We start from the raw sequence: 412,477 nt of genomic DNA, 5'->3' as shown, positions 1-412,477 counted from the left end.
AAAATTCTACAAACCACCTTGCTTTGTTTTGTTCTTTTGAGACAGGCTCTCATGTAGCCTGGTTTGGCTTCATGCTTGCTTTCTAGCCAAGGATGGCCTTGAACACACAACTCTCCTGCATCTATCTCCCAAGCACTGGGATTACGGGCATGTAGGTTAATGTGGTTCTAGGACCAGAACCCAGATTTTTTTGCATGCTAAGCAAACATTCTACCAAGTGAACTACACCCGAGCCTGACTGTATACACTCGCCTAGTTGAGTAAGTTGACTCAACTCAGTTTTTATAGGGTTTTCATAACACACAGCCCATAATTTTGGTACCTTAATTGTAAATTGCAGGTGACTTTCCTTAAAAGCATATGATGCTCTTAATTCTTACTATGTGTCAGCTATGGCGCTTGTGTAAGCCTTATTCTCTGGCAAAGGGGGAGGCCCTGTACAGAGTTTTTATAATCTGTACTGGACTAAGCTGACTTAAGTGCATGACGTATAGTTAATAAGACTCACACACATTGTCGTCAGTTTTGTATCTGAGTTGATGTAGGGAAGGAAATGGAATAAAGATACAAGTTTTTTTTATGATTAGAGTCTTTGTGCTAGGAATCCTTGCCTGGACAGTATGCTTCCGTGATCATGTAGTGGTTTAAATATACTTGGCCCAGAGAGGGGCACTATTAGGAAGTGTGGTTTTTGTGGAGTAGGTGTGAACTTGTTGGAGAAAATGTGTCATATTGGGGGCGGGCATTAAGACCCTCCTCCTACCTGCCTAGAAGTCAGTCTTCTGACTGCATTTGGATCAAGATCTAGAAATCTTGGCTCCTTCTCCAACACCGTATCTGCCTTGTCCCTGCCATGCTTCCTGCTGTGAACCTGCCACAATTAAATGTTGTCCCTTATAAGAGTTGCCTTGGTCATGGTGTCTGTTCACAGCAATAAAACCCTAAGACAGATCACATTGTGATTCTGTAAGTCGGCATTATTAGAGCATCCTAAATGTTCATGTTACATACGTGTGTGTGTGTGTGTGTGTGTGTGTGTGTGTGTGTGTGTGTGTGTGTGCATATAATAGTCAGTAGGGAGGGGGTAGGTGAGTGGAATGAAGGACATGATTGAGGAAACAAAATAGGTAAGAGCCACATGAACTGCAATAAACAGTAAACAAATGAGCAGCTAATCTGTGCAGTGGTTCATATACAAAGACGAATGGGCTCAGACTGTCTAGAAGCTTCCAGGCTTTTTGCACTGGGACACTGCACCACTGAATGATAGGAAAGGAGACAGCAAAGAAGCAAGAAGCAAGGGGCAGATCTGGAAAGTCAGACCACTGCTGTTTACATAGGTTCCCATGAGAAACCAAAACTGAGAGGGACAATGATATCTTTAGATATACACATCAATGCTGCCTACAGACCTTCTCTGCTCTCTCTGTTCCCCAAGACCCAATCCCCCCAGTCTGATTCTGAGCCATGCAGCAGAAAACTCAAGACAGCCTTTCCTGCCCCCTGTTCACATCTACTGTGGTTCCAGTAGGGATAATGTTTATATACAGTGTGTGAAGATGTGTCACTGTCCTTCCTTCTTTGTCTGCCTACGGCACACTTTGATAGGATAAAATAAAAAGCTTATGGCCTATAGCAACAGTCAGGAAGTGTACAGTGGGAGTTCTGGGGGAAATAGGAACGCTGGGATAGAGTCAGGTGCAGGATTCACCACCCAGACTCGGAAGCAGTCAGATTTATGAAACTGAGAAGAGGTGATCAACTATGTGGCAGAACTTAGATTAGTATAGACAGATTAATATAAGTTAAGAGCTAGTTTGGGAGCAAGCCTAAATTAAGGGCTAGGCATTCGTTTATGAATAAATAAGCCTCCGTATCATTATTCTGGAACTGGGGCAGTCTTAGAAAAGCCCACACAGTTCCGGGTTCCCAAAGATCTTCCCTTTCTAACCTTCCTCTCCACACTTTGTCCCAGACTACTGCTAACCCAAGAGTAGCTCTTCCCAGAGCAACAAGCATGCTGAAGAGGGAGATATACCCTTCCTACCGCCCCTGAGGTCCAGTCCCTCCAGTCTCAGCCCCATCACTGTAGTTGGGAACTTGCTGTGGTCTCCCCTTTCTTTCCTCACCTAATTCATCCCAATATCCCAGCCTCCAACACAAGCATGCTTTCCTGTGAAATATACCAGCTGAACAGGCCAGGAAAACAGGCAATGCACAGCCATTACACTCTGAAAACCCAGAAAGAAGCAAAGGAACAAAACACCTAACCATCAAACTCAAATCCCAAAATCAACACCTAGATATATAATCACCCCAAATCCAGATGCCCGATGCCAGCATAAGAACGCCATCAACTTCAGCCAGGGCAACATGTCTCCATTAGATCCCAGCTGTCCTACCACACCAAGTCATGAATATTCCAGTGTAGCTGAAACACAAACAAGCAAAAAAAAAAAAAACCTTACAAGATCGTTTATGAGTATGTCTGAAGTCCTTAAAGAGGAAATGAATATGCAATTCTTAATGAAATCCAGGAAGCTACAAAGGAACAGTGGAAGGAAATGAATAAAACAGTTCAAGACCTGAAATTAGAAATTAGAAATTGGGTTTTCAATAAAGAAAGCCCAAACTGTAACTGTCATGGCCTTTTCTATGTCTGCCCCAGTCCCTGAATAACGACACAGAGGCTTCTTTTTATTTACAGTGCTTCGGGGCCTTAAGTTAGGCTTTGTTTCTTACCAGCTCCTCACTCAATTATCCAGATACCTCCCCTCAGTTTTAGACATCTGACTTCCTCCAAGTCCAGGTGGCACTCTCCTGCCTGACCTTTTCCCAGAGTTCCTCTTTCTCTGCCAGATGCCCTACCTTCTACCTTCTGCTTTTTATTCTAACCAACCAGAAGGTGCCTGATGCAGGCGAGGAAGGATAAAGACATATCCTGACACAGTGCAAATGAACATCCCTATAGCAAACTGAGGGGATTCTGGAAACGAAAACTTCAGGAATTGGAACAAGAACTACAGAGGCAAGACTTACCCAAAGAATAAAAGCATCCCAGGTATAGAGAATATACAAAAAAAGAAATGGATATATGAGTCAAAGGAAATGTTAAATCTGAGAAAACTCTGACACAAAACATCCAGGAAATTAAGACAGTTTGAAAAGCATAATGGGAACAGACAAAAAGAAGAAACACAACTCAAAGGGCCAGAAAATGTTTTCACAAAATCATAGAAGAAACATTTCCTAATCTAAAGAAGGTGCCTATAAAGGTACAAGGAACCTTCAGAATACCAAATAGATTGGAGTGGAAAAGAAAGTCCCCTTACCACATAATAATCAAAATACTAGACATAAGAACAAATAATATTTTAAAAGCTGTAAGAGAAAGAGGTCAAGTAACATATAAAATAGATATAAATATAATATAAATATAAAATTAGAATTACACCTGACTTCTCCATGTAGACACTGAAAGCCAGAAGGTCAAACGACCGCAGATGCCAGCCAGGCTACTATACCCAGCAACACTTTCATCAATCACCATAGATGTAGAAAATAAGATACACATTCCATGATGAAGTCACAATATCTGTCTACAAATCCATCCCTACAGAAGGTGCTGAAGGAAACTCCAACCTAAGGAGGTTCATGACACACAGGAAATAAATAACTTCACACACACACACACACACACACACACACACACACACACACAAAACAGGGGTTGGGGATTTAGCTCAGTGGTAGAGCGCTTGCCTAACAAGCTCAAGGTCCTGGGTTCGGTCCCCAGCTCTGAAGGAAAAAAAAAAAGGAAAACACACGTGTTCCTGTATGTTCACATGTGTGTGCACATGCATGCACACATAACACCATCACCACCACCAACAACAAAATAACAGGAATCAGCAATCATTGGTATTGATATCTCTCCATATAAATGGAATCAATACTCTAATAAAAAAGGCCCAGAGTAGCAGAATAGAAGCAAAAAGCAGAATCTATACTTCTGTTGCATCCAAGAAACACACCTCAATATCAAGGATAGCAATTTCCTCAGTGTTAGGGATGGAAAAAGATAACCTAAACAAATGGATCTAAGAAGCAGACTGGTGTAGCCATTTTTATTCCTAACAAAACAGACTTCAAGCCAAAACTAATCAAAAGATACACAAAAGGATACTATACACCCATCAAAGAAGAAATCCAACATGACATGTCAATTCTTAACATCTATGTCTCAAATACAAGGACACCTGTACTTGTAAAAACAAACAAACAAAAAAATAAAAAGAACACCCATGGATCCCGGCCCCCAGCAGCTCTCTGCTCCCAGACCCCGTGGGAAAGAGACCTCACCGCCTGGTCAGGTGGGCACTCCTGAGGCTGCAGAGCAGAAGAGACCACCAACACTGCCCACCCCTGCCCACATCCCTGGCCCAAGAGGAAACTGTAAAAGGCCTCTGGGCTCCCGTGGGGGAGGGCCCAGGAGCGGCAGGACCCCTGCCTGAGACACCGCCGGAACCTGAAGGAAACAGACCGGATAAACAGTTCTCTGCACCCAAATCCCGTGGGAGGGAGAGCTAAACCTTCAGAGAGGCAGACAAGCCTGGGAAACCAGAAGAGACTGCTCTCTGTACATACATCTCGGACTCCAGAGGAAAACACCAAAGGCCATCTGGAACCCTGGTGCACTGAAGCTCCCGGAAGGGGCGGCACAGGTCTTCCTGGTTGCTGCCGCTGCAGAGAGCCCGTGGGCAGCACCCCACGAGCGAACTTGAGCCTCAGGACCACAGGTAAGACCAACTTTTCTGCTGCAAGAAAGCTGCCTGGGGAACTCAAGACACAGGCCCACAGGAACAGCTGAAGACCTGTAGAGAGGAAAAACTACACGCCGGAAAGCAGAACACTCTGTCCCCATAACTGACTGAAAGAGAGGAAAACAGGTCTACAGCACTCCTGACACACAGGCTTATAGGACAGTCTAGCCACTGTCAGAAATAGCAGAACAAAGTAACACTAGAGATAATCTGATGGCGAGAGGCAAGCGCAGGAACCCAAGCAACACAAACCAAGACTACATGGCATCATCGGAGCCCAATTCTCCCACCAAAACAAACATGGAATATCCAAACACACCAGAAAAGCAAGATCTAGTTTCAAAATCATATTTGATCATGATGCTGGAGGACTTCAAGAAAGACGTGAAGAACTCCCTTAGGGAAACACAGGAAAACATTAATAAACAAGTAGAAGCCTACAGAGAGGAATCGCAAAAATCCCTGAAAGAATCGCAAAAATCCCTGAAAGAATTCCAGGAAAACACAATCAAACAGTTGAAGGAATTAAAAATGGAAATAGAAGCAATCAAGAAAGAACACATGGAAACAAGCCTGGATATAGAAAACCAAAAGAAGAGACAAGGAGCTGTAGATACAAGCTTCACCAACAGAATACAAGAGATGGAAGAGAGAATCTCGGGAGCAGAAGATTCCATAGAAATCATTGACTCAACTGTCAAAGATAATGTAAAGCGGAAAAAGCTACTGGTCCAAAACATACAGGAAATCCAGGACTCAATGAGAAGATCAAACCTAAGGATAATAGGTATAGAAGAGAGTGAAGACTCCCAGCTCAAAGGACCAGTAAATATCTTCAACAAAATCATAGAAGAAAACTTCCCTAACCTAAAAAAAGAGATACCCATAGGCATACAAGAAGCCTACAGAACTCCAAATAGATTGGACCAGAAAAGAAACACCTCCCGTCACCTAATAGTCAAAACACCAAACGCACAAAATAAAGAAAGAATATTAAAAGCAGTAAGGGAAAAAGGTCAAGTAACATATAAAGGGAGACCTATCAGAATCACACCAGACTTCTCGCCAGAAACTATGAAGGCCAGAAGATCCTGAACTGATGTCATACAGACCCTAAGAGAACACAAATGCCAGCCCAGGTTACTGTATCCTGCAAAACTCTCAATTAACATAGATGGAGAAACCAAGATATTCCATGACAAAACCAAATTTACACAATATCTCTCTACAAATCCAGCACTACAAAGGATAATAAATGGTAAAGCCCAACATAAGGAGGCAAGCTATAACCTAGAAGAAGCAAGAAACTAATCGTCTTGGCAACAAAACAAAGAGAATGAAAGCACACAAACATAACCTCACATCCAAATATGAATATAACGGGAAGCAATAATCACTATTCCTTAATATCTCTCAACATCAATGGCCTCAAATCCCCAATAAAAAGACATAGATTAACAAACTGGATACGCAACGAGGACCCTGCATTCTGCTGCCTACAGGAAACACACCTCAGAGAAAAAGACAGACATTACCTCAGAGTGAAAGGCTGGAAAACAATTTTCCAAGCAAATGGTCAGAAGAAGCAAGCTGGAGTAGCCATTCTAATATCAAATAAAATCAATTTTCAATTAAAAGTCATCAAAAAAGATAAGGAAGGACACTTCATATTCATCAAAGGAAAAATCCACCAAGATGAACTCTCAATCCTAAATATCTATGCCCCAAATACAAGGGCACCTACATATGTAAAAGAAACCTTACTAAAGCTCAAAACACACATTGCACCTCACACAATAATAGTGGGAGATTTCAACACCCCACTCTCATCAATGGACAGATCATGGAAACAGACATTAAACAGAGATGTAGACAGACTAAGAGAAGTCATGAGCCAAATGGACTTAACGGATATTTATAGAACATTCTATCCTAAAGCAAAAGGATATACCTTCTTCTCAGCTCCTCATGGTACTTTCTCCAAAATCGACCATATAATTGGTCAAAAAATGGGCCTCAACAGGTACAGAAAGATAGAAATAATCCCATGCGTGCTATCGGACCACCACGGCCTAAAACTGGTCTTCAATAACAATCAAGGAAGAATGCCCACATATACTTGGAAGTTGAACAATGCTCTACTCAATGATAACCTGGTCAAGGAAGAAATAAAGAAAGAAATTAAAAACTTTTTAGAATTTAATGAAAATGAAGGTACAACATACCCAAACTTATGGGACACAATGAAAGCTGTGCTAAGAGGAAAACTCATAGCGCTGAGTGCCTGCAGAAAGAAACAGGAAAGAGCATATGTCAGCAGCTTGACAGCACACCTAAAAGCTCTAGAACAAAAAGAAGCAAATGCACCCAGGAGGAGTAGAAGGCAGGAAATAATCAAACTCAGAGCTGAAATCAACCAAGTAGAAACAAAAAGGACCATAGAAAGAATCAACAGAACCAAAAGTCACACCAGTCAGAATGACTAAGATCAAAACCTCAGGTGACATAGATGCTGGTGAGGATGTGGAGAAAGAGGAACACTCCTCCATTGTTGGTGGGATTGCAAACTGGTACAACCATTCTGGATATCAGTCTGGAGGATCCTCAGAAAATTGGACATTGTACTGCCTGAGGATCCAGCTATACCTCTCTTGGGCATATACCCAAAAGATGCCCCAACATATAAAAGAGACACGTGCTCCACTATGTTCATTGCAGCCTTATTTATAATAGCCAGAAGCTGGAAAGAACCCAGATGCCCTTCAACAGAGGAATGGATACAGAAAATGTGGTACATCTACACAATGGAATATTACTCAGCTATCAAAAACAACGACTTTATGAAATTCATAGGCAAATGGTTGGAACTGGAAAACATCATCCTGAGTGAGCTAACCCAATCACAGAAAGACATACATGGTATGCACTCATTGATAAGTGGCTATTAGCCCAAATGCTTGAATTACCCTAGATGCCTAGAACAAATGAAACTCAAGACGGATGATCAAAATGTGAATGCTTCACTCCTTCTTTAAAAGGGGAACAAGAATACCCTTGGCAGGGAAGAGAGAGGCAAAGATTAAAACAGAGACTGAAGGAACACCCATTCAGAGCCTGCCCCACATGTGGCCCATACATATACAGCCACCCAATTAGACAAGATGGATGAAGCAAAGAAGTGCAGACCGACAGGAGCCGGATGTAGATCGCTCCTGAGAGACACAGCCAGAATACAGCAAATACAGAGGCGAATGCCAGCAGCAAACCACTGAACTGAGAATAGGACCCCCGTTGAAGGAATCAGAGAAAGAACTGGAAGAGCTTGAAGGGGCTCGAGTCCCCATATGTACAACAATGCCAAGCAACCAGAGCTTCCAGGGACTAAGCCACTACCTAAAGACTATACATGGACTGACCCTGGACTCTGACCTCATAGGTAGCAATGAATATCCTAGTAAGAGCACCAGTGGAAGGGGAAGCCCTGGGTCCTGCTAAGACTGAACCCCCAGTGAACTAGACTGGTGGGGGGAGGGCAGCAATGGGGGGAGGGTTGGGAGGGGAACACCCATAAGGAAGGGGAGGGGGGAGGGGGATGTTTGCCCGGATACCGGGAAAGGGAATAACACTCGAAATGTATATAAGAAATACTCAAGTTAATAAAAAATAAAAATAAAAAAAAGAAAAAGAAAAAAGAAAAGAAACCACTAATGCAGCTAAGTTGCATACTGATCTTGACACACTGAGGGTGGGAGATTTCAATACCTTATTCTTAATGGACTAGTCATACAGAAAAACTAAACAGAAATATTGGAGCTAACAGACATAATAAGCCAAATGGAACTAATAGATATATACAGAACATTTCACACACACACACACAAAAGAAAGGCTATACCTTCTCAGCACCTCACAGAATATTCTTCAAAACTGACTATATACTTGGACACAAAGCAAGTCTTAGTAGATACTAAAAAATTAAAACAACTTGCTGCATCCTATCAGACTACCATGCATTAACATTGGACATCAGTAACAACAGAAGCAACAGAAAGCTCACAGACTCATAGAAACTGAGTAACTCTCTACTGAATGAAAAATGGGTAAAGACAGAAAAATTAAAGATGTACTAGAGTTCAATGAAAAAGAATACACAGCGTAGTCAAACTTTTGGGGTACACTGAAAGTGAGGCTAAGAGCAAAGGACATAGCACTAAGTGCCTACATTAATACTTTTTAAAAATTGGAAATGTTTCTTATTATCAACTTAGTAGCACACCTGAAGGCTGTACAACAAAAAGAAGTAATCACACCCAAGAGGGGTAATCACACCCAAGAGGAGTAGACATCAAAAATAAATAAATAAGAAGTAATCACACCCAAGAGGGGTAGACATCAAAAATAAAGAAATAAGAAGTAATCACACCCAAGAGGGGTAGACATCAAAAATAAATAAATACATAAATACATACATAAAGGCTGAAATCAACAAAATAGAACAGAGAATAATACAAAGATGATTCTTTGAGAAAGTCAACAAGATAGACAAACCTTCATCCAAACCAATTGGCAGAGAGAGAATATCCAAATTAAGGAAATTAGAAACGAAAAGGGAGGCCTAATAACAGATAGTGAAGAAATCAAGAGAGTCAAAAAGATATCCATTAAAAACATGTAGTTCATCAAATTGGAAACTTTAAAAAATGGGTAATTTTCTTGATAAGTACCACTTATAAAAAGTAAATTAAATCAAATAAACAAATTAAGCAGACTTATGACCCTTAAAGTAATAGAAGTGGTCATTTAGAAAAACAGACAAAAATAAATGTAGAAAAATGAAAAGAAAAGCCCAGAACCAGATCTTTTAGCACAAAACTCTAACAGACTCTCAAAAAAGAGTTAACAGCAATACTTTTCAAATTATTCCACAAAATAGAAACAAAAAGAACATTACCCACTTTATTTTATGAGACCACTGTTACCCCGATATCCAAACCACATTAAATACCCAACCAAAAAAAAAAAAGATTACAGACCAATTTACCTTATAAACATAGATGCAAAAATAATAAAATACTTACAAATCAAATACAAGAACCCATAACAAAAGTTATTTACCGTGATCAAGTAAGCTTCATTGAAGAGATGCAGGCGTGGTTGAATATAAGAAAATCAATAAATGTAATCCACCAAAGCCAACTGAAAGAGAAAACCACATGATCATCTCATTAGATGTAGAAATGGCCTTTGACAAAATTCAACACCTCTTCATGGTAAAAGTCCTGGAGACATTAAGAATACAAGTGACATACCCCAGCGTAATGTAGGCAGTTTACAGCAAGCCTATAGTCAACATCAAATTAAATAAGGAGAAACTCAAAGCAATTCCACTAAAATCAGGAACAAGACAAGGTTGTCCAATCTTTCCATATGTATTCAATATATTACTTAGAGTCTTAGTTATGTCAATGAGACAACTGAAGGAGATCAAGGGGCTACAAACTGGAAGGGATGAAATCAAAGTATGGATATTTGCAAATGATATGATAATATATGGGAGTAACCCTATAAATTCCACCAGAAAATCATACAGCTGATAAATACTTTCAGTGAAGTGGGAAGATACAAGACTAAAAAACAAACAAACAAAAATAAATAGTAGCCCTCATATATATATATATACATATATATATATATATATATATATATATATATAAATGACAAATGGGGTGTAAAAGAAATCAGGAAAACATCTTTCACAATAGCCTCAAACAATATAAAATATTTCAGGGAAACTAACCAAGCAAGTGAAAGACCTCTTTGATAAAAACTTCAAGTCTTTGAAGAAAAAAGTTGAAGAAGACATCAGCGATGGAAAGATCTCCCATACTCATGGATAGGTAGAAAGTGACCATCCTATCAAAAGCAATGCCTCAACACAATCTCCGTCAGAATTCCAACATAATTCTTTACAGACCTTGAAAAACAATTCTCAACTTCATATGTGTGGGTGGGGACAGGATAGTTAAAATAATCCTGAACAATGAAAGAACTGCTGGAGGTCTCACCATCCCTGATTTCAAGTTATACTACAGAGCTATAATAATAAAAACAGCATGGTATTGGCACAAAAACAAACAGGTTGATCAATGGAGTCAAGTTGAAGACTCAGACATAAATCCACACACCTATGGACAGCTGATACTTTTTATAAAGTAGCCACAAATACACATTGGAAAAAAGATAGCATCTTCAAGAAATGGTGCTTGTCAAACTAGATGTCTGTATGTGGAAGAATGTAAATATATCCATGCTTATTACCTTGCACAAAACTCAAGTCCAAGTGGATCAAAGACCTCAACATAAAAGCAGATACACTGAAGCTGATAAAATAGAGAGTGGAGAATACCCTTGAATGAATCAGCACAGGAGCTGACTTCCTGAACAGAACACCCATAACCCAGGCACTAAGATCAACAATTAATAAATGGGACTTCATGAAACTGGAAAGCTTCTGTAAGGCAAAGGACACTGTCAATCAGACAAAAAGTCAGGCTATGGAATCGGAACAGTTGTTTACCAACTTCACATCTGAAAGAGCACTAATATTCAAAATATATACAGAACTCATTAAACTAGATATAAAAAACACAATCCAGTTAAAAATCGGGGTATAGATTAAAACAGAATAGTCTCAGAACACAAAAGCCAAATGGGCAAGCTACACTTAAAGAAATGTCCAACATTCTTAGTCACCAGGGAGATGCCATGTTGAGGTTGGTCTGGTGCTATGTATACAAAGGCTAAATTCTGTACCCCAAGATCTGGTTACCCCATATGAGAGAATTATCATGTGTACCTGCCTTTGTTGTGTATACCTTGCTCTCTGATTTTAAGTTAATTGGTTAATAAAAGGCTAGAGCCTGTGATTGGACAGTAGAGAGAGAAATGCAGGACTTGAAGATCCAGTGAGGGGTCTCACGAGAGGCCAGGGAAGAAGGAGAAAGGAGATGGAAAGAGGAGGAGGCCACTGTGAGGCCAGATGGGTCATGAGCATGTGTCCAGGAGAAGTGGATCCTGAGGACTGGCTGATAGAACAGAAATAACCCAGGCAAGATTTAAACAGCAGCTAACAAGGGACATATGGCTGGGATAAGTTAGAATAGCTCACAACCTGCTCAATCTAGGCTTACAGATTGTAAATAAAATATACCAGGATTTTGTGTCTGTTATATGGGCTAGCTAGAAGACTTAATTCAATTACAATGCAAATCAAAACTACTTTGAGATTCTACCTTACAGCTGTCAGAATGGCTAAGACCAAAAACACAAGTGACAGCTCATGCTGGTAAGAAGAATGTGGAGCAAGGGGGACACTCCTCTATTGCTGGTGGATGTGCAAACTTGTACCACTACTATTAAAATTAGTGTGCCGGTTCCTCAGAAGACTCAGGTGGACCACTATTGGGCATATATGCAAAGAATGTCCCATCCTACGACAAGGACAGTTGCTCAGCCATGTTCTTCGCTTTTCTATTCATAATAACCAGAAACTGGAAATGATCTAGGTGTTCCTCAACTGAAGAATGAATAAAGATAACGTGGTTCATTTACACAATGCAGTATTTCCCAACTGTTTAAAAAAATGACATAGTGACATTTTCAGGCAAATGGATAGAACACACACACACACACACACACACACACACACACACACTCACCCTGAGAGAGGCAACCCAGAACCAGAAACTAAATATGGTATAATTTACTTATAAGGGATTATTGACTGTTAAGTAGATGATAATCAAACTATAATTTGTAGACCCAAAAATGAAGGGTTTGGGGTGGGGGCATATGAGTCTTCCTGGGTGAGAAAATATATTTTACAAACAGACTAAGAATGGAGGGGTGGTGGAGGAATGTATCAGGTTGGAAAAATGGGGTGAAGGGAGAGTGAAAGGAGACATCTGGAAATGGGGGACATTTTGGGAGTGGTGTAGAAGCCTAATGTAGTAGAAACTTCCTGGAATCTATGAAGGTGATCCTAACGAGGACTCATGGTAATGAGGGATCCAGCGTTTCAACCGACCATCTCTTGTAGTCCTTCTGGTGGCAGAACTATGTTGCATTCAATTGAGCTGTTGGGCAAGGGGATCCCATGGAAATCCTCAAACAACCCAGGCTGCTACTAAGATAAAGGGTTGCTCTCTGCAAAGTGACAGGGGGCGAGAGGTGGGCATTGCTGAGGACAACACCCACAAAACCTATTAAACGTGGTAGAGTTGAGCTGGTGCCTACATGGAGCCATATGTTCTAGTCTCTTGGGTGTGGGAAAGAGCTCTGCAGGTTATCCAAAGAGAAACATGGACACAAAGCCAGACACAAAACGTTTGAACTACTACCTGAAAAATGTGCTAGGGCAACGGTGGCATAGAACTAATGGGAGTAACCAACCAACAGGTGATTTGACTTAAGGCCCACTTTACAGGAAGGAACCTGACATTGCTTGGGTAACCAAAGAACAGACTAGATAGCCCAGAGACCTATAGTGAAACCAAACACTATGGGTCTAAAAGAAGAAAAAAAAAATCAGCAATATGGTTCCTAATGATAATCTGCTATATTCATATATAGATCAGTGCCTTATCCAGTCATCATCAGAGAGGAGTCAGATGGGAACAGATACAGAGACCCACAGCCAGACATTATGTGGAAAGAAAGTCTAAATTGGGGGTCTCCATCAAATCCCTCCCCTCAGAGCTCAGGGAACCCAAGGAAGGAAAGGCGGAAGAAATGTAAGAGCTAGAGGGGCTAGAGGACAGCAGGAAGACAAGGCCCTCTGAATCAACTAAGTAAGGTATTACACAGGAGCTCACAGAGACGGAAGCAGTAAGCACAGGGCCTTACATAGGTCTGTACTAGGTCCTCTGCAGATATATTGTAGCTATTGGCTTTGTGTTTTCATGGCACTCCTGACTGTGACAACAGCATGGTCTCTGACTCCTGTGCCTGCTCTTGGTACTGTGCTTCTCCTGTTGGGTTGCCATGTTGCAGTAAAAATAGTTTTTTTTTCTTTTATCCCACGCTATTGCTGGCACTGTAGGGCCACGTGGCACTGTGGGATATTTTAATCTCAGACAGCAAAGCGTCTCACCCAGTAAGCTCCATCCCATCTCACACTGCTGAAGGCAATCTCTCTACCCATCTGGTTCCCACGGCAGGTCGCTGCCACACCCGTTTCATACAGAGACCGCCTATCTTGTGGCTGGCTCTCTTACTGTGGACTCAATTAAGTTGCCACATGAAGCAGCACACCACACAAACGCCACTGATCCAATTGATAAGATATAATTTGCCCATCTAGACAGCACAGAATCCTGTACACACCCATCCCTTAAGAATAGTCACAACAACCAGAGCTTCCAGGGACTAAGCCACTACCTAAAGACTATACATGGACTGACCCTGGACTCTGACCCCATAGGTAGCAATGAATATCCTAGTAAGAGCACCAGTGGAAGGGGAAGCCCTGGGTCCTGCTAAGACTGAACCCCCAGTGAACTAGACTGTTGGGGGGAGGGCGGCAATGGGGGGAGGGTCGGGAGGGGAACACCCATAAGGAAGGGGAGGGGGAGGGGGATGTTTGCCCGGAAACCGGGAAAGGGAATAACACTTGAAATGTATATAAGAAACTCAAGTTAATAAAATAAAAAAAATAAATAAAAAAAAAAAGAATAGTCACAACAACCTGTATCTGTGCGAAGAGAAGAATCTTAACATCTGCCGCCACGTTCTCCCAGCTCCTCTCCTCCTCGGGCTCCCTCTCTCTGCTTCTCCCTCCCTTCTAAAACCTCTGTTCCCGCCTCCCTTCCTTTTCATCCAATGGCAGGCCTCATTTTAGCTTGTCTGCCTTCGCCTGCATAATGACATCACCCTACATTGCCACGTCCACTTTGGTAGGATAGTTTGGGCTTTATCTTATTATATTTTATTTTGTCATGTTTGGTGGTTACCTTTTAGCAGCCTGCTCTTTTCTAGTGAGAGACGGAGAGGTAGTGGATCTGGAGGGGAGGGGACGTGGGCAGGCACTAGGAGGAGGAGTGGAAGAGGAAACTGTTATCAGGATATATTATATGAGGAAAGAATATATTTTCAATAAAAGAAAAACATTTTACAAATGAACCTGGGGCCTGAGAAGGTTGTCTCTATTTGTTTTCTGCTGTGATAAATGCCATGACCATAAGCAACTTGGGAGCAGGGAGAGGGGTTGTTTTACCTTACATTTTACAGTCCTTTATGATGGGAGCTCAGGGCAGGAACCTGGAGGCAGGAACTGAAGCAGAGGCCATGGAAGAATGCTGCTTACTGGTTTGTTTCCATGGCTTGCTCCCCTTTTATTTTAATGCCACCAAGGACTACTTGTCCAGGGATGGCACTGCCCACAGTTATCTGAACTCTCCCACCCCAATCATTAATCAAAACAACACCCTACAGACTTATCACTGGCCAATCGGATGGAAGCCAGCTCCTCAGTTGAGATTTTCTCTTCCCAATCCTATGTCTAGTTTTGTGTCAAGTTGACCAAAACTAACCAGCACAGAGGTACAGGGCTTGCCTAGCCTGCAGAAACTCAGCACCATATAAACTGTATGTGATGGCACACACATGTAATCAAACATGTGGGGAAGAGAGTCAGGATGATCAGGAATTTACAGCTGTTCTCATTCTTAGTTACATAATGAGTTATAGACCAAACCAGAATACATGAGTGCCAAGTACCAGCCTCGACTTGGTCAAGAGTCCTGAGGAAGGGGTGTTTTGGAGTGGCTGATGAAAGACTCAGAGTCAGTTTTGGATACAAGCTAACAGCTCTGTGTTCTGCTTCAAATAGCTCTCTGCTGGAGATAGCCCTCTGCTTAAGATAGCTCTCTGCTGGAGATCACTCTCTGCTCCCAATAGCTCTCTTGCAGACCAAAGCTCAGTCTTTTATTTTGCATTAGCTACTTCCTTAGGAATTGCATATCAATTCAATCATTTACCCCAAGTTCCTTTTTTATTATCCCACCAATCAACATTTTATGACCTTAGCCCCTTGATTCTAAAGATAGAGCCACATGGCTATACCTGCTGAATTCCTGCTGATCCTGGAGCTGGAACATGGTCCCACTCCTCTATTACATTATCATCAACTTTCTGTTTTCCAACTTCTTTATTACCTAAGCTTGGCTGTTCTGGAACTTGCTCTTTGGACAGAACTTGATCTCAGAGATCTACATGGCTCTATCTCCTGAATGCTGAGATTGAAGACATGTACCACTGTGCCTGGACCTAGAACTTGCTCTGTTCCAGACTGGCCTTGAACTCAAAAATCTGTTTACCTTTGTCTCCTTGGATTATAGATATGTTCTACCATGCCTGGGAACAAGGTTTTTATGGCTAGTATTCCTCAAGATCCAGATCAAAAGCCTGTGTCTTCCCGTCTCAAGATCTGCATCACAAATGTGCCCTCCATTTCTGGATTGTAGTTCATTCCAGATGAAAAGCTGAAACTATTCCTTGTTCAACTGCAAACACAAACAAGAAGTTTATCTGGGTGGGATCTTACCCAGAGACCACCACTCCATAAATCACTTTATCTCCTTCCTTAATATCTTTTTGACAAAGCTGGGTCATTATAGGGCAGCTGCCTCTGTTCTTTCAGGTCCAGGAAGCCCCTTATACAATTCATTTTGAATTTTTATATTTTGCATAGTTGAGAAATTCTGTAAAGAACATTTCTTACATTGATTTATATATTGTTGAGCTCATGTTTTCAGAGTTCTTTCCCACAGCCTTAAGGGCTATCCTAAATGTCACAGCATTACCACTTCCTGAGGAACACCAGACACATTCTTGCTTCCTGGAATTGTATTGTTTCTGATTATCATGGAGTCAATAACCTTGGCAGGAAGAACATTCCCCAATAACCTTGGCAGGGAGGACATTTCCCAAAGGAGGAACATAAAGTAAAATGTATACATTATTATATAAACAAGCCTTATGCCTACAACAACTGTCAGCACTCCAGAAGATGGATCTGCACCAGGGGCAGGAGCCATATCACACTGCCTTTTCTGTGGCCATGCCAGATCTGATACATGAGATTCTATGTGGAAAAAACAGAAAAGAAGAGATAACCTGCCATTGAATAGCTAACGCTTGTCAATGGGATGCATTTATTTTAAGGATAAAGATGAGAGCACAAAGTAGGATGTTCAGTGTGCCTGCCAAGCTTTCTTTCTTATGCTCTGTTCCAACTTTTGACTTTATACTTCAACCACTGGCTTTCCTTTAGTTCTTTAAATAGTCTGTCTGACTCCAGGAACTCCTACATGCCCTTCCCTCTGTTTGGTGTGCTCTCCAAATTATTGACACACCATGTCTTCTAGATCTCAGGTTCAGCATCCTATCTTCCTTCCTTCCTTCCTAGCTGCTCTCTTTCTTTCTTTCCTCCTTCCTTCCTTCCTTCCTTTCTTTCTTTCTTTCTTTCTTTCTTTCCTTCTTTTTTCTTTCTTTAAGATTTTGTTTGTTTTTTTTGTTTATTTCTTTGGGTTTTCAGGACAGGGTTTCTCTGTGTAACCCTGGCTGTCCTGGAACTCACTCTATAGACCAGACTAGCCTGGAACTCAGAGATCCTTCTGCCTCTGCCTCTGCCTCTGCCTCTGCCTCTGCCTCCCATATGCTGGGATTAAATGCATCATTTCTTTCCTTTTTTTTTTTCCTTTTTTTTGTTAACGATTTATTTATTTTTATTTTTTGTGTATTGGTGTTTGCCTGCCTTTATGTCTCTCTGTATAAGGAAGTGAGACCTCCTGGAACTGGAGCTGCAGACAGTTGTGAACTGCCATGTGGGTGCTGGGAATTGACCAGCATCCTCTGGAAAAACAGGCAATGCTCTTAACCGCTGAGCCATCTCTCCATTCCCTCCAGCATCATTTCTTAAGAGCAATTTTCTCTGATCAAGTCCTTACAACACTATACCATGTCAAACTGTTAGGGTCAGGCTTCCACTTACCTTTCCAGGTGCATCCTTGATTTTTCTTTATCATGCTTTGTGTCTGCAGAAGCTGACCCATGTGTGTTACTATGTCTTCTTCCTGGCCCTCTGGCCAAGACACAACACGGGCATTTAGAACAATCTGTGGCTGTTCACCATATCTAGGATGCTTCACCATATCCAGGTTGCAGGATCTGCCCCTTTATTTTTGTCCCTTCAGGCCCAGAGATGCTGTTTGCGATGCTGTCAAATACTGTATGTGTTATTTGTGCTTCCTCCAAGTGCCAACCCACTCCTTCACAAATGGTTCTCTGCTTAACAATCCTCAAATTACCTTCTGGAAGTACACCATCTGTTTCCTCTAGGGAGGAAGCAATAGAGACATTGCCCCAGGGAGTTTTTTCCCTGTAACTAAAATATATATCATCAGTGTCAAACATTTTCCTTATGGCCAACACTAAGGGACTATTGAATTCTTTGCATTTACAACAAAGATGCTTTGTGGTCATCAAAGAGTTATGTTTTAAAAGCAGAAGCAGAACACAAAAGTATGGTGCATTTTATTTCAGTATATTTTAAAATTCAAAAGAGGTGTGTTTGTTATATAAAAGATCCAACAGATATGTCCTAAAACATTAAACACTTGGAAGTGGGAGGTTTTGTGATTTTTTAAATATTTTCCTAGTTTTCTACAATAATGCCACAATACCATTATTAATGATACATAATGGTATTTTTAAAATGTTTTTATCTGACCTAAGAATAAAAATTATAGAAATCACTTATTAAGTAAAGTATATTAAGATAATGAAAATATTTTGCCTAAGTGTTACTTGGTGTGTATGACGGTTAATCTTGGTTGTCAATGTCTCTGGATCTTAAATCAGCCAAAGGCAAGACCATGAGATCATGAACACTCTGTGAGAGATTTTACCGATCTGATTGATTGAATCAGGAATGCCTACCCTAAATGTAGGTGAAAGTTTCCAGTGGCAGCTCAGGTGAAAGCAGATGGAAGAAGGAGACCTTGCCGTTTGCCTCCTTGCCCTCACTCCCAGCAAACTCATCCATTCTATTGCTGCCACATTCTTTGACTGACACCAGAATTCAGCTTTTTAGGGCTTCCGATGTATAACAAAGACAGGGGCTCTCCAGAAACCTTTCAGGTTCTCAGCAACAGACTGACACTGCTGTGCCATCCCTTCTCATCGACTATGTGAGACAGCTATTATGGGAATACTCAGACCATATAATGTAAGACAGTCTATTGAATTCATTTAAGCTGAGAATGGTGATACATGCCTTATTTCCCAGTGCTCAGGAGGCTAAAGCAGATGGATCTCTGAGTACAAGGCCAGCCTGAATGTATTATACACACAGGCTCTGTTGTTGCTCTATTCTAGAGAATACCAATGTGTCAATATATCAGTAATCACATTCTATACTTTTCTTTTTTTTCTAAGTGTGATGGTTTGAGTTAAAATGGCTTCACAGGCTTATATATCTGAATACTGGGTCCCGGGTTGGTGGAACTGTTTGGGAAGGATTAGGGGGGTGTGGCCTTATTGTAGGAGGTACATCGCTGGAGGGTGGGCTTTGAGGTGTAGGCTTAGATTTTTTCAAAACTTACTTTTAATAAAGGTTCTTAAATGCTTTAACATCCCTTTTATTTCCACCACACACTAGAGATAGTGGAAAGATTTATAGAGCAAAGGAAGATGTATATCTGTTTAGAAATATTTCTTTGGTGCGAATCCAATCTGTGTTGTCAGGATATAAGCAGTTCAGTTCATGAAGTGGTAGCTCAATCCACTCACAAACACCATTCATGAATCAGCAACAGCAGGTCAATCCAGAAGAAACCACAAGGCTCTGTCAATCAGCCCAAGTCCTCATAAGTGGAAAGAAACTGCTAGAATACACCAGAAGATTTTTGGTGCATTTCTCTCTATGAAGTCATAACAAACAATGACTGTTTGTTATGAATGGTGAGACATACTAATACCATCCCATGTAGGCAGTAAAGGGCAGTGTCAGCAAAGTCCAACAATGACCAGCAAAGAGTGGCAAGGCATACCAATACCATCCATCATCGTCCACTGTCCATTGGGCTGTATTTATACTCTTTCCAAACATCATGTATTCTCTCAAGCATCTGATCTAGCAAAACATCGTATGCTTTTTTCCAGCCTGATTCCAGAAAAACACATGTCTGTTCTTAGCAAAACATCCTCCCACATGTCTGCTTCAGCAAAAACATCCTCTCATAAGGCAGTTTACAGAAAAACATCACACGACACAACTGAGTCTCCAAAGAAACCAGAATCCACTTCATTGAGGTTTCAAAGGTCTCTCTGTCTCATGGTTATGGATTAAGCTGTAAACTTTCAGCTCTTACTCCAGTGCTATACCTGTGTGTCTTTTGTCATGTTTTCTACGATGATGGTCTTGGACCCTAATCTTCAGAAAGTGTAAGGTCTAAATAAACTCTTTTGCAAGTTGCTATGGTCCTGGTATCTTATCACAGCAGTAGAAAATTAACTAAGACATTAAGCAAACTATAGAGAATACAAATCTGCCTTTTCTAGGTGACTCAGGAATATAATTATATTGTATGTTAATAGAACAGTGCTCCGAGCTCATTTAGTTCAATTCTATATTTTGACATTCAAGGAAATCTGTATAGTGGCCTCATCTCCAGGGAGGTTAAATGACTTCTCCTGAGGTCATATGTGGCTAATTAGAGCTCCCTTCACCTTTTTTCTCTAAAGAGTTCCTCTGAGATGTGCTTCCTTCCCTCTGGGGTAAGAACTTCTTTCTCTGTATTTGTCATTGCCCACAACTTAATTCTGTTACAAGTTTTTTTTTATTTAATTAACCTTATTTCTATCTTTGCGCATCATGAAATACCCTCCTCCCTTGTCTAGTTCTATTTCAAGCCTAGAAAAAGTCTTTGTCAGGTGAAACGACAAAGGATATAGTGATAGAGATGGTGAGAAAACAGTTAAGGAGCACATATTGCTCAGTTCCCAACATTCTCATTGGATGGTCCACAACCACCTATATAACCCTAGATGCTTTGACTGTACTCTCCCTCATGTCTCCAATAAAAGCCTTCTCCTCAGCCATATCTTGGAGCAGTCATGTCCTAAGTTTATATAGCATGGTTTTGGGAGAATAAGAGGAAGAGGAGATGAACAAGATCATGATACACTGTATGAAATTTTCAAAGATTTAATAAAATATCTTTAAAATAATAATAAAAGACATTTCAGACATGCATTTGATTAAAAAAAATTCTTATTTTAAAAAACTTTTTATTAGCATACATTAAAATACATTAACTATATTAACTATACATTATTAACTGTACATTATTAACTATACATTAAAATAGGTTTCATTATATTTTCATGCATGTTTAAGTGTGTGCATGCACATAGTGGTGTGTGGAGGTCAGAGGACAACTTTCGGGAGTCAGTTCTCTTCTTCCACCATGAGTTCCATGGATTGAACTCAGGTTGTTAAGTTTGCAAGGCAAATGCTTTTACTCACTGAGCCATCTTACCAGACGGGTCATTGTCATCTCTTGTCCCTTTTCTACACTCCATCTAGCAGAGAGAATACTGTGGAACGTCTTGGCTTCCATAATCATTTGAGACAAACCCCATTGTAAATCTCTTCTCCTTTGAATAATAACATCTGTATGTCTGTCTATTTATCAGTCCACCCACCTATCCTTTGTATAAGTGAATTTTGTTTTATAATCAAGTACCCAAGGTTAGAAAATTTACAGAGAAACAGAATACATAGGATACTATGGTTTGGATATGTTTTGTCTGCCATTGGCTCACAAACTAGAATGTTGGTCCCAGTATAAAACATTGAGACACAATCAAATCTTTGAGAGGTAAAGTCTAGGGCTGGAGAGATGGCTCAGGGGTTAAGAGCTCTTACTGCTCTTCCAGAGGTCCTGAGTTCAATTTCCAGCAACCACATGGTGGCTCACAACCATCTGTAGTGGGATCCGATGCCCTCTTCTGGTGTGTCTGAAGATAGCTACAGTGTACTTACATATATAAAATAAATAAAATCTTTAAGAAAAATAATAAATAAATTTAAAAAAATTAAAAACAGGTAAAGCCTATGCTGAGCAGTGCTGGCACACACCTTTAGTCCTGGCACTCAGGGAACAGAAGCAGGTGAATCTCTGATTTCAAGGACAGCCTAATCTACAGAAGGAGTTCCAGGACAGCCAGGGCTGTACAGAAAGACCCCATCTCAAAAACAAAACAAAACAAAACAAAACAAAACAAAACAAAACAAAACAAAAGAGGTGAGGCCTACTTAGAAAGTGATGGTTCTACCTTCATGCGTGGATTAAGATTGATCTCACAGACTGGGAGGGGTATTGCAAAAGTGAATCATTTCCCTGTGGGTTGATGTCTATATGCAGGTAAGGACAAGCAAAAGATAAGGTGAGAACCTGTGATTGGGCAGTGGAAAAGGAAGGCAAGCTGAGAATTTTAGAGATGGGACAGAGAGTATGGAGACAGGAAGAAGAATCGAGATGGAGGAGGAGAAGGACGGCCCAGATCCATGTGGCTTTAAATAGCCAAGGTAGCTATGCGTATCATATAAGGGATGGATTATTACAGGACAATTTGCCAAGGGGGCAGCTTATATCACTATCAATTGGCTCTGAGTTTGTTGTGTGGACGTTTTGTGAGGTGAGAATTTACTGATATAAATCTGGTTGATAAATTACAATCCTCTAGAGTTTTGATTATATTGGGTTACAGGGTTTGTGACAGGTAACTGCGAGTTGGGCTGTCATTGCGTGGGGCTGTTGTGGTAGCAACCTGCCATGGGATCTAGAAGGGTGGTCACTGCTGGGCTAACTATGGTGGCAAGATTGTCCCAGGGCCCAGAGAGTAGCCAGCAGTAATGTGGGATGGAAAGTGGGAACTTAGCGTGTTGAGTGGAGATGTTTGGAGAGCTCTAGGCCAGAGAGTCTGCTGAGTCTGGCTGACCAAGTTGAAAATACCCTGCAGATGCCATGTGGCCTGACAGTGCCAGCATTAGCATGGGTTGGTGTTCATTTTTAAAATATTTTCCCTCTACATTTCCCTACAAGTAGGCTGTTATAAAAGATGAAGTATGGCTTCTTCTCAGTGTAAGGGTTGGTCCTGTTTCCCAGTTGGTTTTTGATCATCAATAAAGATGCCAAAGGCCAATTGCTGGGTGAAAGGAAAGAGGCAGGACTTCCAGGTCCCCACAGGCAGGCTAAGAGATGCAGGAAGATGAACAGGGATTTTACCATCCTTCGAAGGGAGAAAAGGTGACCAGCTATCTGGGCTCTTAGGCAGAGTGGCCAAAGGCTGCTTGCTTCGCCGGGTGGGAGATTAGAAACGAAACTAAGCTGAGGGCAGTTTTGAGTTGTTGAACAAGGAGAAGGTAACAGGGACACTAAGCTAAGGGGTTAAAAGATTAAGAGGTGCTGAGCTAAGAGCTTTTGGGAGGGCACACTAGCTATAGGAGATTAGAAGCACCCAGCAATTGTGCCAATAAGGCAGGTTGAATTTTTAATCTCCCTCTCCTACTGTCTCTCTCTCTCTCTCTCTCTCTCTCTCTCTCTCTCTCTCTCTCTCTCTCTCTATGTGTGTGTGTGTGTGTGTGTGTGTGTGTGTGTGTTTGTGTGTGTGTGTGTGTTTCCATCTGTAGATCCAACATTCTCTGGGCAGGGGCTTGTAGCAGGGTCTGCCCGGAGTTTAAAGCCAGGAAGTAGGAAGTACATGCAACACCTCAGTCTCTTGTTTCCTGTTTTGTATGTGCCACATTCTCTTTCTCTTACATGCACACACCCCTGTCGTGTGATGCCACCCACCACGAGGCCTTCAAAAGGACTAAGCAGATGCCAGCGCAATTCTCTTGGACCTCCAGAACTGTAAGATAAATAAACATCTTTTCTTTATAATCTCTCAGCTCCAGGCATTCAGTTATTATAATAAAAATAGACTAATAAATTTGATGGGTGGATGGATGGATGGATGGATAGATCATTAGATAGACAATTGGTTTTTCTTTTTATGGGACTTGGACCAAATGATTACAGAGGTCAAGAAGTTCTACTAACTTATTATTAATATTCTGTCAATAAGATAGAGAACCAGGAAAGTCAGTGGTGCACTGGTCTCCAAGTTCAAAGGTATGAGAACCAGGAAAGCTGATGGAGCAACTTTAGGCCTAAAAGTCTAAGAAGGAGGTGGCTTGTGGTGATTGCCAGTTCTGAAGAGTGAGGGCACAAGAAACAGCAACTCTGATGTCCAAGAACAGGAAACAGAACTTCTGGCTTGGGAAGAAAGAGAATTCATCCTCCTGTCTGTTTGTGCTGCTTGGTTGCTAGATGAATCAGAAGAAACCCACTTCTATTGGCAAGAACAGATATTTAACTAATGCAATCTAGTGACTAAAATGATAAACTCTTCTATAAACACTGTAGTAACACACCCAGGAATCAGGCTCCCCTAGTCGTCTGGGTATCACTTAGGCCAATCAAGTTGACCCAGGAAACTGACCACCAAAATTTCTATCTCGAGATACCTTCTATTGAATTTTACATTCACAGCTACCTCCTACCACCCGCCTCTGAAGAGTGCAAATCAATTCTCTATCTTTATAATTGTTTTTATTCTGGCATTGTATAGTACTCTTTATGAGTATTATAGTATAGTATAGTCTTTATGAGTGGCATTGTATAGTACCCTTTTGAGATTATACCCCATAATTATCCCCTTGAGATTCACCTATCTTCTTCATGTGTTGATAACGCACTCTTCTCTCGTTGAGCAATATTTCATCACTTTAATGTATCACAGATTATTTAGCATTTTGGCTATTTTTCCAGTTTAGGGCTATGGCAAATAAAACTATGATGAATATCCTTATGTAGCTTTTCATAAGATTTACATAAGATTTCTCTGGGAATGTTTTTTAACTTATTTTGGACTACCTGATAACCAGAACAACATAATTAGAGGGCAACAGGGAAGTTTACAAAGGCTAGAAAAACTTGTCTGGGGGAGTTTTGTGTTTGAGAATGCGTTTATCAAAACTCCTCTTAGCAATAATACATAGTATAAATGACTAGAAAAAATGTAATGGGATCTTAAACTCCTTCCTCTTCACAGTATGTTCTCTACTCTAGTCTATTGTAGATGTTCGTTCCTTTGGATGGAGCCTAGTAGATAAAATTAATAGGAGTGCTTTGGTGTGGACCCACTTCTGCACTGAGCCAAACAGACCAAACCGGAATGAAGTCAAGCATGTTGAGACTTCATCTCGCCAATCAGTTGCTAAACATTATCTGACCTTCCAAGGAATCAGGAAGGAAAAAAGTGCCACCTGTCCAGACATAGCCAGTGTTAGCCAGCGTGAGAACAAGTGTTAGTCATCATGATGAGAGTGTATCTGCTTTCACTGCTAGACAGAAAATTATTTTGTAATGGCCAATCTGCTTTTGGACCTCCATTTCTGTTTCCCTGTGGGCTTTTGTGCCTAGAAAGCCAGCCCTCTTGTTTCAAATAGAGAGCATACAATCTATTTTGAGTGATCAGAGTATTGCCCAATTCTAAAATCATAAAAGCCACTTCATGTCCTTAGATGTGCAGTTTCCGTCTCTTCTCAGTTCTATCAGGCAACACAGGGACACGGATGACCCTATCTAGCACTTCCTTGGATTAAGCAGTAGAGGCATTGATGGCCCGTTTTGTTGTCCCCAGCCATTATTACAGAGCCTCAGGACTTGTAAGTCCCTTGTATGAATCCGTTCCCCAGTACTTTTGCATTTCAACTGAGTGAAAAGTATCAAAGCCCAAAGTGCATTTAATAAACCTCCAGGGTTTATTAGTAATATTCCAGCTGTGGCTCTGAAGCGTCAGTCCTTCCACCTGGCGGTCACATGGCTGCTAGAAAAAGATCCAACTTGTGTGTTTTAACTATGGCTTCTACGGAGGATTATTGCTCACACACCACTGGCAGGTAGAGACGCAATGGGGCAAGACCTCTACAGTTGGAGACCATATCATGGTAGAAATTAGGAATACAGGCACAAAGCCGAGTGAACTGGGGTGAAATTCTCACTCCTCCACTTACACTTTATATAACTTTGAAGAAATTATTTAAGCTCCGTTTCCAAGTCCATAGTGTAGGCATAATGTTTGGTATACTGTGAAAGTTTACCCTTGGGTTATTCAAATGCCGATTCTCTGCCCCCTTATCTTGTTTCAATCCAGACACAGCATTGTAATGCTTATACCAAGGATCTCCTGTCTCAAGTTTGTGAAAGTAGTCCTTACTGTTTATTCTCTGCCTTGTCCATAAATGCTGGCCACCCAATGGCTGGGCATAATAGAGAATAGAGCGGGACATCCCCAGCCAGAGGAAAGAGAGAGGGAGTCAGATTAGCCAGAAGAATGGAGAGATGATGAGAGCCATGAAAAATGGATCTGAGGAGCCAGATCACTAATAATATGTAAGTATCATGGGGCTGGGAGGTAGCCAGATTGGCGTAAGAGGTTACAAAAAGTAGATCGATAATGCTCAACTACTGAGGTGCATTTTTGAAGAAATCTTATTTTCTTCCCCTGTGGCTATTGGGGACTAACCTACTGTAAAGAAATGCAACCACCTGATTAATTCACTCTTTACATTTATTTGAAGGACAATTCATTTACATCATAGAGTTATAGTAAGAGTTTCATCCACGATCATAGTAAGAATTAAGTAACTTGAGCTGAGTACGATGGGCCATGCTATAATTCCTGGACCTGGGAGGCCGAGGCAGGAGGATTGTTAGAGACCACCCTGGACTATATAGGAAGATCTTGTCTCAACAAAACAACACAATGTTGATTTTTATAAAGCACTTATATAGGGCCATGATAGTTTTAATGAGAATGGCTCCCATGGGATCGTATATTTGGATGATTGGTCCTCAGTTGGTGGAATTGTTTGAGGAGGATTAGGATGTATGACCTTGCTGAAGAAGGGATCACTGAGAGTGAACTTTGAGGTTTCAAAACATCATGCCATTTCTAGTCGGTGACCTCTCTCTCTTCCTCTCTCTCTCTCTCTCTGTTTCTATGCCTCCACTAGTAGTTGATTAGATGTAAGCTCTTGGCTACCATGCCAGATACCATGTGTGCCTGCCTGCTACTACGATGATCATGGGATAAACTTTGTGGGTTCATTAGCCTCCAAATTAAATGTTTTTTTTTATAAGTTGCTTTGGTCATGGTGCTTTGTCACAGTAATAGAAAAGTAACTAAACAAGTGCCTAGAACAAATTACATTCTTGGTGATGGTGGCTGGTGAGCCATGGTTTTCATTTAAGGATCTCAAAGCAGTAATCTTCATCAGTGTGTGTCCTAGTTTGCTCTCTGTCACCCTGATAAAACATTAGATAAGAGGCACTTGGGGAGGAAAAGGTTTACTATATCTTACAGGTTAGAGTCCATCATCAAGGGAAGTCAGGGTACGGACTCAAGCAGTAGCCTAGATGCAGGAATGGAAGCAAAGACCGTGGAGGAATGCTGCTTATTAGCTTGCTCCATTTGATTTGCTCAACTAAATTTCTTACTCAAGCCAGGACTACCTGGGCAGGACTGACACCACCCACAGTGGGCTGGGCTCTCTTACTTCTATGAGCAATTAAGACAATGTCCCACAGATATACCACAGCCAATTCAGGAGCAGCAGTTCCTTAGTTGAGCGTTCCTCTTCCCATGTGTTCACAATGGACAATAGCTATAACTGTGATCATCGTTTTCTTATTATAAAGCATGTTTAGCTTGGTCCCGGAATGGATTGTGTTAGCGTTCCACTACTGTGACAGATTATCTGAGGAAATCAGTTTAAAGGAGGAAGGCCTTATTTTGGTTTAAGGTCACAGAGCATCAGTTTATGGTGACGAGGCTCCTTTTTCTTGGGTGAGTCAGGTTAGGAAGAGAGGACAGAGTACCTTACAGCATCTGGAGGCAGAAAGAGTAAGGGAGGAAAGGTATCCTTCAGGGGCTCATTCCCAATGACTCACTCTTTACGAGTAGGCCTCACCTCCTAGACTGTCCTCTACCACCATTATGTCTACTAGCCATTAATCTACAGATCCATCGGTGGCTTAATCCATCGAAGAGGAGAACCTTCAATCCACTTCACCTTCCACATTTCAACCTCTGAATGCTGCTATATTGGGGACCACATCTTCGATACCTGAGCTTTTTGGGTGTCATTTCTGATATAAATTAAAATGCTTATTCCTCATAATCGAATAAAGTCGTTTATATCTATATCCCAGCCTTGGACACAGGATACTCTCAAAAGTTTGCACACATGTGCATGCGCACACACACACACACACACACACACACACACACACACGCACAGGAACATGCTATAATTTAAAACTTAAAAAAATTCATTAGAAAAAAATATTGATAAATATTCTTTTTTTGCCTTTGGAAATCACTTTCATAGTTCTTTAATTATGATATTCATTGGAATAATAGTAATAAAATATTTGATATGCGTGAATATTGGGTGTTGAAAATATAGTGCATATAGCTGCTTTGTGAAGATCAAAGGCATATACATTAAAGATATATGCAGTCTGTCCATCTTGTGCATGTTTATTCAAAATGCAAGGGACTTTAAGTGTAAAACCACTGTAATGCGATTGGGATAACAGAGATTTAAGTGAAAAAGTCTAGTGTGTGTTTCCCAGGAGAAACCAGAGGGAACCCAGGCTATTGGACTCTTAGAATGTGCTAATGTAGCAATTAACAGCCTAAGGAGAGAGGCACTGTAAAATTATTGTCATGAATAGTTTACACTTGGCAATGGTGTTTTTATCAAGCTAGATTTTAAATTGCATTGTGGTAAATATTTAATTATAAGAAGAAAGGCTGCACGTACAGTAGTGCACCCCAGATAATGCTTAAGTGACACATAAATTTCAAAGAAAGGCAACGATCTTACTCATTAACATTCTCTGTGAGAATCCCCATGATGAAAGAATTTTCAAATGCAAGTTAACAGAACCACACACAACAGGTAATTGTGGGTAATGTTGTGTTGTGTTCTTGACCGTGTTATTTATTTCATCATGCATATTGTTTTAGGGTCTCTACTGCTGTGTGGAGACACCGTGACCAAGGCAAGTCTTATAATGGACATCTAATCAGGGTTAGTTTACAGGTTCAGAGGTTCAGTCCATTATCATCAAGGTGGGAGCATGGCAGCATCCAGGCAGCCATGGTGCTGGAGGAGCTGAGAGTTCTATATCTTGTTCTGAAGGCAAACAGAAGGCCAAATTCCAGGCAGCTAGGAGGAGGGTCTCTCAAATCCCACCCCCAAAGTGACACGCTTCCTCTAACAAGGCCACACCTCCCAACAGTGCCACTCCCTAGGCCAAGCCGATTCAAACCCCTGCGTATATGGAACACTGCAAATGTGGATATCAGAACACTGCATTTGATGTAAAGACAACTGATATATCCCTTACATATGGTTTTTGAAAACAATTACTAGATTACTGTGCTCGGGAGGATTGTGAGTTCAGAAAACATGCACGGCAAAAGTATAAGTCCATGGTGTCGGTTTGAAATATTTCTGCCGCATGAACGCGGTGCCTATGGCGTCCAGAAGAGGGCATCAGATCCTCTGGGACAGGGGTTACCGACAGTCGTGAGCCTCATCTATTTTCATATGATCCTTAATTTATTAAAAAGAAATACAGTGGGCTGGGTCTAGTGGAAAACAGTAATTCCAATATGTGAATGCTAAGGTGGAGATGGTGAGTTTGAAATCAGGCTAAGCCTTGGCTGAGCCAAACTGCCTCTCCAAAACCAGGGATGGTGTATCATCATCTTTCTGATGGAGAATCCTGTCTAGACTTGTTTACTGCTGGAGTCCCTTACACAATCTGTACAGTTAGAGCAGCTACTAACAAACTGCCCGACGGTTCAGTAAACGTCATCTGTAATCCCCAGACAATGAATACATAAATCTTCCCTAGAAAACAAGCATTGAGGTGGGGGACGGGGGAGATGGAGAATTATATAGGAAACAATCATTGAAATTAGACTCTCCCATGGTGCCTTCTTGGAACAGTGTAAGCTCTTAGCCAAATGCTAATTTCCTTCCTCCCTTTTCTTTTTTGTTATATTTCATTTCTCTTAATAAATGTGATCTATAACAACATTTATTTTGTGTACATGTTCTGCATGTAAGTGAATGTGTACCATATGCATACAGTGCCTGTGGAGGCCAGAAGACCGCATCAGATCACTTGTAACAGGCGTTTCAGACCATTGTGAGCCCTCATGTGGGTCCGGAAACGGAACCTGGGTCCTCTGGAAAAGCAGCCCGTGCTGAGCCATCTCTCCAGCCCCAAATGTGCTGTATTCTCATTTGTCCAGGGAAGTAAATATCAGCAAGCATTGAGTATATCTGTGATGACTGTCCAGCAGGGGAATTATTATGTTGCTATTTTATTTAAATTTTTAATGGATAATGTATTTATTTGCATTTCAAATGTTATCCTCTTTCCTGGTTTCCCCTCCGAACCCTGCTCTGTCATCACCCTGTTTCTATGAGGATGCTCCACCTCCTACCTATCCCCTCCCACCTCCCTGCCCTGACATTCCCTTATACTGGGGCATCGAGCCTTCACAGGATGAAGGGCCTCTCCTCCCACTGATGTCTGACAAGTTCATCCTCTGCTATGTATGTGGCTGGAGCCATGGGTCCCTCCATGTGTACTCTTTGGTTGGTGGTTTAGTCCCTAGGAGCTCTGGGGGTCTGGTTGGTTGATGTTGTTGTTCTTCCTATGGGGTTGCAAACCCCTTAGCTACCTCAATCCTTTCTCTAACTCCTCCATTGGGGTCCCTGGGCTCAGTCCAATGGCTGGTTGTAAGCATTCGCCTCTGTATCTGTCAGGCTCTGGCACAGCCTCTCAGAAGACAGCTATATCAGGCTCCTGTCAACCTGCAGTCCATGGTGTCTGCAACAGTGTCTGGGTTTGGTGACTGAATGGATCCTCGGTTGGGGCAGCCTCTGGGGGAAGTTATTTAAATGGATCCTCAGGTAGACTATAGGCAAAGTTCTAGGATTTAAGCCCTTTGTTTTGGTTTGTTTTTTTGTTTTGGTTAGGTTTATTTTTATTTATGTTTCTCCTCAGGCACTTTCCTTGTTTCATATGAGCCGATCGGGGAGGTGTGGAGAGTAGGCATAGCTGAGGTGCTATTTCTGTACCGTACTGTTTGTGCAGCTGAACGTGATCCCACAGAGTAGTAGATACCTTGGAAGAGCAGACCAGAGAAGCAGGTAAAACTCTGGAGCCTACAGCTGGTGCCTGCGTCCATTTTCCCCCTCTAATTTCTTCTCTTGAGTAATTCACAAAGAAAGTTTTCAGTGTCCAAAATGTTCCGAAATATAATGAAGCTGACAAAAAAAAGTACTCATTTACAAGGGTCTTACAACCTAAATGCATGTTTAAAAAAACTTAAAGAGGCCGTTTATTTAAAATATTGTTTAAATAAAGTTGAACACATCACTCTTAAAAATGAGTGATCACAAAATGAGAGCCAGCTACCCAAGGAAGGTCCCTGAGATGTCGTCGTGGCCATTTTCTCATGTGCTCGTTTCCTTCATTGGACTTTATTTTATTTTCAATTAAAATTCTTATTTTTTTATTCAATATGTGGGTGTGGGCGTTTGTGTATGTGTGTGTGTGTGTGTGTGTGTGTGTGTGTGTGTGTGTGTGTGTGCATGTGGAGGCCAGAGGTCATTGCTGGGTTTCTTCTTGATCTCTTCCCTCCCTACTATTTTTGTTCCTTTGTTGCAACACAGTCTCTTATTACACCTGAAGCTCAGGGATGGGCTAGACTGGCTTGCCAGCCATCCCCCTACCTCTACTTTGCTCTTCTGGGGTTCCAATTGCATCCTGCCATACCTTGCTTTGTTGTTGTTTTTTAAAGATTGATTCTGGGAATCACACTTAGTCTCTCACGCTTCTATAGCAGAAAGCACTTTACTGACTGAGCCATCTTCCCAGCTTCTCAATTAAACTGCAACGTCTTTTCCAAATACACATACTGTAAACATAGCATCTTAACTCTTAAGTGTGAGGTTCAGTAGTGAAAACTACTAGACACGGTGTGCCTCGGGTCCAGCGTGCCCCATCTTGCAGGACAGAAATGCCATATTTTAATAATAAGAAACTGGCACACATAATTAAACAATAAACAAAAAGAAAGTGGCTCACAACAATAACGTCCCACTTCCTAGCAACAATAACTCTCCCATTTCCTAGCAACGCCATTCTACTTTCCATCTTGACGAGTTTGATTTCCCACTAGAGAATTACCTAGTAATCGAGTCGTTGTCTTTTTATGACCGATTTATCTCATGTAGCACAATGTCGTCAAGGCTTATCCGTGGTGTAGCACATATCAAGATTCCATTCATTTTAAAGGCTGATAGCATTCCACTGTATGTGCACAGCATATTTTCTTTAACCTTTCAGCCAGCAATGGACATTGATGTTGCTTATATCCTCTGACTATAGTAAATGTTGTTGCTATGAACCTAAGTGTATACATTTCTCTTTAAAACCCTGATTTCAATTCTTTGGAACATATACCTTAAAAGGTATATATCCCAAAGATATAAAAAGGAATATGTTGGCTCACATGTTAATTCTACTTTTTATTTTTTTTAAGGAGTTGTCATACTGTTTTTCACAGTGACTAGACCATCGGGAATGCTACCGACAATGTACACGTGTTCGCATTGCCCCACCTCAGAGCCAGCTGTAACTAGTTTCAGGTTTTGTTTTCATGGTAGCCATCCTAAGGGATATGAAGAAGCACTGCAGTTTTACAGTCAGGAGTGATGGAGACCATCCTTTCATTTCACATTTCAATAATACAATACATGTTAATTTAATAAAGCTAGAAAATTTATTTAAATACAAATGCAAACATTTTTCTTAATTCTACATGAATGAATAAACATTTTTTACTTTTTTTGTTTACAACATTTTTACTTTTCTGTACACTCCTTCCTTCCTTCCTTCCTTCTTCCTTCCTTCCTATTTGCAGTGCTGGCAGTTAAACCAAGGGCTTTGTGCGTTTTAGGTAAGCACTCTGCCACTGAACTACATCCCATCTCAACAATTTACTTTTTAAATAGGTCACCCTTTAATTTAAATCTACCTCTTAATTTTGAAGTATGATGTCGGGGTCAGCCTGGACACAGGATCTGGCTTCTCAAGTGGAAGCAGCGATATCTGGAAGGCGCATAATAAACACACAGAGACAACTATTTCGGATACAGGCTGACTGGCAAGTTTCAAGGCTTGAGGTTACTCTTTCTATCTGTCCCTGTCTGTTTCTGTCTGTGTCTCTCTCTGTCTCTCTGTGTCTCTCTCTGTCTCTCTGTGTCTCTCTCTGTCTGTCTGTCTCTCTCTGTCTCTGTGTCTCTCTGTCTGTCTGTGTCTCTCTGTCTGTCTGTGTCTCTCTGTCTGTCTGTGTCTCTCTGTCTGTGTCTGTTTCTGTCTGTGTCTCTCTCTGTCTCTCTGAGTCTCTCTGTCTCTCTGTGTCTCTCTGTCTGTCTGTGTCTCTCTGTCTGTCTGTCTCTGTCTGTCTCTCTGCTCATTGGCTCACTGCTCACAACAGCACACACTCTTCATTCTCGTGTGCACTCTGCTTTTCTCCCGTGCACTCGTCTTTTCTCTCACTCCTACACACTTCCATGCATGCTCCTTTCACTCGCACACACCACACACCTTTCACACGCCACATGCACCTCACACGCCATACGTACACTCACTCCAAGTGGTCTCCTTTCACTCACACGAGCACACACTGTCCGTGCATTCACACACACTACACACACCCTCTCCTCACACTCTCCACACTCCTCATTTTCCGTCTTCAACTTGCCCCAGTCCTCTATTGTTACTCCAAAAGCAGGTAGAAAAAAAAGGCATTGCGTAATTGTTGCCAAATCAAATTCAAAAGAATGACAACATCTCACAAAGAATTAAGAATTACGATTGTTCTCCAAAGTTCCAAGCTTCCCCTATTCCAAGGCCTGTGGCCATAATAATAATAATTGCAAACTTATCATTATTTAAAGTTTAACTTTTTGACGTATTATACTTCAGTGTTCAGAGCTCCGAGGTCAGCTACTTGCATTTTCCTGTGAAGCTATAATCATAAAGGACATGGGCAAAGCTGCTAGGCAGTGTCCAGAAAGAGTCAAGTTAACCCGTAACCCAGCAGTTCCGACAGCTTCCTGCTTCTGCACATTGCACACAATGACCCTCTTAAGGGTCCCAGTATATTGACTTAGTTTTACTAGTATACAATTTTATGCATTCTATACTTCCTTATCCAGAATCCACTCTAAAATGCCGCGTAAAACTTATTTCATAACTTCAATAACTTCTTCCTTTCTTGGAGTCCCAATATTGGCTCTGTTTCATTTTCATAATTTCTTCAAACTTTCCTTGCAAGTAAAACATTAATCCGAAACTACCATTGTGCAGATACTGCATTGTTTCCAAGATGAGAACACACAGCATGCACCTGGGCCATTAGGACTGTGCTGTGCTGTGCCCCTAGGCCTCAATTTTTGATTGTATAAGAATCATTATATCAAGGAACATCTAGTTTCACAGAATTCACCAGAGCAGAAGGAGAAGGGAGTAGGAAGAGTCAGATATAGTAAAATAATTATGCACAGCAAGGCCTCCTGAAAAGCAGTCATGCACAAATGAAATCTATACAGTCATTGTCTGGAGCTAAGGTTAGGAGAAATGGGAACAGCTACTGAGATGTCTCCATCCAGGCCTGCTGCAGGCAATCCCTTATTTCTAATGGCGGGTCGACTGGAGGGATGTGTCTCCTGCTTCTCAGGTCCCAGACACCATCCTGGTTTACAAAGAGCTACCGTGGGCTTCTGAGATGTCTTCATCTAGTCCTGCTGTGGGCAGTCTCTGTCATGGTAAGCTGTCCCCAGCAGTATGACATTGATTTCTATTGTGTGTTTTGATTTGCAAACTTATCTCTCAACAAAGTGCTAACTTTCTATGAGCATTGTCTGAAATTACCGCAGGCTGTCCCCGTTGAAGTCTTGACATCTGTCCACCATATACCTCTATAGATGTGACTAATTAAATGAAATGCAAAGAAACACTAACTCTTTCTTTAAAATGTGAGCAGAGAGGCACATGCTGTAAAAATATGTGTTACCTGAACTGTCTAAACTGCCCTCAGATGTGACTCAAGGCACTCCCAACAGACACCTGCCATCGTCACCCGGAGCTCATGGGTAAGTAGAAGGAGGTTCATGGTTCCTCCATTCTTTGACTTTCTGAGAAGAGCAGTGCTTGCGCCAGGATTGCTCTCCGACAATGAGACCCATTTTGACTAGTGATGGTGAGAGTAGCCCTCAAGGTTTAGGAAAAGCTGTCGGGCTTTAATTTTAACAAGACTCAGAGTAGATGCCTCCTGTTCGTGGACTCAGCCACAGCCTGTTGGGAGCTGGGTTTAGGTACAATTCCTGCCACGTGAGAATGAGGAAGCCAGCGTGCAACAAGGAAAGTGCTCTCAGTCCATTGTTTTTCTACACTGTAAATCACACCCAGGGCCCTGCACATGCAAGGCAGACATTCTCCCCCTGAGCTAACATTCCCAGACCCCTTTCAAGATAAATATGAAGCAGGGTCTTCTCAAGTTGCTTAAACTGGTCTTAACCTTGTCACTTTCCTCCCTCACCTTCCCGAGTACTTGGGATAACAGGTCCGTCTGTGGTCATCCATCACTCGCATAGTCTTGCCTGTGTCACCAAAGTGATCCTCTTTATTTATGAATATTTCCACAAGCTTTGACCACTGGGGATGACGACCTGTTCATATCCTAAGTAACCCGTGATTGCTTCCTCCAGACAAAGCACCACTCCATGTCACCATCCCCGTTTCCTAACATTAGGGCTTTTCCAGATATTTAAGAACAATTTTGTATTAGATGGCTTCTGTCTCACTAGATACTTAGAGGGCTTTACCAAATGAGCCGTGCATATGCAGAGTGGAGGGGAAGTGGAGCATTTGATTTTAGCTAATTTGTTGACATTATCTATTTTTATGTTTATTCTCACTCTGCTGGTGCTTTAAGCCACAAGGGAAACCTTTCCCAGAAATACTTTCTGATCCCTTTTCCCCTGGGGATGACCAAGTTCGCTGTTTGTGTGTGGTGCACCATGCGGTGTCCTCTCACTTTGTTACAATGTTGCTTTTTAGCTTGAGTTGCTTGAGTGACTTCCTGACTAGACATCCAAAGATTCTTTCTAAAATAATATTTATTTTTCCCCTTTTCTCTTTTTTTCCCCCTCTTGAATTTTTATTTGTTTGTTTGGTTTAGTGTTTGTTTGTTTTGAGACAGAATCTCATAATGTAGCCCAGATTACAACCTCCTATGTAGCCAAGGCTGGCCTTGCAGCACAATGTGGCATTGCATGTTACTACAGATTTGGGGGGCTACTATAGCATTCTTCCTGGAAAGTTCTTTGGCAGTGGCTGGTGCCCAGTTTGGAAGAGAGCAAAAATATCTCTTATTTCATTGTCTGACAAGCTCCTGTGGACACAGAGTCTTAGGATAATAACCATTTGTTATCTTGCAGTTCTATAGGTCATGAGTCTGAGGTTGTGTCAAAATTGTTTAGAGTTCAAGTAAACATGTGCTCTAGCCAGCACAGTTGACTGAATCATAAGTGGCATCTGAAGTAAGAGAGAATTAACAGCGTCGTGACAAGCCTTCAGACCCCAGTGATGTCATCAGTTAACTGTGTGGCGTGCTTAAGTTACTTAACTGTTCCTACCAATAGCCCACTTATTATTGTATAATACCTAAGCCATATAGTCATCACGAGCAATTTGGAATTGCGTATGCATATATATATATACACATATATATAAATATTGGCATAAAGTCAAGTGTAAATATGTGTAAACAAAGCAAATGTTTTAATGAAAGTGGTGAAACAGCTGCTTGTATCATAAGGTCATAATATTTGATTTTTAAAATCATGAGTCACAGAGAGCCTAAGAAAGAAGGCTTATGAACCTTGAAAAATGTATGCCCATCTGTAAACCAGACTTGGACAGAGAACTGGTCATTGCCACTGCCCTTGGAGGGTCCCAGGTACTACTCTATATCACCTTTCATCATATTTCACTCTCTGAAGACTAGTCTCTCTCTGCTTTTTCTTTAATGTGTTTGAGGCTTTCTGTCTTCCAAAAAAAAAAAATCTCTAACCTCTTAAATTACATGGGAGTTGTATAATTTTTCCCTGGTGCATTTGTCATTTTATACCATTGTTTAAATTTTTATGGCGTTGAAGTGCTGATCATTAAGCTTATGTCCCCAGCTTCAAAGCTACCTGTCTGTATTCTGCTTTGAGAAGCTGGGTCTGGGAATCCACAAACCACATTAATTTCTCCTTTGCTATTTGGCTCCCTGCTGGTGTCTGCCCATGGGAGCCTGAAGTGGGAGAACAAAGGAAGAAGAGAGAAGGGAATTGCTTTTTTTCTGCTTGTTCCTCGACAGCCACCATCACACGGGCATAGTCAGTGGCTACTAGGTGGCTACTCTATCCTGACGCTGCCTTTGACTGCAGTTCACAGGTTTTCTGCCTCTTTTAGAGTAGTGTCCCTAAGCCACCTCAGTGACAGTAGCCATGTGGGACCCAACATGTCTGTGTCTCTGGAGGTCTTGTGTCCAGCCCAGTGGACTCTATCTTTAAACACTCACATCTATCATCCCCTTCTCTGCTCATCTGTTGCCTTTGCTCTGTGGAAGCCGATGCTTCCTGTGGTTGTTCACTGGTGGTGGCCCTATTGTCCTTTCTTCCATGTATTTGACACTTTTAATCCTTGTTTGTTTCTGTTTGTATTTTCGTTCAGTAGGGTTCTCCCTATGTAGCCCAGACATTGTCTTTGAAACTGAGGGGCACTAGCTTAATGTCTCTCAAACTCTTCAAAGAGTAATGGCTTAAGCTAGGATTTTGTCACACTTCTGAGCACAGATAAAAAGGGAAAAATGTTGTTCATATACTATAGCGATGTAGGGTTACAGATCTCAACATCCGTACAGACGGAATTGTGTCTCCCTGGAGGGTGTTTTGACATTTTAACTTCCAGTTTCCTTAGTTGTGTTGATTTGAAAATGAGGTCTTCATAGGGATGATCAAGTTAGGGTGAGGTCATTAGAGCATGGTCCATCCAATGTGATTGGTGGTGTCTTTATGAGAGACTAGGAGTAGCCAGTAAACAGCTGGGATCCAACTTTAGGCAGACTCCCTGTTAGGCAGACTGGCAGAGGAGTTATGGGTGGGGAAGTAAGAAAGGTGTTGGATTTCCAAGAGGGCCAACTTGTCCCTCACCCTCCTGACTTGAGCCTGGCAGCTTAAAACAAAGGCTTCGTAGGTTTCTGGCTCCCCCTCCCCCACAATAAGCCCCCTGATGGTTGACAGGCCTGCTGAGGACATGTCACAAGACAGTTCTGGGCCAATCAACCATCCTAGCTTTCTTCAAACTGACCAGCTCTAAACACTTGGGAGGACCCCCAGGCCTCAAGACGAGACTGGATTTCTACTTTGCAGCGGGTCCTTTTCCTCTGTGTCTCCTGCAAGTGTAAGTTTCCTCTTACCCAATAAACATCTTTTCTCAGCCATTGTTTCTGCCTCTGTGGTGCTTGAGTACTCTCTGGTGCTACATGTTGTGCTTTTTCCTGCCTTTTAATTGTTTAGCTTGAGTGCAGGCATGCCCATGGGGTTGATGCTCTGCACAATGCAGAGAATAGGGCCTGTGATGAGTATCTAAGGCTTCCAGGAGCAAGGAGTGGAACAGGACAGATTTCCCCTCTTAGTCTCCAGAGGAATCAACACTGTTGAGGTCTTGATTTCTAGCATCTCCAGTCTCCAGAACCGAGGGCCAATGTGTTTCTATTATTTTAACCAACTGGCTTTGTAAGAACCAAAGGAAATGGACACTTGTGTGGCCAACTAGAAGACTTTTAGGAATGGACTCCTCTATACAGTCTAGAAACCCTGTTCACTGTAAACAGTGCTTTTCTAGCCTAGGTGAAGGATCTCGCTAAGAACTTTTTATGCATCAAAGATCTCTAAGTCTTTGGGCTCAAAGTCTTCATGCTTTAAAGTGAAGACAATAAACTAGCAACCTGTTCATAACTGTTCTGCTGGCACGCACAGTTTTAAAACTCGGGGGCAGTGTACCTGTTTGACTAATTGTGTTAGTCACTTCTTATGGTTGTGACAAAAACACCTGAGATAAACAATTTAAAGGAGGGAAAGTTTACTCTGTTTCATGGTTTCATGGGTTTCACCCCATGGCCAACTCACTTTGCTGCTTTGGGCCTGTGGTATGTGGAAAAGAGGGGCTCGCTTCGAAGTAGCCAGGAAGCAGAAAGAGAGGAAGAAAGATGAGGGACAAGTTATATCCTTTGAAGGCCTATTCCAAGGTCCAGGAACTCCCCACCCCTACTCCCCGCCCCCAACCAGAACTACTTCTCATTGCTTATTCAGCCTGAACTTACCAATTATAAGCTAATTAAATCATCAACGGAGTTAGCGCAAATCACCTCTCAACAGTGTGACTAGCTGGGGACCAACCTCAAATTCAAGGAACACTACCCATATCTACAGACTAGATTTCTTTTTTTTTTTTTTTTTTTTTTTTTTTTTTTTTTTTTTCCGGAGCTGAGGACCGAACCCAGGGCCTTGCGCTTGCTAAATCCCCAACCCCCAGACTAGATTTCTTATGAGCATATCTGGGGGTTTAGTTTTGCTTGGAGATGGGAAGCTCTGCATTCCTTCAGCGTAAACCTTGGCCATTGTTCAAAAGTGACCGATTTTTTCCCCCCACCTCACTAATATTTATATCAGCTACACATGAAGCCACCAGGCCTGCCATTTTCTGAGTCTATAACCTCTGTTCTACAGAGAAATAGGACACAGAAGAACTATTGCCGAGCATTACCAAAGAGCAGGTGCCTCGTGCCTGAGGGCCTACTATGCTCCACGCACTGTTTTAGGTACTCGGGATACAGAATGAACCGAACAGATGTGCAACATGAAACATTCATTTTAGTGGTGAGTGAGGAGGACAGGTAGTAAGCAGGACGTAAATCACATTAGAAGGTGGTACACCTAAGAAAGAAAAACGTTGAGCAGGGGAGGGAAATTTCTAGATGTAGGACAATGTGTTACGATTTTTAACTCAGGCGACCAGGATAGGTGCACCCGAGAAGATGCTTGAGCAAATTTGTCCAGTGGGCTTGCCGTGTTGTGTATTTCAGGAGGATAGGAATATAAAGCGAAGTTCTAACTCGAAAGGCAAGGGGGGACATGTCTCATGTATTGAAGGAGAGGATAGAAGTGAGGGTCACAGGGACAGAGAGAAAAGAGAACACAGCAAAGCTGTGCTCAGAGACTAAGGACTGCCCCGATGTGGTAGGACTTGAGGCCATCAGAAACACTCTAGATTTGGGGTGTCGATGACACAGGGAGCCACTGGAGAGTTGTAAGCGTGGCAGTGACACGCTTTGCCATATATTTAAAAAATATTCTGAGAGTTGCTCTGCAAACATTAGATTGTACAGGGTTACACAGCCAAAGACGGAGAGAAACGCGTTCCCGGCTCTTGGCTCTTATCAGGAAGTGATGTGGACCTGGAAGGTGATGTGGACCTTGAAGGTAGCCGGGGAGATGGTGATTGATAGAGGAAGTCAGAGTCAGCAGGTTCTCCTAATGGGTTAGAGGTCACGTGATGGGTCCTAGAAAGATGCCAGCGCTCAAGGTTTGGTTTGGGTAACTGGCAGGATGGAATTGCTATTTAGGGTGAAGAGGTTGTAGGAAAATATTTCAGAATGGATGTCCAGAGTTATCTTTTTTTGGTCCTTGTTGACTCTGAGATAGATATACATTTCAAAGCTGAAAGGAGAGGTTCTGAACAAGCTGGGAGCAATTTGGAGTTCAGGGGTCATATCTAGGTGGCAGTAATAATTTTTAAAAATGTTTTAATAATTAAATTTTTTTTCTGGTTTTATAGTTTTACATAAAAGGTCATTAACTACCAAGGCAGGAGTTGGGGGGGTGTTATCTGTGTGGTGGGCTTTTTGGATTTATTTATTCATTATCACAGAGTAGGTGTGGTCTTAATTCTGGTACTTGGGTCTCCTTAATTTAGATATGATTGCTTTATCCCTACTTAGTAGATTGAAGCTCAATATAAGGTATGAGGCTTTTCTAGTTCTTATATGTAGGAAGCTGTAAAGATAAATTTGAATCGAGGCCGACACTCTGTATCTGTATGCTTTTCCTTATATGTGACTAAGTCAATCTTTGGATGGTTTTGTTTTCAAGACTTCTTCACATCTTCGTAGGCATTTTAATGTCTCAAATTCTGTAAATCTACTTACTTTGAGTAGTAGCAGTTAATTATATGTTGAAAATGCAGGATCAGGGAAAACCCTGTCCTAAGGTTTCCAGGACTCTGCCGCGAGGTATATAGTTGTAACCTCTTAGTGTTTGTCTACTCGGCTTTAGTCCAGGTTACCCTTCCCAGAAATGCTATTTTTGCTGTCGGAAACTTTTTCCTTCGTCAATTAAGCTCAGTTTATACTTTTCTCTGGCTGTAGCTCCTGGTCTAAAGAACTGTGGTCCTTGGGGAGAAGACTCTGTCTTTCAGGCAGCTGTAACCAGCCAACATCCTCCAATCCATGGATGCTGGAAAACCCGACTTGGCTGGCTGGACTCTAGACCCTCCTTCCCCGCCGCCCCCCAGCTTCCGGCGCAGCCCCTCTTAGAGGGGGCGTGGCGTGTCAATCTGGACCCGCCCTCCGGCTGCGCGCGGCTGCGGCCTGCGGTCACGTGAGCGCTGCGAGGGAGGGGCCCTACTTCCGGGCGGCGGAAGGAGACGCGGCCGCGTGAGGACGAGGCGATTTGAAAACACGCTCAGGGAGCGAGCGAAAAGCCTGCGGCGGGCGGTACACGGCGTGGTCTTGCAGGACTTGGCGTTCGCTCGCTTTCCACCTGGTCTCCGTGTCCCGGGTCCGTCCGGGTTCTCAGGTGAGCGGCGTCTGTCTGTCCTGTCCGGCCCTTCTGAGGCGCGGACACGCGAGGCCCAGGTGGCGGGACGTGCTGAGGCGGGTTGGGCAGCTTGGGAGCGTGAGAGCGGGCCGAGGGGCTTCCGAAACGCCTCGAAGGGACCGCGCTCCCATTCGGGGCTTGGCAAGTGTTAGGCCGACGTATGGGGTTCGGGCTAGAGACTCCCCTCGACGTCCACTGAGGTATAGGAACCATGGTTTCCTTTGAAAAAAAAGAAACAGGAACGGGGTTTCCATTTTTGGTGTGCAAGCTCAAAGACGGTGGGCAGATCTAATCGCTGCCCTCCTCTCCCCGACCATGTCGGAGGACCCTCGCATTCTGGCCCCTCGAATTTGGGGAGCTTTGGAGACGCAAAAAGGTTGGTGAGGAATCAGCATAGGCCAACTGCTGCCTGCTTGCTTTCTCCTTGGTTTCTTTCTTTTGGAGAGCGGGAATAGTTGGAAATGAGGAAAGGTAATGGGCTGGCCTCAGGGCAAACTACTTGGGAGTTTGTCTAAGTTGCAGTTTTCATCCGCCTAGGTTAGCATTAAGACTGACTTGTAGCAGGAATATATGTATGTGTGTGTCTTTGGGTTTTCATGCGGTTGGAGCTCACTAAAAAGGTGATCAAGTCCTGTGAGAGCTCAGGCCCCGAAGCTGGAGATAGCTTCCATTTACTGTCTACTACTGTGAAAATGGTCTAGTCTAGTAGAGTTGTTTGATTTCCAGTGTTATGAAAGTCTTTAAATGGAAATAGTAGCAGCATCTAATAGAAATTTAAACGTTCCTAGTAGAAGAATATTGCCGGTATGTTTCTGTAAATATTTGTCGAGATTTCAAAGAACTATTAGCCCTCATAATTTTCCTAGCAGATTTACTAGAGTGTACTTGAAGTGATATGTCACAACTTGATTCAGAAAGAGATCTGATGAAGATTGCTAGAGACGCATCACATGTGGAAGAGTGCCCAGAGGATGATGTGAGATGTCACAGGGTCAATTTTTCTGTGCTGTGAACCGTTTACTTTTTTTTTTTTTTTAATCTCTGGGAACACTACTGATAAAATTGTAAGAAAAACTTACAGAGTATGCTTGCTTAATAGGTGAAAACCAGTTATGTATTAAAAGTGGCCAGATGAACGGGGCCTTCTGGGTTTGTGAGGCTTGAATGTTTGGGTATGTGTTGGTCCTTAGGCTAACACATGCTTACGCTTGAAACATGTATTTTAGCTGTCAGCTTGCAGCTCTGAGTTTGGTGAGCATGGACAGGACATTTGTTTATCTGTTTGATAGAAACTGTACATTAGCTTATAGCGTAAGCACGGTAGAAAATATGCTTGGATAAGAATGGTACTGATTATAGAAATAGTTTTTGTGTTTGTTTTTTAAATGGAGGTCTCTTTTTGCTGTCTTGACCAGGTTCCCCAAGTGTCTGTGTTTAAGCAATCTTCCTGCCTCTGACTAATACTGACACAGGCACATGCCCTGTGCTCCCTTTAAAGTCAGCTCTTAACCTCTTGTGTAGGCCACTTCTACTTAAGGAGTTCTAAGGTAATAAATCCACATTGTTAATTTGGATATACTGTCATGGATTCAGAATTCATTTATTCATTCATTCTGTTAGCACTGTAAACTTATTTATTTTTTTTAAATCTCCGTTGTGACTTTATGATCTGAGGTAATTGTGTTAGACCATAAGTGCACAACTGGGTGTGCAGTGGAAGTCAAGATTTATTATTTTTGAAGCATGTGAAAGAAGCTTCAAGAAAGCTGAATTGGTTCCAGGTGAAAGTAGCCACTTTTTTTAAAATTTTTATTATTTGAAGTTTGCTTACAGGGAAGATCCAGAGAGGTGTGTGAGAGCCACATTAGTGCCTGCCATGCCATAGTTAAGAAGCGTGCCATTTATAGAGTAAGAGTCAGGAACACTCCCTCTCCTTGTCACATCTGTGTTTAGAAAGCTGTCTTAATGACCATGATCGGTGGTCAAAGAGGAGACGGTGTAGAGACAAAAGCATTTATCAGTGAGGAAGCTGAGAAGTCTAGGGTAGAAATAAGGAGTTTTTGAAGCTAGTGACTTTGCAGTGGGTAGGAAGCATGCAGTTCAAAGGAATGATAAACCAGAGAATTGGAATGGAAGTTGAAAGACTGTATCGGAGAGCATGGAGAAAGGTACAAGGTGATCTTGTTATGCCTGAGTTGTTTACTTAGTGGCCTGGCTAGTCTTTTTCTTTCTCTTAAATCACATTTCCTATTATCTTGTTGTTTACATTTCAGGGGGTTGGGCAGAGGGAGGATACTGTTTTTTATCTATGACTATAATTTTGCCTAATGTTCAAAATGCTTGTACCTTTATTTCTATCCTTACCAGGCTTATTCTTACTCTGATCTTTAACTGGCTTTCTTGCTCATAAGATACTCATTCCTCCTTCCTGCCTACCTGGATCCTACCTGTTCTGTTGTTTTGATTTGACTTGACTTGTTTGATTGGTTTGTAGCATCTAACTTTGATTCATGAAACTTCCTAATTACCTCCTGCATTAAGTAATAGCAAATTTTTCAGACTTTGTTAAATCTGGGTACTATGTGCTTCTAACAGAAACGTGCCTGTGGTGTGTTCCAGCAAAAAACAAACAAACAAAACTAAATAAACATTTCAGGTTTTTGTGTAGCACGTTGACAATTTTGTATGGCTCAGAAAACCTTGCAAAGAAAGGTTCTTTAACAAGATTCTTCCCTTTTTTGTTAATGACTTGTTTTCAGCATTTCTTTTTTTTTTTCCTTCGGGAGCTGGGGACCGAACCCAGGGCCTTGCGCTTCCTAGGCCAGTGCTCTAACCACTGAGCTAAATCCCCAACCCGTTTTCAGCATTTCTTAACCAAACTAATTTGTGCATGTTTTAATGGTTTTGTCTATTGTCCATTCTGATTCTTTGGCATCATTATTGATGGTCATGATTCATGGTGATGTTTGAGGTGTAGAATAGAAGTATTGGGAAACCATGTTTTTATTCTTTTATCACATATCTTTGCTTTACTTGTTTCCATTCTTTCTGACAGCATTCAAGAATGACCAAAAAGAGGAAACGCCAAGATGATTTTCAGAAAGTAAAACTAAAAGTTGGTAAAAAGAAGCCCAAGTTAGAAAATGCTACAGCTACAAACTTTAAGACAAAGGCTATACATTTGCCTGAACAACTTAAAGAGGACAGAACACTGCCGACCAACAACAGAAAGCTTAACATAAAGGTAACTGTAAACCTCGTTTTTGATAGTATGACATTTTTTCTTTCACACCATGTAGAATGTTATTTTTTTGTGTGTGTGAAAAGCTGTTTAATATTATAAAGTAAATGATTTGCCTTAGGGTCATATGGTGTATTGTTAGACAAATGTTTGGGTTTCGTATATTGTCAATATCTGATCTTGAAATTGTCTATCCTACTTCAAAACATTTTACTAAACTAAATCTATACTGATTGCTCCATAGTAAACTTTTGGGGGTGGGGATACTCTATGCCATCTGGAAGTAGTTTTTGCATTTTTTTTTTCAAGTTCTTGATGGATAGTTTTTCTGTTCTTCTAGTTGATTGAGATAAGATCTTGTGTGGGTAGTTGGTTTTGAACTAATTGTAGCACATAGCTCATTACTGGTCTGTAGTGAAGTGCTTGGGGCACTTTTGTAAAGAGCTTGGGACAAGAATAGTGATGTATTTCGTTCGTATTTTATACGATTTTTGGAATATCTATATATGTATTATGAGATATATCTTGGGTGAATAAAATTACCAGATAGCTTCCTCTGAATAAAACACACTGTGTAGAAGTGTGTAGAAAGATCTTATTAGGTCTGGAAAGGATAAATTCACTTACAATGTTTGGAACCTAGTAGGTCTGCAGTAAATGTTGATTAATGCCACTTTAAATCATAGTGTGCCAAAACCTGTATGTAGTTTAATGTAAAAAAATAACTAAAGAAAGAATTATTATGTTTCTATTAGGATAAAATATTTTAAATACCAAAGTGTTTCTGGTCTTAATAAAGTTAACTAACATTTGGAAAGTACTTATACTTTGCACGAGGCATTCAGCCTATAGTTGTAGTTAAAATGTTTGCTTGACTGTGATTCCTAGTAATGTTCATCCCTAAACTCTGTATTTGTGCTACAGGATTTGCTGTCACAGATGCATCACTATAATGGTGGTGTTAAACAAAGTGCTCTTCTCGGACTTAAAGACCTTTTGTCTCAATACCCATGTATAATTGATGCACACCTCTCAAACATATTAAGTGAAGTGACTGCTGTGTTTACAGATAGAGATGCTAATGTACGGTTAGCAGCAGTTCAACTTCTTCAATTCCTGGCCCCCAAAATACGAACTGAACAAATTTCTCCATTTTTTCCTTTGGTAAGTGCCCATCTCTCTAGTGCCATGACTCACATTACTGAAGGAATTCAGGAGGACTCTTTAAAAGTTTTGGACGTTCTGCTGGAACATTACCCAGCTCTCATTACTGGCCGTAGCAGTATATTGCTTAAGAACTTTGTAGAACTCATTTCTCATCAGCAGCTGTCCAAAGGACTTGTAAATAGAGACAGACCCCAGTCCTGGATACTTTCTGTAAATCCTAATCGGAGAGTCACTTCTCAGCAATGGAGGCTGAAAGTCTTAGCAAGACTCAGTAAATTCCTTCAGGCCTTGGCAGATGGATCCAGTAGGTTGAGAGAAAGTGAAGGACTTCAGGAACAAAAAGAAACTCCCCATGCCACTAGCAACTCCATTTTTATCAACTGGAAGGATCATGCCAACGACCAGCAACAGATCCAGGTTTATGAAAATGGGGGTTCACAGCCAAATGTCAGTTCACAGTTCAGGCTACGGTAAGGATTTCAGTTATGTCCACACTCAGTTTTCCTATATTGAATTTTAACTACTGACCATTAATGGCTAATGGTGGAAACATATAATACTTGTCTTTCATAATTTTCATGTAGTTATTAATGGTGAGTTGATTAGATGACTCCCAATGGAAAGAGTCATTTGAAAGTGTTTTCATTTGTAGCAAAAGCCTAAACTAAATAGAAGTAAAACTTAAATTTCTGTTTACTTTGCCGTTTTAGTGTTTTGTTTTTCTTACCAGTTTTGATAAATATAATTGATAGTTCATGGTGCTTCATTTTACTATATTTTATATTTAAGTCAAGCAGGGAACAGCACATTTTGTAATTACTATTTTTATTCTTACCTTTCCCTGTTAGGTACTTAGTGGGAACACTAGGCACTGTGGATGAAGACCCGTCATCCCCTGAGAATCTAAAAGGATTCATTGAGATAATAATTCCATTGTTAATTGAATGCTGGATTGAAGCTTTACCCCCACAACTAGCTGCTTCTGTTGGAAGTGGGGTAGAGCGAGAACCTCTACAGGTTATGCAGCAAGTTCTAAATGTCATTTCGCTGTTGTGGAAACTCTCAAAGCAGCAGGATGAAACCCATACATTGGTGAGAACTAGTGGATTCTTTATTATTTTATTAGTAATGCCTTTTATCATTATTGAGATTAGGAGGTTGAGTGTGTGTTCTCCAAACACTGCCCACAGTTTAATGGTAAACTTTTTTGCATAAAAGTACAAGTTAAAGTAGTTTGTGGGGGTTATTAAATGAATTTTAATATATTTTCAGTGAAATATTTAGCAAAGTTGTTTTGTGAGGTTATTAGTAGGATATAATTTTTTCAGTGAAATGTATAACACTTTGGTTATTCATATTTGGTTTTAATAGAAGTGATCCACAGTAATATTAAAATGAGTTACTTATAGGCCAGATGTTGTGGCATACGCTTATAATCTCAGCACTTGGGAGACAGAGACAGGAGATCTCTGAGTTCAAGATGAGCCTGGTCTACATGGTAAAGTCCAGGTCAGCTGGCGCTACATAGTGATACTCCATCTCTGAACAAAGAAACAAAGCCAGTGTTGCTTGTGGTGAATTGATTAAGAACATTCTGAAGATCTCTCATGGGATTGACAAGTTGCTTATTAAGTGGCTCTTTTTATTGTCGTGATGTCACATGTAGCAGTTGAAGATTGTACTGAAGTCAGTTATGGTGATGGAATATGCTGCATGTCTGTAGTTCAGGTAAGGTGGGGCAAAGCTGTGAGATTGTTTGCTAAGTAACCATGCTAGCACTCAAAGGACAGCGATGGGACCACTGCTTTAAAGCATGAGGCTTCTGCTCTACAGAAAACCCCTTGGAAGGAGTTTTGGCCGAATTCATACGCGTCTTTAAAGTTGCCTATACACGTGCAGCAGTGAGAAAGCATGTCTTTTGTTTCTGTTTTAGTCTTTATTTTGAGCCATAAGTTAGGATGCGCCATTATGCTGTGTAAGATGAGACTAAAGATTTTGAAAAGCATTATGAATTTGCAGTTTGTACTAAGGAGTGTTTTAAGGGCTTGTTCTCTTATTGCTGGTTCATCACTATCTGCAGGAATGTTTTTAAATTGCTTTTACAACTAGGATAGCATTTTATCGATTATACTTTTGAACTTGTCCTATTAAGTAAGTCATTGTACATATTAGCAACAAACTATCCTTAATTAGGAGTACAGTTGTTATACTAGGAAAGCAAAGCTTGGTCCTCATGGTAGTTTGTGGTATAGGCTGACAGTAATGTATGCAGCTTAGAAAAAATTTACATTTGTAATTTTAGTGGATCTACCCCAATTCTACATTAAAAATTATGTGCCTTGAAAATTTTCTGATTTAGAAAATGATGTTAAAACTTTACTTGTACAATGATCTGTCTTTTACTTTTAGTATGCCATTGGATGCATTCTATGAGGTATTACTACTTGATTATAAGACATATCAGACACTGTTGTTCAACCACAGGCTAGTAATGTAAGAGTAGCCTAGGAGAAATTCTGGTATTTGGTTAATTGGTCTATTAAAATGCATTTTAATTTAAGATATTTTCTACTTAAAATGGGTTTAGTAGGATGGAACTCACCAGTCAGTGTTTTCATCTGAAAGATGAAGAAAAATAGGAATTATGATACTTAATATCGCCTTGGGACTAGTTTTTTTTTCTTTCTCCACTTTTAATGTTTTTGTGGTATTTGCGTTTAGAAGAGGAGACACAAAATACAGAATCTGCAGATTCTCTAATTGTACGAGTTTCCACTTGAAATTTAATGAATTTTTAGAATAGTATGCTTTGTAACTTTTATCATTATAGGGCTGTCTAGTAGCATTCATTTACATGGGATACTTAAAGTTTCAAGACTGTAGACTGTTGAAGACCAGAATACTAAGTTGAGATAATGTATATAACTTTATAAATAGGGCCACAGGGTTTACTGTGTCTTCTTCCTCTTTAATGTTTATTTTTATTTTCTATATATGTGCTTGCCGATAAGGATGTGAGTGCACCTTGTGCCTGACTCCTGCAGAGGCTAGGAGAGGGCTTTAGATTTCCTGTGTTGTGAGCTCTTATTTGGATGCCAGGAACTAAATTCAGGTTCCCAGCCACTGAACCGTCTCTTGCCCTTTGAGTACATAGTGCTGGGGCCATTGATTTGCTTCCCTTTTCCTATGTTGGGTGGGCTACAGCTCTACTCCAGATGCCTGTAAGTCTATAGCTCTAGGAAATTTCGTGCCTTAGACCTCATGGGCACCTGCACTCATGTTTATAGATTAACACACAGACACCTGCACATACATGTAATTAAAGCAGAGATCCTATGTGAAGGACTTGTCGATTTATTGAAATAATGTATTGAAATAATGTAAATAATATTTATTGAAATACATATGCATAGTCACACATATATTTGGGGTATTAAAGATGAAACCCAGAGCCTTAGCTGTACTGCTGAGCTATTCTTAGCCTCCAAATACTTAAAAACATCTTGCTAAACTGTAATAACTTGCAAGAAAGAGCTCTTATCTTACAAAGAAGTAAAACATTTTGTCTGCATGACATTAAAAGGTATTTTAATGTTGTACTTTACCATCCCCACTGCTCCTCTCACTTACCTTCAGTAATAGAATAATAGAGTGTTGGTGACCTGTAGACTGGTTGAACCTTTAGGAAGAAGGAAATGACATCTCTGACCTCTGAGCATAAATCACAGACATAGGCCAATTTAATTTTTTTTTTTAATTTTTATAACTGTAGGTTTTTCTATTGATGAATTGACATCTGGATCAAATGTAGTCTTAGACATGCTGATTACTTAGGACTGCTGGAGCCTTTTCATACATTTGGTTTACCAGTGTTTACAGCACAATTAAGAAATTTAATTTGTGTTCAGATGTTTTTAAAAATAATTTGAAACTTTGGTTTTTGCTCCAAAAAGAAATCTCAAGGTACTTTATATCATAGTGTAGTGATTGAAGATCTTATTGGGGTTGTTCCTTTCTCGTGTATATGTCTTTATACCTAGTTTTAAGATTGCAAATGAGAATATAATTTAACACATTTTTCTTTTAGGTCTTGTATCGATAGTGTCAAGAGCAGTATTATGATCACTATAATGTTTTGTAGCTTAGATTTATATTTTAATGTTTACTTCTATTTTTTTCAGTTTCATTACTGTTACTAAATGAAAATTAGAAGTTGAAATAAATTAAAGGCATGTTTTCTTTTTCATCAATGTACTCAAAGAGGATCTGATTAAGTTCGTTATAATTTAAAATTCAAGCGAGATATGGTGGGATGTACCTGTAGCCCCAGTCTTAGGTATCTGTTGTTGTGATGAAACCCTATCATTAAAGTGACTCAGGGAGAAAAGAGTTTATTTTGCTTTCAATTCCAACTCATTGTTCATTGGAGGAATTCAGGACAGGAACTCAAATTGGACAGGAACCTGAAGGCAAGAACTGATGCAGAGGCCCTGGAGGAGTACTGCTTACAGGCTGCTCAGCCTGCTTTGTTACAGAACCCTGGATCACCTGCTCAGGGGTAGCCTGGGCCCTCCTGAATCAATTAAGAAAATGTCCTACAGGATTGCCTATAGCCTGACCTTATGGAGGCAGTTTTTAAAATTGAGGTTCCTTCTTAGATGACTCCAGCTGTGTCAAGTTGACTTAAAAATTGGCCATCACCCAGCATTCAAGAGATGAAAGCAAGATGATTTTAAGTTCCAGACTAGCCTGAGTTATGTAGTAAAAACGGGTCTAAACATAGTTCTAGAGCTGGACGAGGAGCAAAGAGCTCAGTGGTTAAAGTGCTTGCTGCCCAGGCACAGTGATTTTGAGTTTGATGTCAACTTTCATGTTAATGCTGGGCATTGTGACAATGCACTTAGAATCCCCATTACTGGGACGGGAGGGACAGGTGGATTCCTGGGGTTCCTTTGCTATCCTAGCCTGTTATTTGAGCTCCAGGCCAGTGAGAGACCGTTTCATAAAAACCAAGATGAATAGCTCTTGAAGAACAACACTTGAGATTGACCTATGACCCCTATATAAGCATGCACATAATATACAACACACATAATTCCTCAGATATACTGGCCACTTTTCTGCCCTTGGAACTTGGGAGCAAACACTAGCTATAATTTTAAGTACTTGATAGCTCGGTGTGCTAGATGACTGCTGTATTAGAGGGCGTGCATACAGAATAGTTCTATTGCAGAAATCTTGAAAATTACAGTGCTGTTCTGAACTTGGGAAACAAAGGTGTAAGTAAGCATTATTGATAAGGTGCTTGTTCATGATGCATGCCTTTTGGTGGCATTGATGGAAAACTAGAATGTCAGTTCTAGGAGTAAAGATAACAGTGTAGTAGAATGTTAAAAGCATACATGAAAACATGGGGAGGAGCATAGAGTTCAGGCTGTCAGGAAGTATTCTGAAGATAAGATATTTAAAAATGTAACTTAATGAATGAGCAATGCAGAATTTTTCTCAAATCTCATTTACTCTTTGTCTTAAACAGCTGATTAAATGTAATACAGGAAAAACCAAGTGCCATAATGACATGGGAATAAAATTGGATGGTCTAATAGTTTATTACTCTGATCTTAACATTTATTTATGTATGATGGCATTAGCAGTAGTCTTAACAATGGGGCATTAAATTAAAGTTCTGCTTGATTTATTAGTTACTTTACATCTTGTCTTGTGTGTTTTCTAATCTCAGTTTTATTTCAACAGGAGTCATGGCTTCGAAAAAATTACCTTTCTGATTTCAAACATCATTTTATGACTCATTTTCCATATGCCTTAAAAGAAATGACCAAGCAACGGAAGAAAGAGACAAATAAAAGGTATTGTAGTTGTTTTCCACTTTAGAATTCTTTGTATTCTACAATTATTAGATAATTGCTTTAACCTGCAACTTTACTGACATTGAGGCATTTGTATCTAAATTCTTTTTTTTTTTTTTTTTTTTTTTTTTTTGGTTCTTTTTTTCGGAGCTGGGGACCGAACCCAGGGCCTTGCGCTTCCTAGGTAAGCGCTCTACCACTGAGCTAAATCCCCAGCCCCCTAAATTCTTATAGAAAGAAAGAAAGGCCAGTCTTGAACAAATCACTTTTGGCCTTCAGGACTAGCATTTTGTTTTGTTTCTGTAAGTCTGAATAGATGGGAATTGGATAACAATTGCTGAGGCAGGTAGCTTATCAAAGTTCATCTTTTTGTTCTCACACGAATACCAGGAAACTGATGATGAAACTAGTATTATCTTGAAAGAATAGAGAGAATTGGAGGAAATCAGAAAGGGTAGTAGGAGATGGAGTTAAAAGTAATTAAGACTAGAAAATATTTAAGTCTCTACTTCAGATGACACCAGATGTGAGAATCAGTTGTCTAATAAAACTTGACAAGCTAGTACAAGCTGGAATAGTAAAATTATAATTGCCTCTAATGAGCAAGCACTCGAAAGGGAACTTAATATCTGTCAGAACATTCTTGAATGTATCAAAGGACGGGACAGATTGGAGAAGCACTGAGGCCTTGAGCAGAGGTCAAGGTCTTTGCTTAGAATTAATCAGTCATGGGGCTGGGGATTTAGCTCAGTGATAGAGCGCTTACCTAGGAAGCGCAAGGCCCTGGGTTCGGTCCCCAGCTCCGAAAAAAAGAACCAAAAAAAAAAAAAAAGAATTAATTAGTCATTGATTAAATTTCTTATGAATCCACTAAATACTTGGCTTATTGTATGTGAACAGATTATTGTAGTAGAGAAAAGGTATTTTAAAGCACATTCTTTGCTTTCCTGAGGCTTTTACTTAAGTCTTAAGCAAATATGTCAGGGTCCAGTTAGGAGCTGATTCCATGAGTTTTGAGGTCCAGTGAAAGATCTTGCCTCAAGGAGAGGGGTGTAATGGCCATAACGGCGGCTCGGTCAGTGGGTAAACACCTGAGTTAGATCCCAGATCCCCAAGACACAAATTGTAGAAGGAGAAATTAAACCCTTACAAGCAGTCCTCTAACCTCTTTAAGTATGACACCTGTGTGCCTACACACATGAACAACGTAAACGAATTTAACAAAAGAAAATGAAACAAATTGAAGCACCTTCAAGGAGAGACACCTGATGCACTTGGTCCTCCATGTCCACATTTGAAAGGAATGTGTTTTACTCGGTGGAAACAAATGAAATGATTTTAATACACGGATTATAAAATTAGATCATTCCCTACTTGGATCAATGTCTTTTACATTTTCAAAACTTATTGACTCTTGAATTTGGCATCATGTACCCTAATCCCACCCATCTCCCCATCCCTTTGTATCTGCCCTCCCCACTGCAACTTCCCATCTCTCAAAATAAAAAAAAAATCTTGTCATGGAAGCCGTAGTATGTCACAGTGTGTCCCACAGTATACCTTTGTCCACACATCTTCACTTGCAAATGTTCATTGCATTGAGTCATTGGTTTGTTTGAGGCCTTTGACTTCTGCTGCACCATCAGTACTAGAACCTCACCAGGACTTCTTTCAGATATCCTGTTGTTGCCCTGTGTCAGAGAGATCCGGCAGCTTTGGATCTGCACACTGGCAGCTTCATAAATGAGGTAGAGGTTAAGGTGGGTGGTAGCTGAGTTGGTTAGCCTGACTGCTTTCTTTCCCATGCCGTGAGCGTGAGCTCTCCAGTACTTTCCTGTCTAGCTTACCCGATGCCGCAGTTGTGAAGGCCAGGGTCAGCTTTCCCTCTCTCATGCTCTTGGGACCAGCTCATGTTTTTACAATTTTAGTATTTATTTTTGAGACACGGTCATACATACGGTGCAGCCCTGGTTGGCCCAGAACACTATATAGACTGTGCTGTTCTTGAACCCAAAAAGATATCCCAAGTATTGGGATTAAAGGCATAATGCCACTTCCTTTATTTTATGCATGAGCAAATTATGTCAAGAAATTTGTGGTTTCTTTAAAACCTGGTTAGTTTGAAATAAAGTAAGTGTAGATACTACTTTAATGTCTGACCAAATACAAATACTTGCTTTAAAAAAATCTTGAAGTGAGTTAGGATTTTTCAGTCTTTTTTTTTTTTTTTTTTTTTTTGGTTCTTTTTTTCGGAGCTGGGGACCGAACCCAGGGCCTTGTGCTTCCTAGGCAAGCGCTCTACCACTGAGCTAAATCCCCAACCCCAGGATTTTTCAGTCTTAACAAGTCCTGTAGAAAGTCTTAAGATTCTAATGTCATATTAGGTAGGTATGGCCATTTGCCCTCCGTGGAACACTAGTGCAGTAATGACCAGTGCCATAGGTGCTCTAATTTAGGTCCTTTTACAGACCCATGTACAGAACTATGGCCTAAAGTTGCCCAGTGCTCTGTCAGCTTGGAAATTATAAATTCTATAAGAAAAAACCCCTTTATTGATAGGACTGTTTTAAGTGCTGAAAGCAGGTGTGGTTTATAGATCTCTATGTGTGTTTGTTTTGTTTTTAGCATCAAGCATTGCACAGTTCTCTCCAATAATGTAGATCATCTTTTACTGAACTTAACGCTGTCTGATATCATGGTCTCGCTGGCAAATGCCTCAACTTTACAGAATGATTCCAGTTGGATAGAAACAATAAGGAAATTTGTGACAGAGACCCTTAAAGGTGGTGCTAGACTGAACAGTAAACAGCTAAACAGATTGCTTGGAGTCTCGTGGAGGCTAATCCAGATGCAACCAAACAGAGGTACGTGGTGCAGGAGAGGAGCTCTAGGTCTGGCATAAATGGCGTTTGCCGTCCCTCTGTAGTTGTGCTGGTTACATTCAAGCTGTTACAAGGCAGCTGTCCTAAGCATTACAGAGCTGTCTGACTACTCTCTTGGAGTGGTCCCATTCTGAAGCAAACTGGTAAAGATGTCTACCTTCTTGGATGTGTTTATACCTCTACTATCTAGCTTGAAATTGGGTTGGTTTTGAAGTGGTTGCTTTGACTTTTGTATCACCTGTTGCTAATGTGATAATCATCATCACTTGTGTCTAAGACAGCTTTGCCCCAGGAATGAAGTAGAAATGCTGTGTATGTGGAAGGAGTGTCTGTTCACATGCAGAGTTGGTTTCTTTCTGTCCTCAGATGCTACAGAGAATCTCATTAAGGCAGTTTATGCACTCTATCAACAGAGGGGCCTGCTTCTTCCAGTTAGGACTTTGTTAATCAAATTTTTCAGTAAGATCTATCAGAAAGAAGAACTGAGATCTTACAGATTGAGGTAAAGATTTCATATTTACCCTTAATTTTTTGTTATTTGGTAGCCTGTGTATTTCAATGTGATTAAGTCTTTAGAGAAAGTCTTATTCGTCGTATTCAAGAAGTAATACAAAATTTTATCAAAAACTCTTCATCCTGGAAACTATACCCATATCTGAACAGACTAATGCAAGGCTGAAGTAATTTTGTAGGGAAGCAACATACAAATGCATCTGTTTGTTTCTTATATTGTATAGTAGCAAACACATGCTAACCAGCTCACACAGATCTAACTGGTGTCCATTTTCATTTAAAAATTAAGTAGTTTCTTAATTTATTGAGCAGAACTGCTACAAAAGGGACACTAGCATCTTACTTTCAAATGCTGAAATAAATGTGTTATTTGTGTATCACTACTTTTAAATAGAAAAAAGATTGGTTTGGTTTAAGTTAACCTTCTCATGTTTATGTATTAACATTTTATCTTGTTTTTCCTTGGCCTTCTAAGATACCGAAGCAGAGTGCTGTCCCGTTGGCTGGCCGGCTTACCATTGCAGCTCTCTTACCTTGGCTCCCGAAACCCTGAGCTGTCCACACAGCTGATTGATATTATTCATACTGCTGCATCACAAGCAAATAAGGACTTACTGAAAAACTTACAAGCTGCTGCTCTCCGAATTTATGGTGAGCACTGACTGCTGGAGGTCAGCCTTGATCTAGTCCAGCAAGGAAAAGGGATGTTAAAGGGGAGTTGGGAGTTTTTAAGATTTGCCTTTCTTTTGATTCTCATTAGGTTAAGTTATTCGAAATACTAAACAGTAAATTTAAGTGTATTAGAATAGTTTTTACCTTGTATATTCTCCCTAATAGTGTTGTTGTTGCTTAGAGGGTGTGTTTGTTTGGGACAGAGTCTCACAATGTAGTTTAAGTCCCTTATACTTGAGATCTCCCTGTCTCTCTGCCTTGAGTACATTTTATGCCCAAGTTAACATTTTGCTTCTTGAGTTAACATTAAAATTTCAAAAATTTAACTAATAAAGTACTTTGAAAATCCTTCTGATGCTTTGATGGCAAGATAGTTCTTGTGTTATTTAATCATGTCTTAGATGACTCCTGTACTAATACTCTATTCATCTCTAGAACTGACTTACTATTTAGTATTTTGAAAAATATTGATAAAAGCTTATTGGCACATATATTTATAAAGTATATGTAACATATTTATTAAGATGTGTATCACATATTGTAAGTTTTATGATTTTATAGCGTGTAATTCAGTAATTCCTAAATAGGTTTCTAAGGTGGTTTCATTACTACTACATAATTCTAGAACATTCTCTTCGCTCCCAAAAGACCCTGTTTTCATTAGTCATCCCATCTCTTAATCCTTCTTTACTTAAGCTCCTGACAGTTATATTTTTTTGTCTATAGATTTGCCTATTCTGGATTTTTAAAAGGACTTTTTAAAGTTATTTTTAATTATGTGTCTATGTTGGGTTTATGCCTGTGAATACAGGTGCTTTTGGAAGCCAGAAGCATCAGATCTCCCTGGAACTACTCGATCTGGTCTTCTGGAAGAGCAGGCATAAGCTCTTCACCTCTGAGCGTTCTCTCCAGACCCTTTGGACACTTTTAAAATGAGGATTATAATCTAAGGTCTTCGTGTCTGGCTTCTTCCTCTTAGCACAGTAGTGTGAGGGTTTATAAATGTTACTACAAGTATTAGTACTTATTCTTTACTATTGCTGAGTGGTGTTCCATTGTATTAACATGCCACTTGTGAACATTTCCATGGTTTATGGGCTGTGCTTCGAAATACTGAGCACGGCTGTGTAGATGTGTACACACATGGAGCAAACATGTTGTGTTAAATTAGATACATGTAATTATTTTTAGTGAAAATGCTTGTATTTACTATTGTGCTTTGTTTTTAATCTTTTTTTATCCCCATCAGATTATTTTTCAAAAAATTTCTATGAACCTTTGGATGTTATAAAATTGATAGTATGAGAAGACTTAAATAAATGATTATGCCCAATAGTTTAGTAAACCATGCCTGGTGAAAACTATTGTATGTAAATTGTTAAAATTGGAGTTAAACATAATTTGTCAACATTTAATTCACTGGATCAGTAATCAAGCTGCTTTAATAATTAAATCTGGTTTGTGTATCTTTTATGGTTGACTTTCATATTTACCTACCCCACTAGATCCTCAAGAAGGCGCTGTGGTAGTTCTTCCTGCAGAGTCTCAGCAGCGTCTGGTGCAGCTTTTGTATTTTCTGCCCACTCTGCCTGCTGATTTGCTTTCTCAGTTAAGTCGGTGCTGCATTATGGGAAGACTCGGTTCAAGTTTGGCTGGCACGCTTATTGGGATACTGTACATGAGGTATCACTGAAATGAGCTATATTTTAAGTGTATTATCTGTCTCCCCTCTTTACTTAGGGACAAAAATACAGAATGCTTTTTTGTTTTCTATTTTTTTGAGATCAGAGTTTCTCTGCATAGTCCTGGCTGTCCTGGAACTTATAATGTAAATCACACTAGCTTTGAACTAACAGATCCTCTTGCCTCTGCCTTAAGAATGTTAGGACTAAAGGTAAGCGCCTTTTATAGTAACATACTGTGGACACCTCCATTTACTTTTATTGTGGCTGTGAGAACTTTGCTAGTACTATTATTGTCTGAAGACAGTTTGTTGATACTAAGACTGATGCAAGTTTCTTGCTTTGTAATATTTGTCCATGGTTTGGAATAGAGGTTATAGTTAAGTGGTTAGCAGCTTGTAGGTAAAAATCCTGTACTTAAAACCTCAAGTGATAATGTGTTGTGATATGGACCTTTTTTAGTAAGTTTAGATCTTTTGGGTAAGAATGCATGAATGTTGTGTGTGTGTGTGGGGGGGGGGGGGGCGTTTTCATTGGAGGGAAGTCCAGTTGCATGTGGGGTCTTGAGAATGGTGTTGAGAATCAACTTCCATTGTTCTTTCACCGTATTTATTGAGGCAGGGCCTTAGTCAAATCCAGAACTAGATTGCCTCTGCCAGAATTACAGGTGGGTCACCATGCCCATTTAACATTCGTTTGTTCTGGGGGATTCAAGATGTTTCCTCCCCTTACCAATTTTTTAGGTAATGTCTTTTATGCCTTTATTATTTGGGGCTGTTCTAGATGCCTCATACTGATGAGATCAGTTCTACTGTTTTGTGTGGCTTATTTTATTTTGTCCTCAAAGTTCATCATATTGTAACATGTATGAGGATTTTTTCATTTTTTGGATATTATTTGTGATAGTCCATCAGCAGATGTATATACTACATTTATTTTTCAGTTTGTCAATGGGCACATGCATTGTTTCTGCCATTTGGCCACTGTGAGTAAGACTTTGCACATTTGTGCACAAGTATCTCTTTGAGACTTTGCTTTCAAAATTTTTGCTGTGTAACATAGATATGGAATGGGCAGATCATGTAGTACTGTCTCTATTTATGCACACACTAGGCGAGTGCTCTTTACTAAGAGAACCTCTTCAGCTCAGATGCTTAGTGTTCTGAGGAACCGTAATTAATACCTTGCCTTCCATAGTGACTTTGCCATTTTTTTCCTCTCAAAGGTTTTTGTTTTGTTTTTTTGCTTTGCTTTTTTGTTTGTTTGTTTTGTTTGTTTTGTTTTGTTTTGTGTTTTGAAACAGGGTCTCTCTCTACTCGCTGTATACCGGGCTGGCCTTAAACTCACTGAAACCTTTTGCCTCTGCCTTCAAGCACTGGGATTTAAAGTGTACATGCACTCCCACCCCTGGCTTTAAAAAAAATACGGCATTGCTAGTGTTGAAAATATCCTCTATCACTTGTTAGAATCATTGATTGAGCATCTCCCCCACCTCCTGACAGGCAGGATTTCTCTGTAGCCCTAGCTGCCCTGGAATTCTGTAGACCAAGGTGGACTCTAACTTAGAGATCCACCTGCCTCTGCCTCCAAGCACTGGGATTAGAGGTGCGTGCCACCATGCCCAGCTATCAGTTGCTTCTTTTAATAAACTTACATTTGGCTATTTTGAATTGCAACATGGTTCATAACTCTGTGCCTCACCTTTCTAGCAACCCCTATGCACAATGTTTTTATATTTGAAAATTCAGTATTTACTTCTCATTTGTTAGAATTGGTTATATTTTTAAGAATTTGAAGCATTGATAGTTTCCTATGCTTTTCTTAGAAATAGAAAAAAATTCTGTACTTTGATGTGATGCTTTTATTAAATGTTAGGCCTTTAGCTTTTTTTCTGTTCAGTACTGCTGTTTAATCAGAAGTGCTTTTGCTTAATGGTGTCCATTGGCGGGCACTTAGTCCTTAACTACACTAAGACTCAGTTCAGCTTTTGAACACTTCGTGAAATTGAGTCCCTTGAAACCACATTTAATGTTCAGTTACAGTTCTCTGCAGCTTACCAGCTTTTGTCAAGGGTGGGTTTAACAGTCTTGCTTTGTTTAACTTAACTTTTCTCTGAAGTTTTGTAGTGATAGTGAGAAATTTGAATTAATCCACAGGACTGACTTAGTGATGCATAATCAGTAAAAGCGGGTTGGGGACTGGGGTGGAGCTCAGTGGTAGAATATATGCTGAGACTCTGGATTCCATCCTGGTTCAATTTCAGACTGACTGGTTCCTTCAGACATATTTTTAAGTACTCGATGTTTTTTGTTTGTTTGTTTGTTTGTTAGTATTGCTCCTCTTCTACTAGACTATGATTATATATTACACAAACTTTCTTATTTCCAAGTCAAACTTTAAATGGACCTTCTATTTCCAGCCACTGGGTGGCACAATTGCTTCCTGTGTATACTGGGTATAAGAGGATTTTTCTATTAACTCTTTTGTCCCTCTTTCTGTGCTTGATGTTGAGTTCCTGTGATATTCCTCCATGGATATCTACATGTTGCTCTGACACAAGAGAATGCTTAGTGTCCATCCTCCTATTAAAGAATATTAATAAATTCAAATGTAGGGTTTTTTTCCTCCCTTGTAATGGGTTTGGGATTTAAGGTATGCATCATTTCTAGAAGTGGTTAAAATAAGGGCATATAGGTAAATTAGAAAAGCCTAATTTTGGCTGGTATTTACTCAGTTGTCTGATAAAAATCTGTAATCTGAGCTTGTTAGGTCTGATTTTTGTATCTTTTTGCTTTTTGGCATTCAAACTTTTCCTAAGGAAGCCTGGCTTTGAGGGGTTTTCAAAAAGTAGCTAGTAACTTGTCCTTTAGTAGAAACCAAGTATTTCTCACTTAAAGCTGCCATATAGTTAGCTTTTCTCTTTGTTTTGGGCTTTGATCTTTTGAAATAGGGAGACTAGGTTCTAAAATTCAGTGTAAAATTCAAGAGAGAAAGGCCATGATTTTCCTGCCTCTGCCTCACAAGACTGGATTTACAGATTTATGCCACCACACTCAGCTCATTCTGCTTTCCTTTCGAATCCTCTGGTTTCCTGTGTGTTGTCAGGGTAGACCAGAATAAAATAACATGTCATGTCCTTAACAATAAAAATTTTAAAGCCTTATTAAGATGTTTTTGCTCAGGTTAGCCGTGAAGCTGAGACTCCATTATACTTACTTGATAAGGGTCAGACTTTGTTAGATAAGTAAGTGCACAATGGTAGAACCACAGAAGAATGAAAAACTTCTTGCCTCTTTGGAACTAATTTGAAATGTGGGATGGAAGTTTTGCTATATCATATATGTTGGGCCATTTATACTTTTTAGTTAACTACATAATTAGAAATGTTAATACCTCTTAACTTTTATACTTAACCTCTTAACTATAATACTTATAAATGAAGTTAAGACAGTTTACTATGGATATATTTGCAATAAAGGAAGTGCAGAACTGGGATTGAGGGACAGTGAAAGGGCATTTGGAAGCCCTGGGTTTAGTCTCTGGGGTCCTATTTTTTTTTTAAATAAACCATGGTTTATTTATTTTACATGCTCTAATGTTTTGCCTGTATGTATGGCTGTGTGAGGGTGTTGGATCCCCTGGAGCTGGAATTATAGCTTGTTGTGAGCTGCCATGTGGGTGATGGAAATTGAACCTGGATCCTGCAGAAAGGCAGCCAGTGCTCTTAACCACCCGACCCCTCTACTCTTTAAAACCAGACTGGTAATAATTCTTTTGTTTCTTGTAGATCATCTTTTTCTGGATGGAGCCACTCGGTTAATGACTGCTTAATGACTGATGTGGATTATCTCAGCTTCTTATTTTCTACACTTACAGGTAGCCACGTTAACTTGCCAAGTTAAAAAAAGAATACATGGCTATGTGACTGACTATAACATACTTCTTCAGACCATGCTCTTGGAAGTATGGTGGTCTGAATGGGAAAACAGCGTGTTGGGCAGGCTCTGTGGCAGTCTGATCATTTTGAGAATTATTAATCAAGAGGGTCATTGGCTCATTGTGTGGGTTGGACCAAGAATAATAGAGCTAAGAAGGACATCAGAATTATGTTATATAAGGTATCCATGTTCAGAGTGTGGAGTTGAATCCACCTCCCACTCCACCCTTTTCTCCCCACATAAACAACTTAGAGCAAATAGGAATAACTGAAAAGCCCTGACGACGTATTGTATAAGAGCATGCAGTGTTGTGTGTTGGAGTGGAGCGTGCTGTTGCTCTTATGTGTTCATTTGCTGTTTGTTTTCTAAGATAGGTCTTCCCTGTGAAGTTTTGGTTGGCCTGGAACTCAAGAGATTCCCCTACCTCTGAATCCAGAGTGCTGGGATTAAGAGGGCCACTCATTTTCTTTGTTAAAATTACTGTTTTATGCCTTTTTAAAAGAAATGAAGAGTGAAGCTCCCCGTGAGCGTGGTAAAAGTGTGTTTGCTGTGTGTTAAGTTGGGTCAGGTTACGTCTTTTGCGTGTGTAGTTCTTGTGAGCTTTACAGTTTGTGACTAGGATTTAACTCCTCAAGACGCTGTAGGATGTGGAGCAGCAGGCGGCAGAGGAGGGCTGGTTGCGGGTTATGTATTACTGCTGGGGTTTGTTTTTCAGCTGGTTCTCTTTGTCACCTGCATTAGGGTTTTCAAAAGAGGAGCTGGCCTGGCTTCAGAACCTTCGAGGCGTTCCTCATGTCATCCAGACATCACTTTCCCCTGTGCTCCTCTACCTTACAGACTTAGACCAGTTCTTGCACCATTGGGACATAACAGAGGTAATAGCACACCCAGAAAGAAACTGTTCATTTCTGCAGTCCTGCTTGAGTCACAAATGCTTGCTGTGTGCTGTGTGTAGGTGTGAGGTGCTGCTAGACAGAGCAGGGTAGAGAGCTGTCCTCCGCTGGAGAGGATAGCCGTTTGTAGCCGTAAACCCCTGTGTTCTGAAGTGGGAGAATATGTATACAAAGATCTTTGTGCTAGAGGATGAATTTAACTTAGTTATTGGGAGAACTTAGGTGGGGTGGCATTTTTGAACGTGAGTTTTTAAACCAAAAAATTGCTCACTGGTTTCTTTGATTTTTTTTTCTTAAATTAATATGTAGTTTTATTAAAGCTAAACTTAGGAAGACCCCAATTCTTTTTTTAAGTTTTGAAGCAAGCATACAGATCTTGTTTAGTTAATTAAAAGCAGATTCTGGTTTATAGTTTGTACCTTTCTTTTTTTAAAAGATTTATTTATTTATTATATGAGTACACTGTAGCTGTCTTCAGACACACCAGAAGAGGGCATCGGATCTCTTTACAGATGGTTGTGAGCCACCATGTGGTTGCTGGGAATTGAACTCAGGACTTCTGGAAGAGTAGTACTCTTAACCGCTGAGCCATCTCTCCAGCCCCTAGTTTGTACCTTTTATCTTAAAAAACAGACCATTCAAAAACTTTAATAGGTTCAGTATTTGTTAAACCTTCAGAAATACTAAATTCTATTGATACCTAATAAATTTACAAGTGTAAATCTTACTAGCATGTTTCAGTATTAGTGAAGATACACAGTGAAACCATATGTCTAAACCAAGTTTTAGCATGGAATTTTAAGGGTTATCTTTTATACTAAAAAGCAAATTTATTTTAAAAGATTTTTAATAGAACAAACTCCAAAAGTTATAAATATTATTGCTAAGGGTTTTTTTTTGGGGAGGGGGGAGTGTGAGTGAGTGAGAGAGAGAGAGAGAGAGAGAGCGCGAGCGCGCACGCGCTTCTCTACCCATTTATGTATTAGTTAAGACCTGTTGACTTTGTAATGTCTCTTTTGTGGATACTGCTGTAGCAAAACTTACTGAGACAGCAAAACACCATTATATGATGTATTTATCCCTGTGGATCGTTCCCAGTGTGATGCTGCTGGATCATACCATAATTCTACTTTTAGTTTTCTCTTCATCAGGGTAATATAATTTTCTAGGGACTCGCATCTTAAGAAAACCAACATTACTTTAATAAGTATTTAAACTCATACCTTTTAATTTTGTCAATTCATTCAGTAATTGTTTTATCATTAATTTTATACATGGATGAATTATTTCATGATTGCTGAGTCCCATTCTCAGAACTTGATTATGTCTTGGGAAAGCTAAGGCTAAAGCATGTAACTTTAAATAAATCTTTTTATCTTTATTTTTTATTATTATCATTTTTTTTCAACAGTCCAGTTGTTATCCCCCTCCTGGTCCACCCTCTGATAGTTCCTCATCCCATTTCTTCTCCCCTATCTCCAAGAGGATGCCCCAACATACCCCCATCCCCACCTCACAAGGCCACCTCATCCCTTGGGGCCTCAAGTCTCCCAAGGGTTAGATGCATCTTTCTCACTGAGGCCAGACCGGGCAGTCCTCTGCTGTACATGTGTTTGGGGCTTCAGACCAGCTAGTGTATGCTGCCCGGTTAGTGACTCAGTGTCAGAGAGATCTCAGGGTCCAGGTTTGTTGAGATTACTGGACTTCCTATGGGACACCCTCTTCCTCAACTTCTTCCAGCCTTTCCCTAATTAAATCACAGGGGTTCCACACTTCTGTCCAGTGGTTGGGTGTAAGTATCTGCATCTGTCTCAGTCTCGGAGGGCAACCATGCTAGATTCCTGATTGTAGGCACACTATAGCATCAGTAATAGTGTCAGGCCTTGGAGCCTCCCCTTGAGCAGGATCCTAATTTGGGCCTGTCACTGAACCTCCTTTCTCTCAGACTCTTCTCCACTTTTGTCCCTGCAGTTCTTTTAGACAGGATCAATTCTGGGTCAGAGTTTTTGACTGTGGGATGGCAACCCTATCTTTCCACTTGATGTCCTATCTTTCTACTGGAGGTAGATTCTACAAGTTACCTCTTTCCGCTGTTGGGCATTTCATCTAAGGTCCCTCCCTTTGAGTCTTAAGATTCTCTCACCTCCAAGGTCTCTGGTACATTTTCGAGGGTCACCCCACCTCCCAACTCCTGAGGTTGTATATTTCTGTCCATTCTGCTGGCTGTTGGGTCTTCACTCCTCCTCTGCCCCTCCCGCTCTCCTCTCCCACCCAGGTCTCTCCCTCCCTTTGCCTTTTGTGGTTATTTTCTTCTCTCAAGTGGGATTGAAGTATCCTCACTTGAGCCCTTTGACTTGTTAACCTTCTTGAGTTAATCTGTGGATTGTGTCCTGGGTATTCTGTACTTTTTTGGCTAATATTTACTTATTAGTGAGAACATAACTTGTATGTCCTTTTGGGTTTGAGATACCTCACTCAGGATATTTTCTAGTTCCATCCATTTGCCTGCAAAGCTCATGATGTCCTTGTTCTTAATAGCCGAATAGTATTCCACTGTGTAAATGAACCACATTTTCTGTATCCATTCTCCTGTTGTGGGACATCTGGGTTGTTTCCAGCTTCTGACTATCACAGATGAGGCCACTATGAACATAGTGGAGCATGTTATGGCAACATGGCGTGGCATCTTTTGGGTGTATGCCCAAGAGTGGTATAGCTGGGTCTTAAAGTTGATCTATTTCCAATTTTCTGAGGAACCTCCAGATTGATTTCCAGAATTATTGTACCAGTTTGCAATCCCACCAACACTGGAGGAGTGTTCTCTTTCTCTACATCCTTGACAATATGTGCTGTTACCTGAGGTTTTGATTTTAGCCATTCTGATCATTGTACGGTGGGAATTTCAGGGTTGTTTTCATTTACATTTTCCCTGATGACTAGGGACTTAGAACATTTCATCAAGTGCTTCTTGGCTCTTAGAGATTCCTCTGTCATGAATTCTGTGTTTAGTTCTATACCCCATTTTTCGATTGGGTTATTTGGTTTTTTGGAGGTTAGTTTCTTGAGTTCTCTAGGTATTTTGGATATTAGCCCTCTATCAGAGGTGGGGTCAGTGAAGATTTTGTCCTAATCTGTAGGTTACACTGATTTGTCCTATTGATTATTTCCTTTGCCTTACAGAAGCTTTTCAGTTTCATGAGGTCCTTTATCAATTCTTGATCTGAGAGCATGAGCCATTGGGGTTCTGCCCCTCCCCTTCGTGCCAATGAGTTCAAGGCTCTTTCCCACTTTTCCTAATATTAGATACAGTGTATCTTGTATTATGTTGAGGTCCTTGATCCAGCTGGACTTGAGCTTTGTGCAGGGTGATAAATATGGATCTATTTTTATTTTTTTAAATAAACTGCCAGTTAGGGCAGCACCATTTTTTGAAGATGCTTTTCTTTTTTCCATTTCATATTTTTGGCTTCTTTGTCAAAGATCAAAATGTCCATGGGTATGTGTGTGTGTGTGTTTATATCTGGGTCTTCAATTCTGTTCCATTGATCAGATCACTTGTCTGTCTCTGTACCATGTTTTTTTCTATTGCTCTGTAGTATACCTTGAGGTCAGGGATCATGATTCCCCCAGAAGTTCTTTTATTGTTAAGAATTGTTTTTGCTATCCTGGGTTTTTTGTTTTTCCATATGAAGTTGAGAATTGCTCTTCTCATGTCTTTGAAGAATTGTTAGAATTTTAATGGGGATTCTTTTCAGCATCTAATGAGATGATCATGTGATTTGCATTGAATCTGTAGATTGCTTTTGGTAGGGTGGCCATGTTTACTATTATTCCCACCAATCCATGAGGATGGGAGATCTTTCCGTTTTCTGAGGTCTTCTTAATTTTCTTTCTTCAGAGACTTGAAGTTCTTGTCATACAGATCTTTCACTTATTTGGTTAGAGTTACTCCAAGGTATTTTATTTTATTTGTGACTATTGTGAGGGGTGTTGTTTCCCTATTTTCTTCCTCAGCCCATTTATCATTTCTATAAAGGAAGACTACTGATTTGTTTGTGTTAATTTTATATCCAGCCACTTTGCTGAAGTTATTTATCAGCTGTAGGTGTTCTGATGTTGGCTACTGGTTTGCTGTATATTGCTTTTGCTATGTTTAGGTAAGGGCCTTGAATTCCTGATCTTTCCAAGACTTAAAAATGAAGGGCTGTTGGATTTTGTCAAATGCTCTTTCAGCATCTAATGAGGTGATCATGTGATGTCTTTTCTTTTAGTTTGTTTATATAGTGGGTTATGTTAATGGATTTTTGTATATTGAACCAGCCTTGCATCCCTGGTAAAGCCTACTTGGTCATTGTGAATGATGGTTTGATGTGTTCTTGGATTCAGTTTTTGGGAATTTTATTGAACATTTTCAATCAATATTCATAAATAAAATTGGTCTGAAGATTTCTTTGTTGGGTCCCTGTGTAGTTTAGGTATCAAGAGTGTTTGTGGCTTCATAGAATGAAGTAGGTAGTGTGCTTTCTGTTTCTGTTCTATGGAGTAGTTTGAGGAGGGGTGGTCTTAGCTCTTCTTTGAAGGTCTGGTGGAATTCTGTGCTAAAGCCATCTGGCCCTATGTTTTTTTTTTTTTTTTTTTTTTTTTTTTTTTTTTTGGTTAAGAGGTTTTTAATGACTTCTATTTCCTTACAGGATATGGGCCTGTTTAGAAAGTTTACCTTCTCTTGATTTAACTGGTATGTGGTATCCATCTAGAAAATCATCCATTTCATCTACATTTTTTCAGTTTTGTGGAGTATAGGCTTTTGTAGTAGGATCTGATTATTTTGAATTTCCTCAATTTCTGTTATGTCTCTTTTCATTTCTGATTTTGTTATTTTGAATATTCTCTCTTTCTCTCTCTCTCTCTCTCTCTCTCTCTCTCTCTCTGTCTTTCTCTCTGTGACTTTTAGTTTGTCTAGGGGTTTATCTAGTTGATTTTTTTTTTTCAAAGAACCAGCTTTTAGTTTTGTTGATATATTTATTTATTTATTTTCATCCTCCTTTTTGTTTCTATTTAGTTGTTTTCTGCCCTGAGTTTAACTATTTCCTGCCTTCCACTCCTCTTGGGTGTGTTTGTTTGCTTATTTTATTATAGGTCTTTTAGGTGTGATGTTAAGTTGTTGGTATAGGATCTCTTCAATTTCTTCAGGAGGGCACTCAGGGCTCTGAGTTTTCCTCTTAGCACTGCTTTCACTGTGTCCCGGAAGTTTGGGTTATTGTGCTTTCATTTTCATTGACTTCTAAGTGGTCTTTAATTTCCTTATTTCTTCATTGAGTTGAGAGTTGATCAGTCACCATGGTATGTGGCTTTTTTTGTTGATTTTGTTGTTATTGAAGTCTAGCCTTAGTCCGTGGTGATCTGGTAGGATGCCTGGTATTATTTGAGTCTTCTTGTATCTGTTGAGGCTTGTATTGTGTCCGATTATATGGTCAATTTTGAAAAAGGTACCATGAGGTGCTGAGAAGAAGGTATATTCTTTTGTTTTAGGGTGAAATGTTCAGTATATATCTGTTAAAATCATTTGGTTCATAACCTCTATTAGTTTGACTGTGTCTCCATTTCCTGTTTCAATGACCTGTCTATTGCTGAGAATGGGGTTCATTATTAATGTGTGGGGTTCAGTATATGTTTTGAGCTTTAGTAAAGTTTCTTTTATACATGTGGGTGCCCTTGCATTTGGAGCATAGATGTTCAAATTGAGACTTTATCTTGGTGGATTTTTCCTTTGATGAATATGAAGTGTCCTTCCTCATCACGCTTGATAACTTTTGGTTGAAAGTATTTTATTGGATATTAGGATGGCAATTCTAGCTTATTTCTTGGGACCGTTTTCTTGGAAGACTTTTTGTCCAGCCTTTATCTCAGAGGTAGTGCCCTTTGTTATTGAGGTGTGTTTCTTGTATGCAGCAAAATGCTGGATTCTGCTTGTGTCTCCAGTCTGTTAGCTCATGTCTTTTTATCGGGGAGTTGAGTTGAGAGCTACTAGAGATGGATGATCCTTAGTCCTTGTTATGTTTGTTGTTGTGGGTAGCATTAAATGTATGTGATTCTCTCCTTCTGGTTTTGTTGTGAGACCATTTATATCTTGTTTTTTCCTTGGTGTAGGTGTCTTCCTTGTGTTGGAGTTTTCTTTCTAGAATCCTCTGTAGGGCTGGATTGGTAGATATTGTTTAAATTTGGTTTTGTCATGGACTATTTTGTTTTCTCTATGATGTTTGAGAGTATTGCAGGGTACAGTAGCCTGAACTGGTATTTGTGTTCTTTTAGGGTCTGCATAACCTCTGTCTAGGCTCTTAATGGCTGTTAGGGTCTTTGTTTAGTTGTCTGGTGTAATTCTGATAGGTCTGCCTTTATATGTTCCTTGGCCTTTTTCTCTTACAGCTTTTAATATTCTTTCTTTGTTCTGTACATTTATTATGTGATGAGAGGATTTTTCTCTTCTCGTTTAGTCTATTTGGGGTTCTATAGGCTCCTTGTATATTTATGGCCATCTCTTTGTTTAGGTTGGAGAAGTTTTCTTCTATGATTTTGTTGAAGACATTTTTGGGTCCTTTGAGCTGGGAATCTTTGTTCTCTTCTATTCCTATTATTCCTAGGTTTGGTCTTTTCATTGTGTCCTGGATTTCCTGGATGTTTTGGGTTAGGAGTTTTTTCTGTTTTGAATTTTCTTTGGCTGGTGTGTTGATATCTTCTTCTAAAGTGTCTTCTACGCCTGAGATTCTCTCTTCTATCTCTTATATTTTGTTGTTGATGCTTGCATCCGTAGTTAACCTCTTTTCTAGATTTTCCATTTTTAGAGTTGATTTTTTGCCTCATCTCAACTCTCATGTGTAGGCATAAAGTGTTTGCAACTTACTTTTAATGTTCAACTTCTCCCCTTGCCCACTACCCACCAGAGGCAGTGGAAGAGAAATGTTATTAGGATGTGGGGGAAGTGGATCTCTTCATTGAGGGAAGCTCACTCTTCTCTGTCATCAATTCAGTCCTGTAGCAAATACCAAATAAGAATCAGCTACTTCAGTCTAGTCTTCTCAGCAGGCAGACATCATGCACAAACCAGCAGCTGTAATTAAATCCTGAAAAAATTGCTAGGCTCACCAACCACCCCCAAGGGCACTGAAGCAGCAACAAGTCCAAGAACCTCATAAGCACAAGCACTTTATTTGGCAAGTTTCTTTCAATGGTGGAGTTACCACAAGCGGGGCTCAATAATCCTGTGTAAGGCAAACCAATACATGTGTGTAGTTAGTGAAGAGTAGCAAGGTGGAGTAAACCTAACCGATGCTCAGTGCTTGTCTCCACTGACTGTGAGGTCAGATTTACACTCCTTCTTCAAGAGTCCTTTCAAGTGTCCGCTATAGCAAAACATCCTTTCACCTGTGTCTGCTTCAGGAAAACATTCTTTCACATATCTACTTTAGCGAGACATCCTTTTACCTGTGTGCCCCAGCAAAACATCTTTTGTCATAAATGACTTACCAAAGAAACTAGAAGTTTCCACCTAACCAAATTTTTTTTTTTTTTTAAATTTCTGTTTAGTGTTTGTCTGGATAACCTGTCCATTGGTGAGGGTGGATGTTGAAATCTCCCAATATTATTGTGTGGGGTTCAATATGTGATTTAAGCTTTCATAAAGTTTCTTTTACAAATGTGGGTGCTTTTTGTGTTTGGGGCATAGATGTTCAGAATTGAGACCTCATCTTGGTGGATTTTTCCTTTGAGTATGAAGTGTCCTTCGCCATTGCTTTTGATTAATTTTTGGTTGAAAGTATTTTGTTAGTTAATTATTAGAATGGCTATACCAGGCTGCCTCTGGGTTTCATTGGCTTGGGAAATCTTTCCAAGCCTTTACTCTGATGTGATGTCTATCTTTGATGTTGAGATGGGTGTTTGTATTCAGCAGAAGGATGGATCCTGTTTTCCCATCCATTCTGCTAGCCTTTGTCTTTGTAGGGGAACTGAGTCCATTGAGAGAGAGAAATGACCAGTGATTTCGAATTCCTGCTGGTGGTCGTGGTGGTGGTGGTGGTGGTGGTGGTGGTGGTGGTGGTGGTGGTGGTGGTGGTGGTGGTGGTGGTGGTGAAGAGATTGAGATTGAGATTGCTTCCCTTTGTTGGTTTTGCTGGTGTGATTATTTCCTGTGTTTTCATGGGTGCAGTTAACGTCATTGTAGTTTTCCTTCTAGTGCTATCTGTAGTTGTGGATTTATGGATAGATAGATACTGTTTAAATTGACTTTGTCTTTCAATATCTTGTTTTCTCTATTTACGGTGAATGAAAGTTTTGCTTAGTATACTAGTTTGGGCTGGCATCTGTGGTCTCTTTCAGTCTGAAGAGTATCTGTCTTGTCTAGGCCCTTCTGGCTTTTGGAGTCTTCATTGAAACATCAAGTATAATTCTAATAGATGTGCTTTTATATGGTATTTGGCCCCTTTTCCTTGCAGATTTTAATATTTTGTCTCTGTTCTGATTATTATGTGGCAGCAGAATTTTTTTCTGGTCCCATCTATTTGGTGTTTTAGAAGTTTCTGGTATGTTTATAGGTATCTCCTCCTTTGGGTTAGTAGTTTCTTGTATGAGTTTTTTTTTTTTTTTTTTTTTTTTTTTTTTTTTTTTTTTTTTAATACTTTCTGGACCTTTGAGCTGGGAGTCTTCATCTTCTACTCCTGTTCATAGGGTGCACAGTGTCCCAGACTTCCTGGGTGGCGTGTGTTGGGAACTTTTCAAATTTAACATTTTTTTGACCTATGTGTCAATTTCTTCTATCATATCTCTATTCCATGCCATTCTTCCTTCCTTTTCTTTTGTTCTGTTGGTTATGCTTGTATCTGTAGTTCCTGTTTACTTACCTAGATTTATTGCTTATATTTCTATTTTCAGGTCTTGGATAGTTTTTATTCATTTTCTTCACCCGTTTTTGTGTTTGTGTGTGCGTGGTGTGCACGTTTTCAAAGGGATTTATTCATTTCCTTTTTAAGGGCCTCTGTCATCTTTATAAGATTGATTTAAGATCATTTTCCTGTGGTCAGCTGTGTTAGAGTATCCAGGGCTTGCTGTGGTGTGTGGGTGGTCTGTTGGTGCCACGTTCCCTTCCCTAGCTGTCGTGTTCTGTGCAGGCCTTTAGGCATCTGGGTTTGTGGTAATTGTAGGTTTAGGTGCTGATTTCTGAGTTTATTTTTGTTGGATGGATTTTCGTTTCTTGGTTTCTGTTTCTCCTCTGGTCTTCTGGCCTGAGTGGCGTGTGGTTCTGGTGAAACAGCGAGTCCTCAGGTTCAGTAGGGTGTTTCTGCTGAGGTTTTGATGGCCTGTGTGAACTCTGGGGTTTGTGGTGTTTCGTGTTGCCTCTGAAGTTCTAGGAACTGGTGTGGCCTCTGGGGTTCTGGATGGTGTAGCTTCTGTGGTTTGAGGAAATGAAGAGTGAGGAGAAATGTGGTGGTGGTGCTGTTGGAACAGCTGGGCTGGCTCTTGTGGCATGCATTTTCTACTAAGTAACTACAATGCTGTTGTTAAGTATTTGATCCTACACTTTGGGCCTTTGTGTTGTAGCAATTAAGAGAAATATAGTCTCCATCTTCCTAAGCTAAGAAGATATAGATGTTTTTATATATACTTCGTAGATGTTGTATTGTGTGTGTGATGTCTGTTTGACCCTTGTTATATGCATCTACAAAATCAAGGTTTTGTTATGTTTGCTGTTGATATATAAAGTTGCTTTAAAAATTGTGTAGAACTTGTGTTCTTAAATGCCGTGATGCAGTTACTGTTTTTCTCTTTTTTTGACAGGCGGTTTGTCACAGTTTATTGGTTATTCCTGCCCGAAGTCAGAGCTTTGACATCATGCAAAGTGCCATCAGTAAGCATTTGGTAAATATCCTTAATTTTGTGTGTGTTTGTTTTCTTAAGTAAAATGAAATTTATCTGTCATGGCATGAAGTGGTAAGAACTTTTGCTGGCTGTTGCTAAGTCTTTAACTGAGAGGGTGATGTTGGGAGTGAGTGGAGGGTGGCATGCGTTCTTTTTGTTAAGACCTTATTTTCTGTATTTGTGAAATAAGGGACCTGAGAATTAAAACCCAGTCATTGCTGAGTTAATGTCAATGAGTGTGTTTGGGATCCAGTAGATTGTGGTTCAAAGTAGGGATATTAAAGGCTTAGTCATTGGAGGCAGTGGGTTCAGCTTTGAGATGGACTTGTCTTCCAACCCGTAAATTCACATTTGTATGCCCTCACTAGGTCTTTAAACTTCTTCTAATGTTTACATTGTGATATAGGTTTGGTTTTGGAGTATGTTTAATTACAACATTAAAATGAATTTTTCTGAGGATTCACTTTGACTAATCTTAGAGTCATTTCCATCACCCTCTTCCTCCTTTAAGGTCAGGTTTCCCTTGAGTTGGAAGAGAATGCACTGTTAATTCTAAGTCCCTTTCCTTGCTGTCACACTTCTAGCTCTTACTCTCTTATGGTCAAAGATGTGTGCTTATTTTTCCTTCTCTGCCGCCAATCACAGGGTTTTGCTTTCATGTGCCCACATTTGTTGTGGGAAAGGGCTACATCCCAGTTAGTCTTGGCCCCTCTTTTCAGATTACCCTTTAGAGGAGGTCCCCATCTGTCTGTGCAGTTGTGGATTGTGTTCAGCCTTAGTGACAGTGCAGTGCATGCCCGTGGTCGAGATGAATGAGTAAGCATACCATAACAAACCTTTTCAAGCTTCTGGGTTTCTTTCCAGTGAGTGGCTTAATGTTAATATATAAATAATATCGCTTACTAATCCCTCTTCTTGTGTTTACATTGCTAAAGATCAGGAGACGACTAAATGACTCTGCATTTAAGAATACAGAGTAGAGGGGTTGGGGATTTAGCTCAGTGGTAGAGTGCTTGCCTAGGAAGCGCAAGGCCCTGGGTTCGGTCCCCAGCTCCGAAAAAAAGAACCAAAAAAAAAAAAAAAAAAAGAATACAGAGTAGAAGGGTGGGAACTAGTGAACAGAGTTCTGGTTTGGATAGTTGTACATAGCTATGATTGTTAGGATTGTGACTTTCTTTGGGTGTGATATATGAAGCAGTCCTTGAAATAGTTATTTCTGACCAGTGATAGAGGCTGTCATGCTTGAATCTTCTAAGTGCTTCCTCCATGAAAAGGAGGTAGTGCATTGATTGTGATCAGTGACACTTCTCAGGCCTGGCTCTGTGCTAGAACACTTGCTTGCATGTGTGAGTTCCTGAGCTCTCGTTTTAATTTTCATTGCCATACACAAAAAAGTTATTTCTTCATGCAAAGTAGTTTTATTTGGGAATTAAATTCTTAGAGGAAAATTGGCCTTCAAGTGCAGCAAGTAGCTGAACTACATGACTCTAATGTAAAGTGGCGTCCACCCCGCCCGCCCGCCCGCCTGCCCGCCTGCCCGCCTGCCACATTAGCTAATGAATCTCACTTTTCCGCACTCAGGTTGGGTTGACTGTCATCCCTGACAGCACGGCTGGCTGTATATTTGGAGTGATGTGTAAGCTCCTGGATCACACGTGTGTAGTTAATGAAGCTCTCCTGCCCTTCCTGGCTTCTTGTTGCTACAGCCTTCTTTATTTCCTGCTTACTCTAGAGAAAGGGGAAGCAGAGCATCTCAAAAAGAGGTAATGTGTATTTTTCTTTTCAACCTTTTGTTTCCTCCTTAAATAAGAATGAAGGGGAACTAGATTTTAGAACTAATTTAAATTCACTCAGTTGGCTTGAATATGCTTAGGTAGTGTTGTTTTTATTCATCTTTTTAATGTAGCAAGAACTCATAGGGGTTTTTTATTTCATTAAGCTACAGATTTGGAAAGTCAGATGGTATTACAGAGCTGCTGGAAAGCTTTTTTGAGCATCATTACAGGTCTACCAGGGCAAAAAATTCTACTCGAAAGTGAATGAACTGTTAGTATAGTGTGTGTGTGTGTGTGTGTGTGTGTGTCTACCAGGGCAAAAAATTCTACTCGAAAGTGAATGAACTGTTAGTATAGTGTGTGTGTGTGTGTGTGTGTGTGTGTGTGTGTGTGTGTGTGTGTGTGTGTGTTATTTGAGGCTTCATTAGACAGAGCCGGAGCAGAATTCTAACTTGTTGGATTTAAGAAGTGTTAAAATGCTAGTGACTGTAGTTAGTACTTGTACTTCTTTGCATTATTTAAGCTAGAACGTACAGGTAGTTTGGAAGATTCCACTGTAGGTTTAAACGTGTTTTCATGTTTATAAGTTTTTATTGGTGTACCTGTTGGCTTAAGTGAAAAACTCTAGACAGGTGAGCAAATAGGAAAGAATAAAAATTACATTCTTTTCCCTTCTGTTAATCTTTTGATACATGCATTTTCTAGTCTTTGAACTTTATTGTTCACTTTTTTTTTCTTTTTGAGACAGTCTTGCTGACCTCAGTCTCAGAGTGTTCATCAGTCTCACACATGCTAGTACTGTAGGTGTGCACCTTCGTGCCCTATGTCGTCTTCTCTTTGAACTTGTAAATGTGCTGAAAATGTAGTGTGCATGCTGGCTGTGTACATTTCATGGCTTAAAACAGTAATAAACTGAGCCATCCATGTATTGCAGCTCCACGCATCTGTGTGGACCCACACTGCAGTTCCTGTTCTCTTCTGCGTATATATGTTACTTTAGTGGTGATTGGCATTGTGGCCTGTTGAGTGGGTGGTTCTGTGTATATGTATGGACAGTATTGTTTTTGTTCTTTATATCTGTAAACTTGATAATAATTAACTTTTCTGTATTTATTTTGGCTATCATTGTTGTCTGTGATCATTTGTGCTGACTCATTTGGTTCTGTTTTACTCACTTTTAATTCTCTGTATGAAGGTAAGCTTTAGCAGAGCTCTTTAATGGGTTAGATAGTAAACAGTTCAGGTTTTCAGGGCCGTGAGCTCTCTGCCATATACATACTTCTGTATAATGTAAAAGCAGCAATAGAAAATACATAAATAAGTGAATGCGGCTGTTTCCAATAGAACATGGTTTACAGATAGAGGCTGTGGTCTGGGTCTGGCTTGCTTTGCAGTTCCTTTGATCTGTAGTATTTATTCTGTGAATTTGCCAGACCGTGTCCATTATTCTATTTGTACTTAAGCTCACATTTTTTCCAAATGAAGACACAATTTTTTTTTTTTTGGGAGGTTCTTTTTTTTGGAGCTGGGGACCGAACCCAGGGCCTTGTGCTTCCTAGGCAAGCGCTCTACCACTGAGCTAAATCCCCAATCCCGAAGACACAATTTTTAAAAAATAGGTATTTTCACTGAATTACCATAGAACTAATGCACAGTGAATATGTGATATTATCTAAGGCTTTATAACATCTCCACACAGGACTTAACTTGTTACTGCTGCTTGTCATTTGAAATATAAGCCTTATTTTCTTTAAAAAAAAAATCTGAAGTTTCAAAGATCTTTGGAGCTTTTAAATAAAGGAACATCTTTGGCTTTATGTGACTAGACTGGAGAAAACTGAGTGTGTGTAATCACTTGTTTTTCTTTTTAAAGCACCTCTTTGTTTTAGAAAGTCTTACTTTGTGCCCTGGCTAGCCTGGAACTGGCTATGTAGACTAACTCAAACCCAAGAGATCCTTGATTTTGTAGATACTAGCTGAAAAGTCAGGCTTGACAAAGCTTGGGTCACAGTGTGCCACTGAGCCCTGAAAATGCTGTCCTTTCTTTGTCTACTTGGCTCTTGAACTAATGAAAGTCTGCTACTGGCCTAGCCACTTGGTTTGTGGGTAGAAGTCTAAGTTGTTGTGTTGTTTAAGGATCAGTTGTGTTGTGAATCAGTGTGTGCTCTTCCACAGCTTGCCTTAAATCTCTGCCTGAAGACTCGGGTCTTCTTCCTCAGTCTGGGAAGTCCTTTGTTATTCCTTCCATTGTTTGTTCTTAGGTTTTCTAAAAATTCCATTTTTGTCTCTTAACATCTTCCAATCTAAGTCTCTTTGATATCTCGAGTAACACAACTTCATATCTTGTGCATGCTACATCTCATCTCTTGATAATACTGTGACGCTATACACTCTGGCACGCACATGATGAAATCATTAACCTTTCTCAGAATGCATCCCTGCTGTCAGGTGACTCAAAGGCTACGCATTTAGAAATCTGTTAGGACCAAAGCAGCTTCCTGTTGTCTTTTTCATCTGAATTTTTATTTCTTTATGCTTCTGCCTTATTATTAGCTCTTCAAGAGCCTACTGATTTTTCTCTTTTCTTTTTGTGCATGGCTATCCAAGTCTGGTTCTGTGTCAGTACATGGGCTATCAAAGACCTTGCTTGACCTTGTTGGTCTAGAAGGGATTCATTGTGTACCTCACATGGCCTTGATTATGCTCAAAATGCTGAGATTGAGGACTTTGGAAGGCTGTTCACTGCAGGTTCAGAAGCTAGTAAAGACTAAGGTTGGAGCCTTCAGCCACAGCTGTCGACCTAAGCAGGCAGGTGAGGGAGTGAGAATAAAGGCATATGTAGAGAAAGCTGGGGTTGGGTAAGATTCTCAGCTGGAGAAGCTACAGTACCTGGAAGCTCAGCTTGCTTATTATACAGTATTTACTATATACAGGTAAACAGCCAGGCGGGGTTATTGCGCACAGTGGAACAAAGAGATAGGCTTAGCTAAGATTGGCAGGAGCAGTAGTCTCTGTAAGGGGAATGAATAGTCTTCAGGCCATAAACATCTTTGGGCCAAGGGAACAGGGGAGTAACTGTGGATGACATTTTCTGAATGCACTGTCATATGCACTCTACACCAATGGAAGGCTTTGCCATCCCTCCAAGCCTCACCTGGGGGAAGACTTTGCCAGTCAATACCAACTGTATGGTTCTTGACATGGAATCCCCTTTGTCAACAAGACACATTCACATAGTACTTTACTTGATCCTCATAAGTCCCTGTACTCGCCCTCCAGATGGATATTGTGTCATTTAATTACTACACTCAGATCATATGTACCATAAGCCTGTTTAGTGACATGGAAGTGACCATTTATCATTTTATGTTAAGTTGGAGTAAACCTTCTGAAGTCTGTTTGGGTTCCTGGAAAACATGATTTTCTGAAAATCGACCCTTTCCTGCTGACCTATGACTGGATTCAGTCAGAGGTTTGAAGTTTCATCTATGGATTTCTGTTCTTTCTTGGGAGCAGTAATCTTCAGATGTCCTCTACATTGTATAATAATTCAACAGTTTCCAGTGTCCTTTATACATGTGTAGATCGTTCTGTCTTCTGGCAGGCTCTGTGCTATATAATCAGTGTTGCTTCTAGGAAAATGCTGCCTACTAGACTTTCTAGCAGTTAATTCTTAGTTGCTTTACTACTTAGGATTTGCTGTATTTAGTTTGAAGTTTTGTTTTGTTTATTGAGATGGGATCTCTGTAGTCCAGGCTAACCTTGAACTCATTATGTAGCTTAAGCTGGGCTCAAAATAACTGTCACTTCTGCTCAGCTCCTACATGTTGGAATTTTAGGCATTGAGCTGTCACACCTGGCAAGAAACACTGCATTTCTTGAAAGTCTACTTTAGTTTGGGGTAATATGGAAAGGGGATTTCTCTTGTGTTTGAGCTCGCCACTTATTTTTCTTTCTATTACTATAGGGACAAGCTGTGGGAGGTTTGTGTCTCCATCCTGGCTCTCCTGCCCAGAGTCCTTAGGTTGATGCTGCAGAGTCTACGGGTGAACAGAGCTTCTCCTGAGGAGCTGCCTGTTGTAGGCCAGCTGCTTCGCCTGCTGCTTCAGCATGTGCCTCTTAGGTCGCACATGCTGACCAATGCCATCCTAGTGCAGCAGATTATCAAGAACATCACGGTAGGCATCATGGGACCCAGTGCCTTCTCCTCTTTGTGGAGGGAGGGCCAAGGGGCACGTGTGAGAGAAGGATGTGCACCAGCTGACTCTTCGCAGCTCACCGTCACTTTTCTTTGTGATTGAGAGCCAGTCTTTTAAGAATACGGTTTTAAAATATTCAAGAAGTTCAGTTGGTGTAAATGTTGCAGCTCTAAGGGGAAACCTCTGGGAGCCGTGAATACTACAAAGTCACACCATACAATAAACCTCACACAAGATTCATTGGGAAAGACAGAGTGGTTGCCCTGCTCTGGAGAGAAGCAGGAAAAACTAAACAGGATGCATACAGTTTCTTTGGGGTGTGCAGGAGTTTGCCAGGGTAGCCTGGGATTGGAGGAATTGTGCGGCTTAATCTTGGGCTCTTCTTTTTTTTTTTCTCTTTAGGGCAGGGCTTGGCCACAATCTTTCAGGGGCTGGCAGGCTGTTAGAGAAGTTGTGGAGAGGAGCAGTAGCAAAGAGGGAAAAGGAAAAAGGTGAAGGCTTCACCTCTTTCCCCGGCTGTTGGGAGGGCAGTAGTGTTCTAAAGGCTCCTTAGTGTTCTGGTCTGGAGTAAAGGCGAGATTGTATAGATGGTTTAGAGTTTATCACTGAGTGTCGTACTTCAGCATCGTAGAGCTTTTATAACCATGTTATGGGGTGCTTGTTCTGACTTCTGAGTCTTTATAGAAGCAATGGACAGTGTGGCAGCGGATAGTTCAAAACAGTAGAAGAGAAAAAATCAGTAATCTGACTATATCATGCCTGTGTTAGAGAATCAACCTACCTCTACAGAAGAGAGAGAAGGTTGGTAGCTGGCCCTGTAGAGTTAGTCTATTGACATTAGTGTAAAGATTGTGAAAACTGATGCCAAGTGGAAGGAATAACGGCAAAAGGAATGGATGGTTGTCCATAAAATTTTTTATTAGTCTCCAGCATGTCCAGGAAGGAACAGATTTGCAAAGAACTTGTTATTCTTAGGGGCACATACTGTTTCTCTTGTCACATTAACCAAATCACAGTTCCAACTTAAAGGACTCACTGTATTTGACAATTTGAGCGGGCAGGCACTCTATTGTCATGGGGTAAACACTGTGGCTGGGGTACATTTGCGGCAGTGGGAGTTTGCTGGGTGGAGTTATATCTCAGTGAGTCAGGAAGTAGAGAGCCTGGACCACAAGTGGGCTCTGTCCAAAGAACCTTCCAAACAGCAGCACTACTCGGGAAAAATTATTCAGATACCAAAGCCTTAGGGCCCATTTATAATTTCAAATTTTCGTAAAGAGTAGGCATTTTCACTGGCTATAGTAACTCCCAATAGTTGATTGGTTTGTTTTATATTTTAAGATTTCTTCTAGTTTATAGAATATTTTTTTAACTTTTATTTCTTACTCACTTTTTACTTCCTGCTTACTACCCTACCTACCTACACCCCCTCTCACAATTCCTCCCCCATCCCCTTCTCCTCTGAGTGGGTGGGGACACCCCTGGGTATCCTTCCACCCTGGCACATCAAGTCCTCTGGGAGGATAGGTTTCTCCACTCCCGCTGAGGCCAGACAAGGGAGCCCAGCTATAGAGGACATGTTTCATGTATAGGCAACAATTTCTGGGACAGCCCTTGCTCCCATTGTTCAGGACCCACACGAAGATGAGGCTACACGTCTGCTGCATACTGTGTTCAGGGAGGCGTAGGTCCAGCCCATGTATGTTCTCCAGCTGGTGGTGGAGGAGGATACTTTTATGGAGGCCATGAAAAATGTCAGGTAGTTCAGTTCTCAAACTAAAGTGCCTTTTGTTTTTCTCTGCAGACTTTGAAGAGTGGCAGTGTTCAGGAGCAGTGGCTTACAGACTTACATTACTGCTTCAGTGTGTACATCAGTGGCCATCCCCAGGGGCCTAGTATATTGAATGCACTGTATTAAAGAAGCACCATGGCACCTCCTGTTTGAAATTAATTGTTCATGCACATTCATTTTATTTTGAAGAGAGACTGATGTAACAAATATTTGCCATTAAACTCAACTTTTAAAGAAGTTGTTCGTGAGCTTCCTTCTTACAAAAGTGGGAAAATAAGGTTTAAGAGTTCTTAGTGATCTCACTCTGTTTGCGTGGATTAGCACATGATACAAGGACAGGCAGTAGAACATTGTGAATTTCATAAAAGCTAAATGTTTATAAGACATACAGTGATCTATGGTGCCTTCATTCACTTACCAATGAATCTTTGTGATCCTGTCTAGATAAACCTGTCTCCAAAATTTTGAATATAATTTACTATACCAAAGTCATTGTGATTAAATGACGTAAATTCCTGTCCTTTAGTGTTAGCACAGGAATGACCTGATGTTATCTGCCTCTGTAAAAGTCCATAATCACTAGACTTTATTTAAGGCAAGTATTCTTAGAAAGCTAGAATGTGGGTTACTTTCACAAAAGAAATTGCATTTGGGGAAGGTTATTTTCTTCTGCAAGTTGGTCAGGATGCAAAGGGGAAGAGAAGCCAGAGTTGGTTGGCGCATTGTGCTGTCAACCTGTCTACCGACTTCTTGGTGCTGTGCTGTCATCGGTGCCTCTCAGCAGTGAAAGCCCCAGTCAGGGAGAGCACACAGCTGCAGCGCGTCGTCTTCCAGGGCCAATTTGGAAACTGAAAACTGTAAGGAAGCCCCAGAATGCACTCCTCAGTTCCGCTTTAGTACAATGGGTGGTTTCTAATGCAAACACTAAGCCATGATTTCGATCTAAAATTTAAACTGTCTCTTGTGATGTTTGTCACACAGTATGTTCCAGGGAAGTAAAGAATTGAAGGTGGCCGCTGAGGCCCAGGTTTCCTAGGGTGAAGAGGCCAGGCCTGTGCAGGTTAGCTGTGAGAAATCCCGGCCCACGGCTCCTTTAGTGCAGGTGTTGTCTGTTACACTGAGGAGCGTGGCAGTTCTCTTCTCCAGCCACGCCGGCTGAGGTGAGGCGCACAGCTCGGCGGTCCATCCGCGCACTCTGCTCTGGTCCTTTTCAGTGCGTGCCAAGAGGAATGGAAAAGTATGCTGGTAGGAGTACCCAGGAGAAAACATCTGAACGCTGCCTCTGACCACATATGTTGGGGAATGAGGACTTCGGTGTCCTAATTAAGAGTTCACAGAGCCGAAGTCCACACTGGTTCTGATCTTCCTTCAGGCTCAAAGCTTTGGCTTGTTTTTTGATTGACTGGCTGGTTGCAGATTGTAAGAAAACTTCTTTGATCTTCCACTGCTGTCAAGATGTATAGACTGCAAACTGTTCACTGTTAAAAGCAAATTGATATTTATATTACTGATCTTAATGGGAGAGAGGAGTTGTTGGTGGCAAGATAAAAGGACCTGGGATGGGGCTATCTCTGGTGCCAACGAGGCCCACATAAAGACGACTTTATTCCTTGCTTCGCTGATAGGTATCTCTTTAGAGCATAAAGCAGACTGGGAGATGTAAATGGAAGCTAGATCTTGAGTGGGTGGGAGTGATAGTACCACATCTCTGCATGCCTTTCACATGGCACACATGATTTATACACATCTTAGAATTCTTTTGCCACATACTTTATGTCACCAGAAAAAAGGTTTGACTATTTGAAGAGTTTTAGGGATGACATACAGATAGAATCTCTGGGGTTTTTGTTTTTTGTTTTGAGACTAGCCTAGGCTAGCTTTGAACTCATAACATTCCTGCCTCAGTCTCCTGATAGTTGGGATTACAGGCACTTAGGCCTGCATGTTAACATTTCTTGAGGCCTGTGACCTTGGAGTAACACTTTAGGGTGCAACAGAAAACACTAGTCTTACACACAGTAACAAGTGACAGACCACAGAAATGGTGGGGAAACCTTGCTGCAGACGGCTGTATTTTACTCCCGACTTCATATGTGTGGGAGATTAAGTATGAGATGTGAAGAGTTTGGGCAAAGGAGCGGACCTTCATCTTCCCTGACTTCAAATCTGCTTTTGGACGGTGGGCACTGTAACTGTCTTGAAGTTAGCTGTCATCTGCTAACACGTGGAGGCATATATCGGGTTCCTGCAGGGGTGCCGTTACCAGTAGCCACATGAGCCATGGTTGTTCCTCTTGCTAGTGGGGAGCTCGTCCTTTTAAAGAGCTGGGCACAGGTGGCTATGTTTCAGTAAAGAGCTAGGCTGCGATCCTGTGCATGGTGGTGTGGTGTAGAAGACTGCAGAAAGCAGAGATTGCTTATTTGGGTCTCATGCATACAAAGCAGTGGTGCAAGGCTGCATCTTGGGATTTCCATCCTTTCTGCCTTTCTATGTGCAAAGCCTTAGGAGGGCACGTCCTCAGATTGGAACGGCAACACGGACACTGCAAAGCCATTGTTAAAGAACTGAACAGCCTGCTGCGCAAAAGTCAGAAGACGCTCAGCTCCACTGAGTTCCTAATAGAAAGGCAAGCTACAGTTCTGCCAGGTTAATGCTTTCCTTTGTGCTTCAATCATTTGTTCCATGTTTTAGCACCCATGTATGTTCAGTTCACTGAAATGATTCATAGACGTTTTTGTTTAACACGTATAGCCGAGTTAAACTTTAGCACATATCTGACTGGCTTTATGCTTGCTTTGGGTGTGGTTGGACCTAACCTGTATTTCCTCAAATTTAGGGCTAGACAAAGATTCCATTTAATTTGATTTCAAATAGGTCAGAAATTTATAGGACTGCTTGCTTGTTATATGAAGTTTTAAAAACTTATTGTATGTACTTTAAGTTTAATATTGAATGTGTTTATTCAGTCTTTTTCTAAAAACCCATGCTGCTAAACATCTTCATGTTTAAGGACTCCTGGCAAATCTGGATTTGAGAGGAGAATGATCTGATTACCTGCTTTGTATTTTAATTATAGCTAAATGCCATATATCTTGTACTATGCAACACTTCTGCTTTTGACATTTCTGGAGTCCGGTTTAAGGACAGTCTCACCACATCTGTGCCCCTTGATTCCTTTGAAAGTTTCTGACCACCCCATCTGCTACTTCGTGATCAGCCTGCCTTGTGTTACATCAATTACCTAACTCTTATTAAAGATTTTGCAGTAATTACTCTGCTTCTCCCCACCAAAAACTAAATGAATGCTAAAGTTCATGCTGACAGTCATTGTTCACCTTCCAGCTGCGCTCTGTTTCTGCGGGATGGCCCTGGAGAGCAGGGAGGGTGGGGGAGGACGTTGCCATAGCCACCTGTGAAGATAGGCCAGACCTGGCATTAGCTGCTGACAGCCCTGAACTTATCACCCACTCTTAATGCTGGCGTGAGGCAAGAGGGCCTGAGTAAAACTCACATTCCCTGTGCGGTTCCTGTGGGCGCCAGTGTGCCACAGAGTCTGAGTGGAATATGCTCTAATGTTTGTGGTGGGCTCCCGACTCTGGTGAGAGGAGGTTATTTAAAAATGTGACAGATTCCAACATTCCTTTGAAGAAAGATAGTTATATGAAGAGTAGAAATGAGATCAATAATAAATGGTTGCCATTTATTGATTATACTGGAGGTGATGTTAACCAGTTTTAGTTGTTTAGTGAAAATCATTTGCCTCTTAAAGGTGTTGATGGCAGTGACCCGTGAAAGGGGAGTAAAAAGACATAACCCAAAGTCAAAGGATCATGGGAAAATTCATCCCGTGCTGTCTCCCCATGTGCTCTCCAACTGTAGTGGCTTCCTTACCTGAACTGAGATGAAGCACAGGAGGGACTTTGGGAGATCTGATGGGATGATGTACTTTCCCTTCCTGAGAACAACCTGCAACCAACCAACACATTAGTCACCTATCTGATTAAATGGCCGCCAGGACCTGACCCAGTTCTGAGTTCTGACTGAGGTGAGGGCTTGCAGGTGTCTGCCAAGATGAGTCAGGCATGGTATGGAAATACTGGATGATTTTTTTTTTCCTGTTTTCTGAAAAGTTTGGGACCAGAAATGCTTCGGATTTTGGAAGGGTTTTGCTATTAGTTTTGTGGTTGGTTTATTTGCTTTTGGTGTGTTTAACATGGACCTTTCTGGCTGAGCATCCCTAATCCAAAAGCCCAAAAGCTGAAATTACTCTGGATTGGGAGCTTACGTGATCACAGACAGGGTAGGCTGAAATGCTGTCAGACTTCTGGGGGTGTCCTAAAGGTTCCTGGGCTCTGTTTATCGAGGAGCTGAGGACCAGACTGCAAGGATGCTGACTGCTGATTTCTCTTGAGGGTCTTTCATAGAGCCAGTTTACAACAGCTCATCTGTTAAACAGTGGTTGAGTCGTGGACATCTGCACAGGTGAGCAGCACCATGCTACCTCAGCATACAAATGGAAAAGCGACGTGGGGTCAGAGAACCCAGGAGGTAGGTAATGTGAGGGGAGGGCCCAAGCAGACGTCTGAGAGACTTAGGTGGTAAGGCTTTTAGTCCTAGAAGAGGGGCTCTTAGCATTAAAAACTAATAAAGCATCTCCTGGTACTATAAGTGAAGTATCTTCTAGAATCTGGGCGGAGGGCTATCCAATAAGTCTTATTGCAGATTGTGGCATGACACTCAGGATCCCAAAGTGTTTGTTAAAAAGCACCAGAAGAATTCTTACCGTAGATCTGCCTGAGCACTGAGTGCCTGGCGGACTTTGCGGCCGACATGCCTTTGGATGGACTCTTTGATGTTCTGCTTACTGAGATGGACTTTGGGAACTTGAGCTCCAGTTCTTTCCTCCAAACCTGGAGGAGCAGGGCTGCGCACAGTTGAGTACATCTGAGCACATCTCTGGCTCCAAGCTGCTTCAAATGCAGAAGCCGAGAGAGGTGCTTCCTGAGCTGGTAGCTGGTGGGGTCACAGAGGACAGGCATTAAGACTGCACCAGATAAGCTCCCATCCCAGCGTCAACACTGTGTTGAATACTGAGAGACTTGAACTGGGTAAGTCCTACCCCTCCAGCAGCCACAGGCCGAGACCAGCTGAGGAGGAAAAGCGGTGCCTGCACTGTGGGAGGGAGGTGCCTGCAAGAGCCAGCGGCTGGATGTTTGGGGGCTTTTCCATGGCTGCTTGGCCTCCGCTGGGTTTAAAGGGGAGTAGGTGCTGACTAGCAGTGATGCATTCTAGGCAGCAGTGAAGGAGCATTTGTGTCTAAAAGATGTGGTCCCAGTACTGTGATTGGTTAGGGAAGGCGGTGCGGATGCTCTGGTGTAAGCACCCAACATTATTAGTCACATCATTACATTATTATTATACATTCCAGGCCCCCTCTTAAGGCTTGAGACTGGGAAGGCAATCTTAGGTGATAGCAAACCCTGGGGGTTCTGGCTTAGAACTGCTGACAGGTCTGCTCTGCCCACAGTGGGTGCACAGGGAGGGTTTTAGTTAGTAGAGTGGGAAAGTTTACTATGATGGCCCTGTTGGAAGGGAAGCCTGTGTCACAAATGATGGCAATGTTTACGTTTAGTGTGTGGTGGGTTCTAGATCATAAGTACTTGTAAATTTAATGAGTAGGACTGTCTTGAACCACATAACAGAAAGTGTCATTAGTGTTCATCAGTATCTGTCTTACTATGATCTACAGGAGAGCAACCGGCCCCATGCCTGTGTGACAATACACCAAAGACAGGGTAACCTTTCCAAGTCTTCCAAAAACAAACAAAACCAAAAAACCTCCCTACTGGGCTTGGTGTAGGCCCTTCCTGCTTCCTCAAAGGCTGACTTCATGATTAACTGTAGCGTCTCTTGACTGGGTAGTAGCACCCTTCTGACAAGTCTGTTTCTTTTGGCTGAAATGCCAAGGATCTTCCCTGTTCTCTGTCCACCTCACCAGGAGCCCAGGCATTGGCTGGTGCTGTGAGCTTCAGCTTTCATCTGCATGTGAGCACCTGCGCACATGGAAGGGAGGGCGGGGCATATGGTCCTCAGCAGAGGGACAGGTCCACCTCCCATTTTCAAGGACATAGCCCTGCTTGGGGTTACCTCTGTTCCTTTTAAACCACAAAATATAGTTTAACCACAAAAATAGTCCCTTTTAACCACAGGCTGTGGGTTCTTCCTACTGTCTAGCCCGTTGCTAATTTAGATCATTAAATGCCAGAGAAATGCTGGTAAGAGTTGGCTCTGTGTTGTTAAAAATCAAGCATTTTTACATGGTCATTTTCCAACTTAGCTTGTCCATTACAGTTTTAATGTTTAAGAGTTTAGGGGCTGGAGAGATGGCTCAGTGGTTAAGAGCACCAGCTGCTCTGCCAGGGGTCCTGAGTTCAATTCCCAGCAACCACATGGTGGCTCACAACCATCTGTAATGGGATCTGATGCCTTCTTCTGCTGTGTCTGAAGACAGTGACAGTGTACATTAAATAAATAATAATAAAAACAATGGTCAAGTGTAAAACAGGGTTAGGAAGGGCTGGGGAGCTGGCTCAGTAGGTAAAGCACTCGCCACTCAGGCGTGAGGACTCACTCACACTCCAGTGGCAGGGACGGCATGCCTGAAGCAGGCTGGCCAGCTCTGAATTCAGTTGAGAGTCTCTGCTCAACAAGCACAGTGGAATATGGAGAAGGGCCATCTCCTCCTCATCTATATAAAACACCCTAAAACACCGTCAGGTCTTAATTAAAATCACAACCCTAAGGCTCATTTTTTTTTCTGGGCCTAAGGCTCTGTCCTCTCGTGCCACCCGTCTTCTAGCTGGCTATGTTCTCTACAAAGACAGCCTGCAGTTCATACATGAGGGCCAAGTCCTGTCCCCTTAGCCCCTCACTGTCCATTAGGCTTGGTGCAGGACACTGCTCAAGGACACTACTTTCGGCTTCTGTTGTTACGCAGAGAATAGTTGAAGCTGTCAATAGGTCCTCAGTGTGGCTTCCCATGGGCTCTTTGAGAGTTATGTCCCACCCCAGCAGTGTAGCCCAAGAGGACCTGCCTAATCACCGGCACAGGTGGGTGTGCTCTGTGAGTCACTGTTCTCGAAGGAATGACTTTGGGCTGGTTTACTCTGGACATTTAGTGACAGGACCTGTCAACCTCTGGCTCTTCAAAGGAGTCTGAGGACAGACAGTCTGAGAAGAGACCTTTGGGCTAGGGAGCAGCTGTGGGTCCTGACAGGGTAGCCCTGCTGTTTTCAGCCAAGATGCTTAAAGCAAAGCTTACCTGGCAGGTGGCCAGTGTGTGTGTGCCATCATGGCTTCCCAAGTGGACGAACAGTGGCTGTTCCCACCTGTGGCTTGGCAGGGGGTCACCACCTTAAAGTCAGTACTGGCACCTTCTGCCCCGGAATGTCGGTAAGCTGACGGATGTCCTTGTGCCCTGGTTTCCTCATTTGTGGAGGGGTGAGGACAGACCCCGCTCGTGGCGTTGTGAGGATTTGGCCTGATAAATGCCGACTGTACTGACGAGGGCAGTGATCGTATAGCTGCTGTACAAGTGTTGCCTGGTGTGGGTAGCACCCAGGCTTCCCTTCTCTCACCTCAAGGAGCACAGGCACCTCTCTCCACTGCATTCTCATGGCTGCAGCAAACACTAGCAATGAAGGGGAAGCCTAGGATGTGGGCCAGCCCAGGGCAAGTGCTACCAGTACAGGCACAAGTCGTTTTCCTGAGTGTCTAAGAACACAGACCGACCCTTGTCTTGACAGCCTCCTTGGGGTGGCTGGAATCACTTGAACAGATGGGAACTGTCACAAGGGCTGCATCAGCACAGACCAGATGACTTGGCCTGGGTTACACAGTCTTTGGTGAGGTGTTCCCAGAGGCCTCTGTCTAGCTTGGTTGCTCTGCTCCCTGCTTCTACTGTTTCTTTCTGGCCCCTTCTTTTTTCTCCTGAGGCCATGTTACACACAGCACAGAGTTCCTGGTGACCATTGTTTTGCCACCATTAGACTCCAGCATTAGAGGCTATGCAACCCCACTGAGCCCAGTGGGCCCCTGCCCTGTGCTGTCACCAAAGAAAGGCTTGATTTGGATAGAGGACACTATGGTGTGAGGGAGACTGAGAAACAAGAAAACCTGACCCACTCAAAGGTGTCAGTCTGCATGCAGTCTCAGTCCTGTCGCATGGCCTCCACCCCAGCTTCTAGGCCACAACTCAGAGTGCGATGGTTTATATAGTCCATGCACAATCATGTGTTTCTAAGCACTGGTTTAGATATTTGAGAATGAGTAATTCCCGAGTTCGAGATTAAGAAAAAAACTTGTGTGGAAGCAGTGTGATGACTGGACTGGTAAAGGCACCTGCCACCTCCCAGTGACCTGTATCTAATTCCCAAGATCCACATGCTAGAAGGAGAGCGCCAGCTCCCACAAGTTTTCATTACACACATGCTTGCATGCATGCGTGTGTGCGATAAATGTTAAAACATGTATTTTTAAAAGATCTTGTATATGGTGCACCAGAGTTAACAAAGCAGACATTATCTCATCATAGCAGCCTATCATAAACATTAGGTGCAAGGCTTGATAAATCCCACCTCCAAAATGGGAAAACTGAGGGCGGGGAGGGGGGGGTGGCACAGAGATTTGCTTAAATCAGGTCATGTCAGAGCTGCAGTGAAAAGCTGGGTGGTGTGATTGCAAACCAGGGCTTCTCTTTACTGCCCTGTCCGGGCATGTTACTCCTTCATTTTACTCACACCATGTAAAGTGCGGGCAGGGAGAGGTATACAGGTCAGGGAAAGGCTCCATCCAATCGCTCTCATCCTGAAGACAGCACTCACTGTCTGAGCTAGCGCACACCAGACAGCACGGGGTGTCACAGTAGCACGTGCGGCCGACGGCAGCCCTGCTCTCCTACCTTCGCCAAGCTCGCTGGATGACGGCCGCTGCCTTGTTTTTTCTCCGAAACAGCTCCTTCCTGCTCCGTTCCCTCTGGATTATCAGCAGGCGCTGTTCTACGGGAAGAAGGTGGATATTCACACTCTGTCCAGGTCGGGGGCCGTGAGCCACATTGTTCTCCGGAGATGCACACAGGTCCTCATAAAGCTTCTGGCATCCTGACCCCAGCTCTTCTGTGCTGAGTGGCACATCCGAGGAGACCCCTCCTACAAGCTTGTCCTGGGTCACCTTGTTTCTTGGTGTGTCATGGTGGACAGAACTCTGATCAGCGCGGGCAACTTCCGCCTTAGCACTGCCAGGCCGGCTGGACCCAGCGGGGGAGCACCTGTCTCTGAGCTGATGGGTGCGTCTTTTCTGGGACGCACCTCTGGACCTGGGCGCCCCGTCCTGTCTCTTGCTGGGTTTCCGGGGGCGGTCCCGCTGGGAAGCACTTGTAATGGCAGGGCTGGAGTCCTCTCCTTTCTCGGCAGGCCCCGCTGACCCAGTGGACACGGGCTGCCTGGCTCTGCTTGGGCCCTGCTCACACCGCTGGTGTTCGCCACTGGTCTCACCTCTGCACTTCTCCGCAGAGGATGTTCCCTGATGCCTGTAGCTATCACCATCCTCGCAGGATCTGGGGTGCACGCCGGCAGAGGCGCCTCTGCAGTGCTCCCTGGGGGATTCTTGGGTAGACAGGGAAAAAGAATAATAGTCAGTGTGTGAAACTCCCAGGCGAGGGCAGCTCCATGCATTTATTCACACGAGAGATGCAGACGCGTCCATTAGCATCACAGTAACCATGGTAATGTGATCAGGACAAAACTCTTCTAACAACCTGATGGGCTAGGCAGCCTGAAAGCATCCTGTCACTCCCTGGAATAGCAGGGACATCCTTTTAGAGGCCTCCCATTGCCTTTCAGGAAATAAGAATTGAAAGGCAGAAGGACAAGGGTGTAAGCTGGCCTGTCCGCAGTGAAGCGGGTAAGGGCGGTATTACTGTTTACCTGGCTGTGAATGTTAACAGGAGTGAAGACCCAAGAAGACGGAGCTCCTGAGAGGCTCTGCCTATTGGAAGTAACCATCCACATTAACGTGTGCTGGCCAGCACTAGGAGATGAAGATGTGTCTCAACCTAGACTCTAAGTGAGTCAAGTCTCTCTTGTGACCCTGAGACCAATCTTGTATTCCATGCGGGTTTGGTGTGCATTTCTTAACCATATGAGACATGAATGTACAAACTGGTTTCAGCATGGATTATCCCAAGATGTCCTACAAAAGCATATGCAATATTGCATTCGTGTGACTTGTCCTCAGCTAAGCCTGCATACACAGAGGGTGTCTTCTGAGGATGATATCACAGTCAAAAAAGTATAAAATGCACAAAGGAGCCATCTGCTTTGAACAATAATTGATATACACAGGGCAGGATCAGGTCTCTTGGAAGTTGGGTAAACACACATGAGCTCAAAAATATGCTAAAGATATGTTTGAAAAAGAAAGTGAATGTGACACATAAAGTAGGAAATGCATTCTCAGTGCAGCAGGGTCAGCATCAGGAAGGAACTTCCGCTTTTGGAACGCAGAGCTGACGGGTGCTCCGCTGAGGACACAGAGTTCAGAGTAAGTGATAGCATGCACAGGACGGGCTGAGCCAGCCAGGCAGAAGTATAACAGCCGACTCCAGGAGCCTCTTGTAAGCAGTGATGAAGACGGCCCTCGGGTCACAGATCCCAAGGTCTGGAGGTCAGTCTTTCAGCCTAGAACCTGCTAAGAAGTGTTCTTTGGGATTAGACCCTGGACAGCCATGTCCAAGGAGACAAGGAGACGGGCAGCAGCCTGACGCGTGCAGTGTCTGAGCTCTGGGGATGGGACCACGGGCATCTTGAATTGCTAGTTCTCACACTGTCAGGCTTGAATATCAGCTTAGGCTTCAAGTTCCTTCCACAGCTTTTTATATCAGTGTTCAATTCTCAGCCAGAAATATATAGGCTCAGGAGTTAAGTCAGCAGAGCGAGTGAGAACAAGTATATGCATATACAGAGATATATGAGATTACATATTATAAACAAGTATCATTTGCATGAGAATATACTGTAATGGTTTGAATGAGAAGGCTTCCATATACTCAAATATTTGAACGCTTGGTCCCCAGTTTAGGAAAGGTTAAGAGGTGTAGCCTTGTTGGAGAAGGCATGTTACTGAGAGTGGGCTTAGAGCTCTCAAAAGGCCACCCCATGCCCAGTTAGCTCTCTCTCCGCTCTGGCACCCAAGCCTGTCTGCCTGCTGTCATGCTCCCATCACCAGGGCCATGGACTCACTGTCTGAAACCATAAGCCTCAGTAAACTGTTGTTTAAGTTGCCTTGGTCATGGAGTCTATTCATAGTGTGTCACAGCACTGGGTCCCTGGAGGAGGAGTCAACTTAGTAGCAATGTGATTAAAGGACAATGTGCTTATCAGAAACTGCCGAAGTCCCAGGTGGGAAGCCACCATGGTCTCTGTCCAGTCCGCAGCATACTGGCTTTGCAGTGTCATTATGGAAGGGCACTTTAGAAAAAGGCTGGTGTGCACTGCCCTATCTCGTGCAGTTACACGGAGTCAGGTGCACATCAGCGAGCGGCGCTGTGTACCTGAGGCTCCTGGGTAATCAGTGTGTGCTGGAGGAAAGAATACGGTGACGTGGCCCTCGGCCTTGGCTGCTAATTCTCCACAGCTGGGACTGTGGGCTCCAGAGTCTGCTGAAGGAAAAGTGAATGACGGAGAGTGCTGAGCGGAAGCTCATCTGTTAGAGCATGCACCCAGTAGAGACTTTCAGTTTCAGGGCTGACACTGGTGTTTTACTTCTGGATAGTTTACCCAACTACTTCTTCGATTACTTTTGTAGTGCCAGGCACCCTGTGAGGTCCTGGGAATGCAAAGTACTGATGACACAGTTGCTGCTGTCAGAGAATATGCTGGGGTGCTGGGGGGCCACCCCCCACTTCTGTATTGACATTGCACAAGCCTGTGCAATGTGACTGTGTGTCATCCACTCAGAGGAGGAATTGCACTTTACTTTCAAGAGTGGAGCACAAGTGTTGTGAATGTTCTAGAGTGTACTCTCAGGCCTTACTTCTGCCTTCTCCTTGGACTCTGATGAAGATGTTGTGCACCTGAGGCTCCCGAGAGCTCTGAGGCCCCTCGGTCATCAGCATTCACCAGACATATGAAAGAGGCCATTTTGGCTTCCTGCCCAGTCAACCTGCCTCTAGCACCTAGTGAGCGAGCCCAGGTGACACAGCTAGAGACTGCAGAATTAACCCTCAGCATTTCAAGAAACAAAGAACTGCTCCTTTAAGCCACTTGGATTTGGGGTAACCACAAACAATAACCGCATAGGAATGGAACCCTCAGAAAGGCGCTGCCCTAACGGAAGACCTGACACTGACTTTGGGACTGGCTGAGCAGAAACTGCTAGGGCAATGAAGAGGCTGCAGTGAGGCTGGGAGAGAGAGCAGGGAGGAATTGTCGCTGGGGTCTGGAGAGGGGTAAACCTTGTTATTCAGGACTCGGTCCCTACAATCACTTAAGAGGCAGGACACTACCGGGTGAACTCGGAGAGGCTGCTCGGTGGTCTCCTGATGGCAGGAAGAAATACTGACTGCCTTAAAGTCGAAGGTGGGTTTTGGGGATTGAACCCCTCAGGTCCTCAGGCTTGCAGGCAGACTTACAAGGTTTGTAGCTCTGCCTGGCTTCTATGTTACATTAAGTAATTGCTGTTGGTTGGTTTGGATTCCTTCCTTTCTGCTCAGCCCCACTAAGAGCAAAGGTAGAATTTGTAGTGTGACCTTGTCTTTATTTTCTGTTGGTTCATCCGCATACATAGTTGAAGGATAAAGATCCCTACAAAACGTCCTCTAACCTCCAGATGTGTACCCCCCCCTCTCTCTCTCTCACACACACACACACACAAGCATACATGCTCTAAATTAATGCACGTTTACTTAATCATGAATGCATATAACAAACATGGATTTACTTACTGGATTTCAAAATAAAAACTATATTATATTTGGGAAAAAGTCTCAATAAAGGGAAATAAGTACAAATAAACAAACAAAAAAGCTACAGATGCTGAGGGGTGGGGAGAAAGGGCTATAAAGAATGAACTGTAAACAAAATTTACAGAAGAAAAAAAAAAAACAAAGCAAAAAACCAAAACCAAAGATCTCAGGATGTGCTGGGTAAGAAAAGAAAACTTGAACATTTTATTCCGAGATCTGGAGTCTGAGAGAGAGAGAGAGAGAGAGAGAGAGAGAGAGAGAGAGAGAGAGTGTGTGTGTCTTGGGATAAAGATCAAGCCCAAAGCGTGGCAGCACTGCCCTTATTGGGACCTCAAAAATATTTAAAATGGAACATTTGAGATTTCCAAGGCTCTTAGAGCATCCTCTCCGAGAATTATGAGACACACAGGAAGCCTGTTTGGGAAAGAAGTATGGATGCGGTTTTCAGGACATGAAATGAACCTTTCATAGAGTGACTTCCTGAGAGACTCACATCACAGAGGTCACCATGAGTTTTAATTGGGAAGACAGTTTAAAATACAGAAAGCCCAGAGAGTCCATTTTCTAAAGGCAGGAAACAGGCTGAGAAAGCCATTCTGCTTCAGACTGGAGCTGTTTCTTAGGAAAAGGAAGGACTGCTAAAGAGTAGGGCACAGGGAGCCGCTAAGGAGTCAGGAGGGCAGGGCCTGGTGATCCGATGGGCAGGCTTTCTGAATTGCTATGGGCTGGGCCTCCTACTCTGCCTGGACAAGACCATCAGCTGTGATGGTCTGGTCTCACATGACTGATGTGACTCAGGCATGTGAGATCATGGACAAGGCATCTTCACGATTGGTCCCACATGGGACCCTTCAGCACACCTGGACTTCGAGTGTGATGCGATTGTTGGGATGGGAGTTTGGTCGGAGATAGGAGACTCCTTCTCATGCCAAAACACACCAGCAAGCTGTGACCCAAATGGAGACGTGACTACTTAATGGCCAGAAGTTCCTCTCATCCCAGGGAGTACAAAGTGGGAGCTTCAGTCTGGGATGCCTCATAACTCTTGATGATCAACTCGGCGTGGCATGTGCATTCTACAGCTTGTTTCTCCAAGGTCTCGAAGCTTCTGCCTTTGTTTCCTGAGAATACTATGTAGGGTGTCAGCCTAGCTTGCTGGTGGATGGAAGGACATATAACAAAGTCATGGAATCCCCAGTGATAGCAGCACTGGCGGTCAGACAAGTGAGGCAGCCTATCTGAGACTGCGCAATTCAACCTGCTCTCCCTTGGGGAACTGATAAACCACAGGATCCTGGGAAATGATGACTTGGTCTTCTAAGCAACCCAGTTTTAGTGTCATACGGCAGTAGACGACACCAGCAGCCCTGTGTTTACACACCTTGCAGTCTGTGGGAAACGTAGACAAGAATGTCCGTAATAACAGCGAGGGTAAATTTCAGAATCGGGGTGGCTGGGAGAGGGTGGGCACAGAACGCAGAGGCACGGCCTTGTTTACAGAGGTGATGTGGCTGTGCTAAAGAAGCACTTTTTATTTATATAGAAATGCCATCTGCAAGGCCCTAAGAACTCAGACTTCAACATGGCTGCCGTATCACGGGCACTGGCCAATGCCAGCTGAAAGAATCTGTGCGTGAATAGACCCCCACACGACTCGGGGACTACCATGGGGACACACTGACACTGCAGTGGACAATGGAGCCCCAGAAACGTTTAGGAAGTTATGGATGGTTAGATTAGAAACTTGGCTTAATACAGATGCTGGTCACTAAAGATCTGTGGGTCATGGGCTAGAATAAACCCTAGATTGTTTTATTTCTACCCAGAACTACCTTGTGGGGCAAACAGTATACTCCCAAGCCCTAAGTGACAGTGAGATTGCAGTTTTCAAATGACTCATACTAAGATACTGTTTGCTTTTTAATAAAACCCTATCAGCAGTTGCCTGTAGATTTGGGGAGTCTCTCATCACACTAATTTAGAAGAACAGTTCAAAGTCCTGAAATTGCTTTGCGCATATCCTGTGGTCCATGGTGAATACCCACTTTCCTTCTGGAGTGGGACTTGTGTGTCACTAAGCAAGTGTACTTCAGTGTAAAATCATGGAGTCCTAGGCTTTTCTGGAAGACAAAAGGTTGTGAAACTGGTCATTACAATTTACATCTGAAGTAACTCTGTGTGTGTGTGTGTGTGTGTGTGTGTGTGTGTGTGTGTGTGTGTGTGTGTGTGTAGAGATTTTCTAGAAGCCAGCTTCTGGTTTCCTCTGGCCTTTGTGTGGAGAAACTTTGCTGATTTTGCGTTGGGTATTGTAACTGTAGATCATAGCTCTGAGTACAATTATACTCCTGAGCTGACTAAACTAAAGAGTCTTGGGGACTCTTGACACCAAACGAACTACAAATAGGATAAATCAGAAACCCACGGTAAGACCTATCGACCTATTGAAAGATAATGAAGCATCTTGAAAACAGAGGAATGTCATGCTACCCGGGAATGTTCCTGAGGAAGACCATGGTGAGTGACAATGGCTTCCTTATCTAGGAGTCCAGAAGAAAGTGCCCTAATATGATAAAAACAATGACCAAGGGCTGGGGATTTAGCTCAGTGGTAGAGCGCTTACCTAGGAAGCGCAAGGCCCTGGGTTCGGTCCCCAGCTCCGGAAAAAGAACCAAAAAAAAAAAAATGACCAAGGATGGGGTCTAGGTCTGACTGATTGACTCCTTGAGAATGTGATAACGCAAACTCAAAAAGGGGGGGAGGGATGCCAAGATTATGTTGTGGATAGACCTGAAGAGAAAGGTCTTCAATCAAAAGGAGAATGATAAGAATAGGGATGATCTTAGAGCATCAGGAAGAAGAGAGAACAACTGAAGGACAGAAATATGAACCTCTAAAATAGCCTTTTTCATGATTTTATAAATTATATTTGGTGACCATTTCAGTAACAAAATGGTAACGGCTGATCTTCACCAACGATTCTATTTGAAGATTTATTTTTAATTTTTTATTATATATTTCTTTACTTACATTTCAAAGGTTATTTCCCTTCCTGGTTTCCTGTCCATAAGCCCCCCATTCCCCCCTCCCCCTCCCCTATACATCCCCCTTATTGCCCTCCCTCATATTCACCTGCACTGGGGTCCAACCTTGGCAGGACCAAGGGCTTCCCCTTCCCCTGGTGCCCCAACAAGGCTATTCTCTGCTACATATGCAGTTGGAGGCCTGGGTCAGTCCATGTATAGTCTTTTGGTAGTGGTTTAGTTCCTGGAAGCTCTGGTTGGTTGGCATTGTTTTTATGGGGTTGCAAGCCCCTTCAGTTCTTTCAATCCTTCCTCTAATTCCCCCCAAGGGGGGTCCTGTTCTCAGTTCAGTGGTTTGCTGCTAGCATTGACCTCTGTATTGGACATGCTCTGGATGTGTCTCTCAGGAGCGATCTATATCTGGTCCCTTTCCACATGCATTTTTTAGCTTCATCAATCTTATCTAGTTTTGGTGGCTGTATATATATATATGGGCCACATGTGTCAGGCTCTGAATGGCCGTTCCTTGAGTCGCTGCTCTAAACCTTGCTTCCATATCCCCTCCTATGGATATTTTTCCCCTTTTAAGAAGGAGTGGGAGCATCTGCATTGTGGTCATCCTTCTTCTTGAGCTTCCTGTGGTCTGTGGATTGCATCTTGGGTAATTTGAGCTTTTTGGCTAAGTGTGTCCGTGGGGTGGGGGTAAGTAAATGTGAGTGCAAGCACAGAGCCAGAAGATGGAGTCAGCAATTCTGCAGATGGAGATACAAGCAACCTGGTGTGGGCGGTCCCAGCAAGGACAGTTAAAAGTGGCACAGCAGCCTAATCGAGAGAGGAGTTTCAACACTTTACTCAGTGGCAACATGGTGAAGTCAGTGTACTGAACCAAGTCACCTGAGTAACATCCAGAGCCACAGAACCAGACAAAAGCAATATGCTCAAATGCACCACAAGTCAGTTCGGATAGAAGCCTAAAAATGTTCTAGTGAACTATAGCGAGGCAAGGAGAAGACTGAGAGCCAACGGAAACAACACAGACCACACCGTGGCAACCTCAGTGCTACTGTGATGACTGCCAAGCAAAAGGCCCAGTCCATGGGCTGTCGTCTGAGAGCACAGTCCAACTTACCACTCGGCTTTCTGGAGGCTGTTCCCTGAAGGTCTGAGGAACAATCCCTGTGGGAGGCTCTGCCTGGACATTGGCCTGCAGGCCTGCCCTGCTCTGGGTCGGGGCTCTGGACTGTGTGGCTAGCAGGTGGCTGTTTGCTAGGGGCTGCGCTCTGCCTACTGGGCTCATTCTGGGGGCTGGGTGGACAGGGGAGGACTTGGGGCCTGGGAGGATCTGTGTCCGGCTGTCCTTTCTGTTCAGCTTCCTTCCGCTTGTTTTCCTCCTCCCGTTTCCTGGAAACAAAGCCAAAGGAGAGGAGAAGGTCAAACAAGCCTCACCTGCTTGAGAGACATCAAGGTGGACTGAAACATCGAGAGGAGCTACCACACCACAGGATGGCTATGGAATGCACTTTCTGGAGGGTGGACTTCTTCTCTAAATAGACTAGCAGCCACCTCCTTGGACCAGGCCTTATAGAATGTAGCCTAGAATCATCACACAGATCAGTCTGCACTGCAGAGATAGATACACCTAACCCGGTTACCAGTCTGCATGGTTTACAGATTCTGCTTTTCCTGGAGCTAACAGAAACCCCACGTCTTCTCCTTCGGCTTTGGAAAACTCAGCAGAATGCCACTAAGGACCACAGTCACAGGGACTGCCTTGAATCTGCTCTACTTACAAAACAGACCATGACAAACAGAAATGATGACATGGAAAACTGCAGACAGCTCCGGCCAAGGAGTCAAGCAGAAGCCCTTTCTTTTTTTCTTTTCTTTTTTTTTTTTTCTTTTTTTCAGAGCTGGGGATCGAACCCAGGGCCTTGCACTTGCTAGGTAAGCGCTCTACCGCTGAGCTAAATCCCCAACCCCACAGAAGCCCTTTCAAGTGAGGCCTCTGTGGTGATCTTCCAAAGCCAGGTACCATCAGTGCAGTGGTGGCTCTGCTCAGTCTGTGGGCGTGGCAGGAGAGGTCAGGTCTAGAGACCAGCAGCAGGGAAAGGCAAGTCAGTCAACAGTCCCAGAGAGCTGGCTCAGGCCAGGAACAGAGAGCGGCTCTGGGCAGGACCTATTTGATCACTGCAACTAACCGTAGGGATCCCGAGGGAAAGAAGGAGGATCCTAACATTCTCCGAGGCTCTTCTCTATGGGCACTGAGAACACAGGATGAAGACTAGGCCTCGGGTCCACCTTGGGTAGAATTTTCTACCCAGGAGGGGACAGCTAAGAGAAGAGAAACCTAGCCTATCATTGAAGAACTATTGGTGTGCCTACATAAAAGTGGTGCGTCTTGTGGTGAGGAATCTCTTGTCCTGCCTCCAGCACACAGGTGAGCAGGTGCCTGGTAGGCAGAGAGGGAGGAGCTGGTCTGGTGTGCTGTGCTGACACCAGAGTGTCGCAACTCCCCAGATTAGACTGCTCACACTCAGCGAGACAATCTGGTCACTACTTACGAGTCCATTAAATTACAGTGATGAGGGAGTGGTCAAGAGAAGCCATGCTGGAGGGTTTGGAAACAAGCTAAGTTCCTCTTCCTAGGGTCCTTCTGTGTGGAATGACTTTGACTGGGAGCCCACTGGTCTCATCACAGAGAACTGGCCAGGTGGCTGGGATACGTCCTGCTTTGATTGGCTCTGGCTTTGCTCTACCTCTGCCAACTGCTGACCTTGAGTGTTCACTGCTGCTGCTAGAGACTAGCCTACAGCTGTCATAAGTGAGGGCTGGGTCCACACAGATGCTAGTAAAGGTGCTACCGAGTGGGCAGTCTGGCACGTGGGTTACACTTCAGAAGGTGGAGACATCTGGGTGGCTGCAGTTCTGCTGAGGCAGGGAGGGGGGCCCGGCTCCTCACGTGGTGCAGATGACCTGTGTGGCTTTGAGGGAATGGTGTTGGGTATTTCCACAGACACAAGTATGGTGGCATCCATGGATCTTCATGACAATAAGAGGGGCTCACAATTGATACATAAGATTTTATTTTTTGAGCAGTCATTTCTTTCAAGAAACCAAATATCTCTACTTAATTTAAGAAGCCAAAATGCAGCCAGGGGGCAAGCTCTGTTACCACAGGCCTTCCTGGGCCTCCGATGAGGTCAGTTGCACTGACAAAATGACAGGTGGTCTGACAAAGGAATGGGACTTGTAAACATCAATTAGGCTGCTTTCTGGAGGCTTCTCTGGAGAAGAGATGTGTTTTATTTTTGTAGAACTAAATAACGAGAATTAAAAGGCATGACATATTCATGAGGGTATTTAACTCAGCCTCAGGTGCAAGAATATGAATTTTTTTTAATGAAATGCTTTTTTTTTTAATTAAAACGTCCAGGTGTCACAGATAACAAAGGTATACGTCTGTGCTCTTCCCAGATCTGGCAGGGGTAAGACTTGTCAGCTCCTTGGGTCTCAAAGAGGGAAGAAATGACAATTTCCATCTTCTAGCACATCGCTGGTCCTTGTCTTGTTGCTCTGTAAACCTGCCAGGGTCTGACTTGTTCATGAGTAACAACATGCAGGGCTGGAGAACCAAATGCACAAAGAACTCCCCCAGTACACTGTGAGGATAAGGGGCCTGTAAATACATGGGCTGCCTTGAGTAGGACAAGTTAAAGTGCCACAGAGACTCACAGCTTGGGATGGAAAACGTCCATGAGTGTCTGCTCTGTGACAGTTCATCTAGACTCTCAGCTTGACAAGATTAAAAATAGCCTAGGTCAATAAAGCACACCCAGAGTGTGCCTATGATGGTGGTTTTGCGAGACAGATCCTCAGGCCTCTAGTAACGAATGGATAAATCTCTTGGTGATTGTGCTGTAGAGAGGTGAGAGGCAGAGGCGGGGCCTGGCTTGAGGAAGTGGTCACTGGAGGCGGGATTCTGAAGCTATATTTCGTCCTGCTCTTCCTGTTTCCTTTCCTTGCTCTTTGGCTGCCACATTGTGAGCTTTGTGTGCTACCCTGACCTCCCCATCAGGAAGGGTAGGCACCACTGAGACCTTGAGTTAAAAATCTTTCTTCCTTTAGTTGTTTCTGTCAGTCATTTTGGTAACAGTAGCAGAGAGGTAACGAACTCACAGTCCAGTGATTCCATGTGACAAAGGGGGAAGGAAATTAAGGCATAGAAGGCATGTCCAACGTAGCCACTGGGCTGTGTCCCAGGATAGCTATGGATGTGGTCAAACACACATGTGCCTGACAATGTCATGCCACAATCTCAGAAGGTTGGGTAGAGGGGCATGCTATGCAAGCCTGATCACCTGAGTTGAATCCCACAAACCCACATGAATGTAGGAAGACAGGACTGATCCCACAAAGTTGTCCTCTGACCTCCACATATGTGCCAAGGTGTTTGCACCTACACCCATATCATGTACACAGGATATGGGGGGAAAAGACTGTACACTTCTGTAGAGGCCAAATGACTTCTAAGAGGGGATCTCAGAACCACTGCAGGGGCACTTACTGAATATTTATTTATTGAATTCTTACCATACACCACACACGGTAAGATATGACACAAGACACACAGTCCCTGCTCTTAAGGAGCTGACAGCTGAGGTGGGGAACCAGATCCACATCCTCCTGTAGACAGGGAGGGAGATCTGTCTAAAGGGATTAGTGCTACATCTGAGGTGTCTATGCAGAGATTGGGAGATGCAGGAGGCAGACACTAATTAGACAAAGACAGGAAAGGACTCCTTATGAAGACTGTCAAAACAGGAGAGGAGGGAAGGAAGAGGTTATTCCAGGCAGGGGCTGGGGGAAGACCATGAGCAAAGACTTGCAAGCCAGCTCTCACGCGGTCCTTGACTTAGAAGACATTTCAGGGGCCAGTGCTTTCTGCGATTTAAGTTCCCTTTGATAATGCCCTGTAGAGATGACAACTGAACCCCTGCTGGAAAGTTTCTAGTGAGAGGAGCTGATTACTGCTTGAGATGGAGCAGGCTTGGCTGTAACCTTTCCTGTTGCTGTTGCTTGGTTTCCGGCGTCTGTCAGAGTCTATCTATTCATTGTCTCCAAGTAGCAGGTAGAGTAGGATTTGGTCTTTAACTTCCTCCCCAGGGAATAAGAAGACGTTGTGTGTCTGGGACCTTTGGCTTACAGAATGTTAGTGTTGGAAGGGCCTTGGATATCATTCAGTCCAGTTACAAGAAAATCTTCTGTGACTCACCAGTCACTTTGATAATGAGAGAAAAGAGCTGTAGCTCCTCTTTGCTAAAATGGAAATATGCTCTTGACATGTGAAAAGCTGTATATGGTCCTAAGGTATTCCTAGAACCTTGGAGGCCACGTGATTAAGGAAACTTCTTTTTATTTTCTGATGGGAGATCGAGGCTCTGAGGAGTTAGGCTGCACAGAGGAGACCACAGAAGTAACTCCTCATGGATTAGGATGACTTTGTGAGCAAGACAGTGAAATGCTCGCCCCTGAAGAAGTGGGGATGCTCGGGGAGGTAGGCTGCAACACGATCTATGATCTATTATAGAACCAAAGGATGTTTGGCGGAAGTGGGGTGTCATGAGCACCCCTCAGAGTTGGTTTGTGAGGAAATATGCAGGCATCTGTCTTTGGCTTTGAGGGATAGATTCGAGGAAAATACCCCTGGAGGCTAGGGAGAAGGGTCAGCGGCGTGCACTGCTCTTGCAGAGGACCTGAATTTGGTTCCCTCACAACTGCAGGTAACTCTGATGCTCTACCGACTGAGCTAGCCGGGCTTTTTGCAGGTAACTCTAAACCTAGGGGGATCCTATGCCTCTCTGATCTCCACAGGTAACTGCACTGACATGCACATATTCAGACACAGCCAAATGAAAGATCCCTGAAGAGAGACCCTTTCTAAAGTCTCGGGAAATCGTGGACCCCAGACACAGAGAGACCATTTTGGATGTAATAAGCAAAGGCGAGGTTTATTACGGTGATCTATTACGGGGATCTCCGGGTCGACACGTATCCTGCGCAGGAGACAGAGGTGTCGACCCCGAAGCTCAAAAGTCAGGGGTTTATATAGGGAAGGCTAGGGGGTTTGGCGCGGTTACACACAATTGGCTAATTTCTGGCGTGGCTATAAGTGATTGGCTTGTTTAAACATGGCAGTGAGATTACAGCACAGCAGGAGAGTTCGTATTGACTGGAGCGTACAGGATTTTGGAAACTAGGGGTGTATCAGGGTTTGAAGGACATCTGGTTAAGGTGTGACTATGAGTAAGCTGGGGGAGGTGCCCTTCTGCCAGATGGTTAGAGTCAGTCCTGATAACTCGGGCTGGTTCCTGCATTCCTTTTCTTTATCTTTATGGTCTGTTAGTCCTAGCGGCAGGGCGGGGCTGCCTGGACTTGCTTTTCACAGTGTTTAGCCCTGAGTCTGAATTTTGAAACTTATTCTTTTAACTTCATATTTTTTTTTTTTTTTGGTTCTTTTTTTCGGAGCTGGGGACCGAACCCAGGGCCTTGCGCTTCCTAGGTAAGCACTCTACCACTGAGCTAAATCCCCAGCCCCTTAACTTCATATTTTTAAACCTTAAATCTGTATTAATTTTCCTTTCACACACATACATTCATGTGATTAAACATGACTTAGCAAAAAAGAAGTGTCAGACACTGATCTTTGGAGAGACAAAATTCTCCGTCATCTGATTTCTTGAGGACACAGAACTCCTTATACTGGGCAGGCAGTCTGGACTTACTGTGTATCTCTACAAGGCCATCTCAGTCTCGTACTAGCCAGAAGGAAGCCCAGGTTTCTCAGTGGGGTCAGTGAGGAAGAAGAGAAAGTTTGAGATAGTTGACCATCGAGTCTGAAGGTGTGTGGGCATTGGAGTGGAGAAAAAAAAGAGACCTGGAGACAATACTGGTATTCAAGAGCAAAATGTGGTGTTCAAGTGGTCCAATAGGATGGTAGCAAATGCCCAATGGGCAGTTGAAGAGAGAGGATCAGAGTTCCAGGAGGTAATGTGGGAGACTATTAAGAGGTTTTCTAGAGAGATGATCTAATTAAAAATAATAATAATAGAAATTTGAGACAGGGTCTCGAGCTATGTTGCTTAGACAGGTCTTGAAGCCCTGTGTAGGAGGAATGAGTCAGCATATCCTGACTGGCGGCCCAGCATATCCTGACTGGTGGCCCAGAATGGTCCATGCATGCACAACAGCTGCATTCGCGTCTTACAACCTTAAGATCTACCTGACACATGGCGACAAATGACGACGGGCGCATGACCTGGCCAGCCAATCAGATGGTGCCAGCTACAGGACGCAAGGTGTCATGGGCCAATGGGGCACAGGTGGAGGGTATAAAGGCACACCCAAAACTCCACACAAGTTAGTCTGGTTCTGCCTCTCACCTGACTCCCGGAGTCTGTGTGGCTGACTCTGTACCTTCTTATCACCTGTCCCCAGGACCATCCAGAGGGATGTGTGGAGACAATATAAATCAAAAGACAGAGGAAGGACGAGTAAGAGAGATGAGAGTGAAATAAAATCCTGTAAACAGGAGGCTTCAAGGAAGACAAGTGATTGACATAGACAAGGTCTGCCTGAGTCTGGTTCCACTCTGTGCTCTGGCGGGTAAATTGTACTGTGTTTATTCTGGCAGCAATGTTAAGTAAGCAGTGCCCTATGAGTTATAAAGTGCTTCTAAGTGAGTATGGGCATTTCTTGGCTAGGACTTTCTACAATACCTCTTAGGGAATATATCTGTAATCTTGCTTCTCCCAACTTCTCCACCATGAATTACAGATCACTTTCCTTCATGTTTAATGAGTCCCTTTCACTTGCTCACTTCACAAAGGTGATTGCTGACGTCCAAACATGGTTAAATGAGAAGTGGGCATTGAGATAATACATGTGCCTGGAACAGCCTCATCAAAGACGCAGCAGCAGAGTGCTGGGTTTTATTTCTTAAAGCAAAATCTCAAAGACAAATCAAACAATGACTTGGGCTTTAAGCAATAACATTCGGGAGTTAAAGTGAGACAACTGAGAGCAATTGCTAAGAGCTTCTCCTGGGGTCTACCTAGTGATGAGTGCAGGGGTGGGGTCCACACCAGGATGAGTGCAGGGGTGGGGTCCACACCAGGATGAGTGCAGGGGTGGGGTCCACACCAGGATGAGTGCAGGGGTGGGGTCTACCTAGTGACGAGTGCATGGGTGGGGTCCACGCAAGGATGAGTTGGGGAGTGTCTAAGAGGATGAGTGAGGGAAGTGACGGTTGAGTGTTAGGGATTCTACTTTTCAACACTGACACCAGTAAGGGAATGTCTGTCTGTAAGTGAGGAACAACAGTAGACACTGCAGCTTCCCCAGTTTAAGTTGCAGTAGGATCACAATCAAGCCCAGCTGCCATTTAAAAGAGTTCCCAAATGTTAGCTTCCGAAGCTACACATTAAAAGCAAAGAGGCTCTTTCTTCTACTGTGGAGGACCTCACTGGAATAACAATGAGGGAGTGGGTCTGGCATTTTCTAAATCCCCTTGTTGTTTCAAGCCTCTGGCCTAGGATACCAAAGTACATGTTGGGAAAGACAGAAATGTAAAGCACAAGGTGCCGATGGTCTAAACCCGTGGTCCCTCTGGGAGAGGGAGATGAGGCTTCCCGTGCAGACTTGGGAGTCTCTGACACCAGAAGAATGCCCCAGATCAGGTAGTCTACTAGAGAGGGACATGACAGTAAATCTCACAGGCTGGCTTTGCATCCGGCTCCCTTCCCTCTCACTCTGCTGAGAAGGGGCAGGAAAGAACTCATCTCCTGTCTGTGCAAGTGATGCAGCATGAGCTGGGGTGAGTGTGCCCCTTACTGAGGGAATGCAGTGTCAGCCACACTGCCTTTGGAGCACTGACTGGATTCTGGAGGACCCTTCCATAAGCTGGAGGTATAGCACCCTAAGGAGAGGGAAATACACTAGCCCACGGTATACCTGTGTTTCCTTTACTTCCTGTTTCCCACTGTGAACCTGGGACTAAGATAGTGAATAGAAGACTCTGGGAATAACCCGTTCTGAGGTTTGAAATGTTGTGCCATTGGGAGCACTCTCATTTTGAGGATCACACTTCGTGCCTCTGAAGTTCAGGAGCAGAAATGCCCAAAATTCAGATCCGTCAAAAGGGGCTTTCCTCACATGAAAGGCTTAAAAAACGTGCACAGGATATTCTGAGAAAGAGACCACATTCCTGTAACTGCTCTACACTCGTCTGCTCTGTGCTAGGGTGGCTCTGCGGCTCTGTCTTAATCCCTTACTGGGCGTCACATGTGAAAGCAGGCACACTCACTGTGGGTAACCACCCAGGTAACCACTGTGTCCAGGCACTGCTCTGTTTATGGCAGCTGTGGCGAGCTAGGTAATGACATCAGAGTTTAGTGACACGAGGCCCATACAGCATCAGTTCTTACTCAGCTGAGGCTGAGTGGGAGTGAGAACTGTTGCTCTGTGATATAAGGGTCTCATCCGGGGAAATACCACATTTCAAGGTAACACCACTGAATCCTGAATTCTTACTTTTCACAGCATCTTAGGTCCAAGTCTGTAAGTAAAACTATCACAGTCTGGGGGGATCTGCACAGGTTCTGGTGGACCCAACGTGTCAGGCATTTACTAGAAATCTTTCAACAACCCCGCTAATGAGGCCCCCTTCTGGTACAACATCCCATCCCATAGAGAGAGCATTCACTTACAGCTAAGCACACTGTCATGTGAACTGTTTCCTTACATCTGTCTCCCACATGCAGAGGACTTTTACCGAAGGATAAAACAAAGGTGTGCAGAGGGTTTGGCTAACAGTGAAGCCAGCCTCGTGGAGAGGGGAGAGGCTGCAAGCTGAGAGTGGAGTGCATACCTGCTTAGAAAGGCGGTTTGAGGTGGGCTGAGGGATGCCCACGCTGTAGAGCCTTGCAAACATGAGGCCCTTAATTTAGGTTCCCAGAATTTATGTAAAAATTCAGACATGGTGGTGCCCTTTTGAAAATCCAGTGGTGAGTATGTAGAGACCAAAGGACCTTTGAGACGCACTGGCTAAGTAATCTAGCTTAATTACTGAGCTCCACTCTAATAGAAACCCTACACCAAAGGAGGTGATCAGTGTTCCTGAGACTGAAACTCACGGATGTCCTCAGTTTTCCAATCACAGTATGCATGTGCACACAGGAACACATGTACAGCATGTAAATATGGGTATAACATTAAAAAAGGTTGTAATATGTTATTCCCTGAGCTGGCAGCTGTGAAAGCTATACCTGGTTGCCAATTTGACTACATCTAGAAATAAAGCCCAAGGGTGGAGGGCACACCTGTGAGGGATATTAGATCCACTCCTAATCTAGATCTTGGAAGTAGCAAGACAAACTTTTAATCCAGATCTTTTGAGCTGGGAAAGGACATGCCTTAATACAGGTCTTTCAGATCTAATCTGGGCCATACCTTCTGCTAGAAGCCTATATAAGGTGTGGAAGAAGGAGGCTTTTGCTCTTTGCCTGCTTGGCCTTGATTTGCTGGCAAGTTCATTCCTCCACTGGCACTACAGCCTACTTCTTTGGGATTCTATGGTCTACTGAGGACCAGCTCAGACATCCAGGCTAATGGACAGAGCAAGCAAGTCAACAGCGTCCCTTCATGGTCTCACTGTCAGTTCCTGCCTCCAGGCTCCTGCCCTTTTTGAGTTCCTTTCCTGACTTCCTTTGATGATGGATTGTGATGTGGGAATGTGAGTAGTATAAACCCTTTCCTCCCGGAGTTGCTTTGGTCACGGTATTTCATTATAGCAACAGCAACCCAAACTAAGATGCCCACTATTTCCGTGTCTTCAGAGTCACAGAACGTTTTCCGTGTTTCCTGCAAGCTTACCAATGGAGGGCTGACGTTACAGTTAGCATCCCAATGCATAGCATCCTTTCACTTCGCACCAAGTATCTCTTTTATTTTTTTAATTGTTCTTTATCACACTTACACTTCTCTACTGTGGGAAAGATGGAAATATTCAAGAGCTGAGGACTCAAGACTTGGAGAATCTCAAGATACAGCCGGGGAGTTAGCCTCCAGGGACACTCATCTACAGCTGCATCAGCAGAGTACTTGTCAATATAATAAGGTTCAGATTTTTAGAATATTTCTGTAGCAGTCATTAACTAATCACAGATTGGAAATTTAGAAAAAAGTACCATTTGTGTGATGAACACTGTAGATTGTTCCCTAAATGATACTTTGTAACAACAATTTACATGACATTAATATTATATTAGGCAAATACTCTGCCATTTTATGTAACAATTTTGAGTATCCATTGTTCTTAGAATTTGCAGGAAGTCCTGACTTCCTTGCCTCCTCCCCATGCACATGGGGCAACTAACTGTATTTACACTGGTTTGTTAGGAAATGGGGAGGAAGGGCCAATTACCTACACATGTGGTTGCCTTAGTTAAATCAAAACTAGATTTATCATCCATTTAGCAAAAGTAGGTTAGATATTAGTTCCTTTCAAAAAAACAAAGAGGTGGCAGGGCGATGGATCAGCTGTTAAGAGTGCTTGCACTCCAGTATGACTGTCTGAGTTTAACCCCTAGAGCTCATGTTTTTAAAAAGCAGGCAGGGTGTGGTTGTGCACACTTTTATTCTCCTGACCCATGAAGCAGTTCTCTGTGAGTTCAAGGCCTACCTATTCTACATAGGGAGACTCTATTTTAAAAAAGAAGCTACACATGGTATATTACATATATTACATACCTGTAATTCAGTGCTGGGGAGGCAGAGACAGGCAGATCCTGGGGTATTTCTGACCAGCCAGGCTAGCCTATTTAGCAAGCTTCAGGTCAGTGAGAGAACCTGTCTCAAAACCAGGTGGACAGCACTCAAAGATTGACACTTGTGGTCCTTTGGCCCTTCCAAGTATGTACACATGTGTTCCTGCATGCACCACACACACACACACACACACACACACACACACACACACACACACCCACACATGCCAGGAGGAGCAAGAAGGTAAGCTCTCTCTTGGTAGCTTGCTCTATGCTGGGTCTTCCTCCTTCGTTCAGGCCTCAGTCCTCTGAAGGCAGAGGGAGGGCAGAGCTAGGTGCCAGAGGCATTGATCCATCCAGAGCCCCCATATTTCCACCCAGCTTCCCTCCTCAGCTCACGGCCACCTCAGTGGCTCACACGTACTTAGCTGCAGCGTCCTTTCTCAGCTGTTCGTGCTTCATGAGGAGGTTCTTCCGGTCTCGGAAGGCTTTTCTGACCTTGTATCCTTTGTAGACCGCTTGGATTTTGAAGGCAGCGATGTCTTGAATAGCTGCGATGGACAGGGCACCGTGTTCCAGCATGAACTGGATCACCTCATGGCGCTCACCAAGCAATGCATAGTCAAGGGGTGTGTACCTGAAGTTAGAGGAAGACTGATTTAGAATGGATTGTGATTCAAGGCACAGTGAAGCTGATGAATTAGCACCTACATAAAGACCTTTGTTCAGCCAGGAGGAGGTGCTGCACACCTTAGTCCCATCACTCAAGGGGCAGCGGCGAATTGCTAAGTTCGAGGCCAGCCTGGTCTACAGAGTGAGTTCCAGGACAGTCAGTGCTACAAAGAGAAACCCTGCCTCAAAAAAATGAACAAACAAAAAAAGACCCCTGTTTTACCATGGGTGAGTTCCCAGGCCAAACTTAAGTCTGTTTGCCTTTTTCTTTAAGGAATACAAAACAAGAGGCTGCAGGTTCAGCCTTTGTGCAGTTGAGCTCTGGGAGCTGGCTCACAAGCTAGGGCAGTGGTTCTCGGTCCTCATGTTGTGACCCTTTAATACAGTTCAAGTTGTGGTGGCCCCCAACCATAAAATTATTTTTGTTGCTACTTCATTAACTGTAATTTTGCTACTATTGTGAATCATAATGTAAATGTATGATACACAGGATATCTGGTGTGCAACCCCTGTGAAAGGGTTGTTGGCCTCAAAGGGATGGAGACCCACAGGGTGAGAACCATTGGGGTAGCGGCTATGCGAACACATGAACACGTCCCTTTTTTCCCTGCTCCAAGTGATTCCCCACATCTGTTTGAAAGGTTCTCTGAATTATTTTTCTATAATAATTAATGCTTACAAAAAGAAGCATTAAAGCAGCGGAAAGGCACTATTAGGAGGTGTGGCCTTGTTGGAGTAGGTGTGCCACTGTGGGCAAGGCCTTTAATACCCCAGTCCTGGCCTTTAATACCCTAGAAGTCAGGGTTCTGCTAGCAGCCCTCAGATGAGGATGTAGAACTCTCAGCTCCTCCTGCACCATGACTGTCTGGGTGCTGCCATGTTCCCACCTTGGTGATAACGGACTGAGCCTCTGAACCTGTAAGCCAGCCCCAATTAAATGTTGTCCTTCTAAGACTTGCTTTGGTCATGGTGTCTGTTCACGGCAGTAAAACCCTAACTAAGATACAACCATTAAAAATATGTGAAGCCACGCCCAGCTAAAGAGTCTTGTATATTGCATCATATACTGAACTAGTCCCGATGGGGCAAACAGCTACATAGAAGAAAAGAGACCACACAGGTACTGGAAGATTTCATGGAAGACTGGAGAAATAGTAAACAGGAAGTCCTTTCTAAAAGTGATATGGAACTTAAAAATCATAAAAGGACCAATAAATATGAGGCTAAATAATAAAATAAAATTTACAGAGAAAAACAGCATTTAAGTGATACATGTTTTAAGACTTGGAATGGGATTAAAGTATAAAAAGTGAAGTAAAAATGTTCTCCCAATGATGGCAGTAATGTCACTTCCAACCGCAGACTGGATCTTTTGGGGCCTCAGCTGTCTCTGTTAAAGTGAATGGGAAAGTGGGTGGGAACGGGAAGAGCTTGCCCTGTGCCCAGCATGCAGCAGTCCCTGTGTACCAGCTGCTGCCCTTAGGAGCACAGGACCCACACTGCAGCAGGGGCTATGATGCTGTGGTTGCCTTCTGTGAACACTTCCATAGGACCCAGTGACAACTGCACACTGAGGCAGAGTCTGCAGGGTGACTGAGGTAGTCCACACAACCATGGATCACCACATACGGAGGGAAAAGGAGACGGTTTTAAGGATGCAAGGTTAGACTCGGAAAACCACACAATGGCTACTGAAAAGAAAATCTCTCTTCCAAACGTACCTACTAGTTACAGTAAGGCATAAAAGGAAGGGTTTGCAGAATAAGGGTGGTTTGGTTGCTTCGAGAAGGAGATGAGCTTAGAGATTGTGTTGGGTGAGTAACAGACTCATGCATAGTTTCCTCGCTGAAACCCCAATAGCTGAAGAAAATAACTGGTCATTTCACAGCACCTCATTCCGAACATGCCGCTACTGTTCGGGGAAGAGAGGATGGTAAATAAGTAGCCTCCAATGATACTTATGAATAGACGGTATTTTGTAAACTCTGGAGAACTAGGAATTGGACACTGTGTCTTCTGGCTGCACATCCACTATGGAGATTATCAGAGAGCCACTGAACACAGGGTAGCAGTGTGAACTGACCTTTACAGGTCACTAAATGCAACATTCCATTCTATAGATAGAGACCCAGGAAACTTAAGCAACTTGTTGACAGTTATGCAGCCAGTTTGTGCAGAATGTAGACAGAGTATAATTGATTGTAAGTAGCTCCCGGTTTAATATAACCTCCTTTTCTATCAACTCTTGAATACATTCTAGTAGAAGAGAAGTGCTTGTGAGATCAGTTTGCATACAATATGTGTATTTAGTAAGGATTAGTTGCTCTGTCTATTTCTTTTAATTTCTCCCTTTGAATTTTTGCCGAAATAATTTAAAGCAAGTTGTGGAGTCCTGTCAGTCCACCTCTCTGCGTCTCGGCATTCATCTACACATAACATGGGCACAGCCACCAGGATGTGCTAACAAAAATTAGCAGGAATTTCTTAGTAAAATATAATGCATAACTCCTCCATTAGAATTTTTGATCCAATTGATCTTGGCTTAAAACAGATATAATGTAAATATCTTGCCAGGTTTTAAGGCTGACGTTTCTATCTAGTGTTTCAGCAACTCTGTTGTTTTTATCATTCTATCCCACGTTCCATCTAGAAACATTCGAGCTCTGTGCATATTCCCATTGACATGAGAGAGTGGCTGTCAGATAGCTATTGACTGAGAGCCAGAAGAAGTTGGCAGAAATGATGTCTATTTGGGGTACATCACTTGGTTAATGTCTATGCACAAGAAGTATAAATTAGCACTACATTGATGGTAACCAGCCAAGAAGCAATGTAGACACCGATGAGAGATAGCAGACAATTGGACCTGCCACACGGGAGCCGGCTGATGGGCTCAGCAGAATGCCCAAGCCAGAATGTCAATAAGCATAAGCCGCAATGCCAGCTTCTTACATGTGTACATCCGTGTGCACTGCTATGGGACAGAGGCAGGCTGGGGCACCGCCACTCTCTCCAGTACAGTGTTTCCTTGTTTCTCTACAAAGAGAGCAGCTAGGTAGGAAGGAACACTGTTATAATAAATCCTTCTTTTTAATTAATTAATTGACGAGATGCTGTGGGGTGTGTGTGTGTGTGTGTGAGAGAGAGAGAGAGAGAGAGAGAGAAGGAGGAGGAGGAAGAGGAGGAAGAGGAGGAGGAGGAGGAGGAGGGAGAGTGAGTATGTGGGTGAGCAAGTGCCATGGTACACACAGAACACAGAGATCCGAGAACAACTGACATAGGCTCTGATGACATAGCTCAGGCCATTAGGCTTGTGCAGTAAGTTCTTTTACCTGCAGAGCCATCCTTTTGGCCTAGAAGTTCTTTAACGAAATCACTAATTTGGGAGATTCTTATCTTCCCCTTCTGTTTTCCATTTGGAGCTTAAAGAGAAGCACCTTCAGTTTCTTCCATAACAAAGGCAGACTCTGGAAGAGGATGTGAAAACCTGACCATACAATTTATAAGAACCTTCCCAGATCCAAGCGCCCCAGAGTCTCTCCTGCTTAGACTTCACCTGGCACTGTCCGTTTCCGACCATGCTGGGGATGGACCCAGGCACCTGAAACGGAGCTACACTCCCAACCGTGATCGAGCCTCCTCACGGGGCCGAGTCCTCAAGTGACAGACAACCCTAGCATGTCTGTGAGCTGTGCTCTTCCAGAAGGCAATGTTTATGGGTTTATAGATGTTCCGGTTTCGTCCCAGCTTCTCCATGTTTTCAGACACTCAATGCAGCCTTTTGTCCACCAACTAATTACATCCTCACCAGTAATAGAAACGACTTGCATATATAACTCATTTTGCCGGCCTAGATGGATTCCTGACCCGGCCAGTCAGAATCTCACTGGCCATATGTTAAGTATGAAGAGAGCTTGAAGAGAGCCTTTGCCCCTGCAGATGTGAACCTGCTCTCAGTACCACCCAAAGTTTTGAGCAGGTGTGGAACTCCCATGGTTCTAAGTGGATGCCGGATGACAATTGGGCTCTTTCCTCTGGCTCAGGATTGCTTGGTGCGGTATTTCCTTATGAGTATACGTACTGTTTCTGAACCAGTATCTCAACTTGAGATATTTTCTCATCTGAAAGGAAGGATGTGAGGTGAACAACACTCTACTCGCTCCTCTTCCCAGTCAGCGACTTACCTCTCCTCATTGTTCTCCATCTGGTTAGGGAAAGCAGCGAAGTCCAGCAGTAGTTTAATGGCATCGAGGTAGCCGTTGTTACAGGACCAGTGCAGAGCTGTTCGTCCCTGCAAGCACGAACAGACCAACTGTACTGGAGACGCATGGTTATAACTCAGAAGAAATGATTGATCAACAGTAAGGATGGAATTCTATGAAGTATATAACAGAGACAGAAGATAGTTCTTGATGAAGGTAACCTCAATTAGCACGCTGTGGAAGGGCATGGTGCATGCCCATGATGAGTCTGAGGAAGATCTGACACTGCTCAGGGGACATTCCAATCAAGAGCGCAGACCTTGACTTTCCCTACCAGAAAGCAGGAGGCAAGACCAATTTGAGTCAAATTTAATAAAATAAATGGTGTTATTCTTGGTTGACAGCTTGACTACATCTGGGATTAACATAAACACCAATGACTAGGTACTGTGAGGGATTCGTCTTAATTAAATCATTTGAAATGAGAGGCTCCACCTTAACTCTGTGCCATGACTTCTGTTGGCAACCTATATAAAGGACAAAGAAGGAAACTTATTCTCTGTCTGCTTGTCCTTACCTCCACTGGCAAGTTCACCGTGTTCCTGGGATTAGAGCCTGCTTCTTCAGGATTCTGGTATGTACTGAAGAGCAGCTGAGACATCCAGCCTTGTGGGCTAGACCACTACTTGATTCTGGGACTGTCTATTGATAGAGAGCTATTGCTGGACTAGCTGAACCACAGTCTGTAAGTCACTCTAATAAATCACCATCTATCTATCTATCTATCTATCTATCTATCTATCTATCTATCTATCTATCTATCATCTATCTATCTATCATCTATCTATCTCTATTAAATTGAATGAATATTCATTTTATCAGTTCTGTTCCTCCAGAGAACCCTGGCTAATACAAATAGCTTGTATTTGAGATTTTCAATGTCACAAAAGAATAAAAAATAAAAAGTTGCTTGCTACCAGGCCTGATGACTTGAGTTTGATCCCACGATCACAGGACTGCGGTTGTGTGTATGTGTGTGTGTGTGTGTGTGTGTGTGTGTGTGTGTGTGTGTGTGTGTGTATGCATACTTGTATTACATACAAACAAATAATTAGGTGTAAACTAAAAAAAGAAAGTGAAAAAAGACATGAAATCCTGCAGAAAAGAAATAAGGTATTTATAGTGTTGGTGTCAGAGAGGAAGCTATTCCAAGTCTAAATATGTACACATCTAACTCAGATTATAAACATATCAGACAAGCGAACTGCATTAAAGGGAATCATAGCCAAAGTCATAATGGTAAATTTTGAAAAATAGTTTTAAAATGTTATTTATTCATTTTTTACAGTGTTAGATTTTAAGTTATTTTATTTTACAATGGTTGATGTTAGAAACACGTAAGAGAACAGTAAGGACATAGAAGACGTATGTAACACAACCTGAAGTTTGGTATACAGACATGAAGCATTGCATTAAACCATGACAGAGTCAGAATTTTTCTCAGTTACATATGAAGTGTCTACCAAAATCAGCCACGTGCTAGATCCTAAAGAAAGTCTCAGAAGAATAATATTCTTCCCTGAAAGGCTGTCTCTTTCATAACTTCTAGAACCCCTGACTTGTGATGCTGCTCGGAAAGCAGCTGTCCTGTAGTGGGGAGGTCATCCTGGATTACTGTGTGGGTCTCTCCAAGGGAAAGGGCTGGGGAGCTGGCACCAGCCAGCTCTGACAGTTGGAGGATGGCTCCGAGTCAGACAACCTCCAAATGCTGGGAATGTTTAAAAAACAACAAAACAAACAAAACAAAACAGAACAGAAACCCTGCTTCTCCCCAAGGTCTCCGAAACAAGGCGGCCCTGCTGCACTCCGGTTTCTTAGCCCAGTGAGACTCTGGTGACATAACTAATTTGTGCTGAATGTTGGTGCTAATTTATCACAGGAGCAATAGGTAACTAAGCTATCAAATTAAGATTATGAAGTAAGAAAACGTCCAGATGCTTGGAAAATAGGCAGTGGTTTCCCAAATAATGTGCAGACTTGCAAATGAAGAAAAGGGAAAGACGCGAATATTCTAACCATATGACAGCGAAGGTGTGGGTTAGCCAAATCGTGCAGCAGAGATGACTCGGGGCTTAGCGGAGGCAGGGTGACAGACAAGTAGACAGGAGGACTGAAAAGACTAGGAACTTAAATTGTCATCTGAAGAATCTAACATCCGAGCTCAGGAGACTGAGGTCAGCCTGGGGTAAATGACAAGTCCCAGGAAGAGCTGCATGGTGACATTCCGTCTTTGAAAGAAAAGAAAACATTTAAAGGGAGCACCGACAACCCTAGGTTTGGGACTCAGAAGGTGAGGGCAGGAGGAGTGGGAGTTCAACCTCATGTGTGGCTGTAAGGTCAAGGCCAGAGTCAGGCTCCTGAGACCATGTCTTTAAAAATCGGGCCCTGGCCACCAAACCAAGAGTAAGCTGGCCTTGGGGAAAGCGGTGGCAGGAAATAAAAATGGGAGTGAACACTGTTCAAAGAGCAGATGTGCTCAACACGCAGAGTCAACAGAGACAGATGTCCTTGGAAAAGGCTGAGAAAGACAGGCTGAGTTAAAAAAAGAGGAGAGATAATGCATATTACCACTACATACACTTAGTGGAAAAACAGCTGTAAGTCCTAACACAGGATACAGACAAGAGCAGGTGTGACCAACTTTTACAAATACAGCTGAAATTTTGAATAAAATGAAAAATTCCCAATGAAGTGCACTTAGCAAAGTGGAAAGGAAATTATTAGGACACAGAATAGTCTAGCCACAAAGAGGGGGGCACTTACTATGCATTAGGAAAGTTCTACAATCAGTGCACTTCAACAAGTTTTACCATATACTTAAGGAAGAGGTGACATCAATCCAGCACAAATTCCTCGAGGAATACTTTCTAGCCTTTTCATAAGGTTAGAAACTCCTTCTACTCAAACCTGACAAGCACTAAGAAAGGGAAATTACCATGAACATAAGTACAAGGCCTTAAAATATCAGTAAATAAAATCCACCCACATATAAGAACACCTACCACACTGTAAGTGAGGCTCATTCTACAAGTGTTAGGCAGGCTAACATCTGAACCAAATTCAGTCAACTCGATTCACTTTATCAATAGAAAAAAGAAAAAAAGGATGTCGTCGTCATATTGGTAGATGCACAAGGAATATTTGATAGAAATCTAAGTATGATTTTAGCAACTATAAAATCTCATGCAAATGGTGAAGTATTGGAGGCCAGATCGCTGAGAAGCCAGAAGAGTTAAAGATAACTAGCATCACCAATCCCATTCAGAACTACACAAGAGATCCTAGACAGTTCAAAAACAGGATTCCAAAGTGCTACACATAAAAGTGAATAGAACTGGAAAGTTGCTTGATAAAAGCATGTAAGAAACTGTCCACTTAGCATAACATAAAAAACATGCTAAATTATAAATGATGCATTCCAGTAATTTAGGGGCAAGGACCACAGTTTACGCACTTTTCTTTATGCTACTTTTACTTTTTAAGAGCATTCATTCATTCATTCATTCATTCATTCAGCCAGCACGCGCACCCCTGCTCCAGCACGCAGGTTGTCGGCAGTCAGCTGTCTCCTTCCTGCTCAGCCATCTTGCCAGCTCCTCCTCATGTTATTTTTACACACAACAGCAATCGTGGTGGACACTTCCTCAGTGGATAATACAGAATATTTTCTGACTTGGAAAACCTGACTTATGACAGTACCTTTAGAGTTAAGCCAGCCCTGCAAAAGTAGTGCTAGGGAAACTGAGGGAAACCGGTACTGCACGGAGGAGGAGGTGTGGATCAAATCCTTTCTGAGGATTCTGGTGTGCACATGCGGCACACACACACACACACTACATGTCACAGCCGATCAACTGTATAGCATTTGCTACTGTGACTCAGTAATGTCCTTAGAGGGATTATTCTGAGGGAACAATCCAAAAGGAGAAAGATAATTTATGAGGTCATTCTGGCAGGGTTGTAATGGTGGAGACTTGCCCATGTATGGGAGTTAATTACTGCACAGGAGAGTTTAAGTTAAGCTCCCCACTCCCAAGGACTGTCACTATAGAGTTGTCATTGAAGCTACTTGAGTTCCAGTTTCCTCGCTGTGAAGTGCATGACAGTAACTACTTCACTGGGTCACTGTGAGGGCTGAATGCACGATTTGTGAATGTAAAGCTCCTGGTGTTTCAGGGTATTAAGTAGTGGTGCTCACGAGAAAGGTATCAACTGAGAAAATGTTGGTGCTAATTTTAAGTGAACAAAGGCATTTTAAATATCATATATGTGTACACACACAGTAAACAGTATAAAGATGTGGTGAGCACTGGAAGAGAACATTGATAACTTTTCTACTCAATTCCCAACACAGAAGGACATTATGCACCATGGAGCTGGCAGCCCAGAAAGCCCAGGGTTCCCACCTCTTTGTCTTGGATGTTGGGGTCTGCATTGTTCTCCATGAGCACAGCCATGCAGTTGATGTACCCTCCATATGCAGCGCACTGAAGTGGGGTTCTTCCCGCGTAGTCCTGCACGTTTGGGTTGATCTTGTTTTCTATCAGGATCTGGCAGACGTCAGCGTTTCCTCCCAGTGCTGCCCAGTGTAGAAGTGAATGTCCATCTTGGTCAACCAGGTCGACTCGTGCTCCGCCTGGCAAAGCAGACTGCAGTGAACGTGCGGGCAGCGTTTACTGGAAGGGGCAGAAGCTCGGAAACGTAAAGTGCCCTGTAACAGCTTTGCTTCCCCCCGCCCCAACAATACTTCTGTGCATCACACTGTTGGTGCCAGAGCTCTAGAGAACTTAATGTTTGGAGAGGTTGGGCCTCATTCAGTGAATGCAAGTGACACTCTGGGAGCAAAGTGGTGACCTGAAATCCAATGCTCACCGACAGGCGAGACGGTTACAGGTGAAGACAGTGTTCTTCTGGGCACTCTTCCTGAACTTTCTGACATGTGACTCTGAGTGAATGGAAGCATTCAGGCCAGTGTGTGGAGTGCCTATCTTTCCTGTGAGCCCTAATAGAAGCCCTTGTGTCAGCTCACCTTTAATAAGCGTCTGAATCACGTCTCTGTGTCCCATCTCGCAGGCTCGGAACAGTGGAGTGTGTTTCATGACGTCAGTAGCATCTACTTGGGCATCATTGTCCAATAACAACTTCACGGTGCTGACGTGGCCAGAAAGGGCAGCGGCATGTAAAGCTAAGGCGGAAGCCAAAGCCACTGGTGACTCTCACAGTGATTTTACCTTTTAAGTATGTTTGTCTCTCTTACGATTTCCACCTCACTGTGGCTAAACGCGATCCAGGTTTTCTCTGCCCCTTCCTCCCGCACCCCAGCTCTGGCCATGCTCATGCTGGTGTGGTATGTGGGGGGGGTGCTGAGGCACTGCTGAGTTCTGGCTGTACTCAGTGTGAGGACACTTTTACTGGCTGCTAAATACCATGCCTCTTAGTAACGGGTGTGCAGAGACAGGTCTCTATTAATAAAGGAAAACTGAGGCAGGGGTCTGGTAAGGATTGATAAGACTGAAGCAGTCAAGGTTCTAGAGTCATGGGAAGTTCTAACTCGAGACAGCCATATGCAGTCGTACTGCTTGAACTTGAGAAAAGAGCCTAACAATGGGACTCGAGAATACATTTAGATATGCACGTCCCTTAAAACATATTGTGAGGTGTTAGCAGCTACGAAATATGCAGTTTTTGCATATGTATGTACATGTTGAGATGTATATGCATGTGTGTGCACACATGTGTTGAGACCCAAAGTTTATATCAGTTCCTTGCTTGTGCTCTACAACCACATTTACACAGGGTCGGTCTCTGACTCCACAAGTCAGACAGCTTGTCTGTGGTTTTCTTGTCTCCTCCTCCCAAGTTTGGGGGTTACTGACCGGCCTCCAAGCCCCATTCACTGTTTCTGGTCCTCACACTTGCATGCTGAGTGCCTTAGCCACTGAGCTATCTCTACGGCCCCAGCTATGCACAGTTGTAATTTTCTGTTTATACACACACACACACACACACACACACACACACACACACACACACATATAAAAGTAAATGATGGGACAAGTTTCTATCTTGTGTCTAAGGTGGAGCCAAAGCTATAAACTAGATATTGATTGTTATCTGGTAGAGATACTCATTTCAACCATAATACTTGGAAGAAATAAAGCCTTTGGAGTAAGATCTTGACAAACTCAAGCTTAAAAGTAAAAAGCTAAGCCAAAGAACATCATCTTAGAAACTGTGATCTCAAGTCTCTGTATTATAAACTTGGTAGCACTTTTCAGCACCTGAAGCACCATGAGCCCATGCGCCAGTTCCTACCTGTGCCTCCATATTTGTCCGCCATGTTGATGTCGATGTCCGATTTTAAACTGAGCATAGTTCTGAGCACGTCGTCACTGCCTTTTCCTGCTGCCCACATGAAAGATGTTCTTCCTTCCAAGTCAGAATCATCTCTCACTGAAGGATGCGTTAAAAACACCTTAACTGTTTCCTGCAAGAAGACTTTATTGGAAACAGCGCAGTGGTGGGGCACGTCTGGCCCATGGTAATGAAGCACCTGTGTGGTTCCATGAGGAAGACAAGGGTTTCCTGGATTCTTTTATGGATAAAGAACTTCAGTTTCATAGACTACTATGACCTTGCTCCTTATATTAGTTTTTGTTTCTGGAACACTTCAAGAACATAATCTAATTTTCTCATTCAACACCTTAAATTTGGGATATACTCCAGCAAATACTGAAGGAGAGGTAGAAAGACTGTAAGGGCCAGAGGCTGAGAAGGGCTGACGCCCAACAGTGTTTTCTGGACATGACAAGAGCTGGCACATGGTGAGCTCACTGTGGCTGTGGCTGCCAGCACAAGATTGGGCCTGCTAACATGTCAGTGAAGGGAGCAGGACTGGTGAGGCCCCCCCTTCTCTGAGGGACTGTGACAGTCAGTGGTGGCTGGGAGCACTCATGCCCCACTCCTCACTAGTGCTAAGTCGGCCATGCTCCAGGAACTAACCTCTCATTCATGTAGGCAACCCAACTCAAATCCAGTCACACACACACAGAAGACACAGGCTTAGGGAACTTACTGGGAGAAGGTGGGGATGAGTGAAACTGTCAAAGAACAAAAAATAATATTAAAAAATTAGAAGATGACAAGTGTAACATAACTGAGAATGAGGCTCTTTGATCAAGCTTTCAAACTTCTAAGGCCAGTGTTAGAAATGAAAATTAGAAAGCTTTAAAGAATTCAGTGGCATGACTAACATTGTTATACATTTGCTTGATCAAAACTTACTGAGAAATGTTGCATTCAACTCATTTAAAAATTTTTATTTAGCCATTCCTAAATTTAAGGTCCTGCCTCTGGAATAGATGACAAATAGGGACCCGGGCAGTCAGTTCTAACAGTGCCTAGCAGTCGGGTTCCTGCTGTTGGGTTCTGTGCTGGGATCAAATCCAGGCCCTTGCTTGCTTCTGCTGTCAAGTGCTGTGAGGCTGGGAGTCATTCCCCGTTCTCATACCTGGGTTAATATTCCTGCACTGATATCTTTCCTAGAACTCATGACACAAATTTCTAGGAAGACCAAGAAATTGTGCTTGAATAAATATAAAAGAGTTTCAAAAAGAAATTTCTGTCGCTCACTATATAGAACGGGGGTTGGAGAACTAGCACAGCGGGCAAGAGCAGGAGCTGCAGGGTTCAATTCCCAACACCTGCATGGCGGCTTAAAACCATCAGTAACTCCACTCCCAGATGATCTGATACCCTCTTCTGCTCTCGAAGGGCCCCAGGCAGCCACACTTACACTTTTAAAGGTGAGCTGGCACAACGAAAGATAGGCACTCCACACACCCAGCCTGAATGCTTTCATTCACAGAGTCATACATGCAGACAAAAGACCTACTCACATACAATAACAAAAAGAATACATATAAGGGCTCGTCTAATTTAGTCCTTGTTTTACGTTGCAAGAAATGCAGGCTTATGACCACACACATATTGGAGGCAGGTACAGGAACAGATGTAAACTGGAACTCCCAGAAGTCTGTCCACAGCATGGTAAGGTTTCCTAATTTTAAAACCATTTCCTGATTTGTTTATTTTTGGTGTTTTTCAACAGAGAAAATAGCAACCTTATATGGAATTAGCAGAAGCTAAAGTAATTGATAGGCTTGAAACAGAGCTTAGAAATGTGTATAATTATTGAAAAACAACTCAGGAATTGGCAGAGTACCTAACTCAAACATCTGTAATGTATCACCATTCTCTTTTACTCCCACTGATAAGTATTTAATTATTGGTATTTGTATTAAAGCTAGAGTCTGAAATTTGGTTCAAGATCATGGGCAAGGCATTCAATCTCTTAGAACCTGTCAATGGGATGTTATGATCCATCATGTACTGAGTTTTCATTACCATGGACCCATCAGCTTGGGCCATGTGACTTTCCCATCTGTGTTAGGAAAAAACTACTTCTCCAAATGTTATTGTGATGTTCAGAGTTAATGAAGGATAATGGCTTGCTAAATGGTGGTGTATTAAGTTTTAGGAAGGCTACAAAGGAAAGAATGTACTGTGTAGATGGCCAGCCTGTGAACAACCTGAGAGCACACATGCCATGTTCTTGTCACACAGGACACTGTGAGGTTCTGACCTATTAAAAAGAAAGGCAAGAGAATCACTAGCATATAAGACAAGATCAAAGTGGCTTCTGCAGAGTAAGAGGAATGACATGAGATGCTCATAGAACACTGAGGTCACAAAGTAGGAGTTATGTTCTTCCCAGGCCAGAGCTACTGAGTTTCACGGCACACTCATGATGGCGACAGGAAACCAACTGTGGCCTCTTTAGTGTCTCAGGGTCAGACTGCTCACAATCACGCTGCCAAGTGAGCGCAGGACACGGTAGATAAGAAGCCCCTTGTGGCTAGAACTTCAAGAACTATATTGAATAAGTAGGGAGAGAGTGGGCAGCCTTGTCTAGTCCCTGATTTTAGTGGGATTACTTCAAGTTTCTCTCCATTTAGTTTAATGTTAGCAACTGGTTTGCTGTATATGGCTTTTACTATGTTCAGGTATGGGCCTTGAATTCCTATTCTTTCCAGGACTTTTATCATGAAGGGGTGTTGAATTTTGTCAAATGCTTTCTCAGCATCTAATGAAATGATCATGTGGTTTTGTTCTTTCAGTTTGTTTATATAATGGATCACGTTGATGGTTTTCCGTATATTAAACCATCCCTGCATGCCTGGGATGAAGCCTACTTGGTCATGGTGGATGATTGTTTTGATGTGCTCTTGGATTCGGTTTGCCAGAATTTTGTTGAGTATTTTTGCGTCGATATTCATAAGGGAAATTGGTCTGAAGTTCTCTTTCTTTGTTGTGTCTTTGTGTGGTTTAGGTATAAGAGTAATTGTGGCTTCGTAGAAGGAATTCGGTAGGGCTCCATCTGTTTCAATTTTGTGGAACAGTTTGGATAATATTGGTATGAGGTCTTCTATGAAGGTTTGATAGAATTCTGCACTAAACCTGTCTGGACCTGGGCTCTTTTTGGTTGGGAGACCTTTAATGACTGCTTCTATTTCCTTAGGTGTTATGGGGTTGTTTAACTGGTTTATTTGTTCCTGATTTAACTTCGGTACCTGGTATCTATCTAGGAAATTGTCCATTTCCTGAAGATTTTCAAGTTTTGTTGAATATAGGTTTTTATAGTAAGATCTGATGATTTTTTTGAATTTCCTCTGAATCTGTTGTTATGTCTCCCTTTTCATTTCTGATTTTGTTAATTTGGACGCACTCTCTGTGTCCTCTCGTTAGTCTGGCTAAGGGTTTATCTATCTTGTTGATTTTCTCAAAGAACCAACTTTTGGTTCTGTTGATTCTTTCTATGGTCCTTTTTGTTTCTACTTGGTTGATTTCAGCTCTGAGTTTGATTATTTCCTGCCTTCTACTCCTCCTGGGTGTATTTGCTTCTTTTTGTTCTAGAGCTTTTAGGTGTGCTGTCAAGCTGCTGACATATGCTCTTTCCTGTTTCTTTCTGCAGGCACTCAGCGCTATGAGTTTTCCTCTTAGCACAGCTTTCATTGTATCCCATAAGTTTGGGTATGTTGTACCTTCATTTTCATTAAATTCTAAAAAGTTTTTAATTTCTTTCTTTATTTCTTCCTTGACCAGGTTATCATTGAGTAGAGCATTGTTCAATTTCCAAGTATATGTGGGCATTCTTCCTTGATTGTTATTGAAGACCAGTTTTAGGCCGTGGTGGTCCGATAGCACGCATGGGATTATTTCTATCTTTCTGTACCTGTTGAGGCCCGTTTTTTGACCAATTATATGGTCAATTTTGGAGAAAGTACCATGAGGAGCTGAGAAGAAGGTATATCCTTTTGCTTTAGGATAGAATGTTCTATAAATATCCGTTAAGTCCATTTGGCTCATGACTTCTCTTAGTCTGTCTACATCTCTGTTTAATTTCTGTTTCCATGATCTATCCATTGATGAGAGTGGGGTGTTGAAATCTCCCACTATTATTGTGTGAGGTGCAATGTGTGTTTTGAGCTTTAGTAAGGTTTCTTTTACATATGTAGGTGCCCTTGTATTTGGGGCATAGATATTTAGGATTGAGAGTTCATCTTGGTGGATTTTTCCTTTGATGAATATGAAGTGTCCTTCCTTATCTTTTTTGATGACTTTTAGTTGAAAATTGATTTTATTTGATATTAGAATGGCTACTCCAGCTTGCTTCTTCTGACCATTTGCTTGGAAAATTGTTTTCCAGCCTTTCACTCTGAGGTAATGTCTGTCTTTGTCTCTGAGGTGTGTTTCCTGTAGGCAGCAGAATGCAGGGTCCTCGTTGCATATCCAGTTTGTTAATCTATGTCTTTTTATTGGGGAGTTGAGGCCATTGATGTTGAGAGATATTAAGGAATAGTGATTATTGCTTCCCGTTATATTCATATTTGGATGTGAGGTTATGTTTGTGTGCTTTCATTCTCTTTGTTTTGTTGCCAAGACGATTAGTTTCTTGCTTCTTCTAGGGTATAGCTTGCCTCCTTATGTTGGGCTTTACCATTTATTATCCTTTGTAGTGCTGGATTTGTAGAAAGATATTGTGTAAATTTCAATCAGACAACAAAAGGAGGTCAAGGGGATACAGATCGGAAAAGAAGAAGTCAAAATATCACTATTTGCAGATGATATGATAGTATATTTAAGTGATCCCAAAAGTTCCACCAGAGAACTACTAAAGCTGATAAACAACTTCAGCAAAGTGGCCAGGTATAAAATTAACTCAAATAAATCAGTTGCCTTCCTCTATACAAAAGAGAAACAAGCTGAGAAAGAAATTAGGGAAACGACACCCTTCATAATAGACCCAAATAATATAAAGTACCTCAGTGTGACTTTAACAAAGCAAGTAAAAGATCTGTACAATAAGAACTTCAAGACACTGAAGAAGGAAATTGAAGAAGACCTCAGAAGATGGAAAGATCTCCCATGCTCATGGATTGGCAGGATTAATATAGTAAAAATGGCCATTTTACCAAAAGCAATCTACAGATTCAATGCAATCCCCATCAAAATACCAATCCAATTCTTCAAAGAGTTAGACAGAACAATTTGCAAATTCATCTGGAATAACAAAAAACCCAGGATAGCTAAAGCTATCCTCAACAATAAAAGGACTTCAGGGGGAATCACTATCCCTGAACTCAAGCAGTATTACAGAGCAATAGTGATAAAAACTGCATGGTATTGGTACAGAGACAGACAGATAGACCAATGGAATAGAATTGAAGACCCAGAAATGAACCCACACGCCTATGGTCACTTGATTTTTGACAAAGGAGCCAAAACCATCCAATGGAAAAAAGATAGCATTTTCAGCAAATGGTGCTGGTTCAACTGGAGGTCAACATGTAGAAGAATGCAGATCGATCCATGCTTATCACCCTGTACAAAGCTTAAGTCCAAGTGGATCAAGGACCTCCACATCAAACCAGACACACTCAAACTAATAGAAGAAAAACTAGGGAAGCATCTGGAACACATGGGCACTGGAAAAAATTTCCTAAACAAAACAGCAATGGCTTACGCTCTAAGATCAAGAATCGACAAATGGGATCTCATAAGACTGCAAAGCTTCTGTAAGGCAAAGGACACTGTGGTTAGGACAAAACGGCAACCAACAGATTGGGAAAAGATCTTTACCAATCCTACAATAGATAGAGGGCTTATATCCAAAATATACAAAGAACTAAAGAAGTTAGACCGCAGGGAGTCAAATAACCCTATTAAAAAATGGGGTTCAGAGCTAAACAAAGAATTCACAGCTGAGGAATGTCGAATGGCTGAGAAACACCTAAAGAAATGTTCAACATCTTTAGTCATAAGGGAAATGCAAATCAAAACAACCCTGAGATTTCACCTCACACCAGTGAGAATGGCTAAGATCAAAAACTCAGGGAACAGCAGATGCTGGCAAGGATGTGGAGAAAGAGGAACACTCCTCCATTGTTGGTGGGATTGCATACTGGTACAACCATTCTGGAAATCAGTCTGGAGGATCCTCAGAAAATTGGACATTGAACTGCCTGAGGATCCAGCTATACCTCTCTTGGGCATATACCCAAAAGATGCCCCAACATATAAAAAGACACGTGCTCCACTATGTTCATCGCAGCCTTATTTATAATAGCCAGAAGCTGGAAAGAACCCAGATGCCCTTCAACAGAGGAATGGATACAGAAAATGTGGTACATCTACACAATGGAATATTACTCAGCTATCAAAAACAACGACTTTATGAAATTCGTAGGCAAATGGTTGGAACTGGAAAATATCATCCTGAGTGAGCTAACCCAATCACAGAAAGACATACATGGTATGCACTCATAAGTGGCTATTAGCCCAAATGCTTGAATTACCCTAGATGCCTAGAACAAATGAAACTCAAAACGGATGATCAAAATGTGAATGCTTCACTCCTTCTTTAAAAGGGGAACAAGAATACCCTTGGCAGGGAAGAGAGAGGCAATGATTAAAACAGAGACTGAAGGAACACCCATTCAGAGCCTGCCCCACATGTGGCCCATACATATACAGCCACCCAATTAGACAAGATGGATGAAGCAAAGAAGTGCAGACCGACAGGAGCCGGATGTAGATCGCTCCTGAGAGACACAGCCAGAATACAGCAAATACAGAGGCAAATGCCAGCAGCAAACCACTGAACTGAGAATAGGACCCCCGTTGAAGGAATCAGAGAAAGAACTGGAAGAGCTTAAGGGGCTCGAGACCCCATATGTACAACAATGCCAAGCAACCAGAGCTTCCAGGGACTAAGCCACTACCTAAAGACTATACATAGACTGACCCTGGACTCTGACCTCATAGGTAGCAATGAATATCCTAGTAAGAGCACCAGTGGGAGGGGAAGCCCTGGGTCCTGCTAAGACTGAACCCCCAGTGAACTAGACTGGTGGGGGGAGGGCGGCAATGGGGGGAGGGTTGGGAGGGGAATACTCATAAGGAAGGGGAGGGGGGAGGGGGATGTTTGCCCGGATACCGGGAAAGGGAATAACACTCGAAATGTATATAAGAAATACTCAAGTTAATTAAAAAAAAAAAAAAAAGAAAGGAAGATGTATAAACTGAAAAAAAAAAAAAAAAGAAGCCCCTTGTGATCCGTGAAGGTCTATCAGAGAAGAACTAGAGAGAATAGCCAGGATCTCTAGATATAATAATTCACACTTTTGCCTTCACAGATGCATACGACCCATAATCACTAATCCGAATCGTGAGAATGTAGTCTGTGTTTGGACACCTGATCTCATATGTAGACAATCGTAGGAGTGCGGCCTGTGTAGACTCGTGCTCTACACCAGGTGCAGCAGACACCTGCCTAAGTTTGCTGCACCTTTCCAGCAGTCCAGAGACTTATAGTTGTCAAACTATGTAAGAAGAAGCAAAGACTCAGAGATGTTGAAATTGTGTGAGGTCCTATAGGTCGCAATCTGCACAGTTGGGATTCCAGGAGTTGGTTTTTCCAGCTGCAAAGCCTTCCTGCACTGTGTTCAAGACAGCTCTAGGGTGCTGAGCAGTAAGACATCCTTAGTGCTATACAAGTCATAAAATAGGGCAGTATACTTGCCGTAAAGCAAAAGGTTATACCTAGTGCTTAAGTAAAGCGACATAAAACTTTGCATGTGTCTAAGAACCTTATAAAAACACAAACCATTACCTGTATCACAATGCTGACAGTGTGAATGATGGTTAAAAGCCAACCACTGCCAACTCAGATTCATGAACTTTAACCTGCTGTAGTCTGAATTAGATCAGTGCCAACCTTTTGATAACATGGTACTCCATCTATCAATAGAATGGGCTGGCTGAAAGGGGCACGGGACCATAGTATATTATTTCTTGTATCGAATATGAAGCTATAATTATATCAAAATAAACATTTTATTAAGAGAAAAGGCTATCATAACTTACAGCAAAATTACTCTGAGCTGCATAGTGCAAGGGTGTTGCCCCTTGGCTGTCGGAAGGGACGGTTCCAGACTTGTTTCTTTCCAGAAGGAGATGGACAATCTGTGCATGGCCTGAGAACAGACATGAGGTAGGTGTCACGCACAAAGGGATAAGCCAGTTTTTATTCCGTTTAAAAACAGGAAGGTTAAAAAAAAAAAGAAAAAGAAAAATACAACAGTAGCATTTAACGGCATTTAAAATGGCTTTGACAGCTCCCAGCACAGCCTTTTCCTCCTTCCCCCCTTGCCGTATGACAGGGTAGAATGAAGGCAAAGGTTACCACAGTAAAACCAGGACCAGGCTTAGGTGCTGCCGCTCGGGCTCCTTGGCCTCCCTGCCCATCACGTCACGGTTCCGTTCTGATCCCCAGAGCTGAACAGTTCCCTTCTACTGCTCAGCTGAGCTAACTGAAGTGAACCCTTCTGACTCAGGGCCAGCCATCCTTCAGTATCGCTCCTAGTCTTTCAATAGCAACGCTGTGAGCTCACACTGCACAGTAAGAGAGCAGGCACCGTGGTGTGGTGGCGGGCTAACCGTCTGTAGCATAGTCTGAAAGAAGTGGCTTCTGCAAGGGAGAAACTGCATAGAGTCAAAGAGTTAACAAACTGGGTGTGGTGGTGTGTGCTGTAAAACCAGTGCTTGAGGGCTCAGGCAGGAGGAGTGAAAGACTGCGGGTAGCCTGGGCTACTGAGAAAGTGCTAGGACATCGTCTGGTTATCTTGTCTCAAAACCCACAGCAGCACAACACAACACAGCACAACACAACACAACACAACACAACAGAGGGCTAGCAAACCTAGGAAACCCTTCTAGACTCTCTAGCTGAGCACGTGGGGACAGGGACGGGAAGGAGGTATCGTGGTGGAGAGCAAGGCTGTGCTGGGTGGAAGCCAGGCCAGGGGATGTGCCTGGGGGTTGTGCTCATGCACTCAGTCCACATGAGAGGTTAAAGGTGGAGTCTTTGCGGGTCTGATGACTATCTGTGCAACAGTGTCAATTGAAACACATCTACTCTTGTCTGAGGAGCAAAGAAAAAACTCAGTAAGGGAAAGAAAATCAGCACTGGAAAGAGGAAGGGCATACCTCAGAGATGGTCTCAAGAAGGTCAGAGCAAAGTCGAGAAACTTAGGCATCTTCAGTCTAGTCAGAAAGACAGGGCTTCTATGAGACGAAAGAGAGCATCGTAGGACGAAAACGGGCTGACATGAAAAGCTGATGGACGGAAATAAAATGAGTGTAAGAAGAAATAAGGAGGCAGATGGGAATGAAGATACAGATGAAAGAAAAATTCCACGTAGTAGGAATAATAAGTCAAAATTTACACAATGAAAGTGAATTTAGTGAAGTAGAATCAAACCGTGAAGTATACTCACATTCAAAAGGGAAACAGAAAGGGGGTGGAAAAAACCTAAAAGAAAGACTAAATGACAATTATAAGTCTGACAGAAAAGCCGTATGCAAGAATGAAAGTCACTTTAAAACATATGATGTGCCACTTAATAATTAAAAGCAAGATATTCACAACTGAGAAGCCTCACAGATGGCTAACTGAGTGGACCCCCACACTGTTCCCTGAGTGGACCCCCAGACTGTTCACTGAGTGGATGGATCCCCAGACTGTTCCCTGAGTGGATGGACCCCCAGACTGTTCCCTGAGTGGATGGACCCCCAGACTGTTCCCTGAGTGGATGGACCCCCAGACTGTTCCCTGAGTGGATGGACCCCCAGACTGTTCCCTGAGTGGACCCCCAGACTGTTCCCTGAGTGGATGGACCCCAGACTGTTCCCTGAGTGGATGGACCCCCAGACTGTTCCCTGAGTGGACCCCCAGACTGTTCCCTGAGTGGACCCCCAGACTGTTCCCTGAGTGGATGGACCCCCAGACTGTTCCCTGAGTGGATGGACCCCCAGACTGTTCCCTGAGTGGATGGACCCCCAGACTGTTCCCTGAGTGGATGGACCCCCAGACTGTTCCCTGAGTGGACCCCCAGACTGTTCCCTGAGTGGACCCCCAGACTGTTAACAAAACCAAAGCAGTAATGAGGAAATGACACAGCTCATCTTTTGAGCGGAAGGAAACAGATGAGATCTTGCTCTTGACCCTGACACATGGGTAAACGAGATTTTGATAAATTGAAAAGTCACCACACTGCCACCTGCAACACCTGGCAGCTGGAGTCAAGTGATGGCAACGTATGCTCCCTGGCAGAAGGGGAAAACAAAGGGGCAAGAAAACGTTAAGAAAAACCCCTCTGAAAATACTAATAATGCCCCAGAGTGTAAAGCAATGTTACTTTTTTTTTTTTTTTTTTTTTTGGTTCTTTTTTTCGGAGCTGGGGACCGAACCCAGGGCCTTGCGCTTCCTAGGCAAGCGCTCTACCACTGAGCTAAATCCCCAGCCCCAGCAATGTTACTTTTTAATAACGAGTGTACGTGGTTAAACCACTACCCAAAACAGAAACCCTTTCAGGTTGTACTCGCTCAAATCACCTGAGAAAACACGTACCAGACACATATCTGCCTCTCACCAAAGGAAAAAAGTGATCCCTGAGAGGTTATAAGGCAGAAGTGAAGAAAAAGCAAACCAAATACCAAGGACTGAACGCCAGCATCAGATGACTGTCCTCCTTTGCCCACACACCAACCATGAATGGGAACAGGTTACTTTACATTCATATCCTGTCAATGAATTCTCATTCCCTTATAATAAAAGTAAAAACTTGCAGCATGATATTGAAGTGCTGAATGAGAACCAGTTTATATTACCACTCTAAGGTGCAGCGGAAGGAGCCGGGTGATGAGAAAACTGAGCATTTCAGTTGGGCAGGAGGAAGGATCCCTCAGGCGATGTGGAGGTACAGGCCTTCTGTAGTTGGGAAGTCTTTCTTACCCGCGGTCCTCTGACTTACGGCAGAACGTACCTAGTAAGGCTGCCCAGTGAAGTGGGGTTCGAAATAAGTTGTCATAAGACGTTATGTTGCAGCTTTCATAGGAGGTCAAGACATCCACCACCGTTAGGTTTCCATCAGCAACTGCGAAGTGCAGAGGTGTGCGGCCCTCATAGTCTTGCCAGTTCAATAAAGACTCTGTTGGGGCGGCATCCTATTTTTAACAGAGATTTCAGACACATGTAGAATCCTCAATAAATAATGTGTGCCATTCACATTAACCAATTCTTAAAAATGAACCCCCACATTCTATACAGGTACAAGTAAAATGATAGCTCAAGTGCATGGGCTAAATCTAACAATTAACTTTCCTATCTATTAAAAATATAAAATATAGACAAGAATAGAGTAACTACCATGCTTGCATTAGGAAGCTGTGACACTGTGCCTGCTGTGCTTTGTGTCTGTTGTAAATCAGGCCACAGCTGATTTTGTTTTGTTCTGTTTTTAACAACATACATTTTGTACCTGTGACTTTGATAGTTACATCATGGAGGCACATGGTAATCTCTTTGGCGACTTTCCCCCTACATTACTCTTGTAGGTATCCTGATGACTCTAGTTCATTTGTTAAACTAGAATCGTGTTGTCCATGTTTCTCCTGAGGAACAGCTACATTATTTCCATTTTTCTCACCATCACAGATAGTGCTGCAAAGGCCGTTCCCCCACATATTTCTTGCGGCTCGGTGTGTGAGGTAAGGAGGCGTTGCTAGCTGAAGAACTTTTGCAGCTTCTGCTGCACACTGCCAAGCTGCTCTCCAGATGCTTGGACCAACGAACATGCCCATGACGGCTTGCAAAATGCTTATTTTCCACATCTGGTACAGACTAATCACTGGGTAGTATCACGCTTCCTACATGCTATTCCTAGTCCGAGACTGAAAGACATTTCCTGCTGCTTAATTTAAGGTGCTTTCATGAATGAAGCTGGAAACTTTACTCCTGTCCTTACGGCAATCAGTTTTATTTCCCTGTAAGTTCACAGTACTCACTGACCCTTCTGCTGGACATTACGATGTGCTTCTTAAGTCTCCCTCTGACATCAAAGACCTTACTTCCCAGCTTCCAGGGACACTACCAGCCCAGAACCCCCATGTCTCAGCTTCCTGAAACAGTTTCAGCTAAGGAGCTTCCTCCCCGGAATTCCTTCTTATGTTAGGTCACATGCTTAGAGATTATATATTTATTTACTTTTATGTGACTCAATTGCAAGGTTATTGACCACTCACTTCTAGATGACAGTGGTATGAATGTTGAACATGCCTAGGCTCCCAAAGTAAGGTGCATTTTCATGAGGCAACTATGTGTGAAATATGTAAGAAAATACAAGCTGTAATGGGAAGTGAGCAGAAACGAAAACTATCACAATGACCAGAATGATCTGACCACACCGGATGAGCGCTCAGACTCATGGTGGATTCCTGATCTTACTGACTCCACTATACAGGTACTAGGATTACCTGGCCCAGCAAACACCATTTATTTTTTATTCTAAAAGATCACCCCTAGACATATCTCAAAGGAACCATACAATGTTAAACACAGAGAATTAAAAATGGTCTGAATGAAAAGGCAGATCACCTTACAGAGGACTGACCATTAAGATAGCAACAGACTTGACTTACAAGAAAAACAAAAAAAGGTAGAAAGCTGTAAAACCATTTAAAATAAACAGCAGACACATGATTGTGTAGGGTGGGCACAAAGCACTTGGGAGAAGCTCAAGGTAATCCTCATCTACATAATGGGCTGGGTGCCAACCTTGGCCACGTGAGACCCTATCATAAAACAAACAAACAACTCTGATTTATGATCAATACTTCTACAATAATGAGAATTCTAAGAACTATAGATCAGCAACTAAGAGAGGCTACAGAGAAAACCTGAGCTCAAAGGAGAAGGCTCAGTGCTACAGTGCCGTCACGTGTGGAACCTGCCCCAGAGAGCGTGCGGCAGCCAACAGCAGGACGGAGCTGCGGCTCTGAAGAGCGCTTTGACACCAGACAGAGATGCAGAGGTTGGAGTGTGCTTTGCTGGTTTCCCGTCTCGCTTTGTCCAGTATTTCCTCACGGTGCTCTCATTCCTCTCTTTTGGGATGGTAATGTATATTCTGTGCTGTTGTGTGTTAGAAGTAGGTGATCTGCTTTTTGACTTTGAGTTAAGAGGTTGTCATGGGTCTCAGAAGAGACTTTGAACTTTAAGCAGTGTTGAGCTGTTGTAGACTATTTGAAGTGAGGGACTTTTGAAGTTGGACTGAATGCACGGCGGCATTATTACGATATGGCTACAGGCCTTTGTGGGATAGGGAGTGGAAGTTGGTGGTTTGAATAAGAATGTAGTCACTGTGCTGCCGTGCTTTCCACCGTGATAACAGACTGAACCTCTGAAACTGTGAGCCAGCCCCTGTAAAATGCTTTCCTACCTAAGAGTTGTCACGGTGTCTCTGTGCAGCAATAGAACACTGAACATCTCTCAAATACCCAGCACCTGAGTTTAGATCCGCAGAATCCAAGTAAAGCTGGGTAGGTGTGGCAGCCGACTTATAAGCCCGGAGTATGGCAAGCAAAGAGAAGGAATCCTGGGAACAAACTGACTAGCCAGATTAGCCAAAATAGTGACCTTGGGCTCCTACAAGAGACCCTCCTGCCTCAGTCAATGCAGTGGGAGATGATGGGGGAAGACATCTGATGTCAACCACTGGCTTCCTCCACACACATATACACATGAGCATGCACCCTCACACACATATCACACACATATCGACACATGCATGCATATCACACATACAAAAAAGAAAGGAAAATAGAGAGAAAGAAACTAATGGATGTGTGCCACAATCACTGTATACACAAGGGACCAAGGGACAAATGCTTTTAAAGGTCTAATTTGTATACTAAAAGCCAGCAGCGGGCTGGGGAATAGTGAGGGTCCGAGTTCAATCTGCAGCACTTCCATTAACAGCCACGCTAGGTTGTGTGTGCCTTAACCCTAGCACTGGGGAACAGAGGCTCTTAGATCCCAAGAGCTTATGGAGGACAGTGTAGTTGAAGCAGTGAGCTTCAGGCTCAGTGAGAGACTGTCTCAAGGTAATAGGCAGAGAGTGGGATAGGAAGGTTCCCCATGTCTTGCTTTGGCCTTGGTGCAGACATAATGTGCATGCATCACACACATCTCTCCCACAGTCCACACAACACACACACATACACACACACACACACACACTCACATGCATGCACATACACACATTCACATGCACACACACATTTACACATACACACACATTCACACACACTCATACACAAAAATTAAAAAAATATATAGATTAGAAACAAGTACAAAGCAAAGCAGGGAATGAGAAATATGAATTCTGAAGGTGGTTGGAGGACGAGGAAGAGTCACAGAAAACCTCAGCGTGGAGAAGTGTTACTGTGAAGCTCTCTCAGGGGTGAGTCCGCATGGCGGTACTCTTGGTTCGTCATCTGCCCGTCTGTCTATTATTTCCTCCTAGGAAAGGTTTTAGGGTCCAACACAGCACTCCACTCACCAGGATGCATCTCACTGTGTGCACGGCACTCGCGTCTTTATGGTTGGCTGCCCAGTGGAGGGGGATCTTGCCCTCCACGTCAGGAATCCCGATGTTGGAGTCATGCTTGATGAGCAGCTTCGCATGCTCGGGATTGTTGTAGTAGGCGCTCCAGTGCAGAGCTGTTTGCTGCAAGGTAGAGGGGACCTTGAAAATCCACAGCGCCCTACTCTTCTGGAACACCTCCTATGACAGGCATGGTTTGAGAGACTGTCTGGGAGACAAGGACCCCTTAATTTGCATGTGACAGAAGTTAGCAGTGTGTGGGTGCCCTGAGAGTCATGTGACTCCAGAGGCTGACCAAATAACAGGGAGAGGAAAGACGACTTAGGAATAATCGCCAGCCAGGTACTCACACTCCTGATGTTACACCCCTGGCCATCACTAAGATTCGAATTAGACTCTTAGAATTTCACAGAAAGATTTAAATTTTGATGTTAACTAGAAGGAAAGTATGCTACAGTCAACCCGTGGATCTAGAATCCTTTAGCGCATCAAATTTAAACTTAAGAACAAGTTTGCATACTAATAGCTAAATCTAGCTACTAATAGATACTTTTAAAATTAAATCTGTATTTTATTTTAAATAAAAGTTTAAAGTGGTAATTCTGGAAGCAGTAAAGTTATTTGAAAACTACTTTTGCCACTGCCATGAACATGCCTCTTACAGACAGTCACTAGGGAAAAAACAGGAGATGCTCAGACATACATTAGACACTCGGTGATTCAGCAACACAGTCTAGAATTGGACAATTTCCTGACAGGAACTAAGCTCATCTGTCCTAAAGTTGAAAGACTAACATCCGTGGTATTCATTCAAAGTACACCTCCAGGCATTTATTTATTATGAAGTCATTATTAATGCATTATTTTCTACAAGATTCATTTTATTTTTGTTTACTTCGTGTGCTTGGTGAACTCCAGGAGGTCAGAGGAGAGTCTGGACCTCTTGGAGCTTCATTACTGACTGCTGTAAGCTGCCTAGTGGGAGTGCTTGGAACAGGACGCTGCCCTCTGCATTACTGCTGAGCCGTCTCTTTAGCCCTAACCCATTTTCATTTTTATTAATGACCGAAGATCACAGAAAAAAAATCACTACTTAATAACAATCATTAATTGATTATAACCACCTTTAATAAACACATTGTCTTTACTTCTTCCTTTTTCCTGGTTATGGTTATGCAGGATATATTTACTCAAATACAATATGAGCTTAGCGGTTTGTACTTATATTTTTTACATCTCTTTTATTTTTCTATTTATTTTGCTGTGGAAATGCTTGCTGGGACGTCTGAATACATGGAGTTGCCCTCCCACAGGGATGGTGGCAACGCTCACCTTCCTTCCCAAGGCTTCACAAAACGTCCTTCTTCCATTTGTCCTTGACTGTGACTGTGCATTACCTTGTTTTTGTCCTGTGTATCCACCTCCCCGGGCGCCATAAACTTCAGCAGGAGCGCTAGACACTTGGGGCTCCTGTGCCGAGTGCTCAGGTGCAGAGGCGTCATCTCTTCTAGGTCCTTCTGCATCCAGTTTGCTCTGCGAGTGAGTAAGAGTTTCATAAAGCGGTAATTTCCCTAGAAAATGAAAGGAAAAGGAGAGGAAGAGGAGAGTTTACTTTGTGGCCGGTGAGTAAATGCATTTTAAATGTTTTCAGGGTTTGAGCCACCTTCAGAGTACAGCATGCAGGAAAGTCAGTAAAAGGAGAAATGGGCAGTGGCTTTATGTTTCCATCTCTCGTGGTCGCTTTGAACACACATAACTTACACAGCGGCTGCCCGACATCATTTGCTTACATAACATGTTTTATTTAGCCAGACTATTATTGCTAGGTGTTTAGAATGTTAGTCTGTTACTACTGGATATGCAGACACAAAAGCTTTCAATCATAAATATTTATTATAGAAAATGCTTCCATGTACACCATTTTGTACTCAGCTTTTCTCCTTTAATTTATCATAAAATTAAATAACCAGCAGCCACATTTGGGGGTTAAGTTGGTCTATTTTGTGTTTTTTTATGGTGTATTTTTTAAGTTACTGTCCTTTATCACCAATATGTAGGGTCTTTATTGGCTGTCAAAATACGGTACATTCATTACTGTAACATACTCTTTCTATGACTGCTCCACGGCCACTTACAACTGTATGTCTGTGGGAGCAGGGCTCCTGTCCCCAGTGTAATTCCCAATGCAGACTAAGTGCTCCATGAGAGTAAATACATTCTGTGATGGACTGAGCATGAAGGGATGAAACAAATGCACTTTTGTTTTCACTTAAATATTCCGATTTACAGTTGTTATTTGAGATCAGATAAGTGAAGAGTCTGAATTCTCAAGTAACTGATACTTGGTTCTTCTTGTTTTTAAAAGTTTCATTAGCTTTTTTAACAGTGCACAAGCCTCGTCTGGCTTCAATTTTACTGTCAGCTCTGAGAAGAAAGACACGAAAGTTTCCTCAAGAGGGCGCCCCGCTCTAAGCTTCCTTGAGAGAGCGCCCTGTTATAAGTTTCCTCAAGGGGGCTCCCTGCTCTAAATTTCCTGCCACCTTTCCTTGGAAGGAAGAAATAAGTGCTCTATTAGAAAAAAAAAATCTGTATGACACTTCATACCAAAAAAATAAGGTCTGACCTTTCTGAGCATAACATTTCAAATATTACAGAATAATTCATTATGACCTTTTAGAGATATTCAACCAGACAGTCATTTTGGTTGTGGAATCAGAAAATAGAGAGAAAGAAAGTCACACAGTTGGCAGTGATGACCACTAGGCAGACGAGGTGCCTGGCATATCATGTTTCCTGTTATTCTTGGCTCTCAGACTTTCCTAACCACATGCTATATACCAGTAATAGGCGCTCCTCCATTCAGTCAACAAACATTTGTTATGCCTGGTTATGAAGCTTTTAACATCTTGGTGCTACAATAAAGTGTGGTGGGAAATGTCTACAGATTAAAGTACCCTTCTGCATCTCACGTGTAAAGCAGAGGCAACAACAACGCCCAGGATTCTTACCGTGTAAAAGGAGGCATGCAGTATCTGAAACATAATTGAACAACGCACCAAGTGGGTGCCTAGCAAATGTTTCCTAGGACTACGAGGTTTCCCAGAGACTGGGTTTCTCATCAGACCTGGATCTCACCAAGACTAGCCTGGCCAGCAAGACGATGAAGATGGTAGGTGGATGGGAGAAGAGCTGGTCATAAAGGGTGGCAGGTAGAGAGGCTTGGTTATCGCCATCTATAGTGCAGCCAGTGGGTAAGAAGAGAACCAAGAATACAGATAGAATGATAGAGATAAAGGCTTGTCTGATTTTCTTACACTGAAGGTCATGTCTATGATCTACCCACAGTTTATAACTCAAGGCCAACAGAAATTTGACTGCTGCTCTGGGGAGGAGACAGCTATATGAACAGATGAGCTTCTTCAGGTCTGGACACTATCAGGTATTATGTATGATGGATGGCTGGGCCGAGACACAATGTAATTCACTTGGGCCAATGTCAAACTCCTGGGTCTCATAAGCAAGCATTTATTTTTTAAATATTTATTTATTATGTATATATTCTACAGATTTATGCCTGTGTGTAAACCTGCAGGTCAGAAGAGGGCATCGGATCTCAATACGGATGATTGTAACCCACCATGTGGTTGCTGGAAATTGAACTCAGGACCTCTGGCAGAGCAGACAGGTTCTTAAGCACCGAGCCATCTCTCCAGCCCCAGCAAGCATTTATGAAATGCTAATTATGTTGCAGAATATTTGATAACACTGTGACAACCCCCCCAAGACTGTGTTGTTTACTGGAAAAAATCTGTTTCTTGTTGTGGTGTGGTTTACCCTTAGCACACATTTAATTCTAAACAATGAAGGTAAAGTTAGTTTGTAGACAGAAGCACTCATGTTTGAAAGTGATGTTTAATTGAGTGGCAGACAAAGTGATAAATCAGAGAAAAATTTAACAGAATATGATATGCCCACCTCTCACGAGAAGAGAGAGGAAAGGGAAGCTACTTAAGGGAGAGACAGTACAGGAAAAAGAGTGTACAGTATATGAATAGAGTAGAGTTAGTGGAGAGCAGTGCAGTAGAGTTGAGAGGGAGAGTAGAGAAGCACAGAGAGGGAGAAGGAGGAGGATGGTTATAGAGACACAGGTTGCAAAGAGAAAACAAGCCAGACACAGGTGAAGACAGAATTTGCCAGAGATAATAAGGAGCCAACTTAGAACAGATCGGTAGAGTTAGTTTGGGGTCAAGCAGAGCAATGCAGTCAGAGGCCAAGAGAGAAGCCAGATTGAATCAGTCAGCTTGGAGAGGAGTTTGCATCAAAACAGGAGAGTTGAGCCATCCAGCCAGAGCTTAGAAAGAACTAGAAAGGGTGAGATTATTCATCTGTAAGTCTCAGAGACTGGAAACATTCTATGCCTAGGTTAGATTGTATGGAGGCTAGAAGCTTCCAGGACGAGGCAGAGGTTAGCAGGTGGAGGCGCCTCGGAGATGACAGTTACGACAGGTGAATAAAAGTTAATTTTACACAATTATATGCAGACTCAATCTCTACAAATAAGCAGAAGGGACAGAATTTTCAGAACCGAAATGAAAAGGGCTTGATGTGTAGCTCAGTGGTAATGTGATCACACAAGAACAGTGTTTAATTTCCAGTAGACAAGGGGGAAATCGATCTATTTTAAAACTATTTGATTATTTTAAAACTATATGATATGTGTATGTGGTATATGTGTGGGTATGAATTTGTGTACACACATGTGTATATATATGCATGAGTGTGTGGAAACTACTGCTGATTTAGACGCATGCATACAGTGATTTAATCGGAGTAATAAGGATATGAAGATTTTGAGTGAATTACTTTGATATTTGCATTTAAATTTTTACTTTGAAATAATAAAACATAACAGGGATTGGGAAGATGATTCGGTTGATAAAGTGACCTGCAGGTATGAGAACTTGAGTCTGATCTTCAGTACCCACAAACCAAGCTGAATATGAAGACATGCTTCTGTAATCTCAGCACTGGGAGGTGGAGGCAGGTGGATTCCCAGGCTTGTTGGCTCTAGATGAGTAAACCAGTGAGCTTCACCTGGCCTAGTGAGAGACTCTGTCTCAAAAACCTGGATGGGAAAGTGATTGAGGAAGACCTGATTGACTTTGGGCCTCTGCATACGTGTGTACACCTGTGTACTACCTATGCATAAACACAAATGTGTACATGTACATACACACCTCATGCACACACAGAATCAAACATAACAATTACATGTAATGTTCTCTTTGTGTGCTCAACTCCTTTTTTCCCTCTTTAGAAGCTCCCATGACTTGGGAGTTTCTCCATTTAATTGATTTTTTTGTGTTTTGCACCATGACCATGGCAGCTATTATACGGAAACGTTTAATTGGGGCTGTCTTACGGATCAGGTTCAGTCCACTATCATCAATGCAGGAAACATGGTGGCATGCAGACAGACATGTTGCTTGAGAGGCAGAGAATTCTATGTCTGAATCGGTAGGCAGCAGAAAGAGAGTGACAGTGGGCCTGGCTTGAGCATCAGAAACTTCAAAGCTCTCCCCCAGTGACACACTTCCACCAACAAGACCATACCTCTAACAAGGTCACATCTCCTAATAGGCCTATGGGCCTATGGGGCTATTTTTATTCAAACCACCATACTCTGGTTCATTATCTCTTCACTAGAGAAGCATTCTGTTATGAGAATGTGTATTTATTTCCTCTAGAGAAATACTTAACACATTTCTCACTGTTCACAATCAGTGCTATAATGAATTGTTTTGTACATATCTTCTGGTAAGTGTACAAGAATTTCTGGGCTCTCTCAAAAGCAGTTCCAATTTGCATTCCCAACAGAAACATGAGAATTCTTGTTTCTCTACAATTTTGTCCCACTTGGTTTTGTCAAGGTGTTGACGTTGGCCAATCTAATTGGTATGCAGTGCTATTTTATCATAAGCTTAATCTGCCTTTCCCCAGCGGAGGTGGACCATGTTGTTAGCTATTTGTTTCTTCTTTTGTTGACGGCCTTGTCATGCCGTTTGCTAATTTGGAAACTCAACTATTTGTCTTTCTTCCTGGAATATTTGTACAGATTCTGGATACTCACCTTTTTGTTTCCCTTAGGATCTTTTGTTAGGAATGAGGTAATATTCAGAATGGTATTATCTCCCCTTGCACTTTATTTTTTATTTATTCCTTTTTATTGATTCAGTTTGTTCTTTGACAATTTCACATATATATTTAATATATTCTGTTTACTCTCTCCTCTCTCCTTTCATCTCTCTGTCAATCCTCACTCCTCCCCACTGTCTCCTTCCCACATTCATACCATTTTGTTTTGTGACCTAATGATTTAACCAGGATCATCCGTGTAACCACTGGTTTGGATATCATGATACCAAATTGAAGGCTAAATATTAATGTGTGTACCTTCAGGCAAGCAATATTCTCAACCTTAGCCACAGAAGCTTTTCTTTGCAGTGAATTCTGATGAATGCAGAGACTCATGAAACTTCAAGATGTTTAAAACAAATGGTGTTTGAGTACTTAACCCTAGACAGCACATGTATAGAACCTATTTAAGGCCCAGAGAATACTGGAGAAGGGAGAGCAGGAAAAATATAAGAGCCAGAAGACAGGAGGAAAGGCTGGTAAATACTATCTTCATATGTGACACAGTTAGTGTGAACAATCTCATAGTAGCTGTGGTATGCAGCAGGAGCCTGCCAGTAGCTAATCATGAATCAGGGAAGGGCTCCTGGCCCTGGTCCTCCCTACTGAACCGTTGGCAACTAAAGTATGAAGGAATAGTTCTCGATTTCAGTTGTGGACCAAATGGTATTAACTTTTCTTCAATGTTCAGTTTCTTCCTATCTTTTGGTATGTTTTTATAAGTAGATTATTGCATCATTATAGCTATTACTATTGAGACAGAGTCTTTGCTGTTTAGTCCTGGTTGGCCTCACATGTGTGGTTATCCTGATGTCTTGGCTTCCCAAGTGCTGGGATTACAGGCATGTAATCCATGTACAGTTCTTAGCTCTCAAGTCAATTTTAAGGGAGGCTTCTTTGTTACAACTTTTATCTTTCCCTCCACTTACCCTTCGGTTTGTTTTTACATAGCTCCTCATCTAGTCTATGAATCCACCTGACAGCATTCTCTTGGAGCCTTGTCTCCTGTCCTTAGGGATACCATAGTGACAGTTACTCTGCTAATGGCAGCTTTCTGGTCCTGAGGTTGGCTTTGTTTTTGTCAGTTCTCTAAGCAGCATTCTCTAGAGCTGTAGAGCAATCTGAGGACACCCTGAACCTCTAAGTGTATTTCTTAAAAGACAAACAAACAAACAAACAAGCAAGCAAACAAACCCAAAAGCCTTGTAATCACTCAGTGGGAAAAAGGAGTCTTTTCTTGAGCAAGATGTGGCTAAAACCATACTCTCTGTGACTTTCATGTGGTTGCAGTAAGCATTTCTATCATTACCTTCTCACTCATACATCCGTCCATGAGGCTACCATGTTCTCTTTATCTGGCCACTGAATACCTAGGCCATTTGCCTTCCCCTCAGCTGAAGCAAGGCAGCTTCAGTGCCTTTGACTTTGACTTGGAGACACCAAAGAGGCAGAAGTTCTGTCCCAAAAACAGGACCTACAAATCTCCTCCCATTGACCTTGGGTTTGAATTTGGGTTTTTTTTGGCATGGTCCCAGCACTTCTCACCATTGAACTTGGGGAGAAAACAGTTGTTCACTGACATACACAAATGTTCATCATATTTTGGTCCATTTATAGGTTTGCATATAATTTTGCCCTGGAAATATTATAACTATATTTATAATAGCAAATATAAATGTAGAGAAGGCATTCTGTCACATTTCATTCTAAATGCTAACCACATTAGATAAAAAATATTGTTTTATGTTGAAATGGAAATAATAGAAACATTTGTTATAATGATATCTATATAATTACATATTTATAAATATTCAAGGCATTTGCCATATTAAATTTTAAAAAGAAACACTATCCCTAGGAAGTATATAGGTCACAATTTTCAGTAATCAGTGAAACTTTCCTATAATGGTTGCAGATGCAAATGGGATTTGGAAGTATCACAATCATGTTGGGAGAGTGGATGCCCTTGTCTTGGGTGTCCTGTGGGGTTAGATGCAAAACTTTGACCCTGGTTTGCTGGAATCACTTCTCAGAGTTGAGCTTGCCGTGAGCAGCCTTAAAAAATAAGGTAATATCACCACTGAGACAGGCAATCGGCTTGCTTGTTGTTTACTAAAAGTTGCAGAGTCTCAAAGTACAACATTCCTTAAATGTCATTCCAACTCCACCACGTGCTGTGCTCGCAAGTGTCCTCTGCATCTGATACTTGGGAACAAGGGGAACGGATACAGACAAGCAGGTGAGCATACTACTTGCTATGGTATCCGCAGAACTCCTTTTCATTGCTGACGGGAGTCTCGTGTCTCCTGACAGTGTCCGCAGTGAACATGTTACCTTGTAAGAAGGGTGGAAATAAACCCCAGAACAGAAGGCAGTGAAAGAGTTTAAAATGCTGATATCGTTTGTTTGAAAAACAAGGAAAGGGCCCTTTGAGCTCCTCAGGATCAGGAAGGAGACATCTCCCTCACGTTAAGTCCAAGTGGTGAGTGAGGGGATAGAGACGGACTCCATTAGTCTATCTGTTAATAAATCTGAAGGGTGGGATGCAGGAGTAAGGCCAGCTGCCCAGACAGGGCTTTGCACTTGTTCCTCCTCCTCTCGGAGCAGGCGGACGCAGGGCACTGGAATAATGATTCACAGTGGCATGTGCTCATGGCTGCTAAGCTGCAGTCCAGAGCGGAGGTTAGTGGTGAGAGGAAGGAGGAGCTTGTTGTTAGGTGCAGCATTTTAGACGGAAGCACCGGCTGGTCATTTGGTTGAGACACACGTGAGCAGATGCTTGGAAGTTAATGCAAAGCTGCCTGACAGCATCCAGCCTATTGGGCAGTGAAGACCAGCTCTGTGGCAGCCGGCTTGTCTGACAATGAGGATAAATTCTGGACATAACTGATGGCCACGTCTGAGGCAAGGCTGTGGCTTTGGCCTATTTTCATGATGACTTGATGTTATCCATGGAGAGAGAGGCAGTAACTGCCTGACCACATGGAAGACTCTGAAACGCTCACTGGTTAGAGAGGCTGTTCAGCCCAGTAGGCTGAGACGAAACTGTCACTTTCACTTTAGCAGTAAGGTCTGGCCATACTTTCGCTAGTCCTTGGGCTGCTGTCAACACTGTACTGATAAGAGCTCCACGAGGAAGACTACAGATGGTAGGTTAAATACTCTTCCCTCTGGTGCTGCAAACCATGGGAACACATCATGGCTGCCAATCAGATAGTGTGTGTATCGTTTGTGTCGCTGTCCAATAAGGGCCTGTTTTCTGATAAGAACAGCAGGGAGCAACCTGAGGAACAAGGTTAGATTGCCTTGCTCATTAGTCTTCTTCCATTTGGATCTAACATTGTACTCGATATGGGGATGGATCTATCCTTGTAGACTAGACACAAAGTAAAATGTATGTTTTTTATGTAAAAGATACCACTTTTGGCACTTGAACCAGTCTCTTTTCAAGTAGGCCTGCTTCTCTTACAGTTCAGAAAGCCGAGTTAATGGAACACTGCATCTCCTGATTCTTGGCAGGACGTCTGAAACTTGTGCTTGGGCCCATCTTCCATCTTGTCCCCGGAGAACCATTTCAGGTCACAATATGAACAGTTTCAGTCACTTGTTCTACTCCAACCATAAGAAGTCGTTGATTCTAAACTGTTTCATGTTTTTGAGTTTTGAGGCCATCTATGGTGTGACCATGGTGTACCATTTTCAGGAAGGCCACCCAGCAATGGACCAGTAGTTAAGGGGCCATCTGATTGACACTTCCTTTTCCACACCATCCTCAGCCATCTGGAATCACTGAGAGCCGTGACACTTGAAAATCAGTTAAAAAAAAAAAAAAACTACTTCTAGATTTATCTCTTAGAAGCTCCTGGTCTATAATCCAAATGAGGCAATTTGGCTACTGAATGTGTCCTCCCTAGAGAGTTCCTTTCATGTGGGAGGTGATATATTGGCATTATAATATACCTATTTTTAAAAAACAAAACGGTTGCTCCATTCTGTCCATTACCAATTAAGAAGCTTTTCTTCTCCCCCAAAGCCATTTCAGGCTGACTCTGACTGACAAATCCTTCAGTGATATCTTGGACAAAACAGGGATTAGCAATTCAAAATGTAATCTGGTTCACTAATCTGGATTAATTTGTCCAAGTGATATGGTTCTAGATAAAAAAATAAATAAATCCACAATGGCCACAGAATTGAGGACCTTGCCTACTGATCCTCCAACAGTTGGCCTAAATTATCTCTGTAAACTTGTTCCATGTTCATGCGTCTTTCTGGATAGAAGGTATGTGTAGGGGTGATTAGAAAGGTGAAGGTATAGCTGTCAAGGTGAGACTCATGGGCTGCTGGTTTGGCTCAGTGGGTTAAAAGCACTTGCTTTCAAGCCCGAGGACCTGAGTTCAATCCCTAGAGCCTACATGATGGGAGAAGAAACCCAACTTGGAGAAGAAAAACAGCTTTTTCAAGATGTCTTCTGGCTGGCTACAGCACAGGTGTGGCAGTCAAGGGATGACTTGGAAGAGCTGCCTCACTGTGGCTCTTAAACATACGAGGATACAGTATTTTTAGACAGGGATAGGACTCCCGAGTTTTGTGACTGAAGAGGGAAGGCAAACACTTCAGGACTTGGGAAAGAAGCTCAGACTTTGAATTTAGACAAGCAAAATATCAAGCAAAATAGGAAAATAGTTAACAGACACAGAAAAGGAATGGGAAGTTTTATACATAACATTAATTGGAAGCAACTGGCAATTGTTTCTATGTTAAGTGCTTATTTTAGAATTCTACAAAAATAAATAACTTTGATATACATATAAAAGTATATATTGTTTGCCAATATTATATACTTTTACTTACAAAGATTTTTTTAATTTACAATTATTATTTCTTAAAAATATTGTAAACTGTTATGCTGTAAGGCTCTAGTTGAAGAAATGAAGAAGAAAAATAATATATGCTATTATATGTTATATATTTCAATTTATTAAAAAAAAAGAAGCTCAGACTTTGTAAGATGCAGGAACAGAACAACTGGTACTCTGTCTTTCGGATCTCGTACTGGATTCTAACAAAATGAAGATGGCTTGCACATGAATCACAGAGAGGTGGAGATGCGGCTGACCTACTGCAGTGTTTGCCACGGCCACCCATGAACAACGAAGCATTTCTATTAATGTTTAGTTCTGATTCTTCGCTATAACTGATGTCATCCAATACCCAAACATGGATCCAATTACAGGCCAGAAGTACAGGGACAGGCGCGACCTTATTTTAATCTAATGGTCACATATCCATATGCTCCCTGAGAGCATGTGAGCATGAGAAGCCTTAGAGTGCGTCATGTGTGACAACCGAAGCTGCAACTGCCTGTGACACTGACCGGTACCTCTTCCGTGTTTGTACATAGGCCAGGGCAGAGTCCTCCGTTGGCTTGGGGAGCTGTGATACCAAGGTTCAACATTAAGCTCCCCTGTGTAGGTACTGACCAGGGGTAAACTGGCCTTGGATACTACATTCTAGATGTTTGGAGTAAGACCTACTGTGTCCTATGGGACCTATTCACAGTTGACTTAGTCTAGGATGCTGTCAGTCACAGTAGTGTTGACATTCCTTACTTAGGCAACTTCCCAGGGTCATGCGGGGGACGAGACTGTGCCTTCATACTGGCTAACGTAAAACAGAGAGCCTAGAGCTCAGTGCTGCTTAGCAGTGACGGAAGTGCAGTGTGCACAGCATCCATCCGGCTCTCCAGCTCAGGCTTTCTACTGTGCTGTGAGTAAATAGCTCCTTTGTCTACGCTCTGGAGTCTAATGTTGATTTTAAGCATCCACGCAATATTAACAGACCAGCTTCTTAGCTTGCATATGGGCAAAATCAAATCTGAGACCTGTCTGACAATTCAGTATTATTATAGTACAGAGCACTGGGTAAGACGTTAACGTTATGACTAAATAGATTCTAGAATGACATGATAAGGAACGCAAAACCCATTTGTCTAGCATTTATAGCATTCAATTATTATTTTTAAATGAAAGCACATAAACTGGAGCTATGAACCATTACATCCTACTTGAAATAAAAACATACTTTCTGTATATACATAAATGGTTCTGTGTAATGAAAGCCAATATGTTTTTAACCTAGACCAGGAGATTACTACCCGCATACAAAACAGAGACTATAAATGCTTCTGTCTTTGGACTATCTTCCTGTCTCGTATGATTTAAGTGTCTGCTTGTATTTTGGATTTTTAGTCGGTAGAGTGAATTTTTATAGGACAGCAAAGCAAATAGTTATAAAAATCAAATTACTGAAGAATATGAATTTACTGAGCTCTAGAAACGAAATTGAGTCTGCATTGTTCTTTCCCAGTGGCAGACAGAGTCTCTCCTTCCTTAAAGTTCTGGTGGTCAATTTCAAATACTGTGCTTTGTGACAAAGCTTTGTAATTGCCTGTGACGGTGAGTGTGTCGCTAGCCTGCCATACTGAGCAAATCTTTGGAAACAGTTTAAAAAGTTCCTTGACAATTCTAAGCAAAGGCGAAGAAGGATGCTTCAAAGGCAGCCTCTGAGCTTTATTTGCTGTTTTCCAAGTTTAAGATGCTCATCCATCTGGCAGAGCAGCCAGACCAGACCTCAGCCAAGAACATCTCTCTGACTGAAACACATTCTGGCTCTCAAAGAGGATTTGACTGAAGGGAAAGCAACATCTTTAGCTGCTCCATGGCTGAACTCTGCTAATATTTCTCCCCAGTGCCTCCTCCAAGCCTTGGCTCCATCTACTAACTTGGTTTCCATAGGAATAGACAGAGCTATCAAGTGCCGCATCGTCAAACAGTATAAGAAAAAAAAAATGTTACTGCAAAAAAAAAATGCCTTTCTTCTCTATGAAGAAACTATGGAAAGACTCTTTATTCTAAGACTTCTTACCCAACAGCAGGATTTTCCTGTGTCTTTTGGGATTATGATAGTATATTTTATTTAGATTATCAAGTCTTCTCAGCAGACAGGAATTTATCTATAGGAAACTAACAAAAAATAAAAAAATGCAAAAGTGCTTAAAAAAAGTGCAAAAGGCGTGATGATTATTTTCATGAGGGCAGTTCTATCCTGCTTGTGCTATTCTCTCATTTATTTAGGGTGGTTCTTTAAAATGGCGTGGCCTTTTAAAGTTAGTTTTACAGTTAGCTTACGACGACATTTTATACAAAGGGTGTTGTTCTCGTTCCTTCCCCTTCCCCGGTCCCTAGCTTTCCTCCCCTCCATGTGCAGCGAGAGCCTGTCTTCTCCCGTGCAGCCTCGGCTGGCTTCCTTGTTCCATGCCTTCTGTCACACCTGTGCTCCCCACCGCCCTCGAGATCACTTCTCCTCTCATAGCCCCCTTCTACTTCCATACCATACTCTCTCTCCCCCGTCTCTCATAATTTTAAATCAAGACTTTATGAATGAGAGAAAACATGAAGCATGTGCCTTCTGTTACCCCCTGAACTTCCCACCGCTCTCGAGATCACGATCATGATCCCCTTTCTACTTTCATGCCATACATTGTCCCCTCCCCGCTCCTTTCTATTTAATCTAATCCCACTGTGTGTATGAGCCGTATTACCTTCAGCCACTCACCTGTTGAGGACGTCTGGGCTGATTCCACTTCCTGGCTATTGTGACTAACCAGCAACAGATAGGAATATACAACTGTCTCTGTAGGGAGCGTCTAGAGTCATCTGGATACATACCCAGGTATAGCTGGGCCATATGGTATCTCCATTTTCAGTTCTTAAAAAGAGTTACTTTATTATTTATCCATGGGTATGTGTACGTATGCCACAAGTGTGTATGTGCCTGGTCAGAGCTACAGGCAGTTGTGAACCACCTGACATGGAGCCTGGGAACTAAACCGTGCTCCTCTGGAAAAGCACCAAGCACCCTTTAATTGCTGAACATCTCCATAGCCCCCATTTTGAGGTTTTTGAGAGACTGCTATACAGATTTTTATAATGGATTCATATCCATAGTCATATTCATAAAGGCTACTTTTTTTCTCATATCCCACTAGCATTTTGTTATTACTGGCTTGCTTTGATTTTTGATGATAGTCATTCTGACGAGGTGAAATGAAGTTTGAAAGCAGTTTTAATTTGCATTCCTCTAATGGATAAAGACACTGAACATTTTTCAAGAATTTATTGGCCACTTATATAGGTATATATTTACAGATTTTATTTTTAAGTAAGTATATACATCTCTCTCTCTCTCTCTCTCTCTCTCTCTCTCTCTCTCTCTCTCTGTGTGTGTGTGTGTGTGTGTGTGTGTGTGTGTGTGTGTGTATGCGAGTGCAATCGGCAACAGAGGCCAGAAGAGGGTATTGGGTCCCTGCAGCTACAGACAGTTGAGAGCTGCCAGCAGCAGATGCTGGGAACCAAACCCTGGTCTTCCATGAGGGAGTTTGATCTCTTATCCAATGAGCCATCCCTCAACCCTCCATTTGTACTTCTTCTGAGAGCTGTCAGTTCGGTTTATTGGTCCATTCACTACTGATTGGTTGACTGGGTTTTTTTTTTAATATTTTTTTTATTAACTTGAGTATTTCTTATATACATTTCGAGTGTTATTCCCTTTCCCGGTTTCCAGGCAAACATCCCTCTCCCCCCTCCCCTTCTTTATGGGTTTTTTTATGTTGACTTCAGAACATCTACAGGATATGTATACCAAACCTCTTGTTATGTGCTTATTATATGGAACAGTTAATTCCTACATGTCCTTCACAGAGGCTCAGGATTTGGCCACGTGTACATGTTACTCACTACCATAATATAATGGTATGAGTCCCCTGACTAAGGGAAATAATAGCAATAACTCGTTAGAGGGGCCCCTGTGCATTGACCAGGGGTCAGCACAGGTTTTCAGGGAAAGCAAAGCCTAAGCTGGATCTTAAAGGATATTCATTTAAGCCACTTTCAAGTCAATAAAGAGAAAAGTGCATATGGAAGCACTGTGCTAGAATGAAAGATTTAAATCATTAGTGTGGCCTCTGCTTTAATTACCCTCATGAAGTAGCATTTCTAGTTTCCCTAAAGGTTGAACATGGGAATGTTAGGATGAATTATAATTACACCAGGAAGAAGGCTACAGAATAAAAAAACTATGACCTTGGGGTGAAGGAAGATAAAAATTGAGTTAGTATTAAGAAAGAAACAAAAAATTTAAGTGGTATGTATGTATGTATGTATGTATGTATGTATGTATGTATGTATGTATGTTTGTACATACATATGTATGTATGTTGCAAGCATATGAGTGTGGGGATACATGAGCCCTGTACGGGCAATTGTAGGCCAGGACATTAGGTTTCTTCCAAAATTGCTCTGTGCCTTCAAACAGGGTCTCTCACCCCTCCCCTACCCCATGAACACTGGGGTTAAAGGCATATCTCCATGCCGGTTTGGTTTTTTAACATGGGTTCTGTGAATCCACACTTGGGTCCTCATGATTTCATAGCCAGAACTCCTACACAGTGAGCACTCTCCCCAAGCCACTACACAGCTAAGTTTGAAAGTAGGCAGAAAGCATGGGTCTTCTGCCTCTCAGAATCAATCATATTACCACCGAAAGCAAGCTGGGTGTGCTTTACGTGATAACAAGCCTTATTTGTCATGTGGGAGGGAACTGAGCTGGGAGACATCCAGTGGTTTGCCTTTGAGTGTGAGAACGACTTGGCTGAGACCCATTCTCAAGTCACTGACTCCATTAAATCCTTCGATACTGCTTGAGAAGCCTAAAAGACAGACTCTATAAATGCAGCATCCCAGCACTCCACATCATCAACCCCTGCTTGCCTTTTCTGTCTTCGGCTTCCTGTGTCCCTTGTCTATTAAAAATTCTGCCATGAGGGAAGCAGGTAGGCTAATTTCAGATCTTCACTTTCCCCTCAGCTCCTCCAAATCCAATCCCCCAGTTTCATCCCCAGCTCTGCATCAAACCACCTGCTACAACCCCCGCCGTGTCTGACTCTTCAGTGGATCACACAGATTTTTTCCCCTCCAAACTTCCCTTCCCTGATTATTCCTTTATCCCAGGCCCCAGGGAAGGAGGTTCCTAACTTGATCTTCGCTGCATCCTCCTCTCCTTCTCTGCAGCAGACTGCCTGCGGTAGCTTCCTCCATCTGCTGGATCACATAGATCTTCTTCTTTAACCTTCCTCCCAACTCACTCATCCTATTCCCAGCTCCCAACTCCAGCAGGCTTTCTCTTGGAATCTGCCAGCTAGGCCTGACAGAGAAGCAAGTAGGCCATCGAAGTAGGTAGGCAACCTTCAGATCTTCACTCCCTCCTTGCCTTCAAATCCAATCCCTGTCTCATTCCCAACCCTATAGAAAACTGCCTGTTGTGGCCCCTCCTCACACTCTGCCCCATTCTTGGGAGACTAAACAGCCTGCTTCCCTCCTCCCTGTGCATCCCCTCAATGATTCCACTACCCTTATTCCTAAGTTTCAGCTTCCAATACCTAGGAATACGTTTTACCTGGATCATCCAATAATCACACCTATCTCAATCCCAGAATTCCCTACCAGGAGACACAAAACACAACCACCACAGTCACCAAGAACCAGAGAAGGATACAGAAGCCAAGGGACAAAAATCCACCCAACAAATACAAGACCGGATAGCAGCACCTAGAAATTACAATCTCCCCAAACCCAGATCCCCAGATGCCAGAATAAAAACTCAATCAGTAACAGCGAGGACACTTTGTGTCCACTAGAGCCCAGCAGCCCTACCACAGTAGGCTTTGAGTAGTCTGACATTACTGACGTACAAGAAAAGTCTTTAAAGTAGCCTTTGTGAATATGATTCAATGTCCTAAAAGAGGAAACTGAATAAATAAATCCCTTAAAGAAATTTGTGAAAACAAGAGCAGTGAAAGGACATTAATAAGATTTCAAGACTTGACCGAGAAAGAAATTAGGGAAACGACACCCTTCATAATAGACCCAAATAATATAAAGTACCTCGGTGTGACTTTAACCAAGCAAGTAAAAGATCTGTACAATAAGAACTTCAAGACACTGAGGAAAGAAATTGAAGAAGACCTCAGAAGATGGAAAGATCTCCCATGCTCATGGATTGGCAGGATTAATATAGTAAAAATGGCCATTTTACCAAAAGCAATCTACAGATTCAATGCAATCCCCATCAAAATACCAATCCAATTCTTCAAAGAGTTAGACAGAATAATTTGCAAATTCATCTGGAATAACAAAAAACCCAGGATAGCTAAAGCTATCCTCAAAAATAAAAGAACTTCAGGGGGAATCACTATCCCTGAACTCAAGCAGTATTACAGAGCAATAGTGATAAAAACTGCATGGTATTGGTACAGAGACAGACAGATAGACCAATGGAATAGAATTGAAGACCCAGAAATGAACCCACACACCTATGGTCACTTGATTTTTGACAAAGGAGCCAAAACCATCCAATGGAAAAAAGATAGCATTTTCAGCAAATGGTGCTGGTTCAACTGGAGGTCAACATGTAGAAGAATGCAGATCGATCCATGCTTATCACCCTGTACAAAGCTTAAGTCCAAGTGGATCAAGGACCTCCACATCAAACCAGACACACTCAAACTAATAGAAGAAAAACTAGGGAAGCATCTGGAACACATGGGCACTGGAAAAAATTTCCTGAACAAAACACCAATGGCTCATGCTCTAAGATCAAGAATCGACAAATGGGATCTTATAAAACTGCAAAGCTTCTGTAAGGCAAAGGACACTGTGGTTAGGACAAAACGGCAACCAACAGATTGGGAAAAGATCTTTACCAATCCTACAACAGATAGAGGCCTTATATCCAAAATATACAAAGAACTCAAGAAGTTAGACCGCAGGGAAACAAATAACCCTATTAAAAAATGGGGTTCAGAGCTAAACAAAGAATTCACAGCTGAGGAATGCCGAATGGCTGAGAAACACCTAAAGAAATGTTCAACATCTTTAGTCATAAGGGAAATGCAAATCAAAACAACCCTGAGATTTCACCTCACACCAGTGCGATTGGCTAAGATCAAAAACTCAGGTGACAGCAGATGCTGGCGAGGATGTGGAGAAAGAGGAACACTCCTCCATTGTTGGTGGGATTGCAGACTGGTAAAACCATTCTGGAAATCAGTCTGGAGGTTCCTCAGAAAATTGGACATTGAACTGCCTGAGGATCCAGCTATACCTCTCTTGGGCATATACCCAAAAGATGCCTCAACATATAAAAGAGACACGTGCTCCACTATGTTCATCGCAGCCTTATTTATAATAGCCAGAAGCTGGAAAGAACCCAGATGCCCTTCAACAGAGGAATGGATACAGAAAATGTGGTACATCTACACAATGGAATATTACTCAGCTATCAAAAACAACGAGTTTATGAAATTCGTAGGCAAATGGTTGGAACTGGAAAATATCATCCTGAGTGAGGTAACCCAATCACAGAAAGACATACATGGTATGCACTCATTGATAAGTGGCTATTAGCCCAAATGCTTGAATTACCCTAGATCCCTAGAACAAACGAAACTCAAGACGGATGATCAAAATGTGAATGCTTCACTCCTTCTTTAAATGAGGAAAAAGAATACCCTTGGCAGGGAAGGGAGAGGCAAAGATTAAAACAGAGACTGAAGGAACACCCATTCAGAGCCTGCCCCACATGTGGCCCATACATATACAGCCACCCAATTAGACAAGATGGATGAAGCAAAGAAGTGCAGACCGACAGGAGCCGGATGTAGATCGCTCCTGAGAGACACAGCCAGAATACAGCAAATATAGAGGCGAATGCCAGCAGCAAACCACTGAACTGAGAATAGGTCCCCTATTGAAGGAATCAGAGAAAGAACTGGAAGAGCTTGAAGGGGCTCGAGACCCCAAAAGTACAACAATGCCAAGCAACCAGAGCTTCCAGGGACTAAGCCACTACCTAAAGACTATACATGGACTGACCCTGGACTCTGACCCCATAGGTAGCAATGAATATCCTAGTAAGAGCACCAGTGGAAGGGGAAGCCCTGGGTCCTGCTAAGACTGAACCCCCAGTGAACTAGTCTATGGGGGGAGGGCGGCAATGGGGGGAGGGTTGGGAGGGGAACACCCATAAGGAAGGGGAGGGGGGAGGGGGATGTTTGCCCGGAAACCGGGAAAGGGAATAACACTCGAAATGTATATAAGAAATACTCAAGTTAATTAAAAAAAAAAAGTTAATTTAAAAAAAAAAAGACTTGAAAGTGGAAACAGAATCAATAAAGAAAAGACAAACTGAGGGAAATTTGGAAATGAAAAATTTAGGAACTCTAACAGGAAACACAGAAGCAAGCTTTACTAACAGAGTAAGCTGCACTAAGAGGTGGAAGAGAGAATCCCAGGCATGGAAGACACAAAAGAAGAAATAGATAACTCACTCAAAGGAAAAGTTGAATATAAGGAAAAAAACCTGGCACAAAACATCCAGGAAATCTGGGACACTATGAAAAGTCTAAATCTAAGAATAATAGGAATAGAGGAAGGAGAAGAAACCCAGGTCAAAGGCCCAGGAAAGGTTTTCAACAAGACTGTAGAGGAAAATTTTTCTAACTTAAAGAAGGACATGCATATAAAGGTACAAGAAGCTTATAGAACATAAAATAGGTTGGATTACAAAAGAAAGTCCCCTCTGTATATAATAATTAGAACTCTAAATATACAGAAGAAAATAAAGAATATCAAAAGCTGCAAGGAAAAGAGGTCAAAGTCAGACGTACTAGAATTACACCGGACTTCCCGATGAAGACTGTAAAAGCCAGACGGGTCTGCACAGCTGTTCTGCAAACCTTAAGAAACCACAGATGCCATCGCAGACTAGTCTACTCAGCAAAACTTTCAATCACAATGATGGAGAAAATAAAGCACTCTATGATAAGCCCATATTTAAGCAGTATCTATCTACCATCCAGACTCTCAGGGCACTCTAGAAGGAAACTCTAATCTAAAAAGGTTAGATGAACCCAATAAGACACAAGGAATAAATAATCCTAGACCAGCAAAGGAAAGGAGGGGAGGTGGAGGCACACTTACACACAACCACAACTAAACTAACAGAAATCAACACTGCTCATCGATATCCATTGATATCAATAGCCTCACATTCCCCCAATACAAAGACACAGACTAAAACAACGCAAACGAAACCAGAATCCACCCGTCTGGTTTATCTAAGAAACACACCTTAACATCAAGGACAGACATTATCTTGGGGTAAAAGGATAGAAAAAGATACCCTAAACGAATGGACTTAAGAAGCAATAGATTTCATCCCAAAACTTCTCAGAAGAGATAGGGAAGAACACTACATATTTATTAAAGGAAAAACCCATCAAGAGGATATTGAAACTTTTAACATCTATGCACCAAACACAAGGGCCCATTAATTCATAAAAGAAACAGTACTACAACTTAAATCACAAACTGAGCCTCTCACGTTGATAGTGGGAGACTTCAATAACTGACTCTCACCAATAGATAGGTCATCTAGACAAAAACTGGACAGAGAAATGCAGTAGCTAACCGAGGCTATAAAACCAATGGATCTAGCAGACATTTACAGAATAGTTCACTCAAACAAGAAAGAACATATTTTCTCAGCAATTCATGGAACACCCTCTAAAACTGAGCAAACGCTCAGGCATAGCCATGTCTCGACACATTAAAAAAAGGAATTAAACCTTTGTGTCCTATCTGACCTCAATGGATTAAAACTGGATATGAACAACACCAAAACCAGAAAGCCTACGAACTCATAGAAACTGAACAAACTCACTACTGAATGAAAAATGGGTCAAGACAGAAATTAAAGACGAAATCAAAGATTTTCTGGAATTGAATGAAAATATATGCACAACATATCCAAACTTACGGACTACAATGAAGGTGGTTCTGAGAGGCAAGTTCATAGCACTAAGTGCCTATATAAAAAAATAAAAATAAAAGAACAAAATTAGAGAGATCTCATATTAACAACTTACAGCACACCTAAAAGCTCTAGGACAAAAAGAAGAAATCAGAAGCAAAAGGAGTAGATGGCAAGAAACAATCAGATTCACCTCCGAAATCAATAAGAGCAAAAACGACAAACCACAGAATCAAACGACAAAGAATCAAAGAAACAGAACAGGTTCTTTGAGAAAATCAGTAAGATCGACAAACTCTTATCCAAATCAATTGAAAAACAGAGTATATTCAAATTAACGAAATTAAAAATGAAATGGGGGACATAACAACAGATACAAGCAAATCCAGAGAATCCTAAGGACACACCTTAAAAACCCAAGCTCTACCAAGTTGGAAAAATAAAAAAAAAAGAATTTTTTATATACACTACTTATCAAAGTTAAATCAAGATCAGATAAGCAATTTTAAAAGACCTACAACTATAGCAAAATAGAAGCAGTTATTAAAAGTCTCCCAACAAACCAAAGGGGGCAAAGTAGGCAAACAAAAATCAAAATCTAGGGATAGATGGTTTTAGTGCAGAATTCTATCAGGCCCTCGAAGAGTTAATTTCAATGTTCCTCAAATTATTCCTCAAAATATTAAAAGAAAAAACATTGCCCTATTTGTTTTATGAGGCCACAGTTATCCTGACACCCACCACATAAAGTCCCCATAAAGAAAGAACTACTAATCAACTTCTCCTTCTGAACAGAGATGCAAAAAACACTCAGTAAAATACTTGCAACCCAAATCCAGGGACCCAAGGTAAACCCAACACTACTGTTCTAAGAACAAAAAAGCAGCAACAGAATGACTCCTGGTGAATTCTGCCACACTCACAGGTGAGTGCCTTGCTCAGCCATCATCAGAGAAGCTTCCTCCTGCAGCAGATGGGAACCAATACAGAGACCCAGCCAGTCTGTACGAAGAGTGTCAGAGACCTTGAACACTCAGCCCTGGAAGTCCCTCCCCTCAGGACTCAGAGTCCCATGGAAGAGGAAGCACAAAGAGAGTAGGCGTCAGAGGGGATGGAGGACTCAAGGAAACAGGGCTTTCTTATCAACAAGATCAAAGCTCATGTGGATTCAGACTGAGGTAGTGTGCACCCTCCTGGAGTCTGCACCAGTTGTGATGCAGCGGACAGGCAAGTGGACACAGACCCCTAGCCCAGAACTAATCTCCAGGTGATGACCACTTGCAATTCTAGCTTCCTCTGAGAGTCTCGCTGGGGTAACTCTGTGCTAGTGCTGGAGGTTCCTTGTCATGCATGTCAGGGCGCTCCTCTTTTCTTTGTAATTTTATCTTACTATTTTTAGTTTTATTTTATTCATATAGTTTTCTTCTCTGTTTTTTTTAAGATTTATTCATTTATTATATATAAGTACACTGTAGCTGTCTTCAGACACACCAGAAGAGGGCATCAGACCCCATTACAGATGGTTGTGAGCCACCATGTGGTTGCTGGGAATTGAACTCGGGACCTCTGGAAGAGCAGTCTGTGCTCTTAACCGCTGAGCCACCTCTCCAGCCCATTCTTCTCTGTTTTTATATTACAAATCTTTTGTACATATATTATGGCTTCCAGTTTAATGTGTGCACAGGATTCCTGAGTGTGCAAGCCTGTAGGTTTCTGTTTCTTGTGCCTTCTCTTGGCCTCTTTTTCTTCTGATTGTTTTGTCCAACTGCAATGTGTTTGGTTTTGTTTTCTTATCGTATTATCCCATGGAGGATTGTTTATTTTCTGATGGGAGACAGAGGACCCATGGATCTGGAGGGAGGGAAGCTGGGAAGGAGCTGGGAAGAGTGGAGAGAGGGGAAACTGGAATTGGGATATATTATGTGAGAAAGAAATCTACTTTCAATGAAAGGAAACAATGTCACCTCTTCCCTCTATCCACGGACAAACCTCTACATTCTGAACTGTCCCTCCCTTACCAGTCATCTACCACAGCAGACTTTTCGCTTTGCAACTGAGAGAAAGGCAACACACATTGGCGAAGAACAATGGTACGGTTTAGTGGTTGGAGTGGGAGAAACACTTTCAGATCAGACACTATTTTAGATGTACCCATCTGTGATTATCCCAGGGTAGGTGTCTTGCTGGCTACAACTCTAGCATTTCTGAGTGAAAGGATATCACAGTTCCTACGTCAAATTTCCCTAAAGCCCTTTGTGTACCAATTGGCAATAGAGTAATAAACATTTCAGGTATCTACTCAAAATTTTAGTTATTGGAAAATTATTTTAAATTTGAAAAACATGGTGGTGGGGGGAACATTCCAGCCTAGAACAAGCTTTGTTAGTATGTCAGTGCACTCACCTCCAGTTTTTTTCTTTAGCTCTTTGCCTAAAATGAATGGTGCTTTTATAGCTCTTAATTAAACTACACACTATACTTTAGACCTGGAATAAACAGGGTTTTCTTTTATTTTGTATTATTGTGGTGTTAGGGATCATATCTAAAAGTTTGTGTGTGCTAGGAAACTTACTCTTCCCCTGAGCTAAATTCAGCCTCAAGCAGTTATTTTAAAAATAGAGCTAGACCTAGTCTCCACCCCACCCCCATTCCCCTGTACATATGTAGCAGATGTGCAGCTTGGTCCTGCTCCCTAACTGGGCTATCTTGTCTGGCCTCGGTGGGAGAGTATATACTAGTCCTACAGTGAGTATGTACTAGTCCTACAGTGACTTGAGATACCAGGGTGGGTTTATACCCAGGGGAGGGGGGGAAGGGAAGTGACCCCCTTCTCAGAGGTTAGGGGAAGCAGGAGATGGGGAGAGAGACCTGGGAGGGGGACTGGGAAGTGGTTTTGATTGGGATGTAAAGAGAATAAATTAATACACTAATGAAAATAAAAATAACTTCTTCCAGTGGCAACTGTACAATAATGGGTTCAGGTGGCACGAGCAGAGCGGCTAACATCAGTGGCAATGTCTAATGACTCGGGGTTTGACACTTTCAAACCTGCTCTCCGCGAGATATTTACTAATCACAAAAATGAAGATAATGACTTTATACTGTGCAGCAGATGTCATTTGTTGCTAAGGGTTTGAATGAACATCTCCAATACTGGGAAGAGCCAACTCACCGGGTTGTTATAGTGCACTGGAGAGATGACTTAGTGGTGATGGTTCACCACTGCCTGTAACTCCAGCTCCAGGAAAGCCAAAGCTCACTTCTGGCCTCTGCAGGCACCAGGAACATGTGTGATGCACACAGATACACACAAGCAAGCACTCATATGGTCATTTAAAATAGTCACTCTAAGCTTGGCAGTGGTGGCACACACCTTCAATGCCAGCATCAGGGAGGCAAAGGCAGGTGGATCTCTGAGTTTGAGGCTAGCCTTGTTTTTAGAGTGAGTTCCAGGATAGCAAGAGCTACATATAAAAACTATCTCATCCCCACCCCAAAAGGCACTCCTAACATCCTCCCTATAACTTCATAACCTGAATCAATTATGAGAAAACAACAGACAAATCAAAATGAAAGATAGGCTACAATTTAAGTGGCCTATGATATGAGATAATTTGTGTTATGAAGTATACACACATGCCAAAGACCAAGTTACTATTGTAGATTAATTAATGCAGAAGAAAATGACTTCAGAAATTCCAGCATCCTATTCTGATTCTTCCTTTGCGTAGATAACATTATTGAGACAGCTGGGGAAATTCAAACAAGCTTTTGAGACTCTTAGTGTGGTTATGTAAGAGGATGCTCTAGTCTGGGGGGAGTATGCAATGAACACTTGGGGCGAAGGACAATTGCACTTGCATTTGACTCACACGGCCCAGAATTCAATGTTCTCGTGCTCACATTCTCGGAGAGAAAAGGATGAGGCACACATGGTAAGATGTGCACACTTGAGGAAGTGAGAGGACACAGACTATTTGTAACGGTTTTTGTAACTTTTCAATAATTCTGAAATTATGGCAAAATATAAAATTAAAAGAAAAATTTGGGGGCTGGAGGGATGGCTCAGTGGTTAAGAGTACTGGCTTCTCTTCCAGGGAAACTACATGGTGGCTCACAACCACCATGTAATGGGATCCAATGCCCTCTTCTGGTGTCTGACGACAGCAACAATATGTATATACATGTATATAAATATAAAATAAGTAAATCTTTAAAAAGAAAAGATACTTTTTGTCATAAAATCTCACCCATTAAAATTCTTTTCAAATATAAAGAAATATCCAAAAGAGGAAACAGCGGTCGGTCTGGATCTCACTGATCCAAGGAGCAATGGCTTCCCTTCTGCAGTTCTCCCTCCGGCCCTGGAAAGGACTGGTTTCTTTCCAGACTGCACTTAAATTTCAAAATGCTTTATTGTTACGCCTTAGTTAAGATTCTTACAGAAATCCTTTTGTGAGAACCAGAATCATCATTAGTTCAAACTGATTAAGCTATGTCCTTACTAGAAAAGGGTATTATGTAAGGATGTGCTGGGGCACTGAGTAACTGGCTGCCCATGTCTTAAGAACTGCAGTTCTGTTTCTTGTTCAATGAGAAGCTTGTGGAAGATGCTATCAAGATTCTCTTCTACCCTTACAATGTAACAACTGTAACACAATCTAGCCTCACAAAAATATGCAGAATCTATATATAGTGTGCAGCATAGTGTGCCATATACATCTGGAAACAGGTGTGTATGTTAGTATGAGTATGAGTTACAAAGTGAGTAACTGTGCTATAGACGAAGGTTAAATATTACATATAAGGAGTTTATAAAATATAGTTTATAATTGGAGTTAGATATTACTGGTGATTTGGGATAGAAAATGACATAAAACTAATTGTTCATTACATTAGAATAGATTACAGTTGAAAGTCAATAGATGTCACCCTTTTATAGGAACTTAAGATATTTACTACAAATTTTATTTCTATATTATACTTTCTTCAAGTATAATTCACTTTAGTCTTATCAATAACCAATTTAACAGACTGTTTACAGACAGATGGAGAGACAAATGACAAATTAGTACTACCCAGGTTTGTGGCATGGACATAAAAAGTGAATTTATTTTTCAAATACCTTTTATAGCCATAGTCTTGCAAGTAGAAGACATCTTATCTGGTTTGCTATTGATCCAAATGACAAGGCTGAGCATCAGATTAAGGATATGTCAGAAACCTGAGAGAAGGCTACCACAGACACGGCAGGATGGTGGCTTCTTTCAGAATGATCTATTAAGGCTCCCATGTTTACAAAGGCAGCTGGAAAAGCACAGTGCAATATACTGGGTTGTATCAAGCAGTCAGCAGCGCGGCCATAAAGTGTGGGACGCTGATGTGATTCCCTACACACCCATCAGGATACATGTTTACTTCCAGCAGTAAAAGCTATGTGCAGATTTTTGAAGATAAACACAAAATATGTGTTTATCTGCCCCAGCCCACACCCTTTTCCTATTGTCACCATTTCTTTGTGGACAAATGATAGCAGTCCTAAGAGATGGTGTCTGTCGTAAGACAATGGGTGACACTATCTAATTTAAGCTCCCTGTCAGCTCGAAAGGTCGAGTGCAATTCAAGATATTCATCCCAAGATCTTCTCTGGTGATACCAAAATATGAGTTAGCTTAGTATGGTAATGATTTTTTTAATGCTGAAACAGAGTCCTTTAAAATTCCCAGATGCTCCTTATACACAATACAGCATTTGATGGAAATGGAAGGTTTTAAGGACAAATACACTAAAAAGCAAAAAAGGTAACAAAACCAAAAGTACTCTGCACAGAGTTGGGGAGTCATTTTGTGATTGCCTTGGGATTAGCACTCTTTACAGAAGATCCGTTGCTTTCCAGACTAGAATGAATTGAAGAATTTCATGAGAATCATGGGAATAGAAAAGAAACTTCAGAAAATTCCCCCTTCAGCCACCCACCCTTCTCAAAAAAAAAATTTTTTTTTTTTGGTTCTTTTTTTCGGAGCTGGGGACCGAACCCAGGGCCTTGCGCTTCCTAGGTAAGTGCTCTACCACTGAGCTAAATCCCCAGCCCCCCTTCTCAAAATTTTAACCCAGAATTGCTACTGTCTAAAGGAAATACAGGGACAAAGAATGGAGTAGAGACTGTAGGAAAGGCCATCCACAGACTGCCCCACCTGGGGACCCATCCCATATGCAGCCACCAAACCCAGTTACTACTGCTGATGCCAAGAAGTGCTTGCTGACAGGAGCCTGACATGGATGTCTGCTAAGAGGCTCTGCCAGGGCCTTACCCATACAGATGACCATTGGGCTGAACATGGGAACCCCAATGGAGGAGTTAGAGAAAGGACTGAAGGAGCTGAAGGGGTTTGCAACCCCACAGGAAGAACAACAATATCAACCAACCAGACCCCTCAGAGCTCCCAGGGACTAAACCACCAACCAAAGAGAACACATGCAGGGACCCATGGCTCCAGCTGCATATGTAGCAAAGGATGGCATTGTCTGGCATCAATGGAAGTATGGTCCTGTGAAGGCTCGAGTCCCCAGTGTAGGGGAATGCCTGGGCGGTGAGGTGGGAGTGGGTGGGTGAGAAGGGGAGCACCCTCATAGAAGCAGGGGCAGAGGGATGGCAGAGGGGAATTCTGAAGGGGAAACCAGAATGTCTGCTGATAGGCTTAGGCTTTTTTTTTTAATCCAAGGTATACTAAAAAAAAAAAAAATCAAGACACAAACATCTGACACTGATATAGGGCAACAACCTAAGACTATTGTAGTTTACAACATCAGTAAAAATTCCATTTTAACTTTGCTTATAGGTCAGCATATGCTTTTGTTTCTACAGAAACAAAACATGCCTTGACCTACCATCAGCTTTTAGTGGTGAACATGAGTGTAACTACATTGCCATTAAACTTTATGGCCATAATCATATTCAGGGGTCTGGATTTGAATCCTGACTCCAACTCCTTATGAAACATGGATATATGATTCAATTTGCCTAACAGTTGTTAAGTACCTAGTTTGTTGAAGGCATTGGCTTTAGAAGTGATAAGCAAGGAGAATTTAGGGTCAGTTCCCTCGATTATGGTGAGTAGTCTAAATAAGATGTAGAAACTAGTACTTGCTAAGTGGTTTACAGAGACCAGTTCCTGAATGGTATTCGTTGATGCTGGAATCAATGAATTATGAGAAATCGTGAAGAGCCTCTACATGTCCCATGAATGTGCCATGTGCTCAAGTACATTCTCCACATGTACTTGAGCACAGGACTCAGTTTTCCCACATTTTATGGGACTGGTCTGCCACGTGTGCTGTGCACACACAAGCATTTGTGTGGGTGAATTAACTGTGAATGCTCTGGTGCTGTGTGGAGGTTAGAGAGCAGCCTTGGGTGAGTCTCTCCTTTGTGTAAGACAGGGTTTCTTGTTTTCCACTGTGTGCACAAGCTAATTGGCCCAGGAACCGTGAGCAATCTTGCCTCCATCTCCCACGTCCCGGTGCAGTGCTGGGATTACAGATACGCGTGATCCTCCTAGCTCTTACTGGGATCTAGGGACTAGAACTTCAGTTCCCCGTGCTTGTGTGCTAAGAGCTTTTCCCCTCTGAGCCATCGCCCCATCCTGGGAGGGCTATGCTAGAGAAGTTTTGGGAAATGCTCTACTGAATGATGATTGAGGGCCTTTACAATTTCATAGTTTTCTGTTTTACTAAAAAACACTCTTCTGAATCCTAAGCCTCATTAGCTTGGATAAAATAAACTTGAGAAAATATGGTTGAGAAAAAAAACTTTAAAAAAATCTCAGGAAAAAGTTATTTAAGGCTATTCATATAGTTACTAACAACAAATGAAGTTTACCAAGAAAGCACGCCAGCAAATGTCCCAGGAAGACAAGATGACAGGGGATACCTGACAGTCTTCCAAGTGACATCTCCTTCCAACTTACTTTACCAAAATTAGAAACATGTTTTGTAATGGTTAACCATATGCTACTGATGCTAAACACCAAATGTATGTTGGACTGTATGCATTGTACCTTAGGAGATGTAATTGGTCTATAGCTACTGAGAGGCGTCTGTCTTACAGCCTCCAACATACCTTGCGCCCATCTTCTACAAGCCCATAATATTACTTTTTTTTTTTTGCCCACCACTAAGTCAAATTCCCTGTCATACCTTAACTCTCCTCTGCCACAGACAAGAGCTATCGCTCTGGTTCGAATCAGCTGGCAGTAAACAGGGCTGTAAGACTCAGAGCTTCATGTGCAGTCAGGCACATCTGGGAGGGTTTCTGATAGCTCACCGTAAATCCAGTTAGTCCAAGGAGACTAAATTTATGAATGATTCTGCTTAGTGACAGAGCCAAGTTCAAGAGTGACTTTGCTCACCATTCTCTGTGGAACATACAGTGGGAGGAACAAAGCATTGAAGTACAGCAACTTTAATTGAACACAAAACGAGAATACGAGTTTATGAGGAACGCTGTGTGGCCCTGGAAGGTTTAATGTATAAACAAGTGAGACGTGGAAGGAGAAAGTAAAGAGGAAAAGAAGGAAAAGAGACATTAGGTCAGCATCACTTGAGAGGAAACAAATGGAACAACTGGAATTCCAATTTATAATTGTTTTCTGTGGTCAGTGCCCCCACGGTATCTAAGAGATGCCAGTCCATCTATACCTTCAAATTTTATTTATTCTAGTCCATTCCCTATGCATGAAACCCAGTGCCCCACTCACATTCCTTCTCAATTTGAACACTTTTGAAATTCTAATTCCTTCCTCCACTAGGCAGCTTTAAATAGGAAAGAGAAGTCCTGTAGGTATCTTGGACAGGAAAATCTTGATTCCGGGAATTATGTGCCTGTGAAAGTAGGCTTCAAGGAATGACCCCCATGAATAGTGGGAGAGATTGTGACTATAGCCCAATTCACATCTGTAGCTGCATCAGGAAGTCAAAATACAAAATACAAGGTTCATGGTAGTAGAAACTAGAGTATTATCGCTGAAGATTACACCTATCCCTTTGTTTGCTTGTTTGTCTGTTTTTTAATAAAGGGTCTCACTCTATAGCTCTGGTTGGCCTGAACTCCATATACAGAGCAAGCTGGCCTGGAACATACAGAGTTCTGCCTGTCTCTGGAGTGCTGGGATTAAAGGCATGCAGCACCTCACTCAGCTTACAAACAATGCCTTTGGACCTGAGAGGGACCAGATTGTAGGATACTCAACAAGCTGACACTGGCCTGTAATTTATGCTTTGTTCACTATATACCCATCCTCCTTAGCACAGCACGCCATTTCTTGTAAGTCTTCTAACCAAACCTAACTCAATCCTTCTGGATAAGAGTTTAAAGCATGGATACATTGCTAATTATAGTTAATGCTTCTGTGAAGAGTCTGCCATTCGAGCTGAAGGGAAAGGAGTGTTTTTCCCAATACTTCTGAGGTAATTCTCGTTTTCATCCTATATCGTATTGTGAGATGGATTTAAAACTTATTATGCAAATTTATGCTGGCAATTAACAAGTAGTTGAGGATTGTTTTTTTCTTTTGCATATGGTGAGGAAAATGATAGAAGGAATAGCTGGGATATGTTTCTGGTGTCTCTGAAGTTATTCTTAAAGCTTGGCCTAAGGTAAGTTTGCTTTGTTCTTATTCTTGTTTGCAGCCGGTCTTTCATATTGCTTCAACATGTACAGTAACCGAAATACCTTTTCAGGAATGTCCATATGCAAAGTGTATTTGGAAGGTGCTGGAAACAGCACCTCTCTTTAGCTTAGAGGGCAGACCAGAAGAAGTATAATATCTCACTTGGGGCAGAGAGTCCTGATTTGCTCACAGCTCTTCTGTTATATTGTGGTTTTCTAAGCTTGAGTCTCCTTAGCTGTGACACAGGCATCTTGGCTATGCAGCTTTACCTGGACCTGCTTCCATATTGCCTTTGGCACCCGGAGTCAGGAAGGTCCAATGCATACAGGCTCATTCTGCCTGTCGGGACCCCAGTAATGAACTAAGTCAGTTTGGGTTTGTAGTCTCCCTAAAGCTGACTCTAGGTGACAAACCGATACAGAGGCTGCAACAGTTTGGCTGAGGTATTATCATTTGAGAAGGTATTCACCAATTATCTGCTGTTAAAAGATTACCAGTGAATAATATCTGGCTTCGCTGTGAAGAACGGTTTAAAGAGAAGAAAGGTTTACATCGGGAAGACTGCTGGGCTGCGTCATTTGATTAGGTCATGGATATGATAGATGGGAGTAAGACAAGAGGTAGACACTTCCCCCACCCCCAAGAACCAGATAAAGAGAGAGAAATTTCTGAAACTACAAGAAATCTGCAACCAACCAAATTAAACACTCAAACTAAAAAATAAGATTTGAGACTTCAGGTACTGCCCAAGACATAGGTATAGAGACTTTAGTCCTGTATAGTCACAAGGGTTATTGCACATCTCAGGCTTTTCATCAAAATCAAGACATGTATAGAAACCTGAGTTCCATATAGTCGGAGGGCTTGGTGCACACCTCAGGCCTCCATGGACAGCTCAGAGATATGCATTGATGTATAGGCTACAGATTAAAGTATGCATCAGCCTAAGAGATTCATATAAAAACTAAGATAAAAAGTGAAATAGCCTAAGTTCAATGTGATTAGTCAGTTTAAACTTCTTTGCAAAACAAGGTAACAAAACCAAGAGTCTCTAACAGGTGTCATCCACGATTATTGGTAAATAATCAGAATTACAAATGAAAAGAAACAAAAATGAGACTCAAAGTAAAGAGAAAAAATACAAATGAGTATCAGTATGAATTAAATGTTAGCAGTATTACAAGGGGATACATAATGGATACGCTCAATGACTTAAGAAGAAAGATGGTCAAAGCTGCAATTCAGAGAGAGAACATGCAGAAGATTCCTGCAATTCCCTAGTCAGCCAGGTTAGCCTAGTTGGTGATTTCCAGGCCAGTAAGAAGAAACTTGTCTTTAAGACAGAAGTGAATAGTGTCTAAAGAATGACACCTAAGGAATGACCAGGCTGTCCTGTGGTCTCCACACACACCTGAACACATTACACACATGCCACATTCACAAGAGAGAAGGAGAGGAAGGGAGGGAGAGGCAGGGAGGGAGAGAAAAGGGGGGAAGGGAGAGGAAGAGAGAATCAATATTTAAGTCCTAGAATTGCAAAGCTTATTATCAGAAATGTAAAAATTGCAACATGACATGAATGTAAATAGACTAAATAACAAAATATCATCCATGAATTCAATGGTATAAATAGGAATAGAGATGGGGGAGGAAAAAAAAAAAGGAAAAAGTCTTAAAAATCAAGAGAACTTTAATGATCTGTAGAGTAATTCAGAAAAATCTGATATAGTGTCCCCAAAGGATAGGAGACAGTGGAACAAAGTATTTGAGGGCAAAATGACTGAAATAGAAACTTTCATATCCAGGTGTCTCGGGGAATCCCAAGAATGGTTAATATAAATAAGACTATCTCCAGGCAGTGGTAGATAGGTAAACAGCTGAAAACCACTAGAAGGAGCATCAAAGAACATGGCATATAAAGGGAGGACAGGAAGGATGATCTTTTCCTTTGGTGTGCTCCTCTTGCTTCTGGTACAAGGCATGGTCTTGTATCACAGGAGACCCTGTGACTCTCATGCCCAGTGGCTTCACTACAACCCTGGTAAAGTGCTTTCAGCTTACTGGTCCCAGACTTCTGGCTCTGCTATCTTCACCATCCAACATGGTCTGATCTCAGCTCTGTGGGGAGGGAAATCCTCTTTCACCTTGTTTCTCCCTTGGAAACAAACTCTCAGCTCAGGGCTGGTAGCGCTCCTCCCTGTGTTTGCTGCCTGTCCTATATCTTATACAGCAAGGATGTCTTAACTGACAGGCAACTTTGTTCCTGGTGGCATAAAAGGAAATGCTTTCCTCCTAAGGTAGGCAAGGGTGTCCACTTTAGCTATTTCTATTTAAAACTGAGAAGGGAAATTTTAACCTTTAGCTTTTAGCCTAGAAAAGGAGAGGAAAGGCAGGCTTAAAGACTAGAAAATGAACTAGTTTGTATCTGGAGATGACATGATTATTTACAAAGAGGTACAAAGGCTCTACAAATAATTTAAAAAATCTAAGGGAATTTAGCAAGTTTCTAGGACCAAGGATGATACAAAACATGATGAAGATACACGACAAGCACACGGAGGGAGGCCCAACACCATGCGGTCTTGACAGAAGTGGAGTTAAAAGTCACTGCACAGGAGTGGAATAATGGCTTGATTTAAAATGACTAAAGTGAAAAGAACTGTGTCCTGAAAGACTAGAACTCTTCATTCACTATTGGTGGACAGGTAGAATGGTACAACCACTTCATGAAATAGATGGACAGTTTCTGTAAAGTTAAAGGTTTGCCATGTGATTCGGCCATTCCATTCCTAAGCATTTACCCGGGAGAAAGGAAAGCAAAGACTGATAAGCAAATGCCCATGCCGTTACTGTAACTGACAGACCTCAGGCCTCAGCTACAAACCACCCAGTGTCTGTCAACAAGTAAACGGGTAACAATGGATACGCTACAGAGCAAGTAGTCATAACATGGAAGGATTTCAAATTAATTGTGAAAGGAACTGGACAAAAAATAGCTCAGCACGATTCCATTTACACAGCATTCCAGAAAACACAAACCACTCTGGAGGAAAAGAGAGGTCGGTGGCTGCCTGGAGAGGGACATCTGGTGGGAGGAAGAATGGAAACATTCATGAGGAAACCTTTAAAGATGATGGATATGTTCATTATTTTGATTTCAGTGATGGTTGAAAGAATTTGTATATATATTAAAATTTGTCAAATTGTACATGAAATTAATTGTATTATCGATTATAATCAAGAAATTATTAAATAACACAAAAATAGTGAATTGGTTTGTGAGACATTATGAATGTACTATGTAACAACTATAATTTAGCCTTAAAATGATACAATATATTTTTTTTTGGTGCTGGGGACTAAATTGAGACCTTATGCATGCTATTATTAGGCTTATTATTATTATTATTATTATTATTATTATTATTATTATTGGTGAGGTTAGGATCTCATGTAGTTCCTGCTGATCTCTAACTTGCTATGTACATGTTAATGATGTTACCCATGACCTCTTAAACTCCCTACTTCTAACAAATTCTGAGATTATAGGCAAATGCTACCATACCTACCAATGGGCACAACAACAACACTCCTCACCATAAAAGAAATATTTCTGGCCTAGGGATGGTCTCAGTGATATGGAAGGCCCTGGATTCCAACATCAATATTACAGAAGAAAACACTGCACTGCTTCCATAGGCAGTCTGGTCTGAAGTCTTAATTTGAAACTATTTTAGTGTCTCCCTGTAGTAGCATAAAAAAATAATACTGGGGTGCTAGGTATGGTGTCATATGCCTTTAATCCCAGCACCCAGGAAGCAGAGGCAGGTGGGTCTCTGTAAATTCAAGGCCAGTCTGGTATGCATACGGAATTCCAGGCCAGGCAGGGGTACACAGGGGCGAACTCAAAAACATCAGCAAAACAAAACAACACAACAATAACAAAATGCTGGTAGAATCAGCAAAGGGTTTCAGACAAGACATACAGATGGCTATTAAGCACATGAAGAACAATTAATTTTTTAATTAAAAAGAAACAGATTAAAATAAAAGAAATACTAAATCTCAAAACACTGACAAAATCAAATACTGCTGGGCACTGAGTGCATTTGGGCTGCAAGCATACTGCTGATCGACATGGAAAGTGCAAACAGCATCACAAAGTATCCACTAAAGCTAAACATGCAGCTACCCCACCACAGAACAGGCTGATCCCAAGACAAAACACCCCTGTGTTATAGCACGGCTTTACTCTCCACACAAATGCTGTTGAGAATCCTTCTTCAGTCCTACTAGAACTATTCCCAACACTAGTGCTTTCAACACACACCTCATACAATCACCCAGAAAGTCTTAAAAATATCAGTAACTGTTTCCTACATTAGGCCAATTGGACTAAAATTCTTGGAGAACATGTGCTGGCTAGATTTATGTCAAGTTGACTCAGCTAGAGTCATTTTAGAAAAGAGAACTTCAATTAAGAAAAGACCCCCATCAAGGACCTCCACACCAAACCAGATACACTCAAACTAATAGAAGAAAAAATAGGGACGCATCTGGAACACATGGGCACTGGAAAAAATTTCCTGAACAAAACACCAATGGCTTATGCTCTAAGATCAAGAATCGACAAATGGGATCTCATAAAACTGCAAAGCTTCTGTAAGGCAAAGGACACTGTGGTTAGGACAAAATGGCAACCAACAGATTGGGAAAAGATCTTTACCAATCCTACAACAGATAGAGGCCTTATATCCAAAATATACAAAGAACTCAAGAAGTTAGACCGCAGGGAGACAAATAACCCTATTAAAAAATGGGGTTCAGAGCTAAACAAAGAATTCACAGCTGAGGAATGCCGAATGGCTGAGAAACACCTAAAGAAATGTTCAACATCTTTAGTCATAAGGGAAATGCAAATCAAAACAACCCTGAGATTTCACCTCACACCAGTGAGAATGGCTAAGATCAAAAACTCAGGTGACAGCAAATGCTGGTGAGGATGCGGAGAAAGAGGAACACTCCTCCATTGTTGGTGGGATTGCAGACTGGTACAACCATTCTGGAAATCAGTCTGGAGGTTCCTCAGAAAATTGGACATTGAACTGCCTGAGGATCCAGCTATACCTCTCTTGGGCATATACCCAAAAGATGCCCTAACATATAAAAAAGACACGTGTTCCACTATGTTCATCGCAGCCTTATTTATAATAGCCAGAAGCTGGAAAGAACCCAGATGCCCTTCAACAGAGGAATGGATACAGAAAATGTGGTACATCTACACAATGGAATATTACTCAGCTATCAAAAACAATGACTCTATGAAATTCATAGGCAAATGGAGGGAACTGGAAAATATCATCCTGAGTGAGGTAACCCAATCACAGAAAAACACACATGGTATGCACTCATTGATAAGTGGCTATTAGCCCAAATGCTTGAATTACCCTAGATGCCTAGAACAAATGAAACTCAAGACGGATGATGAAAATGTGAATGCTTCACTCTTTCTTTAAAAGGGGAACAAGAATACCCTTGGCAGGGAATAGAGAGGCAAAGATTAAAACAGAGACAGAAGGAACATGCATTCAGAGCCTGCCCCACATGTGGCCCATACATATACAGCCACCCAATTAGACAAGATGGATGAAGCAAAGAAGTGCAGACCGACAGGAGCCGGATGTAGATCTCTCCTGAGAGACACAGCCAGAATACAGCAAATACATAGGCGAATGCCAGCAGCAAACCATTGAACTGAGAACAGGACCCCCGTTGAAGGAATCAGAGAAAGAACTGGAAGAGCTTGAAGGGGCTCGAGACCCCATATGAACAACAATGGCAACCAACCAGAGCTTCCAGGGACTAAGCCACTACCTAAAGACTATACATGGACTGACCCTGGACTCTGACCTCATAGGTAGCAATGAATATCCTAGTAAGAGCACCAGTGGAAGGGGAAACCCTGGGTCCTGCTAAGACTGAACCCCCAGTGAACGTGATTGTTGGGGGCAGGGCAGTAATGGGGGAGGATGGGGAGGGGAACACCCATTAAGAAGGGGAGGGGGAGGGGTTGGGGATTTAGCTCAGTGGTAGAGCGCTTGCCTAGCAAGCGCAAGGCCCTGGGTTCGGTCCCCAGCTCCCGAAAAAAAGAACCAAAAAAAAAAAAAAAAAAAAAAAAAGAAGGGGAGGGGGAGGGGTTAGGGGGATGTTGGCCCAGAAACCGGGAAAGGGAATAACATTCGAAATATAAATAAGAAATACTCAAGTTAATTAAAAAAAAAAAAGGGATGTTGGGAGGCATCGAGGGGGAGACTCAAAGGGTACATGTTGGAAAGATGCTATAATGGAACCCAATTTTCTGTACGTTAAATAAACAGGTTTATTTTTTTTTTAAAAAGTCCCCCACTATGATGGTGTAGGCAAGCCTGTGCTCACTGTGGGTGGTGCCACCCCTGGGATGCTGTTGCTGGCTGCTACAAAGAGCTAGACAGAGCTGCCAATGAGGTGCAAGCCAAAAAGCAGCACTTGTAAGGCTTTGTGTCAGTTCCTGTACCCGGGTTCCTGCCTTGAGCTCCTGTTCCAGTCTCTCTGGAAGATAAAGGACAAGTTGTAAGATGGAATGAACACTTAACACCTGTGCTAACACCTGAACGCGCCAGAACACAAATCATACCCAAGAGGAGTAGGTGGTAAGAAATAACCCAGAGCTAAAATCAATAAAGTAGAAACAAGGAGCAAAATACAAAGAATCAATAAAACAAAGAGTTGTGCCTTTGAGAAAAATCAACAAGATAGACAAACCTTTATCCTAACTAAATAAAAGGCAGAAACAGAATACATGAATTAACAAAATCAGTATTGAAAGGGGGTCATAACTACAGACACAGCAAATCCAGATAATCAGAAGGACATACTTTAAAAACCTGCGTTCGGGCTGGGGATTTAGCTCAGTGGTAGAGCGCTTGCCTAGCAAACGCAAGGCCCTGGGTTCGGTCCCCAGCTCCGAAAAAAAGAAAAAAAAGAGGACCCAAAAGGTAAAAACCTGCGTTCCATCAAATTGGGAAAAACCTAAAAGAGATGTATAATTTTCTTAATAGTTACCACTTAGCAAAGTTAAATCAAGACCAAATAACCATAGTCAAAGAGAAGCAGTCATTAAAAGTCTCACAACCAAAAAAAAAAGCCCAGGGCCAGATGGTTTTAGTGCCGATTCTAACAGACTTTCAAAGAGGAGTTAATGCCAAAACGCCTAAGATTATTCCACAAAACAGAAATAGAAAGAACGCTGCGCAATTCACTTTATGAAGCCACTGTTATTCTGATATCCAAACCACATAAAGACTCAACAAAGAAAGATAATTATAGACCAATACCCTTAATAAACACAGATGTACAAATTTTCAATAAAATAATTGCAACCAAAATCCAAGACCCCATCAAAAGGATCATCCCCCATCATCAAGCAGGCTCCATTCCAGATATTCAGGAGTGGCTCGACAGATATAAGTGAATGTTATCCACCACATAGACAAATTGAAAGAGAAAGACCACACGAGCATCTCATAAGGTGTAGAAAAGACCTTTGACAAAATATAACACCTGCTTGACAACAGAAGTTCTGGAGAGATTAAGAATACAAGGTGTATTCCTCAATACAACAACATCAGTTTACAGCAAGCCCATAGCCAAATCAACTTAAGTTGACAGGGACTCAAAGTAATTCCATTAAAATCAGGAACAAGATCGTCCACTCTATATTTATTCAAGCTAGTACTTAAGAGTCTTAACAAGAACAAAAAGAAAACTGAAGAAGAGCAGGGAATACAAATTTGAAAAGAAGTTAAAAGTATTTTTATTTGTAAATAATAGTATAAAGAAGTGACCCCAGAAATTCAACTGGGAGATTCCTATAGCTGATAAAAACATTCAGCAAAGTAGCTGGATATAAAATAAACTAATAGAAATCAGCATCCCTCCTGTGTGAGAATGGCAAGTGGACTGAATAAGAAATCAGGGAAGCAACATCTTTCACAATAACCTCAAATAATATAAAATATCTGTGGTAACTCTAACCAAGCAAGTGTAAGACTTGTATGATTAAAACCTTCGAGTCTTAGAAGAAAGAAGTTGAAGAATACATCACAAGATGGAAAGATCTCCCATGCTCACGGATTGGTAGTATTAACATAGTAAAAATGACCATCCTACCAGAAGCAATATACAGATTAAATGCAATCGACATTAAAATTCCTACACAATTCTTCACAGATCTTAAAATAAGTTTCAGCTTCATATGAAAACCCTCAAAACAATTCTGAATAATAAAAGAATTGCTAGAGTTCTCACCATTCCTGATTTCAAGCTGTACTACAAAGCTATACTGATAAAAACTGCATGGTATTGACATAAAAACAGACATGCTGATCAGTGGAATTGAAGACTCAGACATGAATCCATACACCTATGGACACTTGATTTTTCATAAAGAAGCCAAAAGTACACACTGGAAAAAACAGCATCTTCAACCAATGGTGCTGGTCTAACTGGATGTCTGCAGTTAGAAAAAGGCAAATAAATGAATTATTTATCACCCTGAACAAAAGTCCAGGCCAAGTGGATCAAAGACCTCAGCTAAAACCGGATGCCTGAACCTGATACAAGTGAGAGTGAGGAATAGCTTTAAACGCTGACACAGGAGACAATCAAGTGGAAACTCCTGGTTTCTTTAGAAAGTCAGTTATATCAAATGGTGCTTTGCTGGGGCGCACAGGTGAAAGGATGTTTTGCTAAAGCAGACACATGAAAGGACATGTGGCGTTTAGAAGGAATGTGAATATGACCCCACTGACAGTAGGAGCTCAAGCAAGTTTTGTCTTGTTCTACCTTGATACTCTTCAGCTGATTACATCCATGTATTGGTTCTCCTTACATTGAGTTGCTAAGCTTTGCTTTTGGTGACATCATAGAAACTCGACAAAGAGCTTCTCATCAGGGTCCTGTGGCTTCTTGCAGAGAAGACTCAGGCTGCTTGGTGAACTTTGTGGTTTCTTCTGGACTGAATTGCAGCTGCTGATTCATGTTTGGTGTTTGCTAGTGGACTGAACTGAGAACAATGAAGATTGGAATCACCCCAAAGAACTATTTCTAAATAGGTCTACTTCCCTAATAACCTTTCTTTTCCATTGTCTCTGGTGGGTTCTGGGCTAGAGGTAAGGTTGAACCCTTATTAAACTAGTCTGTAAGAAATATATGTCTATGAGACAACTTTCTGAACAGATCACCAATAGTACAGGCACCAAGATCAACATTTACTAAATAGGATATCATAAAACTGAAACACTTTTGTAAGGCAAAGGACACCATCAATAGGACAAAACAGTAGTCTACAGAATGCGAAAAGATTTTTTTTTTAGCAATTCCACAGTTGATAGAGAACAAATATACAAAATATATAAGTAAATCCAAAAACTAGATGTTAAAAACCCCCGAATAATACAATTTAAAGATGAGGTACAGATCTAAAGAGAGAATTCTCAATAGAGGAAACTCAAGTGGCCAATAAATAAATGCTCAACCTCCTTAGCCATCAGGGAAATACAAATCAAAACCGAGATTCCATCTCATACCTAACAGAATAGCTAAGCTAAGAATCAAAGTGACAGCTCATTCTGGTGAAATGTGGAGCCAGGGGCCTGCCCCTCCACTGTTGGTGTGAGTGCAAACGTGTACAGACACTATAGAAATCAATAGGAGGTTCCTTAGATACCTTGGGAATTGATCTACCTCCAGATCCAGCTACACCACTCTTGGGCATACACCCAAAGGACATACCATCCCTCCAGAAGGACACTCACTCAACTATGTTCATCACAGCTTTATTTGTAATAGCCAGAAACTGGAAACAACCTAGATGTCACTCAACAGAACAATGTATAAATAAAATGTATTCTTACACAATTGAATATTACCCACCTATTAAGAAATGACATTTGAATTTTTCAGGCAAATGGACAGAACATAAAAAAAATTATTCTGAGGGAGGTAACCCAGACCAAGAATGATAAATATGGCATGTATTCACTTATAAGGGGACATCAGCCATCAAGTAAATGATAACCAAACTATAACCTGTTGACCCAGATGGTTAAATAAAGAGGGGGGATCTAGAGAGTTACGTGGATCTCTCTGTGAGGGGGAAATAGAATACATTTTTATGGGTTGACTGGAGGCAGGTGGGGGCAGGAGAAATGGGGAAGGAGATCAGGCGGGGGAAGGGATCAGGTGTGGGGGCAGATGGAGTGGAGGGTGAAAGTGCAGGGAAAAACAGTTGGAATTAGAGGGTGTTTGGTGGGGGGTGGAAACAGAGTTCAGAGGAATCTTCCTGGAATGTGTGATGGTGGTCCTAAGCATATTGAGTCTCAACTGGCCATCTCTTGTAGCCAGTCAAGACTTCTAGCAGCAGAATTGGGTCACATTCAATTGAGCTGATGGGCAAGGGGTCCCATGGAAATTCCCACACAGCCTAGGCTGCTGCTGAGATGAACGGTTGCTCTTCACAGACAGGTAGGAGCACTGCTGGGGACAACACCCACACAACCCATCGAACATAGAGAATTCAAGCTTCTAGTGCCTTCATGGAGTCTTCCTCACGGATACTCTACAGGCTACTGAAAGAGAAACATGGATACCAAACAAGCCAAAAGCCTTTCAACCTAGATTCTATCTGCCTACAAAATACACAAGGGAAATGGCAGCACATAACTTGTGGGAGTAGCTAATCAATATGTGGTTTGACAAAGGCCCACTCCACAAAAAGGAACCCACATCTGACACTGCTTGGGTCACCAGGAACCAGAGACTAGATAGCCCAGGGATCAGAGATCTAGCATACAATCAATTTCTATGGGTCTAAAAGGAAGGAAGGAAAGAAGGAAGGAAGGAAGGAAGGGAAGGAGGGAGGGAGAAAGAGAGAAAGAAAAGAAAAAGAAAAAGCAATAACATGACTCCTAGTGATACTCTGCTGTACTCATAGATCAGTGCCCTGTCCAGTCCTCATCAGAGGCTTCCTCCAGCAGCAGACGGGAACAGATGCAGAGACCCACAGCAGACACTATGTGGAGAGAGTCTTGATCTCAGGGAAGCCCATCAAAGAGGAGGAATAGAGACTGTAAGAGTCAGAGGGGATGGAGGACAGCGGGAGAACAAGAGCCTGTGAGTCAAGTAGGTGAGGCACATCGGAGTGCACAGAAGCAGCAAGCACAGGCCTGCATGGGTCTTCCAGGAGCTCTGCACATGTTTTACGGCTTGGCTTAATATTTTATGAGACTCCTGACTGTGAGAACAGACGAGTAAGCTCTGCCTCCTCTGCCTCCTGGAACTCCTTTCCTCCTGCTGGGTTACCGTGGCTAACTTCTATATAATCTTAAGTCTCTGACTCTGGAAGCCTAGAGCTGTAATTCCTTAATTTTCAATACCCAGGGTTGTACATATGGTACTAGCTTCCAAAGTCTATGATTATTATAGATTTCTTATCAGGGATATAAGTCTATGATGTCGAGTATTTGGAGTCATAAGTCTGTGGCTTTGGATGTCCGAATCTATGACTCTCTGATTCTCAGGGCCAAGAGCTAAAAGTAGCTAGCCTGAAGTGCATTTGTAACGGTTATTCTCCATTGTGTCTCTCTTACACAGATACTTTCCAAAAGCTTTTCCTAACCTCTCTCCTAGTCCAGCAAGGTATGGGATGTCTGTGTATGCTTGTTTTGTTTTCTAATATTTCTGGTATTTCCTCTCTGGTATGTAATTCCTCTCTGAGGTTATTGTCTTATTTTTACTTTTTATATTTCTATATTAAAGTGGTCGAAGAACATCATTAAAAACAATGCATTTCACTATAACATGCATATGACCCTCTATCAGTCTGTTATCCATCCATCCATCCATCCATCCATCCATCCATCCATCCATCCATCCTTGCTCTTACTCACCACTCCTTACTGGAGTCCTTCCTTACAGTGTCATCTTTCTGCTTTTATGTAGAATATATACCTTTACCATCTGGCTTCTTCCTCTCCCTCCCTTTATACTGTTCTCCTCTCTCTGTTTGCTCTCTACCCCCAGCCCCTCATTCCTTACTTCTTCCAGGTCTATGTTTCTCTCTTTCTAGCGTGTGTTAGAAGACGGGAGCTCTCAGCTTCCTGTTTCTGCTGCCATGCCTGCTGTTTGCTGCCAGGCTTCCACACCACGAGGACTCATATTGCTCTAGGGTTGTACTTCCAAATAAATTCTTCTTTAAGTTGCCTTGGCCATGGTGTTTTACTAGAGCAAAAAACTTTTAAATAACTATGACAGCAGTCTCTGTGTATTATACATATTAATCTCCTGGTGGATGTATGACAATGATTTTATCCCCTTTCCCCAGTGTCTCTTCGACGTGTTTACTGTTTCCTTAGACTTGAATATTTTGAACTCATCAGTGTATTTGTCAAGTTCTCCTATTTTCTACACCATTGGAGTCCTTTTCAGAAAGTCCTTGCCTGTGCTTCTATGTTGACACTTTCCTCCAATGTTTTCCTTAATAGATTCAGAAATGCAGGTCTTATATTAAGGATTTGATTCAATTTGAGTTGATTTTTTGCAGAGTGAGAGAAATCAATCTACTTCTATTCTTCTACATGCAGTTCTTCACTCTTCTGATCATTGTTGAAAAGGCTGTCTCTTCTCCAACTATGCTTTTTCCCCTGCTTTGTCAAAAAATAAGGTGGATATAGTTACAGGGACTTACATTTAATTTCTCTCTTCTAACCCCCGGTCTGTCTCTCCTGTTTCTGTGCCAGCATCATGCTTTGGTTTTTGCTGGATCTGTAGTTTAACTTGACATCAGCTCCTGTGATCCCTCCTGTGTTGTTACTTGATCAAGATTAACTTGGCCATTTGACACTTTTTATGTTTTCATAGAAAATCAGGTTTATTTTCTGTTTTTATGAAAAAAACCTTTTGGCTACCTATGTGAATACATTGGATTTACAGGCTGCTTCCAGTAGAATTATTGCCAAGAAGCAATACAGTCGTTAGGATTCGCATTGCTATAGGGAGTATGCCATTCCCTCTGCTCCTCCTGGATTGTTTCTTTACCTCACATTTACTGACATCAAAGTATGGAGCTTCTATGTGGGCTTTTTTTTTTTTTCTTCGGAGCTGGGGACCGCTATGTGGGCTTTTTATTGTATTTGTCTTATTGGAGTTCACTGAACTTTTGTAACTTTAAATTGATGTATTTTGCTAAGTTTGGGCATTTTTTGGTTATAATTTTCTTAGTTTTCTGTTTCAAAATCTCCAGCCTAGGAATCCAGTTTTAGATAAAACAGGTCTTTCACTGTTGCCTCACAAATCACAGAGACTTATTTTTTAGCCTCACTCCATTCCTCTTTTGCTTTCCAGTTGGATAATTTTCATGGATTTATGTTTGAAGTTCCCTTAGATTGGATACTTTCTTTTGATTTATCTCTTACCTTTACTGACTCTTGTTATCTCACATCTGCGTATAAAAAACACTTTCAGTGAAACGATTTTGAACACTGTAGTTTTAGTTCTAGACTATGTCATCCTTTTATGCTCTGTATTTCTGAAGACATCCTATTTGCTCAGTATCTGCACATTTTTCTATGTATCCTTGAACAAAGTTAAGAGAATCATTTTATTTGGAACAACACTGATGTTTTTTCCCTACTGTTGCACTTTCTCTTAAACAGGGACCACAGTTTCCTGTTTGACAAGATCTATAATACATTTTAAAACTACATTGACCATTAAAATAATATTGCAGAGACAGTAGACTCCGTTAGGCTACATTGAAGAGTAGTAAGCTTTTGTTTTAACAGATAGCTAACTCCTTGCACCTAAACTCCAAACTCTTGTTTTTCTTGCATAGGCGGGTAGAACTAACATCCCTCAGGAGGGCTGGGGAATGGTTCAACAGCTAAAACTGTGCATACGCCTCTACTGCACAAGACCCGAGTTGGGGAGAACAATCAGGTTTTCATGTTTGCAAGATAAACACTTTATTAGCCCAGTATCGCCTCAGCTTAAGTGAGTGAGAGTTAAAAATACATCTCCAAAACTGAAAATTAGGAAAGGAGATGCAAGAGTATTAACTATCAAACCGGACGCAGAGCTGATTCCGATAGCTCTGACAAGACGCCATTCATTGTTCCACTCCTCACAGACATTCACTTAGTACCTGTTTTGAGAAAGGCATTTTACAGGAATATAGAGATAAATATGATGGGTCCTATATTTGAAAAACTCACAGAAAGGTGTCTACCGGTTCAAGAATGATAATACAGGAGAACAGGGGTCAGATTATGAATAGGAGTCCAGTGGCATTCTTAGAATTGCTAGTGAATGTCATGCTTAACACTTCTTAATTTTAACTTCAAAGTGGTGGGTTCAACCTTTCTGAATAAACTTATACACTTTCAAAGATCACTCCATCTTGTGAACAAAGTTAGGCCTCTTTAGATTACATGCCCCTTAACAGAATCAAAGTTTATATAAAGTAATCTCAAATCCATTAAGTTTACTTTATTCCCCATAGGACTGAAGTATAATCACAAAGTTGAAGAAATAGACACCTGTAACATTTCAGATTTAAAACCTGCCTAAAGCACTCGGAGAGCACGGAGCCTCAGTGTGCACCCAGGTATCGTACCTGCTTTTGAATGTGCAAAGAGATTTTTGTTAGGACATTTCCATGTATGTAACTATAATGTCCTTTGATCACAGTGATCACTTGCTATCCTTTCTCACTCCCCTCATCCCCCACCTCCCGTTCCTATCCTGATACTCCATTTGCTTTCATTTTCTATCACCCACATTCCACATGAGAGAAGACACCCAAGTCTTCATGTTGAATAAAGTGTGTGTGTGTGTGTGTGTGTGTGTGTGTGCGCGCGCGCGCGCGCGCGCGCGCGTGTCACATTTTGTTTAGCTATCATCCAGGGCACCTAGGGGGAATCTATGAACTGGCTATTGTAACCAGTGCAGAAACAAGCATGGCGTTGTAGTGTGCAGGTTACTGCTATAGTTAGATGACACTGTACATATAAGTTTCTGACTTCCAGTGGTCCAAACCTTTTGCCATCATTCTAGATGGTAAACATTAGGGAAGAAGATTCATGGAGATGGTTACATATGTATGTATGGTTAGGCCAAATGTATGGATAAAGTTCAGGAATATAAGGTATTTGAACTGGGCGATGAGAAGAATAGGGGTGAATTAGCAGCAAATATTCTTCCTTTTACTCTTTAAGTTGTAAACCTAACCCTTTGATAAAATTTTCAATCCACCCATTGTTCTCAATTATTATCTGATCCCAGTTTGCTTGTCCAACATCTCATGTCTTCTGCTTATTATTCAATAATCTGTAGATATTAAACTATAAATTCTCCTTGAGAATACCCTGGAGATCCATTAGGTCTATCTGTGTATAAAGGCAGACCTTGAATCACATACGATACCACTGGTATGTCAAGCCCAGTACTGTTGGTGTGCTCTACTTGTCTAAGGGAAGGAAACAATCTGGCATTCCTCAGAAGAAGCAATTTAGCCCATTCCTGAGTCCCGATTTTTTAGGATGTCTCATGTAGGAATAAATGAAAGGCTTTGCTTCATGAAGTTTCACATTTCTAAATGACTACAGATAAAAATAACTTCAAACATCCTTTGTTTATTATTAACTCATCTATCCTTTTAATGCCTCATTGTCCTAATAATGCAAAAATGCCCATCGTTTGTTAATACTGGCCATGAGACGACAATTCATAAAATCTCATTTTAAATCTCCATTTAAAAGGTTTACAGTCTAACACTGTCCAAAACAAAAAGATTCAACCTAGATTTGTTTAGTGCTGTGCATGTGTTGCTATGTATCCAGGTTTAAAATATCATCTGGGCCGTACAGATTTACCATCCGAAGAGATACCTAATTAAATAAAAAGAGGGATGTGTTAGCTGAGTCAACTTCCCTATCTATTCCTTTGTATAAAGGGCCTTTACATGCCTTCCTCCTCAATTCTGAGAGCATATGGTTCCTTACTCCCTTCACCATGAATAGGGCTGACATTTGACAGCTTCACAAGGCTGACAGGGTTACCCAACAGCCCACCCTCCCTATTCTCAATCCAATTAGACCTCTAATCCTCTAGATGAAAGGCCCGACTGCTCCCGTTCCTCATGACAAGGACGGCTATTGATTATTTGTCACTGCGGCTAACACCTTCCCTGTCGAGGCTGCTCTGACAGAAGCAAACCTACCAAATTAGACGGCGCTTTATCTGCCCTGGAGGCCAAATGGCACAACAAGTAAAGGCTAATAAATGGTATAAAAATGAACAAATCATAACATTATGACAGGCTGATCGTTGCCAGCAGCCTCCCAGATCAAGCTTGATGCCCTGTTAGACTGGCTCCTTCCCTTTCCCCTCTGCTCTAGCTCTGACTTTGACTGAATTAAAGGCCAGAACAATTAAGGCATTTGACCAGCAAAGATAAGCCAATTGAAGTATCACCAAGGGACATAAATGTCAATAACTGACTGCCATTTGTCAATACAAACATTCTGGAGATGCAAATGCTCCGTGCTCTGCTCGCCACTAGGCTGTACTGATTCACTTTCCAATGAAAGGTAGCACAAAGGGACAGTCTGCGGCTATTTACCCAGAAAAGCATAGGGCGGCAGAAAGCAAAGGAAAAGAAATTTGTGGTCTCGAGAGAGGAAGTATTCTATGAAGAACAATCAGGAGTCACTGGGGTGGGATGGGGGTTTGTGTGAGTAAAATCCAGCTAGCAAAGCAGAGACCTTACCTCCTTAGGAAATAGTTTGTTATTAGACAACTATGATGCCATCATATATTCCATGGAAAACATGTGTGTAATGTAAAGGTGCTAAACTATTGGGAGAATTAATAAAGCTGTAACTATGTAAGAAGTATTTGTTCATTCAACAAACCCGTCCCAGTATCAACCATATACTTGTTCTAGGCAATGAGATGAAGGGGTGAGAAAAACCCACTCCATAGCTTCGTGGACACTGGCCACATTCTAATGGAAGGAGGAGAGGGCAAGCGTGGGAAGTAGACAGACCAAATATTAGTTGAGGTAGTGTTCAGTGCTGAGGAAAACCCTGAGGTGGGACATAACAATAACATTTTGAGGTGAAGAGGGCTGTTAGATAGGATACTGCAGGTTTATTGGCAAAGGGACCTCTGTAAAACACTGACAAGTTTAACATGAGGGTTCCTCCTGGAGCAGCACAGCTGCTAGACAGAGAACAAACGCTAGGATTGTCCTTGACTAGAGGAAACCCTGAAGTCAGACCTGCTTAAAGAGAGAACACGGTCACAGAAGCAAAAGGATTCCCAACATGTAAGGATTTATAGGAACAGAAAAAACAGTGTCCCCTTGGTTTTCATGGGATTTGCTCCAGGACACCAGCAGACATTGCGATCTGCAGATACTCAAGTCTGTTATATAAAATCTATACTATATAAAATGTGGTATTTGTGCATACCCTATATATACTTGAAATCATCTCTAGATTATTTACAACAGTGTTAAAGCTGCTTTCCTTCCAAAGGACACTGTGGTTAGGACAAAACGGCAACCAACAGATTGGGAAAAGATCTTTACCAATCCTACAACAGATAGAGGCCTTATATCCAAAATATACAAAGAACTCAAGAAGTTAGACCGCAGGGAGACAAATAACCCTATTAAAAAATGGGGTTCAGAGCTAAACAAAGAATTCACAGCTGAGGAATGCCGAATGGCTGAGAAACACCTAAAGAAATGTTCAACATCTTTAGTCATAAGGGAAATGCAAATCAAAACAACCCTGAGATTTCACCTCACACCAGTGAGAATGGCTAAGATCAAAAACTCAGGTGACAGCAAATGCTGGTGAGGATGCGGAGAAAGAGGAACACTCCTCCATTGTTGGTGGGATTGCAGACTGGTACAACCATTCTGGAAATCAGTCTGGAGATTCCTCAGAAAATTGGACATTGAACTGCCTGAGGATCCAGCTATACCTCTCTTGGGCATATACCCAAAAGATGCCCCAACATATAAAAAAGACACGTGCTCCACTATGTTCATCGCAGCCTTATTTATAATAGCCAGAAGCTGGAAAGAACCCAGATGCCCTTCAACAGAGGAATGGATACAGAAAATGTGGTACATCTACACAATGGAATATTACTCAGCTATCAAAAACAACGGCTTTATGAAATTCGTAGGCAAATGGTTGGAACTGGAAAATATCATCCTGAGTGAGCTAACCCAATCACAGAAAGACATACATGGTATGCACTCACTGATAAGTGGCTATTAGCCCAAATGCTTGAATTACCCTAGATGCCTAGAACAAATGAAACTCAAGACGGATGATCAAAATGTGAATGCTTCACTCCTTCTCTAAAAGGGGAACAAGAATACCCTTGGCAGGGAAGAGAAAGGCAAAGATTAAAACAGAGACTGAAGGAACTCCCATTCAGAGCCTGCCCCACATGTGGCCCATACATATACAGCCACCCAATTAGACAAGATGGATGAAGCAAAGAAGTGCAGACCGACAGGAGCTGGATGTAGATCGCTCCTGAGAGACACAGCCAGAGTACAGCAAATACAGAGGCGAATGCCAGCAGCAAACCACTGAACTGAGAATAGGACCCCCGTTGAAGGAATCAGAGAAAGAACTGGAAGAGCTTGAAGGGGCTCGAGACCCCAAAAGTACAACAATGCCAAGCAACCAGAGCTTCCAGGGACTAAGCCACTACCCAAAGACTATACATGGACTGACCCTGGACTCTGACCTCATAGGTAGCAATGAATATCCTAGTAAGATCACCAGTGGAAGGGGAAGCCCTGGGTCCTGCTAAGACTGAACCCCCAGTGAACTAGACTGGTGGGGGGAGGGCGGCAATGGGGGGAGGGTTGGGAGGGGAACACCCATTAGGAAGGGGAGGGGGGAGGGGGATGTTTGCCCGGAAACCAAAGAATTATTATTAAGTATTAAATAAATTTAAAAAAAAAAAGAAAAAAAAGCTGCTTTCCTTCACTGTTTATGGAGAATTGGGATAGGAAAAAAATCCTTACATTTTCCTTCATTTCTTTTTATTCGTGGTTCAGTGCATCTACAGATTCACAACACACAGATATGGAGGAACAACTGTACCTGACTCCACTCTAAGATGGGAGCCTCTCAGAGGGTAAGAAGAAGGGGAGTGACCTGACTCAGGTTATAAAGGGTGACTTATTGGCCACAGTTCTAAGGAGCTGGAGAAGAAACCAAGAGACCAGTTAAGAGTTTATCACATCAACTTAAAAAGAGAAAGAATAACCAGAATGAAAGTAGCAGAAATGCTTTGCTGAAAAGTGTGGCTGGGCTGCAGAGACGGCTCAGTGGTGAAGAGCACTGGCTGCTCTTCCAGAGCATCTGGGTTCAAGTCCCCAAACTCACATCTCAGCTGACAACTGTCTGTAACTCCAACATCCTCACACAGACATACATGCAGGCAGAACATCAGTGCACATGAAATAAAAATAAATTAAAAGTATTATAAAAGTGGCTGAATTCTATCTAAAACTAGAGTGTAGTGCTAATGAGATTTATTGGAAGATTTCGGTCTCATATAGGCAAGCAGGAAATGGGAACACAATACACGTTAACTAAGCTGACTTCCCTTGTAGTTCTGTTAAAAATGCTTAAACCTCCCATCCCATCATTCCTCTTTTTGCTCTTGGTTGCCTCTTAGAATTCTGTGGTAAGAACTTACTGGTGAAGATAACACACACTTTGCTCTAGGGCATGGATAAGTCAAGTTGGTACTGACCAGGGAACATCTTTCCTGCTGGCTAGCTTTCATAGTACTGGAAGGTGTTATCTAGGGCACTGGAGGGAAAAGTCATCACCAGACTCACCCAGCTGTAACACTATGAACTGAAGAGCAACTAGTGTGGCAAGATGTGCCAAACGATGTGAAAGTGACACGCATGGACAGGGCCGGAGCTAGCCTACTGTTTTCAGATTGAGTTTAAAGCACATGACAAAGGAGGAAATACATTCCTAGTATTGTTATTCAGGCTAAGAATCCATGGTTGGAGAGCTTGGAGGCCCAAGGGCTAAGCCTGCTGTTAGTATTTTGGCAAATGGATATAATATCAAACTTTCCTCTAAATTCCAATCCTCTAAATTCCTACTCTATACTCATGAATTAGTGCAACCCTCGAGCAGTGTCAGAAGGGTTTGCTTCTTTGTGCAGTGGCTGGTTGTTAATGTGGAAATTCATATGTGGCCAAAGTACAAAGACACAGCTGTAAATGGGACATCCACAGGACACCCCTACCCCAAGGCCCAGGGGTAAAGAAGAGAGGGCTGAAAAAGTCCGTAAAAGCCTGAGAGTTTGGAGAAGGGAGCAAAACGGTGTCTCTGAACACGGCAGGCTTGCTGCACTCATGAGCTCACAGCACCTGTGGCTGCCTGCACAAGACTCGCGCAATCACGCCAGCCTACACGTTGGAAGGTACACACCAGAGTACCTGAGGCTCTGTTGACGGCTTTTGGGAGAGGGAGAAGCAGTTTTCTTTAAGGGGATGACCTTGTAGATGGCCTTACCCTCATAAGTATGTAAACAGTGTAAACTGGACCTGGGGGTTATTAAAAAACAAAAAGAGGACACAACATTGAGAGGAGAAAGGAGTTGGGATAGATCTGTGAGGGGTTAAGGGGAGTGTGGGAGTTAATATGATCAAATCCATTGTATGCACACAAAACTCTCAAAGATTAAAAAATATTACACTAAAAATGCTATGATCTGCCTCAACGGAGGTATGCCAAGCTCCATTTTCTAAAAATGACTTGAAGGCAAGATTTTCCAATACAATGTAATATACTCTATCTTTTATGGTAGGATGAGAAAAATGGAGTACAAATATAAGATACCAGAGGGTACCTTAAACTCCTTTTAGTCTGAATTAGAAAAGAAAGTGATAAGATCATGCTTTTATTTCTTAAAAATTACTCAGCTTCTGTCCATTATAAAGGCATAAGACTAATTCTTAGTCCAGCAATAATGAACACTTAGACTGAAGCCTGAGGCCTCCATATACTTTTTCCTATTGAAAAAAGAAAAGCCCTTGAAGAAATGGTTAATTCTAGTCTAGAAACTAGCTAGCTAACTAACTAACTAACTAAATCTTGACCATTAAGACAGACATAGTAGACAACAAGTAAGCTATCAAATACTGGGTTCATATGGAGCAAAATATTGGTCAAGAATAATACTGTTTCAGGTGATATTGAAAATTCTAGGCCTAACTCAGAACGACATAAACAAAACAAAACAAACAAAACCAGGTCATCAAGTTAGGATGTCAAGAAACCACTCATTATTTTAAAAATTGGTAAATAAAATAAAAAGCACTTATTTTTTCCCCTGCACCTCTGAAGCACCTAATAGAAGTAAAGCAAAGTGTATCTTGAACAAGTTATTCTAGCTGAAAGTTGTGGAAGGGCTAACAGAATTATTAACATTGCCTTTTACAATTCCTAGTGAGCTAGAGGCCTCTATTCACTGAGTTTCGGTAACTGCTGATATTGTAAGACAGAGGCAATGAGACATCACCTCCCTCCAGATGACAAATACACCATAATAATGAAATAGTCCCCTGTATCTCCGAGTGAAGATTGAGCCTGAGTGAAATCAAGCCTTTAGAACCAATAACTAATTGACAGAGAATGAAGAGGTCTGAGGAATGGGTTAATTACACCTGAGAAGAAAAGCAGCATCCTACTGAGACAATCCATTTAAACTAAGACAGCAGGTTAGGTTAGAGCAAGGGATAAGACAGACAGACAGAAACACACACACACACACACACACACACACACACACACACACACCACATATCAACTAAAACCCAAAAAACTTGTACAAGTTGTACAAGGAAGTGAGAGGAATGCAGAAAAAAAGAAAAGAGATATAGGGTGAATCTACAGATTAAAAAAAAATTTTAAACATACAATCAGTCATAAAATAAGATGTTCAAACAAAAACACATAACACCATCAGACAACAGGTAACTTGGATATCGATGGCATCGATTCTTCGGTTTTCTTACTGTGCTGTGCTCAACTCAGGGCCTTCAGCACGCTAGGCAGATGATCTACCACTGAGCTACCTGCTCAGCTTCACAGTGTTTCCTATGTTTGGATGTCAGGTGTGCCGGACAGTTTTATGTCAACTTGCTACAAGCTAGAGTCATTGGACAGAAGGGAGCCCCAATTAAGAAAATGCCTCTGAAAGATCAGGCTGTAGGCACGGCTGTGTGGCATTTTCTTAATTAGTGATTGATGTTGGAGGGTCCCTGTCCATTATGGTTGGTGCCATCCTTGGTGGCTCTAAGTTCTATAGGAAAGCGGGCTGAGCAAGCTGGTAATCAGCATCCTCCATGGCTTCTGTGTCAGCTTCTACCTCCAGGTTCTCGACCTGTTGAAGACCCTATCCTGAATTCCCTCGGTGATGGACTGCGGATGTAGAAGCAAAAGTCTACAAAGTGTATACCACCAACACCAGCCTTCTTATCAGTTAACAAAGTCATTTAAGGCGCATATGCTATTCAAGGTGGATAGATATTGTGCCTGCATATATGTCCGTGTGCCATGTGAGTGCCTGGTTCCTGAGTAGGTCAGAAGAGGGTGTCAGATCCCTTAGGACTAGAAGTAATGTGGTTGTGGGCTGCCATGTGGGTGTTGTGAACTGAACCTGGATCCTCTGGAAGAGGAGCCCTAGATTTTCTTAGGACTGGAACCATTTCTCCAACCCCCAACTGTGCTTTAAAAATCACGTTCTTTTTTTTTTTTTTTTTTTCTGTTACTCTTGTGGTACCTGGCACCATTTTTTTTTTAAATTAGCTTCTCAATCATCATCTGGAAAGAAAACATTCTGAGCAACATCATTAAAAACAGCTCTGATAAAGCACGGTCACTACTACGTATCATAAAGCAGGTACAAGCTATTTTACATCCACAGAGGTATGATACAGTACTGTCCTACATCTATAATACTAGAGGATACAATTTAAAAGGCATTATTTGAGACTTGATTCTACTTTTCCAGCAGAGGGCCTAAAGGATGGTGTGACACAGCTTTGTAAAGAAACATACTCTAGACAGGATTTCCTTTCACTAGTGGCACAGTTCTAAGGATTCATTCTCTCCATGAATGTCAGCTAAAACCGTTATTAAAAAAATGAAATATCCCTAGAACAAAACCGTATAACCACCGGATTCACATGAAGATGACCTAGTGGAGACAAGCTGGACCTCACCTTACCAACAAGCTATCAAATCTGTTATGTTTAAACAGTGAGACCTCCAAGGAAGGAGATGCCAAGTAGTGCTTCAAAGCTTCGGACCACAATCAAACACAGCATCCTTTTCAACAGAAGCAGAAGCTCATCTGAATATGCTCAAGGATGCTGACATCAACATTTAATCATCTCCTCACTCATCCAGGAAGAAGGGGAGATCAGTTACTACTGTACTTTATTGTGTTCAACCAAATCACCATGTTACAAAAATAGCAAGCTGCCATAATAAAAAATAAGGCTCCTCTATCCAGCACCAGATAGCATCATTTTACTTTCAAGCCTAGAAATTGCACACTTGTATATAAACCAACCGAAGATGAGGATTGAGAGTTCATCTTGGTGGATTTTTCCTTTGATGAATATGTAGTGTCCTTCCTTATCTTTTTTGATGACTTTTAATTGAAAATTGATTTTATTTGATATTAGAATGGCTACTCCAGCTTGCTTCTTCTGACCATTTGCTTGGAAAGTTGTTTTCCAGCCTTTCACTCTGAGGTAGTGTCTGTCTTTGTCTCTGAGGTGTGTTTCCTGTAGGCAGCAGAATGCAGGGTCCTCATTGCATATCCAGTTTGTTAATCTATGTCTTTTTATTGGGGAGTTGAGGCCATTGATGTTGAGAGATATTAAGGAATAGTGATTATTGCTTCCTGTTATATTCATATTTGGATGTGAGGTTATGTTTGTGTGCCTTTTTCTCTTTGTTTTGTTGCCAAGATGATTAGTTTCTTGCTTCTTCTAGGGTATAGCTTGCCTCCTTATGTTGGGCTTTACCATTTATTATCCTTTGTAGTGCTGGATTTGTAGAAAGATATTGTGTAAATTTGGTTTTGTCATGGAATATCTTGGTTTCTCCATCTATGTTAATTGAGAGTTTTGCAGGATACAGTAACCTGGGCTGGCATTTGTGTTCTCTTAGGGTCTGTATGACATCTGTCCAGGATCTTCTGGCCTTCATAGTTTCTGGCGAGAAGTCTGGTGTGATTCTGATAGGTCTGCCTTTATATGTTACTTGACCTTTTTCCCTTACTGCTTTTAATATTCTTTCTTTATTTTGTGCGTTTGGTGTTTTGACAATTATGTGACGGGAGGTGTTTCTTTTCTGGTCCAATCTATTTGGAGTTCTGTAGGCTTCTTGTATGCCTATGGGTATCTCTTTTTTTAGGTTAGGGAAGTTTTCTTCTATGATTTTGTTGAAGATATTTACTGGTCCTTTGAGCTGGGAGTCTTCACTCTCTTCTATACCTATTATCCTTAGGTTTGATCTTCTCATTGAGTCCTGGATTTCCTGTATGTTTTGGACCAGTAGCTTTTTCTGCTTTACATTATCTTTGACAGTTGAGTCAATGATTTCTATGGAATCTTCTGCTCCTGAGATTCTCTCTTCCATCTCTTGTATTCTGTTGGTGAAGCTTGTATCTACAGCTCCTTGTCTTTTCTTTTGATTTTCTATGTCCAGGGTTGTTTCCATGTGTTCTTTCTTGATTGCTTCTATTTCCATTTTTAATTCCTTCAACTGTTTGATTGTGTTTTCCTGGAATTCTTTCAGGGATTTTTGCGATTCCTCTCTGTAGGCTTCTACTTGTTCTCTAAGGGAGTTCTTTATGTCTTTCTTGAAGTCCTCCAGCATCATGATCAAATATGATTTTGAAACTAGATCTTGCTTTTCTGGTGTGTTTGGATATTCCGTGTTTGCTTTGGTGGGAGAATTGGGCTCCGATGATGCCATGTAGTCTTGGTTTCTGTTGCTTGGGTTCCTGCGCTTGCCTCTCGCCATCAGATTATCTCTAGTGTTACTTTGTTCTGCTATTTCTGACTGTGGCTAGACTGTCCTATAAGCCTGTGTGTCAGGAGTGCTGTAGACCTGTTTTCCTGTTTTCTTTCAGCCAGTTATGGGGACAGAGTGTTCTGCTTTCGGGCGTGTAGTTTTTCCTCTCTACAGGTCTTCAGCTGTTCCTGTGGGCCTGTGTCTTGAGTTCACCAGGCAGGTTTCTTGCAGGGGAAAAGTTAGTCTTACCTGAGGTTCTGAGGCTCAAGTGTGCTCGTGGGGCACTGCCTAAGTCCTCTCCGCGGCGGCAGCAACCGAGAAGATCTGCGCCGCTCTTTCCAGGAGCCTCCGCGCACCAGGGTTCCAGATGACGTTTGGTGTTTTCCTCTGGCGTCTGGATGTGCACAGAGTGCAGTCTCTTCTGGTTTCCCAGGCGTGTCTGCCTCTCTGAAGGTTTAGCTCTCCCTCCCACGGGATTTGGGTGCAGAGAACTGTTTATCCAGTCTGTTTCCTTCCGGTTCCAGCGGTGTCTCAGGCGCAGGGGTCCTGCCGCTCCTGGGCCCTCCCCTACGGGAACCCAGAGGCCTTATACAGTTGCCTCTTGGGCCAGGGATGTGGGCAGGGGTGGGCAGTGTTGGTGGTCTCCTCCGCTCTGCAGCCTCAGGAGTGCCCACCTGATCAGGCGGTGAGGTCTCTCTCCCACGGGGTTTGGGAGCAGAGAGAAAAATCACGTTCTTTTAGGAAAAAAGCACATAGGCTAGCGCATGTTTCCTGTAATGACCCTTCAGTTACCTGTCCCTAGTGTAAAGAGTAAAACCAAGATCCTTAAATAGCACATGGACCTTACATGTGACTTACAGTGGCCTCCTTGTGAACTATTCTAGGTAAGCACCGACCATGCTTTCATCTCAGGGCTCATGCCTGACTTTCTCCTCCCCAGCAGGACTTATTCTCTCACCATCTTTCAGCCTTTCTTATTACTCTACCTTAGCACTATATTTTTATTTGTAAACCTCCAGGTTCCCTGGCTTTCCCAGGTGTCCTACTTTTCCCATGTTGTATATCCTCATCTGACATGACGTGATACTCTTATTTTATAATACTTGCTGGCTCGTCCGTTGCTCTTCACCAACAAAGTAAACGCTGCTTTACATCAGGGATTGCGTGTGTGTTCTTGTGTTCATTGTTACAGCCCAATGATACAGGATAGTGCGGAACGATAAGTCAGCATATATTGGTTAAATGAATATGAAAGGACACTAGAACCCAAGTAAGAGCTCAGGGTCCTCACATTTATTTCTGATCATCTTATTTAATCTCTTGGGGTGGATTTAGTTTGTTTAATAAGCATAAGCTCAATAACACACTAACAAGGGAAGGCACTGACCAAAACTCCTGGTCTGGTTGAAGCTAGAATTAAAAAATCCTGAATACAGCCCAAAGAAGTATTCTTTCCTAACAAGAGGTTACAGGGACAGACAACCCGATTATAATGCTAAAACCTCCACCCCGAGAAGAATGAGAAGAATGTAGGGCACAAGGTTCTGATGTCTGTAACTCAATAAAATTAACTTGTTTTCCATGTGGGTTCCTGTCACAGAGATTTCTGTTGGTACATGGTCAAGGCATGGCTCAAGAAGGCAATATGGACCATCTCTGATCCAGACCAGGGCTTCTCATTATCGAGCTTCTAGTAAGTGTGCTGGGTGAAGAACTCAGTGGCATGCTGGGAGGTGTTCATGTCTGTTACTGGTAAAGCTGGGTAATTGGAGTATTCTCTCATTTGTAGAAATGTCCACATTTGCTGGATACTAGAAAGGCCATCCAGAAAGGGTGAAGATTAAGTCACCTTAGTTGTAAGAAAAGTTTATTTAGTTGGCTTCTTACAGTCTAGAGCTGAAGAGCCAGCCGCACTATAGGAGGGCAGGCTAATGGTGGCATACGGTAGCTAAAGTCACTGCTTCTCTGAGCGGCTTGGTTTACAGAGCTCTGTGATCCAATAGACACTGCCAGAATTGTGGAATGTCCATCTTCGCTAGGCTGGCAGAACCTCACTTTTGAGGATCACGTCTTTCTGAGGAGGCTGAGTCCTTCCCAACCTACAATGATTCTGACTGATGTAAGCAATCATGGAGATATAATTTCCCCTTAATGGGAATGGATTCGAACCAGGAATAAAAGGGATGAACAAGCATGTGACACAGGTTTTCCTCATTGTTCAGAGGTGAGCAAGGTAAGGATATTTTAATGCTTTGTTTATAGATATTTTGGTCTGTATGCAATTCATAGAACTTGGATCTCTGCTGATGTCACTGAGCCGAAAATCTCTGGTTATTACTCCTTCTATCAAAGCATTCAATGTCTAAAATATCGCTCTCATTTTTACATCATTTGCTAAAAATCCCTTATAAATTCCTTATAACAATCACAATGGGCCCAAACGCCTATAAATCCACCAATGCACATATGAAATATTCTAAAAAAAAGTAAATCAGGAAGAGGAAATAAGAAAATACACACTGAAACACAGGAAAAATAAACCAGAAAACAACAAAGCCGTTGTCTCTATGGATTAAGGGAACAGAGACACAATGAAGAGGGGAATACGACTGTCTGGAGTTACCTTTCACTAAAGTCTGACAAAATTAAATTAGCAAGGATGGAAGATGGGAACATAAAGACAAAAACAAATTAAAGAGCAACGTTGCATTTACAGGGAGTGCCACAACGGCAGCAGCAGCAGGAGGCTTACCTAGTAACCTGTGGACACAGAGTCTGTCTACCTGCTGTAAATGTCCTTTCAGTCACAGTGGAAGAGCTACAACTAAAGTTAGTAGTATTTTTACTCAGCTGGTATTCTTGTAATGTGATGCATGAAGCAATTCTGAGACTGTTCTGAAACTATTTCAGAAGTGAATAAATGTGTTGATGTTGGAAGACATCTCACGATGGGGAGGAAAAGGATGTGCAAATGTGGATGGAGGAAGGAAAGAAGGGAAACCGTGAATGAACTCCAGTTGAGAAATCTGGTGTAAACTCTCAACTTCGGAAAAAATGTGTGTGTGTGTGTGTGTGTGTGTGTGTGTGTGTGTGTGTGTGCGTGCACCTATACATAAAAGCAGGGCTCAGGGTACCCCATGAACAGCACGTCCCAATATTCCATATTCCAAGTCTTTGCTGAAGATGGATACTCAGGGTTGGAAGCTTTTCAGAATGTATTCATCTTGCTTAGACAAGAACACATACAGGTAGTTCAATGTGGTTCACCCCATCCATGGGGACATGTGATGTCTACTTCCTTTGTTTTTGTGATGGTAAGAATATCCAGTAAAGTCAGGGTTATCCCAAAGGCTGTGGCCTGCACATGGACTATGTTCTTTTATCTGGGCTGCCGTGTCTGACCTCAGTGGGAGGGGAAGTGCCTAGCTTCGCAGAGACTTGAAGTGCTCCGGAGAGGCGATACCCAGAGGGGCCCACCCACTCAGAGGAGAATGGGAAGAATGAGGAAGGAAGGATTGTGAGAGAAGGTGACTGGGAGGGGACGGCGAGCAGGATGTAAAGTGAATAAGTAAAAAAATAAATAAATAAATTAGAACAAAAGAATCTCTAGTAAGTTCAGATGTTGTCCTCTTGGTGTGATATAAGGTTCTCCATCAGTCTTTCTTCCCAATGGTTTTAGCCTTCATTGATGGCCTTGTCCACATTTGTTATTCCATTGGTGGTACCAGGGAGGGAAAATGTATATCCACTCCCCCCCCATGTTTATTTTATTTATTGAAATCATTTTAAACCTTTAGCTCGTTCATGATTTGTCCCCAGGAGATACAGCTTGTGGAGACAGTTTGTACACAAAAGCCTTAGCAATGCTTCCTCTTCAACCCTGACTATCAGCAACCGGCAAAATGACGTTTCTTTTCAGATTTTGAGCACATGGATCTTTTTTTTTTTTTTTTTTTTTTTTTTTTTTTTGGTTCTTTTTTCCGGAGCTGGGGACCGAACCCAGGGCCTTGCGCTTCCTAGGTAAGTGCTCTACCACTGAGCTAAATCCCCAGCCCCGAGCACATGGATCTTAACAAGCTACATGCATTTCTTCTGTCCACTTCAGTTGTCATACTTTTGCTGACCAGGTTGTCCAGCTTTGGAAATTCCTTTATGTAGGCTTCTATGTCCCCCTCTGGTATGATCCCAGTAGACACCGCTGTATTCTTGCCATTCACTTTGACAAGAAATCGATACGTTACCTGTCTGGAAGCATGTCTCCATGTCTCTGTGGAACTCTAGTTTCTCTTAGCAGTACTGAGAGATCACAAATTGTGTGATCATCAATACTGTGTAAGTCATTACTTCAAGGTTCTTAGTGTGCAGAGCTGTGAAATTCAAACATGAATCTTAAGTAGAAAAAATATATCATCACTTTGCATTTTTTTTGTTTTGTTTTCTTTTATATTGGTTATTTTATTTATTTACAGTTCAAATGTTATCCCCCCTTCTGTTTTCCCCTCCACAAGTTCCCTATCCCCTACTCCCTCTCCCACCCGCCTCTATGAGGGTGCTCCCCCACCCACTCACTCCTGCCTCAGTGGCCCAGCATTCCACTTTCCTGGGTCATCAAACCTGCACAGGACTAAGGGGTACCCTCCCAGTGATGACAGATAAGGCCATCCTCTGCTACAGATCTGGCTGGAGCCATGGGTACCCCCTGTGTACCCTTTGGTTGGTGGTTTAGTCCCTGGGAGCTTTGGGGAGTCTGGTTGGTTGATACTGTTCTTCCTATGAGGTTGCAAACCCCCTCAACCCCTACAGTCCTTGCCCTAACTTCCCCATTGGGGTTCCCTGCACTCAGTCCAAAGTTTGGCTGTGTATATCAGGCTCTGGCAGAGCCTCTCAGGGGACAGCTAATATGTACTTCTTGGCATCAGCAATAGTGTCTGGGTTTGGTGTCAGCAGATGTATCATACAGAAAACGTTTACTAATGAAATTAATAAAGATTTCTACTTGTTTCATCCTACTCTAAAATTTTGGTGCATTTATTTGGGTTGGTGTTTCCAAATAATAAAAAGATCATTGCAAGCAGTACATCTACTGAATGTGGATGACAGTTTTTCAGTCTTCTTGGTCTTTAGTGTTTATCTATCCAGGACTGCAGAAAGAAATTACTGTTCTGAAGGTGCTTAAGTAACTATGAGTGTAATCAATACAACTTAGTACACACTTAGATTTCTCTGTTTTATTTCTTATCAACTTTAAGGATTGTCCTTAGCAAACCATAGTTTTTAAATAATTACAGAAATCTAAACTTAAACCCACAAGACAAGATGTACTGGGAGAAGTCGATGGTCTATACTGTCCTATAAGCCATCTTCTGTCCCTTTAGGGAGGACTGTCTATTCCCGTCTCCTCTATTCTGTATTTGGGAAATATGCTCTTTCCTGAAAAGCAAGTTAATGCATATTCTTCAGAACTTTATTTTACTATTCTGACATTAATCCTTGAGTTCAGTTCTATGCTGCATATCAAAGACGCACTGCTGTACATGATAGTTTGCACTTAATTTCTTAATGCCAGATCATTTTATAATATTATACAACAATTTTGAATAGGTATAGGCATTATGTCATGTGGCTTAGTCAGCCCTCAGAAAATGCTTCTGCTTACAGGCTTTCACCATTAGCAAGCTGCACTGGAGATGGCTCAGTGGTTAGGGGTATGCACTGTTTTTGCCGAGAACCTGAGTTCTGTTCTGAGTACCCATGCTAGCCAGCTCATAAGTGCTTGTCACTCTTACTTCAGGGGAGCTGAAGCCTCTGGCAGCTTGGCACCTGCATTTCTATTCACATATCCACACTCATATATACATAATTAAAAACAATCAAAATATTTGCATGCCTTTAATTAAAGCACTTGGGAGGCAGAGACAGGGGGAGCTCTAGGAGTTTGAGGCCAGCCTAGTTTGTCTACACAGTGAGTTCCAGGCTGGACAGGCCTATAGAGTTAGACCTGGTCTCAAAAAAAAAAAAGAAAAAAAAAAAAGAAAAGAAAAGAAAAAGAAAATCAAAGTAAACTTCTTTCATTTTCCTCTCTCATTCATTCATTCATTCATTCACTCATCTTTTGCAGTGCTAGTGATCAAACCCAGGGTCTCATGCATGCTAGGAAAAGACTCTGCCAATGATTGACATTTCAGTTATGTATCATCTCTTATTTCTGACTCATATATAATATAAAGTCTCAGGAGTGGAAATTTGGGGTCAGTTCTCTCACTTGCGCACACTTGCTCCCATGTCGCCCAGGGTAGCCTTGAACCAAGATGCAAGCAATCCAAGTAACTGGAATAAATAACAGTGTGCACGCCACTCCATCCAGCTCCATTTCTTCCTCTTGTTCAATTTTTAGTAGACTCACTGGCCTTTTGCATTCCAGTGTTGTCAGATGATAAGGGGCCTTTGTTAGGGACAGAACTTGAAAGTATTACTGCTAAATTATATGTCCTTTTTCTTCTTTGTTTATCACACCTTCTTGAAAGCTAAGTGTCTTTCTTATCACTCTGTAGCCATCTTAATTAATATCTTTTCTCTAATTTCTCTATTTTGATTCCCAAAAGGTTTTCCCTAGAATCTGGAGAGATGTCTCAGTAGTTAAGAGCACTTGGTCATAACAGCTCATAAATCTTGTAACTCCAGTTTCGGAGGATTTGAGGCATTTTTCTGGCCTCCTTAGACACTAAGCACATGTGCTGTGCATATATATCTCTATATACATATACCTATATATATACACCTATATATATATATATACATGCACAGTATACATATATGTGTGTATATATATATATATAGAGAGATATACCTATTTGAGTGTGCATGTATTTTTTTAATACATAAAATAAAAACTTAAAATAAGGAAAAAACGTTTTACTTCAAGATTATTTGTTATAAGCCTTCTTGGTACCTTTTCCATTTTAACAATTTTTAAGATATCTAAGCATTATCATTTAGTTAGATCAAACTTTAAAGCATTCTGTGTATATAGGCATATGCGCATACACACAGGCTAAGTAATGATATACAATCTGTACAACATGGTGATAACCAGTTTACACACATGGTTAGCTATTTCTAGTCATTATTTTAAAGTACGGTCCAACATTTTAGCTCAACTTCCTAAGAAGTAATCTGCAAGCAGGACTCAATTGTCCTGCTGATAAATGGCAAAGAGAAAGAAAACATTTCAGAGCCAGCGAGGTGGCTCTGGGGATAAACATGCTGGCATCCAAGCCAAGATCACAGAGTGGAAAGAAACAACTCATACCTATGAGTTGGCCTCAGATATCCACATATATACCTGTGTACATGTGTACACAGACACACACACACACACACACACACACACACACACACAATATAATAAAAAAATTCAAAGGCTCCAAACGTCTTTTGAGATCTAGAACTATTTGAAGTAAACTCTAAATTCATTCTTAATGCTTTTTAAAAAAAAATAAAGTAGTTTTATTAGTGAAAATTTCAACTTATGGTTGGAAATTCTGAAAGTCCAAGTCCTGATTTAGGTACAAGGTGAATTTAAAATACATGGAGATACACAGTGTGACACCTAATACAAAGTAAATACCGAACACATGACTGGCGTTTTCATTAAAGCCACAGTAACAATGGGTTCTTTAGATTACACATAAATTCCAAGAGATGGTAGTATGGTTTGAACACGAATAAGGAAAGAATAAGACAATGCCTTCAGTTAGTCAGATTGACAGGCTGGGGATTAGCCCAGTGGTAGGGCACTTGATTAGCATCTGCAAGACCCTAGGTTCAATCCTCAGTACTGAACAAAAAAAGTGAGGTTAATTTTAGTACTAAGGGTTAAGCTTTCTCTATATTTAGGATATATTTTGACGTCAAAGATTAGGATGAGAATGTTGGTGATCAGTAGGCTGGAGAGATATCTGCATTGAACAAAGAGGACCTTGATAGGCTGCATAATGAACTGAAATCAGTTCGTTGGTTGATAAATATTAGACACTAGAATTAAAAAGGCTGATTGACACTCTTCCATTTCATATTAAGGTGCTCACAATCTGTAGGAAAATCAAATGTGTAATAAACAACTGTCTTTTTGTGTGTGTGACAGGTGATAAGTGAGTGAAGACAGGAGATACAAAGACAAGGAGGAAATGGCTAACTCCACTTCTCATGTACTCTGCAAAGTTTAAAACATGGGTACAGTGAGATACTGCATTTGTGTTCAAGCCTGAAATAATACAGATGCAGGATGCATTTTAATTAGTAATAAATACAAAGTAGATTTAGAGACCATATTGTAAAAACCTCCTACATTAAACAATGGTGACTGCCAAACGGTCAATGGAACCGTCATGCTATGCTCTGGGCTCATCAGATCGCGTGACAGCCTTGAGGACATGAGCATATCTGGTGAGAAGATGATGAGGAGCAGCAAACATGAAAGCATATTACATAAAGCACAAGTGAAGATTGCAGGGGAACTGGAGAAAAACTCCTCAGATTAAGATAGATGATAGATGACGTCACCCTTTCTTCAGAATCCTCCACTGTATCCTCAGATTTGGGACAATGGCCTACACAATCTAACCATCATCTGTTTCTTTGTAGCTTCTTCTTGTCCTCTCCTCACTAAGTCATCCCAAGGCCTCTAACACTCCAAGCATGCTCCATGGTTAAGGCTTTATACCCATTCCCCCTCCTTCCCCAGTAACAAATGCTTTTCCTTTAGTATTTACCTGACTAGCTTCCCCATCTACTTCAAGTCTTGCCTCAGACATTATCTTAATGAATTATATTATTTTGATTGTTTTATTTATAGATACAACCTGGGCTGGTGGTGTAGCTTAGTGACAACAGAGTGATTCCAAACATGTAGGAAACACTGAATTAAACTCCTACCCTGAATTCTTCCATTCATTCATTCAATCACCCATCAAATTAAAAGCTGCCTTATCTCCCTACACTCTCCCTAACTCTGTTGATGGCCCCTAACTTTGATATTTTCTTTATCTGTTATTAAGTCATCATTTATTTGTGTCTTGAAGAAACTTAGTAACAGAAGGAGATGCAGAGAATCTAAGACCAGCCATGAGGCAAACTGTTGTGGGCAGGGATGGACAATATGCTTCCTATAGGAATAATAAGCACTTCTGATTTTTTAACTCTTTTTAAACAGCAAAATATGAGCAAGAATAAAACAAGAAGAAAAATTATAGTGCTATGACATAGAAAGATAATTAGAAAATTAATGCTCATGTTTTCTTTGGAATTGATGTTACATTCAAAATTAATTTTTAAAAGGTTAAATGAAAGTAAATGGATCTGAAGCTCCTTTTTATCAGCCATAAAAATATTCATTGGCTCTGTGCCCAGAGTTTAAAGGAAACCAGCATGAGTCTAATGAAAAACAAGCTGTAGGTCTCAGGGAAATTCAATATATTTTCTTTCTTTTCCTTTTAGTTTCTGATTGGTTTCCATGGGAATCTGGGCTTGTGGGGGATCACTGAACCTATTCATGGACAGCAGATATTTTATTTTCATGGCTTGGTAAACAGGGGTCAGTGAAGAGATAAAGATGATCAGGCAATGAATATGGCTACAGGAAACAAGATTATGTTTAAAACAGAATTCTATAAGCTATGCAGATTTAAAAAACGCAACCTTCAAGTCTGCTCAACTGTGTTTGAGAGGTATGATAAAGTAAAAACAAATGTGAGAGTTGAAGGTTCAGCTTTGGATTATACCATGAACCTAGTCTATGAGAAGCAAACACTCAAGTACTTCTTGGAATTGAGATGGGAAAATTGGATTTGGGGAGTACTCTTGGCCAGAAGAACCAGAAAACAAGAAAGATGATATAAAAATCTGAAAGAACACTGAGGGAAATCTAAACACTTTTTTTTAGTGCTGGCATATCAGGAGCACTAAGGTGTACTTCCAAAACCAGATCAACCAAACGAAACAGAAGGCAAGCTAATTCCTTAAAGAGCCTGACTGAATGATACCCCAGTGAACCTACAGAGAAATCAGTCAACAAACATATGGGAAGTCCCACACCCGCGGATCCCGGCCCGCAGCAGCTCTCTGCTCCCAAACCCCGTGGGAGAGAGACCTCACTGCCTGATCAGGTGGGCACTCCTGAGGCTGCAGAGCGGAGGAGACCACCAACACTGCCCACCCCTGCCCACATCCCTGGCCCAAGAGGCAACTGTATAAGGCCTCTGGGTTCCCGTAGGGGAGGGCCCAGGAGCGGCAGGACCCCTGCGCCTGAGACACCGCCGGAACCTGAAGGAAACAGACCGGATAAACAGTTCTCTGCACCCAAATCCCGTGGGAGGGAGAGCTAAACCTTCAGAGAGGCAGACACGCCTGGGAAACCAGAAGAGACTGCACTCTGTGCACATCCAGACGCCAGAGGAAAACACCAAACGTCATCTGGAACCCTGGTGCACGGAAAGGCTCCCGGAAAGAGTGGCACAGATCTTCCCGGTTGCTGCCGCCGCGGAGAGGACTTAGGCAGTACCCCACGAGCAAACTTGAGCCTTGGAACCACACGTAGGACCAACTTTTCCCCTGCAAGAAACCTGCCTGGTGAACTCAAGACACAGGCCCACAGGAACGGCTGAAGACCTGTAGAGAGGAAAAACTACACGCCCGAAAGCAGAACACTCTGTCCCCATAACTGGCTGAAAGAAAACAGGAAAACAGGTCTACAGCACTCCTGACACACAGGCTTATAGGACAGTCTAGCCACGGTCAGAAATAGCAGAACAAAGTAACACTAGAGATAATCTGATGGCGAGAGGCAAGCGCAGGAACCCAAGCAACACAAACCAAGACTACATGGCATCATCGGAGCCCAATTCTCCCACCAAAGCAAACACGGAATATCCAAACACACCAGAAAAGCAAGATCTAGTTTCAAAATCATATTTGATCATGATGCTGGAGGACTTCAAGAAAGACATAAAGAACTCCCTTAGAGAACAAGTAGAAGCCTACAGAGAGGAATCGCAAAAATCCCTGAAAGAATTCCAGGAAAACACAATCAAACAGTTGAAGGAATTAAAAATGGAAATAGAAGCAATCAAGAAAGAACACTTGGAAACAACCCTGGATATAGAAAACCAAAAGAAGAGACAAGGAGCTGTAGATACAAGCTTCACCAACAGAATACAAGAGATGGAAGAGAGAATCTCAGGAGCAGAAGATTCCATAGAAATCATTGACTCAACTGTCAAAGATAATGTAAAGCAGAAAAAGCTACTGGTCCAAAACATACAGGAAATCCAGGACTCAATGAGAAGATCAAACCTAAGGATAATAGGTATAGAAGAGAGTGAAGACTCCCAGCTCAAAGGACCAGTAAATATCTTCAACAAAATCATAGAAGAAAACTTCCCAAACCTAAAAAAAGAGATACCCATAGACATACAAGAAGCCTACAGAACTCCAAATAGATTGGACCAGAAAAGAAACACCTCCCGTCACATAATTGTCAAAACACCAAACGCACAAAATAAAGAAAGAATATTAAAAGCAGTAAGGGAAAAAGGTCAAGTAACATATAAAGGCAGACCTATCAGAATCACACCAGACTTCTCGCCAGAAACTATGAAGGCCAGAAGATCCTGGACAGATGTCATACAGACCCTAAGAGAACACAAATGCCAGCCCAGGTTACTGTATCCTGCAAAACTCTCAATTAACATAGATGGAGAAACCAAGATATTCCATGACAAAACCAAATTTACACAATATCTTTCTACAAATCCAGCACTACAAAGGATAATAAAGGGTAAAGCCCAACATAAGGAGGCAAGCTATAACCTAGAAGAAGCAAGAAACTAATCGTCTTGGCAACAAAACAAAGAGAATGAAAGCACACAAACATAACCTCACATCCAAATATGAATATAACAGGAAGCAATAATCACTATTCCTTAATATCTCTCAACATCAATGGCCTCAACTCCCCAATAAAAAGACATAGATTAACAAACTGGATATGCAATGAGGACCCTGCATTCTGCTGCCTACAGGAAACACACCTCAGAGACAAAGACAGACACTACCTCAGAGTGAAAGGCTGGAAAACAACTTTCCAAGCAAATGGTCAGAAGAAGCAAGCTGGAGTAGCCATTCTAATATCAAATAAAATCAATTTTCAATTAAAAGTCATCAAAAAAGATAAGGAAGGACACTTCATATTCATCAAAGGAAAAATCCACCAAGATGAACTCTCAATCCTCATCTTCGGTTGGTTTATATACAAGTGTGCAATTTCTAGGCTTGAAAGTAAAATGATGCTATCTGGTGCTGGATAGAGGAGCCTTATTTTTTATTATGGCAGCTTGCTATTTTTGTAACATGGTGATTTGGTTGAACACAATAAAGTACAGTAGTAACTGATCTCCCCTTCTTCCTGGATGAGTGAGGAGATGATTAAATGTTGATGTCAGCATCCTTGAGCATATTCAGATGAGCTTCTGCTTCTGTTGAAAAGGATGCTGTGTTTGATTGTGGTCCGAAGCGTTGAAGCACTACTTGGCATCTCCTTCCTTGGAGGTCTCACTGTTTAAACATAACAGATTTGATAGCTTGTTGGTAAGGTGAGGTCCAGCTTGTCTCCACCAGGTCATCTTCATGTGAATCCGGTGGTTATACGGTTTTGTTCTAGGGATATTTCATTTTTTTAATAACGGTTTTAGCTGACATTCATGGAGAGAATGAATCCTTAGAACTGTGCCACTAGTGAAAGGAAATCCTGTCTAGAGTATGTTTCTTTACAAAGCTGTGTCACACCATCCTTTGGGCCCTCTGCTGGAAAAGTAGAATCCAGTCTCAAATAATGCCTTTTAAATTGTATCCTCTAGTATTATAGATGTAGAACAGTACTGTATCATACCTCTGTGGATGTAAAATAGCTTGTACCTGCTTTATGATACGTAGTAGTGACCGTGCTTTATCAGAGCTGTTTTTAATGATGTTGCTCAGAATGTTTTCTTTCCAGATGATGATTGAGAAGCTAATTTAAAAAAAAATGGTGCCAGGTACCACAAGAGTAACAGAACTGTGCTGTTTTCTCGGGTTTTGTTTTTTTACTTTTTTTTTTTTTTAATGGAGTGTGCTGGATGTCTCTACAGTTTTGTTCAGATGACTGCAGAACCTGGAAAAGCTGTTGCTGCTATTGATGCATAACACACTGCTATTATTGGTCTTTTTATATAAATATAAATATATATATACAGATATATAATTTGAATTTTTTGAAACTTTAGCTGTGCTGTCAAGTTTGGAAAAAAGTATCCCCATTTACTGTGTTGAGTTGGCACTTTACAGAAATTAACATCCATATTGGTCTAGAAATGTTGAACTTAAATTTTTTCCATTTGTACAGGGGTAACACACTGTATTAAATATGTAAGGTCTTATCTACGTGGGTTTGATTACAAAAACTAATAAAGTATTCTCTAAATTTAAAAAAAGAGTTATTAACAAACAATAAAAAAAAGAAAAAAAATGAAATCTTTTATTAGACACATCAATTTCTAAATGCAATTGGAAAGAATGCTATAATTGGGAGAGCAATTACTTATATGGTCTTCTGATGACGTTCAAGCCTGTGTGTTTGTAAACATTACACACAAGTTATTTGCCTTCCATGGTCTCTGGCACCAATGTTAATACTGATATTTTATTTCTTAAATATTCAAAGTTTTATGAGGTAGGTAAGGTACAAATCCTTGGAGAGTTAAACCACCTGTGTCAGGTCACAAGCTAGTGAGTGATGTCCTGTGGTACCAGATGTCTTTGAATTATGAATGGAATATAAATCTTGAAACTTCAGATCCAATTTCTTTTTCATTACGCCATATTGACTTGATGGAGATCCGGAAATTAGTGGGTCCTTGTTATTCAGTGAAGAAATAAATTCTCACTTCAGTTCAGGTTTCTTACTGCCCTGAATTTAGAACATAAGCATAGAAGTCCTATGAAATTGGGGTGTTATATTTGGGATACAGGGAGCAGGGATCCTTCATAGACTTAGTTTCCCCTCTTCATCCAGGATCAAAACATCTCATTCTAGGTCTTTAAACATGAAACCCACAGTAGACTGCTTTCCCATTTATACAATGGAACTTTGGTTTTAAAGCTAGTTAACTAATTGTCAGCAGTATTCAGACATGTTCTACATTCTTGCTGTGCTCACTAAACAAGCAAGCCTATCTGCCAAGTCCAAACTCCCTCACTGTATCTCTTACAGTTTAAAACCTGCTGATTGGGCTCTGTCTGCAACCCTCATCTGGTTCATCTCCCTTCTTTAACTGTCTCCTTTGTAATCTTATTTTCCTTAAGTTACCCTTCAATATTAGTGCTTCTTATTTTTGATCCTGTTTCTATGTTCCACACGTAGGCACAGCAACTCTTATGACCTATGTTTGCACTAAGAACTCTAGTTCAGACCTCACTTTGCAGATCCAAACTAGCATAGCAAAATTCATGGCAGCTGTTAACTACCAAGATACTCCATGGGGACCTAACACTCAGTTTACCCTAAAGTCAGTAAGTTTTATTCTCATCCATCACCGTGATTAGTATATACTACCTTCTGAGTAATGGCACCCAAAGCCAGTAATACCAATTAATCTAAGGGGCTGTATCTAGACAAGGCCAATGGACTGGAACTGGGAAGAGCGCATAGCAGCAAAGGATGTGGGCAGAACAGAGCAGCAGTCCTCAGAGGGTTTTGTCAGCTTCTCTGTCTTCACCTTGCAGAGAAGTGAACTCTCTGGTTTCAGGTTACCTTGACTAAATCAGAAATGTGTGAAGCAGCATCTGTAGTCCAGGAGGCCTACGCATATCTAGTTCTAAAAACTCAAGGGTCAGATCATGGATTCCGGCTTTCATATTGTTCTACAAACCCAGGTGGGATTTGCAACCTTAGGCTTACGTGCCAGGCCAGAATCCATTGTTGGCTCCATACTACCTGATCTCATCTACCAGTAATGATTACAAAGTCCTAGACATTTTACCATCAATAAATAATACTGATTTGCACACAGTACAGGTCATAAATCCCAAGAAGACAAACTGATACATTATTGTAGAGCTAACACACAGATTAAAACATAGATCTCTAGCACCCTGGAACGCTCCTTCCTGGCCTCTCAGTCACTGCATGCTCTGTAGGTAACCACAAATCTGATTTCAGTCACCAGAGCTCCGTTTAGCCTGCTCTTGAAATCCCTACACACATATCTTAAATGTAATCTGCTTCATTCAATACAGTGTCTATAAAACTCACTTATGAGGCTAAACAGACCAACACTTCATTTTTCCAAATTTTGTAGCAGGAGTATCATAGAAATTTATCTACTTATTTCCTGTTGATAGGTATTTAGGTTACTTGACCTATTATTAAAACACGGCGGCAGGGGGACAGTTCAGTGATATAGCACTGACCTAACATGCAGAATCCTGGGCTCGATTCTCAGCACTGCAAAAATAGAAAACAATTTTTTCTTTTTGCTTCTACGAATAAAGCCTTGATCATTTCAAATACCTTTTGGTAGAAAGAGCAGCTCCTTTACCTCATGTATCACTTAGACTTGAATTTACAACTGTGTGTAGCAGGTAGGTAGTTTTCCAGACTGGATGCTCCAATTTACACTTCCATGAAATGTTGAGCATTGCCACCACTGCCACCTTCACCCACATTGCCACCACTGCCACCTTCACCCACATTGCCACCACCAGCCACTGGTGCAGCAACTGTCTCAACTTTTCATTTCAGACATTCAAATGACTGAGTAGTAGTATCTTACCATGGCATTAATCTACATTTTCCTAATTACTAATGGAGATATGCCTTTTCATCTGTCTTTTGGGCATTTTGATATAGTGTTTAGTGAACCAGGGCTACATGTTTCAATACAAGTAAATCCCAGAACATAATACTCAATTTTATAAAGGTGGAGGATGATGTACATCTCATGCCATTTATTTAAACATTTTAAGCACATAAAATAATGTTCCTTATGTGTGTAAGTGTATGTTGGAAAAACATTTATGAAATTGAAACCACCAAACTCAATCTCACTTAGGAGAAAGAGAAATAGGGGAACAGGATTTTGGATAGTATGTTGATTTTAAGAAGATCTATTCTATTTAGCTTCATCTAAAAGAGCTTATGTAAAATATAAAGTAATAGTTTTACTTCTAAGTGTCAGGCATTTGAATATCTTTCACATTATTTACTATTCTACCCATATGCTTATAAACTTCATTAGCATAAAAATGAATAAGGTAGCATCCACACATATGCGAAGGCAATGAGAGCAGTGAATTAATTTTTAAAGAGAAGAGAACTGGAGCTGGAGACGAAGCAAATGCCCAATATGCATGACACTCCATGCCAATCTTCAGCATCGCAGAGAGAGATACATACATACAGACAGACAGACAGACAGACAGACAAAGACACAGAGACAGACAGAGACAGAGACAGGTAACAATTACCTACAGGTAATGATTACAAAGTTCTAGCCATTTTATCATTGATAATACTTTAGATGAAATAATACACACACAGTACACACAGAAATTTTAAGAAGACAAACTGACACATTTTCATGAATCCCTTTCCAATGTCAAACTAGAAGAGATCCAAAGAGCCATCTGTCTGTAACAACCACTAATCCCTCTGGTAATCTGATGTTTGTACCTAGGTTGCAATATGCCTAGCAACAACAACACTAGTCACAAATCCTCAGAAAACACATCTCTCCAACGAATTAAATGCTTCTAGTTTAAGTACTCATAGCGCCTATGGAGATGATAGAGAGGTCAGCCCACCTTATTCATCTTAAAGAAATTAAGACATAAAAGTGCTATTTATATGTAAATTAAATACACAGTTTTATAAAATCTGTTTATAAAACTGGAAAGGAAGGTGGTGGAAATGAAAAAAGAATAAATATATCTATTTATTTAAGTGTTAACAGTTTTGAAGCCCATAACTTTCATAATAAATCTATTACTGATTCATTCATATTTATTAAACTAATACTGCCTATTAAGTGACAAGAACTGTACTAGAACTGTAGCCATAAAATCAGCTTTATTGGGGGGTAGGTAAAACTCATTTAAAGAAACATGTTAAATGTACTAATCTAGAGGAATTCAAAAATAAATGAAACAAGGTGTTTGCCTGGCATTTCAAGCTTCTTTTTTTTAAGCATAAAAGAGACATTACAGTTACACTGTAACATAATGAGGCACTAACAGATATAAACTAAGTACTATGGGAATATGTTTCCCCACTAATAACCCAAGATAAGCTAAGAAAAAGTTTTGTATTATAAAGAAACATAGTAACATGAGCATGGACATCAGTAATGACACTATTTGTATGCTATGATTGCTGCTGTATGCTAAACGCATTCACTGAAGGTAGATGGTAAGAAAGTTGTCTATCTTGTATTCCAACAGGGTACTAGTCATATAGTACTTTTAATCTACATTTGCAAACCAATCATGGTCATAGAAATCAATAGCATAAAACATAAAACAAATAGCAAGTATATGTGTGTGCATGCGGAGGCCAGAGATCAGTCTGTGGTGTCACTTGTCAGGTGCCATCCACCTTGTTTTGTACAGGGCTTCACACTGCTCTGCAGCTTACCTATGAGGCTAGGCTGGCTGGATCTGCCTGCCTCTGCTTCCCCAGCATGGAGGTTATAAGCTCATGCCATCATACCAGGTTTTCGATTTGTATGTTTCTTGGAAACAGAGTCTCTCTATACAGCCCTGGTTGTCCTGGAATTCACTGTGTAGAAGGCTGGTCTCAAACTTGCAGAGATCCACCTGCCCTGCCTCTTGAGTGTTGGGATTAATGGCATGCACCAACAAGTCTAACTCCATACCAGCTTTCCTCAAGGATCCAGGAATCGAGCTCAGGTCCTCAGGCTTGTGTAGGAGGTACTTACTCGCTTACTTCACTGTCTCCCCAGCCCAAATAGCAAATCTCTAGGATCACACATACCAGATTTAAATGGGATAAACAATATTTGAAGGAATTCACTAAATGAAAGGAAAGGAAGTTGAATGGGGACTGTACTAAAAGTCTCAACCTATAGCAGGCACCCACAACTTACTTTTTCTAGTCTCCCAAGCTACATAATCATGGCTACCTAGAAAATGTCTTGCAAGTAATGTTGAGTCAGCATTCCCATGGTGTTATATTTACTAGACTCAGTGCTACTCCATCGGCTTGCTATAATACCTCTCCATGCACCTACACTTTACTGCTCTTTCAAAGTAGCTTTGATTGTCATGTTACTCTCCTTAGATACTTCAGTCATGTAACTCCAGATTTCCTAAATGACTCCTTTGTAGAAAGGACTTTTCATTAGAAAAAAAAAGGCATAGGGATGGCTTTACACAAAAGCCGTGCACCAGCACACGGCTGATATTGTATGACTGAAAATTAATGAATTTGTGTAGGCAAACTTAACTACCCATAGATTTTCCAGTGAGAATGGATCCCTTTACAGAAATCAATTTGTTATGGACTAAAAGACTTAACCATGAAAAAAGTAAGATCATTTAGAAGCAATAACTGCTCAGCCTTTCCACCTCTCAGCTGGTTTACTACTAGGTTTCCCCAAGCCCTACCTGCAGAAGGACAGTTTAACTGTTGACTGGATGGAATCTGCAGCAGGACTTCTGGGTTCCTCCTGCAGTGTTCTTTCTACCCTGGCAATGCCATCTGTACACAATGAGGTTTCTTCAATATCATAAGACAGGGCTGTATCATCTGCATTACAATTTAGAAAATGCCTTTAAGGGAAAAAAGCCAGGCTGAGTGTGATACTCTTTGTACAAGCTGGTTGTCTTTTATTGGGATGATCACATTTGGTTTATTTGAAAATGGGGAAAAGCCAATATTAAATCCCACACTAATGCAAAGATGCTTTTAAAAAGAAGGTGTGTATGTGTTCTCAGAAACAGGATGTCTCATCAGACTTGGGACTTATCATTTCTATATATTCTTAAAAAATATTTCTTGCTGGTGGGAGGTGGTGGCACATGTCTTTAATCCCAGCACTCAGGAGGCAGAGGCAGGTGGATCTCAGTGAGTTCCAGGACAGCCTAGTCTATAGAGAGAGTTCCAGGGCAGTCAAAATTACACAGAGAAACCCTGTCTTGAAAAACAACAACAGCAACAAAACCCCTAAAACAACATAGAATCTTGATCATCTTATCCCTGCTTCATGTGTTTCTTTTAGATTACTTAAACATGGAGTCATTTTTGTGGGAAGCACAAAATCAAAGGTAACACCTGGGTTTGACCAGGCAGAGCAGGGTACTAAGGAATTAGTCCATTCTTACTCTGGAAATTCTAGTAGTATAACTCAAGACATATCACTGCTTTTGGCAAGCATGTAAAAACAAAAACAGCAAAGGGAGGGTGTTAACTATGAGATCCTTGAATGAACATGATGTTTTGTAATGTATGTAATCAATTATGTAAGTTCTAAGAGTAAGCCTTAATTCTGTTTACTCTTCGACACAATTTAAAACCATAATTAAAATATCAAGGCTAGCAAGATGGCTCAGTGCATGTGGTAGCTTGAGTGAGAATGTGCCCCATGGGAATGGATATTTGAACACTTGGTTCCCAGTTGGTGGCCTTTTGTGGATGCTTAGGAGGTGTGGCCTTGCTGAAGGAGGTGTGTCACTAGGGGTGGGCTCAGAGCCTTGTGCCACTCTCAGCTGGCTCTTCCTGCTTCCTGTTTGTGTTCAAGAGTTCTCAGTTGCTGTTACAGGAACCATGCCTCCACTTTGCCTCTGACCCATCAGCCCTTTAAACTTTCTTCTATAGGTGCCTTGGCCATTGGGTTTTATCACGGTGGTAGAACAGTAATTAATACAGTAGGTAGAGGCATTCGCTGCATAATCTGCACCCCCCATCTGAGTTCAATCCTTAATACCCAGTAAAGGTAGAAAGAACTGACTTTGACCTCCACATATGCTTTGTGGCATGTGTGTCTATACACACGCCATGTGTACACAACACACAGTAAGAATTTTAATGATTAAAAAAAATATCAAAATAAGTACTCCTGCATGGTGGCTTACACCTCTAATTCCAGTTCTAGGGAGGCTAAGGTAAACTCCACAAGTTCAAAGTCTATGCTGCACTGTGAGACACTGTCTCAAAATAACACACACACACACACACACACACACACACACACACACACACACACACACACACAGAGTCACCACTCACTAAAACAAAATGAACCAACAAAACAAATAGACAAAAAAACCAAATTAACACGCTGGTCACATTAACTCTGGGAAGTCATAATATTAGATCATCAACTTAAGTCCTCATCCTACTTCACCTTGCTCACCCCAAAACACTTCCTAACATCAGAATCTTCCCACCTCTATTTTAAAAAACTGAATCTCGGGCAGGTGAGATGGCTCAGTGGTTACAAGCACTGCTCTTCTAGATGTCCTGAGTTCAGTTCCCAGCAATGGTGGCTCACAACCATGTCTGAGATCTGATGCCTTCTTCTGGCATGTGGGTGCCCATGCAGACAGAGCACTCATCTAAAAAATACACAAATAAATAAAATTTTAAAAGGTTTGAATCTCAAACCTAAACGACTCACAATGAGAAGTCTAAACAGCACCAAATTCTTCATATTGTGTCTATTCCTATTTTTTAATGATAACGAGGTAAATATAGTTATTTTCCCAGGAATAATTTAGTTAGTTGACAAGCCAAGGTGAAAGTTTATAAGTACCTGAGTCGCAGTTAAAACTGAGGTTAAAAACGAGAGTTTTTTTTTTTTAATTACTGTAATGACGATCAGTTCAGGAGCAGTAACTGGAAGCTGACAGACCTCACTGGTGAGTGCACAGCACGCAGCAGATCTTAATGTCAGCCTCTTCTTATGCATTCAGCACACGGAGAGGTATTTTCTAACCCTTCAATTAATCAGCTCTGTCTGGTCAGATTTTTAAATGAGAAATACCACTAATAGTTTATGCTCCATCTAACTAATGTTCCCTATTTTTTTACTACAAAAATATGAAGTCTAATGTAACAAAAAGAAAAATACCATGAACTAGAATGTCTTATTAACTAAAACTTTATGGAAGGACAATGGTTTCCAGGCAAGTCTTTAACTTTGAAGCTTCTCATTTTATCTTTTTACTATGGATCATCTTAAAAATCTGCACTTTGAACCTGGTATAGTGGTGCATACCTTTAATTACAGCACTTGGGAGGTAGAGGCAGGAAGGCAGATCTCTATGAGTTCGAGACCAGTCTGATCTATAGTGAGTTCCAAGGCTACAGAGTAAGACCCTGTCTCAAATAAATAAATAAAAATAAATAAATATCTGAACTCTTGTAATAAAGACTTTAAAATTTTTAAATTACATTAATAATTTCAATGTAACTTTTATTTTTAAAAATCTAAAGGTACACTAGAAAATAAATTTCTTTATGGGTCTAATACCACACATTTCTACAGGGAATGAAACTTTTAATATTCATGAAGGAAAAAAGAAGCTTTCCCATGCACAGAGACGCATGTTCATTTCTAATACTAAGCCCAACCACTGGCAACACGGTTGTGTGTTTAAGTCCTTATCTTCTCTCCATACATGGATGTCAAGGATGTGTGCATGTCTGTAAGGTGCTTGCACATGTGTGCTTGTACACATGGAGGCTGCAAGTCAGCCTTGGATGTAGTTTCTCCAGTGCCATCCACCTTGTGTTTGTTGACACAGGTCTCTTCATTGGCCTAAAGCTCATTGACTATGCTAGGCTCTGGCCAGTGAGCTCCAGACATCTGCCTGCCTCTACTTCTCCAGTCTTTTAACACAAGTTCTGGGAATATTTGTGCTTGTAAGGCAAACACTTCATCAGCTGAGCTATGTCCTCAGACCCAGTTTGCTGTATTTTAACCTACAGTTTATAGACTATCGTTGGAGAAGCCCAGAAGCCTAGGCATCTTTCCTTGGTCATTTATTTGTTCATTGCACAGTTCTACCAGGAAAGTAACAAACGGCTACATTGTCTCCTCCTCAAGGTAACTTGACTTCTCACCTTTTGGGCTGCAAGGTGGAGGGCTGTTCTCCGGCTATGGTCGGTTTTGTTGACATCTGCCCCTGCTTTTAGAAGGGCATCTGCACAGTCCAATCTGTCTGCCAACACACAATACATAAGTGGTGTTCTCCCAAATTGGTCTTCTTTGTCTTTAAGAGCAGAGTTTCCTATAAATACAAGAAAGGGTGATATTTAATAACTGTCTTTATTACTGATATAAGTAGGAGATATAACTTCTAAATCCTTTTATAGAGTACTATCTATTATTTCATTTTAATTTAGTCTGTGGTAGACAGTAGCATTCCTGCATTGCTGATGTCTGAAGCTTAGAGAAGTTTACTGACCTACACATGTGCATACTGAGAGTGGATGGCAGAGAAAGACTGAGAAATCTGTTGCCCTGTCCCAACTATTCCTGTTCTACTCTGCACACACATGAAAAGAAAACACCGTTCTCTTGCCTGATGGGTGCTTGGGATGAGCCTTGCCAGCTACTGTACCCTAAATTAAGCAAAGGATAGGAAAGAAGTAATCTCTGACCATTTCCTAGAGACTAAGGGAGGATATGGAGAGGAGGGGCCTGGAGGAACGGGCCTATCGGATCATGGACAACCTGACCAGTCCTGTGAAATTAATCAGGACAGCAAAAGCTCCAGAAGCTCAACCACAGGCAGAGTCCTGCCCAGGTTTAACTGAGACAGACGGCCCAGTAGGAAAGGCCACATGAACCTGTAAGGGATCTGAAAACCAAGCAGACACTTAAATCAAAACGCAAGTCCACGAAATCGAAAGTTATTCTAAACCAGAACAGGCTGTTAATCTTCTAAAATGAAATAAAGAGAATCCAGTCTCACGATACATAAAATGTCAAAGATACAGTTCCAAATTACTAGATAACTTGAGTTATAAAAATATCAATAAAAGAATAACTCAGTGATGATCCAGATATTATAATCCTGACAATATTTAAAATAATTATTTCAAAAGTATTCCAACAATCATCAATACTCTTGACACAAATATGGAAATAAGTCTCTGGAAAGAACCAGAAATAGAAATAAAAGCCAAAGAAAAAAGTAAATATAAATATATATATATATAAAATATATGTTATATTATATATTATATAATATATATCAAATATATACATTTGACAGAATCTCACTATGTAGCCAATGGTGACCTCAGACTCATCACCTTCCTGCTTTAGCCTCCCAAGTGCAGAGACTGCAGGTGTGCAATGCCAGCTCATAAAATGACAACGTGCTAATAAACAGGTGTATAACCAAATAAAACAAGCAGAGTAAAACCTCACCAAATAGCTTAGGAGCAGAATGGAGATAATACAGGAACGAATCTCTACACTGGATGGCAGACCAACAGAAGTAATTCATTTTGAATAACAAATACCAAAGACACAAACAAAAAAATTTAACAGTTTTTGAGATTTTTATGGGGTCAGACACAAAGTGACAGTAATATATCATCAGTGTTCAAGAAGTAAGAAAACAAACAAAAACAAAAACAAAAAAACAAACAAACAAAAAGAGTTGACCAATGGGGGAGATGGCTTGGTGAGTGAGGCAGTTGCCACACAAGTATGAGGACCTGAGTTTGAATCCACAAGTAAAAGCTGGACATAGTAGCATGAACCTGCAATCCCACTGTTCCTATTGCAAGATGGGAGCCAGAGACAAGAGAACTCCTGGAAGATTCTGGTCATAGAGCCTGCTGTATGCAGCAGAACACAGCCAGGCCCTGTCACAAACAAGGTGGATGGTGAAGACTAATACCCACAGTTGTTTCTGACCTCTTCCTCCATATGCTATGGTACACATATACATGAACTTTTGCATGTAAACACAAACACATATGCACATGCAAAGTTTCAGAAAATATAAAATAAAAATAAAAGCATAATTTAAAAAAATGGCTAGACATGGCACAATTTGTTAACCGACAAAGCTCTAAAAATGAAAGTTCAGAAATGATCAAATTAAATAAACCAAAGGAATCTATGTTGAATCAATCTAATCAAACTTATGAAAGCTGAAGACAAAGAAAGAAACTATGAAAGCAACGAAGAGGCCCAACACTCACTAGTGGGGGGGGGGGCAGCCATTAAAAGGACAGAATATGTCTCATTTGAAACAAAGGAGGCCAGGAGACAGTGGCTCACTTCAAGAAAAAACATTTTTCAATTCATAATTCCTAGTTAAATCTTTCATGAACATAGTTCAAATGAAGAAAACTAACAGAACGTAAAGCGATCAGATAGTTCATAAAGTTAATGTAGAAATTCTTCACAGAGAAAGGAGGAGATTAAAAACCTAGAGTATCAGGAATGAAGAAACACAACATGTGGCCCATACATATACAGCCACCCAATTAGACAAGATGGATGAAGCAAAGAAGTGCAGGCCAGCAGGAGCCGGATGTAGATCTCTCCTGAGAGACACAGCCAGAATACAGCAAATACAGAGGCGAATGCCAGCAGCAAACCATTGAACTGAGAATAGAACCCCCGTTGAAGGAATCAGAGAAAGAACTGGAAGAGCTTGAAGGGGCTCGAGACCCCATATGTACAACAATGCCAAGCAACCAGAGCTTCCAGGGACTAAGCCACTACCTAAAGACTATACATGGACTGACCCTGGACTCTGACCTCATAGGTAGCAATGAATATCCTAGTAAGAGCACCAGTGGAAGGGGAAGCCCTGGGTCCTGCTAAGACTGAACCCCCAGTGAACTAGACTGTTGGGGGGAGGGCGGCAATGGGGGGAGGGTTGGGAGGGGAATACCCATAAGGAAGGGGAGGGGGGAGGGGGAAGGGGGATTTTTGCCCGGAAACCGGGAAAGGGAATAACACTTGAAATGTATATAAGAAATACTCAAGTTAATAAAAAAAAAAAAAGAAACTATGAAAAACAAAAACAAAAAACAAAAAAAAAACCCTAGAGTATCAGGAATGAAGAAACACAACCAGACAGTATACGGGAATGCAGCAGATTAGTCTTCTTTTATGAATCATGTTTGAATGATGACTGAAAAACAAAACTACAGTACTATATGATATAGTTATCTATTTATGTAGAAGCAAATTAATTTTGGGGGGGGTTGTGAAGCTGCAGAGACGGCCCCGTGGGTGTGAGTACTGCTCTTGCAGAGGACCCAATATGATTCCCAGAACCCATGCTGGGTGGCTCATAACAAGCTTCAGGCGACCAAAACTCTCTAGCCTCCATGGACACTGTATTCACACGTACACATGCACATACTTAAAATAATAATAATAATAATTTAAAAGTATTTATGTTTGTATGAGCACACACATGTACATGTATGCATGACATGGCACACATAGAAAGTCAGAGCACAGCTTGTGGGTGCCGATTCTGTCTTTCCACCATGTAGGTTCTGAGGACCAAACATCAGGCTTGGTGGCAAATGCCATTACTCACTGAGCCTTCTCACCAGCCCTGTAGAGGTAACTTTTTTAAACATACTAGAATAATAATTATAAAAAACATATTATATAACAAATATTAATGTGACCATGAAGAAATCAAAATCTTCATCTGCTATTAGAAGGAACATAAAATGGTATCACAATTTTGGAAAACAATCCTTCAAGATATTAAACCCAGAGTATTAACCTAGTGCAATGACTCCACTCCTTAGTATATACCCGAGAGAAATGAAGTATGTCCATGCAAAAGCAGGTTCATCATAGCTCCAAAGTGGACTCCCAAGTAGTCAGCTGATGGATGGATAAACAAATGCCATAGGCCCACCAACTGAAATAGTGCCCAACAATAGCAACATGGTCAAATACATACATAACACGGTAGACTGAAAACACGGGCTAAGTGAAAGAAGCTGGTCCAAATACCATACATTGTATGATTTTATTTATATGAAATGTCTGGCACAAATATATCTGTTCAAACAGATTACATTAGCAGTTTGCCTTTAACTTTGAGGAATCTGTTGGATTTGGGCTAGTCCCAGATAAGGTGTATAAAATTTCTTAGTAGAAAGTGGTAATAAAGTTATTTTAATGTTAAGTATGTCAATAAATAATACCATTAAATTATATGCTTTTTGATTGGTAAAATGAATGGGATGTGAATTTTATCTTAACAAGAGCTCTTAGGGCTCAGTGGTTAAGAGCACTGGCTGCTCTTCCAGAGGCCCTGAGTTCAATTCCTAGCAACTACATGGTGGTTCACAAGCATCTGTAATGGGATCAGATGCCTTCTTACAGTGTGTCTGAAGAAAGCGACAGTGCACTCATATAAATAAAATAAATAATTCTTACAAAATAAAAGAGAACTTAGGAAAAAGTTGGCTATGTGTAAGTTAAAATGGGATACTAAACTGATTAATAAATGGAAAGGAAGACAGTAAAGAGGGAGCAAAAAGAAATCAGAAACAGAAGCAGCATACATAAACTGAAAAACCTAAATCCTAGTACCTGCAGTTACATTAAATAAAATGCTATATAAGCACACTGATAAAAATACAGGACGGGAAAAAAAGACAGAACTACATGCTAGTTACATAAAAATCCCTTCACTACATAATTACAAATGACTAAAAGTAAAATCAGAGCGGAGACCTAACAGTGTAAACACTGATCAATAAAATTGATGTAGGTTAATATCTAATAAGGTGGACAACAGCAAAGGTGACTGTGTGGACCAAATGCAGGCATTCTAAAACTGCAGAAGGTCAATTCATCAGGAATACAGTGATGCCAGATGGACATGTATTAAAACATAGTCTTTAAAATACAGCCAAACCGATAATCTCTGAAAGATTCAAATCTGTGCTCAGTAACTAACAGTCCTCTTTTAAAAATAACAACAATCTCTAAAATCAATACCTGTAAGGATAAAGAAGCAAACATCATTATAAAACAGCACGATCCAACAAATATTTATTGAGCATTATGGAGTGACAGCCAGATACCATAGAGCATTTTCCAAATAGACCCAGAGTAAAAGAATTAAAGGACTGAAAACCTCCTAAGTATGGTTGCTAATAGTAATACGATTAGGCAAATAATAAATAATATATTGTAACAGGCAATCATCAAATACTTGTGAATTGAACAACATACCATAAGATAACCCACGGATTAAAGAGGAATCTTTAAGGGAAAATTTAAAACAGAATTGATTATTATATGAAAAATACAAACTGTACAGGCTTCTTCCTGTACTGCACATAAAGGAAGTTTCAAAGGAAATGTACAGCACTGAACATCTACATATGGATAGAAGACCTGTTCTAGATGATAAACTATGCTTCGACTTTAGTATACTAAGAGCAAATCTAACCCAAGAAAAGGAGGAGGAACATAATACAAGGAAGAATTGAGATCAGTGAAATTAAATGAGAAAAATAAGAGAAAAATCAATGAAGTAAAAAAGCTCTTGGAAAATAAATGTGCAATTGAACTGTTCACTAAGGACAGATGACACCAGAAGGGACAGTGCTGTAGTCGGTGATAGAACATTTGCCTTGCAGACATGAGGCCCTAGGGTCAATCCCCGACATGGGAAAAACAAAGTAACACAAAAGCCAGAGTTAAAAACAGATTTCCAATACAAGGAACGAAAGAAAAATTATCAGTACAGACTGTAGACAATTAGTTTGAAAACAAACTAGTATCAGAAATAATTTTATACCCATAAACATTTAATCTAAGAGAAACAGCTAAATTCTATGGAAGATATAATCTATTAAAGGTTTAGATATCTTCGATATCTTTACCTCTTTATATCTGTAAAGAGATATATCTCTTTATAGGAGGCAAAATTCTGTTATGGCATCTGTATTGGTTTGAATGAAAAATAGCCCTCATAGGCTCAACATGCGGTCCCCAGCACTATTTGGACTGTTACGGAACTTTTAGTATGTAGTGCCTTGCTAGAGGAAGTATGTCAGTGGAGCGTGCGTGTGTGCATGCGTGTGTGTAAATAGTGCTCTGGAACCACAATAAACTGTGCCTTAAGTTGCCTTTGCTCACAGTGTTTTGTCACAGCAACAAAAGAGTAACTAATGTAGCAATTAGGATGTCCACCTCCCACAATACATGCCCTGTATGATCCTTTCTTCTTGCGGGAGGGGAGTCTATGGTTGTGGTAGGGTATAATTCTCATGACTATCTTCTGCTCTGTGGTAAATATGATGGGGTTTGAAGATATAATAAATCATTGAACTTTAAGAAGTTAATCATGGACGATTTACTTGAATGGCTTTTTGTTGACTGATGATTGATCGACGGTGCAGAGAATCAAACTCAGAGCTTAGTGCATGTTTTCCAAATATTCTACCACCAAGCTATACTGTCAACCACTCAGGTTGCTTTTCAGATAATTTAGAGATGATGTGAGATGATGAGATGAAGTGAGATGAGGTAAGATAAGATGGAGAGGGAGGGAGGGAAGGGAGGGGGAGACAGAGAAAAAAGAGGGAGGGTGAAGGAGAGTAAGAAGGAGAAAGAGAGGGAAGGAGGGAGGGAGATTTGAAGCTGCCAAGACACTTATATGCTAGGCTTAGAAAAGCAAGCTGCCATAAATGTTAAAACTACACAGACATTCTGCCAGTGTGTACTTGCAGGAGAATTCTGAGCCTCAAGTGAGAGCCACCATTGCTGACAGTGTGTCAGCTCAGCCAAGCAGTGTTAGATTTCTGACCCACAGAAACTGCAAGATGTAAGTATTTTGTTAGTTTGAACTAAATTTGTGTTAATCTCTTAGACAGCATTAGAAAACTCTTCCAGAATGTTATCTGTGAAAGAAATCAACTTTTAAGTTATTCTTTTCTATAAAGTAGTAGATAATGTATAAAAATTCTTCAAAGCAATCTCTGTACAAAGATATATTTTAAAAATTATTATGGAAAGGCAAAAATTTAAAGACAGAAATTTATTTCAGAGACTGGTAAAGTAGCTCAGTAGGAGAACACTTGCCTACTGTGAGGCCCTGGGTTTGCGCTAGAGCAATGAGAAAAATAATTTTCTAGAGAGAGACTAAAGTTGGAGCACTTTATATTGTATAGTTTGAAGACACAGAGCTACAGTAATGAAGATGGTGTGGTAACAGCCTATAGATCAATATAACATATGGATCAATAAGCAGATCTGAGAGTATTAGACATAGGCCTGCATGTATATGATTTATTGGCTTTTACAAAGCTGCAAAAGTAAACTGCAGAGCAGTATTTTGAATACACAGAGCTAGAAAAATCTAGCTTTCATAGGCAAAGCAAAAGCAACCAAAGCATCTCTACCTACAGGTTGCTATGAGGTGGGGCTGGTGTAGTGAGTCTAGACTGAGTGATGTAAACCACAGACTTACTTTACAATGGAAATGTAATCTGAATGGGAATGGAAGCTGAAGATCAAGGGGATAGCAAGGTTTGGTTTTGGTGAGGGCCCTCTTCTGAGTGGCACACTGACTTTTATAGTTTCACACAGTAGGGGAAAAAAACTAGAGAGCTCTCTGGGTTCCCCTTTATTTTTTAATTTCATTTAATTTTTATGTATTCACTTTACATCCTGCTTACTGCCACCCTCCAGGTCACCCCCCCCCCAATCCTTCCCCTATCCTCCCCTTCTCCTCTGAGTGGGTGTCCCCGCAAACCCCCTTCCACATACACACACACACCATCCCCAGCACTTCAATTCTCTGTAAGACTAGGCATTTCCTCTCCCACTGTGGCCAGACAAGGCAGCCCAGCTAGAAGAACATATCCAAGGTCCAGGCAACAGCTTTTGGGATAGCCCCTGCTCCATTTGCTCTGGGTTCCCCTTTATAACAGCAGGAGTCTCATTTGTGAGAGTTCAGTCCCAAAACCTAAATTATTTCCCAAAGCCTGGGGGTTAGGATTTCAATGTATGAAATTTAGAAGGACATAGATATTTAGCCTACAAGTAGCGCAGAAGAGAAAAATTACTTCCAAATGAGCCACAGATTTAAATGTACAACTATATAAAACTTTTAGAAGCAAACAAAGGTGAATACTTTTGTGACCATTACTAAAGATTTCTTTTTTTTTACTTTATTAGTTTTTTTAATCAAACCCACGTATATAAGACCTTACATATTTAATACAGTGTGTTACCCCTGTACAAATGGAAAAAACTTAAGTTCAACATTTCTAGACCAATATGGCTGTTAATTTCTGTACAGTGCCAACTCAACACAGTAAACGGGGATACTTTTTTCCAAAGTTGACAGCACAGCTAAAGTTTCAAAAAATTCAAATTATATATCTGTATATATATATATATATATTTATATTTATATAAAAAGACCAATAATAGCAGTGTGTTATGCATCAACAGCAGCAACAGCTTATCCAGGTTCTGCAGTCATCTGAACAAAACTGTAGAGACATCCAGCACACTCCATTAAAAAAAAAAAAAGTAAAAAAACAAAACCCGAGAAAACAGCACAGTTCTGTTACTCTTGTGGTACCTGGCACCATTTTTTTTTAAATTAGCTTCTCAATCATCATCTGGAAAGAAAACATTCTGAGCAACATCATTAAAAACAGCTCTGATAAAGCACGGTCACTACTACGTATCATAAAGCAGGTACAAGCTATTTTACATCCACAGAGGTATGATACAGTACTGTCCTACATCTATAATACTAGAGGATACAATTTAAAAGGCATTATTTGAGACTTGATTCTACTTTTCCAGCAGAGGGCCCAAAGGATGGTGTGACACAGCTTTGTAAAGAAACATACTCTAGACAGGATTTCCTTTCACTAGTGGCACAGTTCTAAGGATTCATTCTCTCCATGAATGTCAGCTAAAACCGTTATTAAAAAAATGAAATATCCCTAGAACAAAACCGTATAACCACCGGATTCACATGAAGATGACCTAGTGGAGACAAGCTGGACCTCACCTTACCAACAAGCTATCAAATCTGTTATGTTTAAACAGTGAGACCTCCAAGGAAGGAGATGCCAAGTAGTGCTTCAAAGCTTCGGACCACAATCAAACACAGCATCCTTTTCAACAGAAGCAGAAGCTCATCTGAATATGCTCATGGATGCTGACATCAACATTTAATCATCTCCTCACTCATCCAGGAAGAGGGGGAGATCAGTTACTACTGTACTTTATTGTGTTCAACCAAATCACCATGTTACAAAAATAGCAAGCTGCCATAATAAAAAATAAGGCTCCTCTATCCAGCACCAGATAGCATCATTTTATTTTCAAGCCTAGAAATTGCACACTTGTATATAAACCAATCGAAGATGAGGATTGAGAGTTCATCTTGGTGGATTTTTCCTTTGATGAATATGAAGTGTCCTTATCTTTTTTGATGACTTTTAATTGAAAACTGATTTTATTTGATATTAGAATGGCTACTCCAGCTTGCTTCTTCAGCAGAATGCAGGGTCCTCATTGCGTATCCAGTTTGTTAATCTATGTCTTTTTATTGGGGAGTTGAGGCCATTGATGTTGAGAGATATTAAGGAATAGTGATTATTGCTTCCTGTTATATTCATATTTGGATGTGAGGATATGTTTGTGTGCTTTCATTCTCTTTGTTTTGTTGCCAAGACGATTAGTTTCTTGCTTCTTCTAGGGTATAGCTTGCCTCCTTATGTTGGGCTTTACCCTTTATTATCCTTTGTAGTGCTGGATTTGTAGAAAGATATTGTGTAAATTTGGTTTTGTCATGGAATATCTTGGTTTCTCCATCTATGTTAATTGAGAGTTTTGCAGGATACAGTAACCTGGGCTGGCATTTGTGTTCTCTTAGGGTCTGTATGACATCTGTCCAGGATCTTCTGGCCTTCATAGTTTCTGGCGAGAAGTCTGGTGTGATTCTGATAGGTCTGCCTTTATATATTACTTGACCTTTTTCCCTTACTGCTTTTAATATTCTTTCTTTATTTTGTGCGTTTGGTGTTTTGACAATTATGTGACGGGAGGTGTTTCTTTTCTGGTCCAATCTATTTGGAGTTCTGTAGGCTTCTTGTATGTCTATGGGTATTTCTTTTTTTAGGTTTGGGAAGTTTTCTTCTATGATTTTGTTGAAGATATTTACTGGTCCTTTGAGCTGGGAGTCTTCACTCTCTTCTATACCTATTATCCTTAGGTTTGATCTTCTCATTGAGTCCTGGATTTCCTGTATGTTTTGGACCAGTAGCTTTTTCCGCTTTACATTATCTTTGACAGTTGAGTCAATGATTTCTATGGAATCTTCTGCTCCCGAGATTCTCTCTTCCATCTCTTGTATTCTGTTGGTGAAGCTTGTATCTACAGCTCCTTGTCTTTTCTTTTGATTTTCTATGTCCAGGGTTGTTTCCATGTGTTCTTTCTTGATTGCTTCTATTTCCATTTTTAATTCCTTCAACTGTTTGATTGTGTTTTCCTGGAATTCTTTCAGGGATTTTTGCGATTCCTCTCTGTAGGCTTCTACTTGTTCTCTAAGGGAGTTCTTTATGTCTTTCTTGAAGTCCTCCAGCATCATGATCAAATATGATTTTGAAACTAGATCTTGCTTTTCTGGTGTGTTTGGATATTCCGTGTTTGCTTTGGTGGGAGAATTGGGCTCCGATGATGCCATGTAGTCTTGGTTTCTGTTGCTTGGGTTCCTGCGCTTGCCTCTCGCCATCAGATTATCTCTAGTGTTACTTTGTTCTGCTATTTCTGACCGTGGCTAGACTGTCCTATAAGCCTGTGTGTCAGGAGTGCTGTAGACCTGTTTTCCTGTTTTCTTTCAGCCAGTTATGGGGACAGAGTGTTCTGCTTTCGGGCGTGTAGTTTTTCCTCTCTACAGGTCTTCAGCTGTTCCTGTGGGCCTGTGTCTTGAGTTCACCAGGCAGGTTTCCTGCAGGGGAAAAGTTGGTCCTACCTGTGGTTCCAAGGCTCAAGTTTGCTCGTGGGGTACTGCCTAAGTCCTCTCCGAGGCGGCAGCAACTGGGAAGATCTGCGCTGCTCTTTCCGGGAGCCTCCGTGCACCAGGGTTCCAGATGACGTTTGGTGTTTTCCTCTGGCGTCTGGATGTGCACAGAGTGCAGTCTCTTCTGGTTTCCCAGGCGTGTCTGCCTCTCTGAAGGTTTAGCTCTCCCTCCCACGGGATTTGGGTGCAGAGAACTGTTTATCCGGTCTGTTTCCTTCAGGTTCCGGCGGTGTCTCAGGCGCAGGGATCCTGCCGCTCCCGGGCCCTCCCCTACGGGAACCCAGAGGCCTTATACAGTTGCCTCTTGGGCCAGGGATGTGGGCAGGGGTGGGCAGTGTTGGTGGTCTCCTCCGCTCTGCAGCCTCAGGAGTGCCCACCTGATCAGGCGGTGAGGTCTCTTACTAAAGATTTCTTAGATATGATCTCAAAATAAACCATAAACAAATTAGGTTTTACCCTAACTTAAAAATTTTGTGTTTGAGAAGCACTGTTAGAAAATAAAAAGGCAAGCATAAACTGGAAAAATGAATAATAAATAAACAGGAGAAACTATTTGCAAAACACGATTCTGTTAATATCTCTTTTCCAGAGTAAAAACTCCTGCAACTGAGCAATAAAAAGATAGATGATGAAATTAAAAACGTGCAGAACGTGTGAATAAACATTTCACCCAATATGAATATGAAAAAGTTTGCAATACCATTAACGCACGGGAATGCAAACCGACCCATGATGTGACAGGGCTGCATCTCTGGGAGCACAGCTAGGATGTAAACAAACCCAGACTATCAGCAACAGCAAAGGCTAAGGAGGAGGGACAACTGCTGGTACCCAGACAAGGCTGCAGGGAATGCAAATCAGTGCAGCAGAACCATGGCTGAAGACTCTTCTCCAAACAAATGCTCGCCACAATGCCTACTACACCCCGCACTTACACCAGGGAGAAAGAAAACCACAGAAGCCACTGTTCATATAGAAACCTGTCAGTGGACGTTTATGACAGTTTATTTCTAACTGTAAGGAGTATACCCCAGCATAATCCTAATTGATTAGGCTCCTCAGAGTCAAAGTGAAGCCAGCACCATGGGGTTAACACATCATTCTACTACTCAGGGGAGAGTGCTGTAGGCTCAGAGCTGCCTCCTTTGTCCCCTGTGATACAGGAGAAACGTCACACTTGACTTCAATCCCTGACAGACTTTGCTTTTGTTTAACTAGTGGTTATATTTCCCCAAAGGGAAGCCTTAATTGGGTTATGCCACCACCATTCAATATGTTGTGCCTTTGAGGCAAAAATTGACTGTTTGAGGAAATTCAAAGTATACATCCCTTATTCACTACTAGAAAAGACATATTTTGGGTCCTGCTTTGGATCGCTTGGGGATAGGATAGTGTGGGGCACACATAATGACTTTCTGGCTAGTATCTGAGTGATGAGAATACTGTGGGGTTCAGGGGTTTGGGGACCAAATGAAATATCTGACAGAGGACTTTATCTACTTATCCTAATCTCTTTCTATTCAATTATAACATTAACCAATACTGATCAAGTCCATGCAATAATAATATTTTGGAGACAAATAAAGCATTTTGGTGCCTGGGAATTTTAAGGAACATTGACATGTTACATATGAGAGAGGTTGGCCATTCTCAGGGACAGCTAACACAGGAGCAGCTGGCTAGTGTGCCTTACGGTTTTAATTATTCTGGCAGCTGTGGAGATGGCTTCTCTTCCATGACCAATTGGGGCTTGTTTAGTTAGGGCTGGCATTCTGCAGCGTCTGAGCTCAGGTCAGAAGGCAGAGTGAAACTGTGTCAGGAAGTCACTGCTCCATCTCACTCAGTCATTGCGAGGCTAGTTGAAACAGCAGAATCCAAGTGGCTAATGGGCTGGTCTGTGAGGAAACCTGAGCTCCAGCTCTAATTGAAAAGAATGCCATCACTAACAGTGACAGTTGTGCCAATCCACAACTGCTGTATCACAGCATGGCCCTGCAAAAATAAACGATCGCCACTGATCTACTGCTGCTTGTTCTAGCATGTCACCTTCACGTGACATTGCGGCTGTCTTATTTCATCTGCCTTTACTTATTTCCCCCCATTCTTCATAATGCCATAGTCTAGGGAAGGCATTTGCTATCATTGAGGGTTTAAAACATGATTCTAAGTATTTTTTTCTATTATAATCATTACAAACATCTTTTTTTATGTTTTTAAAAAAGATTTGTTTATTTATTTTATGAGTACACTGTAGATATCTTCATGCATATCAGAAGAGGGCACCAGATCCTATTATAGATAGTTGTGAGCCACCATGTGGTTGCTGGGAATTGAACTCAGGACCTCTGGAAGAACAGTTAGTGCTCTTAATTACTGAGCTGTCTCTCCAGTCCTACAAACATCTTAAAGGATCACTTGCTCCCATGACTACTTCAGAATTACCACACCTGGAAGACATGTCCCTAGATTTCACTGTTGAATATGTTCCAAAAGTTATGCTATTGCTGTGTTGTAATATTAAAACATGTAATAACTATATGGCAATCTATGGGCTTTCCTTTGGAATCCTGTGGATTTTACTACAGATCTCATTTTCCCCTGAGGATAGGTCTATAAGCTTTACAACAGTGCCAAGAGTCTATCGTCCATGCACCCTGTTGTGTGTATGCACACAGGCATGTTTATCTCCTATTCTCCCCCAAACCTAATGCTGAGACAAATTCAGTCTCAATAACCATTAATTTCATCAGCAAAGGTCCACGGCTAGACTATTCTTTCTTTCTTATTCTCTACATTTAAGTATGGAAATACATGTGTGTGCAGAAACATATACTCATACAGTGAAGTTCCATAGGTTAGAAGTATAGATTCTAGAATTTAATTCTAGAATTAAAACTGAGAGCTGCACTCTCAGTTTTGCTACATAGAGGACACATTAACCTTTCCATTTCCTCACCTATGAAGTAACTAGTAAGAGTCCCCAGAACTCTTTGAATGTACTGTTAAATTTGTTGATGAGTTGTAAAATACATACCTCAGTGATTGATACATTAAGCCATGACTTTATGGATTCTAGCCAATTTTACTACTAATACTAGCAAGCATAACAATGCACATAGTTTTCCTTGGATGTCTAGAGGAGAATTGTTCTGGGCTCTCTAGCTATCAATTATTTGTAGATGCTCAAGTCCTTTATAAGCACATAGTGCTGATGTAATGTTCTTCCATATTTCTTAAGTTGTCTCCTGAGTACTTATAATACCTAATACAATGCAAATGTTCCAGAGTCATTTTAGAATACTATCTAGAGAAAAAAAGGTAAGAAAAAGTCTGTACATTGTCCAGTATAGAACAAATTTTTCTCCCCAGGTATCTCCAGTCTTCAATTAGTTGAATCTGTTGGCAGAAGGCTAACTATACTTTAATTATCACATTTATAAAATATTAATCATTAAATAGCTTATGTTATAACCATTTTACATTTTACAAAATATTGAATTTAATATTTCATATTAACTTAAGGTAAAAGTTGAGGTAAAGGAAGAAATACTTGCAATAGGACTGGACTCTGCCACTTACGGAGATATCTAACTTCTTCAGAGATGCCAAGTGGGGAAATGGTTCAGAGAACATATGCTTGCTCAGAAGGTGGACAGTGTACTAAGAGCTGTAGCTGAGCCAGTGAGATGGGTCAGCGGGTGAGCTAGGAAGTGGAGAATGCTAGAGCATCCGTGCCAGCATTGTGTTAGGTGCAACAGTAAGGACTGCTACTGAAAAGATGTTTCATTCAGAGAAGGCCTCTCCAGTCCTCCTCCAGGACAATGGGCAGCTCAGAAAGTGTTCAATTTAATTAGTTGTGTAAGTAGAAAGAGACAGTCATCCGTTTCCATGGAGTCAACCGCATCACTGGCATACTTCTCCATGGAAACAGAGATGGGGAAACAGAAAATACTAAAGAATGAAGTCACTGAGCAGCTGGGGAACAAAGATCCAAAAGAGTAATGCACCAGTAGTACAATGCCTAGTCTAGGGAAGAGAAACAGCACACATGTGGCCATCACCAAACATGTGGTATGTAAAAAGATGTTTAAAACAGACTGAATTTAAGATCAAACAAAAGAGATATTCTAGCATGAACACACACAATTGGGAAATGCCACAGAATAAAGGTGTGGCAGTATACACAGCAAACACAATGACACAATGCAGAAAAGACCAGCAGTATCCGTCAGATAACAAGAAGCCAGGAGTTCCTTGGCCAAGGTGATAGAAAACATAGATCCTCACTGACTTTATTAGCTCTAACTTAGTACATGTTGTGTTTGTTAGTTTTTAAGAAATTTCTTTGGGTTATATTAAATTATAGGAAAGTTTCAAGTTTTACACTGAGATATTTTGGTTAATTTATGTGAATGAACTAACATAACCACGCATTTTGTTTTCTTTCAAATATTTTATTTTTCACTAAAAGAATGAAGAAGTCATTTTACATGGTTCCTTTTTCTTCTTGAGGTACTCTGATTCAAATTTTTTCCACCTCAGGGAATTTTGTCTCAATCTGTCTCTCAATTCAATTTAATTCAACTCAATTCAATTTTAGTCTTGGCCCTCAAGGTAGTCATGGACTACTGGGAAGAAAAGATAATTAAATAACAGTTATAATATTTACCCATTTCTTCAACAAATATTTCTCACATGCCTACTATGTGTCAAGTACTGGGCTAGATACGGTAATAAATTAAACATTCAGTCTACTCTTGCCGAAGTCACTAGATTATGTGGAAGAGAAAGACATTAGAAGAGTCACTTATATACTCTCTATGATGGAAGCCTATGGAGTGCTGTGAGAGAATGCAATGGGAGACTGAACTGAGATTGGAGTGTTGGAGCAGTTCTCTTTGTAGAAGCAGCTTTATGGTGCAGAGTATGAAGGTGATTCAGAGTTAGGCACGCAGACATTAGTGGGCTTGGCAGAATGGAGAAACTGAAAGAAAGCAAGTTTTCCTAGGAAACAAGTTGTGCAAGGTGAGGCTGGAGGGGCCAAGAGGTACAAGTGGTATTCTAAACATTGTTTCAGGCATAATGACAAGAAATGAAAGAGTTTAAAAGCCAGGAGAAAGGATGTACACATTCAGACATTTTGTTTTTTCAGCTCGAGCAGAGCTGAAACATTCAGTAAAAATTCAAAAAGGGCAAAACAACAGTACAATTATCATAAAGTCAAGATGTGTGTAGGGGTATGATATGTGTTTACATGTGCCAGATCCTGGACTTGGCTTTCAAAAACAGAAAAGAAGGAAAGAATGAGCAAAAGGAGATACTGCGGGGACAGGCCTAAAATCCCAGCCTGTAGGAGGTAGGGGATCAGGATCAATGCCATCCTCTGCTACAAAAGGAGTTTGAGGCCAGCCTGGGCAAAATGAAATGCTGTCTCCCACAAACACTGGCAGAATAATACAGTGACGCTCGGTCCAACAACGTACTGTTCTCTAACTTTGATGGAGGTCACCTCGTCCCTGCTTGTCTGCAGCTGTGCACTCTGGTTTTTAATGAGACATCACACTCTCTGGAAAAGACTGGTTCCTCAGCCCCTTTCCTCCTAGTGTATGATTCTGCCCATAATTCTAGTCTACCTCCCTCATAAATTACTTTCTTTGCACTCACTCTCTCTGAGACTCAGACTTTCACTGCAGAGACGGTGTCTGCCTTCTAAACACCAAGCAAACCACACAAATGTTGCTGAGTTCTGCAGAGCCATGCTCTGGCAGCATCGCTGGTGGATTCTGTGAAGCAGAGATTCCTATCTACCCCATGAGCCTTTGTACTACTATGGTGAGTAAGATTCGATGTTTGACGTCCTCAATCCACTGCGGCGGCAGTTTAGCTTGAATCTATACAGTTGTGAGGGAAAGCTGAGGGATTCAGCAATAGGTACAGGCAGATAAAAGGACAGAGATGGTGTTTCTAATTGCTAGCACATTTAATAGCACATTTAAATGCTACTGGAGGAGATTTCTATAGAAGAATGGAAAAAAGGTTGAAGAATCATCAGAAGTTTATCAAAGTGTAGTGAAATCTGGGAAGAAACAATGAACAGAATACAGAACTTGTCAGGAAGAACTGGCCTTGGACAGGAAGCTAAATTTTCTCCATTTTGTCAGGAAAAAAAAGAGAAGAGGACAGGTACAAATACAGGGAGATCTGTAGATATCATTCTACAAGATGAGGGAGTTCCTATTTAAAGTCTCCATTTTCTCTAGGTATCACACAGTATTATCTGAGAAGAGAAGGAGGAGAAGCAGGGAGCTGAGTTTCAGCAGACAAGGAAGGTCCCAAGCATTCACAACAGAGAACTATGGTATGATAGGCAGTTGAGTGTAGAGTGATTTCTGAAGCAGGGATCATAAATGCATATTATACACTTTCAAGCTATGACTGATTGCTCTGGTATTTAATTAGGTCCATCCATAGGAAGTATGATAGCTAGGTAAAACAGGATGTGAGCAAAAATGTGAATTTTTCCAGGAGAAAGTTTTAATAGTAGACTAAGTAATCAAGGCTGAATAGGGAAACAGACAAACACAGAAACTGGTGGTTAAAAGGTAGAGAAGACAATAGGTTGGAAGGCTCAGGGAGAAGGAGAAACTACTGCTTCTCATTAGCAAGTGAACTGGAAGGCTTTTAGCTCAGTGACAGAGCATTCTGATGAACGATGAACGATGTGGAGGTCCCAGATGTAGAGTTCAAGGAGGAACTGTGGATGTGGGCAGCGTGAGGCAAAGTGAGAATAATGAGTCTGAAAGAGGGAGAGGAATATTTGTGGTGTATACAAAACGTGAGACTATTTTATTTTATTCTTAAAGAAGTGAGACTTTGTTTAGTAGTAGAGAACAAAGCAAAATGGTGGTGGTGGGGAGCTGGAGAATAGAGTATAGAGGAAAGTCCCAAAGGACAGAAACACCCTTGAGGCTTACAAGAGGTTAGAGTTCACAGGTAGGAAATGTGGGGATGTAAAATGAGAAGATTCTAAAGAAACAAGAATGAAGGTTCAAGTATTTTCGAATTTACTACCCAGGTAGTCAATTATGACATCATCAAACACTAGCACGTATAAACATTAGAAATAATATTTATTTTCATTTTATTTGTTCGCTTTTGAGACTTGTGATAATGTGGGTTGGATTTGACAATTCTGAAAAGTTTTTTAGTATTTTCACCTTAATTCTGTTCAATATTTATTTTGATAGAGAACAAAATGTTGTTCTCTCTAGAAACATAAATACTTTGAATATATTATATAGTAAACTTATCAAGTAATTTTTTTCATACTAATCCATGTTGTGAACCTTCAGGATTTAATTCCTTTCATGTCTAATTACTGGAATAAAATATAATTACTAGTATATTTTCTTTTAAATGTTTAAGTGTATTACAAATTTAAATGATTAATAATCACCCTTAGGACAGGGTTGTTTTTATTAGTTTGCATATCATTGGTATCTATGTATGTAACCATGTACATGTGGAAGCCAGAAGTCAGCACTGGGTGTCATCTTCAACTGCTTTCTACTTTCTTCCTTAAAAAAAAAAACAACAGTCATTTGTTGTTTGAGTGTGTGTGTGTGTGTGTGTGTGTGTGTATGTATGTATGTATGTGTACATGTGTATGTATATGTATGTGTGTATATGTGTGTATGTGTATGTGTGTATGTGTGTATGTATGTGTGTGTATGTTTGTGTGTATGTGTATGTATGTGTGTGTATGTGTGTGTATATGTGTGTATGTGTATCTGTGTGTGTATGTGTCTATTATATGTATGTGTGTGTATGTGTATATGTATGTGTATATGTGTATGTATGTGTATGTGTATATGTATGTGTATATGTGTGTGTATTTGTGTGCATATGTGTGTATGTGTGTATGTGTATGTGTTTGTATGTGTGTGTATGTGTGTCTATGTATATGTGTGTATGTGTATGTGTTTGTATGTGTGTGTGTATGTGTGTATGTGTGTGTTTGTATGTGTGTGTATATGTGTGTGTATGTGTATGTGTGTGTATGTGTATGTATTTGCATGTGTGTGTATGTGTGTATGTGTGTGTGTATTTGTGTATGTGTGTATGTGTGTGTATGTGTATGTGTTTGTATGTCTGTGTGTGAATGTGTTTGTGTGTGTGTGTGTGTGTGTGTGTGTGTGTGTTAGAGTGCCCATGTGGCAGTCAGAGGACAACTTGCATGAGTTGTTTTTCTCCTTCCACGAGGTGGGTCTCAGGAATCCAACTCAAGTCATGAGGCTTGGCAGCGAGTACCTTTACTTGCTGAGTTACGGCACAGGCACTTGAGCTCATTAATTCTGCCAGGCTGACAGTTTGAGTTGAAAAGATCCTTCTGTCTGCCTCCCATCAGCACTGGCATTGCTGATGTACCACACTGGCTTCTGCATGTGCTAGGGATCTCAGCTCGGGTCCTCATGCTTGTGGGGCAGACAACTTTACCCCACCAAGTACAGCATCTAAGTTTACAGGGGACTACTTACCAACAATGAGTCTCTGAAGGGCACCTTTATCTCCATTAACTGCAGCGGCATGAACCTGAGATGCTAATGAGGACCCCGTAGAGAGCACATTCTCTGATATGTTCATAGTTTTCTCCACAACCCTAGTGACCTGAAACAGAAATTGAGACCTTGAGTACAAGCAGAAAACACTTCTAAAACCTGTCTTATCAGTGTCAAATGTGAGTTATTATAGACATTTAAATAGGACTTAAAAACTCACTCCTACTTCTACAACTGCTGACACAGCAAATTAGATGGCTTTTGTACAACTTGCTTAACTATAGATGAGAAAATTGGGTTCCTTAGAGATCTTTCTCAAGGAATGAGAAAAGAAGACATTTCCATTAGGCATAGAGTTTAAAAGTCACAGTGACTTCTAAGATTAATACATTCTAAGGTAACGTGGTTCCATACAATACTTGTGGAGGTTAGATAGTGTCCTTTAAGTTACTCCTTATTGTGGAAAAGAGGGTTTTCAGCCTGTGCCTTGCTCCGAGACACTGCACTTTATTAGCTACTTTTGCACTCTGTTTTGAGGGTAGATGATGACCGTGTTCCTGGATGGAAGTAAACTCTAACTCCTGCCCAGCAACCACCCTTGAAGCACAGGTCGATAAATGGCTTACTCCTAAGAACAGAGAGAGTGGCATCCTATACACTTTTCAAGGTATACTAAGACCATGGAAGGATATGACCGTATTAAAATCATACCAAGGAAGCCAGCCCCAAGGACTTATTGGACATGTCAGACCAAGGATGGGCTGTAACTTCTTCACCATGGAGTGGAAGACACCTAGCAATGCAGGGGCAATGGCCCCCAGTAAACTATCTTCTGAGTTCTAGTGTATGTGTGCATCAAAGACTGGCAGGCATAGTTCTCAACTATCCTTGAGGGTCAGCTGGGTCCCTGGATGTTGACTTGGCCTACTTGACACTGCTATCTGCCCATCTACCTGCTAGTCTGTCTAGACCTGAATCTGTCTAGACTGTTCTTACTCTAATCTGGTTCTGTTCTCTTGTTTCTGCAGTGGACTATATCTTTGCCCTCCACCCTGATTCTCTTGTGGTCTGATTTGAACAGTCAACAGCTTGCTCTAAAGCTATTTCAGGGTTGTTACTTATCAAGATAATATGCCTAAATTTTTTTTTAATCAGCCCACTTCTGAAACTTCTTGCACTGTCAAAGCTCCTTTATGTTGTATTTACTCTATAAACCACATATTTGCATATTTACTGTGTGTTGTTTTGATACAAGTTAATAATAGTAATTGAGGGAATAAAAAAACAAAACAAACAAAAACCCATCAGTTGCCCTGGCCAGATTACCAAAGGTGGGATTAACTAACAAAAGGCTACCATTGGAACCATTACACTTTGTCAATTTATTGTCATTCACTAAAATCTAACATCATAGAAAGACTCAAACATGCTTGCATATGATTCCGACAGAGTTTTTTCACAACTGAGGAGGATTACTGAATTGTTGTTCTAATTTAGAAAATGCTAAATTATGGTAAAAGTTAGCTTTTCATTTAATTTGTTGATAATGTTAAGATGCTGGCAAAAATACAGAAGACAGTGTTGTGGGACACTTGTTTTGTCTGAGCATGTCTGTCGTGTTAGAACAAAAGTGTCATATGCAGGATTGTAGCAAAGTCACTTGAGAGAAGAATTGAGGTAAAAGATAGTAGGAAGACTGCATTTGAGTTCCCGGTCCAGTTTTGTTAATGATCATTGGTGTGCCTTTAGATTTTTGTAAAGATTAAAAATTAAAAAGGTTAACTATACTCCTCTGTTAACAAGTGGAGTACCAACTATTAAAGCACTGTTTGAAATCCATCATTGTGGATTCAAAGTAAAGTTTTTGGCATGCCAGACCACAAAAAAACTTATCCAATACTTTGAAGTTATATCTATCCTTATAATAACTATACATGCTTAACCATAATTTTAGCAGTTAGCACAGTAATAGGTATTCAGCTGGTGCTAAGTGAAAGTTTATTGAATGAAGTGTCATAGGGTGAGTCCTAAGTCCAAAGGGTAAGTCAGATCAAAGTTTAGCGTCAGTGATTAATGAATTCTATTCTTTTCTTCCTTCATTTCTTTTCTTTTTTTTCTTCTCCATTTTTTTTTTTCAAGCAGAGTCTTGTAACTTAAAGACTAAGTTGCCTGTTAACTTTTTATGTAGCCCACGCTGGCTTTAAACTCCTGATCCTTCCACTTCGGCCTCTTGGCTTGTGCTGGGAGTACAAGCACGTACCACCACAATGAATCCTACTGTTCTTCAATTTCGTATTTTAACAAAACTTGGGATCAGTCAGAGAATGCAGTGAATGTTACATTGATATGGAAGTAGTGGGTTTAAGTCTTGGCTCCACTTCACTTTAATTTTGTCTCCCTGGGAAAGCTGTTCCTTTAGGTGCTGCTGCTGCTTTGTCGCTGTCATCGTTGTCTTTGTCGTTGTCTTCTTCCTCTTCCACTCCTTTTCTCTTCTTTCTCATCCTCCCCATTTAGCAGAAATGCTATTATTCTTGCTGTTCTCCCTCAATAAATAATTTTTTATAGAAAGAAATCAAAACCACTTTGTTAGTGTTTTAAAGTGTATCATCATCATTAAATAATTATAAAATAAGCCTGTGCAATAAACGCTCTAATTATGACTATGCAAAAGTAGTGGTGCTGAGCTCACACACAGAAAAAGCAATTCTTGTTAAGATGAAAGATTTGGTGAATGTAACAGATATCAGGGGAATCAAATGCCTGACATAGTGGCACTTGAGATGGCAAACCAGAAAGAGAAAGAGTTAGGTAAGGCCACCACCGGGAGCAGGAAGGCTGAAGCAAAGACCTGGCGTAGGGAGAACCACAAATGCAGAATGCCTCCTGGGTGCTAGGTAATGATGATGTGGCTAACTTTCCGGGCACATGAATCTAGCTGGATGTTCATAGAAGATTCTGGAAAGCTACCAGACACCAGGTTAAAATCCTTTACTGCTTGGTTAATTCGTAATTGTACTGTAAGAAGTGGTCACTGTCACTTAGGCACTGTGCTTTATAGTTTACAACATGCTTTCCCATCCCTTTTCCTTTCACAGACCCTCTGAAACAACCCTGGATAAGTCATTGACTGAAGCCGCAGTGGTGATTCTCCTTATATAACGAAGGAAGTAGCGCGGAAAGAAGAGGCAGCAGCTTGGAGGCCAGGGATGGAGGATCAGGCCACACCTCAGAGCAGGCGGGCCAAGAAAACGCTGTAGCGGCCCTGGGCGGTGCTCTCCAGCTACCCGAGCCGCCGGTGCTGGACCGCTTCCTACTCACCCCTGCCTCCAAAACTGGCGTCCCGGGGCCGCCCTAGGAGGTACAACCCTCACTGGGCCGCGCCTCCCGCCAAGTCAGGCCACTTTGCCCACAGGAACAGACCCCAGGACCCTAGAGCCCAGGAGCTCTGAAGAAGCAGCCTGAGGCTCCCGGCCGCACAACCCTCTGGGAATTGTAGTTCCGGTCTCCGGAGGCACAGAGGTACGCGGCCCCTTCCAATCCCGAAGAGCCCCGCGCACAGATGGCTCGGCTGTCCTGGGCACGGGGCTTACTGGGAAAGAGAGTTCCAGCTCTCCTATGACATGGTCAGTGAGAGCAATGTGGACTACATTTCCCGACGTGCCTAGAGATGGGCAGGACCCGGAAGTGAGGGCGTGAGAGGCCTCTCTGGAAGTTGTCCCGGGTGTTCGCCGCTGGAGCTCCGGGTCGAGAGGACGAGGTGCCGCTGCCGCCGGCCCCGGAGCCCAGCCCTTTTCTAGCCCGGTCCAGTCCCAGCAGCCACCTCCTGACCCCGCCGTCGACCCCATCGTTACCATGAATCCTGCCGTCTTCCTGTCTTTACCAGACCTCAGATGCTCCTTGCTACTCCTGGTGAGTGTATGTGGGGATGACAAACCCTCCCTGACCGCCTCCCGCCCTTCGCGAGGGAGAACGGTGCAGCCCCTGGTTGCCTCGACTCTCCTCCGCTGGAGAGGCGTGCATCCCGGAGCACTGCCTTCACTTTCGCTGTTCTTTTGGCTTCTTAAGCCTGCGGTCCACGAGGCCTGCGAAACCACAGTCAGGGCTTGGAACCTGCAAATAGGAGAATTCGCCTTGGGGGAGTGATACGTGGGAGGTCACCGCTGAGGCCCCTGGAATTCGTTTGAGTTTTGTGGACGTTGAGGACCTGCTTGAGGCACCAGAATCCTAAGGGACCAAGGATACAGCTAATGTTTTCTCCTACACTGAGAAGGGTGTGAAGCCGACAGGTGTTGGGGTCGTGTGAATCTCTCTCTGGATCCTTGAAACAGAGGCAAAGCCCTCTGTTGTGGCTTCATGTGATTGGTTGGAAACCCGGAACTGGAGAGTGGTTTGGTGTCGACTGGGAGAATAGGAATTTGAAAAGGTGGAGTGTGTGATTATCTGACAGGCTCTGCTAGGTCCTCCTGCAAGCACTGTTGCAACCTATACTCCCTAGAAGCATACATCAATCTTTGTCAGTGCTCTGGACTTGAGAATAATCAGCTCTTCTACATACCTAGGTGCTCGGGGCTTCTCAACCTGCACGACATCATCCCATCTTAGAAAAGAATCTTTCCCCAGGTCTTCATCTGAAGTCTGTCTTGAGTATGAGACTTACTTGGCCTCTTCTTAAGGTCAAATTGAGACAAAAACGGAAGGTCTAACTCTATATGTGAACATGAGAAAAGTTTAATGGGGCTGTTATGACAGTATTTGAGAACACTTGAATTGTGGTAGATTCTTAGAAAGCTAAGATTAGAATCATTGAATATAAATTACTTTCTTCACAGCTTAAGAATAATAATTAACTTGCAAGAAGCTGTGTAGTTGGTTACAGGCAAAACTGAGTCTAGAAATAGATTTCTTAATTTGTAGTGTGTATTCCCCCGTATCACATTCAAAGTTTAAAGTCTGTGCTTAAAATACTTTTCATTCTCATTATGACTTGAAAGCCATTTTTAAAAGCTATATATAATACTCTTTTATTTCAAAATAAAATGGTGTAAACTAAATGAAGTGAAAATACTTCTGAAGGCTACAGTTGTGTATAAACGAGGCCACATATAATGTCTTCTTAGCACTTGAAAGTATATAGCAGTAAATTACTTATAGGGCGCTCTCTCTCTCTCTCTCTCTCTCTCTCTCTCTCTCTCTCTCTCTCTCTGTACTGTGGCACCTTCTAGAACTGTTGCAATAGCCATATACTTCTTAAGGACACTAATTATTAATCTTTTCCTAAAGACTAAAGCATTAAAAAGAGTTGTCAGTTAGAAATTATTTTTAGGTGACTGAGAAGTTCAAAGATCAAAATTCTTAAGAAATTGAAACGTTAAAAGATTTGAGTAGGAAAATGTCGACAGAGCTAAGTTTAAGAATGAGAACATCTATATTGAAATAATGCATACTTTTTTCTAGAGAATTTACCAATCCTGTTAAATATCTAAGTGAAGATTTCTTCTCAAATAAAGTCTACATTTTCCTAAAGTTTAGTTAAAAACCTATTGTATATTTTTATCTCCCTAAGCCAAGGTAGACGATAGGACTAGAAGAAGCATAGAAGCCATTTTAGGGAACTTCTGTGAAGATTAATGGTCTGGAAAGCAAAGCCTCAGAAAAGTTCTCAGAAACCAGAAGTACAAGTCAAATCAGATTCAATCTGAACACAGTATTTGCTTACTTAGTTCTAATAATTTTAAACTAGTTTAGCAAATACTCAGAGAACATTGGTCTAATCTCAGCACCACGTAGCTTGTCTGACTACTAATTCAGTCACAGTGACGGAACCTGTCTAATGAATAATCCTCTGGGTTCCCTTCAGGCTTCAGCGGGATGCCTTTCCCAGGGAGACATAGAAAACTCCAGTTCCCATTTAGCTTAGGTTATCATTTTCCCCTTAAGTGGTTGGCTCTGAACATCCATATGTCCTTTTACCATTGTAAGAAGCACTCTGCACCTCAGTTTTAAAGAGCTACTAACACCTTAAATTCATAGGGGTCATAAAATAATAGCTGGAATTATAACACTAAATTTCAGGAGGCAGGTGACAAGTCTTTCCCTGATCTTGAAAGTATTCTAGGGGGAAAATATCACTCTATGCTTTAAAAGCCTTTCTGCATGGGCAGCTAACCACAGATACTCAGTGTGATGACTCTTCCATTAAGTGCTAATTGGCCCTTTTGTACTTTGTATCAGAGATAGGTTGATTGAGAACCGAAGAAGATTCTTTTCTGCTAAACTGTTTCCTAGCCATAGTCTCTCCATGCTGGTTGCATATAAGTTTTGAAAATGTGAGATAAGAGAGAGGTGGCTGAATCAGAATTGAGTTGTGTCAAATATCCTGAGTTAACTGAGCTTTCGAGATTTTCAACCCTTTATTCCAGCTGTTTTATTGAAGATGCCATCTCACTAATCTCTTGATTATTATGTTCAAGGATTCTAGGTTGTTACTGGCCCGGAAGTCCTGTGCTTCTATAAGTCAATACCTTTGTTATTGTTGCTTTTGGTTTACTTTTCTAAATGTATAGGAAGCCAAGAAAACATTACCTATTTAGGAAGCTAATGAGAAAGCTAAGTAAACACTTGGAGAATCTGCTGAATTTAATTTTTAAGATTTTTATAAGTGTCAGTTTTAGTTATTAATGTCAACAATAAAGGTGTTCAGTCTTCAAAAAAAATGCTATTGGAAGCACGTAATTAGGTTCATAGCAGGGTTATTTATCCTTTTTATATTACTTTTCCCATATCCATGGATTACACTATGGGGCTGCTCTTTAAAATTAGTTGGGATAGTTTTAATAAAACACAGTTCAGTGGTATCCTGAATTCTGTCCCAATCACCAGAACAGACAAATAAGCAACAACACAAAGTTGCCTGGGCTATACACCAGTCATATCTCATAGAGTCCAGGCACGAGTTTAATTTCCCCCCAAAACACTATTGTGATACTTATAAATGCATTCAGATACTACTTGGTGTTTGAGTATTCCTAATTGTGTCTGTTTTCAAAAACTGATCCATCAAGTTGGAACCACATGAGTTCCATGCATGCTAGTTGGTTTATATGTCTCCTATGAAACTTTCGGATTCCTGAAATTGAGCCCAGGGCCCTGAGCGTCCTAAGCACATACTGCACCACTGAGCAGCCTCCAGTCTAGGATGTTTTAAGTCTGTAGCTTCCTCTCCCATATAATTTTTCCCGTGGTAATTTAGATATAGATATGGAACATCTCACATTCTTGGTATCACTAATTGTAGCCTCTTAATATGGTTTTGATGTTTCTCCATTGTACTTATTAATAGAAATCTGTACTCAATCTTTGTGGTTTTTCAACCACAAAATGCTTAGTATGCATTGCTAAATTTGCCTATTTATCTTTCAAGTCAAGATTTTGAAAACTTAATATTTACTTCATAATCATATAAAACTTATGATCTTCAAAGCCAGACAAAATGTGTTAAGATAATTCTAAGTTTTGTCTGTCTCTTATGCCTCCTGATGTAAGAAGGCTTAGTATTTTTTTTTTTTTTTACTTTTATGGCCATTTCTTTTTAAAAACTAATGTATTTGCTTTTATGTCTGTCTATGTGCTTTTCTAGTTTGACTAAAACTATGTATATTATTCATACTTTTTCCTTTAAAATTATAAAAATACCTTTCCAGCTTCAAGTTTTATCTTACAGGTGTTGAGGTAGAATTGTTCTGCATTTGTGTGCATGTGCATGTACATGTGCATGTGCAATCAGGAGGTCAAAGAGACTTCACATATTGTCTAGCTTGGTTTTTGAGACAGCATCTCTCACTTGTTTGGAACTTACTAGTTACACTAGGCTAACTGACCACAGAATCCTAGTCTCCACCTTCCCAATGCTGGGATTATAAAGTTGTGTTACCATGTCTGACTTTTAAACTTTAATTTAGCTTAAAGAATTTTTTTAAATTAATCATTTTATTTGTTTACATTTCAAATGATATCCCCCTTCCTGGTTACCCCTCTGCAATCCCTCCGTCACCTCCCCTCCCCTTTGCCTCTGTGAGGGTGTTCCACCTGCTCACCCACTCCTGCTCAACCTGCACTTGAGCACCAAACCTCCACACGACCAATAGTTTAAAGAATTTTAATTTAATTATTTTTTGACAGTTTCATATATGTGTATGTATAGTATGTTCCAGTCATTTCTGTTGTCGTAAAAATATAAAAAAATAATAAAAAGTATGGTTGGCTTTTATCCCATTAGGTCCGGCACTACGGTACCCCAAGATGTCTGCTAGATATCTTGGCAGAAACACATCCCAACTCCTGCTGCAGTGGCCCAGTGTCTCCAGCCACCGCACACTTTCCTACACTCAAACCATCACATAAAAGAACACACAACACAATAATCTTTGACCCAATTGATAAGATATAATTGCCCACCTAAACATACAAAGCCGAGTACCATCCATCCCTTAAGAACATTCGTAACAACCTGTAAAGGTACAGCATGGAATCTTAACGTCACCCGCCATATTGTCCTGCCACAGCTTCTCTCTCTCCCTCTCCTCTCCTCCTTTCCGTTCCAGTCTCCTCCTCTTCCTTCAAACTTCTCTCCCGCCCATCCTTCCTTCTCCTCCAATGACAGGCCTCCTTCTATCCTGTACCTGCCCCTCACCTGTATTTTACAAATTCAATGGGGAGAAGGTTCTGGTGAAGTCACCTGATTCCTGAGTAAATACTAGGCAGCTGTCCTTGGGGCAGTGGAATTAGTGTCAAAATACAGATAACTCCAGGGCAAACCATACATTGCTATCTAAATTATCCAATCCCATCTCCTGTCTTTTTTCTGCTGAAACCCTTCTTCCCAAGAAATTTCAAATAAAATGCCTTTTAAAAAGTGTGTGTGTGTGTGTGTGTGTGTGTGTGTGTGTGTGTGTGTGTGTGTGTGTGTGTGATATAACTCACTGAGTTTAAGGTTGCTTGAATGAACTTGGGCTACTTTTTGATGGGTACACCACTAATGAAAATGATACTCCTTCCCTAGCGGTCATTAGCCACTAGTGGTCCCTCATGGGGCAGTGAAGCCTCCCCCAGCCCTGAGGGAATGCTGGTAGACTCTGCCTTGGGCAGGTTACCATGGCTGCAGTGAGTTCTTTAATTCTTGAGTTTGACATCTCTTCGTGGCATACCTAACCTTATTCTTCTGTTCCTACAATCCTTCCATCCATCTTCCCCAATGTTTCCTGATCTTTGGAGAGGACAATAGATGTCATAGTTAAACATGTACAACTGACTGCTACCCCACTATCATCTGTGATGGGTACTTAGACTAGCTATGAGCCTCTGCATTAACTGCTGCCTTCAGCTTTAAGGACCTTTTCTGAGGAGGGCTAGGAGCAGCGCAAAGCTATGGGTATAAACCAGAGTATCAGAAGACAGTCTGGCATGTCCATTTAGTAAAACATTATTTTTTGGAGCTTACTCATTAGACTAAGCTGACTGGCTGGGGAGCCTATGACCTTCCCAGCCACTGGCTCTTGACCAGGTTTACGATGCCAACACTTGACTTTTTATGGGGGTTTTGGGGATTGAACTTAGGTCCTTAACTGCTTGTGCTCCACTGTGTAGCGTTCTCAGATTACTGTTGTTTCTTTTTTTTTCTGCTGTTACAAATAGTTCTGTAAACATTAGCTTATACATATACAGTTTGGATAGTGTGCCTTAGAGATAGATTCCTGGAAGTGAAGTGAGGTTGCCAGTGGTCAAAAGGAAATGGACGGTACTTGCAACTTTGTGCATGCTGCTGGATGTCATGAATGCCACCATTCTTGCCAACTGTGTAAAAGTTGGCTATGGTCTTCTCAGAATAGGCCTCAGAGTAGGTATTTCTCACTGGTATTTCATTTAACTTGTTTCTTTTAATAGGTGTTTAATAGGTGTTTGAAGTTTTTCTTATTGTGTACGGACGATTTGCATATTCTTTCTGTGTGAAATGTCTTGCTACTATACAGTTAATGTTCTTCCAGTTCTCTATCACATGCACATACACACAAATATGCACACAGAGTGCACATGTGCATATGAGTACACAGACACTGACTCTTATATCTGGGTCAGATTGTATGGTGTACCTAAGGATAAGAGGTGCGAAATAGGGGCTGGAGAGATGGCTCAGCGGTTAAGAGCACTGACTGCCCTTCCAAAGGCCCTGAGTTCAATTCCCAGCAACCACATGGTGGCTCACAACCATCTGTAATGGGATCCAATGCCCTTTTCTGGTATGTCAGAAGACAGCTATAGTGTACTCATATAAGTAAAATAAATAAACCTTTAAAAAAAGGTGCTGAAATACACTTCTGAAAAATATAAATCTGAATTTAGTAATATGTCTGGTGGGCTAATATTTGTAAAAGCCTTAGAGAAGATATTCATTGCCACAGTTACAGAAAGCTTTGAAACAGTATGCCATGGTATTGAATACCTTTCTGGTAGCTCAGTCTTTAGATGTGCTGTGATTTATTTACTTCACCTTTTGTCAAGATACTTAGGTTATTGGTTATTTTGTTTTACAGAGTTTTAAAATGTACAAAAGGTATACATTGAAAGACATTCATTCCAAATCTCAAAATATAGCCTGTAACTGTATTTCATGGATCATGCAAATGTGTCAATTTAATAAGAGAAAAAAAATCTAATGTGAATTTACAATTCTTTGGTTATAAATGAAGTTGAATCTTTCACACACACCCACGTGTATGTGGGGGGCCAGAGGGTAGCTTAGTTGTCATTTCTCAGCCATCCACTTCTCTGTTTTTGAGGTAGGGTCTTCTCCCTGGCCTGAATCCTGCCAAGGAGGCTAGGCTGTCCCACAGTGAGCCAGGGTCCCTTTCGTCTTCACCTTCGCAGTGCAGGGATTGCTATCATGTGCTGTTTCTTTGTGGATTCTGGGGTTTATTCAGGTTCTCACTTCAATTTCTGAGCTGCCTCCCTAGCCCTGAATCTTTTCTGTTCATAGCATATACCCTTGTTTTAAAAACTCGATAACACTTCCAGTGATTCAAAATAAATGTTCCAACAAGCTGTAAAGAACAATTGAAGGTGTTTGTTCATGTGAAAAATGGATGTCAGGGCATCTACATGCAAGTCTCAGCTCTCCCATTTACTGAACACTATAATCTTGGATAAATAATATAAACAAAAAATGTAAGTCTATAAGATAAACAGATTGGGTTTTATAATTCTGTAATTTTTATTTGTTGAACCTTGCTTTCAGAAAGGATAGTCTTCCCCTAATGGTAGACATTTGGTTTGTACTTTCCTAAAAAAAAAAAAAAAACCAAAAACAAACAAACAAACAAAAAAAAAACTCTGCTAACTTTTTACTTAGCAAGTTATAGGACTACACCATTCACCTGATTTTCTAGGTCGAGAAGAACATGCATAACCACAGCTTTTCCAACATGGACTACATGGACTATCACTCTGCTGTTTCATCTAACCAAGGAAGTAATTAAAAGCAACTGTGTTAGTCTGTCTGCCTTTGATTCTGAAGAGAGAAACTGCCTTCATCCCAGGCTGTAGGAGCTCTGTTTACATCTTTCCATAGCATTGTCATCTGAGTTCCTGTTTGCCATTTGCTCTGAGAGAGATAAAGGTGCTTGAGGTACATGCCCTGTTTTCAGGAAGCCTGTGCTTCACTTAGAGAAAGGGGCTGTGTACACTTAGAATCCCAAAAGCCAAGAGAGATGCCCAAGGTGATTGGTACAGGCAGGCCATAGACCTTGCTTCTCAGAAGCGTGGGTGAGTGTTGAGTGCTCTCACTTAAGGACTACTGAGTCAGAGCCTGCAGTGTAAGAGTGAGTGCACTTGAATGGCTTAAATGTATGTTAAAGTTGAGAGATACAGCTATAGACATCTATAACAAACAAACCATTTTTCAGTGGGAAATCTCCAGCTCACTGTGAAAGAAGAATTTGAGCATTATCTTGAAGTGAGAAATGCACAAGGTAATTTTTAGTCTTCACTGTAGTAAAGAAAAGGGGTTGTGTCTTTTTAAAGCATAATTAATCTTTTATATGAATTGAGTACTTATGTGTTTTGTTGTTTTTCAAGAATTCTCGCTGTCTCTTTTCCTGACATGGTCAGACATCAGAATTGATCCTGAAGAAGCTAGCAATCCATTAACTGTTCATTATTAATTTAGAAAAAAAATGTAAAAACTCATGGTCTTCAGTGCATTTGAATGAGAGGTTCACATAGCTTCGTTCAAGAAGGAAAGGAAAGCCTGCCGCCTTGGCGGTTTTATGTAATGTTCTGGATCTGTCTTAGTTTTCTCTGTAAGGACTGGGAAAAATCCTCAGTGCTTTGCAAGTCCTTGCTTACATTGTGGCAGAGAGCTCTTCAATTTCTCCAGCCAATGATTTTATCATCATGTAGAATTAATTACATAATATAGTTGCTCTTAATTTTAAATGTTTAAGACAAGACTATAATAGAGAAAAAAACCATTGAAAAAGACCCAGGAAACTCCCTAGGAAGAACATTGTAGTGTTTGCTTTTTAAAAACTAAGTAAACTGGGCTTCCTGGTAAAATGCAAATGATTGTTCTTAGGATGATCATATTCCAGAAGGAGACCTTTGATAATTGAACTTAAAAATTTTTAGAGAAATGTCTTTAGAAATCATAAGAGTTTTTGCCTTTTGGCTTTAGCATTAGTGTCTTATTTCACTTATAGAAAGTAACTAAAATGGCTGAAGTTATAGTTATCAAGTTGTGCTGAACATAAACATTCACTAAAATTAAATAAAACTTGTACTCCCCAGTCAGAGTAGCTACATTTAAGGCAAATGGCTACTATATTGAGCACTGTACATTCTGGACCATTCTCTTACCTCATGGAGACCCATGTACTTGAGTCGGACTGGGAGGAGGTAAAGAAGGAAAAAAATGACTCAAACAGTATCTCTAATGGGTGTGGAAATTGTTAGAACTTATCTGTTCAAGGGGCAGTGATAAACTGGAAAATAATAATAATAATCTTATCAGCATAGATTTGGATTTTATTTGTTAGGGAGTTAGGGAAGTGCTAGAAATAAAAGTTAGTAAGAATTTGAATCTTAATATTAATTAGTTCTTCTCATAGTTTAAAAGTCATTTAGTCACTGCTCTTGAGGTGTTAATTGTCTTATCTGTTGAGGAGGATTGAGTTGACCATGAGCCTCACCCCAGCCCAATTCAAGAGCTGTGAAACTAACTTTGGGGTTTGACTGTCTGCAGTTTACCTCCGTGGTAAAAATCTCATCTGAAGTCTACATTGTTAAGTGATACTGTAGGAGAGATTTAAAATTTTATTTTATTAGTGACAGTTTCATACACATAATGAATTTTGGTTATTCTCACCTATTTCTCTTTCTTATCACCTTCCCTATTCCACTAGAGTCCTTCTCAACAATTCCCCTCTTCCCAACAATTCTCCCTCTTCCATGATTGCGTGTGTGTGTGTGGGGGGGGGGGGCTACTGAGTGTAGTTGGAGTTGCTTGAGTGTGGGTGGGCGATTATGGAGCAAAGGCAACTTACCTGTGGTTCCACCACTGAAGAAAATGACACTCCCTGTCTCAACCACCAACAATTACCATAGTCCTACTGGGGGAGGTGGAATCCCGTCTTATCCGTGGTGAAATGGCGATGGCCCCAGTGTTTGTAGGAATTTTGAAGATGAATGCAGCTATAGTGAGTTGAGCGCGGTGGGAATGCCGTGTCTAGAAGACATCTTTTTGTTAAATCACTCCTGCTCCATTCTCTTCTCCTCATCCCTCTGTGATGGTCCTTAAAGCGGTGGTAATAGCTGTGCCTTTTAAGGATGAGTGTTCTACTATCATTTGTTCTTGACACTTTGACCAGTTATGGGTTTCTGCATTAGCCCTGCCAGCTGCAGTAAGAGGCTTTTCTGAGGAAGATGGGGCACAGCTAGTAATCTATCGGTACAAAAATGAGTATTGGTGCTGGAGAGATGGCTCAGCAGTTCAGAGCACTTGCTACTACTCTATTCCTAGCCACCTATATGATGGTTCACGTTTATGATGGTCTGTAACTCCAGGGTCAGGGGATCTGATGCCTTATTTTGCTCTCCATGGACACTGCATGCATGTGGTGCACATACATGCTTACAAACACTGAAACACATACAATTTTTTCAATATCTTAAAAAGAAATAGTATTTAGAAAGCAATTTTGGTAGTGTGACCATAGAAAAACAGTAGTGATAGTTTTCCTCCTAGGACCCATCACCTACCCACCATCATGGGTCCTTGACCAGCTCTACAGAATGAGGCATGAGTTTTCGGAGAAATATTACTAAGAACGTACTTCCATTATATAGTATTTAATAAAATTATATATTAAAAACTGGCCTCTTTATATCTTTTTTAACTGTTTACTTCAGATAGTAGAACAATATCTGCCAGGAGGTAGGTAGGTCGGTCAGTCTTTCTTTCTCTCTCTCTCTCTCTCTCTCTCTCTTTCTTTCTTTCTTTCTCTCTTTCCTTCCTTCCTTCCTTCCTTCCTTCCTTCCTTCCTTCCTTCCTTCCTTCCTTCATTTGGGAGACAAAGTTTCTTTCTGTAACCCTAGCTGTCCTGGAATTTACTTTGTAGACCAGGGCGGCCTTAAACTCAGAGAGATCCATCTGCCTCTGCTGGGGCCAAAGTCATGTGCCACCTCACCTGACTAGGAGTTAATCTTCTAATTTGACCAATCTAGATTAATATACATCTTTTCCTTTTTACTTGAAAATGGTTGTAAATTATATGAAGTCATAAAGGTAGACTAGTGTGTCTTAAAAGCAGCTTTCTGATTAAAGCAAACTACTTCAAATGAATAAAATATGAAGTAGTGATGTAGTATAGCTCGTAAATATGTCTGTAAATATCTGATTTCATATTTCTTACTCATTGTCTATTTAGCAGCTTTATTGTATTTTTAAGTTTTAGAGGAAATACCACTTTAAAAACATCACTAATACAGCATTGAAATCTTGTTACTGCTTAAAGAACAAGTTGAAATATAACGTAATGGGTTAGGGTTGCCCTTGAGTCAAGAGATTGGACATTTCAGTTCCTTAGCTTTATTTCTAGAGTTTTGGTCTGAGTATATAACAAGATGTAAAGGAGCTGGTGACAAGTCCATGCCTCTGTAATGACTCTCAGGCATTCTCAGAGCTGAGAATAAAGGTGTGCTGATCATTGTTAAAGTGGTTTCACTGGCACTGGGCCCATGTCTTGACTCATAACCTACCACTTGTATTTCCTGTTACCACCTCTATTTTCTTGTTAACTTTTGAGGAGTAATATAGATACTCTATCTGACCATAGGAGGTCGTGTGTATGGTTCTATTGTGATTTTATGAAACAAAGTGGTTAAGAATTCACCTCTTTTATCCTTCATCTTTATTTCAAGTATAATATCTTTTTACAGATTGGCTTAATTATTTTTCTATTGCTGTGATAAAGCACCATGACCAAGGCTACTTGCAGAAGAAAGGATTTATTGGGGACTTGGGAGTTTCAGAGGGGCAATGCACATAACAGGAAGCATGGCAGTAGGCAGGCTCCAGTGTAGTAGCTGAGGGCTGATGTCCTCATCCACAAGCAGGACACACTGGAAATGAGAGAGGCTTTGGACTTCCAACCTACCCACACTGACACCCCCCCCCCCCCCCCCCGCGCCACATCCCCTAGTCCTTCCCATCAGTCTTACCAACTGGGACCAAGCATTCAAATACATGAGTCTGTGGGAGCCATCTCATTCAAATCATACAAATAATGTGTTCTCTAATAGAAAAACGCTAAGAATGGTAGGGATAGGAAAGGTAGACCTCTCAGGTAGGTGTCAAGTGTGTATTAAGAGCTTGTAAGTGAAATAACTGACAGTAAGCCTTAAAGGAAGTACGGAAATCAGACATTTGGATTTCTTTATGGGAGCCTCTTTGTAGTCTAGGACCTTAACCAGTTTTTGGATCCTTCATGTAGAAGTGTCCCAGCGCTGAGGCAGCAGTATTGTCAAACAATAATTGCAAGATATCAGGTGTTGGAAGATTATATCACAGCTAAAAACATTGACAAATGTGTGCTTGCTCCCTCTCCCTCTCCCTCTCTCTCTCTCTCTCTCTCTCTCTCTCTCTCTCTCTCTCTCTCTCTCTCTGTGTGTGTGTGTGTGTGTGTGTGTGTGTGTGTGTGTGTGTGTGTGTGCGTGTGTGTGTGTGTGTGTGTTGTTTGCCAGTGTTTTCCTTCTGCATTCTGTGTTGATATGACTCAGGTAGAAGTTACTAATTGCGTTGTTGGTAATGTTTATTTCCTCAGCCTTGGCCCAGTTGCTTCTGCTGGACATAGGATTCTCAATCAAAAAGTCTTAGTAGTCTCAATTAAACACATCCTCTGGGTATGGCAGGAAGACTGTCAGCATGAAATGTGGAAGACATGGTGTTAGTGATGTAAGGTATTGGAAGACTTCCTGACATGTTATTTTGACTCCTGATAGCAGTATCCTTTTATGGTACAGAGAAGCATAGTGAAGGGGGAAATCTTCCTTCACTAACCACTGAGCACATTTTAGCCTACACCTGTCCAGTTATTTTATTTGAATACTGCTTTAATAATTGTTTTCCTGTTTTGAAAACTCAGAAGCTGGGTTCCTTTTTAGGCCTGGTATGAAGAGGTAGATACTGACTCACAGAAATATAGACACAAAGTGCTGTGTGGCACTTTTCCTGAGGAGATGTGATAAACTTCTACTTGCCCCAGAAGACTTGCAGAAGACAGTTCTAAGGATCGTCCTTGTAAGATAGGATGTCATCTTATTTTAAAACACCCTGAGTCATAAGAAGCTTCCCACCGAGATGGAATGTTTTATCTCTGAGTAAATTGCTATAGGACCAAAAGATACCCATGTGCGTGAAGGCAATCATTCCCTAGCATTTGGAAATGACTCTGCTTTGCCTACCTAGTTAAGTTTATACTGTTTTTGAGCCTCCAGTCTCAGCTGCTGGATGGGGACAGGAACTCACCTGCAAAGTCCCAGAGAACAGGGAGATTGTGAATGCACCTGGAGCGCTGTTGGGAACTCTTCTTGCTTCTGCCTCATAGGGAGCACTCGGTCAATACTGTGAGGATGAGGGAGTCAGGAAAGAAATGTCTGTCTAGTTGCGTTAAAACTGCACACTGAATTAATAAGCTCCCATGACTAGTTAACAGTGCCTGTGGTGGTCTGATCCTGTTCATTACTCTAACTAAAGGCAGCTTAAATGTGGTATTAAGTGAATAACTTCTCTCTCTAGCTTTGTCCTTATACAGTCCATTGCAATCCATTGTCATTATGATAACAAAAGGTAACTAAGAAATGTGGTGCTGTAAGTTATCTGCCACACTCTGTCTTTTAAGTTTACCTAATTAGTATTGTACTTTTATATTCATTGCATAATTATGAAAATAGTATTAAAGATAGTTGTGATTTATTTTTGAAGAATCTACTGGTTTTAGAATTATTAGAAACCTAGTTTTTTTTAAATCTCTGTTCTGTCGTAAGTTTAGACAACTCATAGCTTATTTGAGTCTTATTTGTTCAGCAATGTTTTTATTTTTTAAAGAGAATTTAAAAAAATTTATTTTTATTTTATGTGCTTTGGTGTTTTTCCTGCATGTATGTATGTCTGTGTAAGGGTGTTGGATCCCTTGGAACTTACAGCCAGTTGTGAGTTGCTGTGTGGGTGCTGGGACTTGAACCTTGGATCCTGTAAAGGAGTGGCCAGTGCTCTTTAACCACAGAGCCATCTCTCCAACCCCAGTGTTTTTATTTTTTTTAGTAGCTGCTTGACCATACTAAAGTTTATTTTCTCATTTCTGAAACAATCATAGCATGATTCCTGCTTCAGTTGCAGTGTTTGTTGTAGTGTTGTAAAGAGATACAGATTGCTGGGACCTGTGAGATAACTGTAAAAGTCTTTGCCATGTAAGCCTGACTGCACGAGTTCAATCCCTGGAATCTAGCTAACTGAGAAGGAAAGACCAGCTCTTTACACTTACCCTCTTACCCTCTGACTTCTACACCCACCCTGGCCTCATCTCTTCCCCCACTTTTCTTTATTTCTTTCTCGATTACCCCCCCCCTCTCTCTCTCATAGTAACAAATGACTTTTAAGAAAACATTTAGACATACGTCAGATATCCTCGTTCTAGGATTCTTTACCTGACTGCTTACTGTGTCAGTAACATCTTTGTGAGGGAGAATAGATGAATCACACTAGTTCTAGGGTCTGGCTACCCACAATGACTGGCAGTGAATGCTGGGAGGTGCAGTGACCTTGGAAGCTGAAGGAGCCACTTCTGAGTCTCCTTAGCTCTCTGATACACCATCTCCCTTCTTCTGGCCTTGTTTTCCTAGTTTAAAATTGGGTTTAATTATTTTGCAAAGCTGTGAGATCATACATATATACAGAAAATGTTTTGTGTCCTATCTGCATATGAGAGGGATTTGTTTGGTTAGGTAAGGGTTACGAGGAAAGCCTGCCAAATCCTGACACCAGGAAAGTGCCTTGCTCAACCCTCTGTGAGTCTGCCATCCTTTGACTCACCGAGAGGAGTGAATTTTATTTTTAAAAGTCTGATTCTAAACAGTAGTGATTTCATAAAGTACTTATCAACTTGTCTCTTTCCTCTGGTAGCTCAGGATATAGTCTTACCAAAATAGTGAAAGTATAATTATGATTGATAGAAAAGAAAATCTAACTTGATACGCAGTTCACCTTTTAGTACAAAAGCAGATAAATTCCTGTAAGTGGGGCAAATGAAAGTGGGGAGACACACTTCTTCTCTTCCGAATGAAAGGTATCATTAGTTGCACGTCGAACAACTTAATGTTCCCTAAGCATTTGGACTCATTCAGAAGTCTATCTGCTGTGATTGACATGGATATATGGAAAATGATGATGCTTTAGAAATGTGTCATCTCTAGTTGACTTTGGTAAAGAAATGATTACTACTTCAGACTTGTCACTGAAAAGATGAAAAAACTGTAAAATTTTAAGTAGCTGGCTTATAGTTTCGTTTGCTTTTGCAAGCCTGATGCACATGCATGCCAGTTACCCTTAATACTGCTTCCCGGGGGGTGTCAACGTATCTATGCACAAGGGCGAGCATGTATCATCTTTACTTTTAGTAAAATCTGACCATTAAGCCAAATTTGTTTATAGGTCCAATGGAAACTGGTAGAAGCTGGATATAATGGCCTATGCTTATCATCCCATCAGTCAGGATGATGAGGCAGGAACGTGGAGTGTTCACAGCTAGACTGGGATAAACAAACAACAAAGAAAATCCTGTTCTGTAGTGAGTCTTCTTAGATTTTAAACCCCACCCCCACCCCCAGGGAAAAGAAAGGGTCCACATTAGGAGACAAAAGCAAGGAGATAGGGTGTGTGATGCCAGGGGGCTTCGTGTCTTCCTATGGCCTCTTTTCACTAGTCATTTCCATGCTGGAAACCATTGCTTCTCCACAAATTGGAGTAACTGATTCTTTTCTTTGCATCTTTGGGGTGTTTTTATCTTGTTCATGAAAGACAGTTAAATACAATATCCAGACTTTCATGTTAGCTGATAGAAGACTTTGCGCCTTCAGTCAGCAGTGGAAGGCATCGTACCTTCTGTCAGCTGCTTCCCCATTGACAAGCAGTGCACTTACTAGTGAGATAGAGGAGGTTTGTGACTGCACATGACCTCCTGCCCTAAAGCCTCCTGTGCCTCTCCACTCTGACCCCTTAGGTTTGCGGCATTCTTTTTCTGACTCATTGTAGGAGGGGATCTCTATCAGACTTTTATGTGTTTGCTTATTACACCCAGTCTCTTGTGTTTGCCCTCTTAACAAAATAGTGTAGTGATTTTTCAGAGTTACATAGAGAACTAAGTTATTTATGTTATTCTTGAGATACAACGTAGTTCTCAACCTGTAGGTTTCTATACATATGTATAGAAAATGTTTGTGTATGTATTAGGCTTCTGGTGGAGCAGGCATTGAACAACTTTCTCACAGGAGTTGTGTATCTGATATCCTGCATATTAGATACTTACATTACAATTCATAACAGCAGAATTACAGTTATGAAGTAGAAATGAAATGATTTTATGGTGGGGGTTATTACAACCCGAGGAACTGTGTTGAAAGGTCACAGCATTAGGAAGGTTGAGAACCACTGAGCTAGAGGCTCACTCCCACCCAGGTGTCCGGGAACTGTTTGGCCCAGGCTGTCCTCTTGCTTCAGCCTCCTGAAGGGTTAGGATCACACACAGTATCATTTTTATTGTAGTAATCCACAGCATACATACACTGAGTCATATGTCAGTGAGTGTGTGTTTTCTAGTCATGGTGCAGGTGTATCTTTTTACCACTCTAGTATCTGTTCACATTCTTTGGCACTGCTAAAATTGTATTATTGTTGTCTGCCTTTGTTTTTCACATTTCTTAACATTGGTTGAACTTGTTAGATGTTTCTCCCTTTTTTTGGTCATCATTCCAAGTAACTGTTTGGTAAGGTAAAGAAAGGTTAGGGGCAGAAAGCTTGTCAAATCTATGGAGCCATTGTGAAACTGGGAAATCAGCTTGAGGTTCTTGTGCTGATCAACCCTCTGATTTGGCCATCTGAAATAAGTGAATGGATTGGGCCTTTTATTTTTAAGACTCTGATTCTAAATTGTATTTTCATTAATATTGCTTTTTCTATGTTCTTTGTATACTGTATTTACACTCTAATACCTTATAATCCTCTAATTATTTGTATTCCTTTTTGAATTTCTGATTATAAGTTGTGTCACTTGCAATGAGTGACAAATTTACTTCATTTCTCATCTTTAAACCTTTAATGTTTCCCTTTGTTACGTTGTCTACTGACCCTATAGTTGTTAAATAATGGTGGGAGAAAGAGGAAAGTAAACAAACTGGAAACCACAACAATAACAAACACAAGGATGAAAGAGAACTCAGTTAATTTCAAAGTAAATATTTGAAAGGCAAAAAAACAAAACAAAGCCTTATCTCTTAACATTGTCTTTCCTCTAGTAGTTTTGTTTTAGCTAATCAAACTTAGAGGCTGACTCATTCATGAACTTAACTAGAAACTTGAATTCTTCTGATTTTTATTTCATGTGCTTGCTTAAGGGAGAATTTATTTAAGGGAGTACACAGAGTCCTTTAATAATGTTTGAACTTCATTCTGATATCTCAAAACTGCGCATTGAATAAATTATCCTGTTTGGAGCTTCCACACAACATTTCATGAGCATCACAAATGTTAAGTGGTGATCTAGATCTGGTAACAGTTTAGTTTTAACCAACAGTGAATTGAAGAATAAATCTCATATAACAAAACCAAAACTTTGCAAAGAAAACATGTGCATAAATTACACAAATTAGAAGATTTACATTCAGAAATCATATGATTTTTAAAAGTAATTCATGCCTAAATTACAAAATAGATACTGAATTATTGTTCGTTTCTGGATATGAGCTCTCATAAAAAAAAAAACAAAAACAAAAAAATCCCCCCAAAAACAAAACAACCTTTAATTCCATTTATAAGTGTCCCATACAGTTAGTTGAGGTTCTGATTAAACCACAATTTCACAGTCTGGTGATTTGATGCAGTCTATGAGTTGAGGTTAGGAGGCAAAAGTTTTTGCTGGCAGCTCTAACACTCATCATGTAACTTGATATGTACTTTTTTGTCTTCTCTTAGTCTACAGATATTTATTGCTGTCTTGCACCTTAATAGAATTTATTGGACTTTCTGAGCTAACTATCTCAGTGGAATTTATTTCCCAAGAAAAATTAAATTCATGCTTCACCCCTAGACTCAACAGTGCCTTACAAAGACTCATTTTCACATATTGGAAAATATGCAGCATCAGCAGCAATATCCAGGCAAGGCAAGGGAAAATTTGGAAATTATTGAAAATTTGCCTGTGAGAACTGAGAATTAAGATTGATGTTACCCAGCACCTATACAGTGGCTCACTTTGTAACTCCTATTTCTGGGGATTTGTGAGCTCTTCTGTCTTCCACAGAGACCAGGCACACAGACATATATGCAGGCAAACATTCATGCAGTAAGAACAAATAAAAATATAAAACTTGAAAAAAGAAAAATACTTTACACTGCAATCTGATATATAACTAAAAGTTTCTCAAAGTACTTGAATACTATATCCCCTGGTAGTGATGTTTCCCTTTTGTTACTGTTGAGTGTAAATCCAGGAAAATTGGTTTCACAATCCATTAATGTACAATTCAAAAAATAGTGTTATTCTTAGTTTTAGTTAAGGTTTCTACTGCTGTGATAATATACCATGAACATAAATAACCTGGGGAGAAAAAGAAAAGGGTTTGGTTTTTTTTTGTTTTGTTTTGTTTTTGTTTGTTTGTTTGTTTGAGCTTACCACTCTCAGGTAACACTCCTTCACTGAGTGAAATCTGGGAAGGAACTTGAGACCGGTGCTGAAGCAGAGGCCATAGAGGAGTACTGCTTACTGACTTGCTCCCCATAGCTTGCTCAGCCGGTGTAGAACCCACAACTACAGGATTTTATGGCACACTCCACATGAGCTGGGCCCTTCCACATCAATCATCAACGAAGAAAATATATCACAGGCCAATCGAGTGGGGACACTTTCTCTGTGTTGTCTGGAAATCGGCAGTTCAGTTCACAGGTTAGCAGGCGGCAGCAACTTGATCCACTCACAAACAGCTGGCTACATCAGCAGTCCAGTTCAGTAGAGTTGGGTTAGCAACAGGGTGACACAACCTAGCAGAGACAGCCAGGCCTCAGCCTCAAGTCAAGTCAGCAGGAGGGACCAACAAGAGTACCAGGAGAAATTCTTGACTGTGCCTCTCTCAGGGAAGCGAAGATAAGCCAAGATGGGAGACCCACAAGCGTTGAACAGCTAGCCAATGTCTCTGTCACTTCATAGAGTCCTATTAATACCCTCCAAACAGCATGTGTCCTCCATGTGCCTTGCCTCAGTATGGGTCTTGTCTCAGCCCATGCATACAGTCAGCTGAAGTCCTTGAAGTCCCGACAAATGGAGCTCAACAAATGGAGCTCAACTACGAAGTGTAAGGCTGACCAATACATGCATGCTGATAGCATAGAAATCTTTATCATGTGTCCTTTCCGGTGTTTGCTTTAGCAGAATGTTCTTTCCTGTGTCTGCTTCTGTGAAATGTTCCTTCACAAGTCTGCCTTAGTCTTTCACCTTTGTCCACGTCAGTAAAGTACTCCTTCACATGTTTGCCCCTTCAAAACACTATCTAACACAACTTACTCTCCAAGGAACCTTTAAGTTTCCACTTCAGGGTGGTGTTGTCTAGTCTTCAGCAGGAGAAAAGTCTAGTCCTACTGCAACTTGACATGCCAAGGTGCGTTTATCCATGGGAGGCCTCCCCTTCTCTAAGGAGAAAGGGAAAGCGAAGTGGAAGTCATGAGGTGAGAGGAAAGGACTAAAAGGAAAATAAGGAGGGGAAGCTGCGTTTGAGCTGTAAATTAATTAATTAATGAAATAAAAGATGTCCTCCATCAGTCAAACAAAAACAAAACCTGAGGCTTTTGTGGATTAATCTTTGTAAAAAGTTTGTCATTAGTTTTTCAGGTGTTCTGAGTCAGGTATTTCAAGGTTTGGGGTTTCCCAGAGAATTGAGATAAAGGCTCACACAGATTACAGATCAGCAGGAAAAACTTTATTTGAGGCAAAGCTATAATAAAGGTCAAATTTGCTGAAAGGGGGCAGTAAACCACATGAGTGAGGATACTGAAGGGCCCCAGGTTCCACCCTTAATTAATTAAGTCTCTTTTTTTAGGGTCTAAAGGAAGGAGTGTGTCTTGGCTAGTTTTATGTCAACTTAAAACAAACTAGAGTTATCTAATAGGAGAGGACCTCAATTGAGAAAAATGCCTCCATAAAATCCAGCTTTAAAGCATTTTCTTAATGAGTGATTGATATGGAATAGCCCTGTCCATTGTTGCTGGTGCTGTCCGTGGGGTAGTGGTCCTGGGTTCTCTAAAAAACCAGGCTTAGCAAAGCCCTGTGAGCAATCCAGTAAGCAGCACTCCCCATGGCTTCTGCATCAGCTCCTGCCTCCAAGTCCCTGCCCTGCTTCCTTTTATGATGAACTGTGATTTGGAATTGTAATCAAGACTAAACCCTTTCCTTCTGAAGTTTCTTTGGTTATCCAGGTGTTTCATCACAGCAATAGTAACCCTAAGACAGAGGGACTGGTTACTAAGGGGTGCAGTTTGGGTGGTTCTCTATTTTAACAGATCATATAATCATTTTTCCTATTGCATATAACTCATTCCCATAATGCATCTGATGTCAGTGATATCTTTGCTTTTCCTATGCTATACATAGACATCAGATGGTACTAAGGGGTTTTTCTCTAAAAATTTATTTGGGTTGGTAGCACAGTTTGCCTTACTGTGCCACCAACCAGTTCAGCCCTTCTATTTTTTTTAACTGGATTTATTAGGAATACACTTAAAATAGAACCTGCCTATTTGTTGCTAGAGGTGGGAAAAATGTATTATTACTCAGAGATGGGAGTACATGCAGCCTGATGTGCATAGGTGTTGTGGAGGTTCAGAGGTTGCTAGGTTTACTGTTTGGAGAGAGTATGTGTAGCTTAAGGAACTAGGTTAGCAAGTGCTTTATAAAAAGTGTGTGCGTGCGTGCATGTATGTGTGCAGGGTCTCAGCCTAAACTGTCTCCTGTGCCTGTCTCGTTAGAATGACATACCCAAGGTGGATTATCATGCTGACTAATACTGCTTTGGTTAACAGTTTCTACTTAGTTATAAATTACTGTATGATCTGTTGAATACTGCTCATATCATATTTAGTCACTTATAATTCTACATTCAGAACTATTTGAAGAAGTCCTAGACCATCTGTAAAATCTCTAAGATCATTTTGACATAGAGATGAAAATAGTGAAAGTAGCTTTAACAGTAGTTCTTAGAGAACATAGAAGGGCTGGAGACTTGGCTCAGTGCTACAGAGCATGCACTGCTCTTTCAGAACCAATGTTAGGCGGCTCCCAACCACCTGTAACTCCAGCTGCGGAAAGTCTAACACATATGTCCTCCATGGGCATCTGCACTCACATGCACACACAGACACACACGTGCACACGATGTACATAGTTAAACTAAATGCCATAAAAATTTTTACTATAAAAAACCGTAAGAAATTCATTAATAACACAAATATAAATACCTCTAATAAAAGTAGTAAATTCACTTATTTGTAATCTAAGAGATAAAATTTGAGATGAACACACATAAGTACAGTAGCTTCTTTCTATAACCTACGTAAATGTAGATTTAAGATGACATGGATCAAAAAGCTACAGTGAGTTGGAAAAGCGTTCCTTCAGCCTGTATTCACTGGACTTGATGACGTTTTGGAAAGAAAGTCTTTATAGATGTCCTTAGTTAAGGCTCTTGAGATGGATTCATCCTTGATTAAGAATGGTCCAAACTCTAGGCTTGATGTTTTATGAGAAAAGTGCACAGAAAAAAACGAGAAGATGGAAGTTCAGTTATACTGACGGATCTCTGTTGTAAATTAAGGAATTTCAGTAGCCACTGAAAGACAAAAGTGAGGATTCATCTTGAAGAGCTTTCAGAGATCAAGTGGCCTTGCCAGTAACTTGGTTTCAGCTTTATGGCTCCCAGAATTATAAAATAATAAATTTGTTTTAAGTCTCTATGTTTTTGCTAATTTGTCATGGCAGTCCTAGAAAACTAGTTCATGTTTAGCGCCCCGTGAATATACACTATATGTTTATTTGTACAGCTCATGTACTACTCAACAAGAGGTCCTGAATCATTGCAGTCTTTTCATGTGATAATGACCTTGCACCTGACAACCCTAAGACTTTGTATAAAATAATAAAGCTCTTCCCACCCTGAGCATGCCTTTTTGCTCTCCTCCTCTCCTTTGATGGGTGGTTTAAATTGTATTCCATTTTAGTATTTGTTTCCTTTGTGCCAATCATGGTACTTGGTGTACAGTAGAGACATCACAATAGTTGTTAAAAGATTAATTTATTGAACTACATTAACTTTTTTCATTTCTAGGCATCCTACAATTCTATGAGATTTTAAAAATCAGTCTTATTTACTTAAAGTAGAAAAGGCCATCAGTAACACTGTCTAGAAAAGAAGGCACTTTCTGACTATTGTTTGGGCACTAGACCTCAAATGAAAAGATGCCAGGGCTGGAGATAATTTCCAAAACCATGTAAGAAAAATACTTAGTTTCATTGTAGAGACTGGCAAGTAAAAAGTAATGACTCAGTTGATAGCCAGATTAAGACACTGAATTTTAAAAATGCTATTCCTACCAATAAATACTGGTTTTACAAGGAGAGAAATGCCATCTCACTACGGTAGACGCGAACATTATTCTCCTACTTATCAGAGAATGAAATTACTATAGCAGTTTCAATGAACATTCTGTTTTTAAATACTGAAAGATTTTTAGATAGTGTTTGTAGGCTAGGCAGCTTATAAATGGAGATTTTCAGAGATCAAGTGATCGATATAAAAGTCACAAAGACGTATTTTGTCATTTATTGTTCTCTGTATCATGGGATGTAAAGACAGCACTGAAGTAAAATCATGGGCTCCAAAGATTACTCAGTTACAAATTATCTTGCTTTTAATTTCCTTTCACATCTCTTATCAATTCTTCAGTCCCCTCTAGTCTCTATATGTCCAAGTATTACTTATTCAGAATTGCAAGTTTTAAGGGATAGCAGTTGGGAGTGTTCTCTTCACTGCTCTTTACCTTTTGGTTGCTGTGTCAGAGAGCTTATAGGAAAAGTCAGTCCATTGTAGTTTTGATTTATAAAGCTGAACATCTTGACCTTTCTACTCTACATGTTAATTACAAGTCTGTCATGGACAGTTTACCAAAAAACAAAACAAAACAAAACAAAACCATTATTATCTACCCACCCTTAACTCAAGTTCATGGCTGTCTTCCTTAGGGTTTTACTGCTGTAACCAGACACCATGACCAAGGCAACCCTTATAAAGAACAACATTTAATTGGGACTGGCTGACTTACAGGTTCAGAGGTTCAGTCCATCATCATCAGCAGGAAAATGGCAGCATTCAGGCAGGCATGGTGCAAGAGGAGCTGAGAGTTCTACATCTTCATCCGTAGGCTGCTAGAATGCTTACTTCCAGGCAGCTAGGATTCAGGTCTCAAAGCCCACCCCCACAGTGACACACCTACTCCAATAAGACCACACCTCCTAATAGTGCTACTCCCTGGGCCAAGCATATCAAAATCATGAAAGAGGCCCAACTCATAAGCCTTGAGACAGTCAAACTTGCTGTATGTCTACATTCTGCCTCTCAGAAGAGTTTACTACCCACCTAGGGAGATTTTCGTCAGCACAGGAAGCGAGCACTGTGTAGGTTAGGTTCTGTGGCTGAAGTGAGTGGCAAAGCTTAGCCATGAAGTTCAATTAGAACATCATTGAAAAATAACGAAAGAAGTTTAATGGAGGCCATAATATGGTGAGTTCTGGAATTCGGCCACCAGTACGCTTCCTTAGAAATGGAAGTATGTGGAACTGCTATAATGCATCATTTTGTTAAGAATGCATATGAAACCATGTGCAGAGTGACATATATGGGACAATAGAAGGTCTCATTATCATGATTGCTATTCTAAGAGAAGTAAAGCTTCTTGTGTATCAAACTACCTTTCTAAAACAAAAACCTAGTTTGCTTTGAAAAGTCAATTTTAAAACAATAAAATTAGGAAAAAATGGCAGAAATAAAACTAAACATACCTACTGTATCAGTGACCATAACAAGTATTTTTTTAATTTTATTTTTCTTAGATATTTCATATATTTACATTTCAAATGTAATTCCCTTTCCCCCTCTTTCACACCCATTCCCCCTCTCCCTGCTTCTATAAGGATGCTCCCACTTCCTCCCACCCACTCCAACCTCAACACCCTGGAATTACTCTACCTTAGGGAAATGAGCCTTCACAGGACCAACGGCTTCTCTTCCTATTGATGCCAGACAATACCATCCTCCGCTACATATGTGACTGGAGCCATGGTTCCTTCCATGTGTACTCATTGGTTGGTGGTTTAGTCCCTGGGAGCTGTGACGGGTCTGGCTGATTGATATTGTTGTTCTTCCTATGGTGTTACAAACCCTTCAGCTCCTTCAGTCTTTTCTCTAACTTCTCCATTGGAGTCCCCTTGTTCATCCCTATAGTTAGCTGCAACCATCCTCATCTATATCAAGAGGGCTCTGATAAAGCCTCTCAGGGGACAGGCATATCAGGCTCCTCTCAGCAAGCCCTTCTTGGCATCACCAATAGTGACTGGGTTTGGTGGCTGCATATGGGATGGATTCTGAAGTGGGCAGTCTGTGGATGACCTTTTCTTCAGTCTCTGCTCCACTCTTTGTCCCTATATTGCCTCCCATGAGTATTTTGTTCTCCCTTCTAAGAAGGAATGAACCATCCACATTTTGGTCTTCTTTTTTCTTGGGCTTCATATGATCTGTAAATTTTTTCTTAGGTATTCCAAGCTTTTGGGCTAATATTTACCATGTGCATTCCATGAGTGTTCTTTTGTCACTGGGTTATCTCACTCAGGATGATATTTCCTAGTTCCAACCATTTGCCTATGAATTTCATGAAGTCATTGTTCTTAATGGCTGAGTAATACTCCATTGTGTAAATGTACCACATTTTCTGTATCCATTCCTCTGTTGAAGGGTATCTGGGTTCTTTTCAGCTTCTGGCTATTATAAATAAGGCTGCTATGAACATAGTGGAGCATGTGTCCTTGTTATACATTGGAGCATCTTTTGGATGTATACCCAGGTCTGGTATAGCTGGGTCCTCAGGTAGTAGTAGTACTATGTCCAATTTTCTGAGGAACCTCCAGACTGATTTCCAGAGTGGTTGTACCAGCTTGCATTCCCACCCGCAATGGAGGAATCTTCCTCTTTCTCCACATCCTTGCCAGCATCTGATGTCACCTGAGTTTTGATCTTAGCCATTCTGACTGGTGTGAGGTGGAATCTCCGAGTGGTTTTTGATTTGCATTTCCCTGATGACTAAGGATGTTAAACTTTTCTTTAGGTGCTTCTCAGCCATTTGATTTGATTTTTCTCAGCTGTGAATTCTTTGTTTAGCTTTGTACCCCATTTTTTAATAGGGTTATTTGGTTCTCTGGAGTCTAACTTCTTGAATTCTTTGTATATTTTGGATATTAGCTCTCTATCGATGTAGGATTGGTAAAGATCTTTTCCTAATCTGTTGGTTGCAGTTTTGTCCTAATGACAGTGTTCTTTGCCCTACAGAAGCTTTGCAATTTTATGAGGTTCCATTTGTCGATTGTTGATCTTAGAGCCTAAGCCATTGGTGTTTTGTTCAGGAAATTTTCCCAAGTGCCCATGTGATCGAGGTTCTTCCCCACTTAGTTTGAGTGTATCTGGTTTTATATGGAGGTCCTTGATCCACTTGGACTTGAACTTTGTACAGGGCAAAAAGAATGGATCAATTTACATTTTTCTACATGTTGACCTCCAGTTGAACCAACACTATTTGTTGAAAATGCTATCTTTTTTCCACTGGATGGTTTTAGCTCCTTTGTCAAATATCAGGTGACCATAGGTGTGTGGGTTCATTTCTGGGTCTTCAATTCTATTCCATTGATCAACCTGCCAGTCTCTGTACTGATACAATGTGGTTGTTATCATTATTGCTAGTATAATGAGGTCAGGGATGGTGATTCCCCCAGAAGTTCTATCATTTTTGAGAATAGTTTTTGTTATCATAGGTGTTTTATTATTCTAACTCTGTGAAGAATTGACTTGGGATTTTGATGGGGATTGCATTGAATCTGTAGATTGCTTTCAGACAGATGGCCATTTTTACTATATTAATCTTTCGAATCCATGAGCATGGGAGATGTTTCCATTTTCTGAGATCTTCAATTTTTTTCTTCAGAGACTTGACGTTCTTGTCATATAGATCTTTCACTTGCTTGGTTAGAGTCACCCCAAGGTATTTTATATTATTTGTGACTATTTTGAAGGGAGTCATTTCCCTAATTTCTTTCTTATCCTGTTTATCCTTTGAGTAGAAGAAGGCTACTGATTTGTTTGAGTTAATTTTATACCTAGCCACTCCGCTGAAGTGGTTTATCAGGCTTAGTAGTTCTCTGTTGGAATTTTTGGAGTCACTTAAGTATACTATCATATCATCTGCAAATAGTGGTATTTTGACTTCTTCCTTTCCAATTTGTATTCCTTTGACCTCTTTTTGTAGTCTAATTGTTCTGGCTAGGACTTTGAGTACTATATTCAATAGGTAGGGAGATAGTGGGCAGCCTTGTCAAGTCCCTGATTTTAGTGGGATTGCTTCAAGTTTCTCTCCATTTAGTTTGATGTTGGCTACTGGTTTGCTGTATATTGCTTTTACTATGTTTAGGTATTCAAAAATTCCTGATCTTTCCAAGAAATTTAATGTGAAAGATGTTGAATTTTGTCAAATGCTTTCTCAGCATCTAATGAAATGATCATGTGTTTGTTTGGTTTTTTTTTTTTTTTGAGTTTGTTTATGTAGTGGATTACATTGATAGATTTCTGTATATTGAACCATCTTTGCATCCCTAGGATGAAGCCTAATTGATCATGGTGAATGATCATTTTGATGTGTTCTTGAATTCAGTTTGCAAGAATTTTATTGAGTATTTTTGCATTGATATTTACGAGGGATATTGGTCTGAAGTTTTCTTTCTTTGTAGGGTCTTTGTGTGGTTTAGATATAAGTGTAATTGTAGCTTCAAAGAACGAATTTGGTACTGTTCCTTATGTTTCTATTTTGTGAAATAGTTTGAAGAGTATTGGTATTAGGTCTTCTTTGAAGGTCTGATAGAAAACTGCAATAGACCCATCTGGTCTTGGACTTTTTTTTTTTTTGGGTTGGGAGACTTTTAATGACTGCTTCTATTTCTTTAGGGGTTATGGGACTGTTTAGATGGTTTATCTGATTCTGGTTTAACTATGGTACCTGGTATCTGACTAGAAAATTGTCCATTTCATCCGGATTTTCCAGTTTTGTTGAGTATAGGCTTTTGTAAGTAGCATCTGATGATTTTTTTTTAATTTCCTCAATTTTGTTGTTATTTCTCTCTTCATTTCTGATTTTGTTAATTGGGATACTCTCTATGTAGTCCAGCTAAGGGTTTATCTATCTTGTTGATTTTCTCACAGAACCAACTCCTGGTTTTGTTGATTCTTTGTGTAGTTCTTTTTGTTTCTACATGGTTGATTTCAGCCCTGAGTTTGATTATTTCCTGCTGTGTACTTCTCTTGAGTGTATTTGCTTCTTTTTGTTCTAGAGCTTTCAGGTGTGCTGTCAAGCTGTTAGTGTGTGCTCTCTCCAGTTTCTTTTTGGAGGCACTCTGAGCAATGAGTTTTCCTTTTAGCATTGATGTCATTGTGTCCCATAGGTTTGGGTATGTTGCACCTTCATTTTTATTAAATTCTAAAAAGTTTTTAATTTGTTTCTTGATTTCTTCCTTGATGATGTTGTCACTGAGTAGAGCGTTGTTTAGCTTCCATGTGTATGTGGGCTTTCTGTTGTTTTTGTTGTTATTGAAGACAAGCCTTAATCCATGGTCATCTGATAGGATGCATGGGATTATTTCTATCTTCTTGTATCTCTTGAGGCCTGTTTTGTGACCAATTATATGGTCAGTTCTTGAGAAGGTACTATGAGGTGCTGAGAAGATATATTCCTTTGCTTTAGGGTGAAATGTTCTATATATAACAGAAGTTCATAACTTCTGTTAGTTTCACTGTGTCTTTGTTTAGTTTCTGTTTCCTTTATCTGTCCATTGCTGAGAGTGGGGTGTTGAAATCTCCCACTATTATTGTGTGAGGTGCAATGTGTGCTTTGAGCTTTAGTAAAGTTTCTTTTATAAATGTTGGTGCCCTTGCATTTGGAGCATAGATGTTCAGAATTGAGAGTTCATCTTGGTAGATTTTTCCTTTGATGAGTATGAACTGTCCTACCTTATCTTTTTTTTGATAACTTTTGGTTTTTTGGATAAAATTGATAAATATCCATTTTATTTGATATTAGAATGGCTACTTCAGCTTGTTTCTTAGGACCATTTGCTTGGAAAATTGTTTTCCAGCCTTTTACTCTTAGGTTGTGTCTGTCTTGTCACTGAGTTGTGCTTTCTGTATGCAGCAAGATGCTGGATCCTGTTTACTTATTCAGCCTATTGGTCTATTTCTTTTTATTGGAGAATTGAGTCCATTGAGGATAAGAGATATTAAGGAATATGATTGTTTCCTGTTATTTTTGTTGTTAGTGGTGGAATTATGCTTATGTTGCTATCTTCTTTTGGGGATTGCTGCAAGGAGATTACTTGCTTGCTTTTCTAGGGTGAAGTTTCCTTCCTTGTGTTAGAGTTTTCCATCTATTATCCTTTGTAGGGCTGGGTTTATGGAAAGATACTGTGTCAATTTGTTTTTGTCATGGAATATCTTGGTTTCTCCATCTATGGTAATTGAGAGTTTTGCTGGATATAGTAGCCTGGAATGGCATTTGTGTTCTCTTAGGGTCTGTATGACATCTGTCCAGGATCTTCTGGCTTTAATAGTCTCTGTTGAGAAATCTGGTGTAATTCTAATAGGTCTGCCTTCACCTGTTTTATTTTGTTTTCCTGTAATTCTTTAAGGGATTTTTGTGTTTCCTCTTTAAGGGCTTCTACTGGTTTACCTGTGTTGTCCTATATTTCTTGAAGGGACTTATTTATGTTCTTCTTAAAGTCCTCTATCATCATCATAAGATGTAATTTTAAATCCAAATCTTGCTTTTCCGGTATGTTGGGATATCCAGAGCTTGCTGTAGTGTTAGAACTGGGTTCTGATGATTCCAGGTAATTTTGCTTTCTGTTGCTTAGGTTCCTGTGCTTTCCTCTCACCATCTGGTTATCTCTGATGTTAGTTGGTCTTGCTGTCACTGACTGGAGTTTGTCTTTCTTTTGGGCCTGTGAGCCTGTGATCTTTGGAGTAGGTGTGCTCCTGGCAGACCAGCTCTTTGCTGCCAGGTTTTTGGTCTGAGAGCTATGGGCCAACCCCAGCTCTGGGAGCAGATGGAGACTGGAAGTATTCTGTCCCAGACCCTGATCTACTGTAACTTTCTATGTTAAAGCATAAAGTAAAATTTAACTTGTCTTTTCTGAAAACATACATATCTATAAAAAGAATGTGATTAAACAGAAAGCACATATGAGCAGTAAAAAGCGTTGGAGTGCAGGGCAGAAAGAAAAGAACTTAGAAAGCTAAGGGCACAGATTTACAATGTGAAATTTATTAATTGGTTATGAAAACTCAGGTTTTATAATAAGTGGGTTACTACTGTTGATCCATGTGATAATAGAGTCATGGGATTTGGTAATTCACATCATTTCCCTAGAACACACAGCACTCTGCTTAGGAATAAGAAATTAGAGAGTCTGAGAATCAATCTTGAACTGGGTATATAAAACAGGGAGCCAGAACTGTTCTTTACTGAGGGCTGTGCATTCCAAAATATGTTTAATAGTGAAATAAAGGCATTTTTGGCCTGTGTTGGAGTTTGTTTGTTTTTTCCACATTTTGCAGTGTAGAAATGTATATGCTAACAGCAAAAGCTGGCACGTAGGATTAAAGGATTTGTTGCATAATTCAGGAGAAAACATTGTCTATTTAAAATGAGCCTTGAATTTTTTTAAAGCTAAGTAAAATACAGTATTTCCAAAGATCAGTATTCAAAAACATTGCTGCATTCTGTCCCACCCACTCTAGAATGTTGGCGGCCTTCACTTCCTGGTACCACTCTACAGTCCGTCTTCATCTTTCAGATATTGATTCCCTGTTTCAGCATCTATTTCCTATGGGGAGCCCAAATGAAATTAACCTGCCATTTTTTTTTCATAAAAGATTTCATTTTTCTGGTACTACCTGCTTGTTCTTTCATGGTGTCATGTAAACATGTTTCTCTGTTTCTTGTATTTCCTGTACAGCAGTGGAGTTGGATAAAGTCAAGTCCTGTCTTTCTCTTAACCACTTCACAGGTAGTCTGTTTCCCATTGTCATTGTATCTTATGAGGAAGAATAATGTCTACTTGTCTGACTTTAAGAATAAGATTGGTTTTTCAGAAATAATATTCAGTTCTATGTTAAATTGACTGGTCTATTGAAGTGTGTCATAAAGATTTATTTTGGCCCATGATTTCAGACATCTTGGTCTATAATTGGTTGGCTTTTTCACTTTCCAGCCTTGTCGCAGCAGTGTATTATGTTGAGGAGCTCATCAAGGTAGCTGAGAAACAAAAGATAGGGAGGGACCAGATACCTTCAGTTCCCTTGGCCTAACTTCTTCCCATCACATCCTTTGTTCTACCACCTCCCCAGAGCTACAGGCTGTCAGGCAAACCTCATGGCCTTTGGGGAAGGTTTAAGATCCAAACTGAAGTACTCTTTTTATAGGAACTTTGTTTTATCAGGCATGTTGGGCAGAAAATTCAGTGTGATTCAAACAACAGTCATAATTTTCTCTTAGCATTTATGTGCAAATATTTTTCAGGAATGTAACTTGAGGGAACAATGCTGTACAGTAAGTAATTGGGAGGCCACCCTCCATTCAACATTGTCTCCTCACTACCACTGCTCATGTCTGGGAAAAGAGTGCAGTTGTGATCTTGACTTTTCTCCAAATTCCTACTCTTTATTAGTTGCTTAGAGTTTGGGTTCTAGAAGAACAAATGTGATTTTTCAGAAAGTAATCCTTTCCACACATTAAGAATCTTATTTCTAGTCATGAAAATCCTTTTATACTAAGAACATTTCCTCTGAAGTTCAGAGAACTACACTATGTTTTCAGTTAATTTAGTTCACTCCATATTTAGATATACTGAAGACAAATAACAGAACATCAGCTTTTATTGGAAATCCATGTATGATCAAACAGTAGCGAAAAGCATAGATTGTAGTAACTTTTATTTCTTTGTATTTGCCCATGGCTATTTTACTGCCTTAGTTTGAGATTGGAGGTCATTTTACTTACCTGTGAATTTGGGTATGTTGGAACAAGAGCGGGGTTTAAGGAACCTGTCTTTCCTAATATCTGCATGTGTTTTCAGTTGTGAAAAATGAGTTTATTGTTCTGATGCTTGTTCATAAATGCATATTGCTTTTGATGGTGCCAAAGTTTCTTTGATACTACAGGCAGGGAACCATGAGCAAGTTAAGGGTTAAAAATAGCTTCCCAGTCTTAGGCACTTGGCCCTGTGTTCCTTTCTCTTTGAACTTCTAGCTCATTATATTGCTCTTGAGAATACAAACAGTGTGAGATGTGCCTTGATTGATATCCAGCTTCCAGGCCCTCAGTTCTATCAGCTTCAGCTTCTTTTCTCCAGGGGCCTTTCAACACTTAGCTCCTTACAGCCAACTGTAAACCTTTCATGCTTTTGTGGTCCACAAGCTTAATGCAAAACTGAAAGTAAGAGTATGCTGACATTGCAGCCAGAGAAGTGGCCTCCAGGGATAAGAAGCAGCTTTGGGACTTTAGGTGGTAGGCTGACTGTCAGAATGGATTAGAAATGGAAAAGAGCTATTGCTTGATACATCACTTATTTTTTCCTATAGGAGACATAGCAAGTGCTTTGTAAAGGATTTTGAGAATCTCATACAAGAAGGCAAGCAACTGAAAGCTAAGAAAACTACTCTAAGCTATTACTACAGAATGCCTGTTGGACATAATGCCTATTGACAGCAGCATTGCCACAGGGAAGAAACATTCTCCATTCAAGCTGTCCATGCTAGTGATTGGATGCAGAAATACCTTTTACATTTTTTTAAAGGAGAAGGCTATATACTTTACAAAAGTAGCATGTAAATTTCAAACAAAATCAGTTTCCATTTTTTTTTTCTATTCTCTTTTTCGGAGCTGGGGATTGAACCCAGCCAGGGCCTTGTGCTTGCTAGGCAAGCGCTCTACCATTGAGCCAAATCCCCAACCCCTAGTTTCCATTTTTTTAAAAGTCAAGCGATCTACATGTCACTGCAGAATTATCACAAACTTGATTGTGTTCATATTTGAGGACCATAAATTTTGCAGTTTTAAATGAGTTTATATGCTTGTCACTAGAGTAAATACTTGTTCTCTAAAGCAGCACATCATAGGAATGGTTGCCGCAATGCTTCAGGGGCAAGGGCCACACTGAACAGCAAGGTTCTAACATGTTGGACTTTAAACAAAGAAATGCATCAGAAATGTTTCTTGTTTGCTAAACCCACTGGTTATAAGATGTTCTAGTGACCACTTAAAGCCTAGAAAGTGCATCCATGAATGTGATAACTACTTCTGCATAATATTTTATTAGCTCTGGACCCTAAAACTCCCATGCCATTTTCTCTTACCTTACAGATGACTATTGCGGCTGTTGGTTTTTTTTTACTGACCAGTGTGATATAGCTGTTATTTTTTTTTGGAAATAATTTGCTAATGATTCTGTTTATTCTCCTTCAGTATCGTAAGGTACAAAGATTATATGTGCTTACAGTTTATACTGCAATGTTTGGATGTATGTATACATTATAAAACTCTTAAATCAGACTAATTACCATATCCATCACCTTACATACCATATTTTTGGGATGTGAATATTTATAATCTAAATATTATCAGTTTTCAAGTATATTATTATTAACTGGAGTCACCATGCTCTATGATTCATTTTAGTGGGTGGTCTGTGTGCTGGAACATCTGGAAACCATGCCAAGGCGCGTGAAGTGAACTGAAAGGTGTTTCTGGGGGGCAGCTGTTGGTTGAGATGCAGAGGAACTTCTGCGATGGGCAGGGCAGATTTTCACCAAGTGTAGTATTTTCTCTGTCAAATAATTAGTTTTAACCATTTTTTCTCAAACTTGCCAAAATATGGGTGGGTTATTCTCCTTTACCTCTTTTCTCCTACTTCTCATCTCCAACACTCACTGTAATTTTCAATATTACATACTCATTCATCTGTCTATCCGTTTAGTACTTATTCGAGTGCTTTTTGTGTACAAATAGAATATGGCAGTAGATGGGCCAACTTTCACACATTGTTTGGTGGAGGAATTAAATAACCAGTTTAAGGACAGAAGAAGATTGTTCTTTATTATGATAGAATAATATGTTGATATTCTGTAGAATTGCTCTAGTTCACATGAGGGAAGTAAAGCACTGTGGTTTGTACAAAGGTAGCTTTTGACTTAGATACTGAAAACTAGGAAGCTGTTTCTAGCTGTTGCAACAGTGATCGTGCATGGCACAAGCAAAGCATGCAGGCAGGAGAACAATGGGATGTATTTTAGGAATTACAGGTACTGTAAAATTCTTGGATTTTTTTTAATTTATAAATTATTGGATCTGGACTACTTGTTAGTGACCTTTAAAGAGACCATACAGCAGTTCTGAGTTGCTGATTTTATTCTCCCGGGCAGCCTAGTGTTGCTGGTGTGTTGAGGGCAGCGATTGGCCTAGCAGTCACCCTTACTTCTCTGTGTGCTCTTACTCTGTTCTCATGTTATAGGGGGGTAATGCTTCATGGTTTAGGATTATGAAGAGCCATTCTACAGTTCCTCTCAGTTACTGAGAGTGCTACGGTAACTGTCTATAATGTTTTGCCTAGAATACTGCATATAGAGGGAAATGTTTTATTAATATAGAAAAATACAAGATAACAGGCATGATTTGAGATCTCTTAAGAAAGCTAGAGTTTATGTCTGAAGGGGAAAGGGGAGAATGAATATGAATGAATATGAATTTATTTCTTGAGACAGGATCTCATTGTCTAGCCTAGGTTGTCCTAAAGCTTGTGATCCTCCTGCCTGAGTCTCCAAGGTGTAGGGATTATAGGCTTGCATTACTGCATCCTGTGAAAATGTGTGGTTACTGTAACTGTTGTTCATTTTAGTTGGAGCATAGGGTATTGATGAAAAACAAGAGGATGTAACTCAGGCAGTGAGGTGCAGCTAGTTTGTGAGTGGCCCTAAATGCCTGGTAGACTAGTTAGACCTTTGTACAGTCGACAGGAAACTCTTGGAGGTTTGTTGTTAGAGGAGTTGCTATACATGAGGCTCTATTCAGAAAGATTAGTCTGGCCTTCCTGGGAGACATTCACCTTAGAGAGTGTACTACTATTACTGCTACTCGTTCCCTTAAAGAATATATTTGGATAGAAACTTCTGGTAATAATGAACTAGAAAATTATATTTATTTTTTTAATTATATACAGTTCATATAAAACTATTTAAAATAATTTATCTTCAACATTATTGTTGAGTTATTCTTGATTGGGTCCTCATGAGTTTAGTGCCTCTTTCAAAAAGAGTAACTGCACTGAGTCTTAGCACTGGGTGACAGCACTCACATGTTGCAATAGTGAGGACAGATATGTGTTAATATTATAACAGTTAAAATGTCCTAATATTGAGAGAGTAGTTACTAAAAACATTTTCCAAAATTGATTTCTGAAATATTTCACTTTAGCATGTAATCAGCATTTAATCTACAGAATGGTTTAATTTCTCAGTAATTCCTATTGACTTGGACTACTTTTTCAGATATTTTTCTCTCCCCACACTATTCAGCCCACTGGGCTATTGAGAAAGGAAAGACATTTTCTACCAAGAAAAACAAAGCTTAATGGAAGTGGGGTTGGTCAAAGGATGGTTGTGTAGTAACTTAGGAGAGGGCGCCTAGGTAGAGTAGGCTGTGTACACAGAGAAGAAAATGGAGAGATGGGATCTAGTACCTTCTAAGTACTCGCTTCCCTAGCCAGATAGGTGGCCTTGGAGGAAGATAGAAGGAGGGTAACAAAAGGAACGATTTTGTGGGTCCCACAAGTATCCCAGTTTTAAAAACCCTTTGGGCAATGCTAAAGAAGCTCCTACTACTGAGCGCCTTTAAAAATACTGTTCCTCCCTCCCTTTTTTCCCAACTGGTGTGGAGGTCAGAGGACATCTTGTGGGAGGGAGTTCTCTCTCTCTACTGTTTGGGTTCCAGAGATTGAACTCAAGCTATCAAGCTTAGCAGCAAGTACCTTAACCACTGAGCCATCTAACTAGCCCCTTTTAAAGATTCTTAAATACTGAGTTTTGTGCCACAGCCACAAGAATGTCCTTCCTTATGTAAGATGGTGTCACCTTACATCCCAGATGGGATTGCTTAATAGTTGATATGCCTAATATGTGTTGAAGAAATATCTAATAAATCATGGAATATGGTTAGAGAAAACTCTCTGTTGTTGCATTAACAAAAAAACGATATAGTGAATTGAAGGGAATAGCTTGTACAATAGTTTTGAGTTTATGCTATACTTATATATGTTATCTGTTACATTTGTAATATTTCAACCATTAGACACTGTGTTCTCCATGACTATTAAGATTGCCATTTTAAATTATCCCCTCCCACCTGTGTGCCTGCGTGCACGAGTGTGTGTTTTCAGAAGTTAAAATGTTTACTTCAATGTAGTGATTCTCTCCTCCCTTCTTGCCCTGGGCCCACTTGTCTTTATTTAAGTGAACTCTGTATCTGAAGCATAAAGGTGTTTGCCCATGAGAGTCTTTATTTAGCCCAGGGCTGGTAGAAAGAGAAATAATTTGTCAATCTGGTGGAACTTGGTAAAAATTTAAGTAAACTTTTCATATTGTACATTAATAGAAATATTAATTCTAACAGGAAACCCCCCTTTACTCCCCAGAGAGAGAAGAGGGACTTGGGTCAGAGGCAGTTTTCTTGCTTTGGGTCCTTGTAACAAACCTAGCTACCAGCTGAAAGCCAGTGTTGTCAGTTGCATGTGTCCTAGTACAGTGTTTTTAAATCCATGCTAGCATCAGCAGGCCGGCCTGCCTGCCTGCCTGCCTGCCTGCCTGCCTGCCTGCCTGCCTGCCTGCCTGCCTGCCCACCTAAAGTTATTAGTGACTTCCTGAAGGTTGAACGCCATGTTATAAGAAAGAAGTGTCCATAAAGTAGCATCCAAAGGAGCATCTGGCCGTTATTTGACTGGACTCCGACATTAGTTTTCACTTACTGTAAAGCAGTTATTCAGTGGATGAATTTCCTTGCATAAGTTCTGCTTTAAATAAAAGATCCCCTAGGCAGCACATACATTGAATTAAAGACGGAACCTAAGAATAAATATTACTTACTAAAATGAGTAAAACTTTGCTACTTTGGTTTAAAGTTTGATCTTTTTTCTGCATTGCAGTTGTTAGATTAGATTCTCTTTGACAAGCTAGAACTTGGATTTCCACATTAAAGCAAAAGTGAGAACATTGTTTTTTTGGAATAGCTGACACATAACACATCGTTATCACAGACAGGAAAGCAGCAGGTCCTCCAGGGTCTGCTGAGAGGCTGCTGCTTAGTCACTGGGCTTAGTTTTCTGTCAGCGCTTTCAGAGTGGCTGCGTGAGTTCATGATTTTCTTAGTTGTTTACAAACTATCTAGAAGTGTAAGAATTCTCTGACCAATTTTTAGGCTGGGGAAGTTAATATTTCTATTTTTTGGCCTAATGAAGGTTAGGATAGCTAATGATTAAAATCAATTGATAGGCGACTTTCTAAAAACAGCTAGATGCTTTATTAATGTTTTAGACTGCTTTGTTTTTGTGGAATTGTTAATTTTTCATTTTTAAATTTTCAGGTAACTTCGATTTTTGCACCTATAACAGCTGAAATAGCAAGTCTTGATTCAGAGAATATAGATGAAATTTTAAGTAAGTATCGTGATTTTTTTTAAAGTATGTTTTCTTCTCTATAAATAATTTATAAATAAAATTTCAGTTATCTATCGTAGATAACAAACTAGCATTCCAGCTCATTTTACCGAGTGAAAAAGCACTTTAGGTTTTAATTATTAGTAAAATTTCTTAAAGTGTCCTGCTTTTCCGTTTTGTGAGATGTTTAACTTGTTCGTTTTCTTGGAGTGGATGCTTTGACATCATGCTCTGACAGTGCATGAGGTGTCTGGTACGGCCTGTAGTTGTCACTTTACACTGAAGAGTAAGAGCCATAGAGAGGAGCCTAGAATTTCTTTCATTTTAATTAAATGACTCATTCTCCAGTCTTTTTAATAGCATCCAGTTAAATTCAGTAAGTGTTGTATTGAGTTTATTATTTGCTTACACTGTGATTATAGATAGAACTAACTTGGGATATTCTGATTTTTGAAGATTCTAAAGAAAAGGTAAAGGCATGGTTGATACGGTGGGTGACTATAGTATAGGAGATTTTAAAATGTGTGCAGTGTACATAAATTCTACTTCTTTAAAAAAAGAAAACTAAAAACAAAAATGCCATGTCGCTGGTTTACATATGACCAAACCCAGCAGTTTTCAGGATGAAGAGGAAATAAAAGTACCTACATTGGTTTTGTTTGTGGAGCTTTAAATGTCAAGAGAATCTGTTGCCACCTCATGAGCGCTCTAGAGCAGTATCTATATACCAGGTAGCAAAAGGACGCGGGCAGCTTATTAATATCTGTGCTGCTTGGGCAGCTTCAGTTCCTGGCAGAAGCTGCTGAACTGTACCTAATTTGCATTTCTGTAAGCTCCTGGGTGATGGTGGAGCTTCTGGTCCAGAAACCAGTTTGTGAATCAGCTTGAGTGAACAGGCAAGTGAACCAAAACTGTGAGAGGTAAAGGGGAAGCAGGTTGAAGTATGCACTATTCTTATCCCTGTTACCTTCCAGATTCTGAAACACATTTGTATATTGCTTTCATGAGTTCTGGAAGAGTTTATTTTTAATTATTATTATTAAATTTATCTATCATTTACAACCCAATATCAGCCCTTCTCTCCTCCTAGTACCCCCTTCATGCAAGTCCTCTCCCTATTTCCCTTAGAAGGAGAAGCCCCACTGTGGGTGTCCGTCGCCGCCGCCGCCCCCCCCTCCCCCAACATACATATACTTATCAAGTCACTGCAGGACTAGGCACATCCTCTCCCACTGATGCCAGACAAGGTTGTCCTTTTAGGGGTGTGGGATCCACAGGCAGACAGGCAGGCAACAGACTCAGGTACAGCCCCTGTTCCACTTTTTTGGGGAACCTGATGAAGACTACACTGCTCATCTGCTACATATATATGTTCAGGGGGCCTAGACCCCTAGCCTGTGCTTGCTCTTTGTTTGGTGATTCAGTCTCTGGGAACCCCTGTCCTCTTCAGGTCCCTCAATTTTTCTCCCAACTCTTCTGTAAGACTCTCTGAGCTCCATCTACTGTTTGGCTGTGGGTCTCTGCATCTCTTTCCATTGGCTGCTGGGTGGAGCCTCTGAGGACAGTTAGGCTGGGTTCCTGTCTGTGAACAGAGGAGAATATCCTTAATAGTATCAGGGATTGGTTCTTGCCTATGGATAGGTCTCAATTTGGGGCAGTCACTGGTTGGCCATTTAAGTTTTTCTGAGTTGGGTTTAATCAAAATAAGCAGTACTGTGTCTTTCTCAAGTCTTCACATCCTAAGATTCAAACAATAGTGAGAGTTTGTGTGATGGAGTATTAAGTGGGTAGGAACCAGGAAAATGGATTTTATAATGCAGCAAGGTAGACTTCTGAGAACGAGACATAGGTAACTGTGCAGATCTCTTCAGAGAGAGAATTCTCCTTGCAGAACTGGTTCACGTTACTATATGTATGAAATATTTAAGTGGATTATTAAGTAAGCTCCAGATCACCCTACTCTACGAAAATAGATTGCTTGGCTTATACTCCTGACCAAGACTTACTTCTTTTGCCTTGTACTCATGAGACTTGGTGAGAGTTACCTCTCAGTGGAGGGTATAGGGAAAATGCTGAGTTACGTGTAGGCCAGCCTTGCCCTTATGTATGGCTTTCTGGACGAGCGGTGACCGTTATCATGGGGCTTTAATTGGCTGCTTATAAACGGGAAATATCGTGATGAAACTGCATTTTAAATATGTCTAGATAGACACAATAACATTGGTTTTGTTTTTTAATTTCAGATAATGCTGATGTTGCTTTAGTAAATTTTTATGCTGACTGGTAAGTAATCTTGTTTTAGTTTGGGGGTTGGTTTCCCTCTCCGTCTCTCTTTTCTTTTTTCCTTCCTTCTTTCCTTTTTTATCTTCTCTGTACATGAGAGTAGGGCACAGATTAGAAGTCAGGACATAGGCGTGGGAAGTTTATAAGAATGATGTTGATACTTTTCAACTTACACTCATTTCCCGGGAGGCCTTAGTTCTTGCTCTGAGTCAGATTCTGTCTTCTGTCTCTCTGTGGTACCCAGGACCATTTACTTCTTTTCTCTTCAGGTCGATTATCCCTTATCTGAAGAGCTTTGGTTCAGAATTGTTTCTTTTTTTTTTTTGGATTATATTCATAGACTTTTAGCACATGAGTGTCTTTAATTAAGAAATCTGATGCCTAAGCTATTTCAATATCTGAAGCTTTATTATTTGCAATTTCAGACTTCAAATTAGAGATGTTCAACCTAAGTATTGTTTTTTAATCTGTTGTGCTCTACCAAACTGACTTTGAGGGCAGAAACAGTGTCTTGCTAGTATTCCCAGAATCTAGGACATTAGTTTTAAGTCTGCTAAAGAATGTGCTGAGACTTGAAGAAGGGAGAATTAACTAGAAAGAAATCTGAAACATGGACATCATGATTTTCATCCACTCCCTGAAAGGCTTATCACTGCCAGCTGCCACCTCCCTGCTCGGGCCAGCTATGGCCTATGGTTACCGTAGTTTCCTGTGACAGTCTCCTTCATTGACTCTTCCATGCCTCTAGTCTTATGTGTTTCCACAGTATTCTCTGCAGTATAAGGCAGAGTTTATATATTAGGGATTTGTATATTTTTATATTATGTATTTTTACAATGTTCTCTTCAATATAAAGCCGGTTTCTTCCCTACAGTGCAGATTAATTGTGTTCACAGTGTACCTTAAACCTCCTTAATCTCTGGGTTAAAATGTAAACCCCTTCCTTGACTTAGAAGGCCTCATGGTTTGCTCACTTGCTCGTTTGCATCTCTTGCTTCTTCTGCTGTCATATTCTGCTTGCCACACGAAGTTTTTCTCAGTTTCTGTGAAAATGTGTACTTTCACCCTGCTCTCCTGCTGTCTTCCCAACCTGGGGGATCACTTCTTGTTCTCACTCACTTCTCTTCTTGTTAACCACCTTTCTAATCTTAGGTTAAGAGCCACTTTCTCCCGGTCATCTTCATTTATCAGTGTTCCTACCCTCTTGTTAAGTCAGATTAGGGAACCTTGTATATGTCCAGTTTGCAGTATTGTGTAAAAATTATATCCATTCAATAGAAACTGGACTTTAAATTGTGACCTCTGCCTGAGCTATAGACATGCAGTATGTAGCTCCCTGTGGTGGACTGTGCTGCTGACAAGGTCTAGCTCCCTGGCAGACAGGTGGTCGTGAGGGTGAAAGAGGAATACTCTGCACTGTGCTGTTTCTGAGCTGTGTTGTGTGAAGGGTAGACAAGGTTAATGCGTCTTTGCCTTAGAATATTTTCAGATCACAGTGGATTCCCAGGACTTAGCTCTTTTGTAAGTCAGGAAGCGTCTATATTTCCCACTGCCCAGGCTTACCCAGCGGAGACCCTGCACAGCTACAATCTAGTTGGTGATTTCCAAATATCAGTTTTGCTTTGGGGAGATAATTATCATAACTGTAGTTTAAAATGCCATCCTTATGGACTTTGAGAAATACATGTCTCATAAGTGCATAACAGTGACTCTGGATTGTGCAGATGTTTGATATTGGTGTTTAAAGAACTTTAATAAAAATTGAAGAGAAACAGAAAAATACTGTTTATAAAATGTATAATGGAACTATAATTTTTAAGGCAAATTAGGATTAATATTAGTCATAACATCTGGTAGAAGATTATCTAGGCCAAACTTTACAGGTAAGGAGACTGAGTTCTAGAGTAGCAAGTACTTTCCCTGGATGATCTGGTGAGATTGTGTGAGCACAGGGCAAATCAGAGTGCAGTGTTCCTGACTGAGGAATTCTCAGTAAGTTCTGCTAACTTTGTTGCAAAATCTGAATTGCCAAAGTGGACTGTAGCAGTTACTTGAGAAAACATACCACCTGCCAGCTGCCAATGTCTTTCACTAGTAATGGTGAATTAGTGTCCTTTTTTTAATGGAGAAAACTTGAGTAATTTGCTGATAGGCTTGTTGTGTTTGCTTTCAAAGGCTAGACTCTGTTCTCTTAGTTGGTTCTGTAATGCCTCAGAGTAGTAAACTACAGAGGCGTTTAGTAAAGCCGTGAATGTGGCAAGCTCTACACATACTATTTTAAGGCTCAGGATTGCCCTGCAGGTAGGTATTGTAGTTCTTATTTTAGATTTAGAGAGCTTAGCAAGTGGTGAATCTAGGATTTAAACTCAGGTATGTCTAAATTTAAAGTTTGTTTCTTTCCCACTAAATTATAATTATAAATGACCCCAAAGTGACTCTGCAAGACTTTTACCTCTTTAGTTGATTGGTTAAGGATTGTTTAAGCCCTAGATTGGAAATTGCGTTCAGAAGACCATGAGTCTTTTTTTTTTTTTTTTTTTTTCCGGAGCTGGGGATCGGACCCAGGGCCTTGTGCTTGCTAGGCAAGTGCTCTACCACTGAGCTAAATCCCAACCCTCATGAGAGTCTTTTAATGGAACTATTGGTTTTTTTGTTGTTACCTGTGCAAATGAAGCATTTACATGCATGAAGGTGCAGTAATAATAGAAATGAACTGCTATTTCATGTTCCCATTTAAATTTCTAGTAGTTAAACTGATACCATTTTAAACATGAATCTGCTTAAAACCTTAACTGGGCAGCAAACTGGACAGTCCAGAGAACTCTTGCTATGAGTCTTCCCTTGCTCCTGAGCCAGACACCTTCCACCAGTTCTTTACTAGGCCACATCTAAAGTTTTCAGAACCATAGTCAAACCTTGTCTATGCCTTCTTCTGCCCTCTACCTAGTCTATTTTCAGAAAATTTTCAGTACTCAAAGACCCGGGGTTCCAGTTGCTCTAGCTCTTGAATTTATCAGCTTGCTCATTTAACAGACATCTATTGAACGCTTATTAGAATATGTAGTCAAATAAGACACGGTCCATGATGTCCACAGACCCTTCATACCTATCCCAGACGGGAGATTTAAGATGCTAAAGAGGAAAGAACCACTTGAAAGCAGGAGTCTGAAGATACAGATTGTGTCTCCTTGATATATTCTAGGACATCTCCTTAGGAAGTCAGGTGAGTAGGCTAGAGAGAAATACAAGAAGAAATAGGGAGGAGGTATATATAAGTCTGCATTCTTGCATATATTCTTTATTGGATTATTGCCAATATATGTCAGATCATACATGGACTAGAATTTATGGGCTTCCTTAAGAAAATGTCTTGGATACATTAGGGCTCGAAGAACAGTAGAAGTAACTAGTGTTTTACCATATCCTCCTCGATACCTTTCCCCATGAAATGTCCATTTTCCCCAGCTAGTTGTATGGGTACACTATTTCTTTTTGTCCCCCTCGGGTCCCTTTAATCACCCACACTAGATATTTCTGAAGTGGTTGGCCTAATGAGGGGCAGTTAGAATTAGAAGTAACAATTTCCTGGAATATTGTAGCTATTTTGCCTGACTTTTAAATAGGTGTGGGAGGGAAACATGGTCAGGAAGTCTTTAGGAATTTGAGTATTTGCTTCTGGACAGACATAGTATGTTTATATGTTTACAGATACAAAGGCCTATTTTGACATGAGAATACATTTTGAAGAGGAAACACTAATTATATACCACATATTCCTTTATAAGAACTGTTTTATTAGGGTTGGGGATTTAGCTCAGTGGTAGAGCGCTTGCCTAGGAAGCGTAAGGCCCTGGGTTCGGTCCCCAGCTCCGAAAAAAAAAAAAAAAAACCAAAAAAAAAAAAAAAAAAAGAAAAAGAACTGTTTTATTTATTGTTACCTTGTGTCTGAGCTTGATAAAGTAGTCATGTGTCTGTAATAAACTAAGTATATAATAAGTTAATGAGGTAGCCAGCATTTGCAATATAATCAGTTCCAGTAACATGGAAATGTGTTCACTGTCCAGAGAAACTGACTCTTTTTTTAAACACTCAAATCTTAGCAGTGTAGGTCAGGCTTATGTCATGGCCTCTGTGAGGGATCCATAGCTGTATGCACCATAACACTGGCAGCTAATCATAAGGCAGAGCAACAGACCAACTTGATACTTTACATAGTGTTGAACTAAAGAGTACATTCTTTGAATTCAAATTGTTTTCCTCTCATTCACTGACAGACTTCAGAAACATGATTAAATTGAAGGTGTAATTGTCTCACAAGTTGTTTATTGAACAGATACTAAGCATCAGTGAGTGATTACTGAAGTAAGATTCTGCCTTCTGGGTTTCCCTGCTAATTGGTGTGCTTGTCTGTGTGTAGGTGTCGTTTCAGCCAGATGTTGCATCCAATTTTTGAGGAAGCATCTGATGTCATTAAGGAAGAATATCCAGATAAAAATCAAGTAGTGTTTGCCAGAGTTGATTGTGATCAGCACTGTAAGTAACTGAGTAGGAAGTCTGGAAGAAATTGTTCTAACCTTCCTCTGCGCATGCATGAACTTTTTTCTTTTTTCAAATGCTCTGGTTTCAGTGAAGATGAAATCTAAAAGGGATTGGGACCTAGGATAAATTTCTAATATCTCATCTTTTATGTCTTTTTAACTCCACTTGCCTGTGTAACATTTGTGTGATTTTGTTTTATTTTAATTAAAATGTAGCAGTTCAAGTATATAGGTAGCAAATTATAACTAACTACATTTTCTACCAAAGCAAATGCTAAAATCAATAAATAAAATTGAACTATAGTTTTGGAAGACAAATGGGGACTTTTGTTACTCTGAGAAGCATGTAGAAATATAATATCCAGTTTAAATAAGACTAAAATTATATAGAAATATGAGTTTAAAATAAGACAGTTTCAGATCTTTTTGTGTTTCTCTTTGTTATTTTAAACATTCTGTGAAGACTGCCTTTCTAGTTAAAGTGTAAATAGCTGCAGTTACTATTAAATTATTTTTAAAAAAAACTTTGGTTAGTCTCTCTAAAAATCTATTTTCTTGAATTTTGTTTGTCTGTGTGGAATGTGCTGCGTAAACTCCCTGCTTTTTAATATAAGTAACAGTATTTTCTAAGTTGAACTAATGAGCCAGCAGGTCGTGCCCCTCCCAGGTGCTCTGCTTACTGCACCCAGCCTTCCCTTCTCAGAATACCCATGAGTTGACCTTGGTAGGTCTCACGTTGTATGGAGTCTTAGCTCATCTTAGCATCAGCTGCACTGTGAGATCTTCAAGCCAGCACTTTCTGTCTTTCTTTTTCTTGTGCTCCCAGTTGTAGAGATGTAACTTACTAATCTTTATGTCATGCATTTGACAGTTTTTAGAAAAGCTTGGTGGTATTGAGTTCTTGCAAAGTTGCTATTTACAAAGCCATCTCCTATTCTGCAAATTTCCTGTCCTTTATACTTGACCTACTGATTGTACTTATTCTGCTCTTGAACATGTGTCGGTCGGTCTGTCTGTCTGTCTGACTCCATTTTTCCAGGCAAAGAAACAGAAATAAAGTGGCTTAACCAGTGTTGCCCAGCTTAGTATACATTAAGTGGGAATTAGAATCCCGATCTGACCAAATGCTCCACAGAGCAGTTTTCTTCATTTCTGTTCCATTCAGAGAGCGTTTTGAGGATTTGCTGCATATCATTTTGAACTATCATAAGCTATATGCCATATTTCTGTCTGTCATATTCACAGCTGGATTAAATAAAGAGGGCAATAAAATATAGGTAGACACATAGATGATGTCTCCACGCTGTTTTCCTCCTGCCCTGTCACTGACATGGCAGTGGGCTCTGTGTTCAGATCTTCCTATTTTTCTTTTTCTTTTTTTATTGGAAATTTTATGTATTTACATTTCAAATGTTATTTGAAACCCTTTCCCAGTTTCCCCTCCTGAACCCACCTCTGCCATCCCCTGCTTCTGTGAGGATGCTCCCCCTCCCACCTCACTGTCCTCGAATTCCCCTACACTGGGGAAATGAGTCTTCACAGGACCAAGGGTCTCTCCTTCCACTGATGCCAGACAAGGTCGTCCTCTGCAACTGGAGCCATGGGTCCCTCCATGTGTACTCATTGGTTGGTGGTTTAGTCCTTGGGAACTCTGGGGGATCTGGTTGGTTGATATTGTTGTTCTTCCTATGGGGTTGCAAACCCTTCAGCTCCTTCAGTCCTTTCTCTAACTCCTCCATTGGGGTCCCGTTGTTCAGGCAAATGGTTAGCTGCGAGCATCCTCATCTGTATGGGTAAGGCTCTGGCAGAGCCTCTCAGGAAACATCCATACAAGTTCCTGTCAGCAAGAACTTCTTGGCATCAGCAATAGTGACTGGGTTTGGTGGCTGCATATGAGATGAATCCCCCAGGTGGGGCAGTCTCTGGATGGCCTTTCTTCCAGTCTCTGCTCTACTCTTTGTCCCTGTATCTCCTTTAGACAGGAGCAATTCAGGGTTAAAATTTTGAGAAGGGTATATAACCCCATCCCCCAAACAGGGGCCTTGCCTAACCTCTGGATATGGTCTCTTCAGGTTCTCCCTTTCCTTTGTTGGGCATTTCAGCTAATCTCATCCCTGTTGGGTCTTGGGAGCCTCATGCTTTCCTGGCATCTGGGATTTGCTGGTGGCTACCACCAGTTCCCCATTCCCCATTGCTACACAGGTCTGTTCAAATTCCTGACCCTCTGTATATCATCCCTGTCTCCTCTTACATTTGATCCTCCCCACCCTCCTTTTTCCCTCTTCCTCCTTTCTTCCTCCTAAGTCCCTCCCACCCTCTACTGCCTGTGAGTGTTTTGCTCCCCCTTCTAAGAAGGACTGAAGTATCCACATTTTGGTCTTCCTTTTTGAGTTTCATGTGGTCTGTGAGTTGTATCAAGGGTATTCTGAGCTTTTGGGCTAATATCCACTTATCAGTGAGTGCATACCATGTATGTTCTTTTGTGCCTGGTTTACCTCACCCAGGATGATATTTTCTAGTTCCATCCATTTGCCTAAGAAGTTCATGAAGTCACCGTTTTTAATAGCTGAGTAGTACTCCATTGTGTAAATGTACCACATTTTTTGTATCCATTTCTCTGTGGAAGGTCATCTGGGTTCTTTCTAGCTTCTGGCTATTATAAATAAGGCTGCTTTTACATTTAATTGGAGGTTACCATGCAAACGAGTCTCTGAGTCCCTACCAGCAGTGATTTTGAACCTTTGTGGTTTCAAAAGTACTGTCATGGTGGAGAGAATTAGTTATTTCTGTGATTGAAGGGAAGGTTATATTGGCTGAAGGCTTAGGGTCCCACAATCCCTCATTAGCATGAGGAAGCTTTCCAGGTGTTTATGCAATGTGATGAGTGCCCTGGGGTCCTCTCAGTGTCATGTTTACAAGTTCCAGAGCAGGTATAGAGACCTGTGGGAATAGGCTCCGAGACTCCTAGGAGCTGAGCTTACTCAAACTTACCACCAGTTCTTAGGCCTGTCTGGTAGCACGGTCCCACATACCCTACAGTTCACACTAGTTCCTTGTCAAGGCATTCGTTTCAATTTTTCTTTAAAGTAGAATATTCCTGTGTTTATTATAAGTGTATAACATATATAATAATGAAAGTTACATGAATCTACTTTTGAAAAATATTTTATTGTATTAGAACTTAAAGGAAATACTTTCTTTTTGTTTGGATTTATTCAAGTTCCCAAAATCATTGCTTAGCAGGTAGTCATTACTAAATAAAAAAGGTCTTTAATATAAGCACTACAGTACTATAATTGATCGGATAGCCAAGACAGCTACTGAGTGACTAATGGGCAGGCAGTATGCAGTGTGGATATGCAAGATACAGGAAGACCAAGTGCACCAGTGGGAGGAGTTAAGATGTTGCCATGCCATTCAGAATGGTGTACAGTTTCGTAGTTTCATTTGTTTCTTGAATTTTTATGTAGTATTTTTGGCTGCAGTTGACTATGAGTGTGAAACTGTTATATAGTACATTTTGTTTTTCCATCATCTTACATTTCTGTTAGTATTACATGAGTGCTTCGGTTTTCTTGTATTTACTGTTATATATATTAGTGTGTGTACACACATGCACGCATGCACGCACACACACACACACACACACACACACACACACACACACACACTGAGTTCTTGAGAGTGCCTATTATGTAATGGTTGTGAGGTGATATGGTTGGTTTGTAGTCCTAAAACTTACTGATATTGAACATCTTTATATATGCTTGTTGGTTAGTTAAGAAATGAACATTTACATCCTTTACTCATTTTCTACATCATTTTTTTATTTTCTTTCTGTTATGGAATAGTCAATGCTCCTTATATATTCTGCATACTAAATCTTTATCACATACATGATTTTCAGATAGATTCTGCATGTTGTCTTAGTTTGTTGATTATGTCTTCATGCATAGTTTTTCCCCCTCAGTCTTGTTATAGTCCAATTTTTCTATTTTTATATTTTTTTTGCCCATTTTTTAGATATCATAGCTAAGAACTCATAGCAAATCCATTGTCAGTAAGCTCTCCTATACTTTAATAGCTTTACAATCTTAGGCCTTATATTTAGATCTTTGATACTTTTTGACTTAATGTTTACATGTGACTAAGGTAAAAGTCTAGCTTTGTTTTTGTGCATGTGCGATATCCAAGTGGCTGTCAGGAACCACTTGTTGAAGAGATACCCTCCTGCTCCAATTGGATGGTGCTGATTTGCTGATAAAGCAGCAGTCAGTGGTGTGTGGAGTTGTTTGTTCCCTGGTTCTCTCTTCTGGGCCATGGTCTCTGTCAGACCGTGACATTGCGGTTCTGTGAAAACGCTTGAAATATGGAAAAGTGACGCTTCAGCTTTGTCCAGGACTGCCTTTTGTTGTTGTTCTCAGTTTTTTCTATTATACTTACATGTTTTCTTTTTATGGATTGTACATGCCACAGCATGCATGTTGAGGTCAGAGGACAACTTGGAACAATCATTTCTCTCCTTCCACCATGTGAGTCCTGGGGATTAAACTCAAGCTGTCAGGCTTGGTAACAATCACCTTCATTCTGCCCCGCCCTACACATTTTAAAAGTAAAATATACTTACTTATTTCTCCCTTCCCTCTCTATCTTCTGTTCCTTTAACCACCCCCCCCCACACACACACCCCTCATTCATGACCTCTTTAATTGTTACCTCTATATGTGCAAAAATATATAATGCAGTGTGATGAGTCTGTCAAGAGTTTAGGGTTGACCACCTGATACTGGATAACCAATTAGGGAACTCATCCCTGAGGAAGGCTAATTTTCCTTCCTTGACCTGTCATTTATTGCCTGTAGCTCTTTAAGGATTGGGGTCCCGTGAGTCCCATTTCTATTATAGTGTCTGTTGGAGGTCTGGTTGAGGCAGCCATCTTGCTCTAGGTATCAGATAGAGCTTCCTTGTTTCTAGACCATCTCACAGCAGACTTCCTAGTTCTTTGCTTCTTACTATTTTTCTGTCTCTTCTTTTTCAGTGTCACCTGGGCTTTGGGTACAAGAGCTGTGTTGTAGCTGTAACCATTGCCCTTTAGTTTGTTTGTTTGTGAGGGTCCCTCTTAAGTAGGCCAGGCTACTCTGGAGATTAAAATGTAGCCCCGCCTCAGATGGTCAACCCTAAAATCACACACATACAAGAAACTGGGAACAGAATGAGCACATTGCATTTATAAATTTTTGCACATATATAGCCCCTTCTTTGAATTTGTAATCATCCTACCTTAATCTCTAAAGGGCTGGGATTGTAGACCTGTGGCACCACGCCTAGCTTAAATGGTTTTGGCTCTGTGGCACTAAGCCTAGCTTTGGAAGGGTATATGTCCTGAGTTAAAAAAAGTATCTTTTTTAGATTTATTTTATGTGTATGAATGTATAACTTCCTCTGTGTATGTATGTGTACCGTGTGTGTGTGTGTGTGTGTGTGTGTGTGTGTGTGTGTGTGTGTGTGTGTGTGTGTGTGTGTGTTTCTTGCTGAGTTCAGAAAAGGGAGACAGATCTCCTGGTATTGTTGTTAGGGCTGTCTGTAGACCACCATGTAGGTACTAGGCACTGAGGTCAAGTCCTCTGCAAGAGGAATAAGTACTCTTAACCACCAAACCATCCTTCTGATCCCATGTTCTTAATTCTGATCAAATCTACCTACTAATTTTTAATGGATCATACTTTATATTTTGTATCTAAAGTAGTCTTTTCTCCCCCAATGTTGCATTTTTTTCTGTCATGTTTTCTTCAATAAATTTCATAGTATGCCCATTGTTCTTTTGGAGTTGGCTTTTACATGTGGAACAATATATGAGTTAAAGTGGGTAAGTGATCTGTTGTATTTAGTTGCCAAACAGATCTATCATTACTTGTTGGCAAAAAACCGACCTCTGTCCCTTTTTTCACTAAGTGCCTTAGCATCTTTGTTGAAGTGAACTGGCCTGTCCTGACTCTTTCCCTGGTCCTTGTGTACTGTTGGTCTAGTGTTGATTCATCCCACGTTTTGTGGGTTGTTAGAGCTTAAAGAAGGTCTTGAAAGCAAGCGGTAAACAATCTTCCAACTTCGTGCTTGTTTTGTTCATAGTGGCTTTGCCTGTTTTAGTAGATTGGATTTCCATGACTCCTAGAAACAACTTATTAGTTTCTAACAACAAAAGGGGACCCCGAGTTTCTAATTAGAGTTAGTTTCATTGAGACCAGTTTGGGAAGAGTTATTATTTTAGTAATCTTAACTCTTTTGATCCGCATTCTTAATCTTTCAATGTATTTAAATATTTTCAGTTTTAGCAATTTTTTTCTCACTTTCCACTGTGCGCATGTTCCTGTGATACTCTCACACCTACATTAAACTAGTTTGCTTTGAGGTAGATTGCATGTGTGTGTTCCTGCCCTCGCTTGCCTCTACCACTGCCATCTTGTGGAACGACCTGTCCACATCCTCAGGACACTAAGCAGATGTGACCCGCTCTCCCCTGATGTCCAGCCAGCGCACTTACCTGTCAGATCTTGGCTCTTTCTGGCCATTTTATTAAAAAAATCGTTATTTTTCAGAACCTAGATAATTCCAAGGAGTATTGGTTACACAATTAGTAGAATATTTTTCAGTTTGGGTTTGTCTAGTTCCTCCCACACTCACGCTTTGCACATATTTTTTGAGAGTTTTTTTGTTTTTGTCTTTTAAGACGGGGTTTCTCTGTGCAGCCCTGGCTGTCCTGGAGCCTGCTCTGTAGACCAGGCTGGCCTCAAACTCACAGAGATCTGCCTGCCTCTGCCTCCTGAGTACTGGGATTAAAGGCATATACCACCACTACCTGATGGGAGATATATTTTTAACTATGTCTTAGTTTTTGATACTGTTATAAATGGCTTTTGCTTTTAAATTTTAGATTTTTACAATTTTTTTTGTTGATATGTAGGGGTTGAAATTAACACTTGTGTATTGCTTTGTGTTGGAATTTTATTCCAGCAGCTTTTATGTAGAGTTTGTATGACTTTCTAGTGAGAATAATTGTGCTCTACACAAATAAAGTCAGTTTTCCTTCCTGTAGCAGTATTTCCTTACCACATTCAGTCCAGACAAGTGCATGTACTTGTTGCTTTGGGATTCATTTTATGGAGTCAGAGGATCCATTTCCTAGCAAGGTGGTTTGAGAACAAGATCCTGACTCTGCACATCTCGTTCTATTAGTTTCCTGTTAGGTATTCTGGGAGTGTGCTTCACGATGTGTATCTTGTTCTGATTCAACTGCTTCACTCAGGTCTCATCCAGAGCCGTAGTGGTATGTACTGAAGAAGCTCCAGTGAGTAGTTTCTAGCTAAATCAACTGGTGAACCCGCTCATTGAGTGCTCTCGTGGATTCGGCTGTTCTTACATAGACTGCCTCAATGGTCACCACTGTCTTTTGAGTTAGCTAGTCTATTTACTCAACAAGAGCTTGTCCGCCTCGTCTCTGTAATGACATGTGATAGGCACTAGAGATACGGCAACAAACTGAAGTTGAGGTGACATACACTTGGCTGCTGTGAAAGGTGGTATTAAATGTTGTGGTGCATATTAATAAGTGTAGCTTACACCGATGGGGTAGGGAAGTCTTCTCTGAAGATAATGAAATAAAACCTGAAGGAAAAATAGTACTTCCATTGTAAACTCGGGCTGTGGGATAGTACGCCTATGAGCCAGGTCTCACTACGGCGTGGCAGGTGTGCATTTAGAGGAGATCTCGTGGAGCTGAATCTTGCAGGGTCCATTTGGAAAATTTTTTGTAAATGCTGTGTTATACTTTTTTAATCACTGCACTTTAAGGTTGATGATGAAGTGAGATTATAAAGTTAATAAACAATGGAATTGCAAGCCAGTGTAGAAATACAGTGGCACTTGAAAAACAAAGCATCATATGAGTATTTTAAAGAACTTCCTTTGGAAGGCAGTGCACCTACTCATTCCTTAAAACATGTGGGGAAGTCTCTAGAAGTTTCCCCCTTTTTGCCAATTTGTTGGTTGATCTTGAAAATTCATTTCAGTGTGTATTTCTAGGAGTCACTCACTTGTTTTGCTGCCTGTCTTTCCTTCTGTCTCCTCTCCTACCCACTGGCAACTCAGGCAGCTTTCTATTCTGCTTTTACCTCACTTCCTTATATACCCTTATATACCCTGTGCACACAATGTCGGGACATCGTGTGAAAGGTTCATTTCTGTGCTGGGAACTTGAGAGGTCAAGTGGTCCCACCCAGTTGGCACTTGTGTCTCAGGTATGAATTGTACGCCTCCCTGTTTATTTTCTGTAGCTCCTTCTCCTTTGTACAGCTTAAAGGTTAGTAGATGAAGCAGGGCTGACGTCAGGAAGACCACCAACTGTTTAACTGTATCACAGTATCAATGTAAAGCTTGTATTTCACTTTTAAGCTCCTAAAACTCTTTACTTGCTACAGGGAGTAGGTGAACTATAAGGAAAATAAGGAGAGAAAAAGTAAAATGAAGTCATGGCCTCTAGCTCAGTCCCAGCTGTTTCTGTTCCCAGGCTGACGGAGAACAGGTATCCTCGCTGGTCCTGCAGAGGGGCAGGAGGTCAGGTCTTGTTTTACCAATACCCTCCTTTCCTCTGTCTCTAGAGGACTTGGGAAAACTGCATCTTTAATCAGGATGTATGCTGCTGTGTATCTCTTAGATGGGGTAGCAAGAATCTCAGCTTCTCATATTATACTGAGGAACTCCAAACTGAAACATGGTTTTGGTGTATATGGGAAATGTTAGGGATTTTAAGGCTCTTCTAAGAGTCTGTCCTGTGGAAACGGGTGTAGTATTGGAGGTAGGTAGTTGCATTAGTAATGGCAAGAACAATGGCAGCAATAAAATATAAGGCCAGATGTAGTGGCATTTGTGTTCAACCTCAGCATTTCGGACGCAAATGCAATGAGTCTCTGTGGGTTCAAGGCCAGCCATATACTTTAGTAGCCTGGATACATAGTAAAACATTGTCTCAATAAGTAAATAAGTAAAGTGTTAGCCTTGTGAGAGTCTGGGCCTCATCTCTCTAGGGGTCTTTCCCGGCTCTGGTAGCTAGCAGGCAGAGTTGTTCGCTTGTGGTTATTGAATAGTGAGTGGATGATTGAATCTCACCAATAGCTAGCGCCTGATAGGTAACTGGTTTTTTAGATAGATTATCTCAGGTCTCCAACAGTACATGCAAGGAGTTTCTTCTATATTTTTCCAAATCTAACTCTTCATTGATTATAAGGAGCTATTTTATCTCCACATGCAGAAATTAGTGTGTGTCTTACAAGGAAAGAAAATTCATTCAGAATCTCTTGTGACTCATTTGCCAATTGAGTCAGCTTTACAAGTTTCCATGCCGTGATTGACTGCACACACTGAGAGTTGCCAGTGCTCTTGACTAAGGAATTGTTACTCAGCTCTTTCTACAAGTTTCTGTAATATGTCAACACTTTCCTGTTTGACCAGCTTGAGCATTTGCTTTATTCTCATTTGAAATATGTCACTGCTAGTTAAGTGTGTTTTATTCAAGGTCAGCAAGATGGGAACTAAAATATTAATAGTGATTTTTCTATAGAGGCTAGTAATAGTTAATAATAGTGGCTGGATTGCAAGTGATTCTGTTTTCTTTATAGTTTCTTTTCCAAAAGTTTTTGTCATCTGAGTGCATTTTGTATATGCATGTGTGTCTGTGTATGCACATGCTCCAAACATGCCCGTGCCTTTACTGTGGAACATGAACACATGCCATCTGCACTCTCCTTGTTTGAGAGTGTAGGATAGAATTCACCATTCTGATGGCTCTGCTGCCTTTTAGTCTGGAAGGTCTAGTCAGACTGCCCCTGGTGGGACCAGGTTCTCTGCTGACCTCCAGTGGATAGAGTCTGCATGGACACTCAATGTTTGTTGGTCAGTGCAGAATCATGTAGCCTTCCATTAGCAGTTTTTGGAATGTTCTCTGTCCAAGAATTAGACAATATGCTACCATATACTCAAGTTACTCTTCCAGTCTACTTGTCTACCAGTGCTACTTGAACCTTTTATTTAAATTAAGAAGCTTTTATTAGAGCTGTACATAAATCCTGCATAAAGCAGACAAAAATATAATTGACTCAATGTGTGTAAGACAGAATTCTGTTGGTGGCCATAAAAATAGTTGGAAAATAAACAACTGTGTAGAAACCACCTAGCACTGAGAATGGTTCCCAGCCACTACAGAGGACTGACTAGAGCAGTGGGGTCTTCTGGCTTTCTGCATTACTCCGGGAAGGCCTGCCCTCTACGTAAGTGTCAAGGTCACTTTTCGTTTTCTATCTAGAGTTTTATTTTGATGGTGTTTCTTGGGGAGGATGTTTGTTTTGGGGCACCATGGTTTAAGAACGGGAAAGATATGGAAACAGCGGTAGTCCTTCTCCTGATGAAGCCATCTGCCTCTTTGCACTGACTCTGGATAGTAGTAGGAGGCCATAGGTGAGACAAGAGCGACACACTTGCCCCACTTGGAACCCTCCTGGGTGTTAGTGAGGCAGGTAGGAGGAATTCATCAAGGAAAGCTTAGTGACCATTGAAGCAAAGCACATGCTAATTTTCCAGTCAGGAAGCTGTTAACCTCCTGAAATTTCTAGTTCCTTTGACATCCATTTTAACATTTGATCTATCTAGTTAATTTTTTAAAAAGCATTTATTATACCCCTGAAGTCATTCTTTGTTACGTCGTTAAAATGTTAAGCTGTAATTATCTTAAAATCACTTTCGGCCAAAGCTTATGAAAAGTCACCTTTATGTCTGAAATTATTGATCAATATAATTTTAAGGGTTTTACTTCTTAATAATTAAAAGTTACCTCATTGTGCAGCATACCTGCTGCCATGTTTGAGACTTAATTCATTGACTAGTCTCCTAACAGTCTTCAAATATTAGTTAACTTTCTTCATAACCAGATTTTTAAGGCAGCCTGATGGTTATGATTGACTATGGAGACAGGCCCGGCCCCTAGCCAGGACCACAGTGGTTCTTTACAATGCTTCTCTTACTGCCGGGAGTCCACCCCCACAGCGATCTGGCTACCACAGACGGGGCAGCAGCATTCAAATGCTGTTAATAGACCTGCCAACCCCAAACTCTCTCTGGTCTTAAGGTCCTCTGCTGTATAGAACCTTTTTCTCTTAATAGGTTAAGTTTTCATACATTCATTGACTCACCAGTTTTAGAAAGTTAAAAGGGGAAAACAAGAGAACAAACATGTGATTGGGTAGGTAGGGGTTGGGGACAATCTAGGGAAAGTTAGAGGAGAGGGGTGAAAATAATCAAAATTGATTGTATGAAATTCTCAAAGAACTAATTAAAATGTTATTTTACAGAAAGTTGAAAGCATTATATTGTCTCTAGTAGAATCTTTTACTGTCCATTTTCAAAATGATTCTTAGATTGCAAATTTAAAAAAAAAAACTCCTATTAGACTGGTTATTTTTCCACATTCTTCCTTCCAAACCCATGGTGGGAATAAAATAAAGACCAGACGTGTTCATCCCTTGCTGGAAGCTTAGACACTCACCTAATTTACATTAACACTGACTGTAAGCTTAAGTTGTACATGATGGGATCTTTATAGGGTTTGATATTTCTTTAAGATTAAATTTTGAGGGTTTGATTTTTGGTTTTATCAATGTGGTGGACAAAATTTCATCTGGTTGTTTAATCAATAACTTCCTGATTACAGTCAAGCATGTTTTTATGATTATTGGCCATCTGTGATTCATAAATTTAACAATTTCTTTAGTTCACTTATTTTTGATGATCCTTTTAAAATGCAGTTTTCTTTGTTTTGTTTTTTATCAATATGATCATTTGTTTCTTGTGTATGTTATAAGTACCTCTTTTCTAGTTTGTCATAAAAACCCAGGTCTTGCCAGGTGTGGTGCATGTGAGTCGGTGGATCATGAGTTCAAGGCTAATCTGGGCTACATGGCAAATGTGAGGGTAGCCTGGGTTGCATAATGAGATCCTGTTAAAAACAAACAAGAATGCATGCTTTTCAACCTCAAAGTGCTTTCTTGCCTATATGGGACTCCAAAATCTGCCAAACCTTTTTGGCAGTGTGTGATCCTGAGAAAACATTGTCCCCTAAGCACCTTGAGGCTAGAGTAGCCTTCCTCTGTTTTCTGCCTGCTTCCCCTCAGTCTCCTGTGGCACTTAGTAAATGCCCTTTGAGGCTGTGCTCCTAGGCTTTTCTGCCGGGCCAGGTGTGTTGTGTGTGAAAGGCACCTTGGCTTCTGTCTCTTTTGCTTTTGCAGGAGTTACACTCAATCCTAACCTGCAACTGCCGATTTAATTTCCAAAAGGAAACCTTTAGGGAAGAGTGTGACTGTGATCTCAACTCACCTAGAAAGGATCTTTTCTTTGGGGGACATCTCAGTTTATTTAGTCAGAGTGGCTTTTGTGGTTTCAGATATCTTTAGAGATACACTTTAAAAAAAAAAAAAGTCCAATTTTTGCTACTAATTATAGTGAAGCAGTCGATGTCTGCTACCTACTATCCTGCCTGGCAGTGAGGCACTGCTGTAGATTGGTGTGCTTGGTCTTAAAGTGGAAATATGCCCCTGCCAGCATATTACACTGAAAGCCCAAAGCAGACATCAGTGGCAAAGCTTTTAGTGTTTCAGCAAGTTATTTGGTATTTGTTTAAATATCTTTTATCAGATTAAGGAAGCCTTTCACTTCTATTTCTGAAGTATGAATGGATGTTGAATTTTATTGGTTTTCTGCTCCTTTTGAGGAGGAATTGTTTTAACTGATTTTAAAATATTAATTAAACTGAAGTGCTAGGCTAAGTCCAGCTTGATTGTGATCTATTCCCATGGCATACAGTGCTAAATTAAGTTCGTTGGTTTGTTTGATAGTTTTACACGTGTTCTTAAGTAAGGCTTGTGGGCTTTTCCCTTTCCACAGTGCATCCCCTTATCCATTTCCTCAAAATACCATGGGAACACAAGCGAGTTGAGGAGTATTTCATCTGTGTGTTTGCTGGAATAATTTAAGTGACCTTTCTGAGTCCTAAGACTCTTTCTAGTGTTGCTAAATGAAAGTGACAAGGAACGAAGTTTTTTGTGTATGTTGTAGGGGCTGAGTTGCAATTGCAACTTCTTCAATAGTTTTAGGACCATTTATATGTTCAATTTCTTGTAGGTTTGGTTTTGGTGAGTGTACTTTCATGGAAATGTTTCCATCTTTTAAATCTTTATACTTATTGACCTTAAGTAAGTCATTGATAATAGCCATCAAAATAAAGATGTCCACAAACACTATTGAGAGAGAAAAGCGTATTTAAAGCTCGTGCTAAATTAGCATTGTTGTTCAGTACTAAAATGATTGCCTTCGTAGGCAAGAGCCTGGCTTTATTTGTATGTAGCACTACAAACAATTTGAATTTGAAAAGGAAATTAGTGTCACTTCCAATTCAAGTGTGCTGGATCACCATGGTTTTATTTATTCTTAGGATTAATTAATGCAGTGCTCTTACTGCATATGTTGTGAAGGGTTAAAGGTCACTAACAAGTGCATGGTGTCCATGGTTTTGATTCTTATGGGAAAGCTCACAACCCACCCTGTCTTCAGAAGTTCCCATGACATCTCTGACTGTTGTTACCTTGACGTACAAAGCCTGAGATGTCTTCTTCCTGAGTGTGCATGTGTGTTCTCTGACAAGTGTTTTTAGTTTCCCCTGGCCTCTTAGTAAACCTGGTCTCCAGTAACTGCCATTGAACTTGGTTTCTAAAACTCAGACTGTTTCTTAGATTCCACATGTTGTTGAGATCACGAAGTTTTGTGCTTGATTTATCCCACTTAAACCTTCCAGGTTTATTCATGTTGTAAAAAGCAACAAGGTGTCATTATTTTTATAGTTTCCTGCATTTAGGGTTTTCTGAGGAATTTCCAGTTTGTCCATAATGACTCTTTCAGCTCTTTCACATTCTCACCAAAAGTAATGCAAAAGTTTCCCATGTCTACCTCCTCACCAGCACTTGTTAGCTTTTGCCCTGCTGTTAAGAGTCTGTCTGATTGAGCGCGTACAGTCTCTGTGCTTTTCCCGTGTGTGTTGCTGGGCCAGACCAGACTAGACAAGTGTTCTCCCTCTGTGCTGTTTCTTTGCTTCTCTTTGTGGTTTGAGTGACGTTTCCCTGATGCTTGTTGCTGTTGGCACCCCATATACCTTCATATTCCTACTTTTGTGAACTGTCTATTCAGATCTTTTACCCACTGTTAAATTAAGTTCTTTCTATTTTTACAGTATACTTGTTTGAATTCTGTATAAATTTTGAGTGTTGACTCTGTTCAGTGTTAATTTACATATATTTTCCAGTTAATACATTGTCTCTGTAACTCTTAAAAACTGTTTCGTTTGCTGAGTAAAAGCTTTTAAGTTTGAAACGATCCCATTTGTCTGTCTGCTCTCGTTGCCTGTACTTTGGAAGTCTTAAGTCTTAACCACCCATCCTTTGTCCAGACTGATAGCATAAAGTGTTTCTCAACTTTGTATTTCACTCCCTTAGGCTGAGCCTCTTGATTCTTAATGACATTACTGATATCAAATATTTTATCTACCAAAATCTGTTAAATTTCAAAGCAGTAATACTGGTATTAGTGTTTTAAATATGTTACACACATGCTAAATATTTACGTGGTTTCAAACTCAGAACTATAAAACCAAATGTAAGAATGAAATCTAAATTTTTTCCATAGGATTTTCTCCCACTGGTGAGAGAAAATCTTTTCTTTCAATTTTCTTCTTTCTCCTTTTCTCCTTTGAAAGTAGAAGAGGGACAGATGTCTAAGCTGGAGCACATGTATGTGTGTTTGTACATACTGTATTTATATTTTTTCCTTACGTTTCTTACGCTCTCTCTCGCATCTTGCTGGTTTTTCGTCTTATTCTGCATCCTGAGTGTGTCACTTCAGAACCATAGCGTTCTTTTTCATTCTCTTACGTAACAACCTGGTACTGCATATTATGGACACTTTAATAAAGGTGCAGAACCTTTATTAAAGCAGTCTCTGGGAGATACTTGGAAAATTTATGACTTTTAAGAGAGATATTTTCAATTCTCTAGACAGCCATTGTGTCAGTGGTCAAAGGACCTGTTGATCCAGTTTTAAAGCATTTTAATTAAATGTCATTGTCTCTATGTGCCACTTCAGACTTTTATTTGTCAGAGAGCGTGTAGTGTGCTGGCGAGTGGAAGTCTATGGGACTAATCCACATTTATGATCTTTGCCTCATTACTAATTTCCTCTGTATATTAAAAACTTACACTTATTCTCATCCCTTGTTTTCTCATTCATTCCTTGCCCAATAGGGCTCAAGAACATATTGTAGTTTGTCACATGTAGGTAATGTACTTACTGGCTCTGCTTTGAAGTAATTAGCCCCTAAACCACTCAGGTTTTGTTAAATATGTATATATTGGGTTAACAGTTCAGATTTAAAGAACTTTGGTAATGAATTGCAATTTCCTCCTTATAAATCCCCTATGGATTTACCAGGCTATTATGTGCTCTAAATTACATGTAGGCTTTTATCTACCATCTCTTTTGAGAACTCCAACCTTAACCTCTAATATTCCTCTAGTATTCTTTAAATGCTTGTCCTGGAGAGAAGCAGTGCAGCCTTGACTTAGCAAACATTGTAAGTACTGCCTCTTTCTGAGCACTGCAAAGGCCTTGGGATAGATAATGTAATTTACCTCCTGCTTCTCACGCTCCTCCTAGTTTACCTGCTGCAATTGTCATGTAGTTTTAATTCATACTCTACCTCACACAGCACAATTAGTATGTTGCTGTTTTTATATTATGATATCCATGTGCCGTACTGTATGTATTTGCATTGTCTCATTTGGTTCATGATACCTTGTTTTAATGGAAACCACCCCTTCTGTAAGAGATGAAGCGAGGGCATCAGCGTGTGTGCACGTTAGAGCTCACGCAGCCTGTAAGCGGTGGATGAGAGGTTAAGGACAGGCAGTGAGTCCAGAGTCTGCTCTGATATCAGTGTGCAGTATTTTCTTTTCTCTTTCACTAAGAAAGAAGAGATGTCATAGTAATTGTAATGTTTCTGACGGTTGAACTAATAGGGTCACCCTGACTGGGTGCTAAAGCTAACTTTCTTTCATATGTCCTTTTAGCTGATATAGCCCAGAGGTACAGGATAAGCAAATACCCAACCCTGAAATTATTTCGTAATGGAATGATGATGAAGAGAGAATACAGGGGCCAGCGATCAGTGAAAGCGCTTGCAGACTACATCAGGCAACAGAAAAGTAACCCCGTCCACGAGATTCAGAGTCTAGATGAAGTCACCAATCTTGATGTAAGTTATTTATGGTGGAGTGTGCACTGCCTGTTTAATCAATGCAAACGAACCACAATGCAAGCACAGAATCCGCGCTTTCTCCTACAGTTTATTACAGTATATTTGACATATACAAACCAGGAAGACTTTGTCTGGGATTCATTCTCAACAGAATCTCTAATGTTTACCAAACTTCAGATAAAATGTGTAGCATACAGCAAAGCTGTGCCAATTGATGAATGTAGGCAAAGGGAACCAGAGTTATAAATGGAAGTTTAAGTCAAGCAAACCAACCGAAGTTTTCCTATTTCCCTTGGACGATACCCACAGAGCATCTACTTTAATCACTATTTCAGCGCTTTCTACAGTTTAGTGTCCTTTAAAATAGCCTCTCTTGATAAATTTAGCAAATCCCTCTATAAACTAAGTAATTAAAAAAAAAACAACACATGAACACTACAGTGTTTAGTCTTTATTCTAGACTCTGTCTATCAAGTGACAAGTTAATAAATTAGCCATTTCCCGTTTTTGCTGTCGGAGGAACATGGCTTCTGAGCCAGACATGAAGGACATTTATGGCTCACATCACAGGAGGCCTCGTGAGCCGATGAGCCTATCTTGTTATTGCCATGCTCCACACCCAAGTTCTGTTAGCAAATGCAAAGGGCGGGCCACTATGGATGCTTACCCAGGCCATGGGTTGTGGTACACAGGAAGGGAGGGCTAGGACTGGAGAGCTTACTGTTTCAGAGCAAGCAGGAAATTTTCTTCTTTTGCCTTGAACAAGACAATATGCCATACCTTAATATTTTGGCTGCAAGCACAGCCCTAAGAACCAGCCTGCATAGAGAGTGGACAGGGTCTCCTGCAGTAAACATATGCAGTGCCATGTGGAGGCACGGGAAGGACCCATGGCAGAGTCTGAGTTCATGCATTTTTAATAAAGTTAGTTACATTTTATTGTAGAATATTGTTTTTAACCCAGCATAATTATTCATAGATTTGGACCAGGCACTAAAAGCTGTCCCCGCATCCATAATTATTCTTCTTGAACTAATTGAACTATAACCAAAGCTACTTGAGCCACAGAATAAAGAGTAAATGAAGCAGCATGCTCTTACAGTTTTCTATGTTGCAAAATAATTAGATACTTTATTTTACAGCGCAGTAAGAGAAATATCATTGGATACTTTGAGCAGAAGGATTCAGATAATTACAGAGTTTTTGAAAGAGTAGCAAGTATTTTGCATGATGACTGTGCCTTCCTTTCTGCTTTTGGGTAAGTATATTAATCAGCAGCCTGCTAAGAGGTGAGCGTGCTATCGTGTTCAGTTCTTCTTACACTTGGTCATGTTCTGAAGATGACCTCAGACCGTTAGTATTTATACGTGTGACTCATCCTTGAAGGGCCTCACTGTTTTCCTGTTGTGTTATGTCTCAGAATGGAGGTGAAAGCCAAGAGTGGCCCAGTTAACTATGAGTTCTTCCTTGGTTGAGTCATTGACCCTTAGACCAGGTAAATGCTAACCCCTGACAGGCAGCGCAGGTGACTGGGCATGTTCTCTTTCTAGTTAAGAAGCATACGTTTATTATCTTCCTTCCTCCCTGTGTCTTCACTGCCTTTCTTCATGTCTTTCTTTCACATTCACTTCTTGTTGTATTTGGTCATATCAAAATAACATGCCCCACCCTACACCCCCCCCCACACACACACTTTTCCCTCCGCCGGGATCCATACCAGGGCCTTCTATTTACTAAGCTTCTGTTCCCCCACCTGTAGTCCAGCCCTAAGTTTGCCTTTCTAAGAGAAGTTTGCTCTCTTCCCTCGTGTAGACTGCCCTTGTAGCTCTCTCTGGGACTTTGGTCCTTCAGGTCTCCCCGCTTTCTCATGGTTTCACCCTGACCCATACAGAAACTGCTTTTTTCTCCCCAAATCATGTTCCTCTCTTCTCTGGTTCACTACTTTCATCTTGAGCTATAATGCCATCCTTTTCTTTTCATTTCTACTTTTTTAAAAGGCTGTTTTATATGTGGTTACTTGACTTTCTCAAACTCTTCCAAATAAAACCGCTTAGCTTCTTAGAACCTCACTTTCTTCCAATGAAGCTTGCCCGAATAATCACAAAATGACTCCTCGGTTGTCCCGTGCAGTAGATTTTCTTCAGTTTAATTCTCCGAAGGCAGAGACACCACCTCCTTCCTTTTTTCTCCTCTTGTGAACACTAGACACTGGATCTCCAGTTTGCCCTTCACAGTTCCTTTCTCTTCTTCCTGTTTCTTTTATCTCTGAATGTAATTATTCAGGGTTCTGCCCTTGACCCTCTCTTCTTGGAGGCTATCTTAGCCACCTTTGGCTGTCGTGTGGTGTAACTTATTTTATTGGGGGCTCTTTATGGTTGTGTTGGCCTGGTTGAAATAGCTGTTGTGATGCCTTCTCCAGTTGATGACTTGTACTCTTGGTCCTTGCTTTCATGCTTTTGTAGATGTTATTGGTGTCTCACTGTGAGCTTTATCAATGTACAGCATAGGTGGGGACCCCTCCAGTCAGGGCTTTCACATCACTGCTGTCTGTGTGTGGTGTGTGTACCATATAACCCACCTCAGACACCTTGGCCTAGCCTCTGCCTCAGAGCCTCTGCTCTTCCTGTATCTAGAAGTAGTTTTGGTTTTTACGGATTCCAGAGTGGCTGCACTAATTTGCATCCAGCAGTGAACGAGGTTCTTCTTTTTTCCACAACTTCTCCAGCATTTGTGTCATTTTGTGTGCGATGAAATGAACTCTCAAAGGTGTTTTACTTTGCATTTATCTCATTGCTAAGGATGATAAACTCTGGGGTATTTCTAAGCTATTTTTATTTCTTCAGTTGAGAACTCTCTATAGAAATCTAACTCATATTTTAAATTGGAATTTTTTTTTTAGTTCTTTGTAAACACTGGTTATTAATTTTCTTTTAGACATGTAGCTGGCAAAGATTCTCATTCTGTGGGACTAGACTGATTGTTTCCTTAGCTGTACAGAAGCTCTTTAGTTTTGCAGGCTTCCAGTTATCCATGGATAGCCTTAAATCCCTATGGAGTCCTGTTCCGAACGCCCTTTTTTTCACCCATACCTTGTAGGGTGCTGCCTATGTTTTCTTCTAGCAGTTTTAAGTTTTTCAGATTTTTAAATACATTTGGATCTAATTACTGTGCAGGTATGAGTACTGTGCAGGTACTGTGTAGGTATGAGCCTAATTCTTCTGAGTGTGGACATCAGTTTTCTCAGAAGCATTTGTTGAAGGTGTTGTCTTTTCTGTACTTGGGAATGTCTTTGCCTTTGCCAGTATCAGATGGTTGTAGTTACAAGTACTCGTGTTTGCTGGTTCTTCTGTTTTGTCCCATTGGATCATGTCCGCTTTGTGCCAGCACCATTCTCTTTATTCTTTTGTCACTGCGGCTATGTAATATATCTTGAGATTTGCAATCCCCTATTTTTTTTTTTTTTTTTTTTTTTGCTCAGGGTTCTTTTGGCTATCTAGAATTGTTCCTGGTTCCATATGAATTTAAGATTTTTTTTCTACTTCTGTGAAGAATGTTGTGGAAATTTTGATTTTGTGTGTATTGAATCTATAAATTGATTTTGGTAGCATGGTCATTTTCACAATATTTAATTCTGCTAATCTATGAACAGTATATTTTTCTCAATCTCTTTCTTCAGAGATTTTCATTGTAGAGGTCTTTTACCTCTTTGGTTGGGTTTATTCCAAGATATTTTGTTATGTTTGATGATGTTAATTAGAAATGTGCTTATGGTCTCTCTCTTGGTGTGTGCTGTTTGTCTGTGGAAAAACTACTGATTGTTCAATGTGCCGCTTTTCTGAAATTGTTGATTATTTCTAGACATTTTCTGGTGGTATTATTGGGATCTCTTGTGTATAATATTATGACATCTACAATTGAGACAATTTGACTCCTTTTCTTATTAATATACCTATAATTTCCTTTTCTTGTCTTACTGATTCAACTAGTGCTTATAGCACTGTATTGCAAGGGAGTAGCTGGTAGTGGGCAGCTCTGTTTTGCTCTTAATTTTAATGGGATTACTGAGTGTTTCTTTGTTTAGAATGATATTGGCTGTCGGTTTCTCATATGTAGCTTTTACTGTCTGTGTATGTATGTTTCCTCCAGTCCTCCTCTCTGGGACTCTATCATGAAATCATGCTGTACTGTGTCAGAGATTTTTTTTTTCTGCACTTATTGCCATGGCCATGTGGCCATCTTTTTATCCTTCGGTCCATTTGTATGGTTTATTATCCTCGCTGACTTAGGGATGCTGAACCAACCCTGAACTTCCAGGATAAAACCACCTTGCTCATGGCCACCTTGCTCATGGTGGCTGAGATGTTTTGTATTCAGTTTGCTAATACTCTGCGGATTTGCCCTCTCCGTTCATCGGGGTAACAGTCTGTAGTTGTTTGTTTGTTTGCTGTATTTTACCTAATTTGAGTATTAGACTAATACTGGCTTCAAAGAACAAGTTTTGGAGTTCTCTTTCTGTTTCTGGTTTTGGTTTTGTTTTTTGGGGGTTTTTTTGGTTTGTTTTTTGTTTTGTTTTTTGTTTTTTGGGGTTTTTTTGGCCAGAATTTTAGGAAATTTATTGTTATAGTTCTTCCTTGAAAGTCTGATAGATATCTGTTTTGAATCTACCTGGACTGGAGCTTTTAGAGTTGGAAAGTTTTATTACAGTTTCAATTAACTCCTTTGTTGTGGGTCTGTTTTGAGTGTTGGTCTCATCTTGGTTTAATTTTAATATTTTGGATAAATCAAGAAATCTATTTCTCTCATATTTTGCAACTTAATGAAGTAGAGTTTTAAAAAGTCTTCCCTTATATTCTGTGTTTCTTTGGTGTCTGTTGTAATGTTCCCTGCTCATTTCTGAATCTTTTAATTTGGATTATTGCTTTCTTTCTTTTTGATAAGTGGGCCAAGAGCCTGCAGATCTTGTTTATCATCTCAGAGAACCAGCTGTTGGAGTAGTTGACTTGCTATGTTTTCTTTGTTTCTATGTCATTGACTTCTGCTTACATTTCATTTCTTCCCTGACCCACTCATTTAACTCCAGTTTCTTTAGACTATCATACATGATGCTACGTTTACATTTCTACTCAGCCTTCTCCTACCAACTCCTCTGGTCTCTTTCCTCCCTGTCAAACTCAGGACCTCCTCTTTAATTATCATTTCACATATATATAAATACATATGCACGTATACATATATGTGTACATATACACACACACATCTTGCTGAGTCCATTTAGTGTGTTTTGTTTAGGGCTGACCACTTGAGACTGAATAACCTGTCAGTAGGCTTCCCTAGGGAAGGCTCATTCTTCCTCTCAGCAACATTGATTGCCGTTAGCTCTTCCTCTCGGGGTGGAGCCTTGTGCTGTTTCTCCATCCATGCTGGATGTCAGTTGTGCTGTCATTGTGCAGGCCTTCTTTAGGCAGCCATGCTGGTGGGATTTCACGGGTACAGCTTCCCTCCCTGTCATATAAAGAAGACACAGTCTCCCAACACAGCTTCCAAAGTCCTCTGGCTCGTGCAGTCTTTCTGTCCCCCTCTTCCACTACGTTCTCTGAACTTTAGTTTAGTTAGGGGTTGTCTTGGAGATGTATCAGCTTTGGTACCTCGTGGCCGTTCCTCCTGAATTCTAACCAGCCGTGGGCACACACTTGGGAATGTCTTGTCACTCGCTATTGTGTGGTTCGCAGGCTTTATAGCTGGGTGGGACTGTTGCATTCTCCCTTGGCTGTTACTTAGCACTTTCAGATACTATGAGAGCAAGTCCTCGGGGAGGGCTTTGCGGTCAGTTTCAGTTTGAGTCCTCCAATGCCTGTGTTCAAAGTTTTAGTGTCTTCGGCAACAGTCTTGTCCCTTCCAGTTCTAAGGGGCAACCAAAGACAGTTCCAACATCCTATATCATTTAGGTGCTGCCTTCAACTCCCCCTGTCAACAACCAGAAGGGAGGTGTTCAAGCCTGACTATGGGCTTTTGATAGAGAGTTAGTTAAGACTTTTGGACAGAGAGATCATACCCAGTAGTATTGTTTCATTTAGAACTTCATATATAAACACATATATTTATGTGTATATAAAAGTATATGGACTCAAGTAAACATAAGATAATGTTTCCCTATGGCTTTTAGACATCTTAGTGTCTTATCCCTCTTCCTGTTGACTCTCTCTCAGTATTGCCCTTCACCCCATTTCCTGTGTATAGCACCTGCGTCTCATAGTTCCCCCCTAGAGCTCCTTCCTTATATTCTTACTCTCCGCCTAGGTTAGCACCTCTGCTTCTTTTCCTGGACTACTCTGGTTAGAAACTAAAGATGTATCAGTGTTTATTCAATCCTCAAGTTATGTACAGGAAGAGAAACTTACTCATTTGACCTAGGGCTTTCAGTAGGATTCTCTCACCAAATATTTATTGTACTAGGTAACTATTTGTTATACAAGACCAAATATCTGTGTTCCAGATACTGTACTAGGCCTAAGAAATGACAAGTGTCCAAGTGTACAAACGTGCTTTCTAAAACTGTTTTTATGATTACTTCAGGTTATTTCAATTCAACTTTTTTTTTTAATTTACAAATTTAAAAAGTAAGGAGTAGAAAGTTAATATATTTTATTAATCTCTGTGAATAGATTAATGTCCTTAGTCTATAGGTAGGAATCAGTCGAGAGTCTAAAGGCTGACCCTGCCGATCCAGACTCGTGTAATGCTAATACAGAGTGGCTGACTGAGACATCATTCTTATCTTGGTTTGCTTCTAAATGTGTGCTTGTGTAGTTATTCTGTAGTTCTGTGAGTGGACAGATATGAACAGGTGTATACTTCATGATTTTATAATTCACACACTGCAATTATTAATGATGTCTGTTCAATTAAAGGACATTGTTTCAAGTGTTTTCCTTAACATGTTATTTTTTTTCCCTCATATCAGAGATCTTTCAAAACCAGAAAGGTACAGTGGAGACAATTTAATCTACAAACCACCGGGGGTGAGTTGCTATTTTGTAGACTGCTTAAGACACCATATTTAATACAATTATAATACAAACAATAGCTTTGTTTTAAATACTAGTAGAGTCATAGGTTAATATCTAACTGTTTATGTACTAGGGATTGAACCCAGTGCTTGTGCAGGCCAGGCCAGGCCAGTGCCCAGACACCTCTGCATCCTGGCCCTTTACTGCTTCTGAGGCAGGGTCTCCCTGAGGTGCCAGACTCGCCTTGAGCTTGAGATCCTTCTGCTGCCGCCTCCAGAGCAGTAGGGAGTAAAGGCTTGTCCTACCATGGCTAAGTGATGTAACTTTCGTGGTCTAGTAATCTATGTTTCGGAGTGAAGATTGGTTACTGTAGGTACAGGCCTGAAGGTATGACCTGCAGTGACGTTGGAATCCCCTGACTTCTCCCCGTCTCAGTTGGATTCAGTTTACGAGCCAAATGTTGAAGATAAGGAGCAACCCACGTTTGTCACTCACTAGTATTATACATGCCAACCTCCCAGGCCTGCCGGGGCATCAATTATCTTCATGACAGTAGAAACACCGAGTTTGTTTTAAACTTGACTAGGTCGTTTTCCCTTTCTTCTTTTTTTTTTTTTTTTTTTTTTTCCGGAGCTGGGGACCGAACCCAGGGCCTTGCGCTTGGTAGGCAAGCGCTCTACCACTGAGCCAAATCCCCAACCCCTCCCTTTCTTCTTAAAAAAAAAAAAAAAAATTGGCCGCTGCAGAGAGCCCGTGGGCAGCACCCCACGAGCGAACTTGAGCCTCGGGACCACAGGTAAGACCAACTTTTCTGCTGCAAGAAAGCTGCCTGGTGAGCTTGGGACACACGGAAGCAGAATTCCTCTAGGACCGGGCACATTCTGTGTTTACCGGAAATCCCACACCCTCAGATCCCGGCCCGCAGCAGCTCTCTGCTCCCAGACCCCGTGAGAGAGAGAGACCCAACCGCCTGGTCAGGTGGGCACTCCTGAGGCTGCAGAGCTGAAGAGACCACCAACACTGCTCACCCCTGCCCACATCCCTGGCCCAAGAGGAAACTGTATAAGGCCTCTGGGCTCCCGTGGGGGAGGGCCCAGGAGCGGCAGGACCCCTGCCTGAGACACCGCCGGAACCTGAAGGAAACAGACCGGATAAACAGTTCTCTGCACCCGAATCCCGTGGGAGGGAGAGCTAAACCTTCAGAGAGGCAGACAAGCCTGGGAAACCAGAAGAGACTGCTCTCCGCACCCACATCTCGGACGCCAGAGGAAAAAGCCAAAGACCATCTGGAACCCTGGTGCACTGAAGCTCCCGGAAGGGGCGGCACAGGTCTTCCTGGTTGCTGCCGCTGCAGAGAGCCCATGGGCAGCACCCCATGAGCGAACTTGAGCCTCGGGACCACAGGTAAGACCAAATTTTCTGCTGCAAGAAAGCTGCCTGGTGAACTCAAGACACAGGCCCACAGGAACAGCTGAAGACCTGTAGAGAGGAAAAACTACACACCCGAAAGCAGAACACTCTGTCCCCATAACTGACTGAAAGAGAGGAAAACAGGTCTACAGCACTCCTGACACACAGGCTTATAGGACAGTCTAGCCACTGTCAGAAATAGCAGAACAAAGTAACACTAGAGATAATCTGATGGCGAGAGGCAAGCGCAGGAACCCAAGCAACAGAAACCAAGACTACATGGCACCATCGGAGCCCAATTCTCCCATCAAAACAAACATGGAATATCCAAACACACCAGAAAAGCAAGATCTAGTTTCAAAATCATTTTTGATCATGATGCTGGAGGACTTCAAGAAAGACGTGAAGAACTCCCTTAGAGAACAAGTAGAAGCCTACAGAGAGGAATCGCAAAAATGCCTGAAAGAATTCCAGGAAAACATAAATAAACAAGTAGAAGCCCATAGAGAGGAGACACAAAAATCCCTGAAAGAATTCCAGGAAAACACAATCAAACAGTTGAGGGAATTAAAAATGGAAATAGAAGCAATCAAGAAAGAACACATGGAAACAACCCTGGATATAGAAAACCAAAAGAAGAGACAAGGAGCTGTAGATACAAGCTTCACCAACAGAATACAAGAGATGGAAGAGAGAATCTCAGGAGCAGAAGATTCCATAGAAATCATTGACTCAACTGTCAAAGATAATGTAAAGCGGAAAAAGCTACTGGTCCAAAACATACAGGAAATCCAGGACTCAATGCGAAGATCAAACCTAAGGATAATAGGTATAGAAGAGAGTGAAGACTCCCAGCTCAAAGGACCAGTAAATATCTTCAACAAAATCATAGAAGAAAACTTCCCTAACCTAAAAAAAAGAGATACCCATAGACATACAAGAAGCCTACAGAACTCCAAATAGATTGGACCAGAAAAGAAACACCTCCCGTCACATAATTGTCAAAACACCAAACGCACAAAATAAAGAAAGAATATTAAAAGCAATAAGGGAAAAAGGTCAAGTAACATATAAAGGCAGACCTATCAGAATCACACCAGAGTTCTCGCCAGAAACTATGAAGGCCAGAAGATCCTGGACTGATATCCTACAGATCCTAAGAGAACACAAATGCCAGCCCAGGTTACTGTATCCAGCAAAACTCTCAATTAACATTGATGGAGAAACCAAGATATTCCATGACAAAACCAAATTTACACAATATCTTTCTACAAATCCAGCACTACAAAGGATAATAAATGGTAAAGCCCAACATAAGGAGGCAAGCTATACCCTAGAAGAAGCAAGAAACTAATCGTCTTGGCAACAAAACAAAGAGAATGAAAGCACACAAACATAACCTCACATCCAAATATGAATATAACGGGAAGCAATAATCACTATTCCTTAATATCTCTCAATATCAATGGCCTCAACTCCCCAATAAAAAGACATAGATTAACAAACTGGATACGCAACGAAGACCCTGCATTCTGCTGCCTACAGGAAACACACCTCAGAGACAAAGACAGACACTACCTCAGAGTGAAAGGCTGGAAAACAACTTTCCAAGCAAATGGTCAGAAGAAGCAAGCCGGAGTAGCCATTCTAATGTCAAATAAAATCAATTTCCAACTAAAAGTCATCAAAAAAGATAAGGAAGGACACTTCATATTCATCAAAGGAAAAATCCACCAAGATGAACTCTCAATCCTAAATATCTATGCCCCAAATACAAGGGCACCTACATACGTAAAAGAAACCTTACTAAAGCTCAAAACACACATTGCACCTCACACAATAATAGTGGGAGATTTCAACACCCCACTCTCATCAATGGACAGATCATGGAAACAGAAATTAAACAGTGATGTTGACAGACTAAGAGAAGTCATGAGCCAAATGGACTTAACGGATATTTATAGAACATTCTATCCTAAAGCAAAAGGATATACCTTCTTCTCAGCTCCTCATGGTACTTTCTCCAAAATTGACCATATAATTGGTCAAAAAAGGGGCCTCAACAGGTACAGAAAGATAGAAATAATCCCATGCGTGCTATCGGACCACCACGGCCTAAAACTGGTCTTCAATAACAATAAGGGAAGAATGCCCACATATACGTGGAAATTGAACAATGCTCTACTCAATGATAACCTGGTCAAGGAAGAAATAAAGAAATTAAAAACTTTTTAGAATTTAATGAAAATGAAGGTACAACATACCCAAACTTATGGGACACAATGAAAGCTGTGCTAAGAGGAAAACTCATAGCGCTGAGTGCCTGCAGAAAGAAACAGGAAAGAGCATATGTCAGCAGCTTGACAGCACACCTAAAAGCTCTAGAATAAAAAGAAGCAAATACACCCAGGAGGAGTAGAAGGCAGGAAATAATCAAACTCAGAGCTGAAATCAACCAAGTAGAAACAAAAGGACCATAGAAAGAATCAACAGAACCAAAAGTTGGTTCTTTGTGAAAATCAACAAGATAGATAAACCCTTAGCCAGACTACCGAGAGGACACAGAGAGTGCGTCCAAATTAACAAAATCAGAAATGAAAAGGGAGACATAACAACAGATTCAGAGGAAATTCAAAAAATCATCAGATCTTACTATAAAAACCTATATTCAACAAAACTTGAAAATCTTCAGGAAATGGACAATTTCCTAGACAGATACCAGGTATCGAAGTTAAATCAGGAACAGATAAACCAGTTAAACAACCCCATATCTCCTAAGGAAATAGAAGCAGTCATTAAAGGTCTCCCAACCAAAAAGAGCCCAGATCCAGACGGGTTTAGCGCAGAATTCTACCAAACCTTCATAGAAGACCTCATACCAATATTATCCAAACTATTCCACAAAATTGAAACAGATGGAGCCCTACCGAATTCCTTCTACGAAGCCACAATTACTCTTATACCTAAACCACACAAAGACACAACAAAGAAAGAGAACTTCAGACCAGTTTCCCTTATGAATATCGACGCAAAAATACTCAATAAAATTCTGGCAAACCGAATTCAAGAGCACATCAAGACAATCATCCACCATGATCAAGTAGGCTTCATCCCAGGCATGCAGGGATGGTTTAATATACGGAAAACCATCAACGTGATCCATTATATAAACAAACTGAAAGAACAGAACCACATGATCATTTCATTAGATGCTGAGAAAGCATTTGACAAAATTCAACACCCCTTCATGATAAAAGTCCTGGAAAGAATAGGAATTCAAGGCCCATACCTAAACATAGTAAAAGCCATATACAGCAAACCAGTTGCTAACATTAAACTAACTGGAGAGAAACTTGAAGCAATCCCACTAAAATCAGGGACTAGACAAGGCTGCCCACTCTCTCCCTACTTATTCAATATAGTTCTTGAAGTTCTAGCCAGAGCAATCAGACAACAAAAGGAGATCAAGGGGATACAGATCGGAAAAGAAGAGGTCAAAATATCACTATTTGCGGGGGCTGGAGAGATGGCTCAGTGGTTAAGAGCACCCGACTGCTCTTCCAGAGGTCCTGAGTTCAATTCCCAGCAACCACATGGTGGCTCACAACCATCTGTAAAGAGATCTGATGCCCTCTTCTGGTGTGTCTGAAGACAGCTATAGTGTACTTATATATAATAAATAAATAAATCTTTAAAAAAAAATATCACTATTTGCAGATGACATGATAGTATATTTAAGTGATCCCAAAAGTTCCACCAGAGAACTACTAAAGCTGATAAACAACTTCAGCAAAGTGGCTGGGCATAAAATTAACTCAAATAAATCAGTTGCCTTCCTCTATACAAAAGAGAAACAAGCCGAGAAAGAAATTAGGGAAACGACACCCTTCATAATAGACCCAAATAATATAAAGTACCTCGGTGTGACTTTAACCAAGCAAGTAAAAGATCTGTACAATAAGAACTTCAAGACACTGAGGAAAGAAATTGAAGAAGACCTCAGAAGATGGAAAGATCTCCCATGCTCATGGATTGGCAGGATTAATGTAGTAAAAATGGCCATTTTACCAAAAGCAATCTACAGATTCAATGCAATCCCTATCAAAATACCAATCCAATTCTTCAAAGAGTTAGACAGAACAATTTGCAAATTCATCTGGAATAACAAAAAACCCAGGATAGCTCAAGCTATCCTCAACAATAAAAGGACTTCAGGGGGAATCACTATCCCTGAACTGAAGCAGTATTACAGAGCAATAGTGATAAAAACTGCATGGTATTGGTACAGAGACAGACAGATAGACCAATGGAATAGAATTGAAGACCCGGAAATGAACGCACACACCTATGGTCACTTGATTTTTGACAAAGGAGCCAAAACCATCCAATGGAAAAAAGATAGCATTTTCAGCAAATGGTGCTGGTTCAACTGGAGGGCAACATGTAGAAGAATGCAGATCGATCCATCCTTATCACCCTGTACAAAGCTTAAGTCCAAGTGGATCAAGGACCTCCACATCAAACCAGACACACTCAAACTAATAGAAGAAAAACTAGGGAAGCATCTGGAACACATGGGCACTGGAAAAAATTTCCTGAACAAAACACCAATGGCTTATGCTCTAAGATCAAGAATCGACAAATGGGATCTCATAAAACTGCAAAGCTTCTGTAAGGCAAAGGACACTGTGGTTAGGACAAAACAGCAAACAACAGATTGGAAAAAGATCTTTACCAATCCTACAACAGATAGAGGCCTTATAGCCAAAATCTACAAAGAACTCAAGAAGTTAGACCGCAGGGAAACAAATAACCCTATTAAAAATTGGGGTTCAGAGCTAAACAAAGAATTCACAGCTGAGGAATGCCGAATGGCTGAGAAACACCTAAAGAAATGTTCAACATCTTTAGTCATAAGGGAAATGCAAATCAAAACAACCCTGAGATTTCACCTCACACCAGTGAGAATGGCTAAGATCAAAAACTCAGGTAACAGCAGATGCTGGCGAGGATGTGGAGAAAGAGGAACACTCCTCCATTGTTGGTGGGATTGCAGACTGGTAAAACCATTCTGGAAATCAGTCTGGAGGTTCCTCAGAAAATTGGACATTGAACTGCCTGAGGATCCAGCTATACCTCTCTTGGGCATATACCCAAAAGATGCCTCAACATATAAAAGAGACACGTGCTCCACTATGTTCATCGCAGCCTTATTTATAATAGCCAGAAACTGGAAAGAACCCAGATGCCCTTCAACAGAGGAATGGATACAGAAAATGTGGTACATCTACACAATGGAATATTACTCAGCTATCAAAAACAACGAGTTTATGAAATTCGTAGGCAAATGGTTGGAACTGGAAAATATCATCCTGAGTGAGCCAACCCAATCACAGAAAGACATACATGGTATGCACTCATTGATAAGTGGCTATTAGCCCAAATGCTTGAATTACCCTAGATCCCTAGAACAAACAAAACTCAAGACAGATGATCAAAATGTGAATGCTTCACTCCTTCTTTAAATGAGGAAAAAGAATACCCTTGGCAGGGAAGGGAGAGGCAAAGATTAAAACAGAGACTGAAGGAACACCCATTCAGAGCCTGCCCCACATGTGGCCCATACATATACAGCCACCCAATTAGACAAGATGGATGAAGCAAAGAAGTGCAGACCGACAGGAGCCGGATGTAGATCGCTCCTGAGAGACACAGCCAGAATACACAACTACAGAGGCGAATGCCAGCAGCAAACCACTGAACTGAGAATAGGTCCCCCGTTGAAGGAATCAGAGAAAGAACTGGAAGAGCTTGAAGGGCCTCGAGACCCCAAAAGTACAACAATGCCAAGCAACCAGAGCTTCCAGGGACTAAGCCACTACCTAAAGACTATACATGGACTGACCCTGGACTCTGACCTCATAGGTAGCAATGAATATCCTAGTAAGAGCACCAGTGGAAGGGGAAGCCCTGGGTCCTGCTAAGACTGAACCCCCAGTGAACTAGACTATGGGGGGAGGGCGGCAATGGGGGGAGGGTTGGGAGGGGAACACCCATAAGGAAGGGGAGGGGGGAGGGGGATGTTTGCCCGGAAACCGGGAAAGGGAATAACACTTGAAATGTATATAAGAAATACTCAAGTTAATAAAAAAAAAATTATCAGTTCTTTAGGAGACTTTGATATAGTATGTCATATTCATTCCCCTCCCCCAACTCTTCCCAGATCTGTGCCTCTATCAAGACCAATGTGCAGAACTTAAATACTCTTAGGTTTGTAGCTTCCCAGCAGAGAGAGAGATTGGCTTACCAGGGCCTACACTCTCACAGAAGGCTGGCTGTCCTCACTTCCCCTCTAGCCATGAGTTTGCAATAACTCAACTGATAGGAGAGGGATTGTGTGCCCAACTCCCTTCTCCACGTAGGATTTGGTCTGGTGTGGGCTCACACAGCTGTTGCGTGTGTATGCAGTCTTAGATGCTGTGAGTTCGTAAGTGCGGCAGCCGTGCTATACCCACACACACTGTAGGCATTGACCCCTCTGACTCTTACAGTCCTTCTGCCCCCTTCTCTGCAATGATCCCTGAACCTTGAGAGCAGGGATGTGGGATATATGTTCTATTTAGGGCTTCCCATTCCCTAAGAATTAGTTTCTTACTTTCTGCACCTTGGCCATTTGGGGGTCTCTATTCTAATTACCATCTACTGCAAATAGAAGTGTTTCTGCTGAGAGTTGAGATGCCGTGGTCTGTGGGGGTAAGATAATGTTAGAGTCCATTTAATGCTCTGTCTGCCAGCTGAACAGAATACCAGTGCTAGGTTCTCCCCTTGACTAGATTTTTTGTAAGTGTGTATAAACCTAGAAATAGTTGGTTAGGTCTGAATAGTGGTAGGAACAACTAAGGCATAATTTGCACTATGTTTTTATGTTTTAGCATAAAAATAGTCACCATGAATGTTTCACATCCCAAAGATGGGAGCATACGAATATTTTTCTAGGTCATTGTTGGGTTTGAGGCTTTTTTGTTGTATTTTGTATTCATTTGTTTGTATTTTGAGACAGGGTCTCTATTATGTGGCTCTGGCTATCTGGGAACCCCTTTGTAGCCTGAACTGGCCTCAGACTCACAGAGTTCCTCCTGCCTCCCAAGTTCTGGGATTAAAGGCATGCATCATCATACTAGGACAAGATCATAATTTTTATTTTAATGTGTCTATAATGTTTTGATACTAGATTTATTTTTTTATGTAGAGAAATAATTTACCATTACTTTTAAACCTCATTTTCTATTCCTAATCCAGATACTATTTTAATCCGTTTCCTATTGCTGTAATGCATCTGAGGTAGAGTGTTTAAGAAAAGAGGCTTCTTTAGCACACTCTTGTGAAGCTCAAAATCTAAGACTAGCTTGCTTCTTCTGTTACTCAGAAGGCTCCCCAAACTGTGTCAGAACATAATGAAGGACTAGGAAGGAGAAAGCCGTGTGCAGAATGTGTTGTGTAGTGAGCTAGGAAACCCGAGACCAGTCAAAGTCTTCTTTTAATAACAAGTTAATCCTGCTTAAATGGAGTCCCACAAACCTACATGATCCCCTCTGGGGAGGCACCTCAGTGACTTACTCACTCTCCACTCTCCACCGCTTTGTTAAAAGTTCTACCACTTCTTGAATCCACATGGGACCAAACTTCCAGCTTATGAACTTTTAGAGGACATGCACAAGCTGTATTCAGATCCAGACAGATAGGCGTTCGCCTATGCATTCCTAGGTGTTTCTTCTTTAGCAGTAGTTACAGTGTCTCCATCTCTGGCTTATCAGAACCCAAGAGTGTCTGTGCTAGAATGTGGGTGTTAAATGGGCGTGGACTCTGGCCTTCGACTGTGCCTTTGCCTGTGTTGTGCTGGGAGTGTTTCTTCCTTGCTAGGTGCTTTAGATTTCATCATTAAGGAAATACGTGGTGGGTAATAGAACTCACCGTGTTGGGAGCTGGGAGAAGTGAGTGGATCATCACCAAGTGCCCACGACAGTGCTAGACACAGTAAGGTTCCTGAGCTACAAGTTAGTTTTTAATTCTCTTTACGTATTTTGTATGCGTTGGTTTTGAGTGAAAACAGCCATAGGTGATTCCTGTTAGAGGCGCTTGCCTTGGACTCCCAGCGTCTTTCCTCTTTCACAGCGTCCAGGTTGTCTTACTGCACTTCCTTTACTTTACTCGGTGATTCTCTTTTTAAATTTGATGCATTCGATGAAACTGCTGATAGATAAGTGTCTTAAATCTGGGAGGATCTTTTACCTCACAAGTTAAATTGCCAAGTTCCTAATTACCACAGTTTGTCCTTTTTCTAATGTGTTTTACCAGCAAAGATTTCAGTAATCTAATTTTTATTTCTGTTTTTATAACAGCGTTCTGTGCCAGACATGGTGTACTTGGGATCTATGACAAATTTTGATGTAACTTTCAACTGGATTCAAGATAAATGTGTCCCTCTTGTCCGAGAAATAACATTTGAAAATGGAGAGGTATGGACTTACTGTGGGTAACCGTAATTTGGTTATGTAGAAAAGTGCATTGCTCTGTCCCTCGTGCTGTTGAGTAGTTACGAGTTGTAAGAGGCATCCACTGGGCACAGCTGTGCCCTGGCTGTTTTTATAGTGCGTCCACACTGGCTTCCCGCCTTCACTGTTCCAGAACCCTTCTTACTTTTCTAGTAATGGCAATAGTTGGTGATACTCTTGACACGGGACTTGAGAGTAATTTTGATGTGCTTTCAATGCCCACCCATGGTAAGGACCTTACGTGGATGCTTTGCCATTATAGGTTTTTCTGGTATTAGAAAGAAACACAAGGGGACAATTGGACATTATTCTAAAGTCTCTTTGATTTTGTTTCTATCCTTAACTTTAAGAGAAAGGGGCAGAGTAGACTCTGTGCTAATTAGATGAATGGATATTGGATTGTTTTTGTGTTTCTCCAGGCCTTCTATATGTTTAGCCTACTTCCTTTTCTTCATTGCCTTCCACTTGGAGGCTCAGGAAGATTTGAAAGATGATGCATAGTACATGTGCTATCGCAGTTCTTGTCAGAATAGTTTCAAAAACAGAATTTAAAAGTTCAGACCTGGAAAATCTTAACTAAACTTTTTCTTCCCCCCATGGAAGTTGCCACATTTAATAATTCTGTATTTTTTAATTATTGTTTCTTTTATTGATTCTCTGTGTGTGGTAGGGAAAGGGCTTGCAAGTTGCTTCTCTTCTCCTATGCTTGTTGGCAGGGTCTCTCTTGTTTCTGTTGTACTCTGTATTCCACACAGTCATCCTGTAAGCACCTGTAGATTGTCCTGCCTCCACCTCATGCCCCAGGAGAGTGTGGGGATTATAGATGTGTGCTGCTACATCTGACTTCCTCTGTGAGTGCTGGGGACCCACTGCATCATCAGGGTCACACAGCAAGCACCCGTACCCACTGAGCCATCCCCACAGACCCACACATAATAAGTCTTTAGGTGTAGTAGTCTATTTGGGATTAAGCACCATGATTTACTTAAACCATAGGAAAGAATTTGTTTCTCTTGAATCAGATTCTCCAGACTTTTCCTAGTACTTTACATGTACTTGGCAAGGCCTTTGCTGGTGTAGACATAGACATGGAAGCCTGGGAATCACGTGCATTACTGCTTGATTTTGGAAAATTCATTGGTGTGTATTTCAAGTAATATGATGTTTCCAAATTTGTCTGTTCTTTCTTTCTATGTTCATGCATCCTTCTGGTGAGTTCAAATGTGACGTGTGCTTTTATTTTGGTTTCCTAGCTCTTATCTTCCCTCTGTGAGAATGGCCAGTCTTCTTTCACAGTAGTGTTTATAAAGTAGCACTCTTCTTGTATTTATCATGTGTTTGCCAGAACCAGGCATGAAGTGAGATTCTCTGCCCTCAGGGCTTGGTGGTCAGTTTTGACATTCTAGGAGAAAGGAACAGCATGTGCCCAGTACCACCTGAAGAACAGCCCAAGAATTCAAAGAAGAAAACTAATTTTTTTCTTTAGAAACTGGGTGGGCTGGGGGCGTTGCTTTCAAGAAGAGACATTGCAATCCTGAAGCAAGGGCGGAAAGGAAAGGGTGTGCCGAGGAGTGAGAGAGAGCATTGTCACTCATTCTGGATGTTCACAATGCCATTGCAAACCCACCTGTTAGTTCTGCATTGAGCTGGGTTTTTGTACACAGAGCTAAGGGATCCCTCCGAGCTGACGATAAACTGTTGCACTCTAGGGGAACAGAAAAGTCCAAAGCCAGAAATACAAGGAGTGGGATCTGTAAATGAGGATTGAGAAAAAAATGTAATCCCAAGAGAGAAAAGATGAGGAAGAAGAAAATGTAAATTGAATCCCCAACAGATAAATGTAATGCTAGGAAATGGGGGAGGGTGGGGTAGTTACTTTTGGAGTGATAAGTATGTTCTGGGATGAGTGGTGGTTTTTTTTTTTTTTCACAATCTTGTGAATATAACAGCAAATTTACACTTAAAATGGTGGACTTTTGTGGCTGATAGTTACCTCTCATTTAAAAGAAGAGATCGTGTAATAAACTTATTTATTTACCTATATATAACAGTGAAACAAATTTGGTAGGAGCCAAAATGAAAACTTTAGTCACATGTGATGTGTCTCGGGGATTTAAAAAGCCATTATTAAAGATACACAGTCTCTGTGCTTCATGTTGAGGCAGTTCCTAGACCAGGTTCTCAGGAGGAAGGCTAGTGGAAATGACTGCGTGTGGAGACCTTGCTGGATTTTGTCATACAAATAAGAATGTGGCACCTGTTAAGATTAGATTACCCAGATCTATTGTTCCTCATGTTTCTTTTAATCTCAATTAACAGTAATACACATTTTAATAGCACTTAGTTGTTTTTAAGGTTCTTTGTATGTGTGCACATTGAAAGACACAGCCAGGGACAGCCGATTGTGGAGTTTTGTCTTTTATCCTTTAAACACTTTTCAGCTTTGGGTAGGTCTCATAGTGGAGTGGTTTTTAATATACACTTTGGAGTAAGTATGAGTTGTGAGTCAGATTGACGTACTGATCACACAGCTCTGTTTCAGTCTTCCGTGTGGAGACCGGCACTGCTCCTCTGTGCCTGACTCCTGGATGAGGAAGCCACTGCAGTGCTTTCTTCTCACAAGTGCAGTACTGGCCAGCACAGCGCTTCTGAGCCCGCCTAAAGCTCCTCAAGTCGTGGTGACCCCAACCATAGAATTATTGTGTTGCAACTCATGACTATAATTTTGCTACTGTTATGAATCATTTGGTAAATATCTGATATCAGTATCTTATATGTGACCCAGGACCTTCCAGGTGAGTCCATGTATATAACAGAGAGAGCAGGACGTGTACGTTTCCTTAGTGATCGTGCCTCACGGTTGGATTCGCTTTTTCTTAAGTCTCACTGTTTCTCACACAGTAGATCCTTTTTTCTGACTGCTCTTGTTAGTTACATGAATTGAGTCCACACTTGTTCCACTTGGAAAACGGCACTGATTTTCATGGAAAACTTGTTTCTGTAGGAATTGACAGAAGAAGGACTGCCTTTTCTCATTCTCTTCCACATGAAGGAGGATACAGAAAGTTTAGAAATATTCCAGAATGAAGTAGCCCGGCAGTTGATAAGTGAAAAAGGTAGAGTGTTGAAGGGGTCTGGTTTCCTCCTTCTCCACTGTCTTTCTCCTCCCTTCCTGCTCCATATTGCTTTAAACACACTTGGGACACTTAGGTTACTTTAAGATGCATTTCGATGTGGGGAAGGGAGCAGTGGGACTGTGATGTAAACAGGCTTTCTATGTGCTTGCTTTCGCTTTCTGTACTATGATTGACTTTAGAGGGAAAAACAAATTGCATGAAAAGTGGAGTTCTGGGTGAACAGTATTATTTGGGGGAACCATTTCCTGATACCTAAATGCTTCTCTACACATTTCCTGAGACATTGCTAAGAGACGACACACGCTGATCTACATTTATTTCTCCATGAAAGTTGAGCAGCTGTCTGCATTTTTCCGTATCTTAGCAGAATTTGGGGTGTCAAACAGCTCCCTTCTATACTGAGGATAAAAGATCAAGCCATGTAAACTGATGGTGCAGTAAGAGCTGCCTACTTTAGAGAATATTCTGGGTTTGAATTAGATTTAAAAGTAGCCATTTAGGCTACAAGGAGCATGGAGATGGTCCCAAGGGAGCAGTATGTGTCAGATTAGGGGACTTGCTGTCAGAATTTGGGGGACCTTCATAGCAGGTGACTGCCAATTGAAGAAATAAAAAATTCACATCACAATAGCTTTTAAATTTGAGTTTTCCTATAATCTCCCTTATAATTTCTAAGGGAATTATACTCTGCCTTGAGAACTAAAAAAATTTCTTCTTTTAAATATAGTTTAGGTTTTAGTTTTTCTGATTTGTATCAATTTCAAAAATGTTGATGTTGTTCATTATGCTATTTTGTGAATTCATAATCAGAAATACAGTTAGAAATCTAATGTAGTTCTTAAAATTCTGTTTCTTTCAAAGGTACAATAAATTTCTTACATGCAGATTGTGACAAATTTAGACATCCTCTTCTCCATATCCAGAAGACTCCAGCAGATTGCCCTGTCATAGCCATTGACAGCTTTAGGCATATGTATGTCTTTGGAGACTTTAAGGATGTATTGTAAGTATCCTTTTCTCTCTCTTTTTAAAATTACTGATATGTCCCGTAAAGTTGAATATAAAACAATTGCTTGACTAATTTATGTATCTGTACTGTGAAAGTAATACTGGGGTTGGGTGTGAGAAGTTAGTGTGGTTCCTGCTGCTGGTCTTTGCATGAGGTGGCATCATTTAGTAGGAATTTCAGATGTTAGGTGACTGGGAACTACTCTAAAAGGGAGATCGTGTGCTGTGAGACATTAGGTTGCTCTGTGCCGTCCGTCACATAGCAAGAAGATACACATCCTTGGTCAGGGGAGCACTGCTGCTCCTGTCTGTTTGCTCTTGATCGTGTGCTTAGGAACATGGAGAGTATGTGCAGCTCAGAATTTTGCCGTGATGAGGAATTTCTAATGGCTCGTAGCTAGAACAGCTAAGCCTTCTGGATCTGCTCTTGTCTTTATAGTATTAATAAACATGGAAGCCTTGTGACTACTGCAGAGACTGAAGTCCTACTAGTTTCCAGGGATGCAAACTGCAGTAATTAAAACTTAAGGTATTAATATATAAAAAGTGTAAGTGTTACAAATTAAATAATATACACTCACCTAAACATACAAAGCCCTGTACACATCCATCCCTTAAGAACATTCATAACAACCTGTAAAGGTACAGCGTGGATTCTTAGTGTCAGCTTCCGTGTTGTCTTGAGGCTACTCTGCTGTCTCCTCCTCCCTCCTCCCCTTCCCTCAAACTTTTTCCCTGTCCATTCTTCCTTTTCGTCCAATGACAGTCCTTGTCCTATCCTGTATCAGCCCTCACCTGTATTTTACAAATTAAATGGGGAGAAGGTTCTGGTGAAGCCACCTGAGTCCTGGGTACTAGATTAGGCAGCCATCCTTGGGGCAGCGGAATTAGCATCAAAATACAGATAACTCCAGGGCAAACCACAACCGCACTGTGTTCGTAGTCTTCATCACACCATCCAGTCCTTCTGTTCCCCAGCCATAGCCTTCTGGTCTGTTGGCCTAGTAGACCTAATCTGTCGGCTAGGGGTGTGCTCTGCTTTGGGGAAAGAAGAAAGGAAAGGGAATCTGAACCAGCAGGACTTTGAAAAGAAATCTGTCAATGGAGACTAATCTCTATACTGCATGCCTTTAAGGCAGAGGCAGACGGGTCTGAGCTGAGGCCAGCCTGGTCTACAGAGCGAGTTCAGGACAGCCAGGGCTACATAATGCTGCATTTGAAGATCTTTGAAATAACTCACTTCTTTAATTTTTCTCCCTAGTTACCCAATTGCCCCTTCTAAGCACTATTCCTGCTAACATTTTTTAAATTGAGAGGTGGTATGTGCTGTGAGAGCTAAGATCTGAGCCTGTGTGAATAGATGCTAGTGTTAAAGACCAGTAAAGCATGCCTCAAGGTGAATCTGACACGTTTAATGGCTTGTCTAATTGTTAATGTGCAGCCGGGTAATTAAGGCTGAGATGATGAGCAGTTTCCATAATTACTGCCAGTACTGTTACTTTTACATAGGAACACAGCACTTCCGGGTCATCTGACAGTCCTCGCATGCTGGAGATTGACACTGCCAGTAGGACACTCATCTTTTCAGAGAAATTGAACTCCTTGAAGTAAAATGACTTACAAGTTCTCACAGACTCTAAAGCCCCAGCTCATAGTACTGCATACAGGCAGCCACATTCCCAGTGCCTGTAAAACGCTGTGGAAATGCTGGTGTTTGAAGTGCTAGTGTTTCCCAATGGCAGAAAATAAATCATAGCTCTGTGAGCCTTTGACTTTTTACATTGTTTGATCAGGTAGATTTCCTGACAACTTGAGAGGGATTGATTTATATGAAGATGGAAGAGTGGGGACCATTTTGAGACCCGGGTGATGAGATTGTGTTCTTCTCCAGCCCGAGAAAAGTCATATGACTGTGAATGGACTGTGAAGAAAACTGTCTTTGGGGCTGGAGAGTTGGTTCTGTGGTTAAGAGCACTTGCTGCTCTTTCTTCCAGAGAACCTGAGTTTTGCCACAAGACTTCAAACTGTCTGTAACTCCAGGTCCAAGAGATCTAATGCCCTGTTCTGCCTCTGCAGGCACCTGGTACACACAAGCATTTATGCAAATACATATACATACATACATACATACATACAGAAAACGTGTCATCTTTAAAATAGTAGTTAATGAATGCTTTTTCTGAAGTGTTTATATCTGTCCGAGGTTTTGAGTGACAGGAAGGAAAATAGCAGCTGGACAGATTGCAGGCCGTTCCTTGCACACTTCTGTTAATTATTGCCACACCCACCCCAAATGGAGCAGACTACTCTAATGATGAATTCTCTAACTCTGGGTTCCATATCATTTCTCCCCAAATACCAAGTCACTGAAAAATTTTATTGTGATTTCTCAAGCTCTCTTATTTCATTATTAAACCTCTCATTCCAGCAGGGAGGGGAGACACAAGCAAATTAGTGCATTAAGCAATATAAAACGAGGCCACAGAGAAAGCTGTCCAGTAGTACAGAGACGTCTAGAGTTGTTCTTTTAACACATGAGCCATCTCATAATCTTGGAGGGTGTAAGCTAGAACAGCATGAAGTTCAAAGAATTTAGAAAGATAACTAGAAGAAAATATCGCCAGGTTACCACGAAAATCCACTCTGAGAATCTTGTTGTCTATGGACCTGCCCATAGAAAGGTTTTTTTTTTTTTAATTTAATTTTTTTTTAACTTATTTTACATCCCACTCACTCTTTCCCTCCTGGTCACACACTCCCTCCACAATCCTTCTCCCCATTTTCCTCCCCCACACCCTGGGTATCTTCCTACCCTGCCATTTCAATTCTCTGTGATGCTAGGCGCTTCCTCTCCCACTGAGGACAAACAAGGCAACCCAGCTAGAAGAACACATCCCACAGACGGGCATTTGCAATAGCCCTGCTCCAGTTGTTCAGGGCCCACATGAAGACCAAACTGCACATCTGCTACACATGTGCAGGGAGGCCTAGGTCCAGCCCGTGTGCTCTTTGGTTGGTGATTCAGTCTCTGAGAGCCCCAAGGGTCCAGGCTAGTTGACTCTGTTGGTCTTCCTGTGGAGTTCTTACCCCTATGGAGGCCTGACTCCTTCTGGGCCCACAATCCTTCCTCTTACTCTTCCATAAGATCCCCCAAACTCCATCCGCTGTTTGACTGTGGGCGTCTGCATCTGTCTGAGTCAGCTGCTGGGTGGAGCCTCTCAGAGGACAACTTGCTCCTGTTGTAAGCAGAACAGAGCATCATTAATTGGTCAGAGACTGGTGCTTGCCCATGGGATGGGACTCAGGTTGGACCAGCTATTGCTTAGCTATTCCCTCAGTCTCTGTTCCCTCCCTCATGCCTGCATTTCTTGTAGACATGATAAATTCTGGGTTGAAAGTTTTGTGAGTGGGTTGGTGTCTTTATTGCTGCACTGGGGTTCCTGCCTGGCTATAGGAGGTGGCCTCTTCAGGTTCCATATCCCAATGTAGTAAGTCACACATTACCTCCATTGTTTCTTGGACTCCTCCCTTATCCCAGGTCTCTGACTCCCCCTGGAGATGCCTCTCACCTCACCTCCATCAGTTGCAGATTTCCATTCATTTTCATGGCCGTTTAGCCATCTCTCCTGTCCTTCCCCACATCTGATCTTGAATCTCATTCCCTCTCCCACCCAGTTCTCTCCCTCCATCTGACTCTTAGGACTTGCATTCCTCCCTCTAAGTGAAATTCAAGCTTCCTCGCTTTGACCTTCCCTTTCGTTTACCTTGAGTCTAGCGTGTGACATGGTACCTGTACTTTACAGCTGATGTCCACCTATAGGTGAGTACGTATATGTGTGTCCTGTTGGGTCTGGGTTACCTCACTCAGCATCATGTTCTCAAGTTCCATCCATTTGCTTGCAAAATTCATGATGTCTTTTTAAAATAGCTGAATAGTATTTCCATTGTGTAGATGTACACATCTATCCATTCTTCAGGTGAGGGGCATCTAGGTTGTTTCCAGTTTCTGGCTATTACGAGTAAAGCTGCTATGAACATAGTTGTGGGATGTGTAGTTGGAACATCTTTTGGATATATGTCCAGGACTCATATAGCTAGGTCTTTAGGTCAAACGATTTCCAGTTTGCTGAGAAACTGCCAAATTGATTTCCTAAGTGGTTAGCACTCCCACCGTCAGTGAGGTTCCCCTTGCTGCACATCGCTAGCCGGGTGCTGTCTGGAGTGTTTGACCTTGGCCATTCTAATGGGTAAGATGAAATTCAGAGTCGCTTTGACTTGCATTTCCCTTATGACTAAGGACACTGAACATTTTTAGGTGCTTCTCAGACATCCGAGATTGCTCTGTTGAGAGGTCTCTGGCTAGCTCTGGGCCCCATTTTTAGAATTAGGTTATTTGGGTTATTGGTGTCTTAATTTCTTGAGTTCTTTGTAAATTTTGGATATTAGCCCTCTGCCAGATGTGGGATTGGTGAAGATCCTTTCCCAGTCTGTGAGCTGCTTATTTGTCCTCTTGACAGTGTCCTTTGCCTTACAGAAGGTTTGTAGTTTCATGACATCCTGTTTATTAATTGTTGATCTTAGAGCCTGAGCCACTGGTGTTCTGTCCAGGAACTTGTCTCCTGCACCAAGGCATCCAAGGGTATTTCCCACCCTCTCTTCTATGAGACTTTAGTGTATCCGGTCTTACGTTGATGCCATTGGTCCACTTGGACTTGAGTTTCGTGCAGGTGATAGATATGGATCTGTTTTCATTCTTCTGCATGGAGACATCCAGTTAGGCCAGCATTTGTTGGAGATGCTTTCATTTTCCATTGTATGCTTTTGGCTTCTTTATCAAAAAATCATGTGTCCATAGGTATGCGCGATTATTTCTGGGTCTTCAGTTTGATTCCATTGATCAGTGTTTCTGTCTCTGTACCAGTACCATGCAGTTTTTATTACTGTTGCTCTGTAGTGTGGCTTGAGGTCAGGGATGGCAATTCCTCCCAAAGTTCTTTTATTGTCTGGGCTTGTTCTAGCTATCCTGGGTTTTTTGTTTTTCAATATGAAGTTGAGACTTGCTCTTTCAAGATCTACAAAAAAGTGAGTTGGAATTTTGAGGCGATTGCATTGAATCTGTAGATTGCTTTTGGTAAGGTGGCCATTTTCACTGTGTTAATTCTGCCTATCCATGGGCATGGGAGATCTTTCCATCTTATTTGTGGCTATTGTAATGGGTTATTTCTATAATTTCTTTTTGGCCCATATATCATTTGTATAAAGGAAGGCTACTGATTTCTTTGAGTTAATTTTTATCCAGCTACTTTGCTAAAGGTGTTTATCAGCTGTAGGAGTTCTCTGGTAGAATTTTGGGGGGTGCTTGTGTATACTATAATTCATCTGCAAGTAGCAATACTTTGACATTTTTCTTTCTGATTTGGATCCCCTTGATCTCCTTCACTTGTCTCATTGCTCTGGCTAGGGCTTCGAGTCCTGTATTGAATAGATAGAGAGTGGGCAGCCTTGTCTTGTCCCTAGTTTTAGTGGAATTGCTTTAAGTTTCTCTCCATTTAGTTTGGTGTTCGCTATTGGCTCATTGTATATTGCTTTGATTATGTTTAGGTATCTACCCTGTATCCCTGATTTCCCCAATACCTTCAACATGAAGGGGTGTTGGAGGTTATCAAAGGCCTTTTCAGCTTCTAATGAAATAGTCATGTGATATTTTTTCTCCATAGAAAGTTTTTAAGTGAGAAAGAACACGGTTATGGTGGAGCTGGCTCTGCTCCTTTACACTTTGTCTTGCTTTCTGCCTTTTCTGGTGATATTCATAGCTGAGCCTAGGCTTCCCGCATGCTAGGCGAACGCTGCATCACCAAGCTGCACCTTTAGTGCTTCTTAGATTTTGAAGGAGGGGTCCTCTTGTCCAGTGCTGGCTAGAGTTTGTGGTTTTCCTGCCTTAGCCTGATAGAATTTTGTAAGCAGCACATTTTGTTTATTCGATAATGTTTTTATTATTATTCCTTGTTAGCGAGTTGGCTGGACCAACTGAGCATCTTCATCCCAAGAAGGAATTTCTTTTCATGAAAATTGACCTTAGAATTCATCATAGAGCTAAGTGGAAAACACTAAGTAAGGAAGCCTTAGCAGTCAGAGGAAGACAGTTCTGAGAGCATCAAAACTCTTAGAAGTAAATGATACATTGGTTTTCATCAAGTTATAAACCTTTGTTTTATGAATGATACTGTTAAAACACAAACAAGGGTTGGGGATTTAGCTCAGTGGTAGAGCTCTTGCCTAGCAAGCGCAAGGCCTGGGTTCGGTACTCAGCTCCAAAGGAAAAAAAAAAAAAAAAAAAGAAGTAAAAACACAAACAAGATACAGAGATGGCAACTAAGCATATGAGCAAAGCTCCCAGGTCATTACATGGTCAAGAAACGCAAGGGAGAGGAGTCACGGTGAGATATTGGTCTGTGCCCTTCAGCTGCCATAGGTCACATGGCAGCAGTACCCTGCCGTCAGAAACATGTAGACCAGCTGCAGTCTTGGTGACACACCTATACAGTTTGATAGTTTCTTTGTGAAAGTTACACATTTATGGTACTGACTGAGTTCTAGAAAATAAAGTTCACATAGAAACCTGTGCACATGTATTAGTCATAGCATTTTGTCCTGACAGAATCCAAATGTCCTCGATGAGAAAAGTGAGTAGGCTTCTGTGGTCTCTATGGATGGATGGATGGATGGATGGATGGATGGATGGATGGATGGATGGATGGATGGATGTGTGTATGGATGTGTGTATGGATGGATGGATGGATGGATGGATGGATGGATGGATGGATGGATGGATGGATGGATGGATGTGTATATGGCAAACACATGAGTGGTTCCCAGGGATTAGGGAAGGGAAGGTCCAACTGCAGAGAGGCGCAGGAGGTCTCACCTGGTCTGCAGAGGTGCTAAGGAAACGCTGTACGTTTGTTAAATGTTCAGAACTGAAGCTGAGCACCGTGGTCAGTGAGCTCAGACAGCGGAAAGCAGGTCTTTAGTAAGTGTAAGACCAGCCCAGCTACGTGCTGAGATTCTCAAAACAAACAAACAAACAAAGTTACAGAATTAGAGTTTTTTTTAATTATCTATTGTGTTTCAGTTTTTTAAAATAGTAAACCTACCTTGTGCATTTGTCGGAGGGTGGTCACAATTTACTGTGTGTGTGTGTGTCTCACTGTCTAAAAGTAAACATTGTAAAGGAACAAGTTTGGGGTGTGAAAAAGACACATTTAGTTTCCACTTAGGAACTTGCAGCTTGGATCAACTTACTGTAATAGTCTTCTTGGAGATCACCACACTGTCCACTCTAACCATTAGAGCTCAGAATCCCTTCTTCCCTCTTACCTCACGACAAGGGGCACAGTCAGGCCAGGGAAAGGCTGTCTTGAGTATTCTCAGTTTGGATTTGCTCATCCATTAGCTGTCCCTTGACTTGCAGCAGTCCCCCAGTCTTGGCAGCTTGTAAAACAAACTGGGACCCTTATCTCAGGCAGTGGAGCATCTGAGTCTGTGGAGTGACAGAGGATGATGTCAGGAGAAATGTAAATTGATCTCCCCTCAGTGTTTCTGTCTGGTGTGTGCGATTACTTCTGCACCAGAGAACCATGGAGGCATTCTGTCAATACTGCTACCTGACAGTCATTTGTATTTGTAAACTGCATTTGGCACCCGCTGCTCTTGATTGCACTGAAGCAACTGGGGAGCCAGCATGGCGTACAGTGAAGGTATTGGTAGGTGCGGCTCAGTGGGAGATACTGAAGGGGCAGGCGGGGGAGGCAGCACTTGCAGGACCTCAGGAAAGAATTTAAAAAGAAAAATAGAGTAACTAGCGATAGTTACACAGACTAGCTGTTCTTGGCTATGAAAACAAAATAACAAAAATATGTAAAAAGTCAGGCTGTTGTACCCAAGGAATTAAAATATATTTTAGAATCTTTCTTACTTGTTTGTTTTTAAATGTATATATGTATTTATTGCCAGAAGAGGGCATCAGATCCTAGTGTGAGCCACCATGTGGTTGCTGGGAATTGAACTCAGGACCTCTGGAAGAGCTGCAGACAATGCTCTTAACCACTGAGCCATCTCTCTACCCGGAAGTACATTTTAATTTTTGTAACATATATATAAAAGAATAGCTTTCTATTTGAAGTACATAATAAAATGGCAACAAAATCTCCCTAGAAGACAGGCAAAGGAAAACACTCAGTTTCTCAAGAAACATAAATTAAAATTCGGCTACTACTTATAAATTAGCAAATCAACTTTAGTGGTTTTTTTTTAAATCAAGTTGATGACTTTAGAATGCAGATCAATGTAGAGCAAAAATTGATTGGCCTTGTAGGTATCATTTGCTCCCATTTTATTGGCTACAACTCAAGGAAGATTCCAGAGGAGCCTCCTATGTAAGTGCTTTGCTCAGCATAGTCTGGACCGCCGTGGGAGAGAGCTCCGCTCCAGCTTAGAGCTTTTGAGAATCCTCAGGCTGGTTCACGCGCTGTGAGACCCCAGTGGTGCGTTCTAATGTTCCAGTTCTAGAACTGACTGCTCTGAAGTGATTGTCCTCAGATGGTACTTTCCCCTTTGAATCTCAGCATTTTTAGTGTGGTTTTTCTAGGATATGTTTTTTGTTTTACGTATATGTGTGCCAGTAAAAATATATGAATTATTACACAGACACACACATACTCACTCCATTTAAGTATCCACCAATAAAGATAGTAGAACACATTTGGGAAGCAGCATCTTGATAACATTGCCTCTGGTAAAGGTAAGAATAGAAAATTTTCAGTAAAACGAGTGCAATAATGAGAACATGGGTACTGAAGAAATAGCTCACCTGAGAGCCCTTGCTGCTCTTTCTGAGGACCCACTTACTTGATGACTCATCTTACCATCTAGCTCTAGTTCCAGTGGTATAATGCTTTTTTTGGCCTCTGCAGATACTAGGCACTAGCGTCAATACATACATGTATGTACTCAAAATAAAAACTAAAAAAAAAAATTAGAGCAGAAAACTTGTATCTAGTTGCCTGTGGTAGCTCTGATAGGATTGGTAGGTTATAGTGAAATATCTCTACAGCGCTATGAAATTAGGAGAGTAGAGGTCAGCCTGCTTTGGCAGTTGAAGCTAAATAATTATTTGCCTTTGGTTTTAGAATTCCTGGAAAACTCAAGCAGTTTGTATTTGACCTACATTCTGGAAAACTACACAGAGAATTCCATCATGGACCTGACCCAACTGATACAGCCCCAGGAGAGGTAAGACTCATGTTTGCCAGTGGGGACTCCTGTATTGAGATAGCCTCAGAGGGGGCCTGAGCTAGAGCTTCGACTCCTGATACCTCTCTGTAGAAATTCTGAGCTGACTAAGACATATTTAGGGTGTGCTTCTTTATAGTCACTTCTTAAAATGATCATCTAGACTGGGATGTGTGGGACGTAGCTATACAGGGTAAATATGGTTGACTTCAGATAGAAGTAAGAAAGCAGGACTCGGGAGAGTACTTGAGAAAGCAAATCAGTGGATTCCTGCAGTTGGATAGAGCTCGTTTTTGTGGCTGATTCTGAACCCACACTCCACAGAAAGCAATGCTTTGTCACCTTCCTCATGCGTCCTGAGAACCTTCACAGAGGCAGGATTGATAACGTGCAAACGCAGGATTCAGTGTGGCTTCCCATTTGATATCTGATGCTTGACAACTATTTATCAGTATTTTATATTAGCTTTTATTCACTTATAAATTCTCAGTTGACGAGTTGTTATACAGATTGATGAGTAGGAAGGTAGATCCTCAGAGTGGACGGATAGATGGGCTTTAAAGTCTGAGAGTCTAGTAATCTGTATGTCTCTGCTCTATGAAAGAGTCCTACATTTGCAATCAAGTCTATGACCACGAAACTCAGAGGGAGATGGTGGCACTCATTAAAGTCCATCTTGGTTTATATGCTAGGACTTCAGTTTACTGCTTTGTCCAAAGAACTTCTGTTTATGAAAGAACAAGAGAGGCTGAATTTTCCCTTACCTTATTTGGGAGTTAGATTAGGTTGAAAGTGAAGAGTTCTCTTGAGAATCTGATAATATACTTTAATTGAGAAGTGATCGTTAAACTACTGTTAAAGAGGGGGAACTCGGCTAATGACAATAATCTATAGGTGATTATTTTCTTCAGTACTCTAATCAGTGGTTCTCAACTTTCCTAATGCTTCAACCCCTTAATACACTTCCTCGTGTTGTGGTGACCCCCTACCATAAAATTATTTTTGTTGCTACTTAAGAACTGTGATTTTGCTACTGTTATTAATTTTAATGTAAATATCTAATACGCAGATGATCTTAGGTGACTCCTGTGAAAGAGATGTTCAACCCTCAGAGCGGTCAAGACCCACAGGCAGAGAACCACTACTTTATACACTCAGGGGAAAAATCTAGTTTTCTGTAGTGTCCTGATTTATTTTATTTTCTTCCTTAGACAGTAGACTCCATATATTTTACTTATCCATATGTTTGTACTAAACCAACTAGGTTCAAGGTACATGTTTACAGTAATATACCTGGAGCTCGAGCGTGTGTCTGAGCAGAAGGTAACTTCCTGTGGAAGTGAAGCCTGGCCCTGCCCCCGTCTGTTCTCATGGCACATGCTCATCTATGTGAGAATGTCCCGTGAGCACCACGTGCTGTCCACTGTAGGTGCCTTATGTAGTACAGGTGAGCTTGCCCTTGAGACACTGCAGTGTGGAACCTCAGTGCCGACTGTGTTGCCTTTCCTTCAGATCATGGCAATCTGTACAGCTTCACTGTGTGTCTTGTGTCTCGTTGGCACATAGGTCTTACAGACGTACACTGTAGCATTGTTCCCTCCTCTCCACCAGGCTTCACTCGTTTTTGGCACCAGGAGAGTTGATAAAAAGCAGCTCCATTAACAGACCAGGGCCATCCTATCGAGGCCGTCCCTCTCAGCAGTCGTTTGTAAGAGCGAAGGCTTAGGACCAAGCAAGGCTGTACTGTCTCTGGGGGTCTCTAGGAAGCTGTGGGTGTTCAGTGCTGTTTTCTTCCACGTTGCCTCAGTAACTGACAGGCCGAGTCGGTGGTGCTGTAGCAGCCATGCCCTAGACAGTGAGTCCGAGGATGTCTGAAGTGAAGAAACAAGACACACTTTCCGCTTCACCCTGCTGACATAAACGTCTTCTCTTTTATTTATTGATAAACATGTCATTGTAACGCTACTGCCAGTTATGTAAAGCATGATAACTCCATAAGACATTTTGGTATAAAGAGTCTTTTCCTCTTTTGTAGCAAGACCAGGATGTAGCGAGCAGTCCTCCTGAGAGCTCCTTCCAGAAGCTGGCGCCCAGCGAATATAGGTATACTTTATTGAGGGATCGAGATGAGCTGTAAAAACTCAAGAACACCACAGCCTTTCAACAGCAGCACAGGCTGACGTGGTGGAAATAGTAAACCTATATTTTCATAATTCTATGTGTATTTTTATTTTGAATAAACTGAAAGAAGTTTTGGGTTTTTAATTTTTTTTCCTCCCCTGACTCGAATGCATTGTCATGTAATCCAGCCTCTTTAAAATCTGCTAGGGGTTTAAAGAACAAAATACAGCCAGAGGCTGCCCACTGTAAATCTGTCCTGCACAGCCTGTACAGTGCAAGTGGAAGGTGGCGTGGCCAGAAGCGCACCGTTACCCACACTAGCACTGCACAGGCAAGAGAATCGACCTGGTCCTGTGTGGTATCTGCTTTTTCTTTCTTTACTTTGCACATGATCAAATTTTATTGGTATTTTTATTATCACATTTCTAAAAGCTGAGGGGATATATATTCTAAAGGCTTGGGAGGGAAATAAATTAACATTTTCACACCGTGTACTGTGCTGTGCTGATTGGTTGGGCATTGCTGTGAGAGCGCCATGGTGGCTCCTCTTGGGTTCCCAGTGTGTAACTAAGCAGACTGTAAAGAGAGGAGAGCATAAGCCAGCACATTTGGAGAAGAAATGGAAGTATTATTAAGTTTCTATATGTTTGTCGGAGACAGCAGCATATGGATGGCATTTAAAACTTTGAATAAATTAACCCTGCAATCAGGAAAGCAGGGACCCCAGTGGAGCAGGTTGCTAGCATTGAACTGGAAATGTTAAGGCTTTCTCTGTCTAGAAAGTTTCATTTTCAAAGAAAACCTGTATTTCAATTATTGTAAGCCTCCTCCTGTCTTTTGTAGTTTTGTTGTAGTTGTGTAGATCAAAAGCAAAGATGTTAAGGAAGTGTTCGTTTTACATTCTTCTGTCATTGTCAACTCGTGAGGGTTGTTAGAGGGCTTTCGCCCCTCGCTTCCTTGGCTTCCCAGTGCCTGCAGTGGGTACTCAGAAGGTCCCTGCCAGGCCTCAATACTGCCAGGGATAAAAGCAGAGGGAGAAGACACTCTGAATTAATTCAGGAATCCCAGTGCCAGAGGTCAGACAGGCTCTAAATTGGCTTTCCTCGGGGCCTGGATGTGGTGCTATAGGCCAAGGGTCATTTATCCTTGGGATGAGTCAGTCCCAGTTTGGGGAGATAATATTTTTAAGCTTAAAAAGGTTGACATGTGCCATTATATGTAGTGTGTAATATATGTAACACCTTTCAATCCTTTTAAAATAAAATGAATATTTATAATGGATATTTAATAACTGTTATTTTTAAAAATCAGCTTCTAGTTCTTAATTATGCATGACTTTGTCCATAGTTTCTATAGTTTTATTCAGAATAATAAATATTAATGAGGTGATAAGGGGCATGTTTAGAATATTTCAGCAGATTGTGAGTGGAAAACTAGGACAGAGCTTTCTAGAAGCTGGCCTTCGTTCTGCCACTTTATTGCTTTTAGTCAGTGTCTTGAATATGATTACAGTTTTTATTTTCATGACCAAATCTGAGAGGCTCAAAATGAAAACTCACAGTTACACAGCACACTTCGAATACAAGGTCAAAAAACAGTGAAAAAAAAAACAGCTGTAACAAATTTGTGATCCTATAATAGGTTTGGAAAATAATAAAAGATACCACTCAAATACTGGGCTGCAGATAGCGAACTGAAAATAGGTTTTAGTAAAAGGCCAAAGGGGCGTATCTTCAGTGTGGTCTGTGACAGATGGGCTGTTGGAAGCTTAAGTGTTACGTAGCTTTCATGCATGTCGGAACTCGGGCTGTAGCCCTGCTCCTGCCATTGTCTTCTCTGGATGGTGACGACATTGAGGACAGTGACGGCACTAAGGACAGTGATGCTGAGCCTGTGTCCATTTGGTGGCCACCAGCTTGGACACTTCAGTGGTCATCATCACATGTTTATTGGAAGAATTAAAAACAAAGTGGCCTTGAGTAGTTCTTCTGCCCCTGAAAGTGCTTAGCACTCCACAGGACTTGGTGCCAGTTCACAAAAAGTTCTTCACAAGCTCACGGGCACTCCAAGTAAAATGTTTTAAAACATGAGTATCAAGACTGTTTTAGCTGGGCATGGTGGTACACATCTTTAACCTCAGCATGTAGAAGACAGAGGCAGAGGGATCTCTGTAAGTTCCAGGACAGCCAGGGCTCTATAGTGAAACCCTGTCTCAAACAAAAACAAAAGACTCTTAAAGAAAATGTAGGTCAGAGAGCAGCCTATATATTTGAAGGGTTGACGGTGTCTGCATACCAGGGGCTGAGCTAGAATTGGAGAAAGTTATTGGAGAGCAGATAGCAGTTGACAGCTACTCAAAGTAAGGTTCTTGGTGCTGTAACTTTTTACCTAGAGTTGCTTATAATTTATGAAGTCAGTGACTTTTTAGAATATCACTCTAACAAGCTATTCCAGATTAGACATGAGAGGAACTAGAGGTAATGTGCCTGGCATAGAAACATGGAGTTCCGAAAATTCTGATGAGAAAATTCTGCTGAGGTTTTAAAAGATGAACACCTGAAAAGAGAGGATGTGACGTGGTACGCTAATCGGAATGAAGGTGGTAACTCCGTGATGCAGTAGGAAAGACTGACTCACTGAGGCGCAGGATACCAAGGAAGGGATTCAAGCCGTTGTGCAGGTCCTGAGGATCCATATTTGAGAGTTGCTTAGAAGCAGGTCTCCAAACCCTGTCAGTGCTACAGAAGCCACCGCTACTCAGTCTGTGCTGAGCCTCGGGCTTCTCTGCTGTAGCCAGAGAGGCTGCCCAGTCGCCCTGAAGCACGTTGAATAGCTAAGAACCAGAAGCTAGGGAAACTTCTTGCTCCTCTGGCAGAATGATGAAGCAGGACACCCAGTGTTCTGTGGTACACACTCGGGCATGACAGGTATCTAAAACACTGACCTGAGCATATAAGGTGGAGATGAACATCGCAGTATCTCACAGAGAGTTTCCTGATGAAGACAGCTTGCCAGGGATCTTGCGCAAAAAGAAGGGAAACTGGCATGATAAAAGCTTCCCGGAAGCATGCAATGCAAAGTGTTTGGGAGGCTGGAGAGATGCTTCAGTGGTTAAGGGCATTGACAGCTCTTCCAGAGTACCAGATTCAAATCCCAGAACTTACATGGCAATTCATAACTGTCTGTAAGTCAAGTTCCAGTGGATTGGATTCCCTCACACAGATATACGTGTATGCCAACCACCAAATGTACAAAAACAAAACAAAACAAAATGGTGTTTGCAATGGGAATACTCAGAATGAACTAAAGAGAAAGTGCTGATGTTGCCCAAAAGACTTCCTCTAAAAAATGCATCAAGGTAAAAGGAATGGGTAATGGGTTGATAAACAGGTAAACCAGATTAACTCATTTTTTTCCCTTTGACAGATACAGTCTGCTTAGCCAAGAGTAAAATGACATAAAATTTAAAACACACGCATACCACAGACAAAAAACCTTGGCCACCTTAAATGATTAAAGCTGTTCAGCCCATACTCTGTGTCACACAGCAGCGCTCTCTGTTAAAACTCTTGGGACAGGCTGGAATCCATGGAGGATATACGGTTAATTGGGTATAGTATTCCAGTTTCAAGGTGATTGCACTTATGGCATTTAGCTATTCTGCTGAGTGAAACCTTGGGAACAAAGTGAAATGCCCGTGGTCTGTGTTGGGGGAGACCCGGGAAGCTTTGAAGGCAGGTGAGAGCCTGAGGAAGAGCTCTCCCAGGACTGGAGCTGCCCACTGCTGCCAGTAACTGAGCTATACATTCATGAAGCAGCCTGGGTAGGGTCAGCTTAGCAACTCTTTAGGCTGTGTTTGAAATTTCATATGTATTTCCAAGGAATAAAACTATATTTCTAAAGTATTTCTGTGTTGGAGACTTTTTACTCATTGCATGAATACTCTTTTACTGTCTTATGAATGTTTTACCTGGAGTCTAAGTGATTGGAGCCACTAGATTTTTCCAGGTGTAATGTTATTTTTCAGATCCTGTCATTGTGCTTCATTCATCTCAGAATGGGGCCTTTTGAGTTCATGTGCAGGTAACTCAAACCCCACCTTCAGTTGGTGTGTCCAGGTGTTCTCTAGAACACAGGGCGTGCGTGACAGAAGTGTCCTAGGGCAGTGGGCAGTTGGGCTTTGTGATAGTGCTGCTTCAAGTTGCTACTCAAGTCTACCCCCACCACCCCTGTCTAGCAAATCCCATCATTCAATGTGTAGGACAAGTGTCACCTTGCCCTGTTTAGTCTGTTTACACATGTTAAAGAGTCATCTGGGAAGAGGAATTTCTGAGACAGCACCTCTATCAGATTGGCCTGTGGACAAACTTTGGAGCTTTGTTGATAAAGGATTCATGTGGGATGGCCCAGCCCACTATGGGTGCTACCACCCTTGGGCCTGTACTCCTGTGTTGTATAAGAAAGCAAGGTTTACATTGATTCAGTTCCTGCCTTCCCATTTGTTTCAGGTTCCTTTCCTAATGGACTGTAAACTTTAAGCAAAAATACATTAACCCTTCCCTTCCCAAATTGGTTTTACTTGTGTTTTGTCACAGCGATAAGAAGCAAGCTAAAACACATCCCTTGTATTCGCACAGTCTTGTGTAGTCTAGGTGATTCACGGCTATTCAGGTCATTCACTCTGAAATAGGGGAGTCCATATATATTTCCCCTATTTCCATGTGCATGCAGGTTGTACAGGAAGTAGGAGTGCCATCTTTCTATTCCAGCCACATGGTACACTAGAAGAACTCAGCAAGGCGGATGAGAAAGAAAAGCTACAGTACAGAGCAAGTAAGTGAACAGAGGAGTTAGGACAAGAAACTGTCCCTGTAACTGGGGTGATTCTGATAGCAAACCTGCATATCTCAGTTATCTGATTGTCACTTACAAATATCCTACAAATGAACCTATCACCTTCAGTTATACTTGCTAAGTCAGCCTTGAGTTCCAAAGACTACGAAAAAATAAAGGTTTACAGTGCCAACCAAGCTAGAGATGGTTGCTTTCTTTGACAGCAGTCTTGGATACTGGGAATTTTTTTCTAACTCCACATTTTCTGTACGTTAGACCTGACTCTAGTTTAGTCAACCATCTTTTAGGCAATAATGACAGAAATGTGAGTGGTTACAAAGCACCATAGGTTTCTCATTCAGTAAGCATATGATTTCCAGACTAAAAACAGACATTCAACAAGCTGCCCACTTTCATTATGAAGCTAAAAGTTAAATGAAGGAAGGGACAAAATAAAGAGGTGGTTATGATTGCACATACCTGCTTACAGTCTGAGCCAAGGGAAAGAGCCACCTTAGACCAGGCTCAGAAAGCCACATGCTTATTCCTACCTATATTAGGGTCGTCTTCTCCAGGAAATTTGGTATTAACAGAGGCTGTTGGATGTTTATTATAATGGTAATTATTGCCAGGTATTTACTGACCTGTTTCTTCAAATTTCATCCATGTATAGCAAAGATCGCCCACATGCCCTTATGTGGTGGGTCCTGTGAATTTTACTAATGCAGACAGATGTGAAGAAGTTGTATGTCTGTTCTTAGTGCCCTATGGTAAACTCACCTAGGTAGGAATAGACTTATTTGGAAGTGCTGCTGCTGTTGCTGCTGCTGCTGCTGCTGTTTTGTTGTTGCTGCTGCTATAATCACTACCCAGGAAGAAGAGAGAAACATGGCAGCCCTGGTGACACACAGGAAAGGGAGTGGATCATGATCCTGATGTTCTGGTTTAAGACAAGCATGTCAGAAATTCTGTAAGATCAAAGGAAGATAATCCCTGGTCATTTGAGACTAGACAGGAGCATGAGAAACAATTTTGCAGAACAATACCTGTAAATGAAGATCTGAGATCACCCTGATCCTAAGCAGACATCGTACATTTTCGTGTTTGTGTATCATTCTCAAAGATAAATGACCATCAGGCATCTCTCACTCAGCCCCCTTTCTGAACAACTGTGCCTTTTAAGATCATGTTATGAATCACTGGTGGCTTCCAATGAAGTTCAGAAGATGAAGCAGACGAATTTCTAAATGCACAATCTCAAACCATAACAAGCATATCCACAAACAGCAAGATGGAGATAATAAAAAATTTCCTAACCTGAGGAAGCTGATCTCAAAAAAAAAAAAAAATTTTTTTTTAAAGCTCTGAAATCTTCAAGAGAAGGCAGGAGTGGGTGGTTCAGGTCCTAGCACATGGGAGGCAGAGACAAGTGCATAACTATGTGTTCAAAGGCAGCCTGGTCTACATGGCATGTTTCAGGCCCATCAGGGATGCATAGTGAAACCCTGTCTCAAAAATCCAAACCAATTAAAGAGAAATTGAGGATGGCACTAGAAAATGGACATGCCTCCCATGCTCATGAATGGAAGACTCAATGTTGTGAGAGTAGCTGTCTTGCCACCTATAGATGTACAGATTTACTGCAACTCTGTCAAAATAATGCCATCCTTCACAAAGGAGTGGAGCATATCTTAAAATTCATTTAATGTCAGACTAGTGGTCAAAGAAACCCCATTGTAGCTGATTTCAAGTTCTACTGCAAAGCCATTCTGATGAAAGCAGCAGGACACTGGCTCAGAGGCATGTAGATAGGTGCAGTGGAATACACGGAGATATTCTGCCATTCTGCCACAGTCACCAGATTGATACCAACGATGCTGAAAATGGTCATTGGAGAAAAGACAGACTAACAAATGGTGTTGAGAAAAGTGGCTCTCTATGAGCAAAAGGATCCACCTAGATCCTTCTCTCTCATCCTGGACAGAAATCAACTCCAGGTGGATTAAAGAACTTATAAAGCCAGAAATTTTAACTGGACTTACGTGGATTAAAGAACTTATAAAACCAGAAATTTTAACTGCTAGAGGCAAAGGTAGGGAACACACTTCATGGTGCAGCCATAGGTAAGGACTTCAAACAACACCAGGCCCTCAGCAAATGAGGGCAACTGCTGACAAAAAGCTGTGAGATTAAAAAGCTTTTTGTACAGCAAAGGAAATACTTAACTGAAGGCACAGCCTACAGAAAGGGGGGAAATATTTGCCGGCTGTATGTCTGACAAGATTTTCTTTTCCAGTGCTGAGGATTGAACCAAGGACTTTTTGCCTACTAGGCAGATACTCTACCACTGAGCCATCCTGACAGGATTAACATACATAATATACAAAGATCTCTAATTAGAAGGAAATAGGCTAAGGAGACTGTGGAGTTCTCAGAAGAAATACAGATGGGTAGGAAGTACAAATGGTTGATGCTTTGTTCACTGTATCAAGAAAATGGAATCAGCCTAGATGTCCATCAACCATGAATGGATAATTAAAATGAGATACACATACATATACACAATGGAATTTTATTCAGCTGTTAAGAAAAATGAAATTCAGCTGGCTGGTAGTAATCCCAGCACTTGGAAGGCAGAGGCAGGGAGATCTCTGAGCACAAGGCGAGCCTGGTCTATAGAGTGACAGCCGGGGCATTATTTTGACAGAGTTGCAGTAAATCTGTACATCTATAGGTTGCAAGACAGCTACTCTCACAACATTGATTCTTCCATTCATGAGCATGGGAGGCATGTCCATTTTCTAGTGCCATCCTCGATTTCTCTTTTCCTGAAAGTGGGAGGAGAATTAAATTCTATACTTTGCAGGAAAATAGAGATGGGAATTTTTTATTGAGGTAACCCAGGCTTGGAAGGATAAACATGTTCTCTCACATGCACACTGTAGTTTCTGATTTTTATGTATATGTGCTTAGGAGAGAATGAGTGTGGGGTAGAGGCCAGGAAGGGGTTCATGAGAGAGGGGAATAAAGACACCTTAAGGGAGAGAGAGGAGTGGAGGAGGTTAATACTAGGAGTGGAAGGGTTTACACTGGGATGTGAGCAGCTGTTGTTGTAAAAATGTAAAAAATAAAAAAAGTAGGGTTGTCTTTTACACCCCTAGGTCCGGCCCCTAAGTGCCCCAAGATATCTGCTAGCTATCTTGGCAGAAACATCCCAACTCCACGGCAGCGGCCCAGTGTCTCCAGCCGCCTCACACTTTCCTACACTCAACTGTCACATAAAAGAACACACAACACAATAACCTTTGGCCCAATTGATAAGATATAATTGCCCACCTAAATATATAAAGCCCAGTACCATCCATCCCTTAAGAACATTAATAACAAAATACACAGAGCGGAATCTTTTTTTTTTTTTCCTCAGAGCTGAGGACAGAACCCAGGGCCTTGCGTTTGCTAGGCAAGCGCTCTACCACTGAGCCCAACCCCCACAGAGCGGACTCTTAACATCACCTGCCATGGCTTCTCTCCCTCTCACTCCTGTCTCCTCCTCCTTTCCGTTCCAGTCTCCTCCTCTTCCTTCAAACTTCTCTCCTGCCCATCCTTCCTTCCCCTCCAATGACAGACCTCCTATCTTGCACCTGCCCCTCACCTGTATTTTACAAATTCAGTGGGGAGAAGGTTCTGGTGAAGTCGTCTGAGTCTTGAGTAAGTGACTAGGCAGCTGTCCTTGGGGCAGTGGAATTAGCACCAAAATACAGATAACTCCAGGGCAGACCACAACAAGCGGGAAGATGGGAGTGAGTAATGTGTAGGAAGGTTAACCACAACCAAGTATGTATGAAAATGCCATAAAGAAACCTGCTACTTTGCATGCGAAGATAAAAATTTTAAGCGTGTGTAACAGGTTACCACCATTTGTGTAAAGGATATCAACTTTTAAAAATCCAATGTTTTCTCATCTTTGCTCATAGTGTCCTTCAATATTTGTGCTCTATTTTTTTACAGATCCACCACACTTTTGCATTAGTGCACTTGTCCTTTAAACCTTGGGGAAATAATAGTAAATCATGTAACTGCAGTCACTAATAGTTATAGTTAGTCTGAACCAACCATATTGGGCATTTAGCATTCATAGTTATTAACACATGAAGTCACTCTGTGTCATAGACAGGGTATCAAAGGGGTAGCCTATAAGAATGTCTTGAACTGGGATGGAGAGATGGCTCAGTGGTTAAGAGCACTGACTTCTCTTTCAGAGGTCCTGAGTTCAAATCCCAGCAACCACATGGTGGCTCACAACCATCTGTAATAGTATCTGTTGTCCTCTTCTGGTGTCTGAAGACACCTACAGTGTACTTGTATATAACAAATAAATCTTCAAAAACATGTCTTGAACTGTTAACCCAACTCTACCTACCATGTAAATCTCTAATAAGACTCACAGAGAAAAGAAAGGCAGCTATAATATCACTTTCCGTTCTTATCAAAAGAGGCTGTTTGGAAAGAAGCTGTTTATATGAACTTTGTTCAAATTCTGTTAAGTGTGTCCCTTTAATAAGCCTTGCCTTGCCTAATCCCATTGTCTGCTTTTCCAGAAAAGCCTTTGCACTCTTTCAGCTACATCCTATTTCAATATTAGTTTGTCCAATTGTAAATTTCTTAGGCCTTGTGAAGATTAATACTGCCAACTTGACAAGATCTAGAATCACCAAAGAACCAAACCGAGCTTCTGAGTATGCCTGAGGAAATTTCTGGATTAGGTTAGTTTGTGCTACAGCATTGCACGGGCTGGAGACCCAGGCTCCATGAAGAAGAGGACGCTGAGCACCAGCGTCCGCCACTTCCCAACTCTAGATGTAAAGCCTACAGCTGCCCAAGCTCCTGAGACGGAGGCAAATGAACCCGTTTCCCTAAGTGCTTTGTTAGTGATCTCAGCAAGAAAAGTAACTCATGTAGACCCTACCAGTCCTACAAATCTAACTGTAAAACAGTCAGTTTTAAAAAAAAAATCCCCTGGGATTTTTTTGCTGACAGATCAGTCTTCCAGATCAAGACTTAATTTGCAGAAGAAAACTGTCTTCACCTTGATTCTGGACTCTTCATGACATTCAAGTTTTCAGTGTATTTTCTAGATTTCTTGTCTTTAATTTTGTATTCCTCTTAATGGCAAACATGGGCAATGCACAAAGATTTGCTATGCCCTAGCACCTCCAAAGTTATAGTTTTGCAACTCAGCTGTTGAGTCTTCTCATCCTGTGTTTCATGCCAATAAAATAATAATAAAATAATAACAGCATCTGCAGATGCCTGGTCACATTCCAGTTGAAGCTTACTGTCTACTTGGAGAGGTCTTACTATCATTATGGAGAAGCTTTCAACTCTGAAGAATTGCCTACAGGTGAAAGAGAAATGGGAGCCAATGAACAGCATCGAGTGGGAAACATGACCATGGCAAACTGGACTTCGGAGTCCTGGGCAGTAAAAGGTAAATTCCATGGCATTTCTCAGTGGGTTAAGTAATCATCAAAAGGTAGGCATTCAGTATTAAAACAGGAGGATCTCAAAAATCAGAGGTGAGAAAAGAAGAAAGCTACGTTAAACACACCAAAAGCTGCAGCCAGTATGAAGGTATTTCTGGCAACAATGGGGAATGAACAACTCACAGCACAGACTGATGCAAAGCACCATCAGTTCCTTTAAACCAGCGTTCTCAGCCTATGGGTTATGACCCCTTTGGAGGTTGGACAGCCCTTTCATGGGGGTCACTTAAGACCAATGGAAAACATATCTGCATTAAATTCATAACAGCAAAATTTACAATTAGGAAGTAGCAATAACAAATTTTGTGGTTGATAGTCACAAGGAACTGTTGTTAGGAAGGTTGAGAACCACTGCTTTAAACAAAGAACTGCTGTATTTTAAATAATGCAGCCACTCTTGTCTGTTTCCCCCTAACCAGCCTCATTGTTAAGTTGTACGTACATTCAGTTTCTTGTTCTCATTAATGCCTTGACTTTCCCCGTGTCATTTTGTTTCATGCAAGTCCTTACTCACTTGAAGCTTACTGCCTGTTCCATCAGGCATCTTCTTCCTTCCCACTGCTCAAACACCAGCTCTGCAACGCCTCCCCATTCGCTTCCAGTTATTCCTTCATCAGGAATCGGATACCTTTTCCATCCTCTCCCTGGTGCTTACCGTGCTTTGTCACGTCTTACCCGGTTTAGTAACTGCGTGGCTTACTACGATAGGATCTACAGGTCTATTTCTGTATATGACACTAGAATTTAATACACAACAGGAATTCTGTTTATTGTTTGTCAAATGGGTGAATTTTATTGCATATTTCCTAATAACAAACCAATTCAGAAAGGAATGAATTTTGCAGAAATCCTTGCCGTTTAGCCTTTCCTTGTCCTTACTTTGCCATACTTAAAGTTCAATAATGTGGAAACTCCTTTTAGGAGTTTAGTTGGTGAAATGCAGTAACACAGTAATTAACAATAGCAGGAACATCTCAAATAGTTGATAAGTATATGCAAAAGGCAAACTATCAAGTGACTTGCTCAAACGGGAGTGTTCACAGGGGCCCACGGAAGTTCACTTGCTGTTGAAGGGATCCTCCGATTTGGCTTCAAAGGCACTGACATGGTTTGGAAAGTTAAGAAATTGCATCTAATTTCTTCTTTTAGATGAATTTATATTCTTACATTTCTTTCCATTTTGCCTGATTTAGACCAATGAAGTTGGGCTGAGAGCCTGCAAGCTTCATCAGGCAACTTGACATGGCCTAACAAAATCTTAAAATAATGGAGGATCCCCACCACATCCCAAATCGTTCTCTTAGATCTTATACAAAATAGCTTTGTGATCTTGGTCAAATCATTTGACACTTTTTATGTTTTTATTCCAATATATTTGTTGGGTTAACATTGCACAGATGTATTTTTGTCACAAGTTAGTTTCTTTGAAGATAGCAATGTAGATACGTAACTCTTTTATTATTATTTATAACACACAAGTTCTTCTGTGAAATGGTGCCAAACTGATGAGTACAAACAGAACCACTTGTTAGGAACCCGTGTTAATAGCAGTTATAAAACAGAGCTGGATGTATGTAATCCCAGCAGGAGGATTGCAACTTCAAAACGAGCCTGGGCTTCCAGTAAAACCCAATTGCAGAAAACAGAAACAACAAAACCACACACACATACAAACAGAATCTGAATGTGTGTTAAAACTCGGGGCCAGAGGAGAAGCACTGGTCAAGCCTCTGGAGACTTTGGGGATGTCATCAGACCTCTGTAAGCACCTGAGAGCAACATCTGAATTCCTCTCTGTGATGATAAACTATTGCTTGCCCAAAGGGGACCTTGCTCCAGGCTTGCACTCCTCTATCCAGAGTCCATGCTATCAGTGAAGGGCTTCTAAGGCATTCCTGAGAAATGCCTTTGCTTTCTAACAACTCAAAAGGTTTGGCTTCTGGCCTTTTACTGGAAGGAAATACTATGTGCTAGATATTTGTGGTTGGGTTTCCAAACTTCTTGTCAACAGTAGGTGTTACCAGTTTCCAGTCCTCACTCTGCAGAAAACATGAGCATGGAAGGCAGGCAGGCAGGCAGGCAGGCCGGCCATCTGTGGCCAGTTAGGAGTTTCAGGAAACCCCCATCCACGATGCAGAAGTCTGGCCATTCTAGGTAGCTTCAGCATGTTCGCCCTCTAGGTATGCTAGGTCCCTGGCTCTCGTGTGAGGTAGGAGAGTTAACGCCAATAGAAGACACAAAATTGAGATGGGAAAAGAGCAGAGTCACAAGGTTTGGGAAAACAGTCTGGCCAACACAATGGACGTGGCTTTTCTTATTTAACATGCAATTGTTTTGGTGGCAATCCAAAAGCAGATGTTCAGAAATAGCTTATTACCCACCCCCTACCGTTTGTGCACAGCTTCCCAGGGGGCATCATTTAAAGCGTAATGATTAATTGATTTTAAAAGCTCTGAGAGATTTGTTTTTAAAAGTCGTGTTTACTTTTAATTATATAAAACATTTTGAACAGTGATCATAGCCTATATGAACCAATGTGTAGAGGGTGGGGTGGGATAGTGGTGCTCATTTTATACTTGAGCTGTGTGTTGTATGCATGGTCACAATTAAGAGCAGGCTGTGGACACCTGGTGAGGCGCCAGAAGGCAAAGTAGTAAATCAGGGGTCTGGGTTGTTCACAGCGGGCCTTGCAGTCTCTGAGCTCTGAGGCAGCAGAGCATGGCAGAGTGGGGCTCAGCAGCCGCCCCATCCAGGCCTTCTGCCTTTGGAACCGGAGACTGAGCCTTCGTTCCTCGGAGGCCCCGTTACCCTGTCCACACAGGCCTGGTGAGTGCCTGGCACACTGCTTGGGAGACACCAGTTCTTCCTTAGGGAAGGGTGTTTTCTGAAAACTGAGGGTAGTAATCTATTTGTAGACCGAGACAGGCAGAGCGGGTTGAAATTAGCATGTTGAAAAAGCAAAACATCAGAATGTATTGCACATAATGGTAAACATTTTCAATGAACATATATTCAATTCTAATACATTTTTTTTTTACTGTGGGTTACACCAAGTTTTCAGAGAAATTATCAGATTATGATATCAAAAACGTCTTTTGGAGAACTGCCATTACTGAAATGAAGTCTACAAATTTTAAGATATTAAAATGATTCTTTGTAACTAGCTGAAATAAAAATAAGACATAAATCACAGAGATGATAAATTTAACTAGACAGTATGGGTCATATTAAATTCACTTTTAAGATCACTTCTGTGTCATATTGACTAATTTATACTTTTTAGTACTTTATATCATTTATAGTTGATTAAACACTTCTAAGAAATGTCCACAAAAGTTGGCTATTGGATTCTATTGTGGAGAAATGAGAAACAATTTCTAAATAACTTTAAAGTATAATGGAATTTTAGAGGACTGTAGTTCCTCAAGCATTAGGATGGCTAGAGTCAAAAGTTGAACACTGATGGGTCATGAACACATCAACAGTCCCACACTAGCTCAGCAAAGATGCTAAGTCCAGAGGGTGTGAGTTCACATACAAGCTTCGCCCTGCCTCTTTGACTTCCGTGTGCTGTGGACACGCTGACTGATGGCACTTTGGGGATTAATGGAATTGAGTATTAAGCTGAGGAAGATGAAGTAGAACACGGGAGATTAAAGAACTGAACAACACTGTTTATTCTTACAATTCCAGCTAAGCAGGCGGAATTGACTGTCAGAATTACCCGAGGGCCAAAGTTCAAGACCCTTGTTTTGGGTGGGTGTGGTGACACACCTTTACTTCCAGCACTCAGGAGGCAGAGGCAGGTGGATCTCTGAGTTCAAGGCTGGCATGGTCTACACAGCAAGTTCCAGGACAGCCAGGCCAGGGCTATACAGAGAAACGTTCTTGGAAAAAAATGAAACGAAACAAAAATAATCTTGTTTAAAGTAGAATCTGTATGAGTTCTGCCTGTCCCCTGCTCGGGTTTGACATGCTCGGGTTTAAAAGAGCAGCAAGAACTAGAGAACAAAGAATGACGTTAAAAGTGATTACTTTAAATACTTAATGCCCAGTGTGTTTGGCAATATTTCAGGATCCGACAATTATTCAAAGTTTTTGTTTGTTTGTTTGTTTATTATTAAAGTCTTAAGTCAGCAGAGAAGAAGTACTTGATACTTCCCAATCTTTTACTGAGATGTAGTGCTTTGTTTCATAGGGATGCACTGGTAAGACTCACAGGCATTAAAGGGAAGGCTGTTGTGACACAGAGGGAGGGGTTAGGGATTTAGCTCAGTGGTAGAGCGCTTGCCTAGAAAGCGCAAGGCCCTGGGTTCGGTCCCCAGCTCCGAAAAAAAAAAAAAAAAAAAAGAAAAAACAAGACACAGAGGGAAAGATAGCAACTGACAGAGGTCAAACATCAACTCATCTCTTAAAAGAAGCTAAGCGGTAAACCCTTCGGCCCTTGAACCTGTGCTCTGGCTGATGGTGCACTTTCCTCAAGAAGAGATAACTGAAGGGACCAGTGGCTTCTTCCTATTCCTTTTCTCTATATCTCAAACCTTTCTGTTTTGAGACAAACATGGAATTGGTCTAGACCATGGCTGCTGTCCATGTCAACTATTGGGTTAGCACCACGGATCTTTCCTTGAGTCTGAATCGTGGACTTGGCTGTCTAGAATGTGAGAGAAGTTGAGTGTGAACATTGGGCAAACAGCGGCAGGAGGGGAGACGACCTGGGAAAGGCAGCAGTGAGAGATGTGAGGTAGAACGCTCCTTCTTGGACCTCCAAGAAGACTCGGGGAACTCGATTCCTTGAGGCAAGTATGCCAACCCCTTCTAAACCCACTTCTAAAGTGCCCTGGGGTGTGATCTTGTACTCCCCTTAGCCCAAATAATTTTGGAAATATTTAAATCTTTTTCAACTAAAGAGATTACAGGTAGGGTGGCTAGAGATGGAAAGCTATTTAAGAAGGCAGATTATGAGAAAAATCCTTATGACAGACGTAGAATTCACCCTGGAAGCGGATAGTCTTCAGATTTGGCAGCAGGAAATGGGCTTGACGGGTGGTCAGCAGGCCTAGCATGTGGGGTGGGGAGGTTCTGTACTCCTCACCTGGAGACAGGAAAGACCAGGAAAACACCCGTGCCACAGTGAAGACACTATAAAGAGAAAATGGGCTTCTCTTTCTATTTTGGAGTATTAATTTCCTTCCCCAGAAAATTTAGATGGATCCAAGTACAACAGTTCTCAAGTCTACAAGAAGTTCACCTGTGCCCCCTGCTGAGCACATCCCTACCTGACAGAAAGACTCCTGACTCACACTCTGTTCCTCCCTATAGGAAGAAACATTCTACAAACACACTGACCCTCAGGCATCCAATATATTCCTACACATCTTAGATCCTTAGAGTTACAGATCCAGTTTTCACATTGCTAGGCTGAACCTTTGCTCTTTGGCAGTCTTTAAACTTGACCTGACGGACCCTCTGCCCAGGCTCCTCCACCTCTAAAATCTCCATTAACACCCAGCAAACAAACACGTCCACTTATGGTGGCTCAAGGCTGCATGGACAGGGGGAGCCACTTCTTAACACTGTTCCAACACCAGCAAGTTGCTCCTTAGGTCGGGTGCACAGTACCAGCTGGAAGCTGGGCTTTAACTGCATTTTTTGTCACTTTGGCTAGGGAGATCTGGACAGCTGGAAGTGAGCTTCTCCATCATTTTCTGTTTCCTTCTTTGTATCAATTTTCCACCTGTGAAGCCTAACACCCCACCACCAAGTGCAGCTGCAATTCCTGCCACTTTGAAGCCTGCGAGGAGGCCGATGGGACCCCCCACCACTCCTCCGATGACTGCACCTGCCACAGGCAGGGCTGCCAGCTTGTATTTTGCAGCCTGTAAAAAAAAAAAAAAAAAAAAAATTCAATTTAGAAATTGAGTTGAGAAAATCTGCCTGTGGTGATGTGCGCTTTCCTCTCATTACTCCTGGCAATGCCTCTTTAACTCTAGGTTCATAATTAACCTCAGAGATTATTCTTGGAGGGGTGTGTGTGTGAACCTGTTCCACAGGTACTGCCATTACCCCAGACCATAGAACTAAAGGAGGCGAGGTGTGCTCCAGACTGGACTGTACAAAATGATTTTACTTGCAAAATAATCAGCCCACTATCTGGCTGGCCTACTCAGGCAGCCTCAGCAGCCGCCGGCTCCCAGCAAAGCTTTGATTCAGCACAGAGAATATTCCACACTAGGCACCTGGGCTGAAAGTCACATCATACGGATAATAGCTGCTCCCACTCCTCCAGTGCTGCGGCAGGCTTGTACTTTAGTTCTGCCTGGATTAATGGACTGCTCTCTCTTCTCCCTAGGCCTCTGCAGATATGCCTTCATCACAACTAAATGCCCTAGAGTGAGGCCACAGTTCATTCTTTTCGGAAAAAAAAAATTCTCTCATGATAGAATGAATCTGGGAGTAAAATATTACAGCCATTGATTTCTTACACTACCTATGTGTCATTTCTTCCTTATTTCCTTAATTGCTGGTTCCCTCGACACTGAAGAGAGCAGATCAATTGGGTTAATACTAGAGATTCCTGGGAGCCGGAGCACCATTGATTTGTCAGCAGGAGTGGAGTCTTACCTTCTGCAAGTTTTTGGTTCCCTCTTCAACATTCACAGCAGCACTGTTGACATGGTCTGCAATGCTGTCAATCTTCTCCTGCTGAGACTGGATGCAGAGGAATTATGAGTGAGGGGTCCTGCTGGGGAGCAGTGGGAAGCCAACACACACTATTTTAATTCCTGTAATCAGGCCCCCGGGTACTGCAGCCTTGCAGTCTTAATAGTGGTTCATTAATAGCATCTGATAAACCATGTCGAAAGTACAAATTCACTTTCAGGAAAGAAGAGGGGGACTTAATGATTAGGTAATAAAAGGGTGGCACCTTCATAGCAAAAAGCACCTCACACTGGAATTCATTCAAACACACAAACATGTTATTCTCCAAATGAACCTACTTTGTAGGAGGAGAAAATCCAAATAAGCATTTAAATGTTTACATGCCAAGTCGGGTTTGATAGCAAAAAAAAAAAAAAAAAAGGAAAACAAGTTCAAACATAACAACAACAAAAGGTCCATAACTTGTGTTCTTCAGAGAGTCACCTTAGGAGGAACATGCCCTTGATCCTACAAACTGTTGTTGTTGTTGTTGTTGTAAGAATGAGACTACAATTCACTGTAATCCAGCAGGAAATCTTTGCACTTTTGATATGCAATAGGGAGCAAAGAAGGATTCTGGGTCTTGAATTTTACTAAATTAAATATAGAACAAGTTAAAATATTTCCAGTCAGCAGCATTAATACAGCAGTCCACCTAAAGCAGCAGCACCTGTTCTGAGACAGCAGCAACCATGACCCCTGAAGTTGCTGATGCATGATGAGTGGGATGGCTAGGGCCTGCCATTCTCTCTAACGTGAAAAACCACCTCAGTGGCACTCAGGTGCCACTCAGGCTACTGAGCTCTGCCCAGACACCTCGGTCACAAGCAGTCTGTTCTAGAAACAGGATCTCGTCAAGATCAACTTATTTATATACATACCTGCACACACACACACACGCACACACACATAACTAAATCACTATAACTATATAGTTAAATATATACATATGTATACATATATCTACACACACACACACACGTCACTGTAACTATATATAGAGTTAGTTAAATAAACACACACATATGGTGGAATAGGATAGGTCCTGACCAGTGTAGAAACCTCATGTGATTACTCTGACCATCGGGGCACAGGCATTTCTTTCACTCCCGAATTTGCAGAAAAACACGGGACAATGCCTCCTTCGTTCCACATAAAGCCACCTTATACAGTGTGTGTGATGTGATTCATCTGTCTTTATGCTAAACTGACTTATCGAGCACGTATGCCTGACACTTTCTACTCCAATCAGCATTCCATGTGAGGACATGGGTGCAACAAGGTCTACCAAACCCCACCTCCCTCCTATTAGCATTACTGATACTCTTTCCCTGCCCAACAAGCACCTTCTCTCTGCCAGGCCTTTTGTGCTGGCCATTCATTCCAGGATTCTCCAAAACCATCTTGAGCTCCTTAAGTTCTAAATAGTCTGTTTTCAGTGTTAATTCGAACTTGTCACACAAATGTATGCAAGGGTCTCAAGCTAGATCACTAGTGTGTGTGTGTGTGTGTGTGTGTGTGAGAGAGAGAGAGAGAGAGAGAGAGAGAGAGCGCGAGCAATCCAGGAGAGGGTATCAGATCTCCTGGAGCTGGAGTTCCATCAGCTGTAGGTGCTGGGAACCAAATTCAGGTCTCCTACAAGAGCAGTACACGCTCTTAACTGCTGAGCCGTCTCTGCAGCCTCCCATTTTACACACTTTGAAGGTCACTGTTACTCATGATAAGACTGCCACAAAACCTAGGCTTGGATATTCTGTGTTTAAATCCCAGCACTGCCCTGGTATGTCTTTGAGCCAAGTACTTACATCTACTACACGAGGACAAAGGTGCTTCTACTTCAGTTAAAAGGAGGATGCAATGAGGTGTCTGCAAAGCACAGTGGGAAAGCAGAAGTACCTACCCATCTGGTGACAAGGTTTAGTGAGCTTTGGTTCCTGTGATCGTGTTCTCAGATAATAGATGTGTGGATCTTAATTTTTATGATAGCAAAGCTTCTTTAAGTCAGCTTTCTTCTTAGCCAAACAAGCAAAAGTGCCAGCATTAATAATACCCAACTGGGCTGGGCTCCTGATACCTTAGCAGTGCTTCTGTCTGGGATCCACCCAAGGTTTATGTTCTTGCCCGAAACAATCTATGCTAGCAGATAAGTCACTGGCAGTAAAACCTTATCATCAACTTTTACCTCAGGCTGAGAAAGGAGTCTGCTCGGACTATTGCTATTTCTGCTCTCCGAGTGACCAGAAGACACCAGGAAGATACACTGTGCCCTCCTAAGACTTTACTGCAACACTGTGACTGTCTCAGTCAAGAGACACCATGACCAAGGCAACTCTTTTTTTTTTCAAAGAATGTAATTAGGTATTTATTTAGTATAAAAGGCCTGTGCACAGTGTAACAAATACAATTTTTACAGCTGTTTTGCAATCGTGGCACCTGTTCATTTTTGTTTCATGCTCTGAATTACTTCATCCAGTAGTTTGCTCACTTCTTTGTGTCTCGTTACTGCTCGACTCATGCAGTCCTGAAGTTTAGCTCCAGTCAGCCCACTCCCACCTGGCTTGTGAAGACAGCACAGCTTGCCTTCCTCGTCCATTACTATGGTTAAGGGTCCTGTGGACAGGTGCTGCTCCTCTCCGGTAGGATCAACTATCAGCAAAGTGTCATCAAACACAGCAAATGAAGTAGCAACTGGGTTTGCTCTAACATTCAATTTTTCTTCTTTAAATTGGCTTCCGCTAAAGCAGTTTCTTCGTTTATAGTGACTTCAGGCAACTGTACAATCTTTAAAGCTGCTAACAAAGCAAACGTGCAGGCATCCAAAATGTTCCCGTCGTAGTCTAGGCAAATAAGGTCCAAGCAGGCTTCCCTGGAGAAATGCTTAAGTCCTCTTTCTTAATTATCTGTGACTTCTCAATGACATCTGCAATGAACTGGCTGGTTACTTGAGCCTCTTCTCCAGGAGGTCCAGTCCGAAACCTCGATGAACACAGCAGTGGTAGGTCCACATTAGGGACGACATATCGTCCATCGGGGGCATCTACTGGTGGTGCTGCCAATTCTGCTTTACCTCCACAAATGACTGTGGCGTTCCCCACCTTCACTAGAGCAGAGCCATCCGCTGTACTGATTGAACCTGTGTTCACAGTTGTGGTTCTGAATTCACCAAGTTCTCTTCCATCAGGACGGCAGTTTTCTTTCAGAAATCTCCTGTAATACTCCAGTGGTTCCACAGTTTTGAACCCGGCCACCATTTTTCCTGCCCGCCCCAAGGCAACTCTTAAATAGGAAAACATTTAACTAGGGCTTGCACAGTTTCAGGGGTTTAGTTTATCATCCAGGGCAGGGAGCACAGTGACAGGGAGCATAGAGGCACACATGGTGCTGGAGTATGGAGGAGTAGCTAAGAGTCACATCTTGATCAGTGTGAATCGCCAAAAGACAGAGACTGGGCCTGGCATGGGCATCTGATTCCTCCAACAAGACCACACCTCCCAATCCTTCTAATCCTTTCAAAGAGTTCCACTCCCTGGTGACTAAGCACTCAAATATATGAGTCTATTGGGGCCATTCTCATTTAAACCATCACAATGACTTTTAAAGTTTATTGTAGAATAGTAAATAATGAATTTCTCCCTACAAAATTCCTTTGGAATAATAAGATTAAAGATTACCAGAAAAATACCCATCCTAAGATTACTCATTATTTCAACATCATGCAACTAGCAGCCCAAGATGACTCCATCTGTCCTGGGGCAGTAGGCCACATCGGCAGGTACTACAGACATTGGAAGTTTGCTTAGGCAGAGGGCAGAAAGCCCTTCCCTGGGATCAACAGGCTCCCCTCAACTGTACAGACCTAGCACTTCCTTCCGTTAGTTCGGCTTCAATCCTCCAACTGTCTGTATCTTCAGATTCTACTCCATGAATACGGAAGGCTTAATGATATCTACAATGATGGCAGTTAGCTGTCAATCACCATCAGAATAACAAACTATGCTATATTCAGAGCTGAGTCCTTAGCTCTTTCTACCGGGCCAAGCTGCACATGTGTAACCTACCACCGTCTATGAAACTAGGCTCCTCCCAACAGCAGGGGCTCGGGGAATCTTTGCTTCTATCTACCTACTTTCCCTCTTTGCTGCTGACTTGTTTAAGTTTGTCTTCACCTCCTAGATTTCCCACACTGGACCTTCTTCACCCTCTCCCCGGAGAGGCATTTTACTCTTTGGCACTTAGAAGTGTTTTCAGCATCCCTTTAATAATGAACTAAGCTATGTATAAGGCACACTGCAGTATTTATCAAACTAACACACACATCCCATTTCATAGAAGAAAAATTCTCAAAACTTCAAAAATATGCCTATGAATTTCATTTTAAGAAATATTGGGGGGCTGGAGAGATGGCTCAGAGGTTAAGAGCACTGACTGCTCTTCCAGAGGTCCTGAGTTCAAATCCCAGCAACCACATGGTGGCTCACAACCATCTGTAATGAGATCTGATGCCTCTTCTGGTGTATCTGAAGACAGCTACAGTGTACTCATATATAATAAATAAATAAATAAATAAATCTTTAAAAAAAAAGAAATATTGGGTCAGATTGCTCTACTGACCTGAAAACAGCTGAATCTGTGTAACAGTTTTAGGCCCTAAGATTCAGGAGAAAATGTAAATGCTTACCGAGGAGAACTCAAGTTGGATACATGAACCAGAAACTAATGAGAAATCACTTTCCCCCTGAATGATTGCTGTGGGTACTTGTCAGCCCAACATCAAACAATATTTCCTGTTATTATAGCAAACAACAATCATTCACTCAACAAATTCACCCTCCGATCCATTTACATCAACAACAGAGCTCTGCCTTAAAGGTTATTGTACAGTCTTATGCGTGAGCTTGGAAAGCTATGAGTTTACGGCAAGGCCCAGACTGCAGATATGTCCCTGTACTCTCCCTAAGTTCTAGCTATAATCATATGCAATCAGAGACAGAAAGGCCCAGAAGAAAACGGGAATGTGATGCAGTGGCAGAGCACAGTTATCTTGGCCTAGCAAGGCAATAAGCAGGGTAAAGAAGCAGGAACACTTCAGTGTGCAGACTAAAGGGACTCAGTACAGGAGTGTCTGAAGAGAACCATGCTGGGAACCAAGGTAAAGAGCCAGACCAAGGCTGCAGGAGCAGCTGAGGCAGATGGGAGTGAAAGGGGAAGGATGTGTCTGCAGTAGACTTCCCATCAGGCACGCAGCAAAGCTCTCTGCTGTCGAATACCATGCTAAACCTCACAGCAGTCGTGCGAGACTGACTCTAACTGAATCCACTGTAGCCCCATTACAATGCAGCTAGAGCAAAACTGGACTTCAGGAGCCGCAGAGAAAAAGAAAACAATGTAGGAGTAAGGGTAGCATCTCCTCCAAGTTCTGGCCCAGCCTTCTTTAAATTCTCTGGCTAGATAGAAGAAAAGGGCACCTGCACAAACAGAGCAGGGCGACTGGTAGATACTAATACACTGAGAATTACTGGGCTTCACTGTAATCCCCCATTATCTTAGTGAATCCTTTGTTTCACAGCAAACTAGGTGTACACCTAACATTTTAATGACTTTTAAGGGTACAGTTTTGTGGCACTTCATTTACAATGTAGAGACATCATTAACGCTATCCTATAGGATCCTCTGATCCCACTGAGGTTAGCATAGGGCTGTGTGTGCAGAAGGTGCTCCTTGAACACATGGTTAATTTGCCCAGCTACAGTCATGTCCATGTGACAACAGAGGATGTGGTCACTCTTGTGTTCCCTGCTTAGTCCCTGTTGTGAATCCTTGGCCATGTATCCTAAGAACTCAGTCTTCCTGGGAATAACAATCAAGGTTCTTCTTGAGCCAAATAGAATTGTGACTCCTGTCCTTACAATTATAACTAAGACATTTGTATGGGGCTATGGCTGTGACTGGAACCTTCTGTATATGTCCTTCTTAGACTGCTACCTATATAACATACACACACAACTATTAATCCTCTATAAACTTTATTTTTTTCTTTCATATGCCTAACCACTGGAAGAGAAATGTATTTGTCTTGAGAAGAGTTAACTACATCTTTAATTTGTTCTTTAAATCAACTTTAGTGATGAATAATTTACATGTATTGAAATGCATTTAAATATACATATTGATGGCTCTGACAAATGCATATTTTTATGTAACCATGCACACAGAGACTTTGTACACTGCATTAGATTGGGAGATTATTAATTATAATAACGATATATCTTGATTGTAAACAACACATGTTTGGGGTATTCATGTATCATTTCCTGCAATCTGCAAAATAAAAACAGACACCTAATCCAGAGACTTGTAACATTTTCTTCCTTCCTTCCTTCCCTCCTTCCTTCCTTATTTACTTAGAGGAATCAAAAATAATTCAAACAATTTAATGCTTTCAATCTTGGTCATACAGTTCAAGAAAATATCCATAAGGCAATATAAGAACAAGCCAACACTAGACAGTGTGGAACTCATTGGTACAGGAGGGCCACAGAAGAAGAAAGACTTTCTAAGAAATGAAAATATTTTGATGTAGGTTAAAAAAAAGAAAAAACAACAAACAAATAAACAAAACAACAACAACTTTGAAAACCTCTTATTTTGAAAGAAGACAAGTGTTCTCATCCCATAACTGTTAATAAGACAGAAGGTTAGTGTTTGAGAACTGGAACAGAACACAGAACTAGAGTAACAAGCGCTGGAGTCCTCTGTTCCAACTCTGAGAAGCTGTGGCCTAGGAGTTTCCACCTCAGAGCCAGGCCTTAGAGAAGCCATGCCGCAGAAATGGTGGGTCCCATTTCACAGCTTAACAAGAACAGATCATAAGCCTAGGCAGTACACTGGGAAAGGCTTCACACTTGTGCAAGCACACATTCATGCACATGCTCAGATGCTATGCCTTTCTATAATTCCTAGGGAAAACAAAACAACAATTTAGAAAAATAATGACAGAAAAACCTCTCTTTCCTCCAAGACAACAGGTTCATTCAGGTCTTATAACAAAAAATAAAAACATACAGTATCCTGTCTATGACTTCACCTTCCTCCAGTTGTTCCTCAAAAAGTCTTCTGAGCATCCTTTACACTATATAGGCAGGCGTTACCACTCTACCTATAGAGTACATTCCTGTAGCTCGCTCCTAACTAGTCACCTGCCCATGACCTCCTCTTCACCATTATAACAGTTTCTCCAAGGCAGACTGGATTGCAGCAGTCTAGCTTGACCACACATGTGAACATATCAGGACCAGCACAACTTGGCTCTCACCATCCTTGTTTGCCCCTGGTCCTGCAGGCTTTGGATAATAGAACATTAGCACTCTGAGACAGTCCACACAGCTCACCATGTTTTGTCCTGGCTCACCTGCACTGGTGTGCCCCTGGGGCTCTCTGTCAGCACTTACTCATTCTTCTAGATGTATGATAATACGGCCTCTGTGGAGGTAGTTTTAATGCTGCTACTTTATAAACCATGTCTCTCTCCCTGGAATACTCTTCTTCTTGGAGCTGATGAGGCTTGTCTATATTTCTTATTTTTGCATTTAGTTTTCATGCTTGAAAACTGAGTCTGGGAATTCAAGCCTTCTTCTTCCTTCTATGGAATTCCAAAAGGCAGAAAGTGGACTTTATTTATGTCTATAAAAAACTTTGTCAGACTTCCAATGCTGAGAGAACCGAGCAAAGTACTTTTTCTGTAATACTGATTGACTTGATCTAGAATTTAAGGAGTATATACAACAGCTAAATACAACTGTAATAGTTATAATCTAGGCTGGGTGGCTAAGAGCACTTGTTGTTCTTGCACTGGACCCAAGTCAGGTTCCCAGCACCCATTTAGCAGCTCAAAGCCATCTGTCCATCACTCCGGTTTCAAGGCATCCAATCCCTTTTTCTGGCTTCTGTGGGCATCGAACACACAGGCACTGCACATTCATAAATGTAGGCAAAACTCATACACACACGAGCAAATATTTTAAAAATATGTGACTTCTATTGAATTTCTAATCAAAGGGACAGTGACTGATCAGTTCTGAGTCTCTGTTACATACTTACATTTACTAGGAGGGACATATCGGTGACCAGATGGCTAAGCTCAATTAAGTCCTTCAAAGAGAGAGAGAGAAGGGGGAAATTACTTACTTTTACATCCCATTGTTACTATATACGTAGTGTGTATATATCCACACAGACACACACACACACACACACACACACACACACACACGTACACATCTTTAACATACCGCTTCTAAGGTTTCCCAGGACTCAGCAGCATTTTGGTCTCGAGGAATTTCAGGCAAGGCATATATCTGAGTCAGACTCTGGGAAGCAGCTTCAGCCTCTCCAGTGTGGACTCCTAGATGGACGCAGGCCTGGTTAGAGTTTGCTTCTCAGAAAGGAAAGAACACTAACGGGCTCCACAAGACGACTGCTATACAGAATGCATGTAACTTGCTAAGCTTTTAGGTTCAGGCTAAAAGTAAATAAGTCAATATATGAAAATAGCACTATGTACCCCTGGGAAGCCTCTTCTCTGAGTAGGTGCAAAGGCAGAGCAAGGCCTATACATACACACGCTGCATGAATGGGAGGAAAGGCTAGAAGTGGAAGAGGCGGCAGTGGGAACTACTACCCTTGACCAGCATTCCACTAGACACAAGAGTAGCAACAGGTCTAACATGCTCTGCTGCTAAATCAATCCTCAGGCTCGGACTTAGCTATTGTAGTGATAAGGGTAACACAACAGGTGTCAGAAGCAAGAAGGTGGGACAGGTGAGAGGGCTGCACAGGTGAGCACATGCAGCAGACCTCACAACCTAAGTTCAATCTTGGAACCCACTGACAGACGAAGGAGAGAACAGTTGTCCTCCCACCTCCATACACACCCCACAGCTCATACACACACACACACACACACACACACACACACACACACACACACACACACACACGCCTAATTTTGAAGAAGGAAAGTAGGCTGAGGCTTAGCTCAATGGAAGAGCATTTTGGGTAGTAGTAAAGTAGAAAAGGGGTGTAGTTATATGTTTGTAGCAATTATCATCAGTCTCTCTTGGTGGCAATCTGATCAGCAGTGAGCACATTTGCAATGTGAGTATTTCTGGACATGTAACTCTGTTTAGAGCCACTCCTCCTCCACATATTTCCACGGCTTCTTCAACTTTTCTAGTTTTTAGAAAGTTCTCAACCCTCAAAACTATTTATTAAGTAAGTGTTACTGTGGTGACAAAGCAGGCTGCACCAAGACACTTACCTTTAAGTCTTTCTGGGCCCTCATGCTAGTTTTACCAATCTTTCATTCATGAAATTGACATTTGTTGCATATCTAACAGAGACACAACAGTAGGCTATAAACCAAGCCTGTAGTGGCAATAGCACAGGGATATAAGTACTGAGTCAGATCAGAAAGATAGGTATTAGAACCCTGGTCTGGAGACTTGCTGTTCGTGCTTATACAGTTTACTTTGCATAGAATCTGTCCCTGCTGCCACCACTGCTACTGTCGCATCATGAGGAGAGCTTTGATGGAACCTGTGGTACAGGCATGAACTGACAAGTTCAGTCAGTATTATCTGACAAGACTATGCCATAGGTGAGTCTGATGTCCCACCAAAGTGTAGGACAGGCATGAAATCCTGACTCGTGGAAATGGTAGTTAGGGGTTCTGAGGCTGAAGCCTGAGGAGGAGAGAAAACCAGAGGCAGAATGGAGTGTGGTGCCCAAAGTGTGTAACTCAAGGAGAACAATGTGTGCAGAGCCTTAAAGCTGAAAGATGTGCAGTCTGACTGATGCACAGAGACGTGAGGAAGAAAGCAGAGGCTGAGGCTCACAGTCTAAGGTGAGATCACTACAGGGCATTGCAAAACTTTCCCAAGAGCTGTGTCTTTCTCATATGATCTAGCGAACTGTGAAGGGGAGCTAGAGACTACTGGGAAGTTGGAAGGTGCCATAATCAGGCCATAGCCACATTGTGAAGAACACATCAAGGATGGAGTTGATAGGAGAGAAAGCTGTAGTGAAAAGCCAGTTGGGAGGCTTTAACAACATATCCAGTGCAAAATGACAATCTTCAGCCTCAGAGAGCCAACAGTGGAGATGCAGGATTCCAGAAGCTCTGCTCAGTCTACTTTTAAGCTCAAAACACCTGCCATCATAAAATATTTTTTAAAATTATACTTTATTTATTGTGTGTACACATGCATTTATCTGTGCCATGGTGCACATGTGAAAGTCAGAGGACAACTTAACAGAATAGGAGATGGGTCTCTCCTATATGATCAGACTCAGGTCTGGGTGGCAAGAGCATTTACTAGTCCCAGTGACTAGTTTAAACACACAGTTCGACGTTATGTGTTCTTTTTACCAAGGATGAAAATGTGGATGGCACAGACCATGATTCCCAAAGAGCTTACATTCTAGGGGAACCAGACATAAAAGAGGGGTAGACCATACTAGAGACAATAGAGTTCAGAGGGAATTCTAAGTCAGCTTGAGATAGCAGGTTAAAGGTGGAATCTAAGTGCTAGAGGGAGAAAGCAGCATAAGCAAGCGCCTCACGAGAGTAGAACACAGCTGAGCTACAACCAGCAGCCGGGAGTTAGCAGAGCATGAATCATGAGACACAGAAGGAGAAGAGCAAAAGGCACTGGAGATGAAGTGGGGCCTTTCTGACCAGAAAAAGACTTCATGTGGCAGACAAGAGAAGGCTTTGAAGGATTTTACAAGTGAAGTGACACGGCTGTGAACTGACCTACTCATGAGTCAGTCATAATGAATTATCAATGGTCATATATTAATTACCATTTACTTTCAAGTCCTTTTGGTTTTCCCAGCCAAGCCTAGAAACCAATGATATTTTATAAAAAGTGTGATTAGTTTATTTTCAAAATTAATGAATACTTTATTCTTAAGAAAAAAAATTGCTGTGTACAGATCCCCCTGGGAGAGTGTTGGACTTCCTGGAATGCTGACACACCTGACAGCACAGGTGAGACCACCACTTCTGTTTGGAGGGACCCACCCAGAGCCCTCAGGACACAGGAAACAAGGACCAGTGTGGGATAGAATACTTCCCATTTGCCTCTGTGCCTGGAGTCGACTCTGTGCTCCAGCTCTCTGTACGCAAACCCGGCCAAGAGAGAACTGGTCTCCCAGGAGTCCTGACACACACACTTACAGGAAGGTCAAGCCACTGTCAAAGGCAGCAAGACCAGCTAACACCAGAGACAACGAGATGGTGAAAGGCAAGTGCAAGAACTTAAGCAACAGAAAACAAAGCTACTTGGCATCTTCAAAACCCAGGTCTCGCACCACAGCAAGCCCTGGATACCCCAACAAACTGGAAAAGCAAGATTCTGATTTAAAAATCACATCTCAGCATGATGTTAGAGGACTTTAGGAAGGACATAAATAACTCCCTTAAAAGAAATACAGGAGAACACAGATAAATAAGTAGAAGCCCTTAAAGAGAAAGCACAAAAATCCCTTAAAGAATTACAGGAAAACACAACCAAACAGATGAAGGAATTGAACAAAACCATCAGGATCTAAAAATGGAAATAGAAACAATAAAAAAAAAATCACCAAGACAGACAACTCTGGAAATAGAAAACCTAGGAAAAAGATCAGGAATCATGATGCAAGCATTATCAACAGAATACAGGAGATAAAGGAATCTCAGGGGCAGAAGATACACAGAAAACACTGAGACAAATGTCAAAGAAAATGAAAAAAAAAAAAAAAGCAAAAGGCTCCTAACCCAAAACATCCAGGAAATCCAGGACACAATGAGAAGACCAAACCTAAGGAAAATAGGTAGAGAAGAGAGTGAAGACTCCCAACTTAAAGGGCCAGTAAATATCTTCAACAAAATTATAGAAGAAAACTTCCCTAACCTAAAGGAAGAGATGTCCATAAACATAAAAGAAGCCTACAGAACTCCAAATAGATTGGACTAAAAAGACAATCCTCTCGTCACATAATAGTCAAAACACCAAATGCACTAAAGAAACAAACAAACAAAAATACTAAAAGCAGTAAGGGAAAAAGGTCAAGTAACATATAAAGAAAGACCTATCAGAATTACACCAGACTTCTCACCAGAGACTGTGAAAGCCAGAAGATCCTGGGCAGATGGCATACAGACCCTAAGAGAACACCAATGCCAGCCCAGGTTACTATATCCAGCAAAACTCAATTAATATAGATGGAGAAACCAAGAGAGTCCATGACAGAACCAAATTTACACAATATCTTTCCACAAATCCATCCCTAAAAAGGATAATAGATGGAAAACTCTAACACAAGGCAGAAACTACACCCTAGAAAAAGCAAGAAAGAAATCTTTTTGCAACAAAACCAAAAGAAGATACCAAAGAAACAGAAATCCACCTCTAACAACAAAAATAACAGCAAGCAACAATCACTTTTCCTTAATATCTTTTAATATCAATGGACTCAATTCCCCAATAAAAAGACATAGATCAACAGATTGGATACATTAAACAGGACCCAGCATTTTGCTGCATACAGGAAACACACCTCAGTGAGAAAAACAGACACTTCCTCAGAATAAAAGTCTGAAAAACAACTTTCCAAGCAAATGGTACCAAGAAACAAGCTGGAGTAGCCATTCTAATATCAAATAAAATCGACTTTCAACCAAAAGTTATAAAAAAAAAAAATAGGGCAGATGGCATACAGACCCTAAGAGAACACAAATGCCAGCCCAGGCTACTATATCCAGCAAAATTCAATTAATATAGATGGAGAAACCAAGACAGTCCATGACAGAACCAAATTTACACAATATCTTTCCACAAATCCATCCAAAATAGGGCATTATACTCATCAAAGGGAAACTCTAGCAAGATGAACTCTCTCAATTCTGAATATCTATGCTCCAAATGCAAGGGCACTCACATTCATAAAAGAAACTTTACTAAAGCTCAAAGCACACATTGCACCTCACACAATAATAGTGGGAGATTTCAACACCCCACTCTCATCAGTGGACAGATCATAGACACAGAAACTAAACAGAAACACAGTGAAACTAACAGAAGTTGTGAACCAAATGATTTTAACAGATAGCTATAGAACATTTCATCACAAAACAAAAGAACACACGTTCTTCTCAGCACCTCATGGTACCTTCTCCAAAATTGACCATATAATTGGTCACAAAACAGGCCTCAAAAGATACAAGAAGGCTGAAATAATCCCATGCATCCTATCAGATCAACATGGACTAAGGCTGGTCTTCAAGAACAACAAAATGACAGAAAGCCGCATACCCATGGAAGCTGAACAACCTGGTCAAGGAAGAAATAAAGAAAGAAATTAAGGACTTTTTAGAATTTAATGATAATGATAATGATACCCAGCTGTGCCTCCAAAAAGAAAGTGGAGAGAGCACACGCGAGCAGCTTGACAAACACCTGAAAGCTCTAGAACAAAAAGAAGCAAATTCACTCAAGAGGACTAGACCTCAGGAAATAATCAAACTCAAGGCTGAAATCAACCAAGTAGAAACAAATAGAATTATACAAAGAATCGATAGAACCAGAAACTGGTTCTTTGAGAAAATCAACAAGATAGATAAATCCTTAGCCAGACTAACCAGAGGGCACAAATTAACAATATCAAAAATGAAAAGGGAGACATAACAACAGAATCTGAGAAAATCCAAAAAATAATCATATCCTACTACAAAAGCCTAGACTCAACAAAACATGAAAATCTGGATGAAATGGACAATTTTCTAGACAGATACCAGGTACCAAAGTTAAATCGGGATCAGATAAACCATCTAAACAGTCCCATAACTCCTAAAGAAATAAAAGCAGTCATTAAAAATCTCCCAACCGGGGCTGGGGATTTAGCTCAGTGGTAGAGCGCTTACCTAGGAAGCGCAAGGCCCTGGGTTCGGTCCCCAGCTCCGAAAAAAAGAACCAAAAAAAAAAAAAAAAAAAAAAAAAAAAAAAAAAAATCTCCCAACCAAAAAAAGCCCAGAACCAGATGGTTTTAGTACTGAATTCTATCAGACCTTCATAGAAGACCCAATACCAATACTGTCCAAACTATCCCACACAATAGAAACAGGAGCACTACCCAATTTGTTCATACAAAGGACCAACAAAAAAAGAGAACTTCAGCCCAATTTCCCTTATGAATATTGATGCAAAAATACTCAATAATAAATTCTCACAAACTGAATCCAAGAACACATCAAAACAATCATCCATCATTATCAAGTAGGCTTCATCCCAGGCATGCAGGGATGGTACAATATATGGAAATCCATCAATGTAATCCATTATATAAACAAACTCAAGGAAAAATACCACATGATCATTTTATTAGATGTTGAGAAAGCATTTGACAAAATTCAACACCCCTTCATGATAAAAGGATTCCTGGAAAGATCAGGAATTCAAGGCCTATAGCTGAACATAGTAAAAGCAATATACAGCAAACCAGTAGCCAACATCAAACTAAATGGAGAGAAACTTGAAGAAACCTCACTAAAATCAGGGAATAGACAAGGCTGCCTGCTCTCTCCCTAAGTATACAATATAGTACTTAAAAAAAGTCCTAGACAAAGCAATTAGACAACAAAAAGAGGTCAAAGGGATACAAATTGGAAAGGAAGAAGTCAAAATATCACTATTTGCAGATGATGTAATAGTATATTAAAGTGATCCCAAAAGTTCCACCAGAGAACTCCTAACCTGATAAACAACTTCAGCAGAGTGGCTGGGTATAAAATTAACCCAAACAAATCAGTAGCCTTCCTCTACTCAAAGGATAAACAGGCTGAGAAAGAATGTTGAACATTCTTCACAAGTCCCAAATAATATAAAATACCTCGGGGTGACTATAACCAAGCAAGTGAAAGATGTGTATGACAAAACCTTCAAGTCTCACAAGAATGAAATTGAAGAAGATCTCAGAAAATGGAAATATCTCCCATGGTCATGGGTTCGTAAGATTAATATAGAAAAAATGGCCATCTTGTCGAAAGCAATCTACAGATTCAATGCAATCCCCATCAAAATCGCAAGTCATTTCTTCACAGAGTTAGATTGCAGAGCAATCTGCAAATCTATTTGGAATAACAAAACACCTAGGATAGCAAAATATGATAGAACTTCTGGGGCAATCACCATCCCTGACCTCAAGAAGTATTACAGAGCAATAGTAATAAAAACTATATGGTACAGAGACAGGAAGGTAGATCAATGGAATAGAACTGAAGACCCAGAATGAACCCACACACCTATGGTCACTTGATCTTTGACAAAGGAGCTAAATCCATCCAGTGGAAAAAAGATAGCATTTTCAACAAATGGTGATGGTTCAACTGGAGGTCAACATGTAGAAAAATGTAAATTGATCTATTCTTATCGCCCTGTACAAAGTTCAAGTCCAAGTGGATCTAGGACCTCCACAAACTAATAGAAGAAAACTTGGGGAAGAGCCTCGAACACATAGGCACTAGGGAAAATTTCCTGAACAAAACAGGAATGGCTTATGCTCTAAGACCAACAATTGACAAATGGGACCTCATAAAATTGCAAAGCTTCTGTAAGGGAAAGGACACTGTCATTAGGACACAATGGCAACCAACAGATTGGAAAAAGATATTCACCAACTCTATAGCTGATAGAGGGCTAATATCCAAAACATTTAAAGAACTTAAGAAGTTAGACTCCAGAGAGTCAAATAACCCTATTAAAAAATGGGGTACAGAGCTAAGCAAATAATTCTTAGCTGAGGAATATTGAATGGCTGAGAAGCACCTAAAGAAATATTCAACATCCTTAGTCATCAGGGAAATGCAAATCAAAGCAACCCTGAGATTCCACCTCATACCAGTCAGAATGGCTAAGATCAAAAACTCAGGTGACAGCAGATGCTGGCAAGGATGTGGAGAAAGAGGAACACTCCTCCATTGTTGGTGGGATTGCAAGCTGGTACAACCACTCTGGAAATCAGTCTGGAGGTTCCTCAGAAAATTGGACATTGAACTACCTAAGGACCCAGCTATACCTCTCTTGGGCATATACCCAAAAGATGCCCCAACATATAACAAAGACACATGCTCCACTATGTTCATAGCAGCCTTATTTATAATAGCCAGAAGCTGGAAAGAACCCAGATGTCCTTCAACAGAGAAATGAATACAGAAAATGTGGTACATCTACACAATGGAATATTACTCAGCTATCAAAAACAACGACTTTATGAAATTCATAGGCAAATGGATGGAACTAGAAAATATCCTGAGTGAGGTAACCCAATCACAAAAGAACACACATGGTGTGCACTCACTGGTAAGTGGATATTAGCCCAAAAGCTTGAGCTAGCCAAGATGCAATCCACAAACCACATGAAGCTCAAGAAGAAGGACGACCAAAGTGTGGATGCTTCAGACGTTCTTAGAAGGGGGGACAAAAATACTCACAGGAGGGGAATATAAAGACAAAGTGTGGAGCAGAGACTGAAGGAGAGGCCAGCCAGAGACTGCCCCACTTGGGGATCCAGCCCATATACAGACACCAAACCCAGACAATAGTGCTGATGCCAAGAAGTGCATGCTGACAGGAGCCTGATACAGCTGTCTCCTGAGAGGCTCTGCCAGAGCCTGACAGATACAGAGACTGATGCATGCAGTTAACCATTGAACTGAGAATGAGGTCCCCAATGGAGGAGTTAGAGAAAGAACTGAATTAGCTGAAGGGTTTGCAACTCCATAAGAAAAACAACAATATCAACCAACCACACCCTCCAGAGCTCCCAGAGAGTAAACCACTATCCCAAGAGAACACAGGGAGGGCCCCATGGCTCCATCCGCACATGTAGCAGAGGATGGCCTTGTTGGGCATCAGTGGGAGGAGAGGCCCTTGGTCCTGTGAAGGCTCGATGCCCCAGGGTAGGGGAATGCCAGGGCAGGGAGGCGGGAGGGAGTGGGTGGGTGAGGGAGGAAGCACCCTCATAGAAGCAGGGGAATGAGGGATGCCATAGCGGGTTTCTGGAGGGGAAACTAGGAGGGATAACATTCAAAATGTAAATTAAAAAATATCCAAAAAAAGAAAGAACTCACTTAAACTAATCAGGAAGGGCACAGTCAGCTGAACAAAAGACTCCATGAAGACTTACCAGAATTCATACTATTTTTCAATTCTAAACTTGATATTTGAATATATATAGAGATATAGATATTTTTATTTTGAGATTATAGAAGTGTCACATTGCCTAGAAAGGCTTGGGTTTTTCATAATATGCCTTTTAAATAATATTTGTATTTATTTTATGGCAACAACATAATTTTGTTTAAAGACTTACTTATTGTATGTATATGAATACACTGTCACTGTCTTCAGACTGACCAGAAGAAGGCATCAGATCTCATAACAAATGTTGTGAGCCACCATGTGGTTGTTGGGAATTGAACTCAGGACCTCTGGAATAACAGTCAGTGCTCTTAACTGCTAAGCCTCTCTCCAGCCCACAATATTATATCTTAATCATACCCAATCAAGGCCCCTTCTACTCTGTTTGGAATCTTCAATACTTTCCTTCCCACCTTCTGGTCTTAGTGCCATCTGTATGCATGTGGGTGTCTACATTTTGTATCTTAAAGAACAAAATCATCAGACAGAGTACATTTTATATCATTATAGTAAAGAGCCAATCTTTCCACATGTTTAATTTTTTTAAAATTTTAACCTCAATCAAGATAAATGAATCAACCTATGACCTTTCTTTCACTAAATTCCATGTAACTTCTTGATCTGTGTCAGTTGGGATATAAGCAGAACTCTGTAATTGTGACACACTAAAGACTTTAAGCTATAACCTAGAGAAGATTCAAATGAAGTAGGTACAAAATAAGGAAAGATTATAATATAAAATGCATTATCTAAAACAAGTAGAGATGAGAAGTATCTGACATTTTAAAGAAATGATAGATTTCTGTCAGAACAAAAAAATGATTAGGTCATTTCCCTCTCATTTGAAAACAAGCTATGTATGTGTCTTAGTTACAGCAAAGACGTCCTTTCTCTTCCATGGAAAACCTGTTGTTAATTTACAACTCAGAGAACACAAATCAACTCAGGGCATGACTGTCACGAATGAACTCGTAATTTCTACAACTTCTGCAATTCACTTATTTCAGCTCATACCTTAGTATTTATCCTTTGACTATGACCGCTTACAAACATGTACAGGCATGTGCGTGTGTGTGTGTGCGTGTGTGTGTTAAAACCTTATGGCTGGCTATACATTTAAATAAACTTTAAGACATTAACTCCCTCTGACAGAAGTGATAAATAAGCTATGTAACAATATTCTGCCCACCCCCTTTTTTGACCTTGTAAACAGCAAAATAGAGTTCTACCAGGAAGTACAGCCTAATGGATATGAAATCTCTACTAAGCTTCATGACAGTAGTAGGGTTTCACTACAAAACTAAATAAATTCAAAAGCATTCCTTAAACCTTTTAAGTTTTGACACCTTAAAAATGAAATTAATTTACTGATCATCATTTAACATAAACCAATCTATCAAAATAAAATGACTTGTAATTCACATCTTAATGCAGAAGACGATATTTAGATTATAGTCAACAGGAGATGTAGCTTCTAAATACTATCAGACAAAACCAGTGCTGTGTTCCACAGCCATTCAGTGCATGCTGACCCCAGTGGTGAAAATCTAGTATCGCATCGAATTCTACACTCAGGTCTCAGATTCTCAGCAACTTTAAGAGTGAGATCTTTTCTTTTGAGGGTATTTGTTGAAAATGGACTAACATTCCCTTCCTGCTGTGCCACTTAAATCCATGTTCTGGATGTGGGGATGGGAAGACAAACTGAGGCTGGGGAGATGCGCTGCCCCACGCTGAATGGCCTGAGCCTCCATTCTGAATGCAAATCAGATGGACAGGCTCATCTGTCCTCTTGGTGGGGAGCACAAGGGGGACAGCAAAGTCGACATGTGAGACACAAGGGAGCTTAACCATAGCTGACAGGCCTGGCAGAGACCGGCTATGAGAACTCTCAGAATCTGGACAAAAGAAACAGCAAACCCACAGCTCCCCTGATCTTCCTTTCCTCACCTCCTAGTAAACCTAAGAGGCCTACTCTTCTCTACTCATTGTTTTCTAGCCTTAGATGGAAACTGTTTTGTACTTTTTATCTCACTCATGGAAATGTGGCAGGCTTACTCCTGAATCTGTTTCCAACCAATGCATTTAGAATCAGATTCATAAAGAATTTGAAGACATGTAACCTCCATGCAAATCACACACATTTCTACCTACAGACTGTCACTACTATGATAGGTATTCAAACAAAAACAAGGAGAAACTGGAGCACACAGGACAAAACCAGGCAGTGACAGACCGGAGTCCAGAGCTAGCAGGCAGCCACAGGACATGCCCAATCCTGCTCCTCCTCAGAAGGCGGTGAAGGTCATGCCTGTGCTCCTCTCACCATTCTCCTTTGTTAGGCTGCATTTAAGACAGCTGAGCAGTGGCTCACTGCTTGGCATGGACAGCGGACTTGGGGCGAGGCAGTGAGCAGTCTGTTTGCTCCGTGTCAGCTACACCTCAGGTGTGTGCCTCAGTCACAGCAGCACTGTCTGATATTCCATGAGGTTTGACAATCAATATGGCTGAGAGTTAATTTCACATGCTGCTTCTTGCCCCATCCCCTGTCTCTGTCCTAATTGTTTTCATTTCTTTAATAAACATGCTTCCTCCAATTCTGCCAGGTCTTGAGTTTCACAGCATCCTTCCGACTATGGCAAAGGGTAAGTGACCAGGTTAACTCCCCAGAATATATACTCAAGTGCACAGGCCACAAATAGTTGTACTTGGGTAAATATACACAATGCGATGGTAAAATGCAGATTAAAGCAGTATTACACTACTATTATGAGAGACGTCCTGGAAGAAGTACGGTGTTTTGCTTCAGATGCAAACACTAGTGATGAGCCACTGGAAGCTAAATAACAGGAGGCTGACGCCAACTCCGCTTTCCAGAAAACACTGTGATCTATCGTCATGGTTACTGTTGTCAGCACTGTTGTCCTAAGGTCTCCATACAGAAGCCAGCCCATCACACATGGGCAGAGAAGGCCCAGAGAGCAGCAGCTCTTGTTCCACAGCAGGAGCAACCTCCTCTGTACCGATATGGCGGTGACAACATAGAACTGTGAAAAGAGCAATGACAAACTACCAAAAAGCATGGCCCCCAAACACCCCCTAAGGGCTGAGCACTAACAGTTTAGCTTTATCTATGCAGAGAAGTGACTGAAGCACTTTTTAATTTATTTTATTTTAATTTTGGTTTGGTCTGGTTTATAAGAAAAGGCTGTGTAGCCCAGAATGGCCTTCAAGTCCCAATTGCTCACCCTAGCCCAACTTCCCAAGGGCTGGGATTGCACATATCCATGCCCAGCTCCATTGCGACACATCTGAAATGACAACGTTGTCCATGTCATGTGTCTACTTATTTGTTTATGTTCTTAACACCTCTATGAACAGTTCACTGTGTGCAAAGCACTATGCAAGGTACAAAACTACAGAAAAGGTTACCCAAAACTCTGCTAGGCAACCTAACGGTTTCTGCATCCCCTTGCAAAGTACTGAATCACTAGCAGTGAACACGTACACATTCTAATTTAGAGATACGGAATGGTAACCAGAGTGGGCTGGTGGATAAAACAGGAAACCTGGCCAGCCACAGTTCCCTTAAGTTCTCACTTTAATTTCTAATTGATTTGTAGCCCATATTTTTCATCAGAATTAAAAGCCTCTTTAAACATATAAAATATAATGAGATGTAATAAATTAAAAGAGATAAACAATTACAACAGAAAAGGAAGCAAGTGCAGCAGTTACAAAATAAAGCTGACACACTTTTTAAATTTAATTTTTGATGATTAAAAATTTGGCTTTAAGCTTCCTAGGAGATAACTCAATTACAGAAATTTTATTAGTTATTCTACTCACTACTTATAAGATTTAATCTAAATCAAACCTCCCAACCAAACAAAAAAAACAGCTACTTTGAAGTACTATGATGCCACTTTTTTTGTGCATAAAAGATACTAGCATGTATTGCCAAGTATTATCAAATGCACCCTTAGAAATGACATAACTATGTTTCTTAGAATATTACTTCACAAAAGTTGACAGCATGAACACACCACAGATTTCTCATGTCATTAGGAGAGAAACCCAACAGTGAAGTTAGAGCCTGATGAGAACAGCTCCTGCCTGCACTGCAGAGGAGAGACATGCACACTGCACAAGGACAGCTACCAGACAGCCTGCCCTGCACTGCAGAGCAGAAAGGTGCACACTGCACACAAGGACAACATTATCTTCAGGAGTAACTTAAACTTCTCTTTTCAATACAAGCAAGCAGGTACTTGAAGCCACAAAGTTCCAATCTACACAATCTTGTCTTGTAAAATTTCCAGGGTACATATGTCTGGTCTGTTTGGAGTTGGCCTGGCAAGGCTACAAGGATTTACAAGGGCCTCTCTCTCCATTACCCCTGAGGAGGTGAGCTTTCGCTAACTATCAAGTAGGGTCATAGTAAGATGTATGTTACCATCAATGGTTGTGGATCTGGTCAGAGAAGGCTGTAGTAAAGCTTCCTCATTCTTGACTTGTTTCTTGAGTTCTTCCACAGATTCCAAGTGGAGCTGGAGAAACTCGGCTGTGGCGGCTGCTGCTGCTTCCTTCATAGGATCTATCATTCGCTTCAAAAGGATCAGATCATCTTTGTGCACTTTTAAGCAAAGCTTCTCCATTTCTCGGATATTGGAGCGCAGTTGCTATAAATGAAAAAGAGAAATATTATAGTACTATCTCTCAACATAAGACCTATTTAATCATGAATAGAAATGATTACGAGTTGTCTACTGCAGGGACACACAGTTTTTCAATTTCCCATCTCTCTCTGTTGACTAGCCTAGAATTCATGAACTTAAATCTTAAACTTTAGGATTATGTAGTAACACTGCCTTTATTACATGTGACTACTACACAATAAAGGCTGTACAACTGGCATTTGTCTTGTGGGGCATATATAAAATATTCTAAGGAAACAAATGATCTGCACTGTTAAAGCACAAATATATTCTATAATTTCTAATGAAAGCATATATTTCCAAATGAGTAGAGTAAAAATGACAATGAAACAAGAACCAACAGAGCAGAAGAAAAACACGTGACAGAACTTGGCTCAGCAGATAAGAGCACTGCTCTTCTACAAGACCCAAGTTCAATCCTCGGCACCCACATGGCAGCTCACAGCTGTCTAGACTCCAGTTCCAGGGGATCTGATGACCTCTCCTGGCCTCCCTGGGCAAACGTGGTGTATAGCCACACATCCTATATATAAAATTTAAAAAAATAAAATACTAATAAAGAAGTATATAATAGAACAAAAGATATAATCATCAATTATATTAAATATTATTTAAGCAAATATTTTCATATAGGATAAACAAAGATACATTTAAAACATAAAACAAAATGACTCAAACTAAGAGTAAAAAAAAAAAAAAAAAGAAGAAAAAAGAAAGAAAACACATAAAACCTAACATCCCTCTCCCAAGAACAACTTGCTACAGGAACATTAATGCCAGATAGACAGACTTTAAAGTTAGCCCATCACCAGAAATAGAGAATTACTTTATATTAAGAGTCTTTTCAGAAATATATAACAACACAGACAGACTACATATAATACAAAAATGGACACAAGCACAGCTGTGTCCCTCCTATATGTGTATGTGTGAGCAAGCAAGTTTGGATGTGTGTGGGTGCATGTGTGTGCTGATGTTTATGTGGCATCGAGTGTCTTCCTTGCTTGTTCCTCACTTTATTGTTTGAGCCATGGCCTCTGATTAAACCTGGCATGCACGGATTCCAGCTATTCCAGCCAGATGGCTTGTTCTAGGCAATCCCTGTCTCTGTCTTCCAAGTACTAGAATGACAGGTGGTCATCATGCCTGCCTGTCTTACGTGAGTTCTTGGTAACTATGGTGGTTTCAATGCTTGGTGTAGGGAGTGGCACTATTAGGAGGTGTGGCCTTGTGCATGTCACTGTGGAGGTAGGCTCTGAGTCCAGTGTCTTTCTTGCCTGCCTGGATGCTGCCATGCGGCCATGCTCTCACCTTGATGATAATTGACTAAACCCCTGAACCTGTAAGACAGCCCCAATTAAATGTTGCCCTTTATTATAAGAGTAGCCTTGCATGGTGTCTCTTTCCAGCAACAGAAACATAGTATGTAAACTTTGCTTCTAATGCTTAGGTGATAAATGTTTTTATGCACTATCTCCCCAGCCCAAAAATGTTAAAGAAATCCATGATCATAATGAAAGGTCTTAAGAGCTGCAGTAGTTAATAGAGCAAGTGGCAAGGGGGTGTTAAGTATAGAGTTTGAACAATAAGATTAATAACAGTTTGTTCTAAGCTGCTTAGAACAAACAAAATATGCTAGAAAGCAAACAATATTAAAGCAACTTTCACAAATTTCAAAAACACTGATATATACAACATACATTCTGAGCATAGTAAAGCTAAATTTGAACTCAATAATGGAAATACACACAAATGCGCACGCACGCACACGCATGCACGCATGCACATATACATGTCTACAAGAAAAATAAGATAGTTCTAAGTGGTCTGTAAGTAAAGAAAGAAATCAAATGAAAATTAAAATCCTATGGTCTGAATGCAAAGAAAAGTAATACATGTTAAAACTTATAATGTTCTGTAAAACAAGAGTTAGGAATATACTCCTCCAAATACACACATATCAGAGGATCAAGTGTGCAGTTTGACTACTCTGCTTTATGCTCCTAGTGGGTTGCACTTCCAGCTACCTGCCCTCCAGTTCTTTGAATCCATGAATGAAAGACACACATACACATTAGTTTATTCCTGAAATGCCTTGGCTACTCAAAGATAAGGCAGTTTTCATCCTCCCGCGGCTAGCATACTTCTCCCCCTGGTACTCCTGGCTCAACTCCTTCTAAATCTACCTTTAACTTTGCTGCCCTTACCTTCTGTGAGGAACACTGGTCTCTGCTGCCCAGGACACTTCTGTGCAGCCTTTCCGTGGGCTGCTTTCCCTTCCTAACTAAGTTTCAGAAGATCTTCCCTCTGCAGTTCTAAATCTGATCCAGCTCCCTCCACTGCCAGTCAGTGATTCTCTTCTCTCCTCCCCTGAGTCCTTGCCTGTTCAAATCTAAGGGTCCTTCCCAAACTCCCTTTGCCCAGACATTGACCACTGGCATCTTTATTGATCAATCAAAAATATACTGGGGACAAAGTTCTTCAGCGTTTGGATACAAAGATTTCTGATTAAATCAAAACATTAGAACCAATCCCCAACAAGATAGAGGGGTTAGGCAGTCCCTAAGGGCTACAATGACTTTCAGCTGGGTAGACTCCTGTGAATAAAAATGGTCACCATAGGCTCATATATTAGAATGCTTAGTCATCAGGGAGTGGCACTGCTTGAGAAAGATTAGGAGGTGTGGCCTTGTTGGAGTAGGCATGGCTTTTTGTGGGGAAGTGTGTCACTTAAGATAGGTTTTGAGGTTTCAAAAACCTGAGGGCTCTGATCTGGCTACCTGAGGATCAGGTTGTAAAACTCTCAACCTTTCCAGCACCAAGACTGTCTACATTTTGTATGCTTCCCACAGTGATGATAATAGACTAAAACCTCTGAAACTGTAAGCAAACCCTGATTAAATGCCTTCTCTTATAAAAGTTTCCTTTGTCATGATGTCTCTTCACAGCAAAAGAACACTAAGACAGCTCCCTTTTCTTTTTCTTCTCTTCAGTCTTTCTTTCAGATGCTTACCAAAGCTCTCAGACTTCTAAATTCCCTAACACTCTGCATTCCCCCAACCCATAAGAAACCAACTGCAGATCCCCAGGCTGGCTTATCTCTCCACACTAAGCCTCCCATTCATTCAGCTGACACAGAGAGCTTTCTCTGGGATTTCTTTTTACATTCATTTGAAAAACAAGAAAAGAAAGGCCAGAAATTAGCAAGCTAAATAATCATTTCAGAATCCTAGAAAATACAATGGCAAATATAAAAAGGAGAAAATTACAAAGATGTGAATAAACTTAAGGAGAGAGATCCAGGTATGTCACAAATTAAGAAAGTCAAAATTGGGGTTGGGGATTTAGCTCAGTGGTAGAGCGCTTGCCTAGCAAGCACAAGGCCCTGGGTTCGGCCCCCAGCTCCAAAAAAAAGAAAAGAAAAAAAAAAAAAAGAAAGTCAAAATTATTTTTGGAAAGAGTAATAAAATTGATAAACCTCACAAAAGTAGTTTTTAAAAATAGATACAAAAACTAAAATCATAATGAAGGGGGTATCAATATAATCTTAAAGAATTAAAATGATAACGAGAAATTATGAATAAATTGGGCATGGTGGCATACCCCTTTAATCCCAGCACTGGAGAGACAGAGGCAGAAGCAAAGGCAGGTAGATCTCTAAATTCAAGTCCAGCCTGGTCTACAGAGAGAGTTTCAAAAGAGAGAGGGCTACACAGAATCCCCATCTTCAAAACAAAACAAAACAAACAAAACAAAAATCAAATAGAAACAAAACAACAACAAGAAAAAAGGAAATTATGAATAGATTTATGCCAACAGATTAGAAGAGTTGGATGAAATGAATAAATTTCCATAAAACTATAATTCAGCAAACTGATAAAATCAAAACCTAAATGGTCATGTAAATATTAATTTTTTTTGAGATAGGGTCTCAACCAGCCCAGGATAGCCTCAAATTTGCTATATAGCTGAGGGTGGACTTGAGCTTCTGGACCCTCCTGCACGCAGAGATTATAAGCACTGGACAGTATGCCCAACTACGATGAAATAAAATAAAGGTATATTTTTTGAAACTCTTCTGCCTCACCCTTCCCCATGTTAAACAACAAGCAACCAAACTGTTTTTAAACAACAAACCAAAACCAGCAGGAACTGTCATTGGTCAGTTTTACCAAACATTTGTAAGAAATTACACAAATCCCTCATGGGAGTGGTCAAAGGCTACTTACTGCCTTGATACCAAAACTCAACAAGGAAAGAAAATATCCACAGCAAACTCGTGCATTCTCACAAACAAGGTACAGAATGTCTCAGGAAATGTGGCAATTTAAATCTGGCAGAACATAATACAGCAACAATTAGTACTGAACAGACCCACTTCAAGACAGGATTCGAAGACACTGCTATAGGCAACAGAAGTGCATTGCAAGCCAGGCACAAAGACACAGTCTGCTTAGTTCAGTCTCCACAGAGCTCTGAAACAGGCTGAGTTAGAGGCAGCCTGAAGGACTCATTTGGAGGCAAAGTTACACAGAGAAGATAGGAAGTACCTGCCATGAATGCCGGGAGGGATGCCTCTAGTAGGACGGTGCTGGTAACTGATGAGGCTGCAGAGCCTTTGAATGCTCACAGCCATCTGTTGTGGTACATGAGTTCCTAAGTGTAGTTGTTTAGTAGATTCGTGCTGTGAGTGTTCTACAGTACATACACCAGTATTCAGAGTTCACTGTTTTTAGAAAAGAGATTTACACTGATGGAGTGATAACTCCCTAAAGACTGACACGGTTGAACCACCAGTATAGGAATGGATACAGTGGCGCTCTGACTGAGTTAGTGGCCTAGGAATCTTTCCTCATTCAATGGGTTTAGGAAACAATGGAAACGTCTGTGGGATGGATTCTGACATATCAACATACAACCATGTGGTAGGAATATGCTCTGTGAGAGGGCACACATCAGTGTGGACTGACTGACAGTCGGCTGGCTCCAGAGGAGAGGAATATTGTAGTTAGTGAGTCTCAGGCAAAGTTAATTTTATCAGCTTTGAAGAATTTATGCCACAGCATAAACTCTACTATGATAAGATTTTTTTTCTTTTAAAGAAACTCGTTCATCTTGTAAAAGGTGAATCTATGATACTACAAAAGCTAATAAATCTCACCTGAGAAGTGTGATCCAAGGAATCAAGTATGACTGGGTACAGTGTGGAAGGAGCAGACACTTACCAGAAAGGGAGCGGGGAGGGAGCAAACTCAGGGGGACCCAAAAGAGCGGTGTGAAACAAGGAGAGTCATACAGAGAGCCAGAATGAGCGGAGGCTGGTGAAAAAGTTAAGAACAATAAAAGGATATAAAAATACATGTATGCAAGAACAGGAGAGAAGGCTCAGGCCCACTGTTTGGGGCAGATGGTGTGACGCTAACAGATGATACGGAGCGCAGAGCCACATAGCTCCTGTTTGCTTTTTATTCTGTATTAAGGAAAACTTCAAAATTAAAAGGGGGTAAGAAACACCCAGAGGAAATGTGTGTCACTGCAGAGATCTGAATAGGCTTCACAAAGGAGTCCTTGGTGTCCTTGAGAAACAGTGTTAGGGAACTAGGACATACTAAACCGAGGCCCTCTTGGTCTGCACTTCATCAGCAGCGGGACTTATCTTTTCCATACTTAACCGCACTGTACAGAACATGTGTAGACGCTGGGTGCAAACACTGGGCCAAAGGACATAGCAGCATCTGTCCTTCCTTGAGGAAGACAGCATGAGGCCTTAGATGTAACCCACCCCTTCCAAGCAAATGCCAACAAGGACAGAGGTCAAAGAACCAGAGGTTAGATTAAGCTCATAAATATTTTAAAGCAAAAATCAAGTTAAAGTCTTCTGAACTCACAATAAGCTCACATAACTTCCTTTCTATCACCTCCAGTTAAGAAGTTGCTTCTTGCCTTCCTGCCCTGATTTACTATCTCCCCTGCTCTCCATGCTGATTTTCATCCTCTAAAATGTTGTCCACTTTTCTTGTGTTCATAATGTTTGCCACATTATATCTTTTCTATTGATGCTTTCCTTGCCCAAACACCCTTTATAAAAATAAAAAAGTGGACCCAGTGTCCCCCCGGCTCCCAGTAAGACCATGAAAGTCACACTCTGTGTCCCTGCCTGGCTTTACTCTTGTGCATCTGCTGCTTACAGACCTGGGTAGACTTCCTACAGGCACCATCCTTCCACATGAGCTCTGAAATGTACTGAACCTGAATCTCTAAGTCAGCTGTCTGTGGAGAAGTGGAGCTGAGGACATTTCTATGAAGACTTAAACAGCAACCATTTCAAGTACCTTCATTTTCTTATAAAAACCAGTCACAAAAATCTTCCTTAGTGCTAGATGTCCTTGCTCCAGAGAAGAAAGGAAGCCTATTCTACTTTGTTTTCAAAACTGTAGTGACTGGCTGGCTTGTCTGGCTGTCCAAGGACAGCAGAGTTCTGAGACTCAAGCACTGGGGAGAAAAGAAGCCTGTACCCCTGGAGATGCCCAGAGCTACGGCTAGAGAGGGTTCAGTAGAAAACAGACCAGAACCTCACGTGAAGAACCCATACAAGGCTGGGGAAAGAACCATCCCAGCCACACAGCACTGAAAGGCACTCAGAAAGGCTGAGTCCCAAGAAGAGGAGAAATGGAGAAAGCAGACTGAGCATTGCTCTAGGTAGCCTCCAATTAGTGAATCACTAAAGCAGGACCTAACATCACCACACTGGTTCTAAGTAAATAGTAACTTAGTGGCAGTCCAGAACAAAATTACCACAATATTATAGTATCATAGAAACAGAGCAGTTAACAAGACCAAACATCATCAAACAGATGCAGAAACAGAAAAGGAGCCATAGGGGGGAGAGTAATTACAGATCCAAAATAGACCTGATTGACATGGCTGCTAACGCAGTAGAAAGGGATAGCACACTATTACAACTGTGTTTCACATGTTTGAAAAATTAAGAAGCAATAAGGAAAGTACTTAAAAAAAAACACCCAAGTGAAAACTTCCTTGGGTGTGAGATGAGAACACACCAGTGGACAGATGAGCCACTACTGCCAGAGACAATGAACAAAATGGACACGGAAAAAAGGAGCAATGTTTTACAGAGTACCACTCAGCTGTGCAGTGACATTCAAGCAAATGCACGTGTATCTGGAGTTCTTGGAGAAGGGAGGGAAGGGGACAGCAAAACAAGGGAATAATGGCAGGAAAACAATTCCCAAATCAAGGCAACAGTGAACTGAGAGGTCAAAGCTCAGCTAACTGAAAGCACAGGGCAGTGAAGAAATGTGTGACAAAAGCAAAGTCGTCAGAGCAGTGAGAGGCAGAGAGTTCTCACAGGAGCCCACGGGAAAGGACAGTCATGTCTTCCAAGCACAAAAAAGAAGACAGGCTGCAGAAGTCTACACATGGTGAAGTCTCTATCCGGAAAAAGAAAGAAAGAAAGAAAAGAAACAGTAAAACAATTCATCCAATTAGGACTCCAAGCATGTTAGATCTTTAAAGGAAAAGGAAAGACGGATCCATACAAAGGCATTTACTAGAAACGTATCAGAACGGAACTAACATGGACACTCCACAGGTTTCTACCCCACCACCACGTCACTTTAAGTGGCAACTAAGTGTTCTGGGGCACAGTGAGGGGAGAGTGAACTGAGTAGAAGAGAGCAGCAGCACAGACAGGCGAGGCAGAAGCACAAGCATGCCCAAGGTTCCTTGCTTTGTTTGGTTGGTTCTTTTGGGGGACAGGGTTTCTCTGTGCAGATTTGGCTGCCCTGGAACTCTGTAGATCAGACAAAGATCCACCCCCCTCTGCCTCCTGCTTGCTGGGATTAAAGGCAAGTAGTAGCAAGGCCTGGATTGCCTAAGCTTCTTAAACATACAAAGTCATGTAATATCACTTGAAAAAATAGCAGTATATGAATACAGTAAGCTAGTTCAACTACTAAAGCCAGCAAGACAAGGAAGAAGAATGCAAACGAAGAAGATCCACCTAACTGAAGGGGAAACGGCTGTGTGTAGAGATGTGTGTCTGTGCCTCAGCAGTAGGGAGGGTAAGGAAGGAGGATCAGGAATTAGGGGCCATCCCCAGCAACACAGCCAGATCTGTCTCAAAACAAAACCAAACGAGAAAAGCACATTATCAACTATTCTTTGGACAAATGAATAAGGTTACAAGACATATTACAAACATTCTAGGGTAGCTAGAATTAAAAATTCCACCCTGATAAACTATTTACAAGGACATGAAAACTAGGGGGGAATAAAATAGAACAACTGTTTTGAAAATCAGGTGGCAGCTTCTTTAAGAGTTAAGTAATGACTGTGCAATGATTCTGTTTCTAGGTTATTTACCCAAGCAAAGCAAATCCTTTGTCCTTACCAAATGTTCCTAGCAGCTTTATTTATAACAGACAAAACAATAACCAAATGTCCACTAACAGGTGATCAGATAACCATGCTATATTCATATAATAAGATGCTATTCAGTAATAAAAAGAAATTAAATATGGATACATAGACCAAGAGGGATAAACCAGAATATTCAGAGTAAAAGAAACTGGATTTTATGTTGTATGATTATGTTTTATCATATATTATATAGGTTATATAAAATTTTAAGGGAAATATCCTCTAATGGATAGCATCAGAAAACCAGTTAGTGGGCCAGGAAAGAGAACAGAAGGATGAGGCAGAGAGAGACTAAGAAGGCACAGGGCTTCAGAGTGCAGAGAAGCCATTTGGAGTGATCAAGTATGCATGTCCTTATTGGGTTAGCTTTACCATTGATAGACACGGGACAAACATATATGAAAGATTAGATACTTGAAATATCTATGTTATGGCTGTTAATACCACAAGAAAATGATTTGAGGAAGAGCAGGTGAAATATAAAAATAATTACTTATATACAGTTATACTTAGTTCAGGCAAAAGATTTCATTCAGATGAAGTGGGAGATAGGAAGTGGGAAGGAAGAAGGGTGCAGTGAACCTCACCAGAACTAACAGCTTGCTTGAAAAAAGAAGAGGGACTGTAACCAATATGAGGATTTGACATGGATGACTGGTAAAGCATGGTGTTTTGCTTTTGTTTTTGTTTTTTTCTTTTTTCTTTTCCTCTTATTGGATATTTCTTTATTTACATTTCAAATGGTATACCCTTCCCTGGTTTACCCTCTGGAAACTTCCCATCCCATCCCCTAACCCCTGCCTTCATCCACTCACCCACTCTCTCCCGCCTCCCTGCCCTGACATTCCCCTACACTGTGGCATCGGAGCCTTCACAGGACCAAGGGCCTCTCCTACCACTGATGCCCGACAAGGCCATCCTCTACTACATATGCAGCTGGAGCCATAGGTCCCTCCATGTGTACTCTTTGGTTGGTGGTTTAGTCCCTGGGAGTTTCTGGGGTGTCTGGTTGGTTGATAATGTTGTTCTTCCTATGGGGTTGCAAACCCCCTCAGCTACCTCAGTCCTTTCTCTAACTCCTCCATTGGGGATCCCATTATCAGTCCAATGGTTGACTTCAAGCATCTGACTCTGTATTTGCCAGGCTCTGGCAGAACCTCTCAGGAGACAGCTATATCAGGCTCCTGTCAGCATGCACTTCCTGGCATCCCCAATAGTGACTGGATTTGGTGACTGCATGTGGGATGGATCCCCAGATGGGGCAGACTCTGGATGGCCTTTCTTTCAGTCTTTGTTCCACACTTTGTCTCCATATTTCCTCCTGTGAGTATTTTGTTCCCCCTTCTAAGACGTCTGAAGCATCCACACTTTTGTCTTTCTTCTTAAGCATCATGTGGTTTGTGAATTGTATCTTGGATAGTCCAATTCTTTGGGCTAATATCCACTTATCAGTGAGTCATCCATGTGTGCTCTTTTGTGACTGGGTTACCTCACTCAGGATATTTTCTAGTTCCATCCATTTGTCTAAGAATTTCATGTAGTCATTGTTTTTAATAGTTGAGCAGTACTCCATTGTGTAAATGTACCACATTTTCTGTATCCATTCCTCTGTTGAAGGGCATCTGGGTTCTTTCCAGCTTCTGGCTATTATAAATAAGGCTGCTATGAACATAGCATGTGTCTTTGTTGTATGTTTGAGCATCTTTTGGGTATATGCCCAGGAGTGGTATAGCTGGATCCTTAGGTAGTTCAATGTCCAATTTTCTGAGGAACCTCCAGACTGATTTCCAGAATGGTTGTACCAGCAGCTTGTAATCCCACCAACAATGGAGGAGTGTTCCTCTTTCTCCACATCCTCGCCAGCATCTGCTGTCACCTGAGTTTTTTATCTTAGCCATTCTGACTTGTGTGAGGTGGAATGTCAGGGTTGTTTTGATTTGCATTTCCCTGATGACTAAGGATGTTGAACTTCTTTAGGTGTTTCATTGTCATTTGATGTTCCTCAGTTGAGAAATCTTTGTTTAGCCTTCATGGTGCTTGTTATATTATCTTAAATGTTCCTATGTGTTTAACCTATATGCATGTATAATTTTTTCTAAATGTGCTCCATGTTAGAGTTGCTATCAAGCAGCTTCTTATTCTATCACACTTGGTAAAAATCATTTAGTAGAGCTACAAAGACAGCAGGTAACAGTCAGGCTCTCTAAGGCCCCTGGACATGAGGAAGGGGTACGGTGTGTACCTGCACTGATGTACAATGTCTCCCAAATTAAAATATTCTATCCTGGAAAGAGGCTTGTTAACAGAATTAAAAGGCTCAGGAAGTAAACAACTCACAAATCTAAGGAAGTCTTTGAAACGTGGAAGAGCTATAAGGCCCTTCCTGCTGGGTAGAAGGGCCTCTCTGCCCTATCAAGCCACCTTAAAAACAGGGACCTCGAGGAATGTAGTTTTTGGGCCCAAGTTGAGGTGGATATTTTTAGGGATGCAGCTGCCTTCATATCGTCCATACTCCTATAAGTAACCTTAATAAGCTCATTGGTCCACTAAGTTAGACGTTAGTAGAACCGTTCCTTTGGTCTACTGTTCTCTGTATCAGTGAGTAGACATCTGGTCATTTCTCACCAGTAGAAGCCACACAAAAACGTGTGTAACAAACAGTACCTCAGTGGTTACACTAGCTGTCTTCTTCATCTGCTTGTTCTACTTATCCATGCCCTTCCTATCCAATGACTTTCACTGTTATAATATACAAGCGGTGTCTTCAGGTTGTCTCAGGTCACTATATGCTCAGAATGTTCCAGAGTTTTCCTTCCAACTCTGAATTACTGTCTCCTGAAGGGCCTCCTATGGTCTGATCCAGTAGAGTCTGTCTTCATCTCCTGCATCCTCCTTAGTCATGTGAGCCTCGTGGCCTCCTTAGCACCGGTGGACAGGCCAAACATCCTCCCGCCACAGTCTTCACACCAGATTCCACCTCATGCCTGGAGAATTCTACTAGTTTGTATCTTCAGTTCTTCATGGCTTCCCTAAATTGTTCCTGGGACCTTCCACAACGACTACTGATATAAAAGTTCATTAATAAATCCTATTTGATTATATAATTGGCTTTACTTTTCCTCATGGCCAGCATAACCATCGACTATATTAGATATTTATTTTCTTTAAAAAAAAAAAAAACCCAGGGTTGGGGATTTAGCTCAGTGGTAGAGCGCTTGCCTAGCGAGCGCAAGGCCCTGGGTTCGGTCCCCAGCTCCAGAAAAAAAGAAAAGAAAAAAAAAAACCCAAATGCTAAAAGATGTAGAGAAAGGGGAACTCTTGGATACTCTTTGTGTGGGAATCTAAAGCCATTATGAAAAATTGCATGGAGGTTCCCACACACAAAAATGCTCGGCCTATGATCCAGCAGTCCACTTCGAGGCTTTTATCTTTATTTCCATGAGTATCACAGTACTGTTTGCAAAGCCAAAATACAAAGCAGACTCAACTATTCACCAGTGGTGAGCAGGTAATAAAAACCTAATGGCAGATGCACACACATACAACTTAAAACTATTCATCCAAGAAAAAACAACAAAAACCTCTCCTCTGGAATCTAAAATGGTTGCTCTTGTAGATCTCATAACCACCATAGGATAAAGGTTACCAGAATCTGGGGAGGTGAGAAGAAAAAGGTTGAGAGCTTGTCCAGTAGGCACCAAGCTACAGTTCTGCAGGAGTGAGCTCTGGTGCTAGTGTACGGCAGAACTACACTTAACCACATTCAGGGTATGTGTCAAACCGCTGAAGGACTGTGAAAGTTCTCACCACAGCAGCATGACAAAGGGCTGATCTGACAGAAGTGCCTGTCTGCATCACAGCCTCAGTTCAGCTGCATTAAAAACACATCACACCTAGGGCTTCAGAAATGGCTCAGAGAATAAGAGCACTGGCTGCTCTTGCAGAGGACATGGGTTCAGTTCTCAGCTCTCACAGAGCAGCTCACAACTCTTTAGCTCCAGCCACAGGGGATCCAATGCCCACTTCCGGCTTCTGAGGGGGCAATATGAATAAGGTGGGCAGACAGGCATGCAGACAAAACACCCATATGCATAAAAATAAATTAACTGAAAAATTACATCCCACAAATATGGGCAATTACATACATTAAAAATATATATTTTGGGCTGGGATATAGCTCTGTAGTAGAATACTTGACTGGCATGTGCAATGCCCTGAGTTCAGTCTCCTGAACCATAAAAAGAGTACAATTTAAAAATTTAAATAAAAATAAAATCTCTCTATTCTTTCCAGCTGCCACTCTCCCAAAGACAAGGTGCATAAGGAAGGGGTGTTCTTTCCTTTTACATAGTGTCTCCAGTAACAGTGAAGAAATGCTAGATGGTAAACAATGTCTGCTCTTCTAACAGTCAGAGCAGAGAGTAGGAATGCCAAACCCTCAAACTCTACAGAAAGAGCTCAAGTCCTTAAAGTCCTGGTTCAATACCAGCATGGCATAAACCAGTGGGGTAGAGTGTCCCTGTAACTCCAGCACTCAGAGGTGGAGGCAGGGGGATCAGGAATTCAAGACCATTCTCACACACATAGAAAGCTCGAGGCCAGCCTATGCAGAAGACCCTATCTTATAAAAATAAAAAAAATCTTCAGAAATAGTCACACATTAGAGCAATGGGGAGTTAATAAGGAAGCAAGCTTTAAAGGGGTAAGTTCATCAAATCAGTTTTTAACAAGCTGTGCAGTATAGTATACAAATATAGACTGTAAACCATGTCCAAACATTCAGGTAAAAGCACACCCACTGAGATTATTAGATACATATAATAGTTATCTCTTTCTTCACTTCATTCAGATCTATCTCCATTCCTGTCTAAAGCTAAGAGATAGTCAAATACACACTTCTCTATAATAATTGTAAAAAGCAATTATTCTAAGTTAATTGAGAATTCTGAAAAAATGGCTAATTATGTATTTGATGATTAAAAGATGAGTGGCTATGCATATATTTGTCTTCATTAAATATTGATTTAGGATTTCTAATGTGTTTTTATAACATGCAATTTTGAGAGCAAATTGTGTACAGCAGAAAACATTTGGTTTCATAATAATTAATCAGACTTCTTTACAAACACAAGCACAAGTCCACTGGTAAACATTTAAATACCACAGCAAACATACTCTACACATAGCATAATTTACTGTTAAGAGCACCAGAGTAATAACTATTTAATTAAAATAAATCTGTACTATTCTTTATTTTTATTTAAGACATAGTCAATGTTTACCTCCTACTTTAAGGTTATTGATAATAGTATGACTTTACACTTGTTTTTCTATCAACCAGTACTAAACATAATATCTTTTAAACTAATAACCAACTATTAAAAAGATTGAAAAAAATCACAACTGAGGGGCAGAGAGCAGTAGAAGGACCCTTGCCTAGCTTGCATGGGGTTCTAGGATCGATTTTCAGCATGGCAGTGGTGGTGGTGTAGGAGGCGTTGGAGGACAAGCAAGTAAACTGAAAATCAGAGGAGGAAAACAGTACCTAATTCATTTATTCAAACACCAAGTTTATTACCACGTTTCTAGTACATTAAGATTTAGGAGAGGAGGAGAGAAGAGCCTTAGATTTTCAAAATATTTATCCAGGGCTGGAGAGATGGCCCAGTTGGCAACATTGCAAGCATGAGGAGATGGGGTTAGATCCCCAGCAACCACATAAAAAGCCAGGCTTGGTGGCATGATCCAGCACTGGGAGACAGACAGAAGGGTCCCTATGCTCACTGGCCAGCCAGTCTAGCTAAACAGACAGGCTCCAGACTCAGTGAGAGACACAATCTCAAAGACTAAGGTGACTGGGAAAGACCTTTGACCTACACACATCCACATCCAAATGATCACCTTACACTTTCGTATGACAGGTCAGAAAACTGGGGAGAGTAATGCGATGTAACCCATTATAACCAAACTAACTTACTGAATATCTGCTGTTATTGTGTGGGCTGTAGACATCAGCACGTATGTACGACCAACAATCTTACAACTATCCTCAGAGTTACAGACCATTATGTTAATTTGACAGTTGAGAAAACTTGAATTCATAAATTGTATGTAACTTGTTTAAAGCAAGCATGTGATTCAAGCCATTAAAAATGTATATTTTGACATTTTACATTTAGAAAAACAGAACAGAGAAGGGAAGTGGATTTAGGGCCCACCTTTAACCAAGAAGCTTCTTGCAATGGATACCTGCTGGCAAAAGGAAATCAGTTCTCTCTAAGGGAGTGTCACGGGGTCTACCAGCCACATCCAGGGCAGACCCAAGTTGGCTAACACAAAAGTGACTCCATGAATTTATGTATGCCTTTTATTTTGTTTCGCTTTATTTTTTCTTACTGGAATTTTTTGTTTTGTTATTTTTTGAGAGAGAGAGTATGAAGTTGAGTAGGTAGAGAGGTGGGAAGGATCTGTGAAGAGCTGAGGGAGGAAAAACAATATGGTCAATGGTCAACATATACTGTATGAAAATTTTTCAATGAAAAAATTCTTTTACAGAAGAAGCTATTTTGTTTTACATAGTGTTTAAGTTATTTTTTCACTTTTTGTGTATTTGGAGCGTCACATACACAATCAGAGAACCACCACTTCCATTAGCCTGGGCTCTTCCCCTCAGCCACACAGGTTACAAGTATCACTCAGATTGTCAGGTGGCTTTTACCTGCTGAGCCATTTCTCTGGCTTTAAGTGGCCTTTTATAAAAGAAGATATAGTTGAGCAATCTTTGGTGGTGGTGGTGGTTTGTTTGGTTTTGCTTTTTTGGTTTGTCTGTCTATCTGTCTGTCTGGTTTTTGTGACTGGGTTTCTCTGTGTAGCATCCCTGGCTATCATGGAACTCAACATATAGACCAGGCTGGCCTCAAACTTAGAGATTTCCCCTATCTCTGCCTACAGAGAACTGAGATTAAAGGTGTGGTGAACCACCAACACCCAGTTGAACAAGCTTATCTTTGAGCAACTCTTTCTTCAAGTGATTGGTGAGCAAGATTTTTTTAATATTTGAGTAATCAAAATAAAATAGGAATCTGAAAATAAGGTGATATCATAAGAGAAGAAAAACGAGTCTCAAAAAGTTGAACTGTGAAAAGAAAATCAAAGGGATTGCAAAAATTAGAAACAATAAGTTTAAGGTAATTGGCCATAAAATCTGTTTATGAAAATTAACTATATGTCTGCATTCACACACACATACGTGCTCCAAGGTACCTAAGAACAGACTCATTAGTACCTGGTGTAGCAGTGTGCACCTAGACTACTACCTCAGAGACAAGACACAAGGATGGTGAAGAGTTTGGGGCCATCCTCAACTCTATAATTTGTTTAAGCCCAATCTGAGCTATATAACATTCTATCTCAGAAACAAAATTAATGACATAGTTTAAACAAAATCTTGTTTATCATCATCTTTGTATGGAGAAAATTCCTTGTATAAGGTACCAAAGGCAAAAAATAAATAAATAAAAGGTTGGAAAATTAGTTACATGTAAGTTAAGAAGTTCCTTGTCTCTAAAGACAAAAATCAAAGTGAAAAGGTAGATCTTATGGAAATCCAATTCTGATAAATCTGGAAATTCTTTATGAACCTGTTTCTCCAAAAGTTGTTTTTATTGCAAACGAGGCAAGAACAAGCCTCTGCACTAAATCCTGGGCAGAAATGAATAAAGTAAGCAGACACCTTTATCTCACAACAGTTCTCTCTCATTACTTTAATGGTACACATAACTCTCTAATGCCAGATGGAGGCCAGTAATGTCAACATGATTTTAAAAACTAGTACACCAAATTCTCTGACACGGTCGATAACTCAATCAAATCATGTGATTGTTAGTGAAACATTAAACAGTCAAGATGGTAAGAAGCCCAAGTCATAATGACCTCATTAACATTAACACGCTCTTGCAGGCACCAGGCAATGTGAGACACATGAAGAGCCTCAAGCCTAATCTAGTACCTTCTAATAAAATACACAGCGACAAGTCAGATTTCCATCTAAATTTCAAATGATCTGCTTTTCTCCATCTTTTTATCTGAAGCTGCTGATATCTATCTACTCCTTGTACTTCTGGATCATTTTCTAGGGACATTTTGCAAGCATTTCATCCAATCCCAATTTTCACTATATGGCAGCTATACTAATTTAAATATATATATATATATATATGTATATGTATATTACAGTTGTCTACATGTTCTTGTCTGACTGTGTGCATATGTGCTTGTGTGTGTGAGGCAAAGAACAACCTCTGGTGTTGGCTCCAGCTTTCACTTTCCTTTGCAAGGTCTATCTGTTCACTGTTACACCGAGGCTCAGGGTAGCCAGCCCAGAATCTTAGGGAGTACTCGCCCATCTCTACTTCCACTCTGCTGGAGAAATGTTGAAATCGAGACATGTCCTACGGTGTCCAGATTTTTATATGGGTTCTGAGGGCTGAACTCAAGTTTTCAGGCTTGATCTCAGGATAAAGTCCTCTGAGCCACATTCAGTGGACTGGCAAACCTTTTTGCAGGGCAGGTAGTACAAAACTTAGACTCTGTAAGACATGTGGTCTCTTTTGCACCATTCAACTCAGCATTTGTAATGTGAAAACAGTGAATGAGTGAGTGAGTGAATGAATATACAGATGTCAGGTCAGGTACAATCTGGGAGTTGTTTGGTGAGCCTTATAATAAAATACACATCTGTACATGTTAGTGTGTGTGACTACACACCTGTACATGTTAGTGTATATGACTGTATGTGTGGAGCCTGTATCTTCCTCCATTCTTCTCTACCTTGTTTTTTGAAACATGGTCTCTCACAGAACTTGGAGCTCACTGGCTGTCTAACCTGGCTGGACACCAGGTTCTGAGAATGTGGCTGTCTTCACTGGGGACACCAATGCATACTATCTCACCTGACATTTTACATGTGCTGAGGATCTGAACTGGCCAGCCTGTGCCCTGTGTGATCCTGTCTCAGAATACAAGTAAATAGGTGCGGAGAGGTGGCTCAGTGGTTAAGACACTGCTGCTCTTAACCCACTTAAAGGACCCAGGTTCAATTCCTAGCACCTACATGGCAGCTCACAAGGGTCTGTAACTCCAGCACCGTCACACAGACATACATGTAGGTAAAACACCAATGAATATAAAAATAAAGTAAAATAAATACAAATAAATAAAAATTCACAGAACTAATGAACATTAGTTTTGAGATGTGAACACACAATATGACACACATTATTAAAATTCCAGAGCATTTGGGATAAACCGAGCACAAAAGGGATGGACTTTGTTTATGCTTGGGTCTAACCTCATACATAGAAGGAACATGTTTGAAACAGGCTTATCATCCTGAATTATTTTAGCAAACTTTTCTCAAGACCGTTTCTCCTACTGACTCACCACGCACAGTGGCCTTACCTGAACAGTGCGCCCGGCATTGATGTGCTCTTCATGCAACTTGTCCCAGATTCTGCACCGTTGATACTATGTAAAAAAGAGAGAGGGGGGAAGAAAAAATGAAAAAATGCAGAAAGCACTGACTTTTATATCACAAGACCATGTCCAGTTCCCGTAAAAACATTTACTCATCTACTCAAACATACCAGGGAGGAAAAACAGTGATTTTTGTAATGGCAGTTCAATATTACATTTTAAAAATTTAGAAATAATAATAAAAATAACAAAATCTCAGGCCTAACTACATTTCTTTGGAAAAATAATGACTTGCCTAACTGCAAATTCTCTGGGGATGGACAAGAGAGAGAATGAGGATATAAAGGAAGATGAACAGCATTCCTTACACATCCTTACCACGCGTGCAGAATTTTAAGTGTTTGCTAATAGTGACATTAAATGGTAAGAACTAAGGTCAGGATTAAAAAAAGACAATCAATAAACCCAAAAGCAGGCAGGAAGAAAAAAGATGCTTGAGTGACAGAAGTCTCCAGTAAACACCAGGAGCCAGAGAACAATGGAGCGTGCAGGTCACAGAGAAAAGACAGCTCAACCAGAACCCCTGGCCAGGGAGGTGAAGGGAGAATGTGTGCTCTCAGCCACAGCAGCTGCCAGCACCCGTCACCATGAGAAACGCTCACCACACCTGGCAGGACACTGATTCTCCCCAAAGAAATGAAGAGTATGGAAAATTGGTAAAAACTCAGATAAACATCAACTTTTAGTTTCTAAACTCTCAGGTTGGCAGGATGGTTCAGCAGTGAGTTGCCAGGCCTAACTACTGGAATTCCATCTCCAGGACTAACTCCCAACTCCTGTTAAGTTGTCCTCTGACCTTTATATGCCAACATGGCACATGTGCCTGCACATACGTGTACATGTGTGTGCGTGCCCCTCCCCACACACACATGGCAAGTATGTATACTCTAAACCATGAGGCAGCTACTAAAATGTAATCCACACAGATAATGTCATACTTTGTGGTGAAGGGCCCTCTCTGAGACTAGAAAGAAGGTAAAGATCTGGTCTTGCAGGTCCCAGCTACCATCACACTAGAAACTCTAGTCAGCACTGTAGGTATAAGAAAGATGAAGGACAGGAAGGAGAGGCGGAGGGAGGGAGGGAAGGAAGGAGGAAGGGAGGGAGGGAGGGAGGAAGGGAGGGAAAGGACCAAAGGAAAAAGATAACTAAGGAAGAAAGAAACTGTCTTTACAGGCGCCATGACTATACAATCAACAGAGAGCTGCATGGCGTGAGCAGATGGGCCAGGGACGAAGGGTTACATAAAGAACTGTCTCACCTGGACTACCAAATACTAAACATACCAACAAATATGGACAACAAAAATGCAACTCTAATATACTTGAAATACTGATGGGCAGTACCTATACTAAAGGCTTGGGTAGGCTAATTCACTAATTATATATTCTACTTCTGGGTATCTTCCTTGTGCGTAGAGATTTTTCGTGTGTGTGTGTGTGTGTGTGTGTGTGTGTGTGTGTGTGTGTGTGTGTGTAGGGCATATGTGCTTCATGTGAGTGCACATGTCAGGAGGTGTGAATGTATGTGCACGAGTGTGTAGAGACCAGAGATTAACATGTTACTGTGGTGGTCTACATGGCTACGTCAGATATTTTCTGCTTTACGCACTTCATCAAGGTCTTGAGCTGACCCTGGAGCTGGCTGACTTAGCTAGTTAGCTAGCAAGCTGGCCCTGGTGTGGGGCTAGTTTATTTAACTTGACACAGTGGAGTCATCTGAGAGAAGGGGATTTCAACTGAAAAAGTGCTTCCATCAAAAGATCAGACTGTAGGAGAACCTATAGAGCATTTTCATAATTAGGGATTAATGTGCAATGGCCCACGCACTGCTGCCCTGGGGCTGGTGATCCTAAGTTCTTAAAGAAAGCAGGTAGAGTCAGCCAGTAAGCAGCACTCCTCCATGGCCTCCGCATCGGCCCCTGATTCCAGCTTCCTGCCATGCTTGAGTTCCTGTCCTAACTTCTTCAGTGATGGGACTGTGATCCTTTGGCCATGGTTGTTAATCACAGCAGTAGGAACTCGCTGGAGATCCCATCTCTCCAAGTTCTGAGATTGCAAGCAGACCACAGTACCTCTTAGCTTTTCTGTGGGTTCTGGAGACCCAGACTCCAGTCCTCACACTATACTGAGCTAACTCTGCAGTCCCATCATCTAATACCTTACTCCTTATAATTATCATTTCACCATCAGAACTGTCTGGAAACACAGATATTTGCAGCTTTGCGCCAAATAGTCAAAACATAGGCATTAAATATATAAATGCCAAGGTCTGCTGCACAGTGCTGTGTCAAGATGGTGTGTTTATATATCTGAGGTCAGAGCATCAGTCAGTGCATACCCTACAGGAAGCACCTGAGTTAGGGCTTGAACAAAAAACATAGCTTGAATGGTGGCAGATGGTACGGTGAATGCCATTACAGATATAAGACAGAAAGTAAAACTATTCAGTTTCCTTTTCTACCTTCCTCTCCCTTCAGCTGCAAAATAGAAAAGTGCTAATAAATTATTAGGAGGAAGTAAAACTGAGTATGAAGGAACATGCCTGCAATCTCAGCTAACCAGTCAGCTGAGACAGGAGGATTACCTGACATCCAAAAGTTCAGGACCAGTTTGGGCAACATAGAGAGATGCGATCTCACAACAGCAGGTTTAGGGATACCGCTCACAGCCATAGTGCTTGCCTGGCATCCAAGAGTGTTCTATCATTAGCAAACCCAACCCCTTCTCCTCTAAAAAGAGGGAGGGAGGGAGGGAGGAAGGAAGGAAGGAAGGAAGGAAGGAAGGAAGGCAGGCAGGCAGTCAAGAAAGAGTAAACCTACTCATTTCAAATGAGCTCAAATCAACAGGCACAAGAAAATGACATCTGAGTAGGCCAAGAAACCTTGCAAATACTATTGTATATACTATACAAGTATATTTATGAAGAACTCGAGAAATCCTAATATTTGCAAATGTTGACCTAATTTTCACAAAGAATATATATATTTAAAAGACCTGGGGGGTTGGGGATTTAGCTCAGTGGTAGAGCTCTTGCCTAGCAAGCGCAAGGCCCTGGGTTCGGCCCCCAGCTCCGAAAAAAAAAAAAAGAAAAAAAAAAAAAGACCTGGGCTATAAATATTAATGTAAATCTTCAGGGAAGTGTTTACTAAATTAGTAGAGAGAGGGTGTGAGTCCTTGGGGAACTGGAGGCCCTGTCCCTTTTCTGTCCAGCATTGTCACTGATAACTTCAAAACAAAGCACATACCAATCACATCCATAGGTGACATGAAAGAAGGAAGAGTTGGCCCAGACAGGAGATCCCTGCTGCACTTGGGGAGGAGTAGGATGAAGTGCATATGGCATATGAGGCTCTGCCCTGGAGCTGAGAAGAGAGCCTGGAATAGCACTATCTGGCTCAGCAGCTACCAGCTCACAGCAACTACAGAGGAGCAGCAAGAAGTGGCCTTCTGAGGAGACTGACGCAGTGCTCAGCTCTGCACTCACTCACGCCGTGCCCTTCCTGGAAGCATGCTCTTAAGCACATGTAAGCTAGACACACACACTAACATAGCAGCCTCCGAGCAGGCAGCTGATCTACTCCAAGTGTCTCTCCACCTACACGTAACGCACAATACAGCGTGACAGTGCAGGCCTGTAATCCCAGCACTCGGGAGCTAGGAAATGGAGGTCAAGGGGTCAAGGCCAGCTGGGGTTTACATAGTGAAACCTGGTCTCAAAAAGCAAAACTTGGGTTGGTGAGATAGCTCAGCAGGTAATGGTGCTTGTCCCTAAGCCTAAGAGCTGAGTTTAATCCCCAGGAACCACACCACAGAAGGAAGAGAGGACTCCAAAGGTTGTTCTCTGACCTCCACATGCACATGGCATGTGTGTCCACATACTGGCACATAAATAACAAATAAACATAGAAAACTAGGAGACAAACATCAATAATATTTGGCCTATAAAGCTATTGTCAGACGAAGTGTTATGACACATGGAAACTTGTAACATAATTCTCAGCAGAGAAAAGCAGCAGCCTTTGCTACTGCCAGCATTATTTACCCACAAGTCAAAAAGGCTGTTGAAGTGATTATGTCTCAATGGCATTATCTCTTAAGACAGTGAATTACAAAAAGAAAAAAAATAAAATAATTCACATTGTTTACTATTCCAGTTTATGTGAAATTACTACATAATGAAAAGCTATTATCCCAAATATTTGGTAGGGGTGGTGTAAAGTGAGGTGAGTTAATAATATACGTGAAAAATACTAGAAGAAGCAACTTTTAAATGGTAGTTAGGTCTGGGCCACTGACAAGCATCCCTTTTCTGTTGGCTTTTACAGGAGATGGTCTTTGTCTATCTGCACAGCAGGACAGGCAGGTAAATTAAGGCAAAACAACTACATTATGCTTTGGGTTGCAAAATACAGAAACACAAACTTTAAAATGATCCCAACAACAAACACAGAAAACAGCCAGGAGTGTAGCAGTCATCCCAGGGTGGTTCAATACAGACATTACGAGGTTATCATGTGCCTGGGTACTGCTGTCTGTTTGACCACTTCCAATAAGGCCCGCAATTGTGACCTAATCCAGCAGGGTTGGCTATAGTTTCCAGACACAACAGGAAGACACAGCCAGACCACGAAGAAATGGGAATGTTTCCTTATATGTATATCTTTTTTAAAAGTAGGAAAATATTTCTGGAAGCTTCCAAATTTCTACCAGGCTTTTGATCAAGGCTGGCTAGCCAGAACTGTGAGATGTTCCTATAGCTCCTTGATAACCAAACATGGACAAGAACTAAATGATCACATTCACCAAATCCAGTATCATTCACCATCATCTGAGTTTTGGTAAAGGAAACAGTCACAGGATGGGGAGGGCGGTTCGTTGTGATTACAAATTAACAAACAAATATGAACAAATGCATAAATAGCACATCAGCCTGCTTCTTTCATTTGGTACTGCTACGTTCAGGCTGCATGCTACCTGTCTAGTCCACGTCACCCATTCCACACACACTCATCGTACGCTGCCTAGAATCATTCTTGGATTAGTTCCTATCTTGTGTTTTTAACTGAACTGCAAACTTCTTGAGAATTGGAAATCTATTTTTACATATTATTCAATGCAAACAATCTGAGCAACAGCAAATACCAAGCTAATATTTATTTCCTGTAATAAATAATCGTGTTTCTCATTAAACCTGGCAGATTGAATACAAACATTCATCTCTGCTTAAAATCTCAGGAAACTACAATAAAGAACGTTTAGAAGTGAAAATTCACAAAAGCAGTGATAAACACAGACAAGAACTTTTAAGCAAACTTCAAAAGCTGGGAAGAATACAGACACACTGCAGTGGAATCGGCACCAGCGGGAGGGACAATTCTGGGGTCACAGAGGTGGCTGGGAGGAGAGAGGCACCTGTACTACAGGAAAGCTGGGCACCCAGAGCCATTAGGTGCAGGCGACTCCCTACAAAGTGTGGTAAGGAGAAAGCAGATTGGTGGAAGCTGCAAACAGTTACCACACTATATCCCCACGTGCTCAAGCAACGGCCAGGCCTCATGACCATGGAAGATGGCCCTCTCTGCAAGGCCCACTAGAGACGCTGGGATCCTGGACTCCAAGCCTAATAAAGGTGAAGGGGAGATGGCATATCATACCCCAAGCAGCCTGACTAGGAATCCCTCAGTGCTCTCTGTTGTCTTCCTGCTCACTTTCCTTCTTAAGAGAAGGACCCCCAACCCCCTTAGTCCCCCACTTCCTCCCTACCACAGTGTTACCTCTGATAAAGTAACTCCAATGGTAGACTGGAGTTAAAACATAGACGTTAACCCTGTGAACAGGGCTGTGTCGGGACAGTGTGATTAGATATGAAGTGATGACATTACAGAACGCACCCCACAGGAAGAACCAGAGCGGGGATTTGAACAAAGAACAAAGCTTGGATGAAGGCAAAGGATGGGGTGCGTGTCATTAACAGATGAAGACAGAAAGTGAAATTATTCAGCGCCTCACTTCCTCTACCTTCTTTACAGAGGAATTCACCTTCAAAATGAAAAGGCCCTAATAAGATCATTAGGGGAAATGAAGCTGGGTGTGGGGAGCATGCCTGCAGGTAATGGACAGCTTCCATCACACGAGAGACGAGAGGGAGCAAATCTAAGGCAAACAGACTCCACCTTATCTGATAAGCCATTCAGGGGGTTTCTGCCACTCGCATCTTCACCACAGACTAATTCATTCAAACCCTGTGTACATCCCACACAGTACATTTCTCTTTAGATCCCAACAGTATGAGACAAAGACCACTGTGTTCCAAGTCGGCTATCCTGCAGTCCCTACTCACTGCGTACACCTATGACACATTAAGGCTTCAAACGTCAGCATCACATGCTAGTAACACTCATCATGTGTGAAGGGTCCCCCTGCAGGGCCTATGCACATGGCCCAGGTGTCCCCAGCACACTGCTCTCTTTGTTTCCTTTGTTGCAGACTCACTCTGCTAAAGGCTTACCTTCAATTTCCCTCCAGTCTGGCTTTCTTCTTTTAAATTCATATTGGATGACTGATGGCCAGAATAATAAATATTTTATCTTTCTACACCTTTTCCTTAAGAAGAATATGCCTTTTTGAAAGTAAGGCACGTAAGCCACCTGGAGCCTGAGTTTAATTCTTAACAGAGTGAGTGCTGCAGTTTTAAGTGCACCTCATGCCACAGCCCAGACACCGAAGTGCATCACTCAAGCCTGTGCACAGAAAGACGAGCTTTCATAAGCAAACCAGAAACCCTGCAGACAGTGAAATGTTCAAGGATGAAGAAAAAAGCATAAATTGCTATGAGCCCACTTTCTTGGCTTTAGACATTATCATCTCTCTGTCCATTATAATTGTCTGATAATGTATAAAGGTTTCATAATAAGCAAACATGCTAAAAGAAACATGTTCAGGTAGAGCAGGTTCAATGGCACTAACTCGGGGTGATTCTCCTACTATACCTGGGTCAGCTAATCCAATCCACAATGCACCCAACCCGATTCCTGGGCTTTGCTGTGGGGCTCTCCCAGAAGAAGCTAGGAATTGAAGGGCAGGGACAGCAGGTTTTTCCATGCAAACTAAGAAAGACTTGTTACAAGTCAAAGTTAAAGTAGGACAATCAAGGGGGAAATGGCTTTAATAGCCAGACCACAGACCTTACACCTTTCAGATTCAGTTCACTATCTGAGTCTTATCCTTGGCAAGGGAGAGATATGGAAGCAGCCATGTTCACTTTGGATTGCTCAACTCGAGGTAAAGGGTTTGATAAGCTGTGCTTCTCTACTCCATTAAGCAAGGCAGGAGAGCTTTCACTTTCTTCCAGTCCCAGAGTAAGCAGTTTACCAGACAATTCCTTCTTATCCTGACAAGCTCCATATGGAAAGAAAGAAGAACTGGGGATGGAAAATGTTAATCCTGAATTCTAGAAAAGACCCTCAAACGATTCATCATTGCAGACATCTTAGAAATTAATTTCTGTGTTTGTTAAAAGCACTTAAATGATAGAAAAATCAGTAGGAGAAAAACGTTGGTATTCTTAGTGAATACAGCTTGTACTAGAAGACTTAAAAACCACATCGCCCACCCTAACCCTAAAACAAAAATAACAATAAAGAAGGAGAGGTATGCACAGCTCAGTGCTGAGAGCAGAAGACGCCCGCCTTCCCAGGCAAAGCTCAGTTCTCAGTGAACCTCACGCCCTGGCGAGGCTAGGGCAGGGCAGGGCCTCTAAGCAGCTCATCCACCTTGGCAGTACTTCTCAATGTGGGGCCTTCGTCAAAGAGAAGCAGTGGAGAAAGGAAATTCCCTCACCGCACACAACTGTTTACATCTTTCACATGTACACTTGAAGAGGATAGAGGCTCTTGATAGGCACAAGTTCAAAACGCTTGCCAAGGGGTGCAGGAGATTAAGGCAGGTCCATTAGCTCAGCACCCCACTTCACACTGCAGGGCACCATCAAACAGTTTGAATTTAATTACTATCTAAGACCTCCGCATGTGAATTAAAAAGGCATAAGCTATCCTTATCTCCCTTCCTCAACATAAAAAAGGAATATAAGAGAATTACACTTGTAGAACTTGAAGACCAGTTGAAAAGTAATGCCACTGTATCAGCAGGGCGGAGGTGTCTCAGAAAAGCCTCGCTGTTCGCTGAAATGCAGATAGCAAGTAAGAATCCACATGGTACCTGCTTCTGTGGTAGAAATGGGATGCTCACCTTCTCGATGTTTATCTGGTGCTTCTTTAGCCTCTCCAGGTCTGTTGGGATCACGATCTTGGTGAATTTCTGGATGGCTGGTTCAAGCCTGCGTAGCTTCACCTTTTCCTCATCTTCGGACATCCTGCAGCCTGGCGAGCTGCTAGCTCGTACAGCAGCTCTCTCCTCTAATACAGAAACACCTGAATGGGAACAGTGAAGAAGGCTTTCACAACAGATGCCATGCTTTTTAAAAGTAAACAAATACAGGGCTGGAGAGAGAGCATGATGGTTAAGAGCACGGGCTGCTCTTCCAGAGGACCCAGGTTTGGTTCCCAGCACCCACAGGATGACTTGCAACCATCAGTAACCACAGTTCCAGAGGACCTGACACCATTTTCTGGCCCTTTCTGGCACTCCCCATATCACCATACACACACACACACAATCACACATGCCAGCAGATACTCATACACATAAAATAAAATTTTAAAATGTGAAAGGCGACAAATACGCAATTACACTTTAAATACATAAAAACCCAAAACTGACCTCGAATAGCTTTGTTTCTCTATGAAATGATAGATATTAAAATATCTCTTCAGGAAAGTAGCATCTAGTCATTCTTGAATACTTTTCAAATAGTGTTCATGTTTTTGCACAGGCAGGATGGGAACTACATAACTCTAGGCTAGCCTGGAAACCGAAATCCTCCTGGCTCCACCTCCCAAGCTTACTCTAGAATGTTCAGAAATATGTATACACGGGGCTTACAAGATGGCTCAGTGGGCAAAAGAGCTTTCCACCAAGCCTGAAGACCTGAGTTCGATATCTGGGACCCACATGATAGAAGGAAAGCGCACACACACATGGGGGGCGGGGGATAAAATGCAATTAAAAGCTTAAAGAAAATATGAAAATGAACAGAATAAAATAAAACTATCAATGATCTCCTCAACCTGCAGTGTGGATCTCCTCTACATTTTGTGGCTATTTCCTGAGGTCTTTTATAATGTGCAGTATGTGTGTAAACACTGTTAAAAATGAGGATGACTTCCTGATATGTTTGGGCACAGAATAGCCATCTTTTTAAAAACTGTCAAAATAGCAAACCTTCAAGGAAAAAAATTCCCTCTTAACATTTCTGCTTGTATCAAACTCACTTCCAATGTCATCATACTGTAATTGTGCAATTATATACTTCAAGTACATTGCACAATAGAGAACACCTCTCACAGAAGGCCCTTATCTCCTCTTCTTAAAGTGATTAGCAGTATCTACTAAATAACCAGCAGTAGAACTCCAATAAGAACCATATTTACAAAGCCAGGAGACAGCTTAGTGGGTGAAGGCGCTTGCTGCCAAGACACAGCCTGAGTTTGATCCTCCGGTCCTACGTGGGAGAGAACTGACTCCCACAAGTCTTCCTCTGACCTCCATATGCACACCATAGCATATACATGATACACACAAATAAATAAATATACTTAAAAAATTAAAGAACCAGATTCTCTTCAGATATATAAAGATGTCATTCTGTGTCACCAGGATTCTATAGCTATACTGAGAGTCCCAGCATATGCTTTTGGAGACCGGACAGAAGAGGTAGGAGCTAGAAATGAGCATTCCCTGAAACCCCCTTTAGAGACCACTGCCTTTAGAGACCTTTCCCTTACATCAGTTTTATAAATTTGTGCTTGTAACAGACCTTATATAAATATGTGCTTCTCTGCTTAACCAAGCTTGAACACCTCAAATTATATTATGCCTTGATGTTGCCCCCTTAGCCCATAGTTAAAAAATAATACATTAAACACGTAATTCCCTTGGATTATGGCTTCTTACCCAGGCCTTGTAGAGATACTCCTTCACACATGACTCTGTAAGACCCTGACTCTTTAGGATTTATTATTTCAAGATTCTCAGAAAGACATAATATCCCCAAACATTAAGAATTGCTTTAAATAATGTTCTGTTTCTCTCCTTTCTTTCAGTTGAAAATCTTGAAACAATGGCTATAAAAACTACTCCCATTACCCATTGGCTAAGAACTTCATTCTTATGCCTAATATAAGCTCTCAGGGAAAATTTCCAGGCACCAAGAGCACAGTGAAAACTGAACCACAGAGCAGACACAAACTAGAGACACATGGATAAAAGTACAGGGTCAAAAGAAATAGGTTCAGACTATAGCAGGAAATAACAACGGGCCTAGAGATGAGCAAGTATTCCAAAAAGAAGGGTCTATTCTTAAAGCTACAAAGACATCAATAAAGGAACAAACTTTTCAAAAGGACATAAAGGAGTAGGTTCTTTTTCTTTTTTTAATTAAAATAATGCTACAAAAAGAGTTAACAGGCCAGTTGGTACATAAGGGAAATTAAAGCTTCCTAAACTGAAAACCTGAAAAGATAAAATAAATAAGAACTCATACCTAGCTGGAGAGAGGGCTCAGAATGCGGACGATGACAAGATGAAGTCTGTAAACGAGAAGATAAAGGACATAAATTCACAAGCTCAATACCAAATAGAAAATACAGCAAACAACCAAAAGGAAGTATTTAAAGAAATTATGCTAAGAATTAAAGGCAGAAGACCTCAACTTTAAAACGTACATAAATTCTGCTAGTATAAATAAAAACAAACTTACCTCAGCACGTAATAGGAAACTCAGAGCATCAAGGACAAAGAAAAAGATCTTAAGGAGCAAACCAGAGATAACAGATAAATTAAAGCAACAAAAGCAGCCAACTTTTCATCAAAGCAATATATCAAAAGATAGGAATGTCTTCAAAGTCCTCAGGCGCTAGAGCGTACCTAGGTGAGTTATCATTTGTGGTGAAGTCAAAATAATTATTTTCAGACATGCAAGGCTCAGTCTAACAAACTCCTCATTAAAAGAACTACTAAAAGGAGAGGGAGGGAGGGGAGAAAGGGAGGGAAGAGGAGAGAGAGAGGAGGAGAGTGCAAGCTAGAGGAGAGACAGAGAGACAGAGGGAAAGGGAGTGTGTGTGAGAGACAGATAGAAGGAAAGGGAGTGTGTTTTTTGTGTGTGTGTGTGTGTGTGTGTGTTTGTGTGAGAGAGAGAGAGAGAGACAGAGAGACAGACAGACAGACAGACAGACAGAGACAGAGAGACAGAGAGAAAGGAAGTGTGTGTGAGAGAGAGACAGATAGAGGGAAAGGGACTCTGTGGGGGGGGGCAAGAAAGGGAGTGTTTGTGAGAGAGAGACAGAGAGAGACAGAGAGAGAACATGCACATTTCTTTTTGGTACTCCCCAGGATCCCTAGAGTCTGTTAAGGTATCTGGTAGGTAATATGGTCACTAAATATTTACTGAATTCATCTTTCTCCCCTTTAAAACACAAAACATTGCAAAGGATTATGAAAAACACAACAATGAAGAAAATAAAAGTATGTAATGAAAATAATAACCTATTGCTGGGATGACTGACTAACTGAATAATATGACCAAGTATACAGAAAATGTTACCATGTAAACATTCTTACTATATACCTACTTTTAGTAGCATAGTATTACACTGTGCGTGTTCTGTAATGTAATCAACCATTGTTAGCTATTTAAGATGATCCTGTTTCTACTATTAGAAACTATATTCTGATTTCTTTCCTCATATGTAAATCCATATTACCTCCCATGACTACTTAGACAGCTAAAAATAGAAACTTTAAGTTTTAAAAATATACTCATTGCCAAATAAGCCTTTAAAGATTCTTCTATTTACATTCTACCAGAAATACTTCTCCATATTCAAGCCAATGATTAGTTTGATTAGTGGGGAGGGAAATGGTGTCCTAGGAGACTTTTCTAGTTCACACTCCCCTTCTAGATAGAATTAAATTTTTTCTATCATTTACATATATAATATGTAATTATATATCTGAGAGCATAATATTCAAATTATTGCAGGCATTGTGTTACCATAACAAAATATCATCTACCATGCCATCAAATAATAAAATAGCTCACATTTGTTATCTGTTAAAGAATACCTGTTCAATGTCAAAATCTGCTGTAGAAGTGTTTGAAAACTGACTGAAAGTACATTCCATTGGTTTTTATTTTTTAGTCATAAAGTCGGACCATGCTACATGTTTAAAAAGATAAAGAGCTTACACATGTAAAAAAAATCCAAAAATACATGATTCTGAAACTTCTGTGAAGTTATATTATTTTAATGATTTTTAAAAAGCAAAGAGTATCTGTGATAGGATTTATTATCATAGTGTAGTTATATTTGCACTTGTCGAAACCCATGGGCCTATACACATCAAAGAGTAAATGCTACTTCATGCAAACTTAAAAACATCAAGATACAGGAGAAGTAAGACTGCATTACCAAGGGGAAGGAAGCAGGTAAAGAGCAGGACATGGTAGTTTGGTGACCACTGTAAGGTGACAACAGTTGTGCTGTATGCTTCTCTGGGTAGTATATTTCAGACATACTGGAGTGACTTTCTGCATATACCAGGACTGAACAGATAGGGGAACAATTCCCAGAAAATGAGTCAGTCCTCAGTTAGAGAACAAGCAGGAGCCAATACCAAGATGATCTTGGTAGTGTAAAAAGACAGAGAGATACCAGTCTGTATGTACTGCTATCTTTTGTGAGGCTCTGGGTGCAATGACACCCTAGTAGCTGTGAGTACCCCTAGACCACAGGCCTTAGTGTCTAATACCACTCTGAAAGACAGAGAGAGGGCTGCAGGTGAGGGAAGGAGACCAGGAGAGATGGCGTTGATTCCAGAACTGGTGAAGAAGTCAGAGGTACAGAAAATAATAATGACAACACAAAACCTAATGGCCAAAGTACATAATAACAGTAAAATAATCATATGAGCTTTTGTGTTTTGATTTTTCCAAGACAGGCTTCCTCTGTGTAGCCCTGGCTGTCCTGGAACTCAAATCTGTAGACCAGGCTGGCCTTGAACTCAGGGAACCACCTGTCTCTGCCTCCCAAGTGCTAGGATTAAAAGCATGTGTCACCAGGACCCAGCAATCCTAAGTTTATATTGACACAAAGAATTGAATACAGATAAAGAAATGAGAGAAGTGGAAAGCTCCTCCTTTGAGAATTCAATAAAGGAAGGAGGGAAATTGAAGGTTGTCACAGTATCAAAGTAATAGTACTGGGAGAATAACTGGAGTACTAGTTGCTATGGAGACTCCCCCAGATACCAAATTTATCATGATTGTGTCAACACACAAGCAGTAGGTCCCATCTGGAGGTTCCATGGAGGCATACACTGAAAAGGGGTACTTACACCCTGTGGTATTCTTAAGAGAAATGCAACACAATCTAGTCACAAGTAACTGTAGACAAACTCCTGATTGAAGGCACTACCAACAATCCTGACTCTTCAAAAGCATAAAAGTCATGAGACTGTTACAGATTGGAAAGGGTAATGGCGCCAGGTCGATAAAGAGTTAAGGTTGTATATTAGATCCCATTGGAGGAAGGACTCTGATAAAAAGAATGGAATCACAGAGAGACCCAGTTAATCTAATATTAATCTCTTGCTCTCAGTGACTGTACAATGTATGGTATGTGAAATACTAATACAAGGGTGCTGTAGTGTTCTGTTATTACTAGTACCGGTTTTCTTACTTTCTTTTTTAAAAACAGGGTTTCTCTGTGTAGTTCTGGCTGTCCTGGAATTCAGTCTGTAGACTAGGCTAGCCTTGAACTCAAGAGATTCCCCTACCTCTGCCTCCGAAGTGCTGGGGTTAAAGGCGTGGGCCACCAAAGCCTCCTGCAATTTACGAGACTTTTCAATAATTGTAAATTACTCCAAAGTTTTTGTTTCGTGTTTGTGCATGTATACGAATTGCTGTTTCATGGATGAAAGAATCGTTTCGAAGTCTTTAGAGGTCAGGACCGCAGTCATTTTCCAAGCACACACATTTGCAGTGAGAGGTGTCAAGTGCTTTACAAACTTGATCTCTTGGTACTTGCAACTAAGATGACATTGGGTACCATGATACTAGGGTTCCACAAGAAGAAAAAAGTACCCAAATGTGAAGTAAATTACTCGAGAGTTATCTAAAAGCGAAAGAGCCCCTTTCCTAGAAAAAAAATGTCCCTAATAGTTGACAGCACTACCCCTAAAGAAATGCATCCCCTTGGGCATGTGGGTGGTACACGCAGCCTAAGCGCTGACTCGGCCCCGCAGCTGCGGCCTCTCCGCGTCCTGCTTAGGCACCGGCGTCCTCATGGAGTCACCAGGGCGCACCCGGGCTACACTGGCAACCCCTGCAGCGCGGCTGGCCCAGAGACCCAGGGCCCGGAGCACCTCTTCATAGCGACCCCGGAGGGCTTGGCGCCGCGGGGCCTCGGCCTCCCCGCTCCCGCAGGGACAGCTACTCCAAAACTGAAACCAGGGAGGCTTGGCCACTTCTACTCGCGGCCCCGGAGCTCACACTAACCCGAAGCCGGGTTTGGAGACCGGTGCCTCTCCGGTGCGTCCACAGCCCGGCCCGCGGTGCCACGTCGTAGCCCAGCGCCCCCGAGGGGGCAGCCCGCCAGCCCCTTACCTCCCGCCTAGGCGCTCCAGGCCGTCGGTACAAAGTGCGCAGGCGCGAGGGGCGGGGCGTTCTCGCTAAGGGCGGAGTTACACGGCCCCGCCCCCATCACCCCAGCGGGCGTGATGTAGATAGAGAGCCCGCCTCTGGAGGAACAATTCCAAAAGTGTTGTTTTATGGGTCGTCTTGTGTACTGTATCCAAGACAATTTACATTCGGACAACCCTCTACATGTTACAGTTTTCCTGCACATTGTGTTCCTTGAATTTTGTTGGCGAGGACAGCCTCGTACCCTCAGCTCTTCAGGTGTGTGAAACTGAAGCTCAGAAACGGTGTGCCAACCTCCCCCGCCTCGCCCCGCCTCCCAAAGCCCCTGAGTGACAGGCTAGGGGGCATCTGAATGGCCACAGGCACAAAAGGAAGCAGAGATGAACTTTTTTTTGTCCACAGCCTGCTGCCGTGCTTTGGGCGTCTGTCCTTATTAAAATGATAGCTTGTCGCTTTGAGGCTCAGCACAGATATGAAGTGACTCACTCCAGTCCAGCCCGTTTGTGACAGAGCTGGACTCACACCTGGTTTCCCTACTTTCCTTCTCAAGTCATTCCAGTTGGACCAGCTGCTGCAAGAACAAGCTTTGAAGTGTGTGCAGGTCATTGGTCCTCCTCTCTGAATGTTCTGACCTCAAGACCTAGCCAACTAAAATATGCATACACATACACAACACACACACACACACACACACACACACACACACACACACACACACATTTTTTCAGGTTTTTGCTTAGAGTGGATCTTCTGATAGGGTAGTTTTCAACAGTCTTAAGAAGATTCCTGTTGGCTCTAAGGAAACTCAGTTCTTCAGGTGGAATGAAAGTAGAGGGAGAATTTTAGCCCACAGATTAGGGGCTTAAGAAAGTCTTGAAAGTGGGGGTTGGGGATTTAGCTCAGTGGTAGAGCCCTTGCCTAGGAAGCGCAAGGCCCTGGGTTCGGTCCCCAGCTCCCAAAAAAAAAGAACCAAAAAAAAAAAAAAAAAAGAAAGTCTTGAAAGTCGATGTTTAAAATAAAACCCACTATTAATTAAGCTATTTGGATTTTCTTTGGGGTATGTTGAATGCTAGTGTTTATGGTTCCCTTAATTCATAAAATGGGGTATGTCTATCAAATTTTCATCCCAAGGAGAAAAGTAAATGTATTAGGTAATACCTTAGTAAACTTTTATTTATTTTTTTTTTTATGCCAGAGAGTCAGTTAAACAAGAGAAATAGGGAATGGTTTAATTGGCAAAGGGGATAAGCACAAGATTGAAGGCCCGAGTTTGGACACCCAGCACCCATATAAAAAGCCAAGTTCTGTGGCATATGTTTATAAATGCTGTCTAGATAGACAAAAGGATCCATGAGCTAGCCCGGCAGACAGCTGGTCTTGTTGAATTGGTAAGCCCCAGGTTCACTGAGAGATGATGATGTGCTCTCTCTCTCTCTCTCTCTCTCTCTCTCTCTCTCTCTCACACACACACACACACACACACACACACACACACACACACACACACAAAGAATTGGTTAAACAGGACCTTTTGAATTAAAGATAATCGGTGTTAAGTTCTGAAAAAGTGCCACAGGAAGCTGTGGCCCTCTAGGGTTGATCTGGCCTTCTAGGTAGCTCTATGATGTTTGCTGTAACCTAGGTGTATCAGGTAGAAAGATAAAGATATTTAATCTAACAGTTTGCTAGCTACACTTATAATTTACAATATTTAATTGAATCTTTCAATATTGAGACATAAGGAGTGTGACCAGGTTTTGTGCTCTTGCCCTAAGCCATAAAGTTATTAGGATAATAAGATCTGCTGCCATGAGACAAAGTTTTCTTGATATCCTAACTAAACCAGATCCGAACAAAACAAAACAGTAAGCAATATACATTCCAGAAAGAAGCCAAAAAGGGAAATCATTACCTGGTAAGACTATTGCTTCCACATAGAGCCTGTAGAAATGAGTTCGAATGACTTCAAGGTGATTAAAGAGGTGGCTTTCCCAAATGATAATCACAAAGTTAAAAATGTAGTAGGAAAGTGAACACTGAGAAAAATGTGTGTTTGTGTTTCTGAGAAGGTAGAGAACCTATCAAAGGAGCTGAATAGCCCCAGTGAGGTTGGGCGGGGCGAAGGGGAGACTTAAAAGGAGCGTCAGATAGCAACAATCTCAAAGACAAAAAATACATGATCATCTCTTTAGATGCAGAAAAGGCCATTGACAAAACTCCACCATCCCTGTATGATAAAAGTTCTGGAGAGAACAGGGATACAAGAGACACACCTCAACAAAATAAAGGGAGTTTACAGCAAGCCCATAGCCAGCATCAACTTAAATAGACAGAAACTCAAAGCTTTTCTTCTAAAATCAGGAACAAGGCCAGACTCTCCACTCTCTCCACACCTATTCAATACAGTGCTTGAAGTCTTAGCTAGTGCAGTAAGGCAACTGAAGAGCAAGTGGATATAAATCGGAATGGAAGAAGTCTAAGTATTTTTATTTGAAGATGACATGACAGTATGCATAGGTGACCCTGAAAATCCCACCAGGAAATTTCTATAACTTATAAACATTCTTAGCAAAATAACTGGGTACAAAATCAAGTCACAAATATCTGTGGCTCTTCTATATATAAATGACAAATGGACTGAAAAATAAATCGGGGAAACAAAACCTTTCACAATGCCCTCTGATAATATAAAATATTATCGGGGTAACTCTAACCAAGCAAGTGAAATACCTGTATGACAAAAACTTCAAGTCATTGAAGAAGATATCAAAAGATGGAAAGATCTCTCATGCTCACAGATTGGTAGGACTGAGCTAGTAAAAAAAAAAAAAAAAAAAAAAAAAAAAGGGATCCATTCTATCAAAAGATCAAAAGCAATCTACAGATTCGGTGCAATCCCCATCAAAATTCCAACACAATCTTCACAGATCTTGAAAAGACGATTCTCAGATTTATATGGAAGCACAAAAAGCCCTGGATAAGCTGAAACATTCCTGGAAAACAGAACTGTGGGAGCTCTCACCTTTGCAGATCTCAACTTACACTACAGAGCTATAGTAATAAAACCAGCATCGTATTAGCACAAAAACAGAGACGTTGACCAATGGAATGGAATTGAATACCGAGACACAAATCCACACATCTATGGACACCTGAATTTTAATAAAGAAACGAGAAACACACACTGGAAAAAAAGATATCTTCAATGAATGGTGCAGGTCAAACTGGATATCTACATGAGGAAGAATAGATCCATGCTTAACATCCTGCACAAAACTCAACTCCAAATGGCTCAAATATGCTTCACCATAAGGACAGATACACTGGAGCTAGAATAGAGAATGAGGAATAGCCTTGAACTCATTGCCACAGGAAAGATCTTTTGAACAGAGTTCTGTTATCACACTATAAGATCAGTAAGTGATAAATGGGACATCATGAAACTGAGAAACCATTGCATGGCGCAGCCTACTGAGTGGAAAAAGTTTTTTGTTTTTTTTTTTTTTTACCAACTACACATAATATCCAAAATATATAAAGAACTAAAAAAAAGAGAGAGAGATCTCAAGGAAACACCCAAATTTTAAAATGAGGTACAGATCTAAACAGAGAACACTTTATAGAGAAAAATCTTGAATGACTAAGAAGCAAACAAACAAACAAAAAGTTCAATACCCTTAGCCATCAGGGGAATGCAAGTCAAAATTACTTTGAGATTTCATTTCATACCTATCAAAATGGCTAAGATCAATTAAAAAAAAGTGACAGTTTGTACTGGCAAGGATGTGGGGAAAGGGGAACACACATCCACTGTTGATGGAATTGCTAATTTACACAGCTACTGTGGAAATCAAGTGTGGCAGTTCCTTAGGAAGATGGAAATCATTGGTGCCTAAACATTCGGCTTCATCACTCTTGAACATATATCTAAAGGACACTTCATTCTAACACAGAGACACCTGCTCAACCATGGCCATTGCTGCTCTGTTCCTAACAATCAGGAACTGGAAACAACCTAGATATCCATCAACAGAAAAATGGATAAAGAGAATGTGGTACATTTACACATGGAGTATTACTCACCCATCTTCAACAAAAGTGACGTCATGAAACTTGCAGGTGAACAGATGGAACTGGAAAAGAATCATCCTGGGTGAGGTTTCCCAGACGCAGAAAGACGAAGATTGTATATATTAGCTTATGTTCATTAGCTGTTAAGTAATAATAACCACGTTACAATCCACAGAACCGCAGGGTATATAGGTATAGAGTAAAGGACTGGGGGATACAGATAGGTCTTGCTAGGAAAGGGAAATAGATAATTATGAATAGATGGGGAAGGCTGGGATGGGATGATCAAGTCAGGAGGGGAAGGAAAGATGCGGATGAGAGAGGAAAGATGAGGAGAGACAACTAAAATTAAGGACCATTTGAGAAGTAGCATGGAAACCTAGTATAGCAGAAGCTTCCTAAGTCACATACATACGTGAAGGTAATCTAAATGAAATCTCCATGTAATGGGAGAGACAGCGTTCCAACTGTGTGCAAACAGGAGCACAGGACTTTCTGCTCATGTCTCATTCACTGTGCAGCATGTGATCATTGTCTTACATGCAGAATGTCTCACGTCCTCAGATCTTCCGGTAAAACCCTCTCCTCAGCTGCTTTTCTGACTTTACCTAGATCAGCTGCTCTCGGAATGTAGCGTGTCTAGAAACTGTTGCGTAAGGCATCATGCACAACATCTCACTGCGTAAATGTTAGGGGCAATTTCAGGATTTCTCTAGGGTAATTTTGATGATGTCAGAATCAACATCCCAGAATAAAGCAAAATTTACCATTCCAACTCACCTTCAGCTTTTCACTATATTTCCTGGTAGACCATAACAAACATTCATATTAAAATGGTAATAAGTGTTGTTTAAAGTTTAAGCAATTGAAATGCTTCTTGAGTCATGTGGTATATTATTATTGTTGTTGTTGTTGTTGTTGTGGTGGTGGTGGTGGTGGTCAATTAATGTTACATGAAAATGTCATGCAAGTAAAGAAAATTCCTCATGGATGCCACCTACCATCTAGTTGAATAACCATTATTTTCCTCCTCAATTCCACCCAAACTGAAATGCTCACCATTTTTGTTACATCGGTCCTTTCTGGCCTTCTCCCGGCATACAGGCTGCCAATGTGAGCTCCCTCTCTGCACGTCCAGATCATGCTCGTTTGTCTACGTCCATTTACCAGCATCCCTAGAGTTTCTAAACGTGCCTCCTCCTTCTAGCCGACTACCTCATAATGTGAACGTCTCTCGACGGCTACTTTCTACACTCTAATACTTCAATTCAGCGTGTCTTATTGTTCCTTCGAGGCCTTTCAATCTTTCAACTTTGTGCTCAAAGCAATAATGGTAACAATGCTTGGGCAATTATAGGATACAGGGAAGCATATAATGTAACGTATAATATTATAATATGCAGTATTTTGTTTTTACTGTTTTATTTTTAAATTCAGTGTGGTTGGTAAAAAAAAAAGTTTTTTAAAAATTTTATTTAATCTTTTTTTTTACACTCCAGATTTTATACCACTCCTGGTTCACCCTCTGACTGTTCCACATCCCATATCTCCTCCTCTCCAATACCTCCCACTGTCTCCACAAGGATGTCCCCACCCCACCCCACCCCCCACCCCACCAGACCTCTCCACTCCCTGGAGCCTCCAGTCTCTTGAGGGTTGGGTGCGTCTTCTCTGACTGGACCCAGAGCCAGAGTCCTCTGCTGTATATGTGTTGGGGGCCTCATATCAGCTGGTGTATGCTGGCTAGTTGGTCGTCCAGTGTGTGAGAGATCTCGGGTGTCCAGGTTAGTTGAGACTGCTGGTCTCCTACAGGGTCGCCCTCCTCCTCAGCTTCTTCCAGCTTTTCCCTAATTCAGCCACAGGGTCAGCAGCTTCTGTTGACTGGGTGTAAATATCTGCATCTGGTTCTTTTAGCTTCTTGTTGGGTATTTTGGAGGACAGTCTTGATAGGTCCCTTTTTGTGAAATATGCAGTATTTTAAGGCAGAGGAGGAGTACTCTATTAAAAGGTATCTTCAAGGGCTGTACAGATGGCTCAATGGTTAAGAACACTGGCTCCTTTTTCACAGGACCTAGGTAGGTTTGATTCCTAGCACCCACATGGTAGTTCACAGCCATCTGTAACTCCAGTTCCAGGGGATCTGAGATCTCCCTCTGGCCTTCAAAGGCACCAGTTACACCTGTGATGCATAAATAAACATTCAGGCAAAACAGTCATGCATGTAATCTTTTTGAAGTTCAAAAGAAGGTATCTTCACCGTGGTACAAAGTTATTTGGAAGTGGATTTAGTTAGGTTAATTATAATATATATTTACACATACATTCACTGTGCTATATATGCACATATACTCTAGGGCAGTCGTATAAAAGTTAAAAAAGGATAATCCATGTGTCAGAAAAGACAGAGAGGGAGCAAACAGAAATAAAGGAAAGGTGCAAAGAAGTTGAACCTTTATGGACACAGTTGACGTTAAATTAAATACATCAATTGTTAGGTGCACCCACATTAAAGACTGCTATCTTGGCGGGTTGAGCCCTTTAATATTTAGTCCCATGTTCCTTTCCTTGATCTGAAGTTTGCTTTATCTGATGTTAATTTAGCACCTTCATCTTTCAAGGTGTCATTGCATATGGTGAGCTGAAATGGGTCCCTCTAAATACTCACTTGTCCCAGCTCTCTAGAGGAGGACTGATTGGAGACAGGTTCTGATGATTTTAGTGACTGTAAGTATGAATTGTATGGATAAGCAAGGTTTTGTAGGTACATAATACATAAACAATATAACTCAACAATGCATTGTCTACAAGAAACCCATTTTACGTGTAAAGACAGATATGTCTAAAGTAACTGGAATAAAAAAAGAAATTCCACAATGTTCTAGTTTCTTAGGGCTGCCATAACGAAGTACACAGTCTGGGTGGCTTAACAACACAATCTTATTTTCTCACACTCTAGAGACTGTACGTCTGAGATCAGGGTGCTCCAGGATCACTTACCCCTGCAGGCTGTGAAGCAAGGATGTGCGCCAAGCCTCTTCGCTGGGTTCTCAGGTGGCTCGCTCCTCACTGAGTCTCCACACTGCCTTCTCTCTTCACGTCTGTCCAAACATATTCTTTTCGTACGTACACGGTTTACAGTCAGTTAGGACCCACCCTAGTGACGTCATTTTAATATAATTGCCTCTTTAAAGACCCTATTTCCAACTTAGTCCTATTCTAGAGTGCCGGGAGTTGGCACTTGACAAATGAATATTAATAGGTATCCAGTTCAGCTCACCATATGTAATGAAACCTTGAAAGATGAAGATACTACCGTAATGTCGGGTAAAGCAGACTCCAGAACAAGGAAAGTCATCAGGGTAAGGAACGTGGGACTAAGTATTAAAGGGCTCAACCCTCCAAGATGACAATAGAGGTCAAAATGTAGGAGGCAAATTGCAAAGAGAGAGAGACAAAGGGTCACACAAACTGTGTGAAAATTAAGCTCATGAAACCTGCCATTTCTTCCCAGGGCAGCAGGATTGCTATTGAAGAACCAAGTGTGTATAACAAAGGATAAAATTACTTCTGAGGCACCAAATATTTCCACACTCGGGTTGGAGAAGCTGCCGGAACTCTCTTTCACAGGATTATCGAATCACTCCTCAGTCTTTTGACAACTGACACTCTCCCCAGTAAACCTTTTAATCCCCCAACTAGTGGAATACATTTAAGGAATAGGAAATCAACAAAATCCACCAAGAGCCCCGCCTCCCCTCTCGCAGAGCCCAGCAAGTTTCCAATCCCATTGTCATACCCGTTAGGGGATGTTTCTCCTTATGTACAGGCTTCAGTGCTTTGCAAATGTTTCTGAGTGATGTTTATATTTGCTATAGCCAAAGATACACTAATATTTTTTGACAGATCATTACTAAGGAAGGCGACGTCTGTACCTGTTCTGTGGAAATAAATTGGTAGGTCATTTTGCAAATGTAGGTGAACATTTGAGAAAAGCAGTGTTCTGAACCCAAGTAAATGGTTTTAAATGTGGCAGCATTTCCCAAGCCCCTGTACTTAACATTTATTAAAGGACACAATTGATAGTTTGAGCTTTCTAGACATCTGGTAAGTGCTTCCGTCCTTCATTCAGGCATACTGGCATGCCAGCCACCGGAACTATAACATAATAACTGAGAGTTAACGAAGATTTTTTTTTTTGGTTCTTTTTTTTTTTTTTTTTTGGAGCTGGGGACCGAACCCAGGGCCTTGCGCTTCCTAGGCAAGCGCTCTACCACTGAGCTAAATCCCCAACCCCTGTTAACGAAGATTTTGTTGCTACCCTTCAGTAGCTCTCAGTCCTGATGAAACAGCTGACGGTTAATAAATGCAGTGCAATTAACAAGTGTTGGACCCTATCTATGAGGATGGTATAGAACCAGTGAGTTGAGTTACTCGGCCCGGTCTCCCAAAGGAAGGGGAAGCATTCAGAATAGAAAAGAGAGAGTGAGATTCTATCTCAAAAACCTCAAAAGGATCAATGTGCTTTGTCTCCTCTAGGAACTCATGTTGAAATTTATTTCTTACTATGAGACAGCAAGTGTTTGGACATAAGACCTTTGGAAGTTATTAGATTCATATAAGGTCATTAGGGTAGATCCTCCATGATCTTAGCTGTGGCTTCCTAAGATGAGGGAGCGGCCAGAAAAGCATGCACACAGACACCACACACACACGCACGCACACACATGCATACATATGCACACATAGACACAGACACACACATACATGCATACACACATGCACATATACATATGTACACATAGACACAGGCACACACATACATGCATACACACATGCACACATAGACACATGCCACACACAAAGGCACACTTACTCCCTGGGTCTTGCCATGTGATACTTTATTGCTTCCTTGGGATTCTGCTGTCATGAACTACCTGCCAAATGAATCTCTTTTCTTTACAAGTTAGTCTGTAGTGTTATTAGCAACAGACAATAGATTAAGACAAATGTCTCTCATGATGCTTGTTGAGTAGTAGAAGAAAGCAGAACTGGACCCCAGGACAAACACATGTCATAGAACATCAAAGGCATGATGTACCGTGTATTTCATGTGAACAGTGCCTTCTCCTGGAATTGCATAACACTGCCTACCAGCACAAAGTTCTTTCAATCCTCACACTGGGAAGAATTCTGGGGCTGCCCTCCACCTCTATTCTATCTCCCACCACAGCCAGATGCCTCACTCTGAACAAGACAAGGAAAGAACAGCCCCTCCCCGGAAGGATTTCTGTTAAATTCTTTTCCTCCCTGGTGATGTCATCAGGCACCCCATAATGAGCAGCTTTTGTCAACATATCCCAGGTTAATCCAGTGGATTCCTGCCAGACTTGGTCCTTATATCAGCCACAAGGAAGATGACAAAGTCTGAAGAAATTGATCTTTTTACAGAGACATTTTTGGTATAGGGAACTCAAGCTTCACAAAAAAAAAGTCACTTCATTTGTAGAATAACTGGTCTTTGCAATTAGTAAAAGTGTTCATAGAGAAAGAAACTACACATTTGATTTTAGATTGTGACTCTGTGTGTGTATGTGTGTGTGTGTGTGTGTAATTTAACAACTAAAGATACTAAGAGGCAAATAAAAGACACATCATTTACAAAAGTAGTTCTCCCAGCATGCACTAGACATGGCCCTTGACAGTGGCAGCCTCGATCATTCTTGAAAGATGATAATGATCAATGAAGTAATCTATTGGGTGGCTCTTGCTTCTATTTTATTGTTGAGAATATTGTGATGTCACAGGATAATCCAAGTAAGGACAGGATTTGTTTTTTCAATAAAACTGTAGTAAGAATGAAAAGATAAAACTTCATTTTACATGAGAAAGAACATATGACATTATTATTATTATTATTATTATTATTATTATTATTATTGACATAAGAGATATACAAACTGAATGCCATGGGGGTTAAAGGAGAGAAGGAGACCACATCCCATTTAGTAAACAAATGGAAATGCTATCTGGATTACTCATTGCTGTGATGATATATCTGACAGAAGCTGCACTTGGCTCACAGTTTCGGAGGGGTCAGTCATCCATCATGGTTAAGGGGCATGGTAACAGAAGCAGCTTAGTCCATGGCAGCTTGCAGGGTGGCTAGGAAGTGGATCTTGGAAAAACTAGGCTAAAGCTCTCAAAGGCTTACTCCTGGTCACCCATCTCTGCCAGCCTGGCTCTACCGCCTCCATAAACAGAGTCATTGGCTAGGAAATAGATCTTCAAACACATTCCCTACTGGGAACATTTTAAATTCAAACCATGGGTCGGGTGAGGTGGTTCAGTGGTTAAGGACACTGCCTGCTCTTCCAAAGGACTGTGGTTTGATTCCCAGCACCCATAAGACAGCTCACAGCTATCTGCAGCTCCAGTTCTGGGGCATCCAATGCCCTTGGCTAGCTGGTATGGACATGGGGTACATAGACATGTACGTGGGCAAAATAGCCATACACATAAAATAAAAATAAAATTGAAAAGTTAAAAAATTCAAACCATAACATGAATTTATTAAGGATATGTTCTGTATAAAGCTTAGTTTCTGCCCAGGGACTACGATCCTTGCCCCATCTGCAAAGGATGAGTTCTAAGATCTGACAGAGATGTGTGCACTTATAGAACACTATAAAAACCTGCTTTGACAGCTACTGTTGATGCATGATATAGTAGTCTTATTTCAATTAACTTTCAAGAGGCCTTCTAGACAGATATGAGGACTGTGGGTTTTCATCAACTTTATGGAATGATCGAGAACCTTGCCGGAGGAAGTCACAAGGGGCGGTTTTGAGGACTTATACCTTGGCTTCACTCTCTGTCTGCTCTGTACTTACTGGGCAGGCCCCATACTCTGGCAACCACGCCTTTCCCGCCGTGGAGGATGCCACCCCCCTGTAACTGTAGAGTCAACTAAGTCCTTCTCTCCCTTGAGTAGCTTTTTGTCAGGGTGGTTTATCATAGCAACAGAAAAGGAGCTGGTCAGAGCTGGTCTTTGCACTTCAGTGAACTTGATTCCTCCAAAGACAGGCCAACAGACCAGTTTGATTCAGACAATCTCTCACTGAGACTTCCTTCCTATGTGTTTGTTTGTGTAATTGTTTATGTTTTTTTCCCCAAGACATGGTTTCTTTCTCACTGTCCAAGGTAGTTTTACATGGTGCCGTTTATAGTTAAAACTACAAATCACAAAGGACCTGGAATGTTGAACTGGCCTAAAGATACTTTAAGAAAACATACCAATAATAGAACTGATTGTCTGCTTCTCTGCGTGGGTGATCCATAAACTAAAGCCACCTTCGATGAGCATACAGGACTTTAAGGTACTCATGAAGGATATGACTCCGATCCTTGGTTTATACATCTTAGCCTCCTTTTTATAAAATCTTGTGGAATTATAGGTAGTTTAGTAAGTTGCTCTCAGTCAATTCTGAAATGAGGTAGATTATAAATAGACACCAACTCTTATTTTTATTTCCTATTTAATTAACTTTGTGAAGATGAGCTGACACATCCCCAGAGGAAACTGACACAGATGGAGTGTATTGGAAAAGTGGCATTACAACCCTTATTTTTTGGCACCAAGGCTGTCTCCTAACTTTTCAATTTCGATGAAAGTAATGTATAACAAAATAATTGGACATAACAAATTTATTGGCAACTGAGTATCTTTGCATTTAAAGTTTCCGGCTTTTCCCCCCAA

The 412,477-nt window shown here is 41.2% G+C and overlaps 4 protein-coding genes and 1 pseudogene across 17 annotated transcripts; 2 read left to right on the top strand and 3 right to left on the bottom strand.

The window, feature by feature from the left end:
- Positions 1-35,152: 35,152 nt before the first annotated feature.
- Tex10 (testis expressed 10) lies at positions 35,153-81,303 on the top strand. Of its 6 annotated transcripts, NM_001106653.1 has the most exon segments (16): positions 35,153-35,253; positions 41,637-42,066; positions 45,143-45,331; positions 46,253-46,965; positions 47,344-47,587; positions 52,250-52,362; positions 54,988-55,226; positions 55,611-55,746; positions 56,233-56,408; positions 57,935-58,112; positions 61,899-61,987; positions 62,791-62,924; positions 72,768-72,848; positions 74,430-74,611; positions 78,591-78,801; positions 80,627-81,303. In NM_001106653.1, coding segments are annotated over 14 exon segments (2,790 nt in total). In that variant the 5' UTR covers positions 35,153-35,253; positions 41,637-42,066; positions 45,143-45,151; the 3' UTR covers positions 80,741-81,303.
- Positions 79,718-235,632, bottom strand: Invs (inversin). 4 transcript variants are annotated; one of them, XM_087548931.1, is made up of 18 exons: positions 235,466-235,632; positions 232,127-232,256; positions 212,641-212,807; positions 135,874-136,047; positions 134,432-134,599; positions 130,859-131,039; positions 127,899-128,008; positions 119,727-119,898; positions 118,441-118,596; positions 117,818-118,047; positions 113,334-113,440; positions 108,902-109,114; positions 97,785-98,056; positions 89,980-90,276; positions 89,574-89,670; positions 85,398-85,627; positions 84,506-84,580; positions 79,718-82,092 (listed from the first exon to the last, which is right to left on the bottom strand). In XM_087548931.1, exons 2-18 carry the CDS (start codon positions 232,230-232,232, stop codon positions 81,989-81,991), a joined length of 2,859 nt encoding a protein of 952 aa, XP_087405057.1. In that variant the 5' UTR covers positions 232,233-232,256; positions 235,466-235,632; the 3' UTR covers positions 79,718-81,988.
- Positions 235,633-235,926: 294 nt separating this feature from the next.
- On the top strand, positions 235,927-328,951 carry Erp44 (endoplasmic reticulum protein 44). The gene is given in 12 exon segments (NM_001008317.2): positions 235,927-236,056; positions 273,000-273,072; positions 275,316-275,355; positions 279,773-279,888; positions 296,105-296,289; positions 297,435-297,550; positions 303,254-303,311; positions 313,109-313,225; positions 316,266-316,377; positions 317,260-317,401; positions 326,595-326,697; positions 328,733-328,951. Coding segments are annotated over 12 exon segments (1,221 nt in total). The 5' UTR covers positions 235,927-235,999; the 3' UTR covers positions 328,835-328,951.
- An 11,009-nt stretch (positions 328,952-339,960) lies between these two features.
- Positions 339,961-400,645, bottom strand: Stx17 (syntaxin 17). Of its 6 annotated transcripts, none has more exons than XM_087660387.1 (9): positions 400,507-400,645; positions 396,493-396,538; positions 394,080-394,261; positions 385,756-385,821; positions 367,593-367,818; positions 354,185-354,297; positions 353,994-354,044; positions 345,819-345,905; positions 339,961-345,073 (listed from the first exon to the last, which is right to left on the bottom strand). In XM_087660387.1, exons 3-9 carry the CDS (start codon positions 394,200-394,202, stop codon positions 344,834-344,836), a joined length of 906 nt encoding a protein of 301 aa, XP_087516513.1. In that variant the 5' UTR covers positions 394,203-394,261; positions 396,493-396,538; positions 400,507-400,645; the 3' UTR covers positions 339,961-344,833.
- Positions 348,229-349,161, bottom strand: Exosc8-ps1 (exosome component 8, pseudogene 1; annotated as a pseudogene).
- Positions 400,646-412,477: the final 11,832 nt, after the last annotated feature.

This window comes from Rattus norvegicus, chromosome 5, assembly GCF_021556685.1.
Source record: "Rattus norvegicus strain SHRSP/BbbUtx chromosome 5, alternate assembly SHRSP_T2T, whole genome shotgun sequence".
NCBI lineage: Eukaryota > Metazoa > Chordata > Mammalia > Rodentia > Muridae > Rattus > Rattus norvegicus.
The sequence above is the reverse complement of the archived record's forward strand: the minus strand, read 5'-3'. Positions and strand labels throughout refer to the sequence as shown.

Excerpts from the sequence above, each read along its gene's own strand:
- Tex10 (XM_087547972.1), top strand. The coding sequence starts at position 45,152 with ATGACCAAAAAGAGGAAACGCCAAGATGATTTTCAGAAAGTAAAACTA. Across the intron at positions 55,747-56,232 it reads CTGAGATCTTACAGATTGAG|ATACCGAAGCAGAGTGCTGT; the intron begins GTAAAGATTTCA and ends TGGCCTTCTAAG. Across the intron at positions 62,925-72,767 it reads ACCATTGGGACATAACAGAG|GCGGTTTGTCACAGTTTATT; the intron begins GTAATAGCACAC and ends TTTTTTTGACAG.
- Stx17 (XM_087660387.1), bottom strand. The coding sequence starts at position 394,202 with ATGTCCGAAGATGAGGAAAAGGTGAAGCTACGCAGGCTTGAACCAGCC. Across the intron at positions 385,822-394,079 it reads ACCAGATAAACATCGAGAAG|TATCAACGGTGCAGAATCTG; the intron begins GTGAGCATCCCA and ends TTTTTTACATAG. Across the intron at positions 354,298-367,592 it reads CAGATCCACAACCATTGATG|GAGTCCACACTGGAGAGGCT; the intron begins GTAACATACATC and ends GCGTCCATCTAG.
- Invs (XM_087548931.1), bottom strand. The coding sequence starts at position 232,232 with ATGAACATATCAGAGAATGTGCTCTCTACGGGGTCCTCATTAGCATCT. Across the intron at positions 118,597-119,726 it reads GGACAAATATGGAGGCACAG|CTTTACATGCCGCTGCCCTT; the intron begins GTAGGAACTGGC and ends CTTCCGCCTTAG. Across the intron at positions 85,628-89,573 it reads ATCCAGCGAGCTTGGCGAAG|CTACCAGCTCAGGAAGCACC; the intron begins GTAGGAGAGCAG and ends TGACCCCACCAG.